Below are 576,716 nucleotides of genomic sequence, written 5' to 3'. Positions count from 1 at the left end.
TAAAGTTGTCTAGACAACAAAGTAAAACTGTCCCTGCTTCTTTCACTCAGTTCTCTGGCCACCTTTGACATTCATATTAACCCTTTTCTGACCTCTCAGGCTCTTTTTTCTCTGATTCTTTGGCTCATTTAGAGGAATAGCCTGGAATAATGCAAACAGTAAAATTATACTACTAGGAGTATAGATTTAGGGACCTGGGAGGTCTACTAGCCCAACCTCCTCATTCTACAGGGAAGGAAGCAGAGGCTTAAAAAATGTCAATGACTTGCCCAAGGTCACATAGGCAGGTAGGAAGCAGTAGGGATGGGATTTGAGCCAGGTACTCTGCCTTCAAATCTAGCCTCTTTGCCCTAAAGAATAATTGCTTTCTTAAGTTCACCCCTTGGATGTACAGTCAGGAAATCTGGGTTCTTATCCTTCCCCCATACTAACTAACTCTGTGTTCTTGGGCACGACATTGGACTTTTGGAGTCTTGGTTTCCTCGTCAGTAAAATAGGAATGAGAATCATTGTACTAAGAGATGATGTGGTAAGTCCAGTGGAATAAGAGCTGCATTTGGAATCAAGTAGACATGGGTTCATGCCTCTGACATAGACTGGTAAGAGAATGTGCTGTAGAAATAGCAGCAGATCTGCATGGATAAAGGGAGTCTCCTCACTGGAAATTCCCTACATGGAAGAAATATGGCAAATGGAGGGTAAGAGGGGATGAAAACAAAGAAATCTTACTATCTTCAGAAGAAGTTATGGGGAAAGTGCTTTGCAAACCTCCAAGTTCTAGAGAAAGGTGAGGTTTTTTAAGTTAGCGTTTTAGCCTCATTTTACCTGGATTCAGCTCTTTGGGCTATTTGCAGGGGGTGGGGGAGTAGAAGGGAAGATTTGGGGATTGGATTGGTGACTTTCCCTGGGTCTTATCCCTCCAGGACTCTGCTCCTGTGTGTGTGTTTGTGAAGTGGGGTAAGTGTGTTAATTAAATCAGGATCCTGTGGTTGGTTTGTCTCAGTTTAGCAGGAAATGGATTCTGTAACTGTAGAAGTTTGTAAAAATACCTGACCTTGGGGGAAAGAAAGGGGGGATCTGCTTCTGATCGTGCTTTGAAGGTGAGTTTTATGGTAGAAATTCAGCTTACAGCAAAGAAAAATGCATTAAGTCGTCTGGCCAGAGACCAAAATTTATGCTCAGCATAATCAGGTTTTTTAATGATTTGACAAAAAGAGGAAGTAGACCATGAGTTCCTGAGGCAGGGACCAAGGCTGCTCCTCCAAGCACCGAGCATGAGCAACTTTGAGCCCAATGTGCAGGCAGGACTTGATGACCTAACACTAGTCACACATTCTTGGCAAAGCTTCTCAGAGTCTTTCAGAGTCTGTTTCCTGTGAGTTGGAGATGATAACCTAAATCAGGGCTGAAGTGCAAACCAATGTGGTTGAATTCAGTCAAATATAATCAGCAATTTGAACATAACTGGTTCTTGCACAGGGGTTTAAATTCATTGAATCTCACAGTGGAAAAGATGGCTAGATGGTCCAGGAGATGGAGTGCTGGAGTTGGAGTTACTAAGATCAGAGTTCAAATCCTACCTTAGATACTTAGTAGCTATATGACCCTGGGAAAGTCATTTAATCTCTCTTAGTCTCACTTTACTCATCTGTAAAATGGGGATGATAATAGCACCTACTTTAATAAAGTTGTGTGGAACAAATGAAATAGATAAAGGATTTTGCAAACCTTACAGCATACATGATAATAATAGCTAGCATTATTGTAGTGCTTTAAAGTTTGCAATGTGTTTTACATACATTATCTGTATTAACTTTGATCCTCATAACAATGCTCAGACACTTAGCTGGTAAGTATGAGAGGCCAGTTTTTAGCTCAGGTCTTCCTGATTCCAAAGCTTCTTCACTACCCTTTTACTAAAGACCTACTCTCTGAAGCCATGAAGGTTATACTATACCTGGACTAAAAAATTAAGAGGGATCAATGTAAAGTTCTATATTTGGGTTCAAAAAACCAATAAAATATTTAAATACCTCTTTTATCCTGGTCCTGGACCTGCTACCTCTCTCAACTCAGCACTATTCTTTTTTTGTCTATGGTATCAAATTGTTGATTTTTAAGTTGCAATTTACTAAAGCCTCAAGATGTTTACATGGGATCTTATTGTCTAACCAGACATCCTCACCTAATACTTGTTAAATTGATTTTTGAACCCCAATCTAGAACTTTACATTGATCCCTCTTAATTTTTGCCTTATTATATTTAGCACATTGTTTTAATCTGTCAGTATCCTTTTGGATTCTGTCATCTAGCCTATTTATTATCTCTCTCTCTCAACTTTGTGTCATCAGAAAATCTGATGATCAGGCCAACTTTACCTTTATCCAAGTCATTGTGAAAAATACTAAGTTACAAAGAGTAAATTATATTTATCTTGGTCACTCTCTGTGTGTCTAGGTTGATTTTAATCACTTCTTAGTTCCTCTATAGCAGCAAATGTGGCTTAAATTCCAATCCCTTCCCCTGCCTTGGCTCCCACTCCCATACTTACACCCCTTCCTCCAATGCCAGCTGCAGAGTCTTGTGAATCTACTAGTATTTCTGAAGAAAAGAACCCGACAGAAAAGGCAATAAAGGCATCTACTGGTGTCAGCCCAACATGGAATAACAACACACAGAATCTAAGTTTAATGAATACCATTTCCTCTTAATTTATTAGGAGAATCATTTCCCCTTAATGAGGAGATTTCCACATTCTGGCCAACAATCCATATTGTTGTTGGTTTGCTGAGGTGGACACAGTAATAACTCACTTATTTGGAGACCTTATACAGCAACCTCAACTATCTGAAACACTTCCAAGAACATGTCAGTAAGCAAAAACCCCTAAAAACAAAGACGTTTTATCAACTAAAATGGGAATCAGAAGATCCACAGGACTCATGCACTTCACCCTTTAGAAAGAAGTCCTTCATCCCCTCACAAAGAACTCATCTATTTGTTTGGCACTCAGTTTTAACCTCCTTGGTTATATTTTTTAGTCCATAACAGATAACAAAGGAGGGAAGGATAGAAATACTGACAACATCAAGAAATGACAACCAAGGATAAAATATAAAAGCAGCCAGAGGAAATGAAACTGCACAGCCCTCGAGAGTGCAGATAACCAGCCCTTATAAACCACAAGAATATTCCTGATACTATCCCTGTATCCCAGCATGGTATAATAATTGATGTTAATCATGATTGCCCCAAGTCATAAAAAGTTAAATGTATTCCATTTGAAAAATCAGGGAAGTTTTGGAAAGACATGTCTAAAATGGTTTTAAAACCCCGAACATTTTTACTGGCTGTCTCGCATGCCTGGAATGCTTCACCTCTGCCTCCTGGCTTCCTTGGCTTCCTTCTAGTCCCACCTAAAATTCTACCTTCCACAGGAATCTGTTTCCAGTCTTAAAATTAGTGCCTTCCTCTGGTGATTACTTCCAATTTTTGCTGTATAAATCTTATTTGTAAATAATTATTTTCATGTTGTCATAGCCATTAGAATGTAAGCTCCTTGAGAGCAGGGACAGTCTTCTGCCTTTCTTTGCATACCCAACACTTAGCTAATGGCTAATAATTGCTTACTATCTGAGTTTAAATTTATCCAGAAAACTTCTATGGGTGAAACATTTCATTTCTTTACTAGATAAATGATATAGTACTGTACAATTCTTTTGAGTTGGAATTCCTTTATTGCATTTGGTAATTGATGTAACAAAGATTGTCCCCTTTTGATGAAGTATTTGGATTTGAATACATAGTAATAACAATAATTAGCAGTTATTACTAATAATAGCCTTTATATAAGCATAAATATAATTTTATTATATAATACTGCAATAATAATTAATCATTGGGCACAATAGCATTTACTTCTTTGGGGGAAAAAAAAAAACCTTATCATTGCTCTTTGGATTTGATTATTCTGAGTCTATACAAATGATTATCACCCAGCTCTGATCTCTTCATCTTGTCAACTAATCAACCAGTATTTATTAAGTGCCTACTATGTGTCATACAGCATGGAAAACTTTCAAATCTTTTGCTTAACTCCAGATAACATATGTCTGCTTCGTCTGTCAAATAGTATCAGTCTACCAACTGTATCTAAAAGGAAATGAGTTTGGTCTCTCATGACCTCTTCCTAACAAAATCATGCTGGGTTTTAGTGATCACTGTTTCCCTTTTTAAAAGCTCATAAAAATCTCCCCTCTCATAATATGTTCTAGAATTTTTACAAGAATTAAAGTCAGTATAACTGTCCCATATTTTATAATTCCACCTTTTAAAGTAAGAAATTTCCTTCCACCAGTGCTTCAGTCTCTTTCCTGTTCTCTATAATTTTTTGAAAGTTTAAAAGTTATTGTTTTTTAAGTAAATAGCCCACTCTTTTGACCAAATTTTTCTTGAATTTTTTTAAATCGATTTGAATGTGTAGGTAAAACCTGCCTCTCCTTCCCTCTTCATCCCAGCTGATGTTACATGAGTCAAATCATCAAGCATTTATTATTTACAATGTGCCAAGCATTTTACTAAGCACCAGAGATTCAAAGAAAGGCAATAACAGTCTACCCTCAAAAAGCTTACAATCTAAAAGGGAACACAATATGAATACAACTCTAGACAAGCAAGATATATGCAGGATAAATTGACCCTAGCAGTAAGGGGGAAGAGGGATAAGGAAAGAGTTCTTGTACAAAGTGAGATTTTATTGGAGACTTGAAGGATGCCAGGGAAACCAGGAGACCAAGAATCATCTCTCTCTCTTTTTTTTTTTAATCAAAAAGGTAGAAAGTGGAAGGGCATTCCAGACTTGTGAAACAAATACTAAAAATGTCTGGTATAGGAAGATAAAATATCCCATACCTAACCCACTTATTCATTGATTCCACATTCATGGAAAGAAGATATGCCTTTTGGCAAATCTAGGAACTAGAATCTCACACTATTTGGGTTCCAATATTTCCATGGGGCAACTGGGTGATGCAGCAGATAGAGACTAAGTCTGGAGTCAGGAAGACTCATCTTCCTAAGTTCACATCTAGCTTTAGACACTTAACTAACTAGCTGTGTGACCCTGGGCAAAGCACTTAAACAACCCCATTTGCCTCAGTTTCCTCATTTGGCAAATAAAGTGGAAAAGGAAATGGCAAACCAATCCAGTACCTTTGGCAAGAAAACTTCAAATAAAGTTTGACACAAATGAAACAACTGAGCAACTTTCATGGGAAGTATTATGGTGTCTTAGAATGAGACCTGAGTTCTATTCCTAGCATTGCTACTAACTACCAATATGTGGCCTTTGACAGTCTAATCTCTCTGGGGTTCAATTCACTCATGTGTAAAATAAGAAATCTGGTTCTCAATGACTCCTGAGATCCCTTCTAGCTTACTTGATTACTTTATGAGAATAGGAAGATTTAAGAGCAGAGGAGGAAATAGGAAGAGTAGAATGGGAGAAAATAATACCATTGACAGAAAAGGGATTACCATTTTACATTAGAATATTGATTGCGAGATTAGCAATTCTACCTAGTAAATTTCTACATGGATATGAGGATCGATCAAAATGTTTGATTGAATTATTTATTTAAAGCATGACAACTACATGGATAGCTAATGTACAATTTTGATTACACCACATGTCTGTTCAAAAATCTTCAAGAACACCTTGCTGATTATATACAGCAGAGTTTCTTATTTTTTGCTTTTTTTGTGACCATTTTGGTAGTATGGTAAAGTCTATAGAACCCTTCTCTGACTCATGTTTTTAAATAATGGTGATTTCAGGGAGAAGCTAGTGAAAATAAAGATGTATTTTTTCTCAATCAAGTTCAAGGACCCCAATCAATGAACCCCAGCTTAAGAACCCTGATATATAGCCTAAATATCTTAGAGTAGCATTCAGACCTTTCTATAAAGTTGTCCCAACCCATCATATGGAGTCTAAACATCTGACCCAGTCACTTCTGGCCTTCTCTCACCTTTCCATCACCTACTTTTTCAGTCTTACTTTACACTAGTTCCCTTTAACACAATCTTCACTCTTAGTAAATTGAATTGTTGCCCATTTTTGGCCCCTTCTACTCCAAATTTGCTGCATCTCTTATGTCTGAACTATATTTCTCACTCTCTCTACCCAATGACATCCCTTCCATCCTTCAAGGCCCAATTCAAATGCCATCTCTTCTGTGAAATCTTTCACAATTTTTCCAGAAGTTAAGTGAGTTTTTCTTTACTGACTTTTCTGCACGCTTTGTTTGTACTTCTTCTGTCACATTCTGCTTTCTATTAATCTTATTCTTGCCCTGTCTTCCCTCTCCTACTCCACTGTAAGTTCCTTGGGTTCAGGGGCCATGTTTTTCAGGCACTTACATAGCTGTTGGAAGGATTGGAATATAGTTGAACTAAATGGAATCAAATTGAATGGAAATCACTGAATGTCAGGAAAGCAGATGCAATAATGAACCGCATTAAGAAAAGCAGATTCCATAAAATAAAGAGTTGACTTCCTCCATAGGTGCTGCCCTGTTCAGACTGGAGCACTATATTCAGTTCTGGGTGCCATTGCTTAGGAAAGACATTGACAAGCTGGAGAGTGTACAAAGAGTATGACAAAAGCCTTGAGATGGTGCCATGTGAATTTAACTTGAAGGGCCTGGTGATATTTAACCTGGAAAAGATTTTGGGGGAATGTGATCACTGTCTTTAAGTCTTTGAAGGACTCACACTGGGACCAGTAATTAGATTTATTCTACTTGGCTCCAGGGGGCGAGGGTAGACATTGCAAAGAAACAAATTTAGTTTTGATGTCAGGCAGAAAAAATCCTAATGATAAGAGCTGGTCAAAGGCTGCCTTGGGAGGTTGGGATTCTCCCTCACTACAGGCCTTCAAACAAAGGCTGTAGAACCAGTCATCTTATACATTATAAAGAGAATTCATCTCAGGGATGGGATATGATAGCCACCTAGCTCTTCCTAACTCTAAAATTCTATAATTCTGTAAGAACTGGGAGGTCTTTAAAAACTTGTTTCCTCTAAGTAGAATCCATCCAGTGTATGAGATATCCCAGGAGAGTGTTTTCATTCAAGATAATCTACTTCCTATGATTCATGCAACTATTGACTGTTATTGGTACTGTTTACTTTGCAAAGCCTGTTCACACGCCTCATCTCACTTGGTCCTCTCAACAATCCCCTGAGATGGTGGTATTGTAACATACCCTGTTAGCAGATAAGGAAAGGAGTCTCATAGAGGTGAAGGGACTTGCCCACTGGCATGTAGCAAGAAAGGTGTAAATCAAAAAAATTAAATTAAATTAAATTAAAAAATAATAAAATGAAAGAGTTGGAATAAATGATCTCTAAGGTCCTTCCAAGTGCTAAGTCTATGCTACTATGAAAAAAAAGGGGGGTAATTCTGAGGTTGAAAAACCAGATTTCTTGCCTTGTTCTTTTTTACTTACATTGTGCCACCTCTGTTTTATTCCATCTTCAGCAAGTATTTTTATTGAGAAGATATTTTTTAATACCCAGTGGAATTGCGCATCGGCTATGGGAGGGGTGACAGGAGGGGAGGGAGGAATAGAAAATGATTTTTGTATCCAAGGAATAATGTTTGAAATTGACCAAATAAAAAAATAATGTTTAAAAAAAAGAAGATATTTTATATGTCAGACACTGTGATGGAAAAACAAAAACACAGTCCTTGATTTCAAAGAATTTTTGTTCATTTGGGGAGGGAAAATAACATGTACATAAATTAGGAAATATATACAGATAGAGATACAAAATACTCTGTGTAGGAGGTGGCGTTTAAGCTCAGCTTTGAAGGAAGTTGGGAATTCTACAAGAGGGGAGAAAGGTTGGGCCACAAGCATTTATGAAGCACCTACTATGTGCTGGGGACTTTATGCAGATTTCATTTAGTACTCGCCACAATGCTGAGCGGTAGGAACTATTACTATCTCCATTTTATACTTGAGGAAACTGAGACAAACTGAGGTTAAGTGACTCATCTAAAATCATACAACTTGTAGGCAATTTTCCAGAGTACAGTCCCAGCATTCTATCTTCCATAGCACCTAGCTGCCTCCAAGGCATAGAGGAGGAAAGAGTACATTCTAGGGAGAGAGAGAGATCAATAGGCTGTGAAAAGGCATAGAAAAGGAAGATGAAATGCGTACAGGGAATGACAAGTGGGCCGGTTTGACTAGAACATGGACAAGAAGGAGAATGGTGTGCAAAAATTCTGGCAATGGGTTTGGAACCACATTATTCAGGGTTTCAAATGCCGGAGTGCTTTGCATTTTGTCGTAAAAGCAAGAGGGAGCTATCAGAATTTCTTGAGAAGGAGAATGACTTGGGTTAGGCCTGTCCTTTAGGAATATAAATTTAGCAGTTGTATGGAGAATGGATTGGAAAGAGGGAATGAGAGGCAGGAAAACCAATTAGGAAGAGGCCATCATTTTTTTTAATTGGTAGTTAGAACTAGAATATGCTCACCAGAAAATGGAAGGTAAAAAATATTTGGTACCTTATCTGCGATGATTTAATTTGTCCTTTTGGAATCACTAAGTTAAATATTTGTCTTTAGCCCACCGAGGTATTTATTCCCCTTCTGCTCCCTTCTCTCTTCCTCTTTTCTCCCCTTTCCCTCTTTCCTTCTATGTCTCAATATCCCTCACCGCCCTGTCTCTCACAAAACATTTGTTTTTCTCAAATAAGCGAAAATGTCATCTGCCCCAACTGCTGAAAGAAGAGAAATCCTTCTAAATCATTGGAAGCAGAATATTTTCTTACAGCCCTTTTATTGTTAGAGTTGTTTTGCCAAGCTAATGGGAAAGAGCTCCGTGTCTGCCTTATCTCAGGCCAACCAGAGTTTGCCTTCAGATTTTTTTTTCCAGTCTGGTTCCTTACAAATGTACCCAGAAGGTCACTCCCGGGTCCCCCTGATAGCAGTGGGTAATCAATCATGACCAGGATATCAGCATCACAGAAGATAACCACATGAAGGAAAGGATTTGGGGAGGGAGAGAAGGAGAAAGGGAGTGGGGGTGGGGAACCACTGTGCTACCCCTACATTGTCTGCTCAGGAAAGGAAATCTGATGAATCGCTGTTATAAAGCTCACTCAAATTCCAAATCCAAATGCCTTCTTCTCTCCTCTCCTTTTATTTTCATTCTTAATACATGAATCAAAAATGCAAATATTTTCCAGATGATATATAAAATCCCTCCTATTTAGAGTCCCTTGTGATTCCGGGGTACTTTATATCTTATCTGATCCCCACTATAATCCTGTAAGTAAACTGGTAAATATTATTAAACCCATTGCACAGATTGGGAAATTGAATCTGCAAAACAGCTAGTCAATTCGATCAAACAATTGGATTGTGACTAATTGTCATTGTTGTTTTTTAAATAAATTACTTTTTAAATAATTTATAATTAGACCTCATCTATATGTAGCCACTGAAGCCCAAAGAAACAAAAATGACTTACTCATGGTCAGAGATCCAAAAAGTAAAAGGTCCAGGACTTGAGTTCTGGTCATCTCACTCCTTCCACTATAGTGTAATGGACTATATAGTATAGTGACTATACCATGGAAGGAAGGAAGGAAACATTTATTATTAAGTTCCTACTATTTGCTAGACATTGTGCTAAGCTCTTTAGAAATGTTACCTCATGTGATCCCGGGAGGTAAGTACTATTATTATCCCCACTTGCAATTGAGGAAACTGAGGCAAACAGGCAAAATGGCTTGCCCTAATAAGTGTCTGAGGCTGGATATGAACTCATATCTTCCTGACTCCAAGCTCAGAGCTCTTGACACTGCACTAGATACAACGACAAGTCAACCTGCCAACTATACTTCCTTTTTTTAAAAACCCTTGCCTTCTATATTAGTAACAACTCTAATACAGATGAGTGGTAAGGGCTAGGCAATTGGGGCTAAATGCCTTGCCCAGGGTGACGTAACTAGGATGTGTCTGAGGCCACATTTGAACCCAGATTCTCCCAACTCCAGTGTACTAGCTGCCCCTATCCTTCCTCCTAAGATGCAAAATTTTCTATCAAAATTCAGCACAATAAGAAATATTATCATTATTCTTCTTGAAAAAAAGACTATATCCTCCTATAATCCTTCTGCAAAAATGTTTCTCTACTTTCAGGTTTTGGTACAGATGTCACTTCTTCTATGAAGCCTTCTTCAATCCCACCAGAGGAAAGGGACCTCTCCCTCTTTGGATCTTCTCAGATCACTGTCTGAATTCACCTCTCCTGTGACTCTACATTCTACATTGAATGATACTGTACATGTTGCATTGGGGTGAATGGGGGTGTCCAGGGAAGACTATCTCCTCCCATGTGAGTCCTTTTCCGGGCTGCTCATCTACCTTTGGTGTTTACTTTTCACCCAACTCTCACCTGTGGCCCCAAGAAGCTGTAGCAAGTGCAATAGCCACGATCTGTCTTGGCAGGCAGGCTAAACCAGCTCAAGGATATCGGAGAGGCTTCAAACTTCTCAGTGACCAGAGGGATGTCCACTCCAAGCATGTGAAGATTTCTCCTAGCAAAATAAGCAGATGAGAACAACTTGTTCCAAAGGGCCATGAGGGGCAACTGAAACAGGCACTGAGGAGTGCATCAAAGATGCCAAAGTCATCCACTGCATCCTTGGCTGTGGCCATTGCAAGTTTATCTTGCCACTGGATGTCGGTGACTCTGGGAGAGTGAGAGCCATGACTTTGTGCAACTCTGTCTCACGTAAATCCAATTCATTCACAAGTCAAGACATTCTCTGAATTGACACTGGTCCTCTTTGAAAAATAAAGGATGAACAATGCATGTTGCATTGACTATAATTTTTCTCTTTAGGTTTGAAGCATCACAGTGCTTTGCATAGGGTAGGTACTTAACATTGCTTTTCTAAAATGAACTAGCTTCATATGAACTTTGATAGCCCCATAACAATTCAGAGGCTCACGTATCTTGCCTCAGTGTTCACATCTATTTTTTCTCTTGTGGATTACCCAGTGGAAGTTATATGGTATAAAGGAAAGATTACCAGCTCTTAAGTCAAAGGATGCAAGTTCACACCCCACCTCTGATATTTATTATGTGTGTGACCTTGGGAAATCCCCCATTTTCCCTGAGCTTCAGTTTAGCCTCCAATTCTAGATCTATGACTCTATTGCCTGGATGGGAAACCTCTTGGGCAGAGACTATTTCTGATTTCATGAGTATTCAATCTAATCATTGTGAACAATAACCTCTGAGAGCCTCTTCAACTGGGGTTATGAAGAGAGGGAGGCTCTGAGTGAATGTAGTCCTTCTAAATAGACTTACAATCCCAAAGGGATCATTTTCATTTTATTATTATTCTTCCTAAATGGTTATTACTACCAGTACCATTAGTAATAGTAATTAGTACTGTTAGTAATACCACTAGTAACAGTAGAAGTAACAAAAGTAATATATTAAATACCACTAGTAACAGTAGAAGTAACAAAAGTAATATATTAAGATAAGTAATAGTAATTAGTACTGTTAGTAATACCACTAGTAACAGTAGAAGTAACAAAAGTAATATATTAAGGAATTAAATCTCTCTCAAATGTAGAGAGGGGCCACTTCTCAGTCTTTTGGCTAAGATCAAGTGTAGTATCAAATAGAGAGGGGGTGGTGTAGAATGTCGGTGAACCAAACAAGAGAAATCCAATGTTTGCAAGAGTTTTATCTTTCTTAATTTTTTTCTTGAATGGTGAAAGAAAAAATAAATTTTTGTCATTAAAAAATTTTAAACATAATGTTCAAAGAACCTATTTATACAAAAATATTTATAGCAGTTCTTTTTATGATGACAAAGAACTGAAAACTGAAGGTGTGTCCATCCATTGGGGAATAGCTGAACAAGTTGTGGTATATGATTGAAATGGAATAATATTGGGCCATGAGAAATGACAAACAAGGTGATCAAGAAAAAAACCTGAACAGACATATATGAAATGATGAAAGGTAAGTAGAACCAAAAGAATGTCATACACAGTAATAACAACAATGTATGATGATCAACCATGAGTCACTTACCTATTATCAACAAGGCAAGGATCCAAGACAAGTCCAAGAGACTCATGACAAAAAAGGATATCTACTGACATGGAAGGAATAGACAGTCTAAAAGAAGACTGAAATATATAATTTTTTACTTTATTTACTCCATGCATTTTTCTCTAGTGAAAATAATAGATGTCTTCTTTCACAACATGAGAAGCATGAAAATATGTCTTCTATGATAACATGGGTATAACCTATACCACATTATCTGCCTTCTTGGAGAGAGGGGGAAGGATGGAAGAGAGAGAGAACATAGATTGCAAAATATCAGAAAATGAATAATGAAAAATTATATTATGTAATATGGAAAAAATGAAAATATATTATTATAATAATTTCTTAAACCATAATGCTCAAGACCTTCCCTGACCCCATATTATTATCTACATAGCAAAATAAAACTCTATTGCCTAGCATTCAAATCTCTCACTTATCTGTCCTCTCCCTACCTACATCCTTTGAACTACCTCTCAACTGGACTTTGTATAAATGGAGATTTTGAACCCTAGACTTCATTCCCCAGAAGTCCTGGGTATTTCCCAAAATTCCCTATAATCTCTCCTGAGTCTCCACGTTGGCAAGATCACAATTGGCATTTAACTGGCAGTAACGCCTCACTCTCTTCTCTTCCTTTGCAAAGATGTAGCAAGTATAGTGGTAAGCTAAGTGAGGGGATTTTAAATGGCCTAATCAGCCATGGGCACGTGGTTTTATTTTGTATCTTCTTTATTCCTTGATTTCTAATGATCCTTAATAAACCTCATAAATATAATATTTTTATTATTAAAATATATAATTAATTTTTACAACTTCCAATCTCTTCTTCCATCCAATCCATCTGTGGACCCATTCCCTAATTTCTTCCTGACTTCTCTGACTTTCCAAAGTATTGGCCTTCTTTCTGTACCTGTCAGACACACCATCTTCATCTCTTCCCACTGAAAGTCTCTTCTTCCTTAGCAGCCACAGCTCAGGTGCCCACCATTTCCTCCATCAAGTCCTTCTGAATCCTCCCAGTTGAAATCAATCAATAAACCAAATAGTGCTGACTTTGTGCAAACATTGAGATGGCAAAGAAAAGGCAAAAACACAAGGCATTTAGGTTCTACTGGGTGAGCTGGCATGTTACACCTCTAAGAATATGGAAGAGCAGATAGGAGGCAATTTAGAGGGGTTGGCACTCATTGTTGGGGGGCCTGGAATAGGCCTCCTAAAGAAAACGGTTGTTGGGCTAAATCTTGAAGAAAGTCAGAGATTCTAAGACCTGAAAGTTAAGAAGAAGAACAGTGACAGTGAACTTCTCTTTCCTTATTTGGGACTCTATGATGCCCTTTTTATATTCTGCCTTGACCTAGCCTAACTGTGATACCATGGATGACTCAAAGCCAGAAGGTTCAGATAAACAATTCCTCTAATAAAAGCACCTTCAATAGTCCCCAAGTAAAAGGAATCCTCAAAGTGCTAAAAATTGGGCCCATAAAAGTAAAAGTAGGTAAAAAGCTACTGGCAAAGAAATTAAGAGCAGTAAGCAACTAAGGTCCAAAAATTACATCCTTATCTTTCCTGACCAAAGGGCCCACAGTTGTGTCCTAAGTCAATATGCCTCAGGGTGAAATCAACCCAAACTGTCCAGGTTCACTCCACAGTTTCTCAGGCCACAATAGTCTCATTAAAGGTTCTATGAGAGTTCAAGTCTCTCCAGTTCCACTTTTACAAGTGTCTTGGCCTAGACCTTTTCTAATACTTATTTGTGGGCTTATCTCATTCTCATCTACTACAATGTACATTTCTTTAGTGAGAGGTCTCTTTAAAAAAAAATTCCAGCAGATAGCACCGTAACCAACATATTATAAAAAATTAATGTGTGTTCAATCATATTTTAAAACTATATGTAATGGCTGCACTTATCTAATCTATACCAAGTTGCTTGCCTTCTCAAGGAGGGGAGAGGTACAGAGGGAAGGAAAGAGTATGCAACTCAAATCTTTTTTAAACTACCAGTAAGAAAAAAAAAGCTGTTTACATGCTGTTGAGGAAAAAATTAAAATGAAATATAATTTTAAAATATATATGCAACAGGGCTTGTGTTGTAAGGATTTACTTCAGTAGATAGGATCTTGGATCTGGCCTACCCATTTCTCCAAGGTAAACAGTAATTTCAATATCCCCATTTTCAAAATGGAAACAGGCTTTTAAAGAGGATGAAGCAATTTTTCCAAAATGGTAAAGCTAGACTTGAACTCAGGTCATATAAAAATTTGTTTTTGACCTTCATTTTCCACCAGCATAAAAAAGTTGTTCCTTTAAAAAAAAAAAGACTTAGCTTGATATATTTATGTACCCTCTCTGCAAGGCCTCACATTTTTTTTATTCTTCCTTAAAATGTAAATAGATTATCCCTAGGAGATGGGTTGGGCCCTAGAGAAACATTAATCATAGTCAAAAAAAAAAGAAGAAGAAGAAGAAGAAGGGTTTTGCTGAGCAAGATGCAAGTCTAGCATTTTGTGTTTGGATTTATAAGCACTCCCAGTATTCAGGAGTTCTTTAAAAGGATGTGTTGTGTTTCCAGTTAAAACAGAAACAAATTGCAGTCATTAATGGATTTTTTTGTATGTGCCCAGAAATAGTGTCTGTAAAATGTTCCACACTGGGGGACCACTAGGTGTCAGGGAATCCTTGTTTAATAGCAACTGACTCTTGTAGCTCAAAAAAGTAACTCTACTATGGGCTTATTTAACAAGAATAAAAAGGAACAAAGTTCAGAACCACATTTTGAAGAACTAGAACATGTGTCCTGTTAACTAAACCATCTCTAGTTAAAGTGTAAAAGAAGAATTCATCTTAGTTTATGAGACTTCAGAGAATGGAACTAGATGCAATGGCTAGAAGAAGAGGGAGATTTCATTTCAGCAAATGGAAAAACTTCCTGACAATCTAAGTGGTCCAGTGGTAGAATGGGTCACCACAGGTGATAATGAGCTCTCCATAACTGGAAGTGTTGAAGCAGAGAATAGGAAGGTCTTATAGCTGACTCATCCTTCAGGTCAAGGATTGGACAAGATGGTTTCTAAAATCTCTTCCATTTTTAAGATCCTAGGATTTTTGTGTGTCAGGCTGAAATACAATTAAAAATAATGGGAGGGGGAGATAGGGGAAGGCAAGGGCAAGAGTGGAAAGGGGAGGATTGTCCCAAGTGTCTTGAAGGGAATTTTGTCTCAACTGTTTTATTCTCACAGAAAGAAACTTTGCAACTATTTGCATTTATTTTTGAAAGAGGATGTTTTTCCTGCTGCAGAATAAGTCCAGGAAATGGGTGAAGCACTCAGGAAATTAGCCAAATACTGATGTAAATCCAAGTGGAAGGTCTGTTGTTGTTTTTTTTTCTAAAGGAAAAAGAAAATTGGAAACGGTACTCCCACTAATACAGACTCTTGTATAGAACTCCAAATTTCAAGGGAGAAAGAATGGAGAAAGGGAAAAGTTTGCCTCCATTTAGTCATCCACTGGGGCCTTGTCCTGATTACAATAGCAACAAGTAAACTGTGTCAAGAAATAAAATCTGGATGGAAGATATAACAAGGATTAAGTTTGAACCAAAATAAGAAACTTACTATGGAATTTGAATCAGCTATTCTCAGAGGCATGTCTTGATCGGAAATTCTGAGTCTGGCAAGAGCTGTTGTGGTTTCTCAGTGCTAGATAAACAACTAAAAACTAATCCTTTCCCCCAGGACCCTGTCACCTCTGAGCACAGACAAATGGTGCCACTCTGACCTACAGACTAGAAGGTTGAGTCACAGGCCAAGGGAAACCCAATAGCTCTGGGGGTCATTGCTTGCTCAATGGAGCAATCTGTGGCTGGACTCCTTGCAAACTAAGTTATCATTTATACATGCAGAGGGCTGAAGGTGTGACTATAAGGTATCCTTTGACTTGGTATACCATGAAGAGAATTGTAAAAACTGATTTATATTGGGAATATTCCAATAATCGAATGAACCTTTATCTCCCCCAACTTCCATTTCTATTCAATCCCAAAATGTATTGTTATCATAGACATTATAAATTAGAATAATGATACTGGTGGATGGCACTGGGGAGCCAATTAACTTGTCCTAAGCCTCCTTTAAGGTTGATATTGGCAGCAGGATTGAACTAAGTGATTTTTATTGGTGCATCTGTCAAGGAATCTAAGATGTCATGGGATTCACCATATTGGAAAAGAGCCTCCAGCAGAGGTGCTTCTGAATCATTGCAAAAAGGTAAAATTCCCTCTACTTTGAACTGAATGGATTGTGTGGAAGGTAACAAAAAATAATAAATGCAATGAGCCCTGAATAAGGAACCAAGAGACTCAACTCGTTAGAGGGAATCAGTCCTGGCTCTATTCCTCACAAGTTTTGGGACCTGGGACAATAAAAACAAAAGATGTTGATACAGTACTTTAAGGCTTCAAGAGAACTTTCTTTATAGCCACATGCAAAGTAGATTGTGCAAAGATTATCCTCCCTCCATTTTGTTGTTGTTCAGTCCTGTCTAATTCTTTGGAACCCCATTTGGGGTTTTCTTGGCAAAGATACTGGAGTGTTTTGCCATTTCCTTCTCTAGATCATTTTACAGAGGAAACTGGGGCAAACAGAAATAAGTGACTTATCCAGGGTCACACAGTTAATGAGAGTCTGAGGATAGATTTGAACTCAGAAAGATGAGTCTTCCTAACTGCAGGCTGGGCGCTCTATCCATTGTTTCACCTAGTTGCTCTCCATTTTACAAAGAAGACAATTGAAGTTCACAGGCATGCCCATGTTTATAGATCATAGTTCAATTGATTTAACATTTAACATTCTTTTAAAATGTTAGTTCCAAATTCTCTCTCTCCCTGCCTCCCCACCCCGCTCCCTGAGAAGGCAAGCAATTTGATATAGGTCATACATGTATAGTCATGCAAAACCATATATATGTGTTTTGAAAATAACCTGTAATGGAGAAATTAATAAAATTGAAAGCAAGAGAACTATGGAACTAATAAATAGGACTAGGAGTTGGTTTTATGAAAAAACAAACAAAATAGATTGGTTAATTTGATTTAAAAAAAGAAAGAAGAAAATCAAATTACCAGTATCAAAAATGGAAAGGGGAAATTTACCACCAATGAAGAGGAAATTAAAGCAATCATTAGGAGCTATTTTGCCCAATTATATGACAATAAATCTGACAATCTAGGTGAAATGGATAAATATTTTCAAAAATATAAATTGCCCAGATTAACAAAAGAAGAAATAGAATACTTAAATAATCCCATCTGACAAAAAGAAATTGAACAAGCCATCAATGAACTCCTTAAGAAAAAATCTCTAAGGCCAGATGGATTCATAAATGAATTCTATTAAATACTTAAAGAACAATCCCAATACTATATAAACTATGTGACAAAATGGGCAAAGAAAGAATTCTACCAAATTATTTTTGTGACACAAATATGATGCTGATACCTAAGCCAGAAAAAGCAAAACCAAAGAAAATTACAGATAAATTCCCTTAATGAATATCAATGTAAAAATCTTAAATAAAACACTAGCAAAGAGACTCCAACAATATATCTCAAGGGTTATTCACTATGACCAGGCAGAATTTATGCCAGAAATGCAAAGCTGATTTAATATTAGGAAAACTATCAGTATGACTGACCTTATCTAACTAACAGAAATCACATAATTATCTCAACAGATACAGAAAAAGACTTCTACAAAATATAACACTCGTTCCTATTAAAAACACTAGAGAGCGTAGGAAAAATCATACTTCTCCTTAAAATAATTAGTATCTATCTAAAATCATCAGCAAGTATCATCTGCAGTTGGGATGAGTTAGAAGCTTTCTGAATATGATGAAGAGGATGCTCATTATCATCACTATTATTTAACATTGTACTAGAAATGTTAGTTTTAGCAATAAGGGAATAAAAATAAGTTAAAGGAGTTAAAGTGAGCAATGAGGAAACTAAACCATAATTCTTTGCAGATGATATGATGATATACTTAGGAAATCCTGGAGAATCAACTAAAAAAATTAGTTGAAATAACTAATAACTTTAGCAAAGTTGCATGCTATAAAATAAACCCATATAAAGTCACCAGCATTTCTATATATTACCAACAAAATCCAGCAGCAAGAGATAGACAGAGAAATTCTATTTAACATATTTCTAGACAATATAAGATACTTGGGATGCTATTTGCCAAGACAAACACAAAAATTATATGAATATAACTACAAAACGTTTTTCACACAAATAAAGTTGGATCTAAACAACTGGAAAAACATTAATTGCTCACAGGTAGGCCAAGCTAATATAATAAAAATGACAATTCTACTTAAATTAATTCTTTTATTCAGTGGCATCCCAATTGAACTACCAAAAATCTATTTTACAGAACAAGAAAAAATAATAACAAAATTCATCTGGAAGAACTAAAAAAATCAAGAATATCAAGGAAATTTATGAAAAAAAATGTGAAGGATGGTGACCTAGCAGTATCAGATTTCAAACTGTAAAGCAGTAATCATCAAATATCAAATAATCATCAAATAAAGAAGTAATCATCCATTAATCTTGGACTGGCTTGGAAATAAAATGGTGGATCAATGAAATAGATTTGAGGTAAATGCCATTAGCAGTCTAATGTTTGATAAGCCCAAAGATTCTTGCTTTGGGGCTAAGAACTCACTATTTGACAAAAACTGTTAGGAAAACTAGAAAACAATATGGCAGAAATTAGGTATAGACCAATATCTCATATCCTATACCAAGATAGTGTTAAGATAAATTTAGCTAATCTCAGCAAGACAATGATCTGGGACAATTCTGAAGGGCTTAGAACAAAGAATGATATCCACCTCCAGAGAAAGAACTGTTGGAGTTGGAATGCAGATCAAAGTATACGATTTTTCACTTTAATTTATTTGGGTTTTTATTATGTTTTTATTTGGGGATTTGGGTTTTATATTATTCTCTTACAAAAGTGAACAATATGAAAATATGCTTTGCATGACAATACATGTATAATCTAGATTAAATTGTTTGCCAGCTTTGGGGGAGGAGGTTGGGAAGGGAAGATAGAAGATAATTTAGATCATATAATTTTGGAAAACTTATGTGGAAATTGTTATTACATATAATTTGTAAAATAAAATATCTTTATAATAACAAAAACCTATTTTTTATTCACAGTTTTACATTTTGCCCCCTTAGTGTACTATTGTTTCATATAAAGCAATTTGGTGCTAAAAGAGGTTAAAAAAAAAACTTTTGAAAATAGGAAAAAACCACATCAATTGAAAAAGGATATAAGTTGTTGGCTCTTTCATAAGAGAATAGTTTGGTGCCTGTGAGGAATAGGAAAAGAATTTCAATATTGTAAAAGTTTGTGGATAGTGGAATTGCTTGTCAACTCCAGGAGAGGGGAGGGAAGAGAGGATAGAGAGAATATGAATCATATAAGCATGGAAAAATATTTTAATCAATTTTTTTAAATGTGTGTATAAAGAAACATAGTTTTCAGATAGGGTATGAGCGTTTGGGTTGCAAAAGAGACCAAAAATAAACTGTAGGATTAAAACAATGTTCAAATCACCTTGCAAAAGATGTGAGATAATGCCTCTTTTATATATAAACAGTTTGGTGATTTAAAGGGTCTGAAAAATATTTGTTTATTTAAAACTTATCAGAATCAAGTTTGAAGAAATGCAATTGTCAAAGGCACAGACTCCCAACTTGAACCTTTATGAAGACTACAGAATTGTCTGGAGCCTCTAAGCATTATGGTCTTTCAGTTCATTTGCATGAGACTGTTTAAAGATGTAAGACGGTAAAACTCATCTGTATGAAGATGGTAGAGTGATTACATAAAGATGGTGATTTCTTAGGGGAGAGTCAATGAGTTTTTATCAGTTTGCTTTAAGCACCTAAAAATGGAGAGTAATGATAAAAGACCCTGGCTGCTGCAGATTGTAGAAATAGCAAAGGGTAAAAGGCAAGTTCTGCTGGAGCTGTGAAAAGTGACAGCTCAGTAAAAAGGACTCAGATAGTTGATTTCTAATCAGAGAGCATTCTAAACCCCTTTAGACAGGAGCCTCAGAGTCAGCTACTGATCTTCAGCATCAGCTAGAGTTTGAAAGACAGTTAGATGTCTCAGTGAGCACCACGTTTGGAATCATCTTCATCGGTTTAAATTCATCCGCAGACACTTAGCACTTCGATCCTGGGCAAGTCACTTAACTGGGTTGGTCTCAGTTTCCTCATCTGTCAAAGGAGCAGGAGAAGGAAATAACAAACCACTCCAATATCTCTGCCAAGGAAATGCCAAATAGAATCACAAAGAGTTGGATTCAACTGAACAACAACAACAAAAAAGAGTGTGAAAGTACTGAATCTTCTCTGAAATACATATTGCTCCCAGCTGATACTTTTGGTTTGAAAGGGAAAACAGACTTTGCAGCCACTTTGCAGGAAGGTCTATTTGTTAAAAGCTCAAAGGATAATGCAGCAACCTGGCTGGCTGAGCTTGTCTGCATTGCCCAGAGAGAGCCAGTTTTGATGAGCTTTGTGGTTCTCTGGCTTAAAGGGAACTGCCAGCTCAATTAAGAGAATAATACTCTCTAGGGACCTTCTTAAAAGTGAATATAAGTGCAGAAAGCAGTAGCACCTTTGGGAGCGCTCGACCCAGAGATAGTAGAGTTTGGACAATTGGTCAGAAATTAAGTTCAATATAGGAATTTTTTTAACATTTATTTATTCATCTCAATGTAAACTATCAAGATAGCCAAATGAATGCATGAATAATCCAGTGAATAAACCTAGGGTCACACTGCTACCCTAGTATTATTATTAATTAATTAAAATTATTCATTAATCCTATCAGGATCAGAATTTAAATGCTGATTTCGGCTAACTCCAAGTAAAAAGCTTTGTCCAACAGACCCAGTACTCATTATCCTTTTTTTTTTTTTAAATTCCCCAATCCTTATTCAGAATTCTAGACTCTTTCTGCAGAGGAAGGAGGAAGAAGAAGAGAAAGTGCTAATTAAGATAAGCAGCCTGAGGGACAGCTAAGTGGCTTAGTGGAGAAAGTGCCAAGCCCAAAGACAGAAGTTCTGGGTCCAAACCTGACCTCAGACACTTTCTAGTTTTATGACCCTGAGAAAGCCACTTAAACCTAATTGCCTAGCCCTTATTGCTCATCTGACTTGGAACCCACAGTATCATTCTAAGGCAGAAAGTAAGGGTTTAAAAAATAAAGATGTCATCTGCAAAGCACATCAACATTAGAAACTGTATTGAATCATAAAGTTGGATATCTAAGAAGGAAATTCAGTGAACATCCATTTTAGTCCCATCATCTTACAGAGGAGAAAATGAGAACTTAAAAAGCCAAATGACTTGCCCAAAGTCACACATTTCATCCATGGCACCCGGGAACTATTTTTGAATTTTGAGTTTTAGTCTCTAGAAATATTACTGTGACACCATTTTTCCAGAGAATACTGGCAATTAAAAGACACTTGGCCTGACCTTGTCATCTACTTCCTATGCAGTGGCCAAATCCATCAGTCACCATTCCTGTTTCCCCATCTGTGAGATGTGGCTATGCAGTAATTATACTGACATGCCTGCAGTTCTGTAGGGTACTAATAAAACTGAGGGGAAAGGGGAGGGAGAATTAAGTAATTCTCAGGACCTAAAGGAAATCAATTCATGCTTACAGAAAGTTGGGCAAAGGGCCTAAAGGAAAATCAGGCAGCAGACATAAAGGAAGTCTGAAAATTCATCATTATACTTCCTTCCCATTCATGGAAGAGATCTGTGTCAGTGGGGAGAGCTCGAAATACTAGGAATTCAGAGGGAAATGCATTCTCCTCTCTCCTCATGGAGAGACTGACAGACCTAAAAAATCATTTAATTCAACTCTCATTTTGCAGATGAGAAAACATGAGTCACTTTAAATGACTTGTCCAAGGTCATGCACACAGGAAGCAGCAAAGTCACATTTAGACCCAAGTCCTCTAACTCCAAAGTCAGGCTGCATTCCACTGCACCTTGCTTCCTCCCAGTGATTGCAGCACCCTAACCAGCTCAGAATAGATGGGAGATCCCCAGGCTCCCTTCTCCCCACAGTGTGGAAATAGAATGGGGAAGGAGGGAATAAGCATTTATTAAGCATGTACTGTGGTACCAGGTAAGGCAGTTAGATGGCACAGAGGTTAGAGTGCCAGGCATGGAGTCTGGACAATGCACCTTCCCGAGTTCAAATCTGGTCTGAGACATTGTGTAACCCTGGGCAAGTCACAACTCCATTTGCCCTGGTTTCCTCATCCATAAAATGAGCTTTGCCAAGAAAACCCCAAATGGGGTCACAAAGAGGAACACACCAGTGAAAAATGACTTAGCGACAACAATGTGCCAGGCACTGTGCCAGACTAAGTGCTTTACAAACATTATTTCACTTGATACCTCACAATGGGGAGGTAATTATGATCCTCATGCTATTATCCTCATTTTTCAGTTGAAAAAACTGAGGCAAAGGTCAAGTGACTCACCTAGAATCATACAGCAAATGAGCATCTGTGGCCCAATTTGAACACAAGTCTTTCGGACGCCTAAGCCAGCACTATTCACTTAGCCATTTAGCTATCCCAGTGGGTGAGGATGAGTAGGAAACTCCCTCTCTCTACTCTTGCTAGGGGAGGCTAGCCATAGGGAGGAAGCCTGCCTCCAGCCCCTTCCTTGACTGGCTCTGGTCCACCATAGCCTCACCCCCCCAATCCCATCATCCTTCCCTTCCTCCCACCCATCCTCAGCTCAAGCACCCAAGTAGTTACACCCAAAAGTTTGGGCCAGCCATACATATACCAAGAGACTTACACCACTCTGAATGCCCAGGTGCAGCAGTATCAGCAGCAAACACCAGTCTTTAAGATTATTCCACAATTTTTCACTCTCTTCTCCCCCTTCCCAACCTCAACCCAAATGGAATATTCCCCCAGTGTTGAAATACCTGATTATGACTCTGACAGAATAACAGAGCAGAAAAGAACCTTGAAGATCAATCAATAAGTATTTGTTATATATAGACATTCTATATGCCAACGCCAGGCACTTCCCAAAGGTACACACCTAATAAGTACTCGAATCCATAAGTCCTTTGACTCCAGTCCAAAGCTATTTCTACTCTATTACTGGGTCTCTCTTAGTCGGTGCTTAAAGAAGCATAAAAGGGGGGTAAAGGATGATTTTAGCAAAACAAGTTTTAAGACTCAGGAAACTGGTCCATGCCTCACGATTTTTTAAAAAATGTGTTGTTGTTACACCAGATCAGCAAACATTCTTTGTTATGAATCCAAACTAAGGATTGCACACAGTTGTTCTTCTAAACATAGTTTATTTCTGTTCATGGAATGTCCTAAGATATAAGGCTTGAGTTGACCTATTTTGTCAGGAGTCAACTAAACTGTTTAAATTATGAGTGCATCTGAAAACTAAAATGGGAAAAAGGGGAAAATGCAATTCTTGTAACAGATATGTTAAATATCCTTCGTCCACATTCTTATCCGTGTGTTTACCCTAAGTCATGAGCTCATATGGGACTGAAGGGAAGCCTGAAGGCCAAGGTCAGATAAAACCATCTCACTCAACCTTTGTTACAGTGTATAGGATTATTGTGGAATTTCTGTCTTCCCTGTGATTTCTCCAGCGATGGAGACCTAAAATGACTGCCTGTCATGATGATTTGAGTTACTATCTTGAAGAATTTGAGACATAACTTGATTTTTTTTAAATCAACTATCAAAAAGTCTGGAGTAGAAAAATATGGGAGGAGGAAAATGTTTGTCATTGGGGATCCAACCTCCAGTGACTCAGAACCCAGATCTTCTTAGACCTGGCAGAGCTATTGTTCTGCACTACCAAGGCTAGAAAGGATTCACCACCCTAGACCAATATGGTGAGGATCTTCCAAGAACACAACAGGTCCTTTGATGATTCCTAGTTCATTGCAGGTACTTGAAACCCAGCTGCCAGAGTTTTTACTTTGAGAACCCAGAATCACCACCATACCATGATGAAGTAATGGAGGAATTTAGAGGAAAGGTCCACTCACCAGGGCCACTTCTTTTTAGGCCATGCTTCATTTTCCCTTTTCTAACTATCCTAATAGACTGATATAAACATCTTCTCTCGGCCCCTGCCTCACCATTCCATCTCATTAATCACACAGGCTAATAAATAACACTTCATTTTCCTTTGGCACTGGAAGGGTGGCATTCTCCAATCCCATGGGGCCCCATTCCATCCCTGAAGTTTTCTGGCCCTAATTTGCCCTCTTTAACCACTACTCTTCTATGTGTATTATCTACCCCTATTAGAATGCAAGCTCCTTGAGGGCAGGATCTGTCTATATGTGTGCATTGGTTTCTAGATTCTTATAAATAGCTTTTTGTTCATTCATCAAAGAGTTCATAACTTGTCTTTAAACATTTGAAGGCTGTCACAGGAGGAAGGAATTAATTAGACATGGTGTAGCTTCAAATTGCAGAAATAGGATCAAGTAGGTAGAAGCTACAGCGACACTGATTTTAACTTAACATAAACTTCCTAACAATTAGAGTTGTTAAACTAGGGATTGTTTATCTAAGGAGGGAATGAGAAGATCTTTAAACAGAGCCTGGGATAACCATTCAAGGCTATAGTCAAATAGAGTCATCCATTGGGCAGGGAGTTGAACCAGATCACTGCGGAGGCATCTTCTATCTCTAAGATAAGAAGACACATAGAGGTGTCTATCAAAGAAACTGGATATCTTCTAAGATCCCTAGAAGTTATTTTTTTCATTAATTACATACTCACTTGGCTTCTATACCTTTGTAATCAATTCATGGGCTTTACACAAGAAAGAAATGAAACAAGAAGTGGCATGTCATCTAATGGGAAGAAAGTAGAAGCTCTTTATCATGCTTTTTAAAAAGTGCATTGGAACCAATCAATACACAGTAGCAATTCTTGGATGGAAGGTAACATTTCATGATCATAATTTTTTTAAGTTATATTTACAGATAAGCACAATTAATTTGTATAATAATTCATGTCCTAGAGAAAATGTGAGTAGGTAAGTGACAGATGAACAGTAGTGTTCTGTTTTGATTTTGAAATAGTTCTCAGTTGACCTGTTAGTGGACCATTAATTAGCTGGCTTATCTTTAGCAAGTCATTTCACCTCAAGGGACTTGTTTCCTCCACTATAAAATAAAGATATTGCACTAGGTAAATGATTATAGGGGTAAGAGGAAGAGAACAAGCATTTATTAAGCATGAATTATGTGCAAGACAAAAGACTAAGTGCTTTACAATTTGATCCCAAAACTTGGGAGATGGGTGTTATTATTATCTCCATCTTATAGTTGTGGCTACAGAGGCAGGCAAAGTTAAGGGACTTACCCAGGGTCACTTCAGGATCTTTGCCCAGAAAACTGCAAATGGAATGGAAGGGGGAGGGGCCCCTACACAATTGAAACAACTAAACAACTTCCTGACTCTAGTTCAAGGGCTCTATCCATTGCCCCTGGGGACATTCAATTCAATTCAAAAAACGTTTATTAAGCACCTATACCTGGTCTGGTGAAAAATACTGGAGGATTGAAAAAAAGAGACAAAAGATAGACCCAGCCTTCCCAGAATTTACATTCGAATGAGGTAGGCAAACAAATACATACAAAGCAAGCTACTTAATTGGCTAGATAGGAAATAATTAACCTGGGGAAGGCACTGGAATTAAGAGGGGTGAGGAAAGACTTCTGTACGAGGTGGGATTTTAGTGAGGATTCAAAGGAAGTCTGGGAGACCTGTAGTCCTAACCAGAAGGTTTCCGGACATGGAGTATAGCCAGACAAAATGCCTGGAGCCAAGAATATGGAGTGTCTTGTTTATGGAACAACCAAAAGGCCACTGTCACTGGTTCCAATAGTATATGTTGGTGAATAAGGTGTAAGAAGAATGGAAAGGTAGGAGAGAGCTAAGTTATGAAGGACTTTGAATGCCAAAAAAGAACATTTTGTATTTGCTCCTGGAAGCAGTAAGAAGCTACTGGAATTTACTGAGTAGGAGGGAGTGACATGATCAGACCTACATTTTAGGAAAGTCTCTTTAGTGGGTAAATGGAGAAGGTAAAAGATACCACCTAATCCAATGGTTCTCAGACTGTAGTCTAGGGACCTTCCTTCCTGACTCTTTCAGGGAGTCTACAAGGTTAAAACTCTGTTCTTAAGTAATATTAAGATGCTTTAATTTTAGATACAGTAAATGTTGGTAGATGTAACCAATCTGGAAGGGAGGGGGATTCCTTAATACTTTTTTATAACATAAATGAGTTTTAAGACCAAAGTTTAGAACTAACTAGATAAGTAGTACAGTAGAACATTGAACCTAGAGTTAAGAAAACTCAGACCAAATCCAACTTCAGACACTAGCTATGTGATCCTGAGTAATGTAAAAATTAAATTAGTTTCTAGTAATAAAAATATTATATTTTTTGAGGTTTATTAAGGATTATTAGAAATCAAGGATACAAAATAAAAACCGAGTGCCCATGGCTGATTAGCCAATTCAGAATCCTCACACTTAGCTTACCACTAACTTCCTACATCATTGGAATTGAAGAGAACAGAAGATCGAGGGAGGCATTACTGCCAGTTAAATACCAATGTCATCTCACCAACCTGGGGACTCAGGTGAGATTATAGGGAATTCTGGGAAATACCAAGAACTTCTGGGGATTGAAGTCTTTTTGTTGCCTCAGTCTCCTCAACTACTGAATGAGGCACCTACCTCTCCCAGTTTGAGAAGTTTGTAAAGTGATTTGCAAATCTAGCCACGTATATTATATAAAATATATAATTATAATATGTTAGTATGTTGTTATCAATATAAATAATAGCATCGTTATTATTAATAATACTTTAGCCAGCTCCTTTAAAAGTTGGGCAAACTGAAAGTTAAAGAGTTAGAGATTTGTCCAAAGTCACATAGGTTTCAAGTGGAAGAATATGAAGATCCCTCCCAGCTACAAAATCCTATGGCTTTTATGATTCTCCATGCCCTCTATCCATAGATATAGACATAAATATAGATACAAAGACACTGAGATTAGTGTCATCCTTAATCATATCCCTCACTGCTAGTATTCTGTCTTTTTAGGAGATGGAAGCCCCAACTGGTCAAGGTAGCAATTTTCAGATCTTGTTGCTGTGATTTCCTACTCTTGTGGAAAACAAATATACATGCAGCAGAACTTGTGCAGCTGAAATAAAAACAATGCAAAAAAGTTTTGGAAGTTATATGGAAATTGAAGGAACAAACTTTTCTTTTTTAAGACTCTGGGACATGGAAGGTGCACAGATGATCATGAGGACTAAAAATCCCAGAGGGTAAGTGTCCTGGAGTCAATCAGCTTGGGAAGGGCAGCTTGGGAACTGCAATGAAGTCTCCCAGGACTCTCAAAGCCAGTTAAGTAATAGTGATGACCACAGAAGCCATAAATTCTTCTGACCTTGAACTACAGGGGGTCAGCTGACCCAATCCCAAAGGAGAAAATAGCTTTAGCTTTCACAAGAAGCAACTCAAAGCTTTGGTGTAGCAAAGGACTAGAAACCAGAAAACATAACCATGTCTTGCAATTAGCTAGCTGGATGATCTTGGGAAATTCAATCTTATTTTAAGATAAAGAGAATAATATCCATGCTATCTTCCTGGTGGGGGGGGGGGGTTGTTGCGAGGTTCAAAAAGGATAATTCATGTAAAGCATTTTGTATATTTTAAGGGGCTTTGGAAATGTCAACTATCATGTATCCCTTCTTTGGAGTTGGATTTTAATGGGAAAACAGGCTGACTAGTAGTTTAAGTTTAGCCTGCCTTATACAATGTCAGAGCTATAAGAGAATGTCAAGATTTTATCCAGTCACACTATTTTCACCAATGAAGAAACTGAGATAGAAGTGGCTTGTCTATGATCACCCAATTAGCATGTCATCGATGGATTCAAACTCAGTTCTTCCCACTGCTAGGCAGAACTAGAGTACATTATCCCCAAATCACAATTCTTCTCTGGCAAAGTTCAAGGTGTCAAAGGTCCTCACAGGCTGGGCCTTTGAGTAAGGGTCTGAGTAACAGGCTAAATTATTTGCCATTTGGGAATCAGCTTAGCTGAGCAAAGGCTCACAGAACCACTTTTCTGGCTCCAGCAAACTACAAGATAAAGAAAATGCTCACACTGGAAAAGTCACTGATCTTTGAAGCATGACAAATGACCACTATTTTTTACTATTGGCTACTAGATGCTCACTAATAAAAGGGAGTTTTAAGATATTCCTAATTAACAATTAAGCAAGTTGTAGGTTTTGTTTAATCATTTTAGTGGCATCCAACTCTTCATGACCCCATTTGGTGTTTTCTTAACAAAGATGCTGGAGTGGTTTACCATTTTCTTCTCTATCTCATTTAACAGATAAAGAGTCAGAGGCAAAGAGGGTTAAGTGACTTGCCCAGGCTTACACACCTAGTAAGTGTCTGAGGCCAGATCTCAACTCAGGGAGATGAGTCTTCTTGACTCCAAGCCCAGAACTCTACCCATTGTACCACTTAGCTACCCAAAACATGAATGTGATAAAATATGGCTGTGTAAGAAAAAATGACTATGACAAATACAAAGAAGTGTAGGAAGAACATACATAAACTTAGGTTAAAATGCAGTAAGCTGGGCCAGAAAACAATATGCAAAATGATTGCAACAAGTGAAACTAAATACTGACATTATAATGACCAAAGAGGAGGTCTGAGAATATACTTTCTTCCTCCTTTCTACTATAGGTGTAGAACACTACATTTGTCAGACTTGATTATGTTTCATTAGATTTTATGGAAATCTGGGATGGGGATGAGGAGAGAGAGAACATATCTTGGGAAAGGTAGGTACTGAATAAACAAGACAGCAATAAAGATGTTATTCACACAAAAGTTAATAAACAAAACTTTATTTTCCTTTGATACAAAATTAAATAGCAAAGTTTCTTTTGTACAGTGATAAATTAGAAATTTACAGTACATACATCAATGCAGATATGCTTTTGTACATCCTAAAAAATATCAGTGTCCATTGTCTTTGAAGTTCAGAAATTCATTCAGGACATGTTTAATAGACTATCATCCTGGTACCTCTATGTAAAACATCTCAACCTTCACAGATTGGCCTCAAGATGGCTGGCTATGGGGTGGGAAAGCAGGAAGACAAAAGCTGGCTGCCTGGCTTTTGGCTTGCAATGTCTTTTATAGTAAGGCTAGTCATATTTCTGTTGTTCCCTCTTCTAAAGGCAGTCTATATTCACAGCACCTTTCTCCAAAGGTGCTCTAGGGACTTTTCAGTTCTGGGACCTCACTCACAACACCCCTGCGAGGTAGGGAGGAGCCAGGCAATACCACAGGTAGAAACTCTGGTATTGAGTGGTTTAAGTGACTTACCTACATCTAGGCACAATAACTGAGTCAATCATTCTTTTACTCAACAAATATGAAATGAGAAAACACCTTCCATTTATAGGAATCTGGTGAAAGGTGTTAAAGAAGGCACAGTCTTAACCTTTATAGCCTTTACCGTCAAGCAATAGAATATCACCCACAAGGCAGGAATGAAAACATTTCTGAAACAAAGACCACCTAAAAACAAAAATGGAGGTCAACCTTCATTGACCAGAACTTCTCTTCTTCAAAGCAGATGAGGGATAGACAAACCCAGCAATGAAGAAAACAAAAGTACTAGCCTACCTAAAAGACACCTTGAATGATGATGGTGATTTTTGAAAACTGGGAAAAAACAAGGAAAATGCATAATGGAAATTAATCCATTTGAGCCAAGACTCTCCACTCAGGGCCTACCTTGAATCAAGATTGCAGACTCTGCCAATTAACTAAGGAAAAAGAAAAGAGAAACTTGAAAGAGGCCCAAGTCACTGCTGTCAGGACCAGTTAGTCTTACCTAAAATAAGGCATTACAGCAAGACCTTTGCTGCAACATCACTCTCAAGGGTCTAATTCATGCAGTGTACATTGTTACCCAAGTGGCTAAAAGGAAGTAGATTGACTGAGAGAATATTCTAGTGAAATCAAATAAATGCCACTGCTTTAAAAATGGGCAGTATATTCACTCCCTAGTCCAGCAAAGGATTTTCTTGGCAACTATACAGAATCCCTACCTTGCGTCTAAGGAGGGGATAGCGTAGCCCCTTTCCCAGGCAAGACACAAACCTAAGTTAGGAGTCTGGACTCAGATACAAGAAACACAATAAGGAATTTGCCAAGGCATAATGAAGCATGAGTATTTATATCGAAAGCCCTCTAACATTCCCGCTATAACACAAAATAAAAATAGCAGATTTTATATGGGGCTTTAAAATTTGTAAAGCACTTTACATGTATTATATATCATTTGAACTTCACAATAACCTTGTGAAGTGGGTATTAAGAGGTATTATTTCCATTTTGCAGATGAAGAAATTGAGGCTCATAAATTAAGTGACTTTATATCAAGCAACTCATATCCAAGGCAGAATCTAATCTCAGGTTTTCTTGACTCAAATTCCAATACTCCACAGTTCCTATAGTATACATGTAGTATATATAAGTTTATGTTTAGACCCCTCTTGGCTCATGCCTCAGTCTTCCAGCTCTGGACTTCATGACTCTTCTAGCCTACAGAAATATTAGTTTCCATTTCTACAAATAGCAAAAGTTTTGCACCATAAAATTTTTTCATACTTTGGCAGTGGCTGCTATGAAAACAAATTATAGGCTCATGGATTGAGAGCTGGAAAGGTTCTTGGTGATCATCTATCCTAACGGTGTCAAAATCAAGTAGAAATGGGCTTGAATATTGGCTTAGAAAAACACATTAAAATTGGTTCCATATTTGACACCTGAGATCTAGTCCTTCTCCCTAATTTCACAGATATGAGAACTGAGGCCTAGAGAAAGGAAAGTTATACGGGTAAGAAAGAGCAGAACTTGGGGATTTCACATGGTTCTGTTACTGGTAATGCAATCTCAGGGTTGGGATGTCATGAATACTGAGGAGGTCACTAGACTTGGAATCCAGAAGACTGAGATTAACATCCTACCTTAGACACTTTTACCTGATTTTAGACAAATAACTTAACCTCTGTGCCTCACTTCCTCCATCTGTGTAATGAAGGATTGGACTCCATGGCCTCTAAAGTTCCCTTTCAAATTGAAATCTAGATCTCTATTATATGGGAAAATCAGTAGGAAGAAGGAAGGCAACTCAAGAAAAGGAAGCTTCCACCCCTGACCTTTGGCCAGTTCTGGGACACCTAAGCAAGCAGGACAGAAAATGGGCCAGAGCATTAAGAGGAAAAACATGTGAATCAAGTTCAGTCAGACCACCTTGCTTGCCCAGACTCCACAATAATTCATTCTATTCTGCCCTGAAATTCATCTTGGTCTAAGAGGGGAGGGAAGAGGTACAACAGAGAATTGAATATAGCCTAGTCTAATGGTTTAGAAGATTCCCCACTAAAAGTGAACAGAGATGCTTTGGTTTTTAATAGCTAAATTCTCCAGCTGCCAAAGAGTCTTCCCAGAAGTGACAGATGACAACTTATCCCAAATTCCAGAGGAAGAAAAGCAGCCTTGGCTTTTTGCCAGGCAAGATGCTGCCCCAGCATTAACCACGATAAGTCACAATGAGTTCCAATATGGAGGAAAAGAAATGGAATTACCTTCCCCCTCAGACCTGTACTCACAAAGTACTTTGTTTGCAATTGTCTGATGCATTTACCATGTAATACTATATATTAAAGCCATCTGGATTTGTCTTCTCCCCCCCAGCAGAGGCCAGGGGCCATGCCTTATCCAAACTTTCTATCTCCCCTGTAGATGCTTAATTTAATTGAAAAGTGGGGGCCAGGATACCTGGCCTTCCTGAAGCCAGCAGAGATGGATCTCAGCTTTGCAGAGGAAGGCTGTTTGCATAAGAATTCCCTGCAGAGTTGTTGCTGCTTCCCTCCTACCATGCCCATGCTGCTACATCATGGAGTAACCTTAAAAAACAAAATCACTCAGGGGTTGGTGAGAGTGAGTGCCAAGAGTGGAAGGTCACACAAAACTCCACTGGCCTTGGTGGACCAAAAACCTATGGAAAAGTGGAAGGGCTTTCAGGAAGCCTCCACTCTGTTTTGCAAGATGCACAAAGCAGCTCAATAGACTTAAGGAGACCACAAATATGCCATCCTATGGTGAAAACCCATGGCAGTGAATAAAAAAAGAATGTGTACCCCTTTTGTCAAGAGTTTTGTACATGGTAGGCATTTGGGGGGTTCAAATACCAAATGAGATAGTTATAAACTGGCTGGCTATAGCAAAGAGCCAATTTACACAGCAGAAAACACAGATGCAAACATCATCCTTCTAAAATCTCTCTGCCTAAGGCAGGAGTTCTTAATCTGGAGTCTGTAAATTTAAGAGAATTTATTTTAATAATTATATTGCAGTATCATTTGTTTCTTTGTAATCTTGTGTCTGTTTTATTTTGCATTTAAAATAATTAGTCCAAGAAGGGGTCCAAAGGCTTCCCCAGACTGCTGTCAGAGATAGGTTCATGCCACCAAACAGGTTAAGAACTCCTGCTCTCTGTCCTAAATACCTCATTCATTTGGAAGATAGCAAGAGGGAAACTTGGCATCTCTGTGGTCAGTTTCTACTCAGCTAGCAGAGGTGACCGCTACTGATTGTGGGCTTTTTTACCTTAGAAGGCAAGAGACTTGAGCAGTGTGACATGTCAGCACCTCACAAATGACCCACACTCCAGCATGTGAAAGCTGGTCTCCTGACTTCCCACTCAAGTGTTCTCTCCTACTGGATTAGACTGCCCCAGTCACAAGATCACTGAAATGTTAGGAATCAAAGAGTTAGAAAATCCAGAACTCTTAACAGCCAGGCATCCATATTAATCCTTGGTGAAGTCCTTCTCCCTCCTTTTCCTGGGCCAGATTGGATGCACAACTCCCCAGGCACTAGGGTAGAGCGTGAGTAAGGGCAGAATCTGCCCCTGTGCTAGGATTTGGTGGCCCTGGACATTTATGGGAACTCTCTTGTGCACAGATCAGGGAGTTCAACGTTTACATTCTACATGCAATAGTCTCTAATTTAGCTGAGCTGATTCACGCCAGCCTTTCCAGGGATCCTTCCTCAGGCTCCTGCTCCTGACTGATTATACCAGGGTAACTGTTCCATATTTGACAGAAGCAAGCAATAAAAGGAGAAGCTTATCATCAAAATCTGGCCACCTCATTGGAATTCTGAGACTTTGGATACATTTCTGCACAAAAGAAAGGGGCCAGGGCTTTCCCATCAGAAGAACACAGTTTGCAAAGAAAATTTTTTAAATGAATGAATTATGTGCCCTTGCTAAGTGAGAGCTGAATCTAAGGCTGGTTATGAATTGGAAGGAAAGGAACAAAAGTATACCCAGGATTGGCAAACATTGCATCTGCTACAGACTAAAAGCCCAGAAGGCTTTAAGCAGGTTAATACTTGGGACTTAGCTACATTTTTCAAAAGAACTATTTTTCAGAATCTTCTGAAAGGCTCTCTTTCCATGTGAAGCAAGTTTTCAAACAGTCCAAAGCATGGGGCCAGTCAACAATGGGGCAATTAAGACCTGTGATTTCTCAGCACTCAGCACGTTTATATGGTTTACACTATGTCCCCTGCTAACCAAACAAGGTCCTTGCTGGAAGTCAGGAGATTCATTAAGCACCATATAAATACTACAGACCATGCTGCCTCTGAGGGAGCCAGCAAGAGCCATCGCCAATTACTAGGAAACAATTGTGCACCAAGGAGTTGGATTTGCTCGCCTTAGATCCCTTTACAGAAAGGAAAATGTCTCCATTGTTGAATGGAGGAGACCAGACTCTCTGATAACATTCTTATATTAAAAAAAAATACAACAAAAAACACACTATCATTCTGAGAATGCAAGCTGACCATAGCTTAAAGTCAGGCAGGGGACTATGTCATGGTCGGAGAATGTGCTCTTAATTGTAATTGACACACACAAATTACACAGTTAATCTGTGTGAACACAAAGTTGCCAAGAAATTTAACATTTTAGTCCTTCCAGACTGGCGTCTGCAGAGATGCAATCACACAAAGTGAAATATATTAAGTCTTAATTGCTCAATGCAATGGGTCTCTGGGGTGTGTAAGGTAAGTAGACTGGGTAAATCTCGTTTTTCTCTGAATTAAGTGATTGTCAGAAAGTGAATCACCCTTAATTCCCCATCCCCCAAACCCTTGGTCATGCTGTAATTTTTTTTAATTAGCATAAAGATATGCTTTTAAGTCATTAATGCAGAATGTGAGGTGCAAAGGGAATGGAAGAGTAACATCCTGGAACACAAGGAGATACTGACATTAAGTTTTTCTGTTTCATTTTGTTTTTTTAATCCACTGGACCCTTGTGTGCTTTTTATGCTTTGCCCAAATAATTCTACTTCATGACAAAGACAATAAAGTATTTTTACATCACCACGCGGGGTGTGATTGGCACAGCTCTGAGAAGCAAACTGGGCACCATGGAAAATGTTTAAGTTATGCTGTAAACACCTTCAGGAAAACCAAACTAGAAAACCCTTGTAACATTTCTCTGAACTCAACATTTCCAGTGTTTATGGGTTGGGTTAACTATTTGAAAGACCCAGTTAGTATTCCAAATTTTAAAGGGTTTAAGAAAGTTAATCTTTCTCCCTGCAAGTTACAAGACACAGCTCTGATAACTTCTGACCGAGCAGGGGCTCAGCAATTTTGCCACTCAAGCTGCAAGGTCTGTACACAATGTCAGGACTCCAGACTGCAACCTGCTAAAGTGATCAGGGGCTTGATTTTTCACAGCTTTGAAAGCCTCTATTGGCCTTTCTGTTTGGGAGAACGCCACTGCTGGCAGCAGAAATGCTGTTCTGGTGATGTGTTTGGGGCTGTTTGTTTTTTAACATGTGTTGCTTACTCGTACATACGAGCCGTGTTCAAATGGAGTTATTGCATTAAACTGGGGGCTGCATCTCTACCAACGGGCAAGCGTTTCCCCCTTTGGGGGCTTGCTAGTTGGCTCTGTTTAGACTACAGTTTCATTTCCTTTCCCAGGTTTTATCCAACCATCTCCCCTCTTCTCTCGTTTTACCTTCCCCGAGTTCACCAGTCTGTTGGAGCATTTCTGCCACGTGTGGAGCGTCTTCGCAGACCAGATCCACATGCCAGAAGTGATCCCCACCAACAAAGACATAAAGATTTTCAGCATCTCAACGGCCATGTTAGAATCATCGGCTGAATAGAGGAAGAGGGTCCAGTTGGAGATCTCGTAGAAATAGCAAGCAATCACACACGTGGCAGGCACTGTATACAACACTGAGAAGACTCCAATTTTGACCATCAGCCTTTCCAGCTTGTCCGTTTTCGTCCCATCCTTTTGGAGATTGGATCGAATTTTGAATAAGGCCACCAAGCCGGCGGCGATGAACAGGGTCCCGATCACCAGGTAAGTGAAGAGTGGAGCCACCACGAAACCTGTAAGTGCGTCCAAGTTCTGGTTCCCAACATAGCACAAGCCCGTCAGCTCATCAGCATCCACGAGTCTCATGATCAAGATGACAATGGTTTTCACCGCCGGGATCGCCCAGGCTGCAATGTGGAAATAAGAGCTGTGCATTTCAATGGCCTCATGACCCCATTTGAGTCCCGCTGCCAAGAACCAAGTGAGTGTCAGAATAACCCACCAGATGGAGCTGGCCATCCCAAAGAAGTACATCAGTAAGAAAATTATAGCACATCCTGTGTTCTTAAGACCTTCTTGGATGAGAACTGGTTCTGCTGCCTCTTCAAAATCGCAGGATATCCTTTCCCTGCCCACGGTCAGCCTCACAATATAAGCAATGCTATAAATATTGTAGCACATACTGAGAAAGATGATGGGACGCTCAGGGTAAGAAAACCTGGAGGAGTCGATGAGGAAGGTCAGCACTGTGAAGGCAGTCGATATGAAGCACAGGCTGGCCCACATAGCCATCCAGATGTCAGTGAACTCCTTGGCTGACCTGTTGTATAAGCCGGCGTCGTAGCCGCACTTCAGGACGCAGTTCAGGCTTCTTTTCACCCAGATGTACTGATCGGAATGCGCGCCCATGGTGTGGCACTCTTCTCCGGGCTGAATGGGTGTCTTGTGGGGCAGGGGAACCTCTTCATCACCTGGACCTTCCATGCACATGTGGTTATGGTCATTCTGGGGGGGGAACTTGCTGCAGTTGAGGCTGTCGGGCCAGGCAAACCCAAACTCCTTCAGAACAGGTTCACACCTCCTCTTGACCGAAAGGCACATACCTCCACAGGGACCGATGGGGATGTTGATCTTCTCTGTGCACATTGGCACATACACAGAACAAAGGAAGAACTAAATGAATAATGAAACAGAAGAAAAGAATTATATTTGGCTTGACTCATATACCAGTGAGTGGCTTTCTAGGCAACATACATATTTGGTTTTAGAATGACCCATATTTGTATTTTACTTTTATCTTGAATGAAGTAGAATAATAGAGCTGAAAGAACTTGAGAAAGCTGGTCCCAGAGAGGTAAAGTGACTTGCCCTGGCTACTGAATGGCAGCAGCAGCATTTTATTTCAGGACTTCTTGATTCCAAATTCAGCATTTTCTCCCCACTACACAGCTCCTCCAAATAGCACAAAAATAATGCATTCTCTGAAAGTAACGTGTCATCCCTAGTTTAGTTCATGCACTCCTTTGCAGTAGAGAAAGGTACCATGGGGGTTAGTGGATAACAGCCCTCTGGATTTGGAATCAGTAGACCTAGAATCTGATCCCTGAGTCCTGGCTAAGCTACTTACTAACTTGTACAAACATGAGCAAATCATTTACCTTTTGTGAGCCCCAGTTTCCTCCTCTGAAAAACAGGGATATTTGCACTATCTAGCTCAGAAGGTTGTGGCAAAGATTAAGTTAGATAACAGATATAGAAACTATCCAAGTGAACCCATAGTACTTGAGAGCTGAAAGGGACTTTAGAAATTAGTTTAGTCCAACTCCCTGTTTTTACAGAGGAGGAAACTGATGCCATAGAGGTTAACAGACTGGCTAGTTAAGACTCAAATGCAGCTCTCTGTCCTACAAGTTTAGTACTTCACCACTGCTTTATAAACGTAAGATATTTATTATTCTTATTATTCTAGTAGAACAAAAAAAAAAACAACAACTTGGGACATGATTACACAATCCATTTTAGAACAATATATATAAGTAAAAGCCCAGCCACTCTAACTCATCTTTGGCTCCCATTTGAAAAATAATCTATCTGTATCACTTTGTGGTTTTAAAACCACTGCTCTCAGGACTACCCTTCAAGGGAAGCCATGCAAATTTTATTAATCCCATTTTTTAAATGAAGAAACTGGAGCTCAGAGGAGTAGTGGATTTGTCCAAGGTTACATAGTTAGTGAATGATAGGGCTGGGACTCAAGCCCAGTTAGACCAATTCCAAGCTCATCCACTCGCCATTGTACCCTTTCTATCTTGCCCATATACCAGTCACTTAATGCTTGCTGATAATTTATATACCCCTGTACCTAAATTATGTTGGCCATTAATGGAAAGAGGTATTTGACTCTCTACCACATTCTTTTTCTCCTCAAAAGAAAATGAAATTATCTCTTCTTGTTTTCAATACTTTCCATCCCCACATCTCTCTCCTCATAAATCATTCTCAATGAAATAGAAATTTTGATATAATCCTCAAACAAACATGCAAATGAGATTGTGTTGGTTAGGACTGAAATCTAGGATTTCTGTCATAGGAACTCTTTCATAAGTATTTTTAAAACTCCATCCAAAAATTCCCCCCCCCCCATTTTGCTGTCACCAATTGGAGAGTACAGTCCCTATCTTTGACTTATCCAGCCCTGATAAACAGTCTCCATTGCTGCTTACAGATGTTGTCTGTGAAGGCTATAGTTACAAGTGACTGTTTTCCAGTATGAACAGAGAGCCAGCCCTGTCCTTCAAACCTCTTGGCTGCTTCCCCAGCATACATGTAATTAAAAATACATATCCCTGTGGAAGCCTTTTCCTCTAGCAAAATCACCACTGAGGTCAGGCTATGTGTTGTTTCCAAAATAAGTGCTGGAGGATCATTTCTTAAACCCATGTCTTTTAAGCCAACTCCAAAGTCCTAAATTTCCCAAAAGCAGAGTCTGCTCTGTGGTAAAGACAATTCAACAGGGAAGAAGACCAATCCAAATATCTCTTTAAATATAAATCCTGGCTTAAATTAATTTTTAAAATTACTTCTGTAAAAGTGTGTACATCATCCACTGAGAGTCTCTCTCTGAGCAAATGATCTTGGTAGGGTCCATGGACTCATGGGGCTCAGGGCAAGATTCCAATTTAGATGGAGGAAAACTGTACATCTCTCTGTCTTATTTCACTGTCTGTGTTTCCTTTATAATACAACATATTTAAAAACACTTTGAGAATAATTCCATAGACTTTGCCAGGCTGTCAAAGGAGTCATGGCACAAAAACAGCTAAGAACCTGTGTTCTTAGAAAGTGCACTCAGGAGATGGTAACTTCTGGCTACCTTATCTGTGGAGACTACACTCCAGAGGCTAGAGATTTCTGGATCTTTCAACCTGGACACCTATCATTAGGATCACAGAACCTGAAGTTGGGAGGGAGATTAGCTGTCTCCTCCACTCATTTGACAAATGAGGAGACAAAGAAGGTAAGTAATTTGCCCTTCCTGTCTGGGGGACACCATCGCCTGACTAGTAAGTGGCAGAGCTAGATTTCCAACCCAGATGATCTGAGTTCCAACATATGACCTGCTCTAGTTTATTCTGCTGCCCACTTCACCACTTCCACCTTTTCATAGGTGGCTTCCTTCTCCTTTAACCAAATCCTTCCTAAGGCTGAGGGAAGTCTAGGCATCCCCAGTTCCTAACAATGTGAGAAACTCTAAGAATATAACAAGATGTGGATCTCGAAGAAACTGATGAATATCGACTCCTGTGGTTAGTTTTGAAGAAAAGAGAGCTGAAATAGAATGGGGTGACTAACTGACTCAGATGAACTGCGGGGAGTTTCTGTAAAATAGAAATGGAAGGGGGCAGTGCAGTAGGAGTCCACTAACCCTTATCTTCAAGTCGAAGCTTCAGCTGGCTAGGGCGGCAGGCACTCTCTGGCACTAAACGATGACCCCTAATCTTTGGCTGAGATAACAGCCTCCAGTCTTTCCCTGCTCTGCTTCTCTGGGGTTAGGGGCTTGGCCAGACAGGGGTGAGAAGGGGGAAAAAAACGGAAGGGCGGGGTGCAAGAGTGGGTTCTTTAACAGGCCAGATGACTTACACAATATTTGGCGTTCAGTCCCTGAGAAGGGGGAGTTAAGGGGGGAGTCACTTTTCATCCAGACTTTTACCCTTCCCTTCAGGCAGCAGAGGTAGGGGCTAAATCTGGCGAGACATCCGAAGCGTTTGGGACCTAGCCACTGTTTTCTGTGCCAAAGAGTTTGGATGGGAGGGGAGGGGAAAGGTTTTAGGGCACAAGTGGGGATGGGGAGGGGATGAGGGGGGATCACTGCCCACCTGTAGCTGGCTGGAACAGCCGTACTGGATGAGCGGGGTAAAGGTGGTGAGCTGCAGCTCGGCGTCCGTCTGAAGCTCATGCCCCACCAAGTTGGGCATCTTGGTCACGTTGTACCCCAGGTTCTGGCACATCGAAATCCGAATGGGGTCGCAGCGTCTCTCCTCCTCGTCCCCAAAAGCCCGCGTCTGTCCCAGCAGCAGCAGCAGCAGCAGCAGCAACAGTGGCGGTGGCGGTGAGAGGCTGAAGTAGACGCCGCCGGACGCCCCCGGGACCCTCAGTCCCAGGACCCACCGGGCCATGGCCAGGGCCAGGGGGAGGGGGAGGGGGAGGCGGCGGCGGAGGCTCCGGCGGCGGCTCCTGCCGCTGGCCCAGACACCCCCAGTTTGCAAAACGAGCTGGCGGGCGAGGAAGTCTGGGGTGACTGCAGCCACAGAGCCCAAGCAAGAAGTGGGAGAGGGAGAGAGAGAGCAGCGGGAGCAGGAGGAAGTCAGTGGCCACCTCCAGGGGCAGCTGCAAGCGGCTGTGCAGGGTATCAAATGCCCCGACCCCCGGCGGAGGGGGGAACTCCTGGGGTCATGGCTGCAAGCCGCAGCCACCCCGGCTCCGGGCTCTTAGGCTCTCGTGCTCCTCTCCGTTTCTCAGCACTGGCTGGGCTGCTCCGCGTAGCGCTGCGCTGCCCCTGCCCTGGACCAAGCTCCACACGGCTCTCCCAGCTCGGAGCCTTGGCCAGGCGCTGTTTTCGCGAGGCGGTGGCGGGGACTTGATGGACTGCAGGAAGCTCCAATAGGAAGGCGCAGCCGGCCTGGGAAAGGAGGGGTCCAGGGGGAGGAGAGGGTGTTAGACAGGGGGAGGGGCAGAGCGACTGGGCTGTAAGTAGAAGGGTCAGTCTCCTCCACCCTCTCCCTCACACCCTCCCTTTACTGCTCCGCCTCCCTACACTTTCCTCCCACCCGGAGCGCGGGGCTCTACAGGGACCAGGCGGTGATGGAGCGGAGTCGCTCCGTCCCCACCCGCCCTTCCCCCTCCGGTCCCAGATACCCACTCCTCTCCCAGGTGGGAAGTGCTTATAGGGTCTCTTCCCCACCTCCTTCTCCTCTTCTCGCAGCTGTCAACTCTGACCCTGCCCACTGACTCTTTCCACCGCCCCCCTCCCCCAAAAAAACAACTTCTTGGCAGTCTGGATGAAGTCTGGAGACCCTTCTCAGTCCCTGCTAAGGTTCTACGGCGTCTCTACAGTTTAGAATCCTCTCCCCACCACGGCCCAAGTCCGCTGGGGTGGGAGTGGGGGTAGAGGCAAAGTTGGGGGAGGGGGGTCCTGTGGGAAAATGGGGAGAGAAGTAAGATTGGAGAAGCAAACCCGCTGAAGATCTTGCTCTCTGGTTTCCTAAATATATGAAATGAAATTCCACATGGGGACCCAAAAGGAAATGAGACCGGGACGCTCTGTGCTTCTCTGCCCGCCGCCCTTCCTGTCTGGGGGACTTGATTTCTAAATAAGGCTGGGGGAGGGAGAGGGGATGCTTGACCTGTGCAAAGGGGGCGATGTTTCCATCCAAGAAGTGGAAAAAAAAATCAAAACCCAACTTCCAGTTCTCTATCTCCCAGTCTCTGAGCCCCAAAGGGTCCCCTTTTCTTTCTCATTGTTTCCTATAAGTTCATAATAATAATGATAACAATAACACACCTTTATTATAGCATGTTAGGCTTTACAAAGTGCTTTGTTTATTATACTGTAAAGTAGTGAGGTGTAATGGAAAGCATGCTGTATCTGCAGGCGGGAGACCCAGCTCCAAATGCTGCTGCAGGCTTTGACACCAGCTGCATGATGGTGGGGAAAAGGCTTAAACCTCTTGTAGCCTTCGTTTAGTGAGGGGAGTGATCACACTTGTTCTTGGCACTTCACAGGGTTATTGAGAGGGAATGGGCTTTGTAAACCTAAAGTGCTATATATAACTATAAAGGTTGTGCCTCCCCTCTAAAAGTCATGTCAAATAGGACCTACTAAGAGATAAGAACTGTGCTAAACTTGGGGAATATTAAAAAAAAAAAAAGCAAAAATAGCTCCTAATGGGGAAGGTCACATGCAAAAAAATTAGTTATCTTTTAACAAATAGAGAGCAGAGCAAAACTCTTCCCTTGGCCTCCTGGGCATAGAAGGCTTAAAATCCCAATCATCTCTTCATTTGTCACCAGCTCCTCAGCTTGGTTTCAACTCCAACATCCCTCTCATGTTCTTCTCCACCTTCTTTTTAGTTTCCTTTTGCTTATTGTCTTACCCCTTTAGATTGTAGGGCAGCTAAGGTGTTGAGCAGAGGGTAAAGCTCCAGGCCTGATCTTCCCAGAGTTCAAATCTGTGACCTTGGGCAAGTCATTTAATCCTATTTGCCTGTTTCCTCATCTGTCAAGTGATCTGGAGAAGGAAATGGCAAACCATTCCAGTGTCTTCCCCAGGAAGAGTCAGACACCACTGAAACAACTAACTAACAATAAAAATTAGATTGCAAACTTCTTGATGGCAGAAACTGTCTTTCTTTTTCTAATTTGTATCCCCAACACTCAATTCATAGTAGGCACCTAAAAATGTTTATCATACTGGTATCATTTAGCTAACCTCCCCCTTATTTTACAGGTGAAGCTAAAGTCCACATTAATAAAATAACTTGTCCAAGGTCACTTAGATGGTTAAGAGTTGTGAATTTTAGTCTTACTCCACCCTGCTTAGTCTTTAGAATTCTAGAAACCAGGAATGAATACACCCCACTTAAGAATTAAGTGTGGGGGAGGAAGGTCTATGACCCACATGTGCTAGCAAGTGACAAATCAGAAACAACTGACTGACCCCCTGAGCTGACTTAAGCTGAGCTTAAGCCACCATTGGTACATGTGAGACACAAGAAATGATGTAAAGAACTGCCTTTATATGTCACTTCCTGTTAGAGGGACTTTTTGTGAACTCAACCATGGAGGAGCTCAGTGTGAGACCTCAGACTGCTTTCCTTTTAGATCAGTGGTTCTCAACCTTTCTAATGCTGTGACCCCACAATACAGTTCCTCATGTTGCAGTGCCCCCAAACCAATAACTTATTTTGGTGGCTACTTCAAAACTGTAATTTTGCTACAGTTATGATTCAGAATGTAAATACCTGATATGCATTATGTATTCTCATTGCTATGAATTGAGAGGTTGAGAACCTTTGTTTTAGATGGTCACGTGATGAGTGATAAGGCTGACTCCCCTTTTCCTTGGCTTTCTGGAGAGGCCCCTTGGCCAAGGCCTCTGAACTCCTGCCTGACTCAGATAGGCCAAAGCAGATTTTTTCCCTTTTCTCTCTCTCTCTCTCTCTCTCTCTCTCTCTCTCTCTCTCTCTCTCTCTCTCTCTCTCTCTCTCTCTCTCTCTCTCTCTCTCTCTCTCTCATTCTTAATTTCTTCCTTCTATTGTAAATAAACCACCATAAAATTCCATTCTGACTTGAGTATTTCATTGGGATTTAGAATTTAAATCCCTGGTGACCAACTAAAAATATATTCAGTCGCAAACCTAAATTTACCCCTTACAGAGTAAAACCAAGACTAGAATGAAGAAATCTAAAGCATACAAATAGTAAAATTTTTTTTAACCCTTATCATCCATTTTAGAATGAATACTGTGTATTGATTCCAAGGCATAAGGGCAGTAAGGGGTAAGCAATGGAGAACATATAACTAGGAAGTGTCTGAGGCTGTATTTGAACCCAGGACCTCCCATTTCTGGGCCTGACTCTCAATCCACTGAGCCACCTAGCTGCCCCCCAAATATTTACTTGAGATACATGGAATCAAGGATTTGAAAGTAGCTCAGAGATCAGATAATTTAAACTCATTTTATAGAAAATTAACAGTACTGATTATGTATGATATTTATTTGGCATTTAGCATATTTTTACTGCTGGTTAGTTTTTCATGTGAATGTCTTCTTCACTATAATCTTCCTCTGATGCCTCACAGTGTTGTAGAGGTGACCCTATGTTGACAAGGACTTTGTTAGCAGATCAAGACCTTACAGGTCCCACCAAGCTAAAGAAGCTTCAGGTATGAATCTGACTGAATTGTTTGACTATAGTCCCAAGAGCAGCATCAATAAGTAGAAGAGGAAAATACAAGTTGATAAAAAGGTAATGAATCTTCGGCCAAAGTTACTGCATGAAGATCATTTAAATCATGGAAGGGTTGCAATCTATTTCAGTGAAGGGAGTACCTCCACCAAAGAAATCAAAATTCTTTGAAATATTACAAAATATCTTCTCTGGGTAATACAGTTGTAAACTCCTTAAAGGCAAGAATCAAAGTTAATATTCTCACCACCACCACCACCAAATGCTAGGTACATAAATATAAATATTTGAGGTTCTTTAAACACTGAAAAAATGAATAAAACTTTTTGCAGAGAGAAACCTGTATTTGTTTTTATACTCCATGTGTGATATTGAACCTCCCTGGGTTTCAGTTTCTTCATCTATAAAACGAGAGGATTATATTATTATATCTCTAAATTCCTTTCCAACTAGATGGCCTCTGAGTTACCCTTCAACTCTGAAATTCTATGATCTTGTGATCTGTGATCTTGTGACTGATCCTTATTCAAGCAGTGAGGAAGTTTCTGAACAGAAAGAGGAGGCAGTTATAGGCTCAGGAAAGATTTGAAAACTACATCCCCTGTCCACTGAAAGGAAGCTTTGGACTTTTACAGTGATATATGTTACATACTACATAATACAAATATCGAGGGTGATGAAGACTGGACTCTCTTGGAAAGCATCGAGGATTTTTTTTTTTTAGACTTGTGATTTCATCAATTGAGAGACACAATTTACTGTGTGAGAGCCACCTAAATTATTGAAGATTAGCATTTTTTCAACGTTGGCACAACTAAGCATTAGAGACAACACTTGAACCTCTTTCTGCCTCTAAGGCTCTACACTATCTACTAGACTACATTGCCACATATAATTATACAAGCATATTAAAAAGTGTTCCTCAGAGAAGGCAGAGCCAAGATGTAAAGTGAGGGCAGGAAATTGCCTGAACTCTCCCAAATTCCCTTCTAAGCAATTTTAAAATAACACTTCAAATTGAATTCTGTAGCAGTAGAACCAACAAAAAGGTTGTGATAAAACAATTTTCTAGCCCGAAACATTGGAAGTTGACAGGAAAGGTCTCTTCACTGGGATAATGGTCAGGTCTGGCTGGAAATACAGCAGTAGACTTTGGAGGAGATTGCAGAAGCAACAGTAGCTGCTTCTTCAGGATCTCTCAAAACAGTCAGTAAGGGGGATCTGACAACTAAAAAAACCTATCTCACCCTATGTGGAAGGGGAAGGAAATAAGAAAAAATGGGAGGAAAGGGGTAATAGAAGAAAGGGAAGATTAAAGGAGGCACTGCTCAGAAATGAAATAGAATTGTGAGGAGGGACATGTTAAGAGGAGAGAAAAAGGATAATTAGGGAGGGAATCGGATAAAGGGAAATACAGAATTGGTAATCATAAATGTGAATGTGAATGAGAAAAGTTCACCCACAAAATAGAAGCAAATTGATTAAAAAATAGAATCCAATAATATGTGCTTTACAAGAAACACTCTTGAAATAGAGTGATTCACACAGAGTAAGTAAAGTTAAGGTACTAGAGCAGGATCTAATATGCTTCAGCTCTAATAAATAAAGCAGAGGAAGCATTCATGATCTTAGACATGCAAATGATAAATAGATTTAATTAAATGAGATAAGCAGTGAAACTACTTTATGCTAAAAGGTACATGGACTACCAAGCAAGAGTTAGAAAAAATTACAAAATGTAAAATAAATATTTTATTACATTAAATTAAAAGGGGTTTGTACAAATGAAACCAATGCAACCAAAATTAGAAGGAAAGGAACAAATTGGGAAAAAATATTTCTAAGAAAAACATCTGACAAAGGTCTAATTAATGTATAAGGAACTAAATCAATTATACAAAAAAACAAGCCATTCCCCAATTGATAAATGGGCAAGGGACATGAATAGGCAATTTTCAGGTCAAGAAATCAAAACTATTAATAAGTACATGAAAAAGTGTTCTAAATCTCTTATAATCAGAGAAATGCAAATCAAAACAACTCTGAGGTATCACCTCACACCTAGCAGATTGGCTAACATGACAGCAAAGGAAAGTAATGAATGTTGGAGGGGATGTGGCAAAATTGGGACATTAATACATTGTTGGTGGAGTTGTTAATTATTCCAACCATTCTGGAGGGCAATTTGGAACTATGCCCAAAGGGCACTAAAAGACTGCCTGCCCTTTGCTCCAGTCATAGCACTGTTGGGTTTGCATCCCAAAGAGATAATAAGGAAAAAGACATGTACAAGAATATTCATACCTGTGCTCTTTGTGGTAGCAAAAAATTGGAAAATGAGGGGATGCCCTCTGATTGGGAAATGACTGAACAAATTGTGGTATCTGTTGGTGATGGAATACTATTGTGCTGAAAGGAATAATGAACTGAAGGAATTCCATGTGAACTGGAACAATCTCCAGGAATTGATGCAGAGTGAAAGGAGCAGAACGAGGAGAACATTCTACACAGAGACTGATAAACTGTGGTACAATAGAATGCAGTGGACTTCTCTACTAGCAGCAATGCAATAATCCAGGACAATTCTGAGGGAGAAAGAACACTATCCACATCCAGAGAAAGAATTGTGGGAGTGAAAACACAGAAGAAAAACAATTGCTTGATCACCTGGGTCAATGGGGATTTGATTGAGGATATAGACTCTAAATGATCACCCTACTGCAAATATCAATAATCTGAAAATAAGTCTTGATTATTGGAATTGCACATCATCTATGGGAGGGGGTTGGGGAGAGGGAAGGGAAAGAACATGAGTCTTGTAACCATGGAAAAATATTCTAAATCAACTAATTAAATAAAATTTTCCAAAAATATATAAAAATAAATAAAAGGTACATGACTGAGCATTATCATTACTAAACATATTTGAGCCAAATGCTATTATATACTTAATTCTTTTTTTTTCACTTTAAACATTATTTTATTTTGTCATTTCCAAACATTATTCATTGGAAACAAAGATCATTTTCTTTTCCTCCCCCCCCCCCCCCCCTTCCCACCACCTCTCCCATAGCCGACGTAAGATTCCACTGGGTATCACATGTGTTCTTGGTTCGAACCTATTTCCATGTTGTTGGTATTTGCATTAGAGTGTTCATTTAGAGTCTCTCCTCAGTTGTATCCCCTCCCCCCCCCCCCCCCCAGTCAGGCAGTTGTTTTTCCTTGGTGTTTTTACTCCCATAGTTTATCCTCTGCTTGTGGATAGTGTTTTTTAGATCCCTGCGGATTGTTCAGGGACATTGCATTGACACTAATGGAGAAGTCCATTACCTTCAATTGTACCACAGTGTATCAGTTTCTGTATAATGTTTTACTGGTTCTGCTCCTTTTGCTCTGCATCACTTCTTGGAGATTGTTCCAGTCTCCATGGAATTCCTCTACTTTATTGTTCTTTTTAGCACAATAGTATTCCATCACCAACATATACCACAATTTGTTCAGCCATTCCCCAATTGAAGGACATCCCCTCCTTTTCCAATTTTTGGCCACCACAAAGAGTGCAGCTATGAATATTCTTGTACAAGTCTTTTTCCTTATTATTTCTTTGGAGTACAAACCCAGCAGTGCTATAGCTGGATCAAAGGGCAGACAGTCTTTTATCACCCTTTGGGCATAGTTCCAAATTGCCCTCCAGAATGGTTGGATCAATTCACAACTCCACCAGCAATGAATTAATGTCCCTACTTTGCCACATCCCCTCCAGCATTCATTACTTTCCTTTGCTGTCATGTTAGCCAATCTGCTAGGTGTGAGGTGATACCTCAGAGTTGTTTTGATTTGCATCTCTCTGATTATAAGATATGGAGAGCTCTTTTTCATGTGCGTATTAATAGTTTTGATTTCTTTGTCTGAGAACTGCCAATTCATGTCCCTTGCCCATTTATCAATTGGAGAATGACTTGATTTTTTGTACAATTGATTTAGGTCTTTGTAAATTTGAGTAATTAAACCTTTGTCAGAGGTTTTTATGAAGATTGTTTCCCAATTTGTTGCTTCCCTTCTGATTTTGGTTACATTGGTTTTGTTTGTACAAAAGCCTTTTAATTTGATGTATTCCAGATTATTTATTTTGCATTTTGTGACTCTTTCTAAGTCTTGCTTGGTTTTAAAGCCTTTCCCTTCCCAAAGGTCTGACATGTATACTATTCTGCATTTACCTAATTTTCTTATAGTTTCCTTCTTTATGTTCAAGTCATTCACCCATTTTGAATTTATCTTGGTGTAGGGTGTGAGGTGTTGATCTAAACCTAATCTTTCCCACACTGTCCTCCAATTTTCCCAGTAGTTTTTATGAAATAGTGGATTTTTGTTCCAAAAGCTGGGATCTTTGGGTTTGTCATATACTGTCTTGCTGAGGTCACTTACCCCAAGTCTATTCCATTGATCCTCCTTTTTGTCTCTTAGCCAGTACCAAATTGTTTTGATGACCGCTGCTTTATAATATAGTCTGAGATCTGGGACTGCAAGGCCCCCTTCCTTTATATTTTTTTCATTATTTCCCTGGATATCCTTGATCCTTTGTTCTTCCAAATGAACTTTGTTATGGTTTTTTCTAGATCAGTAAAAAATGTTTTTGGAAGTTCCATGGGTATGGCACTAAATAGATAAATAAGTTTGGGTAGGATGGTCATTTTTATTATATTGGCTCGTCCTACCCATGAGCAGTTAATGTTTTTCCAACTGTTCAAGTCTAGTTTTAGTTGTATGGAGAGTGTTTTGTAGTTGTGTTCATAAAGTTCCTGTGTTTGTCTCAGGAGATAGATTCCTAAGTATTTTATTTTGTCTAAGGTAATTTTGAATGGGATTTCTCTTTCTAGTTCTTGCTGCTGAGCTGTGTTGGAAATATATAGAAATGCTGATGACTTATGTGGGGTATACTTAATGCTTAAAGGAAAAGTTAAATGAGTTACTGGAAGAAATAGATAATAAAATTATACTAGTGGGAAACCTCAACTTTTCCCTCTCAGAACTAGATAAATTTAACCAAAAAATGAACAAGAAAAAAATTAAGGAGATTAATAGAAGTTTAGAAAAGTTAGATATGATAGAACTCTAGAGAAAATTAAATAGGAATTGAAAGAGATATACCTTTTTCTCAGGAGTACATGCCAAAAACTTGACCATGTATCAGGGCATAAAAACCTCACAACCAAATTCAGAAAAACAGAAATATTAGATGTATCTTTTTTGGATCACAATGCAATAAAAATTATATTCAACAAAAGACTATGGAAAAATAGATTAAGAGTTAATTGGAGGGGACAGCTGGGTAGCTCAGAGGATTAAGAGCTAGGCCTAGAGATGGGAGGTCCTAGTTTCAAATTTGACCTCAGATACTTCTCAGCTGTGTGATCCTGGGCAAGTCACTTAACCCCCATTGCCTAGCCCTCACCACTCTTCTGCCTGGGAACCAATTGATTCTAAGACAGAAGGTAAATAACCTAAACCTAAAGAATGGGTGGGTCAAAGAACAAATCATAGAAACAACAGATAATTTAATTTAATTGAAGAAAATGAAATCAATAAGACAACATACCAAAATTTATGGAATGTAGCTAAAGAATTTCTTAAGGAAAATTATATATCTAGAAATATTACATCAATAAATTAGAGAAAGGACAGATCAATGAATTGGGCATATACAACTTAAAAAGAAAAAGAACAAATTTTAAATCCTCAACAAAATATCAAATTGGAAGTTCTAAAAAACAAAGGAGATATTAATAAAATTGAAAGTAAGAAAGCCATTGAAGTAATAAATAAAACTTGGAGCTGTTTGTGGTGAGGGATGGGGGGTAGATAAATCATTGATAAAGTTGATTTTTAAAAAAAGGAAGGAGAAAATCAAATTACCAGTATCAAAAGTGAAAAAGTTAATGCATCTACAATGAAGATGAAATTATAGAAATTGTTAGGATCTATTTTGCAAAATTCTGTACCATTAAATACAATAATGTAAGTGAAATGTGTAAATATTTACAAAAATGTAAATTGCTCAAATTAACAGAAAAGGAAATCATCTTTAAACAAACAAATAAATAAAACCTTTAAATAAAAAATATCTTTAATATCTTTAACCTAGAAAAAGAAATTGAACAAACCATAAATTAACGTTCTAAGAAAAAATCTCCAGGACCAGATGGATTCCCAAGTGAATTCTAATAAACTTTTAAACAATTAATTCCATTCCCATATAAACTATTTTAAAAAACAGGCAAAGAAGGAATTATACAAAATTCCTTTTATAACACAAATATGGCCTAGATATCTAAATCCAGGAAGAGTAAAAACAGAGAAAGAAAATTACAGATCACTTTCCCTAATGAATATTGATGAAGTAATTTTAAATAATATACTAATGATAATATTATAGAAATATTGTACATTTTGAATAGGTGCAATTTATACCAGGGATGCAGGACTGGTTCAATATTAGGAAAAATATCAGCATAATTGATCCATGTCAAAAAAAATCATCTGATTATCTCAATAGGTGCCGAAAAAACTTTAGACAAAACAGAACACTAATTCTTATTGGTGAATAGCAGTCATTTTTGCTAAACACACACACACACACACACACACAAACAACAGGGGGCAGTTGGGTAGCTCAGTGAATTGAGAGCCAGGCCTAGAGATGGGAGGTCTTAGGTTCAAATCTGGTCTCAGACACTGCCTAGCTATGTGACCCTGGGCAAGTCACTTAACCCTCATTGCCTAGCCCTTATGGCTCTTCTGCCTTGGAGCCAATACACAGTATTGATTCCAAGACGGAAGGTAAGGGTTTAAAAAAAAAACCAAACACAACAACTAGAAAATATAGGAATAAATGTAACTTTTCTTAAAATTTTGAGTCATCTATCTAAAACCATTAACAAGTATTATCTGTAATGGGGATAAACTAGAAATAGAAATCAATAGATCAGGGTGAAGCAAAGATGCCTATTATCACAACTATTATTCAATATTGTATTAGAAATTGCAATATGAGAAGAAAAAGAAACAGAAAGAATAGACAAGAAATCAAAACCATAGCTCTTTGCAACCAACATGACTTAGAGAATTCTAGAGAATTAACTAAAAACTAAATGAAATAATGTACAACTTCAGCAGATGCAGGATATAAAATGGACCTGCAAAATCTCTAGCATTTCTAAATATTACCAACAAAGTTCAGTGGGTAGAGAAAGAAAGAAAAATTCCACTGAAAACTGTGGACAATAGAAAATACTTGGAAGTGTACCTGCCAAGACAAACTCACGAACTATATGAATACAATTATAAAACACTCTTCACACAAATAAAGTCAAATCTAAACAACTGGAAAAATATTAATTGCTCATGGATAGGCTAAGCCAATATAATAAAAATGACAATGATACCTAAATTAATGTATTTATTCAGTACCATATAAAACTACCAAAAATTTATTTTATAGAGCTAGAAAAAAAATTCATCCGAAAGAACAAAAAGTTAAGAACATCAATTTTTTAAAATGTGAAGGAAATTGGCCTAGCAGCATGAGATCTCAAACTGTATTACAAAGTCGTCAACATCAAAACAATATGATAGTACTTACAAGAAATAGAGTGGTGGATCAATGGAATAAATTAGGTATACAGAACACATTAGTAAATGACCAATGATGCAATATGTTATAAGAAATGGTGAGCAGAATCCTTTCAGGAAAACCTGGAGACTTTTATGAACTAATACAAGTGAATTGAGCAGAATCAGAAGAACATTGTACACAGTAATAGCAATATTTTATGATGATCAACTGTGAATGATTTAGTTATTCTCAGCAATATAAAGATCCAAGACAATTCTCAAGGACTTAGGATGAAAAATGCTATCTACCTCCAGAGAAAGACCTGATGGAGTTGAATAAAGATTGAAGCATATTATTTTAAACTTTTTTTTTCCATGATTTTTTTCCTTTTTTGGTCTCTGTTTTCTTTCACAACATGGCTAAAATGGACATATATTTTATATAACTATAGATATATGTTTTATATTTATGTACTACTGCTTGCTTTCTCAGTGAGAGATTAGAATAGGGAATTTGGAATTCAAAAAATTTTAATATTAAAAGTTATTTTTACATGTAATTGACAAAAAAATAAAATAATAAAAAAGTATCCCTAATAAATCACCAGTGTATTGTGTTCATAGGCAATTAGCTTTATATGTGCTGTTTACACCTTGGTCCTAATTCTTTTTAAGGTGGGGGAGCCAGGGGTAGGATAGACTTTCCTGTTAGAGATTTGATTATTTTGCAGTTGCTAAAGAAATATGAGGCCTTTCATGAATTTTTTTACTTTCAGAATTTGAAGCAAAGATTCTAGTTGTGTTCCAGGCTTGTAATCTCTGCATTTCAGCTCCCTTTTCCATCCTTAAAAGGTTCCTTTTTCAACTCAAGGAGGAAGGAAAGGAATGAAGAGGTAAAAGTTTACTCATCCTGTGTAGCTTCATCTTAGAATGAACTTTTCTTTGGCAGAAGACAGGAAAATGCCAAAACCGCTTCCCAAAGCATTGTTTGAAGGGTTGCCCTATGATTGCCCTTTGTTTGGACTGGTTAGGAGACAATCCAGTAGCCTGACTAGAAATATATTATTATTATTTAAAAATCATTCTTGCAATGTTATTGGTATTGGGAACACCCAATGAGAAACTTGTACTAATGCAGATGTCATCGTGGAATCTAGAAACCCCAAATGTGTAGCCCAGTAAGATCTGATGAACCCCAAGTTTTGGGACTAGCTTGTAAGTTGGAGACAACAAAGCTTGTACTTGTTCCTATCAAAATACACCTTGAAGGAAATCTCAGGCTAGCAGTTTCAGACTGAATAATGGACCCCAAGGTAAAAGGGTTTCTAGATTCCACATTGACAGTACCAAGTACTTTGCTAAGAACTGAAGTTACAAAGAAAGGCAAAAAGAAGTCTCTGCCCTCAGGGAGATAATAGCATGCAAACAAGATGTATAAACAAGATATATAAAGGAGAAACTGGAGATAACCAAGGGAAGGCACTATCTGTGTGAGGATCAGGAAAAATACCTTGTAGAAGGAAAGATTTTAGCTGGGACTGGAAAGAAATGAGAAGATGGAGAAGGAAAATTATTCCAAGCATGGGGGACAGCCAGTGAAAATGTCCATAGTCTGGAAATGGAATGTTGTTTGGGAGGAATACCAGGCAGGTGAGCATCCTTGGATCATAGAGAATGTGGAGGGGCAGGGAGAAGAAATAAGGTATGAGAAGAGTGAGATAAGGTGAAGAAGGAGCTACTATTACTATGATTTTATAAATGAGGAGACTGAGGCTAAAAGAGGTTGATGTTTTGCCAGAGGTCAAAACTAGAAAAAATGTCTGAAGTGAGATTCAGACACAATTCTTCTGACTCTTAGTCCAGCACAGCCAATCAAGGATACCTCTCATTTAGGCTCAATAGGCCTCAGGCTTTTCCTTTATAAAAGGAGAACTAGAGAAATCTAAGGTCTCCTCAAGCTTTAAGTTTTCAGCCCAGGAAACTTCAAATTACTATAGAAACCTTGTTTTAAGAAGTTTATTGCATTCCAATTGTTTGCTTTGCCTTCCTTATCTCCCTGAATAGACTATAGATTCCTCCAGAGCAACCCTGGCTTGGTAAAGCTTAATAAAGACTAGATGATTTGAGTAAATAAATCTATAATTTTGAGGTATCACTTCACACCTATCTGACTGGCTAATATGACAGGAAAACATGACAGAAAAGGAAAATGACAAATGTTGGAGGGGATGTGGAAAAATTGGGATGCTAATGCACTGCTGGTAGAATGGCAAACTGGTCCAAGCATTCTGGAGATCAAGTTAGATCATAGCCCAAAGGAGTATAGAATTGGGCATACCCTTTATTGATTCAACAATATCACTACTCAGTCTGTATCCCAAAGAGATTAAATAAAAAGAAAAAGGACCTGTTTGTACAAAAATATTTATAGCGGTTATTTCATGGTAGAAAGCAATTGAACATTGAAGGGCTGTTCATTAATTGGGGAATAGCTGAACAAAATATTGGTTATGATGGAATATTGCTGTGCTCTAAGAAATGATGAGCAGAGTGCTTTCAGAGAAGCCTGGAGAGATTTAACACGAACTGATGCAAAATGTAGTGAGCAGAACCAGAAGAACATTGTTACACAGTAACAGCAATGTTCTATGAGGATCAGCTGTGAATGACTTAGCTATTCTCAGCAACACAAAGACCCAAGACAAAAAACTGAGGATGAAAAACGCTATCTACCGCCAGAGAAAGAACTGATGGGGTCTAAATGCAGATCAGAGTATTTTACTTTCTTAGTTTTTGATGTGAGTTTTTTTTTCTTCTTCAAGCTGTCTTTCCTTTCACAATCACAAATGAGTAATATGGAAATATCTTTTGCATGACTGCTGATGTAGAGTCTCTATGGAATTGCTTGCCTTCTCAGAGGAGACAAAGAAAAGGAAAGAATTTAGAACTCAAAATTTAAGAAAGCAAAATTAAAATTGTTTTTATATATAATTGGGAAAAATCATTTTAAAAAAGACTGCTTCATGAAGCATGTTCTGGTTAGTTAATGTCCTTGGAGAGTAGGGGGGCTCCCCAGCTAAAGTCTGATTATCATTCAAACCTTTTCTGGGAAGGCCATTAAGAAGTGATATCCTCTCTGTTAAAGTCAGTTAGAATTAAGATAAAGGTCCACACAAGTGAGAAAGATTCACCGGTGGCTACCAGCAAAAGGCAATTTAGACACAGTGAAGGGGAAATTAGATTTTTTTAAAAAGACATTCTTAGTGCCAGGTCTCTCAAACCCAAAGACTTAGGAGCCAGGGGCTTTGATGATAGATCCTTTTATTCTCTGAACATTCTCATGCTCTTTGGGGAAGGATTATGGATGTTGGCTAATTGGCACCTACTGGAATCTCAGTAAAGGTTGGGGGCGTTGAATGAACCAGGCAGATCTGTTATCCGTGTGTGTGTGTGTGTGTGTGTGTGTGTGTGTGTGTGTGTGTGTGTGTGTGTGTGTGTGTGTGTGTGTATTCCCTACAACCCCTTTTTGGTAGACTTTGTATCCTAGAAATGCGAGTATTTTAACACTTCTAGATATGGCAGCATCCAACTGTCTCCCCTTTCCTGAGCCCACAAAGAAATTGAATTGGAGAGGACTCAGAAGCCAAAGAAGGAATGGATTAAGTTGAAACCAGAACTAGGTGGTACAGTAGCTAGCATCACTGTATTGGGATTCTAAAGTTCTGAGTTCAAATCACAACTTCCCCTTTTGTAGCTACTTTGACTTTACTTCTCCAGGCTTCACTTTCCTCATTTGGAGGAAAGGGTCATGAAAGGGTCCTTCCAGCTAGCTCTAATATTCAGAAATTCTTTGAAGTTACCCAGTAGTTTTTGGTTCCCAAAAAGTAACCAGCCACTGATTTTTGTTGGGTTTTGTTTTTTGTTGTTAAAACCAGAGCTCCAGGAGCCTGGTTTCGTTCTGAATTTGAAAGGGGGACAGAGTCTAAGACCTGGGAGAGTCTTGAATGAACAGGATGTCCCTCTAGCATTTCTTCTTCTTAAGGCATTATTGAAAGCTAACCTCTTGACAGGAAAATGGCCTTTAGTCTATTTTGCTGAAACCTTTTTTCTAAACTTGTCCCAGCAACCTTTGGAGTAGAGTGTTGTTTTCTTTCTTTATATTTGTTTTCCCAGTACCTAGGCCAGTGACTGGCACATAGTAGGCACTTAAAGAATACTTGTTAATTGATTGATTGATTGATGTCTGTCCCAATGACATTCATAGGCTATCATAGCACAAAACAAACACACATCACCCTCCCCATGGAGGAGAAGACAGCCCAGAAGAATTGTGCTGTCAATCACTCCAAAGGTCAGGCCATGGACACCTGGTGGCTGTGGCCAGTGTCCCAGCTTTACACACCCGAGGCCTAAGGATGTCCCTTTGGAGCTACAATAAACTTGACCCTAACAGGGTAATTTGGACTCTTAGAGGGGCTTTCAATTTGCATCTGAGTGGTCTGGAGTACTACTAGCCAGCAGTGTTAATTTTTCAACCTGACATTTTCTGCTCTAATAAATTCCAGTAATAATAACTAAATTAAATGTTGCCTTGGGCAGCGTGGGGGAGGCCAGGGAAGTAGGAAGGGGGTCAAGAGTCTAGGTTAAAATCCATAACCAACAATCCAAAAAAGACTTTTTCATCAAATGGAAAATCCTCTCATTTGCAGCTCTTTGCTAACACAATTAGGTGTTTAAGTAGTCGCCCCCCCAGGGCCTACTTTTTAATTCCTGTGAAACAATCCAACTAATCCATATTCAGCAGATTCAAAGCAAAGTCTTAGCTCCCACCACCCTGGAGGAAAGCAGCCCCTCGGATTCCTGGTGGAATATTTTAATCTCACAAAGACCCCCCTCATCAGACAAAGCCACCCTTGACCTGATTAGAAAATACTCTTTGGAAATAGCATGCCAAAAAATGGCTCATTACAACCATGTTTGGTTTGGAAAAATTCTTTGGGACGAAATCCCCATGGGGATTGGGAATGTCTTCCTATTAAAACTAAGTTTTTGGAGAGGGACGTGGATTCCCAGTTGGAAGGGCGTGTGTGCTCTGTATGGACTATGGTGCACAACCAACTGATAGAGGTAGGGGAAAGGTGCTGTCTCATCCCTCCATGGAATACTCACATTCTACTTGTAGGTGAGGAAATGCAAGGAATGTGGACTACAATCCTTGGTTGAATTTGCTCTGTCAACATGGAAGCTAAAAACCCCAAACTTGTAGCCTAGTAAGACCTGATGAACCCCAAGTTTTAGGACTAGCTTGTAAGTTAGCCTCATAAGTAGCCTTGTAAGTTAGTTTTCCCTGTGGTTTCTGGTACATAACAATAATCCTTTGCAACTATAAACTAAGCTTGAGACATAGGGACCCACCTACTGAATCTTGCCCTGGCTGCACCAACTGGGCCAGGGCCGAGAACAATCCTAGGAACCTTTCTGATAAGAGGATCATTATTTCATCAGGAAGGATTGCTGAGAGTTCCAAATTAGATAAGTGTTATCAGACTATCTCCTGGGAACCCCAAAAGTCACTCCAATGGGTTACTGTCAAGAATTTCCCTTTTACCTGTCCATCAAGGAATAATTTTTTTTCTTTTTCTCTTCCTCATTTTTCAAACAAAAAAAAATCTGGCTAATTTCTGTATCTAATGGGCTCTTCTCCTGAGGAGAGGGGTTCCGGCTCACATGCTCATTCTGCTGAGAAAAATACATTAAAATACCCTTTGCTTCTTCCTCAGTTTCTAGTGTCTTCCTCTCACCCGGTTCAACTCTGATCAGGTAGGCTCAGACACTGGAAAAGAAAGTGGGTTAACACTGTCCAGTCATGTTTAACTCTTTGTGACCCCACTTGGGGTTTTCTTGGCAAAAATACTGGAGTTGTTTTTCCATTTCCTTCTCCAGCACATTTTACAGATGAGGAAACTGAGGCAAACAGGGTTAAGTGACTTGCCCAGGATCATACAGCTAGTATGCATCTGAGATCAAATCCACTCAGTTCTTCCTAACTTTAAGTCAGGTTCTCTATCTACTGAACATTCTAGTTGCCCTAGAATTCTACAGTCCCAATTAATATCTCCTTTTCTACCCTTCGCTATTATGATCCAACAAATGGAGATTCTTATTTCTCTGCAGTGGAGGGTCATGGCTATAAGAAGCAAGAATCATACAATCCTAGAATCCCAGATTTGGAAGGGAAATCAAATGTCATTTTGCCCAACTCATTCCTGAACAGAACTTCGTCCTATAGTATTTCTTTCAAGAAGTCGTCCATTGTCTTCTTGTACAAGACTTAGGTTTGAATCTAGGTTCAATTGTTCATGTAGCAGCCCACCCCCTAGCTATGGGCAAGGGGAACAGTTGGTATGTGCAGATTGCCTTAGAAGAGAGCATGCTCAGTCTTGAGCATGCTCGGTATTGCACATGGCTGGAAAAGCCTCTGACCCTTGACCCCAGCTTCTCCCAGGTTAGGCGGGAAAACAGGTTTCTTTGTTCTCCCCTGGTTAAGAGAAACCACACCTATGCCTTGTCATTAACCAATGAGAATCATCCCTATGTACTGTGTATATTTGCATATCAAAAACTATAAGTAGCCCAGCAAGCTCCGCCTCTCTCTCTCTCTCCTTCTCTTTCAGGCTAGCTGATGGCTGTCCTCTCAGTGACTAGGGGCCTCTCCAACCAGAAATATTTCCTCCAGCCCATTCTACTTTTGGACAGCTTTAATCTTTCTCTATTCACCTCTCTGACCTGTGTGGCATGGATCTCAGGACTGGTAAAAGCCTACGGAATGGTCCTTTGATCAGAGCTTAGCTGTGGCTCATTGATAATTAATAAAGACTCATTCTGACCACCTCATATCTCTAATTGGACTCCGTCATCCCCCTCGTGGTATCCAAAACTTCTATACTGTCTCTATCTTCCTACCTTGTGGCTTCTCTCCCCTCTGAGAGAGCCACAGTTCACTCCTTGGGTTGCTGTGATTATTCTATATTGTAATTTTGTTTTCTTCCCATCTTGGAACTTTTCTCAGTGACTAGGGGCCTCTCCAACCAGAAATATTTCCTCCAGCCCATTCTACTTTTGGACAGCTTTAAGTCCTATTCTCCAGGGTCAATCAGAACAAGACTAATCCCTCTTCCACAAGTCATGCCTTCTTTCAAATACTTCAAGACAGCTATAATGCTCCCCCTATGCTTTTTCTTCACCTCGTTAAAGGATAAGAATTTTAAAATATTTTGCATGCTTGGGCATATCAATTGTACATTTTTATTATTCTATTCATAAGGCAAAGTATAGTTAGTTGAATGAAAATTATTTCATTTTAAAGTAAAATTATATTATCTATCTACACATTTAAAGTATACTTGCACAGATAGGAAAATTATAATAAATTATTATTTTTAAAAGTCTTATATCAATTTTTACATCTGTTTTTTTTAGCATTGAAATTCTATATCTCCTTTGACCAGTCTGGTAATAGAAATGTCTCTCTAGTTCTTATTCAATATTTCTGGTCACTGGTATTTTTTTTTAAAGAATTTAAGCTTATTTATTTAATTAATTAATTTAGAATATATTTTTCCATGGTTACATGAATCATGTTCTTCTACTCCCTTCCTCCCAACCTCCTCCCATAGCCAATGAGCAATTCCATTGGGTTTTATATGTGTCATTAATCAAGACCTATTTCCATATTGTTAATATTTGCACTAGGGTGATCATTGAGAGTCTACATCCCCAATCATATCCCCATTGAACCATGTAATCAAACAGTTTAGATTACTCATCTCTTTCTCTCTCTTTTTAAAAAAAAAAATCCTTAACTTCCATATTGGAATCAATACTGTGTATTGGTTCCAAGGCAGAAGAGTGGTAAGGGCTAGTCAATGGGGGTTAAGTGACTTGCTCAAGGTCACACAGCTGGGAAGTGTCTGAGGCCAGATTTGAACCCAGGACCTCCCATCTCTAGGCCTGGCTCTCAATCCACTGAGCTACTGTAAAGATTAAAATTTAGGGGAGTGTGAGGCAGGTAGAAATTAGTTTCTCTCTGCAAGGAGTATTATATTTTTTAGAGGTTTATTAAGGATTAAGGATTAAAGAAAATACAGGATAAGGAAAACGTGCCTAGGCCAGAGGTCTAGACAAGACCTCACCTACATTATGGAAAGAGCCACGCCTGCTCCAAAACAGAAGTCCAAAAAGAGAGAGAGCCCCAAAAACCTTTGCCACCAGCTTACAACCTTCCTCGATCTTGGCCCACCTCAGAATTCCTGTGAGATTACAAAGTATTTTGGGGAAGTGGAGCAAAGGCTTGTGGGGATTGTAGTCCTGTATTCGAGTCTATTTTTTACATTACCCAGATGCCCCCCTGAGATTACTCATCTCTTGATGGGTTCCAGGTTATCAACTTATAACTTAAGTATGAAATATGGCATCCAGAACTAATACCTTTTATTGGAGCAGGTCAAATACAGAAGTATTAGATGACACCTTCCTTGCTCTGAGCACTATAATTTTATGAATGCATCCTATACAAATCAACTCTTTTTTTGATGGACAAAACATATTGCTAACTCATTATGAATTTGTAGTTGGCCAACCTCCCTATCCCTAACTCCACCCTCCCCTAAGTATTTTTAACTTGAGCTGCTTTCTTGCCTACCATTCTTCTCACTTCCTATACTTCTGTAGTCGACTTTTTCAATCTGAGAGCAGAGTATATTTTTAATCTCTATTAAATTTCTTCTAGAGAAACTCCCTCCCTGGGGCTCTGCTTACCTCCTGATTAGTGACTCTTTCCATGGGACCATGTTGCATTTCACTCACAACTCACTTTCCTAGAGACTTTTTCTCCTCATCAATCACTCTACCCATTTATGTAGTTCCCCTTTCATTCATGACATATTTCTTCATGAGATTGAAATTTCCTTCCTGAAGAGATAGGGACTTATTTTGTTTGCTTATATTTTTATCTGCAGGTTTTAGCATAATGTCAAGCATTTAATAAATGTTCCATCTGTTCCAAGCAGACTCCTAGTGATCATCTACTTTTCTTTCTTTTTTTAAAACATTTAAACACATTAATTAATTACATTTTAACAAAATTTATTTTCAGTTCCAAAATTCTCTCCCTTTCTCCACCTCTCCCCTACCCACTGAGGAAGCAAGAACTATGATAACCCTTACACATATGAAGTCATGCAAAATATTTCTACATTAACTATGTGGTGGTGGGGGAAGGATAAGAAAAGTAAATAAGGGAGGGAAATGTGCTTCAATCTGTACTTAGAAGCATTAATTCTCTCTCTGGAGGGGGATAGCATTTTTCATTCTAAGTCCTTTGGTATTTTTTATCACCTCCCTTACTAAGAGCTCATAGATCCTCCTTTTGGTCTTCTTAAAAGGAATACTATTCAGGGGCAGCTGGGTGGCTCAGTGGATTGAGAGTCAGGCCTAGAGATGGGAGGTCCTGGGTTCAAATCTAGCCTCAGTCACTTAAGGCAAGTCACTTAACCCCCATTGCCTAGCCCTTCCAGCTCTTCTGCCTTGGAACCAATACACACTACTGATCATCCAAGATGGAAGGTAAGGGTTTAAAAAAAAGGGGGATAGTATTCTAGTTTCTAGATCTGTATTTTGAGGCAGTCATATTTTTCCTCACCTTTAAAATCGGGATATTTGCCTTTCAATAGGCCCACAGCACCCCTCAATCAAACTACAAACATTTGAGTACAGTAGAGTCTTCTATCTGCCAGGGATATATCCAAGATTTACCATGGATGACTGAAGCTACAAACAGAAGCAAAAGAATATATATCCTCTCTCTCCCTACTCCTCCCCCTCTGCTGTATGCCTTACAGTCTCCTAATCACCCCACCTTAAAAAAAAAACTAAAAAAAAAAAAGAAACCTCAAAATAAAACCAGAACTGACCCTGAGGGACCACTGCTGCCTCCAGTGCAGAGAAGAGCCCTTTGCCCCACTCTGCCTACCTGCCTCTGGCCCATGTATTTGTCTTCCATCTGTATTTGCTTGGGTTCCAGTATCTATTCCCAGCCTTCATGTATCCTTGAGCCTTGTGCTGACCTCATCCCTCACCCAGGGGCAGCCCTCTTCCTGCCTCTGTCCTTTCCCTAGACTGAAACTTCAGATTAGGGGGGGCTATTGTATACACTCGGCAATACCAGGCATTGTGCTAGCTGTTAAGGATATAAATACTGATATTTCTATTAATATATAGGATATAGAATATATGTTTTATAGATATAATTAATATATAATAATAAGGACATAAATACAGTGTCTGTCCTCTAGGAGCTCACATTCTGTGATGGTCTTTCCATTCTGTGCAATTCTTTAAAGATCATTTATAGTCACTCAGCAATCTCATTTGCAAATGATCACAGGACCAGATCCAAAGTCCTGGTACAGAAGAAGAAGGCCCATGACAAGAATGGTAGAAATGCAGAGGTGGAAGAGCCTGGAGAGCTCCTGGGTGGACTCGAGTTTCTCCAAAGTCTTTCTCAGCTGTGGGAAATGAATTCCAAATGTGCTCTGACTCTTCCTGGGCTCTTCCTCTGTCTACTATCAATCATCAATCCACAAACATTAAGTACCTGCTCTATCGAGGAACTGTTCTAATTTCTGATGATACAAAGCCAAAAATAAAACCATTCCAGCCCTGAAGAAACTTATGTGCTGGAAGGGACAACAACAGGTACCCATCTAAGTATGCAAAATAGGAATATACCAAATAAATACAAGGTAATTTGGGGTGTGGGGAGGCATTAGAAGCTGGAAAGATCAGAAAAGACTTTGTGTGGAAGTGGCTCTTGAGCTGAATTTTGAAGGAAACAAGGAATTATAAGAAGAAGGTGAAGAGAGAACACATCCCAGGCAGAAGGAAAACCTTGCTTGTCTTAAGGAAGTCTGAGGTGGAAACGTAGGAAGTTTAGGAGAGCCTAAGATTTGATATTGACGGGGCATAGCTAGAGAGACGAGCTTTTGGCCCAGGTCATAGGCCAAGGATATTCTGGGAGAAGGAGGATGTGAAGGGTCCTGGCTGTCAGCAGCAGCAAAAATACTGTGAGATTCACTGAAGAGACTCAAAGGTCATATGGGTCTTGGCAGGAGCCGGGGCCTCAACCGTAAGAAAGCCTTGGGTTTCCAGGCAGAGGTGATTGCATGAATTTCCTGCCCTGTCTCTGCTCCAGCAATGAGGGGACCAGTGAAGGCCTGGATCAGAGACAGAAACTAGTGCCAGGGCTAAGTGACTATGGGTATCACACCCACTCCATGAGTCAGTGACATCTGCAGACCAGCTACCCGTCAGACATCCGAGGCCAAAAAGGTAATGGTACTTGTCTAACTTTTGAGCTGGATGGGATCAAACAGATCAAATACCCCAGCCCCCTCCTTTTACAGGTGAGGTTCACTGAAGCCTGGAAGGGGCAAGTGAATTGTCTAAGGTCCCAGGACTAGACAATGATAGAGTCAGGATTCAGACTTGTCTCTTGCTTTCAAACTCAGTGTTCATTTCAATGCAATCCAATCCCATTTAACAACTATCTCTCTGTGCTAGGCTCAGGTAACATAAAGGCAACATTAAAAAATAGTCTTCTATTAAAACAGTTTACATACCAGCTAAAACCTGGTACCTAGTACTCTGTTCATAGTGAATAATAATAATAGCTTTATAATAATATTTTTTATTATTATATTATATTATTATATGTATAATAATATATTGTATTATATTATATTATATATTATATAAATAAAATTTATAATAATAATAATAACAACTTTAAATAGTATTTGCAATTTTTACTATTAAATTAAAAATGCTATTTGCCAGGCACTTTATGTTTATCTCATTTGTCCCTCAAAATAACTCTGGGAGTAAAAGCTATGATTATCTCCATTTTATAGATTATGAAATTGAGACTGACAGGTTAAGTGACTTGCCCAGGATCACACAGCTAGACAATATCTTGAGGATATATTTGAACTCAGTTCTTCCTCACTCCAGGTTCATATTGCCTAGCTGCCTAATAAATGAATAAATGCTGTTTGCTGGTTGATTGACTATATTTTACAACAAGGAAGTCTGCTTCCTCCCTGCCTCTTACCCCTTACTCCACATATATACAAAAGAGAGAGTTCCCCTAGCAGCAATCTTTAACAAAATAAAACTGTTTCATCTTTCTCCATTGGCTGTGTGGAGTTGAGTGAAGAAACCTTCATGGGTCTTTTGCTTATTCATGGAGTCTTCATTCAAGGGATAAAGTTTCTATGCAAGTTAGGAAAGGAGATGTCACACCTTCTGATGATTGGCACTATATGTCTAGAGAAGGAAAGAGGGGGATGTTGATCAGTTTTGTGTAGGGTGATAATTGTAGGCAAAAAATAAATCACAGTAATTATCTTGGATGGTAAGAGATTGTAGCATAATTGTTGATGGAACCATGAGTGGAAGTCATGAAGAGGCTAATTTGGGCTGAGGATAAAGAAGAATACTTAATTAGTGATCAGTACTATCTAAGGAAATACTGAATTTTCTGTGACTGAAGGACTTCCAGGAGAGACTAAAGGACAACGTGTCAGGATGTTCTAGAAGAGAGGGATCAGAGTTGAACGAAACTTGGAGGTCCCTTTGAACACTGACCAAATAATTACAGTAATTCCCATGTATGTAGTTCTTTCAGGTTAACAAGGCTAGATGAACTCCAGTTCTAAGCCTATGATAATAAAGAACTTCCTTCAAAACAACCTTATGAAGTAGGTAGTTGAAGTATCATCCACAATTTGCAGCTAAGGAAACTAAGGCCCCAAGAGTCTCAGTGTACCCATTACATTAAACCAGATCCCTGCAGGTAATATAATGACTTGGGAAAACACAAATTATCAGTACATTATGCTGTATTTTAATTTATTTTGTCAAACATTTACCAGTGATATTTTATTCCAATTCCCATCACAGTCTGGAGGTTTATAGTGTATAGTTAGAAATTCTTGAACCCCTAAAACTATATTACCCAAAGTTCCTTTCTGTATTACCTAGAATCCTTTTCCCTCTCCCTACGTCTTCCCGTTTTGTTCTCTTTTGTGCAAAGATGTTGGAAGAGTGAAATCTAGAATCATCTTTGTAACCCTGTTAAGTTACTTTACTCAGCTGTGGCCAGAAGTGGGTTCATTACCCCTGGTGTATTTTGTCCACATTGGGGGTGTCGGTGGGTAACATGAAATGGGAGGGGTGAACTCCAGACCTGGAATTGTTTCATGTATGTGTATCTACATGGCTCAATTTCATTCATGAGGTCTCTAGAGTGGAGTAGTTATAGAACAGGAGACCTAACCTATTTTGTATCATGGACATGCCCTTTTGGCATAGTCTGATAACCCCCTCCTCAGAATGTTTTAAAAATAATAAATAAAACATTCAGGATTACAAAGGAAACTGAACATATTGAAAAATTGTCATAAAATACATATATTTTTTAAAATTTGATAATATTAGGTTAAGAATCCCTATTGTATGATCCAGGACAATTCTGAGGAACCTATGAGAAAGAATGCTGTCCACATCCAGACAAAGAACTGTGGGAGCAGAAACACAGAAGAAAAACAACTGCTTGATCACTTGGGTCAATGGGGATATGATTAGGGATATAGACTCTAAACAATCACCCTTAGTGCAAATGTTAATAATATGGAAATAGGTCTTGATAAATGATGCATGTAAAACCCAATGGAATTGTGCATTGGCTATGGGGGGGGGGAGGTAGGGAATGAGCATGAATCATGTAACCATGGAAAATTTTTCTTAATTAATTAATAATTTAAAAAAAAAGAATCCCTATTGTAATATGGGATGATTCCATTAGCACCCAAAGGTGCCTTGGATTATGTGAATAGCAAGTGGAAAACTGGAATTAGAATCCAGGTTTCTTCTGATTCTAGGACCAGTACTGAACTGGTCTGCTTGCCCTAGGGTTCATTCTATTTGACGATCCACTGAAGAAACTAAAACTATTTATTTTGAAAAAGAGAATACTCAAAGTGGGCTTGATATCTGTCTTCAGGTATCTGAAAGACTGACTATCTTGTGGAAGAGATAAATTTTTTGTTCAGTTGTGTCCAACTCTTTGTAGCCCCATTTGGAGTTTTTTGGGCATAGTACTGGAGTGCTTTCCCATTTTCTTCTCCAGCTCATTTAACAGATAAGGAAACAGAGGCAAACAAGGTTATGTGACTTGCCCAGGGTCACAACTAATAAGCCTCTGATGCCAGATTTTAACTTTTGAAGCTGAGTCACCCTGACTCCAAACTGGACACTCTCTCCACTGTGCTACCTGGCTGTCCTAGGAAGAGGGATTAGATTCCTTCTATTTAGTTCCAGAGAGCTGTATTAGAAGCTAGGGTTAGAAACTGACAATTGCCTAACCAAGAGAATTCAATAAAAGTAGAATGGGCTGCCTTGGGAGGTAGTGAGCTCCCTCTCATTGGAGGTCTTTAAGCAGAGCCTGGGATGCTATTTGTCAGTCAAATTGTCTGAGGGGACTTGGGATCAGTATAGGGTTGAACCAGATGGCAATTCAGGTCCCTTTCATCTCTAAGAGCATGTGCCTCTATCCAAGGATTGAGTCATTTCAGAGGAATTAGGATCCCCGAGAGGTGACAGGATGTGGGAGTCTAGCTGCCTGATCTCAGTTGGCCCCCAGGTGTTACAACCACTTTCAGGTGAAGTTAGCATGATGCCTATGGCACATTTATGTAGCCCCAGATATCTACAAGGGCTTTGAAGTTGATTCATTAGTTATCAAATCCTATATCAGGTTTCTGCCCAGGGAATCAGAGGAAGACTCCAGCAGCGAGGCCAAATCTGGTTGCCCAAATGAGATTTCCAAAGTCACCCTTGGGCTAAAATCTTTGCTTTTTCCTGAAGTTTTCACTGGAGGAGCAGAATTGGGGATTTGGGGAGCAGGAGGGGGAGGATAGGAAGATTCAAGTCCCCCACCAAACACTGAAATTTAAAAAATCTTCAGTACTCAAACTCCAGGTTATTTTTTCAGTGACTCTTGGGAGCACTAGGTCTAATGCCAGCACGGATGTACTATTTTGAAACTGCAAAAGCATTTCTCAGAAAAGTTAGGCAGAGTGCCATTGCATGAGTATATTTTGTATCCCTGCCTTGTCTCTTGCATTGAAATGCCCCTGTTGACCTTCTCATATACTTCATCTTTTATGAAGGACATTGTCTAAGTTATGATCTTAGCTTCCAAGCATGTTGCAAATATCAGGTTTACAGAAAAGAGGGGATATGTCATTCACATAACTTCTCATTGCAATATGCTTTATTATAGAATATTTTTTAAAAAGCTTTGAAACTGAATTTGGGACCATCTAATCCAACCCAACAAACATTTTCAAATACCTGCCAAAGGCTAGGCACTAGGGAGCACAAAGACAAAACAAACGACAATAACTTACCAGTTCCTGCCATCCAGAAACTTATCGACTTTTTAAATCATAGAGTTCCCAAGTGCTTCTGGGGATCTTAACAATTTTGTGGCTGGCTTTATTATTCTTAGTGTATGAGTGCGAAAACCAGGGCCCAGTGAGGTTGTTATTTGTCCAAATTTATTCAGCAAGTTGATGATGAAAGCATGAATGACACTTAAAACTTTCTATTAACAGCTTGAACCACCAACAATATTCTCCAATTGGGGCATCGCCAAGCAACGGAACAACCAAAGTTCTACTTCTACAGTAACTTGAATGACTTTGGGCAAGCTCGATAATCTTTCCCAGTTACTCATCTGTCAAATGATCCCTTCCAATGCTAAAAATGTACCCTTCATTTTAATCGGAGAGCTCCCACCACAGGAAATCGGCAGGCTAATGGAAAACAATCCTGGATGTAGTTCAGTTTTACTTCCTGTCCAATAGGTGGCGCTAAAAACACCTGTACGTATTTGACTACCTCTATTTTCTTCATTAGTTCTAGTGCATATGCTGTCCCTTAGCCACATCCCAAGAAGGATGTGATTGTGAAGGAGGCGTCAAGAAGCCCCTGTACACATGCCAGTGCAGTTTCTCACGTGTTGGCAAGCCCACCTCACACTGACTCAATAGGTTTTCGTAGATGTGTGTGGGAAACAACTTGGTAATAAAGTCGATGAATTCTAAAAAAAAAAGATGGATGTGGTTATTTTTGTATCAAATTCATTTCCAAAATATCCTTCTGCCCTCCCCCACTCATCTAGCCATCCCATGTAATCCTGATGTATATAATTTTTAAAAAGTGGGGGGAAAGCAGTTCAGCAAAACCAATCAACCAACATATGGACTGAGCGTGAGAATGTTAATTTTTGACGTCGATAGGCGCCCCCCGCCCCCACGACTGCAGAGAAGGGAGGAAGGTGTACTTTGTCAAGGACGGGTGAATCTTAAAGGAAAACAACTATTCTTCTGAGGAAAGGCAGGAAAAAAGATGGCCTGCCTTGTTTGCATCCTTTTCCCTCCCCAGACCTCTTGGGAATGTAAATGCTGAAGATGATTGGGAAATGTTTGAGCAACAGGCTAAAATGTCAAGGATATGGGCTCAAACACATGCATTTCATTCCACCCTGAAAAAACAGACTTGGACAAGATCCAAGGTTTAGCAAGATTGCTAGGTCCACTGTCACGCCCCTAAGTGGCAAATAGGTCACTAGATCCAACAGTGACCATTTTTACTTGTTCGGAAAAGTAAAATGCAAGTGTGTGGGAAGCGAAAGGAATGGGGGGGGGCAGTAGGAGGGTTGGGGGAGGACGTCCTTTAGAGTGGGACTCATCTGAAGCATCAGGGATCTAGCTGGAGGCTCTCTTCTCCACCCCCACCCCCTACCCCGGAGTTCCTTCCCCGAGGTACGTGTATAGCGGCTTGCCCGGTGTCTTGTTTACGGATTGTGGCTTGTGGGGAGGAGGGGGGGAGAAGGGAGGGGGAGGTGGCTTGGCTCAGAACTTCAGGAGGAAGGGAGGGTAGAACTGCCTTTGATAGAGTTCCAAAGTGAAAGGTGACACGTAGATTATACAACACGGAGAGCAATCCTGTTCTTGGATTTGGGGAAAACTAAATAGCTCTGCCTGATTAGCCTTTCCTATACCTGTCGTCAGCGTATTATACTGTAAACATCTTCCCTCCCGGGGTTTAGTCTTTCTAAGCAAAATAAACCTCTTCTGGGCAAAATTCCTCTTGGCATGGCATCCTTCTTCACCATGCATGCTAGGAATGATTTTTGCCATCCTTATAGGGAACTCTGCTATTTCTCCTCTGACCTCTTTGGTAATATGGGACAACTGTCAGGACAGGACTGACTCCTAAAATTTACCTCAAAAAATGAGGAAAGGATTGAATTGGCTAGTGTGCTAGAGAGATGTAGGGGGAGAGATGTAAAGATTAGTTTAGCTATGGCTATTGCTCTCAAAGACCACACAGGGATGAAAAACCGAAATATCATATTGAAAACCAATGGCACCAGATCAAACAGCCCAGAGAAGGGGCATGGATTCTTTCATTCCACAAAGGGCAGTAAACTAGGAGTTATGGTATCATAGATATGGGGAAGGAAGCTCAGAGACCATATTGTCCAACTCCTTCATTTTACAGATGAGGAAACTGAGTCTCAGATAGGTTAAGTGAATTGCTCAGTCATAGAGATTGTGTGAGAGAAGGGGTCCGAACCCAGGTCTTACAGGTTTCAAGTACAACATCTTCTAATTGCCTCATGTCCCTCCCCTGCCTCTAAGTAGGTATGTGACCTTGGGCAAGTCATTTCCATTTTTTTTACTCCGTTTCCTTATTTGTAAAAGGGAAATCTTTGAAATGCAGTATGGAATAGTACAAGGCTGGCCAGGAAAACCTAGGCTCAAATCCAGACTGGTACATATTGATTATGGGACCTTGAGCAAACCACTTGTCCCAGGCTACTCCCTACGACAAATAAATGAAAGGAGGAAGGAAAAAGTATTTCTTAAATCATTACTGTGTGTAAAGCACTGTACTATTCTCTGAAGATAAAAATAGAAAAGCAAGACAGGAGCAGCTGGTTAGCACAGTGGATAAAGTGCTAGGCCTGGAGTCAGAAGGACCTGGGTTTAAATCTGGTCCCAGGAATTTCCTTGCTTTGTGACCCTGGGCAAGTCACTTAACCCCATTTGCCTAGCCTTTGCTGTTCTTCTGCCTTAGAATTGATATTAGATCAGAAAGGAAGGGTATTAAAAAAACAAGGTTGTCCTAATATTGAACCATTCTTGCATTCCTAACATAAATCCCACCTGGTCATGGGGAATAATCCTTGTGATGTGATATATTGTTGTAATCTCTTTGCTAGTATTTTATTTAAGATTTTTGCATCTATGTTCATTAAAGAGGAAAAAAAAATAAAGAAAGGAAGGAAGGAAGGAAGGAAGGAAGGAAGAAAGAAAGAAAGAAAGAAAGAAAGAAAGAAAGAAAGAAAGAAAGAAAGAAAGAAAGAAAGAAAGAAAGAAAGAAAGAAAGAAAGAAAGAAAGAAAGAGAAAGAAAGAGCAAAGTAAGACTATTTGCTCTCAAAGACCTCATGGTTTAATAGAGGGAAAACAGCACACACACATACACACATGAGGTTTCAGCTGTAAGTCAGAAGGAAAGGGCCAGTGTTTGCTAGGTTGTAGTAGAAAGAAACATGGTTTTCTGATGTATCTTCTTTAATGTCTTTTTCATTAATAACACCCACATGTTCCAAATTTTGAACTATTTGATTGTGCCAAGGGCTTTGGTGTAAAGAACTTGCTTTTCTGGATCTTCAGTATTTATGGCTACAGTAGAGGCAGGGCAAGAGCACCTGTGGATACAGTTGGCAGGTTGCATGTCCACAAGGGTTTTGAATCTGCCTTAATAAAAAAGAGGGTTTTTTTTTTTCTGAATGCTCAGACAAAATTTTAAAAAATGATATTAGCATACCTACTTATAGGTCTATGAAGTAAATGAGATAATATACATCAAATGCTTTGTAAATCTTAAAGTGCAATGCATCATTTCTTAATGTTGCGGATGGTGATAATTATAATATTCTCACTTCTCAAGTGTCCCTTTAGAAGGTTAATGGGTAAACTGATAGAAAAAGGAAGTCAATCAATGCTTTAGTAGTGTGGTAGTTTGAGATTATGTGTTTAAGGGGAGAAGATTCCTTTTTTCTCCCACCTTCCTCCCTGTCAATCATGTAAGGACCCATTTTTTCTTTACAGATTACAATTCTGATTCATCTCCACTTGATCCACCATGCCATAGAAACCTGTTCACCCTGGAAACTTGTTTTACCTGAGGACTAATTCTAACACTGGAAACACCTGATGACTCTTGGCCTCTCCCTCAGACTGGTTGGTTCTTCCCAGAACTTCCATTTTAAGGAGGCCCAACCCAAAGATATCTTCATCCCTCATGACTTATTTCCACAGGACTTTGTCTACAATGTACCCCTCCCTCTACTTTCATCTCTCCTTATCCCTTTTCAGAGTTAGGGTGTGGGCTGGGGTGTTCAGGGAAAACTAGTGCCTCTGGTGTGAGGGCTTGCAGATCCATGCTGCTCATTCACTTTTATTTTCCATCTTCCACCCAACTTTCACCTGTGGCTCCAAGAAACTGTAGCATGTCTAGTAACCATACCACAGGAAAACTGTCTTGTCAATAAGCTAAGCCAGGTTGAGGGTAACTGACTGGCCTCAAACCCATTGATGAATTAGGAGGTTGTCTACCCCAAGAATGTGAAGATTTTCCTGGTGAAATGGACAGATGAGAACAATTTGCTCCAAGGCCAGGAAAGTGGGAGAAACAATTGCTAAGGAGTGCCTAGAGCTTGGTTAGCCCTCAAAGAAGCTAAGGTCATCTACTATATCTTGACTTATCACCAGTTGTCTTGACTTTTGTTTTGTCACTGGACCTTAATGACTCTGGGAGAGAAAGTGAGGACTTTGGCTCAACTCTGTCTCACTTAAATCCAGTTTACTCACAAGTCAAGACATCTCCCCAAGCTGTCATTGGCCCTCTTATAATACAAAGAATGAACAACAATGACTCCTGTTCAGTAATTCTTCATGTGTCAGCTTCCTACTTTAGAATGTAAACTCCTTGAGGGCAGGGTCTGGTTTTCTTTCTGCTTATATTTGTATTCTCAGAGTTTAGCATAGCACCTACCACATATTTAATGCTTAATTCATCCTTGTTGACTAGGTGACTTGTGGATAGAATGCCATACTCAGTCAGGTAGATTCATCTTTATTTTTCTTTTAATTGTATTTAATTGATTGATTAAGAAAAATTTTCCATGGTTACATGATTCAAGTTTTTTTTTTCTCCCCTCCTCCCACCTCCCTCCTGTAGCCAACATGCAATTCCATTGGGTTTTACACATTAGATTCATCTTTCTGAATTAACACCTCCTAATTGTGGGACCCTGGGCAAGTCACTTAACTTTCTTTGCCTCAGTTTCCTCACCTATCAAATGACCTGGAGAAGGAAATAGCAAACTAGTCTAGTGTCTCTGCCAAAGAAATTCTCAAGTGGGGCCAAAGTCAGATAGGTCTGAAAAATGATTGAAAAGACTGATTTTCTATCAAGGTAGAATCATCCTTTCTCCTTAGGTCTGGAAGTCTGTCTATGAATGGGGTTTCCCTACTCTTCCTTGCTGATGTGCTCATAAGGGAAGAGTGGGAGTCATAGATTTCCGTAGACTCTGTTGGGCAGACTAAAGAATCTACACCAGTCCTGGCTCTAGTCTTCAAATGCATCCTGTTTGCGACAAGCCGCCTGACAATGTTTCTCCTGAATATCCTTCAGTGGAATTTCTACCATGAGATGATTTTAAAAAGACAAAACAAAACAAAACATTGTGAGAATTTGAGCTGGAAGGGCGCTTAGGGATTACTTTTTTTAAAAATCCCCTTATTTTGCAGAAGGAGAAACTAGAATAACCAGTAATGGTAAAGTGAATCACCCAAAGTCATTCATCTAGTAAAGAGAAAACCTGTGATTCAAAAGGAGGCCTTTCCACTACATTACTCTACCATTCATTGTTAAAGCCTGGGCAAGATCATCCACATAATCGTAACATTTACATAGGTTTTTAAGGTTTGCAGAATGCTTTACAAACATCTCATTATATTCTCACCAACACCCTGGGAATAAAATGCTATGATTATCCCCATTTTACAGATGAGGAAACTGAAGCAGTCGACAGAGATTATGTTACTTAAGCCACATAAGTTTCTGAAGCTGAATTTGATATCAGTTCTTCCTGACCTCAAGTCCAGAGCTTTATCCATGCATCACATAGTTGTTTCTAGATGATTTATTAGATAAAACTGCCTGAAATTAGAGCAGCTTAGCTTGATGCCTGAGTTCTCAGAATTATAGTCAAATAAAGATAGTCAATGCTTTCATTTAAGGACTTCTAGTGATGCACCTGGAGATGCAAATAGAAAAGCAAGACAGTATCTTCTCTAGTTCATATTCTAAAAGGGGGAGGTAACATGCAAAACATAAGGAAAGGCTGGGAGAGTGCTATGGTATGGTAGAAAAACAATGATAATGTATTTTCTTTAATGTCATATTCATCGATAACATCGACATCATATTTATTATTTGTTTAATTTGATTTGAAATTAGAATATGGAGATTTGGTATCCCCATTTTATAGATGAGGAAATTGAAGCAGCTGTTAAATAGGTCAACATTAAGTTCTGAGGCTGAATTTGAAATCAGTTTTTTTTTTCTATCTCCAGATGCAGAACTCTATCCATCCACGAAAGGAGCCCACACTATAAAGTAGCCCGTTCTACATTTGAACAGTTCTAATTGTTAAGAAATGTCTATATTTGTGTGTCTGCCTCCACTAAATTCCTGCTCCAGTGCCTCATTTTGGCATAGTGATAACTCTGGGTCCTTGAAAGTTATGGCAATGGATCACCTAAGGATGATAGGTTTTATTTACCAAGCCAAAAAGGCTTTGATAATGAGCCCAGGGTTGAGCATAGTATGTCATCAGAGAGGTTAAGTGATATCGCCCAGGATCTCATTAGAGCAGGTACCAGATACAGTACTCAAACCCAGGTCCTTCTACCTCAATTCCAGTGTTCTGTCCACTACCCCTCATTGTCTTTCATTATTGAACCAGATTCTGTCAGAGTTTAAACTACTTTCTAGAACACCTACACATAGTATTAACTCTTTGAAGCTCCTGAGGTATCATTTAGTTGAGAGGTAATAATTTACTAAATGCCATGTCATTGGTTATTTTAAAAGCTGAAATGCAATACCATGAGGCAGTAATTTACTAAATGATACCCTAGTAGTCTAAAAGTATTAAGGCCACTTCCAGAAGCTTGGGGTTTATTTTACTCCTGGGGTAGAGTCAAAGCATTGAGTTGCCCTCTTTTTGGCCCCCTCTTGATTATTATTGACCACTGACTCAGGACAGGGTGCTAAACAAACCTAAAGAGAGGGCGATAGTTTTCTGACCTCAGGAAGGTTAGTTACCCCTTTAAAAAGAAAAGAAAAGAAAAAGACAATGGAAAGGTGTCAATTTTCCACCCAGCAGGAAAGCTAACATATTCTGTCTTTATTTGATCTTTTTGCAGTACAAAGCCTGGATAAGAGAGGAGTACATATTTCATTCCAAGTGCGATGGATGTAGAGATCAGTGTGGCGTGGTCTTCATTCCAGAGGAAAGGTCACAGTTTCAGGCCAGCTGGAGATGGAAGACAGAACATATCCTGAGTTGCAGCCAACCGGAGATTTGAAATTAGAATCTGGGCTCAACCTGCATCTGGGTTTTTAGAAATCTGATTGTAAGAGGATAGGGTTGTCAAATGGTTGGAAGGAATACTCCGGTTTCTAGAGACCCAAAGTGACACAGGCTGGATTTTGCCAAGAAAAGTGATTAGCATGTTTATCTCATCATTTGAGTCATCATATTCCCAGGAGAATGAAGAAACTTTTGGGAAGCAAGTGGGTGGAGTTAGCAGAGGATTGATAGGATGATTGAAATGGAGGAAGATGGGACTTCTTTTGAGTGGTCCAGGTGGATGGACACTCTGGCCAATCTGGCTACAGAATCAAAGGCACTCTAATAGAGACAGGCTGTCTTAGAAACTTGCCAGTTTTCCCTTTGGTTAAGTGGATGACTCTCTCCTTCAAGAACTATGGCCTGGGATCCAGCCCTATGGCTTATTTTGGAACGCATAGTTGGGGATCATTTTTATTGGGAAATGTGGCTTGGAGTGTGGGATTGTTAAGAATTCTGTCTATCTTTGAAGATAAATGTTTGCTGGCATTCAGAGATCCTCTCTGGGCTCTTGAATACACAACAGCTGCCTCTTCTCACTGTGATTAGAAGAGGTAAAAACAATTGATGTTCAGGAATGCACAGCTAACTCAAGAATCTTAGGAAGAGGAGTCTTTCTCAAGGATTGTTTTGGGAGAAAGAACTTAAAGAGCAGAGAGAATACCTTTGCTTCAAATGACCTCAAGGTCATGGGTTTTGTAGTATATAGAAAGCCAAGGAGTCAGGGGATGTGGTCTGTAAGTCCAGCTTTGGCATTAATCACACTGTGCCCTTGGGTCTGTTGTTTAACCCCTCTGTGTCCCAGCTTTGGTCTCTGCCCCCTAAAATGGAGGTTACAATATAATTTCTCTCTCTCACACAGGATTGTTGTGAAAATCAATTAAGATCATGGATATTAAAGTTCTTTCCTTTTAAAAACATCTGATTTTAATGAACATAAAAGAAAGGTTATATGAAAGAAGTTTTCACAGAGATAAAGCACTCTATATATAGAAAGTATGTATAAAAAATTTTTTTAGAGTGGAAGGAGAGAATATTAATCCTATAATGGAGTGCCACACATGAATAGCACTTAAGGAAATAGGTTCCCACATAGCCCCTCCTAATAAATGTTTGAATTGTCAATTGCATTTAATATTATTTATTAAGGGTCTACTATGAATCTAGTACTTTGTTCATGTGCTAAGATGAGAAACACAAGAGACAAAATTAATTCCTGCCTTTGAATAGCTTACATTCTACTGATGAGTGACTGGACATGAATAAATGAATCAAGGAATCAAAAAGCATTTATAAAGCAATTATTAAATGCCAAGCACTGTACCTATACATACAAAGATACATGTAGATAGATTAGTAAACAAAAAATATATAAAAGTAATCCAAAGTAATTTGAAGAGGGAGAGAGTAGAAACATCTCTTTCCCTTCAGCAGTTTACATTCTATAGGAAGATGTTACAATCTGCATAGGAACAAATGGACACAAAGTAGAGTGGGGGAATTTGGAAAGTGTCAAAACTGAACCTAGTATATGCTAAGTATGTTTTCCAAGTAAACTGGCGGCTTACCAAACATCCCCGGAAACCATATGCTTCTCAAGACTCTTAATTATATTTATTTGGGAGTGATAGAGAAAATAAAACCACTAACAGCATCTAAAGTGCAGGCAAAAGCCCAACCAGGGATAAAGCTAGTGTTTGATTCCTAAGCAATAACTCAGTAGTAACCACAATCCCACGAGAATGAGATTTTGCCAAGAACCTCAACTTCAGGGTGGTGTCTTTCCACAAATGCACCACAAAACAGTGTCCTAAAACATTAGGATGGGAGGATCCAGGATGAAAAAAAAAATTATGGGATAAAAAAATGGAAATCTAAAATGTCTGTGTACATAATATTTGAAAAGTTCAATTTGACCAGAACTATTAGGAAAAATTTATGATCCCTTTAGCCAACAAAAATATATGAGGGAACATATTTTATATATGTTTTGATATAAAATACCTGCTGATTTCTTTTTATAGCTTCAAGCCAGAATTGACTGATTCTGAATTTTCTTCTGCCTGCCACACCCCATTATCCACAACCCACATGGCTTTCTCCAAATTTCTAGAAATATGAGTTTGTCAAGTCCAACTCGAGGCCACAATGGGAATCATGAATCAGTAAAGCTGACCCAAAGTTGTTTGCTTCCTGCCAACTCCCAGATAATGTTGGGCATGATTAGAAAGGATAATTTTGTGATAAAAATGGTGACTATTGGCTTTCAGGGGAACCCTAGGTAAATGACTGAGAGTCATAGAATCACAGACTCAGAGTTGGAAGGGGCAACAATCATCTAAAATGCTTTGAATACTGTTGCTACTAGAATGATCCAAATCTCTCTTAGGAAGAAAGGAATCATTTCTCAGAAATTGTATAATGTAGTCACCTTACATTTAGGGATGCTCAGGACTGACAGTTTTCACAACTATTCTTTCTCAACACTTTGTCTAAAAAATGTTAATATTACTCCTCAAATCAAATTTTAGGGTGACAGAACCAACAAAAGGTCAGAGTGAAATATTTTTTCAGCCTAAGACAACTAAGAATTTTTTTCCATTTCACTTATGTATTTAGTTCTCAATAGTCCTAGAGCCAAACATTTGAATATAGGAAATTTGGGAGGAATGGATAAGAAGGAGAGAATAGAGGATCAGCCTTTATTTGGAGAAAGTATTTGGGGACAATTTTGAGAAGATGGGGTATGATTTTTTATTTTATTTTAAAAAGTAGTCCACAATTTGGTCTAAAACCATCATTGGAGATTTATTCTTCAGTCTGCATAGTCTGTATCATGTGTTGTTATTCCAAATGCATTTCCAAAATATGTAATATCCCATTTGACAGTTACTTCATCTGTGTACTTCATACCACCTGAGTCTAGGGCAGAGGTTCTCAACCTGTGGGTCACGACCCCAGTGGGGGTCAAATGACCAAAACACAGGGGTCGCCTAAAGCCATCAGAAAATGCATATTTCCGATGGCTTTAGCCTCTGAGAAATCACGCTACTTTACAGCAAGATCTCAGAAAGAACAGGGACCCTGCTGCCCGCACATTGTACTAATATTAGTTACCTATCAGCAGCCCTCCCCCTATGAGGGGCGATGGATTTACCCTGTTGCCTGGAGACCAGACTCAAACAGAGACCCAGAGAGAGCACCCTGGCGCTGGCTCCCGAGGGGTTAAGAACGAGTCCTGGAGCGGATAACTCCTGGAGCGGATAACGGAGTCGAGTAACCCCAGCAAAGTGAAGCCTCAGCTCGAGCTGGAGGGAGACGACAGGAAGAAGAAGGCAGAATCTGCTGACTCCCTCCCCAGGCAGGACTTACCTCCCACCCCAGCGCTCAGGCTGCCTCCTGCTGGATTAATATTTCTCAACATATAATTAAATATTGTTTTTGTGATTAATCACTATGTTTAAATTATGTTTGATTTGTAGCAATGAGAATACATAATGCATATCAGGTATTTACATTCAGAATCATAACTGTAGCAAAATTACAATTTTGAAGTAGCGACCAAAATAATTTTTTGGTTTGGGGTCACCACAACATGGGGAACTCTATTGCAGGGTCATGGCATTAGAAAGGTTGAGAACCACTGGTCTAGGGTGAGACATTTGGGTGCTTTATTTATTTATATCATTGGCAAGGTGACTCTGGGGCTCTCTAAGATCATGTCAGCAGAATGTAGGCTATAGTAGGTCTGATGGAGAACCTTTGAATGCAAGTCCAGAAATGCAATGTGGGTCTGTTTTCTGAAGACAGGTCTGGCTAAGTTCAGGGAAAGACTTATCACCAGAAGGTTGGCCATCATTGGTTTAATTTTTTGGGACACAGAAATTCACTGAATTATCTTTTATGATGCAATAGAATCAGTGGACACAGTGACTGATATACTCAAACTAAGGAAATAATGAATCCTTAAATTATTAGAATAATTTCTGTAAAAAAGAAATGTAATTATTCATAGGTTTATAACTAAAAGAAATCTTAGAGATCTTTTAATACAGATGAGAAAAGTGAGACTGAGAGACTAAGTAATTTGTCCAAGGTACCATATATTATAAATTATGGCACTAGATTGAAACTCAAATGCAGATGGAGCCAAGATGGCAGAAAATAGGCAGCAATTCAGTCAAACTCCTTTTTTTTCCTCTACAATTTTCCTCTAAAAATTAATATTATTCCTCAAATCAAATTTTAGAGTGGCAGAGCCAAGAAAAGGTCAAATTAAGATATTTTCCCAGCTAAAGACAACTAAGAAAGGTGTCAATTAAATATCTAGGAGACTATCAGATCTCAGAAGTCTTATGTAATAGGGGTCACAGAGTAATGTGTCTCAATTTGCCAGTGTGACAGGAGAGAGTCCTGATTGGCAAAAGTCAAGGGATGTGATGCATAGGAATTGAAGTAAAACCATGGCCAATTAAAAAATCTTAGGGAAGGATTTAGACTAAGCTTAAAAAGTCAGCACATGAAGTAGCACTCTCTGTCATTTTGGGCTTGTGAAAGGAGCTCTCTCCAAGCTGTCCAGGCACTTATCTAAGATTGTAAGTCTTCTCTGGTCCCTTCCTGAACTCAAGCCTGATCCTTGGCTGGCTTTAATTTGTTTGGTCTAACCATTTGGCTAGCTGGGCCCAAGGGGAATCTAAGACCTGATGAAGCAGAAGTAATTCAGCTGGAGACTTTTGAGTTAGATAGGCTGGAAACCTTCCTTTATTTGTTTCTTCATTTCCCTTTGCTAATATATACTTATAAATTTAGTATAAAATCTCCAAGATTAATCTTTATTCATAACAGAAACCACAAGCCTAAGAAACCAGAATCCAACAATATGTTGTATTCAAAAGACATACTTGAAAGAGAAAGCCAATCTATTATGCTTCAGCTAAAATAAAAAAAAGTCAGGGGTGGTAATTGTGATTTCAGACAAAGCATAAGCAAAAATAGACCTAATTAAAAAGAGAAAATCAGGGAAATTGCATTTTGCTAAAAGGTACAATAGATAATGAAGTAATATAAAAAATTTATAGCAAGTTTCTCTGATAAAGTCCTCATTTCTCAAATATATAGAGAACTGAATCAAATTTATAAAAATAAGAGTCATTCCTCAATTGATAAATGGTCAAAGAATATAAAAAAGTAGTTTTCAGAAGAAGAATCAAAGCTATCATATGAAAAAATGCTTTAAATCACCAGTGATTAGAGAATTGTAAATTAAAACAACTCTATGGTACTACCACACACCTATCAGAAATGACAAATGCTGGAGGGGATGAGGAAAAATAGGTACACTAAAGATATGTTGGTGGAGTTGTGAACTGGTCCAGTTGTTCTTGAAGAAAATTTGGAGATAAGATCAAAGGGTTATAAAACTGCACATACCCTTTGATTATTCTTGGTTTGTACCCTAAAGATATAAAATGAAAAGGAAAAGAACCAATGTGTATAAAAATATTTATAGTAGCTCTTTTTTGTGGTGATAAAAAGAACTAGAAATCGTGGGAATGTTCATCAATTGGGGACTAGGTGAACAAGTTGAAGCTTATGATTGTGGTAGACTACTACTGTATTTGGGGAAATGATAAGGGAGGTGGTTTCAGAAAAAAACATTGCAGGACCTATATGAACTGATGCAAAGTGAAGTGAGAATAAGGAGATCACTGTGTGTAGTAACAGCAATGTTGTAATGATGAGTAATTGTGAAAGACTTGGCTCTTCTGATCAACACAATAATACTAGACAATGTCAAAAGACTCATGATGGAAAAAATGCTATCCACCTCCAGAGACAGAACTGATGAAATCTAAGTATAATTGGAATATAATTTTCTTGCTTTTTATTTTGTCCTTTTTTGGTGATATGGTTAATATGGAAATACAATTGGAATGATTTCACATGCATAATTAATTGAAATAGTTTTTCTCAGTGGGTGGGGAAGTGTGGGAGGAAAAGAATTTAGAACTCAAAGTTGAAAAAAGAATATTTTAAATAAATGATATAATTTTAACAAATTAAAAAAATATTTAAACTGAGAATCACTGGAACTGGAAAGAACTTCAGAGGTTATATAGTACAAATTCCCTCATTTTACAAATGAAGAAACTGAAGGTTAGGGATGATAAATGATTTATTCAAGAACATATAGAAAGCACCAGAAGCAGAATTTGAACCCACATCTTCTAATTTCCTAGCCAGTGCCATTTCCAGTAGTTTTAGAAATAGTTTTATCTATCATGATTTTTTTTTATTGTACCTGATCAAGTAAATAAGCATTTTAAAAAGTACCTACTAGGTGCCAGGCAGGCACTGTGCCAAGTACTGGAGATGAAAAGAAAGTTTTAAAAAACTGACTATCAAGGAGTTCAGAGTCTAATGTGGGAGATAACCTGAAAACAACTATGTGCAAATAAGATTGGAGATAATTACAGAGGGAAGCCCCCAGCAAGAAAGGGGATTGGGAAAGGCTTCTTGCGGAAAGAATTTTAACTAGAACTTAAAGGAAGCCTAAGAAGTCAGAAGGTGAAAATGAGGAGGAAGAGCATTCTAGGAATAGGGGACAGTGAGCAGAAAAGTATGGAGTATTTCATTACCATGAATAGCAAGGAGGTCAGAGTTTCTAGTTACAGTATATGTGGAGGCAATTAAAGTCCCAATAATACTGGAAAGCTAGATAGGACTTGAGTTATGAAGAACTTTAAAAGCCAGAGGATTTTACATTTGCTCATGGAGGAAATGGGAAACCATTGACATTTATTAAATAGAGGTGGGGAGTCAAACCTACATTTTAAAATTTATCTTTCTTTCTTTCTTTCTTTCTTTCTTTCTTTTCTTTCTTTCTTTCTTTCTTTCTTTCTTTCTTTCTTTCTTTCTTTCTTTCTTTCTTTTCTTTCTTTCTTTCTTTCTTTCTTTCTTTTTTCTTTCTTTCTTTCTTTCTTTCTTTCTTTCTTTCTTTCTTCCTTCCTTCCTTCCTTCCTTCCTTCCTTCCTTCCTTCCTTCCTTCCTTTCTTCTTCCTTCCTTTCTTCCTTTCTTTCTTTCTTTTCTTTTTCTTTCTTTCTTTCTTTCTTTCTTTCTTTCTTTCTTTCTTTCTTTCTTTCTTTCTTTCTTTCTTTCTTTCTTTCTTTCTTTCTTTCTTTCTTTCTTTCTTTCTTCTTTCTTTCTTTCTTTCTTTCTTCTTCTTCCTTCCTTCCTTCCTTCCTCTTCCTTCCTTCCTTCCTTCCTTCCTTCCTTCCTTCTTCCTTTCTTTCTTTCTTTTCTTTCTTTCTTTCTTTCCTTTCTTTCTTTCTTTCTTTCTTTCTTTCTTTCTTTCTTTCTTTCTTTCTTTCTTTCTTTCTTTCTTTCTTTCTTTCTTTCCTTCTTTCTTTCTTTCCTTCTTTCCTTCTTTCCTTCCTTCTTTCCTTCTTTCTTTCTTTCTTTCTTTCTTTCTTTCTTTTCTTTCTTTCTTTCTTTCTTTCTTTCTTTCTTTCTTTCTTTCTTTCTTTCTTTCTTTCTTTCTTTCTTTCTTTCTTTCTTCTTTCTTTCTTTCTTTCTTTCTTCTTTCTTTCCTTCTTCTTTCTTTCTTTCCTTCTTCTTTCTTTCTTTCTCTCTTTCTTTCTTCCTTTCTTCCTTTCTCTGTCTCTTTCTTTCTTTCTTCCTTCCTTTCTTTCATTTTTCCATGTTTCCATGATTCATTCTTTCCTTCCCCTCTTGTTTTCCCCCTCCGAGAACCAATAAGAAATCCCACTGGGTTATACAAATGTTATTATTTGATATTTCCATATTATTCATTAAACCAAAACCCCAAATCACTTACCTATATAAACAAGGGATAAATATATGCTTTTCTTCTGCATTTCTACTCCCACAACTCTTTCTCTCGATGTGGATAGCATGCTTCCTCATAAGTCTCTCAGGACTGTCCTGATCATTGCATTGCTACTAGTAGCAAAGTCCATTACATTCGATCATTCCCCAATGTTTCACATTAGTGTTCTCTTGGTTCTGCTCATTTCACTCTGCATCAGTTCATGGAGGTTCTTCCAGTTCATATAGAAATCCTCCAGATAATCATTCCTTACAGCACAATAGTATTCCATCACCATCAGATACCACAATTTATTCAGTCATTCCCCAAACAATGGATACCACCACATTTTCTAATTTTTTTGCTATCACAAAGTATATGGCTATGAATATTTTTGTACAACCCTTTTTATTATCTTTGGGGTACAAACCTAGTAGTGAGTGGCTTTGCTGGTTCAAAGGGCATGCATTCTTTTAAACTCTTTTGCATATAATTCTAAATTCCCTTCCAGAATGGTTAGATCAATTCACAACTCCACCAGCAGTGTATTAGTGATCCAAATGTCAAACCTACATTTTAAGAAGATCATTTTTGATAGCTGAATGAAGGATGGGCTAGAGTGAGGAGCACCTTGAGGCAGGAAGATTGGCCTACATACATTTTTCTGTGCAAAAAATAGCAGTCATAGAATCACATGTTTCTTGAACTGCAATATCTGTTCAAGGCCATTAAGTGATATATTTACTAGTGTCAAGTAGATTGCTCAAGCATGATTTAGGGTAGGGGTTATACTATTTAATTAACCATCATCAAATTACTAACTATTTCATTTAAAATAGGCTACAATTAGGATAAGTATAAACCTAACCAACCATTTTTCCTTTTCAGCAACCCACAATAACTAGGTTTTATCTGTATACCTTCCACTGCTGCACATTGTTCTCAGTAGTGTGTGAATACATGCTAAGAGATGGGCAGTTTTCAGCACAGGCCAGTATGTAGCACTGAAGAGAAAAGTTCTAGTTTCTTGTATGACCCTCAAAAAGATCAGTAAAGATGTTGGGGGAGGACAATGCCTACATGGATAGCAGCTCTTGTCGTGTTCCTAGACAAGTAGCTATCACAGAAAACAAAGACTGGAACACCCTGATCATTGCTTGAAGCAGGAAGGCACAACCTTTGAAACAGAAGTAATCAATCATTAGCTCAGAAACGTAGAGCAGAATTGCTTAACACTCCTGGAGTAGACTCTCAATAGTGCTGTTTGTAACAGAGAGCTTTATTCAGATTGTTCCAATTCTAACTGACCCAACAGAGTCTCCTTTTATAGGCTTGTTAAAGCTCTACCTTGCCACCCTAAAAACAAAGCAAGTGTTTTATTGAACTTCCATGGACTTAGCACTTAGAAATATAGACGTGAGAAGTGTGAGATGTGGGATCACCAATTTAGAGTTGAGATTTCAGAGGTCATCTCATCTAATCCTTTCACTTTACAGATGAGGAAACTGAAGTTTCCAGAAGTTAACACGGGAGGCCACACAGGTACGAGTGTTAGGAATTCAAAATCAAGTTTTCTGACCATGATTCAAGGTCAGACCAATTGTATATATGAGGAAAGCATATTGGTGGTGGTTCAGTATAGCTCCTATACTCACCCTTATGGATTGAATTATTCTTCTAAACTATATAATTTCTGTCATATCTGAGGGGTCCTAGAATGGGGTACATCACACTGCCTCTACCTACTGCTCTCTTGGAGTATTAGGGGTAAACCTGGTGGGATATGGTCAACTCAACATTATTGCTTCTGAGCCACCATTGGTGTGCTTGCCCTTGAGAAAGTGCAAGGAATGCTGACTATAATGATTGGTTGGATTTGCTCAAGTCCCTATTTTCCAGGGGTTTCTGATATATAACAATAATCCTTTGCGAATATAAACTAAGCTTGAGAAATGGGGACCTACCATCTGAAGGCTGCTCTAACTGCCCCAACAGGGCTTGAACTGAGAATAATCCTAGGAACCTTTCCTGATAATAAGATCATTGTCTCCCCAGGAAGGGCTCCAGAGATTTCCAGATTATCATCCTATCTCTTGGAGACTCCAAAAGTCACTCAAGAGTTTGCTGTTACACCCTGTTCCTAGAGTCATAATCTATTTTTCTTTTTTCCTTCCTTATCATTCAAACATAATAATAAAAGCTGGCTAATTTCTGTATCTAATGGGCATGATCATTCTGCTGTGAAGAATACATTAAAATAGCCTTTGCTTCTTCCTTAATTTCTAGTATCTTTCTCTCACTCCATTTGACTCTAATCTGGTGGGGTCAGATGCGCAGGAAGATAAATGGGTTGAAATTTCTTAGGGTCAACACCCTGCATAGCAAATCAATCAGCATGAAACCACTGATTTTTAAACATGAAACATTTACTTAAAAATAAGGCAAAAAAGGAGGAATAATTATAACATTTATTTAGTGGAAGACAAAAGTAGGAATAATTAAATGCCATAGATATTTAATAGAAGTCAAAAGCAAGAAGTTAAATCATCATAATCTATGGTTCACCTGATTCCCCTCCTGTCAATGTGTCTATGGAGGAGAGTGAGAGAGAATCCTAGCAGGGAGAAATTGGAAAGGGGCAACCCATGTGTCCAGGATAACTCACAACTTTAGACTACAGGGCTTGATATCCTTGGTCCCTTCAAAAACAATCAGCCCCACAAAAAGCCACTTCTTTGTTAATTGCTTCCTTTTTATCTTTACCACTCTCTTGATGGGCAAAATTACTCCTCCAAAGCCATTCAAACCAATGAATCAGGGACAAACTATTTTCTTTTTTTTTTAATTCTTAATCCTTTATTTTTATCTCAAAAATGACAGTTAATATTCAAATAAAGAGTAGGTATACTTAGCAATATCATTTACTCATTAGATTTTTTAAAACACTGCTATTTTGATTTCTACTATCGATATTTACACTTTCTTGATAAGCATGATGCATATCTAGATAGCAAATATAAAATACTCTCAATTAAGATTTTTGTTCTTGTTCATATTAATGTGACTTTTTAAGACCCTTACCTTTCATCTTTGAATCAATAGTGTGTATTGGTTACAAGGCAGAAGAGCAGTAAGGACTAGGCAATGGGAGTTAAGTGACTTGGCCAGGGTCATACAATTAGGAAGTGTCTAAGACCAGATTTTAATCCACGACCTCATCTCTAGACCTGACTCTCAATCCACTAAACCAACTAGCTGCCCCTTTAATGTAACTTTTAAGACTACTAATCCTCTCCAAGGAAGTCATGGCAGTTTCCAAATATCAATATTAAAAAACAAAACAAAACAATAACAACAAAACCCCCAAACACTTGGAAAATAATTAAGTAACAAATATCCATATTTTAAAGAGATAGAGTTTGGGACATAGAAAAATTACCCCACGTCACAAAGATTTTTGGAAGGTTATCCACTAACAGAATAGACTCTATGGCTACTGGATAACAGTTTTCCCAAACAGAAGAGCAAAAAACACATTCAGAAGGAAAATAAATTAAACTGCACAAAAGAAAGGGTTTTCATTCAGTCACATTATAACTCTGTTTATCACTGTTATTAGGACAAGTAATAAATGATGAGGGCTTCAGATCAAATGACTAAGAGTATACAGCATCAAGGTAATAAAGCCTATCTATAGAATAATCCAAACTCACTTGGGAATTGAAATAGAATTGGTGAATCATTTATATAATTCGAAATATATTAAACATTTCCTTTTATTTGAGAATTCACATAACTTAGAAACCATAACATAAAACATACATATCAAAAGCCAGAAGCTAAAATACAATTGAAAAACTAGGCAATTACAAATAATTTAGAATTTTCACATTCTATCCATAAGTTTTCTTTTAGTATTGGATAAACTTGAAGAACTCAATAACCAGCCACTTATTAGGTATAAACTATTTTCACTCATACCCATCCTTGATAGTGTGCTGAGAAAAAGTGTTCTGCTCTTTCAGTTCAAGAGTGGAACACTTTTTCTCAGATAATAGTAGTATGGATCAGATTCCAAGTACAAAGAAGTCTCATTTCCAGGATTCAGCCCAGTCTGCAGAGGAATAACTTTGGCAGAAATCTCAGACCAAAGGGGAGCCTACAATTCTGCCACTCTGAAATAGCAGAACTTTCCATTTGGCTATTAGAGTCAGAGCCTAAAAAGCTTGCAGATCTCCAGTATATTCCTGAAATCCTGGAACAACATAATAATTCCTGCCCCCCAAGAAAGCAGTAACAGGATAACCCAGATCTTTCCTCCAGAAGTGAAAAAGAACTCGGCTCTAACATCAAGTCCAAAGTCAGGAAGTATGGGCAAACAAAAAAAGAACCCCACCATAATGAGTTGGTGTCATAATGGTGACAGAGAAACTCAGGTTACAAACACAAAACCTTAAAAGTGCTGTGTAAATGCTATTGTTGTTATTGGGGGTTTTGTCATTATTTTTATCTGAGGAGCTTGGCATTTCTCTTTAAGGTTTACTTACTTACTTACTTACTATGTGTCAGGTAGTATGATAAGCACTTTACAATTATTATCTCATTTGATCCTCACAACAATCCTAGTGCTTTTACCAGCGTATACACAGTGCATAAGGAATATTACTTCCCACACCAAACAATCTGGGGTTAATCTGCCTTCCTAGGATCATAAAGCACTCAAGTACTTGAAGGACTTATGGTTTTATTGACCTTCCTTCTTGCCATGAAAGATCTGTAAATCTGAGCTAAGAGAATTAGCCTTAGTTATAAACAAGAGCCAATCAATACTGCTATTACGTGCCTACTATGTGCTAGACAATGCACTAAGTGCTGGTGATACGACTATGAAAAAAGAAAGTCAGTTCTTTCAAGGAGTTTAAAATCTAATAGAGGAATACAACACACAAAAAGAACTAGAAAAGTGGCAGTCCCCAAGTAATGTGCCACATGGGATTATACTGTGTCCATTCAGCCACATATTCTATCAGACAGTGAATGTCATCAAGGGACATGTTGTGTCCTCAAAAGGCCAGGACAAATGCCTCACATATCCTACCTTCCAAAAGAGTATCCTGACACTGACATTTCATCTGTTCCTTTATTTAATCTTTTTTTTTTTGAGTTTTTAAAAAATATTTTCAGCCTATGCTTAAAAAAGAAATGAATTAATTTTCAGTTCCATGTAAAAACAATTTTTGACAATTGTTATTTGACATGTTAGAATTCAGATTTTCTTCCTTCCTCACCCCCTCTCCCAAAGGCAGTAAATTGCCTGACATGTTATACCAGTACTTTCATGTAATACATATTTCCATATCGTTCATGTTGTGATAGAATATACATATCATACATATAATAAGGATCTTATCAAGGAAAAACAGTGGAAGATGGCATGCTTTGATCTGCATTCAGGCTCTAACAGTTCCTTCTTTGGCTATGGATAGCATTTTCATCATGAATCCCTTGTAGTTATCTTGGATAATGGTTTACTCCTTCACTGTTGATCATCATATAATATTTCTGTTACTGTATTCATTGTTCTCCTGATTCCTCTCACTTCACTTTGCATCAGTTCATATTAGTCTTTCCAGGTTTTTCTGAATTCATCCTGTTTGTCATTTCTTGTGGCACAATAGTATTTCATTACAACCAGATACCACAACTATTCATTTAGTCTCCAAGTAATGTACAAAATCCCAGTTTCCAGTTCTTTGTTACTACAAAAAGAGTGACCAAAAATATGTTGAAACAGGAAAGTCTTTTCCCCCTTATCTCTGATCACTTTGAGATATAGACCCAGTAGTGGCATTGATAGTTTTATCAGCCTATACTTCTTATAATAAGTTCCCTAAGGTTACCACTGAGATTTTTGTTGTTGTTCACAGTGGGTGATTTCATCCGCATGGAAGACTTCTAATGTGGAATCTCTCTCCTCTGAAACAAAAGCAATAGAACCACAGAACCTCTGAATTATTCTAGATCACCTCATTCTTCCACTTTGCTACTTGATTTCATTGCAGCATCCTTGTGTTCACACAGTTTAATTCTGGCTTCAGTCATTTGCCCAACTCTGAATACTCCTCCCACCTAGCCTCCCACTTTTTTTTTCCTATTTGGGCATGCATGCTCTATATTCCCTTTTCTCAATTCTCTTTCTGTTTCTTCTAATAGAAGACCTCTGCTTTCTCTTCTGTGTCCTGTGATCAAGGCTTACTCTTACCTAGGCAGAGCATGGTAACATCCCTGCTTAGGAGACAGAAAATCACAATTCAGTCTCCTTACCCCAGCCTAAGTGCCGTCCTTCTTTGGTACCTCTGCCCCTTCTGCCAGCTATATTGAGCTGTCATCCTTCTTGGTTTATCAGATGTATATAGCAAATAGACATTATTCAATAAATATTCAATGATTAAGACTCCCCCACCCCCCCAAAAAAAGAAAATGAAAAGTAGTTTGGGGGAGGAGGAAAGAAAAATGTAGTGGAAAATGCATAGAAGTCTCAAAGTATTGCAGCCAGGTGGGATATGAGATGTTCTGTGCTAATCCTCTTCCTTAAATGGAGCTTATGGAGTTCATGGCATGACCTTCCAGAGGGGCTGATGTTGTGATGAGGTGTAATACCAAGCAAGGCTAATGGGATCTTGCAGAATGAAGTGGTTTTCCCAAAAATGAGCTTCCTGGGGCATGATAAAATCAGGAAAGTCCCAAAGTGTAGCCAGATGTGACAGAGCAAAAGAGAAAGTCCAATGTTGAGTAGAATTTTGTGCAAAACAATTTTAGCTTTGAAGAAAAATATTTGTTACTTGCCGATTTTTTCTAAGTAATTGATACAACTACCCCCTCTACACTGAAATCCATTAACAGAGCCTGTTAAAATGCATGAGTATCATAGACATAGAACTAGAGGGAACTTTGAGATAATTTAATCCACTACTTTATTTTACGATAGGAAACTGAGACTGAGACAGGTGAAATGACTTGCCTAATGTCATACAGTAACAGAATTGGAATTTGAACCCAGGTTTTCTGATTTCAAACTACTGTCAGTTGAGATACACCATGACTAAATTGAGATTATCCTTTATCTTCTCTCTGCTCCCATTCTTTTTAAAGAGACAATGAGTAGTAAAATGTACAAATGCCTGGCAGTGAGAGGAGGAAAAGGGGGTAAACTAAACAGTATGAATATTTCAAAACCTCCAAAAGTAAGTTAACTGTAATTCAGCAAGCATTTTGAGTGGTAGTATATATTATTATATACCTAAGGAGTTTCTGTAGATTTCTTAAGATACCATTTAGATTGGCAAATTGGTTTAAATGAAGTTAATTAGGTTACTGCCCCTTTTCCAGTGTTGCAAGCAATGTACACTGGGCAACTCAATTCTCTGGAGATAAAAATCTATCTCTTGGCAACATAGCTGTAACTAACATCTATCCCAGCTCAGGAGAGGACTTGGTTCCCCTGGGTTGGCACCTAATGGAAATTTCAAAGTAAAGAAACTACTTCTGTTTTGAGTAGCAAGGGTGAAAATGAAATGAGTAGTATGATATCATGAAAAGACCAAGTTCTGGGTTCTTGTTCTGCCTCTGCCTTTAGCCTTGGGCAAATAACTTGAACATTCTTCTTGGCTTTAGTTTCTTCATCTGAAAAACCAGACTCGATTGATCTTAAGCTCCCTTCTACATCTAAATTCTAAGACTTGAAAAAAATCATAAATTACTGTTCAAATCAGATTTTAAGTCTGAAATGAGATGCTACAATACAAAGGAAAGAGAAGTAGCAGGAACAATACCAAACAGCCAGGGCTATAACTAGGGAAAGATCCAAAGAGTTTAGCCTCAGGGACTCGAATTTAAAGGGTCACAGCAATATTCGTAATGCACAATGCCCTCACTCTATGTACTCTGCAATAGAGTGATAGTGGCCTCTTTGTTTCCCCTTGAACAAGAAGATACTCTATCTTCAGACTCTGGGCATTTTCACTGGCTGTCTTCCATACCTAGAATGCTCTCCCTCTTTACTGGTGCCTAGTGAAGTTCCCTGATTTTCTTCTCATCCTAGTTCAAAGACCCCTTTCTTACAAGAAGCCTTTCCTGGTATCATTAGTTCTAATGACTTCTCTCTCAGATTACCTTCAATTTGTCCTATATAAATCTTGTTTGTGGGTTCCACTTCTTCCATGACACATTACCTGAGCAACTCCCAGATAAAAATATTTTTCCCCTCTTCAAATTTTCTTAAATCAAGTTGCCCAAATTTTATCTTTTCCCCTTTTGTTTCATCTTCAAACGAATTTTGGTAAACACCAATGATGGTTGAAAGTGCCTCCAATTAGATTCATTTGATTGGTGTTCTTTGAGTCAAGAAAAAGTTTTTTCTGTAGCATTGTTCAATAGTAGAAAAGAAATATTGGGTTCCTCACATCTCTTTGCTTCATATTTTATTGTTGATGGGTGAGTCTCACTTGTCATTTATAGTATCCAAAAATTGGACTTGGGCAACCAGTCCTGCATTATATTGTAAACTTCTTGAGGGGATGGTCTGTCTTTTGTCTCTTTTTGTATTCTCTGTGCTCAGCATAATGCCTGGCACATAGTGAGTACTTAATAAATGTTGATTAATTGGTCATTTCCATAGTTTGTATTTTATCTTCCCCATTCTAATGTGAGATAGTTAAAGGGCAGGTTGCCTTTCTTTTTACTTCCACTTTGCATAGTGCTTGGACATAGTAAGCACTTTATAAATGCTTGTTGATTAAGTTATTAATGACAGTATAATTTACTGAGAGTCAGAAGACTTGGATTGAATATATAGAATTGTCATGTTCAGGCTGTGGGATCAAGGCCACGGGCCAACTCAATTAACTCTCAGAATCTTGGTTTCCTTATCTGAGAAATGAAAGGGCTAAAGAAAATGATCCCCAAAGTTCTGTACAGTTCAAACATGCTAGGATTCTCTGAAAAGACATGCCCAGGAATAATAGATGTTGCTTTACTGAGCATACTCTCTTAGAAGCATTCCCTCAATCTAAGGGGCTAGCTGAGCATGGGTTATGGGACTCAGGTTAACAGAAGTCTCCATATTTATGTCAGTCTCTGACATAAATTACTCTAAGCAGAGCAGGCACTTGGTTATCTTTTCTGTCATCTAATACAAACAAACCAGTGCACTGAAACTGAAAGGGGTTTACATCAACAAAATTAATGCAGTCAGAACAAGAAGAGAAGAGATCAATAGGGGGAACAATCTTTGTATCAAATATCTCTGATAATGGTCTGATATATAAAACATGGGAAATTAGCAGAAATATATGACTAAAAGTCATTCCCCAAATGGATGAGTGGTTAAAAAAATGTGAATAAACAGTTCTCAAAAGATTGTAAACTATTAGCAACCAATGAAAAAAATGTTCCAAATCACTAATAACAAAAGAAATATACATAAAAACAACTCTCTGGTTTTACCCAATATCCAAAAAATTAGCAAAGGCAATAAAAGATGAAAGATGGGTACACTGATATACCTTTGGTGAAGCCAAAAATTGGTACAACTTTTTTGAAATTATTCAAAGTAAGTCACTAAAATGTCCATTTCCTTTAATCCATATATTCCATTGCTAAACACATACCCAAAAAGGTCAATGAGAAAAAGAAAGGTCCAATAAACAACAAAGTACTTATAACAACACTTTTTCTTTTGTAGAAATAAACTAGAAATAAAACAGACATCCATTGATTGGAGGAATGACTTAAAACATTTTGAGCAAAAGCATGTAATGCAATATCATGGAACTGAAAGAAACAATGAACACAATGGGAAGAAATTTGGAAAGACTTTTATGGACTGATGCAATCTAAAGTAAACAGAACCAGGGAAACAATATCAACAAAGACAATGTAAGTAGGGGAGAAAAAACAAGAAGACGATTGAAACTGAATGTTGTGAAAGTTTAATGAAGGAACTTGGCCAAAGAAGATATATGACAAGGCATCATACCCACATTGTTTTACAGAGGAAGAGGACTGAGTGTGGAACACTGCACTGTCAGATCTTTTTCTAATATGTTGGTGGTTTTCTAATATGTTACTAAGCTCTTCCCCTCTTCTTTTTTATAAGGGATTCCTTTCTAGAGGAAATAGGCCATAGACACTTTGGGAAACATAGGTGATCTAAAACAAAAAAGATCAACAAATTTTTTTTGAAAAACTAATGCACATACTTAAAAAAAGTGTTTTTTTAACAGCAAGAAATTCTTATAGAGGCCTTATTTTTCAAATATATATAGATATATTTTTTCAAATATATAGAGAAATGGGTCAAATTTATATAAAAATACAAATCATTCCCCAATGTATAAATATTCAAAAGATATTAATAGGCAGTTTTCCAATAAAAAATCAAGGCTATATATAATCATATAATGACAAAATGCTCTAAATCACTCTTGATTACAGAAATGCAAATTAAAACAAATCTGAGATACCACTTCAAACCTATCAGATTGGCTAATAGGACAAAAAAAGGAAAAAAATGCTGGAGAAATGTGGGAAAATTGAGACACTATTGCATTGCTGGTGGAGTTGTGAACGAATTCCACCATTCTGGTGATCAATTTGGAACTATATCCAAAGGGCTTTAAAACTGTGTATATCTTTTGATCTAGCTATACCATTACTAGGTCTGTATCCCAAAGAGATTAAAAAAGGGAAAAGAACCTGCTTCTACAAAAATAAAGCAGCTCTTTTTGTGGTGGCAAAGAATTGGAAACAGGGATATCCATCAATTGAGGAATGACTGAACAAGTTGTGATATATGATTATGCTAGAATACTATTTGCTATAAGAATGTATGATTTAAGAAAAACCTAGAAATACTTACATGAAATGTTACAAAGTAAACTGAGCAGAACCAGAACAGTACACAGTACCAGCAATATTACATGATGAACGTGTATGAGTGACTTAGCTATTCTTAGCAATACAGTGACCCAAGAAAATCCTCAAGGACTCATAATAAAACATACCATCCACCTCCAAAGAAAGAATTGATGGGGTTTGAATGCTTACTGAAGCATACTATATTTCATTTTATTTCCTCTCTTTTGTTTGTTCGAGTTCACTTTCACAAAATGACTAGTATGGAAAGATGTTTTACACCATTACACATGTAAAACCTGATTGCTTGCTATCTTGGGGAGTGAGGAGGAGAAGGAAGAAAGGAAGATAAGAATTTGGATCAAATTTTTTTAAAAAGATGAAAAATTGTCATTTTTCATGTAATTGAGGAAAATAATAAAATTATTTTTAAGTGTTAAGAAACTCCCTATGTTTCTAAATACAATCAAACATACAACTTTAACTTTTGCTTTTCATTTTGTTACAATAAAACAATATTGTCCAGTCGTCTAGTCTTTGATAGTAACAATAATGAAAAATATTAGTTAAGATTTGTATAATGCTTACTATGTGACAGGCACTATGCTAAGTGCTTTATACTTATTATTGCATTTGATCCACATAATGACTGTGGGACATAGGTGCTACTATTAGCCTCATTTTATAGATGAGGAAACTGAGGTAAACAAAGGTTAAGTGAGTTGAATAGGGTCACACAGCTAGTAAGGATTCTCTTTTTCCATTCTGCTCTTGAGAGGTTCAGTCCATTATTAGTAATCACTTGCTCCCTAATTGCTGACGGTTTCATCAAGTGGATTAGTTTGTTTTTTGTTTTGTTTTGTTTGGGGTTTTTGGTATTTTTGGTGATGAGCTCAGTGCTAGTACAGCAAAATATACCCAATTCCCCCCCAACTTTATTATCTTTAGTCTCTCTTATATATTCTCTTCTTCACTGAGACCTGGAATTATTACCATGTCTCCCACATCCCTGTTTTTTCTTTTTTACCCTTCCATCTGAGAATCAATACTATGTGTATTGGTTCCAAAGCAGAAAAGCGATAATGACCAGGCAAGGGGGATTAAGTGACTTGCCTAAGATCACATAGCTAGGAAGTGTCCATAGTCATATTTGAACCCAGGACCTCCCATCTCTAGGCCTGATTCTTAATCCACTGAGCCACCTAGCAGCCCCAGACTCCCTCATCTTTGAAAAACCCTCACTTAGTTCAACATCCCTGCTAGCTATAACCATCCTTTTACTTGTCCTCTCTTTCTCCAATAAATTTATTTACTCTGGATGCCTCTTCTTCCTTTCTCTCTCACTGGCTTCTTAACCCTCTGCACCTATTTAGCTTCTAACTTCATCAATCAACAAAAATTGCCCTTCCCAAAATTACCAATAATCTCTTAATTGCCACATTGAATGGCCTTTTCTTAATCCTCATCTTTTTTTCACTCATGTGATATTTGACACTATTGATTACCTTCTCCTCTTGATTACTCTGTCCTAAGTTTTCATGACACTGCCTTCTCCTGATTCTGTTCCTATTTGTCCAACTGTTGCTTCTGTCTCCTTTGTTAGTTCTTCACCCATTTCTTTGAGTGTCCTCTGCTCTGTCTCTGTCATGGACCTTTTTTCTTTTTATGCTCACCTGTATCTTACCTGATGACTCACCAGTTCCCATGGGCTTAATGATCATCTCTGTGCAGTTGATTTTCAGATCTTCTAGCTTCGTATGTAGCCATATGTTATCTCCTAAACTATAGTCATAAACTTCCACTGCCTCTTGGACATTTTGAAATGGATCTTGTAGGTATTTCAGACTCACCATGCCCCAAACAGAACTCATTAATTATCTTAACCCTCTCTCCACTTCCAAATTACCCTATTACTATCCAGGGAACCATGATTGTCTCAGTCCCCCAGGACTGTTATCTTTGAATCCTCATTGTCATTCATTTTATGTATCTAGTCTATTGCAAAAAATCTTGTTTCTAACTGTGTAATTTCTCTCATATATATGCCTTTCTCTCCATTCATATAATCACAACCTTAGTTCAGTTATCATCAGCTATCTCATGGACTACCAAAATAGCCTTCTAACTTGCTTCTTTCCTATATTTCTCCCCACGCCAATCCATCCTCCATCTGTTAAGATGATTTTAATAAAGTGTAGGTATGTCTGACCATGTCACTGGCTTAATCTTAGAGCTGCTGTAACTCTTAAGTTTATATGTAGATAAAGTATCAAAAATAAATAAAATATAATATATTATTCATTATAAAATGATAATATATAGTTATACATACATATATGTGTGTGTACATGTACACAAACACAATTAAATATAAAGTTCTCTGATTGGTATTTAAAACTTTTCATAATGACTCCTTTTCCTACCTTATTTCCATCACTACACTATTATAATATTCAGCCACCCTGGTGTACTGGTACTTCCTTGAACTGGACCTTCTATTGTCCACCTCCATCCTTTTATATTATTTATATTATCCTCCACTCTTGGAATGTTCTGTCCCATCACCCTGACCTCTTAGTCTGGCTTCCTTTGAGACTCAGCTCAAAGTCCGTCTTTTGCAGGAGGCCTTCCCTGGTCCCTCTGGCTACTAAATCTTTTTTGGATAACTTTCCATCCATCCACATATATTTGTTATGTTCCTTGTTATTTGCGAGTTGACCCAGTTCCCAAAAATGTAAACTCCTGGAAGGTAAGGACTGTTTTCCAACTTCCTTTTTACCTCTGATATCACAGTATTTGGCACATAGTATGTGCCATATGTTGACTGACTGACTGACTCCACTATACATAGAATTGGTAAAGAGAAATAATGTGGGGGAAAAGCCAGAAAATATAGCCTTGAGCCAAAGCTTTAAATGTCAGGAAGCAGTGCTTGTATTTTATCCTAGGGGCAATAAGGAGCCCTTTTTGATAGAGTCCTTCCAATTGGAGTACATGATGCCCCATATGCATCTGCATATATTATTAAATCTGGACATACAGTAACCACAAAGATTGCAAACTTCTTCCTCTTTTCCAATATATTTTCATCACTTCATTTAAGAATTGAAACTTAGCTCTGAAACTTAGAAGCTCCTCCAATTACTTTTTTAAATATCTTCTACTGCTATAAAGATAGGTATGGCCAAGGTATGGTGAAAGCAAATTTAATTTTCTCCATGCTTTTACGCTGATCTCATTTTATCTTTACAATACGTCTTTGAGGCAAGAAGTGTAGGGTTTATTAACCTATTTTATGGATGAGAAAAAGTAAGGCAGAGAGGTTGCTAATTGTCTAAAGTGCCAGAATTGCAATTACACTGCTATTTCAAACACACACCACTAAATAGCATACTTTCTTTCTACTTGTTCTCAATTTGCTCTCTATATTTTTCCTGACTAATTGAATTATCAGTTTCACTACTATTCTCACTCTCAAGGCACCTTAAATACCTTTGTCTACTCAATAAATGTTGGCTCAGTAAGGGAGAAACCATTACCTCCCTCCTGGTAGGTTAAGAATGGCCCTAGACATGCTGGGTCTAGGATAAATGGCAACAGTTTGTGAGAGAGAAGAGGGGAGAACCATCATAAAGGTCCCTTTCCAGCAGGTATCCATCCCTTTTCTGTACTCCATGAACAAGACCCCCTCTGGATTCCTGGCTATATAACAATGAGCATGGAGAGGAATCTTGAGGAGCTAGAAGTTTTTGTCATTCCTTTGGGACAGCTAAATTGTACTTGTGGATGACTGACTGCCACATACACTGGTCATTTTATTTACTCCAAGAGATAGGAATTTGTGTACAAATCTGGTTCCCGGTATGCTCTAAAGTCTTTTTTTTTTCTCTTTAGACTTTTTTGTTTAGAAACTGTTCACCAAATGGTCCTTCTTTGTCCTGGGATCTTATCTGAGCCTTTTAGTCAGTGTCTGGTCAGGCAGGCATTCTAAAGGACAGCTCCAGCATTCCAGGCTATTCACATCAGATCTTCAATGTTGAGTCTGGAGAGTCATAGGTGCAGGACAAAAACAACAGTGTAATCTTGCTTCTATTCAGTGCTGCTGGACCAGAAAAAATCCAAATGGAGTTTTCTGGCTTTCATGGCATGTACCTTGTGCTCCTTCCATTTTCATCCATGTTCCAGATTCCTTATCTGAAGCAGCCAACAAATCAACAAAGATAGAGCCTGAGGAACTGCTTATCTTCTGGGCTGGCTCTTTGAAGAGCTATAAGTAAACTCTAACTGTGGGGGCAGATTCCATGAGTCAAGGAGAGATAGATGCCACAGTGATTTGTGATTAATCAAATGAATACATATACATAGACTAAATATTGCCATTTGTTGTCAAAGTGATTCTAGGATCAATCAATCAGATTTATTAACATTTGCTATGTGTTAGGCACTGTGCTAGGCACTAGAGACACAAAGACAAAAATAAAATAATCTATCCACAAGAAGTTAGAGCTCTCACTATTTAATCTAAGTTAGCTTTGATCTAAGTTGTATTTTAGCAACTCAACATTGTAGAAGTACCATGCCCAAAGAGTTTTAAAAGACTGACTTTTGATCTAGTCATACCAATGCTGGGTTTGTACCCCAAAGAGATAATAAGGAAAAAGACTTATACAAAAAATTTTATAATCATGCTCTTTCTGGTGGCAAAAAAAAAATTGGAAAATGATGAGATGCCCTTCGATTGGGAAATAGCTGGACAAATTGTGGTATCTGTTGGTGATGAAATACTATTATGCTGAAAGGAATTATGAAATGGCAGAACTCCATGTGAACTGGAATGACCTCCAGGAATTGATGCAGAGTGAAAGGGGCAGAACCAGGAAAACATTGTACACAGAGACTGATATACTGTGGTACAATCTAATGTAATGGATTTCTCTACTAGCAACAATGCGATGATCCAAGACAATTCTGAGGGACTTATGAGAAAGAACACTATCCACATCCAGAGGAAGAACTGTAGAAGTAGAAACACAGAAGAAAAATAATTGCTAGATCACATGGTTTGATGGGGCTATGATTGGGGATTTAGACTCTAAATGATCACCCTAGTGCAAATATTAATAATATGGAAATAGGTCTTGATCAATGACACATGTAAAACCCAGTGAAATTGCTTGTTGGTTATGGAGAGGGAAAAGAACATGAATCACATAACCATGGAAAAATATTCTAAATTAATTAATTAATTGAAAATTTTTGGTTAAAATATTAAAAAATAAAACATTGTAGAAGTACCATTTTTCATGAATTGTGAAAGATGGTAGAAATGATGACAAAACAGAACAAAGTTTTATTAATGAAAAATCAAGAAATTTTAAATAGAAATTTCATTTTCTCATCTTTAAATGATAAAGTATGTTTCATGTTGGTACAATTATACATACAAGTAATTTATAAATAAGGCTACATATAGGGTATGACAAACATTTCTATATTGATAGGATTATGTGATCAAAAAAGCTTAGACACCACTCATCTAGAATTCTGAAAGAAGTGGTATAAGGAATATTGCATTTTGTTCTGGGGACTAGCTTTAGGAAGTATACTGACAAACTGAAACAGATAACCAGGATGGTAAAATATAAATATAAACTATAGCTAACATTTGCCTAATTGCATGCTATTTTACTTGTATCATTTATTTTGAGCCTTTCAATAATCATTTCAAAGGCTGACAGTAATAAATCATGGAGAGAGCCTGTGATCCCATTTTGTTAACATCGGTATCATTAAGGCAGTATTAGCATTAGATAGCACTAAGCTGTTCAAAGTAGCCTTATGTTGTGCCACCATCATGAGCACACAGTAACAATATAGTTAATGTTGACTTCTTTTTATCAGACCTGTTAAATTCTCTTCCCTCCCTCCCACCTCTACCTTCCAGTCTCTCCCCTCCCCCAGGTTTCAGGGTTTTCAGGCATTGATTTGAGGTTGTTTGTTTTTTACTGTCATCAGATCAAGCCCTCATCTGTCATGTTCCCCCCATTCTATGAGCTCAGGGACTAGTACTCTAATTTCATTTAATCACTCATAATGGGGTTTGCTTTTTCAAAGGGATATTTATTTCAACAATATAGTAAGAATATGTAAACATTTTCCCTAGTACCTCAGGGGCCCAATTTTCCCTATCTCATTTCAGTTTGCATATGTATGTGTGTGTACAACTTCGCTCAGTTCCTACAACACGTTGGTCCCACTAAGTTCACACCAATGCCAAACTTGTGCTGTGTTGAAGTCCAGGATGTCACTGCTGGGCTGGTTACAACTGCCAGCCTGAATTTCTTGGATTCTTGTATTTCTGTGGCTCAAACTCTAGGGCTGAATCAGAGACTCCTCCCTGCTCCTAGAATAGAAAAGAACAAATGAAAAAAATCAAAAACACAAACTCCATTTTTTAGTGACCAGGAGGCAGGGTGAGATTGATGGAGACCCAAAGGCCCTCCTCCTTTGTCTAATCGTTTCATTCAATGAGTAAAAGTTCTCCTTGGAGAACTATCTATTCACTTCCTTTGAAAATTAATCAAATGGGGAATTTATTACTATAAATTTGAATCAACTCTTATATTTCTTGGAAATGATCTCTTTATCAGAGATTATTAGTGTTTAGTTGTTTCAGTGGTATTTGACTCTTTGTGACTCCATTTGGGACTTTCTTGGCAAAGATATTGGAGTTTGCCATTTCTTTCTCTAGATCATTTGACAGGAAACTGTGGCAAACAAGGTTAAGTGACTTGCCCAAGATCACTCTAAGTGTCTGAGTTGAAATTTGAACTCATGTCTTCCTGACACCAAGCCCAGCACTCTATTATTATCGCTGCCTATAAAAGTAAAGTTGGAGAATTTGAGCATTTATTTATCAGAGAAACTTGCTTTAAAGATCATTTCCCCCCATTTCACTGTTTTCCTTCTAATTTTATTTGTTTTTGTTTGTGCAAAAACTTTTAGATATTTTATCATCACAATTGTCTGTTTTATCTACTGTGATCCTCTTTACCTTCTGTTTAGTCATTAACTGCTTTCTACATATATATCTAGAAATGTTAAATACATATTAATAATGAAAATATTAAATACATATACATATATATTCCTACATATATAATGAAAGATAATTTCTTCTTGCCTTCTCTTAGATTTATAATATGACTTTTTATATCTATGTATCCATCTGGAGTCATACATCATATGAGGCATTGGTGAATCTTGCTTATTGCTATATTGTTTCCTAGTTTTCCCAGTTTTGGTCTAATAATGACTGTCAGGTTAGTTGACTAATCTGTTCCAATAGCTGTTGTCTTTGAATTGAATATCCTTACAACTGTGAGGTAAATAGTACTGGTCATATTATCCTATATTTCTTTGTTTCCCCTTCCACCAAGAGCCATACCATTAAATAATGATTTTTTTTTAAGAAAAAGAGGTAGAAGAGGGAAAAATTGATAAAAATTAATCAATTAATAAAAAAATCTGAACACATACACAATATTCTAAATCCATGAAACTTCTACTTTTGCAAAGAATTTGAGGGTAATATCTTCTCATGCCTCTTCTTTGGAAAAACTGTATCTTCTGGAGACCAAGAACCATTGTAAAAGTGACAGCAGAAAAACAGGTGAATTCCAGGTGCATATCTTGTCTTCTTTTTTAAATCTTTCAATACCAAGGACAATGATCCTTGTTGACATACCCCCTAAACAGTAGATGACAGGGTCAATGGAGGGAAAACACACTGATGATCTTTGTCAGGTTTCTAATTCTTTTTTGTTGTCAACTTCATCCTATTCAAGCCTGAACACCTTGTAGTCCATGGAAAGCACTCTGGGGAAAGCGATCTGGGGGAAGGTAGTCATGATGGGTTTTCAATTTGATATTTTACTATAATGTTCTACAAATAATGTTTTTGCTTTGGTATGGTTCTAAGGTGAAAGTGTACAGATGCAAGCCTGGTTATACACCTGGACAATGTAGTGCAATGGGAAAAGCACCAACTTGGGGAGTCAGGAGACTTGGGTCTGAGCCCTAGATCTGTGACTTCCTTCCTATACCTATATGATCTTATATAAGTTGCTTATCCTCATCTATAAAATAAAGGTGTTAGATTAGAAAAACTTTAATGGTTTCTTTGAGCTTTAAATTCTATGCAATATTGACATCCTAAAGCAAAAATTTTACAATTATACTCATTGTTAAGTAAATAATATATAAATAAATTGATGTTAATTGTTATTCAAATTTGCTGATGGGTAAAAGAGCACCCCCAAACCAAGGAATTCCCTACCAACAGAACATAAGTCAAATAGCAAAACGTTTATTTAAGACAGAATAAAAGTAAGAACAAAGAAAAATTATTCTATATGAAAAATGGAGTATAATTTCACATAGATTCTCATGCTGCTGATGGGTGTTGGAATACTCCTTGTAATAGCTTCCTCTCATGATTGAGTCTCCTTTTAAAGACCTTTCATAGCTCCATCTTCCAGGAATCACCTTGTACTTCCCTGCTTCTCCATGCAGCCACCACCATTGCTCTTTTCCCTCTCCCCATAGCCACATCATACTGCTTGCCTACAAAGTTTCTGCTGTTATCTACTGAGAGCCTATTTCTTCCCTACTTAGTTGTTGTCATATGCTCAGTATTTGGTTCTTGGAGTTTTTTTTTTTTTTAAGGGAGTAAAAAAAAGTTATTACTCTTTTGAGAGAATGCCCCTCCTTAGAGTAAATGAGCACATTTCAGCTCTTTTGTTAGTTAAGCCTACAGCTGCACCCAGTGTGCACCAAAAAGGTACCCTCAAGCTAAGCTCTTTTCCTGTCCAACTACTTTCTTTGCTTTCCTTTAGGTGGAATCCCCCCAGCTCTTCTTGATATTTAGGCTTTTTAAAAAAATATTTTTTTAACCAATTACATATAGTAACAAATTTCCACACAAGTTTTCCCCAATTTTTATGATCAGACTTAGATATTTAAGTTTGGGTAAGAAAATTCCTTTTTAAGGAATAATAAAGTGGAGAAGTTCCATGGAGACTGGAACAACCTCCAGGAAGTGATGCAGAGCGAGAGGAGCAGAACCAGGAGAACATTGTACACAGAGACAAACACACTGTGGTATCATCGAACGTAATGGACTTCTCCATTAGTGGTGGTGTAATGTCCCTGAACAACTTGCAGGGACCCAGGAGAAAAAAACACCATTCATAAGCAAAGGATAAACTATGGGAGTGGAAACACCGAGAAAAAGCAACTGCCTGAATACAGAGGTTGAGGGGACATGACAGAGGATAAACTCTAAATGAACACTCTAATGCAAATACTATCAACAAAGCAATGGGTTCAAATCAAGAAAACATCTAATGCCCAGTGGACTTACGCGTCGGCTATGGGGGGTGGGGGGGAGGAAAAGAAAATGATCTATGTCTTTAACGAATAATGCTTGGAAATGATCAAATAAAATATATTTAAAAAAAATTAAAAAAAAAAAAAGAAAATTCCTTTTTAACTCCCATTATAAGCCCTAGCAGCTCTGACCAGAGCCCTATAAATTATGTTGGAGTTTCAACAACTTTAGCTAAGGAGTCAGTCAGCAACACAGGAGCACTGGTGACCTCTGCTTGCATCCTTGCAGCTACACTCAGGTTAATAATATCCTCTTTATACTAACTTCCATGAGGAATAACAAAGCATTAGTCTCTGCTCTCATGGAAAAAGAGCAGGTTATGTGGTGGGGAAGACACTTTCCAGCTTTACCAATGAATGTTGGTTTCATTCCAAAGCCAGTCCCAGGATATAGACCAATATATTCTAGGAGACTGGGAAGAAGGTTTGGCTTCAGTGCAATTGTAGGGAAAATCTCCACTACAAAGGACTGAAGGTTCATTTTGGACCAGATCTCTGGGTCTACTCCAGACTTTCTTTGGAATATATCTGAATTCCTAGATCCAGCAGTGATCTACCCTCTGGAAGCGGTCTGTGGAATGGATATCTCTCCCTAATGCCTGTGCTCTCAGTCCTGCCTGCATCTGTACTTAACATCCTTAAAGAGTGAGGACAGGCTTGAGTTTATGCGAGTTTTTGAATCCCCTTTTCCCTCTGAGGTCAGATTTTGAATATTTTAATCATAATCTGTCATTTGTCATCTCAGTTCAAGACAACTGAATTCCAGACCTAAGTTTCTTACTTTGTTTGTCTTAGTGACCTCTTTCCTTGTTTGTTATGATTCTGCCTCCTTTTTTTCTTATTAATCACAAAAGAGAAAACAGCCTGTTTGTGGACTTGTAACCCTTCTATTGAGCTAGGGTTTTTTTTTCTCAATGCACACACATGTGTGTTTCCAGGTTCATTGGCCCAGAGACAGCTTTCTGCCCAGAAAGGGCAGCCAGAAGTGTGATTTTTATTTCTTAGTATGAAACATAAGGGCCTCTGTAATAAAGGATATTCACTTCTGGAAAAAATCCAAACTTCTACAAACTACAAAATATTACCGTGTGAATTAAAGTGTTCACATGGTATAAATTGCACAGTTCATCCAACATTTATTTTGGAAAGTATTACATTTGGAAAATGGGAAATATTCCAGTGAATTCCCTTACCTTGAAATGTCAGTAGACACAAGGGTATTTTGAGATCATTTCTTGCTTAAGAGTTAGCAAGTAATTTGTGTAATTAGAACACATAAAATAGCTTTCAGTAACATTAGCAAAGTACTTGGGGACTTAAAAAGAAACCTGCCAGCAATGTGAAGAAATTCAGGGCAAAAGGCTGGAATTCTGTCTTACAGAAGCAAATCTTTCAAAAGTCTTTCCACCCATTCTCTGTTGGGTTCTCATTGTGAATGTCTATGCTACTCACTGAGAATTAGTAAGCCTTCTTTGCAAGAGAAAACATCTCCTTGCCCAACATTTGGCTATATTTTTTCCTTAAATTTTTTCTCAATTACATGTAAACATAATTTTTTAACATTCATCTAAAATTTTTTGAGTTCCAAATTCTCTCCCTCTCTCCTTGAGAAATCAAGTAATTTGCTCTAGATTAGACATATGCAATTATACAAAATATATTTTTATATTATTATCCATGTTGTAGAACAGAACATAGATCAGAACCCCCTTCCCCAATAAAAATAAAGTTAAAAAAAAGCTATGCTTTAGTCAGCTTTTAGACTCCATCATTCCCCCCCCCCCCTGGAGATGGATAGCTTTTTTCATCATAAATCCTTCAGAAATGTCTTGGATGATTGCATTGGTGAGAATAGCTAAATCATTCACAGTTGATCATCATAGGATAGTGTTGTTACTGGATACAATGTTCTGATTCTGCTCACTTTACTTTGCATCAGTTTATTTAAGTCTTCCCAGGTTTTTCTGAAAACTCATCATTTTTTATATTTAAATTTTTTTCTTTCCATGGTCCTTTATTGAATGTAATTTTCATTACATTATAATCTGAAAAAGATGCACTTACTTTTTCTGCATTTGTTTGCAAGGTTTTTATGCCTTAAAATTCAAGGTCAATTTTTGTGTAGGTATTATGTCCTACTGAGAAAAAGATTTATTCTTTTCTATTCCTGTTAAGTTTTTTTCCAGAGGTCTATCACATTTAATTTGTCTAAAATTAACCTCTTTAACTTCTTTCTTGTTTATTTTTTGGTTACATTTATCTAGTTCTGGGAGGAAAAAGTTGAAATTCTCAACTGGTACAGTTTTATTGTGTATTTCTCCCTGTAAGTCATTTATCTTCTCCTTTAAAAATGTAAATGCTATACCATTTGGTGCATATGTGTTTAGCATTGATATTATTTCATTGTCTATGATACTTTTAACAAGATAAATTTCTTTCCTTATCTTTTTCTTTTAATTATATCTATTTTTGTTTTAGATTTGCCTGAGATCATGATGTAATTTCTTATAGCACAATAGTATTCCATCATAATCATATACCGTAACTTGTTCAGCCATTCCCCAGTTGATGGGAGTCTCTTCAATTTATGATTCTTTACCACCAGAAAAAGAGCTCACACACACACACACACACACACACACACACACACACACACATCCTATTCCCTTTTATTTCATTTCTTTGGGATACAGTTCTAGTAATGGCATCACTGAGTCAAAGAGTATAGAGTTGTTTGTTTGTTTTACTTTTCTAATGTAGCAAGGGAAGTTACAATGTGCAAAGAAGCTACAAAGAATTGACTGACAGCCCTCAAACCTCAGAATTCTCCAAGAGCTGGCTAGGTGAGAGTTCCAAGCTCTTGAAGGGACAGGTTTTCAACTGTTTGTCTGGAGCAGAAGGTCAAGCCTGAAGGGTGTGGATCTGGACTCTCCCTGAACAACCTCATCTTGTAAGAATAAGATCAAAAGGATTGAGAAGATCCCCATACATTCTGGTGGACATAGTGATTTTGGAGGAGCCTTTCTCTCTCTTTCCTGGAACATCTGAGGACTCAACAGCTAGATTCCTATTACCTGACCCACCAAGGACTCATGTGTGTGAGATTTTGGGTTCCCTGTTGGACTAATGCTTAGAAATCTTTAGTTGAGTTAGTTAGACAGGTTAAGTTTAGGAAATTAGCTATAGTGGGTAAAATATCTTGGGACAAATAGTCAGATGCAAACGTTTTCTTTGTTAATAACCTCATTTATTTAAAAGTTGTTTTTCCCTTTTGTATAAACCTTTCCCCCTTTCTTAAATTCCCCATAACACTAACAATATTTTTGAATGTTTTAATTTTTTCTCAATTACCTATAAAAATAATTTTTATCATTTGTGTTTTTTAAAATGATTTTTGAGTTCCAAATTCTCTCTTCCTCCCTACTCCTTGAGAAGGCAAAGTAATTTGATACAGATTATACATCTGCAGTCATGCAAAACATATTTCCATATTAGCTATGTTGCAAAAGACAACTAAAAGAAATTTAAAAAACAAGAAAAAGTTTTAAAGTGTTTTAAAATGTATGCAGTCCCATGGTTCTTTCTCTGGAGGTGGATAGCATTGTATAAATCCTTCAGAATTGTCTTGAATCATCGCATTGCTGAAAATAGCTAAGTTATTCATAGTTGATCATCATACAATATTTCTATTAATGTGTACAATGAGTTCCTGGCTCTGTTCAGTTCACTTTGCATCACTTCATATAAGCCTTCTCAGGTTTTTCCGAAATAATCCTATTCATCATTTCTTATAACACAATAATATTCCATCACAATCATATACCACAACTTGTTCAATCCTTCCCCAATTGATGGGCATCCCTTTAATTTCCAATTCTTTGCTACCACAAGTAGCTGCCATAAATATCTTTGTATGTATGAGTCCTTCTCCTTTTCCTTTCATCTCTTTTGGTTTTAGACCTAGTAGTGGTAATATTGAAAAACAGAGTATGCACAATTTTATAATCCTTTCACTATAGTTCCAAATTATTCTCCAAAATGGTTGGATTAGTTCATAATTCCACCAAGAATTCATCAGTGTCCCAGTTTTTATACATATACTCCAACATTTGTAGTTTTCCTTTTCTGTAATATTAGGCAATCTAAAGAGTCTGAGGGGGTACTCAGAGTTGTTTTAATTTGTATTTCTCTAATCAATGCTGATTTAAAGCATTTTTCATGACTATCAATAGCTTAGATTTCCTCTCCTAAAACTGCATGTTCATATCCTTTGACCATTTATCAATTGGGGAATGACTCATATTCTTATAAATTTGACTCAGTTCTTTATATATTTGCAAAATGAGGTCCTTATTGGAGAAACTTGAAATTTTCCCCCTGTTTTCTGTGTTCCTTCCATTTGTGGCTATATTGGTTTTGTTTGTTAATTAAAATGATCCATTTTACATTTTGTAAATCTCTCTCTTGTTGTTGGTCATAAACTCTTCCCTCAACCATAGATCTGAGTGTTTAAATGTTCCATGTTTCCCTAATTTACTTTATGCCTAAATCATGTACCCATTTTGATCTTATCTTGGTATATGGTGTGAATGTTTATTCCCAGTTTCTGCTAAACTTCTTTCCAGTTTTCCCAGCAATTTTTTTCATCAAAAAGTGAGTACTTTCCCCCAAATCTTGGATCTTTGGGCTTATCAAAAACTAGATAACTAAGGTAATTTATTATTGTGTATTGTGTACCTAACCTATTCCATGATCCACTATTCTATTTCTTAGCCAGTACCAGATTGTTTTGATGATATTACTTTAATAATACAACTTGAGGGGACTTCTGGGTAATCATGGCTGCAATCTAGACGCCACACGCTTCCTCTCCGCGGCACCAAACGAAATAGACTACATCAAAGGAGCATAAAATCACCTTTGGAGGAACAGAAGGACTCCCCAGTACCCCACAGAGGCGAAGGTACATGGGGCTTGAACATTTCCACACTAAAATAAGAAGGAAAAGCTTGCACAGAAAAGTGAACTGAGCCGCCCTTCCCCTACCCCACCTCCCCCACTAAACCAGAGTGAGCTACCTGAGCGCTCACCGGGACAGCGAGTGAGTGGGGAGCGTCTCTGTCTGGGGGGGGGGGGGCACTCCAGGGTCCTTGGGATCTGGGGACTGCCAGGATAAGGCGTCTCAGGGCGGTTTCACTGGAGAATCCAGCGACAGCGGGACTGTACTTGGGGCGGGCTGCGCTGAACATCTACTCTGAGCTGAGCACCAGGGGTGGATCACACACTGATTATCTGGGTGGAGCTGAACACCTGGGCAGTGTGGCTGTGATCAGGGACCCAGCGCTCTAAGAAACCTCGGAGGCTGGGAAGAACTAGTCTGAGGCAAGCTAAATTCACAGAAAAACCACCCATATAACCCAGATCCCAGACCAAAAAGGAAAGGGGAATAAAACCACCAAAGGGATGGCTCACATGGCCCAAAATCAAGCCTCCAGGAAGAAAGGGAAAAAAGTGACTATTGAAAACTTTTATGGTGGAAGTACCCAAGGAAAAGAGGAGAATGAGGAGGAAATCCAAAAAAATTCAGAACACGACTCCCAAAATGGAAACTATCAACAAGCTCTGGAAGATCTCAAACTGGAACTTATCCAAAAGATGGAAACCTGGAAAGAAAAATGGGAGAAAGAGATCAGCTATCTGACAGATAAGAATGCTCAATTGGAAAAAGAACTCGAAGCATCCAATAGAAGGGCAGACAAGGCTGAAAAGCAAAACCAGTCCCTAACGACCAGAATTAAGCACCTCGAAGAAAGCGAGATGATAAAACAGCAAGAATCAATAAAGCAAACCCAAAAAATTAATGAATTAGAAGAAAACATAAAATATCTCACTGAGAAGGTCACAGACCTGGAAAACAGAGGGAGACGAGAAAATCTCCGAATTATCGGTCTCCCAGAAAAACCAGAGGTAAACAACAAACTCGATATTATTCTACAGGAGATTATAAAAGAAAATTGCCCTCACGTTCTGGATCAAGGGGCAAAATAGAAATAGAAAGGATTCATAGAACACCTTCTATACTAAATCCCCAAAAGACAACCCCTAGGAATGTAATTGCCAAATTCAAGAGCTTCCAAGTAAAGGAGAAAATCCTACAAGAAGCCAAGAAGAAGAGCTTCAGATATAAGGGGGCTCCCATAAGGATCACACACGACTTAGCGGCTAACACACTAAGAGACCGAAAAGCATGGAACACGATATTTAGAAAGGCAAGAGAGCTGGGTCTCCAACCAAGAATCAACTACCCAGCAAAACTGACTATATACTTCCAGGGGAAAGTATGGGCATTCAACAAAATAGAAGATTTCCAAGCATTTGCTAAGAAAAGACCAGAGCTCTGTGGAAAGTTTGATATCCAAGCACAGAAAGCAAGAGAAACATGAAAAGGTAAATATGAAAGAAAGGGAAAAGGAGATAAATCTTATTTTTTTCTTTAAGTCAAACTCTCTTCTATAAGGACTACATTTACATCAAATTATATATATTAATATGTGGGGAAAATGTTTTGTGTAACTCATAAATTGTATCATCATAAGAGTAGTTAGAAGAAAGATGCATAGGGAAAGATTGGGGCATTAAGAAGATTTGGGGAAAGTTGGGGCAAAGAAAGGAAAAGGGAGGGGGGAACTGCGATAATACTAAGATTAACTTCAAGAAATAGGGGGGGAATCAGTAGAATAATCTTTCCCATATAAAGATACACATGGGAAGGGGAGGGGAAGAACTCTCATATGAGAAGGAGAGGAAGAGAGCGTGAAGTGGAATTACTTAAACCTTACTCTCAGTGAAATCAAATCTGAGAGGGAAGAACATCTAGATCCAGTGGGATCCTGAATTCTATCTTATCCATTAGGGCAAGAAAGAAAGGAAAATCAAGGAGGGGGAGGGGGGAGGGAGTACAAAAAGGGAGGGAAGGAGAGGGGGGAGGGGAAGGGAGCATAAAAAGGGAGGGGCTAGAAAGGAAAGCATCTCGAGGGAGGGGACTAAGGGGACTGACCTAAAGTAAATCACTGGTTCAAAAGGAGAAAGCTAAAGAAGAAAGGTCAGAACTAGGGGAAAATATCAAAATGCCAGCAAATCCACAAATAACAATCATAACTTTGAACGTGAATGGGATGAACTCACCCATAAAACGTAGACAAATAGCAGATTGGATTAGAACCCAAAACCCTACCATATGTTGTCTTCAAGAAACACATATGAGACGGGTTGACACTCACAAGGTTAGAATTAAAGGTTGGAGTAAGACCTTTTGGGCCTCAACCGATAGAAAGAAGGCAGGAGTTGCAATCATGATATCTGACAAAGCCAAAGTACAAATAGACCTGATCAAAAGGGATAGGGAAGGTAAATATATTCTGCTAAAAGGAAGTATAGACAATGAGGAAATATCACTAATCAACATGTAAGCACCAAATGGTATAGCATCCAAATTTTTAATAGAGAAACTAGGAGAATTGAAGGAGGAAATAGACAGTAAAACCATATTAGTGGGAGACTTGAACCAACCACTATCAAATTTAGATAAATCAAACCAAAAAATAAACAAGAAAGAGGTAAAAGAGGTGAATGAAATCTTAGAAAAATTAGAGTTAATAGACATATGGAGAAAAATAAATAGGGACAAAAAAGAATACACCTTCTTTTCAGCACCACATGGCACATTCACAAAAATAGATCATACACTAGGTCATAGAAACATGGTACTCAAATGCAGAAAAGCAGAAATATTAACTGCAGCCTTTTCAGATCACAAGGCAATTAAAATATTGATTGGCAAGGGTACATGGAGACCCAAATCAAAAATTAATTGGAAATTAAATAACATGATACTCCAAAATCGGATAGTTAGAGAAGAAATCATAGAAACAATTAACAATTTCGTTGAAGAAAATGACAACGGCGAAACATCCTTTCAAACCTTATGGGATGCAGCCAAGGCAGTACTTAGAGGAAAATTCATATCCCTGAGTGCATATAATAACAAATTAGGGAGGACAGAGACCAAGGAATTGGAAATGCAAATCAAAAAACTTGAGAATGAACAAATTAAAAACCCCCAGAAGAAAACCATACTAGAGATCCTAAAAATTAAGGGAGAAATTAATAAAATAGAAAGTGACAGAACTATTAAGCTAATAAACAAGACTAGAAGCTGGTACTTTGAAAAAACAGACAAAATAGACAAAGTACTGGTTAATTTAATTAAAAAAAGGAAAGAAGAAAGGCAAATTAACAGCATCAAGGATGAAAAGGGGGATCTCACCTCCAATGAAGAGGAAATTAAGGCAATCATTAAAAAGTACTTTGCCCAACTATATGGCAATAAATATACCAACCTAGGTGATATGGATGAATATTTACAAAAATATAAATTGCCTACACTAACAGAAGAAGAAATAGTTTTCTTAAATAATCCCATATCAGAAAAAGAAATCCAACAGGCCATCAAAGAACTTCCTAAGAAAAAATCCCCAGGGCCTGATGGATTCACCAGCAAATTCTATCAAACATTCAGAGAATAGTTAATCCCAATACTATACAAACTATTTGACATGATAAGCAAAGAGGGAGTTCTACCAAACTCCTTTTATGACACAAGCATGGTACTGATTCCAAAACCAGGCAGGCCAAAAACAGAGAAAGAAAATTATAGACCAATCTCCCTAATGAATATAGATGCAAAAATCTTAAATAGGATACTAGCAAAAAGACTCCAGCAAGTGATCAGAAGGGTCATCCACCATGATCAAGTAGGATTTATACCAGGGATGCAGGGCTGGTTCAACATTAGGAAAACTATCCACATAATTGACCACATCAACAAGCAAACCAACAAGAACCACATGATTATCTCAATAGATGCAGAAAAAGCCTTTGATAAAATACAACACCCATTCCTACTAAAAACACTAGAAAGCATAGGAATAGAAGGGTCATTCCTAAAAATAATAAACAGTATATATCTAAAACCATCAGCTAATATCATCTGCAATGGGGATAAACTAGATGCATTCCCAATAAGATCAGGAGTAAAACAAGGATGCCCATTATCACCTCTATTATTTGACATTGTATTAGAAACACTAGCAGTAGCAATTAGAGAAGAAAAAGAAATTGAAGGCATCAAAATAGGCAAGGAGGAGACCAAATTATTGCTCTTTGCAGATGACATGATGGTCTACTTAAAGAATCCTAGAGATTCAACCAAAAAGCTAATTGAAATAATCAACAACTTTAGCAAAGTTGCAGGATACAAAATAAACCCACATAAGTCATCAGCGTTTCTATATAATTCCAACACAGCTCAGCATCAAGAACTAGAAAGAGAAATCCCATTCAAAATTACCCTAGACAAAATAAAATACTTAGGAATGTATCTCCCGAGACAAACACAGGATCTATATGAACACAACTACAAAACACTTTCCACACAACTAAAACTAGACTTGAACAATTGGAAGAACATTAACTGCTCATGGGTAGGACGAGCCAATATAATAAAAATGACCATCCTACCCAAACTCATCTATCTATTTAGTGCCATACCCATGGAACTTCCAAAAATTTTTTTTACTGATTTAGAAAAAACCATAACAAAGTTCATTTGGAAGAACAAAAGATCAAGGATATCCAGGGAAATAATGAAAAAAAAAAATACAAAGGAAGGGGGTCTTGCAGTCCCAGATCTCAGACTATATTACAAAGCAGGGGTCATCAAAACAATTTGGTACTGGCTAAGAAACAGAAAGGAGGATCAGTGGAATAGACTGGGGGCAAGCAACCTCAGCAAGACAGTATATGACAAACCCAAAGATCCCAGCTTTTGGGACAAAAATCCACTATTTCATAAAAACTGCTGGGAAAATTGGAGGACAGTGTGGGAAAGATTAGGCTTAGATCAACACCTCAGACCCTACACCAAGATAAATTCAAAATGGATGAATGACTTGAACATAAAGAAGGAAACTATAAGAAAATTAGGCGAACACAGAATAGTATACATGTCAGACCTCTGGGAAGGGAAATACTTCAAAACTAAGCAAGAATTAGAAAGAGTTACAAAATGCAAAATAAATAATCTGGATTACATCAAATTAAAAAGTTTTTGTACAAACAAAACCAATGTAACCAAAATCAGAAGGGTAGCAACAAATTGGGAAACAATCTTCATAAAAACCTCTGACAAAGGTTTAATTACTCAAATTTATAAAGAACTAAATCAATTGTACAAAAAATCAAGCCATTCTCCAATTGACAAATGGGCAAGGGACATGAACAGGCAGTTCTCAGCCAAAGAAATCAAAACTATTAATAAGCACATGAAAAAGTGCTCTACATCTCTTATAATCAGAGAGATGCAAATCAAAACAACTCTGAGGTATCACCCCACACCTAGCAGATTGGCTAACATGACAGCTATGGAAAGTAATGAATGCTGGAGGGGATGTGGCAAAGTGGGGACATTAATTCATTGCTGGTGGAGTTGTGAATTGATCCAACCATTCTGGAGGGCAATTTGGAACTATGTCCAAAGGGCGATAAAAGACTGTCTGCCCTTTGATCCAGCCATAGCACTGCTGGGCTTGTACCCCAAAGAGATAATGGACAAAAAGACTTGTACAAGAATATTCATAGCTGCGCTCTTTGTGGTGGCCAAAAATTGGAAAATGAGGGGATGCCCTTCAATTGGAGAATGGCTGAACAAATTGTGGTATATGTTGGTGATGGAATACTATTGCGCTAAAAGGAATAATAAAGTGGAAGAATTCCATGGAGACTGGAACAACCTCCTGGAAGTGATGCAGAGCGAAAGGAGCAGAACCAGGAAAACATTATATACAGAGACTGATACATTGTGGTACAATCGAAGGTGATGGACTTCTCCATTAGTATCAATGCAATTTCCCTGAACAATCTGCAGGGATCTAAAAAAAAATACTACCCACAAGCAGAGGATAAAGTGTGGGAGTAAAAACACCGATGAAAAGCAACTGCTTGACTACAGGGTTGGAGGAGATAAGACTGAGGAGAGACTCTAAATGAACACTATAATGCAAATTCCAACAACAGGGAAATGGGTTCGAGTCAAGAACACATGTGATAACCAGTGGAATCATGCATCGGCTATGGGAGAGGGAAAGGCGGGGGGGGGGGGGGAGGGAAAGGGAGGAAAAGAAAACTATCTTTGTTTCCAGTGAATAATGTATGAAAACGACCAAATAAAATAATGTTTAAATAAAAAATAATAATAATAATAAAAATAATACAACTTGAGATCTGGTACTGTGGCTACATTCTTTCAAAGCTGTTTCTTGCTTTACACACTTGTGCCCTACTTGCAAAGAGGGATGAAGCATCCCTCTGGGAGTAAATGGGAACTCAGCTTTCTGGCTTCAGGACATACATGGAGGAACTCCATTCACACTCTTCACACCAGATGATACCATAGATGTCTTACAGATGATCCCATAGAATGGCATAACAATCAGAGAGGACCAAGATTTGCTTGCATGCCAAGGAAGTCCTTGATACACCTCTTTCATTGCAGACATGATCTGGTCAACTAGTACCTTTTGATTACATACCCAGTTTGAGTCCCATAGCTAGTCACAGAGGCTTCTTTTTGCCTTGTGTAGCAGACCAGAACCAGGTACAGAATGTCTATGTATGTTCCAAAGTCCATGTGAGATTGTATCTGGATAGGCTCCTCAGGACTGGAATTATTGGCAAGAACCTGTTTCGCTAGTAAAAACTTGCTGATTATGTTAGATTATTGGATACATGGGCAAATTTACTGTGCTGACAAATCATAAAGTAGTGATTGGGATGAATAGCATTAATTACCCATGCCAATGCCAGGTTGACAGAGGGGTAAAGAGTCCAGTCTTCATGAAGCCTATTCCCATCATAACATTTATGAAGGAGAATATTCTATGGAGGGTCCATGGAAAATCATGGACTAGAAACACAGAGGTTGGAAAATAATGCAAATGTTTTAATATGCTTAAGTTAGGGGAGGACCCACCCTGGTAATACCACAGATCTATTCAAATTTACTGTGAGGTCCTGAGAATCCAAAGGTTAAGAATGACATGGTCCTTGCCCGTGTCTACATTCTACTGAGAGAAGGGGATATAAAAATTCATCTCCAGTGAAATTCAAATCCACAAACTTTGAATCTGCTGAAACTTCAACAAACATTAGCTACCTGAGGCCAAGAGGTACAAGATACTTTCCCTACAACACCATCAAGAAGTATTATCATTCCTATATTAAAAATAATGACAGGTTAAATGTCTTGTTCAGTACTATTACACAGTAAGTGTCAAAGTTGAACTTCAAGTTCAGATATCCTGACTCCAAGTTCAGGACTCTTTCTACTATATCATACAAAATGCACAAATTGCTGCCATCTGATAATTTATGTGGCAGATACCTTCCTGTTTTTTGTATTGAAGAGTAGGAAATTAGAAGCTTTGTATCAAAAGGACCTAGATAAGATCGTCATCTGAAACCAGAAGCTCCCTATGTTTTTCAGAGTTCTTTTTGTTCCCCACAAAGGGCCACAGAGAGACTGAAGATTCATTATAGACTTAGATGCTTTGTGTATCCATGATTGTTACAGAGATTCTAGTAGTACCTGGGAACTACACATTTTTATTAGCATTCATCCTGTTATATATTATTTGAGATTAAGGAAGTCCTTTTCTCAAGTATAGAAAGAAGGAGTTTCCTGAATGGACCCCTTCCATTCTTTTCAAGTCTTCTAGACCTGGCTCCTCCATATTATCCAAACATTCATCTTCCAGCATTCTAGAGATGGAGGGTGTAGGGGGCACATTTGAAATAGCCATTATTGAACTGCAGAAACCTTCCATGAACCTTTTTAGAGTTCTAGCTGGGCTTAAAGTTAAGAAGACCAGGGTATGAATTTCCATTTCAGATACTTACTTGTACAACTTTGTACAAGTCACTTTAACCTCCCTCAGTCTCAGTTTCCTCATTCACAAAATGGAGATGACAATAGCACCTATTTGAAAACACCTTTGGGAAGAAAATGCTGGCAAAATGATTGTGGATTTTAAAGCACCAGTGCCAGTGCCAGCCATTATTATTGTAAGGTCAGGGATTATTTCTTTTTTTCCTCAAAATATACTTCATTCACAATAATGATAAATGAAAGTAGTTATTATTGTTGTTGTGGTGTTCTCTATATGTTCCACACTTGCCATAGCATATTATTCCAAGGACATCTTGGCAATGGAGAAGAAAGTTACAATGATGGCTAAGGGAGCTATGAGTCAATAAGGAAGCTCTGGAGATCTGATGTCATTTACTGTAGGGTGCCTGTTTCTCTGTCACCATAGTAACTGTTTCCTAGACTATCCCCTTTTACAAAGAGGTGAAGTCTACCTACTCTGAGTCTGCCATTTCCACAGACTTACTCTTTTTTTATTTCAGTCTGGAGAATGATGCCTAAATGAATGGTGGATATTCTTTGTTGCAATTTGGTGCCAGACAAAATGGATGAACAGGGAGATGCTAAATTGTTCTTTGTTTCTCAGATCTTCATTACTTTCCCATGTACTAAATCCCTTTGGGGTTTTAAATGCTTCCAAGGGTAGGTAGTGGTTCAGTCTTCCAGATGTATTACAACATGCTGCTGGCATCTTGGATTCTATGGCACTGAGACCCTCATTAGGTGACATCATCATAATAACACTTCTTTGGATCCATGATCTCATCCATGGGGGTATTCCTTCTAGTAGTGCAGATACTTACCCATTATAATAAAAGCTCACATTTATTAGTACCTTAAGCTTCACATAACTCTATACATATTATCCCACTTGTGTCTTATTACAACTACAACTCTGTGAGGTAGGCATTGCAAGAAACAGGATTCTCATTTTATAAATTAGGAAACTAAGGCTGAAAGGCAAAGAGACAGCTTGCCTATGATCACACAGACTTGTCGGTGTGCCAGAGATGGAATTCAAACCTAAGTCTCCCAAGTTCATACCTAGCAATCTTTCCAGAGCTAGAACTTGTCTTTTCTTAGCTGTAATCTGTCCTGCACTTTCCTTAGTTGAGAAAGAACATCAACCTTTTCAGGAAGTTATCCCTCTGAAGAAGATGTATAGTCAAAATGGTGGTGGTAGACCATTTCTCTAAACTGGGTAGATTCTTGGGCTTCCAGGATATTATGGTGGATAGGGTACCATCAAACTGTAAAAGGCTACATGGGCTGGCAGGAATACATCTTCAGTTGACAACAATCTACCATTATCAAACAATTTTTTAAAAAAAGTTTTACAAAGAAATAGTTACTAAGAAGTTTAGCAGTATTAAATAATAATCACCTCTGAAACCTGGATGCCCACTCTTTTCTACCATTTTGGTCCTTGTAGAGAATAGACATAAAGTGGTAGTTCAAAGCATTCCTCTTACCTTCTGAGTGCAATTTACTCAGTGAATATATTGCTCCCTGGTCAGGCAAATAATAACTCATATTTCTGTAGTACTTTTAGGTTTGAGTCAGTATAAGCTAGTGTAGAAGAGAAGTTAGCCTGTGAACTAGGAAGATCTTAGTTAAAATCTCACATCTGATACATCTTGACTGGAGGACCCAGGGCAAATCACATAACTTTCTCAGGATTCTAGAAGAGTAGGATCAAATTCAAATAGAAACATCCTTGCAGATTAAATATTGACTTAAAAAATAAAAAATGAACACTATGTTTGCACTTATTAAACATTTTCCAATGACTTTTTAGTCTGATTCTGGCCATACTCAGTTTCCTATGAATTTAGGTCTGTGTATTTGATGCTCCGGGGTGTATGGGGTGCTCAGGGAGGGGTAGGATCTCTGGTGTGGAGGGCTTGTCGTGCTCTCCTAGGGCAGCTCTCCAGCCTCTGACCCCCACCTAACACCCAGCTCTCACTTGTGGCTCCCAGTAGCTGCTAGCATGTGGCAGCGGCCAAAGCCCGGGCAACTGCTTCGACAGGTCGGCCAAACCTTGTGAGGGTAGCCATCGGGTCATCGACCCCTGGTGAACCAGGGCTTTGCTCACCCAGCATGTGAAGACTGCTTCGGCTGAACACACGGAAGAAACCAATAAGAAGGTTCAACGGCTGAGAGGGCGACGCAGCGAAGCACTGTGGAGTGCTTAGGGCATGTTGGAGTACAAAGGACAACACGGCCATCCAATGCAGCTGAGGAAGTCTCCAGACGTAACAAATTTTCGTGCCACTGGACCCAGGCTTCCAACGCCAAGAGAGTCTCTGTGCATCAGCTTTTCCACTTAAATCTCTTTCACACACAAGTATCTTTGTGCACACTCATCTATCCTAACCCTGTCCATCCTCTTCAAGACCTGTGGCGATGGGGGAGTGACGACGCAACAAGTGGAGGTGACCACTGGCAGTTGTAGTCACGATCCTGCACGTAGGCGGCCCACGGACCAGTGGTCACTCGGCCCTGTGGGCAGCAGGGACGTTCGGCAGCATCCTGGGCGACTGAGCAGCCCTCTCTAGGACAGCACTGCTCACCCTAATCATGGGAGGGGACTAGAAAAGGTGTCCCAAACATTGCCTGCCTTACAAACACCCGGTCAGCACACTGCGGCTGGTGGGTCATCCCTTTAAGCAGTCGAAATCAAAGAAAAAATACAAAGAAACTCCTACTAGGAGCATGGAACATCAGGACATTACTTGACAGAGAGAATACCCCAAGACCTGAGAGAAGAACAGCTCTAATTGGTAAAGAACTGGCACGATATAACATCGACATCGCAGCCTTAAGTGAAACATGCTTATCAGAAGAGGGATCACTCAGCCAACCCACCACTGGATACACCTTCTTCTGGAAAGGTAGAGCCTCAAATGAAGACAGAATCCACGGTGTTGGCCTGGCCATCAAGACCAGTTTGCTCAAACAGCTGCCAGACTTGCCTGTGGGCATCAGCGAGAGGCTCATGAAGATCCGTTTGCCTCTCAGGAAAGACCGGTATGCCACAATCATCAGCGCATATGCTCCAACACTGACCAGCACAGAGGAGACCATCGAGCAGTTCTACTCTTACCTGAGTGCCGTCCTGTACTCAGTGCCCACCAATGACAAGCTGATACTACTGGGAGACTTCAACACCCGCATTGGCCAGGACCATGAAAGATGGAAAGGAGTGCTCAGCAAACACGGCATGGGCAAAATGAAAATGAACAACAACGACCTATTGCTACTCAGCAAATGCTCAGAGTTTGAACTCACCATCACGAACACTGTGTTCAGAATGGGGAACAAATATAAAACAACGTGGATGCACCCACGATCAAAACAGTGGCATCTCATTGACTACATCATTGTACGTCAGCGAGACATCCAGGATGTAAAGATCACCAGAGCCATGAGAGGAGCTGAATGCTGGACAGACCATGGATTGGTTAGAGGGACTCTTCAAATGCGCATTGCGCCTCGCCATCCAAAACGGGTCCAGACAGTTTGCGCATTTTACAACGTGAGTGAGATCTATCTTATTTGCAAACATTCCAGTCCTGCCTGGACAACAAGCTGTCTGCCAAGGGACCACTCACTGGAAGCTCAACCGAGAAATGGAATCAGTTCAGAGACACAGTGAAGGAAACATCAAAGGCAGTCCTAGGCCCAACACAACGCAACCACCAGGACTGGTTCGACGAGAACAACACTGCTATTGAAGACCTATTGTGCAAGAAGAACAAAGCCTTTATGGAGTGGGAAAATAACCCAAACTCTGCTCCTAAAAATGACAGATTCAAGTCTCTCCAAGCCACGGCGCAGCATGAGATCAGGAAGGTGCAAGACCTATGGTAGTAAAAAAAGGCAGAAGAAATCCAGTGGTTTGCTGATATGAAAAACTACAAACAATTTTTCAGTGCCCTCAAGACTGTCTATGGGCCATCAAAACCCACCACCACTCCCTTGCTATCCTCTGATGGTGACACTCTCATAAAAGATAAAAAAGGCATCAGCAACAGGTGGAAAGAACACTTCAGTCAGCTTCTCAACTGATCCTCTTCAGTCGACCAAAGCGCCTTTGACCAGATCCCCCAAAACCTCTCCATTGAACAACTTGATGTCCCTTCTTCAATAGAGGAAGTCCAAAAAGCCATTAAACAAGTGAGTGCAGGCAAGGCACCCGGTAAAGACGGGATCCCAAACGAGGTGTACAAGGCCTTAAATGGAAAGGCTCTCCAGGCATTCCACATACTACTGACCAGCATATAGGAAGAGGAAGACATGACCCCAGAACACAGAGATGCCTCCATCATAGCCCTATACAAGAACAAAGGCTCGCGAGCAGCCTGTGACAACTACAGAGGCATCTCACTACTCTCCACTGCCAGAAAGATCCTCACCCATGTTATACTCAACAGATTCCTGTCATCTGTTTCAGAGCAGAACCTGCCTGAATCACAATGTGGCTTCTGACCAGATCACAGCACCATCGATATGGTCTTCACGGTGAGGCAAATGCAGGAAAAATGCCTTGAGCAGAACCTGAGTCTCTACATTGTCTTCATAGACCTGACAAAGGCGTTTGACACAGTGAACAGGGACGCATTGTGGGTGATCCTCAACAAGCTCGGTTGCCCAGCAAAATTCGTCAAACTGATCCAGCTCTTTCATGTCGACATGACAGGGGAAGTCCTATCTGGTGGAGAGACTTCCAATCGCTTCAACATCTCCAATGGCGTGAAACAAGGCTGTGTCCTCACTCCGGTACTATTCAACCTATTTTTCACCCAAGTATTACGACATGCTGTGATGGATCTAGACCTGGGCTTCTACATCAAATACTGACTGGATGGCTCACTATTCGACCTTCGCCACCTGACTGCAAAAACAAGGACAACAGAGAGACTCATCCTGGAAGCTCTCTTTGCAGATGACTGTGTTCTCATGGCCCACCAAGAAAATCATCTCCAAACCATTGTGGACAGGTTCTCCACCGCAACAAAACTGTTTGGCCTGACTATCAGCCTCAGCAAAACAGAGGTGCTGTTCCAACCTGCACCAGGGAGGCCAACGAACCAGCCGTGCATTACAATCAACGGCACACAGCTTTCTAACGTCAACACTTTCAAGTACCTGGGCAGCACCATCGCCAACGATGGGTCCCTAGACCACGAGATTAATGCCAGGATCCAAAAGGCCAGCCAGGCACTTGGGCGGCTGCGCTGCAAAGTCCTCCAACACAGAGGTGTAAGCACTGCAACAAAGCTCAAAGTGTACAACGCAGGGGTCCTCAGCTCGCTCCTGTACAGTTGCGAGACATGGACACTGTACCGGAAGCACATGAAACAGCTGGAGCAATTCCACCAACGCTCTCTCTGGTCAATCATGAGGATCCAATGGCAGGACCGAATCACCAACCAGGAAGTCCTCGACAGAGCCAACTCCACCAGCATCGAAGTCATGGTCCTCAAAACCCAGCTATGATGGTCTAGACACGTCATCCGCATGGACCCACAGCGAATACCAAGACAGGTATTCTACGGTGAACTGTCAGCTGGACTCAGGAAACAAGGCCAACCAAAGAAAAGATTCAAGGATCAGCTAAAGTCCAACTTGAAGTGGGCTGGCATTACACCAAAGCAACTAGAACTCGCTGCCTCTGACCGAAGCATCTGGCGAACCCACATTCACCATGCCGCCACCACCTTTGAAGATGAGCGACGTCGACATCTTGCCGTTGCGCGTGAACGCCGACACCGGGCCACAACCGCACCTCCCATAACAACTGGCATCCCATGCCCCATGTGCCACAAACTCTGCGCCTCAGCCTTTGGACTCCAAAGCCACACGAGGGTACACCGTAGATGAAACTGCACAAAGACAATCGTCATTCTCGATTACTGAGAGACTACCATTATTTGATACTCCTGATCCAACAACTCCCTAAGACTGTAAATTGCATAGAAGATGATGATCTAAATTGGCAAAAGACTTTTCCTCATCCAAGAGTTCCAAATATTAATGAAATTGAAAGCCTAATTCTTGTCAATTTTTAGTTTTTAAAAAGTGCTTTAGAAGTCTGGAGCTGGAGCAATGGTGGAGTCAGCCCCCAAAACTGTACAGGACCTGACCGCTCTGGTTCATACATTTCTCCAGCAGACGCAGGACAATTTTCAGACCATGTCAGACCAGATAATGGGCCGAATTGATGATATGAGCAGTCGCATTGATGATTTGGAGAAAAATATCTCTGACCTTATGACCCAAGCAAGGGTGGAAGAAATAGAAGGGGAAAGAAAACAAAATACCAACTACATGTGATAGTTAAAGATTTTGTTAATCATTTAGAGTGAACTCTTGAAAACGTTTTTCACAAGCCAAGAGGTGAAGGAACAGATTTTCTCAACTAACTACTGTGTACAACATTTTTTTATATTATAGAGCTTGTATTCCTAGAATATGCAGTTTAGTTAGGTTTCAAGGTGATTTCTTTTTTGATTTTTTGTATGTGGTAGCTTCAACTATATGGTATAACATTTATAAATAATAGTAAACTGAAATTCTGACTACTCTTGGCTAAAATTTTCAAAAATTTTAGTGTATTTTTTGTCAAGTCATTTGTCATTCCTTTTGTAGTCATTTCAGTTTAATAAGAAATTGGTACAAGTTTTTTAAAAAGAAATGTATTAATTTTTTCAACTGTTATCAGATTCTCTTTGTGAACTGAAGTACCTAGAATGAACGGTTTGTAATTTTTAGCACAAAATTACTGTTGTATTAATAACAAATAAATGGTATGTTGACCATATTTTTAAAGCAGACAAAAAAATTGAGTATTTTGTATTTGTGTCATTGCTATGTTTCCAAGATTAAGAAATATACTTAAGAATCTACTGTAAAAAGCCCCAGAAAGGAGCTGAAATTGAATGATTGTAACTACTGCCACTTTTTAATACACTAGAGGATTTGGATAGTGACAATAGTATCTCAGTTCCTCTCAAATAACAAGGACAGAAAATAACCTATAAAGATGTATTGTATTCACTGATTGGAATTTTATGTGGTGTAACACTTCAGGCTTCAGTTACTATAAGAACATGAGGGGGTTTTAAAACTCACTTGCCATTTATTTGTGCTACTGACTTTAAAAAGCATTTGTCAATTCGAAGAAAAAGCAAGTGGCCATTGTGAATCCTTGTATACTGACTGATAAATGCCCTTAATGTACGTTTGGATTTTTTTTTAAGAAAAATTATTTTTATTGTTTACTTTTTTCTTAACTAAATGCTTGCAGAATAACACTTTTATAATAGGTTATATGTGGAATGGAAAATACCAAACATTTTCATCATGACATCCCTTTCCTTTTATCAAGAGGTGAAGGACAGAGATTGGACACCCAAATGACTGATTCATCAGATTGATCTTGAGTTGAAAAAAGCAAAACAAAGTCAAGATAAGCTGAAGGACTTCTGGGTAAGCATGGAGGCAGTATAAACAGGGCTTACCTACTCTTCCCAAAACACACCAATAAGGACTACCCCAAAAGACCTTAAGAATCATTTTCAGAGGAGCGGAGGAGCTGTAAAGTGGGGCGCAGCATTGAAGGTGCATGGAATTGGGGCTTTACCAGTCTATAAGAGGGTGAAAGGGCTTCCACCCAAACACGAGCCAATCCACCCTCCCCTAACCCTACCTACAGAGCCAGAGCCAGAGAGAGCACATGCCAAGACTAACAAGCAAGGGGGCACCTCTGGAGTGAGTAGTGACCACATCTGCATCCTTGGGAGCTGACTAGGACAGTAGGGGACCCACCCCTGAAGGCAGCTAGGCAGAAAACCCCAACACTTGAGAGAGTGCCCGGAACCAGTGCACCTGTCAGAGCCAAAGAGTAAGCAAGGAGTGCCTCCAGAATGAGCAGGGGGCACTTCTAGGTCCTTGGGAATTGATTAGGACTGGAGGGGACCCACCCCTAAAAGCAGCTAGACTGGAAAACCAGGCAGGCCAGAGAGTGCAGACCCTGAGTGCCCCCTGGAGGGTGGCACCAAGAAAAGTCTCAAAGGACTGAGGAGAATCCAGAGCCTGCCTCTGTTCATTAACTCCATACACAAAGAACCTGTCCAGCTGACTCTGATTTCTAACTAAAGAGGGAACTGAAAACATCCAGAAAAAATGGCTAATTGTGCACAGGAGCCTTAAAATCCCTCCAAAAAATCTAAAAAAGAAAGCCATTACCCTCAAGAATTTTACGGAGGAAAAACTCAGGCTACAGAGGAAATACTGGACAAAACTCAAACAAAGGCAAAAAAAAAAAACCACCAGAAATTGTCCTTAAGCCCTGGAAGAGTCTCAAATGGAGCATATCACCAAAAAGATGGAAGCCCTCTGGAAACAGAAATGGAAAATGGTTCAAAGAAAAAATGAAGAAATCATAGCTGAATGCCAAAAGATTAAAGCAGAAAACAAGGCCATAAGGACCAGAATTAAGCAACTGGAAACCAATGATCTTGCAAAACAGCAAGAATTAATAAACAAAAGTCAAAAGACTGATACAATAGAAGAAAGCATAAAATATCTCACTGACAAGGTGACAGATCAGGAAAACAGAGGAAGGAGAAACAATTTAAGAATCACTGTTCTACCTGAAAATCAAGAAATAAACAGGAACCTTGACACCATACTACAAGAGATCATCCAAGAAAACTGCCCTGAAGTTCTAGAACAATGGGGAAAATTTGACATTGAAAGAGTTCATAGAACACCCTCTATACTAAACCCCCAAAAAACAACTTCCAGAAATGTAATTTCCAAATTCCAGAGCTTTCAAGCTAAGTAGAGAATCCTGTAAGAAACCAAAAAGAAATAATTCAGATACCAAGGAGCACCAATCAGGTTCACACAAGACCTGGCAGCTTCAACACTAAAAGACCACAAGGCCTGGAACACGATATTCAGAAAGGCAAGAGACCTGGGTCTTCAACCAAGAATCACCTATCCATCAAAACTGACTATATACTTCCAGGGGAAAGTATGGGCATTCAACAAAAGAGAAGATTTCCAAGTATTTGTAAGGACCAGAACTCAATGGAAAGTTTGATATCCAAACACAAAGATCAAGAGAAACATGAAAAGGTAAATATGAAAGAGAGGGAAAAGGAGAAAAATGTTTTTTTTTTGTTGTTATTTCAAACTCTCTTCTTTAAGGGCTACAATTAAATCAAATTATATATATTAATGTATGGGAAAATGTTATTTGTAACTCAAAAATGTTTTCATTATTATAGTAAATAGAAGAATCATTTATGAGAAAAGATTGGGACATTTAAGGCTACAAAATGATATGGGGGGAAAAGGGTGAGGGGGAATTGATGATGGTGCTAAGAGATACTTAAAGAAATAAAATAAATAGAATAATCTTTGTCACACAAAGATACACATGGGAAGGGGAAGGGAAGAATACTCTTTTAAGAGAGAGAGGAAGAGAGTGCTAATAGGTGATACCCTAATATTACTCTCAGTGAAACCAATTCTGAGAGGGAAGAGCATCTAGAGCCATTGGGATCTTGAAGTCTATCTTACCCTATAGGGAAAGGAAGAAGGGGAAACTAAGGGAAGTAGGAGGGAGGGAGCTCAAAAAATAAAAAAGGGGAGGGAAGGAGAGGGAGGAGGGTACTTAACAGACTCTAAATAACAAGAAGGGAACAAAAAGAGAGGGGCGAGAAAGGGAAGAATATTAAGGGAAGGGAATAGGTGGGCTGACTAAAAGTAAACCACTGGTTTAAAAGGATATAGCACAAGAAGAAAGGTCAGAATAGGAGAGGATATCAAAATGCTAGGGAATTCAAAAGTGACAATCATGACTTTGAACTTGAATGGGATGAACTCACCCATAAAACATAGATGAATAGGAGAATGGATTAGAATCCAGAATCCTACCATATGTTATCTACAAGAAACACACATGAGGCGTGTAGATACTCTCAAGGTCAGAATTAAAGGGTGGAACAAGACCTATTGGGTCTCAATTGACAGAAAGAAGGCAGGAGTTGCAATCATGATATCTGACAAAGCCAAAGTAAAAATAGACCTGATTAAAAGGAATAGGGAAGGTAATTACATCCTGATAAAAGGGAGTATAAATAATGAAGAAATATCGCTAATCAACATGTATGCACCAAATGGCATAGCATCCAAATTTCTAATGGAGAAACTAGTAGAACTGAAGGAGGAAATAGATAGTAAAACTGTACTAGTAGGAGACGTGAACCTACCTCTATCAAATTTAGATACATCAAATCAAAAAATAAATAAGAAAGAGGTAAAAGAGGTGAATGAAATCTTAGAAAAATTAGAGTTAGTAGATATATGGAGAAAAATAAATAGGGACAAAAAGGAGTACACCTTCTTTTCAGCAGCACATGGTACATTCACAAAGATTGGCCATATACTAGGTCATAAAAACATGGCATACAACTGCAGAAAAGCAAAAATAAGAAATGCAACCTTTTCAGATCATAAGGCAATAAAAATAATGATCAGTAAGGGTACATGGAGAGCTAAATCAAAAACTAATTGGAAATTAAATAATATGATTCTCCAAAATTGACTAATCAGAGAACAAATCATAGAAACAATAATTTAATTGAAGAAAATGACAATGATGAGACATCCTCTCAAACTCTATGGGATTCAGCCAAAGCAGTACTTGGGGGAAATTTTATATCCTTGAATTCATATATTAACAAATTAGGGAGGGCAGAGATCAATGAATTGGACATGCAAATCAAAAAACTTGAAAGCGAACAAATTAAAAATCCCCAGAAGAAAACCAAATTAGAGATTCTAAAAATTAAGGGAGAAATTAATAAAATTGAAAGTGATAGAACTATTGAACTAATAAATAAGAGTAGAAGCTGGTATTTTGAAAAAAACAAACAAAATAGACAAAATACTGGTCAATCTAATAAAAAAGAGGAAAGAAGAAAATCAAATTAACAGTATTAGGGATGGAAAGGGAGAATTCACCTCCAATGAAGAGGAAATTAAGGCAATCATTAAAAACTATTTTGCCCAGTTATATGGCAATAAATATGCCAATCTAGGTGCTATGGATGAATATTTACAAAAATATAAATTGCCTAGATTAACAGAAGAAGGAGTAGAATTCTTAAATAATCCCATATCAGAAAAAGAAATTGAACAGGCCATCAAAGAACTCCCTAAGAAATAATTCCCAGGGCCTGATGGATTCACAAGTGAATTCTATCAAACATTCAAAGAACAGCTAATCCCAATACTATACAAACTATTTGACATAATAAGCAAAGAGAGAGTTCTACTAAATTCATTTCATGACACAAATATGGTATTGATCCTAAAGCCAGGCAGGCCAAAAAATAGAGAAAGAAAACTACAGACCAATCTCCTTAAGGCACATAGATGCAAAAATCTTAAGCAAGATACTAGCAAAAAGACTCCAGCAAGTCATTATGAGGGTTATTCACTTTGAACAGGTAGGATTTATACCAGGAATGCAAGTGTGGTTCAATATCAGGAAAACCATCCACATAATTGACCATATCAACAAGTAATCCAAAAAAAAATGACATGATTATCTTAATAGACGCAGAAAAAGCCTTTGACAAAATACAGCACCCATTCCTATTGAAAACACTAAAAAGTATAGGAATAGAAGGATCTTTCCTAAAAATAATAAACAGTATCTATCTAAAACCATCAGGCAACATCATCTGCAATGGGGATAAACTCTCAATAAGATCAGGAGTGAAACAAGGATGCCCATTATCACCACTATTATTTAACATTGTACTAGAAATACTAGCAGTAGCAATTAGAGAAGAAAAAGAAATTGAGGGTATTAAAATCAGCAGTGAGGAGACCAAACTATCACTCTTTGTGGATGACATGATGGTCTACTTAACAGATCCTAGAGAATCAACTAAAAAGCTAGTGGAAATAATCAACAACTTTAGTAAAGTTGCAGTATACAAAATAAACCCACATAAGTCATGAGCATTTCTATATATCTCTAACACATCTCAGCAGCAGGAATTAGAAAGAGAAATTCCATTCAAAATCACCTCAGACAATATAAAGTACTTAGGAATCTATTTGCCAAGACAAACACAGGAACTATATGAATACAACTATAAAACACTTTCTACACAACTAAAACTAGATTTGAGCAATTAGAAAAACATTAACTGCTCATGGGTAGGATGAGCCAATATAATAAAAATGACCATCCTACCCAAACTTATCTACCTATTTAGTGCCATATCCATTGAACTTCCAAAAAACTTTTTTACTGAACTAGAAAAAACCATAACAAAGTTCATTTGGAAGAACAAAAGATCAAGGATATCCAGGGAAATAATGAAAATAAAATACAAAAGAAGGTGGCCTTACAGTCCCAGATCTCAAACTATATTATAAAGCAGTGTTCATCAAAACAATTTGGTACTGGCTAAGAGACAGAAAGGAGGATCAGTGGAATAGCCTTGGGGTAAGTGACCTCATCAAGACAGTCTATGACAAACCCAAAGACCCCAGCCTTTGGGACAAAAATCCACTATTTAATAAAAAGTGCTGGGAAAAGTGGAAGACAGTATGGGAGAAATTAGGTTTGGATCAACACCTCACACCCTACATCAAGATAAACTCAGAATGGGTGAATGACTTGAATGTAAAGAAGGAAACAATAAGTAAATTATATGAACACAGAATTGTATGCATGTCAGACCTTTGGGAAAGGAAAGATTTTAAAACCAAGCAAGACTTAGAAAGAGCCACAAAATGTAAAATAACTAATTTTGACTACATCAAATTAAAAAGTTTTTGTACAAACAAAACCAATGTAACTAAAATCAGAAGGGAAGCAACAAATTGGAAAACAACCTTCATAACAAAAACCTCTGACAAAGGTTTAATCACTGTCATCTAGTCCAAATCCTTAATTTTAAAGATCAACAATTATTAAATGCCTACTATGTGTTAGACACCTAGCTGGGTGCCAGGCATAAATATAAAAGAATGAAACAACTCTTACTTATAATGAATTTACATTCCAATGGGAGAGACAAGTACAAGTCTCATAAATACAAAACTGTGTGTGTGTAAGTGTATATATAAGGTAGCTAATTATGGAATAATTTGGGAGAAAGAACTCTAGGAATTGAGTCAAGGAAGGCTTCATGCAGAAGATTGTGCCTCATCTCTTATCTGAAAGGAAGACAGATTCTAAGAGGCAAAAGCAAGGATAAAGTACATTACAGTAAGGTTGAATAGCCAATTCTAAGACAAAGAAATGGGAGATGAAGTGTCATTATTGAAGAAAACAGAAGTCAGTCACTGGGTTACAGAGTACAAGTGATAGCCAGTGAGGATGGGAAGCTAGGTGAGGTTCAGGTAGTGAATGCTTTAAAGGCTAAATAGAGGAATTTATATTTCATTCCAGAGGCAATATGAAGTCCCTGGTGTGGGCTGAGAAAGGGAATCATCTAATCAGATCTGTGCTTACGGAGACTTTCTTTGACAATCAGGTGTTGAATAGACTAGAGAGAGACTTGAGGCAAGAAGATGACTCAGGAGACTGTTGCAATAATATAAGTGAGTGGTGATGAGGGCATGTTTAATTAAGGTGGGTTTTGTGTAAGTGGAGAGAAGGGCTCAGATGTGAAGAGAAAAATTAGAAGATTTGGCAACTGATTGGAATGTAAAATAAGGGCAGTGAGAAGTATAGGATAATACCAAATGTATGACCTTTATACACTGGAAGAATTTCAAATACCTTTGACAGAAATTGGGAAGTTTGAAAGAGAGGAGGGAAGATGAATTCAATTTTAGACCTATTGAGTCTATTATATCCTTGTGACAAAGTTTGAAATGTTCAATGTTCTACGTTTTGCTCAAGGAGTCATAGATGGTAAGTAGTAGAGCTGGATTCAAACCCAGGTCTTTTGACTCCAAAAGCATTACTTTTTCAAGGACATCATGTTGCCAAATAGGATATTAAGAAATTTTGAGGTAGCTATTCACTGAAACAAGAAGACTTTGTCTTTGTTTGCCAAAACCGCTAATGTTTATTGAGCAGCATGTGCTCCCTATTCCAGACTACTTATATTACTGTCTATTTGTTTTCATTGTAGATGTCCTGATCTTCAGCTTTTTATTCTTACTGACCACTTGGGATACGTACTTTGATGATGGCTTCCCCAAAATTCAGAATCACAGAATTTGAAAGTTGGAAGTGACTTCAAAGATCATGCAGTCCAACCAATACATAAAAGGAATTTTTGGCATAACATCTCTGATAAGTGGTCACCCAATTTCTATTTATACACTTCTAAGGAAGTCCACCAACCCTTGAGGTAATACTTACCTCTTTAAAATAGCCTTGATTGTTGGGAAATCTTTTCTGACATCAAGCCAAAATTGGCCTCTTTTGCTCATTTTCTGCCTTCTGTCCAAGTCTAAAACTCTCTTGTATATATGAATCTTTCAAATATTTAAAGATAGCCATCATGGCTTCAGGCTAACCTGCCCAATTTCTTTAACTGATCCTCACATATCATGTACTCAAGGCTCTTCACATTTTGGTTACCTTCCTTTGGATACTCTTTAGTTTATCAATATTATTTTTTTAACTGTAGTGCCCAAAACTGAAATCTATGCTCCAGATGAGATCTGATGAGATCAGAGTACAGTGGGACTAGCACTTTCCCATTCCTGGAAGCTGTACTCCTCTTAATGAAGCCCAAGATGACATTAGCACATTAGCTTTTTTTGGCTGGCACATATGACTCATTTGGAGCTTAAAATCAACTAAAATCCACATATATTTTTCAAGATGTCTATCCATGACTCCCCCATCTTATACTTGTAAAGTTTTTTTTTCCTTTTACTTAAGTTCAAGACTTTACATTTATGCTGATTGAGTTTCATTTTTATTAGATTTAGTCCAAATGCTTCAACTTGTTAAGATTCTTATGGATTTAGACTTTGTCATCCACTGCGTTAGGTATCTTTCTCAGCTTTGTGTCTCCTGAAAATGTGATGAGTCAACCAAGTTAGGGAGGGGGTGTGGTGTCAGGCATATTGACACAGATGGCATACACATTTGGTCCAGGTGAGTTTAAGTGGGTAGTGCCAAAGATTCAAGAACATGGACTCCTTACCACAACTTCATTTTATTTTTATAAGAGTTATTGTCATATATATAATCAGTCTTCCATAGCAACAATTACTCATTGGGCACATGAGATTTCTGTTCTCATTCTTCTTCCTCCTCCTTCTGACAGAAACAACCAATGGAAAGATTTAGTTCCATTCTCTTTTATTTAATCATCTTTTAAGTACTCAGATTAGTTTCATCCAAACCAGTATTCCTGATATAAACAATAAAGATTATTCTTGTATGACCAGTGTTAATGTGGCCTAACTTCTGTACTTTATTAAGGGATTGACTAGAAAGGCCAGCAACTTTTGAATAGGTTATGGGAATTGCTCTTTCCTCTTTTCTTCTAAACTTCCCAATTTCTGTCAAAGGTATCACCATTCTTCCAGTGTACAAAGTTCATAAGTTTGGTATTTTCCTCCTATACTTCTCACTCCCCCTCACCTTGCATTCCAATCACTTGCCAATGAGACCTAGATAAAACTCAAGTTTCATGTCTAATAACTACAGTTTGGTAGGAAGGGGACTGGCTTACTAGGAATAATCGTGACTGAATCTTAATGCATTTGTAGGCAGGGCTAAGTCCTCAGTGAGAAATGTTGAGGATCTCTGGGATCCCTATATGCTTCCACACTATTTTGTTTACTAGTTCTGCCATCTCAAAACTGTGTCATATCCTCTTCCCAGTATGTCTGTGATGAATAAATGAATAAAATGAAGAAGTATTTATTAAGCACTTACTATGTGACAAGTACTATGCTAGGTACTAGGGATTCAAATAGAATAATCAAGATTGTCGCTTTTCCCAAAGACCTCTAACTAGGGGAGATAACACATAAAAGAAATTTCAGCTACAGTTGCTGGTCTGTCCAAGACTTGGAACACTGTCTACCTGCTTTTAGATAGTGTTATATTTATAGTGAAAATGGGTGGGATTATAGAACAGGGGATACTGAAGGTTTTGTAGCAGGGAAAGGAGGAGTTGAAGGGAGAGAGGGAATATGGCTGATGGTGAAGTAAAAGGAGAGAGATGCCTCTTGCCGAGAGGCTATATTTTGAAAAAATGGGGTTCCTGAGAAATGGGCCACTTATGACAGCTTGAGGGAACGTCTTCTCTATAAAATGATGTTGCAGATACCCCAGCGCAGGTAAACACAGACCCTTCTGAGGGACAAGCCTCCCCCTAGACTTAGTTGCCCAGCGGGGGTCCAGTAAGGACTGTTTATAATTGAATGGCTGTCCTGAGTTTCAGCTCCCTCTATGTCCCCTGAAATGTTAGTCCTCTTATCTGACTGCGATATTCAATAAAGATACATTTTAATAACAAGTTGGATTGGGAGGGTATCAGGGAAGAGGGAAGAGGGATTCCCTAGATGAGGTTTGAGTCTCTCTCAGCTTTTGAGCTGAGACCAGACCCCATAGGTTGGTGGAGGGTTTCTGTTATTCCTGTCTATGTTATATCTGTGTTAGCTTTCTTAATTTCAAAAGTCTTAGCAGTAGAGAGGGAGAGGAAGAAAGTTCTGACTTTCAGAGCTGGTGGGCCTGTCTTTTCGGGCTGATGCCCCTAGAGACTGACCTTACAGTCCAAACTGCTTCCTTTAAGTCCTTTTGTTGATGACACAATCACAATCACAGGAATCCAGGGAGAGCACACAGCTGGGAAAATCAGGAAAATAGAGGCACTTCTATCCCAAGACTGGGATAGAGCTCCTTTCTCTTCCAGGGCCAGGAAGAAAGTGCTCCTCATAAGACCAAATGCCACTCCCAGTTGTCCCTTCCCCCACCAATTGTCAGTCTTGTTACTATCTTCTCTCTAACATTCCACCTTCTATTGTTCCAACTCAGTGGCATAAAGTCCAGAACTCGTTTTAGTTTTCCTTTTAACAATAGGTTGAACATTATATCAATGCTTCCTGGACGAGGAGAAGGGGGAAAGAAATAACCATTTATATAGTGCCTCCTACATACCAGGAATTGTGCTAAGTGCTTTATAAATATTTTTCCATTTGATCCTCATAACAACTCTGGGAGTTAGTTGCTGTTATTACCCCCATTTTAGAGTTGAGGAAACTGAGAAAGTACACAGGTTAAGTGTCTTACTCCAGGTCACAGAGCGAGTATATGGAGTTAGATTTGAACTCAGGTCTTCCTGACTTGAGGTTTAGTGCTCCTTCTACTACTACTTAGCTACCTAGGGTCTATGTTGAGAGTCTGTGCTATCTCCATCAGGGTCTGAGAAGACACACTGCAGAAACTTAGTTATTATCTTAAATCTCAAAATCATTACATCATTAATTCTGTTCTTTTGGCATAAGCCATCCAGTGTGGGTGGTTTTGACATCCATTTCTGGTTATTTTCTTGGTTTTCCACATCTGTTCCTGGTGATTATCTTGGCTCATCAACATATGTTCACAATGCTAACTCTGCATTGGTACATTAAGTATTGATAGCAGTGATCATTACCTCTGGAATCTTGATCCCAACCATATTCCTAACCCACCTGTCAACACAATTACTACTATTCCTACCTTAATAGGTTTTTTTAAAAAAGCAGCTCCAGGATGTGGAAAAATAGGTCTAGGCCTACTAAGACACTGTTGGAGGAACTATGAACTAGTACAACTATTTTGGAGAATAATTTGGGACTTTCCCCAAAGGTCTATAACACTGCATAACCTTTGACCCAGTAATACTGAGATTAGGTTTATATCCTAAGGAGATCAAAGAAAAAGGAAAAGGGCCCATATCCACAAAAGTATTCTTAGCATATTTTTTTAAACCCTTACCTTCCCAATATACAGACGAGCAGTAAGGGCTAGGCAATGCGACTTAAGTGATTTGCCCAGGGTTGCACAGATAGGAAGTGTCTGAAGCCAGATTTTAATCTAGGACCTCCCTTCTCTAAGCCTGGCTCTCAATCCACCAAGACACCCAGTTACACCCCCTTAGCATGTCTTTTTGTGGAGGCAAAGAATTTGAAACTAAGGTTATGTCCATCAGTTGGGGAATGGAAGGTAAATTATGGTATATGAATGCATAGGAATACTATTGTATTATAAGATAATGAAGGGGATGGTTTTGAAAAAATGTGGATTATTTATATCAATGAATGCTAAGCGAAGTGAGCAGAACAAGGAGAACAATGTTCACATTAACAGTAAAATATTTAAAATAATCAACTGTGAAAGACTTAGTAGTAATTCTGTTCGATATAATTATCCAAGATAATTCCAAAGGAATCATGATGAAAAATGTTCTCTCTATCTTCAGACAGAGGATTGATGGACTCAGGTTGCATACCGAAGAATATTTTTTTCTTGCCTTTATTTTTCTTGCCCCTTACCAATGTGACTAAAGCAAAAAAAGTGTTTTGCATGACTTCATGTATAATGGATATTTCTTGTTTATTGATGGGTAGAAAGGGATGAAAGGAAGGAAAGAATTTGAAACTGAAAATAATAAAAAATTCATATTATCATATGTATTATTTCTTCAAATGATTGCAGTGAGGGTAGGATGGAAGCGGGACTGCTCTTTGGTAGGATACTACCACTCCTAGGGGTACTTGTGCCTTACTGGTGGCACTTGGTCAGTAGTTGTTGCTGATGGTGAAAAGGAAGGCGAGTTCCTCTATACAACAATTTATCCCCTTAGTGATTGCTATAAAGGCTGGGCTAGAAATAGGTCTGGTGGTTTGGGAAATACTAGCTATAACAATAAACAATAATAATAATAGTAGTTGATATTTATATAGTAAGAAAATCTTGGAGATTTTGTTTCTGAGGCTAAAGGAGGAGAGAGCATTGTAACGATTAAAATTTAGGGGAGACTGGGGAGACTGAGGCATCTGAGGCAGGTAGAAATTAGTTTCTCTCTGCAAGGAGTATTATATTTTTTAGAGGTTTATTGAAGATTAAGGATGAAAAAAATACAGGATAAGAAACATGTGTCCAGGCCATAGAGAGGCCTAGACACAACCTCACCTACATTATAAAAAAAAGCCACGCCTGTCCCAAAACAGAAGTCCAAGAGAGCAAGAGAGCTCAAAAGCCTTTGAATCAGCTTAAATACCTTCTCGATCTCGGCCCAGGTGAGATTACAAGGCATTCTGGGGAAGTGGAGCAAAGGCTCGTGGGGATTGTAGTCCTGTATTCAAGTCTATTTTTTACACCTGATAGGAGTAAAATGATCAAATGGGGGGATGTAAAAAATAATAACATAATATAATCCATTTCATTCAAATATCACAATCAATTCAGCCATTTTTCCCATTCATTGCTATTATTTCCAGTTATTTTGTTATAACAAAGCTTCCTTGAATATTTTCATATATATATATATATATATGTATATATATATACATACACACACAGCTTTTTATTCTCTCAGTAACGCCCTTAGGGGCTAATTCTGGTAATTGCATCCCTAGATCAATGAGCATGGATAGCTTTATATCTCTTAATGTATATTTCCATCTTGTTTTCTAAAAAAAATTAATTCACAGATGCTCTAACAATGTAATATCAGACCTTTTCCTCCATATTCCTATCAACATTTAATTTGATCACATTAACCCATCTGGTTCTTAGTGTTATGATTAAAATTTAGTTTCTAGTAATAAAAGTATTATATTTTTAGAGGGTTATTAAAGATTAAGAAATAAAGAAAATACAAAATAAGAAAGTACATGCAACCTACATTTTGCCGGCTAGGTAGAGAGCCACTTGTCCCTAGAAGCGGAAGCTGAGAGAGAGAGAGAGCCAAAGTAGACGGAGAGTCAGCTTACATACAATTTGTGATTTCGCACTCAGGTGAGATTCAGGGAGATTAGAGAGAATTCTGGGAGCTAGCAAGGACTTCTGGGGACTGAAGTCTGGGGTTCAAATCTTCATTTTTACATTTCTCCATTTGATCCTTGTTGGGAAAGATTTTCCCCAAAAGGATCATGAAAACATAATCAACTTAAAGATTATAATAACTTGAGGATAAGAAGAAAAAAGAACAAAACCAATAATTGCTAGATACATTGACAAAAAGCCAGTTAGGGGGCAGTCCCCTTTGGCATGAAAGTATACATACAAATAAATGTTCAATCAACCACACCCAAAGTTCATTCTTGATTTTCTCGTGTAGCTTGTGGTCTGCAGGCATCTTCATGGTGTCTTCTCGAAACAGTTCAGTTTCTGGATTCGGTGAGGTAGCATGTTTCTTAACCTAAAATTCTTCTCAAAAGGAATTTAAACTTTGCAATTTAAAATAATAATATTTTTACATTTCCCTGTGAAGAGGGTGATTGAAAAACATAGGATCACTTAGGGATGCATGGCTGAGTTATGAGATATATGAATCAATTGGCAAGAGAAATAAAAAAGACATCAGAAAAATCCAAATAAAAAAGATAATTTCTGGATGAAAATATAGAATATCACAGTCTTATGTGTAAAAAATTCCAAGAAAAGGAAAAAATAGATCTATAATAGGTCCTTGAATCAGGGCCCAATTAAAATGACATAAGCAATGATGCATTTACCCAGTCAGTTGCCAGGACTACAGGAAGTTTGCCACACTATGAAAGACAGAAAAGGGACTAGATTATAGGAGCCAAGTAGGAACCAAGTTAGGGATACTCATCTGTAAGTATTTTTAGAGTGAGTGTGGATACAAGGAAGGTCTATGTCTTAATGTATGTTAAGCATCGAACCTTGAGTCTTCACACTAGGTTCAAGTCCTTGTATTGGCTTAGAAGTGCATCAATCCATCCTAGATTGGTTTATCTTTGGCCCTGTGCAATGGCTCTTTTGTATATCTTGTCCTGGAATCAGACAGAATCATTAAGCAAAGTCCCATAATTTTTTTTAAACAATTAGTGGCATCATTTTTATAGTCTCAAGCTTTTGGGGCATGCATTGACATTATAGCAAATGTATTTTAAACTTATATTAATGCAAAATCAAAAAAGTTAAAGAAAATCTTAATACTGGTGACATGTGCTTCAAATATAAAAAGGAGAGAAAAAATAAAAAACTGAAATAGTATATTGCACATGCAAGAAAAATATAATAAGAGTTTTAAAAAATTCAAAAATGTAGCTTATAATCATTGACACACTGTGTCAGCTAAGAAAATATAGAATACAAGGCTTTCTCACCAAAATTGAGATCCATTTCCTCTTCATATCTGGCCATGATCCACTGTGAGCACAAGCAAATGAATTGAACAGTATTATAAATATGTAGTTATCAATATCCCCAAAATTCTCAATAGCCCAATTAATTCCAATAGCAAACAAACCCACTATCATATTTCACATAAGTTGCTATATGGCGTTTTTAAAAGCCTATGAGCTGATGGATATTTGTCACAATTTTTACAAACATAGCAAATCTTTCAACCTTGGTAAACATATTTGTAAACAAAGTGAAACTTATTTTGGGTCTAGAACATCATCAAGAAATCTAGATATCATTCTGGTGGAAGTAAAATTAGCTGAAGAGTTATAAATGAGAGGTGCTCCTTTTTTAGAGGCTTCTAGGGGTACAAATGCCTTGGGATTAACTGCCCAGCTTCCAGTCACATTTTTATAAATGCGGGAGGTGGGGGTTATAATTGTATTTCACTTCAGCTACTAAAATGGGCCTTACCTTGTGTTAGGGGCAGGCAAAATGACCACAGATTGTTAAGAAAAATTCTAAAAATCATGTCTAAAGAACCCTTAAAATCAATTTGAGATATTTAGTTCATTAAGTTTTCCAAAGGTTGTTATAGCAATTTTCTGATGGAGTCCATCTATCCTCTATGTGACAATTTACAAAGTCAAAAATAGAAAAGCTGTTTTATATGGGATTACTCAAAAATGTTTGTTCAGTATAGTTATAGGGTAAAAGCAACAGAATTGAACAGTAGTTAAAACCCAGTACATTAAAATGATTTAGTGTAACAGAATAGTATTGGATGCAGTAATATATGAACTTAAAATCACAAAGTTAAACCTTAAACAAAACAATCAGCAAAATGCAATAGAATACAGAGATTTTTTAAATAAAAAATTGGAGTCCAAAAAGCCTTAAAAATATAACCTCCAGTCTCCTTAAAGTTCCTTGGATTTTTTTTTTAATTATCCATTTAGATGCCTATTGTCAGAAGGCAGAAGATTGGTAATGGTTAGGCAATGGGGTTTAAATGACCTGTTCAGGGCCACACTGCCAGGAAGTGTCTGAGGCCAGATTTCAACCCAGGACCTCTTGTCCCTAGGCCTGGCTCTCAAGCCACTGAGCCACTGAGTTGCCTCCTGATAGTGAGGAATCTCAAATTTGGGTAAAGAGTTGCAGGGAGCTGAATTTTTCCCCTGGCACTCAGGTGAAGTAAATGAAATTATCAGTACAGTCAAAAGATATCCTTCTAAATACCCCATTGCTTGTAAGATCCTGTTTGGAAAAGCCTCTTCCTTCTTTTCTTTCTTTCTCCCCCTCTGCTATCTCCTGCCCCCAGTCCATGTGGAGGCTAATTGGAGCCTAAGGAAAAATTACCCCTGTTTTTACCAGTTGGTGGAAGTGAGTCCTAGGCCTGGGGTGGTGAGCCAGAATTGCTGGGCCGGGTGGTTCATCTGGGTCCAGATTGCAGGCAGCAGGCGGGCAGGCTGGGGCTGGGAGCCAGGAGCCACGAGCTGGGAGCTAGGAGCAGGAGCAGGAGTAGGAGCAGGAGCGATTTTAATCAAACAGGTCTGGATCAAGAGGCTTTTCTGAAAATTCTTGGAGGAACTTGGCTTAAAAAATCACTATCTAAGCACTAGCTATTAAAAGCTGAACTTAGTCAAGATTTAGGATATTTAAAAAGATTGAGGGTATTTCGTCACAACCTACATGGTTCGCCAAACTGTTATGATTAAAATTTAGTTTCTAGTAATAAAAGTATTATATTTTTAGAGGTTTATTCAAGATTAAGAAATAAAGAAAATACAAAAATAAGAAGGCACGTGCAACCTACATTTTGCTGGCTATGTAGAGAGCCGCCTGTCTCTAGAAGCAGAAGCTGAGAGAGAGAGAGAGAGAGAGAGAGAGAGAGAGAGAGAGAGAGAGAAGTAGGTGGAGAGTCAGCTTACATACAATTTGTGATTTTGCACTCAGGTGAGATTTGGGGAGATTAGAGAGAATTCTGGGAGCTAGCAAGGACTTCTGGGGCCTGAAGTCTGGGGTTCAAATCTCCATTTTTACATTAGTTAACATACATTACCAGTTCATATTTAATTATATTGGTCCTTGTGCAACAGACACTGTTTCTAAAATAAGTCTTTCCAGCTTGGTCATACCTGGTAGAACTTTTGTTCCAGTGCCACATCTCCTCAGGGATGCAGGATTACCTCCATTGTATGATAAATGTTAAAGTTAAGACTTTTGTGGAATATTTATGCTCTTTAAGCCATTGTTATCCCACCAGCAACTATGTTTGGATTATGTGTATGCTCAGGCTTAGATCTACTATTAACCTCATGTAGGTGTGTAGGGGCTTTCTAGATATCTATCATATTTTAACTTCTTTGTTTTTGTTTTTGTTTGGTTAGATTTATCTAGTTCTGAGAGGGAATATTAAACTCCTTCACTGTTATTTTGTTATCTACTTCCATCTGTATCTCATTTAGTTTTTCCTTTAAAAATCTGGATGCTTCATAATGTGAATTTCAAAACACTTGGTGCATACAGGTCCAATATTGATAATGTTTCATTATTCATAGTAACCCCACCCCCTTATATCCATGGTAGTCCCCACTCTGCTGGAGATCATGACTGCTACCCCTGCCTTTCTTGGATCAGCTGAGGCATGGTATATTCTGCTCCAGCCCCTCACCTTCGCTCTATGTGTATCTCTCATTTTCAGAGTGTTTCTTATAAACGACACATTGTTAGGTCCTGGTTTTTGATCCTTTCTGCTTTCTATTTTCTTCCTATTGGTGAATTTATCTCACCTTCAATGCCATAGTTACTACCTATGAATTTCCATCTACTCTGTGCCTCCTTATTGTTTGTTTCCCTCTTCCTTTCTGTCTGCTATATCTCTACTCAGATGTCCAATTTCCTTTGACCAATATCTTTCCTTTTTTTTTTTGAAAATTTTATTTCATTAGATGATTTAGAATATTTTCCCATGGTTACAAGACTCATATTCTTTCCCTCCCCACCCCCACCCCTTACCCCCTTCCCGTATCTGAGCTGTAATTCCACTGGGTTTAACATGTGTCATTGATCAGGACCTATTTCCATATTATTAATATTTGCACTAGAGTGATCTTTTAGAGTCTACTTTCCCAGTCATAACTCCATCAACCCATGTGATCAAGAAGTTGTTTTTCTTCTGTGTTTCTTTTCCCACAGTTCTTCCTTTGAATGTGGATAGCGTTCTTTCTCATATGTACCTCCGTATAGTTCTGGATCACTGCACTGCTACCAGTAGAGAAGTTCATTACATTTTATTTTACCACAGTATATCAGTCTCTGTGTACATTGCTCTCTTGGTTCAGCTCCTTTCACTCTGCATGAATTCCTAGAGGTTTTTCCAGTTCACATGGAGACCAATATCTTTCAAATTCACATCCACCCTCAACTTCTCCCTTATCTTTTTCCTTTGTCCTCCTAGTTACAAATTGCTCCACCTTTCCTCCCTTGTCCTTTTCCCCTTTTTAATTCTTCTATCCTCTTTTTCAAAAATTCCTTCCTCATCTCCTCAATCATGCTCTACTTTTTTTTCTCCTACTTCTTAATATGAGTGATTCTAAAAATCCTTTCCTTATCTTGTCTTTAGAGTCCCTCCTCAACCCCTCACCTTACCCTCCTCTTGATATGTACTACCTTCTCTAGGCCCTCCCTTATCCCATACCTCTTCCCTTTGATTTCTTTGAATATTAAAAAAAAAAATTATTCTTCTAATTGAGTATGTTGTTCTCTCTTTATCCCAGGTCTGAAGAGAGTAGGCTTCTTATACTACCAGCCCTCTACCTCTTCCTCCCCTTCTCTGTGGCAGTTCCTTCACTCATTCCTCTTCTATATGAGACAGCCATTCCACCCTACCTCCTCCTGGTCTATTCCACTTCCATTTTATCTCATTCCATTGCATTCATATCAACTTCAGGTCTTTTCTCCATACTCAGCTCTTCAAAATACCAAACAATGATGCCATTCTCAGAGATCTATAATCTCTGATATTTTCCCATACAAAAGTCAAACAATTTGACCTCTTGGCTTGCTTGTGATTAGTCTTTCAGTAACTTTGCATGTTTCTTATAGATCAAATTTTCTGCTGAGTTTTATCCAAGAATAGTCAAAATTCCTTTAATAGATTTAATATCTATTTTTTACCTTTATAATTATGCTCAACCTTGCTAGATATGCTATTCTTGGTTGCAAACTCAGTTCTTTTGATCAACAAAAATGCTGTGTTCCATTTTCTACATTCTTTAATGTTATGGCTGCTAGGTCTTGTGTTATTTTGGCTGTTGTTACATGTGTAATAGGTGATATTTCAGGGTGTATAGTGATGAATACTAGATAACTAATGGATCAGATAGTTATCTTCTTTTGCCTACTCTCCTCCCTCTCTACCTCCCATTTTCCTCCCTCTTCAGAAGCCTTTCAGCCTCCCCTCCTCCCTTCTTCAGTCTCCTTCAAGTCACTCAGTGTGAGCTGTGAGGTTTCAATGAGACAGTTCTTAATCTTCTTTGTCAACCAAGAGGTTTATTTGGGGAAGACAGGGCAAGGGTGGAGGATGAAGGTAAGAGGGATAGGATATCCCTATTCTCTATAGTGAATGTTATGTTGGAGGATGAGAGAAATGGCAATTTGGTCACTAGTATGAAACACAATCAGTCAGAGAGATATGAGGACAACTGTCTTTCTTCTTCTTCCTCCAAATCAGCCAGGTTACCTCTAACTTGATTATCTCAAGTCCCAGAGACAGAACCAGTTTCTTGCTTCAGGTAAGCCAGAAGCCAAAAGCCCTTTAGCTTCAGTCACCACCATTAGCTCCCAAAGACCAGAAGAAAAACAGTTTAGCCATTGGCTCTTACCTCCAACTGTTTCCCAATCACATTCCAAATGGAGTCTTCATTTGACTGACAGATGATCCATCTCCAGCTTCTGTTCTTTGCATGCATGCCTCTACCACAATGGTATTTAAAAAATTGGGGGTTTTTTTTGCCTTGTTACTTAGTGTTTTCTTCTTAAGCTGGGATCTATAGAACGTAGCAATGATGTTCCTATGCATTTTCATCTTTGGGCCTCTTGCAGATGGCAATTGGTGGATTTTTTCGATTTCTATTTTATCCTTTAATAGAATTTCTGGGCAGTTTTACTTGATGATTTCTTGGAGTAATAGTTTCTAAACTCTTTTTTTTAAATTGTAACTTTCTGGGAGGCCAACTGTTCTATTGTCTCTCCTTGATCTATTTTACAGATCATTTGTTTTTTTTTGTGATAAAATGTTTCATATTCTCTTTTAATATTTCATTCTTTTGATTTTGCTTTATTATTTCTTATTTTAGGAAAGTATTAGCTTCTTCTTGTCCAGTTCTAGTACTTAAAACATTTTCTTTTGTGAGTATATGGATTTTTTCCATTTGGGTGACCTTTCTTTCATAATTTTCTTGCATTGTTCTTTTTTTCTTCTAATTGTTCTTCAACCTCTTTCTATTAGGTCTATTTTAAGCTCTTTCAAAAGCTCATGCGAGCCTGTGGCCATTTATTCTATTTCTTTGTTGTTTTTGAAGTAAGTATTTTTACTTTGCTGTCCTCTGAGTATGACTCTTGATTTCTCTGTCTTCATAATAGCTATCAACAATTAGGTTCTTTCTCATTTGCTTGCTCATTTTTATTTATTTTTTAAATTTCAGTGGCTAGGCCAATATACTCTCAGGGTTCCTTTTGTGCTCGTTTATGCTACTTTAGGTTTCAAGATTTTTTTATGTTTGTTTTTTCCTAAATCTATTTAGTTTTTCTAGTTTTTAGGGACAGAGCAGGTGTCCAGTCTGTGCTCGTTGGGCTTCCAAAGTCCTTCATTTATTAGCAGCAAAGCCTGAGCCCGTGTCCTTGGGGCCTGGAGCCCATAGACTCCTTGGTGTCTTCTTCAATCTCCATCTTTGGACCAGTGGGAGAACTGAGTTTGCAGCAGACATACCTGCTCCCAGGGCTCTCTGCCTGAAGATTCCAGTAGTATCCTTAGGGATATTGATGTGAGATTGCTAATCCGACTCCAGGGGGTTATTTGTTGATTCTACTGTTTTTCAATTGCTTACTCCTGGGTTTATCATGGTAGAATTGAGGCTGGGCAAGTCAGGGAACTTCCTCCCTAGTTTTCCTGGGTTGTTTGGCTTCACTCCTGACTCCAGTCTATTTTTGCCCCTTTTAGCTTTGATGCTGTGAGGTTATTTTTGGTTGTGTGTGGGAGGTTTTTGGAGGGCAAGAAAGCTTTCCACCCTACTTTGCTGTCTTCCCACAATGTATCTCCCAAGGACAGTTCAATTGAATGCTGGATGGAAGTTAGATTACCATGGACTAAGAAGAGAATAGATGGCAAGAAAGTATTGAGATTTGGTATGGACACTTTTTCAAGAACTTTGGCAGTCAATAGAAGCACAGATCTGGAACATTTAATGAATGGGCTAAAAGGATCAAATAGGTCTTTCTTTTCCTTCCTTCCTTCCTTCCTTCCTTCCTTCCTTCCTTCCTTCCTTCCTTCCTTCCTTCCTTCCTTCCTTCCTTCCTTCCTTCCTTCCTTCCTTCCTTCCTCCCTCCCTCCCTCTCTCTCTCTTTCTTTCTCTCTTTCTTTCTTTTGTTCTTTCTCTTTCTTTCTTTCTTTCTTTCTTTTTCTCTCTTTCTTTCTTCTTCTGTCTCTCCCTTCCTTCCTTCCTTCCTTCCTTCCTTCCTTCCTTCCTTCCTTCCTTCCTTCCTTCCTTCCTTCCTTCCTTCCTTCCTTCCTTCCTTCCTTCCTTCCTTCCTTCCTTGCTTTCTTTCTAAACCCAAACAACTTGTAGTTATATGGAAAAGATACTGAAGGTGCATGACAGAGGATGATTGCTGGAACCAGGTCCTGGAAGAAGCAGGATGGTAAAGAACTGAAATCACACAGAGAGGATTTAAGTTTGTGGATAGCTCCTCTGTGACCAGAGAAAAGAAACAGGTAATGAAACTGAGAAGTTTTGAAGAATGGAGGAGAGTAGGCAGCTTACCTTAAAAGGTCTCAATCTTCTTAGTGGAAAGAGATGGGCTCATTTTGCTGAGATAAGAGAAGATGGAATGGTAATACATGACTGTCATCTGGAAGGATTTGAAATGTTGTCATGTGGTACAGGAATTAGACTTGTGGAGTCAGCATCACAGGGTGGAAGTTACAGGCAGTAAAATTTCAATTTAATAAGCAAGAACTTTAGTTAAAAAACAAAACAAAAAATCCACTTCCAAACAGGTCTTTAAATAGAGTTGCCCAACAATGGCTACCTCAACTAGTCATGTTCTTCATTGGAAGTGCTCAAGCACAGGTTAGATGATTTCTCTGTTAAATGACAGTATGTGTGTGTGAGATCCTGATGTCATATTCTGGTTCTATCACTTAAAAAACGTATGGTCCTTTGGGCATATTTCTTCATATGTAAAATGAGGCTATTGGACTAAATGAATGACTTCAGGTTCTTTCCAGTTTAAAATCTAGGATCCTATGATAGACAATGTTTGCTTTTACCCTCACAAAGCTTACAATCTACTAACCTGGTCAGGACATTGAAAATACTTACATGATAGGTGTCAATGTGGAAATCTAGAAATCCTCAGTTTATTTAGTTAGGAAGTAGAAACCCCAGGTTTTGACCTTGTCACAGGAGAGTTTTCCCCCTGAAGAAAGGCCCTACTTCACCAGACAACAGACAATCCACTTCAGGTGGGAGGTGAACTGAATCGGAAGTCTGGTGACTCTGGTGTTATAGGCAGTGCATCAGTCTCTGAAAGCTGAAGGTGGTCCCCAGTTAGATCCTCAGAAGGAGGGTGTGATATACTGGGAAAAGGCTTCTGGAAACAGAGTCACTTGCTTCTGATTGGGTTTAGCTCCCACCTGAAGAGGATTGTCTGTTTTCTGGTGAAATAGGGCCTTTCCTCAGGGGAGAAACTCTCCAGTGACAAGATTAAAACCTGGGGCTTCTACTTCCTAACTAAATAAACTGGGGACTTCTAGATTTCCATGATGACACAGGTGAAAAAAAATTTGAAACCATTATTTGATCTGTTTTTGTGTTTTCTGAATCCAATCCCCATCCCTAATGGTTGTTTTCATGTTTCTCATTAATAAGAGATAGCATTATCACTTTATGCTTTATGAAGCATTTTACAAATATCTCATCTTATTCTCACAACCCTGGTGGTATTTTTATGCCCATTTTACAGATGAATGAGCTCTTTTTCTAGGCTGGGGCTACATATTTGTTTTTGTTTTGTATCCTTACCACTTGGCCCATTGCCTGACACATTAAGTGCTTAATACACACTTATTGTCTGAGCTCTGAGATTGTTTCCCATTTGCTGTGGGAATGTCAGAGAAAAGTTCTTGGAAGAGGTATTATTAAAAAATGAACTACAATTAAACCCTTAAGAGAGGGGTCACAAAGCTCTTTTTCCACACTGGCAATGAACTTGCTGAATTTTTGAGATGGAAGAGAGCTAAGTAGTCCCATAGCTGAATCACCTTCACTTAACAAAAGAGAAAATTGATGGACAAAAAGTAATCTATCCATTCAGTTGCAGAGCGATTTCCCTAAAGCCAGGCCTCTCTCTACATAGTAAACTCCAGTGGCTCCTATAATCTCCAAGGCCAAATATAAAATCCTTCGACCTTCAAAGCCTTTCACTACCTGTCTCCCTTCTTTGTAATTTTCTTTCACCCTAGAGCGCCACCTTTCCGACTGCCCCTTATTCTTCCTCACAATCCCATTAGATTGTAAGTTCCTTGAGGGCAGGGCCTATGTTTTGCCTAGCACTTTATTAATACTGACTGCCTCAAAGGCACACAACTAGCCCTTTTATTTCCCAGTCTAGGGCTCTTTCCGCCAAGTCCCCCCATCTCCAGGAAGCTCGAAAGGAAGAGGGGGACCCCCTCATCCCCAGACGGGAGCTGGAGTAACAGGCAACCAGGGGAGCAGGGGTAGGGAATGAGGAAGGCGCGCTTCTGCATCGAGTCACTAGCAAACGGGGAGGGGGCGAAAGGAATGTGGGATGTGCGCTGGGACCGAATGTCCTACTCCCCCACAGTGCAGGCAGATGAAGGACGACTAGCCGGGCTGGTCAGGATACAGACTACACGACGCGCGCCCACGCGCGCGTCCGCGGAGGGGGCAGGGAGGGAGCGCGCACGCCCCGCCTCCTGCCCCATCTGCACGTTCCTCCCCCCTCGCTTTGCTATACGCCGAGCTCTCATCATCCGAGGGCTTTGGCCCAGAGTAACCCCGCTCGCGTGACCTTTCCCCTCCATTCCGCGCCTCCCGCGAGTCAGCGGGGCTGGGCGGCCGTTGGGTTCTCGTTCCCCTCCCCCTCCCTCTCTCCGGTCCTCTCCCCCGCCCCCACCCCGCCCCCCTTCCCCGACGGTGCTTCCAGACATGGCGGCGTTCAGCAAGTCCATTCCTCACAACTGCTATGAGATCGGCCACACCTGGCACCCGTCTTGTGGGGTCTCCTTCCTCCAGATCACCAGGGGTGCCTTGGAGGAGTCCTTGAAGATTTATGCACCCCTGTACCTGGTGAGAGAGCCCTGCTCCCGGACCTAGCCCCGGCCCCCCTCCTCCTGGCCTTGGTGGGGGGAGGGTGGGCCACTTTGGGGTAGTAGAGGTTAGAGGGGCAGAGCTGGGGGATGACGCTCCTCGCCTGAGGGTCCGCCCCTCGGCCCCCCGCCCCCTCTTTCCCCCAAGCGCGTGAGGAAGCTGTCGGGCCGAGCTGTCATTCATCCCCGGGAGCTGGGAATGAGGAAGGGGGAAGAAAGGATGGGCAAAGCCGGCGCTTCTCTTGATTGGGGACGGAATTCTGAACGATTAAAAAAGAAATAAAGATGTGTATGTCCTGGGCCTTGTACCCCGTCTGTGTCTTTAAAAAAAAAAGTGCTGGTTCTGGTTTCTGCCTTTTAAATCGTTAGACTTGTGAGACCTACAGTAGGATCCATGTCTGTGTCTTTTAAAAAGTTGGAAGGGTTTGAACCTCTTACCTTTTAGTGTCAGTTGATGTAACTACTCCTGGAACCAGGTCTGTGTTTTTTAAATACTGTATGTCAGAGTTCAGATCCTTGCCTTGTAAAGTGTCAATTGCTATACCTACCCCTAGATCCAGGTTTGAGTCTATTAAATAGTGCAAGGGAGAATTGAAACCCTTTTCTTTTACATAGTATGAGTTGCTGTTCCTACTGTAAGTGAGGGCTTAGGTCTTTACTTTTTAAATAGTTTGAATTGTTGAATCTATCCTATGTCTGGTCTATGTCTTAAAAAGTGTAAATGAGGGTTTAGGTCCTTGCCCTTGAGTGTATTCTGGGATTCCGGACTATGTAAAGCTTCTGGTCTTATCTTTTAAATAGTGTTAATTGCTGTATCTAAAAACAAGATCCAGGTCCTGGCTTTTAAATTGTATAAGAGTTTAGTTCCTTGCTTTTTAAATAGTGTGAATTGCAGCACCTACTTCCAGATCCCCTCTCTTTAAAAAAGTACTTTTTTGTTTTTGTTGTTTTTGAGAGAGAGAGAGAGAGAGAGAGAGAGAGAGAGAGAGAGAGAGAGAGAGAGAGAGAGAGAGAGAGAGAGAGCGAGAGCGAGAGCGCAAGAGAGAGCCGAGAGAGTATGCTGGCCCATGCTTATTTAGGTAGTGAGGATTTAGGTCCATGCTTTGTTATTTATTTTTATTTTTGCTTCCTGTGAGAACTAGGTTTTAAGGGATGCTGGAAGCTTTGAGAAGGGCTAAGGATGATTATCTGGTTGGTGCTAAATTTAGGCTTGAGACTCAATTTTGAATTCTAGCTGTCACTTTACCACCTATGTGACTTTGGACAAGTTACTCCACCTTTCTGGGCCTTATTTTCTTCATCTGTAAAGTGGAAGAAATTATGACCTCTGATAACTTCTAGTTTTAGATCTAGGTTTCTTGTTTTTTCTTTCTTTCCCCAAGTGACAGTAGGCCACTGTTGCTAGGCAGCATAGGAAGTTCTGTCTTAGTGGAATCACAGGTTTCTGGCACTTACGAATTTTGCAATTCTTCCTCCAGGTTCCCAGACTAGACCAGTCAATGTCTAGGAATTTAAGTGGTATTATCTAAAGCTTGTCTTGGGGTATGTGGTATATACCTTTTCTTGAAAGTTGTTCAGAAGATTTTGCTTGGTGTCACATTGGATCTATTTTATAATTCAAAAGTACTTCCTTTAGGGACAGACCAGTTTAAGAAACTGAATATTCAGAAATTCATGTGAATATGAATTTCACATTAAAAACACAGTTTTAAAAGTACTTTTAGACATTAAAGTTATTCTTTCTTTCATGTGATACCTTTTAAAATTTTCTGTATTATTTATTTCTGTAAGTGAATAATCTTGGAAAACCAAAACATATAACCAGATAAACAAATGATAAATCAAATTTTTCATTTGCATATCCTACTCCAACAGTTCTTTCTCTGGAGGTGGATAGCATTCTTTTTCTTATAAGTCTCAGAATTGTTCTGTATCATTGTATTGCAATTAGTAGCAAAGTCTGTCATATTTATTCATCACATGTCACATTTCTTAAGATTAAAATTCTTTTAAAAAGTCATCTTGTTCACTGAAATATAGATGTTATTTTTATTTCCTCACTTTTTTTTAAACTCTTGCCTCCTATCTTAGAATCGTTACTATATATTGGTTCCAAGGCAGAAGAGCAGTAAGGTCTAGGTAATGGGTATTAAATTACTTGCTCAGGATCACACAGCTAGGAAGTATCTGATGTCAAATTTGAACCTAGGACCTCCCATCTCTAGGCCTGGCTGTCATTCCACCGAGCCACCCAGAAACCCTCTATTTCCTCACTTCTAATATTTCTTCCTGCTTTTTTTCTGTATTCTTTAAAGTGCTGAAAAACATCAGTTGGATAGTCAGTAAATACTAATAGCTCCCTGTTAGTTCATACATGTGAGGTGGCTTGGTATAATTGAAAGAGTGAGAGGGCTTGAAATCAAGGTACTATAATTTCTGCTTCATCTTTGCCACTTACTACTTAAGTGACTAATTTTATCTAAGCCTTGATTTTCTCATTTGCAAAATGAGCTTGTTATCCTTATAGTTTCTGACCTCATGAATAATTCATTTCAACCAACCAACAAACTCCTTCTGTGAGCCAAGGCCTTGTAGGTATTCTTATAAGAAAGGTATGACTGTTTTCAAGGACTTAAAATCCAATGGGACAGATAAGTGTAATGCAAAATAGAAATGGAATGTGAAAATATGTAAGAGAGGAGTAAAATGCAACTGAAGGATATAGATAGAATTTCTATCTGGAGGATTAGGAGAGGCTACAGGGATGAAGTAGCATTTGACTTGGTGGAATTTCAGTTGTCAGAAATATTGGGGAGTGGGCAAAGGCGTGAATGAGAAGAGTGTTTAGGGAATAGCAAATAGTCTATATTGAAGGTATTCTAAAATAAAGGGGAATAAAGTGAGATATCATTGGAAAAGGAGACATTGTGGCAAATGCCTCACAAATTGGCAAATACAGAGTCAAGAGTGCTGACTCAGGAGTCTGAAATTTTGAGTTCAACTTCCAACCTCTCATACTACCTCACTGTGACACTAGATTAGGTACTGTTTCCCTCAGCCTAAGATTTTTTATCTGTAAACTAAAAAGCTGGACTAAATGTTCTTTGTGATTACTTCATATTCTAGATCAATGATCTATGATCCCATGATAAAGTTAGAGCCAATCTACTGTCAGCGTTTTTTTTTGAGAAAGTTTTGAATGTAAACTGGGGAGTTGTACTTTGTTCATTGGCAAAAGGGAATCAGAATTAGCACCCTGATCTTTGAATTGTTTTATTAGTTATCTCAGACACCATTTGTTGAAACAGCTTATCTTTTTTCTTTCCCTTTTTTTCAAACTCCCCTCTTCTTAATGATGGGTTTGTAACTTTCAAGGGATCTTTGATTTCAAACTCCCCTCTTCTTAATGATGGGTTTGTAACTTTCAAGGGATCTTTGATTCTTCCGTTCTCCCTCACTTAATCCATAGTTAGTTGTGAAGTCTTGTTGATTCTATTTCTAACCCTTTTTTCTACCCACTTAACAACAACCTGAGTTTAGGCCTTTTTTACCTTCATCCTTGTCTGAGGCTAGTCTTCCTGACTGGAGACCCAGCATCCATCCATTGTGCCACCTAGCTTGCTCAGCATAGTGCCTTAGTAGATGCTTCATAATTGCTTGATAAATTAATAGTCCTTTTTTAAAGAAATAGTTTCCAAGTAATTTATTCAGAATTTTGTGATTTCTTTTACTGAATCAATAAATAGTATTCAAAATAACATACAAATTATTACTTTTTCTCCTCTCATCCCCTTATTTGAACCATTTTAACCCATTGGACACATTTTGGAAAGAAAAAAATAGGGTAGAGAGGTCAGAGTCATAGACTCTCAGTTATCCTTTGGGAGGAAGTATTTGAATGCTGGGAATAAAGGACAATTGGCTGAAACACTGAAAGGTTGATTGGTATTTTGGAGGAAGGAAAACACTGGGCAAGACACAAGTCTGCTCCAAAATAAAGTGTCTAAAGGTTCATAATTGCTTTTGCCTCAAAAAGTGACATTTATCCAGAGTTTAAAAAAAAAGAAAAAATGACAAAAGGGATATCCTTTGTTCTCTCACCTTATAGTTCCCTCTCCCCTCATCCAAAAGAGGTAGGACCAGGGGGCACCTGGGTGGCTCAGTGGATTGAGAGTCAGGCCTAGAGAAGGGAGGTCCTAGGTTCAAATCTGGCCTCAGACACTTCCCAGCTGTGTGACCCTGGGCAAGTCACTTGACCCCCATTGCCTAGCCCTTACCACTCCTGCCTTGGAGCCAATACACAGTATTGACTCCAAGATGGAAGGTAAGGGTTAAAAAAAAAAAAAGAGGCAGGACCTCCTGTGAAATCCATTGGGGATGCCCTTAAATGAGAATAGCCACATGGAGAAGTGGCTCCTCAATGCCAGTGTTTTAGAAAGGCTCTGTATCTTGCAAGTGTTCTATGTCACCATGTTGACAAGTGCTTCCCTTAGGAGGAAAGTATCCTTCATAGCTAATTCTTTGAATATGATTCTCCTGGTTGGTGGGAGCGTTATAGTTAGTAACCAAAGATACCTGCTGCATATCAGTGCCTCTAGGTGTTAGGCATAACCTCCTCATTGTTCCTTTTGGTCCATGTAGACCAAAAGGTCCATATTGCAAAGTAGAAATGGCAAAAGAAGTGGCATTCTTAGTTCTATACTGGGCTTGAGAGATATATCATAACCCTTGACAGAAGGAAGAATTGCACTTTGCTAAATGATAGATGGGTTTTTTAAATTATTAACATATATGCCACTAAGAAAAGGTTTTGAGAGGTTCTTAACTTCAAAGCCATCCAAAATTTTATTCCAGTTTCTCTCTTAAAAAAAAAAAAAACCAACAAAACAGTTACCTTGTATCTTAGACTTGATACTAAGTATCAGTTCCAAGGCAGAAGAGTGGTCAGGGCTAGGCAGTGGGGATTAAGTGACTTGCCCAAGGTCACACTGCCAGTTTCTGATGATCTTTGAATCATGAGATCTTTAATCTTCAGGCCTGGTTATCTATCCACTGAACCCTCTAGCTTTTCCTCCAATTTCTCTTAATGACACCTTCAGGGATCATTTTATCAAGGTTGTTTTGCCTGAATCAGAAATCCTAACTAGCAGACATGATTCTAGGAACTAGCATAATAACAATTATGTATTTGATCTGTGCTCTCATCATGAGGGTAATTAGAAATCTTGAGGTTCAGGTGAAGGATATGATTGGTGTTGGTATTTCTTTAAGTGGGGCAGATCACAGCCCATCTAAGCCTTCTAATAATAATAGTAACAATAATGGATTATATTTCTATATAAAATTACTTCCATATATTATTTCACTTGAACCCTCCTATCCACCCTGTGACATATCTTTTGTGATTCTTGACAATATCTTGACCATATATTGGGGGCCTTGACATTTTGTAGATACCTGTGGATATATCACTGTTAATACATGACTGACATTCTTTTTTGTTCATCTCTCTCTTTGATTACATCCTTCATCCTATTATTTCTGTACACTTAATCATTGGTAATATGCTGCAATCTTTTCACTCCTGCTATGTTCCTCTCCAGTGTCCTTTGGGTGGTGTATGTCTTAATTTTTTTTAAGGCAGTGGTATTCCATGGTGAATGGATGAGGTCTGGGGATTGCCATATGTCTAATCAAAGTGTCATTGAAAGTTATATCTTCAAGGAATCTTATGAGATTGTAAATTATGTAAGGGAAATACTGTGTTGGAAGATAGCCTCTAAGGTAGTGTTTTGCTTCATAGAATCAAATTTCTTTTTTATAGTCACCAAACAATAAACATAATGAAATCTTTTATTTTTTATTTTACCTCCCAACAACTATTTGAGGTTTATGCTATTATTTTACAGTTGAGGAAACTGAGAGGCAAACAGGTCAAGTGATTCGCCCCAAATCACATAGCCCATAAGTATCTGAGGCCATATTTAAACTCAGGCCTATGCTATGCTGTGATTCAGTTCTTTTGATAGTATATCTGATATCCACTTATCTTACATTTAGAGTTCTCTGCAGTAGATGTTGGCCAATAAGGCTCCTTTATTTTAATAGTGTTTTTTCTTCATGTACTTTATGAGTAATGCAAGGGAAGTTGGCCAAGTAAGTGTCTATAAAGTGATGTTTCTTATTGTCTTTTATTGTTTAATGAAATCATCTTGGACAGCTCCTTTATTTGTTTTCATGGTGAATCTATGAGCCTTCCTGCTATGTAGTTATAACTTCTTTTATCGATTTCAGTTTCATTTATAGCAAGAATGTTGATACTAGTGTACTTTATAAGTCTTGAATTATGTGAGCCCATCATGATAGTACAATTTAAAAGAAAAAAGAATGGAATCTGCAACGTATTAGACTTATAAATATGCCATATATGCCTTTATCCAAGTCACTGATAAAAATAAATTAAATAGTACAGATTCCATGGATTCTATATTGGAGTCCTTCCAAGTTGACATTAAATTTTTAGTTTTAACTGTTTGACTAGTTCTTGAATCCATCTAATTGTAGTATTTTTTAGTCACATCTCCATGTTTCACACAGTATAACATGAGAAACTTTGATAGATGCTTTGCTATTGTTGGTTTAACTAGGGACAAGTCAATTACTTGTTTTTGGACTCAGGAATATGAGCAGATCAGATTAGACTGACCTTTGAGCTTCTTTCTAGTTCTAAATCTGTGATTTCAATATAACTAAAATCTAGGTTAATTATTTTTGATCATTCTCTTGATCAAGTAGTGTAATGATTTCAGTCCACCTGGCTCAATATAGTATGTAGTAGGAACTTAATAAATGCTTATCGATTTGTTGATTGATTGAAAAAAGGAGATGGAGTTTGTCTAGCATAACTTGTTTTTGCTGAAACCAAGCCAATTTTTTTTAATCACTTATTTTCCTATATATCCTGTAACTATCCCATTAATATTATACTCTAGAATTTTGTTAGCAATTTAGTTGGAGCTTACTAGTCAATACGTTGCAGATTCCATTCTTTTCCTTCTTTTGGAAATGAAGCTATAAATTTGCTCATCTCCAGTCCTTTCATGTCTCCAGTTTTTTCTACTCTTTCAAGTGTTATTTGATAGAAGCTCAGTTTTCACATTAACTATTTCTTTCAGTACTCTTGGACAAATGTGTCAGATAGCAAAACTTCTTGGAGCTAAATCTGATTAAAACAATTGTTTAACCAAAAAAATGATAAAACACAGATAATGTTAATTTGTGGCTTTCTTAAGTCAGTATGTGGAGCAGTAGAAAGTTCACTAAACTTGAAGTCAGAATACCAGGGTTTGCCTCCTGTCTCCACCTGTTCATCAAGCCATGTGACCAGTTGTTTAACCTGAATTTCTATATTTGAAAATTGGGGTAATTCTTGTACTGCCTATTTCATATGGCTATTGTAAGGAAAATGCTTCACTTAAAAAAATTTTTTTTAAAGATCTGTGATTTCTATGGGTATAGATATTCCCTGCTCTAAAGCAGATCTCAATTCCTCTTTGCTTTATTGCAGGGTTTTATGAGTTTCAGAGGCCCCCCACCAAAAAAAAATTATCATGTGGTAACTAGCTGCCTGATGTGAGCCTATAGTTGTACATAACAGATATATTGACTTTTGCCTGGTCTATATCATTCTTTTCAGTTTAGTAGGATCTGCCAGATCTTATGCCTCCTGGCCTAGTCTTCGAGAAACTCAGTGTCATTTCCTTTGGAATAGAATTTTGTAGAGGAGTTCATTAATTTTGGAATAAAATTAAAGCATTCGTGCTCATTATTACCAGATATTAGCTTTTGAGAGTGAGCAAATCATCTGACCTTCCTGAATTTCAGTTTTCTGAATAGGGTTAAAATGGAGTTAAAATAATGCTCTATATTCCTTGGAAGTGTTGCTTTGAGGATCCATTCAGAACATGTATATCAAAGTGCTTTGTTAAACTATGCAGTGCTGTTCAAAGATAAAGCATTATTATTATTTTCTCCTTCATGTTGACTTCTTTAGGACTATGCCAGTGTAATGAAAGGTCCGATATAGCCTACTAGAAAGGTTTTAGGATACAGGGACAGTGATGGACTGACTGATATGGTCTGTTTATTGTCCAACCACCTACTTGGCTGAATTGAGGCTTGTGGTTATGTTGATTGCAGTGTGAAGAATTTTTTGTCCATAGAAGATTTAATTCAGTTAAAAGAATCATTTGTTTTTTTAAGGACTTGAGCAATTCTTAGTCTGTTGTTGCTAATAATGTGCTTAATTATACTAATAGTTTTCTTAGTATCGAATAACTCTAATTCATTTTTCCTGTATGGCCTTGGACAAGTAGATTAACTTCTTGAGTCCCCATTTCTTCATTTGTAAAATGAAAAGAATTGAATTGGATAGTTTCTGAATTCTTTTCCAGCTCTAGATCTATTATTCTTTGAATTTTCATGTTATTGTGAAGTTACCAGCATCCTTCTAGCCTGCCAAGATTGTAACCTTTGTTTTCCTTGATTTCTTATCACATATAACTCATTACATGTTCAGCCAGGTCACGAATCTTGTCACTTTTCCCTCTATCTAAGAAGTCCCCTTTTCTCTATTTATAGCCAACACTTTATCCAGACCCTTACCACCTTTCACCTAGTGACTATTGCAGTTGTTCTAATTGACTTCCTAATTGGTATCCTGGTTTCAAATTTTTCCCATTCTAATTCATCCTCCATGAAGATGTCAAATAGCATGTTCAGTCAATGTCAGTTTCTTCCTTTACAAACTCTGGTAACACTCTTGTTTCTAGGATAAAATATAAACTCCTTTGGCTTTTAGGTTGTGGTCAGTAAGCGTATACCACAGTTGTGCCAGCCATTGTGCTACACTCTAAAAATATAAAGAAAGACAAAAATAGCCCCAGCCCTCTTTGAGTTCATGTTGTAATAGAGGAGACAACCTGTAAATAACTGGGTACATACAAGATAATGTATAGAGTATGTGGGAGTTATTATTAGAGGGCAATGCACTAATCATTAGGATCCATTTGGAAAGCCTTCTATATAGGAGGTGGGATTTGAACTGTCTTGAAGGGAACAGGGAAGTCAAGAGGCAGAAGTGAAGAAGGGAGACCATTTTAGACATGGGAATAGTCAGAATGAAGCAGAGGGACAGACTGTAGAGTATTGTGTTTGAGCAGCTAACTATAAGAAGCCAGTGGGACTAGGTGGTAGAGGATGTGGAAGGGAGTAAAGTGTAGCATTCCAAGCATATTCACATCTATGAAATATAAATGATCGTATGGTTACTGTGTCTTCAGAGATCTTAACACCTTTGTTTTTAGTAAGTGACATTAACAGTCTGATATAACAGGAATATGATGAGGCTGATTGACCCAAGGTTCTAAAACTTTTCTTAAATAAGAAATTGAAATAAAAGAAGTTTCTTACCCTCAGAGGCCACCTGCAGGGTCACGTCTTTGTGATTCTGTACCTCAATGGATTCGCCTCGCGTTGTGAGCACTCTGATGCCTGTAACAAAGGAATTTTACTCCCAATATTGGGGTGCCCCACGTTGGGTGCCAATTGTAGAGTCCTGATAAGTAGGTCTACAAAGAGGGGGTTCTTCCTTTGTGATAGGGACCCGAGGAGAGATAGGGAATCCGAAAACCAGGGTGAAGAATGACAGACACAGACAAATCAGTGTTTAAATAGGGCGGACAAACCCCTATGGTTTTCTCCTTGGAAGGAAAATATAAGAACTAAGGAACAAGAGGTGGAGGAGGAGATTAAGGTATAGAATGCAAGCTGAGAGGGGCTACAGCTTCGGGAAGGAGAAGGATTAGAGAGGAGAGAGACAGAGAGATTCCTAGAGCAGATTGAAGATCCCAGAGAAAATTCATGGGGGCCCCCTCTCTTTATTTCCGTCTGTTTAGGGAAGTATTCTCAAACAAAGCATGGACAATTCAGATTGGATGGTGAGGTAAGAGTAACACCTTTTTGGGTGTGTAGATTTCTACCAGTGCTTTCTCTATGGAATGTAACTCCAAGCCAAAATGTTAATGAGTTTGTTTTAGGCCATAGGCAGCATGGCCAGTTTAAGATTTCATTCACAAACAACTGAGTATAACCTTGTGTCTGAAGACACAGTAACCATACAATCATTTATATTTCATAGATGTGAATATGCTTGGAATGCTACATAAAGTATAAGAAGATTAGAAACACAATAAGGAACCATGTTATGAGACCAGTTACAGGGCAATTGATTGCTTGATTGGGCAAGATGGGTTTTATTAGCCTGGTGTATTTAGAAGCCAACTTTCAAGGGATTAGGGGGTGAGATGGGTTTCAAGAAGTAGTGCGACAATGTAAAGTATGTGGTCTAATTTCAAGTAGGTTAACAGTTAAGGGAAGAACACAATTAGGAAAATTGCTTTGAGAAGATGATAGTTAAAGGACTCTTTTTTTTTTTTAAGGAAGAGACACTTTTCTTTCCTGTTTGTAGATGTTTATAGGCATTGGGAAGAGCCAGCAGAGAAAAGTGATTAAAACTGAATACTCTGTGAGAAAGATCAATGGAGTAAGCCCTTGAAGGTGATAATGGTATGGAATCAGGGGTACCAATGGAAACAGGGTTAGTCTTGGCAAAGAAGAGATCTTCCTGACAATAGAAGAAAAGAGGGAAAGATGACTGGCTACAAAGGCTATGAGGAGTAGAGGGTAGATGGCTTCAAATTTCTCATTAAAACCAGAGCAGAGAGCTACGCTGAGAATTGAAAAAGCGATTTATCAAGAGAATGTAATGTTTGGAACATTTACTTTGAGAAATGTGATAGGATATCAAAATGAATGAAAAGTTTTCATCAAAATGGAGAGTATGTAATAAATCCAGTTACTTCAGTTTTTTTGGCTTTATTCCAGCACCACTTCTTACCTAATGGGTAAGAGTAGAACTATCAGATGGTGAAGGAGATAAAAGGTTCAAGTATTAAGCTAGATGGAGGAAGTGGTGTTAAAGGAGAATTAAAGTTAACAGTTTAGTTTATCCTTAAAACAATAGGAAGTGACTAGTTTTGTTAAAGAGGAAACAGACATTGACTAAACATACTCTTTAGGAAGTCTCTTCAGTATCTTTATGGAAGATGAATTGGAATGGGGAAAATTTTGATGCTTTGATGCCAATTGAGAGAACAATTACACCTAGTAACTAGGTGAAGGTCTGGATTAAAGTGTTGGTTATGTAATTTAGGAAGTTCAAATATTGAAGTATTTGCTGGGTTGTTACTATTTCTAAATATGCTTTGCCTTTAACCTTTTCCTGAAATTTGGTATTGGTGGTAGTAGCAATGATTTGGTCAGATGAACTAGTTAGAAGAAAAAGTTTTGTTGTCTCTTTTGAGATTTGCCTCTTTTTACAAGTACAGTATTTAGAAGAGAACTTATTTTCTTAGATGATGTTTTTAAAATTCTGAACTTAAATACACTAAAAGGAACATTTCAATACACCTAAGAGAATACAAAGAAAGATCATATGTGAAATTCAATCTATTTTATATTGTTTTTTTTTTAAGCCACAAAATAAATTCTGCATATTACTTTCAAGTCTTGCTGCCTTGTGTTTTTTTTCTAAATTTTATTTTCCTTTTTTTTCCCATGCATTAAAAAAAAAATTCAGTGGCTCTCATTTTCTTTTTTCTTTTTTTTTTGGCATCATGATTATTTCATCCACTCAAATTCAGTTGCCTTTCAGTGTTTCTTGAGATTCTTATGGCTATATTTTTCAAAGTTCCTACTCATATCTGTTTTTTTCATCAGAAATTCTCAAAAGTCCTATATTTCATTAAAGGCCAATTTTTACCCTTGTAGGATTATCCTCAACTTTTCAGGTTAAGTTATTTTTGATTGTTAGCTTCTATCCTTTCCCTTTTTTGTAGAAGCTTCTAGATCTTCCTTCCAGGTCTTGTGTGATTTGACTGGGATTTCTTGTATAAACTGAGGCATACCAGAATTTAGAAGTAAAGCAGGCATCTTTTTTAGAAACTTTAGATGTGTTGAAACAATTTAATGGCAAAGCTTAGTTATGTTTCTGTGTCCCTTCCCCATAAAATTTTTTTTTTTAAAGTGGGTGAGGTTGTTTTATAGCAGAAATGGATAAAGAGGTTTTTTTTTAGGGGACTTGATCTTCCAGAAGTGGGGAATGCTGTAGGTAAATACACAGGGTGAGGAATGCTAGTAGCAAATACACAAAATGGGGAATGCTAATAGTAAATGTAGAGCAGACTCTGAAAATGCTAAAGGTAAATACACAAAAAGGGGAATGTTAATTATTGGAGCAGGCCCCAACCAGGCCTCAACCAGGCCTCAACCACATTCTAACTGGTTGGTGCTGATTGCTATTTTAGGTGAGTTTCAGGGTTATAGCTACAAAAAATTTGGGCTGGAGTCAAAAGGCAAACTGTCTGGGAGGGAGCAGTGGTCTTTCAGGCTTACTTGTTCTTGGTATCATAGAAGGGCAGGAAAGTCTGAATTTGAGGAAGGTTTAGTAAATTTCTGCATTTGGTACTTGTACTACTTTTTTTCTAGTTGCTTTTAATATTTTTTCTTTGATATGAGAGCTCTGGATTTTTGTTCTGACATTCCTGCTACTTTTTCTTTTGGAATTCCATTCAAGAGAGGTGATCCATATATTCGTTCTCTCTTTATCTTCTGGTTCTAGTAGTTGGGTAGTTTTCATTTATTTTTAAAAAATATATATATAAATGCACACACAATATCTAGGCTTTTTGAAAAATCAAGTTTTTTGAGGAGTCCAGCTATTCTTAAATTATTGTTCCCTGACCTATTATTGCTTTTGAAATCAGATATCTTATATTTTCTGCTATTTCTTCATTCTTTTATTTTTTGATCTAATATTTCTTAGTGTTTTATGGTCATTGTCATTGTTTTATAAGTTAAGTCTCTTCTAGTTTTCAGAGAATTTTTTGCTTGAGTAAGAGTTATCACTTTCCTCTAATAAGCTCTTCTTGTTATAATTTTTTTCCATAGTTTTAATTTCATTTGTTATTTTTTCTTTCTTTTAGGTATTCATATCTTTGGGGATAATTACATTTTATTCTTTGAGTCTCTCTGCTCCTAGCTGCAATATAGTTACTCTTTTCATTTTGGGGATTAAGAGATTTACAATAATTAAAAAAAATTAAATTAATTAATTAAAAAACCCTTACCTTTCACCTTAGAATCAATACTGTGTATTGGTTCCTAGGCAAAAGAGTAGAAAGGGCTAAACAATGGGGGTTAAGTGTCTTTCCCAGGGTCACACAGCTAGGAAGTATCTGAATCCAGATTTGAACCTAGAACCTCCTATCTTTAGGTCTGGCTCTCAGTACACTGAACTATCTTTACAAATTTTTTTATAATGATCATCTTCTTTAGCTTACTCATTTCTCCAACTTTAGTCCCTGAATTGAGGTTTGGTGCCTGGACTAGTCTCTTTTTGTGTCTGTGCTTTTGGTTGGAGTGGTTTATCCTATTTTTTCTCCAGTGTCACCTATATTTCTGAGTCTTCCTCCATCTTTGAGGTTTTAGAGTGCTAGATCTTCAGGTCCCTGTAAGTCAGGACTAAATGGTAATCTTTGGAGCCTTTGGTTCCCTGGGCAGTCCTGGTCTTAGCTCTATTGCTATAGTGGTTATTTTCATTGTTTAAGGCTTCCAAGGACCTGTTATAGATTTCTAACAACACTTCGGATTCCCTGTGGCTTTCTTGGGGGATGCTTCTACCCTTTCTCTCTCCCTATATAGAGACTTGTTTGGCTACATATATCTTTGATTATGTTGAGAGGCTACTGGCTTATTTGTTTGCTCTGGCTCCCTTTTATATTGCTTATGGTTATTTGATGTTTTATGCATTTCTGAGGTGGAAAAGTAACACTGTAATTTCTCATTGGATTTTTTTAATCATTTTTTTTGATGGGAATTTCCAATTTTTGCTGGGGTAGGTAATATATGGAAGTTGGGTAGTCTGCCTCCTGTTCAGGCAGGCAGGTAGCCAGCCAGCTGTCTTACTTAGAATTTTTGTAGCTTAATACTTAAGAAAACTGAACATCAATAATATATATAATCAGTTTCATTTTAGTTGGTTTAATAGTAGATAATTAACGTTGCTTTGTTTTGATAGTACTTTCATGAGAATCTTGGAAGAAACATGTGTGCCTAGCATTTTCTTTACATTTTGGATATGATACATATGCTTAAAGGACCCCTGACCATATCTTTATGTGAGATCAAAATGGGGTTTCACTCAGTGCTCTAGAATAGGCCTGTCTTGCTTACTTCTCACATTTTAGATGTACCCGCAACCATATAGCCTGGCCATTAATCTCTTGATTTGGATATGTCTCCAGGCCATCTTCTTTTTATGCCATGTATTTCTTTGATGACATCTTTTACTTCAACTTTTCTTATAGTTCCTTATTAGTTGTGTCAACATGGAATTTAGGAACCCCAAACTTGTGGCCTAGTGGGATCTTGTGAACCCCAGGTTTCAAGATTAGCTTTTGAGACTTCAAAGTTTGTATTTGTTCCCTGTTCCCAGGGGAATCCACCTGAAGGGAATCCCAGGCTAGCAGTTTCAGACTGAGCAGGGGACTCTCATGGGAATAGACAATCCACTTCAGGTGGTAGCAAAGCCCAAGCCAAAGTCAAGTGGCTCTTCATCTCCAGAAGCCTTTCCCAGTATATCACACCCTCCTTTTGAGGATTGAACTTGGGACCTTCAGCTTGCGAGACTGATGCGCTGCCTACTGTACTAAAGAGTCACTCGACTTCGGCTTGGTCTTTGCTCCCACTTGAAGTGGATTGTCTATTCCCATGAGGGTCCCCCACTTGGTCTGAAACTATTAGCCTGGGATTCCCTTCAGGGTGGATTCCCCTGGGAACAGGGAACAAGTATAAACTTTGGGGTCTCAAACCTATTAAGCTAATCTTGAAACCTGGGTTCACTAGATCCCACTAGGCCACAAGTTTGGGGTTCCTAGATTCCATATTGACAGTTGTGTGTCACAGCATGCTCACATTCATTATGTGTCTATTCATTGCCCTGAGAATGGACAATACATAGTAATATTTGATTTATCAGAGACTATAGTGTTATATGATATACTGCCATTCCAAAACACCAGGAGAATTTTAATATTAGAAGATGGGCCTTTTGCTTTAGGTAGAAGTTTGGAGTTCTTAAAGGAACTTTTGCAATTTCCCAATCTGCTTTGTCTGTTAAATTTGGATACAACTCATTGTTCATCTTTATTGTCTAATGGAGATCTTTATCAATATCATTTTTGTCTCTGTATCTATGTCTTTCTATAGCAGTCTTGTGTGATCTATTTGTATTTTGATGAACAGGCTCTGTAAATTGTCCATCTTGCTGTATATCTGCCCCAATAAGTATTTTTCAATTTACTTTTTTTCCATTTGTTAGTAAAGTTTTACTCTTTTGAGTAGTTTCACATCTTTTCTAGGAAGCCTTACAGTGTTCTAGGGTTTGAGCAATCATTGTATTGTGATCTGTAAACATTTGCATTTGGAGTACTCTCTCTGGATCTCCTCCAAGACAAATGTTGAACATTTTATACTTAAGCTGATATTATTTTGCACATGGTTATCTCTGATTCTTAAAGGAAATATTGAATAATTTTGATATAAGTATGGATGGGATACACCACTTGGAAAAGTGCATTAAGATAAGGTTTGACCCTTCCAAATAAAATATTTGAAAAAATCATAACAGAAGTAAGCTTAGTGAGATGTTGTATTCACTATCTAAACAAGATTCACATCTCAGTTAATTTTGTGATGGTAAACATGTACTTTGGAACATTGTTTATGGAATTTTCCCTGTTCCTCATTATTCTCATAGAGGATGACCTTGAAGAATATGTTGGTTATTCTCATAAGCATTTTAAATATATAGGAAAGTAGACATTTAAGTTGGTAGTTACTGATTTTTTTCTCATTTTCTTTGCAGTATCAACAAGGTCCTAGGCTTCCCCCCTCCCCAATGCCATTGGCATTTTCCCTTGTTTCAGATGCCATGGAATCCATCTCATAAAGCCTTTGTGATTGTGTTATTTTTAGCAGAGATTTCCTTTTTTTATGCTTGGTTTAATTAATTATCTTCTTTTTTCCATTTTTGTTTGTTTTATTCCTTTCTATTTCATCTACTAGTATATCTATAACGTGATGATAGATATAAGTACTGTGACTTCACTTTCTTCAGTGAAAAATGTTATTTAAAATATTTGCCAATTTTTTCTTCTGTTGTCCTGTTTTTACCTTTAGATTACCCTTGGTTGACTTTACTTATTTATTATTTGAATCTCTCACAAATTTTCTTTCATCTTTTCCCTTTATTGCTTTTTTCTTTTTATGAATTGACACTTCTTATAATCTTCCATTGTCCTTCTATATAAGTTTTTATAAGCAAGTTTAGATTCTAAACTGTTGTTGCCCTTAACTATCAGTAAAGTGAATCTCATATTTGCTAATACTTTTTTTTGGTACTTAGTTATACATTTATTTATTTATTTACTTATGTATGTATGTATGTATTTATTTATTCATTCATTAATTTATTTATTCATTCATTCATTTATTTATTCCAATTTAAGCATTGTTTTATTTGGTTATTTTCAAACAATATTCCTTGGAAACAAAGATCCTTTTCTTATCCTCCCCCTCTCCCCCCACCCCTCCCATAGCCAACCCACGATTCCACTGGGTGTCACATGTGTCCTTGCTTCAATCCCATTTCCATATTGTTGGTATTTGTATTAGGGTGTTCATTTAGAGTCTCTCCTCATTCCTGTCCCTTCCACCCCTGTAGTCAAGCAGTTGCTTCTCTGCTAATACTTTTAAAAGACTTTTGGTTTTCTTCTTGCGGTAATTAATTTATGTCAGTTAAAGTTCCCTATAGAATTATTGTAGATTATGTCTATGGCCTGACTTATGCTTGTTTCCCATTTTTCATCATTATAAGTTGTTTAATCAGGTAAACATGGAAATTATTTTAATTGGATACATTTTTCTCATTTTTATTCTTTTTTTCTGTACTAATTTTGATCTTTGCCATCTGAAATTGGTGAGCTAACTATAGATAGCTAATTAGGTAATGAATTTCATATCACTAACATGTAGCTTTGTATTTTAAAATATGTAGCAGTTTGAAATGTTATTGTGTGATAGTGTATTGATAACCCTTTGTATACATCTTCTGAACATTCTCTTTTGATAGACTGACCAGATGTTTGGTTTACATTTGTTCTTAACTGCAAAATGTACATATCACTCAACAAAAATAAACTTTTAAGAGACTGAAAAGACAGTTTTTTCCAGTAGTTTCTGTTGCTATTCTCAGAGATAAAATGCATGACAATAAAGTGTGAAGTTTTTTTGTAGTCAACATTACTTCTCTTAATCCTTATAGCTGTCCCATATTTTAAAATATATTTTTCACCAGCCTTGTCTATACTTACCTTTGCAATGGAGTCATAAAGCATTAAAAATGTGTCATGATATAGTTTTGAGCTCTTACCAAGTTCTTCATAGAATTTACCTACTTCATCCTCTGCTAACAGGTCTTGGTTCATAAGTTGTATTAATATTCATAGTGAGCTTTTTGTAAATAATCATGAACACTGTATCAATAAAAGATGACCAGCTATGCATTGTGGTATACACTTGTCTTTCCTACTGCTGGGAAATATCAGGCTGTTAAATTGCTTATGATTGGGAGTTCTGAGCTGTAGTAGTGCTAAAGATGGTCAGATAGTCTCACTAAGTCTGGCATCAATGTGATGAGCACTTGGGAATAGGTGGAGGTAATAACCAGCTAATGAGGGATGAATCTTCCCAAATTGGAAATTGCTTTCATGCCACATCAGCAATGGGGTCTGTGCCAGGAGGGGTCACTCTACTTCCAGATTGAATGAAATAGGGAGATGCAGTCCTTCTCTCACTCAAAAATCAAATTTTGCATTATATTTTTGTCTTCAGGAATATGCTAAATCCAACTCTTTTAATTCCTTTATTTGTCTCTCCAGGGATAACCTGTGAGCCATCCTTCCATTCAGTTGTAACATTTCCTTTTTCATGTGTCATTTCTAGTGAGACTGTCACACTTGATATGATTCTCTCCATGTCCACTTCTGGTTAAGGATCTCATATTTAGGCTAATAGTAACCAAGTTAAAATTTGTATATGGTCTGTGATGCTTAGTACTCTGCCCCCTGGGGTTATAGCACTGATGGCCATTTTTTGTTTTTCTTTCTTTTATGGGTTGACATGGACAGGTAATTTATCAATATGTAACCAGCCTATTCATGATGAGCTTTTTAGTTTTTAGTTACAATGGTCATTGGAAAGCAGATTCATTTTATTATAGGGGAGCAGAGTGAGAGAAGATATACTTGAAGCCTCCATGGAATTAACTCCAAGGGGTGTGCCAATAGCCAGTCAGAAGGTAGAAGATTTTGCATTTCCCTGTTCTTTATCCATAGCCTTTTGTGTCTTATCACAGCCACCTTTCTCTCACCTCTCCCACCCACTGGTTTCTCTGGGATTCTTAGGAAGGTACCAGCCTAACTCAACTCAGTTATGGGCAACTACTGTTCTGGCAAAGTTCCCTGATTTTCCTCCTTCCCTCACCTCCCCTCTCATTAGTCACCACAATGGTAGGTTCTTGAGATAATGATCAGGAGTAAACCACCCCACATCTTTCCTTTTTTTTTTTTCAGTGAGAAAGAATAAGTAGCAGAAGATGAACCCATATGGATGTGATGTGATTGCCTTATCTCTTCCCCCTCCCTGATGCAACTTTCCAGTGAGGACATCACCATTCTTCTATTCCCCAAATTCTGAATCTCTTCCTATCCTTATCTCCTAACTAAAATGAAACTTCTTGCTTTGGTTATGGTGTAGTGATTTGAGTGTGGACCTGGAGTCAGAAAGAGCTGAGTTCAAATGTAGCTTCAGACATTTATTAGTTTGAAGAGACCCTAGGCAAATAACTTTTATCTACCTTGGTTTCCTCATCTGTAAAATGGAGGTAATAGTAGCGCTTACTTCCCAGAATTGTTGTGAAGATAAAATGAAATAATATCTGTAAAGCACTTTACAAACCTTAAGGCATTATGTAAATATTAGCTATTATTATCTTTCTTTAAAAATGATGTTGAGTTCAAGCATTTCCTATTTCAAGAATGCCAGGTACTAGGGAAAGACATAAAGTTCAAGGCTCTATAGCTTGCTCCCATGAGGCTCATAGCCTAGTTATATATAGTTAAAATAATAGCTAATATAATATAGAACCAGTGAGCTCCATATAAATCTTCTCTATTACAAGACATATAATTATCACAGAAATAATACTATCAATAGTTCTCTCAATCAACAGACTATGTCTTAATGACTCACTATCAGGCATTTTTTATGGGCAAGTTGGGTTGTTTTGATCCAAATATCAATGCTAAGTAGCTATGTCATTAGAATAATACTTTGAAGGTATGGTGTCCCTGTTAGCTCTTACAAAATTAAAACAGGGTATCCTATCTGCCCCTGCTCTAGGCATTCCAGTTTACAAAAAACTATTAACTTTGTATGTATATGAACAGAGAGGGGTAACTTTAGGTGTTTTATCTCAAACTTTAGGACCTCTTCAATATCCACTTGCTTATTTTTTGGCCCAGCTAGACCCAGTCCCACCATGTCTTAGAGGCCTAGCTGCCACAGCTTTGTTAGTAACTACATCTATTGATTTTAGTATTGGGATGCCCATTAACCATAATGTGCCCACATGAAGTCAAAGCATTATTGCTAAGACATAGAACACTGACATTTTCTGATCAAAGACTTGTTAGATATGAAGTAACTTTGTTAAGTAATGAAAATATTTCCTTAAAATGCTGTACAGTACTTAATCCTGCCACTTTGCTTCTAGATTTACCAGTTTCAGGAGAACCATTGCACAGTTGTGAATCTTTAGTATCCATGGCTGAATCGCCTCAAGACAATCTCTTGGACATTCTTTTAGACAATCCAGACTTAGTTTTATTAACTGATGGTGGTTCTTTCATAAGGAATGGCATACACTGCATTGGAGCTGCTGTAGTCATAGAATATGCCACTGTGTGGTCAGCTTCACTACCCTCAAATATAAGTGCTCAAGGTGCAGAATTGATGCCTGTATAATTGTGAAAGATAAGAAGGCAACAATTTACATGGACTCTAGATTTGCATTTGGAATATCTTTCCTCTGTTCATTACACACAACAGTTCATCTCTACCTTACTTTCCTAGAATGCCCTCACCTCACTTCTGCCTCATAGATTTCCTCTTTTCCTTCAAGGTACATCTTAGGCATCATTTTCTACTTTTGCCTTTCCTTATCCCCTGAGCTGCTAGTGCTCTCTCTCTCTCTTAGACTACTGTACATTTAAATATTTTGAATTTATTTGTATTTATTATCTTTATAAAATTTTATATGTCTTTATCTCTTTTATTAGAAGGCAGCCTCCTTAACAGAAGGGCTTGTTATTTTCATTGTATTTGTATAACCATTGCTTAACATAGTACTTGGCACATAGTAGGTATATAATCAATACTTGGTTGATCTTAAAGCATCAAATAATTTTCCCAACATGGATAAAACCTCATGTAGTTGGAATTCATATACCTCAAGCCTTTTCCTCCTCAGACAGCAAATATGAAACAAAAGAATGTAAACATCACAGTTTCAGCATTTTAGATTTTATTGTGAAAGGAAGAAAAAAGATGAAACTAAGAACTGGATGCTTGGCCTTTTCTCTCCTTCCAGTTCATAATGTATACATCTCTCAATGACTAGAATTCTTTTAGATTTATTTGTATTTAGGATCAACATATTCCAGCCTCATTACAGCCTTTTTTGTGGGTTTGGCCATAAAACAAAATAAAACAAAACCAAAAGAAACTGATTTTGTTTGACCACCATAGATAGTTTCTGGCAAGAATGCCTTTTTTCTTGAGAGCAATAGAGAATTCTTGTCCTCACTTTGTGAGATTGCCTACTATTTTTCTTTTAGCTGTACTTGTTTTAGGTAAGGTCACCAAGTTGGCAGCAGTATTGTTAGCACAAAAGATAGGAAGACAATATTTAATTTCCAAATCTAATTCTTTACTTCTCAAGTGTTTGATACTGCTGATGACCCTCTCCTCTTGGATATACATTTTTAAATTCTGTGATACTTCTCTCTTTTAGTCTTACTTCTTAGATTTCATAGCCTTCTATGTTGTATTGTCATCCATATCATATTCCCTAATTGAGTGTATAACAAGGCTCTCTTTAGTGTTCTTGGCCTTCCATATACTCTCACTTAGTGATTTCATCAGCTCCCTGGGATTTAATTGTAATTTCTGTGCTGATGACTCTGGATTGAATATAGAATTCTAGCCTTGTATCATCAATAGCTTCTCTGTCAATTCAGACTGTTTGTCTTTCTCACCTTATCCTGGAATCCATCCCTGTTTACCCTTCTTCTAAACTTCCCTATTTTGGTTGAGGTTACTGCAGACCTTCCAGTCACTTGATTTTTGCCACTCACTGTTACCATTGACTTTTTTATTTTTTAAAATCCTTACCTTCTGTCTTAGAACTGATATTGAATATCAGTTCTAAGGCAGAAGAATGGTAAGGGCTAGGCAATGGGGGTTAAGAGACAAATTTAGGAAGTGTATGCAGCCAGAAGATTTGAACCCAAGGACCTCTTGACTCCAGGTCTGGTGCTCTGTCCACTGTGTTGTCTCGCTGCTGATATCATTGACTCCCCACCCTCACATAGCCAAAGTAGTTGACAAATCATGTGTTTACCACCACACCATCTCTTGTATCCATCCCCTTTTCTGTTCTCATTGAATGAATATTTCAGTTCAGTTGCTCATGACCTCTTTCCTGGATTATTACAATAGCTTTTTCTTTTTTTAAACCCTTACCTTCTGTTTTGGAATCAATACTGTGTATTGGTTCCAAGGCAGAAGAGTGATAAGGTCTAGGCAATGGGGGTTAAGTGACTTGCCCAGGGTCACATAGCTGGGAAATGTCTGAGGCCAGATTTGAACCTAGGACCTCCCATCTCTAGCCCTGGCTCTCAATCCACTGAGCTAACCAGTTGCCCCCACAATAGCTTCTTAATTGGTTTAAAGTCTTCCTTGATGTCAATCCATCCTACATTCTGCTTCCATAATTATTTTCCTAAAATATAGGTCTGACCATGCTAACTGCTGACCTTCCAGTTCACTAAAATTCACTGACTTCTCTGACTCCAGGATTAAATAATATTCCATTTTCAGCTCATCCTTTTAAAATTATATTCTTTTTGTGTTGTTACATATATTATTAGTATAGTACTATATGCTTAGTAAATAAGTAAATATACATATATTGGGAATGTGGGCTTAAAATTTTTTTCATTAATGAAGGATAAGATCTGTTAGGTAGAAATTGTACTAGAGTTTCCACTTTACTAGAATACTCCATAGAAACCTAGTTTCCCCTCTTTGCCATTATGAGGCATCAGTATGTAATTTTCCCAAAGTTTGAGATGCTCCAACTTTGTTTGCATGTTTTCTAGAGTTTTTAGTATATGTATTTGTTAGCCATTGCTGTTACTTAAGTATAAGTGCTGTGGATCATTTGATATTTTCACTTTTACTCTTCTCTAGAATGTTGTATAGTTTTAAAATTCAAGTTTCAATAGTAGCTTAACTGCTCCTTCCTTCCCAGAAAGAAATCTTTGTCACCTGTTTTCTAAATCTGTATAGCCTATGTATGGAATATAGTCATGAATACTTTAATACTTGTCTCCCAAAATTGTAGCAGCTTGATCCACATTTTTGGATTCAATAGAAATAAATTTCAGAGAGCTTCTTTGTGGCCACATTAGTTGAGGGAAACATTGCTATAAAGCATGGAATATTGGGGATACTAATGAAAAGGGGAAATCCCCAGTTTTCTTTTCCTATGGCACTTTTCTTCTTTGGCTACTACTTTCTTTTTTTAAATCCATATGTAGAAAATGTAAAAACAAAATTTGAATTTAAAAAAGTAAGATTTAAATTCCCTATGGTAAACTATTAAAAAAATTTTTTTAGTAAATTTAGAACATTATTCATTGGTTACAAGAATCATATTCTTTTCCCTCCCTTCCCTCCAAATTCCCCCCCCCCCCCCATCCTTCCTATAGCCGAAGCGCAATTCCACTGGGTATTACATGTGTCCTTGATCAGAACCCATTTCCATGTTGTTGGTGTTTGCACTAAGATGTTCATTTAGAGTCTACATCCCCAATAATATCCCCCTCGACCCGACCCATGTAATCAAGCAGTTGTTTTTCTTCTGTGTTTCTGCTCCCACAGTTTTTCCTCTGAATGTGGATAGTGTTTTTTCTCGTAGACCCCTCCGAGTTGTTCAGGGTCACTGCATTGCCACTAATGAAGAAGTCCATTGCATTCAATATTACCACAGTGTATCAGTCTCTGTGTACAGTGTTTTCCTGGTTTTGCTCCTTTCACTCTGCATCAATTCCTGGAGGTCGTTCCAGTTCACATGGAATTCCTTCAGTTTATTATTCCTTTGAGCACAATAGTATTCCATCACCAACATATACCACAATTTATTCAGCCATTCCCCAATTGAAGGGCATCCCCTCATTTTCCAATTTTTTTGCCACCACAAAGAGCACAGCTATGAATATTCTTGTACAAGTCTTTTCTTATCTCTTTGGGGTACAAACCCAGCAGTGGTATGTCTGGATCAAAGGGCAGACAATCTTTTAGTGCCCTTTGGGCATAGTTCCAAATTGCCCTCCAGAATGGTTGGATCAATTCACAACTCTACCAGCAATGTATTAATGTCCCAACTTTGCCACATCCCCTCCAGCATTCATTACTTTCCTTTGCTATCATGTGAGCCAATCTGCTACTCTTTGGTAAATTAGAGTAAGGGACAATATTATTTTTTTTTCAACAAAAACTAGATTTATTCTTATTTAGAATATTTTCCCAGAACTATACAGTCTTCAAGTACTGCCTGCCCATGAATTATAAAGGCAGTATAGTCAAAGAGAAATGGGATTTGAACTCAGATCTTCCTGGCTCAAAAGCTGCCATACCATCTACTATTTAATAATGCTTCTCACTATTAGAAATGTACCTCAGTTAGAGAACAACTAGGTAATATAAAAGATAGAGCAAAGAACTGGCGAGGTCAGGAAGATCTGAGTTCAAATCCTACCTGACATTTATTAACTATGTGACCATGGACAAGTGACTTAACCATTCTTAGTCTCATTTTCCTCATCCGTAAAATAAGAGGGTTGGCCTCTTAGGTTCCTTTCAGCTCTAAGTATGATGCTATGGTTCCATAAGAAAGTAGATTTCCAAAAACTCAAATCAAAGATAAGTATAAGAAAACCCCAAAACAGAAACTCTACAAGGAAATAAAAATCAAGAGGGCAAGGAGTCTTTAAAAAGTTAATTATTACACAACTGTGAATAATTCCAATCAGGAAATTGGAGGGGTAAGGAAAGTTACAGCGATGGGAGAATATAAGTAAAATATGAAACTGTGAGAACTTTGGCAGGGAAAGAAGAAAAGATACACATATACATATATGTATAGATATACATATGCTTATAGCACTATAAACAACATGCCATCTCATGACTATACAAGTCATTTAACATTTCATTCTTCCCATATATAAAAAGATGAGATAGTAACTAAGAAAATTTCTAGAGCTCCTCTTCCTGCTCTAAATTCTGAGATTTGCTAAAATGTAAAAAATGTTAACTTTTAGAAAGAAAATAAAGCAGCATACTGAACTAAGATCTTCAAAAATATCTACCTTCATTATTCACTCTGTATGTATGCATTACCTCTATCTCCATCTTTAATCTCCTTTCTCTCCTCAAACTATAAGAGAAGAATACCCTGTAATATAATGAATTTCAAATCAGTGGAAATAAGATTCAAATTGTGCAGGTGGAAAATTTGCCACACCTGAGCTACATTCCCAACATCCTTTTAAATTACATCCTCATTTTACATAAGGATGCTTGGGAGATAAATTTGACTGAGACCTACACTTGCAGGGCTCTTTTTTGGGAGCTTGTGCTTTTTGGTAAAGTGCTACAAAATCCTATCACTGGCACAGATGAGCTGTGTGATAGTAGGCAAACAATTTAACCTCTCTTAGCCTCAGATGTTCCATTTATTAAATGAGGTGGCTAGACTAAATAATTACTGAGGTTTCTTTGAACTCTAAATCTATGATTCTTTTTTTTTTAAAACTCTTAGCTTCTATCTTAGCATCCGTTCTAAGAAATAGTTTACTATAGTTTACTAGTAAGAAAACTTAGAAATAGTTTACTGAGAGATGCTGAACTATAGCAATGAAATCACTGATTTGGTTACATATATCAACATTCCTTTCTTTTTCTCTATGATGATGATGTCATTTTCATTTTAATGTTCATTTAAGGTTTATTTTTATAACAACAAGTTCATCATAGATTAGAAATAAGTATCAGAGGGGCACCTGGGTGGCTCAGTGGATTGAGAGCCAGGCCTAGAGACAGGAGGTCCTAGGTTCAAATGTGGCCTCTGACACTTCCTAGTTGTGTGACTTTGGGCAAGTCACTTGACCCCCATTGCCTAGCCCTTACTGCTCTTCTGCCTTGGATGGAAGGTAAGGGTTTAAAAACAAAAAGAGAAAGAAGTAGCAGATAGCCTTGTTTCCAGTATCTTCTGTTTTATATAGTTATAGGATCATAAGGTTAGAGTTGAAAGGGAATTTGAGAATCTAGCCATTATTTTACAAATGAAAAAATGAAACCCAGAGGAGGTGGGTGACTTTCCCAATGTCTCCAATAAGACAGATCAAAAATGTATTACAAAGTGGTCATTTGAAATTATTTATTTATTTAAAAATTAAATTAAAATTAAAAATTTTCCATCAATTACATATAAAGTGTTTCCAATATTTTTCAAAGTATATTGAGTTTTGAATATTCTCCCTCCCTTCCCCCTACCCCTGTTTAGATGGTAAGCAATCCTATGTGCAATCATGTAAAACATTTTTCCATTTTAATCTTTTTGTGGAAGGAAATTCAAATAGGAAAAAAAATTACGAAAGAAAGTGAGAAAAAGTTTGCTTTGATTTGGATTTAGACTATAACAGTGAACCTTTTAGATACCTTGGAGAGTGAATGCTCAAACTACAACCCTCATGCTACATGTAAACTCCTCTTTTCTCCCTTCCCCCTGACCTTATCCCATACAGGGGAGGGAGGAAGTGCTTCCATTAGGCTGCTGGGCAGAGGGGTGGGGGAAGTGAGGAATGCCATCAGGCACATGGATTTGGGAAAGGGAGCAACCTCCTCTGACAGGCTCTGGCATGTGTGCCATAGATTTGCCAACATGGCTCTAAATTTCTTTTTCTCTGAAGCAGTTGACATTTTTTATCACAAGTCTTTTTGGCATAGTTTTGAATCATTGCTAGAATAGCTGTTATGTTCATAGTTATTCATTGTTCAGTATTCCTGTCACCATGTGGTGTTTTTCTGATTTTGTTTATTTCATTCTGCTTTAGTTAATGTAAGTCTTTCCAGGTTTTTCTGAGCTCCTCCTACTTGTCATTTCTTATAGCACAATAGTATTCCATTATAATCATATACTATAACTTACTCAGCCATTCCACAATTGATGGGTATTCTCTCACTTTCCAACTACCCTTCCCCCAAAAGAGTGGCTTTAAATATTTTATACATATAGCCCCTTCTCCTTTTTGGTTTTTTATTTCTTTTGGGATACAAAATGATTGTCAGTTCATAACTTCCTCAACAATGCATTTGTGTTTCAACTTTCCCATATCCCCTCTAAGCTTTGTCATTTTCCTTTTCTATCACAATAGCCAATCTTATAGGAGTAGGTTGATATCTCAGTTGTTTTAATTTACATTTCTCGAATTAATAGTGATTTAGAGCATCTTTGGCATGACTAGAGAGAGCTTTAATTACTTTGTCTGAGAACTGCTATTTATATCCTTTGACCATTTATCAATTTGAGAATGACTTGTATTCTTTACATATTCAATTCATTTCTCTATGCATTTGAGAAATGATGCCTTTAGTAGAGAAACTTGTAAAAAATTTTGCACCATTATAATTACTTGGTATTGCTCTCCATCCTATTTACCTCTGTTTAGTTTCTGACTATCACTTCCCCCAGTTTGCTCTCTTTTCTATCAATCCCACTTGCCTATTCTCTTTTTTCCTTCTCCTCCTATTTGGCTGTAGGATAAGATAGCTTTCTGTTCTCAATTGATTGTGTATGTTCTTCCTTCATTGAGCCAGTTCTGATGAGAGTAAAGTTCACATAGTTCTTTCCCCATCTTCCCATAAATGCTCTTTCATGATTCTTTTATAGTTTACCCCATTCTATTTTTCCCTTCTCCCAATGCATTCCCTCTTCTTATGCCTTAATTTATTATTTTATATTATCATCATTATTCAGCTCATACCCTCACCCTCCTTCTCCTACTCCTTCTAACTGCCCTAAGTTCTTAGGAGTTACAAGAATCCTCTTCTCATGTAGGGTTGATTACAGTTTAACCTTATTGAATGTCTTTAGGTTTCTCTTTCCTGTTTACCTTTTTATTATTCTCTTGAGTCTTGTATTTGAGGGTCAAATTTTCTATTCAACTTTGGCCTTTTCATCAATCTGGCCTTTTTACCAGAATGAGACAATATATCCAGATTGCTGAAGGTCCAATATTACCAATATATCTTTCTTCCTTGCTATTAAAAAATCTGTTTTATTTGATAATCTTGGGCTGGTTGAGGTTGTAGTGGGAGTAGAAGTAATTGTATAAAAATATCTATTGTCTCAACATAGAATGTTGCTTCTCTTTTATGAGATATTTCTTTTAAATAAGGCTTTCCCTTTTATTGTTATAATCCATTCACCAAAAACAAAACAAAATTCTTCTAATTTTAAGGAGCACAAAAACAGAGAGCACTTGAATTCAAATTTATTTTGAATAATTTTTGTTGTTCCTTTCTTTCTGTTGTGTCCAACTCTTTATGACTGCTTTTGAGATTTTCTTGGTAAAGATACAGGAGTGATCTGCCATTCTCTAGCTTACTTTGTAGATGAGGACACTGAGACAAACAAGGCTAAGTGACTTGCCTGGGGTCACACAACTAGTAAGTGTATGAGGTCTGATTTGAGCTTGGGACTTCCTGACTCTAGTCTTAGCACTTTATCTACCAAGTTACTACCTGCCACATTTCCAAATAATATGCTTGGGATATTTATATATTGTTATTCTTCTCAACACATTTCTCTGATTAACCACTATTCATAAATTAGATTCTCTTTTTCATTTCTTTTCCTTATCTCTCCTGCCCCTTTAAATATATCTTTTCCCCATAGTGTCTAGTCCAAGGGAAATTTTTTTTTTTTTTTGGCAAATGCTATCAAGATTACAAAGTATCTAGTTTTATTTTGAAGAATACCTTCTGGATTTATAGATTTTTGGATATGTTTATTTTTTATTTTTCATTTAAAAATTTTTACTGTTTGGGCCAAGCTTTAGTGAATTAAAGATGTTTTATTTCAGACTTTAGGGGGAATTTTTTATATTACTTAAAAATATCTTAAATTATTTTTACTTCTAAGGTGAAAGAATATTGTTTTGAAGTCCTCAGTAAAATTTTCATGTATTCTTTTTTTCTGATATGATTTAATTTCCACATAAGCTAATTAAAATGTGGAAAATCTTTATTGTATTAAAATCATCTTTTTCTCTTCAGATTGCTGCGATTCTCCGGAAACGAAAACTAGAGTATTATTTACACAAACTACTACCTGAGATCATACAATCCGCTTCATTTCTGACTGCTAATGGAGCCTTATATATGGCTTTCTTTTGCATTTTAAGGTTGGTACTTGGAATCACTATAAAAAATTTATGCATATGATTGTATTAAAACTGAAATGAAGCAGAAATGTTCATGTAATATTGTGTAAGTCATTTTAAAACCAGATTTTATCAGTTAAATACTATTTACCTATCTTAAAGAAATCTTTTGGCAAGTGCCATGAACTTCAGATGAAGGTACGATGTGAATTCAGATTATAATTATGAAATTAGATAAATGCCACAAGAATCACTTTCCAGTATTAATAACATGCTCTAATGCATCATTCATGTATATGTATTTGTCAAAAACTTGATCGGGCATTTTTAACCTTGTTCACAGAAGAGAAAATTAAAAGTTATCTATGATACAGATTGAGACTGTTTGCACTGAAGCAACCAAATTGAGTTTAAAATATTGACATAGGGGGCAGCTGGGTAGCTCAGTGGATTGAGAGCCAGGCCTAGGGCGGGAGGTCCTAGGTTCAAATTTGACCTCAGACACTTCCCAGCTGTGTGACCCTGGGCAAGTCACTTGACCCCCATTCCTAGCCCTTACCATTCTTCTGCCTTGGAGCCAATACACAGTATTGACTTCAAGATGGAAGGTAAGGGTTTAAAAAAAAATATTGACATAATCCAATATTGCAGATTTTGGTTTTGATTCTGTTGGCTAAAGGGTCAGGTAGATATTGCTGTTTGGAATGTTTGACATATGAGCCCTGTGACATACCAACTTTGACAATCAAAGCTATTTGCTCAAGAATTATTTTCTTTTAAATGACAAAAAGTTAGAAGTTCCCATCCTCCCAACTCTAGTAGCGTTAGAATATTTTTTGCAAATTACAGAACTAACCTTTTGGGTTAACACTGTAATTCTGTTCCTTTATTTATACATGTTGAATATGAAGCACTGGTTATGTAACATATACATATAGTAAAGTGACAACAAATATTTTAAATGAACTTTTAACCTTTGTTTTATGTCTATGTTAGTACTTTTATTTTTTTTATTTACATTTTAATTGTAATTGAAATTTTAGTTCCCAAAAAGCCTTTTGTAATTTGTTGGCTAATATAATTGAACTCTATGAGCTTTGAGATTAATGAAAGAATAATTAATGTTATTCCCATTTTTTATTTAATTACCAAGATCACAAGTCCGTATTAACTAGAAATTATATAAGGATGTATTGTTACTGCTACCAAAAAACCCCAAATTTTATAGATTTTTGTTAATATTTGTTGAGACTTTAAATTTAATCTTTGATGTTAAATAATGAATAGGTGTTTTAATTTATTTTTAAACCCTTACCTTCCATCTTAGAATCAATACCATGTATTGGTTTCAAGGCAGAAGAGCAGTAAGGGCTAGGCAATGGGGGTTAAGTGATTTGCCCTGGGTCACATAGGTAGGAAGTGTCTAAGGTCAGAATAAGTAGGTTTTAAAGCATATTAATAATGAATGACTTGTAATTGAAATTTTGAATTATGTGAAACTCTTTGGGTAAGTTGTGAAAACACAGAATACTTATAATTTTGCTATGTCATGTTGTTCCTTTAGCTGATTCACTAAGTCCAGCTCTCCTTTTAAAGTTTACACAGCTATCCTACAGTCACTTGATAATTCCCCATTTATTTTTATGATAGAGGAGAAATCCTGGCTTGAATTTTCCATCTTCACAATAAAAAAAGATTTACATGAGAAAACTATTAAAATTAGAACAGTATTCAAATTACATTTTGCCCTCAATAAACTTTTCTGATGCTTTTTGTTCAGAAATTCCATGTTGGGGGAATCAGAGCTTCTTGATATATGTCTGTGGATGTGCTTATTTTTCCTGCCAAGGATCATTTGGTATTTGATGTTTGATCAATTTTGCATGCATAGTTGACTTGGGTTCAAATCTTTCCTCAAATATTTATTAGCTATGTAGCCATTTCTCTTTGCTTATTTTGCTTATCTCTAAAATGGGGTTAATAATAGCATCTATTTCTCTGGGTTGTTGTGAGGATCAAATAAGATAATTTATGTAAAATTCTTTGTAAACCGTAAAGCACTATTTAAATGTTATCTACTATCATCATCTTAAGTCTGTTCTTAAATAATCAGAAACTCAACATTTTCTAGCTTTTGCTACTTCTACCCCTTAATTGTCTCAGGAATTTATATCCCATACTTCTTCATTATTACTCCTTTTCATTATTATATTTAGCAGCCTCTACTATCCTTAAAGATAAGATTTTTACTTGTATCTGTATAGTTTCCAAGAAACAGACCTTTCTTTGATTAGATGAGTAGCGATTCATTAGTTTTGTAGCATTTTAATTAAATATGAGTCTGGACATACACTTAATGATTTTATTTAATCAGAAAGAAGATGCGGAGAAGGTTGAAAGAGAGAGTGTGGAGGTCTATTACTTAGAGAAGTTTTTACCCTAATTGAGCTTGCTACATTAGCTTGCTTTTCTGCAGCAGCCATGTGGTCCTCCCATTCCACTCCAACTGAAGTCCAGTGAATAAAATCCAGGCTTGCCTCAGTTTATCACTTTCTCTCTGCCCACTGACTCAAACCTCATGCCTAGTGAGCCAATTGACTTTGTTCTCTTTCACCTGGGCCACCCAGGGGATAGTCCATGCCTGTCTCCTGCTTCATTGATCTCTTACCTCAATTGCTGGTTTTTCCTGTTAACTATAAAGGGCACCAGAGCTTCCATTCTATCCTCGTGATCAAAGTCCCCTCAATAATTTCCTTCACACAATCGGTAGCACTTCCATATCACTCCTCCTACTGTTTTTGAAACTTATACTTCTTGGATATTATGATGCTCTGGAGGCATTATGCCTAAACTATTATGTGACCTAACATCACAAAGTAAGTACCCATATGTCTTGAAGAGTAGAACTGAGATTCTGTAGCAAATTCTCCACAACAACTCTTCTTTTCAAACTTCACACTCAAACCTTTCTTTCCTCCCTCCCCTGCTTGTTATTATTATTATTTTTATTGAAATTTGTTCTTCCTATCTCACCCAGTCTGCAGTGCAGTGGTCACTTGCAGCAGGGATAGTCTTATTGTTAATTGGCATAGAAACTTTGAGCTCCATTTCTGGGCTGGTTCACTCCTCCTTGGATGCTTTGGTGGCTTTCTTATCTTAGGATCTTGCCATATTGGTGCCAGATTTATATTGAATACTTGATAAGCTTTACCTTAGCTTAGACTTCCTTGACTCAAGTTATTAACTAGCCTTAGCCATTAGTACCACTTAAAGGTGTGTGACCCTATGCCTGGATTCCTCTTCTCTTTCAACAGAGAAACTTGATTCATACTTTACTGAGAGAGGTGATTAGCTCTGAGTTCCCTCTATTCTCATGCTCAAAACTCCTTGACATCATCTCTCATTTTTAACTCCTTTATTTCAGATCTTTAAAAGATTAGCTCTCCCCTTACTAAGACCAACCCTTATTACCTTCTTTCCTTAATAGAATAGACCTTTCTCCAGTGATTAATGCTCTGCTTGGACTCATGCCTCTGTGGCTAGAGTATTCCCATCCCTTTTACTCTTCCCTCATCTCAGTGGTTTAGAACCTTGGCTACTATTGAATAAACCTTATTCTCCTTACCAAATGCGAATTTTCTTGCTTCAGTTCCCCTTAATTTCTACTTTCCTTCTATGTGCCATGTTATAATTCAGTCATTTTCAGGTGTGTGCAACTCTTTGTGACCCCATTTAGAGTTTTTTTTGTTAAAGATACTAGAGTGGTTTGTCATTTCTTCAGCTTATTTGGCTGATGAGAAAACTGAAACAAACAGGTTATAGTGACTTTGCCAGAGTCACAGAGTTATTAGTAAGTGACTGAGTCCAGATTTGAACTCAGCAAAATGAGTCTTCTTGATTCCTAGCTTGGTTCTCTATCCACTGAAACACCTAGTTGCCTCTCCAAATCTGCCTGATCCTTCTTTTTTGTTCTTTCCTGAATTCTAGATCTTTATCATGAATTGACTGTTGGACATTTTAAATTGGATGCCTCATAGGAACCTCCAATACAGGACTCTCTATCTTTCTTTCCAGATCTATCCCTTTTCTCAACTTATCTATTTCCGTTGAGGAAACAACCATTCTTACTATCTTCTAGGTTTGAAATCACTATCAACTTTTTCCTTTCTCTCTCTCACCCATTTATTTGCCCTCATCACTTCTTGCTTCTCTTATTGTAAATAGCCTCCTCATTGTTCTTTCTGCCTTCACTCTGTCCCTTCCCTTTTCAATTCATTCTTCATACTACTGGTACAGTAACTTTCTGAAGTACAGATATGATCATGTCACTCTCTTGCTCTTGAAGTTTCAGTGACTTCTTATTGCTTTAAAGGTAAAATATCAATTCTCTAGTTTGGCATTTCCATGCCTTTACATTCTCTATTTTACCTTTCATGAATTATTATATATTACTTCTCCTCATTCATTCTATTTGAGGAAAATTGGTAAATTTCTTCCAAATGCATGGCATTTCATTCCCTTTCCATGTCTTTACATAGCCCATTTCTTTGGCTTATAGATTGGTTCCTCTTTGCCTCTACCTCTTGGCATTCCCTATTTCTTTTAAAATCCAGTTTAAAAAGGTGGCTTATCTACCACCTTTGGATGAGACCTTCCCTCATTTTCTCTTTGTCCCCTAACCCAGATTACTTTGTATATTTACCTTTCTGTGTACATGCTGTTTGCTTTGATAAAATCTGAACTCCTTGAGGACTTTGACTCTTTGCTTTCAGTATCTCTAGTTCCTAACACAGTATGGGTGTGACACATAGAGGGACTTAATATATACATTTTGATTGATTGCTGATACAGTAAAGTTCAACTTATTTTACCTGGGCTTTACGCATCAGAATTTCCAAATTTTTACTGTATCATAGTTATTTATGATTGTATCTAATTTTTACAAATCAATCTGATTTTTAGACTTATATCATCTTTTTCATGTTCTCTACATTGTAGCCATATTCATTACTAAACTTTTTTTTAAGTTTGTTTGGAATTCTCCTGATACTCTGCATTCCAATGTAATATGAATAATCTGAATATACTGACTTGGAATATACTCTTCCAAATCTCAATCAATTAAAATTCTTTTCTTCTTTCTATTCTTAATTCAGGTATTTTCTTTTTCACCAAGTTTTCCTGGTTCTCTGCCCCCAAGCTGAGTGTGACTGATTTTTTTCCCTTCATTTTGCTTTATAACATTTTTCTGGGATTGCTTATATCATAATCTTTTATTCTTGTTTTTCCATAATTTATGCTTCTGTCAAATCATGTTTCCTTAAAACAGTGACTTATGTCAGTTTCATTTACTCACTCATTAATTTGCAAATCAGCAAGCATCAATTAAACATGTCCTGTGTGCTAGGCACTGTTAGGTATTTGGTATACAAAGGAAAAAATGAAACATCCCTGTTCTAATGAAGCTTACATTCTATTGTAAGAAAAGCATAGAAAATGAAATAAGAAATGCAAAGTAATTTCTTAGGGGAAAACTCTAGCAACTGGAAAAATCAAGATACATTTCCTTTAAAAGGTGGTACTGAGCTAAGCTTTGAAGTAAATTTCATTTTTATATTTATATTGCTTAGAATACTGTCGATGCTTATGTCAGTTGAATTATGTAAGACTGTCTTCATCTATTATTCTATCAGACATGAATGCATATATGTACAGTTTTCCCTTTTTAGGCTGAAAGTTATGAGTGACATTATATATAAAGAGCTATTTATTTTAATGATATTTCCAAATGTGACACTACATTTATCAATGGAAGTCAGATCTCTGCATTAATAGTTTGTAATGATAAGATTTAATTTTGTTTTTATTTGAACTTTAATTTTGAATTTCAGGAGGATACTTGGAAAATTCTATGCCTGGAGTCCTGGCTTTGGTGCTGCTTTACCAGCTTCCTATGTGGCCATTCTTATTGAAAGAAAAAGCAGGTATATTTTATCTATGATGTTTATAGCAACTAATTTTAAAATTAATTCAGTCTAGTGGTATTTTTTGTTCATTATTCATTTATTAAGTGTATAATGAAGACAGAATAGGGACTAGATTATAGGAGGCAGATAGGAGACAAATTTTGGTACTTGTCTGCAAGTATTTTCACGAAGAGTGTGGATACAAGGAAGACCTATGTCTTAACGTATGTTAAGCGTCGCAACCTCGAGCCTCACACTAGGTTCAAATCCTTTGTATTGGCTTAGAATTTTCATCAACCTCATCGGGATTGGTTTCTTCTTTTTTGACCTCTGTGCTCTTTTTGCACAATTCAGGTTTAGTTTTGTGCTTCTTTGGCCCTCTGCAATGATTCTTTTGTATATCTTGTCCTGGAATCGGATAGAATCATTAAGCAAAGTCCCATAATATTTTTAAACAATTAGTGGCATCATTTTTACATTCTCAAGCTTTTGGGGCATGCATTGACATTATAGCAAGTATATTTTGAACTTATATTACTACAAAACAAAAAAGTTAAAGAAAATCTTAATACTGGTTACATGTGCTTCAAATATAAAAAAGGAGAGAAAAAATAAAAAAAACTGAAATAGTATATTGCACATGCAAGCTAAATATAATAATAAAAGAGTTTTTAAATTCAAAAATATAGCTTCTAATCACTGACACACTGTGTCAGGTAAGGAAATGTAGAATACAAGATTTCTCACCAAAATGAGATCCATTTCCTCTTCATATCTGGCCATGATCCACTGTGAGTATAAGCAAATGAATTTCACAAGGTAACAGTTTTTTTTATAAAGAACAGTAGTACAAATATGTAGGTATCAATATCCCCAAAATTCTCAATAGCCCAATTAATTACAATAGCAAACAAAAACCACTATAATTTTTTACATGAGTCTGCTGTATGACATTTAAGGAAAATGGAGACTTGTCACAAGTTTTTCAGGTGTAGCAGTGTTTTAACCTTGGCAAACATATTTTTAAACAAAGTAAAACTTATTTGGTTCTAGAATATCATCAAGAAGTCTAGATATCGTTAAAAAATGTGACAGAGGAGTCTAGGAAAAACCCAAACCTCTATATTGTTGATGTTGGGTAAAGGAAGCTGAAGAGTTATATATGAGAGATATGCTCCTCTTTTGGGAGTCAGGGGTACCATGCCCTGGGATTAACTTCCCAGCTCCATGGTATGAGACTGTGATGTCCCATCCATTCACATTTTTATAAAAATTGGGCTAAAGAGTTGCAGAGAGATGAAATTCTCTCCTGAATCTCAGGTGAGATAAATAAAAGGAACAGTGCACTCAGAAGATACCCTTTGAAATAAGCCACCCTTTGAAATAAGCCATGCTTATAACTTCCTGTTTTGAAAAGTCTCTTCCTTCTCCTTGTTGTCCCCCCCTGCCCCGTGGTACTTTGCAACGTGGAGGTTAACTATAGCCTAAGGAAGAAAACCTCTATTTTTACCAGCTGGTTTGTGAGTCCTGAAGAAACTGGGGCAACTACCAGCAGCCTGGGTCCTGGGACTGGGCTGGGGAGATCTGGCTCGGAGGCTGGAGATCAGATGGGGCTGGGCCGGGGCAGGTCGGGATCGGGAGAGTGATCTAGGTTAAGTAGGTCTGGAGTGGATAAATGGAGGCAGGAACAGGCAGCAAGAGCCAGGCGGGCAGGGCCAGGACCAGGTGAGTGATCTTGGTCAAGAAGGTCAGGAGGAGCTCAAGAATCAGCTTTGCTGAAAAGCCTTGGAGAAACGTGGCTTTAAAAACATTATCTAGGCTATCTTTAAAAAAATTTTTTTTGAGAAGTTCTCATTCAAATCTTGTGGTCACCATCACTGTAAAAATTAAATTAGTCTTTAGTAATAAAAGTATTATATTTTAAGAGGTTTATTAAGGATTATTAGAAATCAAGGAATAAAGAAAATGCAAACAAGAAAACCACATGCCTAGGGCTGATTAGCCCATTCAAAACCCCTGCTCTTAGCTTACTACATCCTTGCAAATGGAAGAGTACGAAGTAGGCGTTGATGCCAGTTAAATACTCCTTGTGATCTCACCCAGGTAGAGACTCAGGTGAGATTGTAGGGAATTCTGGGAAGCACCAAGGACTTCTCGGGATTGAAGTCTAGGGTTCAAATCTCCAATTTACACAATTGGTGATGTAGATTTATGCCTGGAAATTGACTTTTGATCGAATGATTTGATTTCATATACTGAATATAAAATCTCCTATAGACAAGGTTATGTAGGACATCTGATGTAGTTTTAAAATATCCCTCCATTTAGTTCTTCAAGGTGATTGAATATAATACTTTGATACTATCATTTGTTCATTATTTCATGAATGTTACTTTTTTCTACTTGTACAGAGCATAGTCCAGCTATTTCTTCTCATCTCACTATTCTTGTTCATGTCTTTCTATAAATCCTCCATAGAGAAGAGGCCCCATGAATTGCAAGACTCTGCGGTCTTTTAATAACTATTTTGTGGATGATAATATAATAGATTTTTCACCTGTTATTCTGTGGGATTACCTGATGTGATGAGCTTGTATTTTTCACACACACCTGTCTGTCTTCATAGATATTTTTGGCCACTTCTTATATAGAAATCATTGTTGATAATATGCTTATATCTACCATATGTCTTTCTTTTGGCCTTTGGGTCCATCATAGTTTTCTGATTTGACTTGGTATTTGTTTTTGCACATTCACTGCTAAAGGCAATAAAACTTTTTTTTTGGTTGTTTTTAAAATTCATACTGTGAAAGGCTATGTAGCTTTGGAAAATATAAAATGTACCTAATGAAGGCTGGTTAAGCACGTTTTTTAAAATTGATTCTTAAAGATTGAATTAAGAATATTTTTATGTTTAAAAAGGAAGTGGTGAAAACTGCCTAGGTACTTAGAGCAATCTAGCTACTCTAAAGAGTAGTTATAGTATAGAAAGAAAAAGTAACATCAGAGATAGCTCTTAATTTACAGGAGACAGTGTGTAATTAGAATTTTCTCCCCAGAACTCTCTTACCCAGCATCCCATTTGTGTTCTTGTGCTGAGTGTGAACACTGCATGCGTATGTACATAGGATGAATATATTTTGATGTAACCCCACCTCTCTCTCTTTCTCTCTCTCTTCTTCCTGGAATGTGGCTGTGAAGGTTGGGGAGAGAGCTTGGCAGGAAAGTTTACTCATGTGGTCATACTTAAGCTTTGTACTTCTATTTTTTAATTTCTTCTATTTAAGTGATTACTAATAAATCTTATAAAACATAATACTTGGAATTATTGGACATTAATTTAAATTTTACAATAGCATCCAGCAGTAAAAAAATGTAGCTTTAAATTTCCATATAGAAATAATTTTTAATAAGCAAAACAAACTAGATCCTTATATAAGGAGGCAAATTTGACCCTTAGGAATCTCTAAAACTTGGTACTTTGAGATCAATGACTTGTAATATGGTTTTTGGAAAGGTAGTCTTTCTTCACACAGAACAGTAGTGATAAAATGTTTATGTGTATATATATATATATATTTTTATATATATATATATATACACACACACACATATATATGTATATATGAGTAGGATGCAGAATAATCTCCATTCTCCCACACCTCTTAATTTTCCTGACTTTCTTCAAGACTTAGCTTAAATATTAGCTTCTGTGGGAGATAATTCTTAACTACACCAAATGCTAGCGCTTTCTTATTTGAAATTATCTTTTGTTTTTGTATTTTGCATACAACCTAATTTTTTTTTACTGAAATTTTTTAATTTAATTAATTGATTTAGAATATTTTTCCATGGTTACCTGATTCATGTTCTTTCTCTCCCCTCTTCCCACCCCCCTCCTGTAGCCAACGTTCAATTCCACTGGGTTTTTCGTGTATCATTGATCAAGATCTATTTCCATATTAGTAATATTTGCATTAGGGTGATCATTTAGAGTTTACATCCCCAATCATATCCCCATCGACCCATGTGATCAAGCAGTTGTTTTTCTTCTGTGTTTCTACTCCCATGTTCTTTCTCTGAATGTGGATAGTGTTCTTTCTCATGAGTCCCTCAGAATTGTCCTGGATTATTGCATTGCTTGCTAGCAGAGAAGTCCATTACATTCAATTGTGTCACAGTGTATTAGTCTCTGTGTACAATGTTCTCCTGGTTCTCCTTTCACTCTGTATTCCTGTAGGTATTTTCCAGTTCACATGGAATTCCTCCAGTTCATTATTCCTTTCAGCACAATAGTATTCCCTCACCAACAGATACCACAATTTGTTCAGCCATTTCCCTACTGAAGGGCATCCCCTCATTTTCCAATTCTTTGCCACCACAAAGAGTGTGGCTATGAATATTTTTGTACATGTCTTTTTTCTTATTATTTCTTTGGGGTATAAACCCAGCAGTCAATCTAGTTATTTTCATGCTTGTCTCCCCAATTATAAAATGAGCTCTTTGAGGACAAGGCCTACTATTTTTGTGTCTTTATCTCTTAGCGGTGTCTAGCTTATAGAAATCCCTTAATAAATGCTTGTTGACTGAGAAGGGGTGTTCCCTGTAACTGAAATCATAAGTCTAGTCCCTATTATTGGTATCTGTGAACTCCATATATTGAATTTATTATAATATAGAGAAATGACTTCCATGTGAGTCAGAACTGCAGCATGAACCAAAAGTTAATATATTATATTGTAAGTATATTCTTACATAAGATATATCTCACAGGGAAAACTGAAGGATGTTATTATATATTTGCTAAGAAGTCAGTGTAATTTGCTTGCATTTTTAGGAAAAAAAGTTTGGACTTAGGAATTGGATACTGCCTTTAGATGTTCCAAGTCTGAAAGAATTAACCTTGCTTATTTTAAATAATTTTAAATGTATTTAAATTAATAATTGAAATATTTTATATCGAAAGAAAATAATAGATAGACATGCTTTGGGATAAATTGTATTTAAGTATTTGAAGTGGCCCTATGAGGAATGAGAAGAAATGTGCTTGGAAATTGAATATACAGGAAGCCTATGTACATATTAAGCTGAATCAAACTGAATTTAACCAAATGTTAAATTGGATAGACTGTATTCAATTTAGATTACAAAAGTGCTGTGATTTTCTAGATCATAATATTGTGTATACAGGAAATATTGTATATTATATTTTTATTTCTATCTTTTAAGCTTACATTTGAAGTTCTCTGCTTATAAAACCTAATATTTTGGATATATAAAAAATACCAGTTCTCTTCCTGTTCTCCCCAAAATATTTTATCCTGTATTTTCAGTCTTTTCCTCATAGTTTTTCTAAAAGATTATATGAATTCTGTGTTTTTTCCATTTTTTTAAAGAAATACTTTGGCTTTCCCATTTCTTCCTAGATCCTTTTTTTGAAAAAAAAAATAGCAGGTTCTATAAAATTTGATAACTCAATTTTATAAGCCTTTTTTGTTTGTTAGAAATTCTTTTTCTCATGGAGTCCTTTAATATATGTCAGATTCAACATCATATTTTCATCAATTGCTTTTGATTGTGATATTATTTAGTGATTGACGGATTCAGTGTTAAATTACTTAAATCAATTTTCGTCAGTATTTGTTTTCCACTGTAGCCCATATGAATCTTAATTTTACTTGGGGCAGGATTTATAAGGAACCAAATCTCTTGAATTAGACTCTTCTCATAGTATTACAAGCTTAATAGAGACTGTCATATTACTAGAACTTGATATGAAAACCTGCTGTTGTACATTTTCTGACTGAAGATATTCAGATAGGCTTCCTAGTTCTTTGAAGCAGATGTATTTTTCTAGTAGGTAATTATTTTTCTTAAGAAATTGGTGCATTCTAGCAAAACTGAGTTTAGCAGTTGTTGCTTATTTGCCTTTCCTCATCTATTTTGTTAATCTTTTGTCCATTCATTACTTAGTATCACTTGGAAATATAGGATGGGGATGAGGTTCACAGGTGAGTGAAACAAAGGTAAAACTAAAACAGGTCATTTGGCAGCCATATAACTTTTTCCTTTTTGAAGAGATTTAACACTGTTGGCAAAAATGAAAATTTCAGGACCTACAGATTTAGATTATTTTTCGTTAGCTCACACACTCTAAGATTTCTAACTGTGTATTGGTTCTAAGGCAGGAGAGTGGTAAAGACTAGTCAATGGGGGGTAAGTGACTTGCCCAGGATCACATACCTAGGAAGTGTCTGAGTTTAGAGTTGAACCTAGGACCTCCTGTCTCTGGTCCTGCCTGTCAGTCCATCTTAGACTTTTTCAACTTGATTTCCTTTCCTCTCCTAACTATATTCTCTAGTCTTAGTCTAGTTTTCATGATTCAAATAGTATTACATCCGACATTTGCCTTTGTGGGCTGGTAAGGCAAGTGAGCTTCTTTTTCCTTGCTTCTTCTGTTTCTTTTTTATTTAATATATTGCATGTATATATGAAAACAGGTGAAGAACTTTCCCCGTAAGTATGCCAGATGTTACAAATGGTATAGATTTTTGCAGAGAAATTACTGATCCTTTGCTTATTGATGAATTGATGTAATAATGCTTAATAAGTGTTTTGCCGAATTAAAGCATTTATTGTAGGGTAGCAAAGTAGGTTAAATCACGTTTTTGCTACTTAATAACTTAGCAGAGTGCCTGATGTAATTTCTATTGTTGTTGTAAAGTCATTTTTCAGTTGTGTCTTACTCTTAATGACTCTATTTGGGGTTTTCTTTGCAAAGATATTGGAGTGATTTGCTATTTTCTTCTCCAGCTCATTTTACAAGTGAACTCAGGTATACAGGGTTAAATGATTTACCCAGGGGCACATAGCCACTAAATATCTTAGACCAGAATTAATTGAACTCAGGAATAGGAGTCTTCCTGGCTTCAAATCTGGTGCTCTGTTCACTGTGCTACCTGATTGACACAATAGGCCCTAAAGAAATTTTATTGACTGTGGACATATTGGTATGACTAAGGGCATGCTGCTTTCTAAGACTCTACTTCCTCATTTACAAAATGGGGATATCAATATCTATACTATTTATCTCATAGTATTTTTAGTCCAAAGAGATGTGTCTGTAAAGCATTTTGTAAGCCATAAAAGCCAATAAACTCAAAAGTTATGTGTTATGGGAAAACACTGAATTTGGTATCTATAGGACCCACATTTTCAATTTCTGCTTCAGAATTCAGATACTATCTGTGATCTCAGGCAAATCTTTGAATCTTTGCAAGGTAAATTTCCTCATCTATAAAACGAGCATAGTAATAGCAACAACCTACCACTTGTTGCAGAGGTCATTTGCATACCTTAAAGCTCTCTATTGTAAAATTTAAATTATATCTCTACTAATAAAATTATTATATTTTATGAGGTTTATTGAGGATTATTAGAAATCAAGGATACAAAATAAAAACCACATGCCCATGGCTGATTAGTCCATTCAAAATCCCCCAGATTAGCTTACTGGCTACACCATTTCAATGGAAGAGAAGAGAGCGTGGTGTTACTGCCAGTTAAATACCAATTGTGATCTCGCCTATATGGAGACTCAGGTGAGATTATAGGGAATTCTGGGAAATACCAAGGACTTCTGGGGATTGAAGTCTAGGTTTCAAAATCTCCATTTTTACATGCCCCCCCTGAGGGCTGAGGAAGTCTAGTCTCTCTGATGGGTCTTGTAACCATACCAGCTATGAAATTACAATAATTTGAAGATAAGAGGAAAAGAGAACAAAACCAATAATTGTTAGGTGCATTGACAAAAAGCCAGTTAGTGGGCAGTCCCTTTTGGCATACAAAATAAATGTTCAATCAACCTTCAGTTCAATCAACCACACCCAAAGTTCACTCTGGACCTTCTGGTGCAACTTGTATTCTGTGGAGGCATCTTCATGGTGTCTTCTTCTCTAAGCAGTTCACTTTCTGGATTCAGAGATGTAATGTGTTTCTTAACCTAAAATTACTCTCAAAAGGAATTTGAACTTTTGCAATTTAAAATAATAATATTTTATACATTCCACCCTGAAGAGGGTGATTGAAAAACACAGGGATCACTTAGGAATGCATGGCTGAGTTATGAGGTACATGAATCAGTTAGCAAGAGAAATCAAAAACATCAAAAAAAATCCAAATTAAAAAAAGATAATTTCTGGATAAAATATAGACTATCAAAGTCTTATGTGTAAAACTTTTAAGTATAGGAAAAATATATCTATAACAGGTCCTTGATTCAGGGCCCAATTAAAATGATCTAAGCAATGATGCATTTACCCAGTCAGTAGCCAGGACTACAGAAAGTTTGTCACACCATGAAAGACAAAAAAGGGACTAGATTATAGGAGCCAGGTAGGAGCCAAATTTGAGATATGTGGCAGAGACTTGAAGAGAGAGTCCTGTTTTGCAGGACAAGCCAAGATGCAAGAACCAAGGCTGGGGACTTGGCTGTCAATCAAGAAGAAGGTTCCAAACAGAATGTTCTCAGGAGTTGGCAGTTGAGGCTGGCTGAGGACCCTTGTGGGACTGGTTTGGTTTTGAGGCTCTCTGACCAAGGGAAAAACCTCTATTCTCTCTCTGAGATTTGACTGACCAAGAGTTGGAGGAAAGTCAAGCTGAAGGAGAGACTTTTCTTGGTGGCTGACTGTTGGGGGGAAGCAGATGAACTGATCTTATCAACTTCTGTCACAAACTGAAGGACCCTTGAGTGGGGCTTCTGGGGGTTAAGTCGAGAGACCTTGCTGACTGTGTGAAGAAGAAAGAAGATTTTAACTGTTGTCCTCCATCTCTGACTGTCCCTCTGTCACAGTTGTGACTTCCCAAGCCCTCATAATCTTCATTTTAGATTAGGGACACCCTCATCCCTCTTACCTCAGTTTCCCATCCTGTTTCCCAATAAAACCCCTGACTTGAAAAGGAAAAGAAAAGAATATCTCTATAGTTCACTCAGGGGTGAGGGAAGAAGCCAAAGCCTTCAAGAAGAACTGGGAGGTGAGGGAGTCTGGGAGGAGAGGGTAATGGAGTGACGGAGAGAGGGTAGGAGGAGATTAGGAGAAATATTGATCCACTAGTCATCAGTAGGCAAACCCCAGAGTATTACCAAGTATCTATCTAGAGCATTCTCCTGCAGCAGCATCCCCCTGTGGCAGTATCTCTCTCTATCTCTTTATCTTTGAAATAGTACTTCTAATTAGGCATTGTAACTAATCATCCTCAGGTGTCCATACTTAGTAGCAGCTCTCTCTAGTCACAATCTTAAGCCAGAGCACGACAGTCATTGCAGCAAAAAGTAATAGTGTCACACAGATCACCTTTTCTATTTTAATAAGAAATAGTTTCCACAGATTTACCTTTTCTATTTCAGATACTTGGTAGAATGTGGAACAAGGAAGACCCGCCTTTAACACATGTTAAATAGCCGCCACATCGAACCCCAAACAAGTTCAGGTCCTCTTGTCTTGGCTCAAAATTACATCAATCCCACCAGGATTGGTTGGTCTCTTTGACCTTGTGCTCAATTGGCACTGTGCAGTTTAGTTTTATGCTTCTTTGGCACTGTGTAATGGATCTTTTTGTATTCTCTTGTCCTGGAATCAGACAGAATCATTAAGCAAAGTCCCATAATTTTTTTTTAAACAATCAGAGGCATAATTTTTATAGTCTCAAGCTTTGGGGGCATGCATTGATATAATAGCAAATATATTTTAAACTTATATTACAGCAAAATCAAAAAGTTAAAGAAAATCTCAATACTGGTGACATGTACTTCATATATAAAAAGGGGATAAAAATAAAAAAAAACTGAAATAGTATATTGCACATGCAAGAAAAATATAATAATAAAATAGTTTTAAAAATAAAAAATATAGCTTATAATTATTGACACACCATGTCAGCTAAGAAAATGTAGGATACAAGATTTCTCACCAAAAATGAGATCCATTTCCTCTTCATACCTAGCCATGATCCACTGTGAGTACAATGCAAATGATTTTCACAAAGTAACAGTTTTTTTATAAAGAACAGTAGTACAACAGGTAATGCACATTCAAAAAGTATCAAAATCCCCCAAGTTTTCAATAACCCAGTTAATTATAATAGCAATAGCAAATGAACCCACTATTATATTTAATATGAGTCTGCTATATGACATATAAAGAAAATGGTTACTTCTCACAAGTTTTTCAGATGTAGCAATGTTTCAACCTTGGCTGAGATATTAAAAAAAAAAAGTAAAACTTATTTGGTTCTAGAACATCATCAAGAAATCTAGAGATCATTCTGGTGAAAGGGTAAAGTGAGCTGAAAAGTTATAAATGAGAGATACTCCCTTTTGGGAGTCATCCAGGCATACCATGCCCTGGGATCAACTTCCCAGCTCCTTTGATATGAGACGGTGATGTCCCATCCATTCACATTTTTATAAATATGTGATGTGGGAATTATAATTGTATTTCACTTCAGCTACTAAAATGGACCTTACCTCCTGTTATTGGCAGACAAAATGATCAGAGTTGTTGAAAAAAAAATCTAAAATCTTGTCTAAAAGACCCCTTAAAATCATTTTGAGCTATTTAGATCATTAAGTTTTCCAAAGGTTGTTATACAAATGGAATCAGTTTTTGATGAAATCCATCCATCATCTATGTGACAATTTATAAAGTAAAAAAAAAAAGGCTGTTTTTATATATGGGCTTATTCAATAATATTTGTTCAGTGTAGTTATAGGGGAAAAGCAACAGAATATAATAGTAGTTAAAACCCAGTACATTAAAATGTTTCAGTGTAACAGAATAGTATTGAATACATTAATATATGAACTTAAAACCAACAAAAGAAATCTTAAAACAATCAGCAAAATGCAATAAAATACAGAGATTTTTATAAAATATTGGAGTATGAAAAATCTTAAAAATATAACCTGCAGTCTCTTTAAAGTTCGTTTTTGTTTTTTGTTTTTATGCATTGAGATTCCTTTTGTCAGTACTGTGGAATTCGCCATTTCCAGGAAGAACATGGGTTTTAGGAATCTCAAATTGGGCAGGTTCAAATGGAAAAGAGTTGCAGGGAGATGAATTTCTCTCCTGAATCTCAGGTGAGATAAATATAAGGATCAGTGCACTCAAAATATATCCTTTGAAATACACAATGCACTGCTCTTTCATAGAATATGCCATATTAGTAATCAACGTACTGTTTGGAAAAATCTCTTCCTTCTCCTTGTTCCCTCCCTGAGGTCCCCTGCCACGTGGAGGCTAATTGTTGCCTAAGGAATGAACACCCCAGTTTTTGCCAGTTGGTTTGTGATTCTGAAGACAAAGGGGCAATTACCAGCAGCCTGGATCCTGGGGCTGGGGCCAGGACCAGGTGAGTGAGATGGCTGGAGGCAGGAGCAGGAGCCGGGTTCAGGCTGGGACCAGGTGAGCGATCTTGGTCAAGAAGGTCAGGAGGAGTAAGTTGAATCAGCAATAGCTTTGCGAGGGGGGCTGAAAAGCCTTGGCAGGAGAAACGTAGCTTAAAAAAAAAATCATCTAGGCTATCTTTAAAAAAAAATTGAAGTTCTCATCCCTTCATGATGGCATAAACTGTAAAATTTAAATTATATCTCTACTAATAAAATTATTATATTTTATGAGGTTTATTGAGGATTATTAGAAATCAAGGATACAAAATAAAAACCACATGCCCATGGCTGATTAGCCCATTCAAAATCCCTGCGCTTAGCTTACTGGCTACACCATTTCAATGGAAGAGAAGAGAGCGTGGCATTACTGCCAGTTAAATACCAATTGTGATCTCGCCTATGTGGAGACTCAGGTGAGATTATAGGGAATTCTGGGAAATACCAAGGACTTCTGGGGATTGAAGTCTAGGATTCAAAAATCTCCTTTTTTACACTATAAACATTACCTATTATTAATATTATATGTTGAACTGTTTAGTTTGACAAATATTAGTGGTAGTCTCTCGGTGAACAAGAATGACAATTGTCTTTGTGCATTATCATCTATTGATGTACCCTCATGTGGCTTTGAAGTCCAAAGACTGAGGCACAAAGTTTGTGGCATATGGGGCATGGGACGCCAGTTGTTACAGGAGGTGCAGTTGTGGCCTGGTGTCAGCGTTTACGTGCAGTGGCAAGATGTCAACGTCGCTCATCTTCAAAGGTGGTGGCGGCATGGTTAATGTGGGTTTGCCAGCTGCTTCTGTCAGAGGCAGCAAGTTCTAGTTGCTTTGGTGTAATGCCAGCCCACTTCAAGTTGGATTTTAGCTGATCCTTGAATCTTTTCTTTGGTCTGCTTTGTTTCCTGAGTCCAGCTGACAGTTCACCATAGAATACCTGTCTTGGTATTCGCTGTGGGTCCATGCGGATGACGTGTCTAGACCAGCGTAGCTGGGTTTTGAGGACCATGACTTCGATGCTGGTGGAGTTGGCTCTGTCGAGGACTTCCTGATTGGTGATAAGATCCTACCATTGGATCCTCATGATTGACCGGAGAGAGCATTGGTGGAATTGCTCCAGCTGTTTCATGTGCTTCTGGTACAGTGTCCATGTCTCGCAACCATACAGGAGCGAGCTGAGGACCACAGCGTTATATACTTTGAGCTTCGTCACAGTGCTTATACCTCTGTGTTGGAGGACTTTGCAGCACAGCTGCCCGAGTGCCTGGCTGGCCTTTTGGATCCTGGCATTGATCTCATGGTCTAGGGATCCATCGTTGGCGATGGTGCTGCCCAGGTACTTGAAAGTGTTGATGTTAGAAAGCTGCGTGCCATCGATTGGAATGCACGGCTGGTTCGTTGGCCTCCCTGGTGCAGGTTGGAACAGCACCTCTGTTTTGCTGAGGCTGATAGTCTGGCCAAACAGTCTTGCAGTAGAGAACCTGTCCACAATGGTTTGGAGATGATTTTCTTGGTGGGCCATGAGAGCACAGTCATCTGCGAAGAGAGCTTCCAGGATGAGTCTCTCTGTTGTCTTTGTTTTTGTAGTCAGGCGACAAAGGTCGAATAGTGAGCCATCCAGTTGGTATTTGATGTAGGCACCCAGGTCTAGATCCATCACAGCATGTCATAATACTTGGGTGAAGTATAGGTTGAATAATACTGGAGCGAGGACATAGCCTTGTTTTATGCCATTGGAGATGTTGAAGCGATCAGAAGTCTCTCCACCAGATAGGACTTCCCCTGTCATGTCGACATGAAAGAGCTGGATCAGTTTGACGAATTTTGCTGGGCAGCCAAGCTTGCTAAGGATCATCCACAATGCGTCCCTGTTCACTGTGTTGAACGCCTTCATCGGGTCTATGAAGACAATGTAGAGACTCAGGTTCTGCTCAAGGCATTTTTCCTGCATTTGCCTCACCGTGAAGACCATGTCCATGGTGCTGCGATCTGGTTGGAAGCCACATTGTGATTCAGGCAGGTTCTGCTCTGAAACAGATTATGCATATCAATACTCCAGAAACCTTAAAACACTGCATAAGTGTTGATTATTATGATTATTTTTACTATTAAGTGGTTAATCTTTGCAGAAGCATTATTCTGAACATAAAGATTTCTGTGAAACATACCTTTCTCCTAAAAGGGTTTATAGATTCTTAATAAGGAAAAGAGAAAAACACAAACCAGTGTGCTATGAAGGCGTATGACACAAGTATAGAGGAAATATCTAGGCAATGCGTTTTGATAAATTTGGATCATATTACCTATTTGTAGATGCTGAGAGGTAAGGTCAGCAAAGGCTTCATTTCATAATAATTTTGGCATCTGAATTCAACCTTGAAGGCAGGTAGTAGAAGTCATCAGTTGGAGAAGGTGGAGTAATCTAATCCATTTTAGTCATAGAGAGAAGAAGGATGGGATGAGAACAAGACATGTGGGGTTAGTAGTCTAGTATGGCTAGAATGTTGAGTATGTAAAGGGGAATTTGGGGTGGTCCAGTGTGAGATGAGGCTAAAAGTTTGAAAATATAATGCAGAGTACTTGAATTTTTGGGAGAAGGGTTTATCTTGTCTTGATTAGGAAGTGAGGATCCATTGAAACTTTTTGGGCAGGAGCATTTCGTGATCAGACCAATAATAAATAGATATTATTGTAAAGGTAGTTTTATCCTGTAATTTTAAAGTCGTTGATTAAAGTATGGGCCACCTAATAATATACTAGTAAGAGATAACATGATGTAATTATTACATACTGATGGTAGTTGACATCTATCTAAAATTAAATTTTTTTGGAAAGAGGCTATGATACTTTAGACTAATAAATAAAAGGCAATTTACTAGATCTCTTTTTGTAGAATACACAAATGCTAATCAGAAGTGATTTTCTCCATTTTAATAGGAAAAATGTATGTTAAATCTTTGCTTGGAGGACAATATGTTAATGCCATAGAGTACTGATCTCTGAAGAATGAAAAGTAAAAAACAAGCCAAAAAAAGGACAATGAATTATGAATAGTAGTTATAAATGGACTGCAGCATGTTAATTATTTTGTATAACACTTTAAAGTTTACAAAACATTCACTTCTTGGTTTTCCTGTGAGATAGCAAATATTATTATCCCTGTTTTAAAGATGAAGAAATGAAGTTCCTGGGAGTTGTGATTTTGTTACTGTCTGAGGAATTTTTGAAACTAGAGCTTCTCACACCATATTCAGTACATTGTGCCATCTAATCTGCTTCTCTGAAGATATAGATAAGGAAGTGGTATAAAAAATTATGGAGAACGATATATGGCTGGAAGGGGATCTGTATTTGTATCATTTTGATATTATAGTTATAGATGGTTTTCTCATTAGATTTTTAGATGACACAAAGCTGAGATGCATAGCCAACACATTGGATTTCAGAGCCAGGAGCAAAAGAATCTTGTTAGGCTAGAGTATAGGGTGCAATCTAGTCAAGTGAAATTCAATAGTTAATATAAAGTCTTGCTGAAAAAGAAAAATATATACAGAATACATACAGAAAGAATTGATTTCATTATGGGAGAAACATGGATAGATAGCAGTTTTGTAAAAGATCTGGTAGTTTCAGTGGACTTTCAGCTCATGAGTCAGCAGTGTGATGTGGCAACTAAAAAAGCTAATGTGACTTTGGACTGAATTAGAAGGGGCATGGTTTTCAGGAATCAATTGATTATACTCTCATTGATCTTTGCCCTTGTGAGACTTTATCCAAATCTGGCTTCAAATACTTATTTGCTGTGTGACTCTGGACAAGTCACTTCTCTTATTTGTCTCAATTCCTCAACTATAAACTGTGCTGGAGAAGGAAATGGCAAACCACTCCAATATCTTTGAGAAGAAAACCTCAAAGGGGGTCACAAATGGTGGGACATGACTGAAAAATGACTAAACAATAACAATAAAAAAAATTAGTTCCGGACCTCATGGTTTTAGAATATTTTTAAGATGGAGAGTGTCTAGCGGAGAGTGATTAGAATGATGAATGGCCTTGATTCCATGACATTGGGGGATCAATTGAGAACTGGAAATGTTTATGTGGCCTGGAGAAAAGAAAACCTGGGGGAGGGTATGGAAAATTTTCAAGCAGAGACTGCAAGATTACTTCTTGGCTATATTATATAATGATGATCCCTTTTGATTTGAGATTGGAAAAGTGGGCCTTTAAACTCTCATATTCTATTAAAAAAATAAGTGGGCTGTTATATTAGCAAGAATGAGAAACAATAGATAGATCTCTTTGGTGGTACATTTTTACTATGAAAATATAAAGATAACCATCCAGCTAATTGGATAGATTTTTAGTAGTGGGTGTATCAGTAATTGTACTGGAATTTCATGGGGTGACCATACCAGTGAAATTGTGTATCTGCTCATGAAATTAATAAAATATGACATTTCTTTAATTTCATAAATATAATTTAGGAGATAATTTTTCTTTCTTATATTAGCAATTTGATTGCAATCACTAAAAAAAACCAATACAATTAAATTCTTATATTTTACTGAAACATCATGCTTGTATTTTTTTTTCAAACAGAATGTTTATTTTATTTTTTAAATTGAAAAATTTTATTTAATCAATTTTCCATGGTTACAAGATTCATGTTCTTTCTTGCCTTTCTCCCCCCCCCCCCCCTTCGCCCAGCTGACACTCAATTCCACTGGGTTTTACTTGTGTCATTCATCAAGACCTATTTCCATATTATTGATAATTGAACTAGGGTGATCATTTAGAGTCTACATCCCCAGTAATATTCCCATCGTGTGATCATGTGATTCCCATGTGATCAAGCAGTTGTTCTTCTGTGTTTCTATTCCCACAGTTCTTTTTCTGGATGTGGATAGCGCTCTTTCTCATAAGTCCCTCAGAATTGTCCTGGATCATTGCATTACTGCTAATAGAGAAGTCCATTACATTCGATTGTACCACAGTGTATCAGTCTCTGTGTATAATGTTCTCCTGGTTCTAATCCTTTCACTCTGCATCAGTTTCTGGAGGTCTTTCCAGTTCACATGGAATTCTTACAGTTCATTATTCCATTGAACACAATAGTATTCCATCACCAACAGATACAATTTATTCAGCCATTCGTGAATCGGAGGACATCCCCTCATTTTCCAATTCTTTGCCACCACAAAGAGCAAACGAATAAATATTTTTGTACAAGACTTTTTCCCTATGATCTCTTAGAGGTATTAACCCAGCATTACTATGGCTGGATCAAAGGGCAAACAGTCTTTTAAAGCCCCTTTGCCATCCAGAATGGTTGGATCAATTCACAGCTCCACCAGCAGTCCAATAATGTCCCATATGTAACCTCCAATAGTTACATCTTAAAATTCTCATGGGTGGACACCTGAGAAGGAGATTGTAAACTGAGGGAATATGGATAGAGGAGAGAAAGAGAGAGACATAGGAATAAAGACTCAGAGACAAGGAATTAAAAATTATGTGCTACATGTTGCCATGTTCCTCAAATGGAATTGGGAGGGGGCTCCACACGTGTTCTCAAACTTTTATTGGAGAGTTTAGGAATGTGGAGTGGGAGGTAGCTAATGAACATATGACATGGCATAGGCTTTAACATTAGGTCAATTGACAGTCATGTAATCAAAAGAGGAGGAGGTTAATCAAACATGTGACTTGGAAAGGAATGTGGTCTAACAAGGTATGAGCTAGGACCCTGTGGCAAATAATGTCCTGCTCAGGAATTCTTTTTTTCACCTTTGGACTGAAGATTTGGCAATACAATAATCAATGAGTAACATGACCATGAGTCTGGTAAATGAATACATAAGGTACAATATCAATACATCAATAATACTTTCAAGATGCTAATATGCCTGGTATGTTATACTAATTTTGCCACATCCCCTCCAACATTTATTACTTTCCTTTGCTGTCATGCTAGCTAATCTGCTAGGTGTGAGGTGGTACCTTGTTTTGATTTGTATTTCTCTAATTATAAGAGATTTAGACCATTTTTATGTGTTTATTGATAGTTTTGATTTTGATATCTGAAAGGAAATTCCCCATTTATCAATTGGGGGATGACTTGATTTTTTGTACAATTGATTTAGCTCCTTATATATTTGAATAATTAGACCTTTGCCAGAGTTTTTTGTTATAAAGATTTTCCCCCAGTTTGTTGCTACCCTTCTAATTTTGGTTGCATTGGTTTTGTTTGTACAAAACTTTTTTTAATTTAATGTAATCAAAATTATTAATTTTATATTTCATAATTTTTTCTAACTCTTGCTTGGTCTTAAAATCTTTCCTTTCCCAAAGATCTGACAAGTACACTATTCTGTGTTCACTTAATTTACTTATAGTTTCCATCTTTATATTGTTTAATTTATGGTTGGACTGAATATATTTCATTGGTCACCAGGAATTTAATTACTAAATCCCAAAAATGAATTACTAAAGTCAGAATGGAATTTATGGTAGTTTATTTAACAACAGAGGAAGGATATTAAGGACGAGAGAAAGAGAAGAAGAAGAAGAAAAGTGAGAGAGAGAGAGAGAGAGAGTGAGAGAGAGTGAGTGTGAGTGTGAGTGAGTGAGTGTACGTGCTCTGGCTTCCTCTAAGCTAGGTAGGATTTCAAAGCCTCCAGCCAAGGGAAAGGAGTCTCAAGACGATAGGCCTTTGACATCTCTGGAAAGGCCAAGGAAAGTAAGTCAGCCTTTATACTCGTCATGTGTCAGTTCAGTCAGCAGATTCTTTATTAGCCTCAACTCCAGTAGAATTGCTTCTTATAGGAGGTTCCACTCCAAGTGTGTCTCTGTTTGTGTCTCTGTTTCCACTTTTAAAGATTTTTTTCTCATGGGTCACTTTTACATCTACCAGTCACAGCCTATGTTCTTCTCCAGGACTGCCCACTCATTCAAATGTGGGTTGTATGAGTGTTCATATCTTTTTGTGGTTACAATCCAAAATGGGTAGATCTGAATACTCAACTTTAAGTACTGTGCCTACATTTTTGGGGATTAAAATCTAAAAATAGACAGGGGATTACAATTTAATCTTCATAATCAAGAAAGAGTTAAGTACCTTCGTAGTTACAATCAGGGAAGAGCCAAATCCAGTCTTCACAATATTCAAGTCATTCACCCATTCTGAATTTATCTTGGTATAGGGTGTGTGATGTTGATCTAAACCTAATCTCTCCTGTACTGTGGTCCAATTTTCCCAGCAGTTTTTGTCAAATAGTTGATTTTTTGCTACCAAAACTGCAATCTTTGGGCTTATCGTAGACTGTTTTGCTGAAGTCACTTACTCCAAGTCTATTCCACTGATCTTCTTTCTGTCTCTAAGCCAGTACCAACTTGTTTTGATGACCACTGCTTTATAGTATAGTTTGAGATCTGGGATGGCAAGGCCATCTTCCTTTGTGTTTTTTTTTTCATTATTTCCCTGGATATCCTTGATCTTTTGTTCTTCCAAATGAACTTTATTATGGTTTTTCCTAATTCAGTAAAAAAGTTTTTTGATAGTTCTATGGGTGTGGCCCTAAATAAGTAAAAACGTTTGGGTAGGATTGTCATTTTTATTATGTTAGCTCATTATATCCATGAGCAGATTATGTTTTTCCAGTTGTTTAGATCTAGTTTTAATTGTGTGGAAAGTATTTTGTAGTTGTGTTCATATAATTCCTGTGTTTGTCTCGGCAGATAGATTTCCAAGTATTTTATATTGTATAGGGTGACTTTTTTTTTTTTATTAAAACCCTTACCTTCCATCTTGGCATGAATACCATGTATTGGGTCCAAGGCAGAAGAGTGGTAAGGGCTAGGCAATGGGAGTCAAGTGACTTACCCAGGGTCACACAGCTGGGAAGTGACTGAGGCCAGATTTGAACCTAGGACCTCTCATCTCTAGGCCTGACTCTCAATCCACTGAGCTACCCAGCTGCCCCCTAGGGTGATTTTAAATGGAATTTCTCTTTCTAATTCTGCTGCTGAGATTTGTTGGAGATATATAAAAATGCTCATGACTTATGTGGGTTTATTTTGTATCCTGCAACTTTGCTAAAGTTGATTATTTCCACTAGCTTTTTAGTTGATTCTCTAGGCTTCTTTAAGTAGACCATCATATCATCCGCAAAGAGTGATAGCTTGGTCTCCTCACTGCCCATTTTACTACCTTCAATTTCATTTTCTTCTCTAATTGCTACTGCTAGTATTTCTAGTACTGTGTTAAATAATTGAGGCCATAATGGGCCTCAAATCCTTGTTTGACTCCTGATCTTATTGGGAATGCTTGTAATTTATCCCCATTGCGGATGGTGCTTGCTGATGATTTTAGATATATACTGTTTATTATTTTTAGGAAAGGCCCTTCTATTCCTATGCTTTCTAGTGTTTTCAGTAGGAATGATTGTTTTATTTTGTCAAAGTCTTTTTCTGCTTCTATTGAGATAATGATGTGATTTTTGTTGGTTGGCTTGTTGATATGGTTATTTATGTGGATGGTTTTTCTAATATTGAACCATCCTTGCATTGCTGGTGTCAGTCCCATCTGATCAAAATGAATAACCGTCATGATCACTTGCTGGAGTCTTTTTGCTAGTATCCTATTTAAGATTTTTGCATCTTTGTTCATTAAGGAGATTGGTCTGTAGTTTTCTTTCTCTGTTTTTGACCTGCCTGGCTTTGGAATCAGTACCATATTTGTGTCATAAAAGGAATTTGGTAGAATTCCTTCTTTGGTTATTATGCCAAATAATGTGTATAGTATTGAGATTAGTTGTTCTTTGAATATTTGATAGAACTTATTTGTAAATTCATCTGGTCCTTAGGATTTTTCTTAGGGAGTTCTTTTGATGGCTTGTTCAATTTCTTTTTCTGATAATCTATGCAATTTATATTTTTGTCAGTATTCATCCATATCGCCTAGATTGCCATTTTTATTGCAATAAAATTGTACAAAATAGTTTTTAATGATTGTCTTAATTTCCTCTTAATTTCATCTTTGATACTGTCAATTTGGTTTTCTTTCCTTTTTTAAAATTAGATTGACCAGTCCTTTGTCTATTTTGTTTTTTCAAAGCACCAACTTTTTGTTTCATTTATTAAATCAATAATTCTTTTACTTTTGATTTTATTAATTTCTCTGTTGATTTTTAGGATCTCTAATTTAGGTTTCATATAGGAATTTTTAATTTTTTCAGTTTCTAGTTTTTTCATTTCCATGCATTTATCTTTGCCCTCTCTAATTTTTTAATATATGCACTCAAGTATATAAAGTTCTTCCTAAGTACTGCTTTGGTTAGTAGGATGTTGAATTTTAGTAGGATGTTGAATCATTATCATTTTCTTCAATTAAATTATTGTTACTATCATTTGTTTTTTAACTGATTTTGGAGAATTATATCTTTTACATTCCAATATATTTTTGATTTACCTTTTCATTTACCCTTACTAATTAATATTTTTTTTGAATTGTGATTTGAAAAGGTTGCATTTATTATTTCTGCTCTTTTGCACTTGTTTAACTTTTTTCTCTGCCCTAGTACATGGTCACTTTTTGTGAATGTACCATGTGCTGCTGAAAAGAAGATGTATTTCTTTTTCTCCCTATTTATTTTATTCCACATATCTATTAACTCTAATCTTTCTAAGATTTCATTCACATCTCTTACTTCTTTCTTATTTAATTTTTAGCTTGATTTATCTAGACCTGATAAAGTTCAGGTCTCCCACTAGTATAGTTTTATTTATCCTTGAGCTCCACTAGTTTCTCCTTTAGAAATTTGGATGCTATTCCATTTGGTGCATACATGTTGTGTAATGATATTTCCTCATCCTTTATACTTCCTTTTATCAGGATGTAATTACCTTCCCTTTCTTTTTTCATCAGTTCTATTTTTAATTTTGCTTTGTCAGATATCATGATTGGAACTCCTGCCTTCTTTTTCTCAGTTGAAGCCAAATAGATTTTGCTCCATCCTTTTACCTTTACACTGTGTGTCTACCTGTCTCATGTGTGTACATGACATATGGTATGTGTAATATTTATTTGGAAAGGAAAAGGGATTAAAAAACAGGGGGATAACTTGAGGTTTGTATGGGGGTAAGGAGGAGTTAAGGAGAGAGGGAATACTGCTTGGTGAAGCAAAGGAGGGAGATGCCCCCTGCTGAGAGGAAACAGCAGGGGTCCGATAAGGACTGTTTGTCCTGGAATGACTGAACTGAAGTTCAACTCCCTCTATGACCAGAAAAGATAGTCCACTTATCTGACTACGAATTCAAATAATATAAAGTTTAATAACCAGTTGGGATTCAAATAATATAAAGTTTAATAACCAATTGGGATTGGAGTTTTTCCTCAGCTTCAGAGTTTCGGCGAGGCCCAGAGGCTGGCGTAGGGATTCTCCCGCTCCCTTCTACTCAATATCAGTCCTGCTTTGTCTACTTCAGAATCTTAGCAGTAGATAGACAGCAAACAAGAACAGGGCTAACCTTAAGAAGTGATTGGGCCTGACTCTTCAGACTGAACCAAGAAGAAGAGGCACACCACACCAGACTGGGCTGAACAAGCTCCTTCCTCCTCCAACACCAGGAAGCAAGTTCCCCCCAGGCCGGAAGGAAGTGCTAGTCACAAAACCCAACTGCCACTCTCAGCAAGAAGGAAGTGCTAGTCACAAGACCTAACTGCCACTCCCAGTTGTCCCTTCCCCCACAAACTGTCAGTCTTGTTTCCTTTCCACATATGTATGACACGTGTGACAACATATGGTAGGATCTTGGTTCCTAATCCACTTTGCTATTGGCCTCCATTTTATGGGTGAGTTTATCCCATTCACATTCAGAGTTATGTCTACCACCTGTGTATTCCCCAACATTTTGATTTTCTCTCCTACTTCTGCCCATTTTACCTTATTTCCTTTGAAACCAGTGGTTTGCTTTTAATAAGTCCCCCTAATCTTCACCCTTATTTTTCTTCCCTTTCTGCCCCCTCTCTTTTTGTTCTCCAGTTATTTTTTTAGGGTCTATTAAATTCCCTCACCCCTCTCTTTTTGTATTCCCTGCCCCACTCCCCCACCTTGGTTTTTCCCTTCTCACTTTCCCTGTAGGGTATGATAGAATTCAATATCCCAATGGATCTAGATGCTCTTCCCTCAGAATTGATTCTACTGAGAGTAAGTTTTAAGTATCACCTATTAAGACTTGTTTATTTTACATTTTGTGACTCTTTCTATATCTTGCTTGGTTTTAAAGTCTTTCCTTTCCCACAGGTCTGACAGGTATATTATTCTGTGTTCACCCATTTTAGTTATAGTTTCCTTCTTTATGTTCAAGTCACTCACCCATTTTGAGTTTACCTTGGTGTAGGGTGTGAGGTGTTGATACAAACCTAATCTCTCCCACACTGTCTTCCAGTTTTCCCAGCAGTTTTTGTCAAATAGTGGGTTTTTGTCCCAGAAGCTGGGTTCTTTGGGTTTGTCATATACTGTCTTACTGGGGTCACATACCCCAAGTCAATTCCACTCATCTTAGCCAGTACAAAATTGTTTTTATGACCACTGCTTTTTTTTCTTTTTTTTTTAATATATTTTATTTGATCATTTCCAAGCATTATTCGTTAAAGACATAGATCATTTTCTTTTCCTCCCCCCAACCCCCCATAGCCGACGCGTAAATCCACTGGGTATTAGATGTTTTCTTGATTTGAACCCATTGCTTTGTTGATAATATTTGCATTAGATTGTTCATTTAGAGTCTCTCCTCTGTCATGTCCCCTCAACCGCTGTATTCAGGCAGTTGCTTTTCCTTGGTGTTTCCACTCCCATAGTTTATCCTTTGCTTATGAATAGTGTTTTTTTCTCCTGGATCCCTGCAAATTGTTCAGAGACATTACACCGCCATTAATGGAGACGTCCATTACGTTTGATTATACCACAGTGTATTAGTCTCTGTGTACAATGTTCTCCTGGTTCTGCTCCTCTCGCTCTGCATCACTTCCTGGAGTTTGTTCCAGTCTCCATGGAACTCCTCCAATTTATTATTCCTTTTAGCACTATAGTATTCCATCACCAACATATATCACAATTTGCTCAGCCATTCCCCAATTGATGGGCATCCCCTCATTTTCCAGTTTTTGGCCACCACAAAGAGCGCAGCTATGAATATTTTTGTACAAGTCTTTTTGTCCATTATCTCTTTGGGGTACAGACCCAGCAGTGCTATGGCTGGATCAAAGGGTAGATATTCTTTTGTCGCCCTTTAGGCATAGTTCCAAATTGCCCTCCAGAATGGTTGGATCAATTCACAACTCCACCAGCAATGAATTAATGTCCCTACTTTGCCACATCCCCTCCAGCATTCATTACTTTTACCTCAGAGTTGTTTTGATTTGCATCTCTCTGATTATAAGAGATTTAGAACGCTTCTTCATGTGCTTGTTAATAGTTTTGATTTCTTTATCTGAGAACTGCCTATCCATGTCCCTTGCCCATTTATCAATTGGAGAATGGCTTGATTTTTTGTACAATTGATTTAGCTCATTATAAATATGAGTAATTAAACCTTTGTCAGAGGTTTCTATGAAGATTTTTTCCCAATTTGTTGTTTCCCTTCTGATTTTAGTTACATTGGTTTTGTTTGTACAAAAGCTTTTTAGTTTGATGTAGTCAAAATTATTTATTTTACATTTTGTGACTCTGTGTCTTGCTTGGTTTTAAAGCCTTTCCCCTCCCAAAGGTCTGACATGTATACTATTCTGTGTTTACCCAATTTACTTATGGTTTCCTTCTTTATGTTTAAGTCACTCACCCATTTTGAATTTATCTTGGTGTAGGGTGTGAGGTGTTGATCTATTCCTAGTCTCTCCCACACTGTCTTCCAATTTTCCCAGCAGTTTTGTCGAATAGTGGATTTTTGTCCCAAAAGCTGGGATCTTTGGGTTTATCGTATACTGTCTTGCTGAGGTCGCTTTCCCCCAGTCTATTCCACTGATCTTCCTTTCTGTTTCTTAGCCAGTACCAAATTGTTTTGATGACTGCTGCTTTGTAATATAGTTTTAGGTCAGGGACTGCAAGGCCCCCATCATATGTGTTTTTTTTTTCATGATTTCCCTGGATATCCTTGATCTTTTGTTCTTCCAAATGAACTTTGTTATGGTTTTTTCTAAATCAGTGAATAAGTATTTTGGTAGTTCAATGGGTATGGCACTAAATAGATAAATAAGTTTGGGTAGGATGGTCATTTTTATTATATTGGCTCGTGCTATCCATGAGCAGTTAATGTTTTTCCATTTGCTCAAGTCTAGTTTTAGTTGTGTGGCGAGTGTTTTGTAGTTGTGTTCATATAGTTCCTGTGTTTCTCTTAGGAGGTAGATTCCTAGGTATTTTATTTTGTCTAAGGTGATTTTGAATGGGATTTCTCTTTCTAGTTCTTGCTGCTGAGCTGTGTTGGAGATATATAGAAAAGCTGATGATTTATGTGGGTTTATTTTGTATCCTGCAACTTTGCTAAAGTTGTTGATTATTTCAATTAGCTTTTTGTTTGAATCTCTAGGATTCTTTAAATAGACCATCATGTCATCCGCAAAGAGTGATAACTTGGTCTCCTCCTTGCCTATTTTGATGCCTTCAATTCCTTTATCTTCTCTAATTGCTACTGCTAGTGTTTCTAGTACAATGTCAAATAGTAGAGGTGATAATGGGCATCCTTGTTTCACTCCTGATCTTATTGGGAATGCATCTAGTTTATCCCCATTGCAGATGATATTAGCTGTTGGTTTTAGATATATTCTGTTTATTATTTTTAGGAATGACCCTTCTATTCCTATGCTTTCTAGTGTTTTTAATAGGAATGGGTGTTGTATTTTATCAAAGGCTTTTTCTGCATCTATTGAGATAATCATGTGGTTCTTGCTAGTTTGCTTGTTGATGTGGTCAATTATGTGGATGGTTTTCCTAATGTTGAACCAGCCCTGCATCCCTGGTATGAATCCTACTTGATCATGGTGAATGATCCTTCTGATCACTTGCTGGAGTCTTTTTGCTAGTATCCTATTTAAGATTTTTGCATCTATATTCATTAGGGAGATTGGCCTATAGTTTTCTTTCTCTGTTTTTGACCTGCCTGGTTTTGGAATCAGTACCATGTTTGTGTCGTAAAAGGAGTTTGGTAGAACTCCCTCTTTGCTTATTATGTCAAATAGTTTGTATAGTATTGGGATTAACTGTTCTCTGAATGTTTGATAGAATTCACAGGTGAATCCATCAGGCCCTGGGGATTTTTTCTTAGGAAGTTCTTTGATGGCTTGTTGGATTTCAATTTCTGATATGGGATTATTTAAGAATTCTATTTCCTCTTCTGTTAGTCTAGGCAGTTTGTATTTTTGTATATATTCATCCATTTCTCCTAAATTGGTGTATTTATTGCCATATAATTGGGCAAAGTAGTTTCTAATGATTGCCTTAATTTCATCTTCATCGGAGGTGCTGTCCCCCTTTTCATCTTTAATGCTGTGAATTTGCTTTTCTTCCTTCCTTTTTTTAATTATATTGACCAATACTTTGTCTATTTTGTTTGTTTTTTTAAAGTACCAGCTTCTTGTCTTATTTATTAAATCAATAGTTCTATCACTTTCGATTTTATTAATTTCTCCCTTAATTTTTAGGATTTCTAGTTTGGTTTTCTGCTGGGGGGTTTTAATTTGATCGCTTTCGAGTTTTTTCATTTGCATTTCCAATTGATTGATCTCTGCTCTCCCTTGTTTGTTAATATAAGCATTCAGGGATATGAATTTACCTCTGATTACCGCTTTGGCTGCATCCCAAAAGGTTTGAAAGGATGTTTCGCCATTGTCATTTTCCTCGATGAAATTATTAATTGTTTCTATGATTTCTTCTTTAAACGGTTTTGGAGTATCATATTGTTTAATTTCCAATTGGTTTTAGATTTGGTTTTCCATGTACCATTACTAATCATTATTTTTATTGCCTTGTGACCTGAGAAGGCTGCATTCATTATTTCTGCTTTTCTGCATTTGTGTGCTATGTTTCTGTGACCTAATGTATGGTCAATTTTTGTGAATGTGCCATGTGGTGCTGAGAAGAAGGTGTATTCCTTTTTATCCCTATTTATTTTTCTCCATATGTCTATTAATTCTAATTTTTCTAAGATTTCATTCACTTCTTTTACCTCTTTCTTATTTATTTTTTGATTTGATTTATCTAAATTTGATAATGGTTGGTTTAAGTCTCCCACTAGTATGGTTTTATTGTCTATTTCTTCCTTCAATTCTCCTAGTTTCTCCATTAGAAATTTGGGTGCTATATTATTTGGTGCATACATGTTGATTAATGATATTTCCTCATTGTCTAGAGTCCCTTTTAACAAAATATAATTACCTTCCCTATCCCTTTTGATCAGGTCTATTTTTGCATTGGCTTTATCAGATATCATGATTACCACTCCTGCCTTCTTTCTATCAGTTGAGGCCCAGAAGGTCTTACTCCATCCTTTAATTCTGACCTTGTGGGTGTCAACCCGCCTCATGTGTGTTTCTTGAAGACAACATATGTTAGGGTTTTGGATTCTAATCCATTCTGCTATTTGTCTACGTTTTATGGGTGAGTTCATCCCATTCACATTCAAAGTTATGATTGTCATTTGTGGACTCCCTGGCATTTTGATATCCTTCCCTAATTCTAAGCTTTCTTCTTCAGCTCTACCTTTTAGTCCAGTGATTTACTTTAAATCAGTCCCCCTTGTCCCCTCCCTTGATAGGTTTCCCTTTTTAGTCCCTCCCTTTCCCCCCTCCCCCTCCCCCCTCTTCTTCTCTCCCTTTTTTGTGTTCCCTACCCCCTACCCTCCTTGGTTTTCCCTTCTCCCTTCCCTTGTTGGGTAAGATAGAATTCAAGATCCCAATGGATCTGGATGTTCTTCCCTCTCAGAGTTGATTTCCCTGAGAGTAAGGTTTAAGTAAAAACTCTCTACCTCTCCTTCTTATAGGAGTTTTCTTCCCCTCCCCTTCCCGTGTGAATCTTTGTGTGAGAAAGATTATTCTATTTGGTCTTTCTTTTCCCCCTATTTATACATTACATTTTACCCACATGTTATATACATAGATTGACATAAATGTAGTCCTTATAGAAGAGAGTTTGAGTAAAAGAAGAAGATAACATTTTTTTCCTTTTCCCTTTCCTTCATATTTACCTTTTCAGGTATTCCATGCTCTTTGATTTTCGATATCGAACTTTCCACAGAGCTCTGGTCTTTTCTTTGCAAAAAGTTGGAAATCTTCTATTTTGTTGAATGCCCATACTTTCCCGTGGAAGTATATAGTCAGTTTTGATGGATAGCTGATTCTTGGTTGAAGGCCCAGCTCTCTTGCCTTTCTGAAAATCATGTTCCATGCCTTACGGGCATTCATAGTGGAACTTGCAAGGTCTTGTGTGACCCTGATTGGCATTCCTTTATATCTAAATTGTCTTTTTCTGGCTTCTTGTAAGATTTTTTCTTTTGCTTGAAAGCTTTGGGATTTGGCAATTACATTCCTGGAAGTTGTCTTTTAGGGATTTAGTGTAGAGGGTGTTCTGTGAACTCTTTCAATGTCTGTAACGCCCTCTTGTTCTAGGATCTCTGGGCAATTTTCTTTGATTATATCTTGTATTATGGTGTCAAATTTGCCGTTTATTTCTGGCTTTTCTGGTAGTCCAGTTATTCTTAAATTGTCTCTTCTCCCTCTATTTTCCAAGTCTGTCACCTTGTCAGTGAGATATTTTATGTTCTCTTCTAATTTCTTGGTCTTTTGCCTTTGCTTTATTAGTTCTTGCTTGTTGTCTTCGAGTTGCCTAATTCTGACTTTTAAAGCCTGGTTTTCCTTTTCACTTTGGTCAAACTGGTTTTGTAGATGCATGAATTTCTTTTGCATTATTTCCCACTTTTCCTCCCGGAAGGCTTCCATCTTTTTGATCCTTTCCGAATCAAATTCTTCATGGGTTAGTGGAGAATTTCATTTCCTTTGAAGGTTTCAGAGCATTTGCTTGTGTTTCCTCTTCTGTCTCCTCTGTATTTTGTATTTTTGCTCCATAAAATGTGTCCAAAGCCGCCCCCTTCTTCTTGTTTTTCTTGGAATTTTGGGGCTTTTGTGCTTCTGTGGAGTTTGCCATCTCTATCTGAGTGAGGAGGACTAGCTTTTCTTATCTCTGTCTGGTGTTTAGAGGTTTTAGCCCCAGGCAGATTGTCTGTTTTATGCAGTTGTTGTTCTGTCTTCATGGGGAAGCCAGGAATTGCTGATGTTTCCATGTTACTGCCCTCCTCAGTTCCCTCCGAATGCTTCTCTGCTTCTCTGTTGCCTTATTTCCATGTTCTGAGCCTGGCTTGGCCCTTTCTGCGGGGTGTTTGTTTCTGTGCCTTAGCCGGCCAGAAGAGCCAGCACTCTGAGGGGGGAGGGGCTGTGGCTTCCAGGAGCTCTGAGGGCTCCTGATAGGATTAGCTTTCCAGTCCTGCCTCGACGACAAGCTGTCTGCCAAGGGACTACTCACTGGAAGCTCAACCGAGAAATGGAATCAGTTCAGAGATGCAGTGAAGGAAATATCAAAGGCAGTCCTAGGCCCAAAACATTGCAACCACCAGGACTTGTTTGACGAGAACAACACTGTTATTGAAGACCTATTGAGCAAGAAGAAAAAAGCCTTTATGGAGTGGGAAAATAACCCAAACTCTTCTCCTAAAAAGGACAGATTCATGTCTCTCAAAGCCACGGCACAGCGTGAGATCAGGAAGTTGCAAGACCAATGGTGGGAAAAAAAGGCAGAACAAATCCAGCACTTTGCTGATATAAAAAACTACAAACAATTTTTCAGTGCCCATAAGGCTGTCTATGGGCCATTAAAACCCACCACCACTCCCTTGCTATCCTCTGATGGTGATACTCTCATAAAAGATAAAAAAGGCATCAGCAACAGTTGGAAAGAACACTTCAGTCAGCTTCTCAACCGACCCTCTTCAGTCAACCAAAGTGCTGTTGACCAGATCCCCCAAAACCACACCATTGAACAACTTGACGTCCCTCCTTCAATAGAGGAAGTCCAAAACGCCATTAAACAAATGAGTGCAGGCGAGGCACCTGGTAAAGAAGGGATCCCAACCGAGGTGTACAAGGCCTTAAATGGAAAGGTGCTCATATGGGAAGAGGAAGACATGCCCCCAGAACTCAGAGATGCCTCCATCGTAGCCCTATACAAGAACAAAGGCTCACAAGCAGCCTGTGACAACTACAGAGGCATCTCACTACTCTCCACTGCCGGAAAGATCCTCGCTCGTGTTATACTCAACAGACTCCTGTCATCTCTTTCCGAGCAGAACCTGCCTGAATCACAATGTGGCTTCAGACCAGATCGCAGCACTATCGACATGTTCTTCACGGTGAGACAAATGCAGGTAAAATGCCTTTAGCCGAACTTGAGTCTCTACTTTGTCTTCATAGACCTGACAAAGGCATTTGACACAGTGAACAGGGATGCATTATGGGTGATCCTCAGCAAGTTCAGTTGCCCAGCAAAAATCATCAAACTGATCCAGCTCTTTCATGTCGACATGACAGGGGAAATCCTATCTGGTGGAGAGACTTCTGATCGCTTCAACATCTCCAATGGCATGACACAAGTTTGAAATACATTTGTCAAAGCATGCCCAACAAGCTTGTGACTATAAAAAAGATGCCACTAATTATTTACATAAATTATGGGACTTTGCTTAATGATTCTGTCTGATTCCAGGACAAGATATACACACAGAGCCATTGCACAGAGCCAAAGAAAAGCCAATCCAGGATGGATTGATGCACTCCCAGGCCAATACAAAGGTTTTGAACCTAGTGTGAAGACTCGACATTACTATGTTTAACATGTGTTAAGACATAGGCTTTCCTTGTGTCCACGCTCACTCTGAAAATACTCACAGACAATTATCTCCAAACCTTGGCTCCTATAATCTGGTCCCCTTTTCTGTCTTTCATAATGTGGTACCTTTCTGTAGTACTGGCTAATGACTGGATAAATGCATCATTGCTTAGATCATTTTAATTGGGCCCTGATTCAAGAACCTGTTATAGATTTATTTTTCTTTTACTTGGAATTTTTACACATAAGACTTTGATAGTCTATATTTTCATCCAGAAATTTTTCTTTTCTTTTTGATTTTCTGATGTCTTTTTAATATCTCTTGCCAATTTATTCATATACCTTATACCTCAGCCATGCATCCCTAAGTGATCCTTTTTTTTTTAAATCACCCTCTTAAAGGGAGGAATGTAAAAAAATATTATTTGAATTGAAAAGTTTAAATTCCTTTTGAGAAGAATTTTAGGTAAAGAAGATGCTACCTCTCTGAATCCAGAACTGAACTGTTGGAGAAACCAGCATGAAGAAGCCTCCAGACCACAAGTTTCACAAAATTGAACTTTGGGTGTGGTTGATTGAACATTTATTTGTATCTGTACTTTCATGCCAAAGGGGGACTGCCCCCTAACTGGCTTTTTCTCAGTGCGTTCAGCAATTATTGGGTTTGTTTGTTTTTTTTTCTCTTATCCTCAAATTATTGTAATCTTTAAATTGATTATGTTTTCATGATCTTTTGGGAAAAAAATTAATTTTTTTGCAAACAATCAAATGTGGGAATGTAAAAAATAGACTCGAATACAGGACTACAATCCCCACAAGCCTTTGCTCTATTTCCCCAAAATGCTTTGTAATCTCACGGGAATTCTGAGGTGGGCCGAGATTGAGGAAGGATTTAAGCTGGTGACAAAGGTTTTTGGGGTCTCTTCTTCTGGACTTCCGTTTTGGAGCAGACGCATCTCTTCCATGATGTGAGGTTATTTTGTCTAAGCTTCTCGCCTAGGCACATGTTTCTTACTTGTATATTCTTTAATCTTTAACCTTTAATAAACCTCTAAAAAATATAATACTCCTTGCAGAGAGAAACTAATTTCAACCTGCCTCAGTCTCCCAGTCTCCCCTTAATTTTAACTGTTACAGTACCATAATTGAAGATTAGAAATATACTGAGTTAATAAGTGCTTTGGAATTCAGGTATGATTTTATAAAGGTTTGAAGGATATATATCACACATTGGGAAATGGAGAGGCACATGGTGTCTGTGAAAGATATGGTGTCTGAGAAAGAACAAGAGGACAATACATAAGCAAATTGTTTGATAATATGAAAAGATGGACTGGCTATGTGGTAAGAATGAAGACTAACATATGTACAGCAAAGGTTCCATTTATGTTCCACTCATACTCCTGTAATGTCAAGAGAATTTGAGGATGTTCCAGGCATGTTAAGTGGAACTTTTATGATGGACTTTTGGGGAAGAGATGTACAAGAGTAGCAAGGGATAGGCAGACATAAGATGGGTTGTAATATATTGGATACATGTGTTGTAGTCTTCATTGTCAGAGGGAACTCTTGAATCAAAGAGATTACAGATTCATTTGATTTTTTGAGAGATAGATCTTATATCTGAGTGTGGTAGAGAAGAGACATTCCAGGTTGGGAGTGTATGTGGAACAGGATAACTTGCTAATGTCCTTTGAAATTAAACAATTCTGTGAATCTGGTAATGGAATGTGAATTGACTTCATGTACAAATTAGCAAACTATGTTTGGCATTTTAGTAACCATATCAACTTGAGTACATAATGTTAGGAGTAAAATTTATGGTTGTACTGAACATATTTTGAATTGGTCACCAGGGATTCAATTACTAAATCCCAATGAATTACTCAAGTCAGAATGGACTTCTTTGGTAGTTTATTTACAATAGAAGGAAGAAATTAAGGAAATGAGAGAGAAAGAAAGAGAGATAGCTGCTCCAACCTGGTCTGAACCTGGCAGGAATTCAGAGGCCTCAACTGGGGGTCGGGTTGGGGTGGGGGGCAGAGTATTAAATTTAACTCGACTTTCAGCCACAAAGCCTCTTCCAAGATGAGGGGACTCTCCAGAGGCAGGTGCCCCCAGAAAGCCAGAGGAAAAGGTGTCCCAAGATGATAGGCCTCCCCAGAGGCTGGTGCTTCCAGAAAATCCAAGGAAAGGGAGTCCGCCTTTTCACTTACCACATGGCAGTCCAAAGGAAGAAGTCTGAAGTCCATGGTCAAGTTCCAGGACAAAGACCTCCTCACAGGAAGTGACCGCAAAATATAAAGGCAGTTCTTTGCATCACTTCCTGTGTCTTACATTTACCAATGTTGGCTTAAACTTGGCTTTGGACTGCCCAGGGGGACAGTCAGTTGTTTTTGATTTGTCACTTGCTAGCACATGTGGGTCATAGACCTTCCTCCCCCATTCTTAATCCTTAAATGGGGGTGTATAAATTCCTGGTGGATAAAATTCTAAAGAATAAGTAGAGTGGAGTAAATCTAAATTTCATAATGATGTGTTCAGAAGGGAGTTTGCAATTGTATACTTTGGCCCTGTAACTATCACCTCCTAGAATCCGAGTTGGAAGAACCTTAGAAGACATCTAGTACAAAATACATTAACGAAAGTCCCTTAAAAAACATAACTGAAACGTGTTCAACTTTTGCTTGAAGATCTTTACTTAGAACGTCTTGAGGGAACATATTCCACTTTTGGATAATTTTAATTATTAATCTACATTTCCTTTGAAGAATTTGGATCAAATATTGCCTAAAGAATTTACTAAATATTATAAAATTATATAAAGGGGAGGCCCAGACCCACTTAGGGATTCCGCTGAATAACTAGCTGTGATCTCCAGGTATTCTAACCTCTGGTTATTGAGAGTGAAATAGAATCACTTTCTCTCATTGGGTCACTTGCATAAACACCTTGGAGACAATTGATATATAAAAAACAGTAGCTCTTTTATTATAAGAGGGGATACAAACTGAGAATCACAACAAGGGATCCCTAACTCTGAGGTATCTAGTTAGTCCTGCCACAATCCTCTACATCCCTAGCATGAGGGAGCTTTTGGGTCTTCCGGCTAATTTACTTGATTGATCTCAAATAGCAAAGTTCATCCCAGGGGATCTGACCCCTGAACTAAAGCCTCAAAGCTGATCTGACAGGAATTTTCAGATAAAAACCATTCGGAAAGCACAGCAGGTATAGTCAGATCCTTTTGAAGATGTTTCCCAGTCAAATAGAGTACCTCCAAAGATGATTTAGGAGTTTATTCCTTCTCCACAGTCAAGTTGAGGTACATGAGCTCTAACAAACCTGCCTTTCTTGTACCCTTCCAGACAGGAAGAGCCCAATATCGCCCTACTCTGGCAGTTGTCACTTCTAAACTGCTCCATTTCTATCTTCTGCCTGCTAAAATCATTTGCCTTGAATTCCTAGTACATGCCTTAAAAAACAGTCTTCCACTTCTCTTAAATCTTATATATCTCTATCCTTTTCCCATTTAAGTATGTACTCTTGGACAAGACACTTAACACATTCCATTCTCATTTCTAAAATGAGGAATTACCTTAAGGAGCTCTTGGATATCTAAATCTAAGGTCCTTTAATCCTTTGACTTCAAGTCTTCTTCTTTGCCATTGTTATCCATGCTCTTTAATTGTATAAAGGCAGGTAGGTAGTACAGTGCATAGAGTGTTTCTGGCTAGTCAAAAGACTCATCTTTGTGAATTCAAATTAGGTCTTAGTAGCTGTGTGACCTTGGGCAAGTTGATTAACCCTGTTGTACTAAATTTCCTCATCTGTAAAATGGAGTGGAGAAGGAAACGGCAAACTATTCCAGTATTTTTTCCAAGAAAACTCTAAATGAGAAAGAATTGAACAGGAATGAAATGACTGAACAACAACTTTAGTTATACCCTATGGGACCAAGCAGAATAAATCTATTTTCCCTATAAGACAGTCCGTTAAATATTGAATAAGGCTTTTATGTCTCCCTGAATAGTCTTTTCATTTTGGTAAACACCCTCAGTTATTTCAACTGATTATTATATATATGTTTTTTGGTTACCTTCCTCTGGATGCTCCAAAAATGAACATAATACTCTATATGTATTTTATTAGGACAGAGGATAGAAGTGTCATTATCTTCCTCATTTTTCAATAATAAATTCCTTTCCTTTTCTTCTTCTAGTTGTAAAAGGAAATTTCTATTTCTACATATATATAGCTATTTATATTATTTCAAAATGAGAATTGCTTTGGTTTTAGCAAATATCCTTAAACTATTTTGAAATGGATAGTACTTGTATCTTTCCACTATTTTAGTTTATATGTTGTTAGCAGAAAGGAATACTATATCCTTTAGCTTTATTTATTATTTCTTTTGAAAATTTTATTTAATTAATCAATTTAGAACATTTTTTCTTGGTTACAAGAATCATATTCTTTACCTCCCCTTACCCTACCCCTTTCCATAGCCGACATGCATTTCAACTGGGTTTTACATGTGTCCTTGATCAAAACCCATTTCTATGTTTTTAATGTTTGCATAATGGTGATCATTTAGAGCCTACATCCCCAATCATATCCTGTGAATTTTAAAAGTCTCCATCTTGGTCTAGCACCCAAAAATTGTGCACACCCACACTACACGGGCATGTGCTAGTCAATGACAAATCAGAAATAACTAACTGCCCACCTGGGCTGTCCTAAGCCAAGCTAGAGCCACCATTGGCACTTGTGAGGCACAGAAAGTGAGGTAGGGAACAGCCTCTGGAATTTTGCTGACTTCTTGTAGAGAGGACGAGAGACGAGTTCGTGTTAGAAGCTTGAACAGAGAGGAGGCTTGCAGACAGCTTCCCTTCAGATCGGTCACGTGAGTCAAGGACTGATTTCTTCCACCTTGGCTATTTGGGCCTAAACTCCCTGTGCCTTGGTCAGAGGTTGAGTAACCCCTTTCCCTTTTCTCCTCTCTCCTTCTCTCCCTCTCCTTTTCCCTACTCCCATTGTGATTAAACCTCCATAAACTCCATTCTGACTTGAGTGTTTCATTTTAGGAATTTCATAAGTAAATTCCTTGGTGGTCATTGTTTAATTTTATAATAATGTTAAAAGGTGAAAATTTTCACCACAACAGTCCCCATCGACCCATGTGATCAAGCAGTTGTCTTTCTTCTGTGTTTCTACTCCCACAATTTTTCCTCTGAATGTGGATAGTGTCCTTTTTTATAAATCCCTCCAAATTGGTCTGGATCACTGCATTGCTACTAATGGAGGAGGTCATTACATTCGATTATACCACAGTGTATCAGTCTCTGTATATAATGTTTCCATGGTTCTGCTTCTTTCACTCTGCATCAATTCTTAGAGGTCATTATAGTTCACATAGAATTCCTCCAGTTCATTATTCCTTTAAGCCCAATAGTATACCATTACCAACATATACTACAATTTGTTTAGCCATTCCCCAATTGGAGGACATCCCCTCATTTTCCAATTTTGTGCCACCACAAAGAGCGCAGCTGTGAATATTCTTGTACAAGTCTATTCCCTTATTATCTCTTTGGGGTACAAACCCACTAGTGCTATGGCTGGATCAAAAGGCAGACAGTCGGTTGGCACCCTTTGGGAATAGTTCCAAATTGCCCCTCAGAATGGTTGTATCAATTCACAATTCTAGCAGCAATGCATTAATGTCCCAATTTTGTCACATCCCCATCAACATTCATTACTTTCCTTTGCTGTCATGTTAGCTAATCTGTTAGATATGAGGTGATACCTCAGAGTTGTTTTGATTTGCATCTCTCTGATTTTAAGAGATTTAGAACACTTTTTCATGTGCTTATTAATAGTTTTGATTTTTTATCTGCAAATTGCCTATTCATGTCCCTTGCCCATTTATCAATTGAAGAATGACATGATTTTTTTGAACAGTGTAAAGATGAAAATTTAGGGGAGACTATGGGGAGACTGAGGCAGATAGAAATTAATTTCTCTCTGCAAGGACTATTATATTTTATGAGGTTTATTAAAGGTTGAGAATTTAAGAATATACAAGTAAGAAAAAACACGTGCCTCAGCCAGAGGCCTAGACAAGACCTCACCTACATTATGGAAAGAGCCACATCTGCCCCAAAACAGAAGTCCAAAAGAGACCCAAAAACCTTTGCCACCAGGTTAAATACCTTCTCGAACTCGGCCCACCTGAGAATTTCCGTGAGATTACAAAGCATTTTGGGGAAGTGGAGCAAAGGCTTGTGGGCATTTGTAGTCCTGTATTCGAGTCTATTTTTTATATACTCCCGTTTGATCATTTGAAAAAAATTATTTTTTTCCAAAGGATCATGAAAACATAATCAATTTAAAGATTACAATAATTTGAGGATAAGAGAAACAAAAGAATAAAACCAATAATTACTGGACGCATTGACAGAAAGCCAGTTAGGGGGCAGTCCCCTTTGGCATGAAAGTATACATACAAATAAATGTTCAATCAACTACACACAAAGTTCAATTTTGTGCAGCTGGCTGGTCTGGAGGCTTCTTCATGGTATCTTCTCCAACAGTTCAGTTCTGGATTCAGAGAGGTAGCATCTTTTTTACCTAAAATTCTTCTCAAAAGGAATTTAAACTTTTCAATTTAAATAATGATATTTTTACATTCCCCCCATTAAGAGGGTGATTGACAAATACAGAATCACTTAAGGATGCATGGCTGAGGTATGAGGTATATGAATCAATTGGCAAGAGATATTAAAAGATATCAGAAAAATAAAAAAAAAGAAAAATTTCTGGATGAAAATATAGACTATCAAAGTCTTATGTGTAAAATTCCAAGTAAAAGAAAAATAAATCTATAACAGGTCCTTGAATCAGGGCCCAACCAAAATGATCTAAGCAATGATGCATTTACCCAGTCAATAGCCAGGACTACAGAAAGTTACCACACTATGAGAGGCAGAAAATAATGGGACCAGATTATAGAAGCTAAGTTTTCAGGGATACTCATCTGTGAGTATTTTCAGAGTGAGTGTGGACACAAGGAAAGCCTATGTCTAGCAATGAAAAACACAGTAACCTTGGGTCTGTAAACCTTAAAATTTCTTAGATTTATGAATGTTGGAAATTTCATACTTGAAAAAATCTCCTACTGATAGTAAGAACTCTATTGGAATATGAAACTCCTTGGCATGGGAGGATCCTTCTCCTCCCTACTTAAGACTACTTTAGGACAGAAACCTTTTGCTAAACAATGGAAGGGGCTTTGACCTATGCTTAAGCATAGAACAGGAAGTTCTTTGAGTCATGATTGATTTTAGAATTGATACAGTAGAGATACTTGGAATGACAGAACCAGGTCTTGGAACTTACAATCTCCACCCTACTCAGAGTAACAGGATTTAGGAAGTGCTGCAGCAAAGATCAAGATTTAATTTTTTGAGAATATGACCTTCAACAGACATGTGCAAAGGAAACAGACCTCTGGGCAGTCCTGGGTTAAGCTAGAGCCACCATTGGCACAAGGGAGACATCGACAGTGATTGGTAGATGTGAGAACTGAGGGGAGGGGACTTAGATGGTTGCCTTAGAGATAGCGGGGGTCTGAAGACAGGAGGAAGAGGTTTTGCTTTGGAGGAATCTGAGAGGAGAGAGGTGCTGGAGGGAGAGCTCCTGGAGAGATCTAAGAGGAAGGCTTGCTCTGAAGGAGGCTGGAGGTGGAGGCCCCTGAGACTGTTTCTCCATTTTGGTCACGTGAGTGATAGGGACTGATCTGTTTTCTTTGTCTCAGCTATCTAAGGGCTTGGGCCTTTGGCCCAGCCTAAGCAGAAGGGTTATTTAAGCCCTATTTCCTTCTCTCCCCTTTCTCTCTCTCTCTCTCTCTCTCTCTCTCTCTCTCTCTCTCTCTCTCTCTCTCTCTCTCTCTCTCTCTCTCTCTCTCTCTCTCCCTCCCTACCTCCCTCCCTCCCTCCTTCCCTCTCTCTCTCTCTCTCTCTAATATCTTTCTTCCTCCTGTTTGTAATTAAAAACTCCATAAAAGGTTGACTCCTGACTTGAGTTTTCATTTAGGAATTACATAGCTGAATTCCTTGGCGACCTTAAATTAATATATATCAGTCTTTTAAAGTGATTTCCTTATCACAAGTCTTCACACTAGGTTCAAGACCTTTGTATTGGCCTAGAATTGCATCAATCCATCCTGGATTGGCTTTTCTTTGGCTCTGTGCAATGGCTCTTGTGTGTATATCTTGTCTTGGAATCAGACAGAATCATTAAGCAAAGTCCCATAATTTATTTAAATAATTAGTGGCATCGTTTTTATAGTCACAAGCTTGTTGGGCATGCTCTGACAAATGTATTTCAAACTTGTAGTACTGAAAGGTCAAAAAGTTAAAGAAAATCTTAATGCTGGTGACGTGCTTCAAATATAAAAAAGAGAGCCATGATCACTGTGAGTAGAAGGCAAATGAATTGAAGAAGGTTAACAATTTTTTCATTTTTAAAAATACAGTAGTACAAATATGTAGTTACCAAAATCTCCAAAATTCTCAATAGCCCAATTAATTACAATAGCAAACAATCATTATCATATTTCACACAAGTTGCTGCATGGCATTTTAAAAAACCTATGAATTGATGGACATTTGTCACAATTTTTACAAACATAGCAATCTTTCAACCTTGGTATTTAAACATATTTTTTAAACAAAGTAAAACTCATCTTGGGTCAAGAACATAATCGAGAAATCTATATATTTTGGTAGAAGTTAAGTAGTGTGCTTAAGAGTATAAATAAAAGATGCTCCTTTTTTGGAGGCTTATAGGGATACAAATGTCCTGAGATTAACTGCCCAACTTCCATTCACATGTGGGAAGGTTGGGGTTTATAAAATGTATTTCACTTCAGCTACTAGAATGGGCCTTACCTCCTGGTAGGGGCAGGCAAAAATAACCAGAGATTGTTAAAAAAAAATTACAAAATCATATTTAAAAAACCCTTAAAATCATTTGAGATATTTAGCACATTAATTTTTCAAAGGTTGTTCTACAATTATAACCAGTTCTGATGAAGTCCATCTATCTCTATGACAATTTTACAAAGGCAAAAATAGAAAGGCTGTTTTTTCATATATGGGCTTAATCACTAATATTTTTTCAGCACAGTTATAGGGGAAAAAAACTGAATTTCAAAACTCAGTACATTCACAATAAATTCAATCAACCTTCAGTGTAACATAATAATATTCAATCCAGTAATATATGAATCTAACATCACAAAGTTAAACCTTAAACAAAAAATGCAATAGAGTACAGAGATTTTTATAAACCATTGGAGTCCGAAATGTCTTAGAATATAGCCTCTAGTCTTTAAAGTTCCTTAGGTGTGTTTATCCATTTAAATGTGTATTGTCCGAAGGCAGAGTGGTAAGGGCTAGGCAATGGGGTCTAAGCGATCTGCTCCGGGCCACACGGCCATGAAGCTTCTCAGGCCAGTCTCTGGGCCTGGCTATCAGTTCGCTGAGCCACCCATTTGCCTCCCCAAAGTTGAATCTTTGGGCTGAATCTTTCTTCTGCCACACAGATGAAATCAATGAAATTACCAGAACAAGTCAAAAGGTAACCTTTTAAACAGCCCATTGCTTTTTAAGTTTCTGTTTGAAAAATGTGTTTCTTCTCCTCTCCCCTTTTTCTCTCCCCCTCCTCTGATACCTCCTCCAGCCCCAGTCCACGTGGCTAATCTTAGTCTAAGGGAAAATTGCCCATTCTCCTTTCCCTCTCGTCTCTCTCCTCTGCCCACGTGGCTAATACTGTTACCAGCTGAGTCCTGAGCGATGAGTGAATCTCCTCCGAGGATCTGGGTGATGAGCCGGCTGGGGTCTGGGGCGCAGAAACAGGCTGGCAGGGCCGGAGGGCCAGGAGATCGGAAACCAGGTGATTGCAATCTTGGTTGAATCAGGTGGGCCATGTGAGCGAGAGAAAGTTCGCTGGGCCGGGGCCAGAGCCGGAGAGCAAACAGGATCGAGCGGAGGGGGCAGCCAGGGTCGGGCCGGGAGAAGAGGCTGTCCGAAGCGGGTGGCGGCAGGCAGGCAGGAGCTGATCAACAGCTTTGTGAGGGTAAAAAAAACCTTGGTCAGAGTAATATGGCTCAAAAAAAATTTCTAGGTGCTAGATATTAAAAGTTGAACTAAAGATCAGAAAAGAAATCAGAAGATTGAGAGTTTTTTTTCCCATTAGGTCGCCAACTGTAAAGATGAAAATTTAGGGGAGACTATGGGGAGACTGAGGCAGATAGAAATTAGTTTCTCTCTGCAAGGACTATTATATTTTATGAGGTTTATTAAAGGTTGAGAATTTAAGAATATACAAGTAAGAAAAAACATGTGCCTCAGCCAGAGGCCTAGACAAGACCTCACCTATATTATGGAAAGAGCCATGTCTGCCCCAAAACAGAAGTCCAAAAGAGACCCAAAAACCTTTGCCACCAGGTTAGATACCTTCTCAATCTCAGCCCACCTGAGAATTTCCGTGAGATTACAAAGCATTTTGGGGAAGTGGAGCAAAGGCTTGTGGGGATTGTAGTCCTGTATTCGAGTCTATTTTTTACAACAGTTGATTTAGCTCTTTATAAATTTGAGTAATTAGACTTGTCAGAGGTTTTTGTTAGGAAGACTTTTTCCCAACTTGTTTCTTCCCTTCTAATTTTGGTTGCATTACTTTTGTTTGTACAAAATCTTTTTAATTTAATGTAATCAAAATTATTTATTTTACATTTTGTAATTTTTTCCAACTCTTCCTTGGTCTATATAATCTTTCCTTTCCCAAATATCTGACACATGTACTATTCTGTGTTCACCTGATTTACTTATAGTTTCCTTCTTTATATTCAAGTCATTCACCCATTCTGAGTTTATCTTGGTGTAGGGTGTGAGATGCTGATCCAAACCCAATCTCTCCCATATTGTCTTCCACTTTTCCTAGAAGTTTTAATCAAATAGTGGATTTTTCTTCCAAAAGATGGGATCGTTGGTTTTATCATAGACTGTCTTGCTGAGGTCTTACCCCAAGTCTATCCCATTGATCCTCCTTTCTGTCTCTTAGCCAGTACCAAATTGTTTTGATGACCACTGCTTTACAGTACAGTTTATGGATGGTACTGCTAGGCCTACTTCCTTCACTTTTTTTTTTCATTATTTCCCTGGATATCCTTGATCTTTTATTCTCCTAAATGAACTTTTATATGTTTTTTTTCTAATTCAGTATAAAGGTTTTTTTTTGGCATTTTGATGGGTATGGCTCTAAATAAGTAAAGAAGTTTGGGAGCTAGGCCTACTTCCTTCACTTTTTTTTTTCATTATTTCCCTGGATATCCTTGATCTTTTATTCTCCTAAATGAACTTTTATATGTTTTTTTCTAATTCAGTATAAAGGTTTTTTTTGGCATTTTGATGGGTATGGCTCTAAATAAGTAAAGAAGTTTGGGAAGGATTGTCTTTTTTTTATGTTAGCTTATTCTATCCATGAGCAATTAATGTTTTTTCAGTTATTTGGATCTAGTTTTAATTGTGTGGAAAGTGATTTGTAATTGTGTTCATATAGTTGCTTGTCTTGGCAGATATATTCCTAGGTATTTTATATTGCCTAGGGTGATTTTAAATGGAATTTCTCTTTCTAATTCTTGCTGCTGAGATGTGTTGGAAATATGTAGAAATGCTGATGTCATCAGCATTATGTGGGTTTATTTTGTATTCTGCAACTTTGCTAAAGTTGTTGATGATTTCTGCTAGCTTTTTAGATGATTTTCTAGGATTCTTTAAGTAGACCATCTGCAAAGAATGATAGCTTGGTCCCCTCATTACCTATTTTAATACCTTCAATTTCTTTTTCTTCTCTAATTGCTACTGCTAGTGTTTCTAGTACAATGTTAAATAATAGAGGTAATAATGGGCATCCTTGTTTCACTCCTGATAATATTGGGAATGCTTCTAGTTTTTTTCCATTGCAGATGATATTTGCTGATGGTTTTAGATATATACTATTTATTATTTTTAGGAAAAGCCCTTCTATTCATATACTTTCTAGTGTTTTCAATAGGAATGAGTGTTGTATTTTATCAAAGGCTTTTTCTGCATCTAGTGAGATAATCAGGTATTTTTTGTTGGTTTGCTTGTTGATATGGTTATTTTTGTGTATGGTTTTTTCTAATATTGAACCATCCTTGTATTGCTGGTATCAGTCCCACCTGATTATAATGAATAACCCTCATGATCACTTGCTGGAGTCTTTTTGCTAGTATTCTACTTAAATTTTTTTCATCTTAGTTCATTAAGGAGATTGGTCTATAGTTTTCTTTCTTTGTTTTTGACCTGCCTGGCTTTGGAATCAGTACCACATTTGTGTCACAAAAGAAATTTGGTAGAACTCCTTCTTTGCTTATTTTGTCAAATAATTTTTATAGTATTGGGGTTAGTTGTTCTTTGAATGTTTGATAGAATTCATTTTTTGAATCCATCTGCTCCTGAGGATTTTTTCTTGGAGAGTTCTTTGATGGCTTGTTCAATTTCTTTTTCTGATATGGATTATTTAGGTATTTTATTTCTTCTTGTTAATCTAGGCAATTTATATTTTTATATATGTCCATCCATATCACCTAGATTGCCATAATTATTGCCCTATAATTGGGCAAAGTAATTTTTAATGATTGTCTTAATTTCCTCTTCATTAGAGGTGAGGTCTCCCTTTTCATCTTTCATACTGTTAATTTGGATTTTTTCTTTCCTTTTTTAAAGTTAGATTGACCAGTACTTTGTCTTTTTTATTTGTTTTTTCAAAGTACCAGCTTCTAGTCTCATTTGTTAAATCAATAACTTTTTGACTTTTGGTTTTATTAAGTTCTTTAATTTTTAGGAACTCTAGTTTTCATCTGAGGATTTTAAATTTTTCACTTTCTATTTTTTTTTAATTTGCATGCCCTATCCATTGACCTCTGCCCTCTCTAGTTTGTTAATATATGAACTCAAGGATGTATATTTCTCCCTGAGTTCTGCTTTGGCTGCATCTCATAGATTTTGAAAAGATCTTATCATCATCATTTTCTTTAATGACATTATTAATTTTTTCTATGATTTGTTCATTAACTGATTTTGGAGAATCATATTTCCAATTTTTGATTTGCCTCTCCTTTTACCCTTACTAATTATTATTTTATCCATTGTGAACTGAAAAGGTTGCATTTCTTATTTCTGCTCTTTTTCATTTGTTTGCAATGTTTTTATGCCCTAGTACATAGTCAGTCTTTGTGAATATACCATTTGCTGCTGAAAAGATGTATTCCTTTTTGTCCCTATTTATTATTCCATTTTATTGATGTTCTCCCGCCCCCCCCCCCATGAGGTTATTTGTGACATATAAATTTACTCCATTTTGTTTCTTTTCTTATTTCTCTTAGTATTAATTTCTTTTTATAACTCTAGTTATATATATATATATATATATATATATATATTTATATATACTTATATGTATATACATATTTATTTCCTGGCATTTCATCCTATATAGTTTGTCACTGTTCCCACTGTTCTTGATAACCAGGTGATAATAACAATTTTTTAGAGTTTCCAATATTCTCTTTTCTTGTAGGGATACATATTTTAACTTATTGGGTCCCTTAAAAAAAGGTTTTTTTTTGGTTTTCATGTTTTTGTTGTTTTTTACCCCCTTTTTAAATTAACCTTTTGACGATTCTCTTTAGTTCTGTGTTTGGGCATCAAATTTTCTGTACAGGTTTGGTCTTTTCTTTGCGAATGCTTGGAATTTTTCTGTTTTATTAAATGACCATACTTTCCCCCGCAAGAATATAGTCAGTTTTGCTGGATAGTTGATTCTTGGTTGTATACCTAGTTCCCTTTCTTTCCGGAATATCATATTGTATAAATGGAGATTTTGAACCATAGACTTCATTCCCCAGAAGTCAGTGGTATTTCCCAGAATTCCCCATAATCTCTCCTGTGTCTCCATGTTGGCGAGATCAGGTTATTTGTATTTAACTAGCAGTAACACTTCCCAATCTCTCTTACTTCTTGCATGATGTAGCATGAGCAGTGATGATGGTAAGGTGGGGAAAATTTGAAAAATGATTAACTAGCCATAGGCATGTGGATTTTATTTTGTATTCTCTTTACTCCTTGATTTCTAATGATCCTTACTAATCCTCATACTATATAATAATCATATTATTAGATATAAATTTAATTCTTATTATATTCCCTGACTTTTGGTCCTTCAGTGTAGATGTAGCCAGATCCTGTGTTATCATCATTGTAGTTCCATCACAGTATCAGAATGCACGGTATCAGAATGACAACTTCTTAGCAGATTGTAAGTTTTTTTCCTTGGTCTGATAGTTCTTGAATTTGTTTATAATATTCCTGGATGTTTTCAGTTAGGAATTAAGTACAGGAGGTTATCTGTGGATTCTTTCAATCTCTACTTTTCCCTCTTGTTATACAATGTTGGGGCAGTTTTCTTGGATAATTTCCGGTAGGATGATGTCCAGGTGTTTTCTTTTGTCATGGTCTTCCGGTTGACCAATGATTCTTAAGTTGTCTCTCCTGGAACAATTTTCTAAATCTTTTTTTTTTTTTTGGCGAATGAGGTTTTCATATTTTCCTCAATTTTTTCATTCTTTTTATTTTGTTTTAGTTTCATGCTGCTTTGTGAAGTCCCTTGCTTCTAATTGTTGTATTCTGGTTTTTAAAGGCTGAATTTCACCCTTGGATTTTTTATCATTCTTCTCCTTCTGATCTTTCATCTCCTTTGCCTTAGTTTCAAGCTGATTAATTTTGGCTTTCAAGAAAGTATTTTCTGTTTCCAGATGACTTATCTTGCTTTTTAAGTTCTTTTTCCAGTTGTCTTCAGGCTCTCTTAATTGTATTTTGAATTGTATTTTGAGTTCTTTCAAAGCCTGTGTCCAATTCACTACAGTTTCTGTGTTTTTGCTTGGTGTTCCTTGATTCATTTCTGTTACATTTGCTCTTTGTTCATTGCCTGGATAGAAGCTGTCGATTGTAATTTCTTTTTTCTTTTTCTGTTGTTTACTCATATTTGGCTCTTCTTTTCCTTCTGTAGTTGCCTGTAGTCTTGCTCCTCTTATTATGTGCTGGATGTATGAGTTTGGGCTTTTCTGTCAGTCTTTATCCTTGGAGTTTAAAAAGACTCACAGAGCAGTGTGTTGGGGAGGGGTATTGGAAGTTGAGGGTCCCTGCCCTCTGAAGACTTGATAAGATTAAGCCCAGCTGAATTGAACTTGCAGAGCTAGATGTGCCCTGAGGCCAAAACCTCGGGATGGAGGGGAGGTCAATATGGAGTGTTTCAACTGTGATTGGGCTGCCTTCTTTGATGTTCTCCTCCAGCTGCCTCCCTGCAGCCTGTGATTAGGACCCTCAGCGTGGCACAGTGTTGCCCGCAAGGTACTCCCTCTAGACTAGCGCCCTTGTCCTCCCAGAGTTTCCAGCCACTGCTGGAGGTTCAGTACTTTAGGTGCAGGAGTGGTCCTGGGACCTTCCTTGTTCCTTCCCCTTAAACCCGAGTGTTCTCGAATTCAGGCTTTTTGGAGGCGTACCTTTTGAGTCCATCAGGAAGGTTCCTTAGCTCTGTCCTGTTGTTAGATTTGGTTTTCAATTTCCTAGGAACATTTGGTTTTTAATTGGTGTGGAAGGATTTTTAAGAGGTCTGAACTTTCACTGCCTCTACGCCGTCATCTTCCCAGGTCTAATATCTAGAGTAGAGTAGAGTATGAAGCCTATACAGTTCCTTTACATGGGCTTCAATCAGTTGAGAAAATAATTGAGAAATGTTTAACAAAATAAATAGAAATCCAGTACAACTTAGATAATGTTGATTTGTGATTTTCTAAGTTGACATGTAGCTTCCATATATTTATTTCTGTTTTAGTTTGACAACACTAATCTAGAACATTTTTTTCCACTTAAGTTGTTTTTTAGATTGCATGAGAGCAGATGTACTTCACGAATTTTTTTTTTTACCTAGTATAACAACTATTTAGGTTACTAGAAATCATTTGAGATGTTTTTCTTTTTTCTTATACATGTGTTACTCTGAGATATTGATTTGAAAAATGAGTTCACATTTTTCTTATTTATAATATAAAATGAATCTTAAAGTGCCGTCAGTATCAATTAAGCCTAACATTCATTCTGTCATGTTGAATATTGGTGAAATAAATGCAGATGGTCAGGCAAGGATTTTGAGAATGTTTTGGTATTTATCTTATTGTTATCTTTTTTCCGGATCTGAAGATTTTTAAAGATTGTGCTCTCTGTGTGATTATCAAAATTTATGATATGATTCTGGGAAGGCTTGTTTATAGTGTAGTGTCAAATAGTATTTTTTTCTTTTGCGTTTATTTTTTCAATTACATGTAGAAACAATTTTTGACAAATTTTTTGGGTCATTTTTCTATACAGATTCTTTCTCTTCCTACTTCCCATCCCTCCAGATTCCCACCCTGAGGTTGTCAGTAGTCTGATATAGATAATACCAGTGCTTTCATGGAATACATAATTATATATTCTCCATGTTATAACTAAAGCTACATGTCACATATACATTAAAACTCATGAAGGAAATAAATTGAAGGATGACATACTTTGATCAACAATCAGATTTTAACAGATTCTTTGGCTCTGGTTAGCATTTTTTTAAAATCATGAGGCCCTTTGGTTTATCTTGGAACCTTGTTTTGAGATAAGAGGTTGATCATTGTATACTCTTTCTGTTACTGTGTACAGTTTTCTTTTGTTTTGCTCACTTCATTTTCTCTTAGTTCCTAATTCATTAGTCTTTTCAGGTTTTTCTCAACTCAAATTGACAAGTAGTATGCTAGAATTGTGGTCAAATTTAAAAAAAATAAATTTTATTGGTATCTTTTGTTTTTATATCACCTATATTTGCCGTTCTATTACTCACCAGGAAGTTAATGCTTTATAGAGAAGAATTAGAAAGAGAAAAAAAATTCAGCAAAACTAAGCAACATTAAGAAGTCTGATGCTTAATTCAGTATTTTCATATTTGTAGACTCATCTCTGTTAAGGAGATTTCGATGGGTGTGTGGTGGGATGCATTTTTTTCTTAAGGCCAAATTTCCTCATTTTAATTTCACTGCATTTAATTTTGATTGTTTTGTTGTTCTTTCAGTTTTCATTCTTTCAGTCATTGTGTATGTTGTATATTTGAGGCAGTTAGGTGTCACAGTGGATAGAATCTGTAACATTTATAGGGATAAAGGGTTGGGGATTGATGAACAATGGATATGGAAGGTTTTGTAGCAGGGAATGGAGAAGTTGAAGAGAGAGAGGATATATGACTGCCAGTAAGGTAAAAGGAGAGGGATGCCCCCTGCCAAGAGGCTATTTTTGAAAATGGGGTTCCCAAGAAATGGGTCAACTAAGATAGCCTGAGGGAATGTTATCTCTAGGGATTGATGTTGAAGATATCGCAGAGCAGGTAAGCACAGATCCACCTGTGGAACAAGCCTCCCCCCAGACCAAGGTTGCCCAGCAGGGGTCCAATAAGGATTGTCTATAGTTGAATGGCTGTCCTGAGGTTCAGCTCCCTCTATGTCCCTTGAAATGATAGTGCTCTTATCTGATTGCGATTATTTAAATAAAGTTGAAGTTTAATAACAAGCTTGGATTGGGGAGGTATCAGGGATGAGGGAAGAGGGATTTCCCCAGATTGGGTTTGAGTCTCTCTCAGCTTTTGAGCTGAGGCCAGGCCTTGCAGGCTGGTGGAGGATTTCTTTTTTTTCCTGTCTATGCTAAGCTATGGTAGTTTTCTTAAGTTCAATGTCTTAGCATTAGACAGCAAGAGGAAGAAAAGTTCTGACTTTCAGGGCTGGTTGGGCCTGTCTCTTCAGTTTCACGCCCTTAAAGGCCGGCCTTACAGTTCAAACTGCTTCCCTTAAGTCCTTTTGCTCGATGACACGATCACAGGAATCCAGGTAGAGTACACAGTTGGGAAGAGAGGCTCCTTTCAGTCCGAGGGCCAGGAAGGGAGAGAGAGTCATGAGACCAACTGCCACTCCCAATTGCCCCTCCCCCACCAACTGTCATTCTTGTCAATATCTTCTCTCTAATATTCCAACTGCTGTTTGTTCCACCTGATTGGCAGAAAGTCCAAAATTTGCTTTAGTTTTCCTTTCCACAAGTCCTGCACTTGCAGTCACTCAGTTACTAACCATTTCCCAGACTAACCATTTCCCAAGTGCTGAGTCTGTGCCATGTAGTGTGCATAGTGCTGGAATACAAAGAAAGGGAAAAGAAATTCACTCTCTTTGAGGAGCTCACAATCTAATGAGAGAAACTGCATGCAAATAATTTATGTATAGACAAGGTATATAGAGGACATATAGGAAATAAGCTTTGGAAGGAAAGGACTAGAATTAAGAGGTATTTGGGAAAGACTTCTTGTGGATGGCGTAATTTTAGCTGGCACTTGAAGGAAGTAAAAAAGACTTGAGTTCACATTTGGCCTTTTCACTTACTAGCAATGTGATCCTGGGCAACTCACTGTCCCCTGTCTACTTCAGTTTATTCATCTTGCAAAATGGGAATAATAGTAGCACCTACTGCCCAGAATTATCATGAGGATTAAACTAAATAATATTTGGAAAGTTGTTTGGAAAACATTCAAGCACTATATTAATTATAGCTAATATTTTTATTGCTGCTTTTCTGATTCTTATTTTAATTTGCATTTGTTTATATAAGCCTTTCATTGTCTCTCTGAATTAATCATTCATTGTTTCTTACAGTACGGTAATATTTCATTATATTTGTATACTGCAGCTTATTTATTCAATCCCCAGTTTGTGAGCTTTTCCTTTCTTTTCCTTTTTTCCTAATTAATTGTTACTCCAAAATGTGTGAACATAATTAAGTGTGTATGCATATATATATACACAAACATTTTTTCTTTTTTATAATTTTCCACTACATTGTATGAATATATATTAATATGAAATCATAGTAATGCTGAATCTTACTCTTCCTCTCTCTCTCTCTCTCTCTCTCTCTCTCTCTCTCTCTCTCTCTCTCTCTCTAATACTCACAGGAGAGGTCTGCTAACAATTTATATGGCCAACTTGGTAAGTAATCTTTTCATTAAGACTGATGCAAGTGGTCTGTTTTTGAAAAAAAAGTCCAAGTTGATTCATAAGTCCCACCTAAGCCTTATAACATTTTCAATTTTTCCTTTCAGTTATTTTGCTTTAAATAATAATCCTTGGAAAAACTGTCTAGATTTACTATTAAATTTGTTTCTCTTTTATTTAGAGTGTTTCATTTTCTAGACTTGATGGAGAGGATTGAGGATTTTTTTTTTTTAACTCTTACCTTTCATCTTAGAACCAATAAGAATGGGAAGGACTAGGCAATGGGGGGTTAAGTGACTTGTCCAGATCCCCACTTCTGGAAAGTGTTTGCATCTAGATTTGAACCCAGGATTTCCCATCCCTAGGTCTGATTCCCAATGTAATAGCAATTTAGCTGCCCCCGTATAACTGAGCTTTTTTGGTGGATTTATTTCATAACCCCTAAATACTTATACTTTAACAACTGCATCTGTGCTCATTTGAGAGCTATAACCTATTTTGGGTTACAAATTGAAGAACTTTTCACTAAGTTTAAAAATTTCAATTTAGTTTTATATTGTCAAGCTAATATGTTAAAATATTCTAATAAAAGATAAATACTTATATTGAACAACTTTCAAGGTTATTTGTACAATACTTATCTAAATTCTGAAACTAAATAATTTCTGCTAAGACCATTGATTGAGCAATATTATCTAGTGTATATTTAAGAATTTTGCTAAATTGGATACTGTAGTGAGAGAGCACAATATTATAAATATTTTTTAAGGTCTTCAGAAAATATACCAGCACTATGGTCAATTAGTTGAGGAGAATATAAAGTTAGTAATTATGTTTGGAATTTTTATACATGCTTCTGAAATCAGCCAGAAATTTTGTTGCAAAGTACTTTGTGAATCACAAATAATATGACTTGAAGGATTATAATTGAAAATATTTTAAGGTGGGTGGCTCAGTAGTTAAGAGACCTAGGTTGGAAATTAGGAGTATCTCAGACACTTTCTAATTATGTAACCTTGGGCAAGTCACTTTACATTTGAACCTGTACTTTGTTTTAATTTTAAGGCCGAAGATAAGGGTTTTAAAAAAAGAGAAAATATGTGCTAGAATTAGAAGCTAACTGCATTTTATTAGTAAACACTTGCATATTCTATTCAGGAGATTCTTATAATCAACAGTCCTGGAGATCTCGTATAAATTCAAATTGTTTCCCATGCTATATGTATTATACATATTATAATAAAAATTAATTTCTAAAATGATAAGATTTCATATAATCTCAAAATGATTGTGGAAGGTGGTTTAGTAATAATAAGAATAATTTTATATAATGTGTGAAGTACTTATGTGGATTATCTCATTTGAGCCTTACTATCCTGAGAAATAATTAGGAAGAAACAGAAACTCATTAAAGGGAAGTGTTCTGTCCAAAGTCAACCAGTTAGTAAGTAGGTATGTACCCCCTTTCCCCCAATATTTAAAATTTTTTTTCAGTTACATATCACAACATGAAATAGGCAGTATAATATTATTAAAAAATCCTTAACTTCGAGTCAAAATCTTTGACTTTGAGTCAAATAGAGATCTTCATTTTACTTAATACTAGTTGTATGATCATGTACAAATCACTTAATTTCAACTATAAAATGGGGTTGATAATATGGGTAATCCTTTCTCAAAGTATTATTGTGGTGGTTAAAGAAATAATGTATGAAATGCTTTGTATGCACCAGTGTTATACAGTTCTCACCCGTAATTGATCAATTTTTTTTTAAAGTATTTTTATAATAGTAAAAATAATTTTAAAAGGTAGCATTAAATTTTTCTTGGAGCTGTTTTGTTTGCATACTATATAAAGTTTAAAAATGTTTACTATATTCATGTTTTGCTATTGAATTTAAAATTATTTTAGTAAACAGTCATTTAATATTTTTTGAAATCTAATCAGTTTCATTCTCTTGTGATATTAAATGTTTACTAGGACTACCATTGATTTTCTTAATAGAAATTTTGAACAATTTAAACTTAAATTAAAATTTTATTTTTTCCCAATTTACATGTAAAAATAATTCTATCCCTCTTTTCTTCCTGACTCCCTTCCCTGAAATGGCATGCAATTTGATGTAGGTTATTACTTGTATAGTCACGTAAAACATATTTCCATATTAGTCATGTTGTGAAAGAAAAAAAACAATAAAACAAAATAAAAAACAAAAAGGAAAAATAAAGTTTAACAAAGCATTCTTCAGTCAGCATTCAGACTTCATTAGTTCTTTCTCTAGGGGTAGATAGCAATTTTTCATTGTAAGTTCTTCATAATTTGTCTTCTATCATTGTAATGCTGAGAATGATCAATCAGTTGGTTAGTGTTCAGTATTGATTTTACTATGTAAATGTAATCCTGATTCTGCTCATTTCATCTTGCATCAGTTCATCTAAGTTTTTCTAGATTTTTTAAAAAATAACTCTTACCTTCTGTTTTAGAATTGATAATGTGTATTGGTTCTAAAACAGAAGAGCAGTAAGGGCTAGGTGATGGGAGTGGAGATTTGTCCAGGGTCACACATCTAAGATATGTCTGAGATCAGATTTGAACCCAGGACCTCCCATCTCTAGGCCTGGCTCTCAATCCACTGAGCCACCTAGCTGCCCCCTTTCCAGTTTTTACTTAGGGGATCCTGCTCATTATTCCTGATAATAAAAGTATTCCATTTCAATTATGTACCATATCTTGTGAAGCTATTCCCCAGTTGATGGACATCCCCCCCAATTTCAAATTCTTTGTCACCACAAAAAGATCTATAAATATTTTTTTACACATGGGTTCTTTTCCTTTCTGCATTTGATCTCTTTGGGATTTATTTGGGAAGTATATTTCTGCATCAGGGGACATGCACAGTTTTATAGCCTTTTGACATTAGTTCCAAATTGCTTTGCAGAATGGTTGAATTAAAATTCCAGCAATTTTTTTTGCTGGACACATTTAGTGTCTCAGTTTTCCCATATCCCCTCCAACATTTGCCATCTTAATTTTCTGTCATTATAGCTAATTTGAAGTGATGCCTCAGAGCTGTTTTAATTTGCATTTTCCTAATCAATAATGATTTAGAGCATTTTTTCACAAGTATTAAAAGCTTTCATTACTTCATCTGAAAATCATTTTCTTTGACCATTTACTAGGTGAAAAATTTGTAATATAAAGACTTGAAGCTTTTGAGTAGCTTGCATTTCTTTATTTTCTTTTGTTTCTTGATTCTCAGCTATTTTTTCCCTTAGAAAATAAAGAAATGCTAAATATAAAAGCAAAAGCAGTATTTTATTCTAGTAAACAGACACATTAAATTCTTGTTTGAGAGGCTGTAATTCCCTGAAGTTATTGATATTCTCTATAGTAAATATATAATAAAGAAATTAAACAGCATATTTTATGTCTATCATCAGATTCGTCATTGATAGCAATAAACACTCAGTGAACATCCACTTCCTAAAAGTACTGGATAGAAGGTACTATATGACATAGCCTTTTCTATAGAATAGCAAGGAATTTGTAATCTAATTGAGAGTTAGGATATAGGTGTGTTTGTGTGTGTAACTAATAATATAAGGTAGGTAGCTTAAAGTAAAGGCCAAATGTATGGTATAGATAGTAAGTGTTATACGAATTCAGAGGAAGCAGGTCACTGTGGGCATTTGGAAAAAATGTTATTGAGGATATAGGGTTTGAGTTTGACTTTGAAGGGTAGAAGAATTGCTACTTATTGGGTTAGCTAGGTGGCTAGTGGACAGAGTGCCAGGCTTAGTCTGGAGGATCTGGGTTCTAATTTAACCTCAGACAGTTACTAGCTATGATCTTGGGCAAGTCACTTAACCTTGTTTAACCTGTGGCCTTTATTGCCCTTCTGTCTTAGAACTGATACTTAGTATCAATTCTAACAAAAAAGGTAAAGGTTAAAAAAAATAATTGGTGCTCATTAATGGACTTCATTTATGGTGCCTCTTTCTACCTCCCTTCAAGGTTCAGCTTAAGTGTCACCTGTTTCACAGAACTCTTTTTCTGATTCCCCCCATTTTTAGTGCTCTCCCTTTCCCCTGAAATTATTTCGTATATTTTGTATATTACTTATTTGTTTCACATTGTATCCTTTCTATCCAGAAAAATGTAAGCTCCTTGAGGACAGGATTATTTAATATTTGCCTTTGTTTTCATAGCAACTAGCACAGCATGAGATAACCTAGCAAGTATTTAGCAATTACATTTTTTGAATCAAATTAAAGATGCCTGGTTTTATTTTTTGTTTATGGTGTCTCTTATTTACCCATAGATTTGAAGAAGTAACAATGAGAAACAATGGGTTGTGGCCACTTGTGAGGAGCTTTAGATTTGCTTGAGAATACATATATTAAGTATAAGATTCTTTTTTCTCTCTAAGTAAAGATTGTCTTGCCAAGTTCCTTATGATTTTGCATCTGACTCCTAGAATATTTAGAGATCTAACAGCTAACCAGTGTACTAATTTTCACTATTACATTGATGATAAACATCCTTAAAGGAAGTTATCAACTTGCATTTTCTTTATTTAATAATAGCAAATATTTTCCTAAAGAGCTAAATGAAATGATTTGTACTAGTAACTATTATCTTTATTAAGTTTGTTTGGGACTTTAAATTTATCATATGTCATTTATTATGCTTGGAAAAATGAATAAATTTAAAATTATTCTATTTTTAGATCCAGAATTGGTAGATATTTGGCTATAAAAATTAAAAATTGTTGAAAAACTTAAGAGAAAAGGTAAGGCAGCAAGGCTTTAATGTTTTCCTTGGCTCTTGCCAAAATGTCTGGACTAAAGTGGTAGAAGAACTTTCCTGGGGCTAACATGCCAAAGCCAATTAACCATGTCAGTCCACAAGAATACCAGCTGCCAGCTTTGAACTTTGTTACTTTATGATTTGAAAGTGAAGACATAAGCAAAGTTTGAGTTCATATGACTTTCCTTTTAAAAATCACCTGGAAAGATTTATAATGCTGGTCATGACAATGACCCATAGTTTTCAGTCTTTCAAAATCAATTACAAACTGCTACTAGTTATCTCGAATTTGATGTCAAATATTATGTTAATCAAATGATGGCTAAAATTACGTTTTGAATAGTTATAAGAAACAGTACGTTGACATTTTTGTATCCTGTTTTTCTGAGTGAGAAACTATATATAACAATATATTTTTTTAATCTGTGTAGTATTCTTTTCAACCAGATTCTAACTAAAAACATTTTTTGCAAGTGGTGTATATGTTAATAAATTCTAAATGGAGTATTTTGAGCTTTCGTCATTGTAAAAATGATACAATCTTTGATTACTTTAAACATCTGTATTTGATTTATGAAATTATGAAAATGATGATCATATGCTATGATTTCTTACAGTGTCACATTTTAGTTCATCAGATATTTATTTGATTTTTCTTGATGTAATCTAGGCCCTCTGGAAGATGCAGGAGGAAATATAATGCATCATCTCTGTCCTCAGAAACTCACAGTCTAGTTAGAAGATAAAACAGAGAATCATGAACCAGTTTAAATAACAAAGCAATTCAGTCTGAGATGGGGTGCTAAAATAAGTATTATAGAAAAAAAAGCTTATAGAAGGAGAGAGGACTGATTTGGAGTCAGTGAATAAGGATTTCAGTACTGTTTCTGTTGTTTACTATATTAGTGTGACTGTAGGTAAATTACTTAACCTAATTGCTTTTTTATTTTTAAAATGAAAGTGTTGCATTAAAACATTTCTAAATAATCATGTAGTTATTATAGGAGGAGAACAGAGAAATGGTGCAGCTAGCATAGTTGATAAAAATGTAGAAGAGGTAGAAATTGATCCAAAGCTATGATGAATAAATAAGATCTTTTGATAACAGTAGAAATAAGAAAGTTGTTTATATATAGAAATAATTAGCATCATGCCTGACTCATAGGCACTTAATATAATGCTAGTTGAATGTCAACAAGAGCTAAGCTTCAGATGCTTGGTTAAGCCTGGCCTGTTCACGGGACAGTGAGGAAATTAGTCTGACTATGCCTACATATGTTTGTTTGTTTCTTTCACTCATAGAAGGTATCCTTCCTTAAGAGTAGAAACTTTTTCAGTTGGTTGGGGCTAGCCAGTGACTCAGTGGATTAAGAGCCAAACTTAGATATGGGGGAGGTCTTAGGTTTAAATGTAGCCTAGGGCATGTCCTAGCTGTGTGACTCTGGACAAGTCACTTAACTGAATTTGTCTAGGCCATACTATTCTTCTACTTTAGAACCAATACTTAGTACTGATTTTATGCTGAAAGTAAGGGTTTAAAATAAGGAAACTTTCTTGGTCGGTTGATTGAATAAGACAGATCCTCCTTGATTCAAAACTTCAAACTCCTTTTGAAAACAGGAGCTATCTCCACTCTCTACTACAAGGGTCAGATTCTAGAGAGCAGAAGGCATGATATTACCCCTGAGGGCTTATGAAGACTAGATCCTACCAAGAAGGGACATAGTTATGACCTCATTTGACTACAAGCATGAAGTGGGGTTTGGAGAAATGTCTTCTGAAGTCAGTTTTTTAATTTTCTTCCTGAGAGTGTGGTCCAATGTAAGGAGGGCTAGATTTGGAGTATGGACACCTGAATTTGAATTCCAGCTCTGCTACTTATTTCTTGTAGTCATTTATTATTTTAAAAAATCTTTTATTTTTCTTTTAATTTTTTTCTCTGTTCCTCTTCTGAAAATTAAGGGGGTTGGATTCTGAGGATCCTTCCAGTTCTAAGTCTGTGATCCTGTGATCTCTTCCTGTGATCTGCTTAGCCTATCACCAATTATGTACTCTCTTTGGGGAGGGAGCACTAAAGAGTATTGTGGCTCTACTACTACTGGTAGACAGTGAAACACAAGGCTCTTTTCTCTTCTGGTGAGTAGGAGAGCTGTCCACAGTCTTTTCTATTCTTTCCCCCTCTTATCTTTTTTACCAGGAATTAAGAAGTTTACATGGCCTCATGTCAGATTAGGCCATCTATACATAAGAGTGGTATTTATTATCTTGATACTTTCAGAATTGTTTGTTTTATGTTAAGAAAGTTGTTAAGGAGTTTATATTGTATGGTCTGAGTCAACATTTTTATTTATATTTAAGAGAAATAAATTGTCTTTCTTTTCTACTGCCCTCCTGATTCCCCAACCACATATTAATAAAGAAAACTTATATTAAATAAGTCAAAACCCCTTAAATTTATGCCTAGTTCATGTTCAAAAATTATTTGGCTCAGTTTGTATTCTAAATCTATTTGCTTTCTGTCAAGGGGTACAGTAGATTCATCACTGATCATCTGTATTTGTTATTAAACACTGTGTTGATCAGTTCTTAAATCTTTCAAAGCCATTTATATTTAAAGTGCTATTGAATGAATTTTTCTTTCTATTTTACTCACTTTACTCTGCATCAGTTCATATAAGTCTTCTGTTTGGGTCAGGTTTAACAGTTATGCTTGTTTTGACCTACTGGTGATCCATTGGTAGTTCAGATTCATTATAATCCTCTTTTAATGTCCCTTTTTGGAAGCAATATTGTGTGATTATTTAGTGGGGCCCAACCTTCCCAATGTTGGCTGAAAACTGAGAATGATTGAGAATGCTATCAGTAGGCATTTATCTAAATAGCAATTAGAATGATGATGATGATTTCTAGTTATATTTAGAATGCAGCCAGTGCTCAACATTTATATACATGACTTTCATGTTTTTGAGCATTTACATGATTTTATTAGTATCTTCACTTTTTATTTAGAGTTGACAACTGTATACATTTGTGGCTATATGCAGTAGAGAAAAAAATTAGAAGTGGAATGCACACAAATGGCATGACTGGTATCCTACTAGATGCTTCAGTGGTCTTGTTCACCCTACCTTTTGCATTTTTTGCATGTTTTCATTGTTTGCCTTTTTGCACTTAAGCCCCCTAAAATGTAGTGTAAGTTCTTTGGGATTTTAAGTCCAAGCATGTTAACTCAGTGATGTTGCTTAGAGAGAAGTTAAAGGTATTAAATAAACTTCATACCAGAATGTCTATAGTTGCTGTTGGTTTAATTTCCTGGCTAGAGATATCAAAGTTACAAATCTTTTCACCAGTAACCTCAAGGTTAAAAATCAGATTGCCTCTGCTATATTACCATACTCCAAGATCCTTACAGATCTTAGATGGCTCATGAAGCAGGTATCGCCGATGGGTTATTTTAAGCTTGTACTTCCTTTACAATTTCCAATGCCATCTATCCCTTGTGAAGGACAGTGTCAGATACAATGTCAAGACTGGTCTCAGTGTCTTCAAAAAGAAATGACTAAAGTTCCAGTAATTTTTCCCTTGGTTTTCAGAGGGAAACTAAAATAGAGAGGTTTACATCAGTAAAGTACATAGTAAAATATCCTCAAGCTGTCATCTGACACAGTAGAAGCTAAGATTTAGGTTAAAAAAAAGTATGAATTTAAAGAATTTTATTAGGGGTACAGTATGGTGTTTTAATTTCATATATTATAAAAAGTAAATATTATCTAAATAATTTTTTAAATTGAGATGTTAGTACAAAAGATTATAGAATTTCAGGTCATTATGAATGAGAAAAATGTTTTGCATGTTACCAATTTTATTTTGTGTACTACATTTTATGGGTTATTTTATGGTTACTATATTAAGAAAAATGCATACAAACAGTACTCACTTTTTGTAAGTGTACTTTTCTGCAGATTTCTACATGAAGTGATTTTTATATAATTCAAATTTGTCTGTGGATGTGTTGAAAGGAAGAAGGGTGGAAGAGAGCCATGCACCAGTGAAGGGAGTGGACTGGAACATATTGGGGCCAGAGATAGAGAATAAAGAACAGGAGGAAGAGCATGTAGGAACTAGGCCCAGCCATGTAGGGCCTAGGCCAGACCAAGAGGAAGAACACATGAGGGCCCAAGATAGATATTGATGTAAACAATAAATTATGTCTCTACTAATGAAATTATATTTTATGAGGTTTATTAAGGAACATTAGAAATCAAGGAATAAAGAAAACACAATAATAATCACGTGCCCGTGGCTGATTAGCCCATTCAAAAATCCCTGTGCTTAGCTTACTTACTACATCATTGCAATGGAATGGAAGGGAAAGAGGGAGGCATTACTGCCAGTTAAATACCAATTTTGATCTCGTCCAGGTGGAGACTCAGGTGAGATTATAGGGAATTCTGGGAAATACCAAGGACTTCTGGGGATTGAAATCTAGGGTTCAAAATCTCCATTTTTACACAGACAGGACAATGTGCAAAGGATTCGGGATAGTAAACAATTTTTACTGGAGCAGGAGAAATAGAAGACAGACACCCAAGTCAGGCTTATGGATGGGTTGATGGATTGGGGCAAAGATATTCTCTCTTGGCGTGTGATCAGGCAGTTCTGCTTTCACTTTGTTATAAGAATAATTTTAGTGTTTTGACTTAAAATCTAATATGAGAGAGAGAGAGAGGAGAGAGGGGAGAGGGGATAGGGGATAGGGGAGAGAGGAGGAGAGGGGAGAGAGGAGCGGGGAGAGGGGAGATGGGAGAGTGGAGGACAGGGGAGAAGGGGAGAGGGGAGGAGAGGGGAGAAGGGGAGAGGGGAGAGGGGAGAGGGAAGAGAGGAGAGAGAGCCTCCCTGAGCCCAAGGGAAAGGCAGTCAGTCCTATCCAAGTCACCAAGCAAGGAAGCTGTCTGAGGGAGCTCCTCCAGGCTGAGTTCCTTCCTTGAACTGGTGCCCAGTCTGCTCATATAGACCTTTTCACCCTTGTGGCTCCTCCTCTAAATTTTCACATCTACCAATCACATCAAAGGCTTTCTCTAGGCCTGCCCATACTTCTAGTTTTCACCTTCTTTGATTAGATTTTTGAGTTACGTAAAACTTCTTTCTTAAGTTCACCTTTTGTTAGTTACTTGATCTTTTTATGATTAATTTAACTGTCATAGGTACTTAACATCTTTTTGTATTAAGGGCTAAAAATAGACTTCACTTAAAGGTCTAGCTTCACTATAAGGTGAGAACTAAGTACCTTTATTGTTCAGTCAGGAGATTACAACTATATCTTCCCCTAAAGTATTGTCTAAGTAGGGTGGAGTAATTTTAAAGTTCACAATCCCCCCTGATTATCATTGGGAGACTAGTCTCCCCATTGATCATTTAACACAATCATCTTGTAGTCCTAAAGCACTTCTAACTACAGATGTAAACAATATTCAGTTTCTAAGAGGAAATTACAATAGTTAGGGAGGAATATAAAAGAGAGAAAGCAAACCAATGTTTTGCTAGGCACATTGACAAAAAGCCAAATTAGGGGGCAGTCCCTTTTGGCATAAAAGTGTACATTTACAATAAATGTTCAATCAAACTTCAGTTCAATCAACCACATCCAAAGTTCATTCTTGATCTTCTTGATGTAGTGTAGGTTTTCTGGCATCTTTCTGCAACAGTTAATTCTCTGGATTTAGGAGTTAGCAAGCTTCTTCCTTGAAGATCTTTCTCAAACAAAATTTCAAAATCTTGGATTTTTATTATAATACAATCTCCCCCCCCCCCCCATGTGGGTGTTAAAAAAACATCCAGTTCTGTTCAGGATGCAATGTTGAGTTATGGGCATGTATGAGTCAATTATCAAAAGAAGAGAAAAACAACCAAAAACATAAGGAAAGGAAAAAAAATGGAAAGAAAAAAGAAAAAAAATTCAAAATTGTCCCTTATTTGGGGTTAATAAATTTCTAAACAACCCTTGTGTAGATAGTTTCTATCCCACAAGTCTGTAGGATAGGATGCAGTAATATTTCACTTACCCATTTGCAGCCAAGACTACAGGAAGATGCCATACTATAAGAAGAAAAGGAACTAGAATTCTATTTTGATAGGGAAGTGTCATTCCCTGGTCTGATTTTTTTTCATTCTCGGGGATATGGGGAGCCAGGATAATAGTCAAACTTTGGTACTTGTCTGAGTACTTCACAAAGAGTGTAGATACAATGAAGTCCTATGACTTAATATATGTTAAGCATCACAACCTCGATTCTCACACTATTTTTTCATGTGTACTCTTTCTGGCACTATTCAGGTTAAATCTGTGCTCCTTGTTTTTATCCCATTTCCTAGTATCAGACACAAACATTAATCACAGTCCCATAACATTTTATCAATAAATGGCTGGTTCCCACAGTCTAAAGCTGTCTGGATATTTATTAATATTAGAGCAAGTATATATATATATATATATATATATATATATATATATATATAACTTGTATTACTGCAGGAAAAATATTAATTGTATGTACCTTTAGTACAAGTAATGAGAAAAATAAAGGGGAAAAAATCTAATATTCTAATTAAAATGAAAGAAAAGTAATAATAAAAACAAGGGGGAAAAATCATGTGTTCTTGAAAACAGCATCCATTTGTCAATGGATTATCTCCAATGCATGTGATAGGGTACAGTCAATCAGTTTAAACAGAACATGCTCTCTTCACATGTGAGCAAAGAATCCAAGAGTCCTTCTCTCCAATCTTTATAGATGTTGAAGTTGTCAATAATATTTTGAATGGTGCTTCCCAGGAAGACTGTGTTGCTCCAGTACACTGGAAATTCTTAATATACACTTTGTTTCCTGGGTTCAGGTCATGAAGAGAAAAGTCTAGTGGTCTGGCTTGTACTGCAGCTCCAGATTCATGAAGTTCATGCAGTTTTTGCTGTAATTCCTGTATATAGGAAGCAATAGTAGTATCTCCCCATAATAGTGATGTATATGCAGAGGAGAAAGGTTTAGCCTGTATAGGTGGATGTACAAAATGCATCTCAAATGGTGAGATGTGTAAGTCTCTTCTAGGCCTGCTTCCAAGATAAAATAGGGCCAGAGGGAGAATTCAGACCATTTTAAATGTGTCTCAGTGCATAATTTGCCAATCATAGTTTTAAGTTCTTTATTCATTCTTTCAACTTTGCCTGAGCTCTGGGGATGATATGGAACATGGAATTTTGGAGTTATCCTCAAGCATGAATATATCTGATTTAGGACAGAATCAGTAAAATGACTTCCTCTATCTGAATCAATACATGCTGGCAGGCCAAAGTGAGGAATAATTTCCTTTAAAAGCACCTTAGCAACAAAAGCTGCTGTGACTCGGGTCGCAGGAAATGCTTCCGGCTATCTGGTCAGTTGATTTACTATGACTAGACAAAATTTATAATGTCCAGCCTTTGGCATTGTTATGAAATCTATTTGTAGATGCTGTAAGCCAGAGGACACCCACCAAAGGTTTTGCTATGAATCGCATTTTGATTATATGCTGTGCTGGGAATCGAGGAAATAATAGTATTTATTTTGGAAAAAGAGGAGTGTCTCTTTATAATGTGGTTGTTCTCAGCCCTCAGATCCTGTATGAATCTATAGATGTGTTTGCCATCAGGTCCCTGTTTTGGTTTTTTAGAGGGTAGGATGGGCATATTGTATTCAGATTTACAAGAGATTATTATTCCCTGATCAATTAATGTGTTTATTACTGTGGTAATACCCTCGATTGCCTCTTTTGAGAGAGGATACTGAGCAATGGAAGGAGGTGGGCTAGATTTAGTTTTTATCCGCATAGGAACAGCCGACTTAAGTAATCCTACATCGTAAGAAAATGTGGCCCAAATTTACTCCGGTATATCTGCAGGTATTACAAAAATGGGTTGCTCTTTTCCCCCCTGCCTCTCTGAGAGAATTATAGGGAGTAAATTTAAAGATTCCTCAGGTACTTCCAATGATAAGGAACCTTCTGGGGAGCAAGTTATTGTGGCTCTGAGTTTGCATAGAAGGTCCCTCCCCAGCAAATTTAAATGGGAGTTAGGCATCAAAAGGAAGGAATGTTGTACCTCTAGTTGTCCTACAGACACAATTCTAGGGGAAAGTTTTTTAACTCTTTGGGGTATTTCTGACACTCCCATTACACTTTCTGAGCCAAAGGAATAACAATGTAAATTAGGTGTACTCTTTAATACAGACCTGGAAGCTCCAGTATCTAAAAGACAATCATAATAGGTTTTATCCACATTTAAGGTAACATGGGGTTCATTACTATAGTGGATAGGGACAATGGGTAGTACAACATCATGGTCTGGAAAATCAAAGCTTGTATCCTCTGATTACTGTGCCCCAGCCCCCCCAAATACCTTCATTGTATTTGGGAAGTTCCTTGGGTACCCCCCCAGGGGCATTAGCACCTTGAGTATTTTTTGGAGGAGCACCATTTTATATATATATATATATGGGCATTGTGTTCGGTATTATCATTTTCCTCATTTGGAGCACTGGCATTATTTTACCAATTTCTATTTCTATAATTTTGATTTCTAAAATTTTTATTTCTATAGTCATTGTACTTATTTCTATCTGTTGTAAAATTGTAATTTCTATGATCATTATCATTGTAATTTCTATAGTTATTATTTCTAAAGCTGTTGTTATTCTTTTTTTTCCGTAGCCAACTGCTACCGACCATTGTTGCATGGCCTCTCTTCCCACAGAAAAGGCATGTTAATGATTTATCTATGAATTCCTGCAAAGGGGCTAAGGTCTCTCCCTTATTTTTCAATTGTCCCTTTAACATTTCAATTTCTTTATTTAAGTCTTCCACTGAAGTATTGTGTTCCTCAGGTCTTTTTCCATGACCCTTATAAACATAGGCTACTACTCTCCTGAATTCTTCGAGGTCCAGAGGCCCATTCAGGACAGCTAGTTTTAAAGTAGTCTCTTACCACTGAACAAAAATTCTCAACGAATTGACTATGTATTTGCCTAATGTCCCTTTCTCTGGATAAATCAAGGTCCATATATGTATTTCCTACATCAATAAGTCTGTCCATAAACTTGAGAGGGGTCTTATCAATTTCTTGTCGAGTTCTTTCAAATTTTGACCATTTTTCAGGTTTATCAGAGCCAGCTCTCATGGCTGTTAATAATGCTTCCCTGGCCTGGTTAATTTTGTGTGATCTAGTTCAATATTGGGGTTCCAATGTGGATATTCAGTCGGCCAATAATGTCCTCTCCTTCCTCGCTTTTGATTAGCCATAGTGATGACATTATTTTTCTCTCTCTTTGTCAGAAAGTTTTCTAATAAATTTTCAACATCCATCCAAGTGGGGTCAAAAGTTCTGAATATATTCTCCAGTCTTTTAAAAATTAATATTGGTTCTTACTCAAATGATGGAGGATCTTCCTTGAATTTATTTAAATCCTCAGGGTTAAAAGTTGTATGATGTCTTATTGATATCGAGTTCCCATCTTCATTGAAAGTTTGAACTTCCCTTAAAGGAAATAAACTATCTGAATTATTTGGTACTGCTGTTTCTGCTTCTAGGCTTCTTGTTCCATTATCAATGGGATAGATATGAGAAAGGGAAGTGTTGGGCACCCTGAGTGGGAGGGTTTGTTGTTGTCCCATAGTGCCAGAAGGATTAGAGGTAGGAAGGGTATCGGAATTGAATTGGGCAGGGTGGGAAGGAGGGAGGGGTATAGGAAGAAGGGTCATTAGCTGTGGGGGAAAGAATGTAGAGGGGTTAGGGTTGGAGGCATGAATAGGGTGTGAACTTAAGTGTGAACTTAGGGTGGAGGGGGCAGTGTAGGAAGCATTGGCAGGGTGTGAACTTAGATGTGACTTTAGGGTTGGTGTTTTAAGGTAATCAGTATAGGTAGGGGTAGGAAAGGGTTGGGTATTAGTAAGTTGGGTGTGGGAGGGGCACCTTTTTGAACTAGGAGCCATATTTTCCAGAGTAGGGTGAGACAGAGATTCTGATAGTGAGGAAGTATGGAGAGATAAGTCACTCCTATTCTGGGATGTTCTTAACTCTCTTTTAATGCTTTTTATAGAAGCTTTGATCTCCCCCAAACTTTCTTCTATAATCTTAAGCCGAGTATTTAATTCTGCATTTTCTTGAATATTAGAAGGAACAATTGGTTGGTTTGACTGGGAAATGGGTTTTTCAAGAGGAGACTGACCTGAATCTCTTATTCAATTCCATATCTTATGCGTGGTATTTTTCAGGACTCTCTTAGATTGAATTAGATACATTATAGCTACAACAAGTAAAATTTCAACCAAAATCACTGTTTAGTATACCCATTGCCATACATAGTCTGGTATTATGAAATAGACAAAGAACAATAATTGTACTGTAAAAGGAACAATGTATTTACTAAAATGCCTGAAAAGCCAGTTGTTAACTAAGCTGTGACCTGGCTGTAACCCCATATTTCTAAAGTCAAACATGAAGTTGCCTGTAATTTTGCCTTTTGTCAGTAGATGGCTCTACTGCCAAGGGTCTTATTTTGTTGTAAATTTCCCTATCAAGCGTCACAAAACACGTGTGGAGCAGGACAAGGTGCAGAACTCTCCCCAGTTTCCCTTACTCCTAATTAAGATTAAGGAGAAAAGAGAGAAATAAAAAAGTTTTTTTTACTCACCTGCTCTAGCAGCTGTGTTTTGAAGCCTTGTTAGCTGTTTAACAAAACTGACTGCGTTGAGCAAGTAATAAAGAGAGAAAGGAAAGAGATTTCACCGAAATTTGAGGGTCCTGGTCACAATCTTCGTGGATTAGCCAGAACACGAGACTTTTTCAAGGAAGCTGTCTTGAGTTCACAATTTGGAGGTTTTTTTAAAAAGGTGTTTTTTAGTAGTGGGGTTAGAGGTAGCAGAGTACCAAGAAATGGGGCATGAATGGTGTGAGAGGGCACGGTACCATATAATAAAGTCAACATAGCCAATGTTTTGGAACTGCTTTCAGAATTCTTTCAGTACAGTTGAATTTGTGTAATGTGATTTATATAAAGCAAAAATTATCAGAATTAATGTTTTGTTACAAAAAATGGTATGCAGAAAAATATATTTTCAGCAATCTCTAGTAAAAGATTGTAGTTTTTGATGGTGGTGGAAACCTAATTCCTTATGTCTTATAGGTTCAATGTTCAACTTTAATGTTTATTTTCTACTTTTGCATCATTTCTCAGGGAGCAACTTTCCTTTGGAAAGTTGAAGATTGACTGTACTTCATTATATGTAGTATAATGTTACATAGTTTTGTTTTAAAAATGATATACATAAAGTTTCACAGTGTTTTATTTATTCTGGAACCTGTTATGTGTTAACAAAAAAAAGATTTGAACATTTGCCTGAAAGATTGAATTGCCTGAAACATATTGAATGTTTCCACTAATTCATTGATTCTGGCATTATGAACAGATGCTTCCTGGGGAAAGATATAAGAGAATAGCCTACTTCTCTTCTTAGCAGAAATTATGTCTGTTATTTTCACCATATATTTGATATATTTTGGTATTGTGAAAGTACAATAATAAAGATTATTCTTTTTTGGAGGAGCTGAATATTGAGTCATCTTTGAAAAGCTAGCGAAATTAACGAGGCTAGTAAAATAAGCCAGGGAAATATAAGTGTTTTCATCTTTGCTGAGCAAATTAGCTGACAATTGGAAGTACTTCTCAAATGAAAATTGTAGTTTTATGGATAACTCGAAAGGGATTGTGGGCTCAAAAGAGAAATTTGCTTCTGTGATCCAGAGAGAGACTATAGAAAATGATAATTCAGTGGCTGCTAAGATTAAGATTACACCCCCCGCCCCCCCCACCCCCACTTCTTTTTCTTTGTATCTCCTGCATTTTAGAACAGGGTCATGAGCTTAGGGGATGGTGCTTAAATGTTTGTTGAATGAATGCTCAGAACTGCTATAATAAGGATTTGATCTTCTAGGCTGATCTACAGTGCTTAATTAGCACAGTGTCTGGCACATAATAGATGCTTAATAAATATTTATTGATTGATTGACTAACCAGTAGTCTAGGGAAGGAACTTCTTTGACTTAGGGAAAGTCAGGTAGGAAAGATTCTTCTTTTATGCAGATTCCTAATGAATAGAACCCTCAGGCACCAGAGAAATTATGAAGTTAGAAGTACTTTGTGACCTGGACCCAGAGGTAAGACTTAAAAATAAACTATCTTAAACATTTTTTTTGCTATTTTTTATATTTCCTATATTTTGTTTTAAAATTTTCCACCGCACTCTTTCCCCCACACCTTCCAGTAAGCTATTACTTGTAATTTTTTTGAACCCTTATGTTCTCTGTTAAATTTGATACTATGTATCAATTCTAAGACAAAAGAGCAGTAAGGAGTAGGCAGCCCAGAAAACAAGTGTCTAATGCCATATTTAAACCCTTGTCCTCCCAGCTACAGGTCTGATGTTATATCCATTGTGCTGCCTAGCTGCCCCATTCCTTGCTATTAAAAAATATTTTTAAAAAGAAGAAAAGAAACTTGGCAAAACCAACTAATACTTCAAAAAAAGTCTTCTGCTATGCAATAGTTTGCACTTATTCTTCCCATCTCTGTGCAGAAGTGGCTTTGAAGCAATGAAAGGAGTGCAATATTTCGCTCATTTTTTTTGCGGGGGGCAACTTTTGGTTATATAATTTGGTTGCATTCAAGTAAGGTAAGTGTACAAGCATTTATTGTGTACTATGTGCCAGGCACTATGCTAAGCACTAAAGATGCCAATAAAGGTAAAAAGATAATTTCTGCTCTCAGGTAGTTTACATTTTAATGGTTGGGAGAAAATCTGAATGAGGTTAAAGTTGACATTGTTTCAATTATTGTTCTTTAAAGTTCAATAATTATGGATATATCTATCTATCTATCTACATATATCTTTCTGCTTACTTGGTTTTAGTTTACATATCTTCCCCTGCTTTTCTGTATTTATAATATTCATCATTTCTTATAATATGTCAAATGAAAAAAAATTATTTAGTGCTTCCAGTGTCCAAGGCACTGCCACGAATTGGAGATACAATCCCCCCCAAGATCCTAGTTTTATGGAGACAGCACGCAAACAACTAAGAATACATAAGATATGTAATGTAAATAGAAGATAACAGTACCATATCAATTTATTCATGTATCTTCATTTGTTTAATGATTTCCTAGTTTTTTTGGGGGGCTACTTTAATTCTACTGCTTTGATACTACAAAATGTGCTGTTGTGAATATTTTGTTGTATCTGAGGATTTTTTGACATTGGCCTACTTTGGGGGTATTGAGGGAATATGCCTAACACTGGAAATTGGACTCAATAAAAGTATATCCATATTTTCACAGAAAATTGTTTTTCAAAATGATTAGACCAATACATAGCTCTATCAGTAATGGCTTAATGTACCTGTCTTTCTATAACACCCCTAACATTGACTATTCTCATCTTTATTGTCTGCAAATTTTCTGAATGTTAAGTGAAACATCTGGATCTTTTTTATGAACATTTCTCTTTTTCTTGGTCAAAAATTTGGATCATTCAGAGTAAATAGTTTTCAGTTCTCCTATTTCCCTTGTTTATCTCTATTGCAATTGCAAATTTTGATTTCTGCATTTTTTGATAAGGTGACTGGAATTTACCTTCTACACAGTAAATTTGTTCTAAAGATTATTGTTAAAATCAGAGATACAATACCCTGATAGTTTAAGAAAGTGATTGAAATAGACCATTGATCAGAATGGAGTTTGGATTGATTGAGAAAATTTAGTAATGCCCTGTTGGGTCTATTATAAAATAATAGACTAGTGTAAAAAAATGATAGGACTTTAAATTTCCTAGATCTAGCAAGGGAGAGGAAGAAGTTGGAACATGTAGAGATGAACTTAGAAAGAACTGGCAACTAATGGGCAACCAGCCAAAGGAAAAGAGAAAGTACACTGTTATCACAGAGAAAGATATCCCAAGGAGGACTCTGAGTCCTATGACTCCCTTTTAGCAAAATATGCCAGCTGATGCTATCACTTTGACTAGTCTCCTCAGTGATTCAGTAAAGTTCAAGAAATAGTCTATTCTTTCTTTCTTCAACTTTACTTCTTAGGCCCAACAGACACAGTAATATGCTGTTCTGCTTCTTCATTCAATATTTCTGGTAACCAGAATTTTTACCGCATTCACAGGGATTAACTAGAGAAAAACCTTAAACTAGGATAGATAGCAAAATCTTTCTCTGTAGAATTTTCTTCAACCTAGAGAGGGGTACAACAGACTTGGCTAAGATGAAATTTTAAGTTTGAGACAAATGAGGAAATTAGTAAGGAAGCACCTAGATGCTTTAGATAAGTTCATGTCTTCAAGCACAGACATATATATCCTAGGCTCTTAGGATTTATAATAACATTATGATAAAAAAAAACCCTAGAGCATATCTGTCAGCCACCATGAATTCATTAGAATATGTGATGTCAAACTAAGATCATTTCACAACTTTTGATATATTACACCAGAGAAATGTTGAACCTCATGGTATTTTTAAATCAGGTAGTTATTTGATAAAATATGGTAAGATGTTTTATGTATAATCTCTAAATTATGGACTTGGTATTATTATTATAATTAGGGGAATTTGATGCTGATCAAAAAGCATATCCAAAAACTCTCCTGGATTTGTTTCAACCTAGAAAGAATTCTGTTGTTATAAGGCACAGAACCTTTATAAAAGGAGGCTGGCTGATACCTGAATCATAATCTGATTATGGTGGTATACTCCTCATCTGTTGGCAATTTTTAAATAACTTTTGAAACATGAAGAGATAGACTTTGTAATTTTATTAGTATTCTAAATGGAAACTTATGAAATTGTCAGTATTAGTCACCTTGCTTAAAATAGAAGTTAAAATCAAGAAGAAAATGTAAGATGACTTTCCAGGTCTTCAATCTCAATTAAATTATAATTTAGGATTTCCAGCAATGAAATTTTGAAAAGTAGCCATTATTGTACTGTATTTGTTACTACATGGCATAAAACAGCTTCCTATGTGTTCCCAACATCTTATTTGGAAAGAAGCAAAATTTAGGTTTGTTCCAAGGAAGAATTTCCCAATTCTGCAAGAATGGAATGAGCTATTTTAACAGAGAGTGAATTTCTTTTTATTGTCGGTCTTGAAACAATAGTCTGTGGTTCAGTAAGTTAAAAAGAGAATTATTTTCAAAGTATGAGTTGGCCTGGATTGCCATGAGGTTTCCTTCTATCTCTGAAGTTTTTTGAATTTGTGATATGAGAGCCAGTAATGACATAAAATAAAGAATATTGTCATCAAAATCAAAGAGCAAACACTTAGCAAATATCATTGCTTTTGAAATGTATACTTTTGTATATTTAATTTTATTTGAGCCCCATTAAAATATAAAAATAGAAAGAACCTTATCTTTTATTTATCTTGAAACTTCTTGGAATGTTTTTTGGTGTGCTTTTTTTTCCTAATAAAAATATTTTGCAGTTTCATATAGGGCTTTACAGTTTTCAGGGTACTTCATCTCCATGATCACTTTTGATCTTCATGATAATTTAGGGTAGATAGTGTTCTTATTTTACAAATGAGGACATTTGCTCAAGAATTTTAAACTGAAGGGGCAATTGGGTGGCTCAGTGGATTGAGAGCCAGGTCTAGAGATGGGAGGTCATAGGTTCAAATGTGGCCTCAGACACTTCCTTGCTGTGTGACCCTGGGCAAGTCAATTAAACCCCATTGCCTAGCCTTTACTGCTCTTTTGCCTTGGAATCAATACATAGGGTTTAAAAAAATAAAAATAAATAAAACTTATTTGTTCATTCACATAGTAACTGAGAAAAACTAATGGTTTGAGAGTCAGAGGAGTTGGCTAAAAATCCCCCTTCTGATGCTTACAATCTGTGTGGCAGATCTGTGGGCAAGTATGCTAACCTCTGTGGCCTTCAGTTTACTCATCTATAAAAAGAAGAATTGGACTAGATGGCCTATGAGGTCTCTCACAACTTTAGATTTGTTATTCTATTTGCATTTCTAGTTACTCCTTTTCTTTGATGTCATGGTTCTTCTAAATGGAATAAGCTGATTAGCTTGATTGCTTAGATTCAGAATATTTCATCAAATATGATTCTTCAGTGGATCTCTGACTTATTGTTGCTGTACTCTTTTCATTGTTATAAATATTAATCTACCCACATCTTCATGTCTTCTGCTATTGTCATGTAATGCTTTAAAAGAAGTCTACCGATTATGTTCAGGACTTTTCTCTAGATTTCTTGATGTTACATAGGTCGTAGTGGCACACATCAGCTGTCATCTGTAACCATTGCTTTAATTACAATAAAAAACCAATTATCAAGTGCTACCTATGTGCCAGGTAATGATGAAAAAAGAAGTCAAAAGGGAAACAGCCCTTGTTCTTGAACAACTTACATTCTGGTGGAGGAGACAACATATAAATAGGTAATTATATCAGATAATGACAAGATAATTTGATGGTTGTTGGGGAGGAGGTATTTATCACTTATGGGAACCAGGAGAAGCTTCATACAGAAGATGGTGCTTGAACTGAATTTTGAAAGAAACCAAAAATTCCAAGAGGCATTCTTTATATCACTTTTCTTTTGCTAGTCTTCAATAGTAATGTGTTACAACCTACTCACATCTACCATGTACCTCTCCATGCAGTTGGCATAGTGGATAGAGTGCTGGACCAGGAGTCAGGAACACCCAAGCTCAAAATCACTTTAACCTTTATATCAATTTCCTCATATTAAAAATTGGGATAATAATAGTGCATACCTTGCCAGTTTATTGTGAGGATCAAATAAGATGCATTAAAAAAGCCCTTTATTTTCTATCTTAAAATCAGTATTAAGTATCAGTTTTGAAGCAGAAGTGGTGTAAGAGCTAGGAAGTTTGGGTTAAGTGTTTTGCCCAAAGTCACAGAGATAAAAAGTGTCTGAGGTTAGATATGAACCCCAAATCTCCTGATTCCAGGTCAGACACTCTCTCCTCTGAGCCACCTAGCTGCCACCAAATACAATAATTTAAAAAAAGCATTTAGCATAGTGCCTGGCACGTAGTAGGTTCGTAAGTGCTATACAGATGCGTATTTCCCCTACCTCCTTCTGTTTCCAAATCCATTGGCCTCTGGCTGACCTGAATCTTTAATTCTATAGAGACTAGTATTCTCTAAATTGTAGCCAAGAAGCATATCTAGAAGAAAAATAAGATGGTCCTTTGTTTTTAAGGAGAATCTTACTGTCATTAAAAACACTGGGCTGTTTCGCAGAGGCAGTCATCTTCTGTTCAATTCTGTGCACATTTCATGCTCTAGTCACATCTGCCAAGTTATATGTACTGAAAACCAGCTCTATGTTTTGTTCATTCAGCTGCAGTGTGGTCTTGATAATATTGAATCATTATCTACTTGGTTTTAAAATGTTCCCCCCTATGGACAGTTAGGCTGAATTCTTTTTCCTGATTATGTATCTTAGGAGACTGCACTAGGCAGGGGTTGATGGAGTCCATACATTGCCATGTACCTCAGGAACCTCTGGAGGACCTCACAATTCACAGGAAATCCTTCCTTGATTTTCATTCTGTTCTCGGCACTTAACTTCCATCTTTCAGGTTTATCTTACAATTGATATTAATAATGAGGGGTTTGTAAAACAAAGTCATGTCTGTTACATCTTACTTTCATGGGATCCAGGGTGATTTTGATTTATATCTTAGAGAAAACTTTGTGGAGAATAATTTTAAGATGTCATTTTGTTGTAGTGAATCCCATCTTCCATATTCTCTATATTTTTGACATAGGAAAGACTAAAAGTCTGGCGAAGCCCGTGGATTCCTCAGAATAATATTTTCAAATGCATAAAATAAAATAAATATAGTTCCAAAGAAAGCCAATTATACTGGAAGTTAATAATTGTCAAAATATTTTTAAAAAGTTTACAGACCCCAGGTTAAATACCTGCAAATTACCTCCATCAAGTGTGTCTTTGAAATAGGAACATGTATATTCTTTTTATACATATTTTTATATAGATGGGAGAATAAAACATTTGGTTTGTGAGTTATTGATATTTTCTCAGTCATTTTCTTTGAGTAATAATAAGGTCTGAAATGTTCATAAAATGTTTGATATCCTCTTTTATCAGACATCATAAGATGCTCTCAAAATTTTATTTCTTGCATTATAGAATTCCTCTTAGTATTCTTGGTCTAGTCCTGTTACTTGTCTCATTTTTTAGTGCCATTTCTATATCCTCAAATGCGATTGATCCACTTTTATTGATGAAGAATGTGTTCTAGAAATCACAGTAAAAGATGGTACTCAAGAAATAATTGAAAAATGTAGCAGCATTTGCAGAACATGCTCATTCCATTTATGGCCTTTAATTAAAGTTTATATCCGGAGGTCTGGCATGTAATTACAGTGCTTAAAAAAATTAACACAACTTGGAATGCTTCAGGCATGAGACGTGGAATGTTGAATTTAAACACACTGTGGTGATCATGCTTGTATCACTTTAGTCAGGAAAATAAGTATTCAACCATACTCATAGAAGTTGAATTATTTTGATATTTTGTCTATACAAAGCCAACTAAGCCAGTTTAGTCACTAGCTAACTTGTTGCATTTTTAAGAAATGTCATTTCTTAAGCATAATTTTCATCCTTTCACATAAAATCAATTTCCAGAACAACCTTTTGATTTTTCTGTAGAACTTTCCCATATTATCTACATCTAATCTAAGAAATTAAATAAGTCTTAAATCCTAATGTAAACATACAGTTTTCAAAGTAGTTATGGTTACTTTTCTTTAGGAAGCTCTGCTTTAGTATACCCTTTGAATGGATCACCTTGTGTTCTAAGAAAACTTAAAAAAGAGAATTTTAATTATTAAGAGTTTAAGTGTAACACTTTTTTCACCCTTGTTAATAAAGGAAGATATAAGCTTTATATAATAAACTGGAGATAAAAGTGAACAACTAATGCTTATTTGGGAGTTTAATTATGGATTTATAATAACTTGATGCAGTAGTAAACATTAAACTTGCAGTTAGAAAACCTGATGGTGAAATGAAATCATACATATTAAAGGATTTTGTGATCTCTAGGACAGGACAGTATGTCGATAAGAGTTCAACATTGATTTCCTTGCTTGAAAAAGAAGAAACATACTTGAATTGCAAATGTCAATTCCTCTTAATGCTAGTCCCTTTCATCTCTTGGTTATCTCCGTGTTATCTGTTATATATCTTGTCTGAACATAGTCATTTACATTTTCTCTCCCCAGTAGACTGTGAGCTCCTTGAAAGGAGGGGCTGTATTACCTGTCTTTGTCTCCCCATTGCTTAGTTTAGTGCTTGGCACATTGTAGATGCTTAATAAATGTTTGTTGACTGGAAACAAATGTTTGTTTGTTCATTTCTTCCTTTCTCCCTCTCTCCCTCTCTCCCTCCCTCTCTCCCTCCCTCCCTCCCTTTTTCCCTCCCTCCCTCCCTTCTTCCCTCCTCCCTCCCTCCCTCCCTTCTTCCCTCCTCCCTCCCTCCCTCCCTTCTTCCCTCCTCCCTCCCTCCCTTCCTCCCTTCCTCCCTTCCTCCCTTCCTCCCTTCCTCCCTTCCTCCCTTCCTCCCTTCCTCCCTTCCTTCCTTCCTTCCTTCCTTCCTTCCTTCCTTCCTTCCTTCCTTCCTTCCTTCCTTCCTTCCTTCCTTCCTTCCTTCCTTCCTTCCTTCCTTCCTCCCTCCCTTCCTGGCTCCCTCCCTCCCTCCCTTCCTCCCTCCTTTCCTTCCTTCCTTCCTTCCTTCCTTCCTTCCTTCCTTCCTTCCTTCCTTCCTTCCTTCCTTCCTTCCTTCCTTCCTTCCTTCCTTCCTTCCTTCCTTCCTTCCTTCCTTCCTTCCTTCCTTCCTTCCTTCCTTCCTTCCTTCCTTCCTTCCTTCCTTCCTCCCTCCCTTTCTCCCTTCCTCTCTTTTTCCCTTCCTCCCTCTCTCCTTCCCTCCCTCCATTCCTTCCTTTTTTCCTTTCTTCCTTTCTTCCTTCCACTTATTTTGAGAATTAGACACAGATTTGCATTGAAAATTAGTTAAGACTCAAGTGATAGCATAAGGAAATTATGAAGATATAGAATAGTTTACCTGGCAGATCTTTGGAGAAGAGAAAAATTTATGACCAAGTGTGATAGAGAGCTTTATAAGGTGTAAGATGAATTATTTTGATTATATTAAATTAAAAAATTGTATAAACAAAACTAATTTAACCACAATTAGAAGGGAAACAACAAACTAGAAAAACATTTTTATAACAAATTTCTTTAAAGGTTTCATTTCTGAAATCTATAGAGAAATAAGTAAAATTTTAAAGACTAAAAACCATTCCCAAGTTGACAAATGGTTAAAGAATATGAACAAGCAATTTTTAGATGAAGAAATCAAAGTTATCAATAATCATTTTAAAAAAAGCTCCAAAATGCTTTTTATTAGAGAAATGCTAATTAAAATAACACTGAGTTATCCCCTTACCCCTATCAAATTAATCAATATGACAGTAAAGGAAAGTCAGGAATGTTGTAGGGGATGTGGCAAAATTGGAATCTTAATGCATTGTTGGTGCAGTTGTGAACTGATCCAACCATTCTGGAGGGTAATTTGGAACCATGACTATTAAACTGTGCTTACCCTTTGATCCTGTAATACCACTACTAGGTTTGTATCCCAAAGATATCATAAAAAAGGGGGAAGGACTTATTTGTTTAAAAAAATATATATATAGCAGTTCTGTTTGTGTTGGCAAAATATTAGAAATTGATAGGATATCCATCAATTAAGGAATGGTTGAACAAATTATAGTACATATTAATGATGGAATACTATTGTGCTATAAGAAATGATGAGATGATTTCAGAAAAAGTGAGGCAGTTTTGCATGAACTGATACAGAATAAAATAAACAGAATCAGGAGAACATTGTACACAGTAATAACAATATTGTATGATCATCAAATGTGAAAACTTGACTATTCTCAGCAATGCAATCGTCTGGGAAAATCCTTACTTATAAACAGGGAATGCTATACATCTCCAGAGGAAGAACTGTTGGAGTCAGATGGATGTGGATCAAAGGATACTGTCATGAAATAGATTCTGAATATAGCTATAATAAAGCAACAGGCTTGTATGAAATAACAATTGCTATTGAATTGTGAGATGTCCTGCAATTTTTTTCCCAAAGTAAAGGGCCACTTAATTTGCCATCAGTGAACTTAAGACAATTGTTTTTGATAATTTTATTTCTCTATATTTCCTTTATGATCATATGCATTTAAATCCTTATGCATTTAAAAACATTATTCTAAGGAGTCCATAGGTTTAGCTAGACATCCCAAGGAGTCTAAAATATTAAAAAAATACAAATCTTTTCTATCCCCAAGGAGTAGGTGAACATTGTTAGGAGAAAACTTAAATTATATATAAATAATCAAAACTTTGGCGTGTAGGGTAGAATGGATTGTAATCTTACTTGCGTGACATCTCTGTTTCCTAAAATAAGATCAGGCAAGGAGAGAATGTCAAGATCCAGCATATCTGATAAATGTCACCTTTGATAGAAGACAGTTGTTACTGTTATATCCTCTGTTTTAATAAAGCTTCCTTTTAGCATCCCTAGATCCCTTTAAAGCTCAGTTCAAAAGGCCTCCTTCATGAGGCCTTTTTGGATCCTCTCAGTTGCTACTATTTCCTGGTAGTACATTATATTAATTTTAAAATTTAATTATATGTGTATTTGTTATTTGCTCTGATGGAATATAACCTTCTTAAATGCAGACTTTTTTCTTGTATTTTTAGTGCTTATTAGACTATCATCTATAATAACTGCTTAATACATTTTTGTCAATTGAGTGATTCAAAATGGTTAGTAATATATTTTTTAGACCTGTTCAATTTGAGTAAAGATATTTAAGAAAAATACTTTAATACTTTTGCTATTTATTTTATTATCCATTGGTTATAATTATCAGATTGCTAATCACTATCAACCCATTTTGATTCAACAATTATATATCAAATTCATAGTATATATAAGATCCTGGGTGATAGTCATACAAAGAAAAAATGAAAACTGGCTCCTATATTCCAGAGCATATATTCTACAGAGAAGATAGAATTATACACTAATGTGAGGAGGTATAACATACTACCATATTTAGGATAAGGATAGACTTTTTGTAAGCTGTCATTCAATCAGTCACCTGTAAGTCAAGTTGTTTTTGTCTCTCTGTATCCATCACTTTGATCAACTGGGCTCCTGCAAGGAGCTTGCATTCTAATAGGAAGACAACATGTAAATGATTAGTTATATACAAGATTTATATAGAATAGTGTAAAGATTAAAATTTAGGGGAGATGGGGAGACTGAGGCAGGTAGAAATTAGTTTCTCTCTGCAAGGAGTATTGTATTTTTTAGAGGTTTATTAAAGGTTAAAGATTAAAGAATATACAAGTAAGAAACATGTGCCTAGGCCAGAGGCCTAGACAAAATAACCTCACATCACGCAAGAGACTGCCTGCTCCAAAACGGAAGTCCAAAAAGAGCCAAGAGAGAGCCCCTCAAAAGCCTTTGAATCAGCTTAAATACCTTCTCTATCTCGGCCCAGGTGAGATTAAAAGGCATTCTGGGGAAGTGGAGCAAAGGCTTGTGGGGATTGTAGTCCTGTATTCGAGTCTATTTTTTACAATAGATGGAAGATAATCTCAGAGAGGAAGGCTCTGCATTATGGAAGAAACCTGAAAAGCCCTGAAAACACTGTCCTTCTTTATTCCACTGTTGTAAGTATACTCTACTTCCTTAAATTAGCATACATTTGTATCATAAAATCAGAGACTTTATGTTCTTTTAAGGCAGAAGATATTTTTCATTTTGACTTTTGTAGGGGTGAAAAAGGAGTTAATTTATAAAAAAAATGTTGGACTGGATTATTTAAGAGTAGGGTCACCAGGAATTTAATTTATTCCAAATAGATGTATTTATAATTTACTTACAAAATATAGAAAGAGTGAAGAAAATTAGAGAGAGGTTAGGGTAAGATATCTAGCCTAAGCACTTTATTAGTGGGTGACTTTGAAGGAGGAACCAAAGTTGCTATACACTTGGGGATTCAATATAATGTAACACTTCTGTCCTACCCTTCCCCCAATTTGGCTGTTAACAAATGGAGTCAGTTCTGACTAGACTAAAAGTGTATGTGAAATTTCCCCTGACTCTTTCTTGAAATGATGTTTTTGAAGTTCCCCTCCTAACACATTGAGTCTGATTGAAATCTCTTTTAAAATCAAGATTTCTCTATTTATTTAGGTATAAAGAGTTGAAGGGTAATGAGGACAGAGGGAAAAGGAAATCCCTAACTATTTCCTCTACAGATCTTGGGAGTTTGAACCAGTGAGTCTTTCTTCATGATAAGCTCTGTAGTTCCCCTAAGAGACAAAAGTCTGTATCCTAAAAGTGTTACCAGTTGACAAAGATTTCTGTGGCTCAGGCAAAAGGATTGAGAAATTGGGTATCTTCACAGCAGAGGTTCCTTCTCCCTCTCAGCTTCAGGAGCAAAGAACCTTTTTCTCAGCTTCCCAACTGCCCTTTTGAGCTTGGCTGAAGAATTCCATACCATCCCCTTAAGTAAGCTATGGTTCTATTTCCTTTTCTCCTGAGAAAGGTTTGTCAAAATCAAATCAAATTTTCCATTGCTTTTGAACTTTTCCCTCTTATACAGCACTAAGTAATTTACTCCCGGCCCCTGGCTCAACCCTGGCAGGGAGACTTAGTCCTTAGCTGGAGAGGCCTCAGCAAAGCCAAGGACCTGGGGAAGTCTCTCTCAAGAGGTAGGTCTCTCCTGAGGCTAGTCTCTTGAGAAAATCCAGAAAAGGATTCAGCCTTTTCACTCACCATGTGTCAGTCCAAAGGAAGAGATTTAAGAAAAGCCTCACCAGGAACAGGGTCTCAGGTCCAGCCAGCAGATTCTTCTCCAGTCTCAACTCCAAAGAATGAAGAACTTTCTCTCACAGGAAGTTTAACTCCAAGTAGAACTGCACTCAGGAAGTTGTCACTCCCTTGAAAAGACACTTTCTTTTGTGTCATTTCCTGTGTCTTCCCCAAATTTTACATCTACCAATCATAGTTGAAGCTTTGCTTTAGGGTCAGTTTAATTCTTATTTGTCACTCACTATTGCAGATGTGGGTCACAAACCTCTGTAATAAGTAGTAATAAGGGACTATATTGATTGGTAATTGATAACTACCAGATTAGGCTATTAATCTTCATTCTTCTGGTTTTCCCTCCTCCCTCTCTTCCTCCCTTCGCCTCCCTCTTGCCTCCCCCTTTTTAGTGATTCTCTTTCTGGTTTCTCTAAATCAACTCAGGGGTGAGTTTATGATGTTTCAAATGAAATACTTTTTCTCTTCTCTATCTTAAATAAAAGGGTTTATTAGGGAAGACAGGGAAGGATAAGGAAATGGAAGGAAAGAGGTTTTGGGGTTTCCCTATCACTAGGATAAGTCTAGATTGGAAGATGGTGGAATATAGTTCAATTGAGATTAATGGATGATAGGTCTGGAAGTTCAGTCACTATCATCAACAGAGCAAGTCAGAAAGAGATATATCTGGACTTTTGTCCTTCTTTCTTCTGTCTTCAAAATAAAAAAGACAACCTCCTTTCTGTCTTTAAGGTTAAAGACATAACCCTTCAGTTAGAGTCTTTCTTTCTTCCAACTGCTTCTCCTGGTAACAATCCAAATCAGAATATTACTCATTTGACTGACAGGTCATCATTCTCAGCTGCTCCTGTCTTTTTGCATGCTACCCAAATTTCTCTTTTCCACACTTCCCCACTTAATGATTAAGGGGGATGTTTACACTTTTGGTGATTAGATCTAAAAATGGACAGATCTCCCCACTCAACTGTAAGTAGTATGTTTATACTTTTGGTGATTAAATATAAAAATGGGCAGGGGAGTTAATTTCATTTTCACAATAAGGGGAGAGTTAATTTCATTTTTCACAATCTGGGGAGAGTTAAATTTAATCTTTACACTTTATATGTCCATTGCCTAGATGGTTGCAAGATGGATTGGTGTGGGAGAAACTTGTTGTGGAAAGATTACCTGGAAAGATATTATTAACAATACAGGTGAAAGATGAGAGACTGAACTAGGGTAGTGGTTGTATAAGTGAATAGAAGGAAGTATACATGGTAAATATAAAATGGATTAGATGCAGGGAGTAAGTGCAACTGAGGAGTAGAGGGCAACTAAGGTTATAATTACAATGTGGTAACTAGGAGGGTGATAATTTAATTGAGAATAATAGTGTAGTTGGGGAGAGAGAAGGACTTGGGTAGGGGGAAGATACTGAGTTCTTTTTTCTAATTCTGAGCCTTCAGACTTAATTAATGTTTGTTAAGTGCCTCCTGTTTATACAGATACTGTGTTTAAGGTTTACAGAATGTTTTATCTTTTTATCTTGTTAGATATTTATCTATTACAATAACCTTTAACTAGCAGATGTCAGATTAATCAATTTTCAAACATATATTGTCTTCTATGTGCAAAGAACTGTACTGACTGTTGATCTAGTCACTGATATGCTGTGAAGTGAAGAGGCATTATGGTATAATGAAACAGAGCATGAACTCGGGAGTCAGAAGTTTTGGGTCCAGATTATAGCTCTCATAATACCTTGGATTTGTAAAAAAATAGACTTGAATACAGGACTACAATCACCATGAGCCTTTGCTCCACTTCCCCAGAATGCCTTGTAATCTCACCTGGGCCGAGATCGAGAAGGTATTTAAGCTGATTCAAAGGCTTTTGAGGGGCTCTTGGCTCTTTTGGACTTCCATTTTGGAGCAGGCGCGTCTCTTGCGTGATGTGAGGTTATTTTGTCTAGGCCTCTGGCCTAGGCACGTGTTTCTTACTTGTATATTCTTTAATCTTTAAGCTTTAATAAACCTCCAAAAAATATAATACTTCTTGCAGAGAGAAACTAATTTCTACCTGCCTCAGTCTCCCCATCTCCCCTAAATTTTAACTGTTACAGATTATAACTGTCTGAACTTAGGCAAGCCATGGTCACTCATAAAATGAGGTGGTTGGACTAGATAGGTACTGAGAGTCCTTTCAACTCAATGAATGAAAAAAAAAGATTCATTAAATGTTTTTAATATGCTAGGCACTTTGCTAAGCTTAGGTGAGCCATGCAAAGATTTAAAAGGAAAACATTCAAGGACGTTATATTCTGATCAGAATAAAACATCAAAGAGAGGTGATCAGGGAAGAGATTTTGTTCTGGAGGGGAAATGGGAGAAAATTGTATAAGTCTTTGTTGGTGAACTTATGGCATGTCCCTTCTCTCTTTCTATTGTGTCTGAGGGCATTTCTCACATGCCTCTCTGCCCAGCAGCCCAATGGGAGTACTTCCTCTCTTCCCTGTCTGGGGTAAGTCAGGGTGCTCACATATAGTATGAGGGTTGCAGTTTGGGCACTTAGTCTTATAAAAGTTAAACTTAAATCTCAATAATAACATTATATTAAGGGGTTTATTAATGATCATTAGAAATCAAGTAATAAAGAAGATACAAAATAAAGACCACATGCTCATGGTTGGTTAGCCCCATCCCCATCACCACCATCACTGCTGATTCTACATCAGAGAAGGGGCCTCCAAAGCCCACGCCCTTTATCCTCTGTCTACAGGAAGTATGTAATGACAGGAAGTCATTGGGCTCTTGGGATATGTAGTTCTTTTTTTTAGGGTAACAGATTTTCAATCATACGGTCTATAAGAAGGTTTGCTATCACTGTATGGGTAATTGTCTGTATATCTGGGTGGGATATGAAGCAACAGTATTTTGTCTTGGGTTAGCCAGTAGATAGAGTGGGCTAGTTTCTAGATACTCATTCAGTTGGTTTGGAGCTTAGAATGGAAATCCCACAAGAGTGGATTCAGGAAGCTCACCTGTGTATAGAGGTCCAGGTCTCAGTCCTGGAATGGAGAGTACTGATAAAGATGAGGAAAAAATAGGCAAATGGGTACAGTATGATAGTGAGAGAGCCTGAGTGGATTTCTGAATGATTGAATGTGATGTGATACTCTTGATCTCTGATCTAGACAAATCTAAGACTTGAACCTAACTTGCCTTTTTTTCTGAATCTAGTATCCTTTCTGTTCTACTAAAATGCTTTTCTGTGATGCTATGCTATTTTGTAAAAGCAAACAAAAATTTAACAGACTGAATTAATAACTGGAGACCAGTTTTGCTTTTAAAGCACTTGGATAGAATTTTAACTTTTTGCCAACATTTTGAATTTGCATATTTTATTGAGAAATTGACATTAAAGAACTTTTTGAGGTATATGCTAGTAAAAATCAATGAGGTTATTATTGAAAATTAGTGATGATTGCTTTGTTTAAGTGTTTTTTCCACATTCAAAAAAAGGGAAACTTTAGGTATCTTAGCTTGCTTTTACTTTAGGGTTCACCTTAGAGTAATTCTTTGTGTAATATTTTGTGTACTTAGAGTAGTACTTTGTATGGTGCTATCAAAATTGGTATGAGGTAGATTTGGAGATTAAGGAATTGTTTTCAGGAAATTAAGTACTTTAGTGTGCTTTCGTTACCTTGCATTTTCCTCACTCTCCAGGCTATTTGTTTGATGAAAACACTAAAACATGATATGTTGATTACATTAAAAACACTTTAGTGAGCTATCAAATCACTTGTAACAGACCTCAGATAATGTTTAATTTGACTGCTGCCAAGAAATTGACTGTACAGTTTTTCTGATAAGACATTACATACCTGTTGTTTCAAACCTTTGGTGGCAGGGAGCTAACTCATGACTTGGGGATTTCTCTCTTTTGTTTAGCTGAAACCTTTCTTACTTTAGCTTTCTCCTAGCCATTAATCAATGTTCTTACCTCTACAGGCAAGTAGGATTTTGACTAATACTTCTTTGTGACAAGTCTGAAAATAATTATAGACAGTGATCTTAGGCTCCATATATCTTATTTTCTACATAAAATATTCCCAGTACTTTATTACCATTCTTGTGGCATATTTCCATGTTTTATGAGACCAGGAGAGAGTGTAGGAGGGCTGCCTTTCTTTGTATCCTGGCACATAGTAGGTTTACTTGACACTGATCTCTAATTTCCTGGGGACTGTTCAATAAATGCATTTTAATTCAGTTGAATTCAATTTAGTAAATATTTATTAAATGCTAGGCATCAGAGTTATAAAGTCAAAGTTTAAAAAAATGTGTACTTTTTCCTCATAAAGCTTATAATCTAATACACATTTATATAGATAGATGTAATATGAATAGGAAAAAACCAAGATGAAATTCGTTAGAAAAATTTGAGCAAGGAAAAATCAGTTTATTTGGAAGGAACAGGAATAACTGAGAATGGAGAGTAGAGAAGGAGTGTACTTTGAGCTAGGCCTTGAAGGAAGTAAAAAATTTCAGTTGGTGCAAAGTAAATTTCTGTAATGGGGAACTGCACAGAAGTGGAAGAGTACTAGAACTGTTGAGGCAACAATTGTAATTCAGACTGAGTAGAATTTAAAGCCCCTTAACACAGGAGAAATATGATTATATGATCAGAAAGATTAGATTTAGATTATATAGAATCCATGGAGTTTATATTTTAAACTATAATCACAGGGAACAATCAAAGGCTTATATATTAATATAATAAAATATAATCAATCAATTCAAATAAATGTAATCAAAGTAATCAAAGGAAAAAAACAACAAACAAAAAAAGCAACATGGTGAAATCTCTGTGTTTGTTAGATTATTTGGCAGCTTGAATAGTGGGTGAATTGGAGGCAAGAGAACCAGTTCTAAGTCTATTGTAAGCAAGCAAACAACAAGCATTTAAGTAAGGGTTTCCCTTCCACAGTGCAGGAGTTAGAGGTGCAGATCCCCCATGATCTGGAAAATCTTGTAAAAATTTTTGGCCCTCCATTTGTACCAGAGAAAGAAGAATTTTTTTCTTTTTCTTTTATCGGGTGTTTATAGTACCTACATTTAAAATTTGGGTTAATTATTTGATCATAGACTATATAGTTATCAAACTTTTTCTATGTTTTTCTGTTGTCCTCCATGTATTATCTGTAGTTTCCCCCCAAATTTCCATTTAATTTCTTATGACAGATTACAGTATGTTGAAGCCATGATGGAGAGAGTCAAGATGTGGAGGGGATACCTGTACTTGCAATGTGTCAGTCACTATTCTAAATTCTGGTTATATAAAGAAAGACAAAAATCAAGTCCCTGCTTTACAGAAGCTTATAGTGTAATGTGGGGAGGCAACTGTGTACAAACAAGATATATACAAGATAAAGTGGAGACAATGTCAGAGGGAAAGCACTAAGATTAAGAAGGACAAGGAAAGGCTCCTTGCAGGAAAGACTAGCAGAAACTAAAAAAAGAAAAAGAGAGAGAGGGAGAAAAGAGAGGAGGTAAAGAAGAGTGAGACTGGAGTTTGGAGATTTGAGTGCTGAATATGAAGAGGCCTGTGTCATTAGATCTCAGAGCATTTGAAAAGGAGGAAAGGAGGAATAAGGTTTAAGAAGATTTCGTATTGATTTTGACCTTGGTTATAACCAATTCATTAATTAATTGCACAGATATAGTAGATTCTGAAATGATTGCTACATCTGCAATTAATCTTTTTTTAAAAATATATTTTATTTGATCATTTCCAAGCATTATTCGTTAAAGACATAGATCATTTTCTTTTCCTCCCCCCACCCCCCATAGCCGACGCGTAAGTCCACTGGGCATTAGATGTTTTCTTGATTTGAACCCATTGCCTTGTTGATAGTATTTGCATTAGAGTGTTCATTTAGAGTCTATCCTCTGTCATGTCCCCTCAAGCTCTGTATTCAGGCAGTTGCTTTTTCTCGGTGTTTCCACTCCCATAGTTTATCCTTTGCTTATGAATGGTGTTTTTTTCTCCTGGATCCCTGCCAGTTGTTCAGGGACATTACACCGCCACTAATGGAGAAGTCCATTACGTTCGATTATACCACAGTGTATTAGTCTCTGTGTACAATGTTCTCCTGGTTCTGCTCCTCTCGCTCTGCATCACTTCCTGGAGGTTGTTCCAGTCTCCATGGAATTCCTCCACTTTATTATTCCTTTTAGCACAATAGTATTCCATCACCAACATATACCACAGTTTGTTCAGCCATTCCCCAATTGATGGGCATCCCCTCGTTTTCCAGTTTTTGGCCACCACAAAGAGCGCAGCTATGAATATTTTTGTACAAGTCTTTGTGTCCATTATCTCTTTGGGGTACAGACCCAGCAGTGCTATGGCTGGGTCAAAGGGTAGATATTCTTTTGTCGCCCTTTGGGCATAGTTCCAAATTGCCCTCCAGAATGGTTGGATCAGTTCACAACTCCACCAGCAATGAATTAATGTCCCTGCTTTGCCACATCTCCTCCAGCATTCATTACTTTCCTTTGCTGTTATGTTAGCCAATCTGCTAGGTGTGAGGTGATACCTCAGAGTTGTTTTGATTTGCATCTCTCTGATTATAAGAGATGTAGAACACTTCTTCATGTGCTTGTTAATAGTTTTGATTTCTTTATCTGAGAACTGCCTATCCATTTCCCTTGCCCATTTATCAATTGGAGAATGGCTTGATTTTTTTGTACAATTGATTTAGCTCATTATAAATATGAGTAATTAAACCTTTGTCAGAGGTTTCTATGAAGATTTTTTCCCAATTTGTTGTTTCCCTTCTGATTTTAGTTATATTGGTTTTGTTTGTACAAAAGCTTTTTAGTTTGATGTAGTCAAAATTATTTATTTTACATTTTGTGACTCTTTCTAAGTCTTGCTTGGTTTTAAAGCCTTTCCCCTCCCAAAGGTCTGACATGTATACTATTCTGTGTTTACCCAATTTACTTATTGTTTCCTTCTTTATGTTTAAGTCACTCACCCATTTTGAATTTATCTTGGTGTAGGGTGTGAGGTGTTGATCTATTCCTAGTCTCTCCCACACAGTCTTCCAATTTCCCAGCAGTTTTTATCGAATAGTGGATTTTTGTCCCAAAAGCTGGGATCTTTGGGTTTATCGTATACTGTCTTGCTGAGGTCGCTTTCCCCCAGTCTATTCCACTGATCTTCCTTTCTGTTTCTTAGCCAGTACCAAATTGTTTTGATGACTGCTGCTTTGTAATATAGTTTTAGGTCAGGGACTGCAAGGCCCCCATCATATGTGTTTTTTTTTCATGATTTCCCTGGTTATCCTTGATCTTTTGTTCTTCCAAATGAACTTTGTTATGGTTTTTTCTAAATCAGTGAAGAAGTATTTTGGTAGTTCAATGGGTATGGCACTAAATAGATAAATAAGTTTGGGTAGGATGGTCATTTTTATTATATTGGCTCGTCCTATCCATGAGCAGTTAATGTTTTTCCATTTGTTCAAGTCTAGTTTTAGTTGTGTGGCGAGTGTTTTGTAGTTGTGTTCATATAGTTCCTGTGTTTGTCTTGGGAGGTAGATTCCTAGGTATTTTATTTTGTCTAAGGTGATTTTGAATGGGATTTCTCTTTCTAGTTCTTGCTGCTGAGCTGTGTTGGAGATATATAGAAAAGCTGATGATTTATGTGGGTTTATTTTGTATCCTGCAACTTTGCTAAAGTTGTTGATTATTTCAATTAGCTTTTTGGTTGAATCTCTAGGATTCTTTAAGTAGACCATCATGTCATCCGCAAAGAGTGATAACTTGGTCTCCTCCTTGCCTATTCTGATGCCTTCAATTCCTTTATCTTCTCTAATTGCTACTGCTAGTGTTTCTAGTACAATGTCAAATAGTAGAGGTGATAATGGGCATCCTTGTTTCACTCCTGATCTTATTGGGAATGCATCTAGTTTATCCCCATTGCAGATGATATTAGCTGTTGGTTTTAGATATATTCTGTTTATTATTTTTAGGAATGACCCTTCTTTTTTTTTGTCTTTAATTATTTATTAAGTATAAGTAGGTCAAGAAAAATATTAAACTGTCAACATTCACCAGCATGTGATTTTTCAGGCACAGATGATCCCATTGTGGATTACTAGGCTCCTGGGGGCTTCTCCTATGTCCTGTTGCTTGCTTTTTGGCCACCTTGTGAGCAAGTGGGCACTTCTACCAGAGGAAAGACAGGTAGCAGGGAAAGACTAGCAAATTCAAAGCAAATGAATTTTGTTCCTTGTTAGCAGCTCTGGAAAGAGGTTTTGTTGAGGGTAAATCACTGGAACAAACTATCTATGGATTTCTTTTACTCATGATCTCTTAATTTCTCTTCTATTACTGGAGGGAAATGAAAGCTGATCATTTTCAATAGTAATGCACCCATGTGTAGGAGCCATTCCCAAACACTCCACTGAAGCTCTCTTTTCCTTTGGTCTCATTTCTTGCATTAACTGTGCCAGGCTGTGCTTTAAGATTGATCAGGATCCACTAACATAGCTCCAAAGTAAAAAAAGCTGTCACGGATTCTACATACAGGCAAAATAGGTTTACTGGAATGTCTTTAGTCACAGTTGAGAGTAGCAGGATTGAAAAAACATCAGTTTCTCCACAAATATATGGAAACCATTTCCAAAACCTAATTTTTTTTTACATGAGAAAAATTACACATTTTGTAATCATTAATTGAATGGTTACCATCCTTTTTTACATAATGTTTCATCTCTCTACATATGCTTCTCACTCCCCACCCTCTCCCTGAACTTGATGCAATAAATCCCCACCTCTCTAGTTTACAGTAGGAAATTGTGTTAAATTATAAATATCATCATTAATGTTTAGCTATATATACAAATAATGTATTGGCAAGTATCAAGTTTAAAATCAGGCTCCTAGAACATGGCAAAGTAGGTGTTTCTGTTTTAAAATAAATTAATGAAAGCATATTTTGGTGAAAGGGAGGAAGTAATTAGGAACTTGTCAATACTCCAATTTGAACTGGACACTTGCCTCTTTTTACTTCTTCAGAAAAAAAAAAAAACTTTTGAAAGTTATATACATATTTTGTTAAATTATGCAGCAATCTTCTTTTTTTTAATTGTCCCAGAACTGTTTTAATGGAGATCTCTGGTCACCGAATCAAGACCGATATTTCAGGACAATAGGAATGATAATCACCAGCAAAAGGATAACAGCAACCAGAGCCATGATGGCCTTCATTTTGCATCCACGCCACCACATTTGCCTTCGAAGCTGTTTAGATCTGTTACTAAAAGCTGTTGCATTATCTGATAAGCTTTCTGATTTGTCTTGTAGCTCATCCAGTCTCTCTCCTCTTTCAATCACTTTTGTAATATTCTCTTGCATGACATCAATTACTTCATCCACCTGATTCTGTACATGCCTGATTTTGTCATTCCGGGGTCCAAATTTTGGTCCAGATGGGCCCCTCAGGAAAAAATCCTCTTCCTCATCTGAATCTTCTTCCAAAAGATTTCTCCTTTCACTTTTCACAGAGCCAGTGACATCATCATCATTTAGGTGGCGCTTGAATTTAGGAGGCATCTTTATTATTCAAAAAGTTGTCTTCTTTTCCCCAACTTTAACATACACCACCTGAGCGTCCGCCGAGAGCCTTCAGGGCGTCCCTCAGAGCCAGGCCGGGCCGGGCCAGACGGGACCGAGCTGGGTGGGGGGAAGGGAAGGGGAGGAAGGAAAGAGGAAGGGGAGGAGGGGGAGGGGGAAATGGCCGTGGGCGCGGACCCAGCGTCAGGAATGACCCTTCTATTCCTATGCTTTCTAGTGTTTTTAATAGGAATGGGTGTTGTATTTTATCAAAGGCTTTTTCTGCATCTATTGAGATAATCATGTGGTTCTTGCTAGTTTGCTTGTTGATGTGGTCAATTATGTGGATGGTTTTCCTAATGTTGAACCAGCCCTGCATCCCTGGTATGAATCCTACTTGATCATGGTGAATGATCCTTCTGATCACTTGCTGGAGTCTTTTTGCTAGTATCCTATTTAAGATTTTTGCATCTATATTTATTAGGGAGATTGGCCTATAGTTTTCTTTCTCTGTTTTTGACCTGCCTGGTTTTGGAATCAGTACCATGTTTGTGTCGTAAAAGGAGTTTGGTAGAACTCCCTCTTTGCTTATTATGTCAAATAGTTTGTATAGTATTGGGATTAACTGTTCTCTGAATGTTTGATAGAATTCACAGGTGAATCCATCAGGCCCTGGGGATTTTTTCTTAGGAAGTTCTTTGATGGCTTGATGGATTTCAATTTCTGATATGGGATTATTTAAGAATTCTATTTCCTCTTCTGTTAGTCTAGGCAGTTTGTATTTTTGTATATATTCATCCATTTCTCCTAAATTGGTGTATTTATTGCCATATAATTGGGCAAAGTAGTTTCTAATGATTGCCTTAATTTCATCTTCATCGGAGGTGCTGTCCCCCTTTTCATCTTTAATGCTGTGAATTTGCTTTTCTTCCTTCCTTTTTTTAATTAGATTGACCAATACTTTGTCTATTTTGTTTGTTTTTTCAAAGTACCAGCTTCTTGTCTTATTTATTAAATCAATAGTTCTATCACTTTCGATTTTATTAATTTCTCCCTTAATTTTTAGGATTTCTAATTTGGTCTTCTTCTGGGGGTTTTTAATTTGATCGCTTTCGAGTTTTTTCAATTGCATTTCCAATTGATTGATCTCTGCTCTCCCTTGTTTGTTAATATAAGCATTCAGGGATATGAATTTACCTCTGATTACCGCTTTGGCTGCATCCCAAAAGGTTTGAAAGGATGTTTCGCCATTGTCATTTTCCTCGATGAAATTATTAATTGTTTCTATGATTTCTTCTTTAACTAAACGGTTTTGGAGTATCATATTGTTTAATTTCCAATTGGTTTTAGATTTGGTTTTCCATGTACCATTACTAATCATTATTTTTATTGCCTTGTGACCTGAGAAGGCTGCATTCATTATTTCTGCTTTTCTGCATTTGTGTGCTATGTTTCTGTGACCTAATGTATGGTCAATTTTTGTGAATGTGCCATGTGGTGCTGAGAAGAAGGTGTATTCCTTTTTATCCCTATTTATTTTTCTCCATATGTCTATTAATTCTAATTTTTCTAAGATTTCATTCACCTCCTTTACCTCTTTCTTATTTATTTTTTATTTGATTTATCTAAATTTGATAATGGTTGGTTTAAGTCTCCCACTAGTATGGTTTTATTGTCTATTTCTTCCTTCAATTCTCCTAGTTTCTCCATTAGAAATTTGGGTGCTATATTATTTGGTGCATACATGTTGATTAATGATATTTCCTCATTGTCTAGAGTCCCTTTTATCAAAATATAATTACCTTCCCTATCCCTTTTGATCAGGTCTATTTTTGCATTGGCTTTATCAGATATCATGATTACCACTCCTGCCTTCTTTCTATCAGTTGAGGCCCAGAAGGTCTTACTCCATCCTTTAATTCTGACCTTGTGGGTGTCAACCCGCCTCATGTGTATTTCTTGAAGACAACATATGGTAGGGTTTTGGATTCTAATCCATTCTGCTATTCGTCTACGTTTTATGGGTGAGTTCATCCCATTCACGTTCAAAGTTATGATTGTCATTTGTGGACTCCCTGGCATTTTGATTGCCTTCCCTAATTCTAACCTTTTCTTCTTCAGCTCTACCTTTTAGTCCAGTGATTTACTTTGAATCAGTCCCCCTTGTCCCCTCCCTTGATGTTTCCCTTTTTAGTCCCTCCCTTTTTCTTCCCTCCCCCTCCCCCCTCTCTTTCCCTCCCTTTTTGTTCTCCCTCTCCCCCTCTCCCCCTTGGTTTTCCCTTCTCCCTTCCCTTGTTGGGTAAGATAGAATTCAAGATCCCAATGGATCTGGATGTTTTTCCCTCTCAGAGTTGATTTCCCTGAGATTGAGGTTTAAGTAACCCCCCTCCCCCTCTCTTCCTCTCCTTCTTATAGGAGTTTTCTTCCCCTCCCCTTCCCATGTGAATCTTTGTGTGAGAACCATTATTCTATTTGGTCTTTCTTTACCCCCTATTTATACATTACATTTTCCCCACATATTAGTATACATAGATTGATATAAATGTAGTCCTTATAGAAGAGAGTTTGAGTAAAAGAAGAAGATAACATTTTTCCCCTTTCCTTAATATTTACCTTTTCAGGTATTCCTTGCTCTTTGATTTTCGGTATCAAACTTTCCACAGAGCTCTGGTCTTTTCTTTGCAAAGAGTTGGAAGTCTTCTATTTTGTTGAATGCCCATACTTTCCCTTGGAAGTATATAGTCAGTTTTGCTGGGTAGCTGATTCTTGGTTGGAGACCCAGCTCTCTTGCCTTTCTGAAGATCATGTTCCATGCCTTACGATCATTCAGAGTAGAACTTGCAAGGTCTTGTGTGACCCTGATTGGCATTCCTTTATATCTAAATTGTCTTTTTCTGGCTTCCTGTAGGATTTTTTCTTTTGTTTGATAGCTTTGGAATTTGGCAATTACATTCCTGGGAGTTGTCTTTTGGGGGTTTAGTGTAGAAGGTGTTCTGTGAGCTCTGTCAGTGGCTGTATTGCCCCCTTGTTCTAGAATCTCTGGGCAATTTTCTTTGATTATATCTTGTATCACCATGTCCAGTTTGGTGTTTATTTCTGGCTTTTCTGGGAGTCCAATTATTCTTAAATTCTCTCTTCTCCCTCTATTTTCCAGATCTATCACCTTGTCGGTGAGATATTTTATGTTCTCTTCTAATTTCTTGGTGTTTTGGCTTTGCTTTATTAGTTCTTGCTTTAAAGCCTAGTTTTCTTTTACAGTTTGGTCAAACTGGTTTTGTAGGTGCGTGAATTTCTTTTGCATTATTTCCCACTTTTCCTCCCAGAGGGCTTCCATCTTTTTGGTCATTTCTGATTCAAATTCTTTATGAGTTTGTGGAGAGTTTCCATTTCCTTTGGAAGATTTTGGAGCATTTTCTTGTATATCTTCTTCTATCTGCTCTGTATTTTGTATTTTGGCTCCATAGAATGTGTCCAAAGTTGCCCCTTTCTTCTTATTTTTCTTGGTATTTTGGGGCTTCTGTGCTTCTGTGGAGTTTGCCATCTCTGAATGTGGAGGATTAGCTTTTCTTATCTCTGTCTGGTGTTCAAAGGCTTTAGTCCTGGGCAAATTGTCGGTTCTATGAGCTTTCCCTGGGTTAAACTGAATATGCCTCACTGGAACTGGAATGGAAGGGTCGGACCATGAGGCCACACTCTCCACCTGGCTCGCTTTCTGGAAGTTGCCTTCAGAATCGCTGGCCGTGAGGCTGTTTCGTCGGCCTGCGGGGGGATGAGCTGAAGCTTCCCCAAGCTCCGAGGGCAGGGACTTTCCCTGAGACTTGGATAGCAGGATCCAGCCGGTGAGGCTGTCTTGCCCGCCCTGAGGGTTGCTGTTGTTTTGACCCGCTATCTGCAGCGGGAGCCCCAGGCAGTAACTTTCACTGGGACTCGGATAGAAGGCCCTGAGGGTTGTTGTTCCGAGGACCTTGCTCTCTGAGCCGTGCTGGGCTGTGGCTTCCCGGAGCCTTGGACGCTGCGCTCCTACCCCTGAGGTCCGAGTGATCTCGGCTTCTGGCTTTTGAGTGGGGCCGTACCTTTTGATCCGGGTCCAGGTCCAGGAGGAGGGTTCCCAGGGTCTGTGCTGTTGATCGTTTTGAATTTCGGAGCCTTAGGAGCTTATAGTTTGAGATCGGTGGGGAAGGGTTTTCCGGAGATCTGAACTTTAGCTTTCTCTAAGCCGCCATCTTAACCGGAAGTCAATTAATCTTTTTTTTAAAGCTATGTCTTTTTCTTTTATTTTTGAAGGAGTGTTGATCTTTTTTTTTTTTTAGTGCTCAGCACATCCAATGCCTTTTGACATTTTTTCTTGAAAAAAGCATTCCTGATCATCAGAGATGAGACTTTTGAGAAATCTAGAAGTCTTTAGTGTCATTTATTACTTGATCTTGAATTCCAGTTTTCAGTTTAGCTTTTGCTATATTCCCAGTGCCCATCTTTGCATTATAGTCATTAGATACTGAATTGAAGTTCATAAGTTTTAAACAAGAAGGGACCTTAGTGACAAATTAATTGAGCCTACCAATTTCTTAATAGGAAGTCTCTCTTTTCAATCTTTGATATATGTTGACACAGACTAATATTATTTTTATGGTTGTCTACATACTTTGTTTTCAGTGTTTACCCTTGTAAGAGTGAAAATTATGAGACTGGCAGTAAATTAATAATTTTAATCAAAGGTAGCAAGGGAAAAAGATGAAAAAAAATTGGAGAGAGATAACAAAGATACTTTCCTTATTGCTCCATTTAGTTTGCAACTGTCATGTGGGCATGCTATATAGGCAAGTCCAGTCAGCAACAACCATGAAAGAGAAGAGACCAAAATCCACTCTTGCCTCAGTTTATCGAACCTATTTGCCCACAAACTCTCACATATGACATCTTGGGATCCAATTGTGATTTTCCATTTTGCCTGCACCATCCAAGGGGGCAGTTCAGGGGGAAATGCAGAGATCTTCCTGACCCAGACTCTCAATATCTTGACCCCACTGCTGCCCCTTTCCAGCTGCCATTCTATTCCTTGTGACCCAATTTACCCAATGATTTCCTTCTGGGCCAAGTTCAAACTAATACTAGGTACACGTAGTCAAAAAGGGGAAGGGTAAATTTTCTTTTGCATACCCTATGAGGCAGGATAACCAAATGCCATATTTTTCTGTTGTCCTTGAATCCATGCCCAGATTATTTCTATTATTTCTTCTTCTCTTTAAGAAGAATGTATGAGCCACTCTTAATTTAGGTGTAATTTCTTTATATCCTCAAGCTTCTTTTATAGCAATAGTGTCATTGTTAAAGTGGTATGTTTCTCTAGAATTATATCAACTTCTTGTTTTTTTCCAGTTTTACAGGTACATAATTAGAAAGCTATTCTAGTTGTGTAGGCAATGGATGAGTGCCTTAAATATGGTCTTGGTATTGCATGGTGCGTAAGTGGCGAAAAGAATACATATGTAAGACTGCATATATTGTGATGGTAGAAATGATAAAATTAAGGAAAGGGATTTGGACATGTGGGGTAAGAGTGAATTGTCAAAGATCACATTCAAGTTGTGAACTTTTTTGGAGGATTTGTGGTGCCCTTTAACAGTAATTTGGAAGTTGGGAAGAGTGGAGATTGGGGATGAGATTTTTTTTGAGCATATTCAATTTGAGATATCCAGAAGTAAATTGATGAAGTGGGTCTAGAGCATAATAGGGACATTAGGACTGTGTATGTAGATCTAGGGCACATCTGCATATAGAGATGGTAACTGAACCCTTGAAGATCTTTTGATATGATCATCAAGGGCTAAAATATAGAAAGAAAAGAAAATAATAATTAGAATTCAACCTTGAGGGTAATCAGTTAGTTGTCTGGGTGAAGAACTAATACTAGCTAGAAGCAGAACCAGGGGAGAGAAATGTCATGGAAACTTAAGATGATAAGTAATTTCAAATGCTGCCATAATGCTAAAAACAAAGATAGTGACAAGGTCATGAGACTTTGTAATGCATAAATCAATGGTAATTTTGAAGAGTACAAAAATCTTTTAATATTTCTGTTATATTTGAGTTGTTAAATGTTTGAAATGTTAGAATTTGATGGGACTTTTGAGATCTAATTTGTCTTTCATTTCCAAGTAAAAGTTGAGACCTAGTGAATTGAAATGAAGGGTAAGATAGAAACAAACCAACACAAAACTTATACAATCAGTGCCCAAGACTCAATTCCAAGTGAATTGGTTTTGTAACAAAAGAATCATGTTTTAATTTAACAATATGCAGATTAAGGATTATTTTAGATATTCTGAAAAAAGTTAAAGAATTATGGAATGACTTGGTTTTCCTACATCTGAAAAGAGTTGGAGAGCCCTTCTGTCTGTGGGTAAGGGTGCCTACTTAATTTTCAAAGTTTTATATATAATGCTATTGCCATTTAAGTTAAAAAGGCATTATTGTGGAGGTATGGAATTAAAACATCACATGGGCAATTGATGGACATTATAAACTCAATTTTGTTGTGTTTAAAATGAGAAACCATTGATATTAATGTGCCTTGTTCATCTTTAGCATATGGCTTCAATTTGCATTTTAATTAGAATGTGGAAGTAATTACTGTGACATCTGAAACTGAGGTAGCAATAAAAAATTATCACAAACAAGACAGCAGACACAAATTATTTTGTGTTTATTACTGGGTGGCCTAAGCTTTCACAAAGTTAATTGGTTCCAGATATTAGAACATTGAAATTAAATTATAACATTTATTTTGGTCACATTTAAGTTGAACTGCCTTAATAGAGGTGATAAAAAGTTGCTAGTTGTTAGTATTAGTTTTAAAGTGTCATAGTAATTGCAGTCCTGTTTGGGCATCAATTACCATGAAAACTCTTTTAAATAATTCTTTAAAAGCTGTAGGTTGTATTTATGCTGTGATGCAATGTTGTCTTTCTTTTATAATTGTGAGTAGTGTCAAAATGAATTAAATAAAAGAGAAAATGTTTAAATGAATGATGTGTTTCATGTCTAATAATCATTATTTGTGTATATATAGATCCATACACATGCATATATACACATGTGTAGATATGTATATGTGTATATAAATGTATGTGCACATCACTTTGTAAATATAAATTTATGAAATATTATGTACTTATAATACTTTAAGGTTTACAAACACTTTTCTATAAGCAAGCACCTCTGAGGTTGATGTGGCAAATTTTGCTTTTTTCATTTTACAGATGACTAATCTGAACCTTTTATTGCTTAAGAGTTTTCTTTTTGGCATAGAGCTACTAACTTAGCCATCATGGAATTTAGACTTGAAATTGACTTCTAATCCTCTTATCTAGTGCCTTCATTTTATAGAAGTTTCTGGCCTAGCACTCAAACCCAATTTTTGTAACTTTGAGATCAGTGCTAATATGTATGTCTGTGTGTGTGTGTATCTGTGTGTATGTGTGTCTGTATATTTAAACTCACAAATATATAAATAGAAAGAAAATGAGAGTTATTTTTGAGAGAGAGTACATGTATGTATTAAATGGACAAATTAAAGATCTGATTTCAAGTAGTTTGCCTGACACATGCTCGTTCTGTGACACCTGATGAGTCATTGACTTCAGTGCTCCCAGCAATTCTTTATATCAATAGATATTTGCAGGACAGCAGCAAATTTTCATTTGCAGAGGAAATTTCATAACCATAATTTTCCTACTACAATAAAATATGATCTAACAATACACGTATAATATATACAAATATACATGCATACATATGTACATAATTATATATAAGTGACATACAAATTTCATTCTTCTTGATCTTTCTTTTCCTTCAAACTCTCTTCTCTTTTGACTGTTGTGATCCTACTCTCTCCTGGTTTTCCTCCCACCTATCTGACTGTTCCCTTCTCAGACTTTTTTACTGGCTCTTCATCCAAGTCATGGCTGCTAACTGTGGGTGTCCAACTAGGCTCTGTATTTGGGCTCTCTTCTCTTCTCCACTTGATGTGCTTATTAGAGTCCATGGATTGATTCAATGATCATCCCTGGGCTCAGGATTCTTAAACTTATTAATCTAGCTCCAACCTCTCTGCCTAACCTCTAGTTTTTTATCTTGAACTGAATATTCTGTAGACATTTCATGCTTGACATATCCAACAGTGAATTTACCACCCCCCCCCTACCTTTCCTCCTCCCAAACTTCATATTATTATTGAGGGTACTATCATCCTTCCAGTTACTCATATTCATGATCATCATGCCCTCCTTGACTTTTCATTCTCTCTGCTGCATCATCCAATCTGTTGGTGAGGCCTGTTGGGGTTGCCTTTGTAACATGTACCATGTACTCTTTTCGTACACTATCAGTGCATTTTCTTCACTTCATTCATACCTGGACTATTGTATGGTCTCCACATCATCTCTCTACTGTGCTTTCTGCTATCTGCTAATTAGCTTGCAAAGCAATAAAACAGTCTTCCCAAAATCTAAGTCTGATCATGTTCTCCCTGCCCCCAGGAAACACCATAATTTCCTCTCCTCTCTAGGATGAAATGTAAAGCCTTCTGCTTGGTGTTCAAAGCCCGTATAACCTGTCTCACCTTTGAAGTTTGATACTGGGCTCCTTTCTATTCCTCACATAAGACATATGCCATCTCCCCAGGTCTTGGCATTCTCTGTCCCCATGTTGAGAATTCTCTCTTTCCTCATCTTCACCTCCTGGTATCCTTTGAATTCCAGGTTAAACCTTATCTAATGCAGGAAGCCTTTTTCCTGATCCCTTTAATTCTAGTGCTGCCCCTCTATTTGTTATTTCTATGTCTGATTCATCCAAAATATGGCTTAGTTGTATGTATTTGCTTGTAGCTTGTCTTCTTGGTTGAATTGTGAGCTCTTTGAGGGTAGGAACTATGTTTTGCTTAGCCTAGCAACTAGGTGGTGCAGTGGAGGTGGTGGAGTTGTTAGGGACATTGGGAAATTATAAAGAAAGACCTTTGTAGGTGTAGCTTCATAAGTAAGCCCTATGGTGATGAGTGCAGCCTAGGTGGGGAATGATTGTCCTTAGTATACAGTGGGAACAGAGCAGTTCTCCATCTTAATGGAAATATTGTAATTGATGATTCCTTGCTAATCCAGGTTGTATGAGTGGTTATGTCCATTGTGCATCTTGGTAGGGGAGTGCTCTGGGCTTCTTTGCATGCATTAATGGACTCCCTCTTGATGGGGTGTTTAGTTAGAGGGAAGAGAGGGATCTTTGATTAGAAGATTGAAAGATAGGAAAGAGGGAATATTGGTATATGACATGGGCTCTCTTACATTGTTCATTCTGTCTTCCAGTTTGGTTTGGTTATGAAGACTATTTCATTAAAAAGATAATCGGTAGAGTACCTTGTTTCTGGGTAATTGAGAATAATATTTATATTCATAGTTTTGACTTGCAGTTAAAAAAATTTTTTTTAGAACTCACTTTTAAATTTTTCTATATCAAAGGGTTTTTTTGGGGGGGTTTTTGTCTTCTCCCCATCTGAGATTGCATTGTTTAAGACCTCTATTACTAATATTGTTAATTTGGCTATTTTATATATTTGTAAGTAATTAGTCATTCATTTCCTTAAGATTATCAGTTTTTTTTTTCTGGTGTTTAATGGTACACAGTAGTTTCTGATGATTCTTTTTATTTTATTTTCAAATTACATTATTGCAGATACATTATGTTACAAATTTTTAAAAAATAATTTTTGGGATATATTCATACATAACATTGTTTCCCCATGCATTATTTTTTATGCATTCTTTGTTCTCTAGGAAAAAAGATTTTATTTGATGTCTGCATTTAAAAGTTCCATAAATCTTATTAAATGAGCATTATTGAACTTTTACTGATGTCAGACTCTGCAGAATCATATAGGGATAATTAAAATGAACAGTTATTTTTGTTCTTATATTGTCCAAATATGTATCAGTTTTTAGTTTCTTAGACTATGACCATTATGTGCAAATATCCATATGATGACATATTCATTTTGTAATATTTATAGTGAAAATGGGTAGATTGAAGAACAGGGGATATGGAAAGTTTTGTAGCAGGGAAAGGAGGAGTTGAAGGGAGAGAGGGAACACGGTTGCTGGTGAAGTAAAAGGAGAGAGATGCCCCCTGCCAAAAGGCTATATTTTGAAAAATGGGGTTCCTGAGAAATGGGCCACTTATGATAGACTAAGCCTAATCTTCTCTATAGATTGATGTTGCAGATACCCCAGAGCAGGTAAACCCGGACCCTCCAGAGGGACAAGCCACCCCCCAGACTTAGTCACCCAGCAGGGGTCCAGTAAGGACAGTTTATTGTTGAATGGCTGTCCTGAGGTTCAGCTCCCTCTATGTCCCCTGAAATGTTAGTCCTTTTATCTGACTGCGATATTCAAAGAAAGATAAATTTCAATAACAAGTTTGGATTGGGGAGGTATCAGGGAAGAGAGAAGAGAGATTTCCCTAGAAGAGGTCTGAGTCTCTCTCAGCTTTTGAGTTGAGGCCAGACCTTGCAGGCTGGTGGAGGGTTTCTTTTATTCCTGTCTGCTAATACTAGCTTTCTTAAGTTCAAAGTTTTTAGCAATAGATAGCAAGAGGAAGAAAGTTCTGACTTTCAGAGCTGGTGGGCCTGTCTCTTCAGGCTGATGCCCCTAAAGAATGGCCTTATAGTCCAAACTGCTTTCCTTAAGTCCTTTTGTCTGCTGAACACGATCACAGGAATCCAGGTAGAGCACACAGTTTGGAAATTCAGGAATAGAGGCACTTTTATTCAGGGACAGGGAGAGAGGCTCCTACCAGTTTCAGGGCCAGGAAGGAAGGGCTAGTCACAAGGCAAACTGCTACTCCCAGTTGCCCCTTCTCCTACCAACTGTCAGTCTTGTCAATATCTTCTCTCTAACAGTCCAAATGCTTTTTGTTCTAACTCAGTGGCAGAAAGTCCAGAACTTGCTTTAGTTTTCCTTACCACAATTCCTCCTTCCCCCTTAGATTTTTTCCTTTTAAAATAGCATTGTTTATTAAATACACAAATAGGCAGAAATTTATAGTTTGAGTTCTACCCCTTGTACTTAATAGTTTTTTGATCATGAGCAACTGGTTAACTTTATTGACCTTAGTTTTCTCATCTGTAACATGGGCATAATAAATCTGACCATAGAGTCCTTTTGTTGGTTAAATAAGGAATTATTTTATAGTATATGAAAAGATAAATATTAGTTTAAAATATTATCTATGGCTAATAAATAACTTTGTGACTGCATTTCTGTGTCCGGATAAACTTTAACATAATGATTATTTGTTTTTTCCCTTGCTTAAAGGAACTTGGAATGAGAAGTTGTTTGTAGTTCAATAAGGGATCATTCTTGTTTAATTTCTTAGAAATATATATATCTTTATGTACTTTCAAACAAAGGAACATGTTAAATTTATGACAGATCCCAAGGTGTGCATTGCTTTTTTTTTGTCTTTTAGATGGCATTTATGGTTTTGAATTTGGGTATTAAAAATTGCCAATTAAAAAATAACAACATACAAATGTGCCCATGCAATGATCATTGTTGCTATAATTATAGTCAGAAATAGAAAGGAAATATTACATTTGAAGGAGAGGTGCTTTTAATTGCTAAAGTAGATATATGTATTTATTGTATATGTTGTTTGTAAAATTTATTTTTGTGTACTAAAATGTATGATGTATTTTATGATGCAAATAAAAGTCAGTAGCAAAGGTAAACTAGTTTAGGAAATGGTGTGGAATGCCAGGAACAGATTAAGAATAAAAATCTTTTACTTTATTCTTAAGAACAAAGATACAATTGTAGGCCAAAAAAAAGTATACATTTCTTTATAATATATTTACTAACAGTTGCAGCCTAGTAAAATGATATTCCTTGAACAATTTTGGATGTATTCCAATTCTTGCTTTATTTAAAAAAATCAGTAATGAGGTAAGTTGTTTCATTCTGAGTCAAATAAGACAAAGGAGTTAATATTGAAGTACTGTTTATAAGGCTGTTAAAGTTTTAAGTTTAATGTGAGAGGATAATGTTTAGCATTGTGTTCAATTAGTGAAAACTAACCAATAAGAAGTGCCAGATTCTCAAATGTTCTAACTTCAATTAATATAAAACACTAAAGCTTCCATTCATTCAAAGTTACTGGCTCCCTGGGTACCAGCCACACAGTCTCCATAAGCTGGTACTTCTGGAGACTAATCAAGATTCATGGCCCCCAGGTTTTGTAGAACTGACATTCCATAACCTGGAATGTCAACTTTAACTCTCAAAAACCCCTGTTTTTGGGTCCTAGATCTGTTTCCCATCTTTAGTCATATATGGGGTTGAAAATGTGTTCTAGAGTAGTTGGGAATGATCCAGATTTTATTGAGGATTTTGTGAAAATTATTAAAATAAATGAGCCTTAATAGTCATTTACTGATTTTATAAACATTCACCTCCACATTATTGTAGTAGATCCTCTGGCGAAAGAAATTATTTTTAAAAAAATACATTAATACTATACCTCTCTTTTAATATCTCTTTCCTGTTTTTCCAGATCTTCACTGTAACATCTTTTGGCAACCTGACTTTCTCTAAAGTGTTACCTTAAAAATCTCAAAGTGATATTCAGAAATATTTATATTTTTTCTTTTTAATGGTTAAATGCCTTCAGAACTCCAAAAATCATACTAGTGCAATTCTAGGTTCTAGAAAAGACAATAGGGCAAATATTGGTAAGTCTTGGGAATCTGGCTATGAGAGAATGTTTCTGTATCTTATAAAATGTATTATGTAGATGGATGATTACTCTGTCTAAATGTAAAACTAGTTCTAACTCTAGATCTTATTTTGGCTTTATGGATTTTCCGCCTCAGAGAATCTTTTTGTTGGTTTCTGGTGTGTTAAGAGAAAATAGCACATAGAGGATAGATTGCAGTCCCTGCTTCAGTTTCTAAGCTCCCCAAACTTCTTGTTTCAGACATCAGAACCAAGGAATCAGAAATGAATGTGTATATTACAAGATATTATACCACTTTGTATTTTAATATGGGCAAAAGCCCTAAAATATGGGCTCATTAGGCATTATGGTATATGAATGAGTCCATAGGAAAAAAGTAAAACAAGATTACATAAATAAACTGATAACCAACTCATCCTTTATTGTTTTTAAGGCTGGATAGATATGTTTCTAACTGTAGTATTGGATTTGTATTCTATTAATCAGAATTCTGATTCTACATTTTTGTTATTGTTTCAAATTATAATTTGGCAAAGATTCTAAAGTAGATGACTGAAACTTCTGAGGGAAAATAGCTGACTTTTAAAAAATAAAATAGTCTGTAAAGTTTCATGTAATTCATAATTATACAGCCTATACTTTAATTTTATATTATATAAATAGGCTACTTTTTATGCTAACAGGATAGGAACTTTAGCCATATTTTTTATTTTACCTGGTGGAGGCTTTGGAGTCAGGAAGACCTGGGTTCAGATTCTGATATTTTATATTACTAACTCTGTGACCAACAGTGTTGATGGGGAGTTGCAGTATTTTGTTCAGGAAATTCAGTTAGTGGGCTAAGAAGCATTTATTACAGACGTATCTTATAGCAAGCCTTGTGCTAAGTACTGAGGAAACAAAGAGATGTTAAACAAATAAAAAACAAAAAAACCAACAAACCAACAGACTCAAAAAATATTCTCTACTCTGAAGGAACATGTATCTTGATGGAGAATATAATGTATAAATATCTAGATAAATAAAATATATGGTAGAGTATATAAATGTAACCTTAAAGCATTAACAGATTGAATTGAGGTGGAGGGGCAGGAAAACCTCTTTCATGAGTTATATTTAAATGAAGTTACTGAGGAAGCCAAGAAAGCCAAAAGGGTACTTAGGAGGAAGGAGAGTGTTCTAAGGGGACAAGCAATCAGTGTTAAGACAGAGAGTTAGGAGAGGGAGTTATTACATGACAAAACAAGTTTTTATTCATTGTAGAATGCAGAGTGTAGTAACGTATCAGTGCTAAATAGATGACTTTATTTTGATCCTGGAGGCAATAGGAATTAGTTGGAGTTTACTGAGTTGGGAAGTTACATAGGTCCTTGCTTTAGGAAAATTACTTTGGGAACTAAGGAAAAGATGGATTGAAATGAAGAGAGAGTTGAGGTAGAGAGACTAGTCAGTTAGTAAATGTTTATTATAGTTCTCTGTGCCTGGCACTCTGCTAAGTGCGCCAAATGCAAAAAATGAAAGATAAGCTGCCCTCAAAGAGCTTAAAACAATGTAAAAGAAAGCTGAATAGAGCAGGGAGAAGGGAAGGTAGAATCCAAAGAGGGTGGGCAGTGAATAGGTGTTGGCCTGGGTTTTTTCTTTAAATGAATGTTTGGAGAGGAGCTCTCTGCTCTCTGATTAAAGAGAGGGAGGACCCTAAGGACTGAGGGTACTGATGAGGTGTTAGTACCAGGGTTTATGTGATCTTGCAAAATGATGAGGCTGCTAGAGTCATGATGGAGACAAAGGAGTGCACCTGGGGGGGAAGTACAAGGCTGTTTGTATGCTAGATCATGTGCAAGAAGATAGAAAACTACACATTTTCCCCTGTATCACTACTTCTCTAACTTCTCTAAAATTTAAAAAGTGTAAATTAGGTGCTTCTTCTTTGTAAATAGCAAGCTTCTTCTTTGATGTAGAACTAGAACACCCAGTACCCAAACAAGGTAATAATCATACAAACTAATAATAGAGAATCCATAACCTCTTAATATGCTCACTCAGAACTTCTTTCACCACCTACCTCATTCCAGCATCAGGAATGCACAAACCAACTCACAGGCTTGGAAAGAACTCAAGTTTATACCATGATCTTTCTTCTTCCCAGAGCTATGGAGATCCAAAATACTGAAATTTGCTTATGCTGTGATATTGTATTAACACTCCATATTGGAATAGAACTTGCCCAAAGAATGGAGGTACCAAGAAAAAAAGTTGGCAGGAGATATGTATGACTTTTGGTACTTCACTAAACCTGAGGCAAAGTGTCTGGCATCCAGCTGGGGCCAGTTCTCTCAAACCACAAGTTACTTAAATTTAAGACTGAAATTTCTCCTGAGATGTTCAGCACAGGGAAAGGTTCAGATATTTTGAGATTCCTCCCAGGGAGATTACTCTCAAAGGGTACAAAGTCAGAAAGTAAGAAATAGGGGAAAAGAAGGGAGTAGTGACAGAAAAGACTAGCTACCAAGGTTCTTGGGCGGTTAGTTCGCACAGTAGATAGAATGCCAAGGCTGACTTCAGACACCTATTAGTTGTGTGACCCTGGGCAAGTCCCTTTACTCTATTTGCCTCAGTTCCTCATCTGTAAAATAAGCTGAGAATGAAATGGCAAACCACTCTAGTATCTTTGCCAAGAAAACCCCAAATAGTGTCACCATTAGACACAACTGAACAACAACAAAGACCAAGATTATCAGGAAGAAGAAACTCAACGAAATCAACAGGGAGGATATTTAAAGCAGAAAGTAGTTGATTTTCAGATCAGGAAAAGAGTTCAAGTACTATAAATAAACATTGCAAGGCAAAAAATGTATGAGTACCTGATGAGGCAGAAGACTGCGTTGATTCCCAAGAGATCATGGAACCATCCATAGCAGGACCTTTCTGACTGTTAAACGGGAAATACAAATTCTGAGAGCAGAATTTATGGTCTGTTCAACAGAAATAAGTGACAGAATAGAAAAACTTGAATCCATTGGGACAAACCTCACAAAAGAAAAAAAAGAGAGGACACCAAATTCAGAATAAAAATACACAAAAGCAAAAGCTTATATACATCAGTGAGAAAGTGCTTTTTAAAGAAATAAAGAGCAACTTAAATAGCTAGAGAAATATTCCATTGTTTATGGATAAGTCATGCTATACCAATCAAATCAGCACAGTGCTTGGCACATAGTAGGTCCTTAATAAATGTTTATTGATTGATTTATTAAAATAATGAGATTGGAAGCCAGATTTAGAGGTTGCATAAGAGAATACAAGTTTGTAAATATCTTTCTAAAGGAATTTAGCCACAAAGGTAGAGGATAGCTACAGGAAAGTAACCAGTAGGGATGGTTAAATGTAATGAAGAGTTTAAAAAAACAAATCAATAATCTCATGTAGAGATTAATCAATCAAAGTAATGCATAATTACAGCCTATATTTTTTTGAGGCTCTCAGATAGTTGGTATTTGGATGATTGATTTTACTTAACTGTAAATAATATATACAGTGAATTAGATGTCATTGCTATTTTTTAGCAGTTTCTGGGGATTGGAAGAGTAGATGAGTAGGAGAGTATTTTTAAATGATTTATTATTATTATGATTTGAATTATTAATGAATTTAAATTAAGTGCAACATGCTTTCCTTGACTCCTATTATCCTGACAATTGAGGACTGACCATGTTTTTGTTTTAAGATGAATGCTTAAATTATAACCATGGAATATCATTAGCATTCAGAGAATTGAGTTTAATATCCATAGTTCCTGTGAATCATTTTAAAGTATTTAAAGAGTAAATTATTTTAATTTCCAATTTAAAAAATCAAATTCTGATATTTTAAACTTTGTGATTAGGATTTAGAAACATCATAAAAAAGTGCATAAACAGCTAGTTTATGTCATTATTTAATGTGAACTTTTAGAGGGAATGAAAAAATAGACTGGAAAAAAGATGATTTATATCCGATTTATACTCAACCTATTTTGTGTCATGGACTTCTTTCTCAGGATTGTTGAGCTAATGAGGACTCCTTTTTCAGAATAACATTTTAAATGCATAAAATAAAATTTATAGAAAAACATTTATCAAAATATTAAAAAAAAAGATGTTTATGCACATCAGGTTAAGAACTTCTGACTTAGATGACTTCAAATATTTTTACTATTTGACATCTTATTCATTATAATTTCATTTATAAAATAACTACAAAATTAATCAAGGATTCATTTTTAGGAAACTTCTATACAATCTCTAAACATATGGAATTCAGAACCAGTAAGGAAATGATAAATATTCGTTCAATGTTTTCTCCCTAAAGAACAAAAAAGCCTATTGTAATGAACTCTGAAGTGAGTTCTGTCCTGTGGGTCTCTTCTCCCAGTGCGTTCAGCTCAGTATTTGTTCTTATCTTTATTCAGACACTTATGCTATCTTTTATATTTTTTAAATGTATCAAATATGAAGTATCATTATAAGAGGAAGGAATTGCTATACAGATTAGTTTCTAGACATGAGTAGTAATCTGAATTTATTTCAAATAATTAAGCAAAATTTTTTGACCAATAATTATCATAATGTTCCTTTTCCTAGCTATGGATATGATTATCTAAATCTAAGGTAAGGTAAGTAAAATAGAGCTGATTTTTATAATTTTAAACATAAGATTAATGTGTAATCATTCTGTAATTTCCTGATACTGTAATGAGAAACAAATACAAAATAGTATAGCTATGTGTGAAATTCCTGCTTTCTGTCTAGACTCTTTGTCTGAAAAAGGACTGAATGATTCTTTTGATAAGATGTATTTCCTTTTGAAAATAGATTGATAAACATCTAATTATTAGTTGTGTTTACTTATTTATATCACATTTAGTTATATATAAATTGAATGTTGACAGTTACTTAAGAATCAAAACTACTTAATATTGAATGAATTGTCAGATCATGAACAGCATCCATATCAATATTTAGCCCAGAAATCTTAAAGAATTTAAATTTAATTTTGTGTAGCAGTTGCTTATATATTTTATTTAATTTTTTTATTTCTTTTATCAATTATAATAGAAAGAACAATTTCTTTACAATATTTATGGAGATTTAAAACTATCTTATTTAAGTGTAAAATGAAGAAGCAGGAAATTTATCTTAGGTGTAGTGTAGCTGATTTGATATAACTACATGTTATATTAATATGATATATAAAATAATTAATATTTTATATTAAATAAAATAATTACATACCCCTGGATGCTTTCTTTTTGTTTGGCTAGGCCACACACATAGATGTGTATATTTATTTATCAATTTGCATGTATGTATGTACACTTACATACATACACATTCACATCTGTATATATACAAACTTCAGAAAACCCTAATTGAACAAGGATCCACCATTGATTCATGGTCAATATAACTTTCAGACTTGAATGCACTGAATCCTAAGAGCTTATATGGAGGAGTGGAGATGATTTTTTGTTTTCCAGAGGTTCTTAGTTCCAAACCATGGTGTATTGTTATATTTTTGTCCCTGGATTTAATTTGGTAGAGATAAAAAAGTATGAATTTTTTTTTCCAACTATAACTCTTGAAAAGATGAGACAGGATGATGTGGGATAAAAAATAGTATGAAGAACCCTAAAATCTCAGGTCAATTTTAATTTGATTTATAGACTTACAGATTGTTAATATTTTTTATTTAGAAGAAATACTTGTAAAAGCAACTAAAATCTCAGGTCAATTTGGATTTTTTTAAAAACTCATACCTTCTGTCTTGGAGTCAAAAATGTGTATTGGCTCCAAGGTAGAAGAACTGTAATGGCTAGGCAATGGGGGTTAAGTGACTTTCCCAAAGTCACACAGCTAGAAAGTGTCTGAGGCCAGATTTGAACCTAGGACCTCCCATCTCTAGGCCTGGCTCTCAGTCCACTGAGCCACTCACCTGCCCCCTCAATTTGGATTTGATTTATAGATTTATGGATTGTTAATATTTTTGATTGAGAAGGAATACTTAATTGCCTGTATTATTCATAAAAAAAAAACACTTTTTCTTTTGTTCAATGAATGTACTTACTATATCCCAGACACTTCTTACATTTTAAAAGAAGTCAACACATATACAGGACCTAGAGTTGGAAAAGGTAGTGGTACAGTAGAGAGATTGAACATTTAGAGGTGGAATTATAGTTCTGGTCTTTCAGGGAAGTTGTGTGGAGCCTATTTGGGGGCATGACAAGAAGACAGCTTGCCTATCAGAGCCCAAAGGCATAGGGGCTGAGTTTTAAGTTTTGGTGATGGGACAAAGAAGATCAGAGTGTAGGTGGCCCTAGTTTGGAGCTGATAGAGAAGGGACATGGTGTTCTTGTTCCTCCCTAGCAAGAATATGTACAAGATAAGGGATGGTGGAGTAGGTTAGATTGCAATTGAAATATTTGTTTAATTATGTAAATCTATACATTAGTTAAGGTGGTAAGAGAATTCTCATGAACAAAATGTTATATTACATTTCAAGCCTAACTTATTCCACATATATTATCAGAAATCAGATGTTATGGGGGAAGAACTGTTAAAATTAAAAATATATATATTTTGTTTTTTCCCAATTATACATAAAACAATTTTTATCATTCTTTTAAAAAATTAAGTTCTAAATTCTGTCCTTCCTTCCCTTCTTTCCTTACATCCTTCCCCCCTTCTTGAGATGATATGCAGTCTGATACAAATTTTGCATGTGCAATCATGTAAAACATTTGTCCATATTAGACATTTTGTGCAATAGATAGCACATAAAAAGAAGAAAGTGAAATATAGTATGTTTTGATCTACATTCTTCCATCAGTTCTTTTTCTGAGGGCAGATAGACATTTTTCATCATGAGTCTCTTGTATGGTCTTATATTGCTGCATTGCTGAAATAATTAGGTTATTCACAGTTATTCATCAAAAAATATTGCTGCCACTATATATGATGTTCTTTTGTTTCTGCTCATTTCATTTTTTGTCAGTTTAGTCTTTTCAGATTTTTCAGAAATCATCTTGCTTTTCATTTCTTATAGCACAGTAGTATTCTATCTCAATCATATACAATAACTTGTTCAGCCATTACCTAATTGATGGACAACCTTCAATTTCCAATTCTTTGCTACCATAAAAAGAGCTGCAATAAATATTTTTTGTACAAATGGGACCATTTTGCTTTTTATAGATCTATTTGGCATACAAACCTAGTGGTGGTATTACTGGATCAAAGAGCATACACATTTTTAGAGCCCTTTGGGCATAACAACTATAAAATCTTAAGCGTTTTTAATAGCCAACTAGGGTAAATTTCTTCTAATATAATACAAGAGATAACTGCTGTTCTACTCTAATAGAGTAGAGTCTAATATATTCTTTAGACCCAAGGAGGAGAACTGGACTCTTACTGGAGTGTCTCTAGATAACAAGAATTCAGTATTGAATATTGACAAGGAGATGTCAGCAAATCAGATGATCAAAGAATAAATGACTTACAATTGGTCAAATAAGAATGTGAGCCTTAAAAAGGATCCATTGAAGTGAGCCAAAAAATTTTAAAAGTTAAAGCAAAGTAGCACACAAATAAACATTTGGTAGTTTTGACAGGTGCCCCCTGGTCTCATTTTATGTACCTTTTTTTGCATAGATAGATAAATCAATGGATGGATAGATAGATAACTCTTTTGGTTAAGATGAGAACTCCCCATGCCTCTTTATATTTATCTATATCTTTCTATAATTCCTGCAAAGAGGAACTGCCCAAAAGACTTCATACCTTTCTTTAGTCATCTCAAATGATTTATGAGTAGAACAGCAGTTATCTCTTGTATTAAATATATGACCATTTTCTTTTTTTACTTTTCTTTTTTTTTCTCATTCTTGATGATTTCTACACTATTTCAAGTGTACAAACCTCAAACATCTATTGATTGTCTCTCTTCTGCCCTTGTTAATTAGTGTGAGATATTGATTTTTCATGAGCCGTAGCTACATAATGTCATCAGGAAAATTTTGATATAAAAAGATAAGTTTTATGACAGGAAATATGAGCTAGCATTTATGTAATAAAAGTTCTTTATATGTTATATAATGTGGCCATCACAATAACTCTGGAAGATGGGTGCTGCTATTGTCTCCATTGTATCAATAAGAAACCTGAGGCTTAGAGTGATGTTTTAGAAATAGGATTTGAACTCATATCTTCTTGACTCCAAGTCTAACTCTCAATGTACTAGGCCACTTTGGTGCTTAGAACTTTAGTTTTATTTAATATGCTGCTTCTTGAGTCAGCTCAAATTTGGCTTTAGATACTAGCAGTGTCATAGTGGGCTAATCAATTAACCTCTGTTTGCCTTTTTTTCCACAACTGTAAAATAATGATAATAGTAGCATCTACCTTGCAGGGTTATTGTGAAGGTCAAATATTTATTTGAAAAGTGCTTAGCACAGAGCCTGGCAGATAGTAGGTTATCTATAAAATTTTATCCTCTCCTTTTATTCCTTCTTTCATATTTGCTAACCATAACCTTTCCTCTCACTCAATTTTAGGCTAGTTCACTTTACATCTTTAGAATCTTTTCATGAAAGCTCCATACAGAGTACATAAAGCACATCGCTCCCCCCTTTTCACTCAAACACACACAGACACACAGACACATACACTTATGGATTTTATATGCTTTACATTCAGTTGTATATTCGGAATTTAGGTATAGGAACTGGTCCAGTGATTTCATTATTATCAGGACCTTCTAGACAACAAAATTCTTTCCCCCAATGCAGGCCAGCATTTCCCCCACAAGTTCTAGTCTAGGAGAGTTTCCTAAGGACTCTGGCTTAAGCAGCTTGCCTGGCCAGGTTCAGCCTCATAGTCAGAAGCAGGACTAAAACCCTATGTAATTATAATTTTGTACTGTAGGCCTTCATTTCCCAGAACCCTGCTTTAAAAGAGAAATCATTTAGTAATGAAAATAATATCTCATATTCTCTTCCTTTTATATTTTCTAATTCTAAAGATGTGGTAAACTCCAAAATATCAGTTTTTCATCTAGTATTAAGTGCCCAGTGCATGCTAGGCACTGTATTGAGCACGTAGTGAAAGGCCCTCTCCTTTGCTTTTTTATGGTTTTCATATGAGGGGGGGTGTTTGGGAGGGGGTTGTGATTATGGTGATATTTGGTCAAATCCAGATCCTCTTCTTGATTTTGTCCTTCCACTTAGCTGTAATTTCTTTTTGTCTTCTATGTTCATTTATGGTGAGAATATTAATATAAATATGACTAATTCTCTAGTAGTGTTAGTGCTTTCATCATTGAATAATGATTTCACATTAATAGGACCTATTGTTAGGTAAAAGCTTTTAGAATTGTGAAAATTGTCTTATCATTTGTTTCCCTTGGCCTCTTTTCTGGTGTACTTGAAAGAGTTCAGGACTTGTAATCAAGTGACTTGAATTCAAATCATCTAGTTTTGTAACCTTAGGAAAGAAAGTGAGTTATTGCCTTAGTATAATGGATAAAATAATAAACTAGTTACCTCACATGACTTTCTTGAGTATAGTATATGATTTATTAACTGGAATGCTATTGTGCTTTAACAAATGATGAAAAGTTTCAGAGAAATCTGAGAAAACTTATGATCAGATACAGAATAAAGTGAGCAGAAATAGAACATTTTATATGACCTCAAAATTGTAAAAATGAACAATTTTGAAATGCTTAAGAACTCATGAATCCAGAAGACTAAAAATGAAAGTCATGTCCATTTTTGGGCATGGCCAGTGTAGAAAATTGTTTTGCCTATCTTATTTGTTCAGAGGGTTTTGTTTTTGTTTTTCATGGGAGTTGATATGATGGAGAGAAAACTAAATGCTTAACAGTTGTAAAGAAATAAAATTTAGTAAAAAATTTATTTCATGTATCACCATGACAAAAATCTTTTATTTCCTGGTGACTTACCTTTTCATATTTGGTAATTTGAACTATTATTCAGGGCAATCTCCCCATATTAATTGTGCAGTTTATTTTCAAACTTAAATTTAGTATACCCATTGGTTTTCTAATCTCTTAGTTTTGAATTTTTATTGTGTCATTGAATATATTATTTTTATATCATTTGCAGATTTGATGTATCTTCAGTGTCATCATATATATTGTTGATTCTTATACTGAATCATATAGAGTTATGAAAGATCCTGCAGGACTTAATATAGATCTCCTTTTAAATTATCCTGATCTATTAATCAACCTATTTTAAGCTAAAATTCTGTACTCTTCTCTAGCCTCCTTTAGCCACACTGGCTTTTCTTTAGTTTTCCTGCCTCCTGTTGCTGTTCTTAAGCTTTGGCTGTCCTCCATGCCTGAAATGCTTTTCCTTTTCACCTCTGCCTCTTAGATTCCCCGTTTTCCTTCTGGACCTGGATCAGACATCACCTTCTGCATGAACCTGATTCCCCTACCTGCTAGGGTACAAGGAGAATTACTTTGGGAATTTATAGGTGATATCAACAAATTTTTAAAATGCTCACGTGATTGATAGCAGATTGATGTAGTACGTGAATTATTTATTATTTACCTTTAAAGAAAATGCTTGTGCCAGTTTGTCATTGTTATAATATATTGAATTTATTTGACAAGACTGTTAGAAATGACATTGAACTCTGGCTTGCACAGGATTGGTAGGGAAATGCCACTAAAAAGTTACTTGATCCTATAATTATTTTGGTTTTCCAAATATATAGTTAATACTTTTAAATATTTAACATGTTTTAATAATTATAAACATCTTTTAACCAGTCATTTTCACATGCAACTGAGAAAAGGGCAGATGTAAATATTAACATTACTTACTAAATGTCATGTTATCTAAAAGTTAAAATTTATATAATTAAATTTCTTTTTATAATAAATAAATTTGTTTTTCAAAATATGAAACATTTACCTTTTTTATGGGTCAAAGATGGTACTCTGAAATGAAAGGTAAGATCTGAAAACCAGAGAAAGAAACAGTTGCTGTGTAGTTTGCATCTACTACTTTTTTTTTTCAAGTGAGATTTCCTTAATCTAGGCCATATTATGTTTCTTTGTACTAAAATTCTTATGGTGATTTAAAAAATAATTTGAATGATGAACATTAATTAACTTGCACATAATATAAATAATGTATTTTTCATATTTGTAAGTATGCAGTTTAGATAGATTTTGCTTTAGGTTTGTCATGAACAAATTGATTTTTAGGGCCTTTGGTATAGAATGTTGATATAAGTTAGTATTTCTTTTTTTTAAAGATACTTGTACAGTATGATTTTTAAGCTGTAAGTAACTTGAATTTACATGCAATGGCATATTTTTCTTCCTGTTAGGTCAAAGTCCATCATGTAGATTCTTAGTTTTTATAATATCCACGAATGATGACCAGCTGACTGATATGATCCTTATTTTACAAATAGCTTAACTCCTGAATGAAGACATGATTTGCCTGAAGTTAAATATTTAGCTAATATCAAGACCTAGAAAAGCGCTGTAGAACTTAGACTATAGGGGGCAGCTGGGTAGCTTAGTGGATAGAGAGCCAGGCCTAGAGATGGGAGGTCCAGGGTTCAAATCTGGCCTCAGTCACTTCCCAGCTGTGTGACCCTGGGCAAGTCACTTAACCCCCATTGCCTAGCCCTTACTGCTCTTCTGCCTTGGAACCAATACACAATATTGCTTCTAAGATGGAAGGTAGGGGTTTTGATTAAAAAAAAAAAAACAAAAAAACCTCGACTATAAATTCAGCATTTCTTTTTATTAAGTGAGGTAATATGCCTGACATCATTATGGTGGAAAGTTTTTGCCTTTTTCCTCCCCTTTCTTTAAGTTTCATTATGTTCAAAGAGATAACACAGAACATAACACAGTATATTATTCTGTCATGTCACATCAAATAGAACATGACAGAACATAGATTTATAAAAACATACACATTTAGTTTGGAGCCAGATGAATGTTATCAATTTGGAAACACATATTCAAACCATCTGCTTACAGTTTAAGTTCTTGGATAACTTACCAACCCATGTCTCTTAACAGAGGTAGCATTTTATCTGTCTGTAAGACCACTGCCTATAATCCACAGAGCTTCCATATGTAATGCATATTTCAAGTGTGTGAATCAAAAGACATTTACTAACTCTACAAAACAAGTTGATTTCATTAGCAATTAACAACTAACAGCTTTTTGGGAACAAATTATACTTCCTGTGCCGGATACTGTTGGAATACACAATATAACATAGTTGTTCACACTTTGGGAAATTCAAATTCTCAATAAAAGCATTACTTAATTGATGTGCAAATTGGTCACTGGTTTCTTTAGTGTGTGAGGTGAAGCTTGTTTGCTGGCAAGTGAATTATAATACACTACAACTTATGATGTTGCATTTCTGGCAATGTTGAATCATGGTTTGCAATGTGTATATTCTCGTTAGGAAGTAAGAAACTTAGTCATTGAAAAAAGCATTCTTTCATTCTGCTAACATTTATTATGTATATACTGTGTACAGAGCTTTATGTTAGGTTCCAGGGGTGATACACAGTACACTCACATATTCACTGAAGTATTTAGAGAATTTCTGTGCTTTTTTTCCTCTAGCAACTCAAGTCAGAGTACACTTCCCAACATACCTTCTAGATACAGTAGATATTTTTTGAGTGTTGTGAGATTTATAAAAATCCATTGACCTATGATCAAATGAGTGATGTTTTTCTTTGAGCTAGTTTTTTTTCTTGGACAGCAGACATTATTATGTCACCCTGCATATACATGAGTATTTTCCAGTGAGGTATGACTTGCCAGAGGATGCCTTCTTAGAAAGCCTTTCAGAAACTCCAGGGCCACCTCCATGCTACAATGAGTCTTTACAATTCTACTCTAGTGAAGTGTTCTTATAACATTTTAGAATATGCTACTTGATTTGTAAAGTAGAATAATAGTCCTTGTCATTCTTATGTGTCTGATGAATGTTGTATTACTATTGGATTAACAGATGACTATAAAGCATGTTACAAAAACACTTTATTGAGATTTTTTAAAAATTAATTTTCTTTCTGTGCCCTTGGTGATTTAAATTTTAATTTATCCATGTTTATAATGGAGAAGAGGTTCTGTATCTCATCATCCCTGCAGGTGTTACTACAGTAGTTAATATATTAACAGGATTTGATAAAACAGTTTGCCTGCTGGCTATATAGTGAATATTCATATTTAAAATAAGTTGCAAACCATGTATGATGTAAGATCTTATACATTTAACATGGTTGTATTGCCCAATAATTAAAATTCGGTGTGAAAATATTTATTAATTGTGACTGTCTGTATTCTACCTTGCCTTCATCTTCTAAGATGGTATTAGGTTGGTCACAAACTGAATTTTAAGTTTAGGTTGTTTGCAAATAGATTAACTTAATGTTAATTGGATGAACAGAGTTATTAAATCTCTCCAGCGAATAAACAAAATAGAAGAAGTATTCATTTCACTTTGCCCTAAATGCAGAAGAAACAATGAGTAGTGGGTAAAGCCTTCTCTCTGGGGTGACTTAAAGTACTTTGACTTACAATGGCCCTTAGGGTGAAACAAAGTCACTTAATCTCCCTGTGCCACAGACCATTAAGTTAGAGTATAACTCTATAAATTATAGAGTGGATTCTAACTTGTATTGCCAAATGAATTTTCCTGGTTGAGAGATCCCTACACCAATGAAATCATAAGTACTATTTCCCCAAAATGTTACTTTGAAAATATCTTTTGCTGTAATCTCTTTTTGAAGATATACTTCTTCAGAAATGCCTCCTTTTTATATGATATTTTAACTGTAGATTATATTTACATCTTTTAGCTGAAAATAATATCCTTTCTTTGCATCCCCAGAATACAGTGTGACACATAGTAGGCAATTTATAAACACCTATTAAATTGCATAACTTTTTGTAAGTGGTATTCAAGTATATAAGGTCATAAGACAGTAGAAAATGAGTGCTGCAAAATTATAATCAGATTTAGCTCTAGTGGAGAGATAAAAGAGAGCGGACACCTCCCTTCCTTTCTTTGCTGAGGTGAGAGGCTGTAAATGTGTAATACTGTTTATAATGTTAATTTTTTTATATTATATTGGTTAGTTTTGCTGAACTATTTCTTTCTTTTCTCTCCACTCCTTTTTAATTCTCATTATATTTCTTTGAGATGGTAAGGAGTAGGGATATATTGGGAAATGTAGGTGGCATAAAAACAAAAGGTAACAATAAAAATGTATTTTTTAAAATAAAGGGTTCTTAATTTATGTATGAATGAATGTTCATATTGAAATAAAATGATTTCTTTTTTAAAATATTTTTATTGATGTCTCCTGTCCCTTACCATTATAGTTATTCCAAGTATCCTTCCCTCTCCACTTTCCAGAGAGCCATCCCATATAAGAAAGGATATTTTTAGAGAGGAAAAAAATTAGCAAAACTGATTATTTACATTAAAAAAACTCTAAGAATATATGTAAGATGTAAAACCTTTGGACCTCCTACCCTTCATAGAGTGGTCAGTCGAGGGGGTAAACTCACATCTTTTCATTTAAGTTCTGCATCTTAATAATTTTGTTACATTCAACTTTTGATGTGTTTGTGTAGTTTTAAATTTTACATTGTTTGTGTGTGCATATATATATATGCGTTTAATTCTGCTGATTTCACTCTGCATCAGTGTATACAGATCTTTTATATGCTTCTCTTTATCACACATCATTTTGTAAGGGGCAGCTTGCTGGTTCAGTGGATAGGGTCCTGGGGTCTCTAGTAAGGAAGAACTGAGTTCAATTTTCACCTCTGGCACTTACTAGCTAGCTGTCAAGACCTGTGCCAAATCACTTAATCTCTGTTACCTCAATTTCCTCAACTCCAAATGAGATAATGACAAGCATCTACCTTCTTCCTCCCAGGGTTGTAGTGAGAATAAATTGAAATAATAATTATAAGTTGCTTATCAGAGTTTCTGGCATGCTACATAAATGTTAGTGATTATTATTGTTGTTACATAGTAATATTCTATTACATGTAGTTGTTATGGTTTATTAAGCCATTCTCCAAGTGATAGACTTGTACTTTATTTCTAATTCTTTGTTATAAAAAAAGTTGCTATCAGTGTTTTGATATGTATTGGGATTTTCTTTTTATTAATGATTTTGTTAGTTTATAAGCCCAGTAATGTAGTCATTAGTTCAAAGGGTGTAGACATTTTAGTGGCTTTGCATAATTACAAAGTGTTTTCCAAAATGATTATACCATTTCCTGGCCCTGAGTGGATAGTAGTACTTTGGAATTGTTATAAAATCTATCTGCAGGTGCTCAAAAGGTGTGTAAGCCAGAGGTCACCCATCAAAGGCTTTCCCACGAAAGGCCCTGAGTGGGACTTTTTTGTTAAAAGATATGATAATTTCAGCCACATTTTAAAAAGCATAATTTAAAATGGTTTTCCTGAATAGGTGTAGCAAGTTACTGTGCCACCAATAGTGTACTAGTGTCTTATTGCTTTCTCTGGACTCTCCAACATTGACTTTTTTTCTTTTGCTATGCCACTTTGATTGGTGTGAGCTGAAACAGATTTGTTTTGATTTTCTTTTCTCTCATTGATTCAGATTTAGAGCATTCTTTTAAATGGTTGTGAAAATTTCCAATTCTTTTTTTTTAACCTTCTCTCTTAGAACCATTTCTCTGTATTGGTTCTAAGGCAGAAGAACAGTGAGGGCTAAGCAATAAAGGTTGTGATTTGCTCAGGGTCACAGAGCTAGGAAGTGTGTGAGCTCTGATTTGAATCCAGCACCTCCTATTTCCAGACCTGACTATTCACTGAGCCACTTAGCTGCCCCCTATTTCTTTTGATAAATCTTTATTATTGGAAATGGGTCTTATTCTTAGATATTTGTACTAATTGCTTATATATTGTGGAAATTAGATCCTTTTCAAATATATTTCATAAAAACATTATTTCCAATCATGTTTTCCTTATCCTAGCTGCATTTATTTTGCATGTCCAAAAACATTAGTTTCATATGATAAAAATTACTTATTTTATTTTTTGTGATTACTCCTACCTTCTCATTTTCTCTGACTGCCCTCTATGCCTGGAATGCTATTCTACACTGCCTACTTAATTCGTTTACTTCTCTTGACACTACTAAAATTCCATCTATAACTAAAAGTCTTCTTCAACTCTTGATTTTAATACTTTTCTTCTCTTATTTCCCATTCATTTTGTATGTAGCTTTTAAAATATATATTTATTTGCATGTTGTCTCACCATTTAATTGTAAATTCCTGGAGAGCAGGGACTTTTACCTTTTTTTTTTGTATCTCTGTTGCTTAACATGGGGCCTTATAGTAGAGAATTAATAAATATTTATTGATTACTAAAAGGTCTGAGGAATAAGATCCTGGTTTCTCCTTTCTCAGTTGATGGCTCTTTCTATTGATACTAAGCGAAATGAACAAAACTAGGAGAACATTGTACATGTTAACAGCAATATTGGGTGATGAACAACTGTGAATGACTTAACTATTCTCAACAATACAGTGATCCAAGACAATCCCAAAGGACTCATGATGTAAAATTACCATCTGAATCCAGAGAAAGAAGTGATGGAATCTAAATGCTGACCAAATATAATATTTTACTTTCTTTCTTCATTTTTATTGTTGTTGTTGTTTTGTTAGAGTTCTCCTCTTTAAAATGATTAATATGGTATGGAAATGTGTTTTGCTTGATAATTCAGCTCTGGGAAGGGAGATGGAAAGAATGGAGGGAAACAATTTGGATCAAATAACTTTGGAAAACTCATGTGGAAATTTGTCATTAAAATGAAAAATAACAAAATAAAATAACTAATATGGGAAAATGTTTTACATGATTGCATATGTAAAACCTATATGAGATTGCTTACTATGTTAGGGAAGGGCAAGGAGAAGGAGGTTGGGCAAGAATTTAGAAGAGATAATTTTTTAAAAATTAAAAATTGTTTTTACATTTAAGTGGGGGGAAAAGAAAATATTATTAAAAATAAAGAAAAATTGAGGCAGATAAAAATTAACTGACTTGCCCAGGGGCACACAGCTAGTAAGGGTCTGAGATCATATTTGAACTTGGGTCTTCCTGAGTCCAGGCCTATAGCTCTATCCAATAGACCTCTTATTTGCCTCTGCTAAAAATATTATTGAAGGTAAAATTTCATTCATTTTGAGCCCCACACAATAACACAGAATCAGAGTTGGAAGGGACTCACAGTTCTTTTAGTTTCACCTTACCTGAATAAGACTTATTTGAACAATGAACTTGACAAATGATTGTCCATCTTTAATGACCTCTGAACAGGATTCCACTACTACTGAAGCATCTCATTGTTTATTTAGGTTGTTCTAATTATTTTGAAGTTTTCTTTTACTTCAAACTAAAATTGATTCTTTGCAATTTCTACCCATTGCTTCAATTTCTGGCCTCTGGGGGCCAAACTCAATATAATCTTTCATCATTACATTCTTTTAGTTACTTGTAGATAGCTATTGTGCTACAAATTGTCTTTCCTCTGTGTTATATATATATATATATACATATATATATCATTTGATAGTATATTAAGTGATACTGGAGATCTTCACCATTCTACTTGACTTTGCTGATACTTTCTAACTTATCAGTATCTTTACCAAAATATGGAATCAGAAATTGAATACAGCATACCAGATGTGGTCTACAGAGTATTATGAGCTCTATATTCTTAGATTCCATGCTTCTCAGTATAGCTTAAGATTAAATTAACAATTTCTTTTTTTTTTTTGAGATCATATCAGTCTCTTCATAATGAATTTTTAGAGCACTAAAAATGAAGATTCCTTTCAGATATTCTTTTATTCTATCCTTGTGTCCCTGATCTGGCACTTAAATAATTATTTCTTGAGTCCTATGTATGTGATTTAAAAGTTAAGGCAAATTATAGTTTTGTTCATTCCATTATTAGTTTGTCAAAGCTTTTTTGGATAGCTGCGCCTCTCAGTTTTGTGTCATCTATAGATTTAATAAACATGCTATCTGTACCTTAAATCATGTTATTTATATAAAGGACAGAACAAAGAATGTTTAGAAATTCCACTAATGACCTTTTCCAATTAATGCAGTTAATGACTTTTTGTTATAACCATTTCAATCAGTTCCAAATCTACATAATTATACTATAGTCTAGACAACATTTTTGCATCTTCTTTACAAGAGTAGAATAAAAGATACATATTGAGCCATTTAAAATAGTATGTTTTACCCAAATGTTGTGAAATAGAACTAAGAATATTATTCAGATCCAGAATTTCTGGCTCTTATGTCATATTAAGGATGTGATTTATGGATGTACTATATTTCTGAGTAAGTTATTGTTGATGAGGTAGTTAATTATTTCTTTTATGAAATGTATTTGTCTTTTTACATCATCATCATTTCTGAATTTATATCTCAATTTCAGAAAGCAGTTAAGGATAAACCAATCCTTTAAAACCCTCCACCAAAAAGAGTTCAACCACACTAGGCAGCACCTCAAATGTGTTTGACCGTATTTGCAGTTTTCCACTTCCAATAACCCTCACCTCTGCAAAGAATGAAGGAAGGTTCATTGTCTCGTCTGTTCTCCAGGGCAAAACTTCTCTATTATTATAATTATACAACATTCATGTTGAGTTTTTGTTCTTTCCATTTCTACTGGTGTAGTCATTGTGTATGTTGTTTCCTTGGATCTGTTTATTTCATTTCTTTCTACATAATTTTCTATGAATTTACCATATTTCTTTGAATTCTTAATATTCCTGCTTATTCTTATAGTGCATTAATAGCTTATTTAATTCATATGCCACAGTTTATTTAGTCATTCCTCAATAGATGAACTTGACATCAGTGTCTTCTGATGTGTATTTTACAATGGCATAAAAATACTTATTTTTAATAAGATTATATTTTAAAATATAATATTTTTCATTTCTAATTACAGGCCACAGAAACATTGTTTAGAATGGGAGTAGCAAGAGGAACTATCACAACTTTAAGAAATGGAGAAGTGAGTACAAAATGTTGATTTGCTTTGAAATTCTTTGTTTGTTATATAATATTTTCTTTCCTTTATCAATAGTGTGTTACATCATGTTTTATTGAATTGTATTATATATCTAAATTTATATCTCTATATCTCTTTTATGACAAAGAACAGAAACCAATGTATTTTGCTAAAATTTCTAAATGTACATAATTTTTACATATATGTTTTAAAATTACTTTTATTAATATTATTTTTTCTTTAAACTATCTTAATTTCAGCCTTAGATTGAATTCTTTTTTTTGTGACAAATGAAAACACCTAAGCATAGTGCAGTCTATCCAGGGAGTCTCTCCCCTCCCCTCATTTCTTTTTTTTTTACTGAGTAGGAAGAAAGAGATAAAGTATTTCTTTCATTCTTTCTTTTCATATTTATTGATTTTTCAGTCTGACTTTCTTGTAGTAATTTTTTTCATTTACATTTTAGTCAGTGAATATATTATTTTTTTAGTTCTTATTTGGCTCTGTATCAATTCTTATAAATCTCATATTTTTGTGAATTATTCCTATTTGACCCTTTTTAAGACATAATAATACTATATGATTACATTCATATATCATAGTTCTTAAGGTCATTTGTTACTACAAAGTGTGTTGCTATGAGTATTTTGGTATATATTAATTAAACCTTTGTTTCTTTGATTTCTTTAGAGTATGCCCATTAGTGGGATTAATAGAATGAAAGATATGGATAATTTATTCATTTTTCTTGCATAGTTCTAGCTTAAAATCCAGAATCTTTCAACCTCTAAATTCTCCCAGAATTTTCCAGAAATTGTATAAGAGTTGGAGGTAGCTCTTCCTGAGGGCAACTTTTTCCAATAGTGACTATTCCCAACTTTCATGTGTACTATGTGTATCTGTATACATAACCGCTAAAGTAACATTCCTAAAATATAGATCTGACTCTGCCATTCTCCATCTCAGTAAACTCCATTGTTTTCTTACACTCCTAAGACCAAACAACATTTAAAACTATTCACAGCTTATCTTCAGTCTCTCTTTGATTCTATATTAGACATTACTCTCTTCCACATACTTTTCAGTTTAGTTAAACTGGCCATCTTGCTATTCTTCCCACTGGATATTATCCCATTTTCATGCCTTTACAAAGGATCTCCTCCATATGTGGAATGTAGTAAGCACTGCTCACTTTGATTCTTAGAATTCCTAGTTTTCTTTCAGAATTCAGCTTTAACTTCATCTCTTAACCTTTCCTAATTCCCCTTCTAGTACCTCCCCCCTATTTGCCTTCTATTTATTTTGTATTATTTGAGTAATTTTCCTGTTTATTTTTATATGTGAATATATTATTCCTTGTACAATGTTAACACACTGAATACAAGGTTGGTTTCATTTTCTCTTTTTAACTCACAAAGCATAGTATAGTTTTTGGCCCATGTATTAGACAATTAAATTCTAATTTGATTGATACTCTATAGTTATATATACAGACTATGGATGTGTGTGCATGTATGTTGTGTGTGTATGTATATATGTATGTATACATATATTCGTTTAATAAGTATGAGAGTTTCGAAAAGGTGTTCTTTCATATCAGAATAGATATACAGTGATTAAATTAATGGTTTTTCTATGAGGAAGTTATAGTTTAGTTGTAATTAGGAAACAGTTCTTTCTTGTCTCTACTACCTGATTCCCTTTACTTCCTTCAAGGCATACCTCAAATCCTGTCCTGTGAAAGAGGCCTTTCCTCATTTTTCTTCTATTCTCCCAAATGCCTTCCCTCTAAGATTACCTCCAGTTTATCCTATATGTATAGATTTTATATGCACCTAGTTGTTTGTCTGTTATCTCCCCTGATAGAACTGTGATACCTGAGAAGAGGGACCATTTTCCCCCCTCTTTGTTTATATGCCCTATGCTTACTTAGTACAGTGTCTGGAACATAATAAGACTTTTTTTTAAAAAAAAACCCTTACCTTCCACTTAGAATTGATACTGTGTATTGGTTCTGTGACAAGGAAATCACTTTAAAAGACTGATATATATTAATTTAAGGTCGCCAAGGAATTCAGCTATGTAATTCCTAAATGAAAACTCAAGTCAGCAGTCAACCTTTTATGGAGTTTAATTACAAACAGGAGGAAGAAAGGAATTAGAGATAGAGAGAGAGAGAGAGAGAAAGGGGAGAGAAGGGAATAGGGCTTAAATACCCCCTCTGTTTAGGCTGGGCCAAAAGGTCCAAGCCCTTAGATAGCTGGGGCAAAGAAAAGATATCAGTTCCTATTACTCACGTGACCAAAATGGAGAAACAGTCTCAAAGGCCCCCACCTTCAGCTTCCTTCAGAGCAAGCTTCTCAGAGCACACTCCAACCACACAGACCAACTCCTCAATCACCTCCTCGAGTCTTCAGACCCCCCTATCTTTAAGGAAACCATCCAAGTTCCCTCCCCTCAGTTCTCACATCTACCAATCACTGTCCATCAATTTCCCTGTGCCAATGGAGGCTCTAGCTTAACTCAGGACCGCCCAGAGGTCTCTGGCTTTGCACATGTCTGTTGAAGGTCATATTTTCAAATAATTAAATCTTTGATCCTTTGCTACAGCCCTTCCTAAATCCTGTTAACCTGAGTAGGGTAGAGATTGGAATAATTAAATTTTGATCTATGCTGCAGCCCTTCCTCAATCCTGTTAGGACTGAGTAGGGTGGAGATTGATTCCAAGTATCTCCATTGTATCAATTCTAAAATCAATCATGACTCAAAGAAATTCCTGTTCTATGCTTAAGCATAGGTCAAAGTCCTTTCCATTGTTCAGCAAAAGGTTTCTGTCCTAAAGTAATCTTAAGAAGGGAGGAGGAGGAACCTCCCATGCCAATGGGGTTCACATTCCAATAGACTATCAGTAAGAAATTTTCCAAGTATGAAATTTCCCAATGGTGAAATTTCCAACATTTATAAGTCTAAGGAATTTTAAGGTTTACAGTTCCAAGGCAGAAGATCAGGAAGGGCTAGGCAATTGGGGTTAAGTGATTTGCCCAGCATCACATGGCTAGGGTGTGTCTCAGGCCAGATTTGAACCCAGGCCCTCCCATCTCTAGGCCTGGTTCCGAATTGACTAAGCTACCCAGCTGCCCCCATAATACAATTTAATAAATGTTTGTTGACTTGCAAAGTAACAAAAACATACATGAGAATGTAGTATGAATCTTAAAGGTCAAGGTGGCAAAAAGAACAAGAATGTAACCATTGTGTAATTGAGTTCTTGGGTTCTTGTAAGATTTCAAATTTTGAATGAATGATTATTATGGGAAAATGTGTAATCTTGTGTAATGATTTTCTAAGACCCCACTTTAAGAAATACTGTTATGAATGTTAAAAATTGTTTTTACATGTAATTGGGGAAAAATAAAACATTATTTAAAAAGTACTATCCCAAAAGATAGGGGCTGGCTTATTTTGACTTCGTAAGTAATATTATTAATAACTTCTGCCATACAGACTTTTATAGTTTGTACCGTAATGTGAACATTTGCTCTGATGATTATGATATAGATGGATAGATAGATACATACATATATAAAACATTTACTACAAGCACTGTGTGCCAGGCACTCTGCTAAGTTTTGGGGTATAGAATACAAACTAGCAAGATAGCGCTGGTCATACAGGAGCTACGTGTTTGAATGAGAGAAGATATGCATGCAAAAGTCCCTGAAAAGAACAAATGGAGGACACCTACAAGAAGAGCATGGTGAGAAGTTCAGGAGGTGTCATGGAGAGCTGGGCTCCTAGGAGGATAACAATCAACTCTGTGAACACCAGGAGATCAGGTTTTTCCTGGGACAGAATTGCTTAGAAAGTAAGGTCAATGTTAGCTCTGATAAATTATATCAAAATGAAACTTAAAGGATAGATTTTGTTAAAATCCCTAAGGAAGGTTTTCTTGGGAAGTTTTTTCTACTTTCAACCAGCTTTTTATCTATCAGAAGAATAGATTACTTTTCTTAATTTTCTTTTTTAATATTTTATTCATGCCTTTTATTTTTTATACCATAGTCCCTCCCAATACTTCATTTTGCCTCTATAGTATTCATAGAATTGTACTTTTTAGCAGAAAGACTCAGATAAGCAAAAAGGAGAAAAAATGATTATCTTATACTTTTTCCTATAATAAATCATCTCTACAGAATGCAGTGAAGTATGTGCCATCTTAATTTCTCTGGACTCAAGTTTGGTTACTATGTTTAATCTGAATTCTGATGTCATTTACATTTTATATGTTTGCATTTATTTAGTCATAAATATTGTTCTTTGGATTTTTAAAAACTGTATCAGTCTCCGTGTTCTTTTAAATATACTTATTTGACATTTCTGGTATTATATGGTAATATTCATTACATTAATATTATACAATTTATTGAGCTATTTTTCAATCCACACCTCTTCCCCACCTTACCCCACCTTATTTTTTGCTTTTACTAAAAGTGCTGATGAATGTTTTGGCATGTCCTCTTTGAAGTATATGCCCAATAAAAAGGTTAGAGAGAATGAACAAAGTAGTTAATTTTTGTGTGTCTAATTTCACATTATTTTCCAGACAATTTGGACCACTTTATAGTTCTACCAGCAGTATATAAAAGTGCCTCTTATTTTACAGCTTGCCAGCATTGACAATTTCCTTTTCCTCTGTCGTCTTTGCCAGTTTGATGACTGAGGTGATCCCCTAGTTATTTTAATTTTTTATTATTTATGATTTACATAATTTTTACTGGTACAGTGCCTGATAAATTATGAGTACTTAGGAAATGTTTGTTCAAACAAAGATTATTAAAAGAGATTTTTGTTGAATTTTATATCTATGCATGCACGTGTGTGTGTGTGTGTGTATATATATATATATATATATATATATATATATATATATATATATGTATGTATGTATGTAAGAGTCCTGCTATTTATTGCCTCACAGAGTCATAGGGAATATTATAGCTTTAAAAAATAAAACAATGATGTTAAGGTCAAAAATAGTAATACTTAGTCTGATTTTAATAATTAGTACCTACTCACATCAGATGAAATTAACTATATTGAATGCCATTAAAGATGGTTAAAATCATATATAATAAAGTAAGCTTATATAGCATCTTTGGAATTATTAGAACTGAAGATAAAAATAAACAATATTTATGATATAATTTTGTTAAGGAGACATGACAGCAGTATGAGGTAAGAGGGATGAGGGTTTTCCTAAACTACAAGAATTCAGAATACCCATCTCTATTTCAAGTAATACTATTACCTTAACTATTTTGGTAAAACAAACTAACAGTGCCCTCTCCAGTCTAGTTGTCTGTATGACATCATACCATTCAAATAGATCATTTAATTAATAGCATCTCTTTTTTATGTAAAAAGAATATACCATCACAGTAAGAATAAAACCATACCAAATAAAGTCATAAATTTATATTATAAAATGCACTACATTAAATATTTTATATTTGTACATTTTTCCTGGTGATCCAAAGCTTCAGTTAGTCAAAAATCTTTCCAGGAATGACTAGCTGGGAGACATACTGGTCTCCCAGTTTTCAGATTTCGGAACCATCTCAGTTTTTAAATGATAATAAAGTCAGAGCACTTTAGATTTAAAAGGTTATTAATAATTTTAAAGATGAGAAAACAAATTCAGAAAAAGATTCAGTAATACTACCAGATTCTCCACATTATGTAGTAATGGAGCCATGTTTTTAGCTCACATTCTTGAATCTTGCTCTCTGAACTCTTACACTGTTACCTTTTTAAATGACAACTTTTGAGTGATTTAGCATCTAGATCAGGGGCTTTGAAAGATCATTAAAAAGCTGATTGTTTGGAGTCCATGTTTTTATCAAAGGAATACTGCCTCATTTGGCTTAAAGTTAAAATTACAATTACCTGTTTGAGAAAAAAAAATCACTATAGATTGTGAATTGAGAATTAGCTAACTACTAAGTTTAGTACTGTATAATGGAGTGATTATCCAAGGCAAACAGTATAATGCTAGATTCAAACACAATAACAACATATTTTTACTTTTAGACTTGTAAAGCATTTTATATATGTATAACATAAAATTATATATATGTATACACACACTAATAAAACATGACACTGGTACTCCTACTTCACAGATGAAGAAACCGAAGGTTTAGAAGGATTAAGTGCTTTCCTAATGGCCACAGAGCTCCACACTGCCTTCACAAAGATCAGTATCATAAGGCAGTAAATGATATTCCATTTAAATTATACAGATATAAGAGTACAAAAGAAGATAGAATCACTTCCATCTAGAGTAAAGACAAGGCATTTTGGAGGAAATGAGTAAAGATTCAAAATTTCAGATTAGCAATTTACTAATTTAACTTAAATGTTCAAGAAATCGACATAACAGTATAAATTTGAAAAGTAAAAATTCAAGATACTCTTTTTTTGCTTCTTATTGTTCTGTTGTTTTAAGAATAAAGCGAAACTAAACATATGCTAACAATTCATGTGGAGTTTCAGACGATCTTTCATTAGAACTATTTGAGTACATCTTATTTTATCCTATTGTAAGCTCTTTGGGAACTAAAACTCTATTTTATATTTTACTTATTTTCTCATCCTTCCCAACAACCAGAATAGATAGAACATTGTATTTATAGTTTGGAGTGCCTGAGTTTCAATATTACTTAAGACATTTATTATATGTCCCTGTCAGGTCAATTAATAACTCAGCCTCATTTTCCTCCTCTGTAAAATGAACATAAAAACATCTCTCTTCCAAGGTTCTTGTGAGAATCAAATAAGATAATACTTGCAAAACTTAAAATTAGACATAAATATTATATGTTACTATTCAGATTGTAATTGTAATTAACTTATTATTGATTGGTTTGTTCCAACCTTCACACAGTTGACAAAATAATCTTACTAATACACAGATCTAACCAAATCATTGCATTGCTCAAAATCTTTCAGTGGCCCCCAATTGCTTTTACAATGAAATAAAGTCTTTAAATGGGCAATAAAGGCCTTCTATAGCCTACTTCTAATTTATTTTTCCTCTATATGCATTCCACATACCAACTAAATTTTTCTCTGAATTGGTTCCTCATATTGGATGTACCTGTTTGCAGAGAAGCTTTTCCCCCTGCCTGATTATCTCTTCTTCCTTCTAGTTTCAACCCATGTGCTACTTCCTTATTAATTTATCCCTGATTCTACTTGTCTTTCTTCCTTCCCTGGAGTTTACAGTATTCTTTACCCACAAATTTTCCTAGAACTTTTTGTATTGATCTCTTATTTTTTTCTATCACATTCTATTGTAGTTTGTTACTTGTGCCATTTTCTTTTTTAATGTATCCCCATTTTACCAATGAGAAACTGAGGCAAATTGAGGTTAAATGACTTACCCAGAATCACACACAGTCTAACTTTAAGTTTTGGAGCTTTTTCAGGTTTTGTTTTTACATTATGTTGGCACTGCCTGACACATTGCTTGGTAAATGTTATGGGTTTAAATTATATTTATTTTGTTGAATTGAATTCCAAGGGAGTTTTAGAGTTGGCATTACTGAAGATTTTTATAAATAGGATTGACAGTTAGCAATAGGATGACAGATTTGACTAGCTAAAAAGTAGGAGACTGTATTAAATGATTTCCTGAGATGCCTTTTTAATGCAATAATCATTTAATTCTAAGAAATGTTTTAGATTCTGATAGTTATTTTCAATATTTGACACTGAGACTGTTTTTCACAGAGTCCATATGCTTCTCTACTTTCTGGTCACTGGTCTTGCTGATGTTCCATTAATAGACAGCTTAATTATCTGACATTTTAATATGGAAATATGCCTTTTTGGTGGGCAGATAGTGTTTTCTTAGAGGAAGACAGAAGCAATTGAGGACTTTAGACAGGATTTTGAAAAATCAATTTTAGAATTCCTTTTATTGTGATTTTTTTTATGTTGTTTCATCCAAAGAAATGTTTAGTGACTATCCTATATGTCTCTTTCTAGATATGACTTTTGAACTGCCTTTATTTCCTTTATAATGGCAAGTCTGCTTTTGACTTGAGTATAAAAATAAATGTGCCACAATTTTGTGTCTAAAAGAAAACAAACAATATCTGGCCACTATCTGGCTAACCATTGAACACTTAGGTTTTATTTTTCAGAAATGGGAAGGTTCTTAAGATAACAGCAGTTTGTTTTGATCCTAATAGGAATAGCTTTAGGGCTAGGAAAGCAAGTGTTTCCACATGGGTATGCCATTCCTAACCCCTCTTCATCTATACATTGGCTATTTTAGTTATGCAACCAAAATCTGTATACTTTAGAGAAATTAATAACATTTGTGTTTGTTTCAGTGTTCTTGGAATTACTGGCTAGATTTTGTAAGGTAGGCGAGTCATTGCAGAATATAGAAAATGTTATCTTCTTGATAAAGGCATCCCAGCAGGGATATTTATTTCTAATACTATAGTGAATGCAGCAGTGAGTAATTTAATATTTAAGAGGACTAAAGTAAATTCTATAAACTAACTAAAAGCCCAACTTTTAGTGTTGACCATTTTATTGACCATATTGCTAATTTGAGTACTAGGACAGTAATAGCCTAACATTTAATCTAGTACTTTTGGGGTCATAAAAGCTCTTTATACCCTGACTCAGTGAGGTAAAAGCATATTGAGAGAGATTAGTGATAAGGAGATGCAGATAAGAAGGAAGAACAATATTGTTTTAGGAGGTAAAGTAGAACTATGATAGTATAGAGAAAGTAATTCCTGTTTTGAGGGAGATAGAGAGGGAAAAGTTCCAAGAAAAGCCATCAAATTTTGGTGAGAGTAAGTAAAATGGAAAATGAGAGAGATCAATGAGAAAGCTGGGAACAGTATGACTCCCAGCTAACAGAGGTTAGGGTTTTCAATATCTGAGTCTTTTACTTAAGAAGCCTGCTGCCACCCAAGTGTTCTGTGTCGTTTTGTTCCTTCTCTCTCTAGTTTAGTGAAATAGTGTTCTGAAAAGTATGAGGCAAAGTTCTCAGCATTTACCACATGGACTAATTAAAATTGGAAAAAAATTCAAGTACTCCACTTTTTCTGTACATGAGGACAAATGTCTTATTTTGTTCACTTGGACAATTGAACTTTTTGTTCTCTTTTGCTTTTCATTAGAAGAAGCTCTCACCTAATAATTTCACATTCATTTCAACTGTTGTGACACTTTTTTCCTTTCTTTTTAAGAAAACTTGGCCTTTGACATGGTAATACAGAGATTCTGTTCTTTGTGTTTAATTAGACAAAAAAATATATGATATCCAGGTTATATTAGAAAGTGCCTGCAGGTTTTATAAATTACTATGCCTTTAGACTGTGACAAAAAAAAATAATATGAGCCTCAAAAGCCACTTTAATTTTAGGCATATTTTATCTCCCATGCTTGGGGGATGATAGGCTTTTCCAGCCTTGATCACTTCCAGGCCCCATTGTAGATGTGTGATGTGTGATGTCAGACATTTGATAACATTACCTGTCCTCTATCTCCAATCCAGTTCTTTAATATTTATTTGAGAAAGATGACATTGTCATCAATAAGTATTACAACAACTTCTACAAATTTCGTTTGATGTTTCTGATTTCTATTCTTTTTTTATGTTGCTGTCTTAATTTCCTGAAATATCCTGAAGATATTTTCCACTGACTGTATTTTACTTTGATTTGCCCCCTCTGAATTGTATTCATAATTAGAGCATAGTGGCCATGACAGTACTCTCATGTTGGAGGATGCTCCCAATTCCCTGCCAAAAAGCCCTCCCTTCCTCTCATGACTCAAAATTTATTCACTTGGTGATGTCCCTTTCCAAAACCTCTCCTACTGAAGGACTCCAACCTCACTCTGCACATGAGTCGGGTCTTCTGGATGCCAGGGAGTCCCTAGGGACAAGAGACAAAACTCTTCTGAATGCCAGGAGTCAGGAGATTTTTAGCATAGCTTCAGAGTATACATTTACATGTCTGTTCCTCTCTTCCCCCACTATCTTTCCTCTATTTACTCTATTGATTCAATCACAGGGTGGGGCAAATAATAATTTAATCAGGAAGCAGAGTATTTAAAATTAAATATCAAAATGCTCGCTTTTTAAAATCCAAAGTTAATCTTAAGGTAACAAATAAAAGGATATGGGCAAGTGTCAATTGTTCACATCTCACACTAGGGGACTTGAGCATAATATTTTTAAAAAATGATTGTTTTATTCATTGTCTAGACTTTAGAAAATGATAGAGAAAATGTCAATAATGAAGATTGAATTTAAAAGCATGTCATGTGTACATTTTTTAACCATTACCTCTGTCTTAGATTCAATACTAAGTATTGGTTCCAAGGCAGAAGAGCAATAAGGGCTACGCAATTGGAGTAAAGTCATTTGCCCAGTGTCACATATCTGGGAAGTATCTGAGGCCAAATTTGAATTCAGGACGACTGTCTCCAGGTTTGATACTCAGGATCTAACTGTTCTACCTTTTTTTCTAACTTAAAATTTTTTTAAGGGACTACATTTTATTTTTTTCCCCTCGAATTATATATTAAAAGTTGCCAAGATTTTTCAAAGAATATTTAGTCTCAAATTCTCTTCCTGCCTTTTTCCCTCCCCCCAATATCCCCTTCACTTGTGATGGTCTGCAATCTCATATAGATTTTACATGTACATTCATGTAAAATATTTTCCCATATTAATCCTTTTGTGGAAGGAAACTCAAATAGAAAAAAAATCAAGAAAGTGAAAAAAAGTATGCTTTTGTCTGGATTGAAAATCAGTTTTTTTTCCCCCTAGATATAGATGGCATTTTAAAAAATCATGAAACCATTGGGATAGTTTTGAATAATTATATTGCTGAGAATAACTAGCATTCACAGTTGTTCATTATAAAGTATTCTTGCCACTGTTTTTCTAACTCATCCTAGTTGTCATTTCTTTTGGCAAGAGTATTCTATTACAACCATATACCACAACTTGTTCAGCCATTCCCTAATTGATGGGCACCCCCTCAGTTTCTAGTTCTTTGCCACTACGAAAAGAACTGCTAAAAAATTTTTTTTGTCCAAGTAGATCCTTTTCTCCTATGTCTGATCTTTTTGGGGTACAAACCCAGTAGTGGTATTACTGGATCAAAAGGTATGCATAGTTTTATGACTCTTTGAACCTAGTTCCATATTATTCTCCAGAATAGTTTTATTAGTTCACACTTCCACCAGCAGTGTATTAGTGTCCCAATTTCCCCACATCCCCTGCAATAGTTATCATTTTCCTCTTTTGGTCATATTAGACATTCTGATAGGTATGAGGTATCTCAGACTTGTTTTAATTTGCACTTCTCTAATCAATAAAGACTTGGAGCATTTCCTGGTATGGTTAAAGATAGTTTTATTTTCTTCCTCTTAGAACTGACTATTCAATATCCTCTGATTAATTGAAGAATGCTTTGTTTTCTTATAAATGACTCAACTCCCTGTATATTTGAGAAATGAGCCCCCTTTCAGACATTTTCTATAAAATCCCCCCATTTGTTGTTTCTCTTCTAATATTGGTTGCATCTTTTAAACTGAATGTAATCAAAATTATCCATTTCATTTTTTGTTATGTCCTCTTGGTCTTGTTTGGTCATAAATTCTTCCCTTATTCAAAAGTCTGACAGGTAAACTTCACCCTGTTCCTTCATTTTGTTCATTATACTCCCCTTTATTTTTAGATCATTTCTATTTTGACTTTATGTTGGTGTTCGCAATGTTGGCCTATGCCTAGTTTCTGCCATGTTATTTTCTAGTTTCTCCAGAAATTTTTGTCAGATTTCTTCCCCAACAGCTTGAATCTTTGGGTTTGCTGAATACTAGGTTACAGTGGTCATTAACTACTGTGTATTGATAACCTAACCTATTCCATTGATCCACTACTCTATTTCTTATCTAGCACCAGATTGTTTTGATGATTACTGCTTTATGGTATAGTTTGTGATCTGGTATGGCCAGGCCTCCTTCCTAATTAATTTTTTTACTATTTTTTCTAGTTGTAGGAAATGATTTTTGGGGTAGTTATGACTGGTATGGCACTTAATAGGTAAATTAATTTAGGTAGAATTGTTATTTTTATTTTATTGGCTTGGCCTATCCATGAGCAACTAATATTTTTCCAGTTGTTTAGGTCTGACTTTATGTGAAAAGTGCTTTGTAGTTGTGTTCATATAGTTGGTGACTTTGTTTTTGTAAGTGTACTGCCAGGTATTTTATATTGTCAGTTATTTTAAGTGGAATTTCCTTTTTCTTTTTTGTTTGAATTCTTTCCCAATTTTTCTAAATAGTTTATGTAGTATTGGAGTTAATTGTTTTTTTGAATATTCAGTAGAATTTACTTGTGAATTCATCTGGCCCCACAATCTTTTTCTAAGGAAATTCTTTGATGCTTTTTTCAACTTCTTTTTCTGTGATGGGATTGTTTAAGTATTCTATTTCCTCTTTTGTTAATCTGGTCAGTTTATATTCCACATAACATGTTGATTCACCCTCAAATACTCTAACCACCCAATTCCTCTGCCTACTCACCTCCCTTTACCTATTGTGCCAACCCACTTCAGTAACATACAAAGATGGCCATATTCTTGATCTTGTCATTACCCACAAATGTTTCATCTCTTGTGATTAAAAATTCTGAAATTCCCTTATCTGACCATAATCTATTTACTTTTCATCTTTTTTCTACTTTCCCTTGTAAAGATTATAATTAATATTCAGTACTCCAAGTATTATATTTAATATTAAATTATATTAAATATTTATCTTGAAGTATACGGAAGTAAGGCTAGCCAAAACCAGGAGCTGCTCCTCCCTCTTCTACCATGCCACCAGAGAGAGCCCACCTGGGTGGAAAACAGAAACTCAAAACTACCCCCATGTAAGGAGATGCACAAACAGGAAAAGGAAAAGGGGATTGTGGGAAATGTAGTCTCCAGGGTTCAAGATTCTAAATCAATACCTCCTTATAAAACCCTGCTCTTCTTTATCATAAATTCTAATTTTCCATCCCCTCAGTTTTCTTCTAGGTTATCTCCATTAGCCTCTTCTCCCTATCTTGACCTCTTGGGGAGGCACTTTGACTACTAAACTTAATGTGTCTCTTGAATCTCTGAGTCCCCTTATCAAACTGCTGGTTACAGCTAGCTAAGCTTCAGCCTTGCATCAATTTCTCCATTCATCACCTTTGCTGCTGTGTTATTCAGTAAAAGTGGAGAAAGTCACAAAACTGTTTTAAGTTGATCCACTACAAATTTGTATTACAGAACCTTACCTGGGTTCTGTATGGACAGTTCTAGTTTACTTATGGACAGTTCTAGTTTACTTAACTTTTATCAATTCATTGTGTCACTCACCACATAGGGTTTTTATAAACTTTTGTCCCTCCTCAAACTTCCCCTGACTCTCCCTTTCTCCACTGCCAGCTGAGATTCTTGCCTCATATTTTATAGAAAAAAAATGTGGTCATTTGCCATGAGCTCCCTTTTATATCCTCTTCCTCATCTTCTATCACTCTAATTCTTTCTGCCACCTTTCCTTCACCTCTGTCTCTCATAATGAAGTGACTTCTTTTAACTTCTCTACTTGTTCATGTGATATTATTCCATCCCATCTCTACTTTTTTCCTTCCTCTGTCATCCCTAGTCTTTCATTTATTTTCTGTCTCTGTCTCTGTCTCTCTGTCTGTGTGTGTGTCTCTCTCAGCTCATTTTTTACTATCTATACACATGCCTATGTCTCTCCTATTCTGAAAAAAAGCCTATTTTGATCCTTCCTTCTTTGATAACTATTGTCTTTTTTTCATTTCTTCCCTTTTAGATAAACTTTTCAAAATGTCCATATACATACAATATGTGCCTCCACGTTCTCTCTTCTTAATCCCTTATAATCTGTTTTCTCACTTTATCTAATTTCACTGAATCTGCTCTCTTCAGAATTACTAATAATTTCCTAGTCTTAAGATCCAATGACATTTTCTCTTTTCTCATTCTCCTTTATCTGTTAAGTCTTTGACACTGCTGATCACTCTCTCCTTCATATTTTCTTCTTTCTGTCTTCACTAGACACCACTCTCTTCCCTCAGGCTGGCAACCTATTAGTTACCCTGGACTCCTCACTCTCTCTTACCTCCCATATCCATTTTGTTGCCAATACTTGTCTGTTTCACTCTTTGTAATATCTCTCCTATATTCACATTTTCTCCTTGATATTGGTTCTGTGTACCTTAATTCTCTTCCCATTCTAATCTGTCCTTTATTCAGTCACTGAAGTGATTTTTCTCAAGTGCAGATCTGGCCAGGTCACTCCTCACTACTCAGTAAACTCTAGGGCCTTCAGTTGCTTCCAGGATCAGATACAAAATACTGTTTGGCCTTCAAAGATCTTCATGATCTAGCCCCCTCCTACCCTTCCAGTCTTTACACCTTACTCCCTGATGTGTAGTATTTGAACTACTGACACTGGCCTTCTGGCCCTTCTCTAGGACCAAATTTTCTATCTCTTGGTTCTATTCTCCATTCTTGGAATGCTCTCCTTCCTACCTTCTAGCTATTGACCTCTCCCCTGACTTCTTTTCAGTCCAAACTAAAATCCTACCTTCTAGAGAAAGCCTTCCCCTTCCCCTCTTAATTCCAGTGTCATCCTCCTGTTAATTATTTCCTATTTATCCTATATTATCCTATTTTCTGCATATTATTCTATTTATCCTATGTATTTGTTTGGATGTTGTCTTTTCATTAAATTGTAAGCTCCTTGGCAGCAGCAATTGTCTGTTGCTTCTTTTTAACAATATCTGGCATATAGTAGATGTTTAATAAATGTTTAGTGACCACATTTTTTCTTTGTGTATAACTTTTCATTTAATATTTCCTGATCTTTAAAATGGGGATAATAGCACTTACTTTCCCAGGATTTTCATGAAGATTAAATGAAATAATTGCCTAGTATGTGTCACATAGTAATCACTATATAAATGTTAACTGTTGCCATCATCATCATCATCATCATCATCATCATCATCATCATCATCATCATCTTCAAGGTAGAGGTGGATTCTTATAAAAACACTCATGTTTTACTAATCTTTATAGTTTAAATATTTAATGGAATAAATAAGAGGAAGTGTTTGCCTATATTTTTACATACAAACTGGTTTTTTAAGTTTACCTGCCAAAATGAAAAGTATATATGTGTGCTTTATTTTCTGAGAATAGAGGGTGTATACCAAGTTCATTGTTTAGGCTATTGGCAATTTCTATTATTTCCTATTTCATTCAAATTGAGGAAAATAAATAAAAACACCCTCTCATAAAAAGTTAATATTTATTGCTCACTGCTTCATTTAGGAGCATTAGGAGTAGGTCTGTGTTGAAATTTAAAACGAGTTAGACCAGCAAGAAGAGTTCATGCATAAATGAAGTTCATACTTAGTGACTTTCCTTCTCTTCCTGATTGTAGTTTTAGTTTTTCATAAAAGCACCATTTCTGTTATATGTTTTTTAATAAGAAATATAATTTATTAAGTAGTTTTTTTAGAAAAAGAGGTTGTATTAAGTACAATTCAGTAGCAAAGGGGAACAGATTTTAAATTAGGAAAATAAAAAAGATAAAAATCTAAACCCAATAAATCAAGGTGAAGAAGAATTCATACTGAAAAAATCTGCCAATTAAAAAAACCTTGGCATACTTGAAGAATGCCAAAGTTCATCTTTGGGATGGAATTATCATTCTTTTGCAAGTAGTCACAGTGGGCAAAAGAACAATCAGTAAAACCCAAGTAGTTATAGGACCCCCTTTGTCTGACTCTTGAGAATTTTAGTGTTCACCTTAAAGATTTTTCCTGAAGAATTTTGATTGTCGCTGTCTTCACTTCTGCATATTCCATGAGACCATCTTTCTTTAGTTCCTCAAAGAATCCAGAAGCCTACAAGTCATGTGTTCCATGTCACAATGTTATAGATACTACTTCATACTTTATAGTTTTCATGGTTTGGGTTTGTGTGCATGCCTGTGCAAGTGCATATTTGTGTGTGTGTGTGTGTGTGTGTGTGTGTGTGTGTGTGTGTATGGGGAGAGTTTCCTTCTTTTCTGTAAAGAACTATTTTTAGCTTCACTTTTCATGGGTTTTGTCAAAGCCGTTTTGGTATTTAATTCTCTTAGGGCTTTTGAAAATTACTGCTTTCATTTTTACCTAAATGGTGAGAAGATCCATTTATTGATAGAGGGAAGTTGGATAAAGATTGGTTTTGCAGGCCTTGTTTTCCTCCTCTGTTTGTTCAACTTATTACAAAGTTACAAATCTTTATGTTTGTATTTCTGCTATGAGTCTGTCTATTGGAATCAGTTATGTCAAAGACTGGTAATAAAAAAAAAGGAAATTCATTGAAAAAAATTATCATTTTTTTTATAAAACAGATAAAAAAAATTATCTGTTTTTTATTGGCATTGAATAGCACATTATCTCCTGGTTTACCTAGAAGCAAAGAAAAGAAAACCTGAAACAGAAAAGTTACAAGGTCCTTTGTTAATCTGTTGTGAATCTGTCACATTGTATAGTGATAATATCAACATCCTTATTACGTCTACAAGAATTTCTGAATACACAGATATTTATTTAATGTATTCTTTACAAATATGATAAACTTTGCTAAAGCTACAAGGAATTCTACTGGCATGGCTCTGAGATATTGTGATTCAGTTATAGTCTACTGCAAAAAATATAGTGAATATTATAATAAAGTGAGTGTGAATCTTAAAAACTATTCAGACTGTACCTTAGAAGATTTGGTTAAGCTATTCCCCTATTGTAACAATTGGTCTAACAAGAATCAGGAATGTATTGGGAACTTTTAAAATTACTCCACCCTATTCAGACAGTGCCTTAGGGGAAGATAAAGTTTAAACTCCTGATTGAACAATGAAAGTCCCTAACTTATACCTTATAGTAAAGCTAAAACCTTAAGCTAGGTCTATTTTTAGTCTAATACAAAAAGGTGTTAAGTACCTGTAAAGGTTAAATTAGTAGCTAAAAAGCTCAAGTAACTTACAAAAGGCAAGCTTAACAAAGAGGTGTGAAGTACTCAGAAGATTTAATCTAAACAGAGAAGGTGAAAACCAAAGAAGGTGAAAACTAAGAATGGGCAGTCCTAGAAAAAAGCCTCTACTGTGATTGGTAGACGTGAAAATTTAGGGGAGGTGACATAAGAGAAAATTTCTTAGGGGTAAAAAGTCAGTTGAGGTAATTCAATTTGGAGAGTAATTTCAGTTCGGAGTGAAAGAACCCAGCGTGGAGACGCTCATGTGGTGAGTGATAAAGACTGACTTGCTCTCCCTTAGGCTCAGTCCTAGACCATTTTGGCCTAGGCCTTTTTCTACTTCTTGGCTCAGCCTGAGCTAGAGCAGTTTAAATTAATTCTCTCTCTCTCTCTCTCTCTCTCTCTCTCTCTCTCTCTCTCTCTCTCTCTCTCTCTCTCTCTCTCTCTCTCTCTCTCTCTCTCTCTCTCTCTCTCTCTCTCTCTCCTTCCATTAATTCCTTCTTTCTTTATTTGGGAATTTCCCATGGCAACCACTTATTTTAGATTTTTAAGTCAAAACACTAAAATTATCTTTACAGTTTTGGCATTTACATGAGTCACATGAATCTTTGGGTTTCATACTGCATATAAAAGTTATATTTATACTATATTATAGATTGTTAAGTGTGCAATAGCATTGTTTCAAAAACTGTATATACTTTAGTTAAAAACACTTTATTGTTTAAAAATGCTCACAATCCTCTGAACATTCAGCAAATTATTATCTTTTTGCTGTTGAAGGCTTTTGCCTTGATATTGTAAGGGTGAAAAGGGGGTTAATTATAAAAAAGATTGGACTGGATTATATTTAAAATAGGGTTGTCAGGAATTTAATTTATTCCAAGGAGATTTATTTACAATTTCTATACAAAACATAGAAAGAGTGAAGTAAGAAAATCAGAGAGAGAATATGGTGAGATATCTAGCCTAAGCACTAAGTAATTTATTCTTAGTCCCTGGCTCAACCCTGGCAGGGAGAGTTAGTCCTTAGCTGGAAAGGCCTTGGAGCCAAGGACCTGGGGAAGTCTCTCTCAAGGAGTAGTTTCCTCCTGAGGCTAGTCTCTTTAGAAAATCCAGGAAAGGAGTCATCCTTTTCACTCACCATGTGTCAGTCCAAAAGAAGAGATTAAAGGACAGACTTACGAGGAACAGAGTCTCAGGTCCAGTCAGCAGATTCTTCTTTAGTCTTCATCTGAAACTCAGAATTCCAGAAGAAGCTGAAGTCCAAGTTGAACTCCACACAGGAAGTTATAACTCCCTTTTAAAGACACTTTCTTTTGCTTCACTTCCTGTGCCTTCCCCTAATTTTACATCTACCAATCGCAGTTGAAGCTTTGTTTAGGACGGCCCATGGGGCCGTCAGTTTTATTCTGATTTGTCACCTACTATTCCACATGTGAGTCACATACCTTCCCAATTAATGATTAAGTGGGATGTTTACACTTTTGGTGATTAAATCTAAAAAATGGACAGGGGAGTTAATTTCATTTTCACAGTGGGGGAAAGTTAATTAATTTCATTTTCACAATCAGGATAGAGTTAAATTTAATCTTCACAATATTCATGATTGCTGACTTATTAGGGTATTTGTTGCTTGAAGAATGAGGTAGTTTTGGCAATTTTTTAAAACACGACAACATTGAAGTTTGCCACATCAGTTAATTCTTTCTTTAACAAAAGATTTCTCTGTAACTTCTCATGTTCTTTAATAGCTTTTTACTCACAGTATAACTTCTTTCATAATTGGAGTCAGTCTCTTAGATTCCACTATTGCTATATCAATTAAATTCATGTAATATTCATTAATATTGTTGTATCCTGGAGGGAGCGAGGGAGAGCGAGAGCGAGAAGAGAGACAGAAAGACAGACACAGTGACAGAGAGAAAATGAAAATGTTTGGTCAGTGGAGCAGTCAGAACATGTGTAACATTTATTGATTCAAGTTCATCATCTTATATGGGCATAATTTGTGGTGCCTCAAAACAGTTATAGTAGTGACATTAAAGATCATTGATAGTGGATTACTAAGACACATATAATAATGAGAAAATTTGAAATATTGTGAGAATTATCTAAATGTGACACAGAGGCGAGCGAACATGTGCTGTTAGAAAAATGGTCCAAGTAAGACTTTCTTGACAAAGGATTACCACAAATTTGTAAAAAAAATATAAAAAACAAAAAATTATAACCAGAACCAGCAGTGTCTGCAAAGTGGAATACAATGAGGTATGCCTGTAGTCTCTTACAGCTGTCTGCTACAGAAGACCTTTGCAAACAGTTTTATTGCTATGCTGAATAGTTGGAAGAAAAGTGGGACAATAGGTATTTTAAAATGTAAGTTCTTTTTCTCTGATTTTTAGTTTTTAGTTCTGCTTTTTTACATTGTAAAACCAATTAGGAGTATTGATATTAAATAGGATTTTTCTTTTATCAACTAAAGGTACTTTAAGATATTTATAATTTGCTGATTGAGTAAGGAATTATTTTTCATTAACTATGAAATGTGTGTTTAAAAGTCTTGAAAATAGTATTTTGTAGTTTCACCATTTTCTTCCATAAGTTTGAGAATTATAGGGAAAAAATACGATCGGCCTAATTAATTAATTAAAACTCATACTTCTTTCAAGTTGAATAACTTAAATTGTATATACAACTAAGTCGAATGAAACTGGCAGTCAGATCTTCTTACCTAATGGAACCTGATCTCTATCACTTAGCACAGTCCTACAAGAAGCTCCAAATACTATTTCTACATAGTATATGACTCAGCTCAGTGATCTTGGGGAAGATTAATTTGTTTCTCATCCTAAAACTGAACAAAGTTGTTCTTCATATAGAGAGACAATGTTTTGTTGTTGTTTGAAGGTAATTGTAGTTTATCCACACGAGGATAGACATTATTTCTTTGCAACAAATATTTCTGGATATTTTTAAAATAACTTTTTCTTCTATTTAGTATATGAACAAAGCTAAGGGCAAGCATATTTCGATTCCAACAGATTATCCTACTTCAGTTACTTTTCCCCTCCAGTCTACTTTTTATATTATGCTGTTACTTCCATCTTGATGTAATTTCTTCATTTACAGTCTGATAATGATGGTGATGATGAAGGATAACATTTACTTCCATGTTTAAGATTTGCAAAGATCTGATCTCTGTATATGATACTTCATTGACATTCTCAATCCAGTGATGTAGGTGCTATTATAAGTCCCATTTTCTAAGTGAAAAAACTTTGGAAGACATAGGTTAAGTGACTTTCTAGGATTATACATCTAAGTATGTGGCTGATGCAGGATTCTTCATATTCTATCCATTGGGCCACTTATTTGCCTCTATAATATGATCTCATCATACTTTCATCTGGATATAAATAAAAAAAGTTTAAATGCTCAATATGTATCAAGCAGTGTGCTAAATTCTAGTTTTACATATACAAACAAGCAAGATAGGCCTTACCCTCAAGGAACTTACGTTTTAAAGGATGCTGATATTTTTAGGAGTAGTATGGGAGTAGAATGTAGTTTTGCGACATCAACCTGATAATTGAATCAATCACAAAGCATTCATTAAGTGCCTCTTATGTTTCAGATTCTAAAGATTCTGAGACAAATAGATTAGACTTTTTAAAAAATTTTTACAAATAAGGAAACTGAGGTTCATGGGGCATATGACTTGCTTGAAAGTGCCAAAACACTTGAGCCTAGCACTCTGAGTAATATATTCTAATATAATGCCCTGCCAACTTCTTATACATAGTATTTATTATCACTGCAAATTTAATTGTACATATTCTACTTTAATATATTGTGAACAGATGTTGCAGATATTTCCATTTTAGATAAATTTCATTACCGATTGTTGAAATACTTTAGATTTTTTGAAAAGTAGTTTATTTTGAAAATACATAATTACTCCTAATTGTTCTTTTTGGACGCTATTTAAGGGAAGTCCTTTGCTAAAAGTCCTTAGCTCTGATTTCTTAGAAGACTCTACCTATAGAGCATTAGCAGATCTTATCAAGTAGAAAAATAGTTAAATATAGGGTCAGTGACATAAATATGGAAATATTTCCATCTATTCCTGGTAGCATTAGTCACACTTTTAAGTGAATAAATGGCAATAAAATCTATCTTTGAATTCTGTTGGCTTATTAACAATGGGTATTTGACCAATTCATGTAAAAGTGTTGATGACTTTAAATAGAATTGTTTTAGACCTTTTCATGTTCCTATTGCCAAGAACTTTTCAACACACACACACACACACACACACACGCACACACACACACACACACGCACACACACACACACACACACACACACTTGAATTTTACCAATTCATAAACATCTAGAGAGCATGAACTAGGAGGACTGATAAAGTTGCATTTCAGTACCTTTATGCTTTAAATGGAGAAATCTAGAGAGATAGGTTAGTGTTTCGTATTTTTTTGTTTTGTATCATCAGTCTGACTCTTGAACTTGAGTAATTCCTGAATGATGGCAAATAAGCCAGAGGCTTACTGGAATCAAACAAGAGACTCGTTTGTCCATTTGTCTGTCATTAGGTGATTATTATCTTATGTTAAACATCATTCCTATCTACATTTTCTGATACATTTTTAACAAGTATGGTATCAAGTATGAAGGAGTGGCTTAGTTCAGATCAGAACAAGATGGCCATCAGATAATTGGAAATTCTGAGCATAGACAGAAATAAAATTCTTTATTAGATTTAGAGATGTATGTGGTAAATGGAATGGGATTATAACTCAAAGGAAATTACGACAGGTTATTCAATTTACTGAATTTTATGTGAAATGTTTATCTATAATTTGGATCAAAGGAACACATACAGAAAATTAAATAATTTTTTCCATATTTTAGTCTTTTCCCTCATAAATACGAGCATAATTTCATCACTTATTCAGCAAAAGTCAGAAATTTTGGTTTTACTATTGTTTTTCTGCTGTGAAGTTTTATGTTTACTTCATTGGGATTATACTAGATCATCTAGTTGGAAAAATTTGTTATTGGGAAAAAAGCATCATCAAATATGGATATTTAAATTTTCAACTGAGAAAACAGTTTTGGGTTAAGCTTTAGTTATTAAGATGGATGTGTATACGTTGGGACTTTAAAAATATCAGTAGTCTCTCAGTAACCAAGGATGATGATTGTCTTTGTGTGCTTTCATCTGTGATGTAGATGAGTGTGCACAAAGACACTTGTGCGTGAGGGAGGTTTAAGTGTAAAAGTTGGTGCACAGAGACAGTCCCACTCTCTCGGCGTTGGAAGCCTGGGTCCAGTGGCACGAAAAATCGTTACACTTGGAGACTTCCTCAGCTGCATTGGATGGCCGTCTTGTCCTTTGTGCTACAACACGCCCTAAGCACTCCACAGTGCTTTGCTGTGTCGCCATCTCAGCCGTTGAACCTTCTTATTGGTTTCTTCCGTGTGTTCAGCCGAAGCAGTCTTCACATGCTGGGTGAGCAAAGCCCTGGTTCACCAGGGGTCGACAACCCGATGGCTACCCTCACAAGGTTTAGCCGGCCTGTCGAAGCCGTTGCCCGGGGTGTGGCCGCTGCCGCATGCTAGCAGCTACTGGGAGCCACAAGTGAGAGCTGGGTGTCAGGTGAGGGTCAGAGGCTGGAGAGCTGCCCTAGGAGGGCACGACAAGCCCTCCATACCAGAGATACTACCCCTCCCTGAGCACCCCATACACCCCCCCAAAAAATATCAGTATCAACAAAAGATTTGTTTCTGCTATTTTAGACCAAGTAACTCAGTTTCTTATTCTGATCTTACAACTTTTCAGAAACTATGGAGGAAATTGTTTCTAAGTGTTGGGCACAGTTTATAATAATGACTACCCATTTTATTTTTTTTCTTAGTTTTTATTGTATGGACCTCAGGAACCATGTTATTATTACTTTAAACTTTCCCAATAGAACATAATACATAATGTGTGGTGATTATGTCCTTTTTTTCTCTAGTGCCTTACTTGTATATAGTAGGCACTTAATAAATATTTTAAATTTAAAAAAAAATCTACATTATTAATTTTTTCATCACTTTCTTTTGTTTCTTTTTCAATTATTAGAATTTATTTACAGGTATCACATGCCTCTTTGTCCTCCCCATACGATAGGAGACATCATATGGCAAACGTGTATTACATGTTATATAAAACGTCCTTTGTGTTTTCATTTTTCAGTTGATTCTTTGGAGAGAAACATTCACAAGTTATTCTTGAGATATTAAAGGTGTAGGTATATATAATGCTCTCCTGGTTCTCATTTCATTCTTCATTTTCTCATGCAGTTATAAATTAATCTGCTTATTGTTTTTTAGGACATAATGGTATTACATCATAATCATATACCACAATTTGCCATCTCCCTGTTAATGGGACATACTTTCAATTTCCAATTTTTTGCCACAACAAAGACAGCTGCATATGGGTTCTCCCAGCCTCCCTTTTCCTCACCCTCTCCCGGGATCTCCTTGTGAAATGAGCCCAGCTGAATCTTAGAGTATACACAATTTTATTGCCCTCTGGGATTAATTACAAATTGTTCTCCAAAATGTTTGGATCATTTCACAGTTGCATTAAAAACGTATTAGTGTATTCATCCACATCCCTTCTAACAATTACCATTTTTTTGATTCCTTTGGTTTCTTCCTCCAAAAACTGTCTGTTTATATCTTTTGTCCATTTACCAATTGGTGGATGACCCTTATTCACATACAAGTTTTTGAGAGACTGATTTGTCACCATAACTTCTCACAGACCCAATAAATTCAGTTTTATGTTCCATCCATGTATTTTCTTTTTTCTGTATGTGCTTTTGTTTCACTCCTGCCAACCCCTCATTGCCTTTTACATACTGCAATACCTTTTTTCTATCCCCTTATACATAACTAAGTATCTTAAAGTCCTGGCTTCATAAATTTTTTTCTGCCATTCGATCCAACATCTACATACTTAGCTTTAGCTCCTGATTTTATAGTTAATCTCATGGGTTCAATGTCTGACGCTTCCTGGTCAGTACGTAACTTGCAATTTTGACAGCTCGTGTTTGTCTTTGCTCTGTAATATGTCTTTCCCTGTGTGCTTTTATTGTTTGCCTCATATTTCTTTTTCAGATAACAGTCCTTAATAAGGTGTCCAACCTTGTGACATAGGAAACACTTTCAGGTTTCTCTCTGTCCCCTGCTCTATTGGTATGAGGGTTTAGAGTATGTCTTTATGGTGTGCAATATTTTAATTTACTCTATCTCTTTTTGCTTCAATGATTCTTCTGTGCTTTGCAATTTTTGTTTTAGTTTTTACATTTCTACCTGCTGATCATTATGACTGACCCATAAGTACTATGTGGCCTCTCGTAGTTCAGAAAGATTGACATTGTCATACTTGGGGAAATATTTTCTGAAGAAGTTTTTCAGATGTGAGTTGCAACCTCAAAGGAACTGTCTCCTTACATGAGCCACAGACTCTTCTGAATCCTTACCTATCCCTATGATAGACTCTGTTGTCTCGGCTAAGTGATCAATAAAACTGGCAGGATGCTTAGTACTTTCTTGAAACATTTCATCAAATTTACCTCATGCATTTGATTTAGAACAGAAAGACTTTATGGCCTGGAGAAGATTCTCCCTGTATTTCCTCAAATAAGTCATGCTAGCTGGATTAGCAAAATCAAAGTCTTCTCTCTGCTCTTCAGTGGGCCAACTTGTCAGGGTGCTATCAGTTCTGCTCTTATCACCAAATTGCCTATCCTCATGGGGGCTAAATAATTTCCAAAGGAGGAAATCTGCATCTTGAAAATCTGGCTCAAAAATTTTAAACATCCTCTTTAATTCCTTGAGTGCATGGTAAGGTTCACAGAGAAATTTTGGGAACCTATGCTGGATAGAATCGAGTTCCTGTGTGGAAAACTGTGCACTTTGGAGTGAACCACGCCTTTATTGTCTGATATCTTTGCAATGTCCCTTAGTGGTAATATTTTTTCAGCATCATTGCCATTTTCGTGGGGGTCCCACAATAGGTGAGGGATCATTGTACATAGTCAGTTTCTATCAAACCACTTTCCAGTTTTTACCAAGTAAGGAGTTTTCATCCTAATAATCTGTATCCATACTTTTGTCAAATGATCTTTTGCTTCTGTTTGTTGTATTTGTGTTCTATTTCACTGCTATACCTTTCTATTTCTTAACTAGTAGTTTTGATAATGATTGCTTTATACTGTAGTTTAAAATCTTATACTACTAGATCTTCTTCCTTTACAATTTTCCCTCATTTATTCCTTTGATATTCCTGATCTTTTATTCTCTCATATGGATTTTGTTATTATTTTTTTCTAGCTGCTTAAAGATATTTTTTTTAACTTGATTGGGATGGCATTGAATAAATTCATTAGCTTAGGTAGTATTCTCATTTTAATTATATTGGCTTGACCCATCCATGAACAATGAATATTTTAAAAATTATTTAACTCTGACTTTGTGTAAAAAGTGTTTTATAATTACGTTCCTGTAGTTCCTGGGTTGGTTTTGGCAGTTATGTACCCAGGTATTTTATTCAATCTGTGATTATTTTATTGATTTATTTTTTTTCTTTTGTTTTGTTTTGTTTTTCTCTTCCCCCCTTCCCCCTTTTTAATTACCTTTTGATGATTCTCTTGAGTTCTGTGCTTGGGCATAGCATTTTCTTTTCAGGTGTGGCCTTTTCTTTACAAATTCTTGGAATTCTTATATTTTGTTGAATGACCATACTTTCTCTTGTAAGAATATAGTCAGTGTTGCTGGGTAGTTGGTTCTTGGTTGTCGACCTAGTTCCCTTGCTTTCCAGAATATCATATTCCATGCCTTTCAGTCCTTCAGTGTGGATTCAGCAAGATTCTGTGTTATCCTCACTGTGGTTCCATGGTATTTGAATGACTTTTTCTTGGCAGCTTGTAATATCTTTTCTTTGCTCTGATAGTTCTTGAATTTGGCTATAACATTCCTGGGTGTTGTCAGTTGCGAAGTACAAGAGGTGATCTATGGATTCTTTCAATCTCCACTTTTCCCTCTTGTTCTAGAATATTGGAACAGTTTTCTTGAATAATTTCCTGTAGTAGTATGTCCAGGCTTTTTCTTTTGTCATGGTCTTCTGGTAGACCAATGATTCTTAAATGGTCTCTCCTAAAACGATTTTCTGAATCCTCTGTTTTGTGAATGAGATGCTTCATATTTTCCTCAATTTTTTCATTCTTTTGGTTTTGTTTTAGAGTGTCCTACTGCCTTTGTGAGGTCACTTAATTCTAGTTGTTGTATTCTGGTTCTTAAAGACTGGATTTCATCCGTGGCTTTTTGGTCATCCTCTTTCTGGTCTGATTTTCTTTGGAGGTCATCTTTTATTCTCTTTACCTCATCTCTCATCTCCTTCTTTGCCTCATCGTTCATCTTCTTTGCCTCATCTTTCATCTCCTTTGCCTCATTTTTCCAGCTGGTTGATTTTGGCTTTCAAGACACTATTTTCTCATTTTAGATCAAGTGCCTCTGTTTCCACATGACTTATCTTAGTTTTTAAGTTCTTTTCCCAATTGTTTTCAGCCTCTCTTAATTGTGTTTTGTATTGCATTTTGAGTTCTTCCAAAGTCTGTATCTAATTCGCTGGGATTTCTGATTTATCATTTGCTGATACCCCCACCCCCCATTCCGTTAGCTCTTCGCTTTGTTGCCTATACAGAAGCTGTCTATTTTAATTTCTTTCTTCTTTTTCTGTTGTTTGCTCATATTTACCCCTTCTTTGCTCCCCATATTTGTCTGTGTTCTTGCTCCTCTCATTTTTTTGGTTTTGGGGATTTCTGTCAGTCTCCCCTCTTGACAGAAGATCTCTCAGTGCAGTCTGTGGAGGAGGGGTGTTGGAGCCTGGGCTTCCCTGAGCTCTGAAGTCTTTTGATGGGATTAAGTTCAGCTGGGTAGGGCTGGGTGTATTCTGAGGCCAAAACCTCCTGGAAGAGAGGAGCAATATGGAGGGGACTTCGCAGCTCTGACCAGGCTGCCAGCTTTATGCTCCCTCTCCAGCTTCTTCCTTGCTGCCTGTGTTAGACACCTTGAGCCTGGCATGACCATGCCCACCAGGTACACCCTCCAGAGCAGCACCTTTTCCCGCCCAGAGGTTCCTGCTGCCTCTGGAGGCTTAGCACTCTAGGTGGTGGATGGGGGAGAGGGATCCTGGGACCTTTCTTCTGCCTTCCCCATAAACCCGAGTGTTCTTGAATTCTGGCTTTTGGGGGAGGACCTTTTGGTTTGAGTCCAGCATGAGGGTTCCCCAGCTCTGTCTTGTTTTTAAGTTTGATTTTCAGTCCCCTAGCTGCATTTAGTTTGTGATCGGTAAGGAAGGGAGGGTATTCAGAGGTCTGAACTTCTGCTGCTTCTAGGCAGCCATCTTGACTCCACCCCTCTATCTGTGGTTATTTTACATAGAGTAACTTTATATTTCTTCTTGCAGGGCTTTGTTAATAATATAATACAATGTTGTTTCAAAACACTATTTTGGCAGTCAGATTTTCCCTGACACATCAAAGTAAGTATTGACATAACATACAAAATAACCCCAGCCATGTTATACTGTTCTATTTAAGGAATCCTGAAATAGAAAAATTTGAATCTACTAAAGACTAGGCAACTTTTTATTTTAAAAGCCCAAACTCTTTGATTTTGAGATTTTATTTTAAGCCATCCTGAAAAACTGGGTAAACTTAAAAAAAATTTTTTTGCGCTTTTTTTTGTACAGTTTTTTTACTTATAAATGTGAAAGAATTTTTAGCTTATAGGCATCTTAAATTATGGTTTTCAAGAATATAGCTATTCCCCAAAATGAGATTCTTTTATTGTTGATTAAAAAACTATCTGCCATATAAAAGTATTTTAAATAAAAACCTTGCTGTAGATAGTAATTCATTGTTAGAAATATGTATGTGACAGGAAAGATTATCAGAATTTCATAAATGGAAAAGAAAAACCAGATATTTAAAAGAAAAAAATGATTTTTCTATTTTTCTTTATGAGATTTTGCAATTAGTTACATAATTTAGTTCATGTAACTTGGGATGTTCTGTCTACAATGTAGTATAAAATTTGTACTATTTTAATAATGTTTTTAAAAATCATTTCAAGAGAGATACAGGGATCCTGGTCATGCAGTAAGTTCCTAATAAGTAAATTCTTGTTTATTGATTAATTTCTTTGATATAGGGAACTCCTTGATGAGGAAATTTTCTCAAAAAATTCAGGTAGTCACCTTTTCTGCCACTTCAGAGTTTCAGAATACTGAGAAGTTAAGTGACTGGCCCAAGGTCATATAGCCAGTACATGAGAGCAGTAGGATTTGAACTTAGGTCTTCTGAACTCCATGGCCAGCTTTCTGGCTACCACACTATGCTGCCTGTTAGGTAAAGGGAACACATAATAATTGTGTTTATTTTTAATAAGTTATTGATAATAATAAAAAATACCATTTATTCAACAACCATTTATTAAATACCTAAAATTTAGAAAATTGATAATCATAATATCATATATATTTTTATGATTTCTCCCAAAATAAAAATAAATAAATATATGTTGAAATACACTTAAGAAGAAGCCTGTATATCATCTTTTAAAACACAAAGTTTTTGAAATATGTTAAGGAGAATTCAGTACTTGATTGATGTCCCTTAGGGAGGTGTGTCAGACTATTTAATATATGATCAAAAATAAAGTGCTTGTATTATTTTAGGTTACAAGCCAGCAGTTACCTAGAGGTACCTCAGAGAAATACTTTAATAATAGAATGATCATTAAGTTAGAGGCCAGATAAGTGAAACTCAGAAACAGAGTCTGGTCTCTGACAAAAATCTTAAAATGAAAACAAGGAATGGAGAAACGGGTATTGTCCATTGTCACACTTCTTGGGGTGGAATCCTGTTGAACTCTATCTAACCCTCCCACAGGATCTTGCCCTTCAACCTTAACTGCAGTCGAATCTCTGGTCCCACCCTTAACACTCTTTCCCATTTCAGGAATATGACTACTTCAGAATGCTGCAAGACTTTTACAGAATGTGTATTTTGAGTTTCTCTCTTTTGCCCTTTACCACATGTAAGTTATGTAATGTAAATGACTTTGTGGTGTTTTCTAAGTTTGAATTTTAAAGTTCTTGGCAGTTTAGGTTGTATGGAGGTCAGCTTGATGTCTCAACACTAATCAGATACCAAGCAAAATAGTAATAGCAAAAATAACTTACTTTAATGGTCTGCCTGGTAATTCTCTGAAGTAGGCAAAATAAAAAAATCAGCACCTTATAACATTCATGTATATTGTTTATCATTCCTAGAAAGTGGTGATTTATTAGTACATTTTAAATATATAAACTTTTTTTTTCTTTTAAGAATCTGAGGTTTTAAACATTCTTCTTTAAGCAATAAAACAGCCAAGGACATTCACTTCAACCAAACATTACAGACAAACGCAAAAGTGACTAACTTATTAATAATATCTGTATCTGAGAGTCCAAAAGCTGCTTCTTTCTGTTGATGTTGCAGAGTATGTTTCTAACTTAGGACATTTTTATTCACTTTTTTATTCTTTTAATTTGGTCAATTTTGAACATTATTCCCTGGTTACAAAAATCATTTTCTATTCCTCTCTCCCCTTCTCCCTAACCCCTGCCCTCCCATCCCATAGCTGATGCACAGTTCCACTGGGTATTACATGTGTTCTTGACCAGAATCCATTTCCATATTGTTGGCATATGCACTAGGATGTTCATTCAGAGTCTATATCCCCAGTCATATCCCCCTCCACCCATGTAATTAAGCAATTGTTTTTTTTTGTTGGTGTTTTTACTCCTATAGTTTTTCCTATGAATGTGGACAGTGTTTTTTCTCATAGATCTCTCCAGGTTGTTCACGATCACTGTGTTGTCACTACTGAAGAAGTCCATTTCATTCAATTATACCACAGTGTGTCAGTCTCTGTATACAATGTTCTCCTGGTTCTGCTCCTTTCCCTCTGCATCAATTCCTGGAGGTCGTTCCAGTTCACATGGAATTCGTCCAGTTTATTGTTCCTTTGAGCACAATAGTATTTCATCACCAACAAATACCACAATTTGTTCAGCCATTCCCCAATTGAAGGGCATCCCCTCATTTTCCAATTTTTTTGCCACCACAAAGAGTACAGCTATGAATATTCTTGTACAAGTCTTTTTCCTTATTATCTCTTTGGGGTACAAACCCAGCAGTGCTATGGCTGGATCAAAGGACAGACAGTCTTTTAGTGCCCTTTGGGCATAGTTACAAATTGCCCTCCAGAATGGTTGGATCAATTCACAACTCTACCAGCAATGAAATAATGGCCCAACTTTGCCACATCTGCTCCAGCATTCATTACTTTCCTCTGCTGTCATGTTGGCCAATCTGCTAGGTGTGAGGTGATACCTCAGAGTTGTTTTGATTTGCATCTCTCTGATTATAAGAGATTCAGAACACTTTTTCATGTGCTTATTAATGGTTTTGATTTCTTTGACTGAAAATTGCCTATTCATGTCTCTTGCACATTTATCAATTGTAGAATGTCTTGATTTTTTGTACATTTGATTTAGCTCTTTATAAGTTTGAATAATTAGACTTTCGTCAGAGTTTTTTGTTATGAAGATTGTTTCCCAGTTTTTTTCCTATGTTTACATGATTTATTTTCTTTCTCTTCCTTCTTCCACCCCCCAGAGCATACAAGCAATTCTACTAGGTTGTACAAATTTTGTCACTTGGTACCTATTTCCATATTATTCAGTTTTTCTGTAGAGCAATTTTTTAAAAACCTGAACCCCAAATTGAGATGAATTTAGATTAAAGTGCACATGTAGTATTTGAAAGGAAATAGCTGCCTCTCAGATGATATTGCTTGAGGTCTGATGCTATGTCTCCAAGTTTTACTCAAGTCCACATTCTTCTTTCTGTCTTGGCCAGAAGTAGATATTTTAAACCTCAGAAATTTGTAGTAGTGAGGGCCACTAAACTGTACTTAAGTATCTCTATGGGCCACATATTTACTCTGAAATCTAGACATTTTAAAAATATTAAACACACACACAGACACACCAACATTAAAATCAGATAGGACCTACATTTTAATATTGTCCAGTCTGTACTTCATCTTCTCATGGGCTGCATGTGCCACACCAGTCAAAGTTTTGACACCTCTTGAAGTCTGGAGGACTTTCAGTCATTCTTATTATCTTCCCTGAATAGGTGATGATATCTGTTTTGGATGTCCAGGACAGAATGGATACAGTCATGGTTCTGTAAAGAACCTCACAGAAAGTGGCATAAAGCCTAAGGAAAACATTTTGAAGAATCATCACTTTATTAATTTCTAAGCTTGAACTTGCTCTCCCCTGACCTCTTTATATGCTTTTGGGATAGTATATCATAGATTTTTTTAGGGGATGTCTTGATATTTTAATAACTTTTTATTGTAGCATCTTAGAAAAAGCCCCCTTTTTAAAAAAAAGCTAATTAATTGGGCTAACTAAACTGATAAACTATAATTTAAGAGGAAACAGTAACGGAGACTTAAAAACTGTGACATTAGATAAAAACTCTCCATTCCTTCAGGGCCTCTAGTAATTTCTAGATCCCTGAAGGTATTTAGTGACCTTACTTTGTTGAAGACAACTTGCCAGTTTGATTTTTATTTCAGCTAGTTGCTTCAGAATAGAAGTTATGCTATTCTTGTACAACTTCTTTTCCATCAATTGACAGAGTAGATTAAACTATTAGCTCTTCATTAGTATAAAGTATTTGAAAAAAAAAAGTCCAAATTCTTGCATTCATATTTGTGCTAAAAATGTCCTTAAAATGCATTTTTGGAATCCACCAGGTATATGTAAACACAAATGAATATATGTAGTTCAATTTTATTTGAAAAAAAATTTTAGGCTTAGAAAACTTTGTTTAAAAAAAAAAACCTAGAGACTTTTCTATTAAAAATCATTACCCCTCCTCACCAACCTCCTCGCCCCCTTCAAATTAGTAAATATATGTCTTTGTTGGGTCCAGTGCTTTGGAGGTTGTTTCTTTCATGCAAAATAAAAATCAATAAAATCAAAATACTACTTCAGAAAACAACGCGCAATTGTGGTTCAGCTTATAATACACTCCCACCCCACCCCTCAAATTCTGTAGGATCCTTTCCCAGTAAATTTGGTATTATTCTGCAGACTTTAAATAAATAAAAACTTTAAATCCCTTTAAGGGTAGAGCCAATGTAGAAAAATTCTGCTCTGATGCATTTATTTAACATCTTTTTTGACATTGTTTTAATATTTTTATAATTTAGTTTACCTCAACTTTTAAAAATTCTCATTATAAAGGAAAATCCAGACTAAAGAAATTACTTTAAATTACTTAGAAAAATATAGTTCTATGGAACTGTAATATAGGCCTTCATACTCTCAGCACATTACACTTTGGGCAGCCTTCCCATTCTGTTTCACACCCTTTCTTCTCCATGTAGAGAATTTTCTTTGAAGTCATTGAGAGCTATGAGCATCGAAGTTGAAGAGGGAAATGAAAACCTGAACCTCTCTACTTAGAGCCCTTATTTGAGTTGATGACAGTTCACTGGGAACAAATGTGTCTCACTTTCAGAGCTTAAATAGCTACAAGATACAGCCATGCAGTGACATGGCATCACTATGTGATATGATAAAACATTGGTGTTTTTTCAGTTTCCAGTTTCTAATTTGTATTTGTGGTTAAAATATGAAATTCAATGGATTCAATATATTCTATACATACATTCATACTTGTATACATATATGCTAATATATAACCAATATAGTATATTATTTATTTTATAGTATTTGAAATATCTTTTATTTCTTATTATCAATTAATATAATCTATAAAATATTTCAACCTCATTAATATGGAAGATATAATGTAAAGTAAACCTTGTGTGATTTTTTTTTGAAACCCTTATCTGTCTTGGAATCAATACTGTGTTTTGGTTCCAAGGCAGAAGAGTAGTAAGGGCTAGGCAATGGGGGTTAAGTGACTTGCCCAGGGTTACACAACTGGGAAGTGTCTAAGGCCAGATTTGTAACTAGGACCTCCTGTCTCTAGGCCTGGCTCTCAATTCACCAAGCTACCTAGCTGCCCCACTTTTGTGTGATTTTAATGCAAATTTATTACTATACAAAATGTCATGTTTCATTTAGAAACATTTGTATTTTTTCTTCTATAGGCAGATGACTTCCTTTTTGAATAATATTTATATTTTATTTGAAAAAGTGATGATTATTTTTCCTTATTCACTGAAAAACTTTTTTCACACTGCATGCAAGCAAAACTGTTCTTTAATTAATTTAAGGTTACTACAGATTTTATATTCTATGTAGTGTTTCTTGAAACTGCTATACTTACATATAAGTTTAATCCATTTAAAATATAGGAATTTTTGAATGTTGCTACATAGTTTTAAAATATTTTTAATATCTATTAGGCTGTCCTAATGACTATTTGAAAATTTGACCATTAAGCTCAACATTTTAAAAATCATCTACTATATCAAAGGAAAATTAAATCTTCTGTAATGGATAGAGATGGATTTGATTCAGAACTGGTTGAGTAGCTGGACTTAAAGAGCGTTTGTTATTAGTTCAAAGACAGTTGTAGCAGGAAATGTCCAGTTCAGTACCCCAGAGCTATGTATTAACCTTATGCTGTTTAACATTCTCATCAATGACTTGGGAAAAGGCATAGATGGGGAAAAGAAAGGAATAAGCATTTATATAGAGTCTACTGTATATTAGGTATTGCTCCAAGCATTTACAAATATTTTCTCATTCTATTCTCACAACAATCCTGTGAATGTAGGTACTTGATAGTGATTTGCTACTGTTTCTGTGGCCAAATTTGTAGTTAGGTCTTTCTGATTCCACACCTACCACTCTATTACTGCAATATCTCCTTGTCTTTGCCATACCATAGAAAGTATGCTCATCAAATTTGTAGATATAGAACTTGAATAGACAATTAATACAGTGTATTTTGACAGGCTAGAGCAGTGATGGAAAACCCTTTAGGGACTGAGGGCCTAAACTACATCCTCATGCTTCATATGAACCCTCTGTCTTTACTGCAGACAGGGAGTAAGCAGTCCCACTGGGCTGCTGGACAGAGGGGTGGATCATGTGAGAAATGCCCTCCGATGTGGTGGAAAGGGGGAGGGGAGCAATCCTTTCCCACATGCATGCCATAGGTTCCTCAACATGGGACTAAAGCATTGAACTTTGTCTACTATTTTTTTCAAATATCAAGCATTTTCCCTCTTTTACTGACTGCTTCTCCCATCCATAGGAAAAAACAAAAGTAAAACAGAATTGGATATATTTATAAAAAATATGCATAACCAAGCAAAACAGATTCCCATATTGTCTATGACTGAAATTGTTTGTTTCATTATACGCATTTAGTATATTATCTCCATCAGGAAATAGTATTCCTTATTATTGAAGTTTTGAGGATTGTTTTGGTTATTGTGTTGATCCGAGTTCTTAAGTTTTAAACTATTGGGTTTTTTTTTTTTGGTAAATTTATAATATTCTTTCATAAATTGTTCTTCTAGTCTGAATCAGTTCACGACTTTCAGTTTTCTCTGAAACTGTCTTGCATTATTTCTTATTGTATTGTTCCATTACAACCATATACCATAATTTGTTCATCTATTTCCCTACTAATAATTATATCCTTTCCAGTTCTTTTCCACTATGAAAGGGGCTCCTATTAATATTTTTGTACATATACGAATTTTCTTTTTTTTAATTTTCTTTTGGAGTATAGACACAGTAAAGCTATCACTAGGCCAATCTGTGTAGTAAAGTAACTTTTTTAGCCTAGTTCTAAATTGCTTTTTAGAATGGCTATACCCATTCATAGCTCCACTATCAGCATATCAATTTGCCTGTTTATTTCCCCAAGTATCTCCCATATGGGTTATTTTCTTTCTTTCTTTCTTTTTTTTTTTGTTAACTTTTGCCAACTTAGATGGGAAAGGGCCTTAAATCCATGTTGTACAAAGATTGATCGAGGGAACTGGGAATATTTAAGCTAGAAAACTCAAGGAATACATTGTTGTCCAGTCTTTGAAGGAATGTTATAAGGAAATGAGGAGGAGACTTAAGTGCTTCTTATATGCCTGGGACTGTGTTAAACTTTAGGGATGGAAATACAAACAAAAGAAAGATAGACCTTTCCCTCAAAGAGTTTATGTTTTCTTAGGGGAAGATAACATACAAAGGAGCCAAAAGGATTGGAAGGAAGAAAGTACCTAGTATATTAGCATGATTTTGAAGTCCAGAAATTTAGGAAGAAGTCCAGGAGGAGAATTAAAGACAGGCTGTCCTGAACATTTTCACAAAATGAAAACTTCAAAAGGAATTCACCAGTGGAAGATGAGGAAGTATATTTGCAGAGGGTTAATTTGTGGTGAGCGACTAACTGAGTGATAGGATGCTTCAGGGTAGAAGATACTTCAGATTCTGAGGAAGATATAGAAGCAAGATTTTGAAGATTTTTTAGGAATAGGGGTGGGGTGGAAAGGAGTAAACTTTAAAATTGGAAATCAGGAGCAATAGGTAGAAATTTCAAAAGAGGAAAATTTATACTTGGTGTTAGAGGGCAAAAACCAACACCTGACTAATAATTAGAGCTAGCCGAAGGTGAAATGGCTTGCATCAGCATGGTATTAAAGACTTGGAAATCTTTTAACACAGGCTGAATAACCATTTACCTATTTTTTAAAAATAGTGGGGATTCCTTTTGTTTAATGATAAGTCTAGATGACCACAGAATCCCTTGTCAAATTTTGTCATTCTCTGTTGCAGTGTCAAGACAGAGCCTGAAGATAGGGAAAATACAAGGGAAAGAAGTTGAAAATGCAAACTTACTGAGCACACATATCAGTTACCTGGGATCTCTGTTTTTCTGAGTTTTGTTGTTTAGTTTCAATCTTGTTCTATTCTTTATCACTTCATTTGGGGTTTTCTTGGCAAAAATACTGGCGTGGTTTGCCATTTCCTTTTCCAGCTCATTTTACATATGAGGAACTGAGGCAAAAAATTAAGTGATTCATTCAAGGCCACATAGCCAAATAAGTGTCTGTAGCCATTTTTGAATTCAGGGAGAGGGAGTCTTCCTGATTACAAACCCAGTGCTCTACCTACTGTTCCACCTAGCTGCCTGGCATTTTTCTGGTCAATGTAAAAATAAAGGATGAAATTAGTACTGTATTCCCACTCTCATAATTAGGAAGCTGCGGTTAATTGATTATGCTAGTGATAGGAAATCTTAAGGGATCAGAAAGAACTCTTGTGGGACAACAGCCCAGTAGTTAATCCCAAAACATTGAAACATGAACAGTAGACATCCTGCACAAGAAACCTCCATTTGACTCTGTATGTCCATTTGACTCTGGTTCTTAAGAAGTTATTCTGGTTTCTGAGACCATTAGTTGAAGTATCAGTAGACCTTTTCTTATGGCTCCAGCTTTCTATCTCTTGGCGCTTAAATGAATACACCATGCTTCTAACTAAAATTTCTTACTGATTTGAAAACAAAATAAAGTATTTAAAACCTTACTCAAGGTTGTGAATGGGAAAATAATTATTAAAACTGCTGTCTAAGAGTTTTTCTTCAAAGTGGATATATGGTTTGGGGAGATCTGTACTTTAGCCTAAATTATTTTAATAAACAATGATTTATAAAATTTTCATCACTCTTAAAAGTTTTTGAGAACTTATTTTTAAGATTCCAACATCTTAAACATTGACTTGTTTACATTATGATTTAAAATTAAATTAAAATGTTAAAAATTAAAAACTATAACTTTTCTATGATTTTTTAAAAAGCCTGTACCTTCCTTCTGAGTCAATACTGTGTATTAACTCCAAGGCAGAAGAGTGGTAAGGGCCAGGCAATGGAGGTTAAGTGACTTGCCCAGGGTCACACAGCTGAGAAGTGTCTGAGGTCAAATTTGAACTTAGGACTTCCTGTCTCTAGGCCTGACTCTCAATCCACTGGCCACCCAGCTACCCCCTGATACTCTTATTTTTATAGCCATAACTTATCTTGGAACAAATACTGGTGGAAATAACTTGACTAAAAAATGAAGCCACTAAAACCCATTGTTATGTTATTGTTTTTAGGATATACCATTGTATATTGGTATGTATTGTATTGTATGTATACTTTTATGCCAAAGGGGACTGCCCCCTAAGGGCTTTTTGTCAATGTGTTCAGCAATTATTGGTTTTATTCTTTTTTCTCTTATCCTCACACTATTGTAATCTTTTAAAAAAGTTTATTATGTTTTTATGATCCTTTTGGGGAAAAATTAATTTTTCCAAAAATGATAATACAAGGGAATGTAAAAAATAGACTCGAATACAGGACTACAATCCCCATGAGCCTTTGTTCCTCTTCCCCAGAATGCCTTGTAATCTCACCTGGGCCGAGATCGAGAAGGTATTTAAGCTGATTCAAAGGCTTTTGAGGCTCGCTCTCTTGGCTCTTTTTGGACTTCCGTTTTGGAGCAGGCAGTCTCTTGCGTGATGTGAGGTTATTTTGTCTAGGCCTCTGGCCTAGGCACATGTTTCTTACTTGTATATTCTTTAATCTTTAACCTTTAATAAACCTCTAAAAAATACAATACTCCTTGCAGAGAGAAACTAATTTCTATCTACCTCAGATGCCTCAGTCTCCCCATCTCCCCTAAATTTTAATCTTTACAGTTCTGACCTGGAAATTGTTTTACTTTGACTATATCATGTTTGCATGCCTTGCTGTTGTTTTTAAGGGAAAAAAATTAGTGTATAGTTGAGGCTATTATTTTTTATGGAATTTGGCAGAGGTTAAACAAAATTTAGTCTTAAACTTTATAGGAAGATCTTTTGAGAAGAGTCAGGAAACATATCAGAAATATAATTCTGTAAAAACTACCTTGTTAAATTTAGAACTTAATGCCTTTTAGTTACAAGTTTAAATTTTGAGAGCAATTTTTGTGAAGACTTTACTTTTTAGATGCTGATTTGCCTGCCTACCCATAGCATACTTTACTCTTGCATTTCAATAAATCCAATTATTGCATTTGGTGGGGAAGGGAGGCAACAGTAAAGCTCAGTTGAAAATTATTGAATATTTGTCTTAAGCTTCTTTTAACTTTCTGGGGGGGGGGGTGTTACACGAATTTGTAGTTTTGTAGGCATTATATACATTTTGTGAGTTGAAATAAAAATATTTTAGAACAGTTATCTGTTGAAAAAGTTATATGTTTGCAAGACCCAACGAATATTAGTACATTTATTTTCCAGGCTTAGACTTTTCTGTCTTTTACTGTTAAAATATTTATACTTTTTTGGGGGTATTTCTTGATGTAAACAAAAGGTGCAATAGCTTCAAAAACAGTACATACTCTTTCAGTTAAGTGCAGGAAATACCAATACTCTGCATCCGAGATTAAGTATAAAATGGCAAAAACAGAACAGACTATCTAAGCATTGTTATGTAGTAAAGAAAAAAAATACACTTTTCAGCGTATTTTATAATATAGAAAACATTTTATTCCCAAGCAGGTAGGTGACTAAATATTTGTATTACAGTTTTCAGGGAATAAGTTGGTGATAAAATTTGAAGTTGAAGCTGCTTCTAAGTTGCTGGGGGAGAAATGGTTCCTAAATAGATTCTTAAAATCAATAATATATGGGGGCCATGAGGTTAGGTGATTCAGTGGAGAGAAAACTAGGCCTAGAGACAACAGGTCCCTGGATTAAAATCTGTCCTCCAACACTTCCTAGCTGGGCCACCTTGGGAAAATACTTAACCCTCATTGCTCAGCCATTACTGTACTTCTGCCTTAGAACCAATATTTAGTATTGATTCTAAGATGGAAGGTAAGCATTAAAAACATTAGTAAGATATAGACTTTACTTTTCATTCATATAATGTCTTCTAATGCTCTAATAATTCATGGTTTCTGTCATTTTAATATGTTTTCTTTTTATAACATTCCTTTTGAAAAGATTTAGGAAAAAGATTAATGCATGTATTTTTAAAATTACTTTTTTCCAATATCAGAAAGTATACAATTATTCTTCTTTTCCTATGATGCTGTTAGTTTATAACTAAACTTTTTAAATGTCTGAAATATTGAACATTATATTAATTTTGAAATTATTTCTCTAAAATTCTCTAAAAATCACTACAGAAAGGCAATTCAATTGCTAAGTTAAACTGCACAATTGTACTGTTCTTAAAAAGTGGTCAAAGGAACTAAAAAATAGTAATATATTTGTTATTAGTTAATTATAAATGGGACCCTTTTTTCTGGTTTTGGAAAAGGGTTTTCTGTTATCCAAACCACCTGGTTGCTGGAGGATCTCAAAGAACCCAGTTTTTTTCCTTAACTTTTAAATGCATGATATAAATTAGAACTGTCTTAGTTCATTCATTCATTCATTCATTCATTCATTCATTCATTCATTTCTTTATTTCTTTATTTAATTATTTATTTGCTTTACATAATGGTTCATATAACATAACTTTTCAGTTAAAATTATTTCATAGTCATGCCATGAGCATATACAATATTCAATGGAAATGGCTTGATTATCCCTTTTGTAGTATTAGACAACAAATACATTAAAAAATAACACATGATGACATGATGTATACTCCATATACTGTTTGAATTTTAAATGATTTTAGAAATACATGGGCACCAGAGTCCATTAAGTAAAAAATCATTTAGCTATGTGGGAAAAACAGTATGATACACTTTAAAGAGCATTAGATCTGGACCCAGTGGGTCTGGGTTCAAATCTTGTTTATGATATTGACTGTCTTTGTGACTTTGGGCAAGTCACTTAGCCTCAATGAATCTGGGTTTCCTTATATGTAAAATTATGGGGTTGAGCTCCTGAGATATCCTCTCCTTTTAGCTCTATATTTCTTTCTCATTAGAGAACCTAATATATATAAGTTACTGTGGTAGGTTTTCAGAAGGTACAATTTAAAACTATATAGTACATGACTTCAATATGGTTTTGTCATATATTTACGTAAATGTTCTAAACTTCTGAGTTATGATCTAGTTTCAAAGCTGTATTAAGGTCTTTCCTGAGTTATGAAGTCAATTTTTGACCATATAGATATATAGCTAGTCCATTCCATGCTGTGATAGAGTAATTTCTCTTGAATATTGGAAAATATAAAACACTATGGAATATATGAAACCTAAGGTCATGACATTCCCTTCTATTGTCCATGCTGCCCCAGAGTTGTTGGTTCTGAAGCTGGGCCCAGGGGGAATAATGATATTAAAAGTTATAATACTTTCTGACAATTTTATAGTGCTTTAATATTTATAAAGTAACATTATTTCACTTGATCCTTACTATAACTGTGTAAGTCAAGTAGTATAAAAATTTTCTCTGTATTATAAACTGGAATACAAATGATAGGTTTTTTGACTTATGGAAGATCATTATTTCATAAATGTGGTATTTGAATGAAGTCTTCCAAAACGCATGTTGTTTTCATTGTGCCATGCTGCCATATTTTCATCTCATCTCATGCCCAGACCCTTAATCACTGTGGCTGTCAGGAGTCTGCTTTTCTAACCCCACACTGATCTTTCCTTGAATTGGATAGACATAGGCAAAAAAAGAGTCACCTAACCAGCGACATTTCTTTTTTATTAGGTAGCAAGCTAGTAATTGTCATGGTTCTACCTGAAGGCCTAAGTAATATCCCTAATAACCCCTGGCTCCTTTTTTGTATGGAGGAAAATCAATGTAACCACAGCTAGATATAAGTATTTCTCAAACCTCTATATTCTCTTCAGGTTGGCTTGTGAGCATGACTATAAACAGGGATATCCTCACATCATTATATTCTCTTTAGTTCAAGAAATACACTTTTCTTTACAATGTTATATAAATGCTGGTTAAATTGTCAAACTAGTTTGAAAGTCTCTTTACTTTATAAAGAAGCTGAATGGTATTACTGCTGATAGCCAATGAAGGAACCAACTTTTGGAAAGCCCATTTATTCCATTTGTAAATTGGAAACATTTTGTGTTCATGTAATTTGGGTGTGGAGCATGTATATAATATATTTGTGTGTAAAAAGTACAAAGGTACTAAAGATTGTATTAAGTCTATATTTCTTGGCTAAAATGATATAATTTCCAAAATTCCCCAAATATCTTTTTAGGAGAAGAATGTAATGTACTTTGTGACTAGATTTTAAATATGAGTGGTTAAACATTTTAAAACCATGACACTTTTAATGTAATTCAAAACTGTACCAAGAATAGAACCAAAGTTTATGGTATTTTCAGACAGTATTTGAAAATTGAAAAGTTTGTGAAATAAAAAAAATTACATTGATTTCTAACTTTATTCTGAAGCTTTTTTATCCATTTCCATGCGTAAGTGTGCACACTGTGCTTTGCTAGATTAATGATGTTATCCTAAAGATGCTCTTTGAATTTCCCCATTAATGTCAAAGCCTTGCAAGTGTTTGCTCATTTCTTTCAATATTATAGGACAAGGATATATGCAATATTATACACGTATTATACATAATGAGTCAGCTTGGTTGCAGTAAGAAATAAAAAGGACATCTTATAACATTAAGCCTCAGCCAGCATATAGTTTTTGATATGTAACAACTCCCTTTCCCTGTGGAGACTTCTAAGAAGACAGAAATCTGTTCATTCTGGTTCTCTGGTAAGTTACCACTGCTTTAAAAATATATACACAATTTTTTTTTAGCTCAGTAAATATGGCCCTTATTAGGAACTTTCAGGTGAGAACTATATGACTAGAAAAAAAATGCAGGATAGATAAAACTTTGTTTCTATTCTGGTTGAACACTGACTTACAGGAAAGGGATTGATCAAAGCTTTGTTTTTTTTTCCCCCTTGGTCCCAGAGAGTAGAACTGGATACAGTGGGTAGAAGCTACATAATCAGATTATTGCCATAATATGAGAAAAGTTTCCTAATAATTAGAGCGTTCCACATTCAAAATATAAAGAAGTCTATTTCCTATTTCCTTTGAAGAGCTTTTATTGGGAAGATTGGAACTTAATCTCCTTTCCAAAGTATGATAATTTACAAAATAATTTTAAAATGTTAACAAACAAATATGAATTGAAAAGGTTCTGTTATTTCTGCAGTGATTTTTGTTATCAGTAACAAATGTTATGTTTGGACTGTATTTCCTGGGCTCTTAAACTACTTTGTGAGGAGATGGGAAAGGCACATAAGATGTAATCAGGAAGAGAAAAGAGACCCAATAAAGAATATGAAAAAGAAATTTATACTGGAAGTGCCATGGTTTTAAAAGCATCTAGTCTTTTACTTTTAAGATATTAAAAAGGGGAATTTTTCTAAGGAATGCAAAAAATTATTAGTAGACCTCATTGTTTTTCTCTCCCAAACCCTCTCCTTCTTAACTTTCTTATTTCTGTCCAAGATTTAATCCCAGTCATACATATTTATAACTTTGTTGTCATCCTCAGTTCTATTCTCAACCAATTCATATATTTAGTCAGTTATCTAATTTGATCTTATACTTCTTCAATACCTCTTGCACATATGATTTTCTTTCCACCCAATCAACCTGTCTTGCCTTTCCCCTGAACTGTTGCAACAGTCTCCTAATTAGTTTCTGTGCCTTGAGCTAAGCTCTATTCAACTTTACCCCATTTTCTGAGACATATCTGTCATAGTGACTTTCCAGAATTGTAGGTTTGACCATGCCACTCCCCTTTTCAGTAAACTCTTGTAGCCCTTTATTACTTCTAAGTAGAATCAAATGTAAATGCCTGCATTTGGCATTTAAAATCCTTCACAACCTAGCCTTATGGCACATTATTCCCTTCACACTTTGTATTGTTTAGTCAAATTGTCCTCATTATTTATTGTTCCTCATACACAGAGCTCTCTTTTCAGACCACCATGTATTTACTCTGGCTATCCTTCTTTGCAGGAATGTACCCTTTCCTCACCTATGCCTACTAGAATCACAATTCAATTATTAGCATTTTTCCAAATTTTTTTCTGATCATCCCAGTTGCTACTGCCCTCCTTGTGAAAATCACCAGATATTTTTATGATTGTCTATTTGTGCATGTGTGTCCATTCATACATACAAATATCTCCCATACCCACACCCACACCCACAGTTTCCTTCTTTAGGATAGGACTTGTTTCACTTTTATCTTTGAATCTCTAGCACCCAGTTCCTTGCACGGAGTAGATCTTAATGAAAGTTTGTTGCTTAATCATTTGAGTGATTACCAAATAAGTGCTACAAATTCTTTCATTTTAGGGAGATATTAGACTGGAAAAAGTTTGAGGTTTCATAGAAGAGGATAGGAGGAGGGATTTGAAGTAGACTTTGAAAAATTGGGAAGATTAAGATAATCATACAGTTATCTAAATCAGTCCATTGAATCTGAAGTCATAGTTGTCCCCTCCACAACTGTGGAAGGCACAATTAAATTAAATTAAAACTGGGGAAATAGTTTTGAGAAAAGAGTTGGAGGTAGAAATGAAGTATATGTTTGTCAACATAGATAATAACAGTTTGGCTAGAGAGGGAAAGAAAGGTTGTAGAAGGGCATAAGGAGTCAAAGAGCATTTATCAAGTGCTTTCCATGTATTAGGCACTGTGTTGAGTGCTGGGAATACAAAGGAAGACAAAAACACAGCACATCTATTAAGCCTTGAGTGTCAAACCAAAGCATTCAAATAGTGAAATTGTAATCGCTTTGTTATGAGGAAAGAATGCTACAAAGATGTAAACTGATGCTAGTCAAAAAATCTGTTCCTAATATGTGGTGCTCTAGGTTATGTGTGTTACATCGTGCATAGGCCCTATAGGCCTACAAACATACTTTTGTATATCCTGTCTTTTTATTGGCATGTCTTAGAAAATAATGTACTTGCACTTTTGTTCAAAGACCTTAGGCAAATACAGGTGTTCAATATAAAAAGGAAATTACTCTGGGCATTTCCAAGGAAACTTTTTCATTTTATGTTTCTTTCTGAGTATAGGTTTTCAGATTGAATTCCTTATAGAATTCATTTTAAGGATATCTTATATCCTTACTTTTATGGCAACTACACCAAAGTAGTGAAACACTTTCCCCTAGGTATAATTCACAATAATTATTATTTCTTATCTTTTATGGTTCAGTTATATCAGTAGTTGTTTTCATTCACATTCACGCAAAAAAGGAAGCAAAATTAAGGGAATGATAACACATCAATAAAGATTCATTTAAAGCATGAAAGGTTTAATTTTATTTGGGAGAGTTCTTTGTAATACCAAGTTGAGCTATAAAAGAAGGTGCTATCTTAATTTTTCCTATCTCTAAGCTTCTTCCTTTTGTATTACTGTTTTCATTACCAAAATTCAGAGTTCACTGCAAGAAATGGAATATAGATATTGAGAGTATCTGTAAAAAGACTGTACTAGGAATGAGAAGAGAAACATTGTGTTTATAGTAGTTCCATTTACTTATTAAACTTGCTTTGTGTAGCTCTCTCAGAGGGGAGAGAAGCCTCAAGGTAGGAAGATAGAGACAGGATAGAAGTTTTAGATACCACGAGGAGGATGACGGAGTCAAATTAGAGATATGAGGTGGTCAGAATGAGTCTTTATTAATTATCAATGAGCCACAGCTAAGCTCTGATCAAAGGACCCTTCCGAAGGCTTTTACCAGTCCAGAGATCCATATTTAATACCACACAGGTCAGAGAGATGAATAGAGAAAGATTAAAGATGGAGCTTGGCCAGAGGCCAAGCTCCTGCAAGGACAGCCATCAGCTAGCCTGAAAGAGAAGGAGAGAGTGAGAGAGAGGCGGAGCTTGCTGGGCTACTTATACACTTTGCTAGGCAGTACATAGGGATGACCCTCATTGGTTAATGAGAAGGCGTAGGTGTGGTTTCTCTTAACCAGCCGAGAACAAAGAAGCTTGTTTTCCCGCCTAACCTGGGGTCAAGGGTCAGAGGCCTTCCCAGCCATGAGCAATACTGAGCATGCTCAAGACTGAGTATGCTCTCTTTTAAGGCAATCTGCACATACCAACCGTTCCCCTTGCCCATAGCTAGGGGTGGACTGCTACACTTTGATAATCACTGTAGCCTTTTCTTTCAGATTAAGATTAGGAGTATTTTGATTACTCAGAATTTTTGTTTGAGCTTTTGCACACTAGTAAGGCCATACACACAAAAAAGGAAGTAGACAAGTTTAAACAATTGCATGAAAATTCAATTGAAATTCAATGAAAAAGTCTCATTGATTAAACTTAAGTAGAATTTTAAATAAAATCTGAATTTGGGGGCAGTTGGGTAGTTCAGTGGATTAAGAGCCAGGCCATTATGGGATGGGAGGTCCTAGGTTCAAATCTGACCTCAGACACTTCCTAGCTGTGTAACCCTGGGAAAATCACTTAAACTCCATTGCCTAGCCCTTACTGCTCTAATGTCTTGGAACCAATACATAGTATTGATTCTAAGAGGGAAAGTAGGGGTTATTTTTTTAAATCTGAATTTAATTAGCCAAAATATAGGGCAGAAAACAAATCTAGTGATTGTAATATGAACTATGACATCTAGTTGACTCTTCTTAAAACTGATTTTATAACCCAGTTATGAAAATCTATAGTGAATCACCAGTGTAGTGACATTGCCAACAAGCTCACTGACTGAAATTAGACTTGGACTGACATCTTAAATGTATTCCACAATAAATTCAATTTAAAACTTGATAACGTTTTTTAATATCCAAAACATGGAGATAATTAATGAAAATATATGTCCAAAAGTGATTCCCTAATAAAAGAGTAGTCAAAGGATATGAACATTTTTATGTTCTTAAAAAAAGAATTGCAAATTATTAACAACTATATGAAAGAATGATATGAATTACTACTAATAAGGGATATACAAGCCTAAGCAACTTGGATGTTTCACCTCATCCAGTGAATTGGCAAAGATGATGAATGACAGATTGTTTTTGGAGGAGGTGTGAATTGGTACAACAAATCTGAAAAGCACTGTAGAATGATGTAAATCAAATAACTGAAATGGCCTTACCTTTTGACTCAGGAATTCTTCTGCTAGATAAATATTCCAAGAAAATCATTGATAAAAAGAAAAACTTTATTTACACTAAAACATTTATAGTACCATTTTTTGGTTAAGTAGTAGAAACAAAAAAGATGCCCATTATTTGGGGAATAAGCAAATAAATTGTGTAACACAAATGTAATGCAATATTATTGTGTTGAAAAAAATGATGGATATAATTAATAGAAACATTAGAAGACTTATGCAAGACTACTGCAAAACCAAAGCCAGGAAAACATCCTGCAGAATGAGTATAATAATGTAACTGGAAAAAACAACCATTTGAAACAGAATCTTATAAAAGTATAAAAAATGTGATTGGTTTCAAAGAAATGATTTAAGAAGATACTTCTCATTCCTTTGCAGAAGTCAGGGTCCACAGGAGTGAGACATTGTAAATGATGTTTTTTCTAATGTATTCACTGGTTTTGTTGCATTTTCCACCTTCTTTCTCTTTTAGAAAAATTCTTTGTTATAAAGTATGACTTTGTAGAAGGAGCAAGAGTACAAAATACTAGATAAGCTATATGATGCAAAAACAAAAGATATTAATAAAAATGTGGTTTTCTAAAAGGATATTGCCTGTGGACCTTGAGAGTGAAATTACTTGCTCAGTGACATAATCAATTTGTATTAGAGGCAGGTTTTGGACTTAGTTTTTTTTTTGTTTTTTTATCTGGAAGCTACGTATATACTACAACAGAAAAGGCTTCTCTATTTATATGTGGACCCTTGCAGGGTATGTTTTGATGGTTTTCTTTCTAGATTTTTCTATGGACAAGAACATCAGAAATATTACAAAAATCATTATACAGAATTTTATCATTAAAATCTAAGTTAAACTGACTTGGATTAAAAAATGATTCTTTGTGACTTGCCAGCATAAGAACTAAGCAACTTCTTTTTCTGAACCTCAGTATGCTTAGGAGATTTTAATTAAAAATGTTAATATCTATAAAGTATTTTCTAGATAGATTGAAGAAAATTTTGATATTTCTTAGCTAATATTTTGTATTGCTTTTCTTTAATTTTTTGTTTTGATTAATACAGACATTTAAATTTTAAAGATGGGGGGAACTTGTATACTTCATTTATAGTAATTGTCCTGTAGTTAGTGGTCAGCTACGTTGCTCAGTGGATTGTGAGTCAGGCTCAGAGATGAGAAATCCTAGGTTCAAATTTGGCCTCAGACACTTTCTCAAAGGGTGACTGTGCGTAAGTTATTTAACCCCCATTGCCTAGCTGTTAACTACTCTTTTGCCCTAGAACCAAGACACGGTATTAATTCTAAGATGGAAGATAAGGGCTTAAGATAAACTGTCCTGAAATGACTTCATTTCCCTTGTATCTAGAAGCAGGAGAAGACATCATATTTGGAAATGTTTGTTATTCCTTGACAAATCTTCCACTTGTTTTTCTTTTGAATAACTATCCATAAATGACCAAAGCGGGCATAATTGAAGAAACAAACCTTTTTTAAAAGTAAAAAATAGTGTTATTCCAAATGGTTTGATGTTTCTCTATAGGGGAACCTTAGTGTCAAGAGGATGGAGACTTCCTTATATTGACCTGAGAAAATGTATTCATGTTAAAAAAAAAAAAAACTAATCAAATGCAGATGCAAGATTGTGTGGGAAGTATAAATGCAGAAGGTTTTGGACTTCCTGGATCCCTTTTCCATCTACAAGAGTATACTTTGAAATTGCCAACTAGAAACTTGAATAAATAGTTGTGGTGGTGTGGTGGCAGTGGTGGTGATGGTAGTAATACTAGTTGTAGTTATTGTTTTTTGTTGTCATGGAGTAGTAGTTTGGAATAGGACTAATGGGGAATACAGCAATTTAAGTAGTCTGTTCTTATAATAGGTGTGAGAGAAATTGAATGTCTTACCAAGTTTTAGAATTCACATTTTTTGTGTCCTTTTATTTATGCTAGATTATATTTTTAAGGTATGATATAATTTGTTTCCCCCCATCTATCATTTCCTTGAAAAGTTGTTGAAAGCCATCTTTAAAATTGTAAAATATGTACTTACCTTTGAACTTTGGAAAAATGGACTTAAATGTTACCAAAAAGCAGGTTCAAAATGGAAAGCTTGCTAACTCTGATTATTGAACTCATTCCATTTTGATAATAATAGAATAAAATATCATATCATAATTAATTTTAGAGAAGCAACATAACAGAGTGGATTGAAAGCCAGGCTCACAGTCTAGAAAACCAGAGTCCAGGACCTGTCTCTGACACACAATGGCTGTGAAACCCTTGGAAAGTCTCTTCCCCTTTCAGTGCTCCCAAGCACTTCTTTATGATGATCAATTGCAGAAGAGTTGTATAGCTGCATGTGTGGTTATTTCTTCACCAAGGAAATCAGTGACTAGATTCTGTACTCTCTCTCTCTGAAAGAATTCTAAGAGAAAGTGGCTTAGCTACCAAAATATTTATTTTTCTGGATACATAGAGTTTCCTAGAATGCTTAGACATAGATACATAACAACAAAAACCAAAAACTTGATTATATTCCATTAAACCAGCCAGTTCTTTTGTCGTTTGCATTATTTTCTTCTCTTTTATTCATTGTTCATTGTTTAGCATAGTTCTCTCTGTCTCTGTCTTAATATCTAATATATATTATAGTATATATGTAACATTATATGTATCATTATAAACACATTATTATATTTTCTATATTGTTACAGTAACATAAATATATAAATTAATTTATATCTTCTGTGATTAGCATAGTACTTCTCATATAATAGACATTGATTATTTGATGGATCCCATTTATTTACATTACAATGATTCTTTCTCTCATTTTGGTGATTTAAAAAAATGTTTTATTTGTTCTTTTTGTATTTTTGCACTATAATCACTTCCCTTGACCTACCCTTCTCAATTTGATTCTAGCCTAGATTACTTTTCTAGCCTCCTATTTCTCCTCTTTTTGCAATCTCTTGTTCTGACAGACAGCTGGCTCACCCAGGACACAACATTCCAATTCTCTTCTTTGGATTTTTGTTCTCTTGCCCACTGAGGAACATAGCAGATGGTCCCTTAGCCCCACCTTGTAGAATCTCTACCTGCTGTGGACTACCTCTTACTACATGTAGCCTTTCTGAAATTCTGCCAGTTATCAGTGTTCTCTCCCACTTGAGATTACTTTTTATTTATTTTGTATTTATCTCTTGGTATTTTGTATTTCATGGACTGCCTTCCTTCCCTATTGGCTCTTAGAGAGCAGGGAATGATTTGTTTTTGTCTTTTTATCTCTAGTGCCTTGCACATATTATGAGTACTTAATAAATGTTTATTAAATGCATGTTGCAGAACAATCTTACTTTTTTGTGATTTTTCTGCTACAGTAACATTTTTTATGTTCTAAATACATTTTCCTGAGAAAGGATACAAGCATCTCCAGTGTCTCAGTGAAGTTTTAAGCAATTGACATTTAATAGTTTTAAGCTTTAAGTAGTGCAATTTTAAGTATTAATAGCTTTAAATGGCACTATGTCTTTTGATACATCATGTATCCTTACAAAGCTTTTTGGCTCCTTTTCTTTTAGTTTTAAACTAATACCTTTAATTATAATTTAAATGTCACTAACTTAGTTTTCATTCATCACATAAAGTGTTCCTTTGCTTTCACTTTTTAAAAATTATGCGATTATTTATCTTACTTGATATAGTTGGTGAATATAACATGTTAATTGTTGAGAATCCTTATTACCCAGAGGAGTTAATTTTATCATATGATGACAGCTAGTGTCAGCTGTACATTATGAAAGCTCTTGCCCTGGGAAATGTGAGAAGCAATTTAGATTCATACTTAACATGCCTTTTTGTTTTTTCTTCCATATTCTCAGGAAACTGATACTTGAAAAAATTACATATACTTAATGATTAGATTGAAAAAACTAGCTTACTTAAAGTTATGTCGGCTAAAAAATATTCAAACTAAATCTGTGTTAAGCCATTCAGGAACCTAGTTTTGGGTAATATTTTAAAACGATAATTTTACATGCATAGTTATAGTATGAAATCAGTCAACTAATTATATTTGTCAGGCGATGTCAGAAAGGAAAAATAATTTTCTTCAATATTCATCCTTTTAGAAAGTGTCTGAAATTCTTATTTTGACATTTAAATAGACATTTTAATCTATCATGTATTTCCTTTTATGTAATTTAGTGACAATAACTAACCATTCTGGCTGGAAGCACAACTTAAGCAAAAAAGATAAATCAGCATGACATGCATGGTGTAGGAGATCTTAATCATTGTGATGGGAATAGAGGATTCCAGATTCAAGTAAAACTGAAGACTTTCTATGTACCACATAATAAAGGGTGTCAAGATACAAGCATAGAAATTGGGTCTTGAGTGTGATAGTCTACTACAATAAGGATACATCATAATGAGATTCAGAAAAGCATTTATTAAGCATCTGTTGTGTACAGGTAACTGTGCCAAGCACTGAGGGAAACACAAAACCTAAAATAAAACGTTTCCTGTCTATGTAGGAGTAAGTACACATAAGCATAACATAAGGTAGAGTAAAGGAGGCCCTAAAGATAGCTAAGGACATAGTTGATAAAATGTAGTACTTGAAAATCAGGAATATATGAATTTGGATCTTTTCTTGGATGTCCTTGTTTCTTTGTCCTTAAAAGGAGCATAATAATGACAGTGGCATCACAGGATTGTAGTAAACATCAAAAGAGATAGAATATATTAGTTGATGAGCATTTATGAAGTACCTTCTAAGTGTCAGGCATTGTGATTATCTTTGGGGATACAAATAAAGTCAGACTATCAGGAAAACTCTTTTAGAAGATGAAGATTTAGCCGGAATTTGAAGCCAGCATAAGCAGTAAGTGGAGATGAAAAAGGAAAGTATTCCAGTGAGAAAAGGCCAGAAAAATGGCCAGAAATAAAAGCTAGAATATCTTGTGTAAGGAGGCTTTGCTAACCTTAAAACACTATATAAATAAAGCAGATACTGCTAATATTATATTGTTTTTAAGTTTATGAAGCACTTTACAAACAGCTGAGGTATGAGGTATATGTATCAATTGGTGAGAGAAATTAAAAAGACATCAGAAAAATCCAAATAAAAAAAATTTCTGGATGAAAATACAGACTATCAAAGTCTTACTTATAAAAATTCCAAGTAATGGAAAAATAAATCTATAACAGGTCCTTGAATCAGGGCCCAATTAAATGATTTAAGCAATGATGCAATTACCCAGTCAATAGCTAGGACTACAGAAAAGTACCACACGATGAAAGACAGAAAAGGGACAAGATTATAGGAGCCAAGGTTGAGATACTTGGTAGAATGTGGAACAAGGAATACCTGCCTTTAACACATGTTAAACAGCCGCAACCTCAAACCCCAAAAACGTCCAATTCCTCTTTTTCTAGGCTCAAAATTACATCAATCACACTAGGATTGGTTGGTCTCTTTGACCTTGTGCTTGATTGGCACTATGCAGTTTAGCTTTGTGCTTCTTTGGCACTGTACAATGGCTCTTTTGTGTATATCTTGTCCTGGAATCAGACAGAATCATTAAGTAAAGTCCCATAATTTTTAAAATAATTAGTGGCATCATTTTTATAGTCACAAGCTTTTGGGGCATGCATTAGCAAATGTATTTTAAACTTATGTTACTGCAAAATCAAAAAGTTAAAGAAAATCTTAATACTGGTGACATGTGCTTCAAATATAAAAAATAAAAATAAAAAACTGAAATAGTATATTGCACATGCAAGAAAAATATAGTAAAAGAGTTTTAAAAATTCAAAAATATAACTTATAATCATTGACACACTGTTGGCTAAGAAAATGTAGAATACAAGGCTTTCTCACCAAAAATGAGATCCATTTCCTCTTCATATCTGGCCATGATCCACTGTGAGTGAAAGCAAATGAATTGAACAAGGTAATAATTTTCATTTTTAAACAACAGTAGTACAAATATGTAGTTATCAATATCCTCAAAATTCTCAATAGCCCAATTAATTACAATAGCAAACAACCACACTATCATATTTCACATAAGTTTGTCTGGCATTTAAAAAAAAACCTATGAATTGATGGATATTTGTCACAATTTTTACAAACGTATCAATCTTCAACCTTGGTAATAAACATATTTTTAAACAAAGTAAAACTCATTTTGGGTTTAGAACATCATCAAGAAATCTCATTTTGGTGGAAGTAAAGTAGTGAGCTGAAGAGTATAAATGAGGGATGCTCCTTTTTTGGAGGCGTTTTAGGGATACAAATGCCCTGAGATTAACTGCCCGACTTCCATTCACATATTTAGAAATACGGGAAGGTTGGGGGTTATAAAATGTATTTCATTTCAGCTACTAGAATGGGTCTTAGTAGGGGCAGGCAAAAATGACCAGAGATTTAAAAAAAAATTCTAAAAATCATGTCTAAAAAACCCTTAAAACCAATTGAGACATTTAGCACATTAAATTCTCCAAAGGTTGTTATAGCAATTGTAACCAATTCTGATGAAGTCCATCTATCCTCTATGTGACAATATACAAAGGCAAAATAGAAAGGCTGTTTTTTCATATATGGGATTAATTACAATGATATTTGTTCAATATGGTTATAGGGGGAAAGCAACAGAATTTTGCAGTTAAATTCAGTACATTAAAATGATTCAGTGTAACAGAATAATATTGAATGCAGTAATATATGAATTTAAAATCACAAAGTTAAACCTTAAACAAAGCAATCAGTAAAATGCAATAGAATACAGAGATTTTTTTATAAACCATTGGAGTCTGAAATGCCTTAAAATATATAACCTCCAGTCTCTTTAAAGTTCTTTGGGGTTTTTTGTTTTGTTTTGTTTTTAATTATCCATTTAGATGTCTATTTTCCAAAGGCAAATTGATAAGGGGTAAGCAATGAGGTTCAAGCGATCTGCTCAGGGAAGTGTTTCAGGCCAGATTCCAACCAAAGACCTCCCATCTCTAGACCTGGCTCTCAGTCCACTGAGATACCCAGATGCCTCTACAAAGTTAGCTAGTAGGTTGTACAGAGCTGAATATTTCCCCTGACACGCAGGTGAAGTCAATAAAAGGATCAATGTAATTAAAAGATATCCTTTTAAAATAGCCATATTTTTAAGTTCCTGCTTGAAAGTCACTTCTCTCCGTTTTTCTCTCTCCCTTCCTTTGATACTGCCTCCTGCCTCAGTTCATGTAGTTAATCTTAGCCTAAGGGAAAATTACCTCCCTGTCTTTACCAGCTGGTAGAAATGAGTCCTGGGCCTGAGTCAGGATTGCTGGGCCGGGAGGTTCATCCAGGTCAAGATTGCAGGCAGCAGGGCAGGGAGCTGGAGCACCAAGTGAGAACGGAGAGAGGCCAGGAGCAGGACCTGGCAGCTGGGGTGTGCAGGTGAGCTGCAATCTGGGTCAAACAGCAAACTGGTCTGGAGAGGATGACTGCCGGCAGGCGCTGATCAAGATGGTTTTCTAAAAAAGCATCTTGGAGAAATGTGGCTTAAAAAAAAATTTCTAGGCAGTAGCTATTAAAGGCTGATAAGTAAAGAAAAGAACCAAAAGATTGAGAGTATTTCATTTTTCTGATGTGGTAAGCCAAACTGTAAAGATTAAAAATTTTGGGGAAACTGAGGCAGGTCGAAATTAGTTTCTCTCTGCAAGGAGTATTGTATTTTTAGAGGTTTATTGAAGATTAAAACATAAAGAAAATACAAGTGAGAACGGCACGTGCTAGGTGGGCTGAGAGGCCCAATTCAATTTCACTCACATCATGAGAGACGTGTCTGCTCCGAAGAGGAATTAGAAAAGAGCCTCAGTAGGCGGAGTACTCCTTTAAATAATAATTTGCTCTCAGCCCAGGTGAGAACTCAGTGAGATTACAAAACATTCTGGGGAAGTGGAGTAAGGACTTCTGGGGATTGAAATCCTGGATTCAAGTCTCCATTTTTAAACATCCAAATACCAATATCATGATCACGCCAATGTGGAGATTCATAAGAGATTATAGGGAATTTTGGGAAATACTAAGGACTTCTGGGGAATGAAGTCAGAAGTTCAAAAATCTCCATTTATACTTTCCCCTGAGAGCCGAGGAAGACTAGTCTCCCTGATAGGTCTTGTAAACATATCAACTTTGAAATTACAATAATTTGAGAATAAGATGAAAAGAGAACAAAACCAATAATTGCTAGGAGCATTGACAAAAAGCCAATTAGGGGACTGTCCCCTTCAGTATAAGAGTATACATAAAAACAAATGCATTAAAACCCCATATAGTTCAAATCACCACATCCCAAAGTTCACTCTGGATCTTCTTGGTGCAGGATTTTGTCTGTGCAAGCATCTTTATGGTGTCTTCTCCAAAGAGCTGACTTTCTGGATTCAGAGAAGTAGCATGTTTCTTAACCTAAAATTACTTTCAAAAGGAATTTAAACTTTGCAATTTAAAATAATAATAATTATACATAGCCCCATGAAGAGGGTGATTGAAAAACAGTGTGATCACTTTGGAATGCATGGCTGAGTTATGAGGTATATGAATAAATTTGCAAGAGAAATAAAAGATATAAAAAATCCAATGATAACTTCTGAATGAAATATAGACTATCAAAGTCTTATATGTAAAAATTCAAAGTAAAGGGAAAATAAATCTATAACAGGTCCTTGAATCAGGGCCCAATTAAAATGACTTAAGAAATTATGCATTTATCTAGTCAGTAGCCAGGACTATAGAAAGTTTACCACACCATGAAGGACAGAAAAGGGATTAGATTATAAGAGCCATGTAGGAGCCAAATTTGAGATACTTGGTAGATTGTGAGATAAGATCTCCCTTTAACACATGTTAAACAGCCTCAACCTCAAACACCAAACAACTTCAAGTCCTCTTGTCCTGGCTCAAATTTTTCATCAATCCCATTGGGATTGGCTGACCTTGTTCTCGATTTGCATTAGCTTTGTGCTTTTTGGCACTGTGTAATGACTCTTTTTGTATTCTCTTGTCCTGGAATCAGACAGAATCATTAAGCAAAGTCCCATAATTTTTTAAAAACAATCATTGGCATCATTTTTATAGTCTAAAGATTTTTGGGTATGCATTGACATTATATCAAATGTATTTCAAACTTATATTACTGCAAAATCAAAAAAGTTAAAGAAAATCATCTCACTGTGTCGGCTAAGGAAAAGTAGAATACAAAGGTTTCTCACCAAAAATGAGATCCATTTCCTCTTCAAGCCTGGCCTTGATCCCCTGTGAGTGCAAAGCAAATGATTTTCACAAAGTAGCAGTTTTTTATAAAGGACAGCATGTAATGCACATTCAAAAATTATAAAAATCCCCAAAGTTATAATAGCCCATTTAATGACAATAGCAAACAAACCCGCTATCATATTTTACATGAGTCTACTATATGACATTTAAAGAAAATGGGTACTCGACACAAGTTTTTCAGGCATAGCAATGTTTCAGTCTTGACTGAGGTATAAAGTTTTTAATTTCTATTACTGCCATCATTACAAAAATGTGTCAGTAGTCTAGAAGAGAGAAAACCTCTGTACTATTGATGTTGGGTCCAAAAATGTCACCAATGTGAATCCTAAAACTACTCAGACTCTACTTTAGAAGATTTGATTAAGCTATTCCCCATTTTTAAGAATGGAGTTACTTGATCAGGAATGTATTAGAAACGTTAAAAATTACTCCACCCTACTCAGACAGTGCCTTAGGGGAAGAAAAAGTTGCAAACTTCTGATTAAACAATGAAAAGTCCCTAACTCATACATTATAGTAAAGCTAGAACCTTAAGCTAGGTGCTCTATTTTTAGATCTAATGCAAAAAGGTGCTATGTACCTATAAAGGTTAAATTAGCACCTAAAAGGTCAAGCAACCTAACAAAGGGCAAGCTTAACAAAGAGGTGTGAAGTACTCAGAAGATTTAATCTAACCAGAGAAGATGAGAACCAAAGAAGATGAGAACTAAGAATGGGCAGTCCTGGGAAAAAGCATCTACTGTGATTGGTAGACGTGAAAATTTAGGGGAGGTGAGAGAGAAAATTTCTTTAAAAGGATGGGGTAAAAGGTAATTTAGTGAGTTGGAGTTTGGAGTTGAAGTGAGGACATTTTGAATGGAGTTCCCAAATGAATTAAGTTTGGAGAGGATTTCAGTGAGGAGGGAAAGAACCGAGCTTGCAGATGATCTTGTGGTGAGTGATAAAGACTGACTTGCTCTCCCTTAGGCTCAGGCCTAGGCGATTTTGGTCTAGGCCCTTTTTTACTGCTTAGCTATTTTCTCTCTCTCTCTCTCTCTCTCTCTCTCTCTCTCTCTCTCTCTCTCTCTCTCTCTCTCTCTCTCTCTCTCTCTCTCTCTCTCTCTCTCTCTCTCTCTCTCTCTTTCCCTTAATTCCTTCATTTATATTAATTAAAATCTCCATAAATCCTCAGCTGACGTGTATTTTTCATATTTAGGAGTTTCCCATGGTGACCACTTATTTAGATTTTAAGTCAAAACACTAAAAATTATCTTACCAGTTTGGCCAATACCTTTATAGTTTAGCATTTACAGTTTTTAACATTCACACCAAGTATATTGAGTTTATTCTGGTGAAAGTGTAAAATGAGGTGAGGAGTTACAAATGAGAGATGTCCCTCTTTGGGGAGTCATCCAGGGGTACTATGCCCTGGGATCATCTTCATAGCTCCTTTGGAATGAGACTGTAATGTCCCATCTGGAGGTGGGAATTTTAATTGTATTTCACTTCAGCTAATAGAATGGAACTTTCCTCCTGTTAGAGGCAGGCAAAATGATCAGAGTTGTTGAAAAAAATTTAAAAATCATGTTTGAAGACCCCTTAAAATAAATTTGAGATATTCAGCTCATTTAATTTTCCAAAGTCTCTTATACAATTGCAAACAGTTTTTGATGAAGTCCATCTATCCTCTATGTGACAATTTACAAAGTGAAAATGGAAGAAGAAGCTGTTTTTTTATGGGAGTATTCAATAGTATTTGTTCAGTATAGTTATAGGGGAAAGGTAACAGAATATCAGTATAATACAGTATAATAACAGTATAATAAAATGATTCATAGAATTGTATTGAATGCATTAGTATATGAACTTGAAATCACAAAAATTAAATCTTAGTCAAAATAATCAGCAAAACACAATAAGATACAGAGGGTTTTATAAAACATTGGAGTCTGAAAAGTCTTAAAAATTTCACCTTCAGTTCCTTTTTTTATCCATTGAGGTTTCTTTTTTCAATACTGTGGGATTTATCTTAGCGAGGGAGAACATGGGTTTTAGTAATCTCAAACTGGGCAGGCCCAAATGGTAAAGAGTTGCAGGGACATGAATTCTCCCCTGAATCTCAGGAAACATAAATAAAAGGATCAGTACACTCATGAAAAGCTGGAAACTGTTTGTAATAGGCAATGCACTGCTCTCTCATAGAATTAGCCATACTTGCAATCAATTTCTTGTTTGGAAAAGTGTCTTCCTTCTCTCCCCACTCCTCCATCCTAAGTATCCTGCCATGTGGAGGGTAATGTTTGCCTAAGGAAAGAATAACCCAACAGCAGCCTCAGTTCTGGGGCTGGGCCTGGGGTTGGATGAGTGATCTGGGTTGCAGGCTGGAGATCAGGAGTAGAGTTGCTGAGGCCTGAGGCTGGGGCCTGGGCCGGGGCTGGGTGAGTGATCTAGGTCAAGAAAAGGTCAGGAGTGGATGGCTGGAGGCACGAGCAGGAGCAGGAGCATGAGGAAGAATAGAAGCAAGCAGCTGGAATTTATGAGCAAGAGCTAGCAGTCAGGAGAAGTGACTTTGTGAGGGTTGGTAGGTAGGTGGGCTGGGCGAAAAGCGCTGGCAGGAGAAACGTGGCTTAAAAAAATTGTCAAGGCTATCTTTAAAAAAAATTCAGTTTTTTCCGTGTCCCTTTTGGATGCCAACTGTTAGAATCTGAAATTATAACTTCTAATATTAAAAAAATTATATTTTATGAGGTTCATTAAGGATCATTAAAAATCAAGGAATAAAGAAGATACAAAATGAAAACCACGTGCCCATGGCTGATTAGCCCATTTAAAATCCCCTAGATTAGCTTACCAGTATACTTGCTGCATCATCCCAAAGAAAGTGCCCATGGGAGGAGTTACAACCAATTAAATACCAGTAATGTGATCCCACTAGCGTGGAGATACAGGAGACATTATAGGGAATTTTGGGAAATACTACAGACTCCTAGGGAATGAAGTCAGTAGGGAATGAAGTCAGAGGTTCAAATCTCCATTTATACAACAGAATAGCCCAAAGCCACAGATCTAGCAAAGAAACAGAGGAACAAGAATACAGCCAATGTGATTGGGGAAAGAAGGAAAAAATATGAGCAAACAACAGAAAAAGAAAATAGAAATTTCATTTGACAGCTTCTAGTCAGGTAATGAACAAAGAACAAATTGAACAGAGGAGGACCAAATTTGAACATCAAGCAAAAACTCAGGAACTCCAGTGAATTGAACACAGACTCTGGAAGAACTTAAAACATAATTCAAATAACAATTAAGAGACACTGAAGACAATTGGGGAAAGAACTTAAAAAATAAAACAGGTCATCTGGAAACAGAGGCACATAAATAAAAAGAAGAAAACAGTGTTTAATAAAGCCAGAATTGTTCAGCTTGAAAATGAGGCAAAGAAAGTAAAAGATGACCTATAATGAAAAATTGATCAAAAGGAAAAGGAGGAACAAAAAGCCAGGGATGAAATTGAGTCTTTAAAAATAGAATAAAAAAACTTGAAGCAAATGACTTCACGTGCAACAAGAGTCTATAAAACAAAACCAAAAGAATGAAAAAATTGAGGAAAATATGAAGGACCTCATACATAAAACAAGACCTAAAAAATAGATCCAGGAGGGTCAATTTAAGAATTATTGGAATACCAGAAAATCATGACAAAAGAAAAAGCCAAGAAAAGTACACTAATATTCTTGAACAAGAGGGCAAAGTAAATATTTAAAGAATCCATAGATGACCTCCGACATTTAATCCTGAATTGACAATGCCCTTTTGACTATGTTATAGTCAAGGTCAAGAACTTCCAGGTCAAGGAAAAGGTACAATAAGCAGTTAAAAAGAAAAAAATTCAAATATCAGACAGCCACAGACAGAATTACACTGGATCTGACTATAACTACACTGAAGGACCAGTAGGCATCGAATATGATATTCTGGAAAGCAGGGGAACTGGATCCAATTCCAATAAATTCAGCAAAATTGACTATATTCCTTCAGGAAAAAGTATGATTATTTAATAAAATAGAGGATTTCTCAGCATTTTTGAAAAAAAAAAGAACAAACAGAAAATTTTATGCCGAAATACAGAACTCAACAGAATCACCAAAAGGTAATTAAGACAGGAAAAAGTATTCTAAGGGACATATTAAGTTCAAAGTAATTGTATTCTTATATGAAAAGATAATATTGGTAACTCTTAAAAACTATTTTCATCGGGGTAGATATAACTATTCTTTGAGGGTACAGTGAGAAATTATAAAGGTAGATATGTCAAAAAACTAAAAACTAGCATTAAAAAAGATGATAATACTAAGAGAAATGGGAAAAGAGAAAAACAGGCCTTAAGGACCAGAATCAGGCAATTGGAAGACAATGATCTTGCAAAACAATAAGAATTAATAAAGAAAATAAAAAGACTGACAAAACAGAAGAAAACATAAAATATCTCATGGACAAGGTGAAAGATCAGGAAAACAGAGGAAGGGGAGACAATTTGAGCCAGAAATGAACAGAAATCTTGATATCATACTACAATAAATCATCCAAGAAAATTGCCCTGATGTTTTTGAACAAGTAGGCATAATAGACATTGAAAGAGTTCATAGAACACCCTCTACAGTAAATCCATAAAAGACAACTTCCAGGAATGTAATTGACAAATTTCAGAACTTTCAAACTAAGGAAAAAAAATCCTACAAGAAGCCAAAAAGAGAAGATTCAGTTACCAAGGCACACCAGTCAGGATTACACAAGAACTGGCAGCTTCCACATTAAAGGACCACAAGGCCTGGAAAACAATATTCAGAAAGGTAAGAGAACTGGGTCTTCAACCCAGAATCACCTACCCATCAAAACTGAATATATACTTTCAGGGGAAAGTATGGGCATTCTACAAAATAAAGATTTCCACATATTTGTAGAGAAAGGATCAGAATTAAGTGGAAAGTTTGATATCCAAACACAAATATCAAGAGAAACACAAAAGGTAAATAAGAAAAAGGGTAAAGGAGAAAAATGTTTTTTTTTTTTCAATTCAAACTCTCTTCTTTAAGGGCTATAATTAGATCAAATTATATATACATATATATATGTATATATATACACACATGTTAATATATGGGGAAAATGTTATTTGTAACTCTCAAAATTGTATTCATTATAGTCATTAAAAGAAACACCTATAGGAAAAGATTGGGGCATTAAGGACTATAAGATGATATGTAAAAAAAAGTAAAGGGGGTAATATAAGATGGCACAAAGCTATACTTGAAGAAATAAATGAATAGGATAATCCTTTTCACACAAAGATAAACATGGTAAGGGGAGGGGAAGAATACTCTTATAAGAAGGAAAGGAAGAGAGTGATAATATGTAATAATTAAACCTCACTCTTAGTTAAATCATGTCTGAGAGGGAAGATCATCTAGATCCATTGGGATCTTGAATTCTATCTTATCCTACAGAGTAAGGGAGAAGGGAAAACTAGGGTTGGGGGAGGGAGTAGAAAAAGGGAGGGAAGGAGAGGAGGGAGGGTTTTTAACAGACCTTAAAAAAAAAACACAAGAAAAAGGGAACAAAAAGGGAGGGACCAGAAAGGGAAGAATATCAAGGGAGGGGATTAGGGGGATTGATTAAAAGTAAACCACTGGTTTTAAAGGATATAGCAAAAGGAGAAAGGACCAAACTAGGAGAGGATATCAAAATGCTAGGGAATTCACAAGTGACAATCATAACTTTGAACGTGAATGGGATGAACTCACCCATAAAAACATAGACGAATAGGAGAGTGGATTAGAATCCAAAATCCTACCATATGTTGTCTAAAAGAAACACACATGAGGCAGGGAGATACTCACAAGGTCAGAATTAAAGGTTGGAGCAAGACCTTTTGGGCCTCAACTGATAGAAAGAAGGCAGGAGTTGCAATCATGATATCTGACAAAGCCAAAGCACAAATAGACCTGATTAAAAGGGACAGGGAAGATAAATACATCCTTATAAAAGGGAATATTGACAATGCAGAATTATCACTAGTCAACATGTATGCACCAAATGGTATAGCAGCCAAATTTCTAATGGAAAAACTAGTAGAATTGAAGGAGGAAATAGATTGTAAAACTATATTAGTGGGAGACCTGAACATACCACTATCAAATTTAGATAAATAAAAAAAAATAAGAAAGAGGTAAAAAAGGTGAATGAAATCTTGGAAAACTTAAGAGTTAATAGATATATGCAGAAAAATAAATAGGGACAAAAAGGAATACACCTTTTCAGCAGCACATGGTACATTCATAAAGATTGACCATATACTAGGTCATAAAAACATGACATACAACTGCAGAAAAGCAGAAATAATAAATGCAACCTTTTCAGATCATAATGCATTAAAAATAATGATCAGTAATGGTATATGGATATCCAAATTAAAAATTAATTGTAAATTAAATAATATTCTTCAAAATTGGTTAGTTAGAGAACAAATCATAGAAATAGTAATTTCATTGAAGAAAATGATAATGATGAGACATCCTTTCAAACTGAATGGGATGTAGCCAAAGCAGTACTCGGGGAAAAATTTATGTACTTGAGTTCGTATATTAACAAATTAGGGCAGCTGTCAATGATTTGGACATGCAAATCAAAAAACTTGAAAGCGAACAAATTAAAAATCCCCAGAAGAAAACCAAATTATAGATCCTAAAAATTAAGGGAGAAATTAATAAAATCAAAAGTGATAGAACTATTGAACTAATGAATAAAACTAGAAGCTGTTATTTTGAAAAAACCATCAAAACCGACAAATTACTGGCCAATCTAATAAAAAAAGAGGGAAGAAGAAAACCAAATTAAAATATCAGATAAAAATGGAGATTTTGCCCATTTATATGGGAATAAATATGCCAATCTAGTTGATATGGATGAATATGTACAAAAATATAAATTGCCTAGACTATCAGAAGAAGAAATAGAATTCTTAAGTAATCCCATATCAGAAAAAGAAATCAAATAGGCAATCAAAGAACTCCCTAAGAAAAAATCGCCAGGGCCTGATAGAATCACAAGTGAATTCTATCAAACATTCAATGAACAGCTAATTCCAATACTATACAAAGTATTTGAAATAATAAGCAAAGAGCGAGTTCTACCAAACTACTGTGACAAGGAAATCACTTTAAAAGACTGATATATATTAATTTATGGTCGCCAAGGAATTCAGCTATGTAATTCCTTAATGAAAACTCAAGTCAGCAGTCAACGTTTTATGGAGTTTAATTACAAACAGGAGGAAGAAAGGTATTAGAGAGAGAGAGAGAGAGAGAGAGAGAGAGAGAGAGAGAGAGAGAGAGAGAAGGGAATAGGGCTTAAATACCCCCTCTGTTTAGGCTGGACCAAAAGGCCCAAGCCCTTAGATAGCTGAGGCAAAGAAAAGAGATCAGTCCCTATCACTCACGTGACCAAAATGGAGAAACAGTCTCGGGGCCTCCACCTCCAGACTCCTTCAGAGCAAGCTTCTCAGAGCACAACCTCTCAGAGCAAAACCTCTCCAACCACCCTAGTCCTCAGACCCCTCTATCTTTAAGGAAACCATCTAAATTCCCTCCCCTCAGTTCTCACATCTACCAATCACTGTCCATGTCTTCCCTGTGCCAATGGTGGCTCTAGCTTAACCCAGGACCGCCCAGAGGTCTGCCCCTTTGCACATGTCTGTTGAAGGTCATATTCTCAAATAATTAAATCTTGATCCTTTGCTGCAGCCCTTCCTAAATCCTGTTACCCTGAGTAGGGTGGAGATTGTAAGTTCCAAGACCTGGTTCTGTCATTCCAAGTATCTCTATTGTATCAATTCTAAAATCAATCATGACTCAAAGAACTTCCTGTTCTACACATAAGCATAGGTCAAAGACCTTTCCATTGTTCAGCAAAAGGTTTCTGTCCTAAAGTAATATTAAGTAGAGAGGAGAAGGACCCTCCCATGCCAAAGGGGGGTTCACATTCCAATAGACTATCAGTAGGAAATTTTTCAAGTATGAAATTTCCCAATGGTGAAATTTCCAACATTTTAAAGTCTAAGAAATTTTAAGGTTTACACTACTTTTATGACATTAATATAGTACTGATTCCAAAGCCAGGCAGGTCAACTTCGGAGAAAGAAAACTACAGACCAATCTCCTTAATGACCATAGATGAAAAAATCTTAAATAGGATACTAGCACAAAGACTCCAGCAAGTGATGAAGAGAGTTATTCACTATGATCAGGTTGGATTCGTACCAGGAATGCAAGGAAGGTTCAATATCAGGAAAACTATCCACATAATTGACTATATTATCAAGCAAACCAACAAAAATCACATGATTATCTCAATAGACTCAGAAAAAGGCTTTGAAAAAATAAAACACTCATTCCTATTGAAAACACTAGAAAGTATAGGTATAGAATGGTCTTTCCTAAAAATAATAAACAGTGTCTATCTAAAACCATGAGCCAATATCCTCTACAATGGGGATAAACTAGATGCATTCCCAATAAGATCAGAAGTGAAGGAAGGATGCCCATTATCAACGCTATTATTTAACATTCTACTAGAAACACTAGCAGTAGCAATTATAGAAGAAAAAGAAATTGAGGGTATTAAAATTGGTAATGCCAAAACTATCACTCTTTGTGGATGACATGATGGGTCTACTTAACAAATCCCTCACCTTTAGGCAACTTTTGTGAAACTTTAGCTTGCTTCAAGGCTTGGCATCAGGTGCCATGTGTCAGAAGAAGCTTTCCTGATTGCTTTAATTCCCTGTACTCCATCATAAATTCTCTCTTATATCTACATCAGGAACCCGTATCTATTAATATAACATTCTTGGATCTCTGAGAGAATAAGTCACTTGTTCAGAGTCACATTGCCAGAATGAATCAGTGGTAGGACTTAAACTGCTTCCCTGACTTTTCAAGTGGCTCACTATCCACCAGAGCATGATAGCTATGAAATGAGTATGTTCTTATTTATAAATGCTTATTGAATTAAACTGAAATGTTAGTTGATTAAATGATGTCAGTGTCCAAATCAGAGATAAGGAACTGCCTGTCATAAGGCCATCCCTTGTCCTGGTGCTCTTTTATACCAGAATGTCCTGTTTGTAATAATATTGTCATTTCATACATTTTATACTTTGTAGCAATTCATTTCTCCGATACCTTATTATATTTTTCTATACTTACTTGAAATAATTTTAACTCAAAAATACAATTAAGATACAACTAATGCTTAGAAAGCAACTGGGGCACATTCGTTAGAGTGCTGGGCCAGAAGTTAGGAAACCTAATTTTAAATCTGGTCTCAAACCCTTCCAACTTAGCCATTATCCTAGTAATACCATAGAATTGTCAACAAGAGCTCTTTGAATAATGATTAGCATTATAAATTGGATTTTGAACATTATAATGATCTTGATTCCACAGATCACAAAAGATTACTATACTTAACTGCCATAAATTTGTTTTGGTCCCAAAAAGAATTGTGTTAAATGTTAGTATTTTGAAAAAGAAATAAAAATATATGAGACAAACTTTCTCTTTTTATTCCTACAAGATTATATTTTATATTACAAAGGGAAAATTGCATAAAAATAATGTAAATAACAATATCATTTAAGTTTATATTTATTGACTCAGCTAAAATGTCATGTTGGAAGTACTGCTGATATCAGTAAACAACTCTGTTCTGTTTTTGTGGATTGTGGTTTATGGCTGTAAAAATTAAAAATTTAATCTCTAATAATATTATATTTTATGAGATTTATTAAATGATCATTGAAAATGGAGGAATAAAGAGAATACAAAATAAAAACCACAGGCCCACTCACCACCATCACTGCTGATTCTACAAGAGAGAGAGAGAAATAACCACTCCCTTTATTGTCTCTCTACAGGTATGACAGGAAATCAGTGGGCCCTGAGACCCTTGGAAGACTAGCCTTTTCAGAGTGGGTCTTGTAAACATACCAACTTTGAAATTATAATAATTTGAGGATAAGGGGAAAAGAGAACAAAACCAATAATTGCTAGGCATATTGACAAAAAAAGCCAATTAGAGGGAAGTCCCCTTTGGCATGTACATACAAAACAAATGCATTCAACCTCATACAGTAATAGTAGCAAACTTTCTTTAGTTTAAGCCACTGTTCATTTCATTAAAAACACAGCCTGTTTCTAATTTTGGATTCATTTGTTGGAGGTTCTAATTCCTTGGCCATTGCCACCATCTATTTACATATTTACCCCAACTTGACTTTTTAAAATACTTGTTCAGCTAAGTGTGCAAATTTTCAAATTCAGTAATCATTTTTTTCTATTTGGGATTTAAAAATGAATTATTGAAGAATTGCAGTCATTGCTACCCCCAGCCCCTATTTAAATCCCTGCTTCATTATTCTCACATACTACTTTTACAATTTCAATCTTAACTTGATTAAGATGAAGGAATGCAGGCAAAGGATAGCTTCAAGTCTGATAGAGTTCTTAAACAGTCTACCAGGAACCACCTGCATTCCTCAAGGGCATTTCCTATTTCAAAATTAACTAGATTGTTTCTTGTTCCACCCATCATTTCTGTGTGAAAATTTTGGCTAGCACACAAATACATACTCCATATTTGCCATACAACACATTTAATATACTTAAAAAGCCACTTGAATCACCATAGCTCTGTGGAATTTTGCCAGCTTCCTCCCCCAATTAGTTCTATTTATTGTGACTAATTAAATCTTCAAGACTAAGAAGACCAAGCCATTTCAGTTTCTAAGTGACCTGGATATTGTGAGGGATTACATGTTGAGGGTATTATGCTACTTCATTCCTAATCATCTTCCCAGCATGGTCTTACTGAGTTGTTCCACCATGCTGAGATTCTGTTTGTTCATCTCATTCCAACTTTTGGGTGGAGACAACATTGGTATTTAGCCATGGTTAGACTGACCTTTCCATTGATTTACTAGTGTTTTGGCAATATCCCAGGGAGGATTTTCTATAGCCAGTGCTTTGTAGAATTTTACATGCGATGGTTTTAGCCTCCCGAACTATAGGAAACCCCTAAAAGTAGTCTTAGATTTTTTAAAACCCAACCAAAGTTGTGTTAAAAACTATTAAAGTATGCTTTTTTTCCTTAATTATGAAAACTTATGTTTTTACAAGTTTTATGTGGAACATAACTGAGATAGTATTGGATTTATTTTTGGGTGTTTGTAAAGTTCTTGAAAGGTATAATTAAGACATTCTTCATAAAGACTAATTAATAAAGCAATAAGTTTTATAATCACTCACAGAGAAATAAACTAAGGTAGTTTCTTTTTTTGTTGCTATCTTTTTTTTTGCTATCAAGCAAAATTGCAAAAAGCTTGAGGATGCAAAAAAGTTTAAAGCTCAATTATTAAAAGGAAATGGGCAATTCACTGAAACTGTGGAAATTTTATACTTCATACCTAAATAACTTAATTACTGAGACATTTATTTCAGCTTTGTCCATTTCCAATTGTTTAGTGACTAGAAGCTTCAGATTTCCACTTTTTCTGAAAATACAGTAATTAGAAAAAAAACCCAGTCTTGCAAATCTTCCTGTGCCTTTTAATTAAAGATTTTTAGGAAAAGAAAAGGCTTATGTTTTCTTTCATGACTATTATTGGATTCAGGAGTAGTTCTATTAGAAAGAAAGTTTGGTATAATGAGAACATAATACTTTTGAGTGAGTAGCTTGGTCCACATGAAGAACTAAAGATTTTCTGAGGATCATGTTCTTTGTCTTAGACCTCCTACTGTTATTAGATGTTGAATGTTGAAAAGACCTGGGGAACAGAAAAGATGGTCAGATTGAGTTTTAGTTGAACAACCTCTCTTCTCAAAATTCAAGGATCTGATTCATAAAAAAATTTATTATTGCAATTTTAAATTGAATTTTTCTTATTTACTTCTTTGCATCAAGAAAACTAAATTCTGAGGGTGGGGTAAAACATACCAAATTAATTTTATTTTCTTGTAAATTTCAGCTTTTTCAGGGATTTGCCCAATTTTTTCAATGCTGAAATAAATACTTTTCATTTCATCTCCATATGAATCGCAGTGAGTTTATTTGATCCTGAAGATGTGTTTAATACTACACTATAGATAACAAGTTGACATAAAGTAGTGGTAACTATTGTAAAATAACACTTTTTAAATTTCTGAATATTTGACCAAGGACAAAACTATTATCGTCTTCATAAGAAAAGAGTCTAATTGAGATTGTGAATAAAATTGAAAAGTGAATGTGTACTTATTTCATTAATCAAAAGATTAAAAAATTAATATTCCCACTGATATATTACCTGATATATCTATGATATTTATAACTAATTTTAATATTAAGAGAAATAGTATATTCCAGAATATAATTTATATGCTAATTACTTTTCTCAATTTATATAGCAGAATTTCTGTTAAAATTTATTAGAATGCACTTCAAGTATTCAGAAAAAAATTTTTTAGTATCTACCCTATATTATAGACTTAGATAAAAACACAAAGCCAAAGTTACCAACATCTGACAAGAGTTCACAGGGCATTGAGCAAAATCCAAATAACATAGAGAATGGATTTAGTGATTCAGATTCAGACACTGAATCTGAAGGGATACCAGAAGGTGTAATAATAATGACTGAAGATGATGTAGAACAAATGCCTCATCAGTTTTATAAGCTTTATGGAAAGGTAGATGAAGAAGGGGATGTGTGGAACACAAGTGAAAAGATAGAGTACCTAGAACCAGTGCAAACAAACTCATATCAATACAATGATGAGGAATTATTTGGGCACAGAACAAGCTGTATACCATTGGAGAAAATTTATGCAAGCTTAGGGGTTGACAATGAAAATGATTTTATAGATAAATTGAATTACATGGCTCATGTGGATACAGATTCTAAATAGGAAGGATAATATCAAGAAACATGTTGAGAAATGGAGGAGGGGAATAAATACACAGTTTCGCTTCTATTCGCTAACTTCAAACATAGGACAAGTACCATTCGTGCTGTAATAGTGAAACCAAGATTAGTTGGAGTTCCATAGGGTAACATTCTACACAAAGCCTTATGTGAATGAAGTCTAGTCTTGGGGTAGCATAGGAAATAAGTTATTCCAACAAGAGAAGAACCAGTAATTTAACATCTTGAACACTCCTAAACTTCCAACTCATAACTAGGACAAACACAAACATATAGAGTGCTGGAGAAGCATGGATTCACATTAGTTGCATGTTATAACATGACTTTAACAGCAAGACATAGTTGAGAACTGGGGGGAAAAAAAAGGTTATCCATATCTCTCAACCTTCATCCTAAAACAGTCTATACCAAGGGAAGGAAGGGAGAGAGGGTATACCATGAAGATATTACTTCATATTTTCAGATACCTCACTTGTCATCAGTGACGATACATATACAGATGACATCTGAGAAAAAAATCCTAGTCATGAACAGCAACAAATAGCCCAAGAAGAAAGCAATAAGAAGCCTGGTGAATGTACTACTGAGAACAAAGGAATGTATTTGCCACCAGAATGCAGTAGAATGAGCCTGCACAAGTTAAAATAATGAAAGGACAGCACCCATGAAGATATACAGCCAATATCACAGTAATATGAAAGGAAATCCTTGCATTTGAAAGAGTAGCAGCCCCAAGGAAACAAAGCTTCAATGTAAAATATAAAATAATCTCTGCCTGAAATAGTAACAAAACAAAAAGAACTATCTCCAAGAACTACATACAATAACCATGCAAAAACTACACACAATAACCATATAATAGACCTCCTTGATGAAAAAAAAAATTGAAAATTATACTCTTAGGCATAACACTTACCCCCCCCATGCATGAAGAAAATCACGTTATCTTACTTACACACACAGAATATTGATAAATTCTACATGCACGAAGATTTCAACTCCCTTCCATGCAAAAGCAACTTTTCACTATTACTTGCACACACGTGTAAATCACACACATGCATTGTTCGTGTGTTCCTGGGTTCCTGATTATCGCAGCAGACCCTGATTTGAAGAACACGAGTCTTCAATCAAGTCTGGACGATAGAGAATGGCATGCAGACCAGACGAAGGACCAGAGTGGAAAGGAAGAGAATTTCTACAAGCAACATGAATGGATATGGAAGGACTTTGGAACTTTGAAATTTGGAACTCTTGGCCATGAAGGTTATGTAAGGAAGCATCATACATGTGAACATCACATATATTTGCACGCACATAGCAAAGTAAGATATTCCATGGATTGGGTAAGTATACAATGTACATAATAACATGACAACAAGACACACTGACTTGAAATTTCTGTGGGAAATTCAAACAAAGTTTTTATTTTCTGCATGAGTTTGCACAGAAATCTACAAGGATGTACACATGTAAATTTTGCATAGATCCTATGTACATATGTAAATCTGTACTGAATTACTTTTACTAACGAGCTAACTTTTTAGAGTAAGTTTATTAACAATCTAACTACTAACAATAGTGATAACCTAGTGAATTTATTTAAGGCTTAAAGGAACTAGACACATAGAAGTTTTGAAGTATAGCAGTTAAATAGCATTAAGATTGTAGGTTAGCATTTGTTAGTGATAGGAAATTTTACTTAGTGAATTTATAGACATTAGGAATTAGAATATTTGCATATTCTTAATGTTAGTGGAATTGTTGAGATGATTTGAATGTTGTTATTTTCTTTATTATGGAAAATTATGTTCATGTTCCCCTACCTAACCCTACCTAATTCCCCTACCTAAACCATTTTCCTGTGATCCATTCTTAGCTTAGTAATTTAGATAGATAGAACAGCTAAGATGAGTTTAGGATTTTGTTATGGGGGGAGGTGTAAGAGTATATTTCAGATAGCAAAGAGTTGAGATAGATTGTTATTAAAGTAAGTATTATTGAAAAATGCAAGTTGCATTTTTTTCTAATAAAAGGGGGGATTATGTTAGAGGCATGGGGAGAGAGAGAACTTGTAAACCAAGATGCAAGGCTGGAGACCTAGCCGTCAATCAAGAGGAGGTTCCAATGGAATGTTCCCAGGAGTGACAGTTGCGGGGTTTCTGGACACACTGAGGAGAAGGAGGAGGATCATAAAGGCTTTGGACTTTGACTCTGGCTCTGGGCAGTTGAAGCTGAACAGGGGAGAATCTTTTGAGTTGGTTATGTCTTGGATAGAGAGTTGAGCTGGCCAAGAGAAACTGAGAGACTTTGTTTTCTCTCTGGGGTTAAGCTGAGAGACCTTGCTGATTTTGTGAGGAAGAAGAAAGAAGATTTAAAAGCTGTTGTCCTCCATCTCCCTAATGTCTTAGAGTCACAGCTAGTGACTGGACTACTTTCTCAAACTCTCAATTCTCCCTCACTTTAGATTGGGGACATCCTCATTCCTCTTACCTCAGTTTCCCATCATGTTATCCCAATAAACCCCTTGATTGAGAAGACAACTAGAGTATCTTTATAGTTCACTCAGGAGGGATAGAAGAAGCCAAAGACTTCCAGAAGATTGGGAGGTGAGGGAGGCAAAAGGGAGAGGGTTGGAGAAGGGAGGGAGTGAAGGGGGCAGAAGGTTAGAAAGATATACTGATCCATCAGCTATCAGTAGGGATCAGTAGGCAGATCTCAGAGTATTTCCCAGAGCAGTCCCTTGTGTACCAGTATCCCTGTGTGGCAGCATCCCTCAGCATTTCTCATTCCTACCTCCATTACAACCAAGCAGCCTCAGGTTCCTGTAGCAGCTCTCTAGTCACAAACCAAAGAACAGTAGTCATTTCATAAGAAAATCATAAGAAACAATTTCCCCTCAGTTTACCTTTCTCTATTTCAATCAGTAGTAGTTCCCTTCAGTTTATTATTGGTATGATACTGAGTGCTAGGGACAAAAAGATGAAAAAAAAATAACATAGGCCTTGCCCCTAAAGGATACAATATGTATATAAATAACTGATATAAAGTATAATAGGGTGGGCCAAAGGAGTGCTCAAGTTAAATTTGTGGAAAGAGTGGAAGGTTTTATAGAGGAAGAATCTCCTTCCTGAGCACCCGAGTTAACTCTTGAAAAAGAATAATTTCAGTAGACAAGTATGTGGGAAAGAATGTTTTTTCCAGGTCAGGAAGATACCTTATAGCCAGGTTCCTTCTACCAAAAAGTTACTTGATCTCTAATTTTAGTCACTTCTTTGTTCTCAAATTACTTTGTACTTGTGCATATGTATTATATTCCCTTTGTAGAATGTAGACTTAATTTTTGGATTTTATAGATAAAAGAACCCAATACAAAAACTTAAATGTTTTAGTAAATTTCATGTTAGATTGCATTAAAGTGAATTGAACTGTAATTGTGAGAGAACTTTAATCAGTAAGGGTATCAGAAAAATAATACTGATCCATTTGGGATTGCTCTTATTGCCTCCTTTATTATGATTTGTTTTATATGATGATTGTGTTATTAACATGGGAAGATACAAGCAGAAGTATCCCTAGGATGTGATGATATGTGACAGTCCTCCGGGTAGTTCATAACTGGGGAAGCCACTAAAATGGGGAAATGATTTTGGTTTTAGTAGCTATTGTTTAAAAAATTCAAAAAAAGCCTTCTTGAAGCTCATATTTTTCCCATTTTGGGGAAAAGTTGGTAGGGCTGTTTCTTCCTTCTTCAAATTATACTGCTCAGGTTACTATTCCATGATTTATTTCATCGAGTTCCCTTTGATGCTCATTTTAACCTGATTTTCACTATGTAAAAGGATACATGTATTTTGATAAAAGGGTAGTCTCTGAAACTTGTGAACTAGAAGTAACAGACAATCAGTTTTATTGATTGATTTTATACTTTTCTTAATTTTTATAGATTAAAAAAGTTCTTGAGATGATTATCTTATTTGATTAGTCCCTAATCTTCTAATTAGTCCAAGATGAAGGATTTTGCACCATTCATAGGTGGTTAATTGTATAATAAGAAAAGTAGTACTATATTCCTACAGACCATATCTAAACTGGACCAAACAATTCAGAAATGAATTTTTGTTTACCATAAGAAGACATCCACATCATGTGGATGGAACATTCAATCACTATATAGTAAAAATGACCTTTTTTTAGTGAGCCACTGGAGAATGAAGAGAGAGAGAGAGAGATGTCATGAAACTAAGGAGGAAAGACTGGCTTATAGAAAGTGTCAGCAATTTCAAAAGTTGTAGAAAAGTCAAAGAAGTTAGAGAAAAGACAATTGGGTGTAGTACAAGAGAGATCTCAGCTTCTTGAAAGCATTTTCAAAATAGTTGTGAGATCAGCAGCCAGATTTCAAGGATTGAAAAGTGAATGGCTTTGTAAGAAAGAAAAACCAATGAGGACAAAAACACTTTCTAAAAATACAGTAGTTAATAAGAATTATTCCCCACTCCCCTGTCTTTCAACTTTTATATTTTTTCTATCTTTCCTCATTACATTGTGAGCTTCTTGAGGGCAGAGACTGCCTAAGGCCTTTCTGTATATCTCCATTGATTAGCATGGTATCTGGCACATAGTAGGTACTTCAATCAATAATTAATCAGTATTTCTTGACTGTGATTCAGACAGAGACAGCACCTTATAAACTGAAAATTAAGTAGTATATGTATAGCACCCTCAAGTATTTTTTTCACAGAAGAATCATAACCAAAATTGTTTTCTTTGGCTGGGTCCTCGAAGCATTGCTGGAGAAAGTCTGCTATAGACTCTTGCTTTAATCTTAGTTGAACTTTCATAGACAAGACCAGAGAGACTGTCTGATGTAATATGTTTCTTTTACAGTTATGGAAACTGAGGCTCAATGTTCTTTCAATTTCCATTCTCTATACTTCAGAGTTTCTTCAGATATCTACCTATACTCTGCCTTAGATGAGAAAATATACATTCTTCTTTTTAGGGCTAACTCCTACTCCTAAGATTCCACTTCCTCTTAGTTGTTCCAAAGATATGATCCATCAATTAGTCCTTATATTTTTAGAATCCTTAATTTCTTTCTATTGGGTCCTTTCTTTTTGCATGATGATTACTGCTATTTATTTAATACTTCAAACTGCAAATATGTGCATTAACTGTCCTACAGTTATCCCCTATCAACTACTCAATCTTTTTTATACTTTCTAAGAATAGTCTCATATGTATTGTGTTCTCTTTTTTTTATGTTATTTTGTTTTTACCTCAATTCCATTTTATTTTCAGTTCTGAATTCCCTCCCTCCCACCTTACCTTGTTGATAAAGAGAGGAAAAGCCAAATCTGTTCCAAACATGCATAGTCAAGCAAAACAAATTCCTTCATTAGCCATGTTCAGTTATACCCATATACATAAATGCCATACATACACATCTCAGGTTTGCATTCTAAGTACATTGCCTTTCTACCTGGAGATGGGTAGCATATTTCATCATAAGTTCTCTGGAATTGTGTTTGGTCAATGTGTTTATCAGATTTCCTAATCTTTCCAAGTTTTTTTGTTAGATGACACAGTAGATTGTTAACTGGGCCTTGATTCAGGAATACCTGAGTTAAAAATATGACTTCTGAAACTTACTAGCCATGTGGCTATGGACAAATCCCAATCTCTCTCTGCCTCAGGTTCTTCAGCTGCAAATGGAGAGCATAATATTCACTATCTCCTAGATATCTTGGATCAAATAGATAATATTTGTAAAGTGCTTAGCATAATTCCTGGCACCTAATAAGGTGCTTACACAAATGTTTCTTCTCTTTACTCCTTTGCCTTTATAATATTGTTGTTATAAATACATTATTTTATTGCTTATTTTATTTTGCATCAGGTTATGAAACTTCTCATTTCTATAAAATCATTCTCTTCATTGTTTCATAAAAGCAAAATTATTACATCATTCTCACATTCCATAACTTGTTCAGCCATTTCCCAGTTAAAAGGTACCACTCAGTTTCCAAACATTTGATAGTCACAAAAGCGCTTTTGTACATGCATGCACACATACATACATACCATGCACACATACATATATACATGAATATATATTCTTTTCCTCTTTGATTTCTTTAAGGGTAAAAATTTATCTAACAATATTTTTTGCTGATTGAAAGGATATACCCAGTTTAATAGCTTTTTGGGCATAGTTCCAAATTGCTTTTCATGATGGCTAGACCAGTTTCATGGTTTCCCTAAAAGGATATTATGCACCTGTTTTCTTACAGCTCCTCCAGCATTTGCCATTTTCCCTTTTTTGCCAATTTTTCCAATCCACTAGATATGAAATGTTAACTTTGAGTTTTAATTTGTATTTCTTTAATTAATAAATTAGAGGAGTCAAAAATATGTCTATGTTGATGGCTTAGATTTCTTCCTCTGAAAAACTGCCTGTTCATATTCTTTGACTATTTATCAATAGGGGAATGATTCCTATTTTAAAAAATTTGAATTCATTCTTTATACATTTTAGAAATGAGGCCCTTATTAGAGAAACTTGCCACAAACTTTTCCGCAATTTTCTGCTTCTCTTTTTAGTTGTATTCCTTCTTGGCCTTTTTGTTAAGATCCAGCGTTAGTATCTTTTTAACTGCATTAGTTTTTGCATTCATTTTTAATTTTATGTAATCAATCTTCGTGTAATAACAATAATCCATTTTATTACCCATAAATCTTGTTTGATCATGAACTCTTCCCTATCTGTAGTTCTGATAGGTAATTTTTCCCATGTTCATCTAATTTGTTTTATAATAGTACTCTTCATGTCTAAACCATACACTCATTTGGAGTTTGTCTTTCTATATGGTATCAGAGATGTTGATTTCTACCTGGTTTCTGCCATACTATTGTCAAATTTCCCTACCAATTTTTGTTGAATGGTGAGCTCTTACTCCAGTAGCCAGGATTTTGTGGCTTTATTAAGTACCAGGCTACTTTGCTCATTCCCTTTTATTGATTATGTACCTATTCTGTTCCACTTATCAATTTCTCTATTTTTTACCCAGCACCAAATTGTTTTTGATGATTATAGCTTTGTTTAAAATCTGGTTCTGCTAATCTCCCTTTCTTCATGTTTTTCCTCCCTTCATTAATTCCTTTGACATTTTAACCTTTTGTTCCTCCAGATGATTTTAATTATTTTTTCTTACTCTCTAAAGTAATCCCTTGGTAGTTGGATTGGAATGGCACTGAATAAATTAAGTTTTTGTAATATTGTCATTTTTATTATTAGTTTGACATACCCTTGGACAGTTAGTATTTCTCCATTTATTTATATGTATATTTGTGTTGAATCAAAAAAAAAAAACCAAGTGTTTTGTAATTGTGTTCATATAGTTCTTTTGTGTGTCTTAGAAAGTAGATTTCCATGCATTCTATAATATTGGTGGTTATGTTAAATGGACTTTCTCTACTCATGTGATTCTGAACCTTAAAAATTCCCAGACCCTACTTCATAAGATTGGATTAAGACCATTCCCCATTTGGGCAGTGAACTCTACTTAGATTAGGAATGTGAGAACTCTACTTCACCTACTTAAGTCTGCCCTAGGGGAAGATAAAGTTGTAAACTCTTCTGTACAATGAAAAGTACTTAAACCCATACTTATAATAAGGCAAAAAGTTCTTAAGATAAGTACCTATAAAGGTCAAGCAACTTGTGAATTTACAAGGAACAAAGAGCTGAGAAACTTACTCAGAGCTTTCCTGGTGTGAATTATTAAAAAATTTTCACCTTCTTAGGTGTGGACTAAGAATGGTCTGTCTTTTGAAAAACGTCTACTGTGATTAGTAGATGGAAGAACTTAGGGGAGGTGACATAGGAAAAATTCCCTATATAAGGAGATGACAGGCTCTTAAAAGAAAAAAAAACAACTGTCTCTAAGGAGGCTGTTGGGAGAGAGCTCTGGAAACAGGCTCTTGGGACAGTCTCTGACTGGAACTCCCTCTGAGGGGACTCTGTCTCTCTTGGGTCTCCCTCGGGACAGTCAGCTGGGAAAGGCTGCCCTGAAGGGTCTCTCTTGGGACTCTCTCAGGGACATTTGGATTCACATTCAGATTCAGATTCAGGATTGAGCTGGTGAAGTCAGTTGAGATGGAGCTGGCCTGGTATCACTAGAATCCTTGCTTGGGCAGATCTTGTGGTGAGTGATTAAGGACTGACTGATCTTTTCTCTTAGGGCTTAGGCCTGGGTTGGCCAGGACTGGCCTGGGCCGGCTTATCCCTTTCTCATTATTTCCTTTTTCTCTCTTTCTCTCTTTCTTTAATTCCTCATTGTATCAATTAATTAAAATCTCTATAAAACCCAGTTGACTTGGGTATATTCATAATTGGGAATATTTCCCTGGCGACCACCTTATATTTGATTTAAAAACAAGACACTGTAGTAAAAAACATTTCTGCGGTCACAATTTACTCATCCACTCTTTTATCTACTACAATTTAAGTCTTCCACATTTTAATCATTACAGTTTATGACAGGTCAACCATTTTAACTATTACATGATAATCTTTACCAGCTACTTTTTCCTTACTTCCTTGTAGCCTGACTTCCATACATACACACTTCAAAAACTCTTTTCTCAAATATAATTTATGGTCTGATGGTCAACTCTAGTAGTGCTTTTTTCCCCTTTCTTCTTGTCCTTATCCTCTTTTACTTTTGGCAATATATATATATATATATATATATATATATATATTATATATATATATCATATGTGGTTCACCAGTAGGTTTTAAGACATATTACTTGAATGTTGCACTGATAGTCTCAAACTTGACGTTCATCAAATCTGTTTTAATTCCACTGTTCTTTTAATCATCAATACTTGAAACCGTAAACATGTTTGATTTTTTTCATTCTACTGTCAGATGTCTAATCACTTATATTAAAGGATATAAGAATTCTTTTATAGTTCCCTAATTAATTTACTATTCCACTCATGACCGAAGTATTTACATCTTTTCATCTATCCTCAAGCCTTTCATAATTACCCCTGTCCACACAGCCTCCCAGCTGAGAACTTTGACTCATACTTCACTGGGAAAGTTGAAACTGTTCTCTAAAAGCTCCTTTTTTCCCTCCTCTTCTTCTTCTATCATTCAGGTGCCTTTTGCTTTTTTCTCCTTTTTCATCTTTATCTCCCATGAAAAAAAATGGCCCTTCCCTTGCCCTTCTCTGTATCCTTTGGCATTTTCACCTTTTTCTTCTAGGTTTTTGTGACACAATCTCTTTTAGTTCTTTTCTTAGCTGTCTCATTGCTCCTTTGTTCAATCTTTGTCTGGGTTATGCCCAAATAAATAATTATGGTTGTCCCCCAAAACACATTCCCAAGTACTTTTTTTTTTCGGACTTGGTAATATCTTATCAACTCTTTTTAATTTAATTATAATTTCTGTGTAGATGATGCTCAGATCTAATTTTTTAGTCTCAACCTCTCTCCTGACCTGAGTGTTATTAAACATCTTTAATTGGATATCCTAAAAGACATATCAAACTCAACATGTCCAAAACAGAACTTTCTTTTCCTCCTAGCTTCTCCCCTCTTTCTAAATTCCTTATTCCTTTTGAGGGTACTACCATCTTCCTAGTCATCCAAGCAGACCACCTAATTGTCATTCTTAATTCTTCTTTGTCTGTCACTTAGCATATCCAATAAGTTACAAAGTCCTCTTAGTTTTTGCCTTCATACCATTTCTGTTTTATCCTTTCTTCTCTCCTCAGACATTTCTAGCATCCTAGTGCCATATATCACCACTGAAATATTGGAAAAGCTTTTTCATCAGTGTCCGTGCCTCAAGTCTCTTCTTATTCCAATGTATCTTTCATTTAGCCATCCAATCAATCATCTCACTTCTCCCTTCATTTGCCCCGAGTCAGTAGACTCCAAATCTTCCCTTTACCTCTGGGTTCAAATATAAAATCTTATTTTTTAAGTCTTTATAACTTGTCCAGCTTCGATCTTTCTAGTCTCTATATATCTTCATCTCTATAGACTCTCTTCTGCTTCTCAACTTTGGGCATTTTTCCTGTACTTCCTTCATGGCTGAAATTCTTCTCTCCTCTCCCCTCCCCCCCCCCCCCATCATCCACCTTTCCTTACTTTCTTCAAGTTCCAGCTAAATAACCATTTTCAATAAGAAACCTTTTCTAGTCACCTGTAATGGCAGTGCCTTCTTTCCAAAATATCCTCCAACTTACTTTGTATACATTTTATTTATATATGACAGTTTACATATTGTCTCCCCATTAGATTTGATATTCTTGGGAACAGACTTTTTTATTGTTGCTTTTCTTTATATCCTTAGCATTTGGCACAGTGACTGGCACAGAGTACACTTTAATAAATGCCCATTTTTTGACTGACTGACTTACTGATTGAAGGACTGAAAATGTTGGAGGAAGTTTGAGGATGATAGGCATACTGATATAGTGCTGATGGATCTATTAAGTGTGTCTGCCATTCTGGATTTTAATTTGGAATTTTATTTTTAAAATGATTAAATCCTACAAGTTCTCTTTGCCTTAATGGTTTTAGTGTATGGGCATGTATCTCAAAGAATTCAAAGTCAGGCCAACATCTAGTATTTAACAGAATAATCATAGCAACATTTTCTGTAGTAGCAAAGATCTAGAAATAAATTTGATTCCTTTTGTTGAGAAAAGTTGGAAAAAAACTTCTATGAATTTAATCGAATTTATTGAGCAGCAAGATGTGACAAATGAGGAATTCTGAGAAATGAAATTTTTTTACTCTTGCAGTACAAACTAAGTAGTACCAAGAGAACAATGTTCATAATGACAGAAATACAGATAAAAAGGTCATTGAAAGGATTTTGAACACTAAATCACTAAAAAACCATGAAACTACTAGAAAATAGTTAATAAAACTGATCTTCTTCCCTCAGAGAGATGAGGGACTTCTAGGTCAGAATATTCTATATATTGGCAGATTCAATTACTTTATTGAATATTTTTGCTTAATTAGTTTTCATAAGGTAAAATTTAGCCAGGAGAAATAAAATTATTGCATTATCAAATAAAAACTATGAATTGGTACAACAGTTTTGGAAAACAGCTTAGAACTGTGACCTAACAGTCACTACCCTGTGTATAGCTTTTGACCCAGCAATTCCTCCATTAGACCTATACCTCAAAATGATCAGCTAAAAAGGAGAAACATAAAAAACAAACAACTATATAGTAGTGGCAAAAAAAATGAAACCTAAGGGGTTTCCCCCAATGGGGGAAATAATTGAAAAATGTAATAGAATACCATTGTACAACAAGAAATGGCAAAAGGGATAACTTTGTATACCATTGTGCAAAAAGAAATGACAAGGGTGGGGAAACATATAAAGAGTAAAATGAGTAGAATCTAAAGAACAATTTTTATTTCATTTTAATAGAAAAACAGTTTCAAAATACCTAAAAGTTCTGATCTATGTAATAACAAACCATATTATGAATGATGAACCACATTACCCATCTGCTGCTTAGAGAAGTGAAATGATAAATTCAAGATGCAGAATTTTGACTCGGTTAATTTTAATATTTGTTTTGTTTATTAAATATTTGTTACAAGAGTTGTTTTGGTGGAAGTGTCAAAAGGAGAAAAAATACTTGTTAACTGAAAAAAAAATCTAAAAGATATGAATAAAACAAACCTGTCTGACTTGTCTTTATTCATCTCCTTTACTGATTCATCATCTTTGTCCTGACTCCCTCAACTGTAGTTTTGGAGGCACATTTTAACAATGTTCTAAATTTTCTCTCTTTGTACAGTTATAATTTCTATGTTGTTTAATACCAGACCTATATACTTCATCTTTAATGTTACTACTTCATTGCTGCCTATTGGACACTGTCGATATCTCAGACTCAGTTCAGTATAACCAAAACAAGTTATCCCCACCAGACTCTAAATACACTTATTTTAGGATTTGCAACCTTGGAATCATTCTCAAGTCTTCCTTTTTCTTAACTTCCCATTTCCAATCAGTTGCAAGTCTTGCCATTTTAAAACTTCTGTGGTAGTGGTGTCAAACTCAAATAGAAATGGAGACCACTCATCCATTAAGTAATGATCTCTGTAGGGTCACATGTTAACTTAGTAAAATACAAACTTTCTTTGGCATTTTAAATCTTTCACAGCTTCATTCCAGTGTATGTTTCCAGTTTTATATTTTATTCCTCTTTATGCACTCTGTGGGAAAATGAAACTCACTTACTTGCTGTTCTTTCTATGTAGCATATCATCTTTTGCCTCTACTTTTGCACAATCTGTCTCCCATTTCTGATATGTACTCTTAATTCACCTTCATTTCTTAAAATTCCTTAGCAGCTTTCAATACTTAGTTGGGTTCCTCAAGATGCTTTCTTACAAAATTCTTAGCTACTAGTGTTGCAGTCAACCTTTTATTTATTTATATATAATTTGTATTTTTTTATTAGTAAATGTTATTTTCTCAAATAGCATATAAGTTTTGTGAGGTGAAGGACTAACTCTTTTTTGTCTTCATAGACTGGGATTATACTATGAAGACAAAAAAAATAGTCAATCCACATGCTTGTGAATTGACAAAGATACTTTCTAAAATGTCTTCCAACTATGATTCTGGTAAATTTTTCTGTGGGAATTATTCTTTTCTACCTAAGGAAATTTTTGCTGGCAATGAAAGTTGAATTTGTAGAAGGAAATGCACAGCTGTATGGGAAGGGTGAGAACCAGGATAAATATGAGTTACACCATACATAATCAGGAAAAGAATTTTCTCTGAATGAATTCTGGAATGAGCAGATGCATGAAGAACTGGCAGATGGCCTGGTTATGGACACAAGACACACCACTTGTTAGAATTAGTGCCACCTTTGTATGTGTAAGTGCCATATGATGCTCCTTTTACATGGGTGAACCACACTTATACACTGCCTTTCAAATGAATGTTGAAAATATTTTCAGTATGGATAGTATGTCTGATTGCCAGGTTCTTTTTCTCAAGGCTTTTTAGTAATTCTGAATGGATTCTTAGACATGTGTAACTCAGCTGGATGGCAGCTGCTAAGCTTCCTGACAGTAGCTTAGTCTGGCTGCCTGAAATAGTTAAGGCTGTTTTACTAGTCAAGTATAATAAGAAACAATATGAAAGTTTCTTAAAATATAAAACTATTCAGTAGATCTTTGCTGCGATTGTGTTAGCATTACTTTTGACTGTTGAAATTACATTAGATAACATCTTTAAAGAGGCATCTAGGTTAAGTAGTAATGCCTTAGGCCTACTTCTCATTCCTGCTCTAGGTTAATGTGAATACCACTGCACGGGTGAGGATAAGGTTCCCCATCACTTATCTGATTATAACTGGAATGCTTCATCTAGACCATTTAGCTTCTTTGCCCTGCTGAAAACACAATATTTTTTCAGCTTCACTGTGCTCTGAATTTTATGTAGTTTTCCTTACCACTCCCCAGCTGCTAAATGACATGCAGGTTTTTGCTGAATTGCATTTTGTTGCATTAAATAAATGATTGAGACCCCACACCAGTTGGGTAAGCACATTTCCAATTGGAACATAGTAAACACTTTCATTTTTTGATAGTGAGTAAAGAAGGTCATATGTGTATAGGATCTGTAGGGATTTATGTTTGTTTAGCTATCTTTTTTGATACTTTAAATTTTTTTAAATTTAGATATGCTTTTCCTAATTTGACTAAAATTCTTTGGATCTTTTCAAAGCTATTTAATTTTCCCATTACCCTAGATTTGGGTTTGTATTTGTAGCCTGGCCCTTTAAATCAACAAAAACTAGTTCAAGCTCTGAATCATTAGTGGGAATTTCTTGGGTTGCTTTTGAACTGATCCATTGGTTAGGACTTTTCTAGGTTGTATGAAAGATTAAAGGATAAAGTGGAGAGTGCTATAGAGATTATACCCTCCTCAAATAAGCACTAAGGATTGGACCCAAATTTAACAATAATAAAAGCTCTTCAGATCTTTTATCTTTCTTCAGCTTTTCCAGACCCTTTTTGTTTTTAGTCACTTTCCATACCTTCTTTCAGCATTCCTACTCCAAGCAATGATTTCTTTCCTTGACTTTTCTTGACCCTTCTTCTTTTCACTTTATACTCTCACTTCCTCCTTTCTGTTTTTTTTTAATATTTATTTAAATAACTTGTCCAAAACAAACAAAAGAGATGGCAAAGGAAGAGGGACAAAAGAAAAAATGCACCTGAATATTACTGCAACTATTAAATTAACTTCCTTTACTAAGCTTTAATTTCAATAAAGTTCAACTCTTGCCTGCTTTGTGTTTTACTTGCCTTTATTGTGATTTTTGCCTTGCTTTTTTAATTAATACTAGATTTTCCATCTATCTTTTTTATCTAGTTTCCTTTCCTTGAGAAGTCATTTTAAGGCATTGAAAATAGTAGTATTGTTTGAAGAATTTCAGTTCTATGTTAGATCTATTAATTACTAACCATTTATATATCCTTAGTATCTGTCAATGGTATTTATCTTTCAGTAATTTAATTTAAGATGGTTGTGTGATAGCCTAACTACTTTTAATAAAAGGACAGGATCTTGAATACATATTCCTATTAGTTATTTACCTGGCATTACTGTTTCTACAACTGGAAAAAAACTTCAAGGTTAATATATTGCCAAGCTCTGCTTGTGATGACCATGACCTCTTGGTATAAATCAAGAAAGGTGAATAGTATAAGGAGAAGATGTTTAGCACTTCTTTGGAAGCACATTTCATTCAGTTTAATTGTCTTATTTTCTTCATATAATTTTCATGAACATTTTAAAAAATACAATTTTGTTATTTTTGAAATAATGGCTATAAAATTTGCTTTTTTTCCTTTTTGGTTATTATTCTTTTAGATATAGTGAGATTAAAAATTATAAATTCTAACAAAGTTTTTCTAACATGAAATGTAAGAATCTGAAAAAAAACTGACTTTATATTGACTAGGTTTGGATTATATTTAATTTTTAATAATGAAGTAACTATATGTCCTTTAATTAGCTTGAGAATTGCCATTGGTCAAATTATAAGTAGTTTGAAACAAATAAATACATACCTAATAAGGTTTCCAGTGTATAATATGACTTGTAACATACAATTTAAGTTTCATTGAGCCTTTTCATCTCTTTTCTGATGTGGACTCAATCTTTATCTTTCTTATTATTCTCAAATCTGAATATTCAACCTTTATCATCTCTTGTTTCACCAGTTATGAATCTAGAACTGAACCTAGATATTTGGCATATCCTATTCAACATTCTTGACAGAACTTATTATCTGCTTAAACCTATGACTTTTTCTGACATTCCCTTTTTCTTTTGAAGATAGTACCATTCTTCTGGTCACCTGGGTTGATAAGACACTTGTCTTTTTCCCTCACCCCCATCCAATCAATTATCAAGTCTTATAGATTCTACCTTTTAAGCATTTTTCATATCCCCTTATCTCTACTTACACCTTAATCACCCTAGTTAAAATACTCAACAGCTTTCTGTTGACCTATTTTAAGAGTCTCCTGATTGTTGTTTTTGCCTTTAGTCTCACCCCTCACCATTTTATCTTCCACATAAATTCCAATTTGGTATTCCTAATGCATAGATTTGACCATGTCATTCCTCTGTTTAAGAAACTTAAGTGGCTTCATGTTGCCTTTAGGATATCCCCATATTTAGAGCCTTTTACAGACTTCCCCTGCTTGTCTTTCCAGATATATTGCACAAACTATGGTTCAACTAAACTTCCCTCCTTCTGCTCCTTGTACACAACCCATCTCCTACACCTGAAACGCTGGAACTTAGCTCTCTTTCAAAGCTTAATTCAAGTGTCCCTTCTCTTAGGAGACCTGTCCTGATCTCCCCAATTATAAATATCCCCTCCCTCCAAAACATCACTATGCATTTATTTGATATATATCCTGTATGTACATATGAGCCAACACATATAATGTTTAGCTTCTTGTGGGCAACATGATTTTATTTTTGTCTTTGTATTCCTACTACCTGGCACATGTGGTGCATAGGAATTTGCAGAATCATTTAATGTTTTAAGAAAAGGCCAACAATTATCTTCTGTATTAAAGTAATATGGAAGTACTAAAACTTCATATCATCAGCATTCCCCCCTCCCCCCCCCCATTTTTTAAAATCAAGAGCTTAACCTGTTTGGATAGCCATGTATTGAATAAAGTTACTTCCTTTCTCTCAAATATCATAAGCTACTATAGTATGTAGTCTGTAGTGACCTAGCCAAACCTAAATAATGACAACTGAAATTAAATTTCCGTTTAAAATGTTTAATCTTAAACAACATATGAATAGTCTGTGCAAGCATGGGATACTAGATAGAGATCAAGCTTTGGTATTAACAGATGGGGGCATAGGCAATTCTTTTAGACTTCAAAATTTCTGGACAGTTATAAATCTGCATTGCTAGAATTCACTCTCCTAATTCCTAGACTCTTTCCATTACTCTCTTCTGGGTCTACTACCCAACTCATAGATTTCTTAGCCTAGTCTAATCTCATCCTTCTTTCTTCCAAGGCATACCTCATAAAGTTGCTATGTCCTTTCCCTAATTCATCAATCCCTCTTCCTTTACTAAAATAGTTTTCTACTTTTCTGCTTAATTGGAAGAACTTGGGATGGTAGGACTTAGAACTAAGAAGGCCCTTATACATCCCTTAGAGCAGAAGTTCTTTACTTTGGATTCATGAATTTGTTGTTTAATATTTTTATAACTGCATTTCAGCATTATTGGTTTCCTTTGTAATTATAGACACAGCATGGCATAATGGGAAGAGTTCTGGATTTAGTCAGAGGATCTAGCTCTAATACGATCACTTCCACTTACTACCTATTGTGACCTTGGGCAAATCACTTAAATTTTCTTGGGCCTCTTTTTTCTTATAATGAAAATGTTATGCATAGTGATCTCTAAGGTCCCCTTTAACTCTAAATTATTTAAATATTGCCAACAGCTTCAGTCACATGGTCTTTTTTTTTTTTTTTGGTAACTTAAAAAGGGTTTGAGATCTGTGTTTTAATTGTTTTGGGGGCAAAAAAACAAAACAACACTGTAATTATAACCTTTGACAAGTATTGGTCCAGAGTCAATAGTATTCCAGATTCACATGAGTCTAAGGCTCTTGAATGTGTGTGATTGTGATAAGAAGTTAAAAGGTATTCATATGGTATGACTCCAAGTCTTTGTTAATGGACTGAGTAAAATTTTTTTATGTAATTCTTACATGCTATGGTGATGACAGCAGTGGCACTGTATTTCCTGAGAGTTATACAAACACTATTGCAAGAAACAATGTTTTATAAATTCATCATTTCCTTCAAATTTTGGGTACTTTTCAACCTTATGGACATCACTAGTTGGCCCGTAGTGAATTATCAAACCTAACTTTACCTAATTATTTTTAATTTGCTCCCTATTTTCTCTATATTTTATGTTTGAACAGATAATAGAAAAAAATACATGTTTAAAGTATATAAATAACTGTCTTCCTTAAAAATACTTAGCTCCTATCTGCAAATAAAAACTTTTACTTGGCTCTGCTGTCTCGGCAAAAGTCAAGGAAAGAAAGAATAGCTAAATGGCACAGTGTATGACTGTGCAATGGATAAAGTAATGAGCTTGAAGCCGAGATCTGAGTTTAAATCTAGCCTGAAGACACTTATTAGTTCTGTTAGCCTGGGTAAGTCATTTGCTCTCTTGACTGCTTTGTTTTCCTCGACTGTGAAATAGCACTTATCCCAAACAACTGTTGTGAAAATCAAATGGGAAATTTGTGGATCATTTTGCACAGTGCCTGACACATAATAGGTATTTTATAAATGTATTTCTTTCTGCTTGTTTCCTTCCCTTCCTTATTGCCTTATGTCTTTCATTTACTCTTAAACCAAGAGTAGAACTATGTATTGATAGCTTCCACTTCCTCACCCATATCTATCTTCTAAATTTTGATCCTTCTAGTGTAATAAAACATTTTCTTGAGATAGTTACATTTTATTTGCCAAATCAAAAGGCCTTTTTTAGCTTTCATCCTTCTAGATGCTCCTGCAGCATTTAGCACTGTTTTATGTCTGTGTGTCTATTGTATGATAGGTACATTGTATGCCTATTGTTAAAAGATTTTCATAGTATTATATATACAATGTAATATATATTAAAAATTGGAAGCAACCTGTCCAGCAATGAGGGGATGATTTGTGGTATTTTAACAATAAGGCAACATGACAGTAATGGAGAGTTGGACTTGGCATCTGAAAAGATCAAACTTCTCTTACTGATTTGGCAACAGTGGGAGAGTCATTTGGCTCCTCTGTATCTCATCATCTAAATCAGAGAGCAGATGATCTGCCTGCATTGTTAAGGATCTGCCATTATGTTGTATATTGCTAGTATAATATATGTGTATATATGTATGGATTTATATAAAGAAATGCATACTGAACTTTATGAAGTACTTAAAATAAAAAAATAGAATAAAAATAAATTTATCCTTTAAGGCCAGATATGTAGACAAATTATAAAGAATGAGTACACAGAGAATCCTAATGGAAACTTTCTGGGAGTAACTAATCTAACGATAATTTATGCAGTTAAAATGAACTTTAAAACAAAGATAACCCTTCCCCTCAAAGAGTTTATAATCAAATGGATGAAGACGGCACACAAAAGGAAATTATAAAGAGGGGGAGGAGAAAAGGTACCTGATGTGGGGCCAACAATACTAGAGAAATCCCAAAGCAGTGTAGCTGATGGGAAATAGGTAGACAAAGTATGATGATCCCCTTCTTCAAATAGAGGCCCTGGCACCCATGACTCTACCTTCAGTCATAGAGTCTAATCACAGGGGTAGAGGGTACTTGTAATATGTGAGTACAAGACAGATTTCATCTTAGACTATAATGAATATTTCCTAATGATGAATCTTTTGGGGAAGGAAGGCATAATTGAGAGTACCATGGAAGCTCAAAAACTGGGTAGCTGGTGGGAAATGGGAAGAAAACAGAATTTGGCATATATATACACACACATACCAACCTTTGATCAGAATAGGTAGCTCTTGATTCCTTTTTGGCCATTTTGGACATAGAGTAATTTATTTGAATAGAGCTCACTCAACTCATTTAAACTTGTACAAACTGTCTTCTGTATTCCTGCATTTTCAAAGTTATCATAACACCATCTTTATCAAGCCTATGATGATTCCATGTGTAATTTGTATAAAATTTTCCTATTGATGTAACTGTTCTTTAGTATGCTTTAAATTTATTTGCAAGAATTGTAACTTCTTTTCCATAAAATTTACTCTTTCTTATTTAATACTTAATAGAATCCATAATGTTTTATGTTTTATATAACTAAAGAGTTAATTGAATGTACCTGATGTTTAGTCTTTGCTCTTAACGCATTCTTCTACAGACAAATAAGGAAGGAATTGACTTTTATTTTAATGATCCAAAAATTATGCCTCATTTTGGCTATTTCTAATAACTATGTAGATAGTAAAATAAATAAAACTATTTATAACAAATAAAACTGTAAACATTATTAGAAAGTAACTTATATTGTGCCTTTGATATGTAGTATTTTCCTGAAGGATTGCTTTGTACATTCAAATACAATTTTATTCAGAGTATAACATGGTAGATTTGTTTTTGAGATGTTAAAATGATCATGTTTGAACCTTATTTGCAAACAATTTATTTTCTTCTGGTTATAGGTTCTTTTGTTCTGCATCACAGCTGCCATGTACATGTTCTTTTTCAGGTAGGTATGTTTTTTTTTTAATAATAAACATTGCTATTTATAATACTTTAAAATGCCAACATATTTTAGCTCATTTTGTTACTTTACATTGCTTTGTAGAACAAAGACACTTTACACAGATGAGACAATGATTACCTTGAAAAGCTTAAGAACTTTATGTAATTTAATGTTCTGTATGTATTTATAATTAATTATCTCTTGTTTAGAAGATACTTTGTATTGATTTTGCTTTAAATATGAAAAGCTTTTGTGCTCCAAGCATGCCAGTTAGCAGTGTAGGAAAGGTATCATTGTAGAATGGCAAGCATATTATTATATTTGAAGCTAGAACTCATGTGTTTGACTCTGGGCTCTGTAATTTATTCTTATGTGACATGGGGAAAGTAAATTAATTTCCATCTTTGAAAAGGTGAAGTGACTTTTGATGATCTCTAAAATCCATTCTAGTTATAAAGTCTAGGATCCTAGTTTTTAAAAATGTTCATGAGGGTATAGATATGTCACCTTACTCCAAAGGTCCTTTTAGCATGTTTTAGATGAATAGTATGCAAAGTTTACTTTTTCTCTCTCCCTATTAATTTATTCCCTCCTCTTTCTGTATTATATATATATATATATATATATATATATCTTTGAGAAGAAAACAAAACAACAAAATAATTAGTTTCTCCAAATAATTTTCTGTTCTTTTATGCCTCTTTAATATGTATATGGCATGTTGTGTTTTTTTTCTTGTTACCTGGCAAAAGAAAGTGAATCCCTATTCCTAAGTAAATGCAACGTTTAATTAATGAAGGGTGATTTCCATCTCTTTAGTGATCTACATAAAACCCTTTGAAGACTTGAAACAATGTGTGAGAATAAAGAACTGTCACAACAAATACAGAAATATTTACTACATTAGGTTTGGGGTCGAAAGAGTGGGTATCAGTTGAATGTCTCAGGAATTTGTTTTCCTTTCTCAAAGATTATAATCATAGATGCTGTTCTTAAAATATTAAATATCTGACTGAATACCCTTCAAGCCTTAGAAATGAAAATTTCTCCATGAAACCATCAGACCTATTTTCAGATGTTACACATTGCCCTTATAAATAGTTCAATAAGCATTTGTTTGGTTTCTATATAATTATATGTTATACTAAGTATGTGGGGGTAACTATGTAGTGTAGATAAGACATAGTCTCTTCCTTCTTGTAACTAATAATCTACTTTATTGCAGGGATATGTTATACATAAATAACTAATGTGAAATAATACATGCTAAGTTACTAAAAGAAGTGCAGAAAAAGTAATACGTGAGGTCTGAGATGGGGAGTGATTCCCAACTGACATTAGAAAGATGCAACAAGCAGAACAGCAGAGAAGTGCAGTCATGAATTGCTTTATGTTGGAGGTGGCATATTAATTGTACTTTTAAAAAAAGATAGAGAAGAATTTAATAGGCAGAGTCACAACAGAAGGAAGTCATTCCAGACATAAGGAATCAGCATGAACAAAGTCACAGAGTTAGAAACTATATGATGATAAATAAATATCCTAGTTTGACTGAAATGTAGAATTAGATACAAATGCAAGAAAAATATTAATTGTGACTGGAATGGAGACACAGTATAATAGCACTAGATTGTGAAATACTTTGGGTGCTAGGTTATAGATTTTGTACTCTATTCAATAGAAAATTGAAAAGTATGGAAGCATTGTGAGAAGAATTTTAAGACCAGTGTATAAAGGAAGATTAGTCTACAACACTTTGAAAAGTAGATTTGGAAAGGTGGAGGAAGTAAAGGCAGGAAGACTTCTTAGTTATTGGAAGAGTACACATCAGTGTAATGAAGACTTCATACCTTGGGAAAGGTCTAGAGAATGGACTGGATATGAAATATACTGTGGTGGTAGAATGAATAGAAATTGTTAATACATTAGGGGTGTGTGTGTGGTGTGTGTGTGTGCACATGTGCATGTGCTCACACATCTGAGAGAGAGACAGACAGCAAAGATAAAGAGAGGAGAGAGAAAGAAAAAGAGACAGAAAAAGACAGAATGAGAAGTAAGAAAGTGAGAAAAATTTGGGAGAAGAGAAGAAGGATCATGATTAAACTTTGTTGAAGAAGATGAGAATTTAGAGAAAGTGCAAATAGGGGAGATTTGAGACAAATAATGTCTCAAAAGCCCAAAGAGAAATGATTATACAGAAAAAGGAAGTTGGGTATTTAGCTATGTCTTTTTTTTCTAAATCCCTACCTTCTGTCTTGTAACCAGTTCTGTGTATTGGTTCCAAGGCAGAAGAGTGGTAAGGGCTAGGCAATGGGGGTTAAGTGACTTGCCTAGGGTCATACAGCTGGGAAGTGTTTGATGCCAGATTTGAATGTAGGACTTCCCATCTCTAGGCCTGACTCAATCCACTGAGATACCCAGCTGCTCCCTTAGCTATGTCTTATGATGAGAAAGAACAATGGTGATGAAAATTGAAGAAGCCATTGGCTTTTGCATTGGGCACTGAAGATTTTTAAGAGAGTAATTTAAGCTCATTGGTGGCTAAGAAAGTCAGATTACAGACAGTTTTGGAGAAAATCTGTAAAATGTAAATGAAAAATGGGTATGAAATGTAGACTTTGGAAATATTTCACTTTTTAAAAAGTGTTTGACAGTAAATGGGAATCAGAAGACTTAATAGCTAGATAGGTTGGAAAAAACAATGAAAGTTTAATTAGGATTGCAGCAAAGTGAATATATCTATAGATCTGTGAGAAGAGGACTGTGAAGAAGCAATTGAAGACACCTGAGAGAAAAGGGTTCACTGCTAGAGCAAAATATTAGATGAGTCAAAAGGAAATAAGGCTTAGATAGAAGAATTAATCTTAATAAGGATTTATAGATAATATAGGTAAGAAGGGAGAGGCAAACATGCAACATTAACTAATTACCAGCCACTCATCAATCAATCAATCAACAAGCATTTATTAATGTTTCTATATACCAGTGCCTTTGCTAGGGGCTTAGGAGACAAATACTTATCTTATATTCTTCTCAGTTTTGTGGGGTGGGTTTTGGGTATTAAGAGATTGTGGATTGAGAAAAGACAGGGAATTAACATAGTTTTAGGATAGATGGGAGAAGCAATTACTAAAAATGAGGGAGGTGTGGTGTGACATTATAGTATACACTAACTACTCTCATCAGATCATGTCTCGAATACTGGAGTTGGTTCTAAGTGCTGTATTTTAAGGAAAAACATTGACAGCTGCTGAATTGTATTAATTTTAATTATCTAAAAAGAGTAGGTGGCAGAATATTAAAGCGTAGAAAGACTTCACCATTGACAAATTTATTTAGCTAGAGAGGTGGAAGGGAAGAGACAATTGATGGTTCAGGTGGGGATTATATTTTTAAATGTTGATAAGAAAGTTTACTAATGTAAGTAATGAGGGGAAGCTCAATATCATCAGCTGTTAAATGTAGGAAAGCAGTTTACCTTCAGGAGAACCTGTCACTTACACATGGCTACCATCCCAGACTCCTAGGCATGGTACTTACAGCACCATTTCTAATAGTGCCTTCATAGATCTGACAAGAAATCATCATTTATTAGAGCTCACACTTAAGGTGATTTGTTTTTACCTAAGCAATATAAATAAATATATTTGTAGCTAAGACATTAATCAGTTCATTCACTACATTTGGTATTTTTACCTTTTGAACTTTTTTTTTATATTAGTTGCTTTGGTCTGGCAAACCCAGAAAATATTTGATTCCATTTTCAGTTAATTTGCCTTTTGAAAGAAGGATTTCATGAAGTTTGTGCTGTTTGTTCTACTAAAGAAATAGGCTAAAACAAAAAAGATAATATATAAAGTTTCAAGATGTGGGTTCTTAAACTCAGAAGGATGGTAAAGGAATCATTGGTATTTTATGTCAGTCACTAGTGACTGAACATCATTGCAGCTGTTCAGTGCTCTCTGAAATTTTATAGTCTATCTCCTCTTAATGAATATGTCTCCATTACCAAATATACTCTTACTGCCCCTGCATTTTCAATTATAGAAGAACAGGTCAGGAATAAAGTAACCTTTGGTCTCAACTATCTCCCAGAGTCTCTCTGCTGGTCAGTGTGATAGAAGTTGTGGATATAGAGGAAAAATGATCTCACAATCTTTTGAAACATAAAAATTTATTATCTAATATTATCTAATAGAGTATTACTAGTAGGAAAGGAAGTAGATAGATACAACTAATATGATAAATTATAATAAAAGATAGTAGATCACTACAGGGGTTCAGGAAACAGGAATCTAGTGTGAAAACAGATGTAGAAGGAGAACCAACTGTATAATGTGTTCTGATACAAAACTCCAAAATAACCAGTTTGCTGGAAGTTATTTTCTTATTATAGTCATAAAAGTGCTTCTTAATAATAATAACTTTAATATATATTTTAGAAAGCCCAGTATAGAATTCTGCATTCATACATAGTTGTTTGAATTTCATTCCTTTCTTTAGATTAACTCCATAGGAAGAGGGACTGTTTTTGCCTCACTTTGTATCCCTAGCACTTAACACATTCCCTGAGATATAGTGGATATTTAGTAAATGCTTTTTGACTTGTAATTCAGATTTCATTTGTCTGTGCATGTAAGGATTCCATGAGGAGGTAACACCTCTCATGCTAGCACTTAGAATTAGGAAGTTCTCTGGATTATTGATTGAGAGAGCCCTAGGGAAGCTTAGAACTGAGGTATGACTTGGCAAAATCACCTTTCCCGATGGGTTTAAGTTACATCTGTAAAGGCCAGTTGATTCCTGACACCCTCTATAATTCCAAATGCTAGTGGTTGATTTTATCTTTTTAGGTTTTCTGTACCATAGTTGGATCCCAGCGTTAAGGACATTGTTGTAGTGTTAAGTTCTATTGGTTTAATAGTTTACCAAGCTATAATTCTCAAGAGGATAGATAGGAAAAGTTATGTCTCAACTTTGGGATTTGAAAGTTTTACCTTGAGCATATCAAACTCACTGGGCAAAAGAATCAACTTGATTTTGATTTGATAATTTTCTTGTCTTAATCTTAAGTACACTTCATGTATTGTAAGGAGACCTTTCAAAAAATGAGAACTTTATCTTGTTCTGACTCTTAAAATTCAAAATATGAATAAATTTAATACTTTATTATATGCTTGGATGTATCTTCATTAGGTATTTGGTTGTGGTTGATGAATTCTTGGTAGTTGTAACTAGGGGATCTCTAAGAGGAGTTTAAATGTCTAGGCGTCTGACAAACAGATCTTTAGGGCAGAGTTGAGGATAAGGACAAGACCAAAAGGATTCTAAAATAAAGTGGTAACTAAGAAGGGTCTGAGGTCAAAGACCCCAAGTCTGTTGTGCATAAGGAGCCTTGTTGTTTAGGGACCCTAAAATGTGGCCAGTCAGTGGGTCCTTGGGAATAAGGTTCTGGATTGTGGTTTGTAAGTCCTGGAATGTTGGTGAGTTATAAAGGACCTCAAAATTCATGAATCCTGTGTTACAATCTAAGCTTCTTAAGGACAGGTCATTTTGAATATTTCACACTTAAATTGTTGGATAGCTTCCTTAAAAAATCTAACACTTAACATTAAATTACTAATATCTCTGATAGAGTTTGGTTTAAATAAAGCCTAGAGAAAAATTTGTTGCATAAAATAAAAAAATTTAAAAACTGTTGCAATATGAAAAGCACTGTGATGTATATATAGGTTAGATCCTGCTATGAAAAAGGAGTTGTCTTTCAGGATTCATTCATACCACTTGGCCAAGCAAAGGCTGTTAGAACAGTTGATCCTTATGGTTGTACTTCAGAGTAAGTGCAGGAATTTCACACAATATTTGCTTGGAAATATTTTAGAAATTCAATTGCTTAAGTAGGGGAAGATATCATCTAAGTTCCAAATAGCATTTATGCCTACTTTTGCAGCCTGCTTTGAGGAGAGGTAGGTGAAAAGGTTACATACAGTAAGAGAAGTTGTACTAAATAAGCAATGTTTCCTGATCAGAGCAGGAAGGAGAGTGAAATTTATTTCATTGAGGAGAAATTTAGGAATAGATGATTTTTCTGAATGAGCAGCCCTTCAGATGATAGTTTCAAAACTGTTTTCTTTCCTTAAAATTTTTTACTGTTATATTTTTGTATTTTGCCTTCATTTCCAAATATATTCTTTTCCAGCTGCTCCAAAGGGAATGTTCCTTTGAGGAAAAAATTAAAAAGGGGCAAGGGGGAACAGGTTCAGTACATCAACTGCCCCACATTTTATATAATGCTATAAACCCATAATTTATACCTCCTCCCTTCATTTTCAATTCTTTTTCCCAAATGATTTTCCAAAACTAACAGATCATGAAGATTATGAATTTATCTACCATGTACAATAATCTTAGTATTTTGAATTTCAACTTATTGGTCAGTGCCAAGGATTATGTAATACTTTTGAGGAAATCCCTTTACAGATTTCTACAAAAAAAGATTTTACAAACTATGGGAGAAACATGACCCTGTCATTGTATTCCTGGTTTCACTGTGGTGAGTAGAAGCTACCTCCATAGCCCTCTTCTTACTACCTCAGTCTTGGGCATTCTTTTTAATAATTGCTGTTTCTCTGTTTTTACTTCATCAGTGTGTACAGAAGTGTCATAACTGACAGATGGTCATAGGACATTATTTGCTGTTAAGTAAATAAAACTGGTCAGAAGCAAAGGCAGTATTGTTTATTTAGGCTTTATTTTTGATTCTAGAGAGTGATTTTATATGGAGAATAATTATGAAAAACATTTTAGAGAAAATAAGAAGCAAAATGGTGAAAAGGATAGAATAATGGTCTTAGACTCAATAAAACTTGGATTCCAAATTCACTTCTGCCTCTTACTAGTTATATGAATCTACTTTACTTCTCAGTATTTCTGGCAGCTTCATAGCACTTATCTACTATGTCATGGAAAAAGGGTAGAGTTGCAATTGGTGGACAGATTTCCTATAGTTAGAATTTCCTATCCTGGTGAAATCATAGATTCTTTGTATATGCAGTCTTTGAATTTTTCATTAAAAATTGAGAATATCTACAATTTTTAAATCTAATATAAAAGAATCAGTTTGTAAACTTTGTAAAACAAAAACATTTTATGGAAGTAAACTTTCATGGTTATCCTGAGAAAAGAATATATTTTAAACCATTTTAAACTCAGTATGTCTATTTTAAGCAGTTATATATTTAGTAATCATTCAGATTATACAAGGTACTTATTTTGCCTAATGTGTCAAAAATTGGGTCCTTTTAAATTGAATTGTCAGTAGCTCATAGATCTAGAACTTTACAAAATATTAATTAATGATTGATCAGTTCTGGTCCTCTAGAAAAGAGGAAGCCCATAACTCCCTCTTCACAGTAAAGATGTGTAGGGGCTTCAAGTATAGAATTTTTTTATACTGTTACCTCTTGACTTTTATTTTTTTAAAAAGGGTAGGGGTTTGATTTTGTTTTTGTGAGTTTTTCTTTTTATTCTTTCTTTTTTTTTGGTTACCATGCAGGCTTCAATGGAAAGAGGTGGAGATATATTAAGAAATTATTCTGATGTTAAAGATGAAAGTAAACATCAATTGAAAAAAATGAAATAAGATGAATGGTATTATAATATGTGATAATACTTTCAGTGTAATTACAAGAAATCTAAGTAGAAACTCTCTCCACATACCTCAAGAAAATCCAGCAATTAAATCAGTTATATAGTCAAAGTCCCAGACTGGTTGTCAAGGTAATTAATCCTAAGACTATCTAGGGCTGTTTCACAAAAGACATGTCTTAATTCATTGGATCTAAACATTGGAAAAGTGCATTTAAAGGTACAAACGAATACAAATTTTAAAAATATTTGCTATGTTATGATAGACTTTCAGGGGAGAAGAAGGATTTAGCAATCTCTTCACTGGACCAGGTCCAGGAAATAGATTTTTATTTTTATTGTTATTGTTTTTGCCCAGATCATGCTTAAGAAAACAGCAATATTTGTCTGGTTGAAGAGCCTGTAAAATCTTGGAAGCAGGATGACTATTAATGGATTAATTAGTATTTTTACAGTTATTTAATGCTAAGTATAAAAGAAAGGAAACTGAGAAAGGCCTGACCATCATCTTCTGTTGGATTCAAGTAGAAAGACTTTTGATTTCTGTTAAATTCTTTTTTAAGTGCTGCCTCAAAATTTTCTAAGACTTGATTCAGCAAACACCTTTATATTGAATTGAATTTTGTGAAATCTTTAGCTAATCTATGGGGCTTTTGAGCTGAAGAAACATTTTAGTGTTAGATTTCCTCTAACTGTCAAAATTTTGAAAAAATTATCTGACATTTTTGACATACCTGTCTCTCTATATCTGACTTTTTTATTCTTCAAAACATTTTAAGCTCTTTGAAACTAGTATAATTCTTGGCTCATCCCCCTCCAATGCCCACTTAATCTGTGAAGCCAAGCCCTCTGAGGACAGCTGGCTGCTTCTCCTATCAGTGTTTTAGGGGTAATTTTAGGTTTGGGATATGGATTTTTAAATAATAATTATTATTGTTACTAAAGTCCATAAAGCTCTACAAGTGTGTTTCTCCATTGATTTTCAATTGACATCAATTAACCAACCGGATTTTATTAACTTTCAGAAAGGTGTATTTATTTACCAAGATGCTGTAATTAAAAAGTTGGGTACAATGTATACACCCAAAGCAGGAGCATGCTTTCCCCTAAGTACATACACTCAAGCAGAGAGAGCATATATGGTAAAGGGATAACACACAATTCCTAGAATTTCTTTGTGAGGTTCTTATGAAGTTTCTCTAAAATACAGTGTAGCTTTCCTGTGGAATCCTTGAAGAATCCTGAAGCTCCCTTTCCTCAGTATGTCTTAGTAGGCTTTGACTTTGCTGTGTGCTTTTTCAGGGATGCTGCCAGATTCCTGGGAGAAATCTCAAGATCTTTGAGGTTCATGTGATTCTCTTCTGATTACAAGAGTTGGGAGAGAAACACTTCCTGCATCATTCCTTTTGCCAGCCAAGTGATTCCCTCCTAGGAGGTGCTGGACTTTAGTTTCCTTTACTCTGGCCTTTCATTGAGATGCTTGCTATTTGATATAAAGTCCTATAAGGCATGACTGAATCTCCTTAACTATTCTCAATATACTTAATCTGTAGTCATTTGATTCCATCAATTGGTTTTTACTCCTTCCAAATTAACTAGGGACTTTTTACACAGTTTAAAAAGCCTTTGATTGTTTTTTATTGCAAAGGTATTCTTACATGTTTAAGCTAGTTACTTTAAGTGAAGTAGAGTAATTAATTCAATCAGTTCCTCCCTTTACACTGGCTTAAGCTGTTGCTGGAGTTGTGAATTGGGTTTGTCTTTTTGAAAATCAGTGTAGAATTATACCATAAAGTTCATTTTCTTTGACCACTGCTGGCATCATGCCTTAAGTAGCTTATAGTTAAAAGACCTAGTTATTATAAAAAATAGTGAAAGCTGCACTATTTGTAATGGCAAAAATAAATTGTTCAATGGACTGTTAAACAAATTGTTAAACAACTGGGGAATAGCTGAACCAGTTATATTACATTAATATAATTGAATATAATTATACTGTAAGGAATCATGACTGTAAAGAATTTAAAGAAATATAAGATTTTCCTGACATAATAAAGAGTGGGAGATAAAACAGAATGGCCATAACTATTCAGTGCCCGGAAGATAAATTTAGAAGGTATCATAGAATCAATATTAGTTTGCTGTTACTTTGTCCTGTTTAGCAGTCAGATCTTTTGTTTTAAATAATCCATAATTAATCTTATTGTTGCATGTTTTATTAATGTATTTATGCTATATTCACTTCCCAGTAGTCCTCCCTTTGGAAGGGGAATACCATGATCTTCTCTCTTAAAAAATATGGAATCTGTTATTCCTTATCTGGGAATTCCCTCTTCCAATGTAGTCAAATTAGCATTGCTATAGGACTTCTAGAGATGGCTGACTAGCAAATGTTAAGTGATTTTTCTCAGTCTCATCTAGTCAGAATTTGAACCCAGGTCTTTTACAGGCCAAACTATACTTTCTCCTTAGAACAGCAAAAAAAGCACAAGTAAAAATGGGAGTAACAGATTAGATAAAAGACCACATCCATAATTGACCATTACTATACTGAAAGAAAAGGAGTATATCCAATCATTGAGTCATCTGGAGCCAATATTGAACACTGTATTTAATCTGAGTTCTGTTGTCTTTTAGTGTTGCCTTCTTTTACATTACTGTCATTGTTTACAGATAAAGAAAGAGGTGAAGTGGCATTGTATGATAAAGCAGTTTAATGGCAGAGTGCAAATTAGAACCCATATTTCTTGACAGTCCAAGGCTTTTTCATATTTTTATGTTTTGCCTCCTCAACTACACTCTGATTTGTAAAGTTGGTAATTTTTGAATATTATCATTTGGTAATGTGCCAGTCTAAATATTTAAAACTTCGCTTTATTGTGATATTTTTGCATTTATAATATGGTACTATTTTTAGAAAGTAATTCAATTGACTTATTTCACAAACTTTCTTTCATATACAGATACAATGTAGTAAAAGTTAATTTTCATTATGTATATTATATTCAGGGATCCCTAGGAATTGAAGAGATGTCACAAATTTAAAGTGCCTCAAATGTATTGAACTCCCCTTACTTCAATATGTTGTATCCCAATTTATAATTCTCAGTTCTGTTCAGCAAAAATTTATTATATATTATCTATGTTCCAGACACTGTGCTAGATGATAGCTCTTTTTGTTTTTTTAAGTTACAACAAGAAATCTTTTGCTCTCAGGTAGCAGTATCTAGTACTTCAGGGAGAAGATATGCATACAGATGATCATAATGTAATAGAAGGTCACTGTGATAAGTGTCAAGGAAAGCATCAGCCACAGTGCTCTTAAGTGGCATACCTGCATGTTTCATGGCTTAAGCCAGAGAAGATATTCACTACCTATAGAGAATCTGTGCAGAAATTATAGCCGTAAAGCAGACTGAGAATATATTTTCCACCATTATCAGTTTTCAGCACAGATTCTATTTCAGATATGTGACTGAGTCAGTGAACCAAAGGTGTTTACCTGCAAGGTGAGCTAGTAGAAATGGGAGAAGCTTTTAAGTTCTAAAATTTCAGCTGTCTCTATCTAGAGCCATCCCTGGAGGAAGGAAAAGTGGGTCTCCTCCCTTTTTTAAAGTTTCCTCTGTCAATCACAAAGGCTCTTTGTCCTAGTAGAGCATTGATGGGGACTGTTCTTTGGCTGTTTATCATGTTCCTGTCATCCTTAAAATGCAGAATAAAAGGGGGAGGGGTTGAACAGCTTCTGGTTCTCAGGCCTTGGAGAATAAGTTGCTTGTAGTTGTGTGGGACCTCTGAATCCCAGCTGCCCTGGAATGCTTTCTGAAGTGATTTGATCACCAACAATGTGGTACATAACCCTTATGATTTTGAGTTCCTAAGGCACTGTTCAGAACAAGGCTGATATTACAAATCAGATGATGGAAAAGCAATCGAGCTTCACGGATTTGATTTCTTCCTTTGATCCTGTCACAAAAGCTCTAAGCTCTTAGGTTGGAAACAGTTGAAGCCTTAACTTTCAGCTATTTTCTGCCATTATTGGGAAGAATTACTTGCATTTGATCATTCTATTTTATTATGTTTTCTGAGCTGTTTTTGATATAGTTGGTTCTAATCAGTACTTACGAAAGAATTAAAATTGCCTTCCTAATCAAAAAGTTTAAAAACTATCAGCTCTTTCTGTCTCCCAAGAAAGAGTGATTCATCAGCTTCTCAGACTTTGGAGGGAGATTTGTTGGAGTAGGCAGAGAATTGGTCATTTTCTTCCTCACGATTGTCCTTATTTCTGTTCTCTTTATGATTTGAGTTTGGAAAAATGTTTTCCTCTTACCTTTTTACTACTCATCATGTGTTTGAATTTATGTGTTTGAATTAATGACAAAACACAATTATCAAAAGGATCATTTATTAAGGGGAAGAATGAGAAGAATTGGTTAGAACAAGACTTTTATGAGTTGTGTATAGTTGTTGCATTAGTTTCAGTAGATTAAATTGCACGAATTAGCCTTTTCTTGTTCAATGTAGGGCCGTATTAGATAAATCAAGTGGTATTTTTTTTCCTTTTTTACACAGAGTTATCCATCATTATGAAAAAGAAGGCAGGACCAATTTTCAGTGAGATTTTTTTACTTTTCTTTTTGGAAACTTGTAAAATTCAAAATGGAGACTAAATGAGAACGGAAAAGCAAATCTTATCAGGAGAGGTATTTCTTTCTCCCAAGTCACTCATGTTCAGCTGGATAAAGTTATCAATTGAAATATAGCATAGTTGTGTTATAAAGATATTTTGTAGTCAGAGAATTTGACTATCTATTTACTTAGCAATATATTCCAATGGCTCACAATTTTTTTAAGTCAAGACATTCCATCTTTTATTCTAAATTTCTCTTACTGCTATGTAAGTTGATTACGTATTTTCTTATCTTTAGTGGAAACAGAGAACAGCTATTCATATAATCTCTCTAGTTATTGAAGTTTGTTATTAAGTTCTAGTATCCTTTTCTAAACCAGTTTCTTCCTTTTTATCGTAAAGAATAACAATGCTATTCCAGTGACATTTACACATTTGCTTTCAATGGGACCATTGGAACTGTTTCTCAAATTGTAAATTGTTGACTATGGATGTTTCTAATCTATAAGCTCTTAGTTTATACTATGCTTAAGCAAACTTATATATACTATACTTAAGCAAACATGATGGATAGTTTTGATACAGTTATACAAGACTAGAAATAAAACTAATATTGACATTTATAAAGGAAAAATAAGGTTCTGAAAAGTTCTTTATTACCATCTTTGTTAAAGGATGTTTATTAAATGCTTAATTTTGTGTTACTATTTAACATTAAATGCCATATAAAAGAGGTTGTCCATTCTACAGCCTAAAATGCAGTATTAAAAATTGTGACTTTGAAATGGCTAAACTTTTGCCTAAGGATTTCAGTTATTTTATAGTAAATGCAAGAATCCCTTGTTTAATAGAGCAATTGTCTTTAACTTTAATCTCTAAAGCAGAACCTTCCTGACTTTGTAAAGATATCTTGTTAGAGACATACTTTTCCAAATGGAATTTTTCAGAAATTGAAAACTAATGGCAAAAAAGGTTGTCCTGCTAGATGACAACTTGGGGGCAATAATTAAAATGTGTTTGCTGCATTTTGCTAATATTTAATTCTCCCCATTTGTTGTGCTTGACTCCTTTCCTTTTCAGCATACATCATCCCACTCTTTTCTACACCTGTAGAATTTCTTCTGTGTCTAGAAAGCCCTTTATTCCACACTTAAGTATTTTCCCACTTAGTCCAGATATTTCATTTTCATGTTTTTCTATTGTTTAATATAAATGGCAGTAGTTTCACTTCTTGCGAATGTGAGCCACTATCTAACATGACATTGCTACTTTAAAATGACTTTAATTCATGGCTTTAGACATAGAAAAAATAATTTAAGTAATTAATAGTTTAAGTCTGTAGGTTAAAAAAAATTACTTCAAACAAGGAATACCTGTTATAGAATCATATACACTTATGAAGTAAGATAAGATCTTAAAAACTAGCAGTTTCAACATCCTCATTTTTAAAATGAGAAAACTGAAATGTAGAGAAGTTAAGTGACTTGCCAAGGTCACACATAAACTAAATACTAAATAATATAGTAGTAGCCTCTAGGTAACCAACAGTGACGATTGTCTTTGTGCGCTTTCATCAGGGTTAGGATAGATGAGTGTGCACAAAGACACTTGTGTGTGAAGGAGATTTAAGTGGAAAAGTCAATGCACAGAGACAGTCCCACTCCCCACGTTGGAAGCCTGGGTCCAGTGGTACGAAAAGTCATTACACCTGGAGACTTCCACAGCTGCATTGGATGGCCGTGCTGTCTTTTGTGCTCCAACATGCCCTAAGCTCTCCACAGTGCTTTTCTGCGTTGCCCTCTCAGCTGTTGAACCTTCTTATTGGTTTCTTCCGTCTGTTCTGCCAAAGCAGTCTTCACATGCTGGGTGAGCAAAGCCTTAGTTCACCAGGGGGTCTATGACGACCCGATGGCTACCCTCACAAGGTTTAGCTGGCCTGTCGAAGCTGTTGCCCGGGGTGTGGCCGCTGCCGCATGCTAGCAGCTACTGGGAGCCACAAGTGAGAGCTGGGTGTCAGGTGAGTTCTTCTGACTCTCAGTTGACCCCAAACTAAGAAGCAAATACTGGACACCTGCAGATATATATCCTAATAGACATGTAGGAGAATCATTGTAAAGATTGCTTACCTTGGGAAAAGCCTCATGATGATGAGGATAACTGAAAAAAGGTTTAATTGAGATAGAGTCACTAAAAAGGCATCTTGACAAAGTAGAAAGATGATGGATTTGGTGTCTGGAAGATCTAGGTTTTTAGGCTTGACCCTGAAACTAGCTCTGTCACCATTTCCGTTAACAAGTCATGAACATGTCATTTGTTCACATATGAAAAATTAATTTAACTGTTCAGTCCCTTCAACAATAAAATGAAGCAGCAAAAACTTACCTAACAAGATTGTTTTGAGACTCAAATAATACCTATTTCTATGATACTCTGGAATTTAATGAAATCAGCACAATCATCCCTCTAAAAAAGGAATCTTGTTTAAATATGAGAAGGTAATACAGAGAATTTCACAAGTGATTTTCCACAATCATGATTGACTTGAAGATATATATATATATATATATATATATATATATATGATCCTGGTATGTTTATTATGTGTTGATTATATAATATTTTTAACTTAGAGAACAAAACATGGCTTAAAATACATTTTCTTCCACTGAAATGTATCTTATACATGCATTAAAATTATATTCCTCGATAAATACAAACACATTAATAACTTTGTTCAAAGATTTTATGATTAAATGAGAGGTGTGTGTGTGTGTGTGTGTGTGTGTGTATTTAAAGGTGTTTGTCACTGTCACAGATAATATTTTGTGTAAAGTCCAAATAGAAGAAGAATAATCTTAGATGATAAAGTACTCTAGATGCTCCTGCTTATTCATTAATAAACATGAATTTTTGTTATACATATTTAACATTTCACAAATTACTGTCTCTGCAGTGGAGGAGATACTATTTAATTTCTTTTTCTATGATAAAGTTGTTGAAGTATTGTATTTGTTCTTATTAATCTAGATAATTTGTATTTTTTGCAAGTTTTTCACTTAGATTGTCAGACATTAGCACATAGTTGGGCAAAATAACTACCAATAATTGCTTTAATTTTTTCTTCATTGATACTGATTTCAACTTTAAAATTTTTGATACCAGTAATTTGGTTTTCTTTTTAATCAAGTTAACAAATGGTTTATATATATATATATATATATATTTCATAAAACCAACTCTTTGTCTTATTTATTAGTTCAGTGGTTTTCTTATTTTTAATTGTTTTCATCTCATCTTTGATTTTTAGGATTCCCAATTTGGTGTTTAATTGGGGGTTTTAAATTTGTTACATTTCTAGTTTTTTTTAGTTGCATACCCAATTCTCTATTTTATTGATGTAAACATTTATAGATAAAAATTTTTCTCTAAGTACTACTTTTGCTGAATCCCATAAATTTTGACACGTTATTTCCTCATTGTTATTTTCTTTAATGAAATTATTTCATTATGTATTTTTAGATATTCATTTATAATTGATAAATTAATAATCATATATAACAAAATTATATATATTGATTATTTCAGTGATTTGTTTTTTGATCCAGTTATTCTTTAGTACAGGATTATTTAACTTCCAATTAATTTTTAGTCTGTCTGCTGCCCTTTGTTGAATGTAACTTTTATTGTGTTATGGACTGAAAAGTATGTATTTATTATTTCTTCTTTCCTACATTTGGACGTGAGGTTTTTATGTCCTGTTATGTAGTCAGTTTTTGTGAAAGTGTCCTGCAACCCTGAGAAAAAGGTGTATTCCTTTCTATTCCTAATCAGTTTTCTCCAGAGAGCTCCAATATCCAATTTTTCTAAAGGTATATTTGCTTCCTTAATTTCTTTCTTGTTTATTATTTGTTTTTGGTTAGTTTTATCTACTTATGAAAGGGGAAGGTTGCGATGGCCCTAGGAGTAATGTTTTACTATCTGTTTCTGTAGGCAATATTTATTTTAAAAAATTATATTTTAATTTGAAAGTATTTATAGTCTTAACATTGGGAATCTTTGAAACTATTTCCTGTGACCAAATTACCAACAAAAAATGAAAATAACCTACTTTTTGCTTAGATGGTTATCTCTTTTTTTGGCTTTCTTCCAGAAGGTAAATTTTTGAGGAAGCAACTTTATAACAAATGATGGTCCTAATGCAGCATAATCGGTTGTACAGTTGTGACTATGCCAAATGGTAGAGTGATTGCTATTTCAGGGAAAAATTTTGTTTTTAGAAATTTTATTTACCTTCCCCATAGGCATCTTTTAAAAGTAAATATATAACCGCCTATCTTAGACTCCATGTTAGTTCCAAGACAGAAGAGAGGTGTAAAGATAATAAGGCAACTGGGATTAAGTGATTTACCTGGGTCACAACTGCTGTCTGAGGCTATATTTGAATCCAGGTCCTTTTGACTCCAAACCAGGCTCTCTATCTGCTGAGCCACCTGTCAGTCCCTAATATATCTTTTTTGAAAAATTAGCACATCTGGATTTTTTGTATATTGTTACATAATTGCATGTTACTTAATATAATGAATTTAGTATAATTTACTTTTACAAAAATAAGTAGATCTTTATATTCTCATGCAAATATACATAAACCTAATTAACATAAGTTTGGATAATTCTGTTAGCATATCAGATATTTTAATGGTGCCTAACACTTTAGATTCACAAATTATAATAAATTTTCACCTTAACATAAGATAAAAAATATGGGATAAGCAAATACTGGGAAACATTTAAAAATCATATTTCTTAATATGTAGATATTAAGGGGTATTATACCTTTTTAGTAGACTTGTGATATTTTACATTAAAATTTTATTTTTTTGAAAAAATAATAACTCATATTATCCATCATTGATGAATGAGTGTTTGTTTTTTTTCCCTTAATTATTCATGTGTTATTCAACAAGATAAATTTGAAAATATATTGTAGAAAGGTAGAAGTAGTTGTTTTGGGCTTATTAAGCTTATTAATTGAACTGTATTACTACTATGATTTTAATATAAATGATAACACATTTCAAAATAGAAATTTTGACATGAAGACTTTAGATATTATAGTTTTAGTGATAAAAACAATATGATTAACCAGAAATTCAGGTGGTTCATAGAGCCACAGTTCTAGTATATCTTAATTTGAATATTGCTTTTACATTATTTTTAATACCCTGAAAATTAATTTTGAACAGTACCCTATTGTTTTGCACATAGGATCTCAGATTTAGAGTTGATAATGATATTGGTAGTCTGGCATTTTCTATCTAGATATAGTTTCATCCTATCTTTAATAGCATTCCTTCTAAATTCTTAATTTCTTGGACTTTAAATATTATATATATAAGAATGACTTCCAGATCTGGTATGCTTTTGACCTCTCACACTCTTACTAGTACTACATCTCAGGTTCTATTACTTAATCTTGATTGACTTCTCATTGCCATTTATTTTATACTCATCAGTCTCTTTGTTTCCAATGAGATTGGCATATTTAATTTGACTTTTATTCTTCATTTACATGTCATAAATAATGTTCCTGATGTTGCATTAGTGGCTGTATGGATACAAAGAAGTATAAAACAAGATCCCTTTTTGTAAAGATGACCCGTTTCTAATACTTTTGAGTATTTTTTTTTGCATAACAGTTTTTATACCCAGAGGATTTGAACTGCATATTAACTTCTTTTTTGTACAGTTGGACTTCTCTGACATGGAGACCTCTTTACCTTCACCATAAATTCTTATATGTTTCCTCTTGAGTAAGGAAATAACTTTGAGAGAGTGTTATATTGAGAGTAAACTGACAGTAAGGTAGAGTTTAACAAATGGACATGGAAAAGGAGATTTGGTAGTATCCTCATTGTTTATATTGTCATATACTTTGACCGTAAGCAACTCATTTGTTCTCAATATTCAAGTTATAGGGAATAGCTAAATATAGAGCCAAACTACAGATAATCTAAGCAGTTCCATGGCTCATGTCTTCATTTAAATTGATTATAGCCAAAAAAGTAATAATCTTTTGAGAAAGTAGAAAAAACAGTTGATTGTAATACAGAATTAGCTAGAAGAATTACATATTAGGACACTGGAACAGGAACATAAAAGAAAGTATGTGTAATAAAATCAATGAAGCTCATCATCTAAGTGTATTTTTTTGATATTTAGAGAAAAAGGTAAAATATTAAATCATTAACAGGAAGTTACATAATCACTTTAATTTTATTCATTTCAGGTAACAAAATTTCCTGGAGGAAGAACTTTGCCATTGCCTTTTAGGACAGCAAAATCTAATCTACATAAAAACCATTGTAGACCTAGAATATTGGATCCATAAGTATAATTCTTTAGATACTTGAGAATAGCTATCATGTTTTCTTAGGTCTTCTCAGGCTAAACAGCCCTCTTTCCTTCTGTCAGACTCATTTGGCATGAACTTGAAGTCCTGTAGCATTCTGGTTGCTCTCTTCTGGTGCTCTCTATCTTATGCTGCAGTATCAATGTTCATCTACAAATATGGTGCCAAGAGCCAAGTCCAAAACTGGTTGTGATCCAGACCAAGACAAACTAGTTAGGATTATTCCTCAAAGCTATGCCTGAGAGAAATGAGACCTGAGATCACATTTAAATTCTTGCCACACTCAACTATTTACTCATATAGAGTTCACAAATACCTCTCAATGTTTTTCTTTCTGTTAAATTGCTGACTAGACTCCTCATCTTGTACTTGTGGGAAAAATTATTTTTGGCTCCTAAGACATTACCCTTTGTGGGGGGAGAGGAAGTTGAGAAGATCAGAACCTATAATTTAACAGATGTAGGGAATTCTCACCAGGACTTCATTTATTTCCATTAAATTTCATCTTACTCAGCTTAGCTTAGTGTTTTGGTCTATCAAGATTTTGGGTCCTGTTTTTATCCAGTGTTACCTATCACTCCAAATTTTGTGTCATCCACAAATTTGATAAGCATGATATCAATGTCTTTGTGTAAGTCACTGATAAAAATATTAAGCAGCACAAGACCAAGTACCAGTTCTTAGGACTGTTTACTGAGGATCTCAATAACTATCAATGACTTCTTTGAATTTGGCCATCTATTTGTATGATCACCCAGCACATATATTTCCATCTTTCCCTAGGCAAACTGTATTTCTGGAATTATCATAATAGATTAGTTTAATAGCAGTCAAAAAAGAAAATAAGATTAGTCTGACATAGCCATAGTAAAGTTGTACTAACTCGTTATTACACATCTCTACTCCTTTCTAGATATTTACTGATTTTCCATGATCTTTCATTATAGCACTGACAGCATCTCAACAGTCACATCCAGCAGTTCTTTAAGTACCTGAGGATGTGATTCATTCAGGTTACCTGACTTGAGTTGTCAAGAGGAAACTAAGTGTTCTTTTACTATCTATTTATCCTATGTATAAGCTCCTTATTAGCCATATCAATCATATCATTTCCTTTCCAAAGATCCTTTTTCCTGGAAAATGAAAAAAAGAATTTAGGTGCTTTGATTTCCTTTTGGAATAATTCTTTCATCTACTCCAAGTAGCAATCCTTATTTGATCCTCTTTTTCCCCCCAGTATAACTTCAAACAAAACAATACTTCTTGTTCTACTTAGCTTTTCCAACCAGTTTCAGCTCATTTAGAACTTTTAACCTTCCCAATAACATTCTTACAGGGCAATACAGTGGTTTTGCATTCATCTTTTGTTTTCTGCCTGGCACATAATAGGCACTTTGTAAAAATTTTCTTGCCCTTCATTTCATGTTCTGTGTGTCATTTTGAAAATCGAAGTTGTTTGGTAAATTCACTCATCAAATATATTCAATCTGTAGATATCTCTTTTTTTTCCCTTTTCAAAATTGTTCCCTTTTTTGTCCCCCCAAAACTTTGACTATCTCAAGACAAATTTATTCCCATGGGATTGTACCAGCCTTTCTCTAAACCCTTTACTTTATTTCTCTGTCATAAACTAAGGTACAGGTCACTTCCTCCATGGTCCCTATCATTTTGACATCAATCAGTTTTTCCCTGTGAGAATCAGATTCAAAATAAAATTTAGCTTTGTTGGTTCATTCCCTCTTTTTTTTAAACCCATACCTTCCATTTTAGAATCAGGACTTTGTATTGGTTACAAGGCATAAGATTAGTATGAACTAGAAAATGGGGGTTAAGTACTTAGTCGGGATTACACAACTAGTAAGCGTGTAAGGCCAGATTTGAACCCAGCAGTTTTCTAGATCTGACTTTCAATCCACTGAGCTGCCTTACTGCCCTCATTCCAGCCACACGTTAAAGAATGAATTTATTTATTTTAATAATTTAAATGATCACTCATCTTTTCCTAAATGATTTTGAATGGATGAATGAAATGATGAAAGACCCTTAATTACTTATTATGCACAAATCACTGTGTAAAAATAAAATGTTATAGGTGTAAATCAACTGTAGCATCACATGGTTTGAAATGAGCCTGATCATCAGTAGTAGTAGCAACTGTCAGTTTCTATGTAACTTTTTTTTCCTGATTGACCAAATTCAGAGTTTATTTTAAAATTCATTTAATAAAATTTATTCCCAGATATCTCAGCCCCTCCTTCTCTTCTTGCACCAAAGAAAATATCAGCCAACAAAAAGATATGTATATATAGATCAGGTCTTTTGTGTTTCTATTTCTTTCTTTTTGTAGAAGTAGACATTCATAAGTTATTCTTGAAATATTAGTTCTGTAGTGGTGTTCTCTTGGTGCTACTCATTTCACTCTTCATTACTTCATGCAATTAATTATTAAATTAATTAAATCATTAAATTAAAATTCTATTAAATGCATAATTGAAATATTAAAATATAAAAAATTAAAAAATAATCTGCTCATTCTTATGGCTCTATAATATTCAGTCACAATCACAGACTGCAATTTGTCCAGCTATTCCCCAGTTGATATACGTCCCCTCAATTCCTAGTTCTTTGCCACTGTAGCAGTCCACCCCTAGCTATGGGCAAGGGAAACAGTTGGTATGTACAGATTGCCTTAGAAGAGAGCATGCTTATCATGCTCAGTATTACATATGACTGGGAAAGCCTCTGACCCTTCACCCCAGCTTCTTCCAGGTTAGGCGGGAAGGCAGGTTTCTCTGTGATCACCTGGTTAAGAGAAACCACACCTATACCTGGTCATTAACCAATGATAATCATCCCTATGTACTGTGTATAGTTGCAAAGAGATTAAATAGGGCCCAGCCAGCTCTGCCTCCTCTCTCTTCTGCTCTTCCTCCCTTCCAGCTCGCACTGATGCCTGTCCTTGCTGGAGCCTGCTTTCATCTCTCTGACCTGTGTGGTATTAAATTTGGATCTTTGGACAGTATAAGCCTTCTGAGTAGTCCATTGATCGGAGTTTTTGCTGTGGCTCCTTTGTAATCAATTAGGCCTGAATTTCTGACTCATTCCTGCCACCTCATATCTCTAAGTTGGCTCCACCATCCCCCTCACAGCATCCAGAACTTCTATCCTTCCTCTATCTTCCTACCTTGAGGCTTCTCACGGGTTCGAGGAAGCTTCAGCCACCATAAAGAGAGCTGCTATAAATATCTTGGGACATATAGTTTCTATAGTTTATATTCCCTTTTCTCTGATTATCTTGTGCAAAGGACCTAGTAGTGGTATTGCTATATGTAGGAATACAGAATTCAGACTTCCATCAGCAGTGTAAAGTGTCTGAATTTTTCTACATCCCCTCTAACATTTATCATTTTGCCTTTTTATCATTTTAGGCAATCTGATAGGTATGAGATAATTTCTAAGGATTATTTTTATTTGCAAGAGATTTTTCATATACCTCTGATTTCTTTCTTTATCCCCAAACTGTTTTTTCATATCTTTTGTTCATTTGTCAGTTGGGAGATAGCTGTTATTCTTATTAGTTTGACAAAGTTAATTATATATTATATATGAGACCTCTGTCCTAGAAACTGTATTAACCCCCGCCCAATACACAGTTTTCTGCTTTCCTTATAATTTTGGCTATGTTAGTTTTATTTGTACCAAAACTTAAGTTTATTGTAATCAGAATTACCCATTTTATGTCTCACAATGCTCTCCACCTCTTATTTACTCATAAATTCCTCTCATATCTATAAATATGATAGCTGGTGTGTTCCCCATTCTTCTAATTTGCTCCATTGATGTCTAGGCCATATATATCCATTTTGATCTTATCTTAATGAATGCTTTAAGATGTTAGTCTATACCTAATCTTTGCCAAACTATTTTCCAGTTGTCCTAACAATTTTTAACCAAATAATTGTATTCTTATTCCCCAAAACATGAAACTGTACTTTTGTTAAATACAATTACTATAATCTTTTATTATTTTTTGTTGTATGTCTGTTCTGTTCTATTCTCTGCAATATATTGGGGAAAGGGGAGAATGGAAATGGAGCCTCTTCCTTTTAAAGCAGAGACAGAGTGAGAGGAGGTGTTGTTTAGCCAGAGAAGAGAAAGAGGATGGATTTTTTCTTTTCTCCCTCAGTCCTCTCTGACTAGACCCCCTCACTATGGCTGCCTTCAATTCCTACTGGCAGGCTCTCTGGGATCTTTGTTGGAAGAGGCTTCAGGAGGTAATAAGCCTCTTTCTTCTGGGGAGAGAGTGTAAAATTAAATTATATCTCAAATAAAAAAAATATTATATTTTATGAAGTTTATTAAGGATTAGAAATCAAGGAATAAAGATGATACAAAATAAAAACCATGTGCCCATGGCTGGTTAGCCATTTTTAGCCATCCTCACTCACCACCATCACTGCTGACTGTTGCCCCAAAAGAGAAGGTGGGAGGAATTACCACTAGTTAAATACCAATAACGTGATCCCACCAACATAGAGATGCAGGAGAGATTATAGGGAATTTGGGGAAATACTAAGGACTTCTGGGGACTGAAGTCAAAGGTTCAAAAATCTCCATTTATACATCCCCCCCTGCAAGCCGAGGAAGACTAGTCTCTCTGATAGGTCTTGTAAACATACCAACTTTGAAATTACAATAATTTGGGGATAAAAGGAAAAGAGAACAAAACCAATAATTGCTAGGTACATTCACAAGAAGCCAGTTAGGGGGCAGTCCCCTTTGGCATATAAGTATACACACAAAACAAATGCATTCAACCCCACACAATTCAAATCACCACATCCCAAAGTTCACTCTGGATCTCCTGGTGCAGTTTGTGGTCTGCGCAGGCATCTTCATGGTGCCTTCTCCAAACAGTTCACTTTCTGGATTCAGAGAGGTAACATGTTTCTTAACCTAAAATTACTCTCCAAAGGAATTTAATAATAATTATACATTTTCCATTTATACAAGAGAAACTCCTTCTCCTCCCCCCTCAATTCAGTTCTAGGTCCTAATGTCTGAGTTTATTCAAGTGAAGAAGGAAAGGGGCAGGGCTGATGACTGGTAAGGATTGAGATTCAGGAGGGAAGAAGGGAGAGGGGGTCCTTATCTAATTAACACTCCTCCCAAGTTAGGTAGCTCAGGTCTGATAACCTGAACCCCCCAAAAGGGGTTCAGAATAGAGAAACCCTGGTTTCTTGGCTGGCACAGCAAGTATCCCCAAGTTCAAGGTTCAAAAGGAGTTGTAGAGATCTTCTTGTCTCTTAGAGACTGATTGTCTCTTAATGTCCTTGTCCACTGGCTGGGGTTCAGGAGGATCTGGGATCAGAAATTCAGGGAGAGAAGGATCACTAACTTACATTCAGAGATTCAGTCAGAGTCCCCCCCACCCCCCAAAAAAACCCCAAACAAAACCTCTGCCCAGGTACTCTGCCTGGATTCCATTTCAACTGTCTGGAACAGCATTTTTTTTCTCTCCCTCCAAGATTCCAATTTCCTTTTTGCCCACCCCCCTTTGGTGCTTGCAGGTTTCTTGCAGCTCTTCCAGGCTTATTCCCCAAATTTTCAGATTTCTCTCTCTTACATCTCCCTTCCTAATTCTTAAATACCAAATAGTTTTGATAATTACTCCTTACTAATTCATTTTAAAATCTTTATAGTTTCCCATTAATTTATTAGATATTCTTAACTTTTTTCTTCCAAATAAATTTTATTATTTTTTCTAACTCATTAAAATAAATTTTTTGATAATTTGATTAGGATAGCATTGAGTAAGTAGGTTGGTTTAGGTAGGATAGTCCTTTGAATTATATTGGCTCTCTCCTTTCAGGAACAATGAATATTTCTCCAATTATTTAAATTAAATTTGACTTTATTTGTCCTAAGAGTATTTTATAATTATTTTGGGGGGGTTCCAGGGTTTGTTTTGGCAGGTATATTCCCAGACATTTTATTCTGTCTCTAGTTATTTTAAATGAGATATCTGCATCTCTTCTTTCAGAACTTTGTTAGTAATATTTAAAATGAACTTATTTTTAAGGCAAGTCAGAAATTATTAGTGAATTTGCTTTTTAAAGAATTCCCAAGTAGACAAATAGATAATGGAAGTTCTACAACACTACTGTATCTTTCCTGTGCCATTCCTTTTTAATCTGTTCAGCTACCTTTTGTTTCTATTTTCATTATAATCACTAAGTATATTATTATGATTGTTTTCTTTTTGTGAATAATTTAGTCTTTTCATATCTTTCTGAATTCATTTATTCTGAATTATGGTGTGATAATGTTGTTTTGCATTCTGATGCTATAATTTATTGAACTCTTTGACAGTCAGTGAGTCCTATCTTTTTCCCCCCAAGTTTTTTTTGCTACCATACAAAATGCTGCTATGAATAATTTAGTTATTGGATTTTTGCAATACTCTTATAGTTGATCTACTTTTCTCAAGCCTCTTCTCACTGTAGTTCATCCTCTACTTGGTTATTAAATTAATCTTTCTAAAGTACAAATATGATTGTGTCAAATATACCTCTTTTTCTCTCTTCCATTCAGTAAAATCAATGGCTGCCCACCATCTCCTAAATCATATATAAATCCTCAGTTTGTCTTTTAAAGCATAACCTGGCCCTGTCCTACCTTTTGAATATTCTTACACTTTACTCCTCTCTATATATTCTGTGTTCCAGTGACACAGATGTCTTTGCACAGTATGCATATTGCATCTCTAGATTCTGTATATTTTCACTGACTATTCCCCATACCTGGAATTCTTTCCTTCCGTGTATCTATCTTATGGTATCCCTGGCTTTTTTCAGGTCCCAGCTAAATCCTATCTTTTTAAAGACTTTCTTAATTCCCCTTAGTACCTTCTTCTCATTTATCCTCTGTATATTTTATTTGTACATAGTTAATTGTATGTTTTCTCCTTTATTAGACCATGAACTCTGTGAGAACAGGGACTTAATTTTTTTTTTGGTATCTCTAGTACTTACCACAGTATATGGCACATAGTTGACACTTAGTAAATGTTTGTTAACTTGCTATAATCAATCTTTGACCGTTATGGACTCTATAATTATTTGGGAGACTTCTGAGTCAAAGAGAATGAACCAAAGTAGTGATCTTATATAATTCCAAAACATTTTTCATGACAGTTGAACTAATTTTCAACTCTACCCCAAGTGTGTTAGTGTACCTTCATATCATTTCACATATCCATCACTTTTTTCCCCCATTGTGGGCAGGGCCCCATCTTTTTTTTCTGAATTGTTTACAGCAGCTTCATAATTGCACTATTGGATTTTGATATCACCTCTTTTCTCATTTTTATTTTTCCAAAGTACATGTGGATATAATTTTTAATAATCTTTTTCTGATATTTTGCCATCCATCTTCTCTCCTATCACTTCCCCCTTCCCTTAGGGACAGATAATATAATGTAAGTTGTATGTTTTATAATATAATACATATTTCCATATTTGCCATGTTGTAAAATAAGACATATTATATTCCAGAAAAAATTCATGGAGGAAATAAAGTGAAGAAAGGTAAGCTTAAGTCTGTATATCAGTTCAATCTGTGTTGGTGGATAGCTTTGTTATGACTTTTTCTCTATATGAAGACTGTGTTTACAGCTTCCACTTATTGCTTTAAGTTGTTCACTGTAGTGCAAAATAGAGTAAGTTCAATCCTTCTTTCATGTGGCAGCCCCAATTACTTGAAGATGGCTATCATGCTTTTCTATATTTTGTCATCTCTAGACTAAATATTCACCCTTATTTCAGCTGATCTTAGCATAATGGGAACTTGAGACCTTCCACTATTCTGATTGTCCTTCCTTTTACAATCTCCAGTTTATTACTATTTACCCTAAAATATAGTGTTCTGAATTGTAAACAATATTCTATTAGAATGTTATCTGGATAGAGAATAGCCAAGACTACTATGTTCCTGGTTACTGGGTCTCTCTTAAGGAGGCCTAAAGTGGCAACATTTTTCTTGATAACTTTATCACACTGTTGTAAAGGTTAAATTTTAAGGGTTTGACTGAAATGTATGCTCAAAGTCGAAAATGACTTTAATAGCTTTTTATTTACAAAAGAGGTAGAAAGAGTAAAAGTAGAGAAATACAAAAGGGTAGAGAAGACATCAGTCTAACTAAATACTGTTCCAATGCTTGACTCAGCCAGGACTTGTTAACTTTCAACCAGAATTAAACTATCTCCAGAAGACAGGAAGGGAGAACCAGCTATCCACTCACACAAATTCCCTCCAAGAGGCAGGTCAAGACAATGATTGGAGCTGAAGGTGACTGCTGAGGTTGACTTTCTTCTTTGAGCCGACTTTCATCTTTGAGCCTAACTTCTTCTTGAAGCCAACTTCCTTCTTGGAGTGACTCTTCTTGGAGTCTACTCTCCCTAGCCTCAGAAATTCAGGGCCTTTTATAATGGCTTCTTGTCTCATCCCCTCTTCACATGGGCCAATCACAGCTTCCATTTTGTCTAGTACTGCCCGTGGGGCAGTGTTTGTGGGAATTAGTTTATACTTTCTGGAGGGGTGAATACTCATCAAAAGAGATCAAAGTTTCTTGGGGAGTGAACTCTTAACACAAGTTTCTGACTGTTTGAGTTATTAAAAAGGGTGGAGATTTCCATGTATCTTGCTGGCTTCTAACCTAGCACTAGGTAGGGTGTAATTCAAAGTTTTTGTTAACAAAAATGTTAACTCCAAATAGGCAAAGGGAATAAAGGAAATTCCCTTTTCACAAGTTTAAACTCAAAGAGAACAAAGAATTTCCCTTACACTGTGGAATCATAATACATTTGTAATATACTCCCCCTCATCCTTCAACCTCTTTCATATAAATTGCTATTTATTTGTTTCCCATTGCCATGTTATAATTTTGATGACTCAGAACAATTAAGTGACTTATTCTTGTAGTTAAGTTTCTTTTAAAAGGCATGTTGAACTTTACAAATTTTTACTAAAATAATTTAAATAGGAGAGTATGTGTTCTGTCCATAATTCCATGAAGGAGCATAAGTTTTTTCTGCTTCTCTACTAAATATAAAAAAAAAATTACACTTTTGAGTAATTCAATACTTGCATTGGGCTTTAAAAGATCTGAGTTGTAAATTAATATGGCTTTGTTGCTGGAAGTTGTTTTCTTTTAGACTGAATATATTAATTAGACTGAATATATTAGGGTCACATTACTTCGATCTTAGTTGCTTAAAAAATTACTTACAAAAAGTTTCCAATTCATTGAAAAACTTGATATATTCTACCTTAGAATTTGAAAAATTAGATAATTTTTAAAAACTGGAAAAGAAGGGATAGTTGTGACATCCAATCAGCTGTAGGTAATCCTCATTTTAAAATCCTAGGGGTTGACCAAACATCTGAATCAGTGTGTAGTTTCGGGAAAATAGCCAGATAGAGCTAAAGCATTTCCACAGAAAGGTTATATTAACTTTCTGTAGAAAAAGTATTTCACACTTATCTCAGACTTTTTGGAAGGAGGAAATTCAGAGGAAGAACAAAAAATATTTAATGTTTATTATGTAAATCTATAGTGAAAATGTAAGTTAAGATCTAAGACTTTTCAATCTGCATCTGGAGGTGATGATTTTGGAATCCTTTCACTTTGACAAGCCTGTCTTTATTAATGGTTCAAAAAACCTTCTGGCAGACTCATTAAGCAGGTAGAGAAGAAAACTGAGTTGAGAAGAAAAAGTGTCTCAGTCCTCTGTGAAAGATACTGGCTGTGGGTTCTTTAATCTTCTTGAACCTGAGAAATTACTTAGGTTGATTTCTTGAATTATTTTCCAGGAAGCCATTTTTGTCATTCTGCCTACTAACTGAGTAAATTACGCCTTGCCTTTCCTTTCCTGAACACTTTTTCCTCATCACCTTTTAGAAAGACTGATTTTCTTTGGCTTGATCATGACTACTTATTTTTCTTATATGAAATTGAAAAGAGTCTTCAAAGACTTCCAAAAAAACCTAAACAACATTTATTTTATAAATCATCTCAGTATTCTAGAGACTAAAGTTATTTAAGCAGTCAAAATATTTTATGTAAATTGTTTCTTTATCTTTTTAAAATTTTCCTTTTTAAATATTTTTCCATGTGTACATAATTCATTTTCTTTTCATCCCCTCTTTCCTCCTGTGAGATTTCCTCCTGTGAGGTCTTAAACTGTAGTGAGTTAAAATGGTGGAAGATATAAATTGTGATAGATATAAGAGAGGGTGAGTAAATTTGACACCAGAAAATATGTTTCACTACAGTGTCTTGGTTTTTAAATCAAATATAAGGTGGTCGCCAGGGAAATATTCCCAATTATTCAAATACCCAAGTCAACTGGGTTTTATAGAGATTTTAAATTAATAATATAATGAGGAATTAGGGAAAGAGAGAAAGAGTAGGAAAGGAATAATTATGAAGGGCCTCAAGCCAATATGGCCTAGACCTGAGTCTTAAGAGACAGAATCAGTCAGTCAGTCTTTTAACAGTCACCACAAGGTCTGCCTAAACAAGGATTCTAGTGACACCAGGCCAGCTCCATCTCAGTTGACTTCACCAGAGAGCCTTCCAGCCAGAGACTGTTCCAAAAGGCCTCTCTCCAGAGCCTCCAGAGGGACAGAGTCCCCTTAGAGGAGCTCCAGGGAGACCTCCTTAGAGATTGTCCTCCAAGAGCTTCCCTTCTCCAGAGCCTCTCTCAAGAGATTCTTCCCAAGCGGTCCTCATCAGAGATCCTCCAAAAGGAATTCCTCCAGAAGGATATATCCTCAAGAGATTCTGCTTTATCTTATATAGGGGTTTTTCTCCCATGTCACCTCCCGTAAGTCCCTACATCTACCAATCACTGTAGACGCTTTCCAAAGGTCTGCCCATCTAAATTCCTGCTAAGTCGACCAATCTCCTCAGTAAGTCTGAACGAGAGAAAACACAGCTGAGTCAACTAATCTCATCAAGAGAAAACTTGCCCTACCCTTTTAGGTACCTAGCATCCCATTGTATCAATTCTAAAAACAGGCCTAGCTCAAAGAACTCCTTGCCCCACCATAAGCATGGATCCAAGTACTTTCTTTGTTTAGCAAGGAGTTTTCTGCCTTAAAGCATTCTTAAGTACCGGTGGAATAGAGGTCCTCCCATTTCTGATCCTGGCGAGTTCTCACATCAAAATGGGGAATGTTTCTCAGTAGGGAATTTGAGGATTCCTCAATGTGGAGTAAAATTTTTAACATAAGTCTGTGAAATTTTAAGGTTCAGACTCCCCACTCGCAGAGCAGACAAAAAATTCCACTGGGTTGTATAAATGTTATCATTTGATACCTATTTCCACATTTTTCGATTTTACTATAGGGCAATTTTTTAAATGCCTAAACTCCAAATCACATAACCATATATGCATGTGATAAGAGATGTCATATGTTTTGCTTTTGCATTTCTACTCCCATAGTTCTTTCTCTCAATGTGGATAGCATTCTTTTACACAAGCCCTTCAGGAAAGCCCTGGCTTGTTGCTTTCTTACTAGTAGTCAAGTTCAATTGTTCCACAATGTTTTATTTTCTGTGTACAATATTCTCCTGGTTCTGCTCATTTCAGTCTTAAAATGTTCTTTTTTTAATATTATTTAGTCAATTTAGAACATTATTCTTTGGTTACAAGAATCATATTCTTTCCCTTCCCTCCTCCCACCCCTCCCGTTACCGACATGCAATTCCACTGTCTTTAATCAGAACCTATTTCCATTTTGTTGATGTTTGCACCAGGATGATCATTTAGAGTCTACATACCCAAACATATCCCCCTCTACCCATGTAATCAAGCAGTTGATTTTCTTCAGAGATTCTACTCCCACAGTTTTTCCTCTGAATGTGAATACTGTTCTTTCTCATAGATCCCTCCTAGTTGTTCAGGATCACTGCATAGCCACTAATGGAGAAATCCATTACATTTCATTGTGCAAAAGTGTATCAGTCACTGTGTATAATGTTCTCTTGGTTCTGCGCCTCTCACTCTTCATCAATTCCTGGAGGTATTCTAGTCTCCATGGAATTCCTCCACTTTATTATTCCTTTGAGCACAATAGCATTCCATCACCAACCTATACCAAACTTATTCTGTCATTTTCCAATTTTTTGCCACCACAGAGCACAGCTATGAATATTCTCGTACAAGTCTTTTTCCTTATTAACTCTTTGGGGTACAAACCCACCAGTGCTATGGCAGGATCAAAGGGTAGACAGACTTTTAGTGCCCATTGGGCATAGTTACAAATTGCCCTCCAGAATGGTTGAATCAGTTCACAACTCCACCAGCAGTGCATTAATGTACCAATTTTGCCACATCCCCTCCAGCATTCATTTCCTTTGCTGTCATGTTAGCCAATCTGCTAGGTGTGAGGTGATACTTCAGAGTTGTTTTGATTTGCATCTCTCTGATTATAAGAGATTTAGTATACTTTTTCCATGTGCTTATTTATTGTTTTGATTTCTTTAACTGAAAATTACCTATTCATGCCCCTTGCCCATTTATCAATTGGAGAATGGCTTGATTTTTTTGTACAATTGATTTAGTTCCTTATGAATTTCAGTAATTAGACCTTTACAAGAGGTTTTTGTAATGAAGATTGTTTCCCAATTTGTTGCTTCCCTTCTAATTTTGGTTGCATTGCTTTTGTTTGTACAAAAACTTTTAAGTTTGATGTAATCAAAATTATTTATTTTACATTTTGTGATTTTTTCTAACTCTTCCTTGGTTTTAAAATCAACAAGCAAACCAACAAAAATCAAATGATTATCTCAATAGATGCCGAAAAAAGCCTTTGACAAAATACAACACTCATTCCTATTGAAAACACTAGAAAGTACAAGAATAGAAGCCCCTTTCCTAAGAATAATACACAGTATATATCTAAAACCACCAGCAAGTATCATCTACAATGGGGATAAATTAGAAGCATTTCCAGTTAGATCAGGAATGAAACAAGGATGCCCATTATCACCTCTATTATTTAACATTGTACTAGAAACACTAGCAGTAGCAATTAGAGAAGAAAAAGGAATTGAAGGTATTAAAATAGGCAGTGAGGAGACCAAGCTATCACTCTTTGCAGATGATATGATGGTCTACTTAAAGAATCCTAGAGAATCAACTAAAAAGCTAGTCGAAATAATCAACAACTTCAGCAAACTTGCAGGATACAAAATAAACTACCATAAGTCACCAGCATTTCTATATATTTCCAACACTACTCAGCAGCAAGAATTAGAAAGAGAAATTCCATTTAAAATCACCCTAGGCAATATAAAATACTTAGGAATCTATCTGCTGAGACAAACACAGGCACTATATGAACACAACTACAAAGGACTCTCCACACAATTAAAACTAGATCTAAACAATTGGAAAAACATTGATTGCTCATGGGTAGGATGAGCTAACATAATAAAAATAACCATTCTACCCAAATTAATTTACTTATTTAGTGCCATACCCATTGAACTACCAAAAAAATTTTTTCCTGGATAAGAAAAAACCATAACAAAGTTCATTTGGAAGAACAAAAGATCAAGGATATCCAGAGAAAAAATGGAAAAAAAATGTGAAGGATGGTGGCCTTGCAGTCCCAGATCTCAAACTATACTATAAAGCAGTGGTCATCAAAACAATATGGTAGTGTCCAAGAGCCAGAAAGGAGCATCAGTGGAATAGACTTGGGTTAAGTGACCTCAGCAAAATAGTCTATGATAAGTCCAAAGATCCCAGCTTTTGGGACCAAAATCCACTATTTGATAAAAACTTCTGGGAAAATTAAAAGACAGTATGGGAGAGATTAGGTTTGGATCAACATCTCACACCCTATACTAAGATAAACTCAGAATGGGTGAATGACTTGAATTAAGGAAGGAAACTATAAGTAAAGTAGATGAACACAGAATAGTATATATGTCAGGCCTTTGGGAAGGGAAAAATTTTAAAACCAAGCAAGAGCTAGAAAAAAAATCACAAAATGTAAAACAAATAATTTTGATTAAATCAAATTAAAATTTTTTTCAAAGTAAGAATGTATGATGTAAGAATGTATGACATTAAGAATGATGACAATTTTACCTAGTGGATTAAGGGCCAGTCTTGGACTTTTTTTTTTTAACCCTTACCTTCCATCTTGGAGTCAATACTGTGTATTGGCTCCAAGGCAGAAGAGTGGTAAGGGCTAGGCAATGGGGGTGAAGTGACTTGCCCAGGATCATACAGCTGGGAAGTGTCTGAGGCCAGATTTGAACCTAGGACCTCCCATCTCTAGGACTGGCTCTCAATCCACTGAGCTACCCAGCTGCCCCCCAGTCTTGGACTTATTAAGAAATGCTACATTTAAGTTTTCTCTGATATATTCTAGCTATACATATGAAGACATGTGCAAATTGTTGAATCTCTTAATGTTTATTTACCTTTCTCTGCTATATGTTACAGATAGGTTCCTAAATGGTTTTTACACTCCATGTTTACCATATCATTGAGAACATAGATTGATTAAAATGATGATAACAGCATGAAAATAATATAATTTGAGTAGTGTAAAGTTTAAAATAAATATCTCCAATACTCAAAGTATTATTTTTAATAGAATTTATTACAATCAATTTGGAACAAAAGGAAAGCAAAAAGGCCAGTGCAAAGCCTGTCTGCCCCTTGCAGCATGCAATCCCTGCCAGAGAGATAGTGTATGTGGAAACTCAAAACCTCCATCAACATAAGGAGACACCGACAGGAAAAGGAAAAAGGAGATTGTGGGAAATGTAGTTCAGGATACACATTCTAAATAATACAATCCCCCTGTGATACTTTGGGAGACCAGTCTCCCCAATGGATCATGAAAACATAACTAATTTATGTAAGGATAATTTAGGGTCGTGACCTAATCTATATTTAATTTTCGGTTGCCAGGTGATATCCCAAATTAAATACCCAAGACAATTTGGAAATATATGGTGTTTTAATCAATATAGAGGGAAGAAATCAAGGAGAAGAGAGAGGGAAAGGGTATAGGATTACCCCCACCTGGCCTTTGGGAGTTCAGAGTCCTCCGCCCCAAGGTTTCTGAAGAAGATTAGAGGCTTCTAAGTGGATAGTGCTTGGAAGGTAAAGGAGGAAAAATCAGCCTAAACTCCAAGAGAACTCAGAGAAGACGCCTTACCTGAACTAGGTTATTAGGCTTCCTCCAGTATGGTATTAAGGAAAGCTCACTGCTAAACTGGACAATAGCTGCCGCCAAGCCATGATGCCAAAAGACTCAGCACATTGCCGCTAGCCACCTCTCCACCTCAAAAGAGGGGTGAGAGGAAGTGACAGGAAATATATAGACAGTTTTACATCACTTTCCTGCATCTCACCTGTGCCAATGGTAGCTTAAGCTTGACTCAGGACCTCCCAGGGGTCTGTCAGCTGTTTCTGATTTGCCATTTGCTAGCACATGTCTATCATAGGCCATCCTCCTAGATACTTAATCCTTAATTATGGGTATAGACATTTTTTATTTTATTAGACTAAAAATGGTAGAGAAATCTAATGTTCACAATACCCCCTGATGATGATTGGGAGACTAGTCTCCCCAATTGATCACTAAACACAATCATCCTGCACCTTCAAATTTTCTGACTTAACCTTCTAAGAGGAAATTACAATAGTTAGAAGAAGGAAATAGAAGGAAGGCAAACAGCAAAAGCAATGTTTGCTGGGTGAATTGACAAAAACCAAATAGGGAGCAGTCCCCTTTTGGCATAGGAGTATGCATTCAAATAAATGTTCAGTTAAACTTCTATTCAATCAACCTCACCCAAAGTTCGTTCTGAATCTTCTTGATGTAGTAGATTTTCTGGCATCTTTCTGCAACAGTTTATTCTCTGGATTTCGGAATTATCAATCTTGAATTTTTATTAAAATATATTCCCCCCCTGAAGTGGGTGATAAGAAACATCCAGTTCAGCTCAGGGTGCATGGTTGAGTTATGGGGGTGTATGAGTCAATTATCCAAAGAAGAGAAAAACAAAACAAACAAGAAAACCCCAAAATATAAAGAGAAATAAAATGGAAGAAAGTTAAACTTTTTGGAGAATGGGGAAAAAAAATTTTAAATAGGACCTTATTTGGGTTTAATAAATTTCTAACAGTCCCTTGTATAGGTCCAATATAAAGTAATTTCTATCCCACATGTCTGTAGGACAGAATGCAGTAATATTTCACTTACGCATTTGCAACCAAGACTACAGGAAATTGCCATAGTATAAGAAAAAAAAAGAGCTAGAATTTTATTTTGATAGGGAAGTGTCATTCCCTGGTCTGTTTTTTTGTAATTCTCAGGGATATGGGGGATGATAGTCAAACTTTTGTACTTGTTTGAGTACTTCACAAAGAGTGTAGATACAAGGAAGTCCTACGACGTAACATATGTCAAGTGTCACAACCTCTAGTCTCACACTAGTTTTTCCTGTGTGTTCTTTTTGGCGGTATTCAGGTTAAGTCTGTGCTCCTTTTTTTATCCCATTTTTTAGAATCAGACACAAATATTAATCACAGTCCCTTAACATTTTATCAATAAATGACAGGTTCCCACAGTTTAAAGATTTTGGATATGCATTGATATTATAGCAACTATATATATTTGTGTATATATATATATTATTTTCTAATATATATGATATATATATAATATTATAATCAAAATAAAAGAAAAGCAATAATAAAATCAGGGGGAAAAGAAAAAAATCAGGAATTCAATGTGTTCTCGAAAAACAACATCTACTTGTTAATGGATTATTATCTCCAATGCATGTGATAGGGTACAGTCAATCAGTCTCAACAGAAGTTGCTCTCTTTACATGTGCTCAATGAATCCAAGAGTCCTCCTCTCCAATCATTATAGATGTTGGAGTAGTTAATTATATTTGGAATGACCCTTCCCACGAAGGCTGAGTTGCTCCAATATGTTGGAAATTCTTAATATGCACCTTGTCTCCTGGGTTCAGGCCGTGAATTGAAAAGTCTAGTGGTCTGGCTAGTACTGCAGCCCCGAATTCATGGAGTTTACGCAGTTTGTGCTGTAATTCCTGTATATATGAAGCAATAGTAGTATCTCTCCCTAATAGTGATGTATATGCAGGGGATTAGCCTGTATAGGTGGATGTCCAAAAAGCATCTCAAATGGTGAAATGTGTAGGTCTCCTCTATGCCTGCTTCTAAGATAAAATAGGGTCAGAGGGAGAATTTCAGGCCATTTTAAATGTGTCTCCGTGCACAATTTGCCAATCATAGTTTTAAATTCTTTTTTCATTTTCTTAACTTGGCCTGAGCTCTGGAGATGAAATGGTGTTGTTTATATTCTTGGCAGGTAGAGCTGGCTGTACACACTTTAGAGGCTATAGTAGTTATACCAGGGGCTATCCATACTCTCTTAACAGTGTGCACGATGCCCTGGTTGCCAAAGTGACCATTTTTATTTAATAGATTGGCAAATTTGGTGATAGAAACTTCTAGGGAGCAGGGGTTTTCCTTCAGATGACACCCATACTCCATTAATCTGTTTTGCTTTGAATTTTTGCTTCCATTTTTCCAGTTCCTTTTCATTATAGGAAAGTGATAAATTTAAGTCATCAGTGGTTGTTAATGTTAAAATTAATTCAGGGCCTTCTGTGACTGCTAGTTTTGCAGCGACATCTGCTCAATCATTTCCCCTAGAGACAAGGTCAGTGCCACCTATATGGGCAGAGCAATGAACTACAGCTAGGGCTTCAGGCAGCTGGAGAGAAGAAAGAACTTCATTAATAATTTCTGCATTAGCTATAGATTTTCCAGCTGAGGTTAAAAATCCTCTCTGGAGCCACAGTATCCCAATTGAGTGACAAATGCCAAAAGCATATCTAGAATCCATATAAATTGTTGCCTTTTTATACTTGGCAATTATACAGGCATGTTTCAGAGTTATGAGTTCTGCCACTTGTGCACTAATATTAGAGGGCAGTGAAGCTGATCATTCAGTGGCAAATTCTTTGACTATAGCAGCTCCAGTGTAGCATATGCCATCTGTCATAAAAAAGAGGAACCATCAGTAAATAAGACCATATCTGGATTGTCTAAGGGAGTGTCCAAGAGATCATCTTGAGGCTTTTCTGCCATGCACACTAGTGTTTCACAACTGTGTAATGGTTCTCCTAAAGTTGGCAAATCTGGAAGCAAGGTTGCAGGGTTAAGGGTTGTACAGTGATTCAAGATAATGTTTTTGCTGTTTAATAAGGCTATTTCATACCTTGTAATTCACTGATCTGAGAATGCCTGTGTTCTATGCCTTAGCAACTATGCTTCTACCTCATATGGGTACTTAATTCTTAATGGGCATCCCAATACTACATCAACAGTTTTTGGTCACTAGTAAATCTGTAGCAGCTACTCCTCTAAGATATGATAGTGCTCCTGATGCTACCCGGCCTAGTTGGGCAGAATAATAAGCAATTGGTTGCTGAGAAGGTCCTAAAGTCTGAGTTAAAACACCTGACACTACCCCTCTTCTCTCATGTACATAGAATGTATATGGCATGCTGTAATCTGGGATGCCTAGATCAGGGGCAGACAGGACAGCCTGTTTTAGGTCTGATAGAGGTGACAGGTGTTCTGGCTCTAATTTGAGAGGTTCAGGGACAAAATCCCTTGTTAGTGATATAAGGGGTTTAGTAATTTCTCCATAGAAAGGAATCCATTGTCTACAAAACCTTGTTGCTACTAAAATTGCTCTCAACTGTTTCTTAGTGGTAGGAGAGCTTAAACTTTGAATAGTTTCAATTTGGGAGAAATAGAGCGGACACCCACAGTCAGAATGAACCCCAAATATTTTACTTTAGGGAGACACCACTGAACTTTATTCTTTGAGATCTTATGCCCTCTTTTGTGTAGTTCCAAAAGAATGTGTTTATTATCTTCCTGACATGATTCTGCATCTGTTGAGGCCCAGAGTTGTTCATCTACGTATTTGATTAATTTACTATTTTTAAATGTTATACTACCTGTGTCTTGGCTCAAAATTTGTGCAAATAAACTTGGGCTTTCCACAAACCCTTGTGGCAGATGACTCCATGTATATGTGAGGCCTTCCAGGTGAAAGCAAATATATTGGGATTTGGGAAGAAAACAATATTTAATTGTGTATATTTCACAATTGCAGAAGTAAAGAATAAAGGCTGGTTTTCAAAAAATAGGATTCATTTCCTCTTTCACTTACCATGATCCTCAGTGTGAGTCCTAATAAGATAGATAAAACAATGTGAGTACAAATGAGATAGATAAAACAATAATGTATTTTAAAAAATAAAATAGAAAAGTCACAAAATGTTACAAAAGGTACATCAGGTCAATATAGGTCACCAATAAAGATTTTTTTCTTTGAGATAGTATATGTGTTGTTCTAAAAGGCAATTTCTCTAAATACAAGGATCAACCAAATAAAGTGCAGCAAAATAGTACAAATGCATCAGTAAAGAAGTCTAATCACAATCCATAGTCAAATACAATCAGTGCAAGCAATTATTCATCATTAACAGAAGGTACTAGTTTTACATGGCTATAATGAATCCATGAGTCCCTCTCTTCAAATTTTATGGCTGTTGGTGTAGGTAGTAGGATCTGGAATGGTCTTTCACAAGCAGGTGCATTTAACCCAATACTTTTGAAATTTTTTATGTACACCCTATTACCGGCTTTTAAATCATGAAACGAGAATTCTTTATGAACTACGTGAATAGCAGCTTCAGAGTGGTAGCATTCTTTCACTTTTTTTTGTAATTATCTGATTGATTTTATATATATATGAATGGTTTTATCTCCTCCTAACAATGAGGTATAGGCAGTGGCAAATGGTTGTGCCTGAATAGGTGGATGTCCGAATAGCATCATAATTGGTGAGATGTGTAAATCACCTCTGTGTCTGCTTCTGGGATAAAATATTGCCAGAGGTAGAATTTCAGGCCTCTTTAAATGAGTTTCCATGCACAATTTGCCAATCCTGTTTTTAGGTTCTGTAATAGATGATATTGGAGAGTATGTGACAACTAATAGATCAGGTAGTTATCTTCCTTTTGTCTATCCTCCTCCCTCTATATCTCCCTTCCTCCCTCTTCCAATCTCCCTTTATTCCCTCTTCTTCCCTTCAGTTTCCCCTTCTCCCTTCTTCTTCAGCCTCCTATGTCACTCAGCATGAGAAATGATGTTTTAGAGGAAATTCTCTTTTCTCTTCTTTTATCTCAAATAAGGGTTTATTGGGGAAGATAGGAAAGAGAGAAGATGAAGGTAAGATGATTGGAATTTTCCTTATTATTTACAATGAGTCTTAGATTGGAGGATATTGAGAGAAATGGCAATTCAGTCACTACCATGAAACAGAGCTAGTAAGGGAGACATAGATGGACTATTGTCCTTCTTTGTTTGTCTTCAAATCATGTAAGGCCACCTCCATCTTGATTATCCCAAGTCCCATAGATAAACCCAGCTTCATCTTTCAAAGTCACCACCATCAGCCAAAAGCCCAGAAATATAATCAGCAGTTGGCTCTTGACTTCCACTGTTTCCCGGTCACATTCCAAATGGAATTTTCCTTTGATTGACAACTGGTCAATCTTCAGTTTCTTGTCTTGCTGCATGCCTGGTAATTTCTCTCTTCTCAACATACCTCCCTTTTTGTCTTTTTTAAAAATGCACTCAGTATTTTTTAAATGATACTTACCTTTTGGATATATTTTGTTATATTTTTTACTATCCAATTCTTAACCTTGTACTATCTTAAATATTCCTTTACCCTCCCAAAATAACAAATCTTAAACTTATCTTAGCTATTCTGTCTATCAAGTTGTATGCTAAATTGGGGTATAGGAATATGGTTTAGGTAATAGAAATTTACATGAAATATAGTTTTGACATAAAAACAAATCATGTAATAATTTTAAAAAGAATTTCAAGAATTTCAATAGCATTTTTGAATATGTAACTGTCTTATCTCCTAATGTCTCTAAATTCAACTAATTAAAAATTTCTATTACTAACAATTACTAACCAACAATCACAATGTAATCTAACTTCTGTTCTTCAGTAGTTTCTAAGTCTGTCCCTTCTTTCCTAAGACTGTGAACAAATTCTCTAAGCTGTCCCTATTGTTTAGTCATTAGTACATTAATAAATTATTCTAATGTAGTTCATTTATTAGCACATTAGTATTTACATGTGTATATAGGTTGTATTCATACAGATTTAAATATGTACATCTATAATAAATTGTTCTTGATTTCTGTGCAAACTCAAAGAAAAATCTTTGTTTGAATTTTCCACAGAAATTTATGTCAATGTGACTTTAGTGTTTTGCAACTATGTTGTATCCTTACTCCTTCCATGAGATTTCTTCCTACATTGTATTTCTGTGTAGAATGTGTGTGTGTGTGTGTATATATATATATATATATACATATATATATATGTGTGTGTGTGTGTGTGATGTTAACATGTATGTCACATTGCATAACCTCATGATCACAAGTCCAAACTTTCAAAGTCTTTCTATATCCTTTGATATTGATTGTAGAAACTCTGTGTGTCCTTCATCATTTGGTCAGCATACCACTCTTGTCTGCTGTCACTCCTGATTGTAGTCATGTGTTCTTCAATTCAGGAACAAACTGGAACAATCAAGAATATACTAGAACAATCAGGAACATGCATACATGTAAGGTTTTTACATGTGCTTATATGTTCTATTGAAATTTTCATTGTGCATGGAAGTAAGCTGTGAGTTCTTCATGAGTGCTTGTCAGAATTCATTAGTTATTCTGCATGTGTGGATTTTAATGCCTATTTCTTTTAAATGCATATTTCTATTACTCTGTTTTCCTGTTTTGCTTTAAATATCTGCTTCTGTTTTTCCACATTCTTGCCATTATAAAAAAGGGATCAATCCAAATTATCTGTAATTGTTAGCAGCATAATTAATTCATGTCCTTCTAAAGCTGCTAGTTTGGCTGCCACATCTGTTTGGTTATTTTCGCTGGAGATAGGGTCAGTGCCAACTGTTTGTGCAGAGCAGTGAACGACAGCTATGGCTTTGGGGAGCTGAATGACAGAAAAAAAGTTCAGTTAGAAGCTTTGCATTGGCAATACATTTACCAGCAAATGTTAAGAATCCCCTCTGAAACCATAGTATGCCAAAGGCATTACATATTCCAAAGGCATAGTGGGAATCTGTGTGAATTTTGACTCTTTGATTCTTTGCAATGATATAGGCATGTTTCAAAGCATTGAGTTCTTCAACCTGTTTGCTTATATTTGAGGGCAAAGATTCTGACCACAGAGTATAAATTCAGTAACTACCGCAGCTCCTGTATAGACCATGCCATCCCTAATAAATGAAGAACCATGTGTAAATAATATTAAATCTGAATTATCCAAAGGGGTGTCTAGTAAATCATTAAGAGGTTTATCAACAATAGACACTAAAGACATACAATCGTGTAATGGTTCTCCAGATATTGGTAAATCTGAGAACAAGTTTGCAGGATTATGAACTCTACATTTTTTTAGTGTGATGTGTTCGTTATTCAATAGGGTTATCTTATACCTATTAATCCTTTGGTCAGTAAATGCCTATATCCTGTGTCATAATAAAAGTACCCCCACCTTGTGTGGGCGAATTATGGTCAGAGGGCATCCAAATACCAGATCAACAGAATTTGTTAACAATAAAGATGTGGCAGCCACTCTTCCTAAGGCATGGTGGTGCTCTGACAGGTACTAGGTCAAGCTCGGCTGAATTATAGGCTATTGGGCATTGAGCAGGTCCCAAAAGTTGAGTTAGAACACCTTAAGCTATTCCATTCTGTTCCTGAGCATATGAGGAAAATGGTTTATTGTAATTTGGGAATCCTAGAGTAGGGACTGACAATATAGCTCATTTTAAATTTGAAAGAGCTGTTAGGTGTTCTGTTTCCAATTTAAGTGGTTTATGGAACGAGTTTTTTGTGAGTGCTACAAGGGGTTTAGTGATTTCCATATACCAAAGTATTCACTGCCAACAAAATCATGTTGCTCTAAGAATTGCCCTTAATTGCTTTTTAGTGGTAGAAGCATTTATCTTTTGGATATTTTCAATACTCTTTGGAAAAATTAAACGGGACCTAAATATTGTACCTTGGGAGAAGCCAATGAACTTTGTTTTTGGAGACCTTGTGGTCTAACTTATGTAGTTCCAAAGGAACATGCTTGCTATCCTCTTGGCATGCTTTACCTTTTGGTGAGGCAAAGAGCAAGTCATCCATACACTGAAGTAAATGACTTGTCTTTAAATTTTATGGCATCTGTATCAGCATTTAAGAATTGTGTGAATTGGGTGGGGCTATCCACGAACCCTTGGAGCAAAGGATCCCATGTCCAATGGGAGCCTTTCAAGGTGAAAGCAAAGATATGCCTGGAGTTTTTTATGTATAGGTCTAGAAAAGAAATCTGACCAGAAGTCTACTATTGGAAAGTATGTAGCCATGCTAGGAATGGACAAAATAATAGTATTTGTTAGAAACTACACAGTGTCTCTTTATAATGTGATTATTCACAGCTCTCAAATCCTGGACAAAGTGATAGAGATTCTTGCCATTAGGCCCCACTTTTGGCTTTTTAACAGTTAGGAGTGTTGTGTTCAGATTCATAAGGAAGTATGATTCTTTTATCAAAAGGAATTTATTATAAGTGTAATGCCATCAATTAACTCCTTAGAAAGAGGGTACTGAGGAATAGAAGGAGGTGGACTAGATTTTTTTTTTTAATTTGGATAGGGAGAGCTGATTTAAGTAGACCAACAACAGAAGATGATGTGGCTCAGAAAGACTCAGGTATATCAGTTGGGATCTGAAAAATATGAGTGTCCTTTGTTTCATGAAAACATGAAAGAAGTATGGAGAGTAATGTTAAGGATTCCTCAGGCAATTCCAGTGTCATAGAGCCATCTGAAGAACAAGTTATTGTGACCCTCAACTTGCATAAAAGTCTTTCCCCAGAAAATTTATAGGGGAGTCAGGCTTTAAGAGAAAAGAGAGTTCCACACTAAGGGGTCCTAATGACACAATTCTAGGAGAATGTTTGGGAACCTTTAGGGGTTTCCCTGATTACCCCCATGACTTTTACTGAGCCAATGGAACTACAATTTGAATTTGTATTTTTGTTGTATTTTTTAATATAGACCAGGAAGCTCCAGTGTCCAAAAGACAATTATAATAGATGTTACCAAACTTCATTGTTACGTGAGGCTTATCATAATGGTGGAGGAAGTGGATAGGCACAACAGGCAGTAAGGCCTTAGGTTCTGGAAGGTCAAAGGTTGTATCCTCTGGTTCCTGTGCCCCAATCCCTCTTGTATGCCTTAATATTATTTATGTAGTACCTTGGGCTTCCTTTTGATGGGCAGTAGCACCCTGAGTAGTTTGGGGACAAGTTCTGCTCAAAATATACTGCTGTGGTGTCATTTGGCATGAGTTATCCGGTCCCTGATTTATGTCCGTAGAATTATTATTATCAGTCCTAAAATTACGATGCCTGAAATTGGCATTGTAATTATTATTCCCATAAGTGCTTTTTTGAGAATTTCTCCAGTGGATATTATTTCTTATTATCTGCAGTAAATGCCTACAATTCAACATTACCTGGTCCTTACTCTGACAGAAGTGGCAGGCAAGTATCTGTTAGTTAGGTTTTTGGAGAAGAGATAATGCCATTGGTTTTGCATCATGCCCTTTGTCTTATTTATCAAACCTATCCTTTAAACATTTGATTTCTTTTTTCATGCTTTCTATGACATTATTTGCTTCTTCCTGTTTTTCTTTTTGTCATTTAAAGGTATAAGCAGCAGGTTTCCTCAACTTTTCCAGGTCCATCTAAGGTTATTTTGGGCAATGTGCCTTAAAATAATCGTAGACCACCCTTCAAGAGTTATTAACAAAATGTCTCTTTATTTTTTAAATATCTTTGTCTTCAGAAATATCAAGGTCTGTCTAGTTACCAACCCTCAAGTTCAATGAGCTTATCCAGGAATTGTGAGGGTGTCTCATCATCAGATTGTCTGGGGCTTTCAAATTTTGACCATGCTTCTGTGTCCTTGAAGCATTTTTGCATAGCTGTTATAATGGCCTCCCTACAATATTTTAATTAAAACCAGTCCTCAGGATTGTTATAATCCCATTCAGATCTTGAGCTGACCAGTGGGCTCCACTTTTCCCCTCGACCTTGTTAAGATGAGAGATGATCTTATTTTTCTTGCATTCCATTAGAAAAGCATTTAGCAAATTCTTAATATCCTTATAGGATGGGTCATAGTGATAAAAAATATCAGCCACCTTCTTGGTCATGACTAGAGGCTTGCATTCAAAATGAGGGATATTACATTTTATTTTTCCAATTTTTTGAGGAGTGTAAGGTATATTGTGTTTTAGGGTCACCACATCCCCATTGTGTCCTGTTTTGGGCACTTCCCTTAAGGGGAAAGGGTTTTCATAGGAATTGTTTGATGGCTATGGTCCTTAGAAGATGACTCTGAGGATACTAAGGCAACATGGGTAGGAACAGGTACTGTATTAGGATGATATTTCTTTGGGACTGGGACTGGTCGTGAGATGGGAGATGGGACAAGAGAGGATGGGGGATGAGAAGAAGGATCGGGGGAGGTAAGATTAGCCAGGAGTTGCAGAGCATGAGATGGATGTTGCAGAGTATGAGAAAGAAGGGTCTGTACCTGATGTATATGACAGGGGTGTCTCTTTTCCATTTCTGGAGAAATGGGATTGTCCTCTATTTGTGGTTCAGGAACAGGCTTGCAAAGTTTAGGCTTGTTTTGGATCGGCTCAGTATTTTTCATTATATCATGTAAGTATTGTTTGAAATTTTCTGGTTGAATTTGCCTGTCAGTCTTGAGCAAGGGAATTTAGCAAGGCAGGCTGACAGCCTGCAAACCAAGATTCCACATAGCATGGTCTGGGTTAGCATTCCAAGACAGTTGAAGAGTAATGTAAAAATTAATTGGTGAGATAATTATAATGATCTCTAGTAATTCACTGAGGAGTAATTTTCAAAATAAGTAAATAAAAATCTTCCTTTGTGCATTTAAATATGTTTATATATGATATGTGGTTTTATTTCTTTCTCGGCCACATAATTTGATTTTAAGAGTTCTTTAAGCTCTAACAGTTTGAGGAGATTACCATTTTTTTTGGTTCATTAATATAATGATAATATATTCATTATCAAAATTAAATCATTAAAATAATTAATCTACCCCAGAGATGTTAATTTTAAAAACAATTTTGTGTTTGCTAATATAATTCATGCTGTTCATGATAGCTACCAAGTACTTTATGTGCATTGTCTTTTATTATAACTGCTGAAATAAGTTCAGAAAGATCAAGGACTCACCCCCCCCCCATGTCACACAGATAGTAAGTACAGTTAGTGACAGAAGGAATAAATCAAAACCTTTTAAATCTAGTGTTATTTTTTCATTGTTGTTCAGTCATTTTTCAGTCATGTCTGTCTCTTCATTATCTCATTTTGGATTTTATTTGCAAAGATACTAGAATGATTTGCCATTTCCTCCTTTAAATTATTTTTTAGATAAGGAACTGAGACAAACATGGATAAGTGACTTGCCTAGAATCACACAATATTAAATGTCTGAGGCTAGATTTTAATTCAAATCTTCCTGACTTCAAGCCCAGCACTGTATCCACCGTGCCACAGTTTTAATTTTACAGAATCATATTGCCTCTCTTGTCAGTTTCAAATACTAAATATATTGTCTCACTGGAAAGGTGTAAAAGATATGTCTCTGGTTATGTCCTTTTTTTTCTTGAGAGCATAAACTGTGTTATTAATTAGTTGATGTTATATATATATACATATATATATATATGTATATATATATTTTTTTTAAACAAAAGCTTCATGAAAGTCTGCATACTCAAGGCTTACGTAACTAATACTAAACAACATTCCTTACAAAAATAATGAGTTAATAAATGAAGAGCTGGATTGTTCAGTGGATGGAGAGCCAGATCTAGAGATGGGAGGTCCTAGTTTCAAGTCTGGCCTCAGACACTTCCTTCCTGGGCAAGTCATTTAATCCCCATTGCCTAGCCCTTACTGTTCTTCTACCTTAGGACCAATACACAATATTGATTCTAAGATGGAAGGTAAGGGTTTTAAAAAAATAAATTAAGAGATCCATTGTTCATATTTGGGATATGCCTAAAATAATAATGATGATATTACCTGAATTAATTTTCCAATCTTCTATTATACCAAGTAAAATTGTCAGCCTTTTTGTAATTCAGTGCTTCAAGGATGTGTTATTTAGTCAGTATAGTTTCCCACCAATGTACATTGTGAGTTTTCTATAACTTAGTAGGGTTACTTAACCTTTTAATGATCAATTATTATGTTCTTTTAAAACAGATTGACATTTCCCTCATCTTTTTCTGTTTTTTTTTCCCCATAATGTCAAAGCAAGAAGAAAGCCTGGCTTCTACTTATCTTCATAAAGCTGTGAAACAGACACTATTGATTCATGCCTTTGTCCTTCCCAATTTTCAAAGAATAATAATGTATTGCATATATATATATATATATATATATATATATATATATATATATATATATATATATATATATATATATATATATATACACACACACACACATGTGTATATATATGATTTAGAACTTACAAATGCTTTCACATCTATTATTTAATCTTCTCAAATTATCTAAGCTCTGGCTTCCTCTGAGCCAGGTGGAAATTCTAAGGCCCCAGCCAGGGGAAACTAGTCTCAAGATGATGGGCCTTTCCCAGAGGCTCATGTCTCCAGAAAGGGCAAGGAAGGAAATCAGCCTTTACACTCACCACAATGACAGTCTCAAAGGAAAGCAGTCTGAGGTCTCCCTCATGAGCTCTTCCAGGGTCGAGTTCCATAGCCAAATCCGAGTGTCTGTCCTCTGTGTGTCTCTGTTCCACTTTTAAAGACATTTTTTCTATTGTGTCACTTCCCCTAAACTTTATGTCTACCAAACACCACCAAAGCTCCATTCCAGGATTGCCCACTCTTTCACACATGGGTCACAGACCTCCCACTCAATGTATAAAATGGGGAAAGCATGTCAAGAGGATAGTAAGCACCTCCTCCTAGAAATACATAAAAGAGGGCAGAAGATCTAGAAGGAAAAGGTTCAGTGGTGTTTCCCAAAAATAGAATACTTGGGATTTATTCTAACTGCTGGTGCCCGTGCAATTTTTCCTAAACGTATTGAAAATGTCCAAAAATTAAGCTCTCCTGCCACTAAAAAGCAATTGAGGACTTTTGTAGCAATAGGATTTTGTTGGCAGTGGATCCTTTATTATGGGGAAATCACTAAGCTCCTTGTATCACTTACAAAAAATCCTGGTCCCTGAACCACTTAAAGTAGAAACAGAATTCCTGACAGCTCTTGCAAATTTAAAACAGGCTATCCTGTCTGCCCCTACTTTAGTCATCCCAAATTAAGATAAACCATTTGCCCTATATATTCATGAACAAAAAAGGGTAGCTTCAGGTGTTCTAACTCAACTTTTGGGATCTTCTCAATGCCAAGAAGCCCATTATTCAGCCATGCTAGATCCAGTAGCTTCTGGAGCACCACCGTACCTTAGAGGAGTAAGCTGACTCTGGTTTAATGGTAACTAAATCAGCCGATCTGGTATTTGGATGCCCTCTGACCATATTTCACCCACACAGGGTTGAGGCATTGTTATTAAGACATAAGACTCAAGCTTTTACTGACCAAAGGATTACTAGGTATGAAATAACACTCCTAAACAATGAAAACGCTGTGGAACACTTAATTCTGCAACCTTGCTTTCTGATTTGCCAACTTCTGGAGAACCTTTACATGATTGTATCTTTAGTGTCCATTGTTGATAAGCCTCATAATGATTTACTGGACACCCCATTGGACAATTCGTATTTAATATTATTAACAGATGGTTCTTTATTTATGAGCAATGGCATGAGCCATACAGGAGCTGCAATAGTTAATGAATTTGATACTATGTGGTCAGTTTCCATACCTCCAAGTGCAGAACTCATAGCATCGAAACACACCTGTATCATTGCAAAGGATAATAGAGTCACAATTTACACAGGCTCCCGCTACACATTTGGCATATATCATACTGTTTGCATGTTATGGTTCCAAAAAGGATTTTCAACCTCAGCTGAAAAATATAGCTAATTCAGAAATTATTAATGAAGTTCTTTCTGCTCTCCAGCTGCCTGACGTCATAGCTATGGTTCATTCCTCTACACATACATGGGGCAATGACCCTGTCTCCAGGGGAAATAACCAAGCAGATATTGCAGCCAAAGTAGCAGCCTTAGAAGGACCTGAATTAATTTTGCCACTAACAATTACTGATGATTTAGACCTATCCCTTTCCTATAATGACAAGGAATTGGGAAAATGGAAGCAAAAATTTAAAGCAAAAAAGATTAATGGAGTATGGGTGTCATCTGAAGGAAAACCCCTGCTCCCTAGAAGTTTATCAACAAATTTGCCAATGTATTCATAAAAAATGGTCATTTTTGGCACCCAGGGCATCATGGACTCTGTGAAAAGAGTATGGATTGTCCCTGGTATAACTACTATAGCCTCTAAAGTATATAAGCCTGCCCTACCTGCCAGTATTGTATTTAATCAATACGCCTTTTGTGGCAAAGCCTCAAAGCATCCTCTCACCCACATACCATTTGAACATTTACAAATTGATTTTATCTCTATCCCAAAAGATGGACAGTATAAATTTCATCTGGTCATAGTCGATCAGCTGACTAGGTGGACTGAAGTGTTCTCTACAGCTCAGGCCACATTTGCTTTTGTTGCCAATGTCCTTTTAAAAGAAATTATTCCCTGTTTTGGCCTACCAGCATGTATTAACTTGGAAAAGGATCTCATTTTACTGATTCAGTCTTATCACAAATTTATTCATGTTTGGGGATAACTCCTAAATTTCCTATACCATATCATCCCCAGAAGTTATCATATCGTCCAGAGAAGTTAAAACAAATGAATAAAGAACTTAAAACTATGACTGGAAAATTGTGCATGGAGACTCATTTAAGTTGGCCTAAAATTCTACCGCTGGCCCTATTTTGTATCAGAAGCAGACCAAGAGGTGATTTACACATCTCACCATTTGAGATGCTGTTTGGACATCCAACTATTCAGGCACAACCATTTACCCCTGCCTATACCTCATTGTTAGGAGGGGATATAAGGATATAACCATTGCTATATATATATATATATATATCAGCCAATTACAAACAAAATTGCAAGAACTCCATGACTCTGGAGTTGCTGTTCAAGCAGGCCCCATAGACTTCTCACTTCATGATTTAAACCCTGGTGATAGTGTGTATATAAAGAATTTCAAACATATGGGGTCAACTGAACCTGCTTATGATGGCCCATTACAAATCCTATTTACTACACCAACAGCTATTAAAATTGGGGAAAAGGACTCATGGATTCATTATAGCCATGTAAAATGAGTACCCAGTTTATAATGAATAATTTACTATATTGATTATATTTAACTATTGATTATGATAAGACTTCCCTATTGATGGATCTGTACTATTTTATTGCACTTTATTGTGCCATACAGTATTTTTTCTTTCTCTCATTTTTTGCATTTGAAGCACATGTAATTGTATTGAAAAGATTTTCTTTTAACTATTTTTGATTTTTGCAATAAGCTAAGATATCTATTTGCTTAGCATAAAAATGCATACCCAAAAAAGCATTAGACTATGGAAATCTGCCATTTATTGATAAATATTATGAGACTGGTTTATGATTGTGTTTGATTCTAGGGTTCAAAAAAAGAGCACATATTTTATCTACATTGTGCCATAGAAGCACAGATTTAACCTGAAAAGTGCCAAAAGAGCACACAGGTCAAAAGGAAACCAATCCCACAGATTGATGAACTTCTACACCAATATGAAAGGACTTGAACCTAGCGTGATCCTTGAGGTTGAGGAGCTTGACATATGTTAAGATGCAGGACTCCTTGAACCACACACCTTTTAAAATACTTTCTATGAACGTACCTAACAATTGGCTAGTCCGGCTCCCCTATCCCTGAGAAATGATGAAATAATCAGACTAGGGAATGACACTACCCCACCACACACAAAAATCTAGTCCTTTTTTTCTCTTTTATATTATGACAATTTCCTGTAGTCCTGACTTATAATGGGTAAATTCAACATTATAGCATTTTTCTGCTACAGAGTTGTGCAACAGAAATTTACTTTAATTGGACCCTAATAACAAGAGCCTGTTATGAATGTATTCTTTTATTCAGAAATTTTATATACTTAGTTTTTGATATTTTGATTCTGAAATTTGAATTTTTTCTCTTAAAGTTTAATTTTTTTATTCCATTTATTTTTTTTCTTTATGTTTTTGGTTTTTTCTTTTGATAATTGACTCATACACCCATAACTCAACCACTTTGAGCTGATCTGGGTGTTGATAAACACCCTCTTCAGGGGGGGGTTGTATTGTATTTTTATTTTTAAAAAATCCAAGATTTAAAATTTTGTTTGAGAAGAATTTTCAGGAAAAGAAGTTTGCTAACTCCTTGAACCCAGAGAATGAACTCTTTGATGAAAGATGCTTGCAGAAAACTATACTGCATCAAGAAGATCCAGAATGAATTTTTGGGTGCATTCGATTGAACAGAAGGGGATTGAACCTTTATTGTAAATGTACATTTTTATGCCAAAGAGTACTGCCCCCTAATTTGGCTTTTTGTCAATGTGCATACCAAAATATTGGTTTTGCTTTCTCTCTTTTCTATTTCCCTCATATCTTTAATTATTGTAATTTCCTCTTAAAAAGTAAAATATTGTATACATCTATAGTTAGAAGTTTTTAGGGCTACAAGTTGATTATGTTAAATGATCAATGGGGAGACTAGTATCCCAATGATCATCAGGGGGGATTGTGAAGATTGGATTTATCTCTCTCCTGATTGTAACACTGAAGGTGCTTAGCTCTTCTTTGACTGTGAAGATTAAGTTGTAATCCCCTGTGTATTTTTAGATTTTAATCCCCAAAGTTTAAACACAGTACTTAAAAAGTTCTACCCATTTTGGATTTTAACCACAAAAATGTGTGAACACCCATTTCATACATTGGATGGGAGGTCTATTACCCATATGTGAAAGAGTGGGCAGTCCTGGAATGGAGCTTTGGCTGTGGTTGGTAGACGTAAAATTCAGGAGAAGTGACACAATAGAAAAAGGTCTTTAAATGTGGAAACAGAAACACACAGAAGACAGACATTTGGACTTGGCTGTGGAACTCGACCCTGGAGGAGCTCATGTGGGAGACTTCAGACTGCTTTCTTTTGAGACTGCCATCGTGATGAGCGTAAAGGTTGACTTTCTTCCTTGCCCTTTCTTGAGACTCCTTTCCCTTGACTGGGGCCTTAGAATTGCTACCTCAGTCAGAGGAAGCTCTCTCTCTCTCTTTCCCCTCTATTATAAAATACACTACCTTAAATTCCATTTGACTTTAGTAATTCAATTTTGGGATATAGAAATTAAACTCCTGACTACCAATTAAATATTTAGTCCAACCATAAAACTAACTGAACTAGGGATATCAACAATAGTAATTACTTTTATCAAAAAATATCATTTTATACACCCCTTTATGGTTGGCAAAGGACTTATCATATATTTTCTTATTTGATTCTCACCTCTGTGAGGTAGATGCTATTATTATTTTATAGATGGGAAAACTATCACATGGCTATTAAGTGGCTGAGTCAGGTTTAAATTCAGATCTTCCTTACTATAAGTCTAGCAGTCTTTCCAACTAGCTGCCTGGATCTAGGGGTAAGATTATAGGAAAGCTATAGTATATAACAATTAATAGATCATTGGGCAAAGTAAGGATATAGTATTCTAAAGGTAAGGTCCAAAACCAGATTGCAAGTTATTGAGAATGAATGAGAGCTGAGTGAGGAAAGTGATACCAGAATGGGTTAAGGATAGCATTGAAAACATGTATAATTAGTATAATTTCTGAAAAATGGAACACATTTTTGTAGGATATGAGTTTAAGAAGACTAGTTAAAGTCATTACTTGAATATATGTATTGAAGTTTCATGAAACATCTCTTTTAAAAAAATATAAAATCTTGCATCCTTTTCATTTGTATTTCCTAGAGGCAGGAAGAAGTGACTATCATAACTTAAAAACTGATCTCTTTTTTGAAAGACAAATTTGCCTTTAAAGAGGTATAAGACCAAAAATGCCATTTCTTAAGTGATATGAAATAACTGTACTTCCTTATGTTTTCCCATTCTTTTACTTCATTTTAATTTAACATATTTTACTACAATTCATGAATATTGGCAATATGTAATTACTTTGTTGAAGTCTTTGATAATACATACTTTAAGACATTTTCCAAGTTCAATAACTTCCCTAATTATATTTAGCAGTGAAAGAAAGCTATGCAATGAGTGCTTTGCATGTAGCTTGTGTATTACAGAGCTAGAAAAACCAGAATAATACATTTTGTCTATTGTTTCCTACCTACTCCTTAGAAGCCATATTTTTAAATGGCTTTATGATTTTTATCTATATATTCTAAGCTAGCACAAAATTAATCCAAAGATAATTTTTCCATTGTGTATAGCATTGACAAAGTAGATTGCTAACACAGATCCTTGATTATTACAATTTATATAACTGGGGCCTTCACTGCTGCAAGACAGTCCCTTAATTTTAATTAGCTCAGTATTCCACTCACCACAGCTGTACTTCTGAATCTCTCTTGTAAATTCCCATTTTTCCCCTTCCCCTTCCCTTTCAGCTGAGAACTTTACTACATTAGCGACAAAATTGAGATCATTCATTAAGGGCTCCCCTTCTTCCTCATTGCATGTCACCCAAGCATCCTCTCCAACAATATCATCCTTCCCATCATTTTACATGAAGAGTTCTTCTTGACAAAACTAACTCATGTACGTACACAGTTGATCATATTCCATCCCATCTTCTCCATCAGATTGCCTCCTCTATCATCCCCACTCTCACTTGTCTTCATACTTTGTCTTCTGCCTTCTTCCCTAATTCCTACCAATATACCTTTCTCCTCTATCCCCAGAATACTTGCACTTAATCCATCTATTCCCATTAGTTCTTGTTCCGTTTTTTTTTCCTTTTTTCAGATAAACTCTTTGAGATCAACTATAAGAGGTGCTCTGTCACCAGAATCAAATATAAAATTCTGTTGGGCTATCATAGTCCTTCCAAATATTTGGTCCTTTCCTACCTTTCCACAGTCTTCTTATGATTTAATTCCTTTCACATAACCCCATGATCCAGTCACAGGGGCCTCCTCACTATTCCTTACACAAGGCATGCAGTCCTAGTGTTTTCATGGGCTGTCCCTTTATCCTTTGAACCCTCTCCCTCCTCATTTTCACCTCCTGATTTCCCTGTCTTCTTTCAAGTCTTAGGGAAAGTTTCTCTTTCTACTAGGTATCTGTCTTGGCCCTCCCATTTGTTTGTTTTTAAAGTCTCATCTTCTTTAAAAAATTGTTTTTTAAAATAAAGTCTTATCTTCTGCTTTAGAATTGATACTTAGGATCAGTTCCAAGTTAGAAGGGTGGTAAGGGCTAGGTCAATTGGGTTTAAGTTACTTTTCCAGGGTCCCACAGGTAGGTATTGTCAGAGGTTATATTTGAACTCAGGACTTCCTATCTCTAGTCCTGCCTCTCTTTCCATTGAACCACCTAGCTGCCCCAACTCTTCTTAATCTTGTTGCGTTTCTTCTGATATTTTCTATAATTTTTTTGCATTTAACTTCTTTGTATATAATTTTTTTCATATTTTCTCCTTAAGATTAGGCATTTTGGGGGGTTTTCTTTGTATCCTCAGAACTTAGCACAGTGTCTGGAATATTGAAGTCACTTGATGCTTGACTTGACTTTGTTATCATAATTAGGAAGAAAAAAAGCAGATTTCCCTCCAAATTTTAGGAAAAGTTTGATTCTGTTTTATGAAAATAATGAATTGGACTTGAAAACTAATGAATGCCTACATGTATATTTAGACTTTCTTCTGGTTTTATCCCTGTTGCTTGGGCACCTCATTTTAATTTTGTTGTTTAGAAAAATTTTTAAAATAAAATATTTATTGGGGCAGCTAGATGGCATAGTGGATAGAGAGCCAATCCTGTAGATGGGAGATCCTTTGTTCAAATATAACCTCAAACACTTCCTAGTTGTGTGACCCTGGGCAATTCATTTATCCCTAGTTGCCTTGCCCTAACTGCTCTTTTGTCTCAGACATTATTCTTAGTATCGATTCTAAAACAAAAAGCATGGGTTAAAAAAATTAAATATGTGTTTATACATTATCTTGGAAGTAAAATATTAGAATTAGTTCTATTTTCATTTAAGATAGTGCATGTGGGCATGTGTAATGATAGATAGTACTGATAAATAAGTCTTCTCATTTAAAGAAAGTGTATTTAGAAAATTTTATTTACTTTTATTTTCGACACACATTTGCCATATCAGTTTATCATCAAAGTATATGCAATCTTAAGTGACTTAAAATCTTAAAAAATAATTGGTTTGTGCCAATGAGGCAACCTTCTGTTTTGGGGGAGAGCGATTGGAGATCAAAGTTTATGACCCTAAGGGGTCGCAGATATTGTGTGCAATGTCAGAGAATTGTGGATTTAACAGAAGATTTCTTTCTTTCTCTTCTTTCCTATTGAAATCTCCCTCATGCAGTACAATGAGTAAGCCCTGTTTATCAGACATGTTAATGTTCCTTCCATGTTTTGTTTGTTTCATTGCTTGTGGGTTCTGATTAGAGCTTTTTGAGAGTAGAATTCAGTCAGAACTGATTTATTTTGTGTATCTAAACTGGATTCCAGCTGTTTGAGAGGGTTTTTTTTCCTCCCACTCTGAGGTCTTGGGTTTCAGATAACATGTAGAATGTCAAGGAAATGGCATTTGGATTCTCATTTAGGAAAGTTTTTTTTTAAGGTTTTAAAACTTTATTTCTGTTATTTATTGACAATCCAACTTTGTATAGTATTTTAATAGTCACTACTCACACTTAATTTGCTCTTCTGTTTTAGGACAAATATATTCCAAAAGTACATGTTTTCCTAGCATTGCTTTCATAGTATTATTTTAAAAGTAAGAATAAAATATTTTAACTTTTTCCTACTAAAGAGTATATGTAGATAGAAAAACTACTACCAAGTATTCCAATTTTACCAGGACAATTAAATTTAGTAACATTTAGTATACTGTCAGTCCAGAAAAAGTCTTGAAATATATGACAAAAGAATGTGCCCCTGTTGCTTCTTATTCCAAAATTACATCCTCAATTGACAGGAATAAAGACTCCTATACATATGTTTATATTTTGACACCTTTTACGGCTTGCCATGAATCCTTGCCTTGTTCTTATATTCATCCTATAATGGGGAAGTATCCTAGAGGGATGTAAGATGTTTTAACCCATGTAGGAACTCCACAGGGCCAATTAAGCATCAAACTCTTTGGTTATGAAACAAAGTTTATTTATTTTTTAAACCCTACCTTCTGTCTTGGAGCCATATTGGCTCCAAGGCAGAAGAGTGGTAAGGGCTAGGCAATGGGGGTTAAGTGACTTGCCCAGGGTCACACAGAACAAAGTTTATTTTAACAAAAAAGGATAAGGGGAACTGGTAGGTATGACTCTGACACTCTTCAAGCTACCTCCACCTGGCTCCTAAGTCTCCTGCTTAAGGAGAGCTTTCTGTTCTTCTTTAGGCCTTACCTATATACCTCCCTATCCTATTTTAAATGCTTTCCCAGACTTAACCCTAATCTTCCCATCAGTAATTAATAAAGAATGAAAGGGAAAATCCTCTGGGTTTGGCTGCTGTATTAAGTAACTCAAAGTTATAGGTGGAAAGCTTTGAATTACCTTGGCCAATAGGAATACTGTTAGATGGACCACTACCAGATGATGACTGGATTCTGGGAAATTAGGTTTCTCTAAGTAAACTCTCTATCAAAGATTTTCTCCATGAAAATCCTAACTGTCCAGGGAGAATCTCTTAGAGCAAATCTTCTCCTTTTGCTTGGAATTGTAGGCAGAGACAAAACCTACTCCCAGTTCAGATGAAATCCGAGAAGGAAGTCAAGTTCAGTTATTTTCAGTTTTAGACTCCCACAATTCCTTTCCTACCCAGAATCTTATCTCAAGATTCCCTTCTTTCTACTAAGCCCAGAAAACCAGATCATCCCTAACTTATATTCCTACAATCCAAATGTGAGAGTTTCACATTATAAGAATAGAAGTCAGGCATTTCTTCTTCCCTTCTCTATTAATTATGAGAATCATTTCATGCTTCATTTTTTGTATACTCTTATGGCTATTTGTTTTAAAATACGGACCCTAGAAAATACTTCTCACAAAATGCAAATCACATTTTCAAGCTTGAATTTTGTATTTCACGAGGTTATGGGTCTGGGAGAGAACTCTCAAAACACCTGAAAAATAAGTCAAAGTGAATTAAAGAATTCCATAAATTATAGGAAGCATGGGGTATTAGGTCATTTTATTCAACCTCTGTCATGAATTTGATTTCCCTCCTCTAAATCAGTGTTTACTAAATGCTAGTTTCCAGTCTAGGACTAGGGAATACAGCACTCTAGGGACCTCTCATTGCCCAAATGAGAAACGTTAAAGGACTTCCAGGTCAAACAGCAGCTGGAGAATATGGATGGAGTCATTCTAATGAATGCTTGGTTTCTCCCTCCCCTTCTCTCTTGGGGCCCTAGCCATACCCTCCTGTAAGCTGTTCATCTTACTGGTATGCAGAGCAAAAAAGGTTGTTTCAAATCAGTGTCTCATGAAATCTTTGAGGGTCAAGTCAAAGTCTTGAAGACTGGGTCTTGCATCAGTCTCTGGACATTGTCCTGAAAGCTTTTCACCCTGACTGTACTCTCTTGCTACTATTTTTGCTTCTCCTCTGTCTCCAGTACTTGCATTTCTCAGATTTTACTGATAAGTTCCTGCTACCCTTACTGCCTTTCTTCCTGCTGTATAAAGGCAAAAAATGTGCTTTGAAACTCCTTTGTGCTTTGGAATTCTTTCTCAGAGATTTTTAACTGGCTTCAATATGTAATAATTAGCAAGAGTGAATGAACTTTTGAGAAATAAATATTGTGTTTTCAGCCCAGTGTCCCCAAAATAAAGTATGCCAGACAAGAAGTATACAAAATATTGTCTGTATGTACATTGGTGTCTGAAGAAATTTTTTTTTTCTCAAGCTATCCAAGAGGCATCTGTTGTATTTCAAGAGCAAATAACGTCCTGATCATTTTCGTCTTATTTAATGAATGATGTTTGGGGAGCTTCTTGGCCACTACAGAATAAATACAACCATAAATAAAACATACCCTATCAACTGTTATCTTTACTTTATAACCTGATTACAAATAAGTAAATGAAGTAATGTTATCCTCTTGTGTTTTATTTCACATTAGTGATATTCTGGAACTTTAATTTCTCTCTTTATTTCATTCCTTCCCCTCCAAGAAAAAACCTAATACTCCCCAAGAAATGCAGAACAAGAAAGTCAAATGCCAGCTCATATTTTTAAGTTTTTGCAGTCATAACATGCTTGCTGAGGCTAAGACTTGCTTGTCAAAGACTTAGAACATATGGTTACACAATACTTAAAGAAAAAAATCAGTTGACTGATTTTAGGGATTTGGGATGTTTCATTTTGGTAAATGTTTCCAAAAATAGGCAACCAGAACACTGAATATCTATTAATATTCATCTGTCAAGATAATAAAAACTGAAAATACAGTACATACATATTTGTTAGAAGACAAAGTATATTTTTCAACTACTTATAATTTCAGAAGGAGAAAAGCCAAATTAGTTGAGGTATAAAAGTTATTTCTTCCCACTTTTCCCTAGTGAAAAAGCCCAAATGTGACATTTGAGTTGGGATTCTTTCTTAGAGTATTTGTACAGACTTTACTATTGCTATTAGTCATAACCCTTTTGTCATCTACATTCACTCATTTTACTGACTTCATCCCTTTTCTCAACATGCTTCCTATTTTAAAGACCCCCCCGCCCTAACCCAGAGCACCTTTGTTTTCTCTCAAACTGTAATCCTCTGTATGCTTCTCACTTCATTGCCAAACTTTTAGAAAGAGTCTAAACTTACCTCAACTACTTCTTTATTACTATTCATTTCTTGAACCCTTTTCAGGCTGGCTTCAATTTTTATTACCTATTGAAACTTCTTTTTCTCACATTACCAAATATTCATGTTCTTTGCAGTGGCGATACAATAGCTTTCTAACAGTAAAGCAACTATCATTAAAGAAAACTACCCTGGTTGGAGAAGGGTGAGACAAACTGCTGTCCACACCATGCCTCAACATGTATCATTCTGATTTCCTGGCTTTAGAACTAATACTGTTGTGTTAGATTTAAATTTAGGATTAAAGACTACATTTATTAATTATAGGTTGCCAAGGATTTCACTTATAAAATCCTAAATGAAACACTCAAGTCAGTATGGAGTTTTATGGTGATTTAATTACAGCAGGAGAGAGAGATTATTAGAAGGAGATAGGGAGAGGGAGAGAAGGAAAGAGGGAGAGAAGAAAAGAGGTTAGCTCTACCACTGTGGCTCAAGCTGAGCCGAGAGGGAGCTCAAGGCCTTGGAGAGCCAAGGCAGAGAAGGGAGTCAGTCCTTATCACTCACGTGACTGATAGGAAGGAAAGCTGTCTGCGGGCCTCCTCCCAACTCGAGCTCTAGGATCGAACTGGTGTCTAGCTCTCTCCACAGGAAGTGAGCGAACTACAGAGCCTGTTCTGTACCTCAATTCCTGTGTCTCACATGTGCCAATGGTGGCTCAAGCTTGGTCTAGGACAGCCTAGGGGGGCAGTTAGTTGTTTCTGATTTGTCATTAGCTAGCACATGCCCCTGTAGTGTGGGTGTGCACATTCTTAGGTGCTATACCAAGCAAAATGGAGGAAATTTATAATTGGTTGCTATTCCAGTGAATTCTTCTTTGGTATAATAAAGTCTCTTGCTTCTTCTCTCTGATGAGGACTTGGAATGTACCTTCTTTACCCCAGAAAATTCTTCCCTGTGACTCTGATAATTTACCTTAATAGTACATGTAGGAAAATGATTTACCGCTTTAAAAATTCCTCATTCTATTTGGCATTTTGGTACCTTTTGACACTATTCACCAATCTACCCCCTTTTCCTCCTTGTGATTCAATGAAATACATACCACATTATTAGATCTCCCATTAGCTCCTTCAAGGCAATGACTATTTTTGCCTTTCTTTCTTTACACAGTAAGCACTTAATGCTTCTTGACTTTTATTGTTCTTCTGTTTCTTCCGTTCTGTCCTTAGCTCCCTCTTTGCATTATTGATCTTACCTGGTCCCATGGCTTCATTTGTCAGTGTCCAAATCTAGGTCTCAAGTCCTAATCTCTTATTTCTCTCCAGAGTTTATTGGGATGGTGTCTGACTTAATTCACATTGCAGATGATACTTGCTGATGGTTTTAGATAGATACTACTTATTATTTTAAGGAAAGAACCTTTCTTCTTATGCTTTTTAGTGTTTTTATTATCAATGTGTGAATTAATTAATCATGTGATTTGTTAGTTTCATTTTTTTATATGGTCAATTATGCTGATAGTTTTCCAAACATTTAACCAGCCTTGCATTCTTGGTATAAATACTACCTGGTCATAAAGAATAATCCTTGTGATATATTACTATAGTCTCTTTGCTAGTATTTTATTTAATATTTTAATATTTGAACTAATTGTTCTTTATATGTTTGATGGAATTCACCTATGAAGCCATATGGCCCTGAAAATTTTTTTATTTGGGAGTTCATTAATGACTTATCCAATATCTTTTCCTGAGATAGGATTATTTATGTATTCTATTTCCTCTTTTGTTAATCTGAAAATTTTATATTTTTGTAAATATTTTGTAAAAAAAATTATATTTTATAAATATATTTTTGTAAATAATTTTGTAAATATATTTTGTAAATATTTTGTAAATAATTTATATTTTTGTAAATCCAATTCACCTAGATTGTCAAATGTATTATCCATATAATCAAGCAAAGTAGTTCCCAATAATTGTTTTAATTTACTCTTTATTGATAGCAAATTCATTCTTTTCATTTTTGATACTCATTTGATTTTCTTCTTTCCCATTTAAAATTAAATTAACCAATGCTCTTTTTAAAAACTAGAACCAACTAATGTTATTTATTATTCAAATGGTTCCCTTACTTTCAGTTTTATTGACTTCTTTTTTTGATTTTTAGGATTTCTAGTTTAATCTTTAATTGGAGATTTTTAATTTGTTCCTTTCTAGTTTTTTTTTAGTTGCATGCCCAATTCATTGCTCTATTTTTTCTCTACTTTATTGATAGAAATATTCAAAGATAAAAAAATTTCCCCTAAGTACTGCTTTGAATGTATCCTATAAAATGTTATATGTTGTCTTTTCATTGTATTTCTCTTTAATGAAAGTATCTTCCTTTTTATACCATTCAATTTTCCCCAGAGATCTGTTAAATCTAATTTTTCTAAAATTTCATTCACTACTTTTACTTCTTTCTTTTTTATTTTTTGATTAGTTTTATCTTGTTATGAGAGAAAAAAGTTGGGATCCCCTATTAGTAGAGTTTTACTATACATTTCCTCCTTAAGCTCATTTAGTTTCTCCTTTAAAAATTTGGAAGCTATACCATTTGGTATATATATGTTAAGTATTAGTATTATTTCATTATCTGTAGTTCCTTTTAACAAGATGTGATTTACTTCCTTATCTCTTTTAATCAGATCTGTTTTTGCTTTAGCTTTGTCTCAGATCATGATTGCTATCTCTACTTTGTTTACTGCAGGTGAAACCCAATAGATCCTTCTCTATTCACTTACCTTTATTCTCTGTGTGTTTAGCTGCCTCAAATGTGTTTCTTGTAAATGACATATCATAGTATTCTGTTTCTTAGTCCACTCTGCTATCTTCTTCTGTTTATGGGGAAGTTCATCCCATTTACATTCACAGTTATAATTATCACCTACCTATTACTTATGAAATTCCTAACATGAAACACTCAAGTCAGAATGGAGTTTATGGAGGTTTAATCACAATGGGAGTAGGGAAAGGAGAGGGAGAAAAGGAAAGAGGAGAAAAGGGAAGAGGGCCTATTCAACCTCTGACCAAGGCAGAGGGAGTTTTAGGCCCAAAGGGCCAAGGTGGAAAGAATCAGTCCTTAACTCACGTGACCGATCTGAAGGAAAGCTGTCTGCGGGCATCCTCCCTGTCCAAGCTCCTAACACCAACTGGCGTTTAGCTCTCTCCACAGGAAGTGAGCAAATTCCAGAGGCTGTTCCCTACCTCACTTCCTGTGTCTCACAAGTGCCAATGGTTGGCTCTAGCTTGGCTTAGGACAGCCCAGGTGGGCAGTTAGTTATTTCTGATTTGTCATTGACTAGCACATGCCCGTGTAGTGTGGGTGTGCACAGTTTTTGGGTGCTATACCAAGATGGAGACTTTTAAAATTCACAGATGAATACAACAGAAATAGATCAATAAGTAAAAAGTATGTACAAATCTACTTTTCATTGGGAAGAAAGCAAGAAACACCTGTGAAGATCATCAAAAACCTTTCAGTGGAGGTGATGCCTGAGCTGAGAAGTGAAGAAAAGAAGCAATTCTATGAGGTTGAGGAGAAGGAGAGAAGCTGATTAGCTTATAGGAGTGAAATGGGATGTCAGGACAGAATATATAAGCCAAAATGTTCATAGCAAAAAGACTACAAAGATAATCTGGAGCCAGACTGTGAAAGGCTTTTAAATGCCAAGTAAGGAAATAGCTGATTCAATGGGAGACCAACCTATATTTTAAAATGAATTTCACAGCTTTGTGGACTGGGGAGGGGAGACATTAGAATAATAGAGACTCTTAAAATAGGCCTGACTAGTCATGATCAAGACCTGACCTAGGGGTAGTGGCCATGTTAATGGAGAGAAGGGGACATATTAGAGGAAACTGGAGGTAGAATCTACTAGAGTTAGTACCTGAGTAGTTGGAGGCTTTAAAGACATAGGAAGAGGTGAGGAGTTGCATTTATTTTGTATAACTATATATTTGAGTACATACTGTTTATCGTCTCCATCCTATGTATCTCCTTACTTTCCCCCCAAATCCTTGAGAAATCTCTTTACACTTTCTGCCTCTGATTTCTTTCTGACTCAACAAACAGAAACTACTCTCCAGAATTATCAATGAACTCTTTGCTTGCCATACTGATGGTCTTTTCTCATTTCTAATTGTTCTCCACATGTCTTTTTGCATTTGACACTGCTTACTACCATTTTCCCATGAGTGTTCTCTCCCACTTCACCTCTTACCTGTGTGACCATTCTTTTTCAGTCTCATTCATTGGTTTGTCCTCCACATTATTGTTCTTTACTCTGGATCTTCCCTAAGATTTCTTCCTAGGCTTGTAGTGTCATGAAGGATTTCAAATGATGTCAAACAACTCAGTAAGTCCAAAACTGAATGCATTATCATTCCTTTAATCTTTACCTTCTTCTGAGCTTTCATATTGTTGTTGAAGACACTGCTATCTTTTTTAACTCCCTTATGTATAACCTCAGTATTATCCTTGTCTCCTCACTTATTGATATCCAGTTACCAAATCTTGTCATTTCTGCTTTCACATCTCTTACACCTGACCTTTATTCTCCATTGATAGCCCTACTACTTTTAGTCCAAGTCCAGGCCCTAGTCTCTTCCTTTCTCACATCTTTCTCCTCAGGCAGTTTTACTTTATTATGGATATGACCAGTGATTCTCATACTCAAGTGGCTCCTAGAGTTCCTGTTATGTCTGAAATACAATATAAAATTCTTAGTTTAGCTGGTAAAGCCCTATACAACCTGTTCTCACCCTGTCTTTCCTGTTTTACTGGACATTACTTGCCTTCCTACCTGCTGATCTAGTAAAGTGTTTCTCACCCCAGACATTACATCTTAGAGTGTCTGTGCTTTATCATCTATACTATCTGTGCTTTACACTCCCATTTCATGTGTCTTCATCCTCAACCTTAGCCTTATTGAGTACCTGTCTTCCTTTCAAGATGCAGCACCATCTTCTGCAAGAAGCATTTTCTGATCCCTGCGATTGTGGATAGCCAACATCAGAAACAATCTTGTGTTTATTTGGTATATGTATTTGACTTTAAATCTTGCCTGCATATATTTTTTTACATCAACTCATTAATTTGCCCAATAGATTGTAAACTGTATGGATCATTTCATTCCTGTTTCTTCAGTATCTAGTACAATGCCTAGGACATACATAGTAAGTGCATTAAAAAAAAATACTTGTTGATTGATTAATTTGTACCAATCCTTTTCCCTAATATACTGATTTTTCACAAAGTAGGTGTTCAATAAATGCTTGCTTATTTTAATTTGAATTGATTTAATATTTCCAAAATTGTGGACCTGGATAATGAAAGCATAATGGTAGTACTCTCAATAAAAATAGGAAATTTAGAAATAGAGGCATGTTTTGAGGGAAAGTTAAAAAAACAAACAAACAAACATAAAAACATTGAATTTGATTTGCCTGTAGGAATACCAAGGTGGAGTTGTACCGTAGATACTTGGTGTAACCGTGAAAATGTGGGTTTCAAGACTGTGAATTGCCAAAACTGTAAAGATAATTTTTAGTGTCTTGATTTATATTAAAAATAAGTGGTCACCATGGGAAAATTCCCAAATATGAAAATATCCAAGTTAGCATGGTTTTAAGGAGATTTTAATTAATACAAATGAAGGAATTAAGAGAAGGGGGAGAGAGAGAGTAAGAGGAAATAGTAGGAAGGGCCTAGGCCTAATGGCCTAGGCCTGAGCCTCAAGAGAGACTAGTCAGTCTTTTATCACTCACCATAAGATTGTCCCAAGCAAAACTCCAGTCCTTCACTGAAATCCTTAACTCCTGAACTGAGTTCAGAGACCCAGCTCCTCCAACTAACTCCAAACTCCAACCTCCACAGCAAACTCCCAAACTGAACTACGAACTCCAACTAGTCCAAACTCCAACTAACTTCAAAGAGCCAGCTCCTCCAAACTAACTCCAAACTCCCAACTAAGTTCAGAGAGCCAGCTCCTTTTAAAGAGAAATTTCTCTTATGTTACCTCTCCTAAATTTTCACATCTACCAATCACAGTAGACTGATCATTCTTAGTTCACATCTTCTTTTGTTATCACCTCTGATTTGATTATATCTTCTGAGTATTTCATATCTCTTTGCTAAGCTTGCCCTTTGTAAGTTGCTTGACCTTTTAGTGATTAATTTAACCTTTATAGGTACTTAGCACCCTTTTGTATTAGATCTAAAAATAGACCTAGCTTAAGGTTCTAGCTTTACTACAAGTATGAGTTAGGAACTTTTCATTGTTAAGTAAGGAGTTTACAACTTTATCTTCCCCTAAGGCACTGTCATGAGTAGGGTGGAGTAATTTTAAAGTTCCCAATACATTCCTGACCAAGTACCTCCATTTGTTACAATATGGGAATAGCTTAACCAAATCTTCTAAGGTAGAGAGTCTGAGCAGTTTTCAGATTCACATTGGTGATGAGACTGTAACTCAGAAGGTAAATGAAAATGGGTATGTAGACATTGTAAACTGGAAGTTGATGAGATCACTTAATGAAAGATTAGAACATAAAAAAGATTCTTGGACAAAATCCTAGAAGACATCTATAGTTAGGAAGATGAATAATAATTTGTAAAATACTGAGAATGAGGAAAGTGATTTTACCAATAAGAAATTGAGGCGGAGCGGAAGGAAGGGAGGAAAAAGGGAGATGAGAGGGAGGGAAGATTAAGTGTGTCTACTATGTGCCAGGCACTGTACCTAGTGCTTTACAAATAGTAACTCATTTAGTCTTCACAACAACTATGAGAGAGATAAATGCAATTATTCTGTTATTATTCCCATTTTATAAGTGAAGAAACAGATTGAGTGAGGGTCACATAGCTATTAAGTATTTAAAGCAGGATTTGAACTTAGTTCTTCCTATTTCTAAGATTTTCTTTACACAAAAGGTTATTTGGACCTATTTAGTTGTCATTCATAATATTTATGAAATCTAATCTTACTCTTTTATTTATTAACTGGAAAAAAATTTCAGCTTATATCCAAGGAGAAGACAATTTACTTTTTACATGTATTTTAACTCATAATAATATTGCTAAATACCAGTTCATCTGTATTTTTCAAAAAATGATCTAAAGGTGATTTTCAGTTTCCCAACTATTAAAAACAACTTGGAGCATGACCTTTTTTAATTTTTATTTTAAAGCAAAAGCAATTCCAGCTTTTCAAAGTTTAAATAGGAATATGATTCTGTGGGAATGGTTACTAAAGCTTTAGCCCCAAATGTTTCCAATTTATAATTTAGGGAACACCAGAAAATGAACATAGTAATCAGCTGTGGCCTTACAATCATGTTAGATTAGACATAACTACCTATTTCAGCACTTTTTTCATAAGATGTAGAAGACAAAACCAAACACAAGGGGACCTTTCTTCACGTTGATGTGTTTCTGAATGAAAAGATTCATAAAGTACAAATACATTGTAACTATATTAGAGAAGGTCATTGCTTAAAGAACCAGATTCTAAAGTACATTCTTTTGAATTTCCAATAATTCCTTTATAATGCAAATCAGCACCAGGTCTTAGTACTCTCCTCTCTTCCCTGTTTCAAAAATAGGGACAAGATTTGCCCTTCTCCAGCCCTATAGTACCTCTCCCTTTTCCCACAATCAGACACCACTCACAGTGGCTCAGCAGTTACAGCTGCCAACATTTTCACTACTTGAGAATGTAATTTAGTCATTAGATCCAAGGATGAATTCATCCTTGGCAACTAGCTGGGTAGTTTCCTAGTAGTTCTTATCTTAGTTATCAGCTGCATATTAGCAAATTTTATGACATTTTCAGTGCATAGGGCATAGACCTTTCCAAAGGAGAAGGACTTGAATAGTCATTTAATTGTCACTTCATCTTAAAGACTAGGAAACTGAGGCCCAAAAAGGTTAAGTGACCTGACCCAAATGCCAGAGCTTGGAATTAATTAGTACAGCTGGGAGTAGAGTGGAGAGGTCAATTTCTCCTTCTTCACTGCTCTTTCCATTGGCACCATCCTGTTCCTCTCTCTATCAGATTATTTATTTTGACTTCAGATTTTTGTGGATATTTTCCTTGAGAAGTGAATAGCATTTTTCAATTTTTTCCACTCTTAAAATTAATCTCATTTCATCAAACATAGTAAATAAAAGTAAAATAACTTTGGATAAGTTTATTTTTGTTTTGTTTTGTTCTGAGTCCAGACATGTTTTGAATTCTCTTGATAGTTAACTAAAAAGAAAACAAAACCCAGCTTTGACAGGTAGGGTATTTAAAAAAAAACAAAACACTATATTTTGGAAAGAAACATTTTTCTCTCAACAAATACATGATTCTGAAAAGTGTTTATTTCAAAACAGCTACACTAATTTGTCATTATTTTACTTAATGTTTTAAATAAGGTTTTCAGACAAGTTCCTTTAGTTTTAAATTTGTTCTTTGTTCATTCAGTACTCTTAACATCAAAAAGTATTAATTTCAATATTTTATCAACATAATAATCACATAAAATTACCATTAACAATTAAGTTCTATGGTCATCCTTCTGATACCTCCTATGTAAATGCCCACATTTGAACTTCTCAAAATTTATCTCTTTTTAAAACCTCTCCATTACTTTTCAAAGTAAGGCATCTTTTTTATTTGTTGAAACTTTTGTTTTTCCTCAGTATTCTTTTTAAAATAATTTTAAGACTATTGACATTAAAAGTAAGATTTTGATCTCATTTATTGATCTTTGTAGATTTTGGGTAAAATTGACTGATGCACCCTAATTTCAAATAAGTATTTTCGTTTAATTGAGGCTTTCCTTGATAAAACTTTTAACACATGAGTTTATTTATTTATTTATTTAATGAGTTTGTGAAATGCTGGATTAGTAAAATTAGATAAAAATTTACCAATAAAATGCCAATAGGTACTTTCAAACTATATAGAGCAATAGTGATCATGGAAATATTAAATTGGGCCTGCTTATCTCTTAATTTTTCTTTTTAGAACAGGGCCTCTTACCCTTTTTAGTCTCATAGATCTCTCATTTTGTTGAAGCTTTCAAATTCTTTTTCAGAAAAATGTTTTACATGCACAAAATAAAATACATAGAATTGTAAACGAAACCCATTATATTACTTTACTTTTATCAAAACAGTTATTTGTTTAAAGTTCATAAATACTAGGCTAGCAACATGCATAACTGAATGGTAGTGAAGAGGTATGCACTGTTGAAACTTGTATGATCATTAATGTCATAGGTCCAGTACTGGAAGAAACCATAGAAGTAATTTTACTTCAATTACTTTATTTTAAAGATGAAGAAAATGAGAACCAGAGGAGTGGTCACTTAGCCAGTGTCATGTAACTTGTAATGATCAGAGATAGGATTTTAACCTTGATCCTCTCATGACCTAACTAGTACTCATTTTACTGAACAAATTCCTTTGTTTAATACATCTTTGGTTTACTAACTGATGAGGAATTGGTAGCTCCAAGAGAAGTGATGTCTCCAGGGTCACACAGCTAGAAAGCATCAGAGAAAAGATTCAATCCTAATTCTTCCTGACTACAGGTATAGCACTTTATCCAGTACAGTATGTTGAATCTCCTTTTGTCAATATTTTCATTTTGATTATTCATGTTTATTGAGGACAATAGAAGCATGAGATAATTAAAATCTAAATTTTTTGATTGGTCGTTTTGGCTTTTCCCCATATATTATCTTTTGCTGCTATGGCTAATTTGTATTGTTGACTAACTTATAGTCCTTCTAATTCCCATAATTGTGATGAATAAAAGACCATGGATAATCTATAGTCCAAATAATCAGTTCTTGATTGATCAAGAGGTGATTATGTGGTTTAAATTGTTCTTAAACACTCAATGAGCTATATTTAATTTTTACGTTATAAATTTATCATACTGAAAAATCAGTATTTTTAATTTGTCATAATCATTGACTTTAGGCAATCTTAATTATCTAGAAAAAATCATTGATTAATGTTTTAGAGAAATTTTTATTATATTGTTAAGAATCAGTTATTAACATTTTCTAGCTTCATTGTTGTTCATTAAACATTACCAACTAAATATTATTAAGCAACTGACTCTGAAACATTTAACCTGTTTTAGAACACCAGAACTGAAAAGAACCATAAAAAAAGGCAAAATGGTGTGTTACATGAAGTGAGGATTCACGTGGTGGACTTGTATTAAGCACTTGGTCTGTACAAAACACTGTGTCAGGCATGGAGTAAAACAAAAATGTTATTGCTTTCAAGATACTTCAAATACTCTGAGGGATTTACAGGTAAATCAATATAATCTTATTTGAGGAAGAACTCCCTATCAAGAGAGCATGATAATATTTCAACAGGAAGTGGCACTGAAGGCATCAAACAAAACATGTGTTCCAGACATGGCAATAGCTAGAAAACCCAGGCAATAGTCTGGAAAGTAACTTAATCACAAAATAAAAGGAGAAGTTTGGACTAGATGAAATATTTCCAATTATCCTAGCTTTTTACCCTCTACTCCAATCTACACATTTTACAAATGACAGGTTAAGTTTACATACACAAGGTTTCCAGACTTCCCCTGCTAGTGCTATTTTCTACAGCTGTTTTACACCACATCTGAAAAAAAATAATCTCGTAGCTTTTTAAGAGATGTATACATCATATACATTTCTTGCCAAAGTTAATTAAAATGAGAAGGGATGAGAGGCAGGCAAGGTGATTTAGTGAAACAAGTACTTTATCTGGAGTCACAAGATCTGGGTTCAAATTCTAGATCTGCTACTTCTTATTAAATGTGTAATTTTGGGTTAGTCTCTTCACTTTGTTGTATCATATTTCCTCATCCATCAAATGTGAAATGGACTTGACAATCTTTAAATTCCTTTCCTGGCTAAATTTCATAATCTTAAGATTGTATATGTCACATAAGAGAATTTTGGGGAGGATCTTCTATCTAGTAGTAATAGTATAGTGAAATATTACATTGACTTATCTCAACTAGTGAGTGAATTTCTTCTAAATTCTTCGTTGTAGAGTAAAAGTTCTTAATTTAGGGGGTTTAGTGGGCCCTTGAATAATCTAGTGAAGCCTATGGACTCCTTTCCAGAATAATGTCTTTAAATATATAAACTACATAGGATTGCAAAAGAAACTAATTATGTTTAAATGCAGTTGTCAAAATATCTCCCCCCAAAAAAGTTGTCAGACTCTTAGAGCATTTTAATACTTGGCAAAATAATGAAATCTAAGAACTTTTATCTTCCATTTCATGGATTTAATATAAAAAGATGTATTTTTTCAGAAACTTAAATGATTTTTTAAAGTATAGGCAACATTTATAATGCTTTGGAATATATTTTTGAAGGAAAAATCTACAGAGAAATTTTGTTTTTCTTTTTATTTAGAACTATATGTGTTTTCAATGATAGTTTACTAGGGACATCTACTGGGGACATCTTGTATTGTATCAATTCATGGAAAGTACATATGGGGGGGAAAACATCTTTGTAGTAATATTTCTTTCAGTTTCATTTCATGTTTCTTTTCCTAAAATTACATTGGTTTCTTTTCATTGTTATTTGTTCCCAAAATATTTTTGGTTACATCTAATCTTTCTCTCTAATATCTTAATTGACTGTACTCATGAACTCTGCTTACATTGTGCTTTTTTAGGTTAAATATTGTAACTTCTATCTGTTTAGTACTTAAAGCTAACTTCTTTTCCCACCGCTTACTATGCTTTTGTTTTATTATGTTGTTGGACAGTAGAACAGCTCCTTAATTTTGGAGACACTGAATATTTTCTGAACAAATGAGGGAAGGAAAAAAGGAAAGCTAGAGAGTTTAAATTCATGTCTTTACCAGATTCTAGTCTTGGTAGGTGTTCTGTTTTCTCATGTTCATACTTATAAGCTGTGATGTGATTAAAATTGAAAGTTGTGCTTTTTGAAATATATTTTAAATCTCTTCTCATATATAGTATATTAGTCATAAAATTGATGTTAGAGAAAGCATTATAGCCTTCAGGTAATTGAGCATGGAAAGGGAAATGCACTATACATCATTGCATTAGTAGAAAACATAGGTTAAATCAACTGTAAGCAAAGCGGTGATATAAGTAAAGCATTTCATTATGGCTTTTTGCAACACAGTGGTAAATATAACATGTAATATCACACTTAACTTTAAGTTTTAAGTTGTATACCACCACATAAGTGCTCAGAAGTTATTCCTAAAACTAGAGCTAGAGCCATATACAATTAAAAATGTTCCTTTTGTGGAAATAATTACTTTTTTGTTCTCCTGGAGGTAGACATCTGACCCTCAATTACATTAAGGGACATTATGCACATGAATGTAAAGAATAGTCCCCTTTGAAAGTCCTCAGACTTTCCCAATATGAAGCACTTCCCACAGGGTCCTGTAAAAAGAACCAAGCTTCCATTATAATGAAATTGCATATTCATTTGTAGATGCCCTTTTTATTTTTGAAAGCTACTTTTTGATGTCTTGAACAGCAATTAAATTCATTGCTTAAGGTCACAAAGCTGGAATTACTTGTCAAAATCCTTTATCTATTGAGGATTCTACCAAGATAAATTATTATCTTTTAACAGTAACTTACTAAAACATATTTTATTCCTAGATAATCTTCTAATCATCTTCCTGCTTTCCCATCTATGAATTCTGGCTCACTTCCCTACTCTTACTCAAATGTTGTCCAATTATATGTTTTGACTATGATATTGAAATTCCATCTTAGGGGAAAAGTTGAGTTCACTGTTTTGTTTTTTTTTTAATGCTAATATTTCAACTTCTGGTAAAATCTTTATTTCCTGCCTCCTTTCCTTCTTTCTTGCTTCACTGGGTATAGCCAAACTATATTAAATATGTTCTATGCAATGTGAGTAAACTAAGTTCATTATTTTTAAATGAATTCTATTATTTTTATTCACTAAAAATGCATATAGTATTTTTGGTGATGTTCAATATAGAAAAGCTACTGAAATAATAATTATAGTTCAAATTACTTTTCCCATGGTATTGCCAAAGTATAAAGAATAGGAGGGGGGAAGAGAGAAGTTAGTAATGTTCATTTTAGAGTACACAGCTTCTTGAAATTAAATTAAAATGAAATATTATAATACCATTTGCTCTAACTGTATATAAAGGGTTTAGTTTCTAAAGTACTAAATAATAGCCTTACAACCATCAAGCCTCAAAGTGACTTTATCAACTATATCTTCTAGAACTTGTCTGATTTCAAGAAAAGAAATGTACTTAGGGGGAAAAAACAAAGCAAAACTTTTACCTTGCATGTTAGAATCAGTATAAAGTATTGGTTTCCTGGAAGAAGAGCAGTTAAGGGCTACACAGTGGGGATTAAGTGACTTGCCCAGTGTCATTCAGTTAAGAAGTATTTGAGGCAACATTTGAACCTAGCACCTCTCATCCCTAGACCTGGCTCTCAATCAACTAAGCCACCTAGCTTTCCCTAGAAATGTATTTTTAATGCAGTTTTATGGAAATAATATTCTCTGTTAAAACTTATCAACTGATTTTTGGGAGGAAATTGTTCACCATAAGGTAGTACCATAGTTAAGACTTCACTCATACTATTATAATGAGGCTCTTGTGTGGAAGAATGCTGTTTTATAAAAGAGGTTTGTGATCTGATGCCTAGGAGTTTGAATCAACCTTCCCCATTTGATAGGTATATTTCTTAGTTGTAAGCCAGGAGAAGATCTTTCTTCTGTCTTATTCTTCTGTTCAGCCTTATTTTAACTGTTTTGCCTGGTTGTTTTTGAAGATGAGAACCATTGAAGTTAACTAGAGTCCTTTCGATTGTGGCTGCCCCTTTGGTCACTTCTGTGCATTCAGAGAATTAAATAGAGAACAGTTGGAGCATTAGGTTCCCTGCCCCACCCCTATGTGCATAGAATTTGGATTAAAAAATATCCAATGAGTATACTTGGTTTGATTCCTTCTAGCAAATTTTTATCATGCAAAATCTTGAAAGGGAAAGTTCTCCCCTCTTAAAGTAATAGAGAAAATTCCCCTAAATGAGTCATTCAATCAGTCTGTAGGTTAGGTCCTAAATTATTTTGGCTTCCTAAATGGAAATATATTTATTTTTAATAGTGTTGGACATGGAGGTAGGAAAAGATGAGGTTCAAATCCTGCCCCTCTGCATAGTTATTAGTTGTGTTAGCATAGCCAAATCAGCTAAAGATTCTGAATTTGTTTCCTAATCTGTAAAAAAGGAATGATAATATCTGGTAAAAACTGCCTCTCAGGTTGTGATACTCAATTGAACCCTAGGGGGCTCTGTAGACATCAACTGGTATTATTACTACTATAAAGTGTAATTTTCTTTGTTCATCCTTTATTGTAAAAATTTGCAAAGAGTTATTCTACATTTCATTAATAGTTCTTTTCTTAAAGAGCAATTTCATATTTACAATTTAAGAAAGGAAACAATGGCCAAACAAATAACATACAACACTTGCAGTCAAGAAAACTTCTAGAGTTTCAAATGTCAGGAAAACATCTGGATGCCTTCTTTAAGCATCTAGGCAAGTGATGTCACTCTTGTCAATTTCAGTTTTTATCTACCTGCAAAGTGTGAGGATCAAATGAAATGATATATGTGTTATATGAGTGAGAATCATTATTAATAATAATTATTTGTAATGTGGTTATTTTCTAGAGTATACTCATTTGTAATGGTAAAATTTTAATGTTTTAGGTGCAAAGATGGTTTAAAAGGATTCACTTTTTCTGCACTTAGGTAAGTAATATTTCATCTATTTTCATATTAAAAGATAATTTAAAGATTAGTCTTTTAAAAAAAGCAATAAAATCAGAGTCACTATCAATAGTCTTACTTTAAGGACCAATACTTTAAGTATGTCTTAATTCCTTGGTTGAGAATTAAATCTACTGGTGTTAGAGCATAACCTGCTTGGGCCATGTGCTGTATATAATATTGGACTTGGTGTCAGGAAGAACTGAGTTCAAATTCTTCTGTAGACCTTTATTAGTTTTTACCCTGGGCAAGTCACTTAATCTCTTAAATCCTCAGATTTTTTCATCCATTGAATTGAGATACTAATAGCACTAATCTTACAGGGTTAATGTGAGTATCAAAATCAATTTATTAATATTAATATGCTTAATAAAAAGCATTTTATAAACATAAGGCATATAATTGTTAGTTAATATTGTTAATGTTATAGTAAATTATTTTAATGAATTAGTGTGGTCAAAAGATCCAATAATTTGTTGTTAACCTTTAAGACTACTTCTGTGTTTAAGAATTCTGAGATCCAGGGGCACCTAGGTAGCTCAGTGGATTGAGATCCAGGCCCAGAAATGGGAGGTCCTGAGTTCAAATTTGACCTCAGAAACTTCCCAGCTGTGTGACTCTGGGCAAGTCACTTAACCCTACTTGCCTAGCCCTTACCCCTCTTCTGCCTTGGAACCAATACACAATATTAATTCTAAGATGGAATGTAAGGGTTTAAAAAAAGGAGAAAAAAAAGAATTCTGAGATCCCCTCATCTGATCATATTCTAGGCTTTGATCGTACTGACCTCAGCCCTCTTTTATATAGTTTCATTTAGTAATCTCATCACCTCCCTTAAATTTAATTATCATCTCTATGCTGATGGTCTTCAAATCTACCTATCCTTTTCCAATCTCTTTGCTGACCTTCAATCTTACAACTCCAAATGCTTTTCAGAAATCTGTAGATGTCTAGTAGATAACTTAGTATGTCCAAAATGGACTTCATTAGCTTTCACCTTAACTCTCCTCCCTACCTACTACTTTTCCTCTTACTGGGAATTAGGATAGTATTAGGAGCATTGGAAAGAAATGCTTGAATGTGAGTAAACACAGAAAGAAGAGTCCGTGAAATATGGTGATTGGTTGGACATTATTTGCCATGAAGAACTAAGAATTAGATAATTCTTAAGTTTTGAGTCTGTGTGACTAGAAGCATAGTGATGCCATGAAAGAAAGTCTGGCATGGGGATGGGAGATTTTTTTTAGGGGAAGACTAGTACTTTAGTATTTCTCCAAAGCTCCTAAGATTGTCTAGAAAATATGTCCTCTTGTTATATGTTGTTTAAAAGAAAAAATCATTTTTGAATTTTAACAAGACCCTTTTTTGACATGACAAAACCCCATCTGTCTCTGTAGTAGTGTGAGTATCTCTGCTTCCAGAACTGGTACAAAAATGTTATTTTTTCCAGATACTATTCTTCTGAACTAAAGCTATTATGTCTACTAATCAAGGAGATACTGTTGCTTTGGACTTTCTTCATACATTGCTTTATAATTCTCCCTGGACAAGGAGAGAAGGAATGTTCTAGACGAATTTCCTTTGTTCTGCCAGTATTTCTTTGTGTACCCATAGCATTTTATTAGATTTATGTCTTCATGTGTATTTATATTGTATATTTCTCTCTATTAAACAAAATGCTTAACTAGATTTTATTTCATTTCACATTTTCCACATTGTAAATGGATTATCTTTATGGTTATGAAGCTTATAAAACACTTACAGGAATATTACTAAAGCCAAACATATTTATTAGTGTCAAATTTCCTTGCCAAAAGATAATATGAGTTAATATAGGTAGGTCTTAGAGCTTTCCAAAAACAATCTGAAATAAAAATCTAGTTGTAGCCTCATTCATTCTTTATGATTATAGTTTTTATTACAAACACCTGATATAAATATGTAATATGTAAGGAATGTGACCCATAAGTATTATTAATAACTGCATTCTCCCAGAGTTAAGGTTAAAATGTTCTTTATTATAATTCAAGCTGATGGGTCTTAGGGAATTAATATTAAGCTTCCGAGATGTATCGATACACATTGTGGCAGTGTAGTAATAAATATTAAAGGATCTCAACAGAGATAATTCAAGAACACTAGCAATTAGCAGAATGTACTGCTCAGAGTAAATGATAGTAAAAATTGTTGACTGGTACCTTAGAAACTGGTTTCTTTTCCATTTAAAAGCAATTATTTTTGAAAATGGAAATACCTTCATGCACACACATACATGCACATGCCATCCACATACACACACTTTATTGAGTTTGAGTAAATTCAGTTGCTTATTGAGTAGATCTACAATGTATCAAATATATTGTAAGGTAAATGTATTATTCAAATGGTACTTTGCTAACAGCTCTCGTCAAATTAAATAAATTATATTCTTTATTAATTAATTCTGAGACATCTTTATATTCAGTTCAGCAAACATGAAACTACTTTGTATAGGACTCTGTGCAAGGCAGTAAAGATAAAAAGGAAAAGAAGAAGGAAAAAATTACTGCCCTCAAGAAGCTTTTACTATTTAGTAGACAAAGGTATATATGCTAATATGTAAATACAGACCATTTGGGGGAGATAGACAACCCTAACAACTATAGAAATCAGAAAGGCTCCATGTAGACAGCTGAATTAATCCTTAAAGAAAGATAAGGAATATGAAAGGCAAAGATGAAGAGAGTACATTTCAGAGATGAGGAATAATATATGTGAAAACAGAGATGGAAAATAGAATATTAAATTGGGATGGCTATTAGTCTGTATTGGCTGGAATGTTGAATGTGTGAAGGGGAGCAAATAGAGCAAAACCTAGAAAGATAGATAGAAGCTAGATTATGGAATTTGTATATTATTCCATAAGCAATAGGGAGCAACTGAGGATTTTTGAGCAGAAGAGTAAAATGGTTTTATGCTTTAAGAATATTAATTTGTTCATTTTGATGAAGAGAACAAAGACTGAAAGCCAGAAGATAGAGGTTGTTCCCCAAGGAGTGTTACAAGGGAATCACTTTAAAAGACTGATATATATTAATTTAAGGTCGCCAAGGAATTCAGCTATGTAATTCCTAAATGAAAACTCAAGTCAGCAGTAAATCTTTCATGGAGTTTAATTACAATAGGAGTAAGAAAGGAATTAGAGATAGAGAGAGAGGAAAAAGGGAGAGAAGGGAATAGGGCTTAAATACCCCTTCTGTTTAGGCTGGGCCAAAAGGCCCAAGCCCTTAGATAGCTGGGGCAAAGAAAAAAGATCAGTCCCTATTACTCACGTGACCAAAATGGAGAAACAGTCTCAGAGGCCCCCACTTTCAGCTTCCTTCAGAGCAAGCTTCTCAGAGCCCACACGAACCACACCGACCAACTTCTCAACCACCACCCCGAGTCTTCAGACCCCCCTGATCTTTAAGGAAACCATCCAAGTTGCCTCCCCTCAGTTCTCACATCTACCAATCACTGTCCATCAATTTCCCTGTGCCAATGGAGGCTCTAGCTTAACCCAGGACCGCCCAGAGGCTTTGCACATGTCTGTTGAAGGTCATATTTTCAAATGATTAAATCTTCGCTCCTTTGCTACAGCCCTTTCTAAATCCTGTTAACCTGAGTAGGGTAGAGATTGGAATAATTAAATTTTGATCTAGGCTGCAGCCCTTACTCAATCCTGTTAGGACTGAATAGGGTGGAGATTGATTCCAGGTATCTCCATGGTATCAATTCTAAAATCAATCATGACTCAAAGAAATTCCTGTTCTATGCTTAAGCATAGGTCAAAGTCCTTTCCATTGTTCAGCAAAAGGTTTCTGTCCTAAAGTAATCTTAAGAAGGGAAGAGAAGGAACCTCCCATGCCAATGGGGTTCCCATTCCAATAGACTATCAGTAAGAAATTTTCCAAGTATGAAATATCCCAATGGTGAAATTTCCAACATTTATAAGTCTAAGGAATTTTGAGGTTTACAGGAGAGAGGTGATGAAAGCCTTGAAAGCCTTGAATTTGAGTAATGGTTGTATGAATAAAGAGAAGGCAATGGGTATAAGAGTTAGAATTGGCAAGTTATGGCAACAAATTGGAAAGGAGGGATGTGAGAAAAGGAAAAGTTCATTGTGACTCTGAGGTTGGTTGGAAGGATAATAGTGCTGTTAATAGAAATATCAAAATTTACAAGGTAAGATTTAGGGAGGGAAACATAATGATTTTCATTCTAGACATGCCAAGTTTGAGACCCTGAAAGGATCCAGGAGATGTTTTGTTATGATTAAAAATTAATTTTGGGTACTTTATACTAAATATATAAGTATTTATTAGTAAGGAGAAAGTGTGAAATAAGGTTTCCAGCCTTAAAGATCAGGTCCCAGATTCCAGCCCAGCATGGTGCCCAACATGCTGTCATTTGCCAGAGATGGCCACATATATAAGCGCTGCCAGGACAGCTGAGACAACTTCTTCCACAAGCCCAAACGAATGAGAGAGAGAGAGAGAGAGAGAGAGAGAGAGAGAGAGAGAGAGAGAGAGAGAGAGAGGAGGGAGGGAGGGAGGGAGAGAGGGAGAGAGGGATGGAGGGAGAGAGGGAGGAGGAGGGGAGGGTAAGGGAGGGGAGGGGAGAGGGAGGGAGGGAGGGAGAGCCCACAAGTACTGGCTTTTCAAGATCCATAAGCCCCTACCTCAGATCCTTCAGTTGTCCCAAGGTTTCATCTCAGCCCCCATACATCATATCTCCTGGCCTCTGTGACTTTAACTGGTCAGGAATATGGCCTATCCTGATAGCAGCTCCCTCCAGCTCAGCTGGAATCTGGGACCTGATCTTTAAGGCTGGAAACCTTATTTCACGCTTTCTCTTTATTAATAAATACTTATACATTTAGTATAAAGTACCCAAAATTAATGACTCAGTGAAACTGTGGCTACTTTTTGTGGGGAATCTTCCAGGATTGGACTGAGTTGGAGTTCTCCCAGATATTTAGTTCACACCATTTATTAGAAATTTGCCTGTGCTGGGCAGCAGTCTAGGCAAGAGATTAGGGCTAAACATATTGACTTAGAAGTCATTGCTTAAGAGGACAGTTGACTCTATAAGAACTAATTAGATCACTAATGCAAATATATAGAACAAAAGAGATTCAGCATAGAGACTACAAAGAATGAAGAGGAAGAAAATGGTGAGAGAAGAGCTAATGTGAAAAAGCCAAGGAAGGAAATAAAGGAGAGAATGAAGAAAAGTGTCAGAAACTACAGAGATATAGTAGGCCACACAATGAGACAAAGCCATCAGATTTAACAATTAACTGGTATTATATTTGCTCAGTTGTTTTCAGTTATATCCTACTTTGTGACCCCATTTGTATATGTATAAGTGTATACAAAACACATCCAAAGCAGATACCCTTAAAGAGGAAGGCACTAACAGCTAGGGCAAGGAAGAAGAATGGGATTACAAATAATGTGGCCCTTGGGTTGAGTCTTAAAGGAGGCCAGAGATTATAAGATTTTGAGGTAAGGAAGGAGAGCATTCTGGGTATGGATGACAAACAGTATATTGACATAGGATAATATATGGAATGTTATATGTAAAAAACACTGAGATGATATGACTGAAGTATAGAATGTATAGAGAGAAGAGTAATGTTTAAGAAGATTGGAAAGGTATGAAGAGGCCAGATTGCAAAGTTTTAAATGCTATGCCAGCAGTTTGTATTTGCTCCAAGAAGTAATAGGGAGCCACTAGAGTTTACGGAGTAAGGAGGTGGCATGGTCAGACCTTCACTTTAGAAAAATCATGTTGGTACTAGGTATATTAGAGTGGGGAGAGATTAGTAGCAGACAAGTAGGAGACTGCTGTAGTCATCTAGTCAGAGATGGTGTGCACCTGAACTAGGGTTGGGACTATGTGAGTGTGGAAAAGGGAGCATATGTTTTAGAAATAGATATGGCAAAAGATATAGGAAATGTTGAAACTAGATATGACAACACACATGATTATGGCTTGAGCAGTTGAAGATGACATTAAGTTGTGAATTTGAGCAACCAGGAGAAAAATGGTGAATTTTACAGTAATAGAAAAATCTCAGGGGAAAAAAATAGGTTTTGGGGGAAAAGGATGATTTCTATTTTCTACATGTTGAATTTGAGATGCCTATTATTGAATATTGAAATATCCATTAGGCAATTGGTGATGTGTTACTAGAACTTCAAAGCTTCAGTTGTTCTCTCTCTCCTCCCCTTTCCATTCCCCATCTCTTTTTCTTTTCACATTCACATATCTGTCTGAAAATTATCTGCATAAAGATGATAATTAATCCACAGATCTAGGTTAATATCCTGGCTCTGCCACTTATTGTGAGACCTTGGGCAAATCACCTTCACCTGGTCCTGTTTCCTCCAACTGTTCAATGAATGGATTGGACTCATTGATTTCTAAGTATGTGTGACTGTAGAAGAAGTTTAGTGGTAGTCTCTTGGTGACCGAGAATGACAATTGTCTTTGTGCATTATCATCTATTGATGTACCCTCATGTGGTTTTGAAGTCTAAAGACTGAGGCGCAAAGTTTGTAGCATATGGGGCATGAGACTCCAGTTGTTACGGGAGGTGCGGTTGTGGCCTGGTGTCAGTGTTCACGCACAGTGGAAAGACGTCGACGTTGTTCATCTTCAAAGGTGGTGGCGGCATGGTTAATGTGGGTTTGCCAGCTTCTTCTGTCAGAGGCAGCGAGTTCTAGTTGCTTTGGTGTAATGCCAGCCCACTTCAAGTTTGACTTTAGCTGATCCTTATATCTTTTCTTTGGTCGGCCTTGTTTCCTGAGTCCAGCTGACAGTTCACCATAGAATACCTGTCTTGGTAGTCGCTGTGGGTCCATGCGGATGACGTGTCCAGACCATTGTAGCTGGGTTTTGAGGACCATGACTTCTATGCTGGTGGAGTTGGCTCTGTCGAGGACTTCCTGGTTGGTGATTTGGTCCTGCCATTGGATCCTCATGATTGACCGGAGGGAGCATTGGTGGAATTGCTCCAGCTGCTTCATGTGCTTCCGGTACAGTGTCCATGTCTCACAACCGTACAGGAGCGAGCTGAGGACCACTGCGTTGTACACTTGGAGCTTCGTCGCAGTGCTTACACCACTGTGTTGGAGGACTTTGGAGCGCAGCCGCCCGAGTGCCTGGCTGGCCTTTTGGATCCTGGCATTAATCTCGTGGTCTAGGGACCCGTCGTTGGCGATGGTGCTGCCCAGGTACTTGAAAGTGTTGACGTTGGAAAGCTGCGTGCTGTCGATTGTAATGCACGGCTGGTTCGTTGGCCTCCCTGGTGCAGGTTGGAACATCACCTCTGTTTTGCTGAGGCTGATAGTCAGGCCAAACAGTTTTGTTGTGGTAGAGAACCTGTCCACAATGGTTTGAAGATGATTTTCTTGGTGGGCCATGAGAGCACAGTCATCTGCAAAGAGAGCTTCCAGGATGAGTCTCTCTGTTGTCCTTGTTTTTGCAGTCAGGGGGCGAAGATCGAATAGTGAGCCAATCCAGTCAGTATTTGATGTAGTCGCCCAGGTCTAGATCCATCACAGCATGTCGTAATACTTGGGTGAAGTATAGGTTGAATAGTACTGGAGCGAGGACACAGCCTTGTTTTACTCCATTGGAGATGTTGAAGCGATCGGAAGCCTCTCCACCAGATAGGACTTCCCCTGTCATGACGACATGAAAGAGCTGGATCAGTTTGACGAATTTTGCTGGGCAACCGAGCTTGCTAAGGATCACCCACAATGCTTCCCTGTTCACTGTGTCGAACGCCTTTGTCAGGTCTATGAAGACAATGTAGAGACTCAGGTTCTGCTCAAGGCATTTTTCCTGCATTTGCCTCACCGTGAAGACTACGTCGATGGTGTTGCGATCTGGTCGGAAGCCTCATTGTGATTCAGGCAGGTTCTGCTCTGAAACAGATGACAGGAGTCTGTTGAGTATAACAAGGGTGAGGATCTTTCCAGCAGTGGAGAGTAGTGAGACGCCTCTGTAGTTGTCACAGGCTACTTGTGCACCTTTGTTCTTGTATAGGGCTACGATGGAGGCATCTCTGAGTTCTGGGGTTATGTCTTCCTCTTCCCATATACTGGTCAGCACTATGTGGAATGCCTGGAGAGCCTTTCCATTTAAGGCCTTGTACACCTCAGTTGGGATTCCATCTTTACCGGGTGCCTTGCCTATACTCATTTTTTTAATGGCTTTTTGGACTTCCTCTATTAAAGGAGGGACGTCAAGTTGTTCAATGGTGTGGTTGTGGGGGATCTGGTCAAGGGAGCTTTGGTCGACTGAAGAAGGTCAGTTGAGAAGCTGACTGAAGTGTTCTTTCCACCTGTTGCCTTTTTTTATCTTTTATGAGAGTGTCACCATCAGAGGATAGCAAGGGAGTGGTGGTGGGTTTTAATGGCCCATAGACAGTCTTGAGGGCATTGAAAAATTGTTTGTAGTTTTTCATATCAGCAAAGCACTGGATTTCTTCTGCCTTTTCTTCCTCACCATCGGTCTTGCATATTCCTGATCTTACACTGCGCTGTGGCTTGGAGAGACTTGAATCTGTCCTTTTTAGGAGCAGAGTTTGGGTTATTTTGCCACTCCATAAAGGCTTTGTTCTTCTTGCTCAATAGGTCTTCAATAGCAGTGTTGTTCTCGTCGAACCAGTCCTTGTGGTTGAGTTGTTTGGGGCCTAGGACTGCCTTTGATGTTTCCTTCACTGCGTCTCTGAACTGGTTCCATTTCTCGGTTGAGCTTCCAGTGAGTGGTCCCTTGGCAGACAGCTTGTCATCCAGGCAGGATTGGAATGTTTGCAAATAAGATGGATCTCTAAGAAGACTCATGTTGTAAAATGTGTGAACTGTCTGGGCGCGTTTTGGATGGCAAGGCACAATGAGCATTTGAAGAGTCACTCTAACCAATCGGTGGTCTGTCCAGCATTCAGCTCCTCTCATGGCTCTGGTGATCTTTACATCCTGGATGTCTCGCTGACGTACAATGATGTAGTCAATGAGATGCCACTGTTTTGATTGTGGGTGCATCCACATTGTTTTATATTTGTTCGCCATTCTGAACACAGTGTTCGTTATGGTGATTTTGAACTCTGAGCATTTCCTGAGTAGCAGTAGGCCGTTGTTGTTCATTTTGCCCACGCCGTGTTTGCCGAGCACTCCTTTCCATCTTTCATGGTCCTGGCCAATGCGGGCGTTGAAGTCTCTCAGTAGTATCAGCTTGTCATTTGTGGGCACTGAGTGCAGGACAGCACTGAGGTCAGAGTAGAACTGCTCGATGGTCTCCTCTGTGCTGGTCAGTGTTGGGGCATTTGAGCTGATGATGGTGGCATACCGGTCTTTGCTGAGAGGCAAACGGATCTTCATGAGCCTCTCACTGATGCCCACAGGCAAGTCTGGCAGCTGTTTGAGCAAACTGGTCTTGACGGCCAGGCCAACACTGTGGATTCTGTCTTCATTTGAGGCTCTACCTTTCCAGAAGAAGGTGTATCCAGTGGTGGGTTCACTGAGTGATCCCTCTTCTGGTAAGCGTGTTTCACTTAATGCTGCGATGTCGATGTTATATCGCGCCAGTTCTTTATGATTAGAGCTGTTCTTCTCTCAGGTCTTGGGGTATTCTCTCTATCAAGTAATGTTCTGATGTTCTGTGCTCCTAGTAGGAGTTTCTTTGTATTTTGTTTTCGATTTCTACTGCTTAAAGGGATGACCCGCCAGCCGCGGTGTGCTGACCGGGTATTTATAGGGCAGGCAATGTTTGAGACACCTTTTCTAGTCCCCTCCCTTGATTAGGGTGAGCAGTGCTGTCCTAGAGAGGGCTGCTCAGTTGCCCAGGATGCTGCCAAACGTCCCTGCTGCCCTACAGGGTCGAGCGACCACTGGTCCGTGGGCCACCTACATGCAGGATCATGACTACAACTGCCAGTGGTCACCTCCACGTGTTGTGTCACCACTCTGCCATTGCCACAGGTCTTGAAGAGGGTGGACAGGGTTAGGATAGATGAGTGTGCACAAAGATACTTGTGCGTGAAAGAGATTTAAGTAGGATGTATGGGGTGTTCATTGAGGGGTAGTATCTCTGGTATGGAGGGCTTGTCGTACCCTTCTAGGGCAGCTCTCCAGCCTCTGACCCTCACCTGACACCCAGCTCTCACTTGTGGCTCCCAGTAGCTGCTAGCATGTGGTAGCGGCCACACCCCGGACAATGGCTTCAACAGGCCGGCTAAACCTTGTGAGGGTAACCATCGGGTCATTGACCCCTGGTGAACCAGGGCTTTGCTCACCCAGCATGTGAAGACTGCTTTGGCGGAACAGGTGGGAGAAACCAATAAGAAGGTTCAACGGCTGAGATAGTGACCCAGCAAAGCACTGTGGAGTGCTTAGGGCGTGTTGGAGCACAAAGGACAACACGGCCATCCAATGCAACTGAGGAAGTCTCCAGGTGTAACGACTTTTCGTACCACTGGACCCAGGCTTCTAACGCCGAGAGAGTGGGACTGTCTCTGTGTAGAAGAAGAGGCCTAAGAAAAATAGCGATGAAAATATGGGATAAGGTAGCTGAGATAAAAATGGTTTTTTATCTCATTAGGTGGCATTTATATCCCACAGAGATAAGAAATGGGAGCAAGAGTTGGGAGTTTGACAGTTACAGACAGGATGGTGGAAGACCCAGTTGATTACGTATCCATCTTCCTGTAGTTACTTGTCACCACATCAGTTTGAAAGAGAAGGCTTTAGTTTGCTCCAGATATCAAGGGCCTAGGGGATGTCAGGACATGGAAGTGACAGTTTAATGGTTTGGTTCAATAAATACTTGGTATTTAGGTCCTTAACTCTATACTGAAATAACCCTCATCACTACCACTATAGCCTCAACTCTTGGTGGGGGAATAGGGCACACCTAGAAAATATCCTCCTACATGTGGAACAAGCCCTTAATTCCTGATCTCTGAATTTATGGACACTAATTTTAGTGGAAGGTGGTCCAGGACTTCTAATGTATCTGCTCTAGATATCTAAGAGATGTGAGTCCCCTTACTATAGAGTCTCATCAAAGTAAGCACCTTTTAGCTCACATCAAATGCTTCTGATTCTAATATGCATTTTCAGAGAGACATTATTTTAGAAAATAAATATAAATTATGAAATAATAAGCATAAATAATATTAATAATAAAAGCATATATTTTAGCATTTTTTGCCATTGCAGATTTTTATGTTATTTTATTTAATTCTCCCATTAGCCCTGTAAGGTCGTATATATATATATATATATATATATATATATATATATATATATATATATATATATATATATATATATATATATTATTACCCTAATTTTACAGATGAGAAAATTGAGGTTCCTATAGGTTAATTAGTTTGCCAGTGGTCACACAGGTAGAATATAGAGACAAAGCTAGTAAGAAGATTAAAGAAGCAGCAGGGGATCCATTAGAAGGAACTCTAGCTTCTAGGCCTATATTTGCAACCAGCTCTTTGGCCATGGGCAAGAAACTAGATCTTTCTGAATCTCGTTTTCTTTATCAATATGATGAGAACATAGAAATAGATCATTTATTAAATCATTTTCATCAGTAAAAAAATTTTTTTATTCTGCTCAGCTAAATGACTTCTCCAGGATCACAAAGCTAGTAAGAGAAACTTTAATTTGGGTCTTTTGACTAATTTTAGTCCTCTTCTGCACCAGTATTTATCTCTGAGACTTGCAAGAGTGTTTCTGTGGTATAGTTCTCAGTCAGGGGTTGTTACAGATAAAAGAGTGGTTGCCTTAAACTGTGACTGCAAAAGTATTGTTTCAAATCAAAAATATAGTTGCCACCATGGGAAAATTCCCAAATATTAAATATGCCCAAGTCAGCTGGGTTTTATAGAGATTTTAATTAATACAAATTAAGGAATTAATGAAAGGGAGAGAGAGAGTAAGAGGAAATAATGAGAAAAGGACTAGGCCAGCCTAGGCTTAAGCCTTAAGAGAGAGATCAGTCAGTATTTTTTAATCCACTCACCACAAGATTTGTCCCAACCAAGATTCTAGTGTTCAGAGAGACCCACCAGTTCAGCTCCTCAGCTCAACTAAGTTGAGCCTCCAAGCCCTCCAATTCAGCTTTGGCAAGCTTCTCTCAGAGGCCTTTCTGACCTCCTTTTAAGGAGAATTTTCTCCTATGTCACCTCCCCTAAGTTCTCACATCTACCAATCACAGTAGACGTTTTCACAGGACTGACCATTCTTAATTCACTTCTTCTTCTCAACTTCTCTGGGTAGACTAAAACTTCTGAGTAAGTTCACACTCTTTGCCCCTTGCAAGTTTGCAAGTTGCCTGACCTTTTAGTGATTAATTTGACCTTCATAGGTACTTAGCACCCTTTTGTATTAGATCTAAAAATAGAATTAGCTTGAGGGTCTTAGCTTCACTTTAAGTATGGGTTCAGTACTTTTCACTGTTCAATAAGGAGTTCACAACTTTATCTTCCCCTAAAGAATGCTTAAGTATGAGTGGAGTAATGTTTGAGTTCTCACATTCCTGATCTAGTCCCTTCATTGTTTAAAATGGGGAATGGTCTTAACCAAATGTTTTAAGGTAGAGTCTGAGAATTTTTAACATTCACAAGTCTGAGAAATTTTAAGATTCACAGAATGAAGTGCCACTTTACAGATTACTCATATCCTTTTTACTCTTGATCTCTTTCCATATTCTATAAATGAAAGACTAACTAGGTGTAATGTATGAGACCTGGATTGAGTTAGAACAGCTGGGCTGAAAGATGGAATGAGATTGAATAAGAATTGCTTAGGAAGGAGTCAGGTCAGCAGTTAGAAAGGAAGATAACAGAGATTGAGCTGTATTCCCATAATTTTGGTTACTTTTCTTATATTCCTTCACTCCTTCTTAGAATGTAATTTAAGCTTCTTGAGGGCAGGAACTGTTTTGTCTTGTCCTCATCCCTGGTTTCCATCATAGTGCTTTGCACATAGTGGGCACTTAATAAATGCTTTTTGAATTAAAATTGAATTCCCAGCATAGAGCCCATGTACATCACTTCTTCCATGAAGTTTCACATTTGAAAAAGTGAGTTCTCCCTCAAATTTTTCAAGAGTGCTTTATTTATTCCAGTACCATAGTCTTCCCTAAAAGTATATTAGTTTCTATATGTGCTTATATTCTTTTTTTAGATTTTGAGTTTCTCAAGGGTAAAAACTTTATCATTTTAATTGAGTAACCTTCATAGTTTTGCAGATAAAAGGAATTCAATAAACATTTGTTGATTTGAAGTTAAAAACCTTCCAAATATAGGTAACCCCCATCTTGGGGATTAGTGACATGATGCCTTCATGTAAAATTTTTTTGGCCTTCCTACCAGAAAAGAGGTCTGACTTACTTCTTTTTCTTTTATTGAGTGTTTATAGTACTTCATTGTAAATTTTGAATTAAGTATTTGGTCATAGGCTATAGTTAGGTCACTGTTAAGCTTTCTCTATATTCTAACCTTTGAGTGTCTTCTGACTTACATGTTCTTTTTGCACTCTGATGTTTTGCTTATTTTTAATTTTAAAAAGAAATTATACATATTTATTGTACTAAAATATAAAACATGTTGATATTATATAATACTATACACATATTTTATGCATTTCTGAGTTCCTAAATTTTTCCTGTGTTGTTTGCTGGCCTTTGCATGTTGTCTATGGCTTCTGCAAAACTTACCCCTGTGATGTATCAAAACCATGATGGAGAAAGACATGATGTGAAAGGAATATCTGTATTCACTTTTACCATCTATATCAAAAACAGCATACTCTGGATGCACAGATTTACCACTAACTTAAATATATACTATATTCCAAACATACACCAAGAGGTTGTTTCAGGTGTATACTTTCTATGCTTTTCAGTTGAGTGTACTGATCTTAGTATTCTCCTTATTCCAAGTTGTACAGTTTGATGTTGGATGAACCCCTTTCAACAAATTTTTGGAGACATCAATAAAAACTGCATAGACTGTGAATGCATGATAGATTGTAATCTGCATTATTGGGGAGATGATGTCTGTCTACATTAGTGAGATCACAGATCCATTAAAGAATTTGAATATTCTTTTTCCCATTATCCAAAAGGAAGAGGATGGGTATCTTCTTTCCAGATTCCCTTTTGAAACTGATTTAATAATAGTAATTATTAAGAGATCAAAGTAGAAAAAAGATTTTGAGGTTGTTTCATCGCTTATAACATTCATTATATAATTATATAGCTTTCATCATAATACAGTGATAAATAACATTAAAAATTGGAACTGTGATAAAAGTACTATCTAAATAACATTTAATGCCCTCCCATATAGCCCTTATTTCCCACACCAGTCTGTGTTTCTTTCCTCTTTCTCTCCATCTCTCTCTTCCGGTCTGTGGAATGCCTGTTAGTATAGGTTTCAGCGTTAAGATGGCTAAGTCTAAAAAACCACACCAATCACGAAAATGTCATAGAAATGTCATTAAGAAATCTAGGTCACAGAGATATGAATCTCTGAATGGAATTGACCCCAAGTTTCTGAGAAACATGCACTTTGCCAAGAAACACAAGAAGAAGGGACTGAAGAAGATGCAAGTCAATAACTCCAAAGCCATCAAGACTCTCAGCACCAAGCCCTCCAAGGGCCAGCTCCTTGGGCCCAAGATCTCGAAGGCCATTGCTCAGTGTGCTGGCCATAAGATGGCCACCAAATATCCAAGCCTGAGGGTTGGCATTAAACATACAGGCTCCAAGATCACAAACCTGACTCCAAGGTTGCCAGAACCACTGACCTTAAGGCCTCCAAGCCCACTGTCCCCAAGGTCACCAAGTCTGACCCCCAAGCTACCAAATCCAGCTCCAAGGCCACCATATCTGATATCAAGTTCACTAAGACTACCAAGTCTGACACTTAGGTCATCAAGTCTGATCCCAAAGCAGCCAAGGCCACCAAGTCTGATTCTAAGGTTACAAGGTCCAGTGATACCAGGGCTTAATAAGCCTCCTGAGTCCACCAACTCTAAGGGCACCAAACCAAAAGTTGCTGGGGCTAAAGCTTCTAGTCCCAAACCTTCAAAATAGATGCTTCAGGACAGAAGGACTTAATTAAACCCTAAACCACCACTTTTTCTCAGCCACTATTTTGTACAAATAAAGAAAATGGTGAGCCACAAATAATAATAATAATAAATAAATTACATTTAATGGTGTTGTCATTTACAAACTATCAGCTTGGCATTTAAAGACCTTCACAGTCTGACCCCAGACAACCTTTCCAGGATTATTTCATGCACATTTCTCTATATCAGAGTTGTCAAACTACCCATTTCAAAACTCTTAAGTATGGCCTGAACCAGATTAAAATATAATTGGGAAATGGTTAACCAAATAAATAAAAATATAATACGACAGGTAAATGATATCAACTTGTGATTTTCTAAATCAATGTAGCCCTCAGGGATCTTTTCTATATCAGTTTGATACCTCTGTTCCACAATCCAACGAAATAGTCCTCCTTGCCAATGCTTGAGCTGGCTATTCTGTCCCTTAGGTCTGTTTGTGGATACAGACTTCTCCTTTTGCCTTCTGGGCACCCTTAGCTCTAGTTGGTACAGCCTGTACCCTCTGCTCACCACTGTCTTTGAAAAGCTCTGACTTATTTCAGGGCTCAGTTTATATGAAACCTTCTAGGAGATATCCCTTATTGTTCTGTTCTATTCCTTCTCAGATTTTCATGGTTGCATGTTACAAATGTTCAGTAAAATGTAAGTTCCTTAAAAGCAGGGGTTGTTTTTAATTAATTTCATCTTTGTATTCATAGCACCTAGGGGGAAAATGCCTTGCACAGAGTAGGTATTTACTGTTTATTGACTACTGACTGATTTTGAGGTTCCTTCAAATTGAATTATATAATTCCCACAAGCATTTATTATGTCCCTGACACTTAGCACTGGAGATAGACATACCAAAAAGAAAGACAATGAGGAAGACCCACAAAAGAAAGGGTAAAGTTGAGAGGGGAGGTAGCCAGACATAGCAGAAAAGTTAGAAAAGTCCCAAAGTAGAACAACAAGGTGTGAAATGAGGAAATATTCTGCATGTGACTGCCTCCTTCAATGGCTTCATCCTCTGGTCAGAGGAACACATGATGGTGATGAGTTAGAATACCAAGGCTGATGGGGGGGTCTGGCAAGATGACAAGATTTTCCCTATGATGACCTTGCTGGATCACGATAGAAAAAGTTAGAGACATCCCAAAGTAGTATAGCTAGATAAGAAAGTGAAAAAAATATATATCTATTCTAAACCATATCTCCTGCATCATGCCTAAAACTTAATCAATCATTGCTTAAAGCCCTCCAAGTAATGGGGACTCCTCCATCTTCAGAAATATCCCATTCCATTTTGGGGCAGCATTAATTGTTCTCTTTTGTTTTTCTTTTAAAGTTTCCCTACATTGAGAGTCTAGTCTCTGCCTTTCTGCAAACAGCTCCCCCTCCCCATTTTGCTCTATAGGACCAAATAGAACCTATTTCCTACATGATTGTCTTTCAAAGACTTGAAGACATTAATTCTAATGCCTCCACTCTACTGATTATCTTCAATTTATTCTGTATATAGCTTGTACAAAGTTATTTGCTTGTCTTTCCATTAGACTGTAAACCTCTTAAGAGCATGGCCTCTTTGTTTGTTTGTCTAACACTAAGCTCATGCCTGGCACATAATAAATGTTTATTGACTAACATTCCCATTTCTTGCTCCTATAACTGCCATCACCCATAAATTCTATTTGATTCTGGCTGATCAGGATCTTTCGAGATTACTGTTTCATCTGCAAACTTGGCAAATTTGTTAAATACAGGACCAAGTACTGAAGATGGGAGGGAGGAGGAAGAAGGAGGGGTGAGATAAAAGAGGTAAGGGTGTAGGGTTAAACTTGAACTGGGCAGATTCCATTCTCCAGGGTTGATATCAATGCATCAATCACAACTTTGTAAGTCTCATCATTCAACCACTTCTGAATCAGCCTATATTTAGCCCACTTCTCTATCTTGCCCATAAGGATGTTAAGCAATATGTTAGTAGAGTTTTTTTTGTTTTGTTTTATTAGTAGATGTTTTTGATGAAACATAAATAATAGTGTTAATAGTGTTAACAATATTCTGATCTAGTAGCTATGTTAAAAATCAGTGCGGTTTTGCACCTCTTCTGAATGAGTCTATGCTGACTATTTATTAGATAACACAATTTTGCTTTCTAAATGTTCACAACCAGCTTTTTGATGAACATCTTAGTGTTAAATGATTATTGCATTTCTTAAAGTGTAGGAGAAGTCTGAAGTAGTATGAGGAATACAGTCATCACTGGCTATATTGTGGTTCACTTATCTGGGCTTCACTGTATCACAGGTTTAAAAAAAGAAAAAAAATATCATTTTGTATCACTGAGTTTTCTCTATATCCCTGGTTTTTGCAGATGAATATTGTTAAATTTGTTGGTTGGACTCTGAATATGTTAATTAGGAGGTCACCAGGGATTTAATTTCTAAATCCCAAAATGAATTACTAAAGTAAATGGAATTTATGATAGTTTATTTACAATATTTACAGTAGAAGGAATGAGAGAGAGAGAAAGAAAACTCTGGCTTCTTCTGATACCAGTTAGAATCTCAAAGCCCTAGCTTTGAAAGCAAGAGAGCAAGAGAGTCTCAAGAAGATAGGCCTTACCTGGAGGCTTCTCACCTCCAGAAAGGCAGAGTCACTAAGTCAACTTTTCACTCACCAGTGGTGACAGTCTAAAAGAAGTCTGGGTGTCTGCCCTCCAGTCGCTCCTCAAGGGTCTGTCTTTCAGTTACTCCTCTGAGTCAGTGCCCGAATGAATGATCTCCTTCTGCCTTTTGGTCCTCTATTTAAAGATCTTTTTCTTCTGTCACCTTCCCTAAATTTCACATCTACCAATCACAGCAGACATTTTTCTCCAGGACTTCCCATTCTTTAGTTCTCATCTTCTTTGCTTAGATTTTCTCCGTGACTGTCCACTCTTTAGTTCTCACTTTCTCTGGTTAGATTATATCTTTTTGGGTTACTTAACACCTCTTTTGGTAAGTTCACCTTTTGTAGTTACTTAACACCCTTTTGTGGTTAATTCACCTGTAGTCACTTAACACCTTTTTGTAGTTAAAATCTAAAAATAGATTGTAGCTTACAATTCTAGCTTCACTATAAAGGAAGAGCAAAGTACCTTCATTGTTACAATCAGGAGATTATAATTTTATCTTCACAATAAAGAAAAAGCTAAGTATCTTCATTGCTACAATCAGGAGATAGCTAAATCCAATCTTCACAATATATACCTTACTGTACACAATAGAAATACAGTGCACCACTACTGCTTGCCCAGGTTTGCCAGTGTGAGTTTATACACAGTACACTATTGGCAGAAAGGCGACCAACCACACCACTGTGTTCTGTATCCTGGGCACTGATTGGCTCATTGACTGTAACATCAGTCTGTTTGCTCTCTTGCTACTTCCTGGATTTTCACCTATCACGTGCATCTCTGGGTAATAGGTGAGGGATCACTGTGTTTCCTCTGAGGGTCCCCCTGCCCCAACCAATCAGTTGAAAGGAGTTGAAGACAGAAAGGATGTTTACATAAAATTGCATGAGAATAGAGCTTCTGGCTTTTTCTTCCTTTTTAAAACTCCTGTTGTATGTTAGTTTTTCTTTTCTATAAGTAGGTACATTAATCTATTGCCGCTCTGCAGCTGCTTTAGAGCTCAGAGGAATATAATATAGTAATTTAGGGCAGGAAATGAGGAACAATCTATCTAAATATAAGTAAGCAGAATTCAGGAAAAAGATAATTACTGCAGTTGACTAATAGAACAGTTAATACACCTGTTTCTGCTATGAGTACCTTAACATGTCTAATAGCTTTTTAATGTTGATTACATAAAATATAATTTCATAAATAATGATCTCTCCTATGCCATACCTCACATGTTTTGTCTCAAAATCCTCCATGCATACTTACTATAAATTACAACTTTCTGTATACATCTTATATAAATGAATGTTTGCATATTACCTCTTTTAGACCCTAAGCTCTGTTCTTAACAAATATTTCCTGAATTGAATAAAAATGTCTATCTCTGTTAAATTATAATTGACTTTTCCCCATTTTTAGTACTTTAGAATGTTGAAAGCTAATAACACATTTATATTTCCTTTTAAGGTATTAAAATTCTTGAATGGACCTTATTTCTTTGATTTTTTTTTTGAAGCATCTTGTGAGATAGACTAGAAAAGGTTGGAATTGGAACCTCATTTAACAAATGAGAAAATTGAGTACATGAGAGATTCAATGATTTACCCAAGGTCACCACCTATCTGCTTTGTGGCAAAGTTGGGATTTTAGCTCAGATATTTCTGCTTCTAAATTGAATATCCTTTGTATTATACTTTATTGTCTGTGTCTTTTTTCTTGAATACTCACATTTGTATAAAAAAAATTCAAAAGTATAAATCATGAAAATACCATTTTAAGTGACAGGAGGTTTGTCTGAAATTTATTTGCATCTATGTAAAATCCCCATACCTTTTTGAAAAGTGAGAAATGCCATATGTTGTGTCTTTTTCTTTAGATTCATTGTGGGGAAGGAAGAAATTCCCACACATTCATATTCACCAGAGGCAGCATATGCAAAAGTGGAACAAAGGAGAGAGAAGCAAGAGGAGAAATCCAGAAGAATGAACATAATTACTCTAGCCAGGAAACTTGTGGATTCAGTGTGAGTTCTTTTAAAAATGATTTGACTCTTTATCCTAATAACCTAGTATATATTGTTACTTTGTCTTATATGTTAATAAGATCAATGCTGGATTATTTTTGTTTTCCATTCAAATAATAATTATGTATGTACCACTCTAAATGCATAGAAACTTATAAGAGGTAACTTATGTTACAAAAATATTTATAATGTCTGGCATAAATGAAAATTATTTATACATGGGAAATGACATAGGTTAGTGTAGAGGAGTTCTTTGAACACACAAGTAGGACCTTATCTTAGCATAGTAATCTATGGTGAGAGAGTGAGAAAAGAGGTAGTTGGTGAGAAAGAATACACAAAGCTACCAAAATATATGGGTAACCAGAGTGACCAGTCAAAGGAAATAGATCCAAAGAGGTAATCATTTATATTTAAAGAACATAGGATAAAGAATAGAATGAAACACTCATGCTTTAAAATAATGTCAGACACAATCAGAAAGTGGAAAAAATTGTTCTAAAACAAGAAAAAAACAAAAAGTTCAATGAGGAATGACAGTATAAGAACAATGAATGCTCAGGAAATGTTGAGAAAGGGAGGTAGTTCAAGTCCTGGTGAGCACCTTTAACATGACAATAAGGAATGGTTAAATGACCAGGCAGTACAGCTAGTAACAAGTTACCTGCAGACTCACATTATTGATGGCTAGGAGAATCCAAGAGTTCTAAGGGAATTCTGAAGAGGAGTCTTTGAGAATGCCACCTTGTAGTTATGGGAGGTCTCTTTCCTTAGTTCTCTTCTTCTATTGCCTCCTACCCTAATCTCTCAATAATTTCACATGACCTGATCTTTCATATCATGCTGATGACCTAAGTGTTGTGATTGTGACCTATTGCCTTTATCCCATCCCACTTCTCAAGGAATGGCAGTGTGTAAGTAACTTGTTAGACTAAACTAAGAAAAGGGCTTTCTGAATCACTTTACAAATAAGACCAGAGAATTTCCTCAAAAATTATCTTCATAAATAGCAAGGGATTAATATGCTGCAATGCTGCCAACTAAGTAAATCTAAAAAATATTATAAAGATCTTCTTTGGGAATATGAACCATTGCCCTTGTCCCCCCCCCCCCGCCCCACCCCCGAACAATGAAAATTTAAGTTCTTTGGGTCTACTGTGATTAAATACTCCCTGCAACTAACATATTGGATAATTAAAATAAGACTTGAACAGTAGTTCCTCCAGCATAATTTTATTAAACACTAGAAAGTGAATGGTTTGAAATGGTTTGAAAATAGTTTGAAAAATGAACCACAGATAAACAGCCTCCTTTAGAATTCCCAAGTGGTCTATTCCTGTATTTACAAAAATATTGAATGCTTAATCCTAATACTATATCAAGTTTCTCTTCCATATGTTTCCTTTCAAATGTAATTAAATATAAATGCCTGTAACCTGAGTACATTTTCATTATGATTTTTTTCTACATGAACTGAACTCATGGATGATTTATGCTCAGTATACTTTACAATACATGATTCAAAACTTCCAAAATACTTGGCACAGTATGTAAATTATATAATTTACTTCATATTAAGCCACAAATACTTGGCAATATGATTTGTAGAATCTGTATAAAATTATTTTACTGTGATTTTGGCATATATCTTTTTTAAAGGTTTAAAAACCAAAAAGACAAACCCATAGTCCACTTTCCTTCTGTATGCTCCAAATAATATAGACATATTCTGAAATGAATAAATAATATTTTCTACTTTTCATATCAAGATGTGCAAACTTATTTAATTAAAGCATTAAAAAATCAGAATCATTTTGGTCCTTCTCAAGCAGTTTCCTCCCTTCCCTTCCCTTCCCTTCCCTTCCCTTCCCTTCCCTTCCCTTCCCTTCCCTTCCCTTCCCTTCCCTTCCCTTCCCTTCCCTTCCCTTCCCTTCCCTTCCCTTCCCTGCCCTGCCCTGCCCTGCCCTGCCCTGCCCTGCCCTGCCCTGCCCTGCCCTGCCCTGCCCTGCCCTGCCCTTCCCTTCCCTTCCCTGAATTATTTCACAAATTTTTATTAGTGATATTATGCTGTAGTCTAATTGCTTACCCCATATGGCTCCCAAGCATTTCTTTATTACTTCTTGAATCAACCACAATTTTGATACTCTGGAGATTGTGTTATTTTACTCCTAAAAAAAAAAAAAGCTGATATTTCTTCCCATAGCTAGACTTTAGCTATAACATATAGAGAAAAGCAAGGTTATAACCACTTAGAAAAACAATATTTATGATATCACAACTTAAATAGTAAAGAAACCTGGCCGAGACTTTATTGATTTAAACACTCACAAATTAACATTATTTACATTGTATTGTGTTTTCATTTATATTGTTTAACATTTTCTAATTGCGTTTTAATCTGATTCTGTACTTGTACTCCAGAGACTTTACATACTTAGTCAGAGTGCTGAAGTGGAGATCAAACTCAAGAAAGTACATAATAAAACCCTTTTGAATGTCCTGACTTGATAGTAGAAATGTATGTGTTTTGTTACACAAATCAAACAAAATATCTACTTATCACTAATTTTAGGAAGATGAAGCAGATAACATCAAAAATAAACACTGAAATATTTCTTCACCATTATAATTTATTATTACCAAAATGATGAAATGTATTGGAATAGTTTTGAATTCGTTAAACATTCAGAAGCTCCAAAGTGCTAGAGATAGAAATATGAAAGATAAGTTTCTCCCATCAAGGAATCTGCACATTTTAATTTGAATAAAAGTTTATTGAAGTTAATTTCAAGAAAATGTGCAATAAACACAAAGGGGCTTTAGTTTTTGTAGTTAAGTGCCTTTCTAATGTTATCCAGCACTAAGCTGATTTTTAAAAAAAACAACTTTTAATTAACTCATTTTTATATGTGCATTTTACAAATGGGTTTGTGGAAAGATTTTACTTATTTTGTTGAATAAATTTGAATAGTGGCATTTGAAATCAGTGTAGCCAAGTGGAAAGAGCACTGTTGTTAATATCATATGAACTAGGTTCAAATCTTGGGCATGCTACTTTTGACCTTGGGCAAGTCTCTCATCCATTATAAGCCTTCAGTTATTCATTTGTCAAATAAAGGAATTAGGCCTCAAGATTCCATTCTAGGTTTGACTCAGTAATCCTGTGGTCTTGAAATCTTTATCTAATTAGTTTGTATTTTGGGGTTCAATTTTAGATGCAAGCATGGACCAAGACATAGATGTTGCAAACACTATGAAGATAACTGCATATCTTACTGCTTAAAAGTAAGTTAAAATGTGATACCCAGTGGAATCATGTGCCAGCTATGGGAGAGGTGGGGGAGGGGGGAGGAAAAGAAAATGATTTTTGTTTCCAATAAATAATGTTTAGAAATGACCAAATAAAATAATGTTAAAAAAAAGGTAAGTTAAAAGACGACATGGGGTAATTGTGAATGGAAATCCAGAACACAATATTAGTTTAAAGGTTAATGAAAAATATAATTCTTACATGTTAAGGATTATTATTTCTTTATATTTAATTTGCAAAACGAGAAACAAATAATAGAAGATGCCAGAGAAATGAGTGTTTTTGAATATACCTTTAGAAGATCCTTAATACATGATGGCAAGATGACCGTTTTCAAAATCAGTGGAAGACATGAGAATGAGAGAAAAAAGATGGGTCAGCAGGAGAGAGAAAAAATGTAATTAATTTAGCTCCCTTACAACCCTGCCCTAAATAAAGCACCTGGAATGTGACTTTGGATCAGTAGTTACACACATACAGCTGTGCCTATCTGGTATACTAGAATGTGACTTTGGACTTGCAAAGTTGTTAAATTTTTTTAAGGGGCTGGGATAATGGAAGATTGCCCACAGTTGCTACACACTGAGAAAACTGTCTATGTCCCCTGATACAAATTACCCTTTTCCCATATATGCTTAGTATACTTCCTGCCCTGCCTGTCATTCAGAGTCTTCTATAAAGGAGATTGTGAAATTGTTTTGACTGGAATTAGTCTGGCACAGGTGCTGCCACCTGCTACAATTTGTTTTTAAATTTAAGGTAGTTTTCTTAACAGCTCTGACTCTTTTTAAAAGTTTACATTTTTAAAGAACCGATTAAGATTTTTTTTTTCTTATGCAGTCTGGTTCTTGGTCTGAAGTATGAGCAAATTTGTAAATTATTGAGTGGAAAGTGTCTATTGTTTTAGGAGAGAAAGAATGTCTTTATTTCAAATTATGTATCACTATGAGCCTATGCACTGAGTTTTCTATACAGTGTTCTATAAAATTAACTTATAGATATATAGTCCCAAAGGAGGAAAAGGAGTTGGGTTACTAATATTACAGTAACTGTGTATTTTTCTGGTTCTACAGTGTGACAAAGCTATCCTTCAACAACAAATTACTTGTACCACTTTAAAGTGTTGTAAGAAGGCTCTATACTGGTAGCCATGTAGATTACTGGCTCCTGAAAAATAGTTATATCCTGGAAAGCCAGCATTATACTAGTTCAAGGGGATCCAAAGAAAAGACATTTTATTGAAAATTTTTTTGGTTATTTCTTTTTAAAGTGACCATTGGAATATTAATAGATGCATATATTGTGGCCGAGAAAGATATAATGTAAGCGGCATTTTTGTCAACTGCTAATATTCAACTTGAATATTGTTATATTTAAAATGGTTGATGTTGTTAACTGTAGTGAGTTAAAATGGTGGAAGATACAAATTATGCTAGATATAAGAGAGGGTGAGTAAATTGTGACCGCAAAAAATATGTTTCACTACAGTGTCTTGGTTTTTAAATTAAATATAAGGTGGTCGCCAGGGAAATATTCCCAATTATTCAATATGCCCAAGTCAACTGGGTTTTATAGAGAATTTAATTAATAATACAATGAGTAATCAAAGAAAGAAAGAGAGAGAAAAAAAGGAAATAAGTATGAAGGGCCTTAAGCCAACATGGCCTAGACCTGAGTCTTAAGAGAGAGATCAGTCAGTTAGTCTTTTATCACTCACCACAAGGTCTGTCTAAGCAAGGATTCTAGGGACACCAGGCCAGCTCCATCTCAGCTGATTTCACCAGAGAGAGTTCCAGCCAGAGACTGTTTCAAAGGGCCTCTCTCCAGAGCCTCCAGAGGGATAGAGTCCCCTCAGAGGAGCTCCAGCGAGACCTCCTTAGAGATTGTCCTCCAAGAGCTTCCCTTCTCCAGAGCCTCTCTCAAGAGATTCTTCCCAAGCGATCCTCATAAGAGTTTTTCCAAAAGGATTGTCTCCTCAAGAGATTCTGCTTTTCCTTATATAGGGGTTTTAATCCTATGTCACCTCCCCTAAGTCCTTATATCTACCAATCACTGTAGATGTTTTCCAAAGGACTGCCCATCTGAATTCCTGCTAAGTCAACTAATCTCCTCAGTAAGTCTGAACCAGAGAAAATGCTGCTGTGTCGACTAATCCCCTCAGTAAGTCTGAACCAGAGAAAACACAGCTGAGTCAACTAATCTCATTAAGAGAAAACCTGCCCGACCTTTATAGGTACCTAGCATCCCATTGTATCAATTCTAAAAAACAAGCATGGCTCAAAGAACTCCCTGCCTCATCATAAGCATGGATCCAAGTACTTTCATTGTTTAGCAAGGAGTTTTCTCCCCTAAAGCAGTCTTAAGTACGGGTGGAGTAGAGGTCCTCCCATTTCTGATCCTGGCGAGTTCTCACATCAAAATGGGGAATGTTTCTCAGTAGGGAATTTGTTCCAATTAAGAATTCCCTGATGGGGAAATTTTTAACATTCACAAGTCTGAGAAATTTCAAAATTTACAATATGTAGGTATAATTACTCTTGGAATAGTCTATATATGAACTTAAAACTGTTGGGAGAGCAATTGGTTAGGAAAATTGGCAACATAAATGTGTCCCAGGGATTCAGATTTGCTACATATTAGATCATGTTCCCCCTGTTAAGATGTTTCTTCTTGAGTAGATCTTTCTCATGTTAACATAGAATTTGATAATATAGATGGTTTTCTTTTCTTTTTGACCCAACATCATATTAGGGCTCTGTATACTCTTAGTTTGTCAATGGTAGAGTAATGTGTCTTCATTGATTTTGTTTTCCAAGAATTTAACTAGATGGTCAACTGTTTTGACTGGTATAATAAGAACAACAAAAGTGACACATTCAATAAAATGCCAGATCTGGAGTCAGGAAGATGAATCTTCCTGAATTTAAATCTGACCTTTGATACTTATTAACCATATGACCTTAATCAAGTCACTTAATCCTGTTTGTCTCAGTCTTTCATCTGTAAAATGAACTGGAGATGGAAATAACAAATCATTTAAGTATTTTTGCTGAGAAAATTCCAAATGGGTTCACAGGGCGTAAATACATGACTGAAATGACTGAACAACAACAAAAATATTGAGAGTTGCCATTTATATATTCTTTTAAGATTTCCAAGGAACCTTACATAAACTATCTCATTTGATAATGGCTTGCTGCCCATCATTTCTTTGAGCAGGAAAGATTTTTTTGGTGATTGTTAAAATATTATAAACTATATCATAGGTTGAATCCACAAGAATGGTCTACAAGGTATTTTTACATTCTCTCAAACAATTATTGGTATATATGTAAACCTAATAAAAGAAATTTGAGGATCTAAAATAGATTTTAGAAACCTCCAGAGATAGGGTCAGCTGATAACAGATACTTGTAGTATAATTAATGTTTTTCTTCAAAAAGGGAACTAAGTTTATAGATTTTGCAAAATATTTTAAACACCAATACAAACCTAGCTTTTAATACTAATAGTTATTCAAGTATTTTTTCATGGCATGTAGGTGTATAGCCTTGGTTCTTTAAATATATTAGTGGAGCATAAGCTCTAGCAGATTCTACCATCTTGCAAAGACTTTGAGTTTAGCCCGATAACACATTGTACCTTCCAAGGACTAGACTAAGCATAGAAAGGCTCATCACCAACCAGCCAGTCATATAGTGATGAGTAATTTAACCACAGCAATTCATGAAACAAGAGGAACACAAAATGGCTCTTGGTCTTAAATGATCCCTTCTACTTCAGTAGTGATGGTGACTGGCAGAATTTCAGAAAAAGTGTCTGGGGGGTGGGGTGGGGAGGCAGGGTTAAGGATCACACAGTTTTTAGACAATTATGTGTAAACTTAGCTGTTATTATTTAAATGTAAGAATCCTTGTCAAGTGTCCAACCAATAGACTAGGAAGGGAAATCATAGCATTTTGAAATTCTTTCTGTAACTGAAACCAGAAGACAAAAGGAAGTTGGAGTTAATTAGAAGGAAAGTTCAGATTCTCTTTAGAGAAAGAAAAAAGCAATTGGTAGGATTGAAGCTATTATGCTTCCAAAGGCAGCATGAAATATCCTTTCTTGAAACATTTAGTCATTTCATATTGTAGCACTCTTAAGCATTTGTCAAAAGATCACCATAATTATAACTTTTGTGCCAGAGGATGTGGTAGAAATGCCACAGAGAGACCTTCCAAATGAAGTATGTATATGTGGGGGAGGGAGTTGTACCTTCATATTCTGTGACTTCAATGAGGGCAATGAAAAATATATTGGGAACATAGTTTAGTAATAAGAAATAAAAATGGGGGGGGGGGCAGCGGGGTGGCTCAGTGGATTGAAAACCAGGCCTAGAGATGGGAGGTCCTAGGTTCAAATCTGGCCTCAGATATTTCCCAGCTGTGTGACCCTGGGCAAGTCACTTAACCCCCATTGCTTAGCCCTTACCACTCTTCTGCCTTAGGGGTATTGATTCCAAGATGGAAGGTAAGGGTTTTAAAAAAAAAGAAATAATAATGGCCAGAGACTTAGCGACTATATAGAAGCCTTATACCTCTATATCATGATTACATTTTTAAAAAAAGAAACTCAGACGGTACTGGACATGGCAAGCACCTCCCCCAAATTAAATCTATATTATTTTAACAGCTAAGTAATTAAATTTTGGACAGAAAGGCCTTCTCTCTTCTAAGCCCTTCTGTGACCCTGGGTCCTGTTACTCAGTCCTGCTGTCCAAAGTGCCTTGCCTGGGCTCAGCTGCTCTCTTGGTTGGGCCATGGGTAGGGGGGAGTTGCTGTTGGATTTTTCATTCAATAAACTGGTGGTTTCTTTAAAAAAAGAAATGGAATCATTTCAGATTGAATGGTCTATACATATGAGGTCATCAATATTTTAGAGTAAAAATCAGAATCAATACTAAACTATACCCCAAAAAAAGAGAAAAAAAATGTGTTATGGAATAGAGGTACGAGCTATTAACACTGACAAGTAGGAAATAGATTTAAAAATACATACATCCAAATAGACTGTTATCTAAGGAATTGGCTTATACAAGTCACTATAGAAATTTCCTCATCCAGTGAACATTTAATCTCCTTGATAGACAACCATAACTTAGAAAATAAATTTGTTTTTACATCAAAGAACAGCAAAACTCTCACTTCTCTGCCTAGGCCCCCAGCCACTTCCAGAGACTCTGACTCTTTTAGTACAGTATAACTGTATTCACTGTTAGGATTTCTTGAAAGACATGGTGGTAAAAATCTTGTTCAGTGACTCCATGATTGTAAGTATCAAATGAAGTAAAAATCTGGAATGCATGACTTCCCATGGTGTTGGCTCTGTCTTGAACTTTATGCAGAGTAGAGTTTAAATGCTACAGGCCCTCTCTATCCTAGTTAGTAGAGTTGATACTGTGCTTATTGTATAAATTCCCATAACATTATAGACATTTGTAAATTTGACTCCTAATCACTCAAGAGTTCAGCCTATCTTATAAACAAAAGATAAACTGAGTTGAGGCAAACTATCATATGCAAGTTGGACTGCCAGCTCGCATAACTTCCAATAGTACATATATCTTGAATAGACACTGGGAATGAGCTGGGATCTGGTCCCAAGATTGAACCAGAAAGCAAGGTAGTTTTAAATAACTTGGGGAAATTACATGTTAAATGACTCTGCCTCCTTGAAACAAAGACTTGCCTTTTTAGAATCAGTGTTCTCATTATGCTATGTGACTGAATCATGGAATTCTGTTCAGTGTCTGAAGAATTAGTGTTTAATGTCACAGAAATGGCGAGGGGGCCACAGTTTTCCTCACCTGCAAAGGGAATGGATTAAGGAAAATTATCTAAGGTCCCTTAAATTTGTAAATTTAAAATCCTATGGTCTTATGCAGGAGTCTTAGTGTGTTATGAGCATGTGAGTCACAATTGTCTTGGAGAAGTTGCATAAAGGATGCCATCAGAAAGATGTTTAACTAGAAAAGGGATGTGCCCTTGTCATGTAATAAGAATGAAAGATTACAGATGAATAGCTTCCATGCTATATCTATGCAATGTCAAGAGATCTAGAGGAAGACCCCTCTAACTACTTGGGAGGAGATCACACGTAATTTCAAGTATCCATCGAAGTAAGTTCATGTTTCCATTCTGCTTTAAAGGTTACAAAAAGTTTCCTTACATATATCTGTGAAGCATGTAGTGCAAGTATAATGCTCATTTTACAGAAAAGGAAACTGAGGCCTATGGCGATGACTTGCCCATGGTCACACAGCTTGCTGATTTGAACTGAGATTTGAACTCACTTCTCCTGACTCCAAATCCAGTTATTCTTTTCTCTATGCCACCCTGCCAAGGAAAGTGCTCTTATTAATACAGACACTAGATTAAATAAAGAAAAAGCATTTATTCAGTTCTTACTATCTGTTAGTACACTATAGCAAAGAAGAAGTTAGGATTAATACATTAATACATTGATCAAATGCTATATGAACTTCTTTTAACAGCCTTCTCTGTACCAGTTAGTTTAGTTCCCTAGATATTGTATGTCAATTTGGCCTCAGTTGTAATTACAGAAAACTAAATTGGCAGACACTAGTTCTTTCTAAATAAATTCCCTTTGGGGCTGTATGCATTTACAGGAAATGTAGAGAAATGTTGGTTGTGAATATATCATTTTTATGACATCAACATCTCATTTGGGTAGTATGCCATAAAGCTGCCATCTTCTTGTGGTTTTCAGCCTGACTTGATAGAGGAGCAAAATAAAATTTATACATAATTGTTTCTAGATCTGTAAATTTGTTCTAATGTATTTAGTCGTAAATTTCCGTCCAATGGTCTTTAAAAATGTAAAAATTCCTTGTCTATCAAAAGAGAGCTTGCCTATTCCAAGAACTATGGGTTATTGGCTGTCTTATTTTCTAAGTTTCCTAAACTACTTGATTCTATTAGGATGTGGGTTCTCACATTTGTGCTTAGCTGTACTTTTTTCCCTCACCCTATTACTTTCTTTTCTGAAACCAGATGGTTTAAGAATTAATAATCCAAGTTAGTAAGTTTTGGAAATATTAAGACACATGTTTAAACTTTATATAATTTAGATAAAAAACATTCAATCTAAAATGTCTATTATTTAATAATAACATGTATTATGTAGTGCTTTACAGTTTACAAAATGCTTTCCTCACAACTATGATATAGTAATACAGTTGACATTATATTTACTTTAAGGATGAAAGAACTGAGATTTATAGAACTTAGTTAACTTCATATGCCTGATAAGTGGCAGTTTCAGGTTTCTGATATAGATTTTTTTATTTCAAGTTCAATACTGAATGCACAAAAATATTATTTTAAATTGTAAGAATTTAGTTCTGAGGATGCCTCTAATGTGAACTTTTAAATGCTTAAAATTCTATTTTTATTAACATTCAACAAATATTGAATCAGTACTCACTTTGTACAAAGCACCATGAATACAAACATATATAGTACAGAGTAGGTGTTTATTTAATATTTGTTGTATTGAATCAGAAAGAGATAGACATCTTGCCTTCAAGGAGTTTACAACTAACAAGCAGAAGATAAAAGGCAAGTAAGAAAATAATGACTAAGGAGTGATCTATAGTGAAATTGCTATAGGAAATATGAGGTTGTATGTCTCATTTCTTCCCCCCCCCCCCATATTTTTTGTAGGGCTTCATCAGAATGTTTAGTGTTGGTTACTTGATTCAATGCTGCCTTCGAATTCCCTCAGCATTCAGGCATCTGTTTACACAACCATCCCGGCTCCTTTCTCTCTTCTATAACAAGGAAAACTTTCAACTTGGAGCTTTTCTTGGCTCTTTTGTCAGTATATATAAGGTAAGTTTTTCAAAAGTGAAATGGAAGGTGAGGTCAATGGTTATTATCAAAGTATATTAATACAGTTACAAAATTATTTTGAACAATTTTTCCAAATATAATTATAGAGATTAAATTAGTCATTTAGGCTATAATTATTATAGTTTAAAGTAGATGAATGTGTAAATGTAGTTTACCCTTGCACATGCCATATAAGATTTTCAGAGATGTAACTTCACTGTCTTTTCCATATGGCATTACCCTTTCAAATGTTTTTAAACAAAGTAAACTTTTTTTCCCCTGAAGTTATATTGAGTGATGGAGGTATAACTGTTGGGTTCCATCTCTTTAAATACTATGAATAGTTGTATGAATATATGAATGACCACCTAAGAGTTTCCAATAACTAGTACATGATCAGGAAACTTGAATTGTTGACAGACCCTAGTAGGCCTTTTTTGTTGTAGACAGTGACTTTTTGCTTGAAGGAACCATCTGCTTTAAAAATAAGAGCACTTAAATGCTTTATTAAAACATCAAATGCAAAACTGCAAAATGAGGTCAGCCTATATTTTTTAGTTGGTTTCTAAACATTTCTGCAATAGATGAATATATGGGCTCTTGTTTTGTTAGGGTTTTTTAATAATACCTTTTCCCATGAAAGGGAAGTTCATTTGTTTTAAGGGGAAAAATTTGGCAGATGTTGGGTCATGGATAAAGATTATCTCTAATTATGGATAATTTTTCACTTTGTTAAAAACTATGATGCTCAAGATTTCATTTTTAATTATGGCCATATTAGGGAACCACTGAAATTTGTGAACTTAGTAGAGGTAACAGAAATTTGTGACATAAAAATTTGTTTTCAGCTCTTGTCTCATGATTCATGTTAGACAGTCCAAATGTGATGTGTTCATAGCAACATTTGTAAAACCCAGACCCGTTTTTGTTTATTGTCTAGCATATTCTGGGCTATCTTCCCAACTCTTGCTTATTAATCAGGGAAGAGTGATTTTTCCTATCAAAAAGTATATACAGTATATTTTATGGCTTTATGTAGCTGATTTGGGGGGGATTATGTTGGCCACTTGCATTTTTATATGAGCAAGGCACTTCAAAGGTGGCCATATTATGACCATACCATATTTCTTATTTAGTGTTTATTTAGACACTTTGTGTTTTGTACCAGCTTTTAACACTCATTCTCAAATTGATCTTACAAGTTAGGAAGATGGGAGATTTTTCAACTACAAAACCAAAAATAAATGAAGGCTAAACAGTTTTATCTAATTTAAATAAAATGATTTCCTAACTCTTTACATTGAGAAAAATGCAATTCTTTAGCCAAATTGTAATTTAAGACAATTGTCCTTAATGATTATTGTTGAACACAAAGGAAATTAACGATTAATATGTCAAAATCCTGGTTAATGGGGACAGCTTGCTGATAACAAATGTATTTTTTGTACATTTTGATATAGGAGCATGTTTTAATATGCATTTCTGAAAAATGAAAAGAATTTTTGACTTCTCTTGAGTTTCAAAGATAGAGTATTTTTCTTTAATAGTAATTTCCCTACTATTAATAGTAACTTACTCTTAATGGATTTGCCTGGAATGGCTTAGATTTATTGGGGAGCCACAATGTGTAAATTCCTCTGAGAATAATGTATTCATCCATATTATGGGTGAGCAAACTATAGCCCATAGGCCAAATCTAGACCATTGTCTATTTTAATGCAGTTCTAAGAATGATTTTTACATTTTAAAAAATATACAGGCTGTACAAAAATAGGCATCAAACTAGATTTGATACACAGGTCAGAGCTTGCTGGCCTCTGTGAGTTGTCTTCTAGAGCAGAGATGGTACACTGAGGGCTGGAGGGGACTCCCCAGTGCACAAGAATCTGATTAAGCTGTAATTAAGAAAGAACTATTTAACAGAATAAATAAAAATACAATACAACAGTGCTAATTTGTGGTTTTCTGTGTCATGTAACTTTCAGTGATCTGTTTCTATTTGAATTTGATGTCACTCTTCTAGAATAATTGGATTTAATTGGATGCCATTTATTCATTTACTTTGTTTTCTGTTATATTGTAAAGGCCTTTTCTCTTGGCTCTAAATTGAAACCACTGTATTCATGTATCACTCTTCTTTTATCATATATTCACTTGCTTTCAAACTTAAGGTAATTTCCCATTGGATATAAGGTCAAATCCAAGCATCTCATCTGAGTACCACAACATGATTGGTCCCATTTTGCCTACCCAGCCTTATTTCCCACTATTTCCTTATCTGTTACCCTTATTTCCTATTTCCCTATTCCAACATGGCCATGTATAATCTAATTAGTCTGATCTCATTACTCTCTACTAAAATACTTTCTTTTTGGCTTCAGTGCTCATGCACTTTCCCTTCTGTGGAATATGCCCTTCATTTAGACATAGTGTTATAGGACTTCATGAGCCCATATCCTCTAAGAAGGCCTTTCACATTAATATGTTCGTGCTTGCTTTCACTTCACATTTAAACTATACATTTTAGCCTATGTAATATAATTTTGTTACATGATAAAAAACACAGTATTGAAATAAAATATATAAACACTTCAGCTACTCAATAAAGCACAAGCATTACAAGAATAAGATGCTGTATCTGCCTCAAACTTATCATAAACTTTGATGTAGCTACCTATAATGATGATTCTATTTTGAATTCATGTCTCCAACATTTGTCAACCTCAATAGCATTTTTTCAAGTGCCTAACAAATCTCAATTACATTGATTAAAATGTTTAGTGTCATTCTACCATTTTGAATTTCTCATGCCTGTAGCCTAGTTGACATCATCATGTACATCACTAATGCCAATTGATATTTTTCATCTCCCTAATATAAATGATCACATTTCTATATTGGCCTTCTCAACATTAATACTATGCATATGTTTTACCAAAATACTTTATATGTCATCTATTCTCCAGCTCTTTTCTAGTCAGTTTACCAAATACCTAAAGAATTCAATAACTGCCTGATGGAATTGAACATCCCATTCATTAGTGGAAGCAGAAATTGACTAGTTGCTTGGTCTTTTCCACTGCACTACCTTCCCCTTATCCTTTCAGATTTACTTTGTCAATAGTGGTTTGTAATTTCAAAACAACTCTTGAGTCTTTTACCAACTAGAGGGTTTATGTTTTATATTTTTAGTGAAAGTAAATAAAGTAGTAAAAGATCACAGAATGGAAATATTTCAAATCCTTCTCCAAAATAATAGGAAAATTAATTTTGTGCTCCTTAAACTAATGAAAATTTTATGAATGGAAGCAATTAAAGTTCTGTCCTTGAAACTCTTTTTTTTTCCTTCTGTTTCATTTGCTTTCCATGATCTAGTAATGTAATTATAGAAATATGTGAGTTGCTTATGTCATCATTTCAAAATAGATTTATTTTCCATATGGTAATGAAATTACTTGGGGCATTCATTAACATTCTAAAAAACATTTTTAAAAGATTGTGAATTTTATTTCCAGCAAATACTACCACTGTGATAATTTCCAAAAATTGTCAAATATAAATATTATTTTGCATTCCCTCTCATATACATATGTATTTTACTAGTGAGTAATATGTGGCCTTGAAAACAAAAGAACAATAGAGCACATTAAATCCCATTCCCCCATTGCTTGAATAACTTTACAGTACCTTCTCTGTCACCAGTATGAAAGTGAAACACCAATAAATAAATAAAAGTTGTAAGTTTCCTGAACGAATATGCTGATTTTTCCTGAAATTTGTAGCAATTTATCTTTTGGTGAAAATTGTACATTGATTGGTGTGTGGGGATCCATATTAAATGAATTTTCATGCTTCTTCTCATATAACCAGTCACAGTAAACAATATGACCCAATATTATTTCATGTGAGTCAGATTTGAACCCATGATAAAAATGACCATATAGAATATTTGCTAATATGGCCCAAATCAATGACATTAAAATGTTGAGGATTTCTCATTGCTTTCCCAATTACCTATTTTTTTGAGGTTTTACATTATTACCGGTAGGAATTGGTTAAAGATGTTTTTATTTTCATGAGCTTTACTTAAAAATGTAAATTAACTAAATTATTATGTTTTTCCCTTAATATAGGGTACTAGTTGCTTCCTTCGCTGGGTGAGAAATCTGGATGATGAACTGCATGCAATTATAGCTGGTAAAGGAACAATAAAACACTAATGCTTATTATTTTACCAACCTTTGGGGGAAGTGACAATAAAAACACAAGAGCATAGGTATGAGCCTTGTAGTTCCCAGCATTATGAAAGATTTAGACATTATCAAATAATCAATTGTAGTATAGTCAGTTTTTTCCAAGAGCATTTCTTTTGTCACCAAGGATGAAAATGATGTTTCTCTTAGCAATAATTGTATATTAACAAGGAGTTAAAATTTTTTAAAGTTATTCCTAGGGATGTTTTCAATAGAACACTTCCTTATAAAAATACTTTTTACTTATTAGGAGGTCTTTGTAAGAAGAAATGAGTTGCTTTTTTCTTATAAGTATGTTGAGGTTGTGTTGTATATCATATGAATTTGAAGAAAAATTTTGTGTCTGTTCGTATAAATATATGTATCTGTAGGTATCTCTTCAATTCTTTTAACCTACATAATACATACACACTCTCTCTCTCTATGTATGTATGTATATGTATGTATCTATATCTATAGATATAGATACATACACACACACATATACACTCACACATATATCCCATATAATTTTCATGATAGACCATGAATCAGGGAATCAGTGATATAATTGTACAGGTTTTAATTTACTTAGTCCCTTTGACCTTAGATGAGTCTAAAAAAGAAAAGAGTTAGATATGACTTGAAAGAGGTCATTTTGCTTAAACAATACCTGGGTTAAGAATTGATAATACAATATGATCCTTTAGTTTCCATTCAATGACTTCTAGTAATAGAGATCTCACTGTCTCGTGGCTCCATTCTACTTCCTAATCTTTAGGAAACTTTTCCTTTTAATTAAGTCAGATTGTTTTTCTTCAACTTCTATCCTTTGTTTGTTTGTTGTTTTTTTCAGCTTCAATCAGCTCTCCTCTTCCCACTCCCAGCTGCCTGATATCCTAAGAAGATATCCTGAGGTCATACACCTAATAATATTGAAAATACACCTAAACTCATTTATCAAGATTAATCAACTCCTACCCAGGCATATACACCCCATCCTAGTAATTATGAACTCCCACTAGTAATTATTCACACCCTGTTCCCCATTCTCTGCTGCTCCCTCCTTTATTCTCATCCCTCAGCCCAACTCCTACAATGTCCCATCTAAACCTATACACATCATTGCTTCTTGGCCTTTTGGCTAAGATCAAGTGTAGTAAACCTACACATCCCTTCCACTGTGCTCTTGGGAATGCCTACATTTTAAGTAACAAGCTTGCTTTCATAATAAATCTTTTCCTTTCCCACAGCTTTGATCTTCTGGTTCTCACTGAAACTTTGTTCTTCCCACCCTCAGTACCACATTTCCCAGCACTGGCATCACTTTGATTCATTAACCAACTCACTGATTGAGGTAGGGCAGTTGGAATATTCTTTCTGCCATTGCTACTTCCAAACTCACCTGTTTATCACCATCATATGATAACCTCTCCTACTCTGAGGTTCAGTCCATCCATATCAACCACCCAAACAAAATGCTGGGAGCTTTTATCTACCAACAGCTATTATGCTTCCCTTTTTTTCCTCAAAGAATTTGATGCCTGACTCCCAGTACTCTCCTCCTCAACTCTTGTCTTTATATAGAGAACTTTAGAATAAATACAGCTACTTTAACAACCAAACCTCCCAGGTTCTCAACTGATTCATTTTCTATGTCCTTTTACCCAAATTCTACACACAGATCTTACTGTCAGAGTATCATGCACAAATGTGCCACTTTCATGTTTAAGAATTTGAAATATTTTTGTCTTATCATAAAATGATGTCATTGCACCTCAACTTGAAACCCTAAACTCTTTTTTCTCTTCACTCTGACCTCCAATTCTCATGTCTTTTCTAGGTCATCACTCCATCAATAGCTGCATTCTCCTCCTTTCAACAGCTTGACCCCTTAGTGAACCAGTTCAACTCTGCTCTGTCCTCTTCTCTTGAACCCTTTGTTTCCTTATATTATTGTCTTGTTCTACTAGACATCACTCTAGAATGGCTCCCACCTTTTGCTGCTTTTCCTTCTACTCATGCACTGCTAATCAAAGCTGGAGAAATCATGAAACCCTGTTAACTCTGCTGTAAATTTATGTTATCTCAACTGGGCCCCCAGTGTGGCAGAGCAATACTTTTACATCTTCCCTATCTGACTCACTGCCTCCCTCCTCCATCCTCTGTACAGAGAACCTTGCATTTTTTTCATTGATAAATTAGGTGATTCACTGAGTTCACTCTTCTCTTCTCATCTCATAGTACTTGGATGCCTATTACCTCTCTTCCTTTACCACTGTTTGACATCAAAAGGAAGACATTCTCCTTGCCAAGACAAACCCCTCTACCTGCACAAGAGATCCTATTCTGCCCTGTTTTCTCTCATACACTTCGTATACCCTTCTCAAAAAACCCTCATATGAGCTATCTTGCCATCTCTTATTTCTCCTTTCTTTGGTGGCTAAACTCTTTCCATGAGGAAGTCACTCACAATTGATGCATTCACTTCCTTTCCTCTCACTCTCTTCTTAATTCTCCACATCTGGCATGTGAGCACATTCAGTGAAAGTTGCTCTCTCTCACTTTACACTCATCATATTAGCTAAAATGACAGAAAAAGAAAATGGCATGCTAGAGGGACTGAGGGAAAATAGGTACATTAATGTACTATTGGTGGAACTATGAACTAGTAGTCATTCTGGAAAGCAATACAGTACTAAGTTAAAAAAACTATTAAACTATGCATACCTTTTTACTAAGCAATATTGCTACTAGGTCTAAACCTCAAGGAAATAAAAAAGAAGGAAAAGATACCTTTGTAGAAAAATATCTATGGCAGCTCTTTTTCTAATGGCAAAGAAATGATAAAAGAGATAAAATAGAAAACTGAGAGAACTTCCCATGAACTGATGCAGAGTGAAATGAATAAAGTACGAGAAAAATTTATACAAAAACAGAAGTATTTTTAAAATAATCAACATTGAAAAGTTTAGTAATGCTGATCAATGTAGTATCCAACCATTCCAAAGAATCAATGAGGAAACACGTTATGTACATTTCCAGGTAGCAAACTGGGGCTCCAATTGGAAATTGAAGCATATTTTCTTCTTTTATTTTCTTTCTTGCTTTTTTTTAGACATATCTAATGCAGGAATTTATTTGGTGTGATGATACATATTTGCAATGCATTTTGGTTTTCTTGCCTTTTCAATGAGGGGGATGGGAAGAGAATTCACTAACAGTCTTTTAATTGTCAAATGCAATCATCCATCAGTAATTTTGGGTTTTACATTTATGGTTTTGGTTATTTTCGAGTAGAATATTCATAATTAAATGGGAATTTTTGGAGATTTGTGGTGTACTGCAAAAAGTACATGTGTAAAGAAAATGAAAAATAAATTAGAAAGGCATAAATACTATATATTATTAAACTTTTAACATTTACTACCATAAGTATACATACATAAATTTATCATAAACAGTTAAATTTTGTTAAAAGTTTCTGTGTGCTAAATAAAAATATAAAGGTTACTATGGACTAAGTAGTCTTTTTGGAAATGCCCCTTCTTTCTCTAGATTCAGTCAAATGATTTTTTTACTTGTAGTGATCATTATATCTTGAACTTCTTTTTTTTTTTTAAACCCTTACCTTCCATCTTGGAGTCAATACTGTGTATTGGCTCCAAGGCAGAAGAGTGGTAAGGGCTAGGCAATGGGGGTCAAGTGACTTGCCCAGGGTCACACAGCTGGGAAGTGTCTGAGGCCAGATTTGAACCTAGGACTTCCCATCTCTAGGCCTGGCTCTCAATCCACTGAGCCACCCAGCTGTCCCTCTTGAACTTCTTTTGAAGGAAATCCATGGCACAGTTGCTGCAGCTACATGAAGACTGCATAGTGTGCTAGATACTAATCTCTCTCTTGTAGAAACTGGAACTTTTTATTAGTAAAATGTGTTTTATTTTTTTGTATGTGTTAAATAAATATGACTAGAATTATTAGAAATAAAGTTTGGGGTGGGGCCCAAAGTTATTTGCAGATTTTTACATTTGCTCAGGTTCTGTTCATCTAACTCCTACAAAGGTTGAGGGATATATGTGTTATGGTGTTTATTCAGTCTTCATTCTTACTGACTTTTTTAAAAAGGTATTGATACTCTCAATCATCTCCTTGCTCTCTTCTTTCTAGGTTTTTTTGATACTACTCTCTCCTGGTTCTCCTCCCACTTTTCAGACCATTCCTGCTCAGTCTCCTTTCATCTTCATCCAAAGCATATCCCCGGCCTCTGCCCTGGGCCCTCTTCTGTTCTCCTTTTATAGTCTTTCACTTGGTGATCTTATCAGCTCCCATGGATTTAGTCATCTTTAGTCTAATGATTCTCAAATCTGCTTATCCCACCCTAATTTTTCTACTCATTTCCAGTCTCAAATCTGCAACTGTCTATGGAACATCTCCTATCAGATGTCCTGTATATATCTTAAAAGGGCAGCTAGGAGATACAGTAGATAGAGCACTAGGCTTGCAATCAGACAGACTCATCTTGATGAATTCTCATCTGGCCTCAGACATGTACTAGTAATGTGGTCAGGTCAATTCACTTTTTGCCTAAGTTCTTCATCTACAAAATGACCTGGAAAAGTAAATGGCAAACTACTCCAGGATCTTTGCCAAGAAAACCTAATGGGGACATGGAGAGTCAGTCATGACTGAACAACTGAACAACTAAAATACATTTGAAACTCAAGATATCTAAAACTAAACTAATTTTCATTCCTCCTGAACTCTCTCCTTCCTAACTTCCCTATTCCTTAAGGGTTTCATTATCCTAATAGCTTTCCTTTTCCTCCACCTCAAGACATAGGTGTTATTGACTTCCCTATAAATTGAGAGAATTGAGGGGAGTAGGGCAGCAAGTGGTGGTAGAAATTGAGTAAACCACACTGACTCCATCTTGTGATTCAATAATTAAGGTAGCTCAATTTCTTTTCTATTTAATTATAGATCTAGTCCAAATTCTGTCTTGTTAGAAAACTATTCAGTGATGAGAATTGGGAAGCAGCCTTATTGTATTATTTGAACCTAGTTCTTCAGAGTTGGGAAATTAGACTACTTCTACTTACTGTTTAGAGACCTTTATCTAAGGAATTCAGTTATATTGATCAGAAATACAATTAGATTGATGCATGGAGTTTCTCATAATTGTACATCTCAAGTAACGTATATATCTTATCTGAAAACTGACCCTATACAATCAATCAGTTTTCATCCTTTGTTTATTTACAGATACTTGGAAGGAGTGGGATACTTCTGTTTCTGAATTCAGGACATTGTACCTATTCTTTCCCCCTCCTAATTTGGAAAGCCCCTAATCTTTCATCCAATTAGAAATCAGATTTGTATTGTTTCCTTTTAATTAATTGGCTTATTTGATAAGTTGTTTGCAATGTCTAAAGGTCAGGATCACACTGAATTCAGGGTACAGCCCTAAACCTCCTAAACTGAGAAAAGGTCCCAATTGGGTAATTACCATCCATTGCTTTTAAATCATAATGCTCAGAAGATTGAACTTTTGTTTCCTCAGTCATTTCATCTTTTACTTGCCACAATATCCAATCTGTTGCCAAATTTGTTTGATTTTACATTTATGATATATCTTCCATATTCCCCCTTCTCCCTTCTCTCCTTTGACATCACCACTAGCATGATTCAGAATCTTATTACTTCACTTTTAGATGATAGCCAGGTTATTGGCCTCCCTCTCACAAGTCTCTCCCTAGTCTTAATTCATCCTCCACTCAGCTGTCAAATTAATTTTCATAAAATGCAAGTCTCACTGTATCACTACCCTATTCAGTAAATGTTAGCTGTTCCCTATCAACTCCCAGATTAAACATAAATCCTCTGTTAGTCATTGAAAGCCATAACCTATGCCTTTTCTCATCCCCGTCTTTCCAGTCTCCTTAAACCTTACTTGCCCTATGTACTATATGATCCAGTGACACTGATTTCCTTATGGTCTTCCCATAAAACACTATCTTTTCTCAGAAATTTCTCTCCCTTCTCATCTTTGCCTTCTGTCTTCCAAAAGTACTCTTAATATTTGTCTCTTCTATCTGTTGATTTCCCTGGATTTCTCTTGTATGTATCTTATTTATACATAGTTGTTTACATGTTCTCTCCTCATTAGACTGAGCTCTTTGAGAAGACAGTCTTTTTGCATCCTCAGCCCTTAGTACAAAACTTTGTATGTAGTAGGTGCTTGTTAAATATTTATTGACTGACTGACTGATTTCTATATACAAAGAAAAACAGAAAAAGAAGATTGTATAAAACTATGAATTTGTATTATATAGTTTTTAAAAGAATATATCATATTTAACATGATAGCACTGCCCTAAATTTCTACTCTTTTTATTTTTCTTAGTGTTTCATTGATGCTTTTCTTTTTTAAGAAAAAAAATCATGACTCCCCATAAACTCTCCATGTGCCTAAATAAAAGTTTTTGATAAATGCCAAGCATTTAATAAAAGTCAGGCAAATAAAATCTATGAATTGGAAGTGTTTGAAAATATATTATCTCTTCATACCCTTGTCGTATACTGACTGCTAAGATGTGGAAAGCAAGCTTCATGATTAGCCTGTTTTTCCTTTATCTTATAGGCTTTACTCTTAAATCTGCTATTCTTTGTATCAATTTATATATGTCTTCCTAGCTTTCTCTAAATCTATCATTTTTGTCTTATTATTCAATAATATTCCATTATTCGTATTCTATAGCATGGTAAACTAATCCTCCATTAATGGGCACCCACTTTGTTTATAATTATTTGCATGTATATCTATATATGTTATATGTATGTGTTTGTATCTCCTTTCATTGTGTATCTGAGTTCTTTGATGCAGATGGCTAGTAGTGACCCATATCTCTGGTTCAAAGAATATGTGTGCAGTTGAGTGACTTTTGGGGGAGTTATTTTAAGTTAATGGTTGGAACACTTCATGCATCAGTGACAGTGCTTTAGTGTTCCTCTTCTACAGTCCCTCCAACAATTACCTTTTTCTTTTTTGTCATCTTTACTAATCTGATTTGCTATTCTACTAATCTGATGAGGTAGACCTCAGAGTTGTTTTAGTTTAGTTTAGCTCTTATTACTTATTTGGAACATTTTTTCCTGTGGTTGTTCAGTGTTTGCATTTCTTTTGTAAATTGCTTGTTCATATTCTTTGACCATCTATCTTTTTGAGAATGGCTCTTGTTATAATATATTTATATCAATTTAACAAGTGAAATTAGTAAACTCACTATATACCTAACAATATGTTAAATGCCAGAGATACAAAGAAAGACAAAAATATCCCCTACTTTTAAGGAATTCACATTCTAATAGATAAGACCACATATAAATAACCTTATTTATAGGTTATAGACAGGCTAAATTGAAGGAAATCTTAGAGGAAAGATACCAACATTTGGGCAGGAGACTCAGAAAGGCTTATTGGAGAAGGAAGAATTTCAGTTAAGTCTTGAAGGCAAATAGGGAATACAAGAGTCAGAGATGAATAGCAAGAACATTCCAGGCATGAGCATAGCTAGTAAAATGACACAAAATCAAGAGAAGGAGTGCCATTTTGTAATGAATAGCAAAGAGATCATTGTAATACTGCATACATTGATTTACCAGATTAGTGTTATACCAATCAAACTAGTAGAGGATATGCCAGGCAAAATGATAAAATTCATTTAGAGGAGCATAATATCTGCAATATTGAAGGGAATAATGGGGGGGAAAGTCTAAATGAATGGAAAATAGCACGTTTAACCTTCAAATTATAAAGCAGTATTCATACAAACTATTTAGTGCTGGGTAGAAAATAGGAAATCAAATTACAGGAAGAAATTAGACAAAGAAAAATAAAAACAGTTGAATTCGTCTCACTGTTCATTAAACTTGAGAACATAAATTATTCCTATAGGAATATCAACATTTTATAACATATACCATCAAAATGGATGTGACTAGAATATTAAAAATTCACAACATAAAAAATTAAAACAGATCAAATATCTTTCCCAGCTCTGTATGAAGATCATTCATAATAAAGAGACAAAGATGATCATAGATCAAAGATATCTGATATTTAAATTTCATAAATATTTGTAACTATTCTAGTTGTATGAACTTGAAAAACTTTTATATGAACAAAATTAATGGAACTTGGGTCAGAAGAGAAGCAGTCAAATATGAACAGATGTTTGCATCAAAAGAAGTCTTGTCCAAAAGTATAGGGAACAAATATTAGACCAAGAACTATTCCCTACTGGGTACAAATTCAAAGGCTATAACAGTAACTAACATTTATGAGGCATTTTATGGTTTGTAGTGCACTTTTTAAGCATCTCATTTTATTCTTAAAACAACTCTGGAAGATAGTTACTGTGTTGTTGTTTCCCTTTTACAGATGAGGAAACTGAGTGTAAAGATTAAAATTTAGGGAAACTGAGGCAGGTAGACGTTAGTTTCTCTCTGCAAGGAGTATTATATTTTTATGAGGTTTATTAAAGATTAAGGATTAAAGAAAATACAGGATAAGAAAACACATGTCTAGGCCACAGAGAGGCCTAGACACAACCTCACCTACATTATGAAAAGAGCCACCTCTGCTCCAAAACGGAAGTCCAAAAGCCCCTCGGTAGGCAGAGAATTCCTTTAAATAATCATTTGTGTTCTTGCCCAGGTGAGAATTCAGTGTGATTACAAAGCACTCTGGGGAAGTGGAGCAAAGGATTCTGGGGATTGGAGTCCTGAATTCGAGTATTTTTACATTCCTCCGTTTGATCGTTGGGGAGAGAAGTTTCCCCAAAAAGGATCATGAAAACATAATCAACTTAAACATTACAGTAATTTGAGGATAAGAGAAAAAAAGAATAAAAACAATAATTGCTGAACGCATTGACAAAAAGCTCTTTAGGGGGCAGTCCCCTTTGCCATGAAAGTATACATACAAATAAATGTTCAATCAATCACACCCAAAGTTCAATTTTGTGCAGCTTCTGGTCTGGAGGCTTCTTCATTGTGTCTTCTCCAACAGTTCAGTTCTGGATTCAGAGAGGTATCATCTTTCTTTTCCTAAAATTCTTCTCAAAAAGAATTTAAACTTTTCAATTTAAATAATGATATTTTTTACATTCCCCCGTTAAGAGGGTGATTGACAAATACAGGATCACTTAGGGATACATGGCTGAGGTATGAGGTATATAAATCAATTGGTAAGAGAAATTAACAAAAACATCAGAAAAATCCATAAGAAAAGAAAAATTTCTGGATGAAAATATAGACTATCAAAGTCTTATGTGTAAAAATTCCAAGTAAAAAGAAAAATAAATCTATAACAGGTCCTTCAATCAGGGCCCAATCAAAATGATCTAAGCAATGATGCATTTACCCAGTCAATAGCCAGCACTCCAGAAAGGTACCACACTATGAAAGACAGAAAAGGGGACCAGATTATATGAGCCAAGGTTTCGGGGATACTCTTCTGTGAGTATTTTCAGAGTGAGTGTGGACACAAGGAAAACCTATGTCTAGCATGTTAAACACAGTAACCTTGAGTCTTCACACTAAGTTTAAGACCTTTGTATTGGCCTAGAAGTGCATCAATCCATCCTGGATTGGCTTTTCTTTGGCCCTGTGCAATGGCTCTTTTGTGTATATCTTGTCCTAGAATCAGACAGAATCATTAAGCAAAGTCCCATAATTTTTTAAATAATTAGTGGCATCATTTTTATAGTCACAAGCTTTTTGGGGTATGCATTGGCAAATGTATCTTAAACTGATATTACTGAAAAGTAAAAAAGTTAAAGAAAATGTTAATGCTGGTGACATGTGCTTCAAATATAAAAAGGAGAGAAAAAAAAACCTGAAAAAGTATATTGCACATGCAAGAAAAATATAATAATAAAAGAGCTTTAAAATTCAAAAATATAGCTTATAATCATTGATATACTGTGTCAGCTAATAAAATATAGCATACAAGGCTTTCTCACCAAAAATGAGATCCATTTCCTCTTCATGTCTGGCCATGCTCTACTGTGAGTATGACAAATGAATTGAACACTAGTACAAATATGTAGATATCAATATCCCCAAAATTCTCAATAGCCCAATTAATTACAATAGCAAACAAACACACTATCATATTTCACATAAGTTGCTGTATGGCATTTTTAAATCTATGAATTGATGGATATTTGTCACAATTTTTTACAAACGTAGTAATCTTTCAACCTTCGTAATTAAACATTTTTAAAACAAAGTAAAACTCATCTTGGGTTAAGAACATAATCAAGAAATCTATATATCATTCTGGTGGAAGTTAAGTAGTGAGCTGAAGAGTATAAATAAAGGGGTGCTCCTTTTTTGGAGGCTTTTTAGGAGTACAAATGCCCCGAGATTAACTTCCCAACTTCCATTCACATGTGGGAAGGTTGGGGTTTATAATTGTATTTCACTTCAGCTATGGGCCTTACCTTGGGGATAGGGGCTGGCAAAAATAACCAGAGATTGTTAAGAAAAATTTCAAAAATCATATTTAAAAAACCCTTAAAACCAGTTGAGATATTTAGCACATTAAATTTTCCAAAGGTTGTTATAGCAATTGTAACCAGTTCTGAAGTCCATCTATCCTCTATGTGACAATTTACAAAGGCAAAAATAGAAAAAAGCTGTGTTTTCATATATGGGCTTAATCACTAATATTTGTTCAGCACAGTTATAGGGGAAAAACAATAGAATTTAACAGTAGTTAACCCAGTACATTAAAATGAATCAGTATAACAGAATAATATTGAATCCAGTAATATATGAACTTAAAATCACAAAGTTATACCTTAAACAAAAAATGCATTAGAATACAGAGATTTGTATAAACCATTGGAGTCTGAAATGCATTAAAAATCATAACCTCCAGTCTTTAAAGTTCCTTAGGTATTTTTTTTTATTAATTATCCATTTAAATGTCTATTGTCCAAAGGCAGAGTGGTAAGGGCTAGGCAATGGGGTTTAAGGGACCCATCCAGGGCCCCACAGCTGGGAAGTATCTGAGGCCATATTTTAACCCAGGACTGCATGTCTTTAGGCCTGGCTCTCAATTCCCTGAGAAGCAGAGTTTTTTCCCCAAAGTTAGCTAAAAGGAATACAGGTGAAGTCAATAAAAGGATCAATGCAATTAAAAGGCATCCTTCTAAAATAGCCATTGCTTTTAAGTTCCTGCATGAAAAAGCCTTTTTTCTTCCCTTCCTCCAAGCCACTCCGCCCACGTGGAGCTCAATCCCCTGTTACCAGCTGGTAGAAATGAGTCCTGAGAGTTCTGCTCCAAGGATCTAGGTGATGAGCTGGCTGGGGTCGAGCTCGTGGGTCTGGGGCTGGGGTGATGAGCCATCTGGGTCGGAGGCCAGTTTTTGCTGGACTAGGATCGGCTGGGCCAGATGGGCAAGAGACCACTGGGGTGGGTTGTGGCAGGAACGCAAGGCCGGGAACTGGAGTACCCGGTGAGGAGGGAGAGAGGTCAGGATCGGGGCTGCAGACAGGAAGCGGCCAGCCGAGTCAGGTGGGGTGGGCAGCAAATGCAACAGGTCCGGAGCGAGCCTGTGAGCTATCTAATGGCTGGAACAAGCAGCAGCTTTGCAAGGGTAAAAGTAAACCTCGGCTAGAGAAAAGTAGATCAAAAAAAAAAAGAAAAAATTTCTAGGCACTAGCTATTAAAAGCTGAACTAAAGATCAGAAAAGAATCAGAAGATTGAGAGTCTTTTTCTCCCAGTAGGTCGCCAACTGTAAAGATTAAAATTTAGGGAAACTGAGGCAGGAGAAATTAGTTTCTCTCTGCAAGGAGTATTATATTTTTATGAGGTTTATTAAAGATTGAGGATTAAAGAAAATACAGGATAAGAAAACACGTGTCTAGGCCACAGAGCCCCTCAGTAGGCGGAGAACTCCTTTAAATAATCATTTGTGTTCTTGCCCAGGCGAGAATTCAGTGTGATTACAAAGCACTCTGGGGAAGTGGAGCAAAGGATTCTGGGGATTGGAGTGCTAAATTTGAGCCTATTTTTACATGAGGCTTAGAGAGATTAAATGGCCTGCCCAAGATCACATAGCTAAGAAAATATCAAAGGCTGGATTTGAACTCAGGTTTTCCAGACTGCAAGCTCAGTGCTCTATCCACTGCACTACTTAGCTGCCTCTACAAATGACCCTTAAAAAATTATTTGCTACTGTAAACCTTAGGAAAAATTATTCCATAACCCTACTAATAAGATAAATATTATAAAAAACAACCCTAAGGTTTAATCTCATAGCCAGAAAATTAGTAAAGGTCATGAACTGAATAATTAATACTTGAAGGTCTTCAGAAAGGCAGATACACTAATGCACTGTTGGTAGAGCTGTAAATTAGTCCAATCCTTTTGGAAAACAATTTGGAATTATACTAAGAAAATGATTAAAAATGTCCATACCCTTTGATCCAAAGATCATAATGTTACCCTTATAACTTAAAGTGGTCAAAGATTTAAAACAAGGTCTCACATACTGCAGAATATTTATAGCAATACTTCCTGTAAAGTAGCAAAGTATGGAAAACAAAGGAGATATCCATTAGTTAGGGCATAGCTAAACAAATTATAACACATGAATATAATGGAATCTTATCAAAATAGAAGCTATATTAAACATAGTATGGAAATGCATGAGAAAACTTGTCAGTTCAAAGGGAAATAAACAGATCCATGGGAAAAATATACAGTAACTACAGCATAAATAAAAAGAACAAAAAAAAGCCCAAATGGTATATAATATTAAATACCAACTTTTTCCTCTAAGAAGAAATGGAAAATGCATTTGCTTGCTTTCTTTGATGAAGTGGAGGACTATGGGAGTGAAAAATGACATTATCAGATTTAGTTGATATGTTGGATTGGTTTTGCTAAACAGCTTTTTATTCTTTTTCTTTGTTCTTTGTTCCAATAGAACTCTGGTTATGGGAAGAAGGAAGTATTTATTTTGAAATATAAACAATATAAAAACAAGATAATTTTTTTAAATTTCAAGTAGATTTTTACAATATAAGGTATTTTCTTCTGGAAATGAAGATGGAATTATTGACTGAGAAATTGATTTTACTAACTTTAACATGATATGCCTCCTTTCTTTCCAAACTTTAACCTAATTTACAAGTGATCTGGAATACTTTTGTACACAGGGTCTGCTACAATTACAAATAGCAATAACAATAATCTGGATAGAACTACTTGACTTCATTAAACATTTCAGAACCCTCTCAATATTGCCTTTTTGTTTTGTTGTAGGGTTTTTGGCAGGTATATCAATGATGTTTTACAAAAGCACGACAATTTCCATGTATTTGGCTTCCAAATTGGTAGAGGTAAGCAAATACTTATTTATGTTGATTATTCTAAAATATTTGTTCATAACTTCTGTCTGACTATTGAAGCAGAAGAAATTGTTTATCATAAACACAAATTCCAGTGATTATCATGAAAAAAAATATAATAGGGTTTTATCTAAAACTATTTAAGCATTTAGCACAAATATGCTTTCTGCTACAGGGATTCAACATAAACCTATTAAAAGAGGATTTTCTTCTTTTCCCCCCTGTGACTTTCTAGTATAGTTATGGTGAACCCAAGGCATGTGTGCCAAAGATGACACACAGAGCACTCTCTCTGAGCACTTGGCTATAACACCCCCAAGTCCATTGCTAGAAAGTCAGAGGGACTCAGATGGAACTCTTCCCCTTCCCCTCTCCTCTGTGACTGAAAATATTTTTTCACATCCCCGCCCATCTGCCCAGCAGCCCATCGGGAGTGCTTTATACCTCCCCTGTGTAGGGTAAGGGGAAGATGCACCCAGTACTCAGTTAGGGAGGTGGGTCATGGGACACGATCTCTAAAAGGTTCGCCACTATTCTAGTATAACTAAGCAATAGTATAGTAATTTCCTTCTTTTCATTTTCATCTGGTTATTGTCTAATTTGGGCACTGGTCATTAGCCCAAAAATCTGTGCTAGAAAATGAATTCTCCAGTAATGTACTCTGGAGCATTTAATAAATATATTCTGTGTTAATTAAACTACAATTATGTAGTAAAAGTCATTATAGGCATACCTCAGAGATATTGTAGGTTTGGTTCCAGACCACAGCAATAAAGTGAGTCACCTGAATTTTTTGGTTTCCCAGTGCATATAAAATTAATGTTTACATTATACTATAGTTTATTATGTGTGCAATAGTATTATTTCATTAAAAAAAAACAATGTACATAACTTAATTAAAAATACTTTATTCCTAAAAAATGCTAACCGTCTTCTGAGCCTTCAGCCAGCTGTAATGTTTTGTGGGTGGTATGGAGATGGTATGGTTGAAAGGGGAGGCTTGTTTTCATGACTGTTCAGGGTGCTGGTTGTTGAAGGTTCAGGAGACATTGGCAATTTATTAAAATAAGTCAATAATCAAGTATACTGCAATGATTGACTTCCTTTTCACTTGAACACTTAGAGACTATTGTAGGGTTATTATTTGTCCTAATTTCCATATTGTTGTGTCTCAGGGAATAGAGAGGCCAGAGGAGGGGTTGCGAGTGGGGAACAGTTGGTTGGTAGAGCGATCAGAAAACACATAGCATTTATGTATTCTGTTCTTTCTCTTATATGGACATGGTTTGTGTCACCCCAAAGTGACTAAACAATAATATCAAAAATCACTGATCACATATTATTGTAACAGATATAATAATGAAAAAGTGTGAAATATTGCCCAAATTACAAAGATGTGACACAGAGACATAACAAGACATAACATGAGCATGTACTATTGGGAAAATGGGGCCAATAACCTTGTTCAAAACAGGGTTGCCACAAACCTTGAGTTTCTTTTTTTAAAAAAAGGAATATTTATGAAGTACAGTAAATCAAATTGCAATAAAATAAGGCATGCCTGTAGTTAATATAAGCTTTATAATAATTTTTAGGGATCTATGAATTAGTCCATAAGTATTTCATATTTACTATATGCCTAGTACTTGTGTGAGATAAGAATTAGAAAATATAAAAAACTATAAGGGAATATATTCACCTTTAAAATATTCTTGACCTATTGTCATCTGGACTTGATTTTGAAGTCTTATAGAGATGGGGAATTCACTGTTCTGGTTTTGGACAAATTTGTGTTTTAGATTTTCCTCACATTAACTCCAAATTCGCCTCTCTATAACATTTATTCATTGGTCCTATTGAGTTTTGTCCTGCAAGCCCAAATAGAACAAGTATAATACTTTTTCTAAGTATTAGTTTTCCAAATGCTCAAAAGCAATTAGTATCTCCTCTCTTTCATCCTCATTCACTTTCTTTTAGTTTAAATAGTCTTTAGATGGCATAGTCTAGAACCATGTTTGGTAAACCTATGGCACACATGCTGGAGGGGCTAGTTCCCTCCCCCTCTCCACCATTCCTGAGGTAATTTCTCACATGATGTGCCCCTCTGCCCAGCAGCCACTGGAAGCACTTCCTCCTTCCCCTGTCTGGGGTAAGGGGGACAGCTTACATGCAGCCTCAGGGTGCAGTTTGGGTACTTACTCTCTAAAAGGTTCACCATCACTGATTGACCCTCCTCACTACCTTTTCTTTTGGGAGAAGGGTGGCAATTACTTTTATTTCTTCTTTGCTATAATTTTATCTCATTAATTTTTCATTTTGGTTATTTGATTTTCCACCATCCCTCTTTTTTAAAGAAAAAATTCATAATTTCTTTGTTTTCTTGCTGCAATGAAGTTTCCAGGTTTCTTTCTCCTTCCTGTTCTTACACTAAAGCGGGAATCTTTTGATAAAATATTCATATATAAAACTATGACATGCATGTTTCTTTTTATCTGTTCTTTCTCTAGAGGTAGACCTTCATTGTTATTCTTCAAACAACAGTTCTGTTACTGGATATAATGTTCTCTTGGTTCTGTTCATTTCAGCTTTCATAATTACATGTAGGTCTTTCCCTATTTTAAAATGTACTTAATCTTCATTTCTTACCAAGTATAATATTCCATCACTATCATATATCACAATTTGTTTGGCATTCTACAGTTGATGGATTCCCTCTCAATGTCTAGTTCTTTGCTTCCACAAAGGATACTACTATGAATAGATGCTTTTCTTTTTTCCCTGGTCTCGTTTGGGAAACAGACCTAATAGTGGCATTGGTGGATCAAAGGATATACAGTTTTATAATTCTTTGGGAGTAATTCCAAATTGCTCTCCAAAATGGTTGGATCAGTTCACAGTTCCAACAGTGTTGTATTTGTGTCCCCACTTTTCCAAATCCCTCCCATTTTATCATTTTAGCAAATCTGCTAAGTGTGAGATAATATCTGAGAGTTCAGATTTGCAGTTTTCTAATCAATAATGATTTAGAGCATTTTGTCATATACATAGCTTTGATTTCATCATCCAAAACTGTTCATCTCCTATGATTATCAATTGGAGAATGGCTCATACTCTATTTAGAATATTTTTCCATGGTTACATGATTCACAATTCCCTCCCTTCCCTCCCCCCTCCCTGAGCTGAAGAGCAATTCCACTGAGTTATACATGTATCATGGTTCAAAATGTATTTCCATGTTATTCATATTTGAAGTAGAGTAATCCTTTAACATCAAAACCCTAATCATATCCCTATCGAACCACGTGATCGATTCTGTGTTTTTCTTCTGTGTTTCTACTCCCAAAGTTCTTTCTCTGGATGTGGATAGTGTTCTTTTTCATAAGTTCCTTTGGATTGTCCTGGATCATTGCGTTGCTGCTAGTAGAGAAGTCCATTATGTTTGATTGTGCCACAGTGTACCTGTCTCTGAGTACAATGTTCTGGTTCTGCTCCTTTCACTCTGCATCAGTTCCTATAGGTCATTCCAGTTCACGTGGAATTTCTCCAGTTTATTATTCCTTTCAGTGCAATAATATTCCATCACCAACATATACCACATTTTGTTCAGCCATTCCCCAATCAAAGGGCATCCCCTCATTTTCCAATTTTTTGCCACCACAAAGAGCGCAGCTATGAATATTCTTGTACAAGTCTTTTTCCTTATGATCTCTTTGGGGAACAAACCTGGCAGTGCTATGGCTGGATCAAAGGGCAGACAGTCTTTTAAAGCCCTTTTGGGAATAATTCCAAATTGTCCTCAAGAATGATTGGATCAATTCATAACTCCACCAGCAGTGCATTAATGTCCCAATTTTGCCCCTCCAACATTCATTACTTTCTTTTGGTGTCATATTGGCCAATCTGCTAGGTGAGAGGTGATAAAATGGCTCATATTCTTAGAAATCATTTTTATTACCTCTTTGCCCATTCTGATTCCTTCAGTTTTTTTCCTCCTCTTGTTGCTATTGCTAGCATTTCAGATATCATACTGAATAATATTGGTGATAATGGACATCCTGATTTCTCTCTCCTCACCACTGTTCAATGCTGTGTAACCTATAATAGATGATACCCTGAACTAAACCCATTACTCCACTGTGGTCTAAGCAAGCAGAGTACAATGGCTATATCGCTTCCATTGTTCTGGAAACTTTGCTTTTTCTACCATAATCTGATAGTGTATTAGCTTTTGAGGCTTTTCTGTCATCATGTTGAATTGTGCTCATAGTTCCTTTAAAACTCAGAGGCCTTGTTCACATAAACCGTTTTTGTCTAGTCAGACTTCTTTTAGCTGCTACTTATAGAGTTTTGTTGTTCTTTAACAGAAGTATTGGCAAGTCCTTCCCAGTTTGTTTGTCCCTACATTTTCACTAGTGCAGGGAACTCACAGGAGAAAAGCTCCCAGGGCCGACCCACAGCTGTTCTGTGATTGACAGCACTGAGAAGGCAAGTGACTTAACACCAAGTGTACATACAGTTAAGAGGCATCCTGACCTTTCCAGCTTTCCATCTCCATTATTCACTGTTAAACTTCATCTCATTAGATTGATGCTTTCATCTAAATCAATGTTGAAGATAACAGTACCAAGAATAAATCTCTGGGGTGATCCACTAGAAGTAAAATAAGACTTTGTTCCTTCCAAAATGTATGGTCAAGTTGAAGAAACAAAATATAGATGCAAAAACAACTTGGAAACTGCTTTTTTTTAATATCCAAAGGAATCTCAGTATTTCATGTAAATTCTGTTTTCACCAAACTTATTTCTACTTCTTCATTAAATTCTTTAACATAAATACTATGTAATATTTCATTATGTACATCCTTAAATTCTCATTGTTTTGTCATCTGTAGCTTTGTTGCTTTAAAAAAACACTTAAAAAAATCAGTTCTAAGACAGAAGAGTGGCAAAGCCTAGGCATTTGGGGTTATTACACTTGCCCAGGGTCATGCAACTAGGATGTGTCTGAGGCTAGATTTGATCCCAGGTTGTCCTGACTCCAGACCTGGCTCTCTGTTCACTGTGCCACCTAACTGCTACTGGATTTTCTCAAGTAAATTCTAAGGTCTTCATGAAAAGGAACAGTTCTGATGATCCTATTTGTATTGTCTGTAGGCTAACTTGATTCATATTAGCAGTTTGATAAATAGATTTTTGATATTTTAAAATTATTGCTGCATGCTTAGAATAGCAAAAAAGTATGATATCACAATTAATGTAGAACATAGTTCTATTTTCATTTAAAGTGTCATCATTTATAAACCTTGCATTCCAATTATTTTGTAGACTATGTATTTCAAAGGCATTGAAGCAGGGAAAGTTCCCTATTTTCCTCATGCAGATACCATCATCTACTCTATCTCCACAGCAATTTGCTTTCAGGCAGTAAGTATGCCTTTTGAAATGGAAAATGAAATTGTTTTAGTTTTTAATGCTTATTGTATCCAGTGGAAAAACCTAGAATGTTATCAGACCTACCTGGTAGGGTGTTTCACTTCTCTTCCCAGCTAAGTACAAGAATCACTAAGAATAGAAATTTCTTCATGAGTCAGACTTTATTACGTAAATAATCTGCTTCTTGAATTGATGTTAAGTTCCGTTTGAAAGTAATTTGAAACTCAATTAGAATAAGCCATTAGGGGTGTACAAGAGTTTTCTTGTACTTTCCAAGTCAGTAGAATATCCCAAAAGGGACAATATCAGCAGCATTGCTGTCATACCAACAAGTACTGCCAGCAAGAAAATAAAGTTTTATAGAAATGACGCTTTCATTTTCTTCTTTATATTCTCCCAAAGTTCTGTGACCACTTTTATTATTGCATTAAAGTAACTGCAGAATACCTTTCAACAGGGTTTTCTTGTTTTGTTTTTTGAGTTGAGGATGGTTTGATTTGTTTATTACTGCTAGTAAAATAGTAAATAGCCAGTGGATATACTTCTTAAAAACCGATGACTAACAAGTAAATTATTTTCTAAAGAAAATATTTAAAGACTATTGGTGTCTATAAAAAGGGTATCTTGATTATTATTAAGTAAAACACTAACACATTTAGTATTGCTGTTGTTGTGGTTATCAATATTAATATATCATGAGTACAAAAAATTAAAGGTAGGCCTATTGCATCTTATAAATATTGATTATATTTTTGTTATATCTTGGAAGAATTTTGATTGTCAGGATTATTCTTTTAGGCTGTCATGGAAGTTCAGACCTTGCGACCATCTTACTGGAAATTTCTTTTAAGGCTCACCAAGGGCAAGTAAGTGACTAAGATGATCTGAATAATTTAAATTTCCTCAAAGGAAAAACTCTCAGTTCTCTAATATAGAAAATTTATAGGGCAAATAGATAATTCTTATGATACAGATAAACATCATATAATTTCACCACTCTCCTCTCAAATTGAAACTCAGAGAATAAACAAAGTTTGCATTTAGTGAACATAATTATATGCTTCCTCTTCTCTTTTGATATTTTAGAATTGCCTGAGGTTCTAGATTAATACAATGTGATTTTACTTAAAACTGTTGTATATTTATAAAATATATGTGTGCATATATGTATAATAAATGTATACTATTTAAACAATTTCATAAATACAAAACCTTTTTAAAATTTATACTTAATGTGCTAATCAGATTAGTTAAAGACCTCTATCCAAAAATTGCACTAATAAACATAGAAGGAATCACTAAATTTAAAAATATCTTTCTGAACCACATTTGACTCCTTCAATTCAGATAGTACTCTCTCCCATTCCTTTAGATTTTCAAAGGTGGATATTCTACACTTTTCTCTTCTGTAGGCTTAGAAGTTAACTACTCATCTAACAGTTATCTCTTTAAAAAATTAAGCCCCTTCTTCATTCTGTCCTCTGAAGATGGAGAACAGCTGACTATTAATGTTCAATACTTGAAATCCTCTCCAAAAATGTGAATATAAGTATTAATTTAACCCTGTCTCTAACCCTAAATTAACCCAGTCCATTCATTGTCCCTACAAATATCCAATTCTTTAATCATTTTATATTCTTCTCTGATTTCTCTTGTTCTTTCTTAATTAAAACATAATGATATGAACTAAGGGGCCAAATTGAATAATAATATAATATTAGCTTTTTTAAAATAGCAAAAAAGTGATAGTGCAGGAATTCAGTACCAAAGTAGTAGTAGTACAGCTTATTAGTTACTTTTAAAGTATTTTTAAAGTATTTTTAATACTTTTAATACTTTATAAATAAATATATATAATATAATTATATAAAATATAAATATATAAAATATATAATAATAATATATAATAATAATATAAAAATATATAAAAAATAAAAATAAAATAATTAAAGTATTAAAGGCATTTAAAGAAAAAAATTCTTTATTTAAATTGTTGATTTTGTTTGTGGCTTAAAAAACTTTATTGAATAATAAGTAGTTAAATATTTGTTGTGGCTGTTAATTAGTTATGTTAATTATATAATTATATTTTTTCAAACACCCATTTTTACCTTATTAGGTCCATAATCTGCTATTCTTTTTTTCCCTTTTCATTCTCCTTTATTAAATACAGACTTCTTTAGTTCATCAAGCCCAGCTTGATGGTCCAAATGAATATCTAGAGCCTTCTTGCAGACATTTGGGAAACAGTTTTACGGATCACCTTATAGACCCATAAAAGATATGGTCAGCTCTGTAGAACTCCTCCAAAATCCTAGGAAAAAAGAAGTGCTCAAAGTAAAAGAAAAATTCTTCTATCCGCCAATTGAATACTAATGCTTAAGGTCCCTGCCATACTCATCTAAATACATATAACTTTTTGAAACTTTTTATTTCTTTTCTTCCTCTAAGAAGTGATTTTTCTGGTCATAATTTTTTAAAATAAGCAGTAGAATCTAAAATGAAACCATGATTTATTTCTACCAGAAACTTGGATTTTACCCCTCAAACCACACTGGACTCTTTAAAGGATACTTTTGACTTATTCAGGACTTCACCTTATTTCCTGGTCATCTCCAGACTATTGCATGTAACTTTCCCTACTTCTGCCACCCCTTTATGTGTTATCTTCTCCTATTAGAGTATAAACTCGTTAGAATTTAGCATGATGGCTTCCCCCATTTCTTTTCCTCTCCCATTAATTTTCAGGTTGTTATGTTCCTTATAAAGTTGAAAATCCATGTTTGCTTTGGGCAGCAAAGTAGTACAGGGGATAGAGTGCTGGACCTAGAGTTAGGAAAATTTATCTTCCTAAGTTAAAATCTTTCTTTATCCCTTTTAAACCTATACCTTTTTTCTTAGAATCAATATGGTGCATGGAATCCAAGGCAGAAGAGCAGTAAGGGCTAGGCAATGGGAGTTATGTGACTTTCCCAGGGTCACACAGCTAGGAAGTGTCTGAGGCCAGACTTGAGACCAAGATATCTCTCATCTTTGGCTCTCAGTTCATTGAACCACCTAACTGCCAGCCTACCTTCAAATCTGGCCTTAGACACTTACTAACCATGTGACCGTGAGGAAGTCATGTAATCCTTTTTGACTCAGTTTCCTCATTTATAAAATCAGCTGAAGAAAGAAATGACTACTCCATTATGTCTGCCAAGAAAAACTCAAGGGTCATGAGAAGTTAGACACAACTGAACAAAAACGATTTAATTAATCTTTAAATATTAACACCTTTTTTGGGGAGGGGAGGGGAGGATGAGAAAATGCGAGGTGGTTCAGTTGACTAAGAACTTGACCTATAAATGGGAGGAATCTTAAATTAGAATCTTCATTTCATCATTGCTGGTTTTTAAAAATGTGATTTAATTTATTGGAACATTCTCACAAATACTCAAGTTGAGATCTGATATCTGGTAGAAAGATTGAGTTACAAGTGATAATAAGTCTTGATGCATCCTGAGATTCCATAACAGATTTTCTTATCTAAATTATTAGACAGTCATGGGAGAAAAGTGATTTCTGATCAAGTCAGATAATAATTATAAAAGTAACACATGGTAGAATATGTGCATAGTAGAATAGATGTTTGTTTCTTACCCACCTTCATCCTTTATTCTGCCATTACCTATACCATTAGCCCACTTCCCTTCTAGGTACCTTTATTCTTTTTGTCAGATGAGAGAAATGAATCCAGACTAAATATTATGAATAACTTACTTGATAGAAAAGTTCATAAAGTTCACATTTGCTTACACTCTCACCGTTCATTTTCTAGGTTTGCAGTCATGAACAGAAAAGTCCTTGATGTGTTTGGTACTGATGCATCTAAGTACTTTCGGGATTTTACACCCCAATTGGATCCTAGATATACTTCTGTGACACCAGATCTACCTGTGGAGCTTTCTTGAAGACTATCCCTTACTGTGATTAAATGTGATTATCATTTTGATCTGAAAAGTTAATTGAGTTGGACAGAAAGAAGAGGGCCCATGTTCCACTTCAGTGTTATTTCAATGAGAAATGCTTTTTATTGATCATAAATACTGAAGCTTTTTAGGAAGGTGTTGCTTAATAATTAAGCTCCCTCCATAGCCAGAATATTATTGTGGATCACTGTAGTGTTTGACAGTATGGTAGAATCGTGATTAAATTATGTCTAAGAGTAAAAGTAAATGATCTCAAGAAAAATGAAATGACATTAAAGTATGCTTACAATAATACTTTAAAATATATCTTTAGTTCATTCCAATATATTTCCTGGTGAGCCTAAGAATAGTTCCATGTTTGAGAATTTATAAAGGATCACAAGTACACAAATTTGATCTACTGTATTTTGGTTTAATTTTTCATTTGGCAACTGTGGTGGTGAATGCCCCATATTTAAAGTAACAAATACTGCTACCTAGTCATTAAGTAATTTAAGGGAAAACAATGGCCATTTTGTTTCAGGGTTGCAGAGGTATCTTTTACCATCTGATTAAATATGGCAGTAACAGCATCTTTAAAGCTCTGTTGTTAACACTGATAACTTCACCCTTCCTGGTAATAAGATGGACCATTTTTGGCAGTCCAGTTAACAGATGATCCACATGGAAGGAAATCATAGTTTGTCAAATGGAAATTGGCATATCTGAGAAATCTGAAATGCAGTGTTTAAATGTTTACAGAAGCATTACAAGTGAACACTAAAGAAGTTACTTTTAAAAGTACCAGCTTCCTGTAGATTAATTGCACTTGATTTTATTAATAAGGGTTGTATTCTTCAGAGCTAGTTTTAATGCCATTGCTGTTCCAAAAGGGATCAAAATATTGTGGAGCAGTTCTCTAGAATAGCAGCTTTAGCAAATTCCTAAAGCCTTGTTTGTTCTCGTTCAGATGTGTCCCATAGGCAGGGAGTTATTTTATATTGATAATGACAGCTCCTGACAACACAAAATGCCACTGGTTGTTAAAAATCAGTTTCTTGACAAATTTGCTTCAGATTTTGTCCTGCCTTTTCTCCATTGTCACCATGTTTTTCTGTGTTAAAATAAAGTAGTGACAAAATATAGTCACTGCTAATAATGGAAGTTAGTTCAGAACAGCTGTGGCTGAAATATGATCACTCTTTAGAGCTTTTCAGGGAAAAATTGTACTTTTCTAAGCTAATAAAGCTTGGACACTTGTGATGTCTGCTGTGAATGGAACATATAATAAGAATGACTATATTTTTTTAATGCAATTTAGTTGCTGAAAAGTTTGTAGCCCGTTTTAAATTAATTATGGAGTAGAACCTGTGTTGCAACTGGAATTGTAACCCTTCCTTTAAAATACTTAATCCCACATATTCAGTTTCATAAAGCCATGTAACTCCATCCTCTGTTGTTATGGCAAACTGAAAACCAACAGAAATCAAGGCATTGGTGGTAATATATTCTAAATCTACATTGGTTTCATCTAAATATTTTGTTTTGATTAACTCTGAAGAGCTGACATGTGCCATCAGGACACACTAGGAAGAGATTGTGCCAGTTTCCGACTCCAAATTGTATTAACATAGTTTAAAAGTTTTTCCTCACTGGAATCAATAAAATATGATAGGCTCCATGTTAGGAGTTTAAAACTATTAAGCATTGCCATAACCAAGAAACATTGCTGTTTGTATCTCGTTTCACTCAGAAGCCTTGGTTATAATGCTTTTTTTTTGTCATGTAAAAATAAAATCTTTTTGATCCATAAGTTATTATTTTCATTGATATCAAAAGATCATTTGTTGGAACAACTGAAGTCCTACTGTAATTTTCTTTCTGAGATTCTAGAGTAAAATATTTGCTGCTTATATAAAGATTCAACTCTGTGATTTACTTTTATTAATAAAAGCTGATAAATAGCCTGGGCAGAGTTCCTAAGTGTTTCTTGGGATGGAGGGAACAAGCACTTCTGTGAGTATTCAGAAAAATTCTGAGGAATATGAAAAAAAGTTAACTTGGCCTTTTCCCTCCTTTAATTAACTTTAAAAAAAATGGCCAAAGCAATCCACTTGTTCTTCATTATTTTCTGGGTTCCAAGGTAAGTTCCCATGAGTAAAAGTCATCCTGTTAAAAAAATTTTCCCTAAATTCTGGTGTTAATAAGAAATCTGATAACCTTTGGTATTTCTAGTCTGTTGTACCCGTCCCTGTATTTCTCTTCACTCTCTTATATAGGAAATAAAGGCTGGGTGACTGGTAAGGAAGGGGAGGCTATCCGTTTTTGCTCAGAGAACACCAACATGACATTGCACTGGAAGAAGCATTTAGGAAATGCTTGCTGAATCTTATTTGTGGTTGTGCAAAGCATGTAGCAACTAATCAGATCTTAAAGTCACAGGATAATTTTCATGCTTGGTAGACAGGCACAGTCATAGGGGACCCTTCTCCAGCTCCACCATTCATTGCCTGTCACCCATCTGGTCTGCCTAATGAACAATTTAGGTGAGTGGCTTCTGTGTCCTGTGGCACCCAGACTGATTGAATTCACAATTCCTGAAGACAAAGATGTTTAAGCAAGTGATCTGTGGGGTGGTAGTGTTGGCAGCTATTTCAGTCTATTGGATTTACAATATCCTGTACAGTACAATGACAAATATGATGTTGATTCTGTGGAACATATAACCAACACAACAATGTTCATATGCAGTATACCATTTCAAAAAGAAACCATTCTCTGGCAAATTCTGACACAGATCTACATCATTTCAATGGCTGCAATACAAACTGTGACATGCCTTAAAAACATTTACAGATGTGTACTTCCTAAAACTACAGCACTGATCATGGTAGTGGATACCAACTTAGAGACACTAGTTAAGAACATGTTTGAAGAATTCTTAAAGGCAAAAGGGCTAGATCAAATAAAGGATAAGGGAAATGGTCAGGCAGACAATGTACCTAAGGATAAAGACAGAGAAGCCAAAAAAACAAAGTCCAGTGCACAGGGCAATGACAATGAGAAGCACACCAAAGCAAATACTGAGGCTGAGAAAATCTTTCCATTTAAAGACATTACCAAGATATCTAATACAGCTAGTGTGTTGCATTCAAAGGTTCATAGGCAATTTACTACTCAGAAATTAGATTCCATGAAGAAAAGGTTTACAAAGTTTATCAATGAGCCCCATAGAACTCATAAGGAGCCAAAATGTGCTTTTCAAATTTTTGAACCCAATTTTGAGGATGTGGAATTTCTCCTGGCAGAACTTTTTAGCCCCCATGAGCATTGCCAGTTCATTGATAGAACTAGATCAGAAAGTGCCCTGACAAGTTGGCCTACAGAGGAGGAAAGAGAGGACTTTGATTTCTCTTAATTCCATCAGCATGACCTATCTAAGGAAATGCAGGGAGGACTTGCTCCAAGCCATAAAAATGTGCTGTTCAAAACCAAATGTTTCGGGAAAACTTGATAGGCTGGTGCAAAACACGGAAGAACATCCAGCATCATTTATTGATCATCTTTCTGAAATGGCTGAAGCATAGAAACAAATATGGAAGAGTCTATCTCACATAAGTAGACAATTTCTGAAAGGATGCATACATCTCGGAAATTTTTTCAAACATTATTTTCCTAAATATGATACCATGAATTTGACTGAATTAAGAGATGCTGCATCATACATATATTACAGTCACACAGATCAAAGTAGACAGGTAGCAGATTTACAGCAAAAACTGAATCACAGAAAAATTTAAGACAAGGAGATTAAGGAAATTATGAATTTGAACACTGTTAAAACATACCCCTACCATCAAGTTTATCATCTCAAAACATGAATTTAAAGCTTGTCAATGAGAAACAACTCAAAACAGATTTGGGAAACATAAAAGCTGGTGACATAGGTTTACATCAACACAGAAAACCAGAGTTAACAACATCTGACACAATTTTACATGGCACTGAACAAAATCCAATAAATAACATAAGGATTACAGAATTCAGTGACCCAAAATCAGACATATAGTCAGAAGGAATACCAGATGGTGTAATAATAATGGATCAAAATAGTGATCTAGAAGAACCTTATGAGTTTTACAAGCTTTATAAGGAAGCGGACGAAGAATGAGATTTTTTTTAACACAAATGAGAAAATTGAATACCTGAGGCCAGAACAATCAAAATCTTATGAGTATGATGATGATGAGATCTTTGGGCACAGAACAAGTTGTATACCATTGGAGGAAATCTTTGCAAGATTAGGAGTTGATAATCAAGAAGACTTTATAGAGAAATTGAATCATACGGCTTATACAAATACTGATTATGAATGGGAAGGAACATATTAAAGAACAAACTGAAGGGGAGATAGATATATAATTTCACATCTATACTCTTAACTTCAAAAACATAACAAATACCATTCATGCAGTAAGAGTGAAACCAAGATTAGTTTGAGTTCCATAGGGTAACAAACAACACAAAACCTTATGAGAATGAAGACTAGTCTTAGAAAAAGAAATCTATAAGAACTTGGGGATTAAATGCAATTATTACTCAGTTTATCAGCCCCAAAGTTCTGGTCAGGTTGAGCGTATGAACAAAGAATTGAAGACACAGATAGGTAAACTCTGTTCAGAAACACACTTAAAGGGGACAGATGTTATACCTCTTGCTTTGTTCAACATAAGAACTAGACTTAGGACTGACTTGCATATATCACCAGTTGAAATGCTATATGGTCATCAACTTTGCCATGGTAGGAGAGTAAAGTCATCATGCTTGTCCATGTTAAAAGGGGAATGTGTACTTCATGAATATTTAAAACAGATACAAAGTAGATTAGACAAGCTAAGAAAACTAGACTTATTTGTTCAAAGAATACCACTAGATTTTTCATTGTGTAAGATAAAACCAGGAGGCAATGTATATGTCAAGAACTTTAATAGAGAATCTCCTACAGAACCAAGATGGATTGGTCGAACAACAGTCGTAATGACAACCACAACATCTATAAAGATTGATCAAAAAGATCCATAGTTCCATGCTTCACATATAAAATTGCATCACACCCATAACATTGACAAGGATGAAAATACATAAATAAGACATCTGAAACAAATAGCCCTAGAAAAATAATCAATAACAGTCCTTATGAATGGTATAAGTTAAAATTAGTTTGTCTGCTAAAAGTATTATATTTTTATGAGGTTTATTAAAGAGTAAGAAATAAAGAAAATACAAAATAAGAAAGCACATGCCTAGGCACAACCACTTACTCTACATCTGGCCTGCTAGGTAGAAAGCCGTGTGTGCTTGGAAGCAGGGAGAGAGGCCAAGTAGGTGGTACCGTCAGTTTAAATACCCATTGTGTTCTTACACTCAGGTGAGGACTCAAGGAGATTATAGGGCATTCTGGGAACTTCAAAGGACTTCTGGGAATTGAAGTCTGGGGTTCAAATCTCCATTTTACAACGGAAACCTATAAGTGGAAAGCTATGAAAGAAAACAGAATGGAAAGATATTAAAGCCAAAACAGAAAGTACAGATAAGAGAGCATTGCACATGTTAAAATGATAATAGAAAAGCTCTGCTAAAGCAAATGGAACAGCTCCAAAAAGTAACACTCCAGTAAAACAGACAAAAAGAAAAATATGCATTTTAAAAATTAGCTCCAAAGAAAAGTCTCTACCTAATCTATACAAAGTCTTCTGCCAACATTAGTAACAGCAAAGAAAGTAACAAAGTTATTTCAAATGAAAACATAACTCCATGACCAAATGAAATACATTATATCCAAATTCTATCTCCAAGATGTATCTACAAGACTGTAAACAATAAATCCCCCTGTGAAAAATTCAAACATCCAAAGATAGGAAAACTTCAAATTTATATTCTTAACATAAATCCAAGAACTTATACATACTGCACATACCCACTCATGAAGATGATCATATGTAAAACTTACTTCCACACATGAAGAACAACTAATGAATACTGACAAGCACTCATGAAGAACTCATACTTTATTTCTGTGCACAATGAAAATTTTCAGTCTTACATACATGCACATCTAAAAAATCTTACACGCATGCATATTCCTGATTGTTCCTGTGTTTTCCTGAATATTAAAGGACATAGGACTTCAAGAAGCGTCGACAGACAAAATGTGGAATGCAGCACGGATGAAGAGACCAAGACACATAGTTTCTACAATCAACATGAAAAGACATGGAAGGGCTTTGAAATTTTGGACTTGTGATCATGAGGTTATGTAAGAATGGGACATACATGTCAACATCACATATATACATACATATGCTTAAATACAATGTGGAAAAATCTCATGTACTGGGTAAGTATATAACATATACATAGTTGCAAAACACAAACTTCAAACTGATATATAAATTCCTGTGGAAAATTCAAAAAGATAAAAGAAATTTCTTAACTGTATGAGTTTGCACAGAAACCTAAAACAATGTATTATATTTGTACATATGTAAATTTGTATAGATACAACTTATGTACATATGTAAATACTAATGTACTAACAAGTTATATTAGAATAATTTATTAATGTTCTAATGACTAAGGATAGGGACAACTTAGAATATTTGTTCAAAGGCTTTGGGAAGTAGAGACAGACATATACTTGACGTATAGAAGTTAGATTACATTATGATTTTAGGTTAACAATTGTTAGTAATAGAAAATCTTACTTAGTCGAATTTATAGCCATTAGGAGATAAGACAGTTACATATTCAAACTACTGTTGAAATTGTTTAAAATTGTTACATGATTTGTTATTATGTTCATAACTATATTCATGTAAATTCTTTACTTACTAAACCATTTTCCTATACTCAAACTTAGCATAAAATTAGGTAGACAGAATAGCTAACATAGATTAGGATTTGTTGTTTGGGGAGGGTAGAGAAATATTTAACATAGTACAGTCTTAAGAATTAGATAGTTAGAAATGTAACTATATATCTAAAAGGTAAGTACCATTAATACAAGATGCTGATTGCATCTTTTTTCCAAAGACAAGAAGTGGGGATTGTGGAAGAGAGAAATTGGGAAATCCTGCAACAAGACAGGAATAGCTGGGACTGATGAACTGTCATTCAAACAAGAGCATTCTGCTTTGGAATGTGACTGGGAGAAGCAGTTGGAGGAAGGGAGCAGACCAACTGAAGTCTGGTTTTGGCTTTTGACTTGGAAGACAGAAGAGGTCTGATGTCTCTAGGCTTTTGGAGACTGAAGCCTGAAGGTTGTCTTTTGGCTTGGAAGACGGAAGGAAAAAGGACAAAGTCCAGCTCTCTCTGATTTGCTCTGTTGTGATAGTGACTGAACTTCCAGACCTATCAGCCATTTTCCAAATTGAACTATATTCCACCATCCTTCAACCTAAGACTTATTTTAGTATTAGGGAAAACCTAAACCCTCTTCCCCTCCATTTCTGATCTTTCCTGTCTTCCCAATAAATCCCTTACTTAATTTAGAGAAGAAAAAGATGATTTCACTTGAAATATCATAAACTCACCCTTGAGTTGATTAGAGAGACCAACAGAAGAAGGAAGGTGAAGAAAGGGAAGAAGGGAAGAAGATGAACAGCCCTAATCTTAGTTATCATTTACCATTCAAAATAGTCCCTTATTACAATTCTTAGCACCAGAATCCTTCTTCCAACTTCTTAGTCCATGACGTAAAAATGGTTAAGAAGCCTTGTTATAAAGAATGGCTTCTGAGGGCTGGAGGTTGTCTTGGGAAATGAAAACAACATATTCTGAGACCATGGTTCAATTTCTCTTAGGTTCAGTTTATTCATTTGTAATATGCAGGTAATAAATAACCTGTTGCAGGAGAGTTGTTTTAAAAAGCATTTTGCAAAATAAAATACTAACTGGTGATTAAGTGTTACTGTGTTCAAAGGGCCCCTGAATGTAACTTTGAAAAAAAAATAAAGTAACCCTTACCTTCTGTCTTAGAATTGATACTAAACATAGCCTCCAACACAGAAGAATGGCAAGGGCTGAGCAAGTAGAGTTAAGTGACTTGCCCAGGGACACAGAGCTAGGAAGTTTCTGAGGCCAAATTTTAACCCAGGACCTCCTTCTCTAGGCCTGGCTCTCAATCCACTGAGCCCACTACATGTCCCCTGAAGGCAGTTTTAAGAAATTCCAAAAATTTTTTGATGCTGTTCATTATTATTGTAATATACCCAAAGTTGAACTTTCCAAAGTGAATACTTAGAAGACAACCCATTTTTATAGATACATTCAAATGTACCTGCTTATGTCTCATTCTTTCTCCTATTGGTATTCTTTCACGTGGCTAAGTGATCTAAGGGCCAGGGATGATAAGAAGACCAATCACTTGGGCCTAAGTTCTCCACCCTCCTGTAAAAATTTGAAAAGTACTAGATTGATACTAGAGTAGAGGCTTTTTTTTTTTTTACTAAATTATACTCACCTTGAGGCTAAGGTTCCTGTCTTAATTATAAATACCAGAATCAATGAAAGCAATGCTGGCAAGGAGATGCAGAAGGGAGCCAGTTTTCATGTTTAGAATAGGAGAGGGATGCTATGTTATGGTGCCTTTAAAAAAATTTCAGTAAGCAAAAATGGATTTTCTCTCTCCTCTCACCCCACTAGTGAAAAAAAAAGAAAAACAAAATTATTTTAACCAATACTCTTGGTCAGGCAAATGAATTCCTGTAGTCACCATGACCAAAATATGTCTCATTCATAGCACTTCCTGTGGCGCCTATGTGGTGTGCAAGCAGGGTGCTTTATCATCATTTCTCTGTAATAATCTTGGCCAATGAATTTCTCAGAATTCCTGAGTGCCTCAAGTTGTTTGTTTTTATAATGTTACTGTTGTGTAAATGTTTCTAATTGTTCTGTATAAGCAGTAAATGTTAATCAGTACAATTCTTACCCCACTAATAGAAATGATGTCTTTCGTTGGAGGCTGAGAATATAGGACATATGGGCCAAACTGTGTCCTTCCATAGTTCGGTAGGGCTGGGGGGCATCTAGATTGCTCCTTGGACAACGCCAGGCCCGGAGATGGGAGATTCTAGGTTCAAATGTGGCCTCAGACACACTTCCTAGCTATGTGACCCTGGGTAAATCACTTAACCCCAATTGCCTAGCTCTTCACTCTTCTGCCTTGGAACCAATGTGGACTATTTATTCTAAGACAGAAGGTAAAGGTTTAAAAAAGGGGGGGAGGGGTTGTGAATGTGTGTGGGATACTTTACGAGATCTTCCAGAGATGGCTGAAACTACATTTATAAGCCTGACAGCTGGCTGGCCCTTCTTCGGGATTTCCCACCCACATTGTTCACACTTTGCCCTTCTTCCCAGTGGCTCCAGAAGTCGTAGCCTGCAGAGTGGCCACACCTCCGGAAACGTCTGTGTGGATCCACACCTGCCCCTGCCGGAAGGTGGGAACAAGTTTGTTCCACCTGCCAGGAGGGCGGCTGATACAGGCGGGTGGCTGACACAGGCGCTGTACAGGGCTTGGAGCTGAGGCTGACATCCTCCGCCTCCGGGGCACGTTTTGACTTGTGTCTCTCTCATCTCTGGACTTGGTTTACTGGAAGGGAGAATGAGGCAGCTGACTCTGTGCAGTTCTGTTTGTTCACAGTCGGTTCCCAAGTGAGTCCAGATGTGACCCTCGTGAGGACATTGAGCCTTTTCAAAAACAGGACCAACGATAAGCATTTGTTAACTTCTTATCTGAAAAATGAAAGGTTTAGCGTCCATAGTCTATGAAGTCAATTTGGGCTCTTAATCTATGAGCCTAGGTTGAAAATGATTCACTTTGTGTAATAAATGACTACATAGATTCTTTGTTAATATAGGGTGTCACAACTTATCATCTATGTAGCTAATGTTCTGGTCTATAAAACCTGTGGAAAGTTTCACTGAATTTATGATGTTAATGTACAAACTACTGTCTAGAGAATCAGCTTTGTAATTTTGGAGGGGGGGGGCAGTGTTGTGATTTCTTCGGCATATGGACCTCCTACAAATGCAGGAGTGCAATGGTTTTGTAACCTATCGTCTTAGGTCCTTAGAGCTGTGAAAGTCTGAGTGACTCGCTCACAGCAACAACTAGTATCTGTCAGAAGCAGGACTTCCATTCAGGTCTTTCAGATTGAATCTGGCCTTTATCCACTTAGTGACTGAATGCCACACAGTTCTGGAACAAAAGTAATTTCATAGTCCTTGCCCCCTAAGGAGCATCAAATTTAGTCACAGAGAAAACAGAACAGAAAAATGAATCAAGCAGTACATAATTAAATGCACAATCATGGGTTATTGACTAATGAAAGAGAGCTCCATGAAAGCTGGCATATGTGGCAAACTTCATGGAGGAATCTGTTTTAGCTGGGATTTGAATCAGGGTGGAAGCTTTTGATTTTAGTCTATGTGCTGTGGAAGCAAGTGTGGATGGAAGATTATGAAATGCATTGTCAAATATAGGAATACTTCCTTACTGGACCCAGACAAAGAAGAAGAATACTTCCTAACTAGAGGACTTAGTTTACACAAATCAAAACTATCAATGAGCACATGAAAAAGTGTTCTAAATCCTTCCTGCTTAAGAAATACAGATTAAAACAACTCTGAAGTACCACCTCACGCCTAGCAGATTGGCCAATATGGCAGCAAAGGAAAGTAATGAATGCTGGAGGGGATGTGGCAAAATTGGGACTCTAATACACTGCTGGTAGAGTTGTGAATTAATCCAACCATTCTTGAGGGCAATTTGGGGGCAATAAAGAATGTCTGCCCTTTGATCCAGCCTAAAGAGATAATAAGGAAAAAGACTTGTACAAGCATATTCATAGCTGCGTTCTTTGTGGTGACAAAAAAATGGAAAATGAGGGGATGCCCTTCAATTGGAGAATGGCTGAACAAATTGTGGTATATGTTGGTGATAGAATACTATTGTGCTCAAAGGAATAATAAAGTGGAGGAATTCTACGTGATCTGGAACAACCTCCAGGAACTAATGCAGAGTCAAAGGAGCAGAACCAGGAGAACAATGTACACGGAGACTGATACACTGTGGCACAATGGAATGCAATGAACTTCTCTACTAGCAGCAATTTGATGACCCAGGACAATCCAGAGAAACTTAGGAGAAAGAATGTTATCCACATCCAGAAAAAGAACTGTGGGAACAGAAATGCATTAGAAAAATATATGATCAATCACACAGTGTGATAGGGATGTGATTAGGATTTTGATGTTAAAAGATCACTCTACTGCAAATATGAAAAACATGGAAATAGGTTTTGAATAATGATACAGGCATAACCCAGTGGAATTGCTTGTCAGTTCTGGGAGGGAGAGGAGAGAGCCAGGGCTAGGGGATCATGAATCATGTGACCATGGAAAACTATAATAAATTTTAAAAATTAAAAAAAAAGTTCCAGCAAGGAAAAAAAAAGTTTACAAAGCACTTCATGCATATCTCTCAAAAAAGTGTGTAGGAAATATTACAGGTATCATCTGTATTTTATAGCTGAAGAAACTGAGGATCAGAAAAATTAAATAACTTTTCCATGGTCACACAGCTAAATGGCTGAGACATGATTTGAATCTAGGTCTTCCTAGTCCTGGACTCCTAGTCCAGCATTCATTTACTACCCTATGCTTCTTATGATTAAATACCTGACAGACCTTTGCACATAGTAGGCATTCAATAAATGATGTGCATGAATGAATGAATGAATGGATAATAACTATTTTAGCTTTTGGCTAAAATTTGTATGAAACTTCATAAACTGTGTTTTTTCTTTACTTTTATTAGATGCAAACCCCAGATACTATAAGAGATATCGCCAGGCTCTAAGAAGAGAAGATTAACAGTACAAAATGAGCCATAGCCTTTTCCACCATGGCTAATGTGTTGATATATTTTGCTTGACTATTACATATTTGTTATAAGGGAAAACTTGAAGTAGCAAAGTGATAGAGTTGGGGGGAGGGGAGAGGAAATTAAGAAAAAAACTATAGGAAAAAAGTTCACAGGAGACACAAAAGACAATTGAGTTCATTGTAAAAATTTAACAGATTTTGTTAAAAACATATCACAGTGTTTGATCATTTCATATATCACTTTTTTTTGGTCCCTTCTATATTGGTATGTTTGTACTCATTGATGTTAGCTAGACTCACGAAAAATTAATTTTCTTTAAAACCAAATGAGACAATTCAGCGTGTGTTGCCTCCAAACCAAAGTTTTGAGCCTTTTCCCACTGTCACTATACTAGTTCTCAGGAATAGAAGAATCTGTAGAGAATGGGAAGCTTTTTGCCTCCTCATTCTCTTCCCTTCTTCCATACCCCCTTCAAAAAATCTGAAATTGGGGATGTAGTTGAACTCTCTCCCACTCCAGTGGAGAGGCCCATTTCAAATGGCTTTAAGGAATAGCTAGGGAGAAAATACTGCCCCTGACTTTTCCTATCGGGGCCTGGAAAACATTATAGCTTGTAAGATTTTCTAATTGCTCCAGGAAATTGGCTCCCAATACCATCCCAGCAGCACTGGGAGCCAGGTTGGTTTAAGGTCTTGGACAAATGATTTGTCATCCATTTCATTTGTTTGCTTTTCCCTTAGAGAGCTAGAAGCCTGAATTCTTCCCCTCTTACACAACCAACAAGCTCCGGCCAAATCCAAACCAGAAGCAGACGGGAGGACAAAAAGCTTTTCCTTCTCACTCAGTTTCATGGGGTGAAAAACTATAGGCAATTTGCCCAGAATTACAGCCCCATATCTGGTTTTCCAGAGAACATTCTGCTAACCATGAGTGACTTATTTGTTACTAAGAGAACCATAATCACAGATAGTAGAGAGAAATCCAGAGACAAGAACTATGAATATGGAATTGGTTCCAGTTAATAGTTTTCTCTACTGGACCAGACTTTGATACATTAAGAAGTATCACCCTACTATCCTATAGAATTAAGAAACATTTTTAGGGGGAGCTTGGTGGCTCAGTGGATTGAGAGCCAGGTCTGGAGATGGCAAGTCCTGGATTCAAATTTGGCCTCAGATACTCCCTAAATGTGTGACCTCGGAAAAGTCACTTAACCCTCATTGTCTAGCTCTTACCTCTGCCTTGGAACCAGCACAGAGTATTGATTCCAAAATAGAAGGTAAGGGTTTTTAAATTAAAAAGAAGCATTTGTTAGGGAAAACTAGGTGGTTTAGTTTATAACTGGGAAGTCCTGTGTTTAAATCTGGCCTTGGACACTAAGAAGTGTCCAAGCTAAGAAGCTGTGTGATCCTGGGCAAATCACTTAACCCCCATTGCCTAATCCCAACCTGTCTTCTGGCTTGGAACTGATACATAGTATTGATTCTAAGACAAAATATTTTTTTAAGGAAAAAAATGTTTGTTGTTCAGTCATTTTCAGTCATGTGTGAATCTTCATGATTTTATTTGGGGTTGCCTTGGCAAAAAAAGAGTGGTTTACCATTTCCTTCTCCATCTCATTTTACAGGTGAGGAAACTAAGGTCAAAAGGATTAAGTGACTTGCCCAGGGTCACATGGCTAGTAAGTGGCTGAGGCCAGATTTGAACTCAGGAACATGAGTCTTCCTGACTCCAGGTCAGGCACTATCCACTATACCATCTCACTGCTCATTTAGAAACAAAGTATCCACGGAACTCTACCCTAGTTATGCCATACAAAGCATTCTTTGTTCTATTCTCAGTACCACAGAATGGGAAAGATTTTGATAAACTGGAGTTTATCCAGAGAAGGATAGTCAGAATGGGGAAGGGACTCCAGCCCATGCCATGTGAAGACCAGTGAGGAAGTAGAAGATGTTAAATCTTGGAGAAAAGAAATCTCAGGGAGGAGCACTTAGTTGTTTGTTTTTATGTATTTGACGGGCTATCAGGTAGGAAGGGGTGAATCGGGGTCATTTGCTTCTGGTTTTAGAAAGGGCAGAGACAGATAGATTTAGGGGATGTCAGGGAAAAACTTTGTAACCATTAGGAGGGTAAAATGAGTTGCCTCAGAAAGTGATGTTTCTTCCTTATTGGAGTACTTGAAGCAAAATCTGGATGACTACTATGTAGGAAAAGAGAGATTTTTTTTTCCGTATATATGTATATATATAGTCACTGAGGACTCTGAAATCATGTTACTTTATAGTTTTGCAGAACGCTTTCATATGGCTTCATTTTCATTCTTACAGTCACCTTGTAACATGTCATCTCTACCCTTCCTAGTGTAAGGGTTAAAATAGGGGTTTTGACACAATAAGAGAGCAGCTTTTAATAATTTAAGTTTTAATGATGTTAAACTTATGGTTGGACTGAATAATATTTTAGTTGGTGGCCAGGAATTTAATTATTAAATCCCAAATGAATTACTAAAGTCAGAATGGAATTTATGGTAGTTTAATTTATAATAAAGAGAGAAGATATTAAGGAAGAAAGAGAGAAGAAAAAGAGAGAGATAGCTGCTCCGGCCTCCTCTGAGCCAGAGGAGTTCAGAAGCCCCAGCCAAGGGAAAAGAGGCTCAAGATGATGGGCCTCTCCAGAGGCTGGTTCCTCCAGAAATGCCAAGGGAAAAGGAGTCAGCCTTTACACTCACCATTTGTCAGGGAACAGGGTCATCAGGAAAAAAACAGATCCAATCAGCACTCTTCTGAAGAATCATTCTCCACTCCAGTAGAATTGCCAGTAGAACTCCAGCAGAAGTGAAAGTCCAATTGGAATGTCCAGCAGAATTCCCAGAAGAGTTGAGTTCAGGCCCATGTCTCTTTCTTTTAAAGATCTTTTTTCTTGGGTCATTTCCCTTAATCTTTATGTCTACCAATCACAGTTAATGCTCCGCACTAGGACCACTCAGAAGGCAGTCAGTCAATTCTGATTCGTCACTCATTCTTTCACATGTGGGTCACAGCTCTCCCACTCAAGGTGTGAGATGGGTGTTTGTATCTTTTTTGGTTAAATCCAAAATGGGTAGATCTCCATACTTAACTTTTAAGTACTGTGTTTATATTTATGGGGATTAAAATCTAAAAATAGATCTCTATATTCAACTTTAACTACTGTGCTTACACTTTGGGGATTAAATCTAAAGATAGACAGGGGATTATAATTTAATCTTCATAATCAACAAAGAGCTAAGTACTTTCATTGTTACAATCAGGGGAGAGCCTAGTCCAATCTTCACAATGAGAATATAGTAGAGTTGTAAATTAATATTAACCCTTTAAGCCAGAGAAAAGAAAAAAGAACAGCTTTTAACAATTAACAATTTAGTTTAATTAAAATAGAGATAAAAAAGAATATCGTAAAGGAGGGAAAGATAGAAAAGAAGAAAGAGAAATTAGTAATCTTATACCCTATAAATATATCTAAAATTCCTAATAACTACCTCTAACTGTCTTCTGAGGACAGCTTCTTCTTGCCTGGGAAATACCAGACCTATCTAATCTACACTATCCATAAATGATTCACTACCTATCTGATGCCCTAAAATAATAGATAGCTACCACTTACTCCTTCAATCAGTTTTCTATAGCAGTCCAACTGTCAGTAGCCAACTGACAGCAGATCCTTGCCTACAAGACAGACCTTCTGCTCTCCAGAGAGCCCAGAGGCAAAAAGCCCCAAGGCTAAAGCCAAAAGCCCTCTCAGTAAGCTCAGGTCCACCTTTATATTCCAGCAATTAACTGCCAACCACCAACTCAACACACCACCAGAAACCAAACCAACTCACCCCAGCAGCCACCTTCCCAGCAACTGCCAGCCCTTAATGTTAGCAACTGACTCACCAGTTGTCAGCAACTGAGTCTCCTAACTGTCAGCAACTGACAGTCTTCAAGGGACACTTGCTCAGCAGGGGATTCCTTGGTTCCTACTGTAAACCTTAAAATTTCTTAGACTTATAAATGTTGGAAATTTCACCATTGGGAAATTTCATACTTGAAAAATTTCCTATTGATAGTGGGAACTCTATTGGAATGTGAACCCCATTGGCATGGGAGGTTCCTCCTCCTCCCTTCTTAAGATTACTTTAGGACAGAAACCTTTTGCTGAACAATGGAAAGGGCTTTGACCTATGCTTAAGCATAGAACAGGAATTTCTTTGAGTCATGATTGATTTTAGAATTGATACAATAGAGATACTTGGAATGACAGAACCAGGTCTTGGAAATTACAATCTCCACCCTACTCAGTCCTAACAGGATTTAGGAAGGGCTGCAGCATAGATCAAAATTTAATTATTCCAATCTCTACCCTACTCAGGGTAACAGGATTTAGGAAGGGCTGTAGCAAAGGATCAAGATTTAATTATTTGAGAATATGACCTTCAACAGACATGTGCAAAGCCCCAGACCTCTGGGCGGTCCTGGGTTAAGCTAGAGCCACCATTGGCACAGGAAAGACATGGACAGTGATTGGTAGATGTGAGAATGGAGGGGAGGGAACTTGGATGGTTTGCTTAAAGAGAGAGGGGTCTGAGGACTGAGGGGGGGTTGGTTGGAGAGTTTTGGCTCTGAGTGGTTGGAGAGGTGCTCTGAGAAGCTTGCTCTGAAGGAAGCTGGAGGTGGAGGCCCCTGATACTGTTTCTCCATTTTGGTCACGTGAGTAATAGGGACTGATCTCCTTTCTTTGCCCCAGCTATCTAAGGGCTTGGGCCTTTTGGCCCAGCCTAAACAGAAGGGGTATTTAAGCCCTATTCCCTTCTCTCCCCTTTCTCTCTCCCCCTCTCTCTCTATCTCTAATACCTTTCTTCATCCTGTTTGTAATTAAACTCCATAAAAGGTTGACTGCTGACTTGAGTTTTCATTTAGGAATTACATAGCTGAATTCCTTGGCGACCTTAAATTAATATATATCAGTCTTTTAAAGTGATTTCTTTGTCAAATTGTGGCTGACCACACGGGAGTCTAAAGAATTCTCTCAATAAACTTCTGAAATTCCTTGCCTTTTTACTATACTGTCTCACCACTTAGTCCCTTTTAACAAAAAAACTTGGCTTAAAGACACAGCTGCTAGAACATGTGAGTATAAAAAACTTTTTCTCTCTTCTCTTTTCTCCTTAAGTTAAATTGGAATCAGCAGTTTTTCTTTTTCTTCCCTTTAATCTTAAGGGACAGCTGGGTAGCTCAGCGGATTGAGAGCCAGGCCTAGAGACAGAAGGTCCTGGGTTCAAATTGGACCTTGGATACTTCCCAGCTGTGTGACTCTGATAGACAGAAAACAGCTATTTTAAATCTCAGCAACAGGACCCTAAAGTCCTGGCTGGAAGAGCTGTTTCTAAATATCCTTTCCCTTAAGGAACAACTTCCTGGATTAGAAAAAAAAACCCTGTGGAACGTTTGTTGCTTTGCCCTGCTCCCCACGTGTTTTGTGAAATTACAATATATATATATATATATATATATTATATATATATATATATAAATGAGTACTACATTCTTTGACAATTATATGGCAGCTGAAGAATTAGGGGCATTGAGGAATGAAGGATACCTCCAAATTTTTATATTAATAGGTACTGTCATTTTTGTACTCCCCAATACTATATTTAAAGATGCTAAAATAAAAAAAATTGAGTATAAAATGCAAGCCCAATTAGAAGATCTAAAAAGTTTCTTACAGGATCAATTGGCAAACACCCACTCTACCAGAAACAGACCTGTTTCTGAACCTTTGAATGAGGAAATTTCCTTCCCTGAAATAGAGATGGAAAACACCTTCCCTATAGCCGAGTTAACAGACTGCTTCTCTCGTGTAGTGCAAATCTTGACTGAATTTAATCCCCAAAACCCTTCCCCTGCAATCCCAGTTTCTCATGTTCCCTCTCCTACAGAAAACCAAATTCCAATGCAAAGGAGATCTTGTCCTCCTAGAGAAACCTGTCCTTGTCAAACTGACCCACACGTACAAAATTCAACTAGAGGCCTGTTTCCTCTAAGAGAAGTACCTGAAATAGGACAGAATGGGGATGTGGTGACTTTAAGACATAGGATACCATTTACTCCCCAAGAAATAAATGAATTTACACGAAATATCCCCACATATGAACAAGATCCTTTTCTAGTAACAAAAAAGATGGGAGACATTTTTTCAGTATAATCCGTCTTACAAGGACGTTGAGAACTTACTACAGGCTTTTTTAAGTGAATGTGAAAAAAATAAAATAATTGCTCATGTCAACAAAACCCGGGGGCATAATGCAGCACATTGGCCATCTCAGGATCCCAAATGGGACTATAACAATCCTGAGGATTATCTACAACTATACCGTTGTAGAGAGGCCATCCTCACGGCAATGAAGGAATGTGCAGACAGTACAGATAAGTGGATGGAACTGGAAAAAATTAAGCAAAAGGAAGAAGAATCACCCTCCAGATTTATGGATAGAATTATCGAGTTTGGGGACAGATACTTAGATTGGGAGTTAATTAAAGAGAGTAGTTTAAGACAAGTTAGAAGAATCTTTGTAAATAACTCTTGCAAAGCAATTAAGAATTATTTTAGAACACAATGCCCAAGATGGTCAGATATGGACCTTGAAGAATTGCAAAAAACAGCTATATATGTTTTAAAGGGAAACAAAGAAAAGGAGGAAGAAAATAATGATGACATGGAGGAAGTGAAGAAAAAAATAAGATATTTAACAGATAGGATGACTAAATTAGAAAGTGGGCATGATAATGAACCAACGACAATTGCCCCTCTCCAGAAATCCAATTATCAATCCATTACTTGCCACTTCTGTGGGAAGAAGGGCCACAAAATGATGGAATGTAGAACCTTTCTTAAGATGTTTGGAAGGAATACACAGTTTAATAATAGTTTTAGAAATAATAACTATAGAAATGATGATAATGTTATAGAAACCAGAATTCTAGAAATTATAATAATGACTATGGAAATAACTATAATGAATATAGAAATAAGAACTTTAGAAACCAGAATTATAGAAATAGGAATTGGGAAAATAACGACAATGCTCCAATTGAAGAAAATTATAATGATAATGAACAACAACAATATATGGGAAATGGCGCTCATCCAAAAAATACTCGAGGTACTAATGACCCTCAGAGAGGTGCCCTTCAGGGGGGTGCCCAAGGAATATCCCAAACACAATGATGGTGTCTGGGGGGAAAGGGGGGCTGGGGCACAGAAATCAGAGGATACAACCTTTGATTTCCCAGACCCTGATGTCCTACTACCCGTTGTCCCTATCCACTGCCCTCCCCATACTAATGAACCCCATGTTACCTTAAAGGTGGGTAACACCTATTATGATTGTCTATTAGACACCAGAGCTTCCTGGTCTGTATTAAAGAGAACACCTGATTTACAATGTTATTCTATTGGCTCAGAGAATGTAATGGGAGTATCAGGAATAACCCAAAGAGTTAAAAGACTTCCTCCTAGAATGGTGTCTGTAGGACCCCTAGAGGTACAACACTCCTTCCTTTTGATGCCTGACTCCCCTTTAAATTTGCTGGGGAGGGACCTTCTATGCAAACTCAGAGCCACAATAACCTGCTCCCCAGATGGCTCATTATCATTAGAAGTACCAGAGGAATCTTTAAATTTACTCCCTGTACTTCTCTCGGAAAACCAGGAGGCAAAAGAGCCTTCCACTTTTGAAATACCTAAAAATATACCGGAGTTTCTTTGGGCCACATCTTCTTCTGATGTAGGCTTACTTAAATCTGCTGTTCCTGTGCAGATAAAAACTAAATCTAGCCCACCTCCTTCTATCCCTCAGTATCCCCTCTCAAAGGAGGCAATTGAGGGTATTACACCAGTTATTAACTCATTAATAGAACAGGGAATAATAATCCCTTGCAAATCTGAATACAACACGCCCATCCTGCCAATTAAAAAACCAAAAAAAGGGCCCGATGGCAAGCACATTTATAGATTCGTACAGGATCTAAGGGCAGTGAATAATCACGTTATAAAGAGATACTCCGTAGTTTCTAACATACATACTATTATTTCATCTATTCCTAGCACAGCTACAGACTTTACAGTAGTAGACTTGTGTTCAGCTTTCTTTTCCATACCAATACATGAGAACTCCAGGCATATTTTTGCTTTCACCTGGAAGGGCTCACAATATACCTGGTGTCGGCTGCCACAGGGTTATGTCGAAAGTCCGAGCTTATTTGAGCAAATTTTGAGCCAAGACACAGACAATATAACATTTAAAAATAGCAAATTAATCAAATATGTAGATGATCTACTCTTGGCTTCAACAGATGCAAAAACATGTCAAGAAGATAGCAAACACCTTCTTTTGGAATTTCACAAAAGAGGACATAAAATCTCTAAGGATAAAGTTCAATGGTGTCTCCAAAAAGTAGAATATTTGGGATTCATCTTGACTGCGGGTGCTTGTTATATTTCTCCAAAACGAATTGAGAACATTCAAAAATTGAGTGCTCCTACCACTAAGAAACAGCTGAGAGCAATTTTTAGGAGCAACAGGGTTTTGTAGACAATGGATTCCTTGCTATGGGGAAATCACTAAACCCCTTATAGCATTAACAAAGGATTCGGTTCCTGAACCCCTCAAATTAGAGCCTGAACACTTGTCAGCTCTATCAGATCTAAAAAAGGCTATCATGTCTGCCCCTGCTCTAGGCATCCCAGATTGCAACAAGCCATTTACTTTATATGTGCATGAGCAAAGAGGAGTAGCCTCTGGTGTGTTAACTCAGACTTTGGGACCTTTTCAGTGCCCAATTGCTTATTATTCTGCCCAACTAGACCCAGTAGCAGCAGGAGCACCACCATGCCTTAGAGGAGTACAACAAGTTTAGAGGAGTAAACAAGTTTAATTTAAAATCTGTTTTAATTTAAAATATTATTATTTGTCCTCCCACTGTCCCACCATTGATCAACAACAATAGAACCCTTTAAAAATTTTTCATTATAAACATGCATAATCCAACAAAAAGGAGTATGAACTTTTATAACTATTTTACAGATGAGAAAACTAAAGCTTAGGCAAGGTCATGCTGTAAGTAAGCTTCTGGGACAAAAACTCAGGTTTGACTCCTTGACCTTTTTTCCTTCCCCACTGAAGGTTCAAATCCTTAAACTTGTGCTTGGTAGCACATTGGATAGAACACTAAACCTGGAGTCAGGAAGACCTGAGTTCAAATCTAGCCTCAGATACTTACTATTTGTGCAGCCCTATGCAAGTTGCTTAACCCTATTTGACTTCATTTCATCAACTGTAAAATAGAGACAATAATAATACCTACTTTTTAGAGTTGTGAGAATCAAATGAGAATTTTTTTAAAGTACTTAGCACAGCACCTGGCATATTGTTGCTCAGATGTTTTTCAGTCATATCCCACTCTTTGTGATCCATTTTGAGGTTTTCTTGACAAAGATATTGGAGATATTGCCATTTCCTTCTCCAGCTCATTTTTACAGATGAGGAAACCGAAGCAAACAATATTAAGTGACTTGTCTAGGGTCACACAGATAGTAAGTGCCTGAGGCCAGATTTGAATTTAGGACTTCCTTACTCTGAGTCTGGTATTCTATCCACTATGCAGTTTAGCTGGTATATAGTAGGCATGCCTAATACATGCTTTTTTCCTTCATTCAGTCCCCAAATTGGATGTAATATCCCACCCAATCTTCCACATTTATCTTCTTACTTCTAGGCTAGTGATATTCAATGAAGAACCATTCCCTCCCCTACTAGCTCTCTGCCTTCTGTGATTGAGAGAAATGGGCAAAGACAGAAGAGATGAAATGCAAAGAAGAGCTCAAGAGAGCAGATAGAATCCTCCAGACCCCAGTGGGGGAAGGGAGAGGATTCTATGAAAGGTTGAGAGGGAGGAGCAGTTAGCCAAAGCTGCCTTCTGGACACTTCTTCAGTGGTCTGGTCTCTTCACCACCTGACTTCACTTCTCTCTGGCCAACCTCTCTGCAAGGGGAAGGCGGAAGAACTGCTTGACTTTTAACCTTCTAGACCTGGCTGAATTGAAAGAGTCTGGCCCAGTGGAGATCCCAGCTGAATATAAAACTGTTTTCCCTCAGGGGAAGTGAGCCTTATTTCTTTTGAAGGGACTTTGAACTGAAGCCTACCAGAGATAGGGGATTATAGTTTAGGGAAATTCCTTTCCCTCTATCCTTTTTATTTCCTTATCTTCCTTTCCCAAAAGAGAATAAATTAGACTTTCAACTATAAGAAATTGTCTTTCAACATTTGTAGTAGGAGGGAGAATTTAAAACATTCAAAGAAGTAGGTTGGGGAGGGGTGACTCACCATCAGTTAAGCAAAGACTCCATTAGGCTGCCTGGCTGGGAGAACAAGAAGGAAGGTGTGTCTTTGTATTCTGTCCCCTTACCTCAACCTGCTTCCTGGGGTAACATCTATTCAGTTCCTCTCTCAGTATCCCCCTCCACTACACTTCCCAACTACCAAAATACTTTCCATAAATCTTTCAAGCCAATAGTAGTTCCTTCAATCCTCTATAACATGATTTCTAATCTCTTCTTCATCCCGATCACTCTGGCCAGGACAGATTGTTTTGGTCATTGTTAATTTTTTTTAATTGAACCTGGAACATGGAAACTCCTTTTATAGGTGCAGAGAGGTACCGGGGTTCCAGAGAGTTTAAGTGAATTTCCTAGAGTTGCATAGCCAGCATTGGTCAGAACTTGATTTTAGGTCTTCCTGGCTGTGAATGGAGGTCTTTATCTGCTTGTCCTAGTTACCTCTTAATGCCAATATCAATAATTAGAACAATAGCTGGCATATAGCCTTTTAAGCAAGTATGTCCTAGCAAACACTGAATGGACCAGTTCAGGGGGGGAGGAAGTGGGACACCAGTTTACGTTTAATTTAAATTATCGGCATTTCTCCATTACTTTCTTTAGTTTATCTAGACAACCTGCAAAGCAATAAATCAACCTATGATTTATTAATCAAGAATGGGACAGCTAGATGGTGCAATGAATAGAGGGCAGGGAGTTAAAGTAAGGAAGACTCATCTTCCTGAGTTCAAATCTCATCTCATATACTTAACTAGCTGTGTGACCCTGGACAAGTCATTTACCCTGTTGGCCTCGGTTTCCTTACCTGTGCAATGACCTGAAGAAGGAAATGTCAAACCATTCCACCATCTTTGACAAGAAAAACTCAAATGGGATCACCAAGAGTCAGATACAACTGAAAATGATCAAACAAGAACAAGAATAATTTGTAGCATTTCTCAATTTCTGACTTGAAACCTGGTCTCACTGAAAATTTAGGCATCAGCTCTGGTTAGTAATACAAGCTAGCTCTAAAGCATCCCTCCCAAACCTTCATAAAATCTCAAAGTTGGATAGATCTTAAAGTGGCCTTTTGCTCCAACCCCTACATTCTGTATATGGAATCATCTAGCCTTTGTGTAAAGTCCTGTAATGGAAGGGAACCTGCTTATCTCTGCAATCATTTTCTTCCCTTCTTCATTCCCAACATATAGGCTTCACCAAGTCTCATCTATCTGATATTTCCTCCCAGATATTCCCATGATCCTCCCTCCCTAATAATTTGCGGTCCCACTTGGAAGTGATTCTGATTGCCTCCCACCAATGTGAGAGGCACCAGGGTCCTGCTGGCCTTTGAGCTTGCAGCATCTCTGCAACACACGTCACCAGGATCTTCCATCTCTATAAATCAGCACCTATAGGCCAAGCGCTGGGCTAGGAACTGGGGATACAAAGACCAAATTGAAAGAGTCTTGGCTTTCACAGAATTTACATTTTGTGATGGAAAATAATGTGCACATATACAGGTATGGCATATGTTATGTGTGTGTATAAATTTCAGGGGGTATTGAGTCATTAGCACTGAGGGAGCATTGGTGATGACCACTTGTTGGAGGTGGCTGTTTTGAGGAAATGTAGGGTTTCTAAGAAGCAGAGATGAGAAGAGAGTGTGTTCCAGGAATGCAAAAGCAGAATGGAAAGTAATGTATAAGAGGCAACAGGAAGGTTCCTTTGGCTGGCCCTTAGCTTATGTGAAAGGAAGTACAACAGGACCTCATTTTATGGGAGCAGTATGTTCCAAGACTGTGTAAATTGAAAATTGTTCATAATGGTGAACCCCATTATTTAATAAGTATTTCTTATACAACCATATCTAGGCATTTTATGACTTCCTGGGCTTCTCAGAACTACGAGCATCCCTATTTTTGTACTTTGGGGTCATTATTAATAACTACATAGTATTAATGAAGCAAAGAGAAGCATTGCTCTGAGGCAGAAATCTGGGCAAAGACTGCCACAAGAGCCAGCTTTGGTGCAAAGCAATGCAATGACTCACCCTAACGCTTCTCAGAGTTAACAATGAGTATGACCATGTAGCTTGGGAAAATAGCATGATTTAGGGTATAATTAAATTTTTTATTTTCCATATTTTCTGCCTTTTTATATTTGCTTTTTGATTGCCAATAGCGCATATCTGAATTCATGTGTTGGGTTCCCGTAAAATGTGGTCCTGTTGTAAATGTAACAAGACTAGAAAGGTGGGTTGGAGTCAGATTGTGAAGGGCTTTAAGTGCTGGGAGAGTTTGCATTTGACTAGTGTGACAGAGGCTGGCACTAAAGAAAAAGTACCAGGCTGAAGAGTGTGTGGAACTGATCACCACGATGGGGGAGGGGCCTGAGGAGATTGGAATCTTGAGGAGAGGGAGAAGGTTCCTTTTGAAGAGGGGTTGGTTTCTCAGTCAGGAGAAGCCAAAGAGAGAAGGTTGCATAAGACTTTCTCCTGAGAGTTACCCACTTTTTCCTGGTTGTAACTGGAAATCTGTCACCCCAACACTTCCTAATTGAAGGGACTCAGAGAAGAGAAACCTGAGAAAAGGCATTTTGATTCTCTGTCAGACTTTACCTCAACTCCTGTTGCCCTGGGTCTGAACTGTGGCCAAGGGGCCAAACCCAGGGTTAGTCAACCTGACTTTCTCTCAGGAGGCTTAGGCTGCAAAAGTCCGAGTTCCCCCCAAACTTGAGGAGATTGGGGAAAGGGTTTTAGATAGAGACAGGGACCCCCTTTTTCCCACTTTTCTTTCCCATTCTTTTCCCTGCCAATTATTCCTCTGTATTACCCTGATTGAGTTAATTGGCATTAAAGTAGTTATCTTTTCCCCAAGCTGTTAAACAAGTGTGAGGGAACATATCAAGGGGAGAGACATCTTCCTAAGAAGAAACCCTTTGGCCTCTAGTAGTGAAGGGGGGACAAGAGGGAGAAGAGCAAATCTGGGGAACAGTCATAGCTAAGGAGGGAAGGCAGAAGGGGGAAAATCTTCAAACCCCCTCTCCTCTCTCTGAGCCAACCCATTACATCTGCTGTCTCCTCTGAACCCCACTTTGAGAAGAGAGGTCTCCACTTTTCTCTCTCTCATTTCATTACAGTAGTGATAAAAAGCCACCTGATGAGGTCTAAATTCCATGAAAACCTATAAAGCAAATTGACTTCAATGTAAAAAGTATCCTGCATACAATAAACACTAAATGGATGTTTTATTTGAATTTATACAGATTCTATCATTTCGTAAAGAACTATTGACTTTGGATAAAAGATCTTTGGATACTTCCCTCCAGGTATCTAAGTCTGTGACCTGATAAACTTTCCTGTGTTCAAATATTGACCCAACAGGGCTCCATTCTCATTCACATAAAGGATCTGGCCTCTGACAATAGATCTGCATCTCTATACCTATTCATATCTCTTCTGACCTCTGAAATCACTAGCACAGATTACCCTCTCATCCTCCCAGAGTTTCTTCCTAACACCAGGCTTTCCTTCTGCTTCTCTAGCTGCCCCCCTGTCACTTCTTTCCTGTCTTTATCCATGCTCTACTTCCTTAAGTGGCTATATCCTAGGATTCTGTTCTGTGCTAATCTTCTCTTCCCTTTCTACTTCCCAACCTACCTACCTTACCTTACCTTTTCTTAATGAGCCCATCGGCTCTCATTTCAATTAAGTTTCTCTGCAGATGCTTCTAAAATCCACATATCCCACTTTCACTTTACCATATCTACCTTGGATGGGCTAAAACACTACGTGTTTCAAATCCTTTTTTCTTCCTAAACTCGTCTCACTTCCTCACTCCCCTGTTCTTGTTAAGAGCCTCATTTTCTTTCTGATCATCTAGTCTTTTCCCTCTTGCTCACTGCTCCATCTCCCACGATTTTAAATCCATAGTTATGTGTTATTAATTCTACTACCACCATACTTCTCAGATCTATCTTCTTCTAGTCATCTGCACAACCACAATTCACATTCAGGCCCCCATTACTAAACTCTTATCTGGACAATTGCAATAGCCTTCTGATTGATCTTTCTATTCTCCACTCTCCTCCCTCTCCAATCTACTGTTGCTTGACTGATTGATATTCCTAAAGTGCAAGTCCAGCCATGGCCCTCCCATGATCAGAACATTCCAGGTAATATTGTCATCTTTAGGATGAACTAGAAACTCCTTTGTTTGGCATTTCAAGTCCATTACAACATGGGTCCAGCCTATTTTTTTTGGTGCTAATTTCATTTTACTCCTGTAACATACTCTACTGTCCAACCAATCTGACATGTAAAGTTTCCTTTACCTGGCATTCCATATCACACCTCTATGGCTTTGTACAGTTGTCCTCAGTGCCTGGAATGTTCTTGTCCTTCTAACTCTTGTAAACCTATTCAAGCCCCTTTCAAGACTTTTCCTAAACCCTCCCAGCAGTTATTGTTCTCTATCATCTGCCCAGGGAAATGATTTTGGATTTGCATTGTATCTGTTTATAGGTAGTAGTTATATTTGTACTTACTGTTTTCCCTCAAGGGTACAGATTCCTCTTGAGAAAAAATGTTTGTCTTTGTATCCTTAGTGTCTGATACAGTTCCCGGCAAATAACAGGATCTTGATAGATGCATTTTGAATTGAGTTAGGGAGAGATGAGTATGAGTGTTAGAGATGGTGTGGTGGAAGAACAATAAAGACAAGGCAACCTGCCAATTGGATGCAAAAAGGGGTTGAGAACAGGGAAAAGGCAAGAAAGTTTATTAACCTGGGTAGGACTGTAGATGGTCATGCTCTTGAAAGAAATATGAAAATTTGGATGAAAGATGCATTTAGTGGGGCAGCTGGAGGGCTCAGTGGATTGAGAACCAGGCCTAGAGACTGGATCCTAGACAAGTCACTTCAACCCCACTTCAACACACAGTATTGACTCCAAGACTGAAGATAAGGGAAGAAGAAGGAGAAGGAGGAGGAGGAGGAGGAGAATGAGAAGAAGGAGAAGAAGGAGAAGAAGGAGAAGAAGAAGGAGAAGAAGGAGAAGAAGAAGGAGAAGAAGGAGAAGAAGGAGAAGGAGAAGGAGAAGGAGGAGGAGGAGAAGAAGAAGAAGAAGAAGAAGCAGAAGAAGAAGAAGAAGAAGAAGAAGAAGAAGAAGCAGAAGAAGAAGAAGAAGAAGAAGAAGAAGAAGAAGAAGAAGAAGAAGAAGAAGAAGAAGAAGCAGAAGAAGAAGAAGAAGAAGAAGAAGAAGAAGAAGCAGAAGAAGAAGCAGAAGAAGAAGAAGAAGAAGAAGAAGAAGAAGAAGAAGAAGAAGAAGAAGCAGAAGAAGAAGCAGAAGAAGAAGAAGAAGAAGAAGAAGAAGAAGCAGAAGAAGAAGAAGAAGAAGAAGAAGAAGAAGAAGAAGAAGAAGAAGAAGAAGAAGAAGAAGAAGAAGAAGAAGAAGAAGAAGAAGAAGAAGAAGAAGAAGAAGAAGAAGAAGAAGAAGAAGAAGAAGAAGAAGAAGAAGAAGAAGAAGAAGAAGAAGAAGAAGAAGAAGAAGAAGAAGAAGAAGAAGAAGAAGAAGAAGAAGAAGAAGAAGAAGAAGAAGAAGAAGAAGAAGAAGAAGAAGAAGAAGAAGAAGAAGAAGAAGAAGAAGAAGAAGAAGAAGAAGAAGAAGAAGAAGAAGAAGAAGAAAGAAGAAGAAGCAGCAGCAGCAGCAGCAGCATCAGCTCAGGACCTGAGTGGATTTTTGGGCTTTTCTTTATATCCCCAATGTTTAGTAGAGTATCATAGCTGAAGCTTCATAAAATGCTTGTTGAATGACTGCCATGTATCGATGACCTTTTCCAAAAATGTATCTGTGAAAGAGAGAAAATATAGAGTAACAGAAAGAAAGGATGCTAGAATCAACTAAAGGTCTTTTAAGGATTAGAAAGCCTGGGTATTTTGTAGACTTAGAAAAAGTGACAGTAAATAAGAAGAGTTTGAGGGTGAGAGAAAGAAGGAATCATACAGGGGACTGATGATCTCTTTGAGAAAGGAGAGGGCAGGATCAAGACCACAAGATCACAAGTGGAGGGGCTGGCCTTAGTAAAGAGAAGCAATGCTTCTTCATTAAAAACTAGAAGAAAGAATGATGGATTATATGTTGGGTTTAAACCTTAGAAGTCCTCTAGTCCAGTTTTTTTTTTTCATTTTAAAGATGAAGAAATTAACGCCAGGAAGGGGTAAGGGTCTTATCTAAGGTCACATAGATAATAAGGGACAAAAGCCAGGACTTCAACCCTGGTATCCTGACACCAAAATCAGTGGGGTTTTTGTTTGTTTGGTTGGTTGGTTTTTTACTGCACAACATGATTCATTCAGTAATTTTAGAATCACTAGGAAGATCTCATGCTCTACAGAATGGGTCTGTAGGTATGGGTGCGTAGATAATGTTTAAAGTGAACTGAAGTTATGTAGAATAAGAATATTATTTCAGTTTTACATGAAGTTAGGGACTCTCCGCCCTAGGGCTTATTATCTCTGCAAATCAATGCAGGAATCCTTTTTCTCAGAGGGGGCTTTCCTGTCTATAATTTCTTTTAAGCATGTGTCTATAAGCTCAATAAGTAATTTAGTCAACTAACTATGCCATTTACAAAGACTTTCAAATGCCTATCCATAAGTGAAAAACAGTAGGATTAGCCAAAATACTTTATTTTGTGGGGGACTTGAACTATTCTTTTCCCTTAGGTTGCTCTCCAGTTTTTGGAATCAATAAGCTAGCCACACTAACAGAACAAAGTTTTCCTTTATGCTCCTTAATGATTTTCCCAACAACATACAAGCTCTTTGGGGGCAGAGGCCATTTTCTCATTTACTTAGGGTCCTTATAGTGGAGCTAAAATGCCTGACACATAGTGGTACTTAGTAAATACTTGACTGATGCTACTAGTAAACCAACAGGTAAACTAAAGGCACTCTTTGAATCATATATGCCAACCACTTTCCTTTTACTTCTTCCTTTTTGTTCTCCCTTCCTGGAGAACCCCCACTTTTATTAAAGACATCCTTTATCACAGACCTCTTCCTCTTAAATGCAAACTTTTCATCTTGTTGCACTATCAGAAATCTGGCTTTCCTGAAGAGCCTGCATCCCTGGATTAGAATTACCTTCTCCCTTGTCTCAAGATGCCCTGAGCCAGGAAGAGGGATAGGCACACTCCTCACTTCATCATGGTCACTTCAAAACCCTCTGCTGCCTTCATTGAGCAACTTCTCTTTCTTTGGGACTAACTACAGCAATCTATATGACCCTATCCAGGTACTGGTAGTCTTCCACCAGTCCTTTGGCCCTTCTCCCTCTTTTGTTAAGACTCCTAGAGTCTACTTTATGGGTATCTTCTCTACCCCAACCATTACCCTTGATCTACATGATAATATCCCTTCAAACATCTGAGCATCTCAGTTTTCCAACTGCAAATTCAGTATTACTGATCAGCTAGCTATACACCAGAATTGTCAGGTCCATGATCTAATTATCACCCACAATACTACTACCTATTTGATACCAATCTCTAAAATTTGGGTGCTTGACCACAACTTCCTTTTCTTCCATCTCTTTTTAGGCCTCACTCTTTCTAAAGCTATTATTCATACACATGGCTACTTCCAGTCACTCCCAGATCCCTGTTGCCCAGGTCCATCAATACTCTTTTAGGCTTTAGTTCTCACCCTATCACTAACTAGTTCAATCATATACTATCTTCTACTTTCAACCTCCTTTCCCCATTGACCTGTCACCATTTATGATTGTCTGTTTACAGAACTCCCAACAACATCTGTTCAAGACTTTTTCTTCTCACATCTACTCTACTTTGTAGGTTTTAAAATTAACAATCAATAACTAAATATTATATTTTATAAATTTTCATTAATAATAACTAAAACAAAAGAACTACCTGACTTCAGCTGGGTAGAAGGTCCAAGAGAGGAAGAGGGAGGAGTTATAGCTACTTAAATACAATCATGCAAAATGTGGGGATGCAGGAAAATGGAATTTGGGGAAATACTAAGGGACTTCTGGGGGATGAAGTCCAAAGGCTCAAAATCTCCATTTATATATATTCCCCTGTGATCCTATTGGGAAACCAGTTTCCCCAAAAGGATCATGGAAACATAATCAACTTTAAAATTACAATAATTTGTGGATAAAAGGAAAAGAGAACAAAACCAAAGATTGCTAGGTTGAGAAAAAGCCAATTTGGGGGCAGTCCCCTTTGGCATAATAGTATACATTCAAAACAAAGGCATTTCAACCTCCCATAGTTCAATTCACATCCCAAAGTTCACTCTGGATCTTCTGATACAGCCTGTGGTCTCTGCAGGCATCTTCATGGTGCCTTCATGGGACATTCTAGACTCTGGGGGGTAGCAAGTTTCTTATCCTAAAATTGATCAAATTTAAATCAAAGTTCACAACAATAATTTGGCCCCCCTGAGGTGAATAATAACAAACACAGGGATCACTCAGGGATGCATGGCTGAGTTATGAGGTATATGAATCAATTTGCAAAAGAAAATAAAAAACATGAAAAAATCCAAATAAAAGAGAAAAACAACTTGTGTATATAATACAAAATGTAAAAGTCTTATGTCTAAAAAAATCTAAGTAAAGGAAAAACAAATCTATAACAGGTCTTTGAATCAGGGCCCAATTAAAATGATTTAAGCAATTATGCATTTACCCAATCAGTAGCCAGGACTACAGAAAGTTTACCACACCATGAAAGACAGAAAAGGGACTAGATTATAGAAGTCAGGTAGAATCCAAATTTGAGATACTTGGTAGAATATGGGACAAGGAAAATGGAATTTTGGAAAATACTATGGGACTTCTAGGGGATGAAGTCTAAAGGCTCAAAATTTCCATTTATACAGCCTGAAGCCTCCCTGGGAAAACAGAGATTCTCTATCATCTGTTTCCTCATCTTTCTTTTTCTACAGTTCAAAATCCCATTACATTGTGCACTATTCCCCCCCCCCCTTTTTTTTTTGGCTTTTCTGTCTCTAGTTGAAGAGATAGACCTCTTCCTTGTCAAGCAATCCCTTTTCTTCTGTTCTTACTCTGATCCCCTTGCTCTGCTCTAAGGACTTGTTATTTTGATCACCTTTCTGCTAGCTAATCTTCAACTATTACTTATTGACTTTCTCCCCTTGCTACCTACAGCCTTCCCAGATTTCCCCTGTTCTTTTCTGCTTTCAGGTTTTTCAGTGATGGGAAACCAAGCACTCAAACCAACTTTTGTGTAAACCTTGAGTTAGTGCAATCCTATTGACCCTTATAGATGAAACAGTAAAACACTCTGAGGGGGAGACAGGAGGCAGCCTGTAGCATGCAAATCCAACCATCACCTTCCCACAGAGCCCCATAAAGACTCAGTGCACATTCTTAACTGCTAGCAAGTTTTTGCCTTTCTTAGGACCATATAGAATCCCTCTATTCATTCTGGTCAAAAGTTTTTGGTGGTGGTTGTTTTTAAAGAACAATGCCACAAGATTTTTAAATTTTAGTTTGTAAAAAACAACTGCTTATTTAACTGCTAAAGGTTACCCTAGGTTGTCTTCAATCATATTCACAATGAATGCATAGATAAATGAATGACTGAAAAAAATGTATAGAGTGGTTGCTCTGTGTTGGGGAAACCAATACAAAAGTCTCTGTATCTCAAGACATTCACATTCTAAAGGGGGAACTAACATATATAGCAGATTTTAGCTTCAAATATGGGAAGACTGTGGTCCTTAGAGTCTAATTGCAAAACAGATGTAATATTCTTTAATATTATTTTCATTGATAAAATAATGTGCATTTTTGATGTGAAACCATTTGATGATGTCAAAGGTTGTGATGGTAAGAAATTTCTTAGTAATAGCTGCCAGGAAACATCTGGAGGTGGGGTGGGGATTGATCCTCCCTCCCCACCCTCCCCCATAGCTATGAAGCACAGGCTTAAAGAATGACTGATAGAGTAGGGTTGGGGGGGGCTTCTCCTTGGAGGTGTGGGGAGGTGCTACCATGATAGAAGTTCTTGTGCCTGTCTGTCTGTTGGTATCAGTTGGTCAGCACTTAGAATTGGTGATGTTGATGAAGGTGGTCCTCTTCTCCAATGTTTGTTCCCTTCAAAAAAGTCTGTGCAGCTAAAGGGGGGAAATAGGATTGATAGTGTGGAGGGCACTGCTATTCCTAAGGCTCTTGGAATATCCTTATTGGACTCTGGGAATGTGATGGTTTGATTTACCTGCCACATCCAGCCTCTTTCTCCCTCAGTGCTTCAGCTGGAAGGGCCAATAGGATTACACTATCTCAAGGTTCACACCAGTATCTAGTCATTATCCATTTTGATCATCTTCCTTAGAAGGATAAAGAGTTAACTGAGAACTCAAGCTGAAATTTTAAGTGTTCTTACAATTCAAACAATAAAAAAAGAAATTGGTGAGGAGAGGTTCTTCTTACCGGGCTCTACAGTGTTAGCAATACTTTTTTGTTTGTTTGTTTGTTATTTTGAAACTTTTAGCTAAATGTGTGGAACTAATGATTGATATTCCCTGGAAGCCATTTGAATGGAGGTAGTTTTGCATTCTGAAAGACAATGGCCTCTAAACTTTTTTTTTTTCCCTTAACCTCCTCTTTGAAATGGAAAGTTTCACCAAAGGGAAGTTTTCAGAACTAGGGTATTTTGTCTGCCTGAGCAGAATCTTGTTCTTACTGCTGTATATCAAATACATCTAAGCCTTTTCCTTAAAGGCTTCATCCACCCCTGAACCCTAAAACCATGAATATGCCTGCTTTGATCTAGGAAGCCTGTAGTGTGCCCAGGCTTTCCCTTAGCTCAAAGAAAAGCAGTGGGGTCTGAAGGAAGGGGACTGAAGTGAATTTAATGGAATTGGGTACAATCTCACTCAGTCTTTAACCTATGTTTTGGTATTAATTTCCAGTGAGTCCAAATATTCTGAGCAGCAGTCCAGGGACAGCTTTTTAGTAAATGAAATCATCTGAGCTCAAATTAGAAAATAGGATGAGATTATCTTTATGTCCTTCCTTGCCCATTCCTACCAAAGTAACACCAGTTAGTGCTGATGATAGAGGGTGCTTAGAAATACAGGGTGAACCTTTGATCATTGAAGTATTTGGGGTAAGATAATTTCCCAGATTCTTAGAGTTAGCAGAGACCTCGGGGTCTACAGTAGTCCCACTAACCCTGGAATAATAATTTCCTCTACAGTATACTCCACAAATGGTCATTCAGGGAGGGGAAACTGACTACCTCTTGAAGGAGTTGCTTAAACTTATTAAGATGTTTTTCTTTCCATCTTCTATTCATTGTTTCTAATTCTGTCTTCTGGGATCAGGAAGATCAATTATACTATCTCTTAAACATGCCAACCCTTCAAATATTTGAAGATAGCTCCAAAAGGGCTACCGAGGCTTGCCTTCTTTTCTCATCCTTGCCATGTAAATTGTGTTCTCACAGTTTCTTACTCTAGTTGTGGTTTTCTTTTCATGACTAAGAAATCTTAGAAAGTGTAGTCATATATAGGGTGGTCATATGTGTATGTCTGTTCTGAAGCCCATTGATATCGGTGGAGAGGAATGCCCTACCCTGTAGGAGAGGTTGAGCAGAATTGTTGAGAAAGAAGTGAGGCAGCTCCAGCCTTCATTAGTCCTCTTTTGGAGGCTAGAATTGGCTTTGCTTCCCTTTCAGTGCTCTCCATTTGAAAATCTTCAAGAATAGCATTAAGTCAGTTTGTAACTTTGAGAGAGAAGATGGAAGAGGCCAATCCCACTTCAGCTTTCTGAAGGAAAAGATCCTGAGAAGAAACAAGAGAAGCTGACAGTTCCCAGCTTGCTACGCAGAGATTTCAGGGAATTTCCATTAGGCAGGATCCAGAACCCTCTCTCTGGGTTGAGCTGTATTCCCTTACTCCCAGAGAAAGCTCCTTCACTCTGTATTGCCTGGTATCTGTTCTCCCCTATGTACCTTCTCTAATTTCTTTTTGCTATGATTTGGATAAATAAGACTTCTTTGCTATTTGCTCTGTGTATTCATCGTGAAACTGGTATTAGATGGCGAAGAGACCAAGTCTTTGATATAGAACTTGGGGGTGCTCCTTACCCCACAAATGGCAAATTAAAAGGTAGGGATAACCTGTTCATATCTCTGAGGTAAACAGTTTAAGGGGGATGGATATGCTTTTAGCCTGATGCTCCCTTTCTCTCTGAGGAGATGAGAATGGTAGCCTCTGGCCCCAAACTCCTGCTTCTCCTCCTGGAAGGAATGAAAGTCTTTCTTGGAGAAGGGGTGGGAGGAGTGGACAGAGATGTCTATTCTGCCTCCTTTCACACCACACAACAAAAGTCCTTTGCTGCAAAACCTCATGACATGTGACATTCAACCTTTCTTTCCTTAAATATCTATGTATAGTAAAAATATATTTCCATAGAATCTTGAATATCCAATATAAAATTCTTTAAACTAAAAATAAGGAAGAAAGGGAGGGAACTGTCTAGATATAGTTACCAAGTTTGGCTTAATTATTTCCTATTTCAAAACATAGAGAAACTAATGCGGGGAGACAAGAGGGGAGAGGGAATTGAATATTTCTGCTGAGTTCTCCCAGCTCAAGCTTCTAAATACCTTTTTTTTTTAATGCCTCCAATCAAATTTTGAGTGGGATAAACAAAATAAAATAAAAATAACAATGTTTCTTTTTTTTTTTTCGAGCCCAGTACATCTTAGGAGAACTGAAAGGGAGATCTGCCTGTGGGCCCTGGAGTGTGGGTTGACTGGGAACAAGAGTGGGGGAAATAGCACTGGTTGTGAGGCCTGGAGGAGGCCACAGCATTCATTGTGGCAGCCGCATCAGTGTCAGCGGCAGTGATGGCATCAAGAATGCCCAGGACTTAAGGATGATAAAAGGACTAAACACTTTTTCAGTAAGATAGTAAGACACCCATAGTAGTCCTAGGCAAAGCAACAAAGTTCATTTGTCAGCTTCTTCACCCATTACACAATTCCCAGTTGTAGTTTCTGGTTGGAGGGGAAATGTTACAGCCTAGAGTAGTGAGAAAACAAAGGCTCTACCTGGGTAAGGTCCAAAGTGTACATAAGAACGATTGTGACCAGAATTCTCCCTGGATCATCTCAATTTGGAAGCATCGGAAAGCTATAGACCCACAGAAGCTCAGGATAGCCACCTCCTTTCTTTTACCCTGAATCCCCTAAAAATCAGCAGAGCTCAGATCTAACATAATATACAAAGTTAAGAAGTAGGTTAGAGGGGGCAGCTGGGTGGCTAAATGGATTGAGAGCCAGGAGGTCCTAGGTTCAAATCTGGCCTCAGACACTTCCTAGCTGTGTGACACTGGGCAAGTCACTTAACCCCCATTGCCTAGGTCTTACCATTCTTCTGCCTTCTAAGATAGAAAGTAAGGGTTTAAAAAAATAGGCTAGAAAAATGAGAAGAAAAAAATTCCTGATCAGAAGAAGTTTCTATAGAGGCAGAAAAGTTTAAGACATACTCAAAAGAAGACAATGACTCAAAAGCAAAGCCTATGAAGAAAAATGAAGTTTGGACACAAGCCCAAGAATTCCTAGAAAAGATTTAAAAAGAGACAAAAAGCAGAAAAATGATTTTAAAAATAAAATAATACCAGTATAGAGCATAAATTGGAGAAAGAAATGAGAACAATGTAGGAAGACTATGAAAAGAGCATGAATAAATTGACAAAAGAGATATAAAACCTCATTGAAGAAAACAATTTCTTAAAAATAAGAAGTGGCCAAGTGGAAGCTAATAATTTTATAAGACATCAAGAGAGAATAAAATAAAGTAAAAATAGAAAGAATGAAAAAAAAGAAGAAAATGTGAAATCTCATTGGAGAAAATAAGTGTCCTGGAAAATAGATTGAAGAATGATAACTGAAGAATTGTTGGACTACTTGAAATTCCATAATTCAAAAGAGAATGTAGACATAATATTTCAAAAGATTGCAAAGAAAGCTGTCCAAATATCATAGAACCAGAGTGTAAACAAGAGGAAAAAAATTCACTGATTACTTCTTGAAAGAGTTTTCCAAATAAAAATTCCTAGGAATATAGCCAAATTCCAGAACTTCCAAGTAAAGGAGAATATACTTCAAGTATTCAGAATGCAATATTTTATATATCATGGTGTCCCAAGGATAATTATGCAAGATTTAACATCTTGCCTTTATAAAGGAGAGGAACACTTGGAAAATTATGTTACAGAAGTAAAGGAGCTAGGATTATAATAAAAAATAACCTATTTGGAAAAAAATAGGTATCTATGGGGGAGAAATGGATATTTAATAAAATAGAAGGATTTTAAGCATCCTTGATAAAAAAGATTGGATAGAATATTTGACTTTTAAACACCAGACTCTAAGAGAAGTACAAAAAGGTAAATATGAAAGAGAAAATCAAAAGGAACTTAATAAGGTCAAAGTGTATACATTTCTATATTAGAAGATGTTACATATAGTTCTAAGAATGTAATCATTATTAGGGCAGTCTCCATAGACACAGGGCAAGGGTGTGAGTTGATCATGTTAAGATGATCTAATAAAAAATATAGGGGCAAGAAAGAGAGATGCCCTGGGAGAAGAGGGAAGGTGCAAAAGAGAATTAATGGGGAAAACTGTCTCATATAAAAGATGTGTAAGGAAGAATTTTTACAACTGAGAGAAAAGTTAGGGAGAAAGAAGCAATGAATGAAACTTACTCTCATTTGAATTGGTGAAAAGAGGGGGAAATATATATGTGTATGAATACATACATATGCAGATAAGTATAAAAATTCATCTTACCCAATAAGAAAGTATAAAGGGAAGGGAGGATAGATTAAGGGAGATAGTGAACAAAAGCTAAAAGGATTTTTGAGGAGGGGACAGGGTAAAAAGGGACATTTAGAAGAGAATAGGTTAGAGGGAAATACATAGCTATTAATTATAACTGAATATAAATGCAATGAAATTACTCATAAAACAAAAGTGGATAACAGAATGGATTGGAAACCAGAATCCAATAATGCTGTTTACAAGAGATACACTTTTCCCCCCTAAAATAATAAAAGGTAGAGGAACCAGCTAGATAATAATTCTATTCTGGATCTAATTCTCACAAACCAGGTTTCTTAAAGGGGTGTGAAAATGATGAATATCTTAGGTGAGAATTCCTCGTCCATTTTTGAATTTATGAAGAAACAGAGAAAAGTCAGGAAAATTATAATTTGGGGAGAACAGACTTCTGAAGGCTTAAAAAAACCCCTAAAATTTCCTCAGGCTAAACTTCTACAGAGAAACCAAGCTCTGGAGGAATGGAAATCTCCCAGGAATTAAATTCTGAAGTGGAGGAAGAAAAGGATAATTGCTAAAGAGAACACTGTGTATGAATAGGGAACTCACAAACTAGCTTAGACTTTTAAAAGATATGGATCAGAGAGGTAATGTGAGAGAGAAAACTGATTGCTAATTTAAAGTAGGAAAAAAACAGGGTTGAGTCCCAATCTGACATCTTACCTAGGAGCTCCTGGGCAAGCCACTTAATTTCTTAATGCCCCAAGTAACTTTAAAATTATTAAATTCAAGAGGAGTTGTTAATCTATACTGGTAGATTGAGTTTTCTCACTGAGAATTCCTATACCAATGAAATTACAGAAACACACACATGTACAAAAGATGGACAGCAAGGCAACTAAACAAAAGACATACAAAAACATTACATAATCCTGTAACTATAGTGGCTGGATTGCTAAAGTCCAAAATGAGCTGATATTAGTGAAATAAGCACAAGATGGCTTAAAAAAACAATATTAGGGAAAAGGGGAGGATCACTGAGATACTACTTGGAGAAGATGTGATGTTAGTAATAGACAATGGAGAAAAGAAAGAGCTGCTTTTATTTTTCTTCCATTTTCTTTACTAAGGTGACAACCTTGTTTTAGGAAACCCTAAATTTGCCTTTGTCCCATGGGAACTTGCCCTCACAAAACCCTGAAACTGACCTTTGTTGTGATGAACAATAAACCCTCAAGTACCCATTGAATATCCTGGAGATAGGAGTGGTGGATAGAGTTAAGTCTTAGTACTCTTTTTTGTCTTCTTAGTTTTTCTATCGTATTTTTGCTGCTTCCAGATACCTTAGTCTCTTTCCCCAAGTCCCTACAAAACCAGTCAGTTGTTTATCTTTGGTTATACTCCATAAGGCATAAATACAACTCCAAGTTTTTAAGTTCAATGGAAATTCCCATTTTTGGTGTTTTTCTCAGACTCAGTGTTCCCAGAGTCTTGGGGCTGAGTGGCTCTGTGTGGTTGCCATATGAGCATTATCTCCCTTGTCCTGATTATTCTTTTGTAACTACTTTTGGTGGTTCTGTGTTTTTTCAGGTTGACAAGGGAAAATGATCTTTGGACTAGAAAGGACTGAACAAAAATGGTTAATGGGAAGGTAATACTGAATACAAATTAGAGAAGCAGTAAGGGAGGATGGTAAAATTTAACAGAAACCTATACCCTTTTCTTTGGCACCCCAAGACAAATTTTGGGCTTTAAAAAGGTGAAAGGACTTCATATTAAGGTTGAACTACAACTTGGCTTCTTACCCCACCCCCTGGTTGAATAAGAATGCAAACAAAGTCTGTTGTCTGTCTGTACACAAGTTATTTAAGATAGTGGGGTAGAAGAAAAAAGTGGCAGCTATGTCTGTAAGACCCCCTATTACCCAGAATGAGGATGGAGTTGTCCAATGAGAGAACTTTTGAAAGGAATATCATGAAAATTATTAATTGGAGCAGTGGGAGGAAGTGGGGGCTTTTAGTTTAAAATCCAGAATGAAAAGATATTTGTAGGTTTGAAGCTCCTGGCTAGGCTCTCGGAGGAGGTTACTAAAGTCATATGTGATAAGTGCTCTTTCTCCAACCTAGTTTTCATTATTTAATACAGAATTATGAATTAGGATGCTATCTCCAGAGAATTTTAATCTTAACAGAACCCAGATGCCCTTGAGAAGTTCACATTGAGCAGAAGCACTGACAAAAAGAACAGCAAACATCTTGATTTTAAAAAGGGGGTAGACAGTAGTATCTGAAAACTATAGGTCAATGAGCTTGATTTTGGTTCCTGGCAAAATTCCCAAGCATGTTATTAAAGGAATTGTTAATTAACCTTTAGAAAAGGAGGAAGTGGCTATAAAGTGACAGACAGCATGGCGTCATCAAGAATAGGTCATGCCAGAATAATCTTCTTTCTTTTTTTGGTAAGGTTTTTCAACTGGTAGAACAGAAGGATAGTATAGATGAAGTTTACCTAGGCTTTAGTGAAGCACTTCACAAGATCTCTCATATTATTTTTTTTAATGTCTTTGTATAAATTCTGTCTTCTGTCTTAGTATAAATTCTTTTTTTTTAAACCATTATCTTCCATCTTAGAATCAATACTGTATATTGGTTCCAAGGCAGAAGAATGGTAAGGGCTAGGCAATGGGGGTTAAGTGACTTGCTCAGGGTCACACAGCTAGAAAGTGTCTGAGGTAAGATTTGAACCCAGGGTCTCCTGACTCCAGGCTTGGCACTCTATCCATTGTGCTACCTAGTTACCTCTCACCAAATTTGTTCTCATGGGAAAGTTGGAGAGATGGAGGCTAGGACTAGGTAGATCTACAGCAGGACTCAGAATATTTTGATTGACAACTGTGAAGGAGATCTCCACTGGAAAGTCTAAGAGACAATGTTTGATCTTGTTCTGTTTAACATTTGTATCAGTGACTTTGATAAAAGTACTGTGGAGAGGCTTATCAAATTTTCCTGATGCAAAGCTGTAAGGGATAGCTAAAAGACTAATTGACAGTCAGAATTCCAAAATAATCTTGAAAGGCTAGATCATTGAACTCAGTGTCCCTATTTTATCAATGCAGAAATTCAGACCCAAGTTGTGGAAATACTTATTAAAGGTGATATCTGTTACAAGGCCTCTTTCCATCATACCACATATATTTTTCTAGTATCTCAAGGATTAAATGGGAAAATATATGTGAATATCCTAGCCAACTCATAGAAACACAGAATTAGAATAAAAAGTCACTTCAGGGCTATCTAGTCCAACCCCTTCCTGATAAGGAATCCACAGTAGTACATACCTAGAGAATGGTCATCTAGACTCTTGAAGATTCTGGTGGAGGGAAGAACCTACTACTTCTGTAAGAAAGTTGTTTCACTTTTGGACAGCTCTAATTAATTTTTTTCTGATATCAAGTCTAAATTTTCTCCTATACAGCTCTTACCCATCGCTCTTGTTTATTTCCTCTTGGGCCAAAGCAAAAGAATAAGTCCTTTGCCTTTTGACAGAATTTCAAATACTAGCAGAGAGGTCTGATGTCCCGACACCCCCCATCCCAATCACTCCTACCCACTAGAAAAGTTCTCTTTTCTCTAGGGTAGTATTCCTAGTTCCTGCAACCAATCCACATAGTACAGGGATTCAAAAGCATTGATCATCTGTTTTGTTGTCCAATGGACATTGTATAGTTTTTAAATGTTCTTTTAAAAATATGGTACCTAGAACTGAACACACTCCAGGTTTGGCCTGCAGGGTAAAGTCCACTGAGACTACCACTTCTTTATTCCTGAAATCTCTGACTCTCAATGTAATCTAGGCTTGTATTATTATTGCTATTATTATTTACTGTGATATCACTCTGCTGATTATTATTTTATAATATATAAAGTATAATAATAATAATAATAATTGCATCCACCAAAGCCCTAAACTCTTTTGGATAAACTGATATCTAATTGTACCTTTCTCATGTCCTATTTGTGAAGACGTTGGATGTTGTGACCACCACTGTAAGACTTGACATTTACCTCTACTGAATTGGCCTAAGAAAGAACTGAGAGGTGGAGGGATTGGAGATCATAAGCTGGCTAAATAACAATGTCAAGGGTCATAAGGCAGAGGCAAAGATAAAAGGATAAAATATTTTGATCAAATAAAGATTTCAGAATTCATAAATACCACCTGTAGGCAAGATTGAGTGGAGAAGTTGGTCAAGGAAACTGAGTCAATGGAAGAATTAGAATGACCAAGTATTTGAAGGAGCATCCATCTGTGTTGAAGTCCCCTACTATTCTCATTTCAGGAGGTGAAATGGGGATTCAGAAGATGGGACAGAGATTATGATCCTGAAAATCAGATCACAGAGCAGTGAGATAAGTAAGAGCAGAACAAAGAGTGAGAACACTGAGAGAAAAGAGGAGAGATAGCTAGGATGGTCAACAATATAAAAGTCTCTCAAGAGGTTAAAAAGAATGAGGACCAGCAGGAGCCATCAGTTAGTCATTGAGAGATTGCTGGTAAACTTGTAAAGAATAGTTTCATTTGAGACACAGGAAGGGCCCTTGCAGGGGGCTGGAAAGCAGTGGGAGGTAAGGAAGAAGAGGCAACACAATTGTTAGATTTGGGGCTACCTTGGGTAGGGTCAAGCAAAGCTATTTATTTTTAAATATTTACTTATTATCATTTACATGTTATAACAAATTTTCATGCAAGTTTTCCCAAGTTATGGGTTCAAATTTATCTTCCTCCCTTCTTTCCTTTACCCCTCCTGGTGCTAGCAGGCAATTTGATCTGGGTTATACGTGTATTAATCATGTAAAACATATTTCCATATTGTTCAAAGATGTTTATTTTTAAAGGATGGGGATATCTAAGAGTATTTGTTGGCAGGAGGGAAAGAACCAATAGGTCGAGAGAACTGAAATGGTACTGGAAAAGGGGATGATCTAAAGGGCTAGCTTGCTAAAGGGAAAGGAAGTGAAACAATTAAAGGGTACAAGAAGGAGGTTCACAATGGCAAGAAGGGACTCTTCTTCCTTTGAAGCTGGAGTAAAGGAGAAAATGGGGGATGAATTTGAGAAATTTTAGAGTGGAGAGTTGGCTAGTAGATGGAAATCACATAAGTTTGCCCCATTTTTCTCAGGTAGGGGACTGGAGGCAAGAAAAGGTTTGTACCTGGTTCCTTAGGGAATGAATCAATCAGGGAAAAATGAAGGATGCTCAAAAATCTGTGTCAGAAAATCCTCACTGAAAACTGTGACAGGAATGGCTGTTATTATTAAATTTACAAAGACCTTTCTCCTGTGTGACCTCATTAGGAATTACAAAAATAACGCAGACACCAATTTCATTAGGATAGTAACCCAACTCTGATCTGCTCCTGTTCTGGGTTTTCTAGCTCATTCCTGGAGTTGTCCACCAGGTGGCACTTGGTACTCATGGTTGGTGATCTCTAGTGGTGGTGGATGATGCAGAGAGAGAGGACCAGGGTTGCTGAGAGATGGTGGGATGCGGAAGGGTCCTTTGTGTTTCTGGGAGACTCCCTGGAGGATATGGAGAGCCTGTTAATCTTAGGCTCAGGTTGCTGACTGAATCCCCAGTGTCCTCAGTTGCCACTGGCCTTCCTTTAACACAATTCTACTGAAGGGAAGTGCGTGTTTGGGTTGGGGAAGGGGCATAACTTGTCATCATGTCCCCAAGGAGTCACATTTGTACCCTAGTCTGCTGGGAGAACCCAGAAAGAAGGGAAACAGTTCAGGCAAAAGAGGGGGCTAGAGTCTATCTCCAAATTCCCTTTTGATTTTAAAATCTGGGGACTCCTTTGAATGGCTAACTGAGAGTCTTTCATGTTTAAGAATGCCTTATATCTACATCGCTTTTTACTTTTTACAGCTCTTTCATACCCACTATTTCACCTCAGTTTTAATCTAGATTGGGCATATTTTGATTCCCATATTTTGCAAGAGAGGGGAATGGGGAGAACTGAGGCCGGTAGGAGTTCAAACAACATTTTATACCTCTCACCATTAGTGATAAAACTTGGACTAAAACCTAGATACCCCAACTATGGTATATATATTACACATTTCTATAGTGCAATTATTGTTTCCATTTTACAAATGAGGAAACTGAGGGAAGTAGAAGTTAAATGACTTGCCTGGGGACACATAGGTAGTAACTGTCTAGATTTGAACTCAGATCTTTCTGACTCCACATGTGACTGTATCTCTTGCACCATTTAGTTGCTTCTAATCCTTTGATTCTTTGGCCATGCTGTTTTCACTAAATAACAGTGTTCAAATATTTTTTTTTTTAGTCAGTTAAGATTGCAGGAAATCAGCCCTAGGGCCAAAGGATGGCCCTGGTACAGATTCATTTCCCTGCTCTTACAGCTTTCCTAGAGAAGGGGCGGGGGGGGGGGGGGGGGGGGGGGAAGGACGGGAGCCAGAGAAGCAGTCACAGAGAGGTCTAAGCATCCATTTGGCTATAGCTGGTTCCCAGGAAAATTTCCCCGGGGGAGGGGGGTGACCTTCTCCTCAAGGTCAGCCATCTCTCCTCTTATTGGTTCAGTCTGTTCTGGGGATCAGGGAGAAAGAGCTTGCCAAGGATCCTGGGCTAATTCTCTCCAAGTCTCACACTCATACAATGTTAGAGCATAGGACTTTAGAGATAATTTTGTGTCCCCTCCTTATTTTACAGGAAATCATACTAGTAGCTGGAGTTTCTATGACTGCGCATTAAGTTTTCCAAAACACTTTTCTTGCAAAAAATACCATTAGGTAAGTGATAACAATTATGTCTTCTCCCAGAGGAGGAGACAAGGAGTTTAACTGACTTCTGGGGTCAAATAGGTTTTGAGCCACAAAATTGAAATTTGAATTAATTTCATCTGACTCTGGTTTCAATATCCTTCCAAATACACTGCACCTGCATCTGAGATTACAGAGGTAAAAAGACTGGTCCAAGGTCATGCAGTGAGTTCATGACCTATTTTTTAAACAACCCACTTTATTGTATCAGGCCCTCTAATTGTTTCATAGTGGTGCTAGTCATCTCTCTCCAATCAGATGGTAAACTCCTTCAGGGTGGCATAGAATCTTTTTCTTTTGATTTTTTCTTGTTTACTTGTTTTAGCCATAATCAAATTTTTGTGACCCCATTTGGAGTTTTCTTGGCAGACTCTGGAGTAGTTTCTCCAGTTCATTTTGTAGATAACTCCATTTTTAAGACTATGAAAAGTCATAGAAGGGTTAAATGATTTCTCTAAGGCTATCAGTCTTATAATGGAAAGGCTGAAATTTGAACTCTTCTCTCTTGGCTCCAAATGAGGTGCTAGAACTAGATAAGGGATCAAGACAAACAGGGTTAAGTGACTTACCCAGAGTCACACAATTACAAAGTATCTGAAGCTAGATTTGAATTCAGGAAGATCTATCTATCTATCTATCTATCTATCTATCTATCTATCTATCTATCTATCTATCTATCATCTATCTATCTAATATCTGTCTGTCTGTCTTGTCTATCAGTTCCATCCACTGAGCCATGTAGCTGCTTAAATATTTAATAAATCATCATAAATTCCTTTGTTATGGAGTGGAGGGAGAAAGTAGGAACCAGATAAGACACTGGCTTCCAGTTGGCTGGAGCCCTACGTATGAAATCAGAAAACTTCAGTTCAAATCCTTAACTCTTCCACTTGCAAGATATGTGATCTTAAATCTTCATTCCCCACTTCTATTAAAGGATAAGGTTCGACTCTGCTCTCAAAGGTCCCTGATAGCTCTAACAGTCTGTCATCCTGTGGCATTGCTCCCACCTACCCTGATCTAACCCTGACCAAGCTATTCTCCTGTTTCCCTGTTGCCCTTCCCCACTCTGAAAGAGGAGCCAGGACAGCTGGTGAGTGGGCCTGGCACAGAGTGGAGGAAGATCATTAGATTTAGAAGTGGAAAGGACCTTACAGATTCATTGTTCCCATTCACTCCTTTCAGAGAGGAGAAGGCTATGACCTGACTCACTACTCGCAGGTTGTAATGTGGAGAACTGAAATTTGAACCCAGGTCTCTGGTTGCAAATATCATGCTCTTTCACAGATATCCGACCTGCTGACACCAATTCCTTCAACCTCTCTGGCAGCTTCTGGTGTCTCAGCCAAGCTAATACAGGCCATTACCATGAGAAAAAATGTATGAAATTCCCATAAATCTAAACTTCCGTGAAAATCAAACTGGTGGCCAATAAAAATGAGAGACAATGTATTTCAGTATCTTTTTGGCCCCCGCCCCCATCTAATTTCCTTTGAGATTTACCAAAATTCCTGGCAAAGTTTATATTTATGTAGAACATACACACATACACACACACACACACACACACACTCACAGAGAAATCTCAGGATGGCATTATTCTGGCCTTTTGGCTTATGATGCTCTTCTACCATCTCAGAATGACCCTCAAACCCCGTTTGGAAGACAATCCTGACTGAGCCTTGGAGAAAGGTGCTGATATTTTCAGAAATAATATTCATTGAATCCCTCAACAAGGCACTAGAGGGTGCAACATGGTTGAAGACATCCAGCCCAGAGCTTGACCTACTCATTTTGAGAGTAAGGAAAGGAGAGCTGGCATAATTGAGTGCCAGGGCTGGTAAGGACTTTCGAGATTAATTAGTCAAAAGACCTGAAGCTGGAAGTATATTTAGAGATCAAATAACTGCCCCCACCCAACCCCCATTTTACAAATGGAAAAATAGAGGTCCAAAGAAGGGAAGCAACTTACCCAGGTTACACACACTCTGCTGAGGAGCAGAGCTGGGATTCAGACCCAGGTCCTCTGATAGGGAATCTCATATACTCTTCCATTATTATCCTTAGAATCATAGGAACATAGATTTAGAGCTGGAAGAGAGTTTACAGATGAGGAAACTGAGGCAAATAGGCAAAATGACTTACCTTGGTTTTATAGCTATGAAGAGGCTGAGGCCAGATTTGAACCCATGAGGATGAGCCCTCCTAATTCTGAGTCTGGGACACTCTCTGTTGTACTGTCCTACCTACCTTGCTGAATGGTCAAACAGCTACTAAGTGGGAGGTGAGAGAGTTCATAGGAATTAGAGTTGAAATTCTAGATTTTTATAGCACTTTAAAGTTTCAGAAGCACTTTCTTCCTAAGAGCCCATTCAGGTAGGCAACACAAATATTATTGATTCCTTTTTTAAGATGAAGAAAAGTCACAGATGGGTTAAATGACTTGTCTAAGGCTATCGCCTTTTAAATGGAAAGACTCAGATTTGAACCTCTTTCTTGACTCCAAATGAGGTGCTGGATAAACAGAGTGGCAAAGGACCCTGAGAGTACCTATCCAAGCTCCTCTATTTACTCAGGAAGACCCTGAAATGCAGAGAAAGGAAACAAGACAATACAGATGGTACCCAGCAGAGCTGGAATTTGAACTTTGGCGTTCTGACATTAGAGTGCCAGATCTGAAATCAGGAAGACTCTCATTAGCCATGTGACTCTGGACAAGTCACCTAATCTTGTTTGCCTCAGTTTCCCCAATTGTAAAATGATCTGGAGAAAGAAAAGGCAAGCTATTAAATTATCTTTGCCAAGAAAACCCCAAATAGGGTCATGAAGAGACGGATATAATTGAAAGGACTGAACAGACAAATAATTTCTGATGCCAAATTCTTTTTCCAGCTCCTGGAGATTATTTGCAAAGGCTAGGGAAAATTAGACTGGTTTAAAAATGTAAATCTTTAAGAGTTTATGTCACACTTTAAGGTGGAGGCAGAGATGAGAAATATCGGTTACTGGAATGGGGGAAAGAGCCTGAGGGAATAGGACAGGAGGAAAGAGCTGACATGGCTTGCTGCAGGAAATGAGAGTAACAGGTGCAGGTAATCAGCACGTCATAGTGTACCAGAGCTGAAAGGGAATCTGAGAAACCATGTAGGCTGAGCCCGTCTCTGCTGAGGAGAAGGAGGCCCAGAGAAAGGCATTCATCCATCCAGACAGAGCCAGAGCCAGGACTCAGGACTCCCAGTCCGATGCTCTTCCGCTAGGTAGCCTCAATGGAGAACCCTTTATGGAGGGTCTACTCCATAGGGAATACTCTGTTAGATTCTACGGAGCTGGAAAGATGGGTCCCTGGCTTCCAGGAGACCCATCTCTCTATATTCTGGTAGTGTTGTGTAGTAGAAAGAGCACTGCTCTTGGAGTCAAGAGAGAGCTGAGTTACAATTGTCTCAGCTGGATAGCTTTTACTTTCTGCATCTTAATGTCCTTATCTGTAAAATGGGTGGCTTTTTGGTCTCCCTTCCGCCTCCTAATAGTCACGGAGGTGGGGTGGGGTTGGGGTGGGGAGGGGAAGGCAGGGAACTACATCCGTAAAGAAGGAGATAGAGAGAGCAAGCTTGCAGCTCATGCTCTTCCTTGCCTTTCACCAGGCTTCCTCTCTGGGATGTGGGAGGTTTGGTGTTCTTTGCTTAACCCAAGGGGGATGGCAATGGGTCCCAAATGGCGACAGGAGCCAGGGGCCTCAGCTGGTTGAGTCAGAGCCTGGGCTTCTGCATTGCCCTCTGCTATTGGCTCCTTTGCTGAGCATGAACGCATGTTGATCATGGCCTTGGCAGCCACCTTGTAAGTGAACCGGTGCAACCAGGTAGCAGCAAAGAGAGCTTCTGGAGAAGTGAGGACTGCATCCGAGCGGGACGGGAGAGTTCCGCCTCGGGCGCCATCGATCCCGGAAGACGTGAACCTGGAGGGAATTGTTTGGACCATGCAGGACCGAGGTGAAGTGGTGCAGTGCGTATTCAGCAAACCACAGACTGTCCAATTTCTTGATGTTGTAAGTGGTAGCCTCCTGGGAGAGGGAACAGGAGTTGTTATTAAGTTAGGCTTGTTAAGATTTCTGTCAAAAATCAATCGTGAGTCTTGCATATTGGGTTCCTTTTGTGTATAGGAAGTACAGAGCTAGCCCATCCCTGGTTATGTTGTACAACGAGTTCCTTTGGATGGTCTTTGGGGAGACACTATTCATGACCTAAACCTGAACTTTAAAGAATTGACGCTGGGCCAGGAGTTTAATGACCTATGGAGATTAGCATGAGTTTGAAATATTAACCATTACATTTGAAATACAAGTTTATAATTTGAGATGTTTTAGAATGGGGAGGAGCTGGGTGAGCTGGGTGGCTCAGTGGATTGAGAGTCAGGCCTAGAGACGGGAGGTCCTAGGTTCAAATGTGACCTCAGACACTTCCCAGCTGTGTGACCCTGAGCAAGTCACTTGATCCCCATTGCCTAGCCCTTACCATTCTTCTGCCTTGGAGCCAATACACAGTATTGACTCCAAGACGGAAGGTAAGGGTTTAAAAAAAAAAAAATAGAATGGGGAGGGGCCTCCGTGTGGGGAAGATTCCTTGTGGTCAGGTTTGTATGCTCTTCTGCCAGTGATTGATGAAGACACCAGCTGTAGCTTTCTCAGGGAGATGGTGAAAGAATGAATCTATCATAAACTCAGGAAGTCGGGGCTAGAAGGCATCTTTCGAACCTCTAGTTTATCATCTTCTCACAGAGGAAGGGGCTGAGCTTCGGAAGGATAAAGCGGTTTGCCCAGGAACTTAGCTGGTTCAGTGACAGATGTAGGATAAGACCTGAAGTCTCTGAATTCCTAGTCTCATTTTTCTCTCTACATCATTCTGCCTCCTAGATGTGCTTAGAGATACATAAAAAGTGCTTTACAGATGCGAGGCATTAATCACAAAGGAAATTGATGTTACTCAAGAGATTCCCCTATATGTACACTGTGTCTGGATGATATTTTAAATATTGATTTAGAATTCAGTCAGGTGCAACTTGAAGGTAAATAAAATAAATCTTGGAATATGTTAATTGAATCTAGGATCCTGCCTATTTTTAAATATCCTCTGAATATTTTTAAAAGTTTACCTTCCAGGAGGGGCAACTAGGTGGCTCAGTGAATTGAGAGCCAGGCCTAGAGATGGGTGGTCCTGGGTTCAAATATGACTGCAGACACTTTCTAGCTGTATGATCCTGGGCAAGTCACTTAACCACCATTGCCTAGCCTTTACCACTCTTCTGCCTTGGAACCAATATATAGTAGTGATTCTAAGAAAGAATATAAGGGTTTAAAAAAATTACCTTCCTGAAACCTAGGATAGAACAACTACATTTTGCTTTTTTTCTTTATTGCAAACTCTAAGACTAAATGGTTATTTTCACCTGAGGCTCCTATCCAACTAAGAATTTATTGCAATAACTCTCAGTATGGATTTCCTTTGCTGATGTAGATGGGAGATTCAAGTGACATGCAGTCTGGCATTTACTCACTTCTCTTAGATATTCTCTCTTCTATGACATTGTTTTCATGACATTGCTCTTTCCTGGTTCTCCCACCCTATCTGCCTACTCCTTTCTCTCATTTCCTGGATTTTTATATGTGCCAATGCACTTATTGAGATTCTCCTCTAAGTCTCTGATCTGTGTCCTATTATCTTTACTTTCTCAACTATATTATCTAGTGATCAAATCAGTGATTTCAACTATTATCTCTATGCATATTGTTGAATTGGAATCTGTTACCCTAAAAACTACAGTTCTCAGGAAAACTAAGATTCCCAGGAGCCCACTCACTTCCTGTCCTTACATACTGATATAGACAGTAGATACATTGGGTGGAGTTCTGTGTCTAGCTCCCTTTCCTTCCTGTTGGCGGTTTTGGTGGAAGGGGGATTTTTGAGCAGGTAGATTAATTTAGTCATGTGGTTCTATTTTGTCAGATAATAAACTTTATAAAAATAATACTTGAAGTATTGGATATTAATTTCACTCTTGACACTGGGAGGCATTTACTCCCAGAATCACTGGCTCTCCTTTTTCTGAGTAGGATGAATGGTCTCTTTAAACACCAAATTGCTGCAAATTATACTTATTCTAATGCGCCCATCTTCTTTTATAGAATGACTCTCTTCTCTCACAGGAGAATTCATCAGTGGTACTCTTTCCCACCAATGAAACAATATTTTCTTGCTTCTTTCTCCCTTTTCCAATTGCTTCTTTTGCTTCCTCACCCATTCTTCAGAAGTTTCTCTTTTTCCCAAGAGATTAGAGGTGATATTGTCCCTTCATTGTTGATATTTGAATGGTTAGGCTACAGAACATATTCTCCTTTCTTTTATGGGTCCTCCTATTTGATAATTTAGTCCTTCAAAAATTGCTTATTAAAAAAAAATTCCCTGTAGGTGGGGTATTGTGATGTTTAACCCATGAAGTTTTAGGTCTGTTTTTCCACCATCATTTCTATTTGACTCCTGCTCTCACTTTTTTCTTCTTGTATGTATTTAGGAAGACATTTCTTAGTGATCTGGTTATTGTTAATGTTGTTGTTTTCTTTGGTCGTTTTATTATTTGTTTACCCTACTGGTGTATTTGTTGTCTGAAGTTTTTGAAAAGCAAATAATTTCTTCAAGTCTATTCCTTTTAGAGCATTTAAATACCTTTTATCAAATGTCCATATTTTACTCATTAGTGCTTAGGTTTAGATTTGCAGGGCAGCCCACTTAGGGTTATTTTCTTGAGTACCTTTACTGTTTGGAACACATTATTCTGTTCCTTCTTGTAGTTTCTGGTGGGGTGCAAATCTTGTATGATTACGATTTCTTTTCCTTTATTTTTGAAGGTCTTTCTTTTGGTTGCTTATAGAATTTGTTGTTTTTCAGTAGAATTATTATGTTTAACCACTATATATCTTGGAGTTTGTGTCAATAAGCTTTTTGTTTTCATTTTTTGTGGGGAGATCTATGGATTATTTCATTTGGCACCTTTCCCCACTATGATCAGAAATTCTGGGCAGTTTTCTGTATTATTTCTAGCATCATGATGTTTAGATTTTTTACTTGTCATGTTCTTCTGGGAGACCTCTAGCTCTTAAATCATCTCCATGCACCCTTTCTTCAACATTAATGTCTTGCTTGTAGCAAGATTGTTTGTCTTTAATTTTATTTTGCTGTTCTTCTTCCAGACTAATCTTCACTTCCAGGTATTTATATTTCAAATCAGTTATTCTTTTGTTTCTTTGGTGAGACTCACAACTCTGAATTCAAATTTTCCTATTCTGTTAGTTATTTCTGCTGGGCAAGCCATGCATTCTACTTTTCCAGTTCTTATTTCTCTCTTTAATCATGCAGGAACATGCCTTTGTGATTTGGTACTCTTTTCTTTCCTGGGAATCCATAGGGTTTAGGGCCTGCTATCTCATCAGGTATTGATTCGTTTTTCTTTGTTTTGCTATTCTTGAATGTCTGGATTCTTTTAGTTCATCTTGAAGCCACATTCTTTTTTGTTATTAATATCTTCCACGTGAGTTTATATGTATATTTTTAAGGTTTTTAAATGAGTTTTCTTCCTCTTGAAAGCTTTGGTAATTTTTTAAAAACTGTGGATAGTCCTCTATTGCTCATTTTCCGAGTCCCTTTTTAGCCATTTTAGGCTCTTGTCACACTGGACAATTCACCTCTGTCTTTGTTCTAAGTGACATCTGAGGGGAGAGAACTGGTCCCAGCTGAATGCTAGGTTATTTCCTTCAGGCTTAGTGGAATGATATTCTTCTACACATACGTGTCCTATCCCAATTCCCTCTGTTTTTCAGTTTTCAAGCTGAGTTTTTCGACACCACAGAGTGGAGTTGCATTATTGTTATTTTTAACCCTTACCTTCATCTTAGAATTAATATTGTGTATTGGCTCCCAGGTAAAAGAACAGTAAGGATAGGCAATGGGCGGGCTTTAAATGACTTGGCCAAGGTCACAGCTAGGAAGTGTCTGAGGCCGCATTTGAGCCCAGTACTACCCATGCCTAGGCTTGGCTCTCAGTCCACTGAGCCAGATAGTTCCTTCCATGTTGTTGCATTGTTGATCATTCCAGCAAGCTTCTTTTGTTTGATTGTCTGTAACACTGACAAGGAGGGAGGCATAGAGTTGAGTTCTGTTGCAAGTTTTGGGGTTGCCCAAGTCTTCCAAGTGAATATGTTAGGGTTAGGATCAGCCTTTTTTGCTCTTTGAATTGTTACTTCACTTGAGTTCTTGGTATCCTAAATTGACAGCTGAAATTACTTTACATCTTGCTCATAATTCTTAATTTGGAGAGATTTGAAAGACTGTCAAGATTGGAGGAAATGATGTATTCCCTCTTGTTGGTCCCCTGGCTGATGATAGATCTTGTATATCCATAACTATGTATATTTAATACTACATATTATATATATATTTGATAATATTTGCATATCATCTCCATCATTAGAATGTGAGCTCTGAGGGAATGGACAGTGTATTTGTCTTTCTTTGTATCTCCAGTGTTTAGTGCAAGATCTGTTCATAGTAAAGGCTTAATAATGTATTTTATTACACGCATTGATGAACATTCTCATAAATATTTAGTTAGTTAGTTCAGTCATTTTTTCAGGCATGTCTGACTCTTTGTAATCCCATTGGGGATTTTCTTGGCAAAGGTACTGGAGTACTTTGCCATTTCCTTCTCTCATTCATTTTATGGATGAGGAACGGAGGTAAACAGGCTTAAGTGACTTCCCCAGGGTCTTAAAGCTAAGAAGTATCTGAGGCTAGATTTGAACCAGGAGGATCCTGACTCCAGGCTCAGCACTTTACCCACTGAGCTACCTAGCTGCCATATATCTATATCTATATCTATATCTATATCTATATCTATACACACACACACATACACACACACACACACACACACGTACCCTTCCACAAGATGCCCACACATTTGCAGACATATACACACAAATACACTAACAAATCCAGTTTGAACTATTGCTTTCCTTTTCTATTTCTCTTCCCAAGGTGATTTCCTCTCGAAATATTTGGGACAATTTTCAGCCATAAAGTCATACTAATAAACTTTTCCCCATGCCAGATAGCTTTGGCTCCCCTTGAGAGAAGACCCGTATCTTCAGGATTACCCTGAGTCTATTTTATCATTAGAGTTAGATTTCTTTGTCCTCCTGGTCTGGCACTAGCTGATGTATAAGCAGGTCTCCAGTGACACTTAGTCAAAGAAAGCCTGCCTGCTGGCTGCTGGAAGCACTTCTTTCCTGCAGCCTGAGGAATCCTTTACATCTTGGGCTAACAGATTTAGTAGCCCCATCCCTTCCTCTCCCATGGCTGCCTTGAGGAGGCAGATTTTTCTTGCCAAGTCAGAATTTATGAGGTTTGGCATCCTTTGCCATTCTCGGGACCCCATTGAGGGCAATGCCAGGCTCCTAGAAGCAGGTAGATGAATACCCTGACTGAACTTTGAAGGTGGGAATATTTGGAAGGACATATATTATAGTGGAAAGAGAATTGGATTTGAGGGAGAAGAACTGAGAGCCGGCTTACTAGTGGTATAACCATAGGTAAATGACTGCTCCTCTCTGATACTCAGCTTTTACATTTATAAAATGCCATTAATTTTGTTAATTTTGTTAATACATTCTAGTATTGTACAAGGGACTCTTTCCTTGGCTGGGAGATTACAATAGATCAGGGATGCTTAAACTGGAATACAGGGACCTCTCAAGGTCCCAGGGATGTATTCAGGGAATATATGAACTTAGAGGAAAATAAATCGCCTCTTTATTTTCACTAACCTCTAGAAAATTTCCTTCAGCTATTATTAGGGGCAGCTCAGTGGCATGGTGGATAGAGTACTGGTTTTGGAGTCAGAAAGTTGTCATTCAGTCCTTCAGTTGTGTCCAATTCATCTTAACCTCATGGAAATGCATGGGGTTTTCTTGGCTGGGATACTGGAGTGGTTTGCCATTTCTTTCTCCAGTGGATCCTTTTGTCAGGCAATCAGAAGCAAAGTGACTTGCCCAAGGTCACACAACTAGGAAGTATCTGAGGCTACATTTGAATTCAGGCTTTACTGATTCCAGACCCGCCACTCTATCCACAAAACCATCTAGCTGCCTCCTAGGCATACAGAGGTTAAGTGACTTGCCCAGTATCTCAGACATAGGAAATGTTTGAAGCTGGATTTGAACTCAGGTATTCCTGACTCCAGACCCAGTGTTCTTAAACATTGAGTCATTTCTCTGGAATCAGGAAGAACTGAATTCATATCAGGTCTCAGACACAGCTAGTAAGTCATTTCACTCTTTCTCAGTTTTCTCATCTATAAAGTGGGGATAATTATAACACTTAGCTGACCTGATCATTGTGAGGAACAAATGAGATCATAATTGTAAAGTACTCAGCACAGTGCCTGGCAACATAGTACTATGTAAATGGTAGCTATTATTATTTAAAAACATTATTCGGAGGAGTCAATGAATTCAACCCACTGCCAAAGAGTTCTCGGTCTATGTCTATGTCTAACAAAGATTGACCCTTGGAACTTGTCCTCTCAGGTCTCTTCCCATGCTAAGACTTTGGATTCATTAAAGATTCTGAACGTGCCCTCTGCATGAAAGAAGGATTCTGGGCTGATTTTGTTTATTGTGTGTGTATTCTGAGTCTGAAACTAGGCACCTATGGCTGGTACTTGGGATGATTTATTAGTTAGCCTGGCACGTTCTCTGACCATTCCAGAGAATGGTGGCTTATGATGGAAGATCATGGAAGGGAGATGAGAAGGATGGCAAATGGAAAGTTGAGGAATTTCTTCTGTATAGATCCCTGCCATGGCTCATTCCCTTTGCTATGGACTGCCTCTGCTCTAAGATTCTGGGCAGTTCTGTGTTCTGCCCTCTGGAAAGTCTGGAGAGGAGGAGAGTGACTGCAATCGATCATCTCTTCTTAGCCATCTGGGCTTACTTTTAGGGACTGGATGAGCTTTAGAACAGTTTTCTAACATGTGAGACTAGTCAGACTCACCTGAGGGCAGGTCTCATCCCTCAGGTCCCTGGGAAACCCGATGGGCTCACACCAGCCCTTAGAGTCCTTCCCACAGTCAGTGTGCGCCCACTGACTATTGAGGTCCCT

The 576,716-nt window shown here is 36.3% G+C and overlaps 3 protein-coding genes and 1 long non-coding RNA gene across 5 annotated transcripts; 2 read left to right on the top strand and 2 right to left on the bottom strand.

Moving 5' to 3' along the window:
• Positions 1–29,228: 29,228 nt before the first annotated feature.
• Positions 29,229–40,694, bottom strand: FZD4 (frizzled class receptor 4). The gene is made up of 2 exons (XM_001376624.5): positions 39,929–40,694; positions 29,229–36,725 (listed from the first exon to the last, which is right to left on the bottom strand). Exons 1-2 carry the CDS (start codon positions 40,226–40,228, stop codon positions 35,397–35,399), a joined length of 1,629 nt encoding a protein of 542 aa, XP_001376661.3. The 5' UTR covers positions 40,229–40,694; the 3' UTR covers positions 29,229–35,396.
• A 27,698-nt stretch (positions 40,695–68,392) lies between these two features.
• Positions 68,393–77,981, top strand: LOC103100769 (uncharacterized). Its single transcript, XR_466196.2, has 3 exons — positions 68,393–68,581; positions 70,941–71,072; positions 74,328–77,981. It is a non-coding gene; the product is annotated as an uncharacterized LOC103100769 (long non-coding RNA).
• Positions 77,982–146,261: 68,280 nt separating this feature from the next.
• TMEM135 (transmembrane protein 135) lies at positions 146,262–523,426 on the top strand. 2 transcript variants are annotated; one of them, XM_001376587.5, is made up of 15 exons: positions 146,262–146,743; positions 175,690–175,817; positions 181,688–181,780; positions 231,298–231,331; positions 301,701–301,766; positions 390,317–390,363; positions 463,288–463,329; positions 483,065–483,211; positions 486,427–486,496; positions 494,249–494,416; positions 498,550–498,613; positions 511,992–512,068; positions 517,402–517,500; positions 518,308–518,375; positions 521,330–523,426. In XM_001376587.5, the coding sequence occupies exons 1-15, from the start codon at positions 146,603–146,605 to the stop codon at positions 521,460–521,462; spliced, it is 1,377 nt and encodes a 458-aa protein (XP_001376624.1). In that variant the 5' UTR covers positions 146,262–146,602; the 3' UTR covers positions 521,463–523,426. The 2 variants fall into 2 exon arrangements, with proteins under 2 accessions (XP_001376624.1, XP_056650866.1); XM_056794888.1 differs by lacking the exon at positions 463,288–463,329 and having other exon boundaries at positions 146,415–146,743.
• Positions 268,795–270,027, bottom strand: LOC100016646 (vesicle-associated membrane protein 4). The gene has a single exon (XM_016421946.2). The coding sequence runs from the start codon at positions 269,823–269,825 to the stop codon at positions 269,400–269,402; it is 426 nt and encodes a 141-aa protein (XP_016277432.1). The 5' UTR covers positions 269,826–270,027; the 3' UTR covers positions 268,795–269,399.
• Positions 523,427–576,716: the final 53,290 nt, after the last annotated feature.

Source organism: Monodelphis domestica, chromosome 4, assembly GCF_027887165.1.
Source record: "Monodelphis domestica isolate mMonDom1 chromosome 4, mMonDom1.pri, whole genome shotgun sequence".
NCBI classification, from domain to species: domain Eukaryota; kingdom Metazoa; phylum Chordata; class Mammalia; order Didelphimorphia; family Didelphidae; genus Monodelphis; species Monodelphis domestica.
This window is presented reverse-complemented; position numbering and strand designations above follow the sequence as displayed.

Bases quoted from the DNA above. Each gene is read 5' to 3' on its own strand.
- FZD4 (XM_001376624.5), bottom strand. From the start codon at position 40,228: ATGGCCCGGTGGGTCCTGGGACTGAGGGTCCCGGGGGCGTCCGGCGGC. The intron at 36,726-39,928 runs GTGGGCAGTGAT...TTATTCATTTAG, and splicing joins GCTGTTCCAGCCAGCTACAG to TTCTTCCTTTGTTCTGTGTA.
- TMEM135 (XM_001376587.5), top strand. From the start codon at position 146,603: ATGGCGGCGTTCAGCAAGTCCATTCCTCACAACTGCTATGAGATCGGC. The intron at 301,767-390,316 runs GTGAGTACAAAA...TTCTGGTTATAG, and splicing joins CAACTTTAAGAAATGGAGAA to GTTCTTTTGTTCTGCATCAC. The intron at 498,614-511,991 runs GTAAAGGAACAA...GTTTTGTTGTAG, and splicing joins ACTGCATGCAATTATAGCTG to GGTTTTTGGCAGGTATATCA.
- LOC100016646 (XM_016421946.2), bottom strand. From the start codon at position 269,825: ATGCCTCCTAAATTCAAGCGCCACCTAAATGATGATGATGTCACTGGC.